Consider the following 576716-nt stretch of genomic DNA (forward strand, 5'->3'; position numbering starts at 1 on the left):
TTTACACTTTTTGAGGCCCGCGTCTTCCGCGACCGCCGCTGCCACTCCGGGAGCTTTTCTCTTCTTCTTCACTGGCATCTTCCGCCTTCCCCGGCAAGGTGGACAGGGCGGCCGGGGAGGGGTATCGCGCTCCGCCGCAGGCCCCGCAGCGCCCGCTCCCGCCTGCCAGGGACCGCAGCGGAGGCCCGAGGCGCGACCCCGCTCCGGCTCTCCTCTTTCGGCGCGGTTCGGAGCAGCGCAGCGCTAAGCCCGGCGGTATCGCGGCTCGGGCTTCTCCTGGAGCAGCGAACGCCGACAGCGCGGCACCTACAGTAGTCACGAAGAGCAGGCAGCGCAGCCTGACCCGGAAGCGGATGGCTCGGCACCGGAAGTGACGTAGCAAGGAAACTGGCGGCCGGCGTGGTCTCTCTCTCTCTCTCCTTTAGGATCTGTGTCTCTGCAGGTGGAGCCCGAGTCTCCCGGGCTTTTCGAGCGGGCATCCAGCAGGAAGTCCTTTCTAGAACTTCCATGAACGCTCCAAGCTGGCGAGCGAAGTAATTTGGTGAGGCGCCACGCGTGAACGTGCAGCGTCCTGACGTGCAGCGTCTCCAGTCCTTCTGGTGTTCTTGGTGGACCTGAGATCGCCTTCTCACGCTCCTTGTCCTTTCCTCCCCCGTGCTCAGTGTCAGCTTATGGCGTCCGCCTGTGCTGAGGCAACGCCTCCGTGTTTTACCTCTGAGGAACTCTCCTCTTGGATTAGAGACTGGAAAACTGACTTATTACAGGGGGTTTGGGGAACCGTTCTAATGGGCTGCTCTCCAGAAACAGTAACCACGTCACTTCTCATGGAAATATTGTTTATAAGAAAGGTTTGGTAGGTATAGTTATCTCCTAGAAGATTCGTAGTGAATGAAGTTCATGTCTGTAAGCAAACTGTGACAGACTAAGTTTCTTTAAATTCGATGCCTGTGGTTCTGTGACACCATTGCGGGACCCTAATCTAGGCAGAGTCGAGGAGAAAGACAGAAAAAACGGTTGTTGTAATGAGTCCTGGATACATAATATGGCCTGGAATTCACAAGTTTCGTGACTGAGGACATTTCAATGTTTGATGCATATAGTTAACTTTTTTTAACAGTGAAAATAAGGTTCAAACTTATAACCCATTCAACTATTATAAACAATGCACAAAGCATTGCTTTTATATGAAAATTGCAAAATATAAGCTCTAAAACAGAACTCCCTACAGAAAGACAACTGAAAGTTCATTTTCTCCATCTTGTGGCTCTTGAGGTGGAACTCAGGTTGTGAGGCTTGGGAAGGGCCATTGTGTCTCTATGTAGAAGCACCTAGTTTTGTGACTTAATTTTTTCTCCTGCTCGTGGTAGTTTTTGATTTTCACTGAACGGTATAATGAGGAGCTATGAGGGTGCTGAGTTCTTTTTAATGTGGTCTAATTTTCTTTTCCTAAGTAACAAGAAGGAAAGGAAGTGGTATTAAAAGAGATGGTATTCTAGTTTACATCCTAAGACACTCATCAACTTTATGAGAAAAAATTCAAAAATGTATTTTAACAATCTGTTAGTACAGTGGCATAACATATATACAGATGAAACACACAAGATGAAGCACACAAGGCTGAAATAGGTCTGCTGTTCATTTGACAGTTGATTTGCGTATTAGGTTTAGGGATTGTAGAATGAAACAATGGAAAAAAAAGAACTTTTAAAATAGTTGTATCTGAATTAATGTAGCCAAAAATTGTCCCAGAGATGTACTAACTGTGTGTGTGTGTGTGTGTGTGAGATATAGTTTATATATACTTTTTCTTACATCTTTATAAATAGGACTTTTCTACACTTGTCAAAAACAAGCAAGCACTACAGGCACAAAAATGTTTATGGGTTGCCCATGTGATTGTTGTACTGGATCCATATCTTTGTTCTCCTTTCCAAAAGGTACTGTTGTAACTTTTTTTTTTCAAATGCTGTAAGTCAAATTTTTATGAGATATTTATGAGATATTTCCATAACCATAGACCCAGAGAATGAGATGTCAAATCAGTACTTTGTTTTTGACATTTCAAGAAAGCACTCAAGAACTAATGTTGAAGAGTGATGCAGAGATGCACACTAGGTAATACATGCTCTACTCATCCTGTAGCATTGTGTGGGCCACCTCCACTGACGTGGGGCCCAGACAGACACTGAGTATCATCATCACAGTGACACCTGAATGTGATGACAATGAATCCTGTGTTGGTGATTAAAGCTTCTTTCCTGAAGCTCCTAAGACTACCTGAGGACCCTAGTGAAGAAAAGTATTATATAGAACCACGCAGAGAGGGGCACTGCTGCAATATGGTATTTTACCGAATTTTACTGAATGTGTTGAGAAAAATGTGTTCATAGAACAGGTCTAAAGGAACAATGAAGAACTCAGGAGTGGTGGTGTGTGACTTTCTTCACGCCAAATGGGACACCAATGACAGAGCAAAGACAATTTCACCCAAGTCTAGCTTAATGAGCTAAAGGGTTTATTGGAGTCACTTATAGAACCTAGGTGATGGAAAGGACTCTGCTCCACAGCTGCTTTCCTTGTAGGCAGCTCTGCAAGATCCACCTCAGCGGGGCAGCTGCGGACTCCCTATGCAGCCTGGGAGAGGCTTGTGAGTCTGGTAACTCTCCTGGGCTTCCTGGGGCTTGTAGGTCTCACTCTTCCTCAGAGGAGGAAGTGTTTCAATGCAGAGGAAATAGCTACATAGTAACTGTTTGTTTCTTAAATTGTCTCTATGCCAGATGGAAATTCCCAAGGTCAGTTGTGGTTTTCTCAAAAGTCCACAGTTTCACCTGGCAATGGTGGCACACACCTTTAATCCCAGCACTTGGGAGGCAGAGGCAGGCGGATTTTTGAGTTCGAGGCCAGCCTGGTCTACAGAGTGAGTTCCAGGACAGCCAGGGCTACACAGGAAAACCCTGTCTTGAAAAAAAAAAAAAAGTCCACAGTTTCTTACCCTTTCCTCTCAATGGCTTCTAAAACATCTGTAGTGGTCCACATCTGTCATCCTGGTTCTTGGGAAGTGAAGAAGGGAGACTGAAGCTTAAAGCCAGCCAAAGATACTTTGTGAGACTATGTTGTATAGCTGTTTTTTCAAGGAGGGAGGAGGAAAGCTAAGGAAAAACTTACAAGGTGTATTAGTTTGGGTTCTCTAGAGTCACAGAATGTATGGGCAGTCTCTATATAGTTAGGGAATTTGTCGATGACTTACAGTCTATAGTCCAACTCCCCAAAAATGGGCAGCAGCAGCTGTAGATGGAAGTCCAAGGATCTAGCAGTTGCTCAGTCCCATGAGGCAAGCAGGCAAGGAAGAGTGAATGAGTCTTCCTTCTTCCAAAGTCCTTAAATAGATCTCCAGCAGAGGGTGTAGCCCAGATTAAAGGTGTATGCCTCCCTGCCTTTAATCCCAGATGATCTTGAACTCGGAGATCTCCCTGTCTTAATCTTCTGGAATTCATAGCCACTGTGCTTCAAGATCTGTATGCCAAGATCCAAGTCAGAAACTTATATCTCTGAGCCTCCAGATTAGGATCATAGTTGAGCCTTCCAATTCTAGATTGTGGTTCATTTCAGATATAGTCAAGTTGACAACCAGGAATAGCCACTACACAAGGCAAGTGATCGGAGACTTCCAGGGGCTGTGCGCAAGTTGTTCAGGCGCTCCAGGGAGACAGCTTTTGGAAGCCATCACCAATGCTGTTGAGTAGTCACCTTTGTTCCTGCAAGTGACCCAGCATCCATTGCTGGTTCACCGAGATGGATGTGTTTCTTTAGTCTGTTAATCAGTGTTTTACTCGGGTTTATGGACTTTGTTCACATCTCCTCAGGAAAAGTTACCCATTAGACTGTCTTAAAAATTAAAACAAAACAAAACATGAGTCTATTGACTACTACCACTACCACTATTACCACCAAACCCATATTGGTTCACTAATTCCATGAATGAACTATACTAATGTAATAATCAGAGAATTTGGGAATGAGAATTTTAATCATTGTTTTCCGAAAAACATAAAATTTATTTCATTAAAAAGCTTATATGTTATTTATTTGTCTGCCATGGTGTGTGTGGAGATCACAAGGTAACATGGGGGAGTTGGTTCTTTCTAACTTTCCTATGATGTGGGTTCTAGGAATTGAACTCAGGTTGGTAGTCTTGGTGGCACCTTTGCCTGATAAACTATCTCACTGGCAAATGAAAAAAAATCTAGTGTCATTAAAGTTCCTGTGAACATTAGAAAAAATGAAATTTATAAAACAGTGAAATACAAGAAGAAAGAGTGGTAAGAATTGTATATTTTTTGAAAGATTATAGCTCCTAAGTTTCTGAATTTGAGATCTTGGTTAGAAAGGTAGGGCTTGCACATCAGTTAACCATTGGCTCAGCACATTCAGCATGAAACCAAGAGGAACAGAGCCAGACTGCATACAGGAGTGCTAAGTGCATTGCAGTAGCTTCAATGAACATATTTCCTAATGTCAAACCTCAAATTTCTGACTAGATTAAGTATTTCAATAATGAAAGATGCCAAGCTGATGACTGAGAAGTGAGCATTGAAACATAGCCTCTTCTCCTTTAAATTTATTCTTAGCTACTTGAATGAGTAAGTTGTCAGGGACAATATTTTGATGTTCTATTTTCATAGCAATAGGGTGTGATGTCAGAAAGTTATTTTATCACATAATTTTCCCAAAAAAGATGCTAGGCTATGAAGCAGAAAGCTCTAACTTGGTTGCCTGTTATTCAATGGTAATTATGCATAAATAAAAATAGATCTAGAAATAAAGACCCAAAATAACTACTTTGTGAACCTTTTTATTAATATTTGGTACAGTATAATGACAATTTGGCACTTTACATCAATGACTAGGCATTTTAAAGGGGGCATTAAAATTTAAACTTTTCAAGTAAAAAGTAAGCTAGATCATGTATGCAGTTAAAAGTAGCTACTGTAGAGGCCTCTCAAAGTATATTCAGCAACATTGTAGAAGGAAAATGACTTAGTATATTTTGAAATTTTCTGCTAAAAGCCTTAACACAATATATGTTGTTGTTGTTGTTGTGTGTATGTAAAGACATGGAAAAAAGAATGTGTAGGGGTTAATTCTCCCACTGTGAGTCCAGGGACTAAACTCTGCTCCTACATTTATGCAACAAGACATCTTACTAGCCCAATAGTATTTTTGCCACCATACTTCATTATCCTAAAAAGCACAATTAAAATCAAGTCTTTATCTGGAAGGGTGTTTTGCAGTAAGTTGGAGCATGTACAAGACTTCCTTAAGCCGGCACTATGGAACTTTCCACCTAAGTCACTAGAGCCTGGCCACTCACATGAGTCAGTGAATGGCTTTAGGAAAAGGCGCTGTGCTGGGTGGTCACTCTGGCAGTAGTTTATACGAGAGCAGCAAAGCAGCTAAAAGTGGAGTAGCTTACGAAAACACTTTTCTTGCTCCCAGTGACTGTCAGATGACGTCTGGGGGCTCTGCTCTTTCCTTTCAGAGTAGCTACATCTGGAATGTTCAAGGTTCCTGTGACAGAAGAAGAGAGGGCTTCATTTGCTCACCCTGTGAAGACCTTTTCTCTTTACTCTGAGAGACACCAGAAGGTGTACCAGTTACTAGAATGTCTTATATGTGTTATAGCTTCCCTCATCTCTGAAGTGTGATTGCCTGTCCATTTATACAGGTGGACATGATCACGTGACATGTGATTGCCTGTCCATTTACAGGTAGACATGGTCATGTGACATGTGATTGCCTGTCCATTTACAGGTGGACATGGTCACGTGACATGCCTGGGTAATAAAACATTGGAAAGAGGTATGTAGACCTCTTTCAGTGGCAAGGTCATTTTTTAAATTATTATTATTATCTTTTTTGTTATTTTGTTTCTCATTTTGAGATAAAGTTTCATGCTACAAGTTACTCTGGAACTTAATGTATAGCCTAGGCCAACCTCAAACTCAGTGATCCTCCTAATTAAACATCCTTAGTACTAAGATTACTGCAGTGAACCACCACACCCAGCTCAATAAAAACATGGAGTCCTGTTTGGATCATCCTTTACATAGGGGCCTGCCCGTTCAATGGCCAGAACTCCATTTCACATTTCCTGGATGCTTTGTGAGCATTTGCATTTATTTACTTTTATAATTAAGAACAGTTGAACTTCCTCTTTTCCTACTCTCAGTTCTTAAGGTTCTCAGAGACAGAAGGGCTGTTTTTCCAATTCTGAAAGACCTTAGTTTAGGAGACACTGTGGTTATTCAGTGAAAATTTAAAGTAAAAACATCATACACAAAACCAAACACAACAGAAAGCCCCAAACTATTTTTTTAAACTATATTTTAGAATGGCAGCTTAAATCAGTGCGCACAGATGAAAGGCTAAACCTGACACTTGATTGTGGTTTGCGTGCAGTGAAAACACTAGAGCTCAGAATCAGAAGGAAGATTCAGGGATAGAAGGAGCTCGCAGCACATTCAATTGATGAGCACAGGAGCCCTCGGCCTTGCTTGCCGGTCCCAGCTGACCTACTTCTGGGGCCTGCAAGCAAGGCTGAGGACTCCTGCATGAAGCGGTAAAAATTTTTGCAAGAGACTTACTGAGTTTACTCTTTGATGGATTTTGGGAGTAACAATAGGTTTAGTAGTTTCCAATGAGTCAAATGTTGTAGCCTGTTGTCATCATCTGTAGTTTTTCTCAGTGTCTCTAATTACAATTAAACGAATCCATCATATTGTATATTTTGGCTATTTAGAAATTTGCAGGAGCTGGAGAGATGGCTCAGCAGTTAAGACTCCTGGCTGCTTTTCCAGACAACCCAGATTCGATTCCCAGCACCCACATGGCATTTCACAGCTGTCTATAACTCCAGTTCTAGGAAACCTGACAAACTCACACAATCATACAAGCAAGTAAAACACCTATGTAATTGAAATATAAATAAGTCATTAGAAGATTACTGCAGTAGGATAATTGAGACAGACAACCACAAGAAAAACTTTAGCATCCCTGCATTTGGATTGTATTATAAATCATCATTCCCTCTTCCCCCCAATAATAAACTTGACAGCTCAGCTCCTTCACCTGCATGTACACAGCCAGTCTAATAATGCTTCCAGCAACTTGAGACTTGCACCTGCCTCTGGCTCCACATACACTGGAGAAAGGTTAGCTTCTGCTCTTCGAAAATATCAGACAGGCAGTTTCCATTCAAATAGACTCCCAGTATATCCAGGAACAAAGAACAGATAGCCTAACTAGCCTGAACTGGTTTTGGTATGCTCAGTTAATGTTTAGGAGGAATCTCCTATTTACATGCCTATGCCTATGCCATTGGCCAAGCATATGATTAGAATTTGATGCATTGTGGGAAGGGGCCTGCCTTGGAAAATAACAATGATTGAATATACTAATCAAAATAGAAATCCAGCCAAACCATGCACCTTAATGAACAAACTCCTTCTATTAAACCCCATACAAAGAAGCCCTATAGAAAAATCTATGAGTGTCCTCAGAATTGTGGCCCAGTGGCAGTCTTAATAGTGTCACCAGTCTCTTACTTTGCTGCTTTTGTGGACATTTCTTTGGGCATCCTTATTTTAACCTCTTTGGATAAAAGACCAAGAACCTAGAAACACCTGACAAATGGTAACACATGACTGTTAAAGTTTTACCAAAATTACTAAAACCAACAAAGACAAACCCAACGGTGGTAAATTAAGGAGCAGATAGGGTTTGAAATGGTAACAGTATACAGAACTTTCTAACAAAGTTAAGGCTAAAGGTGTTTGCCTGCTCGTTTTGATTTATTTACTTTATATGTGTTTATTTTATGTGTATGAGTTTTTCGTGTGCTTGTATATATGGGCAGAGTTCAGAAGAGGGCAGAGCGTCATCCCCTCTCCTAACTGGGCATAGGAAAGCTTTAGACACCATGTGTATGCTGGGAACTAAAAAGAGCAAGAAGTGCTCTCATTCACTGCTGTGTCTCTGCTGCCCCACAGACTGTGAGACAGGGTGTTCTTATGCACCCAAGGCTGCCCTCCAACTCCCAGGACTCTTCCATTTCAGCTTCCTGGATACTCTGACTACAGTCGGAGATCCTCATGCTTGGATAAATGATGATTTTTAAATAGTAATAATCTCTTTTTTCACATTTTTTTTTATTGAAAAGGGAAGTAAAAAACACTTTATGATAAAATTAAAGATTTACATGGAAAATATTTCAGATAAACACGTTAAATTTGACAATTTTCATGGAAAATTTAAGAGTAAAGTGGCAGACATGTAAAACATTGCTAAATTAATTGAAATATGGAATAGAAACATTTTATGATAGAAGATTTATGTGGAAAATATTTCTGATAAAATTGTAGGAAAATGTAGAAAAACATGTTAGAATTGAAGATTATCATGGAAAATTTTATATAGATATAATAATGGTAGGCATAAAAGTATTCCTAACTTGATTGAAAGTGGAATTATAAACATTTTCTGACAAATTTGAAGATTTACATGGAAAATATTTCTGATAAAATTGAAGAAATATGTAGAAAAATGTTGTACTGGCTAGTTTTGTGTGTCAACTTGATACAGGCTGGAGTTATCACAGAGAAAGGAGCTTCAGTTGGGGAAGTGCCTCCATGAGATCCAGCTGTGGGGCATTTTCTCAATTAGTGATCAAGGGGGGAGGGCCCCTTGTGGGTGGAGCCATCTCTGGGCTGGTGCTCTTGGGTTCTATAAGCTTCTTGGGAAGCAAGCCAGTAAGAAACATCCCTCCATGGCCTCTGCATCAGCTACTGCTTCCTGACCTGCTGGGAGTTCCAGTCCCGACTTCCTTTAGTGCTGAACAGCAATGTGGAAGTGTCAGCTCAATAAACCCTTTCCTCCCCAACTTGCTTCTTGGTCCTGATGCTTGTGCAGGAATAGAAACCCTGACTAAGACAAACGTGTTAAAATTAAAGATTATCATGGAAATTATACAGATAAAATGATAGGCATAAAGATAATTCTAACTTGATTAAAGGTGGAATTAGAAACATTTTCAGATAAAATTGAAGATTTACATATCAGAAATGTTTTCAATGTAAATCTTTGATTTTATCACAAATATTTCTAATTCCACCTTCAAATAATTTAGAAAGTTTTTATATCTACCATTTTATATGTAAAATTTTCCACGAAATAGTCAATTTTAACGTGTTTGTCTATGTATTTCTTGAGTTTTACCAGTAATAATCTCCTTTAAAGGCTCACTGCAATTTAATTGTGAACTCCTAACTCCCCATTTCACAGAGGTCGACCCTGACACTTGATTGTGGTTTGCACGTGCAGTGGAAACACCAGAGCTCGGCATCAGAAGGAAAAGATGCAGGGATAGAAGGAGCTCGCAGCACATCCAATCGATGAGTGCAGGAATCCTCAGCCTTGCTCGCGGGCCCCAGAAGTCCTACTTCCGGTGCGCGCTCGGTCGGCGTGAAGCGGTCGCCATAGCGACGGGCCGTGGCAACTACGGAGGGTAGCGGTGAGGCCCCTGAGCCTCTCCAGGTCCCTCTCGGTCTCCGCGGCCATGGCGGGAAGCCTCGGGGACGTCCGCAAAGTCTTTCTTTTTACGACCACCCAGAATTACTTCGGGCTGAGACCGGAGCTCTGGGACCAGCCCCCGCTGAGCAGCTGCCCGGAGGTGAACAACTTCTTGGACGACGGGAACCAGATGCTACTGCGGGTGCAGCGGTCCGACGCCGGGCTAGCCTTTTCCAACACGGTAAGGCTGCGGCGCCGCCTTTGTGGCCCCGCGTGGCCAGGTCCGGCGCGGCTCCCCTCCCGCACGTCCCAGGTCTCAGGCTAGGCCTGAAGACGTCTCAGCCCAGGCGCCCTGGGGCTCGAGCTGTTCCTGGCTTGGTGGTGAGGAGCCCACCAGATGGTGGGAGTTTCCCTGTCCACACATCTAAATAGGAACTGTGGGCACCTCAGCTTTCTTTTCCGAGAGTCTGGCTCTTCCAGACTGGCCTTCAACTCTGAGTCTCTACCGATTTGACTGCCTAACTGTTTAAGACATCTGTCTTCTCCGCTTCGTTTGAACTGAAGGTTGGACCACATATTGTGAACACAACTGATATGCTACATAACTGAGTACACCTGTGTTTTCAAACCTGATAAACACCAGTCCTTGAATTTCACATAATTTTCATCCTGGTAAAAGATGACAATTTGACAGTAAAGTGTCAGCCTTTTTCTGGTGATAAATTATTTTAAAACTTAGGATAAAAGTGGCATAAAATGTCTGTAAGGAGAGTAAGGTTCATAAGCCTTTAATTTATTGACTTTCTGGAAAAAGGAAAGAGGAAAAAAATCTTTTGAGCATTATACTTTTTGGCCAATAAATCGATTACTATAAATTGACATCTTTAGTATTGATTTTGCATATTCCTGTAAAGTCAGCTTATTTTACCTTTTGGTTATTTCTTTCTTTACATTTGAGACAGTCTAGCTTCCTAGTCCAGGTTGTGGTTGACCCTGTCATCCTTTGATCCTCTCACTGCCGAGATAACAGCCATGTACAACAAATCCAACCTGGGTACCGTTTCACATACTAAGTTGATATTCAGACTCTACAAACAGTTTTGGCTACAGTAAAGATAATCTTCGGAGATAGACTCATTCATTTTGGCAGTGCAAATTTAAAGGCACCTTTTAAAAATTTAAAATGCTTTTTCCACCTATAGGTGACAAGGTTTATATATGTGTGTATGTACACACACACACACACACACACACACACCTTGGGGCAGTAGAGAAGTACACAGCATTGTGTATGAAGGAAATTCAGCCTTGATTTGCAGTATTACTGAGTCTGACTCAGTAGAAAAGTTAGCTGAGAGTATTAACAATACATAGGGTTTTATGCCCACAAACATTTTCTAGTGTAGCTTTATGATAATCACATGTTAAGCAGGAATTAGTTTTTAACTAGGCAGTCATTGAGAAGCAGAAGTGGTTGTTTTGAATATGTTGTCTTTAACTATTTTTGTCCAAGCAGGTATAATTGTAGCGATACAGCATGTCAATGCAACACTTCTTTCTTTCAAATTCTAAGTTTTATGAGGAAGACATAACATCTTTTGTTTATCATTTTAGATTGATTTTGATGACACAAAAGACAAAGTGCTGGTGTTTTTCAAGCTCCGACCAGAAGTAATTACAGATGGCAATCTGCATAACAACATTCTTGTGTCTTCTATGCTGGAATCACCTATCAACTCCCTGTACCAGGCAGTGCGGCAGGTGTTTGCACCCATGTTGCTGAAGGTGATTGCGGTGCTTGTGGATTTATATGGCTATTTGGTCAATAAGGAAATAGACATATTATTATATTTATTGTTTAATATGTTTTAGTTTATTGAAAAAATTTATAGTATTGGTGTTAGTGTCAAGCTTATAGTGTTACTTTAAGCTTTGTTGAGTAATGGATATAGCTATGAAATGCAACTTATATCAACTCTTAAATACTAAATGACTTTTAGAAAAGTTTAACTGTTGAAAGTTGAAGCAGACTTTCAATGAAATAGAGACATATGGGCTTAGTTTCTAAACTGTGTTTTTGAAGCAAGCGTGACTGGCAGTGCACTGACCTATGGCCCCTCTTGTCTGTTTTTTATTTAGGACCAGGAATGGAGCAGAAACTTTGATCCTAAACTGCAGAATCTTTTGAGTGAACTAGAAGCTGGATTGGGTGTAGTCCTACGAAAATCAGATACTAACTTACCTAAGCTGAAACTTAAGGAAGACGATACTAGAGGTATATGGCAATAGATGATGGTTTACTTCCAGAGTTCAGTGTGTGTGTGTGTGTGTGTGTGTGTGTGTTTCCGCGCGCGCGGTCACTTACAGAGGCCAAAGGACAGTTTGTAAGAATCAGGTCTCTTCTTCTAGCTTTTGGAATCCTGGGATCAAACTTAGGTTGTCAACATGAGTGGCAAAGCACCTTTTACCATTGGAGCCATATTTGTGGTTCTCAAAATAATTTTATAATCAATCCGAGAGGAGGTACCCTCAATTGAGAAAACTCCTCCATTAAATCAGGCTTTAAGCAAGCCATTTTAATTAGTAGCTGATGGGGAGGGGTGCGGGAGGTCCCAGCCCATCATCAGTGGTACCATCCCTGAGGTGGTAGTCTTGGGTTCTTTAAGGATGCAGGCTGGACAGCCACTGGAGTAGGCCAGTAAAGCAGCCCTTCTCCCTGGCCTCTGCATCTGCCCCGCCCCTGCCTGTTCCAGCCCCTGACTTGTTAATGAGCCAGAGAAACCCTTTCATCCCAGGTGGCTCTGGTCCTGTTGTCCCATCACAGCAGGGGTCCCGGTAACTAGGACACCATCTTTAGTGAGCTCAAAGCATAAAGCAAGCATCTCATTAAGACATTAGAAGCAGCTGTATTTCTTTGCAGAATTTTTTCTGTGTTTTTGGATCTTCTATGAATATAAGCTTTTAAAGAATGAATAGATTTTATGTATTTGGAGAAGAAAATGTTCTTTTTAGCACTTTTTTGTTTGCATTTCATAGCTTTATTCATTATTCAACAAAGCTTAAAGTAACATTATTTTTTATAGAAATTGAAAATGCAGTGACTATCCTACAACAGGTGCCTTGACTGCAACTCTCTTGACCAGCACCTTTTCTGTGAAGAGCTGCAAGCTGTCTTGTGCTTGTATTCTTGGCACTGTGCTGTAAGATCAGTTTAAAGTGTGAGCGTGGAGAAACTGTGGCACTAAGCAGAGCACAGGGGGCTTTGTTTACAAACAAGAAAGTAAACCAGTGGGTAAAGCATGGCTTTGCCTCCACCTTGGAACCCGAGTACAGATGTGTCAGATCTTACCTCCTTCGGACAGATGTGGGGCTAATGAAGATGGCTGGCTGTGAAGATCATAGACTATGCAGCTTATAAGTCATATGAAGATAATAGGAAATATATATTTTATTGATACTATTTATAATTTTATTGTGGGAATAGATAAATTCCTACTTAAGACCAAAATGAAACATATAGCATACAAATAATATTGAAAAATATTGGAAGCACAAATTGCATTTTGCTCTATCAAGTGGATGCTTTTTAAAAATTAACCCTAACGAATAGTACTCAGCATATGATTAAGCGCTCAGAAATTATCTAGTTTATTGGGATATTTAAAAGAGAATTTAACAATAAATCTCTTTGCTTATACTTTCAAATTAAGTTGAAAACACTCACTGATTATAATTCTTTTCATTTGATGGAATTTACAAGAAGGATGGTATTAGGATCAGATTTAGGGATCATTGTGTCGGACCATATTCACAGACTGACAGTCTGTTAAGAATGATTTACAAAAGCAGGTAGGAATCACACAACATTAGACTCAGAAAATTGGGCCTGAACTGTAAATTAGGGGCAGTTAGTGTTTCTAACAGACCTAAGAGAGAATTTACTGCTGATAGTGGTTCTAAGGTCGTTTTCTGACCAAACCTAACCCAGCAGATGAACCAAGCAGTGTTACTCCTTTTCTCCTTTCCATTCTTAGCTGAATTTTTTTCTTAACTTTTTCAGGTATTCTTACACCAAGTGATGAGTTCCAGTTTTGGATAGAACAAGCTCATCGTGGAAGCAAACAGATTAGTAAAGAAAGAGCCAGTTATTTTAAGGAATTATTTGAAACAATTGCAAGGGTATGTGACTTACATAATTTTGTATATTTGGCTTTTTGTAACTAGGACTTAGGGTTCAGTGCATCTTTAAAAACCTACTTTATACATAGGTTGATAAGCAAGATACATAGTTTAATAAATTCTAGATTTTATTTAAGATTTATGTTTACGTTATTTAAATATGGAAATGAAAACAGTAAATTCCAGTCTTTATGATGTCATTTTCCTGAAAACCAAATACAGTTTTCTGAAAGTTCTTGGACAAAAACAAAATCCAAGAGCTGTCAGATGACCCCCTGGGTAAAGTGCTTCTTATGCGAGTGTGAGACTCTTGAGTTGGGATCTGCGTGTGTCTATGATCTCCTGCTAGTGCTGGTCACAGGAGGCTTGGAGGTACCAGCCGGCCACTTGTCTAAAGCAGAGCTGGGGGGTCTTTTAGAGACGCAGTCTCAAAAGAAAGAAGCAAGATGGAGTGTGATAGAGAAATTTACACAATTTTGACCTTTGTTCTCCACATTTACACTGCAAACAAGTGCTCACTTTCACACACACACAAACACACATGTACAATATGTGCATTTACCACATGTACAGAAACCCAGTACATTAACAGACTAATTTATATAGAGATAATATATTGTTTTGATATAATGATTTAAAGTAGTATTTCAAAATAATTTAAAATATGGTGTCTTCCTTTCTGTCTGTTCTTGCTGTATGTGCTTAGGGATTTAGTGAGTGATTACTTTAAGTGTGATTGTACTCTATTCACAATAAACCAACTTTCTATTTGTTTCCACTCTTACTTCATCAACAGTATTGTTTTTATTTTTTAATGTCATTTCAGTGTTTCTTATTGTGGTGTGTGTGTGCACGATGTGTGTATGTGTGTGGGCAAGTGTGCGGTGGCATGCCTGGAGTCAGGCGAGGACAAGCTCGAGCAGCCAGTTCTTTCCTTGTACCAGGAAGCGTGTGTGGCAGGTTCCTTTACCACTGAACCTTCTTGCCAGTCCCAGCGGCATCATGGTGACGGTGTGTTTGAAGTCTATTAAAGCTTGTTTTGATGGCATTGACGAAACAGAATAACGAGTTTGTGTTGCTCTCCTTAGTCAGCACATTACACAGTACGGCACCTGGCTGAGTAAAGGACTTGCGAATTGTATTGGGCAGTGTGTGTGGAGCTGAAGTGGCCTCTTGGGAAAACAGATAAGCCCAACTCAAAGAAAACTCAGCTAAGGATGTGACTAAATGAACAGTCTTTTAGTATTATTTTTCAGCCTTTTGCGATATTTATGTTTATGTAGGATATTTGCAAAAATAGGTCAGAAAAAGCAGTTGAGCAACTCTGGGAACATTTTGAGTCTCACTTAGCACACAGATATATCTGCTTCAACATGAATGCGTTTTCCTTTCAGGAATTTTATAACTTGGACAATCTGTCCTTGCTAGAAGTTGTTGACTTGGTGGAGACAACTCGGGATGTTGTAGATGATGTGTGGCGACAGACAGAGCACGATCATTACCCCGAGTCACGCATGCTGCATCTCCTGGATGTCATAGGTATGGGGAGGGGTGAGCTCTGGGAACTGTGCACTCACCCTCCCTCCCTCCTCCCTCCCTCTCCCCTCCCTCCCTCCCTCTTCCCTTCCTCCTCCCTTCCTCCCTCCCTCTTCCCTTCCTCCTCCCTTCCTCCCTTCCTCCTCCCTTCCTCCCTTCCTCCTCCCTTCCTCCTCCCTTCCTCCTCCCTTCCATCCCTCCTTTCCTTCCTCCTTCCCTCCCTCTCTTCCTCCCTCCCTCTCTCCCTCTCTTCCTCCTTCCCTCCGTCCCTCCCTCCCTCCCGCCCTCCTCCTTTCCTCCCTCCTTCCCTCCCTCCCGCCCTCCTCCTTTCCTCCCTCCTTCCCTCCTTCCCTTCCTCCCTTTCCTCCCTCCCTCCCTTCCTCCCTCCCTCCCTTTTTCCCTTCCTCCCTTCCTCCCTTTCTCTCTCCCTCTCTTCTTTCTTTGTTTTCCTGAAGTACTTTCTTAAAATTCTTAGTAATACAGTACTTGCTACTTAAAGTAACTCCTAATAAATCATATAGATTTATCTACGTGCATTTTTCTTTATAGTTGGTTTAGTTTATAGATGTGAAATACTTTGATCACTAATAAAACCAAATTTATATTTTAGTGTTTTTCATACTTTAATTAATTAAAACATTAAAAATTATTTATGTGCATATGTAGTACCTATGGAGAACAAAAGAGGGTTTCTGATCCCTTGGCCTGGAATTACAGGCATTTGCGAGTCACCTGACTTGGATGTTGGGATCTGAACTTAGGTCCTCTGATGGAGCAGTGAGCACTCTTAGCTGCCAAGGCGTTTCTCCAGCCCCCCTCACATGTTCATTTTACAATATTTCCAAATGAACTAAAACATACTGAAAAACACACTGTTAATATCCTAGTGTTTTATATTTGATGATTCCCCTTGGAACCTGAGGTGAGCTGTGACAGGTGTGTGTTATAGCCCTTCTGCTGTCAGTCAGCCAGACAGCAGTGTGGGAACGCTTGTGTTTCCTTCCCCCACGCCACGGGCTCTGTGGCCATCAGAGGTGTGTGCTTGGTGCAGTATGCTGACTGAAGAAGACTGCAAGCCAATGCCTGGATGCACATATGTATTTATAAAGACAGTTACTGATTGATGGTAATCTAAGGGTGGGGAGGTCGTATTTCACGTGGTTAATGTGCGTGTTAATTTTTCCTAAGTATATATTTTATAATTCTGTAAAATTCCAGTCAATCTTGCTTTATGTTTTATTAGGTGGTTCATTTGGAAGGTTTGTTCAGAAAAAGCTGGGAAGCTTGAAACTGTGGGAAGATCCTTATTATCTCGTGAAAGAAAACCTTAAAGCTGGCATTTCAGTTTGTGAGCAGTGGGTGATAGTCTGCGGTCACCTCACTGGTCAGGTGTGGCAGCGCTACGTCCCTCATCCATGGAAAAGTGAAAAGTATTTCCCAGAAACTCTTGACAAACTGGGCAAACGGCTGGAGGAGGTACCAGTATGATTGTCTGCCTCTTTGTCTTTAAGTGGAAGTGGGTTTTCACTGCTCTGTGAAGGCATTTTACAGTGATGAACATGTGTAAAAGAAAGGATTTATGGTTTGGGTGAGCATAATGTCATATGAGACACGTCCTGGCATGGTCTGGTATAGTGCGAGGTGCATAGTGGGTGCTAAGTCCTAGTTCCTATTTTTCTTAGGTGTACAAGTGCTCAGTATGCCAGTTGTGAAATCCTGTTTTGTTCCTGTTGTAAAAGATGTAGCACAGTTCTCCCTGTGTGGGATCTCTCAGGCTTTCTCAGACGACTTCAGAGCCGGGCTCTCTTAGAAGGTGTGCTCAGGGGAAATATTTCAAGCAGTTTCTCACTTACTTCAGCTATGAGCTTTCATAAAAAATTACGTAATTAGCTTCAAAAGAGAGGCAAAGTGAGTGATTGCAGAGATAATTTCACTCCTAGAAACACAATTAAAATTGTTTTTGGTATAGAATATTCCAAACATATATAAAAAGAGTGAGATACTTTCAATTTTGTTCATTTTTCAGCTACTGTAAAGAAGTGTGTATCAACTCTTTAGATTTTAGTCCAACTTAAAGAATTATTTTGGCTTAATACATTTTATGTTTTAATATATTACATTTTAGGTCTTGGCTATTCGAACGATTCATGAGAAGCTCTTGTATTTTTTACCTGCCAGTGAGGAGAGAATTGTATGCCTGTCTCGAGTATTTGAGCCGTTTACTGGTGTGAATCCCGTGCAGTACAATCCTTATACTGAGGTTGAGTCTATATGTGTTTATGTCTTTAATTTCCTTTTGTGTTCTGGACTTTTAAAGGTCACTTTATAACATTTTATGTTCTAACAGTATGATTAATTTGTTTAGCCTTTATGGAAAGCTGCAGTGTCTCAGTATGAAAAGATCATTGCACCCGCAGAACAGAAAATAGCAGGGAAATTAAAGAATTATATTTCAGAAATTCAAGATAGTCCACAGCAGGTAAAATATTGAAAGATTTTCCTGTTTTTTTTTTTGTAAGCTATTTCAGTGTCTGTGGTTGAATTGAGATAAACATGAACTCTGTCTTATGTTAGCTTCTCCAAGCATTTCTGAAATACAAAGAATTGGTGAAGCGTCCCACTATAAGCAAAGAACTGATGTTAGAGAGAGAGACTTTACTGGCAAGACTTGGGGATTCAGCTAAAGGTAAAGTTCATCAGAGGTAACAAGGTTTTCTTGAGAAATGTTTTTATAGGTGGATATTTCTTTCATGCTATGGTTTAGTATTAAAAACTGTTAAAACATCTTTATGACAGATTTATTTATAAGTGATAGGTTTATTTTTATTTTTATTTTATTTTTTAAAAATTATTCATGTTCATGTCTTCCCTGCAGTTAGGAACTGCCATGTAGGTGCTAAAAATCAAAAACAGCTGGCACCATCTTTCAAGCCCCTAGATTGTTTTTTTGTTTTTTTGGTTTTTTTGGTATCTTACATAGTGAGTTGTGTTAGTTTCTTTTTCTTTTGCTATGATAAAGTTCCCTGACTGAATCAAATTGAGGAAGGAAGACTTACTATCACTGACAGTTCACGTTAGCCCATCTCTGTGGGGAGGTGAGGAGCAGGCATCTGCAGCAGCCGCTCCAGTTCTCTCCATGGTCAGAAGGAAGCTGAAGCACAAGTGCTCGCGCTGAGCTTGCTCTTTCTACCTACGCAGCCCAGCACCTCCGTCCCCATAGCACGGCTCTTCCCATACCAGTTACCAGATGGTAATCACCTGACCTGCATGCCTGTCGATTGATTGATTCTGACTTGTATCGTGGTGACAGCAGTGGTCCTCAAATACACCCCAAGGTTCTTGTGGTACAGTGGGGACCAAGATCTACAGCTTTTCCAATATGGCTTGAAATATAGTGCTTCTGTGTTACTTATTTGATTTGAATGATACAGATTTTCGACTGGACTTTGAGAATCGGTGCCGAGGAATTCCTGGTGATGCATCTGGACCACTTTCTGGCAAAAATCTTTCGGAAGTTGTGAATAATATTGTTTGGGTTCGTCAGTTAGAATTGAAGGTACTTGTTTTAATACATACAGTTGAACAGTGAGCATTCAAAATGTACTAAATGTATATGACAGGAACCCTAAAGTTCTTGTGAAAATACTGTTTTCACTCTGTGTAGTACAGTTTTTCTCTCATTGTTGTGAGCAGATGCTGGAGAAGCAGCTGTGGGAAAGAGGGATTTACTTTCGCTCACAGGGCCTTTGAGGATGAGCGTCTGGCTGCTTGTAGCTCCATGTTTGGTGGCTGGAGCTTGGGACATGATACCTTGGCAGATCAGGAATCAGCCCAGTGCAAGACCTTGCTAAGTTGTGACCTTTATCCCTACTTCATGGTTTTGTTCTATTGGCTAGGCTCCATGCCAAAGGGACACTGTGGTTTCCAAAAACAGTGCCTTCAGCTGGGGACAATGTGTTTACATAATCCAGTAAGATGCACTTTACCTTCCTGCATAACATCTCATGTTCACTGAAATGTACGGAAGTCTAAGAATACGTGTGTGGAGAAGGTTCTGGTTCTATTCATTTTTACTGTAGAGGAGTTTGTCACTCAGAGCTTTTGAAAGCATCTGTGAGGACTGTATCTTTGATACTAGATTTAAACACATACTTGGGATGTCACAGTGGTTTGAAAGTCTAACTGCAAGCATTTTTATGTCACTAAAATCACATCAGAAATTAAAGGAAAGGTGAAAGGTAATTATATATAATGGTCTGTGATAATGTTATTAAAATTAACTTCAAACTCTTTGGACCTACTATTAATATGTATAGGTATACATATATAATGTATAATGAACTTTAAAGGTATAATGAACATTAAATGTCATAGGATTTTATAAAACCTGCTTCTCAAAGCTGTACCATTGAACTATATTCTGAAATACTTTGTATTTTCCATTGGTCATTTCTCGAGGGTACCAGAATTGGCAGCTATGAAGGAAGGCACATTTTTTTTTCTTACCTGACATTCAAATCTATTTCTTGTTTGAACTATTAAGAATGTCTTTAGCAAACAGCCAGTATTGTTCTATGTTGAGGAGTAACATCACGCTCTGAATGTGAGTAGAGTCCCGCTCTTGCTTGGTTTACCTTCCCTTTAGTTCTTTGTATTCTCCCTTGTTTGGGCTGTCCTCTTGGGATTTATTATTCTGAGGTTGTATGATTCAGAAGGCGATTAGAGGGTCATATGCTTATTCCTTATAGAAAAGCTTTGTTCACTTGTTTATAAATGAAAGAAAAATAATTTTTGATCTCAGAGAGAGGACCTCTTTGTTTTAAGAGCTGTGGCTAGCATGACGGCTTATCTTTGCCATGTGACGTTTTCTAGGTAGATGATACTATCAAGATAGCAGAAGCGCTTCTGTCAGACCTGTCGGGATTTCGGTCTTTTCATCGGAGTGCTGAAGATCTGCTGGACCAGTTCAAGCTCTATGAACAAGAACAGTTTGATGACTGGTCAAGAGAGGTCCAGTCAGGGTTGTCTGACTCCAGGTCAGGTTTGTGGTAAGTGTCAGTCCACTGATGTGTGAGCAACAAACCCACTTGTTAGTACTCTGTGTGGGAAGATGGAAGGAACCTTTCTTTACCGACATGCTGCTGCTTGCTTATGAGTTGTCGCATTTAAAACATTTTTATTCTTTTATTTTAAATATTGTTTTTATCATTTTTATGTGTATATGTGGGAATGTCACATGTGTGCTCATTGCCCTCAGAGGCAAGATGGCTGCCAGATCACTAGAGTTTGGGGAGGCTATGGGCTTTGACTTTGTTGTTGGGAGCTGAGCTTGGGTGGTGTCCAGGAGAGCAGGGACTGTAAGTCCCTGAAGTTGGAAGCGGTAACTCTACAACTGGAGTTGCCTGCCTGCCCTCTCCAGTCACATGTCTAGTCCTTGGCACTGCAGATTCTTTTTTGAGAATTAGATATTCCTTCTCTCATGATTTTTTTAATGAAAAATATCTCATACATTTCTCTACCTTTTTTATATTACAATTAAATGCATAAGCACTTTAAATTGCAACTACTTTTGAACCCTTTAAGAAAGGTATTTTCCTATGACACTCCCAAGTTGTAAGTAAGCCTTTGGTAAGTAGTTACTAAATTTTATTTAATATTTTATTTGTTATTGTTTTAGTAGCAATTCATTGGGTATGACTAGGCAAAAAAATCCACATTCCTTTGTACCTGCAATCAGTTTTCCACAGTGTATTATTGTCTCTACTTTAGATCCTTGCTGTGGCTCCTCTTACTGGGACTCAGACTCATACCTGTGCGTGTGTGCATACACTGTGCATCTGAGCTACGCCTTCAGCACTCTTCTCCCCGCAACTGATAGAGTGTCCTTATGTTGCCCTGGGGTGAGAGTGTTGTTTCAAATTCTTGTGTGTGCAATCACAGTGTCTTTTAAAAGAAACTATTCATAAAATGAAGTTCTTTACCTGTCCCCTACTCTAAGTAGAAGTATAATCAATCTATATGCACTCTTAGATTGGATAGATAATGCATTTCCCTGAGTATAGTTCTGGCTCACGAGGAAGATTAGAGAAACCCAGGGGTTCTATGGTATAGTGACTATAATTTTGTGCAATTTAACTCTTTTCTTCCTACATGGAGTGAAAATAAAAGAGATGTTCTAGCCCCTGTGTTCCAGAACTGAAGCTAGCTAGGTTTAAAACCTACTCTGCTTTGTCACATCCTGTTGTGCTTTGCTCTATAAGGTGATGAATGGGTCAGAGATATGAGGTCTATTAATCAGCCTGCTGAACCTTTTCCAACCCTGATTTTCTCATCTCAACAAAATCTTTCTTTTATCTTTTTTGGGGGACTGGGGGCTGGGGCTATAGAACCTTTTCTAGTCTTTGTAATCACCAGAGTCCCCCCCCCCCCCAAGACATCCTTTGAAGTCCTGGTATATGAAAACTTTGTTGAAGATGACAGAGTTCCCATTATAGTGGTTGTTATGCTTATGAGTACATACAGGAATACTGGATCTGCTTTTTAAGCCATTTAACATCTTCTTTTGCAGTAGTTCATTGGAGGTGAGAGTAAGTAAGCAGAATGCATTTGCTCCTTGCTTTCTTGATTACTTTTTAACACTTGTAAATTTTCTTAATTTTGAAAATAGTTTTAAAGAAAGAACATAATGTAACCATAATAAACCAAAACAATGTCCATTTTGTGCTGAGTGTTTATAGTTTACCCTGTACTCCAGAGCAGGGTTAGCACTAAAGCTTTAACCCAAGAAAGGCAGATCTAAAGAGTAAAGGGTGGGGTTGTGTTTGCTCTTGTGGTTCGATTTAGTTGTTGATCCTTTACTAGAACTATGGAGGATGCAATCAGCCCACAGACATCCTGGGTCCCATTAGGATCAAGTCAGGCCCTTCTTGTGTGCTAGTCTTGATTCTTAGCTAACAGGTCAAGGGTGGATTTTTCTGATTTATAAAGTGCTCATTTATGTAATGACATATTTTGAATACTGCAGTTTGTTATCAAAGTCTGGATGGTAAGAAAACATGGGAAGAACTTCCATTTTTAACACTGTACCAGCTTAATTTAAAGGACAGCTGCACAGTAGAATTTGTTAACTTTAGTTTCTATAAGTTCTTGAGGCAGTTAGCATATTGTATGCATATCATCACACAAAGAGCACCATAGCAGGACCTCAGATCTCTACAGCATGTAAAACCAGTCCTTACTGCACAAAGTTAAATAAGTCCTAAATGTTCTCTGTAGGCTCTGTATGTTTTTTTCAAACCAAGTAATTCTAATATGGTTGTACAAGAAATTATTGATACCAACACAAATATATAGTTTTCTTTTGAAGAATAATTAGGAGGAACAGAATTAGAAAGCCTGGATTAGAAAGTTTGTTTCACCTGTTAGGTTTGTGGAAAAGTTGAACAAAATGTTGTGGTTTTTTTTTTTTTTTTTATCAGTTTCATTACACTAAAGCATAGCAACAGCGATGTTTCAAAGATTCTCCTCTCTCTCTCTCTGTCTCTGTCCGTTTCTCTCTCTCTCTGTCTCTCTGTCTCTGTCTCTCTGTCTCTGTCTCTCTCTTTCTCTCTGTCTCTGTCTCTCTGTCTCTGTCTCTCTCTCTGTCTCTCTGTCTCTGTCTCTCTGTCTCTCTGTCTCTCTGTCTCTCTGTTTCTGTCTCTCTCTGTCTCTCTCTTTCTCTCTGTCTCTCTCTGTCTCTCTGTCTCTCTGTCTCTCTGTCTGTCTCTCTCTCTCTCAGTATTGAGGCTAACAGCCGAATAATGGAATTGGATCCTAATGATGGGGCATTAAAAGTGCATTATTCTGATCGCCTGGTGATTCTTCTGAGAGAAGTCCGTCAGCTTTCTGCCCTGGGCTTTGTCATTCCTGCCAAAATACAGCAGGTTGCAAATGTTGCTCAGAAGTTCTGCAAGCAAGCCATCATTCTTAAGCAAGTATGCGTGACACTTTTGAAGATGCTTTTGTTCTTCGTTATTATGCTAAATTAGACTATGTTAAGGGCTTTAGTTTTTGCTTTTAATTTTTTATGCTACTGTAATAGATTACTAACTTGTGAATTTATAGTTTGATAAATGACTAAATTAAAATCTGTTTTGAATTTATAGGATTTTTAAAACTTAATATTGTCATTAATTTTCATTCTGAAATCATTTGGAAAAATAACCTTATTCTTCCTCTCTTTCCCTTCCTAACTCCTCCACTCTTTTCTTTCTTTTTCTTATTACATTGTAAGAGTCTTAAAGAAACTTCTGATGAGAGTCCTCTGCCTACCTCTCAGATATTTATAGGGGATTCCCAGGGTCACTGGTATTGGTTTATGTATTTCTACCATTGCTTTTGTTTGCCTGTTTAAGAAAAACCCATTTTACCTAGTTGTCCACCTCCTGGATCAGGTTCCAGATGAGTCTGTGGCTTTGCCTCCTCCTCTGCCTACACTCTTGACATCCTTGGCCTCTGTTCTAAATGCTTCTGAGAATCAACTTAGAAGGAGGAAGTTTATTTAGCTCACAGATTAGGAAGTTTAAGCCTGTGATCAATTGGTCTCTTGCCTTTGGGTTGATTCCAAGGCCTACGCAAATTGTAGGAACATGGGTGGGTTACAGCCACACATTGTAGGAACATGGGTGGGTTACAGCCACGCATTATAGGGACATGGTGGGTTACAGCCACACATTGTAGGGACATGGTGGGTTACAGTCACACATTGTAAGGACATGGTGGGTTACAGCCACGCATTGTAGGAACATGGTGGGTTACAGCCACGCATTGTAGGGACATGGTGGGTTACAGCCACACATTGTAGGGACATGGGTGGGTTACAGCCACACATTGTAGGGACATGGTGGGTTACAGCCACGCATTGTAGGGACATGGGTGGGTTACAGCCACGCATTGTAGGGACATGGGTGGGTTACAGCCACGCATTGTTGGAAGCAGAGAGGGAGCAGGGTGGGAGAGAGCCTGGAGTATATACTGCCATTGCTCTAAAGACCTTCCACTAAGCCCCACCTCTGTTTAATTACTTGAGGCAGGGTCTCACTATGTTGCTCTGGCTGGTCTGGAACTAGCTATGTAGACCAGGCTTTGCTTCATATTAGCCTGCCTCTACTTCCTGAGTTCAGTGTGTGCCACGGTGTGTGCTGCCACTTCCAGGTCAACTTTGGTTTTTAAAAAATAAGTTTTATTTATCCATGTGTACAGTGTATCTTGATCATACCTGCTTGATCATTTCCTCTCCCTCTCCACCTGGATCCCCTCAAACACCCTCTCCCCCTTCATTCCCTCTTAACTTATTGAGTTCTATTAGTGCTGTGCACATGGGCATGGGACCTCCATTTAGTATGGCTGAATTCCCAGAGGTCACAGCCCTAAAAAGTGACTCTCACTACCAGAGTAGCCTTCAGCTGCCAGTAATTTCCTGGCTTGGGTGAGGTCCTGTGAGCTCCTCTCCCTTCTTTGTTGGAACAATACCTTGATCTTGTATAGTACTACAGCTGCTGAGAGCCCATTAGGGCCACACGCTGCCCTGTCAGAGGCAGCATTCCACAGCTCCCACCACCTCCCTCAGTGTCTTTACCTCTTCGCCCTCCAGGTTCATTCGCCTTGGGCAAAGGGTTGATAGAAACTCTTCACTGAGTGTTGGACACCCAACAGTCACTGTCTCAGCTTTTTGAATAATTATGACTCTTCCCCTTCACTGCTGCCCACTACAGAAAGGAGCTTCCTGGAGCTACACTATTTTGTGGTTATCAAGATAAATATTTAGAAAGCAGTTGAACATTAACAGTTCATCATTAACTGTAGACTTTCTTTCACTACTGGGGTCTATGGCCTTCCCAGCCATTTTAGCAGGTTTATCGTGTCAGACATGAATTCCTTTCTGTGGAACAGTCCCTAACTCCAATCAGAAAGTGGCTGGTTATCCCGGAGCATCATGCCACTGTTGTTCCAGTGGGGACATTCTGCCTGGCAGGTCACTGTTACAGTAAGAAGGGTCCAGTGGTCAGTAAGACCATGTCTTAGTTACAGTCCTATTGCTATGATGAGATACGATGACCAAAGAAACTCTTAAAAAAGAACACATTTTTTAAACTTTTTACTGACTCTTTGTGAATTTTATGTCATGCATCCCCATCCCAGTCATCTCCCTGTCCTTCCATGTCTGCCCTTTGTCCTTGCAGCAGGAGGATTTAACGGGGCATATAGTGTCAGAGGGTTAGTCCATGATCATCATGGCGGGAAGCAGACAAGCTCGGACTGCGGCAGTTGCTAAGAGCTTTACATCCTGATCCACAGGCAACAGGCGGAGCCAGAGACTGGGCCTGCTGGGGCTGTCTAAGGCTTCAAAGCCTACCACCAGTGACAGTCTTCCAGCAAAGCCACACCCGTTCTAACAAGGCCTCATCTCCTAATCACCAACTGTGGGATAAGCATGCAAAACACATGAGCCTATGGGGCCATTTCTGTTCAAACCATCATGTTATGTCTCCCCTCTAGCCTGTTGTCACCCATTGAAATGGCATTAGGGAGGAGGAGTCTTGATCATTTCCATTTTGATTTCTGTATGTCCTGTAACAAAAGTGTAGTATTCTATGTTCTAGTTAAGGTGGATAACCAGGAGTGTTCATAATAGCCTATGTTGTCTTGGAGGCCTTTGGGGCCTCCCTGTTCAATGTCCTGTAGGGAGATGTAGTGTACTTGGTACTGAGGTTTTCATGTAATAATCATTTCTTCTATATTGTCAAGCCATGCAGGGTACCATTGTTCCAATTCCTTTTTTTAAAAAATCATTTTTATTAGCTTACAAAGTAGTATGTTTCTATAAGGATTAAAAAAAATTGACTTTTTTTGTATATGGGAATTTTTTTCCTATATGTATATCTGTACCAGGTACCTGCAGAGGCCAGAGAGGGCATTGCATCCTCTGGAACTAGAATTACAGATGGGCTGGCCACGTAGGTGCTAGGGGTTGAACCCAGGTCCTCTGAAAGAACTGCCCATGCTCTGAGCAATCATCCCAGCTCCCCAGTAAGGATTTTTCATACATCTTTAGCCTTGATTTTTTTCATTTCCCACATCTTTCTCTCTTATTTGTCTACCATATATCTCTACTTAAGCCATTAGCCCCCTGTTCCCCCCCCCACTACCACACACACACACAGGTAGGAAAATATGGTTGGAATGAAGGTATATTTTGAAAGTATAGGTTTTGCTGATGTGGAACTTGAGAGAAAAGATCAAGAGACGTCGACTTTTGATGTGAACCGTGTACAGGGACTTGTGTTATGTACTACAGGGGTCTTGAGTGTTTTCTGAGAAGTGCAGAAGAAGGACATTCTGACTTTTGGCACTAAGCCTCTTCTTAGCACTGAGTTCCTTTCATCCTGGTGGGGTGAACTCGATCCCAGAGAATAAATTTTATTTTCTGATTGACTAGTCTTAGGACAAGACTTGACAAATTATAGGACCTCAAAATAGATGTGTTGTTTGGGCATATTGATTCATAAATTCTGATCTGGAGATGAAAAACTACTACTATTTGATTGTTAGGGTTGAGAAAAGGTATTACAATTTGAATAAAAATAAAGGAAATATGCAAAATGCACAATGTATTATTACTAGCTGCTAATTGGACTTGTATTTTGTAGGTGGCACATTTTTACAATTCCATTGATCAACAGATGATTCAGAGTCAGAGGCCAATGATGCTGCAGTCTGCCTTAGCATTTGAACAGATAATTAAAGTAAGTGAGAGCCTCATGCTTTATGACACACAGAGAGGGGTTGTGGACCAGTTTCCCAGCCTCTGTGAGTGCGTGGCTTCGTTGTCTCCAGTGATTTCCTTCACTTTTCCTAGGCCCCACTGTAGATTTAAGTCATCAGGATGCTTCCATTGCTTTGGTAGTGGGTTTTTGGCTTTGATGAGCTGCGCTCCTGTGTCATGGACAGCTCCCATGCTACTGCGGTCTGGCTTCTGAGCTGGAGATCTTGGTCCGCAGAGTGCTTGAGGGCTTGAGTGTTGTTTTTCTATAAACCATCTCCAGATTTTGTAATTCGCGACTTCACTTTTTTGTTTATTTAAATGTCTATAAGAAATTGGAAAAATTCACAGTAGGTTTTAGACTACATGCTACTTTGTGATTGCAAATTTTTGAAGTGTATTCTTTTATCTTCATAGAGATCAGTGTTAAGAATAATTGGGCTTTGAACATAAAATTAAACCTTTCTGGAAGAACACTGTATCTGAGTACTGTCCTTTAATATACTGCAGAATTCAAAGGCAGGGAGCGGAGGCAAGTCACAGATTACTTGGGACAACCCTAAAGAACTGGAAGGCTACATCCAGAAGCTCCAGAATGCTGCTGAGAGACTTGCCACGGAGAATAGAAGGCTGAGAAAGTGGCACACTACATTTTGTGAAAAGGTATATTTTGTTTATAGAATTTATCACACTGAATGGAACTGAACGAAAATAATTTGTATTAGTGTATAATTACAGTTTTTCTTGTGATATAATTGAGATTTAAAGTTGCAAAATTAAAACTTATGTTTTCCCTTTACCTAACTTCCTCGGGTGTTTACAACCAACCTAGCTGGTGTACAGTTGTAAATGGTGGGAAACTTGACAGTATTTGAGGCTTGCAACTTGGCCAGCAGAGTCTCTGTCCTTACCCAGGACACAGCCCCGCTTTTCTTGCCCTATTTTATATTTGAGTGTGTGTGTCTCCCCTCCCTCCCTCCCTCCTTCCCTCCTTCCCAGTCCTTCATTGGCTTGATACTTCAGTCCAGTGTTGGCTGACACTGCGCTGAACTGGGTCTCTGCCCTTGTCAGGCAGGGCATGACAGGCCCATGGGCTGAGTGGTACTTGTGCCTTGATTAGGTGGCTGCATCACTGGAAAGCTACCATGTTCCTAACAGGCTGTTGCACATTATTTGAACAGGTGGTCATTCTTATGAATATTGATCTGCTTCGGCAGCAGCAGCGTTGGAAGGATGGGCTGCAGGAACTGAGAACTGGCTTAGCAAGTGTGGCTGCGCAGGTGCGTGGGTTGTGCTTTCTGACTGTCTTTTTGAGAATCTGGATACATGACTCAGTGACAAGTGCATGCAAAGTCATAAACACCTCTTGGTACCCTAATGAATATGCAGTTCTCTGACTGACGCACACAAAGGCTGTCAAGCACAGTGAATCTGTGTGCCTTACAGAGGTCTATGCCCCTGTGGAGTTTGTAATTTTTCTGACTTGGTGCTTATGAATTTATTGTTTGCTCTTCTCTTACAAGAGACTGTGACTTCTGTAGAATAGAAAGTTAAGTTCCAACTGAAGTTTACTGATTGACATAACCGTCAGGATTCATTGTTATCTTAGAGGCACATTCTCATGTAGCTAGGCTCTGAGTTGATTTAAGTTAGCTGTTTTGTGTATGTTCCAATTCTCAGAATTCGGAGAAAACATGCCCAAAGTACTAGAATAGATGTCTTAATGCTTGTATGGAAACAAACAACAATGTCAAAATCTAACTATTTTTAGCAATCTAATTTAAATTTCTTATTTTTAAAATATTCAATGAATTATTTAGTATCTAGGAAATGAAGGGTAGTACTTTTTGAAAACATTGAAGAAAACCAAAAGAATTCACAAAGTGTAGACCATTGTAAAATCAGCTTCAAATAAAAACTTAATTTTGCCTTGTGTTTTTAATTTTCGTAAGCCTTTTGTGTAATATTTTAGCTGTGATGTTTTCATATGAAATGTTTCATAAGATCTTACTAAAAATGACAATTAGAGTTGCATATTTTAAGATTTTTAGAACGAGCCCTCAACTGGTAAATGTGCTTTATTTTATATAGCTTGAAAATAAAAAGTAAAAAAGTCATTTAGCACCAATTGAAAAGGTCAATGCCATTTCAGGGCTTCCAGCCCAGTGACATGCGTGCGTGGCGGCAGCACTGGAACCACCAGCTGTACAAAGCCTTGGAGCATCAGTACCAGATGGGCCTGGAGGCGCTCAACGAGAACCTGCCGGAAATCAGCGTCGACTTAACCTACAAGTAAGACGCTCGGGAGGCCACTTCATTTTCAAGTTAAACCTTTCTGATAATTTATGCTCTAAGTAGTACAACTTAAGATGATTTAGAGTGCCACTCTCTGTTTTTCAGACAGGGGAGGCTGCAGTTTAGGCCTCCCTTTGAAGAAATCCGGGCTAAGTATTACAGAGAAATGAAGAGGTTCATTGGAATTCCCAACCAGTTTAAGGGCGTGGGTGAGGCTGGCGATGAATCCATATTTTCTGTCATGATTGATAGAAATGCAAGTGGATTTCTGACTATTTACAGCAAAGCAGAAGATCTGTTTAGAAGACTGTCTGCTGTTTTGCATCAACATAAGGTACAGAGCCTGCAAATTTCTACCCTTGTCAGAAATTTCCTGATTTAGTAAGTATAAAGTGAGTTTATGATGAAATAAATTCAAAATGCGGCAAACCAGGGAGTCAGCTTGCCCGACTCTTTCTTACTCTAGGGTCAGGCTTGCTAGACTCTTAGTCTAGGGTCATGTTGCAAAGGAAGAGAGGTAATGGGCAATTTTGTCTTTAGTTTATGAAGTTTGAGAAACTAGTTCTTTTTTCTTTTAAATGCTTACATCAACTTGGAATGTAATGTTACATTTGCATCAACTTTAATTATGAAGACAATGTATTTTGAGGGAGAATGCTCAAATGCTAATTTGATTCAGGTGATTTAAAGATGTAGTGACACCTTGTGAACATTCTGAGAAGTCTGTCACTAGGTAGTATAGCTTTGGGGGAATGTAGATTATGCTTGCACAGCCTGGGTGGATTACATCTGGACTGTATACAGGTTAGCCAGCACAGTGCACGCCAGCCATCTGTGTTTAAAATGTCACGCTGATGCGCTGTCTTACTGTGACTGTTTTGAGTACGTATATAAACTGAGCAGCTTCAGGCACAGGCTCCATCTTAGTGTTCACTTGTGCTGGGCCAGGGTCATGGTCAGGGACTGGCTCTGCTCCTCAGGTGTCCGTGCACTGCACATGTCTGTAACTTAGAGTTCTAGACTGGCGAGTGGGCTGTCCCCTTGGAGGCTGGCCTTCGGAGAAATGCTTCTACACTTGCATTTATGGACATGGAATCTGAGAAGAGATTCTAAAATGGCTTATTTCCTCACTTTGTTGATCTTAATCAGTAGACCCTCTCTTTTCAGCGTCAGCCTCTGAGGTTGTTCCTGTTCCTTAATCCAGTTTTTCTTCTTTAGGAATGGGTTGTGATTGGACAGGTTGACATGGAAGCTCTGGTCGAAAAGAACCTTTCTACTGTGCATGATTGGGAGAAAAACTTTAAAGCATTGAAAATCAAAGGGAAAGAAGTTGAACGGCTTCCCAGGTATGAGGAGTTGGTGTGCTTGTATAGCTCAGTAACTTGATCTGGCTGGTAAAAGTGCCTCTTTAGGGCAGGGGCGTCTCTGTGAGTTTGAGGCAGCCTGGTTTAAACAGTGAGTTCCAGGACAGCCAGAGCTACATAATGAGGCTCTGTCTCAGAAACAAACAAACAAACAAACAAACAAGCAAATAAGCAAACCCCCAAACAAAACAAAACAAAACAAAACAGAACAGAGTACCTCTTTAATCCTGACAGCTTAGTTTCTCCCGTAGATCTCAACTGACACATTCCAACTACTGTCTGGGTCAGATAGTGCAAGGGATGAGGGAGGTCTGTGGTCTAGGGACTGTGTGCAGAGACATGGCTGTGTCGAACAGAGTGGAGGAGAGGCCTCATTCCGCTAATGATGGGGAGCTAATATTTAATACATTGAAGCTGTATTTAGAGCTGTTGCTAAGAGCCTTGCAGAGAACGGAAAGCTCATGGTATTTATCTCTGTTCTTTAGCTGTGCTGCTTCCTTTCAGAACGACCTGAGACAGACGTAGCATTTAGGCATTGCTGTGCATATGGATATAAGTCTTTGAGAGGAAGTTCATGACTTTGAGAATGGGTGCCCCTGCTACCTGAAGTTTCAACTGCTTGGAGCTGTTTTGACAATGAATTCTATGAGAATGAATGTGCACTTTATAGAAGACAGCATCCCCTTTTATTGACTTTGTCTTCCTTTTAGTAAGATGTGCTGAGCATTTATAACACAAAGAACCTTACATAAATGGAGGCAAGATGAAGCAATAGCTGATAGCAAGGTGCTTCCCCTGGTGGCGCTGCAGCTGTTTGATGAGGCAGTCAGTCTGGAGGGCTCAGTGAGCGAGGTCTGCAGTCTGTGGAGGGCTCAGTGAGTGAGGTCTGCAGTCTGTGGAGGGCTCAGTGAGTGAGGTCTGCAGTCTGTGGAGGGCTCAGTGAGTGAGGTCTGCAGTGTATGGCGGGCTCAGTGAGTGAGGTCTGCAGTCTGTGGAGGGCTCAGTGAGTAAGGTCTGCAGTCTGTGGAGAGCTCAGTGAGTGAGGTCTGCAGTCTGTGGAGGGCTCAGTGAGTGAAGTCGGCCCTGTGTGGAGGGCTCAGTGAGTGAGGTCTGCAGTGTGTGGAGGGCTCAGTGAATGAAGTCAGCCCTGTGTGGAGGGCTCATGAGTGAGGTCTGCAGTCTGTGGAGGGCTCAGTGAGTGAGGTCTGCAGTCTGTGGAGGGCTCAGTGAGTAAGGTCTGCAGTCTGTGGAGAGCTCAGTGAGTGAGGTCTGCAGTCTGTGGAGGGCTCAGTGAGTGAAGTCGGCCCTGTGTGGAGGGCTCAGTGAGTGAGGTCTGCAGTGTGTGGAGGGCTCAGTGAATGAAGTCAGCCCTGTGTGGAGGGCTCATGAGTGAGGTCTGCAGTCTGGAGGGCTCAGTGAGTGAGGTCTGCAGTCTGGAGGGCTCAGTGAGTGAGGTCTGCAGTCTGGAGGGCTCAGTGAGTGAGGTCTACAGTGTGTGGAGGGCTCAGTGAGTGAGGTCGGCCGTGTGTGGAGGGCTCACTGAGTGAGGTCTGCAGTGTGTGGAGGGCTCAGTGAGTGAGGTCTGCAGTCTGGAGGGCTCAGTGTGTGAGGTCTGCAGTCTGTGGAGGGCTCAGTGAGTGAAGTCGGCCCTGTGTGGAGGGCTCAGTGAGTGAGGTCTGCAGTGTGTGGAGGGCTCAGTGAATGAAGTCAGCCCTGTGTGGAGGGCTCATGAGTGAGGTCTGAAGTCTGGAGGGCTCAGTGAGTGAGGTTTGCAGTCTGGAGGGCTCAGTGAGTGAGCTCTGCAGTCTGTGGAGGGCTCAGTGAGGGAGGTCTGCAGTGTGTGGAGGGCTCAGTGAGTGAGGTCTGCAGTCTGTGGAGGGCTCAGTGAGTGAGGTCTGCAGTCTGTGGAGGGCTCAGTGAGGGAGGTCTGCAGTCTGTGGAGGGCTCAGTGAGTGAGGTCTGCAGTGTGTGGAGGGCTCAGTGAGTGAGGTCTGCAGTCTGGAGGGCTCAGTGAGTGAGGTCTGCAGTGTGTGGAGGGCTCAGTGAGTGAGGTCTGCAGTCTGTGGAGGGCTCAGTGAGTGAGGTCTGCAGTCTGGAGGGCTCAGGGAGTGAGGTTTGCAGTCTGGAGGGCTCAGTGAGTGAGGTCTGCAGTCTGTGGAGGGCTCAGTGAGTAAGGTCTGCAGTCTGTGGAGAGCTCAGTGAGTGAGGTCTGCAGTCTGTGGAGGGCTCAGTGAGTGAAGTCGGCCCTGTGTGGAGGGCTCAGTGAGTGAGGTCTGCAGTGTGTGGAGGGCTCAGTGAGTGAGGTCTGCAGTCTGGAGGGCTCAGTGAGTGAGGTCTACATTCTGTGGAGGGCTCAGTGAGTGAGGTCTGCAGTGTGTGGAGGGCTCAGTGAGTGAGGTCTGCAGTGTTTGGAGGGCTCAGTGAGTGAGGTCTGCAGTCTGGAGGGCTCAGGGAGTGAGGTTTGCAGTCTGGAGGGCTCAGTGAGTGAGGTCTGCAGTCTGTGGAGGGCTCAGTGAGTGAGGTTTGCAGTCTGTGGAGGGCTCAGTGAGGGAGGTCTGCAGGTGGAGGGCTCAGTGAGTGAGGTCTGCAGTATGTGGAGGGCTCAGTGAGTGAAGTCGGCCCTGTGTGGAAGGCTCAGTGAGTGAGGTCTGCAGTGTGTGGAGGGCTCAGTGATTGAGGTCTGCAGTGTGTGGAGGGCTCAGTGAGTGAGGTCTGCAGTGTGTGGAGGGCTCAGTGAGTGAGGTCTGCAGTGTGTGGAGGGCTCAGTGAGTGAGGTCTGCAGTGTGTGGAGGGCTCAGTGAGTGAGGTCTGCAGTGTGTGGAGGGCTCAGTGAGTGAGGTCTGCAGTGTGTGGAGGGCTCAGTGAGTGAGGTCTGCAGTGTGTGGAGGGCTCAGTGAGTGAGGTCTGCAGTGTGTGGAGGGCTCAGTGAGTGAGGTCGGCCGTGTGTGGAGGGCTCAGTGAGTGATGTCTGCAGTCTGTGGAGGGCTCAGTGAGTGAGGTCTGCAGTCTGTGGAGGGCTCAGTGAGTGAGGTCTGCAGTGTGTGGAAGGCTCAGTGAGTGAGGTTTGCAGTCTGGAGGGCTCAGTGAGTGAAGTCAGCCCTGTGTTGAGGGCTCAGTGAGTGAGGTCTACAGTCTGTGGAGGGCTCAGTGAGTGAGGTCTGCAGTCTGGAGGGCTCAGTGAGTGAGGTCTGCAGTGTGTGGAGGGCTCAGTGAGTGAGGTGTGTAGTCTGGAGGGCTCAGTGAGTGAGGTCTGCAGTGTGTGGAAGGCTCAGTGAGTGAGGTCTGTAGTATGTGGAGGGCTCAGTGAGTGAGGTCTGCAGTGTGTGGATGGCTCAGTGAGTGAGGTGTGCAGTCTGTGGAGGGCTCAGTGAGTGAGGTCTGCAGTCTGTGGAGGGCTCAGTGAGTGAGGTCTGCAGCCTGGAGGGCTCAGTGAGGGAGGTCTGCAGTGTGTGGAGGGCTCAGTGAGTGAGGTCTGCAGTCTGTGGAGGGTTCAGTGAGTGAGGTCTGCAGTCTGTGGAGGGCTCAGTGAGGGAGGTCTGCAGGTGGAGGGCTCAGTGAGTGAGGTCTGCAGTGTGTGGAGGGCTCAGTGAGTGAGGTTTGCAGTCTGGAGGGCTCAGTGAGTGAGGTCTGCAGTGTGTGGAGGGCTCAGTGAGTAAGGTCTGTAGTGTGTGGAGGGCTCAGTGAGTGAGGTCTGCAGTGTGTGGAAGGCTCAGTGAGTGAGGTCTACAGGTGAAGGGCTCAGTGAGTGAGGTCTGCAGTCTGTGGAGGGCTCAGTGAGTGAGGTCTGCAGTCTGTGGAGGGCTCAGTGAGTGTGGTCGGCAGTGTGTGGAGGGCTCAGTGAGTGAGGTCTGCAGTCTGTGGAGGGCTCAGTGTGTGAGGTCTGCAGTCTGTGGAGGGCTCAGTGAGTGAAGTTGGCCCTGTGTGGAGGGCTCAGTGAGTGAGGTCTGCAGTCTGTGGAGGGCTCAGTGAGTGAGGTCTGCAGTGTGTGGAGGGCTCAGTGAGTGAGGTCTGCAGTGTGTGGAGGGCTCAGTGAGTGAGGTCTGCAGTGTGTGGAGGGCTCAGTGAGTGAGGTCTGCAGTCTGTGGAGGGCTCAGTGAGTGAAGTCGGCCCTGTGTGGAGGGCTCAGTGAGTGAGGTCTGCAGTCTGGTGGGCTCAGTGAGTGAGGTCTGCAGTCTGGAGGGCTCAGTGAGTGAAGTCTGCAGTCTGGAGGGCTCAGTGAGTGAGGTCTGCAGTCTGTGGAGGGCTCAGTGAGTGAGGTCTGCAGTCTTTGGTGGGCTCAGTGAGTGAAGTCGGCCCTGTGTGGAGGACTCAATGAGTGAGGTCTGCAGTGTGTGGAGGGCTCAGTGAGTGAGGTCTGCAGTCTGTGGAGGGCTCAGTGAGTGAGGTCTGCAGTCTTTGGAGGGCTCAGTGAGTGAAGTCGGCCCTGTGTGGAGGACTCAATGAGTGAGGTCTGCAGTGTGTGGAGGGCTCAGTGAGTGAGGTCTGCAGTCTGTGGAGGGCTCAGTGAGTGAGGTTTGCAGTCTGGAGGGCTCAGTGAGTGAGGTCTGCCGTGTGTGGAGGGCTCAGTGAGTGAGGTCTACAGTCTGTAGAGGGCTCGATAAGTGAGGTCTGCAGTCTGTGGAGGGCTCAGGGAGTGAGGTCTGCAGTCTGGAGGGCTCAGTGAGTGAGGTCTGCAGTCTGGAGGGCTCAGTGAGTGAGGTCTGCAGTCTGGAGGGCTCAGTGAGTGAGGTCTGCAGCCTGGACGGCTCAGTGAGTGAGGTCTGCAGTGTGTGGAGGGCTCAGTGAGTGAGGTCTGCAGTGTGTGGCGGGCTCAGTGAGTGAGGTCTACAGTCTGGAGGGCTCAGTGAGTGAGGTCTGCAGCCTGGAGGGCTCAGTGAGTGAGGTCTGCAGTCTGGAGGGCTCAGTGAGTGAGGTCTGCAGTGTGTAGAGGGCTCACTGAGTGAGGTCTACAGTCTGTGGAGGGCTCAGTGAGTGAGGTCTACAGTCTGTGGAGGGCTCAGTGAGTGAGGTCTGCAGTCTGTGGAGGGCTCAGTGAGTGAAGTCAGCCCTGTGTGGAGGGCTCAGTGAGTGGGGTCTACAGTCTGTGGAGGGCTCAGTGAGTGAGGTCTGCAGTCTGTGGAGGGCTCAGTGAGTGAGGTCTGCAGTCTGGAGGGCTCAGTGAGTGTGGTCGGCAGTGTGTGGAGGGCTCAGTGAGTGAGGTCTGCAGTCTGTGGAGGGCTCAGTGAGTGAGGTCTGCAGTCTGTGGAGGGCTCAGTGAGTGAAGTCGCCCTGTGTGGAGGGCTCAGTGAGTGAGGTCTGCAGTGTGTGGAGGGCTCAGTGAGTGAGGTCTGCAGTGTGTGGAGGGCTCAGTGAGTGAGGTCTGCAGTGTGTGGAGGGCTCAGTGAGTGAGGTCTGCAGTCTGGAGGGCTCAGTGAGTGAGGTCTGCAGTGTGTGGAGGGCTCAGTGAGTGAGGTCTGCAGTGTGTGGAGGGCTCAGTGAATGAAGTCAGCCCTGTGTGGAGGGCTCAGTGAGTGAGGTCTGCAGTCTGTGGAGGGCTCAGTGAGGGAGGTCTGCAGGTGGAGGGCTCAGTGAGTGAGGTCTGCAGTGTGTGGAGGGCTCAGTGAGTGAAGTCGGCCCTGTGTGGAGGACTCAGTGAGTGAGGTCTACAGTCTGTGGAGGGCTCAGTGATTGAGGTCTGCAGTGTGTGGAGGGCTCAGTGAGTGAGGTCTGCAGTGTGTGGAGGGCTCAGTGAGTGAGGTCTGCAGTGTGTGGAGGGCTCAGTGAGTGAGGTCGGCCGTGTGTGGAGGGCTCAGTGAGTGATGTCTGCAGTCTGTGGAGGGCTCAGTGAGTGAGGTCTGCAGTCTGTGGAGGGCTCAGTGAGTGAGGTCTGCAGTGTGTGGAAGGCTCAGTGAGTGAGGTCTACAGGTGAAGGGCTCAGTGAGTGAGGTCTGCAGTCTGTGGAGGGCTCAGTGAGTGAGGTCTGCAGTCTGTGGAGGGCTCAGTGAGTGTGGTCGGCAGTGTGTGGAGGGCTCAGTGAGTGAGGTCTGCAGTCTGTGGAGGGCTCAGTGAGTGAGGTCTGCAGTCTGTGGAGGGCTCAGTGAGTGAAGTTGGCCCTGTGTGGAGGGCTCAGTGAGTGAGGTCTGCAGTCTGTGGAGGGCTCAGTGAGTGAGGTCTGCAGTGTATGGAGGGCTCAGTGAGTGAAGTCAGCCCTGTGTGGAGGGCTCAGTGAGTGAGGTCTGCAGTGTGTGGAGGGCTCAGTGAGTGAGGTCTGCAGTGTGTGGAGGGCTCAGTGAGTGAGGTCTGCAGTGTATGGAGGGCTCAGTGAGTGAAGTCAGCCCTGTGTGGAGGGCTCAGTGAGTGAGGTCTACAGTCTATGCAGGGCTCAGTGAGTGAGGTCTACAGTCTATGCAGGGCTCAGTGAGTGAGGTCTGCAGTCTGGAGGGCTCAGTGAGTGAGGTCTGCAGTCTGGAGGGCTCAGTGAGTGAGGTCTGCAGTGTGTGGAGGGCTCAGTGAGTGAGGTCTGCAGCCTGGAGGGCTCAGTGAGTGAGGTCTGCAGTCTGGAGGGCTCAGTGAGTGAGGTCTGCAGTGTGTAGAGGGCTCACTGAGTGAGGTCTACAGGTGGAGGGCTCAGTGATTGAGGTCTACAGTCTGTGGAGGGCTCAGTGAGTGAGGTCTGCAGTCTGTGGAGGGCTCAGTGAGTGAAGTCAGCCCTGTGTGGAGGGCTCAGTGAGTGGGGTCTACAGTCTGTGGAGGGCTCAGTGAGTGAGGTCTGCAGTCTGTGGAGGGCTCAGTGAGTGTGGTCGGCAGTGTGTTGAGGGCTCAGTGAGTGAGGTCTGCAGTCTGTGGAGGGCTCAGTGAGTGAGGTCTGCAGTCTGTGGAGGGCTCAGTGAGTGAAGTCGCCCTGTGTGGAGGGCTCAGTGAGTGAGGTCTGAAGTGTGTGGAGGGCTCAGTGAGTGAGGTCTGCAGTCTGGAGGGCTCAGTGAGTGAGGTCTGCAGTGTGTGGAGGGCTCAGTGAGTGAGGTCTGCAGTCTGGAGGGCTCAGTGAGTGAGGTCTGCAGTGTGTGGAGGGCTCAGTGAGTGAAGTCAGCCCTGTGTGGAGGGCTCAGTGAGTGAGGTCTGCAGTCTGTGGAGAGCTCAGTTAGTGAGATCTGCAGTGTGTGGAGGACTCAGTGAGTGAGGTCTGCAGTGTGTGGAGGGCTCAGTGAGTGAGGTCTGCAGTCTATGGAGGGCTCAGTGAGTGAAGTCGGCCCTGTGTGGAGGGCTCAGTGAGTGAGGTCTGCAGTCTGGTGGGCTCAGTGAGTGAGTTCTGCAGTCTGGAGGGCTCAGTGAGTGAAGTCTGCAGTCTGGAGGGCTCAGTGAGTGAGGTCTGCAGTGTGTGGAGGGCTCAGTGAGTGAGGTCTGCAGTCTGTGGAGGGCTCAGTGAGTGAGGTCTGCAGTCTGTGGAGGGCTCAGTGAGTGAAGTCGGCCCTGTGTGGAGGATTCAATGAGTGAGGTCTGCAGTGTGTGGAGGGCTCAGTGAGTGAGGTCTGCAGTCTGTGGAGGCCTCAGTGAGTGGAGTCGGCCCTGTGTGGAGGACTCAATGAGTGAGGTCTGCAGTGTGTGGAGGGCTCAGTGAGTGAGGTCTGCAGTCTGTGGAGGGCTCAGTGAGTGAGGTCTGCAGTCTGTGGAGGGCTCAGTGAGTGAGGTGTGCAGTCTCTGGAGGGCTCAGTCTGTGGAGGGCTCAGTGAGTGTGGTCTGCAGTGTGTGGAGGGCTCAGTGAGTGAGGTCTGCAGTCTGGAGGGCTCAGTGAGTGAGGTCTACAGTGTGTGGAGGGCTCAGTGAGTGAGGTCGGCCGTGTGTGGAGGGCTCAGTGAGTGAGGTCTGCAGTTTGTGGAGGGCTCAGTGAGTGAGGTCTGCAGTCTGGAGGGCTCAGTGTGTGAGGTCTGCAGTCTGTGGAGGGCTCAGTGAGTGAGGTCGGCCCTGTGTGGAGGGCTCAGTGAGTGAGGTCTGTAGTGTGTGGAGGGCTCAGTGAGTGAAGTCAGCCCTGTGTGGAGGGCTCATGAGTGAGGTCTGCAGTCTGGAGGGCTCAGTGAGTGAGGTTTGCAGTCTGGAGGGCTCAGTGAGTGAGCTCTGCAGTCTGTGGAGGGCTCAGTGAGGGAAGTCTGCAGTGTGTGGAGGGCTCAGTGAGTGAGGTCTGCAGTCTGTGGAGGGCTCAGTGAGTGAGGTCTGCAGTCTGTGGAGGGCTCAGTGAGGGAGGTCTGCAGTCTGTGGAGGGCTCAGTGAGTGAGGTCTGCAGTGTGTGGAGGGCTCAGTGAGTGAGGTCTGCAGTCTGGAGGGCTCAGTGAGTGAGGTCTGCAGTGTGTGGAGGGCTCAGTGAGTGAGGTCTGCAGTCTGTGGAGGGCTCAGTGAGTGAGGTCTGCAGTCTGGAGGGCTCAGGGAGTGAGGTTTGCAGTCTGGAGGGCTCAGTGAGTGAGGTCTGCAGTCTGTGGAGGGCTCAGTGAGTAAGGTCTGCAGTCTGTGGAGGGCTCAGTGAGTGAGGTCTGCAGTCTGGAGGGCTCAGTGAGTGAGGTCTGCAGTCTGTGGAGGGCTCAGTGAGTGAGGTCTGCAGTCTGGAGGGCTCAGTGAGTGAGGTCTGCAGTGTGTCGAGGGCTCAGTGAATGAGGTCTGCAGTCTGGAGGGCTCAGTGAGTGAGGTGTGCAGTATGGAGGGCTCAGTGAGTGAGGTCTGCAGTCTGTGGAGGGCTCAGTGAGGGAGGTCTGGAGTCTGTGGAGGGCTCAGTGAGTGAGGTCTGCAGTGTGTGGAGGGCTCAGTGAGTGAGGTCTGCAGTCTGGAGGGCTCAGTGAGTGAGGTCTGCAGTGTGTGGAGGGCTCAGTGAGTGAGGTCTGCAGTCTGTGGAGGGCTCAGTGAGTGAGGTCTGCAGTCTGGAGGGCTCAGTGTGTGAGGTCTGCAGTCTGTGGAGGGCTCAGTGAGGGAGGTCTGCAGTCTGTGGAGGGCTCAGTGAGTGAGGTCTGCAGTCTGTGGAGGGCTCAGTGAGGGAGGTCTGCAGGTGGAGGGCTCAGTGAGTGAGGTCTGCAGTCTGTGGAGGGCTCAGTGAGGGAGGTCTGCAGGTGGAGGGCTCAGTGAGTGAGGTCTGCAGTGTGTGGAGGGCTCAGTGAGTGAAGTCGGCCCTGTGTGGAGGACTCAGTGAGTGAGGTCTACAGTCTGTGGAGGGCTCAGTGAGTGAGGTCTGCAGTGTGTGGAGGGCTCAGTGAGTGAGGTCTGCAGTGTGTGGAGGGCTCAGTGAGTGAGGTCTGCAGTGTGTGGAGGGCTCAGTGAGTGAGGTCGGCCGTGTGTGGAGGGCTCAGTGAGTGATGTCTGCAGTCTGTGGAGGGCTCAGTGAGTGAGGTCTGCAGTGTGTGGAAGGCTCAGTGAGTGAGGTTTGCAGTCTGGAGGGCTCAGTGAGTGAGGTCTGCAGTGTGTGCAGGGCTCAGTGAGTGAAGTCAGCTCTGTGTGGAGGGCTCAGTGAGTGGGGTCTACAGTCTGTGGAGGGCTTGGTGAGTGAGGTCTGCAGTCTGTGGAGTGCTCAGTGAGTGAGGTCTGCAGTGTGTGGAGGGCTCAGTGAGTGAGGTCTGTAGTCTGGAGGGCTCAGTGAGTGAGCTCTGCAGTGTGTAGAGGGCTCAGTGAGTGAGGTCTGCTGGTGGAGGGCTCAGTTAGTGAGGTCTGCAGTCTTGAGGGCTCAGTGAGTGAGGTCTGCTGGTGGAGGGCTCAGTTAGTGAGGTCTGCAGTCTGTGGAGGGCTCAGTGAGTGAGGTCTGCAGTGTGTGTCGAGGGCTCAGTGAGTGAGGTCTGCAGTCTGGAGGGCTCAGTGAGTGAGGTCTGCAGTGTGTGGAGGGCTCCGTGAGTGAGGTCTGCAGTGTGTGGAGGGCTCAGTGAGTGAGGTCTGTAGTGTGTGGAGGGCTCAGTGAGTGAGGTCTGCAGTGTGTGGAAGGCTCAGTGAGTGAGGTCTACAGGTGAAGGGCTCAGTGAGTGAGGTCTGCAGTCTGTGGAGGGCTCAGTGAGTGAGGTCTGCAGTCTGTGGAGGGCTCAGTGAGTGTGGTCGGCAGTGTGTGGAGGGCTCAGTGAGTGAGGTCTGCAGTCTGTGGAGGGCTCAGTGTGTGAGGTCTGCAGTCTGTGGAGGGCTCAGTGAGTGAAGTTGGCCCTGTGTGGAGGGCTCAGTGAGTGAGGTCTGCAGTCTGTGGAGGGCTCAGTGAGTGAGGTCTGCAGTGTGTGGAGGGCTCAGTGAGTGAGGTCTGCAGTGTGTGGAGGGCTCAGTGAGTGAGGTCTGCAGTCTGTGGAGGGCTCAGTGAGTGAGGTCTGCAGTCTTTGGAGGGCTCAGTGAGTGAAGTCGGCCCTGTGTGGAGGACTCAATGAGTGAGGTCTGCAGTGTGTGGAGGGCTCAGTGAGTGAGGTCTGCAGTCTGTGGAGGGCTCAGTGAGTGAGGTTTGCAGTCTGGAGGGCTCAGTGAGTGAGGTCTGCCGTGTGTGGAGGGCTCAGTGAGTGAGGTCTACAGTCTGTAGAGGGCTCGATAAGTGAGGTCTGCAGTCTGTGGAGGGCTCAGGGAGTGAGGTCTGCAGTCTGGAGGGCTCAGTGAGTGAGGTCTGCAGTCTGGAGGGCTCAGTGAGTGAGGTCTGCAGTCTGGAGGGCTCAGTGAGTGAGGTCTGCAGCCTGGACGGCTCAGTGAGTGAGGTCTGCAGTGTGTGGAGGGCTCAGTGAGTGAGGTCTGCAGTGTGTGGCGGGCTCAGTGAGTGAGGTCTACAGTCTGGAGGGCTCAGTGAGTGAGGTCTGCAGCCTGGAGGGCTCAGTGAGTGAGGTCTGCAGTCTGGAGGGCTCAGTGAGTGAGGTCTGCAGTGTGTAGAGGGCTCACTGAGTGAGGTCTACAGTCTGTGGAGGGCTCAGTGAGTGAGGTCTACAGTCTGTGGAGGGCTCAGTGAGTGAGGTCTGCAGTCTGTGGAGGGCTCAGTGAGTGAAGTCAGCCCTGTGTGGAGGGCTCAGTGAGTGGGGTCTACAGTCTGTGGAGGGCTCAGTGAGTGAGGTCTGCAGTCTGTGGAGGGCTCAGTGAGTGAGGTCTGCAGTCTGGAGGGCTCAGTGAGTGTGGTCGGCAGTGTGTGGAGGGCTCAGTGAGTGAGGTCTGCAGTCTGTGGAGGGCTCAGTGAGTGAGGTCTGCAGTCTGTGGAGGGCTCAGTGAGTGAAGTCGCCCTGTGTGGAGGGCTCAGTGAGTGAGGTCTGCAGTGTGTGGAGGGCTCAGTGAGTGAGGTCTGCAGTGTGTGGAGGGCTCAGTGAGTGAGGTCTGCAGTGTGTGGAGGGCTCAGTGAGTGAGGTCTGCAGTCTGGAGGGCTCAGTGAGTGAGGTCTGCAGTGTGTGGAGGGCTCAGTGAGTGAGGTCTGCAGTGTGTGGAGGGCTCAGTGAATGAAGTCAGCCCTGTGTGGAGGGCTCAGTGAGTGAGGTCTGCAGTCTGTGGAGGGCTCAGTGAGGGAGGTCTGCAGGTGGAGGGCTCAGTGAGTGAGGTCTGCAGTGTGTGGAGGGCTCAGTGAGTGAAGTCGGCCCTGTGTGGAGGACTCAGTGAGTGAGGTCTACAGTCTGTGGAGGGCTCAGTGATTGAGGTCTGCAGTGTGTGGAGGGCTCAGTGAGTGAGGTCTGCAGTGTGTGGAGGGCTCAGTGAGTGAGGTCTGCAGTGTGTGGAGGGCTCAGTGAGTGAGGTCGGCCGTGTGTGGAGGGCTCAGTGAGTGATGTCTGCAGTCTGTGGAGGGCTCAGTGAGTGAGGTCTGCAGTCTGTGGAGGGCTCAGTGAGTGAGGTCTGCAGTGTGTGGAAGGCTCAGTGAGTGAGGTCTACAGGTGAAGGGCTCAGTGAGTGAGGTCTGCAGTCTGTGGAGGGCTCAGTGAGTGAGGTCTGCAGTCTGTGGAGGGCTCAGTGAGTGTGGTCGGCAGTGTGTGGAGGGCTCAGTGAGTGAGGTCTGCAGTCTGTGGAGGGCTCAGTGAGTGAGGTCTGCAGTCTGTGGAGGGCTCAGTGAGTGAAGTTGGCCCTGTGTGGAGGGCTCAGTGAGTGAGGTCTGCAGTCTGTGGAGGGCTCAGTGAGTGAGGTCTGCAGTGTATGGAGGGCTCAGTGAGTGAAGTCAGCCCTGTGTGGAGGGCTCAGTGAGTGAGGTCTGCAGTGTGTGGAGGGCTCAGTGAGTGAGGTCTGCAGTGTGTGGAGGGCTCAGTGAGTGAGGTCTGCAGTGTATGGAGGGCTCAGTGAGTGAAGTCAGCCCTGTGTGGAGGGCTCAGTGAGTGAGGTCTACAGTCTATGCAGGGCTCAGTGAGTGAGGTCTACAGTCTATGCAGGGCTCAGTGAGTGAGGTCTGCAGTCTGGAGGGCTCAGTGAGTGAGGTCTGCAGTCTGGAGGGCTCAGTGAGTGAGGTCTGCAGTGTGTGGAGGGCTCAGTGAGTGAGGTCTGCAGCCTGGAGGGCTCAGTGAGTGAGGTCTGCAGTGTGTAGAGGGCTCACTGAGTGAGGTCTACAGGTGGAGGGCTCAGTGATTGAGGTCTACAGTCTGTGGAGGGCTCAGTGAGTGAGGTGTGCAGTCTGTGGAGGGCTCAGTGAGTGAAGTCAGCCCTGTGTGGAGGGCTCAGTGAGTGGGGTCTACAGTCTGTGGAGGGCTCAGTGAGTGAGGTCTGCAGTCTGTGGAGGGCTCAGTGAGTGTGGTCGGCAGTGTGTTGAGGGCTCAGTGAGTGAGGTCTGCAGTCTGTGGAGGGCTCAGTGAGTGAGGTCTGCAGTCTGTGGAGGGCTCAGTGAGTGTGGTCGGCAGTGTGTGGAGGGCTCAGTGAGTGAGGTCTGCAGTCTGTGGAGGGCTCAGTGTGTGAGGTCTGCAGTCTGTGGAGGGCTCAGTGAGTGAAGTTGGCCCTGTGTGGAGGGCTCAGTGAGTGAGGTCTGCAGTCTGTGGAGGGCTCAGTGAGTGAGGTCTGCAGTGTGTGGAGGGCTCAGTGAGTGAGGTCTGCAGTGTGTGGAGGGCTCAGTGAGTGAGGTCTGCAGTCTGTGGAGGGCTCAGTGAGTGAGGTCTGCAGTCTTTGGAGGGCTCAGTGAGTGAAGTCGGCCCTGTGTGGAGGACTCAATGAGTGAGGTCTGCAGTGTGTGGAGGGCTCAGTGAGTGAGGTCTGCAGTCTGTGGAGGGCTCAGTGAGTGAGGTTTGCAGTCTGGAGGGCTCAGTGAGTGAGGTCTGCAGTGTGTAGAGGGCTCACTGAGTGAGGTCTACAGGTGGAGGGCTCAGTGATTGAGGTCTACAGTCTGTGGAGGGCTCAGTGAGTGAGGTCTGCAGTGTGTGGAGGGCTCAGTGAGTGAAGTCAGCCCTGTGTGGAGGGCTCAGTGAGTGGGGTCTACAGTCTGTGGAGGGCTCAGTGAGTGAGGTCTGCAGTCTGTGGAGGGCTCAGTGAGTGTGGTCGGCAGTGTGTTGAGGGCTCAGTGAGTGAGGTCTGCAGTCTGTGGAGGGCTCAGTGAGTGAGGTCTGCAGTCTGTGGAGGGCTCAGTGAGTGAAGTCGCCCTGTGTGGAGGGCTCAGTGAGTGAGGTCTGAAGTGTGTGGAGGGCTCAGTGAGTGAGGTCTGCAGTCTGGAGGGCTCAGTGAGTGAGGTCTGCAGTGTGTGGAGGGCTCAGTGAGTGAGGTCTGCAGTCTGGAGGGCTCAGTGAGTGAGGTCTGCAGTGTGTGGAGGGCTCAGTGAGTGAAGTCAGCCCTGTGTGGAGGGCTCAGTGAGTGAGGTCTGCAGTCTGTGGAGAGCTCAGTTAGTGAGATCTGCAGTGTGTGGAGGACTCAGTGAGTGAGGTCTGCAGTGTGTGGAGGGCTCAGTGAGTGAGGTCTGCAGTCTATGGAGGGCTCAGTGAGTGAAGTCGGCCCTGTGTGGAGGGCTCAGTGAGTGAGGTCTGCAGTCTGGTGGGCTCAGTGAGTGAGTTCTGCAGTCTGGAGGGCTCAGTGAGTGAAGTCTGCAGTCTGGAGGGCTCAGTGAGTGAGGTCTGCAGTGTGTGGAGGGCTCAGTGAGTGAGGTCTGCAGTCTGTGGAGGGCTCAGTGAGTGAGGTCTGCAGTCTGTGGAGGGCTCAGTGAGTGAAGTCGGCCCTGTGTGGAGGATTCAATGAGTGAGGTCTGCAGTGTGTGGAGGGCTCAGTGAGTGAGGTCTGCAGTCTGTGGAGGCCTCAGTGAGTGGAGTCGGCCCTGTGTGGAGGACTCAATGAGTGAGGTCTGCAGTGTGTGGAGGGCTCAGTGAGTGAGGTCTGCAGTCTGTGGAGGGCTCAGTGAGTGAGGTCTGCAGTCTGTGGAGGGCTCAGTGAGTGAGGTGTGCAGTCTCTGGAGGGCTCAGTCTGTGGAGGGCTCAGTGAGTGTGGTCTGCAGTGTGTGGAGGGCTCAGTGAGTGAGGTCTGCAGTCTGGAGGGCTCAGTGAGTGAGGTCTACAGTGTGTGGAGGGCTCAGTGAGTGAGGTCGGCCGTGTGTGGAGGGCTCAGTGAGTGAGGTCTGCAGTTTGTGGAGGGCTCAGTGAGTGAGGTCTGCAGTCTGGAGGGCTCAGTGTGTGAGGTCTGCAGTCTGTGGAGGGCTCAGTGAGTGAGGTCGGCCCTGTGTGGAGGGCTCAGTGAGTGAGGTCTGTAGTGTGTGGAGGGCTCAGTGAGTGAAGTCAGCCCTGTGTGGAGGGCTCATGAGTGAGGTCTGCAGTCTGGAGGGCTCAGTGAGTGAGGTTTGCAGTCTGGAGGGCTCAGTGAGTGAGCTCTGCAGTCTGTGGAGGGCTCAGTGAGGGAAGTCTGCAGTGTGTGGAGGGCTCAGTGAGTGAGGTCTGCAGTCTGTGGAGGGCTCAGTGAGTGAGGTCTGCAGTCTGTGGAGGGCTCAGTGAGGGAGGTCTGCAGTCTGTGGAGGGCTCAGTGAGTGAGGTCTGCAGTGTGTGGAGGGCTCAGTGAGTGAGGTCTGCAGTCTGGAGGGCTCAGTGAGTGAGGTCTGCAGTGTGTGGAGGGCTCAGTGAGTGAGGTCTGCAGTCTGTGGAGGGCTCAGTGAGTGAGGTCTGCAGTCTGGAGGGCTCAGGGAGTGAGGTTTGCAGTCTGGAGGGCTCAGTGAGTGAGGTCTGCAGTCTGTGGAGGGCTCAGTGAGTAAGGTCTGCAGTCTGTGGAGGGCTCAGTGAGTGAGGTCTGCAGTCTGGAGGGCTCAGTGAGTGAGGTCTGCAGTCTGTGGAGGGCTCAGTGAGTGAGGTCTGCAGTCTGGAGGGCTCAGTGAGTGAGGTCTGCAGTGTGTCGAGGGCTCAGTGAATGAGGTCTGCAGTCTGGAGGGCTCAGTGAGTGAGGTGTGCAGTATGGAGGGCTCAGTGAGTGAGGTCTGCAGTCTGTGGAGGGCTCAGTGAGGGAGGTCTGGAGTCTGTGGAGGGCTCAGTGAGTGAGGTCTGCAGTGTGTGGAGGGCTCAGTGAGTGAGGTCTGCAGTCTGGAGGGCTCAGTGAGTGAGGTCTGCAGTGTGTGGAGGGCTCAGTGAGTGAGGTCTGCAGTCTGTGGAGGGCTCAGTGAGTGAGGTCTGCAGTCTGGAGGGCTCAGTGTGTGAGGTCTGCAGTCTGTGGAGGGCTCAGTGAGGGAGGTCTGCAGTCTGTGGAGGGCTCAGTGAGTGAGGTCTGCAGTCTGTGGAGGGCTCAGTGAGGGAGGTCTGCAGGTGGAGGGCTCAGTGAGTGAGGTCTGCAGTCTGTGGAGGGCTCAGTGAGGGAGGTCTGCAGGTGGAGGGCTCAGTGAGTGAGGTCTGCAGTGTGTGGAGGGCTCAGTGAGTGAAGTCGGCCCTGTGTGGAGGACTCAGTGAGTGAGGTCTACAGTCTGTGGAGGGCTCAGTGAGTGAGGTCTGCAGTGTGTGGAGGGCTCAGTGAGTGAGGTCTGCAGTGTGTGGAGGGCTCAGTGAGTGAGGTCTGCAGTGTGTGGAGGGCTCAGTGAGTGAGGTCGGCCGTGTGTGGAGGGCTCAGTGAGTGATGTCTGCAGTCTGTGGAGGGCTCAGTGAGTGAGGTCTGCAGTGTGTGGAAGGCTCAGTGAGTGAGGTTTGCAGTCTGGAGGGCTCAGTGAGTGAGGTCTGCAGTGTGTGCAGGGCTCAGTGAGTGAAGTCAGCTCTGTGTGGAGGGCTCAGTGAGTGGGGTCTACAGTCTGTGGAGGGCTTAGTGAGTGAGGTCTGCAGTCTGTGGAGTGCTCAGTGAGTGAGGTCTGCAGTGTGTGGAGGGCTCAGTGAGTGAGGTCTGTAGTCTGGAGGGCTCAGTGAGTGAGCTCTGCAGTGTGTAGAGGGCTCAGTGAGTGAGGTCTGCTGGTGGAGGGCTCAGTTAGTGAGGTCTGCAGTCTTGAGGGCTCAGTGAGTGAGGTCTGCTGGTGGAGGGCTCAGTTAGTGAGGTCTGCAGTCTGTGGAGGGCTCAGTGAGTGAGGTCTGCAGTGTGTGTCGAGGGCTCAGTGAGTGAGGTCTGCAGTCTGGAGGGCTCAGTGAGTGAGGTCTGCAGTGTGTGGAGGGCTCCGTGAGTGAGGTCTGCAGTGTGTGGAGGGCTCAGTGAGTGAGGTCTGTAGTGTGTGGAGGGCTCAGTGAGTGAGGTCTGCAGTGTGTGGAAGGCTCAGTGAGTGAGGTCTACAGGTGAAGGGCTCAGTGAGTGAGGTCTGCAGTCTGTGGAGGGCTCAGTGAGTGTGGTCGGCAGTGTGTGGAGGGCTCAGTGAGTGAGGTCTGCAGTCTGTGGAGGGCTCAGTGTGTGAGGTCTGCAGTCTGTGGAGGGCTCAGTGAGTGAAGTTGGCCCTGTGTGGAGGGCTCAGTGAGTGAGGTCTGCAGTCTGTGGAGGGCTCAGTGAGTGAGGTCTGCAGTGTGTGGAGGGCTCAGTGAGTGAGGTCTGCAGTGTGTGGAGGGCTCAGTGAGTGAGGTCTGCAGTCTGTGGAGGGCTCAGTGAGTGAGGTCTGCAGTCTTTGGAGGGCTCAGTGAGTGAAGTCGGCCCTGTGTGGAGGACTCAATGAGTGAGGTCTGCAGTGTGTGGAGGGCTCAGTGAGTGAGGTCTGCAGTCTGTGGAGGGCTCAGTGAGTGAGGTTTGCAGTCTGGAGGGCTCAGTGAGTGAGGTCTGCCGTGTGTGGAGGGCTCAGTGAGTGAGGTCTACAGTCTGTAGAGGGCTCGATAAGTGAGGTCTGCAGTCTGTGGAGGGCTCAGGGAGTGAGGTCTGCAGTCTGGAGGGCTCAGTGAGTGAGGTCTGCAGTCTGGAGGGCTCAGTGAGTGAGGTCTGCAGTCTGGAGGGCTCAGTGAGTGAGGTCTGCAGCCTGGACGGCTCAGTGAGTGAGGTCTGCAGTGTGTGGAGGGCTCAGTGAGTGAGGTCTGCAGTGTGTGGCGGGCTCAGTGAGTGAGGTCTACAGTCTGGAGGGCTCAGTGAGTGAGGTCTGCAGCCTGGAGGGCTCAGTGAGTGAGGTCTGCAGTCTGGAGGGCTCAGTGAGTGAGGTCTGCAGTGTGTAGAGGGCTCACTGAGTGAGGTCTACAGTCTGTGGAGGGCTCAGTGAGTGAGGTCTACAGTCTGTGGAGGGCTCAGTGAGTGAGGTCTGCAGTCTGTGGAGGGCTCAGTGAGTGAAGTCAGCCCTGTGTGGAGGGCTCAGTGAGTGGGGTCTACAGTCTGTGGAGGGCTCAGTGAGTGAGGTCTGCAGTCTGTGGAGGGCTCAGTGAGTGAGGTCTGCAGTCTGGAGGGCTCAGTGAGTGTGGTCGGCAGTGTGTGGAGGGCTCAGTGAGTGAGGTCTGCAGTCTGTGGAGGGCTCAGTGAGTGAGGTCTGCAGTCTGTGGAGGGCTCAGTGAGTGAAGTCGCCCTGTGTGGAGGGCTCAGTGAGTGAGGTCTGCAGTGTGTGGAGGGCTCAGTGAGTGAGGTCTGCAGTGTGTGGAGGGCTCAGTGAGTGACGTCTGCAGTGTGTGGAGGGCTCAGTGAGTGAGGTCTGCAGTCTGGAGGGCTCAGTGAGTGAGGTCTGCAGTGTGTGGAGGGCTCAGTGAGTGAGGTCTGCAGTGTGTGGAGGGCTCAGTGAATGAAGTCAGCCCTGTGTGGAGGGCTCAGTGAGTGAGGTCTGCAGTCTGTGGAGGGCTCAGTGAGGGAGGTCTGCAGGTGGAGGGCTCAGTGAGTGAGGTCTGCAGTGTGTGGAGGGCTCAGTGAGTGAAGTCGGCCCTGTGTGGAGGACTCAGTGAGTGAGGTCTACAGTCTGTGGAGGGCTCAGTGATTGAGGTCTGCAGTGTGTGGAGGGCTCAGTGAGTGAGGTCTGCAGTGTGTGGAGGGCTCAGTGAGTGAGGTCTGCAGTGTGTGGAGGGCTCAGTGAGTGAGGTCGGCCGTGTGTGGAGGGCTCAGTGAGTGATGTCTGCAGTCTGTGGAGGGCTCAGTGAGTGAGGTCTGCAGTCTGTGGAGGGCTCAGTGAGTGAGGTCTGCAGTGTGTGGAAGGCTCAGTGAGTGAGGTCTACAGGTGAAGGGCTCAGTGAGTGAGGTCTGCAGTCTGTGGAGGGCTCAGTGAGTGAGGTCTGCAGTCTGTGGAGGGCTCAGTGAGTGTGGTCGGCAGTGTGTGGAGGGCTCAGTGAGTGAGGTCTGCAGTCTGTGGAGGGCTCAGTGAGTGAGGTCTGCAGTCTGTGGAGGGCTCAGTGAGTGAAGTTGGCCCTGTGTGGAGGGCTCAGTGAGTGAGGTCTGCAGTCTGTGGAGGGCTCAGTGAGTGAGGTCTGCAGTGTATGGAGGGCTCAGTGAGTGAAGTCAGCCCTGTGTGGAGGGCTCAGTGAGTGAGGTCTGCAGTGTGTGGAGGGCTCAGTGAGTGAGGTCTGCAGTGTGTGGAGGGCTCAGTGAGTGAGGTCTGCAGTGTATGGAGGGCTCAGTGAGTGAAGTCAGCCCTGTGTGGAGGGCTCAGTGAGTGAGGTCTACAGTCTATGCAGGGCTCAGTGAGTGAGGTCTACAGTCTATGCAGGGCTCAGTGAGTGAGGTCTGCAGTCTGGAGGGCTCAGTGAGTGAGGTCTGCAGTCTGGAGGGCTCAGTGAGTGAGGTCTGCAGTGTGTGGAGGGCTCAGTGAGTGAGGTCTGCAGCCTGGAGGGCTCAGTGAGTGAGGTCTGCAGTCTGGAGGGCTCAGTGAGTGAGGTCTGCAGTGTGTAGAGGGCTCACTGAGTGAGGTCTACAGGTGGAGGGCTCAGTGATTGAGGTCTACAGTCTGTGGAGGGCTCAGTGAGTGAGGTCTGCAGTGTGTGGAGGGCTCAGTGAGTGAAGTCAGCCCTGTGTGGAGGGCTCAGTGAGTGGGGTCTACAGTCTGTGGAGGGCTCAGTGAGTGAGGTCTGCAGTCTGTGGAGGGCTCAGTGAGTGTGGTCGGCAGTGTGTTGAGGGCTCAGTGAGTGAGGTCTGCAGTCTGTGGAGGGCTCAGTGAGTGAGGTCTGCAGTCTGTGGAGGGCTCAGTGAGTGAAGTCGCCCTGTGTGGAGGGCTCAGTGAGTGAGGTCTGAAGTGTGTGGAGGGCTCAGTGAGTGAGGTCTGCAGTCTGGAGGGCTCAGTGAGTGAGGTCTGCAGTGTGTGGAGGGCTCAGTGAGTGAGGTCTGCAGTCTGGAGGGCTCAGTGAGTGAGGTCTGCAGTGTGTGGAGGGCTCAGTGAGTGAAGTCAGCCCTGTGTGGAGGGCTCAGTGAGTGAGGTCTGCAGTCTGTGGAGAGCTCAGTTAGTGAGATCTGCAGTGTGTGGAGGACTCAGTGAGTGAGGTCTGCAGTGTGTGGAGGGCTCAGTGAGTGAGGTCTGCAGTCTATGGAGGGCTCAGTGAGTGAAGTCGGCCCTGTGTGGAGGGCTCAGTGAGTGAGGTCTGCAGTCTGGTGGGCTCAGTGAGTGAGTTCTGCAGTCTGGAGGGCTCAGTGAGTGAAGTCTGCAGTCTGGAGGGCTCAGTGAGTGAGGTCTGCAGTGTGTGGAGGGCTCAGTGAGTGAGGTCTGCAGTCTGTGGAGGGCTCAGTGAGTGAGGTCTGCAGTCTGTGGAGGGCTCAGTGAGTGAAGTCGGCCCTGTGTGGAGGATTCAATGAGTGAGGTCTGCAGTGTGTGGAGGGCTCAGTGAGTGAGGTCTGCAGTCTGTGGAGGCCTCAGTGAGTGGAGTCGGCCCTGTGTGGAGGACTCAATGAGTGAGGTCTGCAGTGTGTGGAGGGCTCAGTGAGTGAGGTCTGCAGTCTGTGGAGGGCTCAGTGAGTGAGGTCTGCAGTCTGTGGAGGGCTCAGTGAGTGAGGTGTGCAGTCTCTGGAGGGCTCAGTCTGTGGAGGGCTCAGTGAGTGTGGTCTGCAGTGTGTGGAGGGCTCAGTGAGTGAGGTCTGCAGTCTGGAGGGCTCAGTGAGTGAGGTCTACAGTGTGTGGAGGGCTCAGTGAGTGAGGTCGGCCGTGTGTGGAGGGCTCAGTGAGTGAGGTCTGCAGTTTGTGGAGGGCTCAGTGAGTGAGGTCTGCAGTCTGGAGGGCTCAGTGTGTGAGGTCTGCAGTCTGTGGAGGGCTCAGTGAGTGAGGTCGGCCCTGTGTGGAGGGCTCAGTGAGTGAGGTCTGTAGTGTGTGGAGGGCTCAGTGAGTGAAGTCAGCCCTGTGTGGAGGGCTCATGAGTGAGGTCTGCAGTCTGGAGGGCTCAGTGAGTGAGGTTTGCAGTCTGGAGGGCTCAGTGAGTGAGCTCTGCAGTCTGTGGAGGGCTCAGTGAGGGAAGTCTGCAGTGTGTGGAGGGCTCAGTGAGTGAGGTCTGCAGTCTGTGGAGGGCTCAGTGAGTGAGGTCTGCAGTCTGTGGAGGGCTCAGTGAGGGAGGTCTGCAGTCTGTGGAGGGCTCAGTGAGTGAGGTCTGCAGTGTGTGGAGGGCTCAGTGAGTGAGGTCTGCAGTCTGGAGGGCTCAGTGAGTGAGGTCTGCAGTGTGTGGAGGGCTCAGTGAGTGAGGTCTGCAGTCTGTGGAGGGCTCAGTGAGTGAGGTCTGCAGTCTGGAGGGCTCAGGGAGTGAGGTTTGCAGTCTGGAGGGCTCAGTGAGTGAGGTCTGCAGTCTGTGGAGGGCTCAGTGAGTAAGGTCTGCAGTCTGTGGAGGGCTCAGTGAGTGAGGTCTGCAGTCTGGAGGGCTCAGTGAGTGAGGTCTGCAGTCTGTGGAGGGCTCAGTGAGTGAGGTCTGCAGTCTGGAGGGCTCAGTGAGTGAGGTCTGCAGTGTGTCGAGGGCTCAGTGAATGAGGTCTGCAGTCTGGAGGGCTCAGTGAGTGAGGTGTGCAGTATGGAGGGCTCAGGGAGTGAGGTCTGCAGTCTGGAGGGCTCAGTGAGTGAGGTCTGCAGTCTGGAGGGCTCAGTGAGTGAGGTCTGCAGTCTGGAGTGCTCAGTGAGTGAGGTCTGCAGTCTGTGGAGGGATCAGTGAGTGAGGTCTGCAGTCTGGAGGGCTCAGTGAGTGAGGTCTCCTGTCTGGAGGGCTCAGTGAGTGAGGTCTGCAGTCTGGTGGACTCAGTGAGTGAGGTCTGCAGGCTGGACGGCTCAGTGAGTGAGGTCTGCAGTGTGTGGAGGGCTCAGTGAGTGGGGTCTACAGTCTGTGGAGGGCTCAGTGAGTGAGGTCTGCAGTGTGTGGAGGGCTCAGTGATTGAGGTCTGCACTTGGAGGGCTCAGTGAGTGAGGTTTGCAGTGTGTGGAGGGCTCAGTGAGTGAGGTCTGCGGTGTGTGGAGGGCTCATTGAGTGAAGTCGACCCTGTGTGGAGGGCTCAGTGAGTGAGGTCTGCAGTGTGTGGAGGCCTCAGTGAGTGAGGTCTGCAGTGTGTGGAGGGCTCAGTGAGTGAGGTCTGCAGTGTGTGGAGGGCTCAGTGAGTGAGTTCTGCAGTCTGTGGAGAGCTCAGTGAGTGAGGTCTGCAGTGTGTTGAGGGCTCAGTGAGTGAGGTCTGCAGTCTGTGGAGGGTTCAGTGAGTGAGGTCTGCAGTCTGTGGAGGGCTCAGTGAGTGAGGTCTGCTCTGTGTTTAGGGCTCAGTGAGTGAGGTCTGCAGTCTGTGGAGGACTCAATGAGTGAGGTCTGCAGTCTGGAGGGTTCAGTGAGTGAGGTCTGCAGTGTGTGGAGGGCTCAGTGAGTGAGGTCTGCAGTCTGTGGAGGGCTCAGTGAGTGAGGTCTGCAGTCTGTGGAGGGCTCAGTGAGTGAGGTCTGCTCTGTGTTTAGGGCTCAGTGAGTGAGGTCTGCAGTCTGTGGAGGGCTCAGTGAGTGAGGTCTGCAGGTGGAGGGCTCAGTGAGTGAGGTCTGCAGGTGGAGGGCTCAGTGAGTGAGGTCTGCAGTCTGTGGAGGACTCAATGAGTGAGGTCTGCAGTCTGTGGAGGGCTCAGTGAGTGAGGTCTGCAGGTGGAGGGCTCAGTGAGTGAGGTCTGCAGTCTGTGGAGGACTCAGTGAGTGAGGTCTGCAGTCTGTGGAGGACTCAGTGAGTGAGGTCTGCAGTCTGTGGAGGGCTCAGTGAGTGAGATCTGCAGTCTGTGTAGGGCTCAGTGAGTGATGTCTGCAGTCTCGTTGGCTCAGTGAGTGAGGTCTGCAGTCTGTGGAGGGCTCAGTGAGTGAGGTCTGCAGTCTGTGGAGGGCTCAGTGAGTGAGGTCTGCAATCTGTGGAGGGCTCTGTGAGTGAGGTCTGCAGTCTGTGGAGGGCTCAGTGAGTGAGGTCTGCAGTCTGTGGAGGGCTCAGTGAGTGAGGTCTGCAGTCTGTGGAGGGCTCAGTGAGTGAGGTCTGCAGTCTGTGGAGGGCTCAGTGAGTGAGGTCTGCAATCTGTGGAGGGCTCTGTGAGTGAGGTCTGCAGTCTGTCGAGGGCTCAGTGAGTGAGGTCTGCAGTGTGTGGAGGGCTCAGTGAGTGAGGTCTGCAGTCTCGTTGGCTCAGTGAGTGAGGTCTGCAGTCTCGTTGGCTCAGTGAGTGAGGTCTGCAGTCAGCTGGCTTAGCAGCTGCTCAACTGTGGCAAACATCTAAAGTATAAACCATGATTTCTTTCACTTGAAAGATACTTAAAAGATTAATACTTTTAATGATCATATGGAGTAATTTGCATATATGTTACTGGTACAGACTGTGTTTTCAAAAGTTGTCAATAGTTTTTAATTGTTGTTAATGGTGAATGGAATGTAATCTGCATTATACGCTGAACTAAGCGTGTGGCGATTCAGAAGGTATTGTTCCTTGTCCTGATTTCGGACAAGTCAGGGAAATTTTTGTTAGGACATAGCAAGCCGGAGATTTTGAGATGTAGAAATAGTTATTGATCATTGTTTGTCTGCCTACCTACCTGTTTATTTTAGTTGCTCAGAGGACTAAACCCAGTACCCTATACATGCTAGATAATTGCTCTACCCGTGAGTTATGCCTCAGTCATTTTTACCTTTTATTTTAAGACATGTTCTCATTAAACTCTACAGTCTGTCTTGGAATTAGCTGTCTCCCTGCCTCATGCTCTTTGGTGCCTGCGACCATAAGCATGCGCCACCAGCAGTGTGAGTTAATGTACTTGGCTTGTTTCTAAGTTTTTACAGGTAATACTTTTATAGTGTGTTGGCATCTGGCTTAAACCTTTCCTTGGACTGGGTGTGGTGGTGTTGGCCTGTAAGCCCAGCAGCTGGGAGGGAGGGAGAGGCAGAGGAGGAACAAGAACTCAGTGCTGCCCTGGGCTTATTTCTTAGTTTTGAGATTATAAGGACCCCAGGCCCCTCCCCCCCCACACACTTTTCTTTCTCCTAACCTTCCCATATGCCCCTCATTGCTCTCTTTGAAAGTCATGACCTCTGTTGTTGTTAGTTGTTGGTGTTGTGGCTGTTGGTGGTGGTCTTGGTGTGTGCGTGTGTATTCTTAAGTATGTAAGTATAAGCTTCTCAGTCTGTACAATGCTATGTGTGTGTGTATTTTCAGGGCTGAACACGTGGTATTTTAGAACAGTTGGAGTGCTCTTCCCTGGGCAGACTATTTCTCCCACTCCCAGTGTTCCTTAGTGGCCTGTGGTTTCTTGTGTATGGCTGAGGCGTCATGTGCTTTCCCTGTCTGCTTTGTCATGTGTACTGCTGCTCTCTTTGTTCAACTCACGTTAGGCAGCTGTATTAGTGAGGGTTCTCTAGAGTCACAGACCTTACGGGTGGCATCTATATATAGTAAGGGAATTTGTTGGTGACTTACAGTCTGTAGTCTAACTCCCAACAATGCTCAGCAGCAGCTGTGAATGGAAGCCTGAGGATCTAGCACTTGCTCAGTCCCACAAGGCAAGCAGGCGAAGAAGAGACAATCTTTTTTTCTCCCAATGTCCTTATGGAGGTATTCAGTGGAAGGTGTGACCCAGATTAAAGGTATATATCACCACGCCTGGATCTGGGACTTGCTATGTCCCAGATGACCTTGAACTCAGAGATCTCCTTGACTAGATCCAGGTCAGAAACTTGTATCTCTCAGCCTGATGATCAGGATCACAAGTGAGCTTTTCAGTTCTGGACTGTAGTTCATTCCAGATATAGTCAAGTTGACCACCAGGAAGAGCCACTGCAGCAGCAATGTTGGTGAGCCTCTGCACGTGTAGTGTCTACCTTTGCCAGGAGACCCAATCCCACAGCAAACTCCCCACTCCTCTGGCTCTTAAAATTTTCCACCCACTTCTGCAATGACCCATGAACTTTGGATGTGGCAGTTGTATTGTAGATGCATCCATTGGGTTCTACAACTCTGCATTTTGACTGGTTGTGTGTTGTTTTCTGTAGTTTCTCCTTCTACTACAAAGAGAAGGTTCACACCTAGATGAGGTGTGAGGGTAATGCTTACCTGTGGGTATAAGGATAAATTCAGAATATAGTTGGGGACTATGATGGTTTAGTAAAGTGGTAATTGTAGGTTCTTCTACAAGATCCATGTTAGGATAAACTCAAAAGGTAAGACGTGATAGCCCATGCCCCTAAATCCCAGCACAGGCAGTGGAGATGGGAGGGGCAAGGCCAGCCCCAGGTAAAGGTACGAGGCCAGCCACAGGTGAGGATATCTTCTCTCAAATCAAAACACAAAAGTGAACAACAATATCCAAACTTCAAAGATAAAATCTCTCTTTCTCTCTCTCTGTTTTTTTTTTTTTTTTTCAGTTCAGGATTTCTCTGTGTAGCTCTGGCTGACCTGGAGTTCATTCTGTAAACCTGGCTGGGGTCAGACTCAGTTATCTCTCTATCTCTGCCTTCTGAGTGCTGCAGTTAAATGTGTGTATCACCACTGCTCAGAAAAATATATTTCTTAAAATTATAAGTTGACTAAATTGCTTTTCATAAAATCACTAACTCTTGGTCCTCCCACCCACTTTGCAAGTGCTGGTGCATGAGTGCCCGGCATCTGGGGCAGTGTGAATGCTTACACGTTCGCCAACATTTCTGAAATTTCTCTTTGCCTCAGATGAAGATTAATTTAAAATTAATTTCTATTGTTGTCAAATACACTATGTATTCAGTCCACATTTGTTTCATTACCCTTATATGAAATAAATATACACTGAAACAATTAGAACTTATAAATACTTAAATATATTGTATTGCTGGTGCTTCAGTCATTCATAATTTTTAAAGATGAATATATTCCATGATTAAAAATTGTTACTTTAAGCCAGGTGTGGGGATACATGCCTTTAATTCCAGCATTCAGTAGGCTGAGGCAGGAGGATTATAAGTTCGAAGACAGACTGAGAGACCTTATCAAAAAAAGAAAAAAACAAAAAGAGAGAAAAGACAAAAAGGCAGACGAAGAAAATCAGTGCTAAGTGGACTTTCTGGAAATTTAACGTTTGTATAGCAGGCTTTTTTTTTTTTAATCTATTGTATATGCTCTAAAAGGTTATGGTCACACTTGTTGAAACATATCCTACACTCATAAATAATAACCAGAGCATCCATGTTCGTTGGTCTGCTTAGTACTGTCAAGGTGGACTGTCTCAACATCAACTGCAGCCCCGTGAAGACTGTGATCGATGACCTCATCCAGAAGTTATTCGATCTGCTCGTCCTTTCTCTGAAGAAGTCCATCCAGAGTAAAACCCTTTCCTGTTTCACTCTTACTGTGCTGTATTTGTAGAGTCATGGCTTATATAGTTACAAAATGTAAATCTCAATTATAGCTTAAAATATCTTGAAAAATCTACTCAAAATAATTATTTAAGAAAGTAGGAAAATTCTCATTTATTTGTAAAAAATGTAAAAATTTCAGATAGTTTTATTATTTTATTATAAGTTGAGCTAGTATTAGTTTATTGCATGTAACTGCGAATAATAATAATACTGATATCATGTATTTATCATTATTTCCCAAATTGGTAAGTTGAGGTATTGCACCATTATTTAGAAGACTGGAAATGTTTTTGATTTCCAAGAGCTAGGAATAAACACATTTTAGTTTGTTTTTATTTTTTCCTCAAAGTTTCATTAGTTTTTTTTTTTAGATGTGTAGAGTATTTTACCTGTGCCATATGTGTGCCTGTTGCCCCCAGTGATCAGAAAAGTGAGTTGTTCCTTCTGATTGGAATTATGGGTAGTTGTGAGCCTCCATGTGGCTGCTAGGAAGTAAACCCTGTAAGAGCAATCAGTGCTCTTAACTGCTGCGCTATTTCTCTTCTCCCTTTCAAATAATTTTAAGTACAATATAAAACAAGTATACTCTCATGGGAAAAATTTTGTTTTGTTCTGCATTTCAGATATTTGTTTCCTAAAGGCAAGTGAGAGACTGTAACATACTTTACAGCATACTTTTACTTCTGAGGCTTCTTAATTTAGTTATCATGTAACAGCTTTTTGTTTGTAATAATAGTAATAATAATGTATCATCTTTTTCAGCTCATATACATGAAATTGATACATTTGTTACTGAGGCTATGAAGGTCTTAACAGTTATACCTCAGTCTGTGGAAGAAATAGGTGATACAAATTTACAGTATAGTCACCTTCAGGATCGGAGGCCGGAGGTGAGAATGCAAAACAAAGCAATTATTTTCATCTTCACTTTATAGAGATGTGTAAATCAGGTATTTTATGTGATTATTTAGACCTATATAATCTCAACATTATGAAGAGGTCCATACAATGTAGTCCAGATGGGCAGTTATGATTAGACTCCTGGTGTAATGGAGTAGGCCCAGTAGTACTTTGTATTCCCTTTAGAGGTGTTGCAGCCTTTGAAAGATCTCCTGTTTTAGAGCCACGGTTCTTGTGTTCAGAATGTGACTTAGTGTGAATGCCAAGTTAGAACAGAGTTAGAGGAGACATGCCGTGGGAGAGTTCACTGTTGGAGGTGGGAGGTGAGCTTGGCAGAAGCAGGAGCAGGGCAGTGTTTGCAGGGCAGCTTTTGCAGGACAGCGGTTGTGGCACTAAAGCTTTGTTTAGAGCAAGAAGGAAGCAGACTCAGTTTGTAAACTTCTCAGAAAAGGTGAAAAGGCACCATAGTGAGTGTTTCCAGTCCCCTGTCAGCACAGTGTGCCTTCTTTCCCGTGTCTGTGGGGCCACTGCTATGAATACCTTCTCCTTTCTGTCCTGCCTTCAGGGCTCTGGTCATGTAGGATGCTGAGCTTTGCAAAGGCTTCTTCTGCATCTCTGGAACTGTCACTGCCCATGTGGCTTCTGCCCCTGAGTGTGTGTGTGTGTGCGTGCTCGCTTGGCTGGCCTGAGTGGTCAGCTGGACGCTCCTGGGAAGGTCGGGGAGGAGAGGAAGGGGGGGATGGGGACCTGAGTGTTTTCATGTCTGCATTCCTCAGAACAATTAGTCTGTGTCTTTTCTGTCTGTACTTGCCTCTGGTGTGAGACACGCCTTTATTTAAAGACATGGATGAGCTAGTGTCCATAGTGGTCTTGAGTTCACTATTAGTGGAGTAGGACCTTGTGTGTTAATAGTAAGCACCAAGAACCTTATAGCTGGAACTTTAACAAATTATTTCAAAACAAAATTTTTAAAATTTGATTTCATTTTAAAATAAAAATTTATATGTGATATATTTTATAATAATAAATTATATATTATATGTGGAAAGTAATATAACATTTTACATATTTATAGTATACATGTATATATATAATAAGAAAGTAATGAAATTATGAGAGACTGATAAAATGATTGATTGTCTCCTTTAACCCTCAGATTTTGCCCTTGTTTCAAGAAGCTGAAGACAAAAACAGGCTTCTGCGTACTGTGGCAGGCGGAGGGGTAGAGACAGTTAGCAATCTGAGAGCCAAGTGGGACAAATTCGAGCTGATGATGGAAAGTCACCAACTTATGATTAAAGATCAGGTGAGACCGTTTCAGCTCGTCTTGCCTGTGTAATTTCAATATAACCCAGTGTTAGGAGTTCACTGTTGCTATTGAAATTGATCTTCCCCAGTTCCTTTTGTAATGTTTTAATGCTTTATGAAAATGAGTTTCACGTGGAACATCCTCTTATAGCATTTCTCCACAAACTAGAATGATATCTCTAGTGCTATATTATGTCTGAGCCCACACTTGTTGAATTAAATTCCTGCAGTCTATGAGGTGTTGTCTAGGGTGTTTTACTCTCCACTTGCTCCTCTGTGGGAAAGAGACAGAAGGAGAGGGCATCATCTGTCTTCTAAGGTGTAGCCTGAGGTTACACATGTCTATCTGAGGTTGCACACATGTACCTGAGGTTTCACACATGTATCTGGGGTTGCACACACCTGCCTGGGGTTGCACACATCTGCCTGGGGTTGCACACATCTGCCTGGGGTTGCACACATTTGCCTGGGGTTGCACACATCTACCTGGGGTTACACACATCTGCCTGGGGTTGCACACATCTACCTGGGGTTGCACATATCTACCTGGGATTGTACACATCTACGTGGGGTTGCATACATCTGCCTGGGGTTGCACACATCTACCTGGGGTTGCACACATCTACCTGGGGTTGCACACATCTACCTGGGGTTGCACACATCTGCCTGGGGTTGCACATATCTACCTGGGATTGCACATATCTACCTGGGATTGTACACATCTACGTGGGGTTGCATACATCTGCCTGGGGTTGCACACATCTGCCTGGGGTTGCACACATCTGCCTGGGGTTGCACACATCTGCCTGGGGTTGCACACATCTGCCTGGGTTTACACACATCTACCTGGGGCAGCACACATTTGCACTCCATATCTTATTGACTAATTCGTCTTTGCTCACAGCTGCAAAAGATACTGAGAAATAGTGTCCTTAGTTAATAATGTGCTTAGACACAGCAACAGCAGTCTTTGAAAAATTTTCAGTTTCAATTTATTTTTTAATTCTATGTGTGTAGATGCTTTGCCTGTATGTGTGTCTGTGCCTGCTGCTCCTGGAGGCCCAGAGAGGATGTTGGATTTATTGGAATTGAAGTTATAGACCATTGTGAGCCACCATGTGGGGGCTGGGAATCCCAAGTTCTCAGGAAGAGCAGCCATCTATCCAGCACCTGGGCTGTTTTTAAAATGGCATCGCTTTTGTTGATAATTGTAGGTGTACTGTGAACTACAAGAATCGTTTAATGTTTACAGTTGACACTTATTTCTCATTATTGTTAATTTCTATTCTAATTTTTCATTGCTAGATTAGATAAAAAACAGCCTTTTGATGTTGACATTTTTCTCATTTTTCAACAAAAATGTTGAAGGTGCTGGTGTGAAACCCATGAGGTTCCTCTGTGCTAACTGCTTTGCACATGGCTTACAGATTGAAGTGATGAAGGGGAATGTGAAGTCCCGCCTTCAGATCTATTACCAAGAGCTGGACAAGTTCAAGGCTCGCTGGGACCAGCTGAAACCTGGGGATGATATTATTGAAACTGGCCAACAAAATACCATGGATCAAAGTGCAAAGTCCATAAAGGAGAAAAAAATTGAGTTTGATGATCTGGAAGCCATAAGAAAAAAGCTAGTGTAAGTTTGCAATTCACAATGTTTATTTTAAAAAACATTTAATACCTCTGTACTATGCTTCTTAGCTATAATAATAGCTGTTGTCTAACACCTGTCTTCATAAACTTTCAAAAAGTTAAGATTGCATGCAATCCACTATACCATTGCATTCTGCGGGCTGTGGTTGAGTGATGTAAGGACATGTAGATACACTCCAGAAAAGGACTCCAGAGAGATGGGGACATTAACTTAGTTTATCGGTTAAATTAAGAGGTTGTAATATTTATTGTTTTGAACTCATCTTATTTAGCAATGAAACATTTAATTTTAAGAAAAATATTGCTAATTCCTCTTTCAAAAATGAACCTGGGTTTTGGGAAGAGGAACACTTACTGTGCAAGCATGGGAATATGTTTGAATCTTCAACTTCCTCCAGAGGTGAGGTGTGGCTTCTGTAATTGTAGCCTCAGTGCTTAAAGCATGTAAATGGGGTAATGCTTAGACTGGCTGATGGGCTAGCCTGCCCAGAAACATCAGCTCCAGGGCCGCTGAGAAAGCCTCTCTCCGAATAGCGAGTGATAGAAGAGGGTGTTTAACCTCCCATTCAGGGGCATGCATTAGTGTATGTGTATGCATGTTATACACACATGCACATGTGTGTGCACAACACATACACACATAACACAATGTAAACACACATAATGTACACACACACACACAAGCATCTAGTAAAGCAAATAATAAGAAAGGAAAAATGTTTCCGATTTCTTTTACGGTCACAGCAAGTGTTAGATGTGTGCAGGGCTTTATGTGTGGTCTGTGGGCTAGTGGAGCCTAAGGTGGACTTTGTACAACACCTGTAGGGTAGTGAGGAGGGTAAGATAAGATGCTTCAGCAGATCAGTCCATAGATGTACAAAGCAAGCATTTACATAGACATTATAGACATAAAGATATCCTGACATGTACTGAATTCACATGATACCTTTAAAAGAAGTGCTCATAGCATAAGTGAAGGAAAATTCTCAGATAAAGTCAGTATTGCCTCTGCATATTTCAGCTGCAGAATTGGCAACTGACAGTTTTTCTTTATAAGTTCAGCATTTTGATTTTTACCTTCGTAGTGATGACTGCCATCATTTTGGACTAGAAGAGCCTAACTTCTCTATGGCATATAGCATCTCTAAGGACATTGAGAGCTGTGCACAGATTTGGGCTCTTTATGAGGAATTCCAGCAAGGACTCCAGGAAATGGCCAAAGAAGATTGGATTACCTACCGGTTTGATTCTAAAACAATATTTATGTTCTTATAAATTTTTTGGATGAAGTGTGAACTCTAATTAAAGCTTTCATGTTCTTTTACAGGACTAAGATCTATCTGTTTGAGGAATTTTTGATTAACTGGCATGACAGACTAAGGAAGGTTGAAGAGCACTCAGTTATGACAGTGAAGTTGCAGTCGGAAGTGGACAGATACAAAGTAAGGTGGTTTCTTTATTCTTTTGCAGTGTTTATGTATCCCAGAAATCAGGACTATGTTTTGTTGTGTTTTAAAATGTAATAAACTACAAATGGAATATATAGGTATTTACAGTAATATTTAACAAATAACTATATCATTGATTTTGATTGCAAGATTATTAAATAACAGTAATTAAAATTTTGTACATTAAGATGAGAATTAATAGCTTGTATTTTACACGGGAATGAACATATGTGTAAGCCTGCTCTTTACTTTCTTTTTCTTTTCTAAAAGATTATTATTCCTATCCTGAAATATGTGAGAGGGGAACATCTTTCTCCAGATCACTGGCTTGACCTTTTTCGTCTACTTGGCCTTCCTCGAGGGACTAGTCTAGAGAAATTGCTGTTCGGTGACCTGCTGAGAGTTGCTGATAGAATTGTGGAGAAAGCATCGGACCTTAAAGTGAGGATTGCACTCTGTTAATCAGTCCTTCAGCACTCGTTCTTCCTTCTGTAAAGCAGGAGTAACCATGTTGTGTTGTTCAACTATTTGTAGTTGGTGATGCATCAGACCTGTGGACTGGTTAGATGAGGCTATAGAGACAGTGGTAGAGGCTGCTCCCTAGAGAAGGACAAGTGTGAACTGTTAATACTTCTTTAGAGAAGCACCTCAGCTGCATGAGACGTCTTAGCAGAGAAGAGTCAGGTTTCATGCAGTGTGCTTATAATCACATGCAACGCTGTGAGCAGAAGCTAGAGGACAAGAGGCCCCTTAGGGGATCTGTGCCCAGCTGCTTACGACCAGGCTAGAAACTGCACAGCAGTCTCAGGACCTATGTGTTGTTCTGGCCGTTCATGATAAAATAGAAAGCTTTTGATGCTTCATTATTTTATTTTCTATAAAAATGTAAGGGTTTATGTTTGTTAATAATCTTAGAATGTTTGATAATCTGTGTAGTTATGACATGATTCCTACACAAACTAACTTTAGTTGTTAACTACACAGAAACAAAATAATCTATATTAAGGGTTCCATAATATTCTGGTTTAGTTCTCCCAAATCTTTTTAAAAAACCATATATATATTTATATGTATGTGTATAGTTTGTTGGGTTTTGTTACAGTATAGATTGAGATAGCCTCATACAATTCAAGCTGGTCTTACATTGTGCTGTTGAAGAGGACATGGTATTCTTTATCCTCCTGTCCCTACTTCCAAAGGGTTAGGGCTATAGGCATGTGTCGGCCACCACACCCCTAAAGTATATTTCTTTTCATTGATTTATGGGATAATTAATTTTGAAATAACAAGTATAAATCATTTATGTTAACAGGATTTAAATAGTCGGGCACAAGGGGAAGTTACCATCAGGGAAGCTTTGCGTGAACTTGATCTATGGGGAGTTGGAGCAGTGTTCTCACTGATTGATTATGAAGACAGCCAGAATCGAACTATCAAGCTGATTAAAGACTGGAAAGACATAGTGAACCAGGTTGGAGATAATAGATGTCTTCTTCAGTCCTTAAAAGATTCTCCATATTACAAAGGATTTGAAGATAAAGTATCAATTTGGGAAAGAAAGCTTGCCCAGTTAGATGAGTACCTGCAGAATTTGAACCACATCCAGAGAAAATGGGTGTATTTGGAGCCCATTTTTGGGCGTGGGGCTTTGCCTAAAGAACAGACACGCTTCAACAAAGTTGACGAAGACTTCAGGTCAGTCAGTACAGCTACTTAAACATAGTCCTATGGAGACATTTTCCTTATGTTGTAAAGTGCTTAGTAGAAGTGATCACAGCCCCATCCCTGGCGTCCTCAGTGTCTTTTGTACTCAGTGCTGTTTTTCTTTTCCAGAGGTTTATTCATGAAGTGCGTCATATATGTACTGACATGGCTCTTCGCCTGGTTTCTGTGTAGCAAGACAACCAATTCTGTAGCTCATACTCAGCCCTGCTCCCCAGCGTCCTGCTCTTCCTGCCTCATTAAGTTCTACCAGCTGGCTGTTGCTTGCAGGACATAACAGGCAACTTGGTGTCTTTCATTTCCTCCAGTTCCAAATTTGTTAAGGTTTCTATTGCTGTGATGAAACACTAGGACCAAAAGCAAGTTGGAGAGGAAAGAATTTATTTAGCTTACACCTCCACATTTAAAGGAAGTCAGAACAGGAACTGAAACATGGCAGGGGCCTGGAAGCAGGAGCTGATGTCTGCATCAGCTGTGGAGGATGCTTCTTACTGGCTCGCTCTTCACATGGCCTGTTCAGCCTGCTTTCCAATAGAACTCAGGGGCACCAGCCCAGGGATGGCACCACCCACCATGCACCGGGCCCTCACACATTCATCACTAATGCAGAAAATGCTTTATAGCTGGATCTCTTGGAGGCTTGTCCTCTACTGAGACTCTTCCCTCTGTGGTGACTCTACCTTGAGGCAACTTGACACAGAACCCTCCAGGAAGCTATTTAAATTTTGTCCAGTAATTAAACTTTTGTGTTGTATTCCATAGCTGCCTGCAGCTATTATGAACTGGGTTGCTGGAACAGAAGCTGAGGGATGGATGAGGAAGGGGCAAAAGAAGAAGGGCCAGGACAATGTTTCGCTGAACAAGGCCAAAATTTTAATGGCGGTCAGAACTTTTAACAATTTGGGCAAACCCTTCCCCTCCAGACTCTGGGTTGAGTTCTGGTGGAAGTTGTCTAGCTTCTCTTGGAGGTCCTCCTCTTGACTGCTCAGGCAGCTGGGTGGGTCACCTGCTTAATTCAGTAATTCCTAGACCAGGAGGAACAATGAACTCCACCCTAGGTGGAGCAGGATCCTGGCTATCTGGGAGAAGTTAACCTTGATCTTAGTCTAGTACACTCTTAGCACTCCACCCAAGGATAAAAATTCTGCTTTAACCTACTTCCCTATTACGTCCTAACTGCAGATTCCTGCCCAAAGCCAGGGATTGTCCTTGACCGAGGTCAAACTCAAACCTTGTGCGTGACTGCCCCAATAAGGCTCTGTACACTTTTGTATGTTTAGAGTCCCGTTCCATTAAGGAGAAGCTAGATATGTCCCTTGCCATGTCCCCAGCCTCTGCTAGGGGACACTCCTTCAGTTTCCTAGGTGCTCGTAGCTGTTTCCTGGGGTCTCAGCTAAAAACCCTTTCACTGTATTTTCTTTCTCAGTTTATTCCTCATGCTTTCCCCAGAGAAGGCTTAAGTTATTAACAGGTTGTCCTGTTAGATACTGTGCCAATACGTTTTAGTTTTCCTTTCTGGCGTTTATTTTACTTTAGTTATTTTAAGGCATTACTTAAGTTCCTCCTGTGTTGCTGGAACATTGTTCTAGGTCATATGATGTAATCTTTATGGAATGAATGAATGAAAAGGATTTGTAATATTTGATGAAAAATTGCAGTGACATTAAGATTGATATGGTATTATATTAATTATATAGAAGCATAATAAATTACTGACTATAAATGTTGCTCTTTATTTGAAGTAAGTGAAAAATATTTTCATCTAAGACAGAAACCTTAATGTAAATGTGAAAATAACTTTTATTTTGTAGATCAATAATGATGGACATCAGGAAAGACAGTAGAGTCACTACATTGACTACTCATGCAGGAATCAGAAACACTCTGCTGACGATACTTGATCAGCTTCAAAGATGCCAGAAATCCTTAAATGAATTTTTGGAGGCATGTTTGCTTGTTTTAAATTGTAACAGATGGTAAGATACTTACATCATAATTACTGAAAAAGAGAAAGCTTTTGTTTGTTTTGTTTTCTGTTTCCTTAGGAAAAACGGTCAGCATTCCCAAGATTTTATTTTATCGGTGATGATGACTTGTTAGAAATCTTGGGCCAGTCGACGAACCCATCAGTGATTCAGTCCCATCTGAAGAAGCTGTTTGCTGGTAGGAATCAAGATTTCTCAACAAGTAGTTTTAACTGTTTGCCAGCTATAATGATATGCCCTTCACTACCACAGTTCATACCCCAACTCTCAGCTATTGAAGATAGTGAGTTAACAAATTCAGTGTGTGTGTGTGTGTAGTACAGTAATGGTATCTCTGAGAGGATTCAGCTCAGTTTGGGGTGCACATCATGCACAAAATGATGACGTCTCAAAGTTAGAGGTGTTAGTTAAGAGAATGGTGACAGAGCAGAGGGAAGAGGCTGTGCAAGGCCTAAGTGGAGGAGAATATTGATGTAGGTGTATTAGCAATGAAAGACCAGCAGACTCATTGCCTGCAGAGAGACCAAGGAGATATTTCCAACAGGGAGTCATCTATGTAGTGCAGTTAAGCACTACATAGTGTGGAACAGGAAGGATTGATCAATGGAAAATGAGGCTGTCCTCTCTCTTGCTCTTGGATCACTTTGCTTGAATGTTTTGATAAATTAATGAGCTTCCGTAGAAATTAATGACTGACTTCTCTTAGATACAAAGTATTTGGAAAAGAGCTTTAGTTTTAAATTAACTTTAAAAATAATTGTTTAAATCATTTTTATTTATAGTAAGATCAGCAAACTATAGCCTATGAGCCTAGAATATCTTACTGTCTTTTTAAAAAAAGGTTTTATTTAAACATAGTCAAGCAGATGGCTTTGTGTAGTTTCCTTTGTGTTCTGAACTGTGATTTGTCATTTATAGAAACCGTCCCAGGAAACCTCAAATACTCTACCTGTTTCTTAACATACATATTCCTTACAGATGCATTTGCAGTGCACGCCGGCCTGAAGCTGTAGGATGTCTCTCTCCCCTCTCTCTATTCCCACTACACTTGTGGAGCCACCACTTTAAGATACAAACATTTCCAGTATCAGAGAATCCCCTCGGGTGGGCGTGTTGGCAGTCTTCTTCCCATGCCACTGCCCAGACAGAGTAGTTTCTGACCTTTGTAGAGTACGTAGAATCATCCCTATGTGGCTGTCTTTTCTCTTTAGGGTCACATTCACATGTGTAATGCCGGATAGTAGCCAGAAAAAGGATCAGGTCCTGCACAGCTGCTGGTGATGCGCATCCTAGTGCTTGTTTGTAGTGGCTTTTGTGGCGTGCAGTGATGGCTTTACCTTACCTAGAGCTGCTGCACGTGGTCTTGTTGGGCTGATGCTGCAGGCTACCTATGCACTGTCACAGTGACGTTTATCTACTTTGTAGGTGGCTCTGGAATCCTCTCTAGTTTGCCCCTCAGGACTTGTTCAGTTATTTCTACCACTGCCTCACATTACTGAAGCTCTTTCCTGCTAGTGAATGTCCTTATTCATTGTTTGGGCTTTTGTATGATTTCAGTTTTGGGTTAAGATAAACTGTTTATACGTTTTTCTAGTTATATTTTTTCAATGGATAAGTATTTAGTTAAGGTAAGTGTTTATTTAGGTTTTATGTGAAACTTCCAAGAGTTATTAAGGGATTGTGAGTTAAGAGTCCTGATAGATTGCTATGTGTTAGTTGACTAGACTGCCTAAAAAGTTCTTCCCGGAAAAGATGAAATTAGACAAATAAACATACATTCAAGCCAAGAATCTGCATAAATAGAATTATGGTTAGATGTTAACAAAATATTTTAAATTAATAAGAGTACCCAGTGACAGTATTTTTCCTTCATTAAGACATTTAAATACGAAGGTTGCTACTATAAATGCTATATCATGTACATTATAATCCTGTTGTATTTGAGTGTATAATGTGTGTGTGCATGTGTGTATATGAGTATGGTGTGTACCATATTCTTTATAGTCCTTTATTCTTTTGGGTTTATATTGCTGTTTTTAGTTAGGTTATTGTGTGGACAGTCCTTGGGTTGTGATCCAGAGCCTTGTGATTGATGGCAGAATGATGAGCACCAAACTGCATCCTCAGCACAAGTATTGATTTTGTTTTCTAGGCATTAACAGCGTGTGCTTTGATGAGGAGTCAAAACATATAACTGCAATGAAGTCACTAGAGGGAGAAGTTGTACCTTTTAAAAGTAAAGTTCTCCTATCAAATAATGTAGAGGTGAGCAGTTCTGTTCCCCAAAATGAAATTTATTCCAATTAATTAATCAATTTTTAGGGTAGAATTGGGTAATTTAGGTCTTTCTGGAAATTCATACTTTATCTTTAAAAATGTTTGGTCTTGTTAGTAAAAAGTATGGATTTTTGGTTTTTGAAATACAGCACTTAATTCTGTAAGGAACTCTAGTTGTGGACTGAAAAATATCAATCTTAACTACATGTTGTATCTGCTCTATGATTGAGAGACATTTTCTTAGAGGGAAATTAGACTTTTAACTCTTCCTGCAAAGGCATTCTTTTGAAAAGTAAATGGAATGCTTTGCCTTAAATGCACTAGGAAGTTTGTGAAGCTAATAAATCTTAGTTGATTTTTGTTTTGTTTTGTTTTTTTTGTCTTCTCCCCGCCCCGCCCCCCCCCCCAAGACAGGGTTTCTCTGTGTAGCTCTGACTGTCTTGGAACTCACTCTGTAGACCAGGTTGGCCTCGGACTCAGAAATCCGCCTGCCTCTCTCCCAAGTGCTGGGATTAATGTCTCTTTTAAAAAATACTAGTTTTGAGAGATCATAAATTGGCAGCAACAATAGTTTGTATCTCTTTGATTTGTAGTCTTCAGTCTGAGAACTGATTCCTGGTTAGACCTCACCATTCTATTGGACTTCAAGTAAATCAGGTGGTGGAAAGCACTGCAGTTTGCTAAGGAACTGCCAGCTTTGCTTATGAATTTTGTGTTTTTCTTTTCTCATAGTTTTGCTGGCACAGCGGGAAGAGGAGCTGAGGTTTTAGGACCTGGACTAGATTAATTATGGCAGCAAAGTGGAAGTTGAAGTTCAGGGAGTAAAAGCAGGGACTGGCTTTTCTATGCCAACTCTTGCTTCTGAATAATAACACGGAGGCCTTTCTAGTTATAATAAGAGCTTCCGGCAGTATGGCTGTGCAGATCCTGACCTATTCTACTTCAACAGTGTTGGCCTGGCCACCTTCCCTGCCCTGTGGCCCATTGCCCGCCATCTTAGTCTTGGCTTGACACCTCCTTCACTTGTGTCTGGATGGAGACTCTCTGGGTCCTATCTGAGATCCTCTTGCCCTCTTGAGTCCCACCATTTCCTCTCCTGCCTAGCCAGAGGTTGCTCAGCCCTTTATTTTAGCCAATCAGAAGGTGATAGAATATAATATTTTATAAAACACCGAGTCATACCAAAGTCTGACTGTGGCCTGATCTCTGGTACAAAAATCAGCATTTGAATATACAGAGCCCAAAAGCACTTCTACTACCACACTGAGATTCTCTCTTTGCAGACTTCATTACTTCTTAAGTTTACCTACGATTGCAGTGTTTGTACATATATTTTTTATAAATGACAAACTGTTAAGTAGTGATTGATAGTTGCTGTTATTTTTTTCTGCTCTCATTATGTAGTTATGTGGGGGAGTGGAGTCAGTGCCGAGAGCCCACCCCAGGGCCTGTACGTGCTGGCATTGTCCCTCACTCAGCTTCCGTCCTGGTACAGTTTAATTTACATTTTATTATGTCACCTATAAGCAAGTGGGTAGATAAATGTGTTAGTGAGAGATTGAAACAACATCAGCTTACGGACATCCTCATCGCTTTTGAAGTATTTTCATCCTGATGAGACAGCCTTTTCTGTGGTTATACTTTTCCAATGACTATTTCACCAGGAGACTCAGCTAACCCAACTTTACTAGTTTACCTGTTCAGTTGGATGATAATGAAATGGTCATATAGATTTTTATATTATACCAGTAAGGCATCATCAGACCTGGCTCCAAGATGTGGGTATTCACAGTCAACATTGTGTCAAGAAGTTAAAAAACAAAACAAAACTGTTTTTCTCAAATTTTACCTAATAAAGAATGATACACTTAGTACATTTAAGGAGTTCACACGCCTTTTCTGCATTGAAAGTCTGAGTTCGGGCATAGATTGTGGGTTTATTGTGTGACTCCTGCATATTATTTTCTCCATTCACTTTCAGGCATGGTTGAATGATCTGGCTTTGGAAATGAAGCAAACTCTGAAACAGCTGTTGAAAGAATGTGTTACTGCTGGGCGAAGTTCACAAGGTGCAATTGACCCATCTCTGTTCCCTTCTCAGGTGAAGGACTATGTCTGGGGTATGGTCAGTGTGGATGAACTCGGTCAGATAACTGGCATCTCTGTTCTTTGTCTAGTACTTAGCAACAATATTCCTTTAAAAACCTGGGATGTCTTCCTTCCATTCTAAAGGGAGGATGAACTGACAGTGGCCGGGTTATTTGTAGGCTTTATCACACCTCTAGGGGAGACACAAAATGTGATGGAGGGAATTGGACAGACCCTAACTTCCTGCCTCAGGTGATGAGTCCATTCTCACTGAAGAGGAGGGGTGTACCACTGCTGCCCCTACCCCTCTCCCCTCTTATGGCGGGGAGGACCTTAGCTGAAATAACAGTGAGCTGGAGTAGTGGCCAGGAGCCTGAAGGCTAGGCCACATGGTAGGTTATAGAGGCAGCTGCACAAAGTTAGTGTTAGCAGCAGGGCATCTCGGTAGCACTGTGCTAGGCTGAGAATGATGGAGCGCTAGTCATGATTGTGTACAGGACGCTGCTGTGTGGAGGATTTGGCCACACTCATGTTAACAGGGGCAGGTCACTCAAGGATAGCTCTTAGATAAGCCGTGCAATGGTGTAAGTTCTCACAGAACGATGTGCTCATCGCCTTCCACCGAGGCTGATGGGTTTGATTCCTGGAGCCCATGGTGCAAGGAGAGTGGAAGCAGAAGATAACTTGGGCAAATTATCTTCTGAACTTGACATGTGGGCTGCGGTGCACACACATGTATCCACACACATAATATTGTTTTGCATCAACTGAATGGACTCGTTGTAGAGGATCTATCTCCAGGCCCCAGATCCCAACAGTGTTCAGCTGTTTTTCCCTGAGAAGGTAAAAACAGCGTTACAGGGAAACCGTCACATGTGCATCTCAAGTCATTGTTCCCTAAGATCTTGTAGTTGTTGTCTTTTATTGTTCATAATTCTGGAACTGGTACTGAGATAGCGTTTGAAAACTAGCTTTAAATTGGAAGTCTTTTAGACTAGTTTAAACAAGTGGGCATATGTAAAGGCTAGCAATTATACTGGTGTACTAGAAATCATACTGAAGCATGGACACAAAATGACTTAATGTCTTTAAGTGTGAACTCCTTGAGCTCATCGAAAACATCAGTGAAACCAGACACCATTTCATGTGGAAAGTCTGTTCCTCAGGTGTACATGTGTGTGTGTATGTATATATGCTGTATATGTGTATATATATACATATATAGGTATGCTAAAATATATATGTTAAATCAAGCAGCCCATGCTCTTGATTTTTAATCATCTTGTTTTTTGTTTAGTATTATGGGTAATATGTTTGTAGGCCAAAGAAGCATTGGCAGGACTTTATCCTTATGAATTATAATTTGTCTTATTCCTTGACAGATACTGTGTTTGGCAGAGCAGATCAAGTTTACTGAAGATGTAGAAAATGCCATCAAAGATCACAGTCTCCATCAGATTGAATCACAACTGGTGGCTAAGTTAGAACGCTACACTAGTGTTGACACAAGCTCCGAGGACCCAGGGAATTCAGGTATGGAGTCTGTGGACGTTCTGTTGTGATTCTGCCTGTGGCGTGCACTTTTAACCACACACCCATACTGCACATAGCTCCGATGACTCAGTGAATAGTCTACTTGAGCCTGCCTGCCTTCTTTCTCCCCTCCCTCCCTTCCTCCCTCCCTCCCTCCTTCCATCCCTCCCCTCTCTCCCTCCCTCCCTCCCCTCTCTCCCTCCCTCCCTCCCTCCCTCTCTCCCTCCTTCCTTCCTCTCCCTCTCTCCTTCTCCCCCCTCCCCTCCCTCCCTCCCTCTCTCCCTCCTTCCTTCCTCTCCCTCTCTCCTTCTCCCCCCTCCCCTCCCTCCTTCCATCCCTCCCCTCTCTCCCTCCCTCCCTCCCTCTCTCCCTCCTTCCTTCCCCTCCCTCTCTCCCTCTCCCCCCTCCCCTCCCTCCCTCCCTCTCTCCCTTCCCTCCCTCCTTCCCTCTTTCCCTCCTTCCCTCTCTCCCTCTCTCCCCTTCCTCCCTCCATCCCTCCCTTTCTTCCTTCCTTCTTTACTTCCTTTCTTTGTTGTTATTCTTTTTTGTTTGGTTTTGTTTTGAGACAGGTTTCTCTCCTAGAACTTGCTCTATAGACCAGGGTAGCCTGTGCCTCCCAAGTGCTGAGATTAAAGGTGAACATCATGCCTGGCTTACAATTAACTTTTTTTTTTTTTTTACAATTAACTTTTTATCTTATTCTCAGAATTAGTATATATATTATGTGGAATGTCAAAACCTTATGCACATAAGTTTCTTTAACCTTTGCTCATGGTACATTTATATATTCTCATTCCATGAGAGTATAATTTTGGCTTTTAACTCTAAACTGTATTTTAAGGAGTAGAGAGGAAAAGGCTGACTGACTTCATGTACCTCAGTGCCTACCCTTTCTGTGACCCTTCCCTCAGTCCTGATATCGGCCTTCCATTTGGTACTGTTCACTTCCATTTTGATAACTTTTAAGTGTGTGTTACAGTCGGGTTGTTAGCTGTTAGTGAGCATATTTCTGAAGGTGTCTCCATTTCTTCCAACACTTGGAAATACCATTATTCCACTTCAGTTTTGCTTTGTGTTTTCTGACTAGTGATGTATAGTTGTTGTTTGTAATAAACAATGTTCTTACATATATAATATATATTATATGTTAAAACAATTGTCGGTTTTATAAGGGACATGAGTTGAGAGATAGTGTTTGAAAGGGGGTGAATCTGTAAGGAGTTGGGGGAAAAGTGAGGGGGTAAATATAACCAACATTATATTAAATTCTCAAATATTTAATGAAAGTATTATATATAGTATAAACATATATATATATAAATGAAAGCTAGCAAAATCTCTGGTTTGCAGTTGTCCGCTATAAACTTTGTATTTAGTTCCTGTCGTTTTCACCTCTCTGCTGGCATTGTTCCATTCATTTCAGCAGTGCCTGTCACCTTCTGGCATGTGGCTGCTGTCTGAGGCAAGGCCTCATGTAAGCAGGCTAGCCTGGTGAGCACCAGACCTTAGACCTTAGCTCTCGCTCCCAGCTTCAGTGGATACTGTTTGATGTGTGCTTAAAGAGTCTTTCGTAGTTCTCTTCTTTGATATTGGTGCCAGGCAACTGTCTCTTCTTACATAGGCTCAGATGGTTCATTGAGTGTTAAGTAATGATGAGCTGTGTCCTGGACATTTCTTATTTATTCATTCATTCATTCTTCTCTCATGTAGCACATTTCAACTATAGCTCCCTCTCACTCCACTCTTCCCTGCCCCCCCCCCCAACGGCTTCTTTTCCCCACATCTGCCCCCGTTTTCCTTCAGAAAATAGCAGATCTCCTAGGGATATCAACTGAATAAGATCAAGGCTCAAGGAGGCAATCCAGGAGGAGGGAAAGGGCCCCAGCAACAGTCAGAAGACTCAGAGACACCCCCATTGCCACTGTTAGGAGTCCCAAAAAACCACCAAGCTAAAGAGTTAGAACATATGTGGTGGTGAATCTCAGACACATACAGGTTCCCTGATTGTCAGTTCAGTCTCTTTGAGCTCCTGTGATCCCTGCTGAGTTGATTCTGTGGGCCATGTTTTTATGGTGTCCTCAACCCTTCTGGGTCCTGCAATCCCTGCCCCGACCTCTTCTTTGGGGTTCCCTGGGCTTTGCCTAATGGTAGGCTGTGGTTCTCTGCGTCTACTCCTGTCTGTTGCAGAATGAAGTCTCTTTGATGCTGTATTTTATTCCTTTTGCTGTTTAGTTTATTTTAATTTTTTTTATTTCTTGTTGACTTTCTGTTTTGCATGACTTGTTTTAATACAGTATTGCAGTGTATCTTGAAGTTGCCACTTAGGGTCTTTAACATAGCACATGTGTGTATGTGGTACAACTCACATGTTAATGTTGTATCTTGTTTTTTATGTGTAGAATCAGGAATTCTGGAGCTTAAGCTGAAAGCACTAATTCTTGATATTATTCATAATATTGATATTGTGAAGCAATTAAACCAAGTTCAAGTTCATACAACTGACGACTGGGCTTGGAAGAAACAAGTTAGATTCTACATGAAGAGTGACCATACGTGCTATGTTCAAATGGTGGACTCGGAGCTGCAGTATACATACGAGTACCAGGTAGGACTTTTGGTGGAAGTGTTTGATCTTTCTGGGTAGAAACTATTTAAAGGAAATTGCTATTGGAAAACAATAATTTCTGTTTTAGGTTTTTTTTTTTCCATCTTTTGTGTCAGAATTTGGAAGGTTTTATTTATTTATTTATTTTTTATTCGATATATTTTTTATTTACATTTCAAATGATTTCCCCTTTTCTGGCTCCCCACTCCCCGAAAGTCCCATAAGCCCTCTTCCCTCCCCCTGTTCCCCCATCCATCCCTTCCCACTTCCCCGTTCTGGTATTGCCCTACACTGCCTTTCCAGAACCAGGGGCCACTCCTCCTTTCTTCTTGTACCTCATTTGATGTGTGGATTATGTTTTGGGTATTCCAGTTTTCTAGGTTAATATCCACTTATTAGTGAGTGCATACCATGATTCACCTTTTGAGACTGGGTTACCTCACTTAGTATGATGTTCTCCAGCTCCATCCATTTGCCTAAGAATTTCATGAATTCATTGTTTCTAATGGCCGAATAGTACTCCATTGTGTAGATATACCACATTTTTTGCATCCACTCTTCTGTTGAGGGATACCTGGGTTCTTTCCAGCACCTGGCAATTATAAATAGGGCTGCTATGAACATAGTAGAACATGTATCCTTATTACATGCTGTGGAATCTTCTGGGTATATGCCCAGGAGTGGTATAGCAGGATCTTCTGGAAGGGAGGTGCCCAGTTTTCGGAGGAACCGCCAGACTGATTTCCAGAGTGGTTGTACCAATTTGCAACCCCACCAGCAGTGGAGGAGTGTTCCTCTTTCTCTACATCCTTGCCAACATCTGCTGTCTCCTGAATTTTTAATCTTGGCCATTCTGACTGGTGTAAGGTGAAATCTCAGGGTTGTTTTGATTTGCATTTCCCTAATGACTAATGAAGTTGAACATTTTTTAAGATGCTTCTCCGCCATCCGGAAGTTCTTCAGGTGAGAATTCTTTGTTTAACTCTGTACTCCATTTTTTAATAGGGTTATTTGGTTTTCTGGGGTCTAACTTCTTGAGTTCTTTATATATATTGGATATTAGCCCTCTATCTGATGTAGGGTTGGTGAAGATCTTTTCCCAGTTTGTTGGTTGCCGATTTGTTCTTTTGATGGTGTCCTTTGCCTTACAGAAACTTTGTAATTTTATGAGGCCCCATTTGTCAATTCTTGATCTTAGAGCATAAGCTATTGGTGATCTGTTCAGAAACTTTCCCCCAGTACCGATGTTCTGAAGGGTCTTCCCTAGTTTCTTTTCAATTAGCTTCAGAGTGTCTGGCTTTATGTGGAGGTCCTTGATCATGTGGAGTTGAGCTTAGTACAGGGAGACAAGGATGGATCAATTCCCATTCTTCTGCATGCTGACCTACAGTTGAACCAACACCATTTGTTGAAAAGGCTATCTTTTTTCCACTGGATGTTTTCCACTCCTTTGTCGGAGATCAAGTGACCATAGGTGTGTGGATTCATTTCTGGGTCTTCAATTCTATTCCATTGGTCCACTTGCCTGTCACTGTGCCAATACCATGCAGTTTTTAACACTATTGCTCTGTAGTATTGCTTGAGGTCTGAGATACTGATTCCCCCAGAAGTTCTTTTACAGTTGAGGATAGTTTTAGCTATCCTGGGTTTTTTGTTATTCCAGATGAATTTGAGAATTGCTCTAAGTCTATGAAGAATTGAGTTGGGATTTTAATGGGGATTGCATTGAATCTGTATATTGCTTTTGGCAAGATGACCATTTTTACTATATTAATCCTGCCGATCCATGAGCATGGGAGGTTTTTCCATTTTTTGAGGTCTTCTTCCATTTCCTTCTTCATAGTCTTGAAGTTCTTGTCATACAAATCTTTCACATGTTTGGTAAGAGTCACCCCAAGGTACTTTATACTGTTTGTGCCTATTGTGAAGGGGGTCATTTCCCTAATTTCTTTCTCAGCCTGTTTATCCTTTGAGTATAGGAAGGCTACTGATGTGCTTGAGTTGATTTTATAACCTGCCACTTTGCTGAAGTTGTTTATCAGCTGTAGGAGTTCTCTAGTGGAGTTTTTTGGGTCACTTATGTAGACTATCATATCATCTGTAAATAATGATAGTTTGACTTCATCCTTTCCAATTTGTATCCCTTTGATCTCCTTATGTTGTCTAATTGCCTGAGCTAGTACCTCAAGTACAATATTGAAAAGATAAGGAGAAAGGGGGCAGCCCTGTCTAGTCCCTGATTTTAGTGGGATTGCTTCAAGTTTCTCTCCATTTAGTTTGATGCTGGCTACCGGTTTGCTGTATATTGCTTTTACTATGTTTAGGTATGGGCCTTGAATTCCTGTTCTTTCTAAGACTTTAAGCATGAAAGGATGCTAAATTTTGTCACATGCTTTTTCAACATCCAATGAAATGACTATGTGGTTTTTTTCTTTGAGTTTGTTTATGTAGTAGATTGCATTGATGGATTTCCGTATATTGAACCAACCCTGCATCCCTGGGATAAAGCCTACTTGATCATGGTGGATGATCGTTTTGATGTGTTCTTGGATTTGGTTGGCAAGAATTTTATTGAGTATTTTTGTATCGATGTTCATAAGGGAAATTGGTCTGAAATTCTCTTTCTTTGTTGGATCTTTGTGTGGTTTTGGTATCAGCGTAATTGTGTTTCCTTTTTAAGGGCTTTTACCTGTTGACCCATGCTCTCTTGTATTTCTTTAAGGGATTTATTTATGTCCTTCTTGAAGTCCTGTAACAGTGTCATGAGATTTGATTTTTAAATCCAGATCTTGCTTTTCTGATGTGTTGGGGTATCCAGGACTTGCTTTTGTGGGAGAACTTGGTTCCATGTTGCCTTGGTTTCTGTTGGTAATGTTCTTGCATTTGCTTTTTGCCATCTGGTTATCCCTGGTGGTAGCTGGTGTTGTTGTCTCTGAGTGTGGCTTATCTGTCCTTTAAGCCTCTGTATCTCTGCTCCTGGCAGACCTGCTATCTCTGTTCACACAGTTATGTAGGTAGTCCTGGGAGACCAGCTGTCTTATGGTAGTATTTGTGTATGTAACTCTGTGGCCCAGGAGCAAGTTTGGGTGTGGATGGAAAATGGAAGACTCCTGTCCCAGGCTGCTCCTAGGCCCTTGTGTCCTCAGGGTTTTGGGCTGGTTCCTCTGATCAGCCCATATGGTCCTTCCTCTGTTCTCAGGCCTCTCTCTACTCCTGGGTGGTCAGCTACCTCCCTGTGCCACCTGCATATGGCACTCTGTGGCAGAGGGTGGTCCTTAGCCAGAGTCAGAAACTGGAAGGCTTCTGGATGGGTTTTTCTGAGCAGCAGGCGTGGTTCTTCCTGAGTTCTCAGGCCTCTCTGCACTCCTAGGTGCTCAGCTACCTCCCTATGCCTCCTGGATATCACCTTTTTTGTTATAATGAATCAGTTTCAGAATAATCATGCTAGGACTAGATCTAATTGACCTTACACGATACAACAACACATTTTACAAATGGCTGAAGGACCTGGAGTGTCTTATATACAGCATAAAAAAACTTGGCAGTGATTTTTAAATTTATCATTTTAATAAGAATTTTAAAGATTACTTTTAATTTGAGGCATTAGGAAGTAAATTATCTGAATAATTTTGAAGTGGCTGGCCTGGAGAGATAGCTCAGCGGGTAAGAGCATTGACTCCTCTCCCAAAGGTTCTTAGTTCAAATCCCAGCAACTTCATGGTGGCTCACAACCATCCATAATGAGATCTGAAGCCCTCTTTTGTGGTGTATAAAGACAGCCTCAGTGTATTTATATATAATAATAAATAAATCTTTTAAAAATGTAATTATTAAGGGTCATGTTTCCTATGTAATACCCATTTGGGTTTGTTCCTCTTAGCATTATCATTAAGAATGAAAGAGACTGGATACTTGACCCTGGTTAAGCTTTTCAGGATATAATGAAATACTGAAGCTTTATTTCAGGTTCTGCTTTTCAAAGTTATTTCACTAAGAACAAAGTTCACCCTGTGTGCTGTGTGCTGTGTGCTGTGTGCTGTGTGCTGTGTGCTGTGTGCTGTGTGCTGTGTGCTGTGTGCTGTGCATGAGGCTTTCCGCTTGGCGGGAGGAGAACATGGGTGAGCTAACAGCTTGCTTGCCCTCCACAGGGTAACGCGCCCAAGCTGGTCTATACACCACTGACAGACAAGTGCTACCTCACTCTCACTCAAGCCATGAAGATGGGACTCGGAGGGAATCCCTATGGACCTGCTGGGACTGGAAAAACTGAGTCAGTAAAGGCACTAGGTGGACTTCTTGGGAGACAAGTTTTAGTTTTTAACTGTGATGAGGTAAAAAACATAAGTATGCAAACATACTGTGTTAGATGTCTGGTTTATTTTTCTTGTACTTACATAGGAAAGATTTTGTTTTCAAATACTGACTGACTATTGGTGATACCTTGCTGTACTGTCTATGAAGACCACACACTTCTGGGCCTGTGTAGTCCTCCCTGTGTATCTCAGGTCACCCACGGCATAAGCATAACCACCACGTTCAGTTTCATATCATTCTAGTTACAAATCGATTAAAAGTCTTGTTTGACAAGGTGTAGAGAGAATTTTACACTGTATAATTTTCAAACTTAATAATAGGATTATTGTGAAGAAAGATTTTAAAATGTGTAATGAGTGTTTCTATTACACTGAAGAAAATCATTTTTTAGCAATGATAATATTGAATTAGAAAAAAAACCCTAAATATACTTTAGTGCTTTTAACATTTAGTGTACGGTTTTTATTCTGACTTAAAAATGCCTGAAATGAAGTATTCTCTCTATTTAGTTCGGTGTTCTTTTTAGGAAGTTCCCTGAAACTGCCCTGAATCCTGAAGGAGTAACTTCCTTACTTTGCCCACCCCAATCCCAGCCTTTGGTGACACGGGCTCTCTGTGTGGCCCAGGTGGGACTGGCATTCCCTGTTACTTCCTCCCAGGCTCCAAGGGCTTGGATTACACGCATTCACCACTGTTCTTGCCTACATTCTTATTTTAAAGACAAAACTAAAGCAAAACAATGGCAATGTTTGTAGGTAAATGATTATCTGTTTACCTGCACAAAATGTCAAATGATTTCTAGCACTTGAGAGTTTCATCATCTTTAATGAAATTTATTTTTATTTTTTCTTTTTTCAGGGCATTGATGTGAAATCAATGGGGAGGATATTTGTTGGTTTGGTGAAGTGTGGGGCCTGGGGCTGCTTTGATGAGTTCAATCGATTGGAAGAAGCTGTTCTGTCTGCCGTTTCCATGCAGATCCAGACCATTCAGGATGCTCTGAAGAACCACAGAACTGTGTGTGAGCTGCTTGGCAAAGAGGTATGGGCCCTCGGGTGACTGGCTGCCTCCAGTGCAGATACGTCTCTGGTCACTGTTGCCTCTGGTCTGTGACCTATGTGCCTAGCTGCTTTATCTGTGAAGTGGCTTTCAGGTTTGTGAACTGTCATGGCACATGTAGAGCTTTATTGTCTGGTTGAATACTCAGTCCTGTCTTGGGAAGCAAATGCTGCTGTTCTGCTTTGTGGATGAATAAACCAATACTTGACAGCAAAAAGTGTAGGAGTCCTTGATGTGAATTGTTTGTTTTTCAGAGGTTATAATTTTAATCACTATACGACACAAAGTGAGTTATCTATTCTTAAACTTGAAAACTTAAGAAAAATTCACCGTAATGCAGGGGGTTACTGAGCTGTACATTATTTATTACATAAGGATGTACTTAGTATATGGAGAGCACTTTTGCTAAGATGTTGGAATTATCTGTAAAAACTGTATTACAATAGAATTTCTCATTTTAAAGTCTTTGATGCCTATCTTCTAAATTAATATTTCAGGTAGAAATAAATGCCAATTCTGGAATTTTTATCACCATGAATCCTGCTGGAAAAGGTTATGGAGGAAGACAGAAACTTCCAGATAACCTTAAACAACTTTTCAGGCCAGTGGCGATGTCACGTCCAGACAATGATCTCATAGCAGAAGTGATTCTGTATTCAGAGGGCTTCAAAGATGCTAAAGAATTAGGCAGAAAGTTGGTTGCCATTTTCAACCTATCTAGGTAGGTCTTCCATTTTAATGTTCACATTTTATGTTTTCAGTGTATGCTCATTTTTTCATATTTTCTAGTTTATGCAATGAGCTTGTTGGCCTTTTTATTATAGTATGAATATGGTATATATTTCAAATAATAAAAACATCTGCCTTCAGCTATTCTTTTTCTTAGTTGTTATTAACTTGATAATATTTTTCTTCACAACATTTGTATTGGACTGTTGTGACTAAGTGGTTATTTTACCAGTTCCCCAGCTGACCACTCAGAAGCTACAGCTCTGTAGAGGGGTGGTCTCATGTTTTAGTTCTAGCAGTAGTAGTTAATTTTTAGCATCCTAGACAACCTGCAATTCTCATTCATATTATTTACTAGATATTAGAGAGCTGCGATAGTGTCACAGTGGGAGAGTAAGCTGTGCTAGCAAAGAGCTTATGAATAACTGCTTGTTATAATAGCTACTTGTCATTCAATGGATTCATTAAGATAATGATCTGTTTATGATGAGTTTATTTTGTTTATTGTGATGCTTACTTCAGTTGCTTTCTTGAGTGATTATTTGTATGATTGGTTTTCTTGTGTAAGTTAATGAAATTCTAGTATTAATTTCAATGTCCTCTATATTTCTTTGGATACGATGCCAAAAGTAATTTCTTACAAAATTAACCTTTTCTTTGTTTTTACTTCAGGGAACTTTTGACACCTCAGCAGCATTATGATTGGGGATTGAGAGCTTTGAAGACAGTTCTGAGAGGAAGTGGGAATCTTCTGAGACAGTTGAAGAAAAATAGCACAAAACAAGATGGTGTGGTTGATTATTCTAATTAAAATATCTAGTTTAAGAAATATGTTTTTATTTTGAAGAGTTTGTATTACTGAATGGGTATAGATAGAATGTAGACAATTTCTGTAAACCTTGCAGAGTTAGTCTATTTTTAACATTTGAGTGTGGTATGCTTGTATTGCATTTTGATTTTGCTGAGTTTTCTTTTTAATGAAAGTTTACATATTATTCTGATTTTTTTCTACTTTTAACCTGACAGAAAAATCAGGGTTATATTGCATGTGAAATAGTAGTGATGTTTAAAAGAATAGTCAACTCCACTTGCTTTTAAAATGAATGTTCATTAGAATCACATGCTGTGATGTATACATTTAATCCAGAATTGAGGAGACTGAAACAGGAAGAATAGGTTCTAGTCCAACCTGCTAAACGTGATGAGATTCTACACCCACACATTGTAGGAATCTACTCTCATCATTTCTGATTACAGGTGTTGAGTGGCACATGAGACTTTGTTAACAGAGATGTTGGAGTCACATCACTGTATTTTCCTTCCAATAGGTGGAGGCATTATACTGTGATTAGATTAAGATTTTAGTGGAGAGGAGGCAGAGGCAGATGCTCTGTTTACCATGTTCTACTGCTAGGTGTGTGACAGAACGTCACCTGGGATGTTGCTTTCTTTCCTTGGTGAAGCTGGTGCTGGCTAATCTTCCTTCTGTAACACTGATCTTCCCTGATTCCTAGGTTTTGGCTATAAACATGTCACTGACTCTGTCTCACCTTCAGAGTGAAGCAGCTAAGAGGAAGCCCTGCCTCTCAGCCTAGGCAATAACTGCTTATGTTCTTGCTCACTTTATAGAGATTTTCCCTTTCCTCATTTGTGCATAACTTTGACTAGCAACATCAGCATGTACTCAGACCATTCTTGGCTCATAGAAAGCTTTTGTCCCATCTTATAGAAAAAAATGACCATTGTGTCCTTTCAGTAATGCTGAATTTTCCTCTTCATCAAGTTGCTATTAAAAATTAAATAACAAAACTATCAATTACAATCTAAGGAGAAGAAAGACAAACTCACAATAAAAAAAAAATTGAAGCAATTTCTGTTCTGATCCAGTTCCACAGAAGGTGCTAGAAGGACAACTTGAGTCAGAAGTCTAAAGATCCAAGTGCAGGAAAGGGTGACAGGAGATTCCCTGCTGGGCTCTAAGTGCTGAATAGTCACATCTTCAACGAGAGCATTCAGCAAGCCTGCTGCTGGCTGGGCACGTGGACAAGCCTGAGGAACTTTGCTATTTTGGATGGTTTTGAATAAATATTCAAAATTGATGCTTAGTAAATAAAGATGGCTATGAATTTAGTACTCAAAATCAACTTGGGAATTATCATACTTATTTATATCTACTTATAATTCAGGAATTTTGGGGAAATGCCAGGAAATACAACAAATATAAGGTATTTGCTTTGTTTATTCTGATTGCTTAGTTTGGAATCCACTTAATAAGAATCTGGTAATGATATGAGCATTTGCCCTTAGTCTAAGAATGGGCTTTTGAGCTCTTTAGATGAAGATGAACCAGCGATTACCATTTAAAGCCGTGGTTCTCACTCTGCTTAACACTGCATCGCTGTAATACAGTTCCTCATGCTGTGGTGCCCCAGCTATAAAATTGTTTTGGTTGCTACTTCATAGCTGTGATTTTGCTACTGTATTGAAAAGTAGCGTGAATGTGTGTGTTTTCTGATGGTCTTTGGTGATCCCTAAGGGCTGCAAACGGTGAGAACTGCTTAGAGTGTTATTTATGGTAGGAAATTCTTTTTAATAACATTGGAATTTGGAAATACTTAAATCTAGAGTAGGCTTACTTGATTCCTAATTGTAACATTTACTGCTGTGTCATGTCTTAAAGACTTAATATGTATGTAAAACTGAAATAAGAAGAGGATTATATGACATAAAAGGTAAAAGTATTGTACAAATGGAAATGAAACCAATGGAAATGATGATTTTTAGTGTGAAAATGAGAAATCCCATGGAAAGAGTTTATTTCTCAGCAATGAAAACAGGCAAAAGGAAGTATAGCAGTTATGACTTACTGTTATAAGTGTATCTAGCATGCTGTTTAATAATTAGGAGTGAATAGCAAGGCTATAGCTTACATAAAATGTTTTGTTACTCAGTTGATAAAAATGATTTTAAAATGAAACTTTTTCTATAGTTAATGAAAATCACATTGTGGTGCAAGCATTGAGACTTAATACAATGTCAAAATTCACATTCGCTGATTGCACGCGGTTTGATGCACTGATTAAAGATGTCTTTCCTGGCATTGACTTTAAAGAAGTAGAATACAATGAACTAAGTTCTGCATTAAAGCAAGTCTTTGAGGAGGCCAATTATGAAGTCATACCCAATCAGGTAACTGTCAGGGATATTTTGGAGTAGATTAATGCCTTTCCCTAGTCAATCCTTATGAACGGTCATCGTCAGTCATCTTTTAAGTCATTGTTCATCTGTCAACTTCACTCTTGTTGTTTGTTTGGTTTTTTGTTTTGTTTTGTTTTGTTTTGTTTTTTTGAGACAGGGTTTCTCTGTGTAGCCCTGGCTGTCCTGGAGCTCACTCTGTAGACCAGGCTGGCCTCAACTCAGAAATCCGCCTGACTCTGCCTCCCAAGTGCTGGGATTAAAGGCGTGCGCCACCACCACCAGGCTCAACTTTACTCTTAATCTAGGACGCTTCTTGGGTGTTCAGGTTCTGACAAGGGTGCTTGCTGTGCTGTCCTCACTTCTGCCGTTCATGTATGTTTACTGTCACTCATGTCCTTGATTAGTATCAGCTCTACCAGACAGTCATCGTCACAAAAGTCAGCATGTATGCATGCTTTGGCTCAACATTTATTCCTGGTGCCTGTCCATAGCTTCTTTTGTGTGATAGATGGGTCATATAGACTTTCACTTACTGATTACATGCAATGTAGTTGCTCCTTGATAATTTGTTAGCAGGAATTCTTATAACAGTGTTTCTTTATATGGCACAGATGATTATTTAAAAGTAACATTTCCCTTTAACTTGTATTGAGCAGTAGAATATAAATTAGTAACTGAGTAAAATCATGTGTTTGAATGTATTAAGGACTAAGCAAAATAAAGGATCTATGTTTTCTACTTTATGTAAAGTAACCTCTTTAAAAGACAAATGCTGACCTTAAAGATCACATTGTAAATGTGTTCTCATTTATTTATCTACTTGTCTATTTGGGGTTTTATTTTGCAGTGAGGAAATTTATATTTGCAGAAGAAAGGTGTTTGCAGAATGGCAAGACTGGTGAATCACATATAAACATATTTCTTTTCTCCTAGATGAAGAAGGCTCTAGAATTATATGAACAGTTGCGCCAGAGAACGGGCGTTGTTATTGTTGGTCCAAGTGGTGCTGGAAAGTCCACCCTTTGGAGAATGTTAAGGGCTGCTCTTTGTAAAATTGGCAAAGTAGTAAAACAATACACTATGAATCCCAAAGCTATGCCCAGACATCAGCTATTAGGACATATTGACATGGATACAAGAGAGTGGTCAGATGGAGTTTTGACAAATAGTGCTCGCCAAGTTGTGCGTGAACCTCAAGGTTGGTCAATATCTAACTTATTCATCTTAGAGAATAATAGAGCCTGTTTATAATGTTTGCACTGAAGCATGTGTGTGACTCAAAACACTTTATAATGTGTTTTTTGGTATTTTAGTAGATGTTGCTATTTTTGTTGTTGTTTTGTTGAGACAGTTTTATGCTGTCATTTTATTCATCACTCAACAAATTTTATAAAATTAAAAAATCAGTGTAACTTGATTAAAATATAATTCATAACTAATTTACTGAAAGCATATAAAATCTTGGGTTAATTGGTTTACATATGCCTTTTTAATGTAACTGATATATTTGAACAAGTTATTTTGAAAATTGAAATGGTAAAACAATTTATTTCTTGGTCTCAGTTTTCTAAATTTACTAGTGTTGTTTTGTTTTTTTGTTTTTATTTTGTATTTTTGAGACAGGATCTCACTAGCTTTGGCATAGAAGTTGCTGTGTAGACAAGTCTGGCCTTGAACTAAATGAGATCTGCCTGCCTCTGCCTCTCGAGTGAGTGCTGCCATTAAAGGATCATGCCACCATCCTTGACTTGTTTTTACAGAGAATTTTTGACCACAGTCTCAGCAGATGACTTAGTAGTCTACTCTTAGTTTTGTGAGTAGCTTTTCAAGAAAGGCACTTTAGAAATTGATGTGATCTGAGGGTTTTTCAATGAGTCTCTTCATTGTTCTTTTAATACTACATTAAATAATGACCACATACTACCCTTTCCCAGACTGTTGGTGGCACTTCTCACTTTGAGTTTTGTGTTTTAGTACAATTTGAATGACTCTCATTTGAGGAAGGGCAGATGAAAAGTCTTTGCTCTCGGAAAGGCTGCCCATGCTGACTGTGCCCAGCCTGGTTACTGCTCTTCCATTGCAGGGCACCCTTACAACACTAAAGTCAGTGGCCGCCCTCAGGCTCTTCTTCCTGATGACAATTAGGTTCCCCAGAGTTTCTAAAAGAGATGTTATATAACATATACTCACATATTCTTATGACATGCCAAACACTTAGACCAGGAGATTATTTTAGGTATATCATTGAAACAAAAACATTCCTCTTATACAACACCTTTTAAGGACATTTTGAGTCCAATCTGCATGGTTAGAGATAATTATAATAATAATGTGTTGGTTGTAGCTTATCATTGGACAGGAGAAGCAGGATTGCGCACAGCTAGTCTGGCACGTGTGTAGCACTGTTTCCTGTAACACCCTTCACAACTCTGCTCTTTAGATTAAGATGGAAATTAGTTCTAAGGAAAGAAAGTTACTTTACTTTTTAACAGTATCTTTTCCTCCAACCTGTGTGTGTGTGTTGTGTGTAATTTTTAAAATCCTTTTTCTTGTGTCTTGGAACTAGATGTGAGCTCATGGATAATCTGTGATGGTGACATTGACCCTGAATGGATAGAGTCTCTGAACTCTGTTCTGGATGATAATCGTCTGCTCACCATGCCTAGCGGAGAAAGGATTCAGTTTGGTCCAAATGTTAACTTTGTATTTGAGACTCATGATTTAAGTTGCGCTTCCCCTGCTACAATATCTAGAATGGGAATGATATTTCTTAGGTAAGCCACAGATCATTTCTATACTATCAGAATATTCTCTATCATTTTAGTATCATAGCTAATTTAATTAAGAATAGAGTAAATGGCTTGATGGTAGTGGTCCACATCATTTATTCTAGCACTTTGAAGGCAGAGGCTGGTATCTACTTGAACTCTGTGAGTTCAAGACCAAGTTCCTGGTGCTTAGAGCAAGTTCCATAATACCCAGGACTACAAAGAGAAACCTTGTCTTTAAAAGGCCAAAAAAAAAAAAAATGAGTTTATATGAGTTATATATTCATTCTGATTCTATCTATGATTAGTTTTTTTTGGTTGAATTTTAATTGATTCAGAGTTTGTTTTTATTGTATATGAATTATTTTAGCAATTTGGCCATATCTCAAAATTCTTTTTATTTTATTTGATATATTTTTTATTTACATTTCAGATGATTTCCCCTTTTCTGGTCCCCCACTCCCCAAAAGTCACATAAGCCCCCTTCCCTCCCCCTGTTCTCCCAACCACCCCTTCCCACTTCCCTATTTTGGTTTTGCCTTATACTGCTACACTGAGTCTTTCCAGAACCAGGGGCCACTCCTCCATTCTTCTTGTACCTCATTTGATGTGTGGATTATGTTTTGGGTATTCCAGTTCTCTAGGCTAATATCCACTTATTAGTGAGTGCATATCATGATTGATCTTTTGAGTCTGGGTTACCTCACTTAGTATGATGTTCTCTAGCTCCATCCATTGCCTAAGAATTTCATGAATTCATTGTTTCTAATGGCTGAATAGTACTCCATTGTGTATATATACCACATTTTTTTGCATCCACTCTTCTGTTGAGGGATACCTGGGTTCTTTCCAGCATCTGGCAATTATAAATAGAGCTGCTATGAACATAGTGGAGCATGTATCCTTATTACATGCTGGGGAATCCTCTGGGTATATGCCCAGGAGTGGTATAGCAGGATCTTTTGGAAGTGACGTGCTCAGTTTTCTGAGGAACCACCAGACTGATTTCCAGAGTGGTTGTACCAATTTGTAACCCCACCAGCAGTGGAGGAGTGTTCCTCTTTCTCCACATCCTCGCCAACACCTGCTGTCTCCTGAGTTTTTACACTTGATCTTAGCCAAAAGGCCGAGAAGCGATAGTCTCCTGAGTTTTTAATCTTAGCCATTCTGACTGGTGTAAGGTGAAATCTCAGATTTGTTTTGATTTGCATTTCCCTGATGACTAATGAAGTTGAGCATTTTTTAAGATGTTTCTCCGCCATCTGAAGTTCTTCAGGTGAGAATTCTTTAACTCTGTACCCCATTTTTTTAATAGGGTTATTTGGTTTTCTGGGGTCTAACTTCTTGAGTTCTTTGTATATATTGGATATTAGCCCTCTATCTGATGTAGGGTTGGTGAAGATCTTTTCCCAATTTGTTAGTTGCCGATTTGCCCTTTTGATGGTGTCCTTTGCTTTACAGAAACTTTGTAATTTTATGAGGTCCCATTTGTCAATTCTTGATCTTAGAGCATAAGCTATTGGTGTTCTGTTCAGGAACTTTCCCTCTGTACCGATGTTCTGAAGGGTCTTCCCCAGTTTCTTTTCTATTAGCTTCAGAGTGTCTGGCTTTATATGGAGGTCCTTGATCCATTTGGATTTGAGCTTAGTACAAGGAGACAAGGATGGATCAATTCGCATTCTTCTGCATGCTGACCTCCAGTTGAACCAGCACCATTTGTTCAAAAGGCTATCTTTTTTCCATTGGATGTTTTCAGCCCCTTTAGTATTATTTTCTTTAAGAGAAATAGCGACTACTTAATTTCCTTTAAAAATTTGAAATACTTTGAGTTCAGAGATGTAACTATACTAAATAAACACTTGTGCAAAGTGTTTAAACCCCAGTAGCATGGCTTAGTTACAGAGGTTAAACCCCATAGCATGGATTAGTTACAGAGGTTAAACCCCATAGCATGGATTAGTTACAGAGGTTAAACCCCAGTAACATGGCTTAGTTAGAGTTCTAAATTAATAAAACATTACGACTAATTCAGGATCAGGGCCCATAGCCTAAACTTGGCATCTTATACCTTGGCAACCTCTTTCCTAAGTAATTTTTTACTTTTCCAGTGAATTGAGAAAAGACTTAAACAGCAAAAAATGAGTACTAACTAGTTTTAGTTTTCACATACTCAGTGTTGTGTCCTAGTTAGTTTTAAATGTCACATCCACAGTTACAAGTACTAACTAGTTTTAGGTGTCACATACTGATTCACATACCTGAGCATGGACATTTAGATCAGATTTATGTTCCCAAATGAGCAATAGTTTGGCACAAATTTTTAGAATTTATTGTTCATCAGCCCTGTATTGCAGGATAGTTTGAGGCTGTGTTATGTTGTGGCTGATGCTCTGCTGTTACCACTGGGGTTTAGAGTATGTCTTGAAATTATTTATTCACTTGTTTCACTGAAGGTATTACCAGGAGCATTTTATTAAACTAATCATGAACTTCAATTGGTATTAATTATTAAAATTTTATTTCAGGTATATAGTTTCATTGTATTATCATTTATTTAGTATTATAATCTTGTGAGAATATTATAGTAAAAGGTGACTTTACAGGTAAATATAAAATTTTCTGTTCAATGTTTATCATGTATTTTACAGTGATTTAGACATAGTAGAAAGAGTTCACAGAGGGAGTGGAACTGGTATTTATTAAGGATAAAAAGGTACATACTTCATAAGTAAATATTTTGCAGAAACAGTAACATGTTACTATAGAGGATGGTAAATTGTTGGTGGCACAGGTATTGGTTGTATGAGGCCTAATGAATATGTATGATTTCATGTAATTAAAGCTATTAACTTTTAGGATGCTGTTTATTCTAGCTTGGGCCGTTTGCATTTCCTTTATTTCTCCTGATGTTTGCTGAGCATGCCTCTGGAGAGGCCCTGTGAAAACTTTTAAGTAGGGTCTTGCTTGCTGCCTGTTTGTAAAACACACACATGGGTGTCACAGAAGCTACCTTTTGTGCTTACAGCTGACATACTTGATGGAATGAGGCTGCACGACTTAAGTTGGCATAGGCTCCTTCCTAAGTAGCTTGCATGTTTGTGTTAATCTCCTGTAGTGATGAAGAGACAGATCTTAACTCCCTCATAAAATCCTGGTTGAGGAATCAGCCTCTTGAATACAGAAGTAATCTTGAAACCTGGATTGGAGATTATTTTTCAAAAGCATTACAGTGGGTTTTAAAGCAGGTGAGTTGACCATATTTTATGATCAGTGAAGTAGGATGTATAATCAGGGTTGCTTCTGTTTATGCTGCCTTGTGGTAGAGCTCTGCTGGGACCTGGTCATAGAGTAGACTTTGTCATTGCTGTCCCTTTCCTGCCCACTTATATTACTTTTATTAGTCTTAGTTTTGTGTATAGAATCTCACCTAACTTACTTGGATACCAGAATGTCTTTTTTTCTCAGTGGAAAAATCGTTTTGTCTCAGCTTGCTATTAATAATTATTTACATGTATATCATGTTAAATACATTATTAAGCTATTACTAGAATTCAAAAGGGATAGTAAGTTACTTAAATTAATATTTGAAACATTTGCTTAAGCAATAAAAATAGACATCTAAATATGTGAAGTCTAAGCAGGAGCCCCAATGACCATCCGGGGGCCACATAGACACATCAGGACCATCACCAGCATTGGCAGGAATTCTGCTGTCTCGGAGTCATTTACCACGAGGCATGAGTAGATGCTTAGCAGGGATGGAAGATTATAGTCTGTTTCCATGCATACATGATTTTTAAAAAATGATGTGGATTTTCTTTCATGTTATTAATTTTATGAAAACTGCAAAGATAAGAATTAAATAGCAGCTATTCCTTTGATTTCAAATGGCTACTCGTGTGAACTATGAAACCTGGAGAAATTAAGAAAAGTTTTATAATATTGCAGACTAACTAGTTTTCCCAGTCCTTCAAGAAGGCGGATTTTCTCCAGTCTAACGAAGGTGTTTCTCCTGCTTGCTTCTACCCTAACCCTCGACAACCGGATTAGTATACTCATGTTCACCTGGGAATTCTTTGAGGGCAGGGAACAAGCCTGCCATGCCCCCTGGTGAATTCCAGAGCAAGTTTGTTAAGAGAATAAAGTGAGATGGTCCTGGTGGTGCGATGCCTGCTCTCTGTGTCTGGCATCTTTTCAGCAGGTCATTACCTCATTCTAGCAGTGCTAGTGCCTGAGGTCTGCTACCGTTCCTGATGCAGATGTGTGTGTGAGTATTGAAATAAGGGTGCGACACTAGCTAGAGTGTATTTAGTTATGAGACTTCACTATGAAAGGGCAAGCGGATTAAATCCTAGAGTAGATGGAGAAGGGCGAAGAGGAGAGAGGTCAGGCTTGTCCGCTGTAGTGTAGTAGTTACTTGTGTGTCACTCATAAGGTGGGGAAGAGATTGGGCTCATGGTTTCAGAACCTTTCTTCTGGTGGAGCTCATGGCAGTGGTGGTGTGTGGCTGGGACTCCTTGCATCACTGTGCCTCATGTTGGCAAGGACGTAGACAAACAGGCCTGATGCAGGGCTGCCTGTAAGCATGAATAGGGCTCACCGCTAGTGACCAGCTTCTACCACTGGATCTCGCCTGTTAAAGATTGTACCTTCATGACAGTGTCACATGATGAAGACAGGCCACAAACCATGAAACTGTGGTGGGCATTTCAAATGCAAACCACCTTAGCTCTGGACTGAAGCTTTTAAAATATGTTTGTATCTTCTTTAGGTTGAGGAAGTATATCATCTATCTATTTGAGAATTCTAGCATTTATAGTTCAAAAATGCATAATTACTTATAAAGATTATTTTTGTCTTTTCAAAGTATATATGTAAACTGAAGAACATCCATAATTCCTAAATAAATGAGGGATGGATGTAAAGGTTTATTGGCAATGTTCTGTGTCAATTTGTATGGTTTGGCCTCTGCTGGTTAATGCCTGTCTCTCCTACCTTGGTTCCATGAATTTTAACCTACAGAACGACTATGTGGTGGAGACAAGCTTGGTCGGGACTGTGATGAATGGGTTGTCCCACCTCCACGGATGCAAATATCACGACCAGTTTATTATTAATCTTATACGAGGACTGGGTGGAAATCTGAATATGAAATCACGTCTGGAGTTTACCAAGGAGGTAAGGGACTGTTGTTAGGCTCCCTTCTGCCACCACCCTGAGCTTTCCTTGACTCTTAACTCTCAACACACAGTCATGTAAGGTATACAACTGTAAGTTATGAACTTATGGTAGACTTAACAGGACGTCTGTATCAGTATAGGTCTGTAAGTATGTTTCTGTATATCAAACTTAGAACTTCTGATAGTAAATTTTTATGGTATTTTATAATAAGCTAAGGTTGGAACATAAAAGTGAGGTTTGAACCTATTTAGCCATATGAATGTATTCCATTATTTCTTTTAGCTTTAATTTCATAAAAATACAGTTTTTAAATTATTCTTTAGAATAATGTTATACTAGGGTATTTCTATTTATTTCTTTAATAATGTCAGATTGTATTTGAACCACTGGGTCAGAAAGCCAATTTCTGTATTGTACGAGGCTTTTCTTTTCTTTTTCTATGTGTGGATGTTTTCTTGCTTGTATGTCCATGTACCATACGTGTGCCTGGGTATTTGTAGGCCAGAGTGTAATGTTGTATTATCTACAACTAGAGTTTCAGATAATTGTGAGTCTTCATGTGGGTGCTGAGAATTGAACCTGGATTCTCTGGGAGAGCAGCCGTTGCTCTTAACCTCCTCTCAGGCCCCTGCAGCACTGCTTAGCTAAGACCAGAACACTGCGCCATTTGCTAGGGAGTAGGCCATCATTCCTGCTTTCTCGGACCTGTGTGCCTCCCACGACTGCACGTCCTCTTGTCTCTCACAGTCACGGCTCAGCACCGGACTGTACACCGCTCTGAAGCATGGCCACATACAAACAACAACCTCAGTGTGGAGGAGCACAATCGCTCATAGACTGCTGTGGGCGTAACTCAAATCAGTTCTGGAAATAACGGGCTTTGACTTTCTTGAAGTCTGCAATTTGAGAGAATACTATTAAAACTTGCATATATTTTATAATTTTGTAATTTGATCTATAAATATCTACTAAGTTGGTGTTTTCTTATATATTTTATTGTACTTATGATCGTATTGAGGTAAAATGCTATTTTAATTTTAAAGTTTGCGTAGAAATGAAGTGTATATAAACAATTTTTAAAAAAGTAATTTGCTGTGTAGATACTTACTTTGATGAATATGTAAAAACACCTTTACAACATTTTCCTCTCAAGGTCTTTAACTGGGCACGGGAGACCCCCCCAGACTCTCACAGGCCAATGGACACCTACTATGATTGTGACCGAGGGCAGTTAGCATCCTATGTGCTGAAGAAGCCAGAGAGCCTGACAGCGGATGACTTCAGCAATGGCCACACCCTTCCTGTCATTCAGACTCCTGATATGCAGCGAGGTTTAGATTATTTCAAACCATGGCTAAGTTCAGATACCAAACAACCATTTATTCTGGTGGGGCCAGAAGGATGTGGCAAAGGGTAAGGAAATGCCTTCAGAATTTATTTCTTTTCTTCCCAAGGATTAGGCTTCCCTTGGTTAAAAGTACTTATATTTTTATGAAGAACACTTTCCACTTTCACTCATGTTTAAGAAAAATGACTACAGAGAAGACTGTTATTTTCTCTGCCAGGTTGTGTGGTCTTAGAAAATGCATATAGTCACAACAAAAACTGAACCCCTTATATTTCCTTACAGGTTACTGTGTGAATTAACCATTGTCTAACAGTTGAACACAGCTCTCTTATTAAAAACAGTGTCTAGCTAAATGGAGGCCACCCATATTTAGTGCATATATCACTTATGTTTTAGGAGTAAACCAGAATTATTAGTTTTACATGTATGTTGGCAGAGTAATAATATGAAAAAATTCTAGACAATCATGTTAAAAAAACTAAACTCTTAGAGAATTTAAAATCTTTTCATAAACTATGGGGGAACAAAACTAACATATTTTATATGCTTTGTAAAACTGAACTTATGAGAGCTGCAAGAACTCCAAGAATGCTTTTTTTCCCAGTTCAAAACTTTGGAAGTTACTTTGACTATGGAAACTATACCTGTATTCATTATTTTCCTTCTCAACATAATCTGAAGTAAATTGTAAAAAAGGTATCAGTTCCATATTGAGTGTAGGGAGTGTCTTGTCGGACACACCTTCCCAGTGTGACTTCAGCCAGTGTTACCTGTCTCTTGCAGGATGCTGCTCAGGTATGCCTTCTCTCAGCTCCGCTCCACAGAGATCGCCACGATCCACTGCAGCGCTCAGACCACCTCTCGGCACCTTCTGCAGAAACTGAGCCAGACTTGCATGGTCATCAGTACCAACACTGGCCGAGTATACAGGCCAAAAGACTGTGAGAGACTCGTTTTGTATCTGAAAGACATCAACCTGCCCAAGCTTGATAAGTGGGGAACCAGCACTTTGGTGGCTTTCCTCCAGCAGGTACGTTTGAGCAGGTGACACCTTTACCTATAATTGGAACCAGCATCATTTCTTACAGGTACAAAATCTGTTTTCTTCCTGCTGGACCAGTTGTATCTAGCACATACCATCAGAATTTAAATTCTTGAAACAATTACGTCTTGTTCTAGGGCAGCCATTCTCCAGTTGGAAATCTTTACTTACCCTCCTTGCTAGTAGGGACAGTGCGGACGTTGGCATCTGGTGTAAGGGAGGGGTCTTCATGGTTGTCCGTGCTTGCTCCTGACTGCAGACACTCTCTCTCTGACAGCCTGGGGCCCAACCCCCTTTCCTCTTTCACTGTGTATCACATGTTCTTACTCAGTATAAAAGATTTATTCCTCTATGGATTATCATAGTAAAGGTACCAGATTTTTAGAGTTCACTATGTTTATTTGGTCTATGGAACTGTAGAATATGATAATATAGTTATGGAAGAGCCTGAAATGTTTTCCTTATTAATTCCTGACTCCTGTTTTTTTTCTTTTTAAGTAATTGCTAATAGATTTATAATACTATTTGGATTTTACTATGTAATGAAATGAAAACATTTTGAAAATGGAGGAATCAGATAACATTAACTAGATGCTGGGTAGAACAATATGACTTTTCAGGACATAAAAATTTTAAATGTATTTATTACTGATTTAGGTAAAAGGTGGTTAACACATATGAATAATATGTGTAATTATTATAATTGTAAATATTAAAATTTGGATAATACTGCATGTTATGACTAATCTTGGTGGTCAAATTGACAAGATTTGTCATCACCATACGTCTTGGTGTGTGTATGTGTGCATGCACGAAGATTTTCTAGAGTCAGGTAATTAAAGTGTGAAGATGCACCCCAACTGTGGACAGCACCCCTCATCTTGCTGGAGCCCTGACTAAGCTAAATGGAGCAGGAACCTGCTCACCCTATTCTGACTGGGGACAGTGCTCCAGCAGTTTCTTCTCTCTGCTGCCCTGTGGCATGCTGGGAGGATTGTCCCTTTGAACTGCCCCAGACCTTGCCTGGGTGGGTCTGTCAGGTGCTTTGTCACACCAAGGAGGCAAACAACCAGTGCATGGTTTTAGTATGATTAGAGAAATCTAAAGTAAAAACAATTGATGAACATTTGTTTTCATATAGGTATTAACATATCAAGGATTTTATGACGAAAATTTGGAGTGGGTTGGTCTGGAGAATATTCAGATTGTCGCTTCCATGTCAGCTGGAGGAAGGCTGGGGAGACATAAGCTGACCACCAGGTTTACGTCTATTGTCCGTCTTTGTGCTGTAGAGTATGTATCTTAGTAATACAGTTTTCTGTTTGTTTGTATTTTATTCAGGATACCTACCAAGAATATATCAAAGTTAGAAAGTAAAATGGTTAAGCTGTTATGTTTTTCCCAAACTTCGACACTGGTTTAGAGTGTGTTAGTCTTTTATACAAGGAGATAAATAAACCTCTGTATGTCTGTACCCCTAAATGTCAGCAGCAGGAGCCAACGTGGAGCCTTAAGTCTATATTTACTTTTTAGTTAATGCATAACATAAATACACTGTGCCTGGTGATATAATGTTCTGACGTTATCTAATGCATAACGTTTAAGTCAATTTAAACAGACTTATTTATCACTATGATGAAAACATTTAAAGTTCCTTCTTTTTATAGTATTGGAGGTTAATTCTGGGCCCCCTCATAGTTAAGCATTTTATTTCTGTCTGTGTTCACACCCTACACAATCTCCTCCTTTAACTTTGTGCAGTACATAGCATACAGTTGCTGCACTGCATAGCATACAGTTGCTGCAATGCATAGCATACAGTTGCTGCAATGCATAGCATACAGTTGCTGCAATGCATAGCATACAGTTGCTGCAATGCATAGCATACAGTTGCTGCAATGCATAGCATACAGTTGCTGCACTGCATAGCATACAGTTGCTGCAATGCATAGCATACAGTTGCTGCAATGCATAGCATACAGGCGCGGCCTCTGACTTTTTACCAGGCCTTCTTGCTTGCTCCTGTCCAGATGCAGCCTTGTCTCATCTCAGCCTTTCCATGACCTTCTTCCCTCCTTACTGAGTCCAGTTCCTCATAAGAACCACTCCATTCTCTACTTGTATGAACACAGTGGTTTGCTTAACATGATGATCACCATTCCTGTCTATAATTGTTTGATCTGGGTCTTAGAGAAGTGTAGTTTGAAAGTGTACACAGTTATATCTTAACGTAAAAATAGTAATTTAGGCTATTGACTTATTTCAGCTTTCTTATTTCTTGTCTTTCATATTTAGTTACCCAGAAAGAGAACAGTTACAGACAATCTATGGAGCATATTTGGAAGCAGTTCTGCACAAAAATCTGAAGAATCATTCTATTTGGGGTTCTTCGTCAAAAATTTATCTCTTAGCAGGCTCTATGGTGCAGTTGTATGAACAGGTACATAGATGTTTATATTGTAATTTTCAGGTCTATTGGCTTCATCCTGTCCTTGTGCTGATGTCGTGACTTTTCCTTCTTGTCATAATATAGTGTGATAGACAACACAGTAACGACATATTCAGGTTACATGCTGCTAGACAGACTGAATAACTTAGTGCGTGTGGTGGTTAATGAGGAAGTAAAGTAAAATTTGATCTGAATTAGGGAAAAAAATCAATAGAAAACCACAATGTATTTGATGATGAAATTTTGTTAGATAAAAGGAATAGTGTGTGTAGTGTTTGTGGAAGATGCTCTTACAAGGCAGGGTAGAAGTTGGAAGGATAAGTTAGAAAGGACAAGGTCAGTTTAAAATGCATACCCTTGCTAACAGTCAAGATGGCAGTGAGGGGAATGGCTGAGGCTGCGGACTGGGGCCAGCCTTTAAGCTCGGTGCCGTTGTTCTGGCTCTCACTACCAGAACACTTGTGCGTTTGGAGTGCTTTCATCGAGTTTTATGGGTTCTTTAGGATTTCAGCTGTTACTTTATAATGTTCATCAGTTTATTTAAAGTTTCTGTAGTTGTACCCCTGTGCCACCCCAACCTTTGGCCGTCTGTTGAAGCCTATGAGCTGATCTTGGAGTAATCCTTCCAACTGCTGGGCATGGTCACAGAAATTGGCCTTCCTGAGCGTCTAAGTTGACAGGAAATGTGGAGAATGACACAGCCCTGAGAGCAGGCTGCTTGTACTGTGTTCTTTTCAGGTGCGGGCCAAATTCACAGTGGATGATTACAGCCACTACTTCTTCACACCCTGCATTCTTACTCAGTGGGTTCTTGGCTTGTTCCGATATGATTTAGAAGGAGGTGAGTTTCAGATCTCTCTGTGTGTAATTATCCTATAACTCTTACTCATAATAGGAACGTAAATATTTTAGTAGTAATTATAATATTTCAAATGACAACTATCATTACATTAAGTTAAATAACTTCATTATGTTTATTACTATTAAAAGGATAGAAATTTACTGTATTCTTTTTGCAACCTGTTTATCACTGTACAAATTTGATCTTCAAAAAGATAAAATCATTTCCTTTTATAGCCAAACCATTTTTATTAATTAAGCAGCTTGGAAATGATAATTTTATTGAGCAACTATAAATACTGTTTTAAATATTCCAGCTTATTATAGAAATGAATTTTAACTTTTTTCCATTTTTTCTATTTACCTGCTGCCAAAATTATGGTATGTAGATTCTCACCATATATTTATTTCATAACATTATGATAAACAGTCTACTTGAAAATATTTTAAGTATCACTACACTTAAAGAAAACTTTGCCTTCCTTAGGATCCTCTAACCATCCATTAGATTATGTGCTAGAGATTGTAGCCTACGAAGCACGGCGCTTGTTTCGGGACAAAATTGTTGGTGTGAAAGAGCTGCATTTGTTTGATAACATTTTAACGTCCGTCCTCCAAGGAGACTGGGGCTCAGACGTCTTGGACAACATGGCAGGTGATGGAGAGCTTATGTCGGTGTGCACTTCTCATGTCGGTGTGCACTTGTCATGTCGGCGTGCACTTCTCATGTCGGTGTGCACTTCTCATGTCGGTGTGCACTTGTCATGTTGGTGTGCACTTCTCATGTCGGTGTGCACTTGTCATGGTGCTTTGAAATTTTGTTTCTGCCAGATGCATGATTTCATGTATGAACAAATAGAACCTTGGGTGATTTCAATTTTAATTTTTCCCGAAGGGAAGATGCCCAGCCATTTTTGCTAGAATTCTACAATTACAATCCAAACAAAATTTAATAAGTAGTTACTTTCTTCATAAAGGTATTCAAACTTGTTGTGGTGCATTCTTGAAGTTCCACATTGCAGTGCAATGTTGTTTTTCCTATAGAATTCTCACTAATAATGTAGCTAGCTGTTGTGGCACACAAAATACTGGTCCTTTTGTGGAATAGATAGAGAATAATTCATGTGGTAGGAAGTTGCATGAAAATATATATTAATTTTTTATAACTTTAGTAACTGTAGTGTTTTGAAAGCTAGTATACAGAATGAAGTAATAGGTTTTATTATTGACATCTTCACACATTTTAGATCATGTGCTTGGCTCCTGTCTGTCTTGTCTGCCTCACTTGTTCCTCCTTCCTACATTTCAGTCAGCTTCCCCCCACATAGTCTCCTTTCTATCTTCGTCTGTCTGTCTGTCTGTCTGTCTGTCTATTTATGATATGTGTGTGTGTGTGTGTGTGTGTGTGTGCTCAACTAGGCTGATTCTATGTCTTATCTGATGTGTACTGGTGTCTTTGTGATGTAAAGTCTGTGAGCCACATATAAGGAAGTGTGGTACAGCTGGGACATGCAGCAGTCGTATTCATAGTTTTTTAGGATGCTCCACACTGATTTAGATTAGATTAATTTAGATTAGTTTAGATTCCTTCAGCAGGGTACAAGGGTTCCTCTTTCCTAGCCTCTTTGCTGACATTTATTGTTTGTTTCTTAATTGTCGCTATCCTGACTGAGGTGAGATAGTCTCTCCATGCAGTTATAGGTTACCTTTCCCTGATGGCTAAGGTATTGAATTTTATGTTGCACATTTAGTGGCTAGTTGCATACAGTTTGAGAACTGTCCAATTTATCTGTGTATTTGTGCTATAGTTTTTTTTAGATGTTGCTTTAGGTAGTAATCCTTTGTCAGATGTGTAGCTGGCAAATGTTTTATCCATCCTGTAGGGCATCTCTTCTTTCCACTGTGCTGTGTAGATGCTTTTATGCTTCCAAAGGTGCTCTCGGTTCGGGGCTTGTTGAGCCCTGTCCGGGAAGGCTTTGCCTAGTCTTAGCTCTCCCAGAGTTTCTCTTGTGGTTGGCTCTACTGTTTTCATGGTTATAGGACTTTAGGACTTAAGGTCTCTAATAATCCATTTTGAATTCACCTTTGTGAAAAATGGATCTAATTTAATTTGTTTATATTTGGATGTATATTTTAATTTGCTTATATGTGGATAGTGAGCTTTCTCATCACTGCTTTTGAAAAGATGAAATTTTTTTCTCTAATATGTAGCTTTGGCACATTTGTCAAAATTTGACAAAGTCCCAGAAAACAAAAACTAATATTACTATTTGTCTACTTTGGTTTATCTTACCTGTTCCAAAATTGTGTATATGACCCATCTTTCTCTTAAGCACACTGTCTGGATTTATGTATTCAATGCATATTAAGTCCTGAAATTGGGCAGCCTTATTTCTCACGGGATAGCCATCACTATGTACAGTGTAATAATATTATGATAGACCTTACACTGAGTTTGTATATTGTCTTAGTCAGGGTTTCTATTCCTGCCCAACATCATGACCAAGGAGCAAGTTGGGGAGGAAAGGGTTTATTCAGCTTACACCACCACATTGCTGTTGGTCACCAGAAGAAGTCAGGACTGGAACTCAAGCAGGTCAGGAAGCAGGAGCTGATGCAGAGGCCATGGAGGGATGTTTCTTCCTGGCTTGCTTCCCCTGGCTTGCTCAGCCTGCTCTCTTATAGAACCCAAGACTACCAGCCCAGAGATGGTACCACCCACAGGGGGCCTCCCTACTTGATTACTAATTGAGAAAATGCCCCACAGCTGGATCTCATGGAGGCACTTCCCCAACTGAAGCTCCTTTCTCTGTGATAACTCCAGCCTGTGTCAAGTGGACACACAAAACCAGCTAGTACATATATTGATTGAAAGTGTGTTGTTGTCATTAATCTTCTGATTCAAACATAGTATGTCAAGAAAAATATCAGCCTTTGATATTTTTCACAAGTACCAAACATAGAAGTGGGGTTAATTATTTTAGATTTATGTCTAAATTAAACTTTTCATTGGCGAATATATGTTCAAGTTATTTTTTTTTATGAGATAGGATCAAATTTAGTTGCCCAGGTTGACCCTGGTTTTGCTGTATAGCTCAGGCTGAAATTCTCCTGCTTTGGCCTCCCAAGTACCTGGTAGTGTAGACTTGACCTGCCAGGCGTCACTTGCCAAAGGAGGCTTTAAAACATGAAGTTGTTGAGTGGAAACATGTGTTAGGATAGTCTGGATAAGAGCGATGAATATGTGAAGAGTCAGAAACTGAGAAACATGGTGTGTAATGCATGCTGGCTGTTTTAGGCCTGATGGAACTAGGGTGGAGAGAGTACTTAGTAGGACTTGTGCACTTTACGTTAGGCAGTATGAAACTATGGTAAAGGAATAATGTTGTGCACTCAGATTTTAGTTTTGTATATATTTCTTCAGTAATAGCAAGTCATTGTAATAATCATTATAGCACACTGTTTTAATAATTTCAATTATTTTAAAATGTTGATTATAATGTTAGACTATTTGAAGTTTTTGGGTGTCTTCTGAAAGCTGCATCGAACTTGCCATCTTTAGTGGTGGGAGTCATTTTGGCTCACACCATCACCACGTTTAAAGAGAAAAGTAGAAGACTTAGGCACAGATGCTCTGTAGATGCACATCCAGAGGTAAAAGAATGGCCCCGTAGACTCATACGTGTGAACTCTTTAACAGGATTAGAAGGATTGGGAGGTCCTTTTTGGAGGAAGTGTGTTGCTGAGGGTTGGGCTTTGAGGTTTCATAAGCCCGTGCCAAGACCGGATGCTGCCAGGCTCTCAGCCAGGATGGTAATGGGCTAAACCTCTGGACCTGCAAGCCAACCTCCATCATGTGTGTGTGTGTGTGTATTGTGTGTGTAGATATAGGTATATGCAATTGTATACATGTATATGTATCATACATATTATGTATTTTTTACATATTCATTGTTCTTATCTGGAATATTCTTCCACACTTCTCTCAATATATTCATTCTTTAGAACCTACTTTGTCAAGGGGAATCTGGCAGTACAGGCCCGTAGTCCCATATACTTCAGAGGCAGAAGCAGGAAAGTTTCAAATTCAAGGATAGTCTGAGCTACATAGCACATTCAAGGCCATCCTAGGCAACTGAATGTGACCCTATCTTATAAGATAACAACCAAAAATATTATATGTAAGTAGACTGTAGCTGTCTTCAGACACATCAGCAGAGGGCATTGGATCCCATTACAGATGGTTGTGAGCCACCATGTGGTTGCTTGGATTTAAACTCAGGACCTTTCGAAGAGCAGTCAGTGCTCTTAACCACTGAGCCATCTCTCCAGCCCCTAACAACCAAAAATAAATTGAACACGTAATTGCCAAGGAAAGATTATTTATTATATGTATTAATGCATGTTAATACGCGCATACACACACATATAAAATAGTTGGTTATAGTGTTTCTTCACAGCAATAGAACAGTGACTAAGACATCCAATGAATGAACTGCATGTCTGTTAAACAGTTGTCAGTATAGGACTAACCTCAAGCTTGGGAAATTTGCCTTATATATAAATTCCTGAGATACTTTGGGTGTATATAAATAGTAAATAATTTAAATCACAAAAAAGATAATAGTTGGGACTCTTGAGAAATAATGATAGTTGTGGTTTGTGGCTGTTTGAGGAGGAGCCTGTGGATAGAGGAAAACCCTCCTGAGGGATGCAGGAAGCCCAGCTGGATGACCTGTGCATAGATGTGGCTCTGCACATAGTGTCGCTGATTGTAGTGGGCTTCACGTACTGACAGTAATGAAGGCAAGAGGAACCTGGTGGCGTAGGCCCCAGCAGGGCAGGTAACTGATGTTAGGACCGGGAGAACTAAGCTCGTGAACAGGAAGAAAGGGAATAGTCCAGTTTCCTTTTGAGACAGTGTGGCAAAGTACTTTCCAGTAGCAATGTGCAAGGGCTTATTTGGCTCATCATCTCAGGAGTCAGACCATCATGGCAGGGAGGCTTGGTGGCCGCTGGTCACCTGGCAGCCATAGTCAGGATAGGAGAACTGTGGCGCGGCTGTCCTGCTTGCTCACTCCTCCTTTAATATCATCCAAGATCTTAGGTGAGACAATGGTGCTGCACACAGGGAGGGAGGGAAGGAGGCAGGGAGGGAGGAAGGGAGGGAGGGAGGGAGGAGGGCTTTCCCACCTCCTTTCATCTGATCCAGCAGCCCCACATCACACATTCCAGCGCTGTGTCTCCAGTGGTTCTAGAGAGTGCCAAGTTGACAGCAGTTATTCTCATGCTTATGGGAAAGCAAATGAGATAACTTAATTAATAATTAGAAGACTAGGGGAGTTCGTCTTATATAACGGGGAGTTAGAAGGAAGCCCTTCACTTGAAGAGGGGAAAGTGCTGGGCTGCGTCTGATAATTCCAGCACAAGTAGAGGACTCCTGTGGCCCCACTCTGGTGGAGTTGATGTTGTCCGCTGATAGGTTACCCATGCTCTAGTGCAGAGCTCCATATCCATGCTCATTGGGCAGCACTAATTGGTCTCTGAGTTACCGGTAATAAAAACAACAAAAGAGGACATGATGTTGGAAGAAAATGGGTTAGGGGAGTTGGAGGAAGGTTGTGGAGGAACAATATGAACAAACATGATAAATGGATGAAAATTTCAAATCATGACTATATTTAAAATGTTTAAAAATTTGGTACTGAATATAATGAAAGTATTTAGCCCAGCTAGTTCTCAGGCTGATTTTGGATTTATAACTTGTGATAGTTTTCATCTTTAATGATTGCCCCTCCAAGTAATTATTAATTTAATTAGTATAATATTTATAGTTATATATTAGTGTATTAGTATAATTTACCTAGTATAATATTACTAGTCTCTATATGTTAGTATATTAATATAATTTAATTAGTATAAGCCACCATTTTGTTTCTGGAGACAATTTTATTTGGACTGGGTAAAAAGAATTTAGTAACATGGTGACTGATTCTCTCATCACTAGTGATATGTATCAACATCTTTATTGCAGATAGTTTCTATGTTACATGGGGAGCCCAACATATCTCAGGAGCAAAGACAGTTCCAGGACAGCCGTTACCTCCACATGGGAAGCCACTTGGCAAACTGACCTCTGCAGACCTGAAGGATGTCATTAAGAAGGTATAATGGGAGTGATGGAGTACGGTGTAGCTAGAACAGTAACTTAAATTGTTTGTTAGAAACATTTAACTACATAGAATGAAAGATCACACAATGGACAGAACTTTTCTTGCTCTTTGGAATTTAGTTCATTCTGGCACACATGATGGGATGCTCAGATGCATGTAAAATTAGTGAGACACATGTTTAATGACAGTATTGCTACTGGAATAGCAATGAGAACAGTGATGGGAAAGCACTCCTGGATGGTGAGAGTTGTACCTCATTGTCAGACTCAGCTGGTGAAAGAGGAAATAGGCAGGCTCCAGGGTGGCATGGCCAGAGTCAGGTCCCTAAGGTGTGGTCTGGAGAGGCTGAATCTCCAACTCCTTTGCTGTTTCCTCTTCCTGGTTTCTCTTTTTGCTCTTCCTCCTCCTTCCTGTCTCTTCTTTATTCTCCCTTGCTGCCCCTCCCCACTTGCTTTTAATAGAGTTAAAAGGATGAAGAAGAAGCCATGTGGTATATGTATTCTATTTTATTGTGAATAATATATGCCTATGGGTATTCTTGGAGACCAGAAGAATGTGCCAAATTTACTAATGCTGGAGTTATGGGCACTTGTGAGCTACCCTATATGCATGCTGGGAAACAAACCCCAGTTAAGATGTACTGCTGTCTAGCACAATTGAACTTTGTATAGCTGTGAAGTTGTTTGATATGAACTTTTCATATACCCACAAGTCTATATTATTGAATAGTAAAATTTTAGGTGTCAGATAATATATAGTCACCTTACCTTTTTTTGAAACTGTCAAAAATATAAAACTATAATTTTTAAAAAGATGTATATGCTTATTATTTATGTCTGTGTGTACTGTGTGAGAGTATTTCACAGTGTGCATGTAGGAGCTGGGAGGACTGGGAGAATGAATGAGAGCCTCTGGAACTGGACTTACAGACATGCGGGTTCTAGAAACAAAACTTTGGTCCAGCAATTAAGCTATCTTTCCAGCCTCAGAAAAATAACATTTTTGTTATATAACGAGATTATATTAAGTATAAATTTTGTTTTTATTTTTCAAAGGGTCTTATTCATTATGGACGAGATAACCAGAATTTAGATATTTTACTCTTCCAAGAAGTTCTGGAATACATGTCGAGGATAGACAGAGTGCTGAGTTTTCCTGGAGGCTCCCTTCTGTTGGCAGGACGAAGCGGCGTGGGGCGGCGGACGGTCACGTCTTTAGTCAGTCACATGCATGGGGCTGTGCTCTTCTCCCCGAAGATCTCCAGGGGCTACGAGCCGAAGCAGTTCAGAAACGATCTCAAGCATGTGAGCTGTGGGCAGTGTCCCTTGGCTAGTGATTCAAGCATTTAAGTCTTCCGAATGTAACACAGTCTTCCTTCTAATTTTGCTAAGTTTTTATCTGTATCTGGAAGATTCCCGTTAGGATATCAAGGTTGTGGGCAACTGAGAGTATGGAATGTCCAATTGGATGATAAATAGGACTACATAATTGTGTGGGAAGAATATATTAATGAAAATGATTTAGTTTTTGCTTCAGAAACTTATTTTTAAAGTAAATTTTTTTTCAAGTGCTAGTTATTGATGACTTTACCTTCCAAATTGTACAGGTAAAAATATGATTTTCATTCTCTTCTAAACAAGTCAGTAAATAGGCCCTAAGTAAGCTGCATGTGGTCACATGGGAGGAAAATAGCAGGGTGCTGGCAGGTTCAAGGCTAGCCCAATCACATAGCAAGATGCTGTGTCTCAGAAACCATCAGTAACAGCAAAGCAACAGATGTGTATATAGATACATACATTCCAGTTGCTTCCTTATGTATAGAACCCCTCTGCTCGACAACTTGTTATATGCCACTGGCCAGCCTCACACTGTTTCACTCTTCAGACTGTGGTCAAGACTGGGTTGCCATGCCAGCCGAGGATAGTAACCTTTAATTGTTCCAAAAGCCACTGACAGGACTCATCTTCCCTTGGCTTTGCAGGTGTTGCATCTGGCAGGAATTGAAGCACAGCAGGTAGTCTTACTTCTTGAGGATTACCAGTTTGTACATCCCACATTCTTGGAGATGATCAATAGCCTTTTGTCTTCAGGCAAGTGAATGGTTTCTGTGAAGCAGATATAGCACTATGGTGAGAATTGCCCAATTAGGATTACCTAGTGTAAAGTTTACCTGCATTATCGATGACAACCTTGGACATAGTTGTTCTAAGGTCATTAAGAACTGACACATGGTTATGACTAAAGCATCAAAGTCTCAAGCTTTATAAAACCAAGAACATAGGAATTATGTAAGTTATTGTTAATACTCCTGGTAATGACAACAGAAAAATTTAACATAAAGCTTGAAAATCATTTTTTATGTATAAAATTTGTTTTGAATTGGTATATGCTAGTCAAAATAAGAAGGAAATGTAATATTCTTCTATAGGCGAGGTTCCTGGACTGTATACTCTTGAAGAATTGGAGCCTTTGCTGTTGCCTCTGAAAGATCAAGCTTCTCAGGATGGATTTTTTGGACCAGTCTTCAATTACTTCACATACAGTAAGGGGCACAGAGTTCATTACTAAATTTGCATTCTGATTGGTGTAAAATAAATACCATTTAAGATGGTGTCCTGTATAGCTTGGCACCTTGACCTCTTTACCTAATTATGAGTGGGGAGGAATGAAGAAAAGACAATAAACTTAAATATTTGACAAATAGCTTCACAGGAGAGTTGGAGCAGATGGGTCCATGCTTGCTCCAATGGAGTGACACCTATGGTACAACGACCCAGAACCTCAGTGCGATGATTATGTGCAGCACAGGAGGGGGAATTTGTTCATCTAGTTATGAGGTGGTGCAGTTACTAGTTTTGCACACATTGGTCAGCCATTCATAAACACTCATACTTGCACACTGTCTACCTTTGCATTTAGAGCAGAGAAAGATTGTGCTGTCACTCTGGACCTGACTCAGGTAGAGGGGAAAGCTTTGCCGACTTCTCATGGGTCTGAGGCCTTAGTCCTTGACGTGACCATGTACTTGTTAAACAGCACACATTCACTAAAGACTTCCTTGGCTTTTTAATATGTCTTAATTCATAACCTAAAGTTTTGAACAAATTGGAAATCATAATTTTATTATAGTCAAAAGTATTGCTTATTATGAAAAAAATTATTTTCTTTGTTATCACATAAAATGTGTCTGATCATTTTGTTTCCACAAATCTCAACTTTTCTATAATTGCTTGGCAAGATCAAAATGAGCAGGTGTTTCTGACGTATGTCTCCAATACTTGCAGTCAGTAGGCTCAGGAGACTGTCATAAATTCCAGGCCTAGATGATCTAAAGACATGGTTCTAGGATTCCCATGTCTTCAGAGAGATCCAATCTCTAAGTGGAATTTAAATGTAATATAAACAAGCATCGGGGTTCATTAGGAATCTTTTCAGACATATGAGTTAACTTTGAAATACTGTTCTTTAAGTGTGTACAATAATAAGACATTAAGACTAGGTAAAATTCAGAATTGTTCTCCATAACTCTGATATCACAGGCAACTTAGAAACATATCTATTTAAACCTTCTATTACTGGTTTTTAGTTTGGTGAAAGCATTGATATTAAAAGTAAGGATATGGAAGATTTTCAGAGATAAATAAAAGTGAATTATGATAATAAAAAAAATATGTCTTAATTCTTAATAGATTACAAATTTATCTGAAATTAAGGGTTTTTTTTTGGTAATTTCATTTTCTATTACTTTTTTCTGCAGGTTTTAGAAAGTAGCACAGAAGCTATAACATTTTATTGTAGAACATTTTATCAGATGGAAATGTTGGGATTGCAGGGATGTGTTTTGCAACACTGGCCCTTGCTGTCTGCATTTTTATCCAAGCATAGTATGCTTACTGTGCTAGACCTTAAATCTTTATAGATCCTTATAGTGCTTTGAAATGCTAAATAACTAATAATTTATACAGAAACACTTTATTGTGCACTATGGAAATAAAATAGAATGTTTTAAAAAGACAAAAATTATGGCACCCAGTCATTCCTATGACTTTTTCTTTGCTTGCAAACATGACTTACATGTGTACAAATATTTTTATTCATTCTTTGAAAATTTAAATATATTTATATCAGCCTTTCTCCCCTCTTTAAATCCTAGTATCCCCTACTACACTCCACTCCCAGCTAGATGCCTTTTTCTTGGAATCCAGAGTCTAGTCAGTGCTGTCCATGTGTTTCTGGGTGTGGGAGCAGATACTAGATTGCAGAGAAGCAAGTAGTTTTTTAACCATTACACAAAATTTTCCTTATTATTATTTTGTAACTTGCTGTTTTTCAGAAGCACATCCTACTGTTTCATTTGTAAAGAATGACCATCTCATTAAACTGTAAATTGTCTGATTTATCATTATTCTCATAATCAGAATTATTCTCATAATTTTCATACAGTTTCTTACCATTTTTTCAGGAATTCAACAAAACTTGCATATTGTTTTGATTATGGATTCTGCAAATTTGAACTTCATAATAAACTGTGAGAGTAATCCAGCTTTACATAAGAAATGCCAGGTGTTGTGGATGGAGGGCTGGTCAGACAGCAGCATGAAGAAGGTATGTTGTGATGCTGAACCGTGAAGATACAAACACAAAGCGCGTGCTGTGTGGTGTCACTTTCACAGTTTACTTAGCACCAGTGTGAGCATTAGCTTAACTGAGGGCTGAGCACTTATACTCTGCAATCATCTCTGGTTTCTTCTATCTTAGGATACTTTGGGAGAATATACAACATTGGAATGAAACTTTAAGTTGAGTGTTGAAATTTTAATGAGATAAAGAGATAATTATCTTTTTAAAACTTTTTTTGTCTTGGATTTATTAGATTAATAAGAGCTAGCCTAGAATTAAAAAAAAATAGAATATTTTTTTCTTAACCAAACCAAAACAGAGTTTCACTGTCTAGCTCTGGTTACTCTGGAACTCATTCTGTAGACCAGGTGGGCTTCGAACTTAGAGATCTACCTGTCTCTCTGGAGTGTTGAGATTAAAGGAATGCACCACTATGTGCCCAACTTTATAGTTAAGAATTTTACAAAATGAAAATTTAAGTTCTTTTAAAAACCATACTGATATTCCAAAATGTTTAAAAGTAGTTGAATTTAATGTGTGAACTCATAGCATCTTTGAAACTACAGTCCACTTAATTTAGTTTGTCTGAATCAATAATAACCTTACACATGGTACTTTAAATGACATTCATATTTCCAACTGCTTACTGATTTTTTATTACATAGTTTCTCTCCTTACATTTCAAATTTTATCCCATTTCCCTATTCTCCCCCTCCTGGAAACCCCCTATCCCATCCTCCCTACCCTCCTTCTATGAGGGTGTTTCTCCACCCACTCCACTAGCAGCTGGAGCCATGTGTACTCCTTGGTTGATGGCTTAGTCTCTGGGAGCTCTGCGGGGCGGTGGGGGGGTCTGGTTGGTTGATATTGTTGTTTTTCCTATAAGGTTGCAAACCCCTTCAGCTCCTTCAGTCCTTTCTCTAACTCCTCCATTGGGGAACATGTGCTCAGTCCAATGGTTGGCTGCAAGAATCTGCCTCTGTATTTGTAAGGCTCTAGCAGGGCCTCTCAGGAGACTGCCATATCAGGCTCCTTTCAGCAAGCATTTCCTAGCATCCACAATAGTGCTGGGGTTTGGTGACTGTATATGTGATGAATCCCCAGGTGGAGTAGTCTCTGGATGTTGTGTCCTTCAGTCTTTGGTCCATACTTTATCTTCATGTTTACTTCTGTGAGTATTTTGTTCCCTTTCTCAAAAGAACCAAAGCACCCACACTTTGGTCTTCCTTCTTCTTGAGCTTCATGTGGTCTATAAATTGTATCGTGGGTATTCTGTGCTTTTGGGCTAATATCTACTTATCAGTGAGTGCATACCATGTGTGTTCTTTTGTGACTGGGTTACCTCATTCAGGATGATATTTTCAAGTTCCATCCATTTGCCTAAGAATTTTATGAATTCATTGTTTTTTTTCTCTTTTATTTTATTTTATTTTTTAATATTTTTATTTTCTATAGTCTTTGTTTACATTCCAAATGATTTCCCCTTTCCCGGATCCCCCCTCCCCTTATATCCCATAAACCTTCTTCTCTCCATCCCTTCTCCAATCACCTCCCTCCTTTTTCTCTGTCTTTATAGTCCCTTCCCATGCTAGATCAATCCTTTCCAGGATCAGGACCCTCTCCATACTTCTTCATGGGAGTCATTTGTTATGCAATTTGTGCCTTGGGTATTCAGAGCTTCTGGGCTAATTAATATCCACTTATCAGAGATTGCATTCCATGTGTATTCTTTTGTGATTGGGTTACCTCACTTACGATGATATTTTCCAGATCAAACCATTTGCCTAAAAATTTTGTGAATTCATTGTTTTTAATAGCTGAGTAGTATTTCATTGTATAAATATACTACATTTTCTGTATCCATTCTTCTATTGAAGGACATCTGGGTTCTTTCCAGCTTCTGGCTATTATAAATAAGGCTGCTATGAACATAGTGGATCATGTGTCCTTCTTACAGGTTGGAGCATCTTTTGAGTGGTATAGCTGGGTCCTCAGGTAATACTATGTCCAATTTTCTGAGGAACGGCCAAACTGATTTCCAGAGTGGTTGTACCAGTTTACAATCCCACCAGCAATGGAGAAGTCTTCCTCTTTTTTCACATCCTCACTAGCATCTGTTCCCTGAGTTTTTGATTTTAGTCATTTTGACTGGTGTGAGGTGGAATTTCAGGGTTGTTTTGATATGTATTTCCCTCATGACTAAGGATGTGTATTTCCCTCATGAGTAAGGATGTTGAATATCTCTTTAGGAGCTTCTCGACCATTCCAGTTTCCTCATTTGAGAATTTTTTGTTTAGCTCTGTACCCTATTTTTAATAGGGTTATTTGATTGTCTAGAGTCTAATTTCTTGAGTTCTTTGTATATATTGGATATTAGCCCTCTATCGGATGTAGGATTGATCTTTTCCCAATCTGTTGGTTGCTGTTTTGTCCGATGACATTGTCTTTTGCCTTACAGAAACTTTGAATTTTGTGAGGTCCCATTTGTCAATTCTTGATTTTAGAGTATAATCTGTTGGTGTTCTGTTCAGGAACTTTTCCCCTGTGCCCAAGTATTCAAGGCTCTTCTGCACTTTCTATATTATTAGTTTCAGTGTATCTGGTTTTATGTGAAGGTCCTTGATCCATTTGGACTTGAGCTTTACACAGAGAGATAAGAATGGATCAATATGCATGCTTCTACTTGCTGTCTGCCACTTGAACCAGCACCATTTGTTGAAAATACTGTCTTTTTTCCACTGGATGGTTTTAGCTCATTTGTCCAAGATCAAGTGACCATAGTGTATGGGTTCATTTCTGGGTCTTCAATCCTATTCCATTGATCTTCCAGTCTGTCTCTGTCCTAATACCATGCACTTTTTATCACTATTGCTCTGTAGTACCGTAAGACCCCCAAAAACCGAAGGTGCCCCAGCACCCCACGCCCCGCAAGGCGACACCCAAATCTGTTTCGAGAGAAACAGTCTTGGTGCAATAACATGAGGGTTTCTTTATTCCAGAATTCTGGGTTCCACAGCCGTACACCGCACAGAGTTAGAGGACTGTGGACCATGAGTGCTGAATTGCGACAGCTTTTATAAGTTTATGACAAAGCCAGTGAATCACAAACCAATCATTTCTTAGCATGGAGAGCCCTCTAAATCCGAGCCAATCAGTTTAAATTATCCATGCAGTGGACCAATTAGTTTCCTATATTCTTGAATGTCTATAGCTGTGTGAACTCCTCCTGCATAGGGATAATGGCTAAGCAATTTACAGAAGCAAGATAAGCTTAGCCCATTTCCAGTTACCTTGTGGGGCCAGGATCACTTATTCAAGGCCTTTCTGCTAGCTCTAAACAAAGGGCGGGCTATGGAATATGACCTTTTACCTAGTTTCTAACAAAGCGAGATAGCATTTTAAACTTCTGACTTCTTGGGGTCATTAGAGTTAGGCTGTATTATTCTCTATCCTTTTAGTACACCTTGAGGTCAGGGATGGTAATTGCCCCAGAAATTCTTTTATTGTTGAAAATAGTTTTTGCTATCCTGGGTTTTTTGTTACTCCAAATTAATTTGAAAATTGCTCTTTCTAACTCTATGAAGAATTGATTTGGAATTTTGATGGAGAGTACATTGAATCTGTAGATTGCTTTTGACAAGATGGCTGTTTTTACTATATTAATCCTTCCAATCCATGAGCATCTGAGATCTTTCCATCTTCTGAGATCTTCAATGTCTTTCTTCAGAGACTTGAAGTTCTTGTCATACAGATCTTTCACTTTCTTTGTTAGAGTCACAGCAAGGTATTTTATATTGTGAAGGGTGTTGTTTCCCTAATTTCTTTCTCAGCCTGTTTATCCTTTGAGTAGAGGAAGGCTACTCATTTGTTTGAGTTGATTTTTTATTAGATATTTGCTTTATTTACATTTGAAATGGTATTCCCTTTCTGCATTACCCCTCTGAAAAACCCTATTCTATTCCCCCTCCCCCTACAGGCTCCTACCCCCAATTTCCTGACTTGCATTCCCTTATTCTGGGCAATCGAGCCTTCACAGCACCCATGGTCTCTCCTCTCATTGATGTCTGAAATGGTCATCTTCTGCAACATATGAAGCTGGAGCCATGGGTCTCTCTATGTGTACTCTTTGGTTGGTGATTTGCTCCCTGGGAGCTCTTGGGGTACTGGTAGGTGCATATTATTGTTCTTCCTGCATGGCTGCAAACCTCCTGCCACTTTGCTGAAGTTGTTTATCAGCTTTAGGAGTTCTCAGGTGGGATTTTTGGGGTTGTACTGGCTGGTTTTGTGTGTCAACTTGACACAGGCTGGAGTTATCACAAAGAAAGGAGCTTCAGTTGGGGAAATGCCTCCATGAGATATAGCTGTGGGGCATTTTCTCACTTAGTGATCAAGTGGGGAGGGCCCCTTGTGGGTGATACCATCCCTGGGCTGGTAATCTTGGGTTCTATAAGAGAGAGCAGGCTGAGCAAGCCAGGGGAAGCAAGCCAGTAAGAAACACCCCTCCATGGCCTCTGCATCAGCTCCTGCTTCCTGACCTGCTTGAGTTCCAGTCCTGACTTCCTTTTGAACTACAATGTGGAAGTGTAAGCTCAATAAACGCTTTCCTCCCCAATTTGCTTCTTGGTCATGATGTTTGTGCAGGAATAGAAACCCTGACTAAAACAGGGATCATTTAAGTATATGATCATATCATCTGAAAATAATGATATTTTGACTTCTTCCTTTCCAATTTGTATCCCTTTGACCTCCTTTTGTTCTCTGTTGTCTCTGGCTAGAACTTCAAGTACTATATTGAATAGGTAAGGGGAGAGTGGGCAGCCTTGTCTGGTCCCTGATTTTAGTAGGATTGCTTCAAGTTTCTCTACATTTAGTTTGATGTTGGCTACTGGTTTGCTGTATATTGCTTTTACTATGTTTAGGTATGGGCCTTGAATTCCTGAGCTTTCCATGACTTTTAACATGAAGGGTTGCTGAATTTTGTCAAATGCTTTTTCAGCATTTAATGAAATGACCCTGTGGTTTTTTTCTTTGAGTTTGTTTATATAGTGGATTACATTGATGAATTTCCGTGTATTAAACCATCCCTGCATCCCTGGGATGAAGCCTACTTGATTGTGGTAAATGATTGTTTTGATGTCATCTTGGATTCTATTGGTAAGAATTTTATTGATTATTTTTGCATCGAACTCATAAGGGAAATTGGTCTGAAGTTCTTTTTCTTTGTTTGGTCTTTGTGTTGTTTAGGTATAAGCGAATTGGGTAGTGTTCCTTCCATTTCTATCTTGTAAAATGGTTTGAAGAGTATTGGTATTAGGTCTTCTTTGAAGGTCTGATAGAATTCTCCTCTAAACCCATTTGGTTCTGGGATTTTTTTGGTTGGGAGACTATTAATGACTGTTTCTATTTCTTTAGGGGTTATCGGACTGTTTAGGTTGTTTATCTGATCCTCTTTTAACTTTGGCATCTGGTGCGTGTCTAGAAAATTGTCCATTTCATCCAGATTTCCCAATTTTGTTGAGTATAATCTTTTGTAGTAGTATCTGATGATATTTTGAATTTCCACAGTTTCTATCATGTCTCACTTTTATTTCTTATTTTATTAATTTGGGTAATGACTCTGTGCCCTGTGGTTAGTCTGGCTAAGGGTTTATCATTTTGATTTTTCTCAAAGAACCAGCTTGTGGTTTTGCTGAATCTTTGTATAGCTCTTTTGTTTCTATTTTGTTAATTTTCAGCCCTGAGTTTATTTCCTGCCTTCTACTCCTCTTGCGTATATTAGCTTCTTTCTGTTCTAGAGCTTTTAGGTGTGCTGTCAAGCTGCTAGTGTCAGCTCTCTACAGTTTCTTTTTGGAGGCAGTTAGAGCCATGAGTTTTCCTCTTAGCACTGCTTTCATTGTGTTCCATAAGTTTTGGTATGATGTGTCTTCATTTTCATTAAATTCTAAAAAGTCTTTAATTTCTTTCTTTATTTCTTCCTTGACCAAGTTATTGAGTAGAGTGTTGTTCACTTTGCATGTGTATATGTTTTTTTCATTGTTTTTGTTGGAAATTAAGTTCAGCCTTAGTCCATGGTGATCTGGTGATCTGATAGAATGCATAGGATTATTTCAATCTTTTTGTATCTGTTGAGGCCTGATTTGTGACCAAGTATATGGTCAGTTTTGTAGAAGGTACCATGAGGTGCTGAGAAGAAGGTACATTGGTTTGTTTTAGGATGAAATGTTCTCTATATGTTTGTTAGATCCAATTGGTTCATAATGTCTGTTAGCTTCACTGTATTTCTGTTTAGTTTCTGTTTCCATGATTGGCCCATTGTTGAGAGTGAGCTGTTTTAATCTCCCATAATATTATCTGAGGTGTAATTTGTGCTTTGAGCTTTATTATAGTTTCTTTAATGAATGTGGGTGCCTTTGCATTTGGAACATAGATGTTCAGAATTGAGAGTTGCCTTGATAGATTTTTCCTTTGACCAGTATGAAGTGTCCCTCCTTATCTTTTTTGATAACTTTACGTTGAAAGTCAAATTTTTATTCGATATTAGAATATCTACTCCAGTTTGTTTCTTGGGACCATTTGCTTGGAAAATTGTTTTCTAACCTTTTACTCTGATACAGTGTCTGTCTTTTTCAGTGAGGTGCGTTTCCTGTATGCAGCAAAATGGTGGGTCCTTTTTATGTATCCAGTCTGTTAGTCTATGTCTTTTTATTGGGGGAATTGAGTCCACTGAATTTAAGAGATATTAAGGAAAAGTTATTGTTACTTCCTGTTATTTTTATTGTTAGAGGTGGACTTATGTTTGTTTAGCTATCTTCTTTTGGGTTTGTTGAATGATTACCTCCTGCTTTTTCTAGCATGTAGTTTCTCTCCATGTGTTGGTCTTTCCCATCTAATATCCTTTGTAGAGCTGGATTTGTCAAAAGATATTGTGTAAATTTGGTTTTATCATGGAATATCTTGTTTTCTCCATCTATGTTAATAGGGAGTTTTGCTGGGTATAGTAGCCTGAGCTGGCATTTGTTTTCTCAAAGGTCTGTATAACATCTGCCCAGGATCTTCTAGCTTTCATAGTTTCTGGTGAGAAGTCTGGTGTGATTCTGATAGGTCTGCCTTTATATGTTGCTTGACCTTTTTCCCTTACTGCTTTTAATATTCTTTCTTTGTTTAGTGCATTTGGTGTTTTGACTATTATGTGACGGGAGGAATTTCTGTTCTGGTGCAGTCCATTTGGAGTTCAGCAGACTTGTTGTATGTTCATGGGTATCTCTTTCTTTAGGTTAGAGAAGTTTTCTCTATAATTTTGTTGAAGATATTTACTGGTCCTTTAAGTTGGAAATTTTGCTCTGTTCTATAGCTATCATCCTAAGGTTTGGTCTTCTCATTGTGTCCTGTATTTCCTGGCTGATTTGGGATTGGATCTTTTTGCCTTTTGCATATTCTTTGAATGTTGTGTCAATGTTTTCTATGGTATCTTCTGCACCTGAGATTCTCTCTTCTATCTCTTGTATTCTGTTGCTGATGCTTGCATCTATGGTTTCTGATCTCTTTCTTGGATTTTCTAACTCCAGGGTTGTATCCCTTTGTGATTTATTGTTTCTATTTCCGTTTTTAGATCTTGGATGGTTTTGTTCATTTCCTTTGCCTGTTTGATTGTGTTTTCCTATAATTCTTTAAGGGATTTTTGTGTTTCCTCTTTAAGGGCTTCTATTTGTTTATCTGTGTTCTCCTGTATTTCTTTAAGGGAGATATTTATGTCCTTCTCAAAGTGTTCTATTGTCTTCACCATGAGAAATCATTTTAGATCTATCTGAATCTTGCTTTTTCAGTGTGATGGTATATTCTGGACTTGCTATGATGGGAAAAATGTGTTCTGCTGATACCAAGTTACCTTGGTGTCTGCTGCCTATGTTTTCATGCTTGCCTCCTGCCATCTGTTTGTCTATAGTGCTACCTGCCTTTGCTATATGTGACTGTAGCATTTCTTTCCTGTGATACTGGTTATTTCAGAACTCCTCAGAGTCTAGCTATCTGTGGTTCTGTGATTCTGGGATCCTGTGATCCTGAGATCCTGGGTATGTCAAAGCTCTTGGTAGTCAAACTGACTCTGTGGCCCCGAGATCCTGGTGTGACCAAGCTCCTTGGGTCCTGTGACCCTGTGATCCTGTCATCCTGGGTGTGTTAGAGCACCTGCTGCTTCCTCTGGGTGTTATGAGAGTGGGTGCAGAGTTTACACCCAAGGTAAAGCAGCCCAGACAGCAAGGTACCCGTGCTATGGTGGGGCGGGTTCCCTGTGTCCCTGGATCCTGCTGGTTTGTTATGTCTTGCGGTGTTGGGACAGATGTTATATCCTCCTCACTGCTGGTCCTATGATTCTGGACATGTTAGAGCATGTAGAAGTCCTGCTTCCTCTGGGTGTTATGCTGCTTTCTTGTTTTTGTTTAATAGAAATATATGTTCTTGTCTGGTACATTTCAGCATTAGTGTGATGTCATACATATCATAGACAAAGCTAGATTTCAGACAAAGCTAGATAAGAGGGCAGGCAAGGTTTTTGTTCTATGAGAATAGTAAGCAGGTATAATGTGTTGGATACACTTCTGTTTTTTGCCCCTGAATTCAGAAGTGATATTATTACTTAATGAAGGATGAGAGATGATGTTTGGCAGGCTGAAGAGATGAGAGAAGGCAATTGGAATACTTAATAGTAATGAAAGAAGTGAGAGGTTGAGTCTGTTTCCTCAAGGTCAGCTAGCACAGGTCTATGTTTTTTCTTAAGCCACCTCTACACTTGTTTACACCTGGACAAATGGTGACTTGAATTTAGCTACTATTATGGTTTTGTTCCTTGAGTTTAATGAAACAAGTGTGGGCAGGGAAATTAAGGACTCTTACACAAATGGAATTACGCTTTACCAAGGAATTTAGCTAATAAAGTGGTAAATTAGGGCTTGAAGGAGAGCAAGGGTATTAGCTAATACAGAGGGTTTGAAGTGAAGGGTGACTGTGACTCTAGACTGTAGATTGGAGCAGTAGCTGAGAGGAGGCTGGCTTTGGGAAGGAGTTAGGCTGGACGGTGAGAGTGTCTTGGGATCAGAATGGGATACTCAAAGGTATAGCTTACCATCCAAGCATGAAGACAGTGGTGAGGACCAAGTTTGGCTCTTCCATAAGCCATGTAAAATGTTGGGCATGGTGGTGCATGCTGTAATCCCAGCTCTGGGAAAGCAGGAACAGGTGGGTCTTAGCCAGGAAGCAAGTCTGATTGGACAGAGAGCACAACAAGAGGCCCTGTTTCCACAAAGGGGCTTACCATTCCTGAGAATGGCACAGGCTTGCCCTCTGCTCTCTGTGGGTGTGAATACACACTTCCACATGCTTGCTTTCCTCACAAGTGCTCCACCTAATATACTGTACCCCACAAATGCTCATTTAAAACCTATTTGAGACTTTGCTGCTTTGTCATAAATCAGTGAATGGAAGCTCAGCGTTAGTTTTTTAATTAATTAATTTTTTATGCTTCTTGTTTTATTTCCCCCACTCCCATTCACCCTTTGACTGTTCCACATCTCATACCCCCTTCTCCATGTGGATGTCCTCACCCTCCACCCCACCTGACCTCTAAAGTCCCTGGGGCCTCCAGTCTCTTGAGGGTTATGTGCATCATCTCTGAATGAACACAGACCCAGCAGTCCTCTATGTGTGTTGAAGACCTCATGTCAGCTGGTGTGTGCTGCCTGTTTGGTGGTCTAGTGTCTGAGAGATCTCAGGGGTCCAGATTAATTGACACTGCTGGTCCGCCTACAGAATTGCCCTTCTCAGCTTCTTTCAGCCTTCCCTAATTTAACCACAAGGGTCAGCTGCTTCTGTTCATTGGTTGGGTACAAATATCTGCATCTGACTCCTTCAGCTGTTTGATGGGTCTTCTAGAGTGCAGTCATGCTAGGTCCCTTTTTTTGAGTGCTCCATAGCCTCAGTACTAGTGTCAGGACTTGGGGCCTCCCCTGGAGCTGGATCCCACTTTGAGCCTGTCGCTGGACCTTCTTTTCCTCAGGTTCCTCTCCATTTCCATCCCTGTAATTCTTTTGGCCAGGAACAATAGGTTTTGGGTTACATTCCATTCATTTCATTCTATATTTTAGATACCAGAAATGTTATTCAGTGAAACAGATGGTGAAGAGAAACATGAAAAAAAAAGAAAAGATGAAAAGAAAAAAAATTCAGGTAGTATTTTGGTGTAATTGATTTTCTTTTTTAAAAATGTATTTATGGGATGCTACTTTTTTCATGTTGTAGGTTCATGGAAGATGATTATAAGTTTAAATAATGAAAATTGGTTTTTTTTTGTTTTTGTTTTTAAACATTTGAAACTTTTTATTTTAAAATAGTGCACTTAGAGGCTGGAGAGTCAGGTTCAATTCCCAGCACCCACAAGCTGTTTAACTCCATCCCCAGGGGATCTAGTGCCCTTCTGGCCTCCAAGGGCTGACATACATGCATGCAGAAACATCCATGAGTGTGACCTCATCTTAATTCACAAAACCCATACTTGATGGCTTGGGTGGGGTGGGCCATGCAGCACCGGGTGTGCGGCTGGCAGAATGTAGTAAAGGCTCTCCGGGTTCTTCACACAAGACCTGGACTCCCTTATTCTCAAGCCTATCATCTCCAGCTCCTAACAGAAACAGTTTACTATCATGACATGAAACTCTTAGCTAAAATAATTTATACAAATAGTATAAGTGTTTTGTTATAAAAACCTGTTTAAATATATGCTTTAGGAGATAACAATGAAGATAACAATGCCTAAAACCTTTCTGTAGAATTGCTATGGTTACATACAATTGTCATGCTACAGACCCTCTAGTCCTAACTGCCACATGCATACCCATCACCCTCCACCCCATAAGACACATCTGGATCTCTAGTAGTACTAGCTGTGACATACAGTAGTATCTCTAGAGCCAGATGCCTTTTATCCTCTAAGACATCTTAAAATTAATTTTTCCATATTAAGCGACCCCCACTTATATTGCCTCTTAATATGCATATGTCTAGGAAAGCAGCTTCAGTACTGAACATACAATCTCCATTATTCCCTAAAAACTCAAGTGTTAACTTTGGTTTAATGTTCCAGATTTAAAGGTGTAAACAATCAGGTTCGTGGTTTTATTTACTCCAAGGTTATAGTTCAAAGGCCACAGCTCTGGTTCTGAAGTATTCCAGCCAGTTTGCTGTGGTGTCCTATTGCAGGTAGCAGTGCTGCCTAGCAACCCCTGGATGCCACTGAGAAAGAGAAGCTGGATGGAGCCTGCTACCTCCTCCCCCTAAGTATACCATGCTAATCTGTCCAGTAATAAGTAACCCAGTCCTGAGCTACATGTCCATTATAGTAAGCCAGGCAACTGTTAGCAATCTGGATGGCAAGGATTTTCTCAGAACTTTAGCTTTTCAGAAAAACCCATCTCACTTCTGGCCCTCAGGATTTTTTGAGATCAGGTTTCTTCACTTTGGCTGAAAGTAATGATATTCATCAATTCTCTGAACATCAAGACCCATACATAGAGCACACAGGATGTAGGAATTTACAACTGTGTGAAGTTGGGTTGCGTTTATTACCACAGACTGAGTGACTATCAAGGGCCCACACCTCACATCTTCCTAGAATGTTAGGCAGATTCCCAACATGCAGACAAGGAAGGATGCAAAGAACCTACTCAGACCACATGGAAAATGTTAGCATTTAATTAACCCCAGAGTGGCCTTTAAGCCACCAGGACACAAGCTCCTCCAACGCCCTTGATCTTCTCTTCAGCTCTTCTGCTGGCAGGCTGCTTAGGGAGCTTGCCCTTGCCCAGAACTCTGCAGCAGATCTAACACTATCAATGACGGAGCAGCTCCAGGCTTGGTTGTTGCTGCACTGACCCGTGTCTGCACGCTGACCACCGCCCACAGTTTGTCCATGTTGACAGCTGGGCAGAAGCTCTGCTTCCTCTTCAAGTGGTAGTGCCTCATACCAACTTTCCTAAAGTAACCTGGATGATGTTTGTCAAAGTTGATCCTGTGGTGACGCATGCCTCCAGCATTGCTGCAGCCTTCTGGGTGCTTACAGTGCTTACTGATGCGGCCGTGGCCATGGCTAACGTGGCTCCGGAGTTTCTGGGTCTTCTTAGTCTGGATGGCATGGCGGTGGCAGAAAGAAAAGAGCTAATGAAAATTGTTAAGAGTCAGGTTTCCTGTCCATGAAATTTTGAAGTGCTCTTTTAAATTTGTATCATATACAAGCCAAAAGAATATGTATAAGAATGCCAGAAATTCAAAAATAATTTTTGCCGGGCTAGAGAGATGTCTGAGTCAACTGCTTGTGTGCATGCGTAAGGCCCGAGCTTGAGTCTCAGTGTGGCAGTTGTTTCTAACCCTAGTGCTAGCATGGTAGAGGCAGGAGGACCCTGTGATTTTTTTTTAGTCAGCCAGTCTGGCCTTATGGTAGAGACAACTTGTGGGCAGTGACCCCTGAGGTTGGTCTCTGGTCTCTATGAGCATGTGTACTCTTATGTACATGTTCCCCCATATGAACTTGTGTACTCTCATGTACATGTTCCCCATATGAACTTGTGTACTCTCATGTACATGTTCCCCCATATGAACTTGTGTACTCTTATGTACATGTTCCCCCATATGAACTTGTGTACTCTCATGTACATGATCCCCATATGAACTTGTGTACTCTCATGTACATGATCCCCATATGAACATGTATACTCTCATGTACATGATCCCCATATGAACATGTATACTCTCATGTACATGTTCCCCATATGAACTTGTGTACTCTTATGTACATGTTCCCCCATATGAACTTGTGTACTCTCATGTACATGTTCCCCATATGAACTTGTGTACTCTCATGTACATGTTCCCCCATATGAACTTGTGTACTCTTATGTACATGTTCCCCCATATGAACTTGTGTACTCTTATGTACATGTTCCCCCATATGAACTTGTGTACTCTTATGTACATGTTCCCCCATATGAACTTGTGTACTCTCATGTACATGATCCCCATATGAACATGTATACTCTCATGTACATGATCCCCATATGAACATGTATACTCTCATGTACATGTTCCCCATATGAACTTGTGTACTCTTATGTACATGTTCCCCCATATGAACTTGTGTACTCTCATGTACATGTTCCCCATATGAACTTGTGTACTCTCATGTACATGTTCCCCCATATGAACTTGTGTACTCTTATGTACATGTTCCCCCATATGAACTTGTGTACTCTTATGTACATGTTCCCCCATATGAACTTGTGTACTCTCATGTACATGATCCCCATATGAACTTGTGTACTCTCATGTACATGATCCCCATATGAACATGTATACTCTCATGTACATGATCCCCATATGAACATGTATACTCTCATGTACATGTTCCCCATATGAACTTGTGTACTTTCATGTACATGTTCCCCCATATGAACTTGTGTACTCTCATGTACATGATTCCCCATATGAACTTGTGTACTCTTATGTACATGATTCCCCATATGAACTTGTGTACTCTCATGTACATGATTCCCCATATGAACTTGTGCACTCTCATGTACATGTTCCCCCATACGAACTTGTGTACTCTCATGTACATGATCCACATATGAACTTGTGTACTCCCATGTACATGTTCCCCCATACGAACTTGTGTACTCTCATGTACATGATCCACATATGAACTTGTGTGCTCCCATGTACATGATCCCCATATGAACTTGTGTACTCTCATGTACATGATCTCCATATGAACTTGTGTACTCTCATGTACATGATCCCCCATATGAACTTGTGTACTCTCATGTACATGATCCCCATATGAACTCGTGTACTCCCATGTACATGATCCCCCATATGAACTTGTGTACTTTCATGTACATGTTCCCCCATATGAACTTGAAATTGTTTTGCACCCCTCACTCTCTAAACATTCACAAACAAACAGACAAATCACCTAGTGAACTGAAGTCCTGATTATATTGTTTTGACTTTGATCAGTAGATGTGCCATATAACTTCACTGTAGTCCAGAAAAGTTTTGAGATATTTTTTGAATATAGATTATATTTCTCAGTTGTCATATTATTACACATTAATGTTGAATAAGCTATTTTTATACCATAGCCATATTCATTCTTTAACATTAGCATCTAATCATGAAATGTTTACTAAAGTTGCTTTATGCTAAATAAGAGCAGTTTACTGAGGAGCTAATAGCCTAGTGAAACCAAGATTTATGTTTCGCATAGACATTAAACTTGGATGTGTCAAAGAAATGGTGGTGGAAGTTTATCTAAACTGCACGGGGAGGTTCAGTGTTGATGTGCTGAGTATCATAGGAAGTAGAAGTGCTCTAAACAGCCATCTGGAAAGGTGTTGTGAAGACAGCTTGGAAAGGACCATGGGCACCTTTATGGAACTGAAGAAGTAGTAGAAAGGTCTGAAATGTGGGTTGGGTCAGCTTAAATGACGAGAAAGGATAGGCAGGGTCAGTGGACCACAGCTTAGCATAGTACTCTGAATTTGCAATCATTTGAGGACTCTGTGGCTTTTGAGTGGTTACATTAGGAATATAATTAGGATTTTCTTCTAAAGTAGAATCTCTTGGTCTGTCTCCCCACCACTGCTCCAGCCCCACATTTCTTTCCTCCAGTTATTATCAAGGTTAGTACAGGGAAGGTGACATGTAACTAGACTACTTTAGAATTTCTTTGACATGGGGCAGACAAGGCCTGAGCCAAGGAATAGGTAAACTGAGAGAGAGTAGACTTGGAGAGTGTTGGGAACCGGCTGCCATGAGGCTAGACTGTAATGGCTGTGGGAAAAGGAAAGGATGAGGCAAGAGTGTCAGAGGCTTCTGGATGGAGGCAGGAAGGAGTCGCCTTCGTTCACTGCAGTAGGGAATGCAGGTGATCGGTGAGAGCTGTGGGACTGATCACAGACACATTGAATTCCATGTGAATGCATTCTTAACTTTCTGGATTTTGAAGTATTTCCCCTCGCTTTATCAAATGAAATTTTAATTGGCTTACAATCTTTTCTATTTCAAGTAGCTTTTACAGTGTTGTCTTTTTGATTGCATGTATAATGTTAGAATAATTATTAGATTTTAAAATATTGTAATTTAACTGTATTATAATTATTCTGATCATTGATATTAGAATAATTAATTATTACTAGGATAATTAATTCTAATTAGAGATTGATTTTATACCAATAACCATGTTCAGGGGAAGTAAATAACAGTGCATAGACAGACCCCTGCAGCAGCCACAGTGGTCAGACCCTGAAGGAGCACAGGATAGACAGAGACCCCTGCAGCCACAGTGGTCAGACCCTGAAGGAGCACAGGATAGACAGAGACCCCTGCAGCAGCCACAGTGGTCAGACCCTGAAGGAGCACAGGGGCTATGGATTCTTTTGTTTTGAAGAAAGGCTTTGTGTTCATAGCTATCTGAGAGATAGGTAAGATTATTTGATATAATTCTTAATGCATCATGCTTATAAGTAACTTTCACTTCATGTCTTTTTCTAGTTGACCCCGACTTTATAAAGTCATTCTTATTAATCCACGAGTCTTGTAAAGCATATGGGGCCACCCCAAGCAGGTACATGACCTTTCTGCATGTGTATTCTGCCATCAGCAGCAGCAAGAAGAAGGAGTTACTGAAAAGACAGAGTCATTTGCAGGTATAGTACTGGTAATCGTCAAGAGATTATTTTTATTTTTTAATTATTATGTCTTAGTTACTGCTTATGGGGAATGTTATGTAGTTCACAGTGTTATGTTTCATGTGGCATATACTTAATATAAACCCCCCAGAAAGAATTGTATGTCCATACAGTATATCCCACTAGATTATAGTAAGGAGATTTTCTTCATTAATGTTATTTCACTTTTAGGGGATAATATTTAATTTTTTACACAGGTGTAGTACTTCCCCTCATATTCTTTTTATTTAGTTGAACATTATCCATGCCTGTAACAAAATATTTGGGAGACTGAGGCAGAAGGATTGGGAATTTGAGCTAGCCTGGGCTAATTGCTAAAACTTTGTCTCAGAGGACCAGAAAAAAAGAAAGAGAATAGAGGAAAAGTAAACAATGCTTTTGTAAATATCACTGCAAAGGTTAAAATTTGATACTATGAAACTGAAATTATGTTTTCAGAACAAACTGATGTTTTTGGTTAAAATTATATTTATAAAAGAATGTTCTTACCCATGTCACTTCGGATTCTGAACAGTTTTCTTTGTGCATTATTCTAAATATAGAGACTTAAATGTGGTTTTAAAATGACAGCCTCTTGGGCAGAGCCTACCATATAAAAGGTAGGGGGGGTCAATCCCCAGCACTACTCTCTGGTAGGATAAGTTAGTAGTATCCAACTTAATTTAAGACCTAATTTTCTAAATCTTCCTTTAAAACTTCTTTTCTTATCCAATCCATCGAGTCTATTTGGTGTTGTCTATGTGCATGTGTCTATGGGGTCATCCCCTGGGACATGGGTAAGACTACGCCCTCAAAGAGAGTGACTGCCAGAATCCATCAGTTACCAATAGCTCTTCAATGAGGAGTGGGGCGAGCCCCTTAGTGGCCTCTCTCACACCCAGGCTGAAATTTAGAACTGGATTCATCTTGTTTGAGTCTTGGTGAGGCAACCAGAGCTGCTCTTTTCATAGGTATAGTAGCCATGGCTTGTCTAGAGGACAGGAGTGATGGTGCTCCTCCCCAGCCTCTGCTTTGCCCACTTTCTTTACTCTCCCTCTTCCTTGATGTTTCCTGCATCTTAGAGGGCTTGGCATAGGTGTCCCTCTCTGGTTGAACATTGACAGGCTCTTACTCTCTGCACTGTAGACTTAAGCTCCCCGTATTGCAATAAGAAGCTTCTCTGATCAAGACTGGCACTGAGACAAACATATATTTAGAAGGGAATTTGACTACTCTGCCATTTGGTAGGAAAACAGCATCAGTAGGTCCTCTTCTTGGCCCAATGACATCCATCATCATAGATCTGATTGTAGTAAGAGTACCTGGCATGAATTTGACCTATGTAGTAGTCCTCAAATCCAGTCTTGCACTATTGCTCCAGTGAGCACAGTTTACTTGACATGTCAGAAGTGTGATATCTAGTGTTCAGTGCTGAACAAAACTACTGATATTTTTTTTTGACCTCATACACAGCACCTTCCTGCTATATAAAACCCAGTCAGCAGGTCAGAATCAGTTCAAGACTGATCTATCCTGTAACCAAACGTGTGAGGTATGCAGTGATTTCCACAAGTGTCTTATCATCTAGTTAGGTGGGGAATTAAGAGGGCGTGAAGCCAGTAACTAAATATGATTTGGGGAGGGTTGCTTTTCTGACTTAGTTCTTAATGGTGCTTTGGGTAAATTATTTTAACTTGCAGAATTGAGTCAGTTAAATGTAAGTATATTAGATGAAATTCTGCATGATATCTATATTCTATTTAGGTGCTCTGTAAATATTGTTTATAATGTCCCATTCTCCTTGACCCTCTCTCTAAATTTGATAGAGGACAGAAACTGCACTTACTTAATAGAAGAATAAGAATTCATTTCCATGGCCATTCCTTAGATTTATGGTGAGGACTATATGATGGGGACTATAATGGCCATGTCAGGTCAAATGCTGAGGTAATTTTGATGATGTCCATCAGCACTGTGTGTGAGGTGCACAAAGACAAAATAAGCCTACAGTAAGAAAGACTTAACTCTGGTTACAGACTGAAAAGTTCACTAGAACTTCCTTTTCTTTCTGTCACATACAATGCATAAAAAGAGACAGTCCACTAATTAGATTGAGTATTATATTGTTCTGTTCAGCACTCTCTGTTATGCTATAAGTCAGTGTCTCTCACCCTTGCTAATGCTGCAACCCTTTAATATAGTTCCTTATGCTGTGATGATCCCCAACCATAAAATTATTTTGCTGCTACTTCATAATTGTAATTTTCTACTGTAATGAATTATAGTGTAACTATTTGATATTCATTATATCTGATTGTTATATGATCCCAAAGGGATTGAGAACTACTGCGTTAAAGTATATTTTTCCTTAAATCTCTTACCAAGTATTTTACTACATCTTGATGGGTATGATAAAGCATTCTAGTTAGCAAATAAGAAAAAGAATGTCTGCATTTGCGTGATTGTTTCATGTACGGCTTTCCCAAATGTATATAGAATTTCTTCTTTTATATCTCCAATCAATGTTGTGTTGATTTAGGCTGGTGTGTCTAAACTAAATGAAGCCAAAGCTCTTGTGGATGAATTGAACAGAAAGGCTGGTGAGCAGAGCATCCTGCTTCGAATAAAGCAGGATGAAGCAGACTCTGCCCTTCAGGAGATCACAGTGTCCATGCAGGTGATGTTTGGGAGGGCCAGGGGCCACTAGATAAATAAATGAAGTAGAGGACTTCTGTAGCACTTGTCAATCAGTGTGAAACATAATATTTTTAACTTAGAGTAAAAGGCTGGTTCATCCATACTGTCTCACATGTTATTTTCCACATAGTTTTATACTGATGGTGTCAAGCCCTCAGATGCCTTGTATGCACTTGTATTAGCTGTTCCTGTAGGCTTATATTTTTCAAAACCCACTTTAATAAAGGTTCTTAAAAACTTCAACATCCCTTATAGCCCACCAAACAAAGGTAGGGAAGGAAGATGGTTAATAGAACAAAAGGGATATGGAACAGCCTAGAAATAGTTCTTTCAGGCTATTCTAATCTTTGTTGTCAGTAGTCCAGACCACTAGCAAACACCAAACATGAATCATTAGCAGTGCTTGGTTGAGAAGAAACCATGAAGATATGGCTGTTGGCACAAGTTCATGGAAACAGTAAGCCTCTGGAGTAGCATGAGTTCTTTGGTGTGTTTCTGTCTATGAAGTCATTACAAGAGAAGGTCAGTGAAGAACACAAGGGGAACAAATGCAAGAGCATCATCAGTGAAGACCAGACTTAGGAAGCCCAGCCAAGACCAGCAAGGCGAACCAATGCCAGAGCACTGTCCACTGTCTGCCGGGTTATTTTTATACCCTTTGCAAACATAGCATGCCCTCTCAAGTGTCCACTCATAAGACAGCTTCCAGAAAAACATCACATGACACAACTGAGTCTCTAAGAAAACCATAAATTCCCACTTCAGTTTCATATGTTAAATCTGTGTGGACCTGTGTGCAAGCAACATTTATGTTCTGTTTCTTTGCCTGGGTGTCATGTCTGCATGTGCCCTGTGCTTTGTTCATTGTATCATTTTACCACAGCACTGGAGGGCTGTTAATATGCCCATTCCTTTGTGTTCTGCAGCTGAGTCTCTCCTTTGAGCTGCAATGTCTGGTTATGCATAAAAAATATCTTTTCAGCCCAGTTTTTCATTTGCAGAATAAGACAGGTTTTTTTTAAAAATATTTTTAATATTTTTATTTTCTATATTCTTTTTTTACATTCCAAATGATTTCCCCTTTCCCTGATCCCCCCTTCCCATATGTCCCATAAACCTTCTTCTCTCCATCCAGAATAAGGCAGGCTTAAGAATGAACTTACCATTTTCCTATTATGTGTTTCTGTTCTGTTGATGGTAGTAAAGTTGAGCTGCTTTTGAATGGAACTTATAAATCCTATTAGATCTCTGTACCATAATTCTGCTTTATCTATTTCTCAAATATAATTTTTGACTGTCATGGTTGTTTAGTTCATTTTTTTGTCAACTTGATACAAGCAAGAGTTAAGTGTGGAAGAGAACCCTCAATTGAGAAATTTGCCTTTATCGTGCTTTTGACCCAAAATTAATATTAAAAAAAAACCAGGGAACACTGTTTTAGCAGAGGCTAATGTTTTTGTTGTCATCCTTTTAAACACTAAATGTAATATATGTGATTGTAATGTCATAATCCTATTCTTATAGGATGCTAGTGAGCAAAAGACAGAACTTGAAAGACTGAAACAGCGAATAGCAGAAGAAGTTGTTAAAATTGAAGAGAGAAAAAGTAAAATTGATGATGAATTAAAAGAAGTACAAGTAAGTTAAAGCTAGTCTAACAGAGTATGAATGCGATTCTTTCACACATTCACCTCCCATTGTATTTGAGTTTACGTGCTGTTGTAGCTAAGTTTATTGTATAGCACTGTTGCCAGTGTAGTCTATACAAACTATCAATCATGAAAATACAAAGAAGCCAGAAAGCTTGTCAGGCAGGAGTTGGGGCAGTTAAGTCTGTTTTCTGCACATTTGACTAAGTAGCCGGGCTTTTTCTACAATATAAAGATCCCTGGGAAAAAAGTGTCTCAAAATAAATTTGCTAAGTTAAGATGATGCAATCATGAGGCTTACTTGGTTTGTATGAGCATTCTTTTCTTTGTGTGTTTAAAAGAGGAAGGCCATTAGTAACTGTGATCATTTAACTAAAATAATATATATTACATGATTGTAAAATGTTACTGATTTTTGAAAGCATACAAATTGACAGTTCCTAATGTTTTTGTCTCTTAGCCTCTAGTCAATGAAGCTAAGCTAGCAGTTGGAAACATTAGGCCAGAATCTCTTTCAGAAATCCGCTCACTCCGAATGCCACCAGATGTAATCCGAGACATTCTTGAAGGAGTTTTGAGATTAATGGGTATCTTTGATACATCATGGGTAAGCATGAAAAGGTAAGTTTTTTAATTTATACAGAATGTTATTTTTTTCACCAATGCCTGCCTTGCATGCATATAGTTTTGGATCACAGTTTCAGAGGTGTTTACCATGGCAGGGATGGGTTGATTAGCTAATATCACCAGGACCAGGAAAACAAGCATCCTCTGTAGATGGTGTTTCCTTTTATTCTATCTGGAACTCTAGCCTATGGGGTTGTGCTATACACCAACCCTCTCTAGAAGTGTCATGGGTATGCTTTACTAATTCCCCAGTTACTTTTCCATCCTCTCAAGCTGATTATCAAGATTAACTGAAAAACTGATTAACTGATTTTTTTTTTTAGTTTGGCACCCAAACACATCTGTTTAAACCATAGCCTCCCCCACAAGGCATTCCATCATAAAATGTTTTCTGTCCATCTCATAACATCCCAATCTTAGTGGTTCTGGCATGGCTCAATGTTCCCAAGTTTCTTCTTTGTCAACCTAGACTCTAGGCAATCTTTTAGCCCTATAGAATTAAAAAGCAATCTGTAGGCTTTGAACAAGTAATGGCACAGAATAAACATTCCACAAGAAAGGAATTGGGACCATAGCAAGTTTTCGAGACAGTATGCTAAACATTTAATCTGCCAGCTCCGTGCCCAGTGGCTGGGATATATTATTTTGTGGTGTAAGTTACAGAGGGTTTGGGCAGTGTTGTGCATGGTCAGCCTGCATGGCCTTGCTCTGAGGATAGCTTCGTGTCTGCATGTTTCTATGTTTCTGCTGCCTCTGTTTCCTTAGTTCTCCACTTTATCTTCAGCTGTACTTGCTAGTCTCTCAGGGCCTGTGCACACTCTGTAGCTTCCAGTGTTTTTCTTTTGAGTTCCCCATTTCCTTATTTTACATCTTGGATGCTTGCAAACTCTGCAATCATGTGAACAATGCCAGGTTTCCAATAGTTTAAGAATTAGCAGGAGTTGGGGGCTTAGATGATGTCACTGCTGCCTTAGTGATTGATCTCCAGGACACAGTTGCCACTAGGAACTATATGAGAGAGGGAGGGAGAGAGAGAGAGAGAGAGAGAGAGAGAGGAGAGAGAGAGAGAGAGAGAGAGACAGACACACTACAGAATCATCTGCCTATAGCAGAGCACTTCAGATGAGTTCAAGCCTTGATCCTGCTGATGCTTGACATCATGCCAAACTTTATATGCACGGTTCCAGGGCTTGGTACTGTTTTGTTTGTTGCTTTCTAATACCCTCATTCCTTCAACTTTATTTTAATGGATTATGTATGTATGTATGTATGTATGTATGTATGTATGTATGTATGTAAGTTTTTATCCATCTGTCCGTCCATCCATCCATCCATCCATCCATCCATGTATCTATGCATCTATGTATCTATCTATGTATCTATGTATCTATCTTTCTGTCTATCCATCCATCCATCCATCCATCCACCCATCCATGCATCCATCTATCTTATCAGCTCGAGTCTTACTCTTTTTTGGAGAAAGTGCAGGATTTTAAAATCTTTCTGTTTTGCTTTTGCTCACAATTTTTTCCTTAAACCCAAACAAAGCAGTCAATGATAACCTGAATTCTGGGACACCTTGAAATTGTGTCCACTATTTGACTAAACTTTGAGCACTAGATTTACTCTCACACAAAGCCACGGGACACGGAGGAAGATGTCCACAGTTGTGGGTCATTCTTACTGTTTGAAGTCTGTGAGCCATCTTTCTTACTGGCATTCCTTGGGCCATTCTTACTGTTTGAAGTCTGTGAGCCATCTTTCTTGCTGGCATTCCTTTCTGTCTTCTAAGCTCCTGCCAGCATTCTGAGACTCTGCTAGCCCATATCAACAAGCTTACCTAACTTTCTCCTGCAAAGCTTTCCAGAGGCTTTCCCACCATGTTAGTGGGAATGTTCCCAGCACACTTCCATTCTCACTGTTGATATCTGTGATCATTTTCCAATTTTTACAAATACAGTGACCATGTGAACTGAAGGTTCTCATCCCACAACTTTAATAAATGCATTCCGAACATGTTAAGTAACTTGTCTGAAGTCACTGCTTGCAGTGACTAGTCTAGGTCTCTCTGGCTTCATATTTCATGGTCTTGGAGGTAAGGATCACTGTAAGAATTGTTTGGCCTTATCTAAAATCCAAGTTGACATGTTGTTCTGACAGTGTTATTTGGTCAAGTCATTTTTCAAGTCTTGCTCTGTTCATCTTGTATTCTCAGTATTTACTAATAAGTCCTTATTTTTGAAGAGTGTAGTTCACATGTCCATCCCATGCTCAGCACTACTTTCTTAGGTTGCTCTCTTAGTTACTCACCAGTTGCTGTGATAAAATACTCTGACACAAGCCACTTCAGGGAGAAAGGGCTTAGATACCACTCACAGTACAGTTCAAGGCTGCAGAAGCTTGATGAAGCTGGTCCCATTAGATCTAGTGTCAGGAGCCAAGGGACATAACTGCTAGAGGCCAGCTTGCTTTCTCCTTCTCTGTAGTCTGCCATCCCAGCCCCTAGGGCTTCTTCCCACTTGAATTGCCTAACTGGGTAATCCCCCATAGGCATGCTAGAGGGCATCTTAATCTAGAGAGTCCCTGACATAGCAAAGGCCTAGCTCCTAGGTCATTCCTGACCCAGATGAGATGATAATCAGTATTAACCTCACATTGGGTAAACCGCTGAGGCTTATTTCCCTTTGTATTTCCCTAAGAAATAGGTATTTCCACTATGGATTTCCACTATCCTATCCTGAGGTCTTCTCACCATGGGGATGTGCGACCATAAGGTTAGCACACTATGAGCATGGCCAACTGTGATAGCAGCCCAGTGTGAGGACATCCTACAGTAGAGCAGCCTACTCTGAGGACATTCCACAGGAGAGCAGTCCACTGTGGGGGCATTCCACCATGAGGGCATGTCTCACAGTGGAAACTGATCTCGGTCATGAAAGCAGACGAGTTCTTTTCCAAGTGCCAGCCATTTTCTTCATCCACAAAGCGAATGCAAGTACATTCTCCCCATTGCTGCCTATGGTCTCCTTTCTCTTTGAAGGGTGTCTCTAGGACCCCGCTTTTATCCAGCAGGTTCGCTGTCTCTGCCTTGCACCTTCCTGCAGGGCTTAGCTTCCTGAACAGCACATGTGCCCATCACCCCTTGCGAGGCAGAATGGCTGCTTGTGCTGCATTCACTTCGCCTGCTCATGTTCTGCAGTTGTACAGTCACAGCTGTACTCTGACACCAATTGTACAGTCACAGCTGCACTCTGACACCAATTGTACAGTCACAGCTGCACTCTGACACCAATTGTACAGTCACAGCTGCACTCTGACACCAATTGTACAGTCACAGCTGTACTCTGACACCAATTGTACAGTCACAGCTGCACTCTGACACCAATTGTACAGTCACAGCTGTACTCTGACACCAATTGTACAGTCACAGCTGTACTCTGACACCAATTGTACAGTCACAGCTGTACTCTGACACCAATTGTACAGTCACAGCTGTACTCTGACACCAATTGTACAGTCACAGCTGTACTCTGACACCAATTGTACAGTCACAGCTGCACTCTGACACCAATTGTACAGTCACAGCTGTACTCTGACACCAATTGTACAGTCACAGCTGCACTCTGACACCAATTGTACAGTCACAGCTGCACTCTGACACCAATTGTACAGTCACAGCTGCACTCTGACACCAATTGTACAGTCACAGCTGCACTCTGACACCAATTGTACAGTCACAGCTGCACTCTGACACCAATTGTACAGTCACAGCTGCACTCTGACACCAATTGTACAGTCACAGCTGCACTCTGACACCAATTGTACAGTCACAGCTGCACTCTGACACCAATTGTACAGTCACAGCTGCACTCTGACACCAATTGTACAGTCACAGCTGCACTCTGACACCAATTGTACAGTCACAGCTGCACTCTGACACCAATTGTACAGTCACAGCTGCACTCTGACACCAATTGTACAGTCACAGCTGCACTCTGACACCAATTGTACAGTCACAGCTGTACTCTGACACCAATTGTACAATCACAGCTGCACTCTGACACCAATTGTACAGTCACAGCTGTACTCTGACACCAATTGTACAGTCACAGCTGCACTCTGACACCAATTGTACAGTCACAGCTGCACTCTGACACCAATTGTACAGTCACAGCTGTACTCTGACACCAATTGTACAGTCACAGCTGCACTCTGACACCAATTGTACAGTCACAGCTGCACTCTGACACCAATTGTACAGTCACAGCTGCACTCTGACACCAATTGTACAGTCACAGCTGTACTCTGACACCAATTGTACAGTCACAGCTGCACTCTGACACCAATTGTACAGTCACAGCTGTACTCTGACACCAATTGTACAGTCACAGCTGCACTCTGACACCAATTGTACAGTCACAGCTGCACTCTGACACCAATTGTACAGTCACAGCTGTACTCTGACACCAATTGTACAGTCACAGCTGCACTCTGACACCAATTGTACAGTCACAGCTGCACTCTGACACCGATTGTACAGTCACAGCTGCACTCTGACACCGATTGTACAGTCACAGCTGCACTCTGACACCAATTGTACAGTCACAGCTGCACTCTGACACCAATTGTACAGTCACAGCTGTACTCTGACACCAATTGTACAGTCACAGCTGCACTCTGACACCGATTGTACAGTCACAGCTGCACTCTGACACCAATTGTACAGTCACAGCTGCACTCTGACACCAATTGTACAGTCACAGCTGCACTCTGACACCAATTGTACAGTCACAGCTGCACTCTGACACCAATTGTACAGTCACAGCTGCACTCTGACACCAATTATACAGTCACAGCTGTACTCTGACACCAATTGTACAGTCACAGCTGCACTCTGACACCAATTGTACAGTCACAGCTGTACTCTGACACCAATTGTACAGTCACAGCTGCACTCTGACACCAATTGTACAGTCACAGCTGCACTCTGACACCAATTGTACAGTCACAGCTGTACTCTGACACCAATTGTACAGTCACAGCTGCACTCTGACACCGATTGTACAGTCACAGCTGCACTCTGACACCGATTGTACAGTCACAGCTGTACTCTGACACCGATTGTACAGTCACAGCTGCACTCTGACACCAATTGTACAGTCACAGCTGCACTCTGACACCAATTGTACAGTCACAGCTGCACTCTGACACCAATTGTACAGTCACAGCTGCACTCTGACACCAATTGTACAGTCACAGCTGCACTCTGACACCAATTGTACAGTCACAGCTGCACTCTGACACCAATTGTACAGTCACAGCTGCACTCTGACACCAATTATACAGTCACAGCTGTACTCTGACACCAATTGTACAGTCACAGCTGCACTCTGACACCAATTGTACAGTCACAGCTGTACTCTGACACTAATTGTACAGTCACAGCTGCACTCTGACACCAATTGTACAGTCACAGCTGTACTCTGACACCAATTGTACAGTCACAGCTGCACTCTGACACCAATTGTACAGTCACAGCTGCACTCTGACACCGATTGTACAGTCACAGCTGCACTCTGACACCAATTGTACAGTCACAGCTGCACTCTGACACCGATTGTACAGTCACAGCTGTACTCTGACACCAATTGTACAGTCACAGCTGCACTCTGACACCAATTGTACAGTCACAGCTGCACTCTGACACCAATTGTACAGTCACAGCTGTACTCTGACACCAATTGTACAGGTACAGCTGTACTCTGACACGTTTTGTAGGTTGGGCCGTTTCCTGTGGTTGGCATCATGGCTGCCTATCAGTTTTTTCATGGATCAGTCTTAATATTTCCTTTATTATTTCTCAGACTAAGTTTTATCTAAATATATAGTACAGAGAAATTTCATATCGAAATATAAGTATCTTTTCTCTGCAAGTGATTATTCAAAGTACTAAGAAAGAGAGAAATGCCTGGGAATCTTTAAGAATGGCCACTATTTAATAATTTAATCCTTACACAGTAGAAAAGCATTGTGATTTTACTACAGGTTACTGATGAAGAAAACATTCTGTGAGTGAGAGGAAAAAGAGGATGGTAAAGGAGGAGAAGTAAGAGAATAAGGGAGGAGTGAGGGACTTAGAATAGTGCAAGTCATAAGCTGGAAAGGCTGAGGATTGACTAGACGTGAGGCCACTTAGCTTCTAGTCTTTGATCAGATGTTGGTGCTGGGGTTTGTGCTGCTGATATCCATGTTGGTGTTAAGGAGTCCTTATGTTAGAAGTTCCTTGAAGACTATGGGAGAATGTCTAGACTGGAAGTGTGCAGTACTTGACGTGTTGGGAGAGAGAACTGAACCTCAGTGTGATTCACTCACTGCACATCCTGTTCCAGGTAACGTATGGGATGGCAGGTGGACTGTGTCACGCTCTCAAACCCTGTGCTCCTTGTTCACTAAAACACGGTGGTCATGAGCTCTGTGTTAGAGCTGCGCAGCCTCGATTGCTAACTGATTGGCTTTAAGTGCTATTCATGTCATGTTTATTTAGAAAGAGCAATTTTGAGTCGGCCATATTTGAGTTACTATGCCTTCTTCTTAGCTTCCTTGCAAAACGGGGTGTGAGAGAAGACATTGCAACTTTTGACGCACGGAACATCCCTAAAGAGATACGAGAGAGCGTGGAGGAGCTTCTCTTCAAAAACAAAGCCTCTTTCGATCCAAAGGTAGTTTCCGTTTTAAGCTGTGTATTTGACTGTGGGACACTTTGTCATCACCAAGCATTTGTCTAGATCATGTAAAAGCTTAAGTTACAAGGCCCAGGCTTCAGCTTTCCTGCCCACGTGGCTTTGGGTCCAGAGTGCGCCGCCCTGTGGCTTATCCTTTTCTTTCCTCCCCCTCGGCCCCACGCCATTGCCAGCATTGCTTTCCTTCTGCTGGGCACTTCCGTAGCAGTGGGCATCTGTTTCCCCATACTTGTATCAACCCTCAATGAAGTTTAACTTCAATGATTCTGATACTTTTTAAATTATTTATTTAAATGTTAAACCTTTGACATCAGTAACAATGCTTTTAAAATTTCACTTAATATATCACATGTAGAAAGAAAATGGTATGCACACTCTATAAGTAAGACAGAACAGTCTTGTTGGTTCATGTGAATTCTGCGAGATCAGATGTGCTTAAAGGAGACTGACTTGAAACTGCAAGCAGAGTTCATACTTATTTTTTCAATAAAAAACAGTTTACTATAGTTTAAACGATCAATTAAAAGCCTAAGTAAAATAAATGAGTAGATAAAATGTTGACGTTAACTTTGTGTGTCTGATGTTAAGCAGGTACTGGGTACCTTGTAATGTTTTTTCAGAATGCTAAGCGTGCCAGCACTGCAGCTGCTCCTCTGGCTGCTTGGGTTAAGGCCAATGTGCAGTACTCCCATGTCTTGGAACGGATCCAGCCCCTGGAAACAGAGCAGTCAGGATTAGAATTGTAAGTCAAACACAAAGTATGGGGTGGTCTGACCTGCATTACAGTCAGTTTAATACCTGTGTTGTATTGTTTACATTGTATGGTTTTGACTTCTTTATCAAAAATCAAATGTCGTTAGGTATATAGGTTTATTTCTGGGTCTTTAAATGGATCCATTGATGCACCTGTTAGTTTCTATATCAATACTGTGCAGTTTTTGTTACTGCTGTTCTGTAGTGTAGCTTGAAATCAGGGATAGTGATTTCTCCAGAAATTTTTTGTTGTTGTTCAGGATTGATTTAGCTATCCTGGGTTTTGTTTTTCCATATGAAACTGAGAATTGATCTTTCAAGATCAGTAAAGAATTGTGGTGGAATTTTGATGGGGATTGCATTGAATCCATAGATTGCTTTTTTAAGATGGCCATTTTCACTGTTAATCCTGCCTATCCATGAGCATGGGAGATCTTTCCATCTTCTGAGAGCTTCCTCAAATTTCTTCTTTAGAGACTTGAAGTTCATACAGGTCTTTCACTTGCTTGGCTAGAGTTACCCCAAGATATTTTATTTTATTTGTGGTTATTGTGAAGGTTTCACGAACTCCTTTCTCAGCCTGTTTATCATTGGTGTAGAGGAGGGCTACCTACCAATTTTTTTGAGTTGATTTTGTATTCAAACACTTTGCTGAAGGTGTTTATCAGCTGTAAGAGTTCTGGTAGAAGTTTTGGGGTCACTTATGTATACTATCGTATTACCTGTGAATAGTGAAACTTTGACTTCTTCCTTTTCAATTTGTGTCCCTTTGACCTATTTTAGCTGTCTTGTTGCTCTAGCACTTCAGGAACTATATTGAATAGCTATGGAGAGAGTTGGCAGCCTTGTCTAGTCTCTGAATTTAATGGAATTGCTTTACATATCTCTGCATTTAATTTGGTGGTGCCTATTGACTTGCTGTATATTGCCTTAATTGTGGTTAGGTATGTTCCTTGTATCCCTGCTCTAAGACTTGAAAGGGGTATTGGGTTTTGTTAAACACTTTTTGGACATTTAGTGAGATGATCATGTTTTTTTTTTTTTTTTTTCGTTTCAGTTTGTTTATATGAAGGATTACATTGACGAATTTCTTTTTGTATATTGATTCACCCCTGCATCCCTGAGATGAAACCTACTTGATAGTGTTGGGTGATGTCTTTGATGTGTTCTTGGGTTCACTTTGGGAGTATTTTATTGAGTATTTTTGCATCAGTCTTCATAAGGGAAATTGGTCTGAAATTCTCTTTCTTTGTTGAGCCTTTGTGTGGTTCCTTTATCAGGGTGACTGTGGCCTCACAGAATGAGTTTGACAGTGTTCCTTCTGTTTCTATTTTGTGGAATAGTTTGAGAAGTATTGGCATTAGCTCTTCTTTGAAAGTCTGGTAAAATTCTACACTAAAACTATCTGGCTGAGAGCTTTTTTTTGGTTGTGAGACTTTAATGGTTGCTTCTGTTTCCTAAGGGTTATAGGACTATTGAAATAGTTTACTTGATCTTGATTTAACTTTAGTAATTGGTATCTGTCTAAAAGAAATCATCCATTTTGTTTAGATTTTCCAATTTTGTGGACTACAGTATTTTGAAGTAATATCTAATGATTCTTTGGATTTCCTCAGTGTTTGTTGTTATGTCTTCCTTTTCCTTTCTGATTTTGTTAATTTGGATACTGTTTCTCTGCCTTTTAGTTAGTTTGGCTAAGGGCTCGTCTATTTTGTTGATTTTTCTCAAAGAACCAGTTTTTGGTTTCATTGGTTCTTTTTATTGTTCCCTTGTTTCTAACTGATTGAATTCAATCCTGAATTTGATTATTTCCTGCTATTAACTTCTCTTGAGTGTGTGTGTGTGTGTGTGTGTTATCAAGAACTTTCAGGTGTGCTTTTAATTTGTCAGTATAAGAACTCTCCGACTTCTTTATGAGGGCGTTTAGTGCTGTGAACTTTCCTCTTAGCACTGTTTTCATAGTGTCCTATACATCTGGTTATGTTGTGCACTCATTTTCATTGAATTCTTGAAAGTGCTTAATTTTTCTTTTTTCCCCCCTAACTCAGTGATCATTGAGTAGAGAGTTGTTCAGTTTCCATGAATATGTAGGCTTTCTTTTATTTTTTTGCTGTTGTTGAAGCCTAGCTTTAATCCATGGTGATCTGATAAGATACATGAGGTTATTTCGGTCTTCTTGCATCTGTTGAGGCTTGCTTTGTGACATATGGTCAGTTTTGCAGGTTATGTGAAGAACTGAGAAGAAGGAAGGCATATTCTTTTGTGTTTGAGTGACATGTTCTATAGATGTCTGTTAGGTCCGTTTGCATCATAACCTCTGTTAGTTTCATTATTTCTCTAACTAGCTTCTGCCTCGATGTCCACTGGTGAGAATGGAGTGTTGAGGTCTCCTACTATTAATGTATGGGGTTCTATGTATGATTTAAAGTTCAGTAATGTTTGTTTTATGAATGGGGGTGCCCTTGCATTTGGGCATAGATGTTCAGAATTGAGATGTTCTCTTGGTGGATTTTTTCTTTGATGAGTATGAAGTGTCCTCCTGTGTCTGTTTTGGTAACTTTTGGTTGAAAGTCTATTTTATTAGATATTAGAATAGCTACTTCAGCTTTTGGGGGGAGCGGGTCTGTTTCCTTGGAAACAATTTTTCAGCCCTTTATATTGAGATAATGACTATCTTTGTTGTTAAGTTACAGAAGAATGATGGACTGTGTTTATGCATCTTATATCTTTTTACTGGGAATTAAGTCCATTGATGTTGTGAGATATTAATGACCAATGATTGTTAGTTACTTCCTGTTATTTTAATGTTGGTGATATTTGTGTGTGTGTTTCTCTTTTTATTTTAATAGTGTGGAATTATTTCTTGTGTTTTCATTAATATAGTTACCCTCCTTTTGTAGAGTCTTCCTTCTATTATCGTCTGTAAGGCTGGGTTAGTGGAAAGGTATTGTTTAAATTTGGTTTTGTCATAGACTATCTGGGTTTTTCCATCTATGGTGATTAAAATTTTGCTGAGTATAGTAATCTCTTAGGACCTCTACAGAGGCTCTTCAAGCTTTTAGAGTCTCTATTAACAAATCTGGTGTAATTCTGATAGGTCTGCCTTTATATGTTACTTGGCCTTTTCCCTCTCCTGCTGCTTTTAAAATCCTTTCTATGTTCTATATAGTGTTGAAGTGTTTTGATTATTATGTAATGGGAGGATTTTCTTTTCTGGCTCAATCCGTTTGGTGTTCTGGAAGCTTCTTCTCTTTTCTTTTCTTTCTTTTTTTTGTTTTTGTCTTTAGTGTTTAATGTATTTTCTTCTTTTTGTATTGGATACTTTATTTATTTAATTTAGATGTTCTCCCCTTTCCTGGTTCCCCTCCGCAAACCTCCTGTCCCCCTGCTTCTATTATGGCGCTCCTCACCCACCCCCCCACTCCCACCTCACCGCCCTGGCACTCCCCTGCACTGGGGCACTGAGCCTTCAGAGGACAAAGGGCGTCTCCTCCATTTGATGCCCAACAAGGCCATCCTTTGCTACATATGCAGCAGAGCCCTGGGTCCCTCCATGTGTACTCTTTGGTTGGTGGTTTAGTCCTTGGGAGCTTTGGGGGTCTGGTTGGCTCCTATTGTTCCTCCTCCTGTGGGTTACAAACCCCTTCAGCTCCTTCAGTCCTTTCCCTAACTCCTCCGTTGGCATCCCCATGCTCAGTCTAATGGCTGGCAGCCAGCATCCTCATCCGTATTTGTCAGGCTCAGGCAGAGCCTCTCAGGAGACAGCTATATCAGGCTCCTGTCAGCACACACTTGTTGCCATCAGCAATAGTGTCTGGGTTTGGTGTCTGTATATAGGATGGATCCCCAGGTGGGGCAGTCTCTGGATGGCCTTTCCTTCGGTCTCTGCTCCACACTTTGTCCCCATATTTCCTTTAGACAGGACCAATTCTGGGTTAAAATTTGGAGATGACTGGGAAGCCCCATCCCTCACCTGGAGCCCTGCTGAACCTCTGGAGATGGTCTCTGCAGGTTCTCCCTCCCTTTGGTGGGCATCTCAGCCAATCTCATTCCTATTGGGTCCTGGGGGCCTCTTGCTTTCCAGGTATCTGGGACTTTCTGGTGGCTCTTCCCAGTTTCTCATCCCCCTTTGCTACGCACCTATGTTCATTTTCCTGTCCCTCTGTCATCTCCATCACCTTCCATACCTGTTCCTGCCCCCTCTTCCCTTCCCCCTCCTCTCTTTCTCCAAAGTCCTTCCCACCCTCTACCTCTACCTCCTGTGAGTATTTTGTTCCCTCTTCTAAGAAGGACTGAAGCATCCACACTTTGTTCTTCTTCCTCGTGAAGGTGCTCTGTGAGTTGTATTGTGGCTATTGTAAACTTTTTACCTAATAGTCACTTATCAGTGTTTGATATTTTCTAGTTCCATCCATTTGCTTGCGGATTTCATGAAGCCATTGTTTTTAATAGCTGAGTTCAATGTGTAAATGTACCACATTTTCTGCATCCATTCCTCTGTTGAAGAACATCTGGGTTCTTTGCAGCTTTTGGCTATTATAAATAATGCTGCTATGAATACAGTAGAACATGTGTCCTTGTTATATGTTGAAGCATCTTTTGGGTCTATGCCCAGAAATGGTATAGTTGGGTCCTCAGGTACTATTATATCCAATTTTCTTAGGAACTGCCAGACTGATTTCCAGAATGATTGTACCAGCTTGCAGTCCCACCAGCGTTGTTCCTCTTTCTTCACCAGCATCCACATCCTTACCTGAGTTTTTGATCTTAGCCATTTTGTGTGTGAGGTAGAATCTCTGGGTTGTTTCAATTTGCATTTCCATGTTGACTGAGGACATCAAGCTGTATTACAGAGCAATAATGATAAAAACTGCATGGTATTCATACAGAGATAGGCAGATAGATCAATAGAATTGAAGACCCAAAATGAACCATACACCTATGGCCACTTGATCTTTGACAAAGAAGCTAAAACCATTCAGTGGAAAAACAGCATTTTCAACAGATGGTGCTGGCTCAACTGCCTATCAGCATGTAGAAAAATGCAAATCGATCCATTCTTATCTTCTTATACAAAGCTCAAGTCCAAGTGTATCAAGGACCTCCACATAAAACCAGACACACTGAAACTAATAGAAGAGAAAGTGGGGAAGAGCCTCAAACACATGGGCAAAGGGGAAATTTTCCTGAACAGAACACTAAAGGCCTATGCTCTAAGATCAACAATCAACAAATGGGACCTCATAAAATTGAAAAGCCTCTGTAAGGCAAAGGACACTGTCAATAGGACAAAACGGCAACAAACAAGTTGGGAAAAGATTTTTACCAACCCTACATGTGATAGAGGGCTCCAATATATATACAAAGAGCTCAAGAAGTTAGAACCAGAGAACCAAATAACCCTATTAAAAATGGTATACAAAGCTAAACAAAGAATTCTCAACTGAGGAATCTTGAATGGCCGAGAAGCACCTGAACAATGTTCCAGAAGCTTTATGTAGCTTTATAACCATTTCTTTCTTTAGGTTAGGGACATTTTCTTCTATGATTTTGTTGTATATGTGTTTTAGGCCTTTGAGTTGGGAATATTTTCCTTCTTTTGTTTATATTCTTGTTAGGTTTAGTCTTTTCACAATGTTCCAAATTTCCTGGGTGTTTTGTGTTATGAACATTTTAGATTTTATATTTTCTTTCACTGATACTTTTAATTTCTTCTATTGTATCTTCTATTCCTGAGATTGTCTCTTTTATCTATTGTATTCTTTTGGTAATGCTTATTTCTATAGTTCCTGTTCTCTTCCCAATGTTTTCCATATCCAGGATCTCCTCAGTTTATGCTTTCTTTATTGCTTCCATTTCCCTTTTCAGGTCTTGGAAAGTTTTATTCACATCCTTCACCTGTTTGATTATATTTTCCTGTATTTCTTTATATTTATTTGCGTCTTCTTTTAATTCCTCTACCTGTATGAATGTGTTTCCCACTATTTCCTTAAGAGATTTATTCACGTCTTCTTTAAGGGCTCTATCATTCTTATAAGATTTAAGATCCTCTTCTTGTGCTTCAGTTTTGTTAGGATACTCAGGGTTTGTGGAACTGGGGTACTGGCTTTGGTGATGCCATACTGCTGTGGGTCTTATTGATTATGTGCTTAGGCTCTCTGGGTTCCCTGGTGTTGGCTGGATAATCCTGATGATAGCAGGATTTCTTTGGCAAGAAAGGGAAGCCATGAGTCAGACAATGGAGGTCAAGGTCCTGGACTTTGATGGCTGTGCCTCAGGCAGACCCCACTGCAGGCTGCGTCTCAGTCGGACCCAACTCAGATGGTGGGCAAATCTGACTGCGCTGTGATTGGTGGAGCAGGAATCCAGTCTGGTTAGTCTTGGAGAACTGAAGGTTTTCAAGAGGAAGCAGTTTGATCTTTGGATTCCTCAAAGGTCCTCCCAACTAACAAGTGAGCCCAGAGCTAGGGCTTTTGGGACCAAGCACAACTCACTTCTGCAGACTGTTTCTGGTGAACTAAGGGGGTTGGTCGGCGGAATTGGTCTAGCAGGGATCCAAGCTGGTTAGTTTTGGGGCCCCAAAGTTTTCCACAGGGAAGCAAGACACTCTTCAGGTCCCACAAGTCTCCTCCAGGCTGAAGAGCAAGCCCAGAACTATACAGTGGAGCTCAGGGGACTGCTCATGCATCCCTCCGGCTGTCCCAGGGTGGCAGGTGGGTCTGACTTGCACGCCATTCTATTATCATAGATGTTCAGTATTGGAGTGGCTTGTAGCTAGTGATTTGATGGGCTTGTTCCAGCATGTGGCCTCTGGGCCTTGTTAAAGGTGCAGATATTCTCGCTCCTTCCAGATGCAGTGTGAGATATGCTTAGAGTAGGGTAAAGCCTTCCAGCCTGAACTGAACCTTTAGGTGACTTTGTCCACACACTGCCATTCAGAGCTTCATTTCTGCTGCTATAGAATCCTAATTTTAGAGTGGGAGCACATTTCTGTTGGCTTCCAGAGTGCAGCTTTGTTCTTGGAAAAGTAGTGCTATTTGTTTCCTTGTGCTTTGTATGTTACCTTGTGATTTTTCTCTTTGAAAATTTGTAGGACCCTATTTCTGGGGTTTTGGGTGGGGTATACTCAGAGCACATGTTGGTCCTGGAGATGTTTATTATTCTTCAGTAGTTTTCTTCTGTGCCTGTTCTTACACTGGATTGTTGCTGTGCATACCGGGCTGCAGATTTGTGCAGTTATCACTCAGGAAACTCCGTGGAATGCTTCACTACAGTCAGCAAGTCCCAGAGTGGTTGTACGAGCTTGTTAGGTTCTTCCGTGAACTTCTTCGTTCATTGTTTGATAATTTTAATTTATTTGTAAATGAACTGTCCATTTCACAAATATAGTAAGATTTCAATTTTATCTTCTCAACAGGATGATATACTTTTGAAATTATTATTTTTTTGTGGTTAACTTTATTTTTTTTTTTAAATTTTAAGAACTTATTTTAAGAACAGTGAAATCCTTTGGTAAAGATTCCAGGAAATGCTGCTTACCACTGTTTGCCTTCTACTCTCATGATTAGATGAATACATGAATTCATGATTTCCCCTTGCCACATAGCACACACCAGAACAAACCTGAGGCTCTGCTAGGCTCCTCCTGTAAGAAGCTGCTCTAGTCAGAAGGATTATGGGAGGACGACCTTCATTTTTGTGATCAGAAACTTCTACTTATGTGCTGTTAGAATGTTGGAAGTAATCTAGTGTTTTCTTAGATTTGGTCTTAATAATTTCTGGTTTCTGGTAATAGTTACGGCACTTTGTCTAAAATAGAGAAAGGTCTCTCGTCGGAGGAACCTTGGCTCAGGGATTCCTCCTTTAGTGCTTACAGTGCGCCCACTGCCTTCCATGTCTGCACTCCTGTGTTCTAGTGTCTCAGTGGTTTGCTCCCATCACTGCACTGTCCTGTTGATATTTCCAGGGCTCTATTGATATATTCCAATTTCTTTCTCTAACATTCTCTCTATTGATCTGAGTGTGTAATTTTTATGTCAGTTTTCTTCCTGACCTGTAACCATGCATTCATTTGCTTTGTTTTGGTTCTGGTTAAGAATCATTCTTGACATTGCAAGTCCTTGACTTTGAGTAATCAGCATACCATTGTAGAAACTAGAGTGTGTGTGGCTTGTTACTGTATACAGGTGTGAGGAGGCAGTATTCAGGTGTAGACTGCCCAGTGTTGACTACTTTTCAGGATCTGGGGACTCCTTTTAGGCATTCACTTTTCCCATAAAGAAACATCATGGTTCTGGTTTTATGTGGGGGTCCTTGGTCCACTTGGACTTGAGCTTTGTACAGGGAGATAAGAATGGATTGATTTGCATTCTTCTACATGCTGACCGGCAGTCGAACCAGCACCATTTGTTGAAAATACTGTCTTTTTTCCACTGGATGGTTTTAGCTCCTTTGTCAAAGATCAAGTGACTATACGTATATGGGTTCATTTCTTGGTCCTCAATTCTATTCCATTGTTCTGTCTGCCTGTCACTGTACCAATTCTATGCAGTTTGTATCACTATTGCTCTGTAGTACTGCTTGAAGTCTGGGATGGTGATTCCCCCAGGAGTTCTTTTATTGTTGAGAATAGTTCTTACTATCCTGGGTGTTTTGCACCCTGAAACTAATAGAAGAGAAAGTGGGGAAGAGCCTTTAATACATAGGCACAGGGGAAAAGTTCCTGAACAGAACACCAGTGCTTATGCTCTAAGATCAAGAATAAAATTGCAAAGTGTCTGTAAGGCAAATGACACTGTCAATAGGACAAAATGATAACCAACCGATTAGGAAATGATCTTTATCAATCTTACCTCTGATAGAGGGCTAATATCCAATATACAAAGAACTCAAGAAATTAAACTCTAGACAATCAAATAACCCTATTAAAAATGGGGTACAGAGCTAACCTAAGAATTCTTAGAGTTTCTGAGAGGAAACTCAAATGGTTGAGAAGCACCTAAAAAGTGTTCAACATCCTTAGTCATCAGGGAAATGCAAATCAAAACAACCCCAAGATTCCGCCTCACACCAGTCAAGATCAAAAACTCAGGTGACAGCAGATACTGACCAGGATGTGGAGAAAGAGGAACACTCCTCCATTGTTGGTGGGATTACAAGACGGTACAACCACTCTGGAAATCAGTCTGGCAGTTCCTCAGAAAATTGGATATATTATTACCTGAGGATCTAGCTATACCACTTTTTGTCATATACCCAAAAAATGTTTCAACATATAACAAGGCTACATGCTCCACTATATTCATAGAAGCCTTATTTATAATAACCAGAAGCTGGAAAGAACCCAGATGTCCTTCAATAGAGGAATGGATGCAGAAAATGTCCTACATTTACATAGTGGAATACTTCTCAGCTATTAAAAACAATGAATTCTTGAAATTTTTAGGCAAATGCATGGAACTAGAAAATTCTGAGTGAGGTAACCCAGTCACAAAAGAACATGCATGGTATGTACTCACTGAAAAGTGGATATTAGCCCTAAAACTCAGAATACCCAAGATTCAATTCACAGACCACAAGAAGTTCAAGAAGGACGACCAAAGTGTGGGTGCTTCAGTCCTTCTTAGAAGGGTAACACAATACTCACAGGAGCAAATACAGAGTGTGGAATGTAGCCTGAAGGAAAGGCCGTCCAGAGACTGCACCACCTTGGCATCTATCCCATATACAGACACCAAACCTAGAAACTATTGTGGATGCCAAGAAGTACTTGCTGACAGGAACCTGATATAGCTGTCTCCTGACAGGCTCTTCCAGAGCCTGACAAATGCAGATGAGGATGCTTGCAGCCAACCATTGGACTGAGCACAGGGTACCCAATGGAGGAGTTAGGGAAAGGACTGAAGGAGCTGAAGAGGTTTGCAGCCCCATAGGAAGAACAACATCAACTAACCAGACCACCCAGAGCTCCCGTGGACTAAACCACCAACCAGAGTCCACATGGAGGGACCCATGGCTCTGGCTGCATAGGTAGCAGAGGATGGCCTTGTTGGACATTAACGCGAGGAGACTCCTTTGGTCTTCTGAAGGCTCCATGCTCCAGTGTAGGGGAATGGGAGGGTGGGGAAGCAGGAATGGGTGGATTGGTGGGGCACACCCTCATAGAAGTAGAAGGGGGTACTCGATAAGGGGATTCTGGGGGGAAATTGGGAAAGGGCATTACATTTGCAATGTACATAAATAAAATATCCAATAAAAATGATTAAGCATTAAAAAAATAACCGAAGCATCATGTTTGTATATATGCTGTTAGTGAGGCTATCTAGAGTTGGGTGTATTGTCAGTCAGGTGTGATTATTTTTAAGCTGATGTAAAAGTTATTTCAAGGGAGGGGTAGAGTGTATCCTACTAACTTTTAGACACGTTTGTGTCTCCCTCTTTTTTGTTACTTTCAGAGACAGATGTTGTTCACCTTCTCTGAGTGTTCAGAATTGTGTGTAGTTTATTCTACTTCTCACAGGCATCTGGGAGTTTTTATTCTGGCCTAAGTACATAGTTTCCAAGTTTCCTTTGCTACACTTTTAAAATTCTCTTTATCATATATGCAGGGCATGTGTATTCATATCTGTGGCATCATGTTATATTGTTTTTAAAGAATATAGATGAACATGTTTTCCATTTTCATTTAGAAATTCTCCAGTCACTATTCTTTTAAATTATAAATTCTGAGAAGCACTATGCATAGTGCTTCACTTTTATTTTGGTAGTGCTTCATATAGCAATGAAGAAGTGTAAAAACACTGAACTACAGTAGCTCTATCACATTTACTGCAATATGACTTTTTAAAATGCTGCTTTAATGTTGATGTCTAGCATACAGTGACATCTAAAGCTGAATTATACTTTAGGAATTTGAAGAAAACTGAAGACAGAAAAAGAAAGCTAGAAGATCTTCTGAACTCTGTTGGTCAGAAAGTGTCAGAACTCAAGGAAAAGTAAGTTTGGTCTGGACTGAAGTGCGCCTGAGCACACTGCAAGGTTTCACATCCAGGTTGTAACTGTGGCTTTTCCCCTTTTCTCATCTCTCTCAGGTCGAGACTGGGAAAGAGCAGTTAAGATGCTCTATTTACTTAGCTATGTGACCTTTCATGCCTCTGGTCCCAGTACTTAGGACATGGAGAAAGAGGATCAGGGTATAAGATTATCCTCGGCTACATGGCTAGATACAGGGCATCCTGGGTTACTGAAATATAAATCAAAGAAAACAAAAAACAAAGCTAAAATAAATAATAATAATACCTTTATACAATTTTTTCTATTGTTGTTACTAGGGCTCAAAATCAGGGTCCTGTTCATGCTGAGAAAAACTGCTAATTATAGAAAAAAATGTAAAGCACTATTTTAAATTGTGTGTTAAATTTCCTTTCTGATGGGACTGTGGGGAAGTGATTATGGAAGAAATCCCAGCATTGAGCTCTGGCCTCTACATGTTCCTGCACAGATGAACATACCCACACGGCAAACAGTGCACACATGCATACATCGTACACTTAACATATGTAAAAGACTGCTAAAATCTGGCAGATACACACCAACTGAGAGACAGTATTTAGTAAACCAGATAGTTCTGTTTTGCAGGTAGATGTTTGAGAGGATTAGGCCAAGAAGTATGGTGAGAGGAAGAGAGTGGGTAAAAGATGCTCAAGAAAATTTCAAAGATAGGGTATGTTATCATCATGTCAAAAGTTCACATGCTAGTGGATAGGTTTGTGCAACTAGAGTAGAAAAAAGCTTACAAAGAGTGGTTGCTCAATTCTTAGGGTCAGGACTTTAAGAAGTGTTTTGAGAAATGTGTATAGAATGTGGCTGTAGACGCTCTGTTTGGTCTTTGAGCATACGGAGTGAGATACTGTATTGATTTTTGGTACACATGAGGGAGGGACCCTAGGAATTTGTGTTTCGCTTATATTGTACCATGGGCTCTACTAGAAAGGCCTTAATTATAATTGTATATGTTTGTATTCTTGCCTGTCTTAATAATAGTATTCCATACTCACATGTATGGATCAGCATATCTCAAGGATAAGTGAATACACTTGTTTTGTTTCTGATCATATATTACTTGTTTTCTTAGATTTCAGAGCAGGACTTCAGAAGCTGCCAAACTGGAAGCTGAGGTCAGCAAGGCACAGGAGACCATCAAGGCCGCAGAGGTTCTCATCAGTCAGCTGGACAGAGAGCATAGGAGGTGGAATGCCCAGGTTTGTTTAGGAGAAGAGTCTCAAAACACAGGAGTCCTGACATGTAATTAATGTATTTGTTTAAACAATAAAAAGACACAAGGCAAAATAGCCATTAGCTTATTGCTGGCCTTTGACAGACCTTCTAGAGGTAAGTGGTCACTACTTATTGAAGTAATCTTTAAGCAAAGTGTATACACTTTAGGAAAATCCAACCTGTTCCCCTTTGGCTCGCCCGTGTTGTTGAGGGCAAGGATCTGTGGAGGGCAAGGATAGGAGGGAAGTTACCTTTACCATGTAACATTAACATTCAGTATTGCTCACCATTTGTTTCTTTTTGATATATGTTTCATCATTTCAACATTGGTAACATTTTTTGTTTCTTTTAAATTTTTTAGATTTCGTTTTGCAGGGAGTATGCAAATAACGTGTTTATTTTTGGAGACATCTTGTATTGAAAACTTTAAAAATCTTTGAGTTCTTCTGGTTTGGTGGTTTGACTATGCTTGGCCCATAGGAAGTGGCACTATTAGGATGTGTGGCCTTGTTGGAGAAAGTGTGTCACTGTGTAGTTGGGCTTTGAGGTCTCCTAGTGCTCAGGCTATAACCAGTGTGGAAAAAGACCCTCCTTGTGACTGCTTTTTGGTCAAGGTATAGAATTCTCGGCTCCTCCAGCCCCATGTCTGACTGCACACTGCCATGCTTCCTGCCACAGTGATATTGGACTAAGCCTCTGAGACTAACCCAGGCCCAAGTCAGTGTTTGCCTTGGTAAGCGCTGCCTTGGTCATGCGTCTCTTTATTTTGAAATGTTGATGACTGAGTTATTATGGTGTTAACAACTCTAGCCAGGGCTGGTCATCTCCCACCTGTGATGCCGCTTTCCCTTCTGAAAGAGCACCCCACACTCACTGTCTGCTTCCAGGTTGCGGAGATAGCTGAAGAGCTAGCTACCCTCCCCAAAAGAGCTCAGCTGGCGGCCGCTTTCATCACCTATCTCTCTGCTGCTCCAGAAGGCCTCAGGAAGAACTGTCTGGAAGAGTGGACCAAGGCAGCAGGCCTTGAGAGTGCGTATTGATATATTTCTTTATGCCAAGAGTGGCCCTTCCACTTCTGTCTCCTTTACTGCTTTTACATTGAATTTTGTGTATGTTTAATCACCAAGGATACTATGAGTACTTCAGATTTGCCAAGTCTGTTTCATTATTATAAATTGTTTCATTATTATAAGTTTTCTACTCCTACATCCATGCTAGAAACAGACCTCCTTCTGAAATATTTTTAATTTTACATGAATGTAGCTAAATATATTATTTTTACATTAATTTAAGCTGCTAAAATGAAATAGGAGGCTCTAAATTTTCTTGTGAATTTTGTGAAACATTCTCTCAGAATTAATGAATTAATAGTTCTGTTCATTTTCACATTCTTGGGTGCGTCCTTCCCCCAGGTTTCTATTGTGGTGCGTAGGAGTGGGGGCCAGGCTAGGCCTGCCATGGGCCTGTTGTGCTAGTCGGTCTGTCAAATGCTGATTGCTGTAGTGACTGCTTGATACATTTCTCTTTTCAGAATTTGATCTCAGGCGGTTTCTTTGTACTGAAAGTGAGCAGTTGATCTGGAAAAGTGAAGGCCTTCCATCTGATGACCTTTCCATTGAGAACGCCCTTGTGATCTTACAGGTAACAGATGAGATTGTCTCAGTGCTGTGACACTTAAAGGGCTGCAGGGCATGCAAATATGCATGTTTCTATTCCTAAATCTCAAATATATTGGTAATTAAAGATGATTATCTACAGTACAACATACTTTATGTTTTAATTTAATAAAAAAGTGTAAGCTAAGATGGCCTTTTTTGATGATAGAACACTCAAAATTGAACTTTCTAATAGTAATAGTTATATTTTAGAGAACCCTAATTGATCTCATGGTCTATTTTTTATTTCTCTTTAACTTACCAAACAACGTTCTAAAATGAGAAACTAAGTTTTAGGTTACAAACAAGAAATGAGCACATGTATATTTTGGAAACTTGTTTCATGTAGCATGTGTTTTCTTACAGTTGAAAATACTTTCTTGGCAGCAAATGTAAAGGCACATTCAAAGCCATGGGTTCAAACACCGTAGTCTAAAACTTATGCTGCCGAGTGCTCATTTCATGTCCACACAGAGTGTGTTTTGTTCGCTCTGTTTGCTTAGCCTCCCTGCCTCTCCCTGCCTCCCCTACCTCAGCCTCCCTGTCTCCCTGCCTCCCCAATACCTCAGCCTCCCTGTCTCCCTGCCTCCCCTACCAGCCTCCCTGCCCCTCCCTGCCTCCCCTACCTCAGCCTCCTACCCCTCCCTGCCTCCCCTACCTCAGCCTCCCTGTCTCCCTGCCTTCCCCTACCTCAGCCTCCCTGTCTCCCTGCCTTCCCCTACCTCAGCCTCCCTGTCTCCCTGCCTTCCCCTACCTCAGCCTCCCTGTCTCCCTGCCTACCCGCTACCTCTGCCTCCCTGTCTCCCTGCCTCCCCTACCTCTGCCTCCCTGTCTCCCTGCCTCCCTTGTACCTCAGCCTCCCTGTCTCCCTGCCTCCCTGTCTCCCTGACTCCCTGTACCTCAGCCTCCCTGTCTCTCTGCCCTTCCTGGGACCTCTCCACTGGTCCCCTTCTCACAGTTATGCCTTTTGTTTTCTTTTGTGACTTAATGAACAAATTGTAAGCTTTGAATGAATTTTGTTCTTATCATTAACTTATAACTTTCACAATTTGTACATTTGCTTATTATATGTGTGTGCATGTGTATAACGGAGATCAGTAAGCATCATGCCCGCGTTTTCTCCCCTTCTCTCATGTGGTCAGGCTTGGGCACCAGTGTCTTCACCAGCTGAGCTGTTCTTGCAAGCCCAGGCCAATCACATACTAACTTTCCTGCTAAGTGATAGGAATTTATTTTTTATCTCAATAGCTTATACTTTATAACACTATTATTTTCTCTTCTTTCTGAAACCTTTATTCCTGAACATTTTTCTTTTGTTTTCTACTTATCCCCAAGACGTGTGTGCGTGCGTGTATTATATAAATTCTATATAATACATATAATTTATACATATTATATATAATATATATTTTACATATATATATATATATATATATATATATATATAAATAATATGATCTTGGTTTGGGTTCTGTTAATTTCTTTAATTTTGTCTTATTAGACCTTTTAACTGTCCATACTTTAGTTCAGTATACTGGTGAACTGCCTAAAAGAGATTGTTGACTACAAATTGAGTGGTTTTCTTCACTTAAGTTGATTTTAATGTTTTTCTGTTTATTTTTTAAACAACTGGAAGAAGCATCTGGAGTCCCAGTTACTCTTTAGATAGCATACTAGCATGTTGCCTACACTGTTTTCTGCTGCCCTCTGCCCTGTCTTTGTCACTTGTCATTCTTTCCTTCTTCCCATTGTAGTAATCAAAGGCAGCCCTGATTTCCAGACGTAAAGCCTGCCACAGTGGCTTACTCCTGCTAGCCTGGCACCGGGACTAAAGCAGATGATTGTAGAGTTCAAGGCTACATACAAGTAGTGGGTCTATCTCTCAAAAACCCAAAGCAAAACAAACCATAAACCACCCCTACAAAAGCCATGGTCGTTTAAGAATTATTTCCTAAAAGTGGGTGATAGTGAGGGGAAGCCTTTAGAAAACATGTCCCCCCCTGGGGGGGCAGAGGTTGCTAATAACTGAAAAGACAGCTGTATTCAGAATTGGGTTTGATAGTCAATATGGAAAGTTGCCTTTGAATTTAATTTTAATATGTCAAAATTTTTTGGATACTCATATACACTTCTAATGCACTCTCCTTCCAAAAAAAAATTCTGTTGGAAAATAGATGAGAATGAATTTGCATTATAGTAAATATTGTATCTCAAGCTAAGGTAGGATAGGGCTGAAATATGCTGTAGTCTAGTCACATGTGTGGTTGGGAAGTACATGCTAGTAACATCTTCTATGAACACACTAGGTGTGGTTTGTGAAATTATGTAAGGACTGACTACTTGCATATCATGTTATCCAGGATGGCTCTGTACTTGATATGTGGCCTTGAAGTTGACCTTGAACTTCGGATCTTTCTGACTCTATTTCACACGTACTGGTATTATCTATAGGCCTAAGTCAAGATGGTGGCTCCCTCTGTCATAAGGAGTACATGGATTTGATCACAGATAGCGTGTCTCTACCTTTCTTTATCTTTGGCTCTTACTGACTTCCCAAAAATATTTCAGAGTTTGTTTTCCAGTCAAAACGTATTCCTCCTTTCACTACTTACTTCCCAATCCATTAATCTTCTAAAAGGACCCAGATGATCCACCTGTTTAGAAGTTCAGTGCAGTGGTAGGTAACCCTACCCTGTCAGAGACTTTGAGTGTATCATACAGGGCAGGCCAGGCAGCTCTCCTTTATAAACCCTTTCTTGTCCTCTCTATCCTCATGCTGTTTTGCTTATTACTCTTGAGGGAGGTACCATAATCTTAGCCTAGTAATTCTGGGTACAAATCTGTGACTTCTTGTTACTGTTTCCTCAATTTTTAGTTAGTTTTTCTCTAGTCTTACTAAATGTATTTCTCAGGTATCCCTAGAAGCATCGTGCTTACTTAGATTCACTTCTAATGACTTCATTTTGTATCTAGAAGATTTCACGTGCCCGCCAGCCAGCACTTTCCCCTTTGTGTTGCATGTTTTCTTTTCTTGAGTGATGTTAATCTGCTCATTCTGTAGCTGCCATTAGTATATGCCAATGGCTTTCTATTGTCTGCAGTTTGCAACTTTCAATATTCTTAGACATGGCTAATGAAGTTCTTCATGATCAGGCAGTCTTTACTAATTCTTACTTCTGTCATGTTAAGTGCATGCCCACACTTTCATAATCCAGATCTGCCAGACTACTGAAGTTTCCAAATAGTCAACCTTTTTATCTTCTTTTTCATTGTTGAATTATCCCCTTTACCTTATCTTGGCTTATTTGACTTGGCTTTTCCTACTCCCAACTCTGTATGTGTCCTGTGTATCTTATGTGCTTCCTGATCATGTAGTTTTCATTCTTGCTTCTTAATTGGATATGAAGTCACTGAAGGTAAGGTAATAAACCCTCCTCATTTCTGGGCCCCTTGTCTGTTTTCCTGTGGTTGTTACTTAGCATGGTAGGTGAATAAATTTTTGAATGGTAGCTTATCATTTGTAATCAGCTATAATATGTTAAGTGTAAATTTTAGCTACATTTTATCATGGAACACAGATAAAATGTACCTTAGAAATTTTGCTAAAGTTCTATAAAGAAGTATAAGTACAGTGGAAACCAACCTTTAAATTTGTTACAGCACATATTTTGCTTAAATGAGAGGTTTAAAAATATTCTCACATCTTTTTTTCCCCCCTGACTGCATCAGATTATTGGTTTGAAGTCGTGGGTAAGAACTTTTTCAATTTTAAAAGTAATGATTTTGAAGGCATAAAAGAATTAATGGAACTGTGAGGTTTTTTATTACTGAATGTTAGCATAAAACCAGATCTAAACCCACAGTAACACTGAGAGGCTATTTACTAGCCACCTCATTTTGCCAGGAGTTGTGCATCTATAAAATGGCACAGTAAGAGAAACTTCTACATACAGATTCCTGATGAGAAAGTGCAGCGTTCCTTGTCTGTAGAGAGCCTGAGAACCCTAGAGCAGTTGTTCTGAGGTCCAGCATCTGTGTCGTGTCTCTACATGCTGAACTGTGTTGTGATGCCCTTCCCCTGTATGCTGCTGAAGTTACTGCTGTGTCCTTGCTGGATACAGTCCAGTCTCAGCATTGCTTCCAGTCTTCTGTGTGCTCCCTATGTCTGGAATTGTGTTGTTGTAGTGGTGGTGGTACATAAGAAACATTGGTTTATTCTTCAAAGAATTACTAGATAATGATGATTAAGAACTACCTTATGTCTGATACGTATTTTATGTTTATGTGTCGCCTCTTTTTATTTGCTCAGTTAGCACTATTGAAAGGCAGCATCACTGATTTAGAGTTAACAGTGTGAGACATACTATATAAGTGAGTTCCTACTTCTTTTGATCCTGATGGGCAACTTACGTAGTTTTCCTTTAAGGAAATTTGCACAGCATGTTCACTTTATTGCAGTTGGATTTAATTATTTACTACTTGTTCTAGTAATCTATCTACCTGCCATTTGATGCAGAGACAAGCTGCACCTTTTCTTCCATCTTGTGTTTTATGAGTTGCATCTATAAAGTCTCAGAAAATCTTATTTTGTAATTGATCTATAATTTTTAGAAGTTATTTTGTATTTAAATTAAAAACTACCATCCTCTTAAAAGAATTTTTTTCCCCACTAGAGTCGAGTGTGCCCATTTCTGATAGATCCATCTTCTCAGGCAACAGAGTGGTTAAAGACACATCTGAAGGACTCACATTTGGAAGTTATTAACCAACAGGTATGCACTCCCTATAATTTAGTTCCTTTTTTTAAAAAAAAAGATTTATTTATTTATTATATGTAAGTACACTGTAGCTGTCTTCAGACACTCCAGAAGAGGGAGTCAAATCTCCTTATAGATGGTTGTGAGCCACCATATGGTTGTTGGGATTTGAACTCAGGACCTTTGGAAGAGCAGTCAGTGCTCTTAACCGCTGAGCCATCTCTCCAGCTGTATAATTTAGCTCCTGACTTTGGATAATACAGTGAATACAGGTTGGGATCTATAATAAGAAGACACATGAAGAATGAGCTACCTGCAGAGTTGGTTGTGGGGATCCAGGAAAAAGAGTAATTCTCCTGAATTCAGGTCTGTCATTTCTAGCACAGGGGCAAACACATTTTTGGTGCTAGTGACTCATTGGAGTCCTGGGAGTTTTAATAATGAGTAGTTACAGCTTTTCATATAGAAGTTTAAGGAAGCAGAGGCCTACATTATGCCATATGGAATTGCAGACTTAAGCTTAGTTTGGACAATAAAAAAGTTGCCTGATCTGCCAAGATCCAGCCTCTGCTTGGAGAAGAAGGTTATTTGGAAGCAGTAAAAGACGGGATGGCAAGGGGGTGGGGGTTTCGGAGGGGAAACCAGGAAGGGTGATAACATGTGAAATGTAATTAAAGAAAATATCTTAAAAAAAAAATGCCGGGCGGTGGTGGCGCACGCCTGTAATCCCAGCACTCTGGGAGGCAGAGGCAGGCGGATTTCTGAGTTCGAGGCCAGCCTGGTCTACAGAGTGAGTTCCAGGACAGCCAGGGCTACACAGAGAAACCCTGTCTCGAAAAAAAAAAAAACCAAATCAAAAAAAAAAAAAAAAAAAAAAAAAAAAGAATGACTCAAAGTCAATGTTGGATACAAGCTAACAGCCATGTATTCTGCTTGAGATGACTCCGTAGACAGATCTAGACATTTCTTGCAGACCAAAGCCCAGTCTTTTATTTATACACTGATTCACTCATTACCCCAGGTAATGTAAGGTGTGTGTGTGTGTGTGTGTGTGTGTGTGTGTATGTATATATATATATATATATATATATATATATATATATATATATATATAAACATGTGTTGAAATTCGTGTTTTCAGAGTTCTTTCCCACAGCCTTAAGGGCTGTCATGAAGGTTTACCATTTTGCTGAGGAACATAGACACACCCTTACCTCTTGGACTGGTGGAATCATTAACCTTGGCAGGGAGAACATTCTCCAAGAATTTTGACAGGGAGAACCACCCTGAAGGACAAACATGAAGCAAATATATACACTGTTATACAAACAAGCCTTACATCTAGCAACTGTCAACACTTGTGGAGGTCTACACATTGATGGCCCTGCTCCAGGGACAGGAAGGTGTCACACTGTCCCTTCTATGGCAGACGTACAGAACTCTGCACGGATCTTATAGCTCCTTCTGTTTTCTTTTTCATTTCCTATTGCAGATAGAGGTTTGGATTTTTATCTTTGTAGCAATTCCTAAGTAGAGTAGAAACTTGGCTGGAAACATTTGTAGTATGGGGGACATGAAGACTTGCTGTTCAGTTGGTACAGGACTGTTTTCAGGTGTGTAGGATAAGAATATTGTAGAAAAATGCTTTCTACAAAGCTGATGAGGGACAGCAAGAACTCTCAGATTTATGAAGATACTGCACAAATTTAGAGGCTAATCATAGCTCATGAGCACACTGAAAAGTATAAAAATTAACAGAAATTACTATTGAACGATGCTTTACCTTCATGTAACTAAACTCAAAGCACTGTTGCCACTTCAGGGGGAAAAGGGCTTTACTGTCTGTCTTCCCAAGGAGATGAGATAAAAGAGGAGTGCCTCAGATATAAGCCATGGATTCCCACAGTGGAGGGCGCCTCTGCTGAGCTTCATGGGGACCGTTCTAGATAGGTTTGGTTTTTGGAACAATGAGTGGTCCTTAGCCCTGAAATGTGTTAATTTGCTCTTTGATCACTTAAGATGGAGAAATACCCTGGAGTTTTAATGCTCATTCAAGTGACAGGAAAGATGGCTTGTCAGGAAAGAACTCAGGGTCTAACATAAACACTGAGAAATGTGGTAGATTGGACCCACCAGACTGTGAAGTAACAGCATTTCTGTGCTGAACTATTAATTTTATAATTTTAATTATATTTGCTTTGTTTTTCATAAAAGAGTAAAAAATTTATATTCATATTCTCCAATTATAAAACTAAACATTTTCTGGAAAATTTTAATACCGAACCAGCATTTTATTTCTCTTGTTTAAAATAATTCAGAAAAGCTAATCTTAACTTAAAGAAAAACATAAAGAAAAATTTTCCACATTTTTTTTTAATAATTTACACTGGACTGAACACTTAAGGGTTTTGTAGGAATGGAAGAAGAGCTTGTGTTATTTAGATTTTTTTTGTCACAATATTTTTAAAGCAATATTTTTCTTATGTGTCTACTTAAAATTTATTTAAAAATTATTATTTGAAGGCTTTAAAATATTCAAGTAAAACAACTTATTACTAAATATTTGATAACCGAAAAATACCATGAATAATTTCAATTAATACTATAGGTAATAGACTTTTAAAACTTTAACTAATTTGTTAGTTTCTTTATTCATTTTGATAAGGACCTTCATAAGCATTGAGATAAAGAGCTGGTATGTGCTTTTCTTTATTACCACAGGACAGTAACTTTATTACAGCGCTTGAATTGGCAGTACGTTTTGGGAAAACCCTCATCATACAAGAGATGGATGGGGTAGAGCCTGTTCTTTATCCGCTGCTGAGACGAGATCTGGTTGCTCAAGGTAAATGTTTGAGTGTCTTGAGTTTACCCGCTTTTAAAACTTGCAAAGAGAGAAACCAGACACCAGTTTGTAAGAGTCTCTTCTGGTGGAGCTGGAAGTCATACTGAATTGCCTTGGGCATAAGGTAAAGGGCTTGGGGGACAGAGAAAGGTATCAGAGCACACACTGCGATCATCTGTTGTTCTTGATGTTGTGCCAGCATATGTAATTGTTGTCCTCAGAAAAGCTCATGAGAGACTCATTAGTTTTCACTCAGTTACTGGGTAAGCATGCACTTTCTGTTCATAGTTAAAAAGAAGCAGGTGCTTAGCACGCTGGTTACATGTGCAAACAGTTTGAACATTAGCTACTCTTACCCTTGAACCTGGGAACCCTGAGAATATTCTGAAGCTCACAGTCCCATATGCTGCTTTGATACTACTTTTGCAGGTAGGCCTTTGTGAAGATGTCTGTGCACAGGCACTAAGCCAGAGTTTCTTTTCTTTCCTTTCCTTTTTTTTTCTTTAGATCTTCTTTTTTGGTTGTTGTTGTTGGTGGTGGTGGTGAGAGAGAGAGAGAGAGAGAGAGAGAGAGAGAGAGAGAGAGAGAGAATGAACACATGCAATATGTTTTTATGTGTATATAAAGGTACATGTGGAGACCAGAAGTGAAGATCAGATTAATTATTAATCTTTATTTAATCTTTATTAATCTCTCCATTTTCTTTTTTGATCTCTCACTGAACCTGGAGTTCATGAACACTGCTAAAAAGGCTGGCCATGCAGATTTAGGGCCCTGCTTGTCTCTGCTTCCTGGTGTTAGGATTGTAGGAGCATGCTACCATGCCTGTCTTCTTATGTGGCTGTTGGGCATTCTAACATGGTGTCTCAGTCAGGGTTTCTAGTCCTGCACAAACATCATGACCAAGAAGCAAGTTGGGGAGGAAAGGGTTTATTCAGCTTACACTTCTGCATTGCTGTTCATCACAAAAGGAAGTCAGGACTGGAACTCAAGCAAGTTAGGAAGCAGGAGCTGATGCAGAGGCCATGGAGAGATGTTTCTTACAGGCTTGCTCCCCCCGGCTTGCTCAGCTTTCTTTCTTTTCTTTTCTTTTTTAATTTATTTTTTATTTTTTATTATGCTCAATACAATATATATTTTTATGCCAATCATAAAAATGATGGACATGCTATTAAATGAACATAAAAAGTCTTTTTGTTTGTTTGCTTGCTTTGCTCTTAGTAGAGCTTAAAATCTTGGCTATTACTGTGGTACAAACCCAAAATAAGAACAAATTTTAGACATTGGAGTTCATTGTAGTAAGGCTGTACTTCAGTGTCCCTCACATCACCAAAGGATTTTACCTCCTTAATAGCTAAGCTAGAGAGTTGACATTTCTGCTATGCCAAAGAGTGAATCGTAGGCACAGTTATTTGGACACAGATTTCCTGCTGTGGTCAAAGCTATTTGACTTGAGTGATATCATCATTCTCAGCCCACAGGGAACAGGTTACTTTCATTTAAGAAATGGTGTGTGCATTAAGATGGTCTATCCATGAAGTCATTCAACAATGGTTCTGCTTGGAGGGTGGCACAGACATTAGGTGAGGGTAAGATTCTGATTCATTGGCTGTGATGATGTTGAAAAGTATTCATCTCAGAAAGAGTTACTTATAAGGTCATCTTCTTCAAAATTGATACAGTAATTATAAATATCAAGCAAAACAATTAGTCTCACTCTTTGTTGTTTTCTTACAAGCCATCTCCCAAATTAAATGTCTACATTTCTTTTGGCTGTACAAATAATTTTGAAATATGTAAGCTCTTCTGAAAACCATAGTATAGTGTAAAAACATCAAATAAACAATCCTACTAATAGAGAGGCTGAGATAGGAGAAGCATGATTTCAAGACCATTATGTGGTGCACAGCAAGACACTTTCATATGCTGTCATGGACGGTCCCAGCCGGGGGGAATTCTGGATATCAGGAGAGGAAACAGGGCCAGAGAGTGACAGACACAACCACAGAGGCTGTTTGAATCTGAATGTATTTAGGAGCTCTAAAGCAAGGATTTTTATGCAGGAAGAGTTGGTATTAACATTTCAAAAGATGTATCTAGTAAAGCAGGCACAATTATAACCATTTGGTACAAAGAAATGCAAAATCAATCAGGTACATTGTTTCTCATGTAAAAGATACAGAGGATCAATTTACAGATGCTATCAAATTTCCTAATTAGAATACAAAGTCACTCATAGTTTACAGTAAACCTTCAGAGTTTCAAGTTTCTTATACCCCCTGGGTCTTAGCAAGTTCTTGTGAGAAATCCTTATCTAACATTTAGCCTTCTACCTTGTAAAGAAACACTTCCTGACTTAATCAATGCTTTCCATACCAGAGTGCCAGAGCCACCCTCATCCACATAAGTACAGCCATATAAACCTGCATGTGGTTGGAAGGTTGTAATTATGCAAATGACTATGAGGCAAAGTGTTGCAATTCTTAAAAAGGAGTTTGGTGGTCAGTGAGTCACCTTCAAAGGCCAGGCCTTAGGAATTCCCATGAAGAGAGAAGGAGGAAGTCCAGGGCGAGCTGCTACTTGAGAACTAAGGGCCACCTAAAACAGCTTGGTTCATCTTGGTCCCGGCTACTAAGAAGGAGGAGAGTTTCAGAAGTATAGTAAATTGCCAAGTGAGATCATCTGCTACTGTACAGGGTGTTCTGCGAATTCCCATGAGACATTTCTCCTCTCAGTCTGTAAAATTTTGTTCCACAGACTTCACTGGGCCACCGTGGTAATATGCAAACAAGCAGAAAGTGTATATGGATTGTGAAATATTGGACGTATTTCTCCAATTACCAAATTAGAGAGACCACTGGGTGAAAGCCAACAAATTTCCAATCCCTCGTATTTTTGAATTTCAATCAATTAGGATATGTTGATAATATTAATTTTCATATTAAGAGATATTAAGGAAAAGTGATTGTTCCTGTTATTTTTGTTGTTAGAGGTAGAATTAGGTTTGTGTGGACTTGTTGAAAGATTACTTTCTTGGTTTTTCTAGGGTGTAGTTTCCCTCCTTGTATGGGTGTTTTCCATCTGTTATCCTTTGTAGGGCTGGATTTGTGGAAAGATATTGTGTACATTTGGTTTTGTCATGGAATATCCTGGTTTCTACATCAATGGTAATTGAGAGTTTTGCTGTGTATCATAGCCTGGGTATTTGTGTTCTCTTAGGGTATGACATCTGCCCAGGATCTTCTGGCTTTTATAGTTTTTGGTGAGAAGTCTGGTGTAATTCTGATAGGTCTGCCTTCATATGTTACTTGACCTTTTTCCCTTACTGCTTTTAATATTCTTTCTTTGTTTAGTGCATTTGGTGTTTTGATTATTATGTGATGGGAGGAATTTCTGTTCTGGTCCAGTTGATTTGGAGTTCTATAGGTTTCTTGTATGTTCATGGGCATCTCTTTCTTTAGGTTAGGGAAGTTTTCTTCTATAATTTTGTTGAAGATATTTACTGGCCCTTTAAGTTGGGAATCTTTGCTCGCTTCTATACCTATTATCCTTAGGTTTGGTCTTCTCATTGTGTCCTTGATTTCCTGGATTTTTTAGTTTAGGAGCTATTTGATTTTTGTGTTTTCTTTGACTGTTATGTCAATGTATTCTATGGTATCTTTTGCACCTGAGATTCTCTCTTCTATCTCTTGTATTCTGTAGAGATGCTTGCATCTATGATTCTTGATCAGTTTCCTAGGTTTTCTAGCTCCAGGGTTGTCTCACCTTGTGATTTCTTTATTGTTTCTATATCCATTTTTAGATCCTGCATGGTTTTGTTCATTTCCTTTGTGTGTTTGATTATGTTTTCCTATAAATCTTTAAGGAGTTTTTATGTTTCCTCTTTAAGGGCATCTAGCTGTTTACTTGTGTTCTTTTGTATTTAAGGAAGTTATTATTTATGTCCTTCTTAAAGTCCTCTATCATCATCATGAGAGGTGATTTTTAAATCCGAATCTTACTTTTCTGGTCTGATGGTGTATCCAGTACTTGCTATGGTGGAAGAATTGGGTTCTGATGATGCCAAGTAACTACGCTTGCCTCCCTCCATCTGGTTATCTCTAGTGCTACCTGCCCTTGCCTGGAGCCTGTCCTTCCTGTGATCCTGGTTGTGTCAGAACTCCTCAGAGTCAAGCTGGCTCTGTGATCCTGAGATTCTGGGTATGTTTTAGGTCTTGGGAGTCAAGATGCCTCTTGGACCCTGAGATCCTGGTGTGACCAAACTCCTGGGACCCTGGGATCCTGGGATCCTGGGCATGTGAGAGCGCCTGGGAGTGGAGCTTCCTCTGGGTGTTGTGGGGCTGACTGTGAAGTTTGAGCCCAAGGTCTGCTCAGGGCACTGGCCCAGACAGACTGGAAAGAACCTGTGCCACTGGTCAGGCAGAGTTCCTGTTGTGCTTGAGTCCTGCTGGTCCCAATAACTCCTGGCTCACACTTTTAATTCCAGCACTCAGGAGGCAGAGGCAGGCAGATCTCTGAGTTCAAGGCTAGCCTGGTTCACAGAATTTGTCCCAGAATAGCCAAGTCGCCACACACTGTCTCTACTTCAGTCCTCGTTTGTCCAACATCAGACTTCCTCCATGTTTGGCTCAGCCTGCTCTCTTATAGAAACCAAGACCACCAGACCAGGGAGGGCCCCGCCCACAATGGATCCTCCCCCTTGATCACTAATTGAGAAAATGCCTTCCAGCTGGATCTCATAGAGGCATTTCCTCAAGGGAGGTTCCTTTCTCTGTGATAACTCCAGCATGTGTTCAGTTGACACAAAACCAGCCAGTACAGTCAGTTTTGAATTAGTTTCTTTTCCATTTGGTCTTTTCTTTTGGTTTGGTTTTTTTTTCCCCTGTATTTTGAATATTTCTTTCTCATTATGAAGTATTCTATAAATCTAGAAGTCTCTCAAGTTTGACATTCCAATGCTACGTGCTATGCTATAGCTTTATGGACTAGTTGCATTAGTCCGTGTTCCCATTACTATGACACATGCCTGCGAAAATCAGCTTAAGGAATGCAAGATTTCTTTTGATTCCTGATCTTAGAGGCTCAGTCTATTTGGTTGGCAGTGTTTTTCCTGGGCCTATGGAGAACTTCGTATCTGGGAAGAGAGGTTGTGGGGAATGCTGGAGCAGAGTTGTTCAGTACTGTTTGGTGGGCAGGAAGCAGAAAATAGTAGTTCGGATCAGATACATTCCATGGTGGCACAGTCATGTGACCCGCCTCCTTTACCATGGTCTCACTTTCTAGTGATAAGTAGACCACCCTGAGGTAGTCTACTTACAGTTTTAAGTCACCAGTAGACTAAACCACTGATTATATTTTTTGATAATTATCATCCAAGTAGATGTGAGGTGATATAGTAGTTTCCATTTGCATTTACCTAATAATGTTGAACATATTTCATTTTTTGTTGGCAATTTTAGTGTTTTCCATAGAGAAATGTTATTCTTGTCCTATTCAGTTTTTAATTGGATTATTTGCTTTTCTGCTATTCATTTTCAAAGGATTCTTTGTAAATGTTGGATGCTGTCTTTAAAATGGTTTGCAAATATTTTCCCACAGGTCTTCATGTCATCATTTTATTTTGTGGATAATGGATATCTTTATAACTATTCAGATTTGTGTATTTCTTGATTTTTATTTTATTATATCTAAGTAATTACTCAAATTTGTATATTCCTTGATTTTCAATAACTATTTAGATTTATATATTTCTTGATTTTTATTTTATTATATGTAAGTAATCACTCAAATTTGTATATTCCTTGATTTTCACTTTATTATATCTAAAGTACTAACATAATAAATACCTTTTAAAAAAGTTATATGTTATTCATTTTATTATCTTTTCTTTTAAAAATATTTTTAGTTATTTTTCAACAGTTTCATAGATGCATTCAGTATATTTCAAACACATTCATTCCCCAATTTGCTGCTCACATTAACTAAATAAGTTTGAAATTGGGAATAACACCTCATCAAGAGTGTCTCCTTTTGACATCTATAAACAACTATTTCAGAAAAAATTGGAATATGAACAGTTAATGCCCATTATAAGTAGGTATCTCATTCTTACTTATATATTCCAGGATCAAGTTCTAATTGAGCATTTAGGAATTTTCTGAATAGTCCAGTTTTGAAGTCTTCCTCACTGTGTTAAAAGCCTGTGTTATTTGCATCAGAACCTGCAGAGGCTAATCGTTTGATGCTCTCTGGGACTCTAGGGGATAGTGCAAGTCCCAAAGGAGAAATGACTTGTTTTGTATCTGTACGGTTAAAGTATTTAAACACAAAATTTGCTTTCAGTAAAATGTGGCTTTTGAATGTTAGTGTATCTGTCTTGATTGTCTTTGAAAGCTGCCATGCAGTTTTTTGTATGTAGGAATGCTTAAAAACAGCTTTTCAATACTGTTTGAATACTGTTGAAAGATATAGAAGATTCAGGCTGACCAACTGTGTGTGTCATTGACAGGACCTCGGTATGTGGTACAAATAGGTGACAAGATCATTGACTACAATGAAGATTTCCGCCTTTTCTTGTCAACAAGAAATCCAAATCCCTTTATCCCACCGGATGCCGCATCCATCGTGACTGAGGTGAACTTTACCACGACAAGAAGTGGACTGCGAGGACAGGTGTGTGGGCAGGACAGACCAGCTGAAACTTGCAGAGCCAGGTTTGCTTTGAGTGGATTTGTTCAGCTCATTAGGACTTTGAAAACAGGACTTGAAAATTAGGATTTGAAAAATATCTTGAAGTGAAGCAGTCAGGTTTATGTTTTCCTTTATTATATTTTTACTTTTTGTACATATTGCTGGTTCCTCCGATAACTTATTTTATAGTCTATTACACTTTATAAAAGTTGCATGATAGGTAGTTCATAGAGATAAGATGAGATTTAAAATTCTAATTAAGAATGCTGAAAAATGCAGTTATTTGCTGTAAGCAAGAGGTTTTGACTCTTGAGCCAGTATTTATTTATTTATTTATTTATTTATTTATTTATTTTTAAAAAGGGCTTTTTTAGTTAGTTTTTGAGATTATAATTAAAATTTCCCTCTTCCTTTTCTCCCTTTGAATCCTCCCAAATGCTTTTTTTTTGCTCACTTTCGAATTCATGTCAACCAGAATCAACCACTGAAAGCTATGTGTCTTTGAATCCATTTTTCTCTACCTGATTCATTACAGTTTAGAATTAATGTTTGAGTTTACAAATGATTTTTTAAAGTCTACAAATGTTTATTAATATATTCTTAGCTTTTTCTCGAGAAAGAAATATGTATTGATTTTTGATTTCCATTGTTTTTATTTAACTTATTTAGTGGTATTCATCTTCCTCTTTTGATCTCCATTATAGCATGTACATCTATTAATTTTTCTTTATTGCTGTTTAAAAGTTGCTACTTCAAAATATTGTTTTCTCATACCATAAGCCTTCCTGAGTATTGTTTATGGATTACATACTTTGCATTACAATTCTTAAATATCAGTATTTGAAGTTACTTAGAATTAATGGATAAGATTTTTTTTTTTTTTTAATTATTTGAAAGCTCACCTTGTTTGGTGGAGGAGCAGTGCAGGACTTCCTAGGACAAGTCCTGACAGAGACGATTCTGGCCTGGTTGTCCTGTTTGACTTAGTATTAGATATTAGTGTGGCTTTTTGCAACAAACCATTTTAGTGAATGGGAAATGTTATTTCAGTGTTATGTAGATGATATAATATTTAATTTTTGAAGTATGTTTGTGTATGTGTATATATGTGTGTGTGTGTGTTTGCACATGTGTGCGCATGTGTGTGCACATACACACACATACACACACACACACACACACACACACACACACACACACACACACACAGTACAGAATGCCAGGTCAGAAGACTAGGCCTCAGTTTCTGTTTCCCAGAGCTGAACAGAGCAGTCCAGGAAAAACAGCAGTCCACAGGCAGCCAATCATAACAAGCTGCTCTGCTTTATGGCCCAAGCCAAGAAGAGTGAGTCAGTAATGGTTCTGGAAAGTCCCCAGAGCCCTAGCCAGTTCTTAGGACACCTGTACTCCTACAGATAGAGCCAACCAATTAGGATGAAGGTCACCTACTCTTCCCTGGAATTCCCCTGGTTGGCTTTGAATTGAGCCTGCAAGCTTACCTGCAGGACTCTATTTTGGTGAATGCTAGACTCCTGCATGCTGAATTTCTGCAGAATAAATACTCTGCTTTCGCATAGAATTTGAGTCCATGGTGTTATTCTTTCGCAACTCATGGATCCTTACAATTTCTCCTCTCACTATATAAATTCTGAGGGTCAAACCTGCTCATTAGATGTGGTTTAGGTTCCTTTACTTGCTGAACTAGCTCATGGACTCTGATAATATAATATTGTAATATTCCCTATGTCTTAAGTAAATATTTATATCAGTAGCTAATACATTTTCATAGCTTTTGTATTTTAATCTAACTATTAAATGTTATAAAGTGTGAAATTTTTCATACTTAGTAAATGCTGTGATTTTTACATATTTAACATTGTTAATGATTGTTTTAAACATCAATTTTCTGTTTCTTATTAGAACAGACATGGAAGTGTCTTGTACTTAATTAGAAAGGATCAAATGATGTCACATTTATTTTTTGGTACTTACTCATTTCCAAGGCCTGGTCAGGAGAAGAATTATGCTGTTTTAAAAGATCATTGCTGGAATTATGTTTCTTGATTTTCTTTTTTAAGCTTTTAGCTTTAACCATTCAGCATGAAAAACCGGATCTAGAAGAACAGAAAACAAAGCTATTACAGCAGGAAGAAGATAAGAAAATACAGCTGGCGAGGCTTGAGGAGTCTCTCTTAGAGGTGACGAGCTTTCATAATGCTTTTCACTTTACTGTCTTCTTTATCAAATACATGCTACAAGAATTGTAGCACATATGGTCTGTCTGCAAAATTCTTGTGATTTTTCCAAAGTTTTACTAATATGTTAATGTCAAAATTCCAAGAGAAAACACAGATTTCTTTATCAGAATAAAGGTCTAAAATTTATAATTATAATTACAATTAAGACATTGTTTTAAACTAATTAGTTTTTTATTACATTGTTTCATTATTTTTATACTTGGAATTTCTAAAGGCACTAAAAATTAGTATGAAATTATGACTGTATATATATATCTATTTACTTTTGGTTATGTTGATAAACATAAAACATGCAGTTATTTGATATAGGAAGGCTAAGTAATATTGTAATTGTTTTTAAAATATTATCACCACATTAATAGTTAATATGGGTTTCCTGTAATTGGTTATCTTAATTTTCTAATAACATGTATTATTAATTTCTTCTTGCAGACACTTGCTACATCTCAAGGCAATATTTTGGAAAATAAGGACTTGATTGAATCTTTGAATCAGACAAAAGCCAGCAGTGCTCTTATTCAAGACTCACTTAAGGAATCGTACAAACTCCAGATTTCCCTCGATCAGGTAATTATGTCCTGAGTTATGATTCTATGTCAGCTTTTCTTAATTATTTGGGTGAATTTGATGAGATCTTCAAGGGAATGATTTTGCTGAGAGTGAAAGCCATTTAAAAAAACCAGAGCCTGCGGTGTGATTCCTGCTACAGGGAGGCGGTTAAGATGCCCCTGACACTGAGTGAAGTCAGCCTCTGTCTACACTGGTGGGATGATACACCACATTGTACTTAATGTAGAGATGTGCTTTCGGATAAAATCAAAAATGAGTAGTTTGAAATGAGTGTCAGCAAAGATCTTTGCTATTTTTATTAGTCAGCAGTCATCTTCTTGAATAAATACATGATAGAGATCAACTTAAAATAAAAGCTTTATTTGGGCTCACAGTTTGAGGCACTGCAGCATAAGGTCAGCTCATGGCTTTGGGGCCATGACAAGGAAGCATATCATAGTAGGAGCATATGTTGAAACTACACATCTGTATGAGAGAGAGACACAGAGAGAGACACACACACAATTGGGGGGGGAGGGGGAGAAGCTGGGAGAAGGGGAGTGGGGTGGGGAGAGGACAGGGTCAGAAGGTCAGTCTTGTTTTCAGGCACTCTATTCAATAAACAGGATCCTAGACTATAGTCTGTATTAGTCAGGGTTCTGTAGAGTCACAGATTTTATGAAATATATATACATATATATTACACACACACACACACACACACACACACACACACATACACACACACACACACACACACACACACACATGAGTATTTATTAGAATGACTTTTCCTGACTATAGTCCAGGTGATCCAGCAATGGCTAGCTGTGAACAAAAAGTTCAAGAATCTAGTAGTTGCTAAAACTCACAAGGCTGGGTGTCTCAGCTGGAATCCACAAGAAGTAGCTTCCAGTGCTACCAAGGGGAGGGCAAGCAGGCGAGCTCTGTCCTTATGTAGACTCCCAGCAGAAGGTGTTGCCCATAGTAAAGGCATGCCTTCCCTCCTCAAGATTTGTATCAGAGCCTTATATCTTCCTGACTCAAAATCTGGATCAAAGGTGTGTGTCTTCCTACTTCAAAAGCTCCAGCCCACATCAGTGTAATATGTGCCATTTTTTCTCCTGCACAGCATTACCGAGCTTTGCTGGAAACTCACACAGCCAGAGTTAATACCATTGTGGGCTTCCAGGCAGCAGCCTGAACGTTGACTCCCTGGTGTTCCTGAGTTATATGTGTTCACCTCAGCAACTGTTCCACTTGTTCTTTCCAGCATTTTCCTACTCTTGGTCACACTTTACACTTATCTGTTTCTACTCTGTATGATTAGAAGACAACTCTGTTGAAACCAGAATAAAACCGAAAGTCAAAACCAGATCTAATCCAGAAATTCCACCTGGCACTGCAAGACTAAGCCTGACAGATGTCTTGCCTGTACTTGTTTTTCTCTCCGCATAGTGAGTGCTGTGCCTTCTCTTATGCATACAACTCTGATGGGCTATAGATGGAATCCACTGGAGTTGTTTGCAGTTACTGTACCATGATGCTAAGAATGCAGGAACCCCTTGTGCACAGCCCTGTAGCCATGTGATTCTCCCGTGCCTTCTGTCTGAAAGTGGCCCCTGTACTGATGGGTACGGGCAATCTCTGCACTAGGCACTACTAGGTGCTTTATTATTCTGAAATGGACAATCCTTAGAGTCATTTTCCTTTCCTCTGTCCCAACACCCTTTTCTCCTTGCAGTACTTCCAAGTGTACTTGCAGACTGCAGTGTGTAACATCTGTATCACGTAAATCACCTGATCCCACTTGCTAACTATTTCTTTCTTCTTGATTCAAATACTCTTGATTTTGACCAAGATCGTTCTACCAACTAGTTGTGATTCTACCATGTGAGGGTTAGAAAAATAAGCCTCACTCCTAAATTCATATGTAGACACCTAGCCTCCTATGAGGTAGGGTTAAGAAGTGGCTCCTTCATGGACCATTGGTCCTGAGGGTGAGGGTCTCCTAAGTCAGGAGGAAGATTCCAGTGTCTTGGGAAAGAGAGCAAAAGGATCTTGCTTATTTTCCATTATGTAAATAACAAAAACGTCCTATCTATATCTCAGGGGAAGGGGGATGGGAGAGCAGGTTCCAGAGGTGAAACTGGGAAAGGGGATAACATTTGAAATGTAAATAGATAAAATATTCAAAAAAAATTCTTATCTCCAGGAACAAAGAAATGAGTCTTCAGTAGACCCCAAATCTGCTGGTGTTTTCTAGCTTCCAGAACATGTACTTTGTATGTAATTTTTTCATAGGGCCCCAAGTGAGCAAAGATGTATTTATGCAAAACTGAGGAATGACTTTGTATAAATAAATATGCTGTTACTTAAGTTACAGAAATTCTTCATCTTGGTTGTTGCATAACTACAGTCTGTGGCTAGGCATGTGTACAGTTGTCTGTAGATGGCAGTAAAGCACTGGTACCAAGTGAACTCTTTCCTCTGCACTGATCCACAGGAGCGTGATGCCTACCTGCCTCTGGCTGAGAGTGCCAGCAAGATGTACTTCATTATCTCAGACTTGTCCAAGATTAATAACATGTACCGGTTCAGTTTGGCTTCATTTCTGCGACTTTTCCAACGAGCTCTGCAGAACAAGCAGGTGAGTCGTTGGCTGTGCTAGAGATGTATTCAAGAGGCCACTTAAATATTGAACTTACACTAACACATTTTTGAGGTAGCTTTTATGACTTGTATTTCAGAAAATGACAGGTAACACTTTTAAGCTACAGTTCTTTAACTCCATTTTATATTCTTGACAAACTATTTTCAGTATTGTTTGGAAACAAAGGAATATGTTCCAAGAAAAGTTAATAAATAATAAGTGATCCCCTGAACACCAGTAATTCACAAGTGTTGTAAAGGCAAGAAATCAACTACATAGTCATATCATCACCTGAGTCATGTCCTTGTAGGCGAAGCATTGTCCCAGGTAATAGAGGTGTGGCAGCCCACTGCTTTAGCAAGCTTGCTTTCCTGGAGAAAGCTTGTCAAATGGTGGGTGTCTCACTACCTAGGAATTCACACAAAGGGATGTGTTCCATGGGTCTCTAAGCTCAGCCAGAACTTGAGGGTATAGCTTGGGCACAGATGGGTGCCTAATTTACCTATTGGGATCTAAGGAAGAAGACTTGACAGATGACAGTTTCTTTTCCACAGAGCCACTATGGCAGGGTTGACTTACTCAAAGCAGAGAGTAGATGAATGTCTTACATGACACTTTTGAGTCACTAAATAATATACTCCAGCAAGCAAGACAGAGTTGAAACTGGCCTTAGTTGAAAACTCCATCGTTTCTGCAGACATGTATTCACTAACATAACTAAAGGTCTATCTAGATTCAAAATGAGCAAGTGGACACCACGTTACGGCAGGATTGTTGCAGAACTGTGGTGTTATACCTAAGAACAGCCCTTAACATGTATAGGTACCCACTCTAATTTGCATGTCTAATTTTTCCCTCAATTCATAGAGCTGGATAGCTGAGTAAAAATGCACATTAATAAATTTTTTTCTATGTACTGACTACAAATCCTTCAGAAATGCATTTGGTTGTTGGGCTACTCTTTCCATGAAGCTTTTTCAGTCTGTGTTGAAGCCAACAATGTCTCATTGTGCTGTTATAATGTGATGGAAACCCAGCTGCTCTCAGAGCTTGGGTCACTTGTGAAATCTGTGTTTCTCTCAAAGCTCTCCATTCTGTTTCTCATTTCTGCTGTTCATAGTTTGAAGACAGTGTCAAGACTTCCTCATATGTTAAGATTCCTAATGTTTATAATGTGTTATATCTATTTTGAGTGTATTTTCTACCTTTTTGCTTGATTTAAAAGATAATTTTGCCAAACCAATATCATCAAAATTGTGACTCCTGGTTTTTGCATCTGGTATAATGCTGACACTTTTCAAAATTTGTTTTGGAAAACAATCTTTACTGGTATTGACTGCTCAGTATTTTCACCAAGAAATGGTTTATAATCCTTTATCTGACTATAAATATTGATTTTATTTTTCCTGATAACCTTTTACTGACATATTATTCGATATCATTTATATACTCAAATTTGAATATTTCATCCAATAAAGAAAAAAGAGAAAGGTTTTGTCAGCAAACTTTAGCCTACTTAGTCATGCTAACAAGAAAGATTTTTACAACTGAAGGATATAGAAGCCCATAAGGTGCATTTAAAGTTCACACCCCAGGACTCTGATGAGGATATCCAAAGTGGCCTAGGAAGGTGGTAGACATCAGTTATCCAGAAGACAGGGAGTCAGCAGTGTTGTGATCCTTACACACACTTCTATGTTCTGGTTTTTGTGAAATTTGTATATATACATCCATGAGGTCACAGGTGAGTTTCTTCATGTAGTATTTGCCTTAGTCTGTGTGCACTTGCTGGTGTGTGTTGCCTGGGTGGTGATCTCCATGGTGATCTGTGTGCTCATCAGTAAAGCCTATCATTGGCCCATGAGCCCTCATATATGTGCTTCAGCCTCTGGGACTCTGAAAATCTTCCTTTCCTTCTTTTGTGGCTCTACCTCACAACAGTATAAAATTCTCTTTGTTGAAAATGTTGTAGCTGGGTGGTGGCGGCACACGTCTGTAATCCCAGCACTCTGGGAGGCAGAGGCAGGCAGATTTCTGGAGGCCAGCCTGGTCTACAGAGTGAGTTCCAGGACAGCCGGAGCTACACAGAGAAACCCTGTCTCGAAAAAACCAAATACAAAAAAATACCAAAAAAAAAAAATGTTGTAACCATGGTTCTTAGTTTTGACAGGTATTCAAAAATCAAAAACTATCCCATGTGTAATATATGTGTGTTCATATATAATATGTAATTTATATGCATTCATAATAATGTGGAAACATTTTATAAAAAAATAAATGTGTATACTTATCAATAACAATAATTCTGTATTAGACAATATTCCATTAAATAGCATTGACCCATGTATGTGTACATGTGTGTGGTTGTGTGCACATTTGAATTTATTTTTAATACAATAGCACACAAGGTTTAAAACCCAGTGCATTGTGGTGACTCTTACTCTTCATTTCCCACGTGAATTTTCTTAATAAGACACCTGTTGACATGTTGTGCCAGTGTCATACAGTGGCCTGCTCATCCATGGCATGTATTTATTCTTTCAGTGATCCTCAGTGTAACATGTAGAACCGTTAGCTCACTTCTGCTTTCTATCCAATCAGCACTCTTTTCTTTCTTTAATTTACATTTGTTTGTTTAGTGTGTTTATGTGTATAAATTTGTGTAAATATGTGCATATAGGTGTGTGCATGTGTGTGTGTAGGTGTACACACGAGCACACATGCCTTTATATTTATAGATTACACTCAGGCATTCTCTCCTTCCACTACAAAAGGCTCAGCAGCCAGCTCGTTACCCACTGGGCCATCTTTATGGTCCTAGTTTTTCTTTTTATTTATTTTTTTATTTGATATATTCTTTATTTACATTTCAAATGATTTCCCATTTCCTGGATCCCCCCTCCCTGAAAGTCCCATAAGCCCTCTTCCCTCCCCCTGTTCCCCCATCCACCCCTTCCCACTTCCCTGTCCTGGTATTCCCCTGCACTGCTGCACTGAACCTTTCCAGAACCAGGGGCCATTCCTTCCTTCTTCTTGGACATCATTTGATATGTGGATTGTGTCTTAGGTATTCCAAGCTTCTAGGCTAATATCTGCTTATCAGTGAGTGCATACCATGAGTGTTCTTTTGAGAATAGGTTACCTCACTTAGGATGATGTTCTCCAGCTCCATCCATTTGTCCAAGAATTTCATGAATTCATTGTTTCTAATGGCTGAATAGTACTCCATTGTATATATATACCACGTTTTTTGTATCCATTCCTCCATTGAGGGACATCTGGGTTCTTTCCAGCTTCTGGCTATTATAAATAGGGCTGCTATGAACATAGTGGAACATGTGTCCTTATTGCATGCTGGGGAATCCTCTGGGTATATGCCCAGGAGTGGTAGGTATATCAGGGTCCTCTGGAAGTGTCATGCCCATTTTTCTGAGGAACCACCAGACTGATTTCCAGAGTGGTTGTACCAGCTTGCAAGCCCACTAGCAGTGGAGGAGTGTTCCTCTTTCTCCACATCCTCGCCAACACCTGCTGTCTCCTGAGTTTTTAATCTGAGCCATTCTGACTGGGGTGAGGTGAAATTTCAGGGTTGTTTTGATTTGTATTTCCTTAATGACTAATGATGTTGAACATTTCTTAAGGTGCTTTTCAACCATCTGAAGTGCTTCATGTGAAAATTCTTTGTTTTGCTCTGTACCCCATTTTTAATAGGGTTATTTGATTTTCTGGGGTCTAACTTCTTGAGTTCTTTATATATATTGGATATTAGCCCTCTGTCAGATGTAGGGTTGGTGAAGATCTTTTCCCAGTTTGTTGGTTGTCAATTTGTCCTTTTGACAGTGTCCTTTGCCTTACAGAAACTTTGTAATTTTATGAGGTCCCATTTGTCAATTCTTGATCTTAGAGCATAAGCTATTGGTGTTCTGTTCAGGAAGTTATCCCCTGTGCCCATGTCCTCAAGGGTCTTCCCCAGTTTCTTTTCTATTAGCTTCAGAGTGTCTGGTTTTATATGGAGGTCCTTGATCCACTTGGAGTTGAGCTTAATACAAGGACATAAGAATGGATCAATTCGCATTCTTCTGCATGCTGACCTCCAGTTGAACCAGCACCATTTGTTGAAAAGGCTATCTTTTATCCACTTGATTTTAGCTCCTTTGTCGAAGATCAAGTGACCATAGGTGTGTGGGTTCATTTCTGGGTCTTCTATCCTATTCCATTGATCTGCCTGCCGGTCACTGCACCAATACCATGCAGTTTTTAGCACTATTGCTCTGTAGTATTGCTTGAGGTCTGGGATACTGATTCCCCCAGAAGTTCTTTTACTGTTGAGAATAGTTTTAGCTATCCTGGGTTTTTTGTTATTCCAGATGAATTTGAGAATTGCTCTTTCTATCTCTATGAAGAACTGAGTTGGGATTTTGATGGGGATTGCACTGAATTTGTATATTGCTTTTGGCAAGATGGCCATTTTAACTATATTGATCTTGCCAATCCACAAGCATGGAAGATTTTTCCATTTTCTGAGGTCTTCTTCGATTTCCTTCTTCAGAGACCTGAAATTCTTGTCATATGGATCTTTCACTTGTTTGGTTAGAGTCACACCAAGATACTTTATATTGTTTGTGGCTATTGTGAAGGGTGTCATTTCCCTAATTTCTTTCTCAGTCTGATTATCTTTTGAGTATAGGAAGGCAACTGATTTGCTTGAGTTGATTTTATATCCAGCCACTTTGCTGAAGTTGTTTATCAGCTGTAGGAGTTCTCTGGTGGAGTTTTTTGGGTCACTTAAGTAGACTATAATATCATCTGCAAATAGTGATAGTTTGACTTCTTCCTTTCCAATTTGTATCCCTTTGACCTCCTTATGTTGTCTAATTGCTCTAGCTAGTACCTCAAGTACTACATTGAAAAGATATAGAGAGGGGGCAGCTTTGTCTAGTCCCTGATTTTAGTGGGATTGCTTCAAGTTTCTCTCCATTTAGTTTGATGCTGGCTACCGGTTTGCTGTATATTGCTTTTACTATGTTTAGGCATGGGCCTTGAATTCCTGTTCTTTCCAAGACTTTTTGCATGAAAGGATGCTGAATTTTGTCAAATGCTTTTTCAGCATCTAATGAAATGACCATGTGGTTTTTTTCTTTGAGTTTGTTTATGTAGTGGATTGCATTGATGGATTTCTGTATATTGAACCATCCCTGCATCCCTGGGATGAAGCCTACTTGATCATGGTGAATGATAGTTTGGATGTGTTCTTGGATTCGGTTGGCAAGAATTTTATTGAGTATTTTTGCATTGATGTTCATAAGGGAAATTGGTTGAAGTTCTCTTTCTTTGTTGGATCTTTGTGTGGTTTTGCTATCAGTGTAATTAGAAGGAACACTACCCAACTCGTTCTACGAAGCCCTAATGCTGATACCTAGTTTTTCTAAATCAATGTAAGTAACAATTGATAATATAATAACATTATGATAGTTTTATATACCAGAATTTCCAAGTTAGTCTGAATACTAGAGGTGTGGGATTTTTTTGTTCTACCACTTTCAGACTGAGTGTTCATCCTTATCCCACCTGGCAGTCTTGGTTGTATTGTCAAATTGAGGTGGGAAACTGTGATTCTAATTGCATTGGTAATTAAAATTCAGGTTCTTTAAATAGTCTTACCTCATATTGAAATGAGTTGTGTTTTTAATGCTGTAGGTATCAGTGTAATGAACTAGTACTGTAGGGAATTTTGTTATTTTCATTCTTATTTTTTTCCAATTGGAAATTTACAGTAATTTTCAATTATCAAAAGTTTCAATTTTATACATTAAGGAAATACATAATATAAAATACTTTATTGGGGTACAAGTTTAAAACACTTAGTTAATTCCTTGGGATTTCTGGATAAGATATTTGTTTTAGAACCAGTTTTAATATGAAGATTTTTTTGTTTTTTTTTTATTTTTGTTTATGTTGTTGTTTTTCAAGATAGGATTTTTCTCCGTCGCTCTGGCTGTACTGGAACTCAGAGATCCAGTTGCCTCTGCTTCCTAGGTGCTGGGATTAAAGGCATGTACCCTCAACATCCAGCCTGGAGAATAATTTTTAAAAGTGGGCCGACTATAAAATATCTGTAAATATTTCTAAAATTTTAATGGATTTTCAAATTCTAATCTACAGGACTCTGAGAATACAGAACAAAGAATTCAATGTCTCGTGAACTCATTGAAACATATGGTTTATGAATATATATGCCGATGCCTGTTTAAGGTAAGGAGGATTTATCAGCTATAAACTACCACTTTTCAGTCCTCTGTCTTATTGAACAAAGGTCATACCTGTTTGCTTACTCAAAAGGTATTGAAATTGACAGTTATGATTTTTTTTTGATCTGGAATACAATTAATTGCTGACTATAACTTCTTCCCACATACAAAATGTAGTGGGGAAGAAAAATACAAGGAGAGGAAAGTATAGTTGTCATTGCCTTAGCTTCGAGCAATCTGATAGTTACTAAAAAGGAGTAACCATGCAGAATACTGGGTTCCTTTTGTAGCCCGGGTTCCTCATCCTCAGGTCCAGTGTTATAGGGAGACACGTCTTTGTTTGCTGATAGTGACTGTTCAATGCCTGTGGGTCTTCACCATCCCCTGCCTCTATCAGATGCTCATAACATCTTTAAAAATAACATCATGTAAAGATGACAAGGTTATGTATTTATTGCCTTGTTAATACCATGTTAATTTATGCTCTTAAGAGTCAATTTGAGGATATGGTTTGCTCAATGTGGACAGTACCTGAAGTTACTTGTTGTTACTGGTAGAAAATAAGACAATATAGAACCATATCATCCGCACTTTAAGGACAAGTTAAGAAACAGCAAAATGTAACCCTGTTCCTCTTTGCAGGCTGACCAGTTGATGTTTGCTTTGCATTTTGTTCGAGGCATGCATCCTGAACTTTTTCAAGAAAATGTGAGTAGTATTGGAGGAAGGAAATCCTGGAACTGTGGAGAGATTCAACAACAGACAGGGTTTTTCTTAGGGTAGAGTTGACTTTAGGCTGTAAATTGTATAAAAATTTTCTAATACTTTTTAAAATTTGTTTATATTTTATTAATTAATTATTTTTTACACTCCATATTTTATCCCCCATCCACCCTCCAACTCTTCCTTATCCCATACCTCCGCCCCACCCACCTGTCTCCATGTGGATGTCTCCATCCCCCCCCACACTTGACCTCTAAACTCCCTGGAGCCTCCAATCTCTTGAGGGTTAGGTCCATCATCTCTGAATGAACACAGACGAAGCAGAACTCTATGTGTTGGGCCTCATATCAGCTGGTGTATGTTGCCTGTTTGGTGGTCCAGTGTTTAAGAGATCTCAGGGGTCCAGGTTAACTGAGTGCTGGTTCTCCTACAGGGTTGCCCTTCTCCTCAACTTCTTCCAGCCTTTCCCTAATTCAACAAGGGTCAGCTGCTTCTGTGCATTGATTGGGTGCAAATATCTGCATCTGACTCAGCAGCTTGTTGGGTCTTCTGGGTGCTGTCATGCTAGGTCCCTTTTTGTGAGCGCTCCATAGCCTCAATAACAGTGTCAGGCCTTGGGGCCTCCACTTGAGCTGGATCCCACTTTAGGCCTGTTGCTAGACTTTCTTTTCCTCAGGCTCCTTTCCATTTCTATCCCTATAATTCTTTCAGACAGGAATACTTTCGGTCAGAGTTATCATTGTGGGATGCCTCTCCCCTCCAACTCCCATTTGATGCTCTGTCTTCCTGCTGGATGTGGGCTCTATAATTTCCCTCTCCCTGCTGTCAGGAATTTCATCTAAGGTCCCTCCCTTTTAGTCCTGTGAGTCTCTCACCTCCCAGGTCTCTGGTACATTCTGGAGGATCCTCCAACCTCCTATCTACTGAGGTTGTCTGGTTCCATTCTTTCTGCTGGCCCTCGGGGCTTCACTCCTTTTCCCTCATCCAATACCAGTTCAGGTTCCCCTCTCCTCCACCCCCATTCCCCCCTACCGCTTTCCCTCCCAGTTCCCTCCATCCCTCCTCACTTGTGATTGCTTTGTTCTCCCTCCCAAGTGGGAGTGAGGAGTCAACCTGAGCTCGTTGACCTTTGTGAGGTCTGTGGACTGTATCTTGGGTGCTCTCTACTTTTTTTTTTTTTTTTTTTTTTTTTTTGGCTAACGTTTACTTTTTTTTTTTTTTTTACTATAAATTGTATAGTTTTTTTTTTAAATATTCTGTATTATTTGTTTACATTTCAAATGATTTTCCTTTTCCCGGTTCCCCCCTCCCCTTAAGTCCCATAAACCCTCTTCTCTCCGCCCATTCCCCAATCAATCCCCTCCCACTTCTCTGTCCTGGTACTCCCCTACATTGCTGCATCAAGCCTTTCCAGGACCAGGGCCCTCCTCTTCCATCTTCTTGGGAATGATTTGATATGTGAGTTGTGTCTTCTTTACTTATCAATGAGTACGTACCATGCATGTCCTTTTGGGTCTGAGTTGACTCACTCAGGATGATCTTTTCTAGTTCCATCCATTTTCCTGCAAAACTCAGGATGTCCTCATTAGGACTTAGTAGCTGAGTAGTATTCTGTGTAAATGAACCACATTTTCTAAATGACTTGAGTGACATGTTTTCCAGTTCTTTTTCCTGATGTATGCCCAGGATTGTGGGCTACAAAGAAAAGGAATCTAAGTACTTTACCAGGGAATTTTGGATACTATGAACCAGATCCACTTACTGAAGAGGGCGGAAGAGTCAGCCTTCTGACTACTCTTCTGAGCAGCACAACTGAGACAGGGGAAAGTGGTAATATGGGTACACAGCTATGTTATCTCTCATGACTGCTCTCCTGCCAAGAGGCAGCATAGAAAGTCAGAGGGACTGGGGAGTCACACTGTTATCCCAAACATTTTGGAGCCCTTCGGATCATACTGGGTTCTTTGTCCAGCATCTTTGCTTCTGGTCTGTCATATAACCACCATCTCTAAGACTTACAACATTCATGGAGCTAGAATGAAATTATTCCATCTCTGTCGTGTTTACTCTGGAAGAAAGAATCGTGTTTGCTTTGCTTGCTCATCATTGCTTGGCTCTCATAGAAGGATGCTTGAGCAGCAAAGGTGCTGAGAGAACGCAGCTTACCTCCTCCATCTCATTCTGCTTGCTCAGATCGTAACTGTATTGTGGCTGTTCATTTTAGAGAGTTCAAGAACACAGGCCAGTCACAGCTCTTCCTGTGTGCGTTCTTATTTTCTAATTCCACTTGCTGTATTTACTTATGTTCTCCTGAATTTATTTACATGGTTCTAATAATTTTTATTAACTACCTTTCATACAACTTTTAAAACTGAGTTCAATATATTTTCAGGGTTAATATGTCCTATTGTGCCTTCCTTGAATACCTTTCTTAATTTGACCCAATGCAAACGAGTTTTAAGCTCCATGGACTTTACTCCAGGCATGTTAGTGCATAGTAGTTGATTAAAGAACAACATTTAAATGTAGATGAAGAGTGTGCCATACATAGTATACATAAATTTTTGTCTCAGTATGATTACCCAGGTAGGTTTCATGTGCAGTTTATAGTGGCACATGCTGCCTTAATGCTGCCCTATGTGAACCAGGGCATGTGCGCTCCCCAGGTTCTGAGGAAGCTGCACTGTAAGCTGTCCTATAGGGAATTTAAGAGAATGCTTAAACTGGCTGGCTGTGTTCTCATATTGTTTCTGTCCCTCATGTTTTATTCACTAGGAATGGGATACATTCACAGGTGTGGTTGTTGGAGACATGCTACGCAAAGCTGTGAGTTAAAATCTGAGTTTTCTCCTGGGGGAAAAAGTTCTGCCCATATGCTCGCTTATGCTTCTTTACTATGAAATAAGCTTAATTTTTTTTGTTTGTTTTTTGTTTTTTGTTTTTTGTTTTTTTGGAGACAGGGTTTCTCTGTGTAGCCCTGGCTGTCCTGGAACTCACTCTGTAGATGAGACTGGCCTCGAACTCAGAAATCCGCCTGCTTCTGCCTCCCAAGTGCTGTGATTACAGGCGTGCGCCACCACGCCTGGCTAAGCTTAATATTTTTTTAGACCTTGAACTGACATTGTTAGAGAAAAATATTAAATACTAAGAAATTAACATTGCTTTCTTTCACAGAATTTTTAATTTTTTAAATGTTATAGTTTTTAGGAAAGCTAATTCTTGCTTATATAACTGAAACTTAAAAATTACTTTTTAAAACTTTAAAACTATTGAAACTATAGCTTTTTAAATTAATTTTGTTTTGCCTGGCTAATACATAATCTTCTTGAACCTGATGTACTGAACATACATCACCACCTTTGTCATTGTAGGGTCTCTGCACTGTCCACAGCTAGCACCCAAGCACCGTCCACTGGAGGCAGGAAGGCAGCTCCATTCAACAAGACTCAGCTGGTGTTGGCTCAAATTTTGGGAGTCTGACCCTGAGTTTATTTTAGGCATATTTAAGCACAGCACTATTTGGCAAAAAGCTTTTCCAGTAATAATTAAATGTGTACAATAAAGCATCCATAAATCTCCTTTAGGAACAGAGTAACCCTATAAAGATCAGACTTGACTACATTGAAACTCAGTGAAGTGAGTGTGACAATGTCTATAAAGATGGCTTCCATACCCTTATGATATCCTTCCATATCTTTTTTTTTTTTTTTTTTTTTTTTGGATTTTGGTTTTTTCGAGACAGGGTGTCTCTGTGTAGCCCTGGCTGTCCTGAAACTCACTCCGTACACCAGGCTGGCCTCGAACTCAGAAATCTGCCTGCCTCTGCCTCCCAAGTACTGGGATTACAGGCGTGCGCCACTACCGCCCGGCTCCTTCCATATCTTTATGATAGAGGTTTGGGGGAGAATCTGGCAACACAGGTAGCACAAAGGTCACCAGGCTACAGTGCAGCCTTCTGGGCACACAAGCAGCTGTGCATTCCTACCCCTAAAGGAACAACCCTGTGAGCTAACAATCCAGGTTTTCCTGTGAGCACAATAGGATCTGTGAGCACAGTGACCTCTGTGCTTCCTACAGGTCGTGTTCTAAATGCAAGATGTAGTTAAATACAGTGTAGCTTTAGGATGGTTTCCAGTGACATTTTAAGTTGTCCTTTTTCATGGATAGTTAAGCACAATAAAGATGAATGATTTTTATCTCATTGGGCTTCTCTCTACATTACAAAGATTTCGACCACAGTGTCTCACTAAGTATAAAGAAGGAATATATAGAATGTATTATTTTCAAAATTGTGTTGATAAAAATAGCTGTTCAGTCACTTTTTTTTTAAATTTTGAATTTTACCAAATGAATTTTACCAATTAAGGGAAACTTCTTTTACTGAAGGACTCTCAGCAAAGAATTCGTGACCAGCTTCCAGCTTGGATTGATCAGGAAAGGAGCTGGGCAGTGGCAACATTGAAGGTATTTTACTTTTTTTAAAAGAATAATTTTTAAAAGTAGTTTGTGTTTATTTGTATATTGTATGTCTGTGCACATGTGTGCTAATACATGTGGAGGTCAGAGGTCAGGGTTGAGTATCTTAACTTATTGCTTTCTATCTTCTTTTTGTTTGTTTGGTTTTATTTTATTTATTTACACTCCAGCAATTGCCCCCACTCCGGGACACCCCCTCCACAGTTCCTTATCCCATTCCTTTTCCTTGCCTTGGAGAGGGTGCTGCCCCTGACACACACACACACACACACACACACACCCTAGACCTCCCTATTCTTTGGGGCCTCAGGTCTCTCAAGGAGGCACATCTTCTCCCACTGAGGACAGAGCAGGCAGTCATCTGCTATATATGTACTGAGACCTCAGACCAGCCATGTGTGCGGCCTGGCTGTGGCTGAGTCTCTGGGGTCCAGGTTAGTTGAGACTGCTGGTCTTCCTATGGGGTCGCCCTCCCCTTCAGCTTCTTCAATCCTTCACCCAATTGGACCATCGGGCTCTCCAACTTCACTTCAATGGTTGGGTGTAAGTATCTGCGTCCGTCTCAGTCAGCTGCTGAGCTGTAGGGCTCTCAGAGGACAGCCATGCTTCGCTCTCATCTGTAAGCGCACTATAAAATCAATAATAGTGTCAGGCCTTGGTTCCTCCCCATCCCCCATGAGATGAATCCCGGAGTTGAGATGGTCACGGCACTGCCTTTCCTCCAGTCTCTTCTCCACTTTTCCTCCTGCACTTCTTTTACACAGGCACAATTCTGGGTCAGAACTTTTGACTGTGGGTTGGTAACCCTTTCTACTGGAGGTGGACTCTTTGAGTTCTCTTCTCCAATGTTGGACAATTTGGCTAAGGTCACCCCCATTGAGACCTGAAAATCTGTTACCTCCTGGGTCTCTGGTACTTTTTAGAGGGTCCTCCCACATCCCACCCCCAGAGGCTGCATGCTTCCCTTTATTCTTCTGTCCATCTGGGCCTCTCTCTCCCCCAACCCCGACCTGATCTTGTTCCACTTTTCCCCTTCCACTTCCCTCTCCCACCCAGGTTCCTCCCTCCCTCTGCCTCCTGTGATTATTTTGTTCCCCCTTTTAAGTGGGATTAAAGCATCTTTACTTGGGCCTTCCTGCTTATTAAACTTCTTATGGTCTATGGGTTGTATCCTAGATATTCTGGTTTTTTTTTTTTTGGTTTTTTTTTTGTTGTTGTTGTTGTTTTTTTTGGCTAATATTTACTTATCAGCGAGTATATACCATTCATGTCTTTTAGGTTTAGGTTACCTCACTCAGGATGATATTTTCTAGTTCCATCTATTTGCCTGAAAAAAAATCTATGATGTCTTTGTTTTTAATAGCTGAATAGTATTCCATTGTGTAAATGAATCACATTTTCTGTTTCCACGGACGAACATCTAGGTTGTTTCCAGCTTCTGGCTATTACAAATAAGGCCGCTATGAACATAGTGGAGCACGTGTCCTTGTGGTATGGTTGGTTATCATTGGGTTTATACCCAAGAGATATAAAACTGGGTCTTCAGGTAGAACTATTTTCAATTTTCTGAGGAACCACCATATTGATTTTCAGAGTGGATGTACCAGATTGCAATCCCACCAGCAATGGAAAAGTGTTCCTCTTTCTCCATGTCCTTGCCAGCATATGCTGTCACTTGAGTTTTTGATTTTAAGCATTCTGATAGGTGTAAAGTAGAATCTCAGGGTCATTTTGATTTGCATTTTCTTGATGACTAAGGACATTGAACATTTCTTTAGGTGCTTCTCAGTTTTCTGAGATTCTTCTGTTGTGAATTCTCTGTTTAGCTCTGTACTCCTTTTTTTAATTGGGTTATTTGGTTTTTTGGCTGTTAACTTCTTGAGTTCTTTATATATTTTAGATATTAGCCCTCTGTCAGATGTAGGGTTAGTAAAGTTTTTTTCCCAGTTTGTAGGTTGGCAATGAGACCAGTATCTTCTACTGAGTCTAGACCCCACCAATTGACTAGACTGAGCTATCAGCAAGGACCAAGGATCCTCCTGTTTCTGATACCCAGAGCTAGGAGTACAGACACACGTCACCATGCCTGGCTTTTTTGTTGTTCAGAACTCATGTTGTTCAGAACTCATGCCTGCAGAGCAGGCATTTTAGCCAGTGAGCCATATTCAGTTCCCATTAAAAATACTTCTTGGGTCCAGAGAGGTGTTAATGGCTAAGGGTACTGACTTCTCTTCCAGAGAACCCGTGCTCTAATCCCAGCACTCAATGGCAGTTTACAGCTGCTTGTAACTCTCACACAGACATATCGAGAGGCAAAAAACCAATTTACATAAAACAAAGGTAAATAAATAATTAAAGTATTTCTTTTCTGTTTTGAGAGATATTTTATATTTGTGTGTTTTAGTGTTGTTGACATTTTGTATGTGCAACTTACTTATATTAGTGTTGACATTTCTGCAGTGAGAACATAAAATCTCTCCATTTAAAATGCTAAAGAATTACTGTGGTAGCTCTCTCCTTCAGCTTATTTTTTAATTGTTCAGCTCAAAGTATTATTTTTAGAGATCAATGACAAATGTACTCCCAAAGTTTGTTCCCCCTTTCCCTTTTTTCTTTTTTTTCTTTTTTTCTTTTTTTTTTTTTTTTTTTTGGCTTATTTTCCTTATAAATATATCGAACTACAGTAGCCACAGAGATAAGGGTAAAGATGACCAGCAATTATTGGTGGTTCCCTCTGAGATATTCTGCTGAAGTTAAACATGGCATTCTTATTACCTAGTTGGACACTCGGAGGCAGCTGCTGTGGTCACATTGATGTAACAGTGAAGTGCTGAGGATGTGCAAGCAAGAGTCAGAATTCATGCCCACATTCTGGGGCCTTTACCACTGCAATATGTGCCTTTTTGTGTGTATTTTTTTGTTGATAAAGTGAGTGGGTTTCTTTTCATATTTGTCATTGTCTTCCTTGACTCTTCACTTCTCGCTTGCTGTAGGCCATTAGAGTGGCCAGTGCCCAGAGTTCTTTGTTGACTTGGCGTGAATGAACCTGCTGGCCCTTCCCTCATGCTTATTTGTGAACCTTATTGTGAACTCAGTTGTTTTCTCAGAGTTCTCCTATCTTCTTCATCAAATGCTCCACATAGCCTTTGCCATCTCACTTTGACCTAGTTGAGCAAGTCCTATTGAGTTCTTTAGTCAGAGTCTCCTGTTACCCCTGAAGTAGTCTCAGTAATTGTTTTTTTCCTTTGTTTTCTTTTTATTTGATATATTTTTTATTTACATTTCAAATGATTGCCCCTTTTTCTGGCCCCTCACTCCTCGAAAGTCCCATAAGCCCTCTTCCTTCCCCCTGTTCTCCCATCCACCCCTTCACACTTCCCTGTTCTGGTTTTGCCCTATACTGCTACACTGAGTCTTTACAGAACTCAGTAATTGTTTATTCACTAACTTCGATTCTACTTCTTGAGTATATATACATTTGTGTTTTCTAAGTTGTATTAAGAGTTGAACCTGTTATATATTGATATCTTCCCATTGCAATAGCACTGAATTGGATCTGCTTTTACATCTTTAACTATAATGCAGCTATGGTTTTCTTTAACATCAAATGTGTATCTTATATTTTTAAGAAACTCTTCCATGAACAAGTTTACATTGCAGGAACATACCAGAAACTTGCTATTTGATATGGTTGGTACCTCGCAAGATCCATAATCCTGGTTATTTGATTTGATGTCTAATACATAGCCAGAGGACACATAACTGTGCTACATAGGCCACCACAGACTGCTGACTTATAAAGGGACAGTTAAGTGCTGTATCGTGCAGTGCTGGTGGTAGTGATGGTGCTTATATGCCAGCTGTTACTTAAGTTAATAAACACTGTCAGATAATATCCCAAGTCTTACATTTATTAAAACTGCTTAAGTTAAATGTGAATTGTTACATTTTGTTTCTTCTGTTAGTTAGGGTACATAATGAAATATGACCATTGCAAAGGATTATTTAGATATGTGTATAAATGGTAAATATAGTATCCTAACATTCTTGATACATAATTCTATGCATAAAGTTTCTACAGTTATAGAAATAGGTCTACCACTGTTTTAAAAGAAAGCACCCTTCTATACAGATTTATACTTCATATGTATATCATAATGTTAACACTGGTCATATTGTTCATCATGGAAAAAGTTGGGGAATAGGTAACATTGAGATAGATGGAATGGATATATTTGGATAAATTTCTGAGAGGAGATATTGTTTAAGGCCAAAACTAAGTGGGTTTTCTGGATATAAGTCCTCAAGAGCTAATTGCAGCTAAAGAAGTAAAGAACTCTGGTTCAACTTTGCATGAAGTTGATCATAGGTGAGAGGACGGTACTGAATGAGAGACAAAGGGTAGGCATGTTTGCTAAGTTGCTGTAGAAGTGTCTTCATAAAACTTCTAGAGAAAGTCTTGGGCCCTAAGGTTGAAAATGAAACCAACTATAACACCCTCAGTAGCACCATAGCAAAGTTTGGTTAAAAAGAGCATACTTATTACATGTTGGAGCTTATTCTGGGTATATGCCCAGGAGTTGTATAGCTGGGTCTTCAGGTAGTGCTATGTCCAATTTTCTGAGGAACCACCAGACTGATTTCCAGAGTGGTTGTTCCAGCTTGCAATCCCACCAGCAATGGAGGAGTGTTCCTCTTTTTCCACATCCTGGCCAGCATTTGCTGTCCTCTGAGTTTTTGATCTTGGCCATTCTGACTGGTATGTGATGGAATCTCAGGGTTGTTTTGATTTGCATTTCCCTGATGACTACAGATGTTGAAGATTTTTTTTAGGTCTTTCTCAGCCATCTGGTATTCCTTAGTTGAGAATTCTTTGTTTAGCTCTGTACCCCATTTCTAATGGGTTATTTTGTTCTCTGGAGTCTACCTTCTTGAGTTCTTTGTATATATTGGATATTAGTTCTCTATTGGATGTAATAAGGACACATGCTCCACTATGTTCATAGCAGCTTTCTTTATAAAAGCCAGAAGTTGGAAAGAACCCAGATGTCCCTCAAGAGAGGAATGGAACATATTGGTACATATTGTTGTTCCTCCTGCAGGGCTGCAAACCTGTTCAGTTCCTTGGGTCCTTTCTCTAGCTAGTACAATGGAGTACTATTCAGCTATTAAAAACGATGAATTCATGAAATTCTTAGGCAAATGGATGGAGCTAGAAAATATCCTGAATGGGGTAACCCAGTCACAAAAGAACACACATGGTATGCACTCGCTGATAATTGGATATTAACCCAGAAGCTCGGAACAACCGAGATACAACTCACAGACTACATGAAGCTCAAGAAGAAGGAAGATCAAAGTGTGGATACCTTGATCCTTATTGGAAAGTGGAGCTAAAGAGGTTTGCAGCCCTGCAGGAGGAACAATAATATGTACCAAGCAGTACCCCCAGAGCTCTCAGGGACTAAACCACCAACCAGAGAGTACACATGGAGGGACTCATGGCTCCAGCTTCATATGTTGCAGAAGATGACCATTTCAGACATCAATGAGAGGAGAGACCATGGGTGCTGTGAAGGCTTGATTGCCCAGAATAAGGGAATGCAAGTCAGGAAATTGGGGGGATGGGAAAGGGGATTTTCTGAGGGGTAACGTGGAAAGGGGATACCATTTGAAATGTAAATGAAGCAAATATCTAATAAAGAAAAGCATCCTTGTTGCTGGAGATAATTTTGGAATTGATCATGTGCTCAGTTGTGCTGTCCCTATGACTTGTCCCTGGTTTTGATGATGGTGGACATAGCTAGGTATATGGAAAATATTTATGACTATTGATTGATATACTACTACCTTAGGCGTGCTTTACTGGCTCCAATCTGGACGAGTTCACCTTACCGACTTATAGCAGATGAGGCATACCATCACAGAATAGGAGACAAGTAAAGAGCATCTATAGTATCAGTGTGCTTTTCTCTTGGAGTTCTTGTCACATGCTGGCAGCTCCTAACTAGGTCATTTCTGTTTTAGATCTCTCTCCCTGGTCTCTACCAGACACTCTGCTTTGAAGATGGGGCACTTTGGCGTACTTACTATCATCATTCAATGTGTGAACAAGAGTTTCCATCAATTCTTGCAAAGAAGATTTCTTTATTTCAGCAGGTAAAATTTAATGTTATCCAAGTGCAAAACAAAATCACACTGTGAATTTCTCTTGTCCTTGAGATGCTGTTTAAGTAACAACTTTGCTTTCAGCACACTGTCTAACTTTCATCCATATGCATGAGGAAGGGCTTTCTGCCATGGCCACCTTATCCGGAAAGCCCTGGCAGCATCTCTGTGGGCATTTCCCTATAGCTCTTGTCCTCTGCCTCTGATCCTCGCAGGATCCTTAAATAGGAAAAGAGGTCTTTTTAAAAGGAACCAAACTGTAAATGGAAAAGATCTTTATTCACTCATCTTATTCAAGTTGTATCTAAGGAGAGAATTTAATGTGAAGGAAAGGGAACTTTAAAAATTCCACTTCAAAAGAGGTGGTGAGATCTCTTTGTGGGCACCTTTAACTTGAGCTGGGCAAATGGTTTTGGTAACTGGTGCCCGGAAATAGCCCTCTTCTCCAAGCTGTCCATTATGGGAGCTAATTAATTGTGTCTGTGTGTATGTGCACATGCACGTACGCACGTGCACACAGTGAGTGTGGTCTCAGAAAATATGTTTAAACCCAACAAAAAACCATCTGAAAAAGAACATTTATGCATCAAAGCAATATTATAGATACACAGGGCTGAGCAGATGTCAAGCAGGCAGCTGCCAGATGCTAAACGTTTCCTCTGCCGTCTTCACAGCCCATCGGGCCCTTCATGGGATTTTGAAGGCATATCTCATTCACCCTGTTTACTTTACATAAAAGCTTTAAGGAATTTTTGACACAAAAGAGAAGTCTTGGTTCATACCTATTGTGACAGTTTCAAGCATGGTAAATACTATGCAACAGAGGTTATTCATATATATTTCTGTAAACGTCACTAGTAATCATTGACTATTGTTTAATTAACACTGCTGAGAAACATCTGTTTATAAAATTTTCCATTTTGTTTTAGGTTCTTGTAGTTCAGGCTCTGCGGCCAGACAGACTGCAGAGTGCCATGGCTCTGTTTGCCTGCAAGGCTCTGGGTAAATACAGTCCTTTCCAAAGTCTAACCTTTGACCTGATGACTTCGTTTGAACTTACATTTCATTTCATGTTAAACTTAGTAGAAATGCTTTAGGGTTTTTCATTATTTGTTTTTATTATTCATGTGACTTATAATTTCCACTTAGTTAGAATATACCTCTCCCTGTTGGACATAATATATTAATATAATAATTATACTCAGTATAATTATATATTATATAATTATATAATAGTAATATAATAGTTATACTCAGTGTTTAATTAAATTTAATACATAATTGACATACTGTGGTAAAAATACTGAGCTTTTAAACATTCTTTTCTTGTGGAAGTATTTTTTTCTTTTTTAGTTGTTATAAGGATTACAAAGAATGCATTAAGTATTAATGGCAAATTTATAATATATATATACATATATGTATATATGTATATATATATATACTACCTTAGGCTCGGAAAAATTTCACAACTACAAGAAAATATTTACAGCTATTATAGCCTTCAGCACTATAGCCTTCAAAATTAGTAATTTTTAAAAGCATATCTAAAACAAAATATTGTCAATTTGCTTGCTTTTCAGATTGTAGTATTTTTTCAGCTTTTCAGAGAGTATGATCCAAAAAAAATTTAAAAATGACTTATGTGGAAATAATTGCCTTTCTGTAGGAAAAAATTAGTAAAAACTGTTAAGTCTGAAAACAGCTAGGTGTCATGGTCACATGCCTGAATCTTGCCCTAGGAGCTGGGCTTCTGGGTTCCTGTTACTAAGCACTTGTCTGTTGTTTTCTATGAATGACTAATAGACAACATAAGTTTAGTTCAGTGGAAACATCTTATATTTCTATCGAAGCATCGAATTGACTACTCAGATTAAAAATTCCCAAATTTACTTCTCTCACCATATCTCCTTTAAAGTTTATTTGCAGATATTTTAAATTATAACTCCAAAACTTATTCTGAGTTTATTTACTTTATGATGTCAACTTAAGTAAATTGTCACCCCAGTCTGTCACCTTAGCTAATTACATAGTATTTCAGAGTCCACTTGTCTCATCACTCAGCACCTGTCCTTTTCTGAAGTCACTGTGGTAGGAGTGAGGTGGCAGGTTTTTCTCTCCTCTTCCTCTTCACAGCTTCAGTTGTCCCCAGGGCAGCTAGAGTAGCCTGGAGATACTAAACCATAGGGCTTTCCTTATAACACCCTCTGCTGACATCTCTCGTCCCAAGCACCCTTAAGATAAAGGTGGAGCTTTCTGCCCTCCCTACAGATATTATTGACCCCTCACTCACATTCTTGTCTAACAGTTGACGTGCATCTTTGTGCACACGTGTGGCTCTGTCTGTCCTTGTGCACAGGTGTGCTTCTCACTGTCCTTGTACACAGGTGTGCTTCTGTCTGTCCTTGTGCACAGGTGTGCTTCTGTCTGTCCTTGTGCACAGGTGTGGCTCTGTCCATCCTTGTGCACAGGTGTGGCTCTGTCTATCCTGTGCACAGGGGTGGCTCTGTCTATCCTTGTGCATAGGTGTGATGTGGTTTTGTCTATCCTTGTGCACAGGTGTGTATTTTTGGTTCATTCTGTGCACAGGTTTGCCTCTGTCCATCCTTGTGTATAGGTGTGGCTCTGGTATCCCCAGATCGTTGCAGCCACTGTTCTATCCAATCACCACTCAACCCCCTTATTGCCTTATTTGATTGTTCCATGAAGATTTCTCTCATTTTGGAAATAGCATCTCACCATCTTGAATTTCTTTGTCAGACTATTTCTTCTGGAACTGTGTTAACATCTGGCATTTTGTTATTTGCTTGTTAATTACTTATTTTTCCAGCTACAACATATGCCTCCAGAAAGCACAAACTTTAACTAATTTTAAATTGTTATTAACTATACAATTTTAAGGGCTAATAATAAAATGTGTACTTAAGAAATACATTTGTTTAGTATGAGGTTGTAGCTGAGTTGAGACAACTTTCCATGCACACATAAAGTTCTAGGTCCCATCACCAGTACACATCCTGGGTACTCAATATCTGTAATCCCAGCCCTAGGAAGGTGGAGACAGGAGGATCAAAAATTGAGGTCAATTAAATTGAATAGCAAGTTCAAGGCTAGCCTGGGCTATGTGAGACTGTCTGAAAAGAAAGGAGAAAGGAGAAACACTTATTTTAACCTAATTTCATTTATGTATTCATAAACTCAAACAAATTTTCTAGGACAACTTCACTAAATTTACTCTTATTTAATAAAAACAATCTTTAAAATGTGCACAATCAATCCTCTGCCACAGCACAGCACACCAGATGGTGCAGGGAGATAGCTGACCACCCAGGAGTGTGGAGAGGCCAGACAGCACAGCTCTGGGCCATCCTCTGCTGCTCAGAGGAAACAGCCCGAAACCCTGAGGACACAAGAGCCTAGGAGCAGCCTGGGTCAGGAGTCTTCCGATTTCCATCTGCACCCAGAATTGATGCTGCACCACAGAGCTATATACACAAATACCACCACAAGGAGTACCTACATCCCTGTGTATACAGAGAGAACGGGTCTCCCAGGAGCACAGATACACAGACTTACAGGACATATAAGCCACAGTCAGAGACAGAAACACCAGCTAACACCAGAGATAACCAGATGGCAAAAAGCAATCGCAAGAATATTACCAATATAAACCAAGGTAACATGGCACAATCCGAACCAAGTTCTTCCACAACAGCAAGTCCTGGATAGCCCAACACAGTGGAAAAGCAAGATCGGTATTTACAATAGCATCTCATGATGCTTATAGAGGACTTCAAGAAGGACATAAATAACTTCCTTAAAGATATACAGGAGAACATGTGTCAACAGGTAGAATCCTCTTAAAGAGGAAACACAAAAATCCCTTAAAAAATTACAGGAAAACACAAACAAACAAGTGAAGGAACTGAACAAAACCATCCAGGATCTAAAAATGGAAGTAGAAACAACAAAGAAATCCCAAAGGAGACAACTCTTGAGATAGAAAGCCTTGGAAAGAAATCAGGAGTCATAGATGCAAGCATCATCAACAGAATACAAGAGATAGAAAAAAAAGAGTCTCAGGTGCTGAAGATACCATAGAAAGAATTGACTCAACAGTCAAAGAAAATACAAAATGCAAAAAGCTGGTAACCCAAAACATCCAGGAAATCCAGGACACAATGAAAAGACCAAACCTAAGGATTATAGGTATAGACGAGTGTGAGGATTTACATCGTAAAGGCCCAGTAAATATCTTCAACAAAATTATAGAAGAAAACTTCCCTCACCTAAAGAAAGAGATGCCCATGAACATACAAGAAGCACAGAACTCCAAACAGACTGGACTAGAAGAGAAATTCCTCCTGGCACATAATAATAAAAACACTAAATGCACTGAACAAAGGATATTAAAAGCAGGAAGGGAAAAAAGGTCAAGTAACTTATAAAGGCAGACCTATCAGAATTACACCAGACTGCTCACCAGAGATGATGAAAGCTAGAAGATCCTGGGCAGTTCTCATACAGACCCTAAGAGAATACAAATGCCAGCCCAGACTTCTATAGTCAGCAAAACTCTCAATCAGCATACATGGAGAAACCAAGATATTCCATGACAAAAACAAATTAACCAATCTTTTCACAAATCCAGCCCTACAAAGGATTATAGTTGGAAAATGCCAACACAAGGAGGGGAACTACACCCTAGAAAAAGCAAGAAAGTAGTCTTTCAACAAACCCAAAAGAAGATAACACAATCATAAAAATAACAGGAAGCAACAAATCACTATTCCTTAATATCTCTTAACATCAATGGACTCAGTTCCCCCAATAAAAAGACATAGAATAACAGACTGGATATGTAAATAGGACCCAGCATTTTGCTACATAAAGGAAACACACCTCAGTGTCAAAGACAAACACTACCTCAGAGTCAAAGGTTGGAAGCAATTTTCCAAGCAAATAGCCCCAGGAAACAAGTAGCCATTCTACTATCATATAAAATTGACTTTCAACCAAAAGTCATCAAGAAAGACATGGAAGGACACTTCATACTCATCAAAGGAAAAATCTACCAAGAAGAACTCTCAATTCTGAAGACCTATGCTCCAAATGCAAGGCCACCCACATTCGTAAAAGAAACATTACTAAAGTTCAAAGCACACATTGCACTTAACACAATAATTGTGGGTGACTTCAACACTCTACTTTCCTCAGTGGACCAATCAGGAAAACAGAAACTAAACAGGGACACAATGAAACTAATTGAAGCTTTGGGCCAATTGGATTTAACAGATATATATAGAACATTTCATCCTAAAGCAAAAGTATATACCTTTTTCTCAACTCCTCATGGTACCTTTTCCAAAACTGACCATATAATTGGTCACCAAACAGACCTCAACAGATATTAGAAGATTAAAATAACCCCATGCCTCCTAACAGATCACTATGGAATAAGGATGGTCTTCAGTAGCAACAAAAACAACAGAAAACACACATTCACATAGAAGCTGAACAATGCTCTTGTCAAGGAAGAAATAAAGAAATTAAAGACTTTTTAGAATTTAATAAAAATGAAGACAGAACATACACAAACTAATGGGCCACAATAAAAGCAGTGCTAACAGGAAAACTCATAGCTCTTGAGTGCCTCCAAAAAGAAAATGGAGAGAGCATACACTAGCAGCTTAACAGCACACCTGAAAGCTCTAGAGTAGAAAGAAGCCAATATACCCAAGAGGAGTAGAAAGCAGAAAATCATCAAACACAGGGCCGAAAACAATCAAGTAGAAACAAAGAGAACCATACAAAGAATCAACAAAACCAGGAGCTGGTTCTTTGAGAAAATCAGCAAGATAGATAAACCCTTAGCCAGACTAACCAAAGGGCACAGAGACAGTATCCAAATTAACAAAATCAGAAATGAAAAGGGAGATATAACAACAGAAACTGAGGAAATTAAAAAAAAAAAATCATCAGATCCTACTACAAAAGCCTGTACTCAACACAACTTGAAATCTGGATGAAATCAACAATTTTCTAGACAGATGCCAAATACCAAAGTTAAATCAAGATCAGAAAGACCATTTAAACAGTCCCATAAGCTCTAAAGAAATAGAAGCAGTCATTGAAAGTCCCCCAACCAAAAAAAAAGCAGAGAACCAGATGGTTTTAGTGCAGAATTCTCTCAGACCTTCAAAGAAGGTCTAACACCAATACTCTTCAAACTATTCCACAAAATAGAAACAGAAGGAACACTACCAAACTCATTCTACGAAGCCACAATTACACTGATACCAAAACCAGACAAAGATCCAACAAAGAAAGAGAACTTTAGACCAATTTCCTTTATGAATATTGATGCAAAAATACTCAATAAAATTCTTGGCAACTGAATCTAAGAACACATCAAAATGCTCAATCACCACGATCAAGGAAGCTTTATCTCAGAGATGCAGGGATGGTTCAATATACAGAAATCCATCAATGTAATCTACATAAACAAATTCAAAGAAAAAAATCATGTGGTCATTTCATTAGATGCTGAAAAAGCATTTGACACAATTCAGCATCCTTTCATGTTAAAAGTCTTGGAAAGCTCAGGAATTCAAGGCCCATACCTAAACATAGTAAAAGCAATATACAGCAAAGTAGGAGCCAACATCAAACTAAATGGAGAGAAACTTGAAGCAATCCCACTAAAATCAGGGATTAGACAAGGCTGCCCCCTCTTTATATCTATTCAATATAGTACTTGTAGTTCTAGCTAGAGCAATTAGACAACATAAGGAGGTCAAAAGGATACAAATTGGAATGGAAGAAGTCAAACTATCACTATTTGCAGATAGAATACTTAAGTGACCCAAAAACCTCCACCAGAGAACTCCTACAGCTGATAAACAACTTCAGCAGAGTGGCTGGATATAAAATTAACTCAAACAAATCAATAGCCTTCCTATATTCAAGGATAAAAAGTTTGAGAAAGAAATTAGGGTATTGACACCCTTCACAATAGCCACAAACAATATAAAGTATCTTGGTGTGACTCTAACCAAACAATTAAAAGATCTATATGACAAGAACTTCAAGTCTCTGAAGAAAGGCATTAAAGAAGACCTCAGAAGATGGAAAGATCTCCCATACTTTTGGATTGGCAGGATAAATATAGTAAAAATGGCCATCTTGCCAAAAGCAATCTAGAGATTCAATGCAATCCCCACCAAAATTCTAACCTAATTGTTCATTGAATTAAAAACCAATTCTCAAATTCATCTGGAATAACAAAAACCCCAGGAGAGCTAAAACTCTTTTCAACAGTAAAAGAACCTCTGTATCAGTATCTTAGACCTCAAGCAGTACTACAAAGCAATAGTGTTAAAAATTGCATGGTATTTGTACAGTGACAGGCAAATATATCAATGGAATAGAATTGAAGACCTGGAAATGAACCCATATACCTATGGTCGCTTGAACTTTGACAAAGGATCTAAAACCATCCAGTGGAAATAAGAGAACCTTTTCAATGGTGCTTGTTCAACTGGTGGTTAGCATGCAGATGAATGCAAATTGATCCATTCTTACCTCCTTGTACAAAGCTCAAGTCCAAATGGATCAAGGACCTCCACATAAAACCAGACACTCTGAAACTAATAGAAAGAAAGCGGCGGAAGAGCCTTCAGCACTTGGACACAGGGGGAAATTTCCTGAACAGAACACCAATAGCTTATGCTCTAAGATCACAAACTGACAAATGGGACCTCATAAAATTACAAAGTTTCTGTAAGGCAACTGACACTATCAATAGGACAAAATGGCAACCAACAAACTGGCAAAAGATCTTTACCAACCCTACATACTACAGAGTGCTAATATCCAATATATACAAAGAACTCAAGAAGTTAGACTCCAGAGAACCTATTATAAATGGGGTACAGAGCTAAATAAAGAATTTTCTCCCGAGGAATATCAAATGGCTGAGAAGCACGTAACATCCTTATTCATCAGAGGAATGCAAATCAAAACAACTCTGAGATTTTCCCTCATACAGTCAGAATGGCTAAGATCAAAAACTCAGGTGACAGCAGGTGTTGGTGAGGATGTGGAGAAAGATGAACACTCCTCTACTGCTGGTGGGATTGCAATCTGGTACCACTCTGGAAATAAATCTAGGAGTTCATCAGAAAATTTGGCCTAATACTACTGGAGAACCCTGCTATACCACTCTTGGGCATATACCCAGAATATTCTCCAACATGCAATAAGTACACATGTTCCTCTATGTTCATAGCAGCCTTGTTTATAATAGCCAGAACCTGAAAAGAACCCAGATGTCCCTCAACAGAGTAATGGATACAGAAAATATGGTACATTTATGCAACTCAGCCATTAAAAACAACGAATTCATGAAATTCTTAGGCAGATGGATGGAAACAGAAAATATCATCCTTAGTGAGGTAACCCAATCACAAAAGAATATACATGGTATGCACTTACTGATAAGTGGATATTAGCCCAGAAGCTTGGAATACCCAAGACACAATTCACAGATTAAATGAAGCTCAATACGAAGGAAGAACAAAGTATGGATACTCTGGTCTTTTTTAGAAGGGGTAAAAAAAATACCCACAGGAGGAGATACAGAGACAAAGTGTGGAGCAGAGACTGAGGGAAAGATCATCCAGAGACTGCCCCAACTTGGGATCCAGCCATATACAGTTACAAAACCCAGACACTATTCTGGATGCCAACAAGTGCTTGCTGATTGGAGCCTGATACAGCTGTCACCTGGGATGCTCTCCCAGTGCATGACAAATACAGAGGGGGACACTCTCAGCCATTGTACTAAGCATGGTCTCCCTAATAGAGGAGCTAGAGAAAGGACCCAAGGAGCTCAAGGGGTTTGCAGCACCACAGGAGGAACAACAATATGAGTCACCCAGTACCCCCAGGGCTCCCAGTGACTAAACCATCAACCAAAGAGTACACATGGAGGGATTCATGGTTCCAGATGCATATGCAGTAGAGCGTGGCCTTGTTGGACATCAAAGTGAGGGGAGGTCCTTGGTCCTGAGAAGGCTTGATGCTACAGTGTAGGGGAATACCAGGAGAGGGAAATGGGAGTGGATCAATTGATGAACAGGAGGAGGCAGGTGGGATTTTGGGGAGGAAACCAGGACAGGGGACAACATTTAAAATGTAAATAAAGAATGTATCTCATAAAATGAAAAAAAATATGCACAATCTTGACTACCAACTAAAATCTCTGTATTTAATTTAAGAAATAATTCAGTTTATGGACCAGAAGAAGCATGCACAAAGATACCAACTTTGGCTCTTGATATTGTGTCAAAACTGGGGTAAAGTACATCTTTAAAATAGTTATCTGGATGAGAATGTCTTATAGCTTTAAAAAGAAATTTAAGTTATAATTTTTTTTAATAAAAGACAAATTACTGGGAGGAAAAAAGCCCTCATTCTTGGATAAGAATAGGCAAGAAAATTCTACATTGTAAAGTGTACACATCTATGTGCATCAGCATTAGAAAGATATTTGTGGACAGTTATCCATGGCAGAATGGCAGGTGCTTTATCGTTGTTGTTATTGTCATCATCACCATCATCATCACCATTCCTTTTCTTCCCTCCAACACTTCCCCTTTCTCAAGCCACATCTTTGTTCCCTCCAAACTCAAGCTCATAGCATTTTGTGTTTAATTATTATTACATGTGTATATTTTCAGTGACATATATATGCATATATTCCTATATATAAATATATATGTACATACATGCACACACACAAACTTGCTAAGTCTATTTTTGTTGTTTGTGTACATTTAATTTCAAGGCTGACTACTCTGCATTGGACAACCAGTGAGAGACTCATTCCTAGGAGAAGCTGATTCTCTTCTTCTAGCATTCATTAGTTGCCTGTAATTCTGTGTTTCCACATTAACATATCCATTAATAGTACCATTTTCTAATCTTGTTTATATCTAGAAGAAACTCTTTCTTTGCAAACTACCGGCTCTTATGATCTACCTGCTAAACCATTGATACAGGAGCTGTTGTGCAGATGTATCAGTTGGGGCTGGACTTCCCAATGATCCATTGTTGTCTGCATTGTATCCAGTTGTGATATTCTGGGATGGTATCCTTTTGCTGTTCAGAATGGCTTCTTTGACAATAGCTAGTAGCTGCACTTATCTGGGAAAGGTGGCTTATGCACCTTACATAATTATTTTTAGTAAATGTTATAATGAATGTTACTTTCCTTCTTTAATTTCGGTTATACATGTTTCAGGGTTGAAGGAGTTATCCCCTCTTCCTCTGAACCTCAAGCGCTTATACAAGGAGACACTTGAGATTGAGCCCATTTTGATCATAATCTCTCCGGGAGCTGACCCTTCTCAGGAACTTCAGGAACTTGCTAGTGCTGAAAGAAGCAGCGAGTGCTATCACCAGGTGGGTAGAAACTGCCCACTGTTTTTTTTTTTTTTTTTTTTTTTTTCCTGTCTTTCATGTTCTTCCCAAACTAGATCCTAGATCTGATCAGGGAAATGGACATTAAAAATGTGTGGCAAGCCAAAAGGTACCCATATCCAGAACTCAAGCCTAGCATAAAGAATCTTACGGATGTAATGAAGAACCTTGAGGTGGGAAAGCTATTGAGTTATCTATCCAGATAAGCCAAATGAAATCAGAAGAGTGTTTTAAAAGGAAGTAGGTTATTGGGTATGAAGGTTCAGGAGGCAGAAGGCCAGGGTTAGATCAGCATAGCTGCTCACTTGCAGGAGTTCCAAGGTAACTTGAGGTAAGGCTCTAAATACTGTGTTTACTTTTAAGAACACAATAGGAAATATAATTTAATTAAAATTTGAGAATGACTTTAAAATAATTTTCAATTAGATGCTTTTATAACAAATGCAGTAATATTTTCCTGAAAGTCCCATGACTTAAAACCAAAGAAATGCATAAATATTATGAACAAAATCCACCCAATAGCATACTGTCTTTCTTAAGGAATGACTTTTGTTAATTCTCTTCATCTTTCAAGTCAACTTGCATGCAGGTTTGAAAATGAAATTATAATTTATAGTCAGGTTTTGGAAAGTTATTAAATCTTTTTCATTATGAACAAAATAATTTAAAAATTCAAATACTTCACACACCCATTAAAGTTTAAAAAGTAAAATTTCTACCAGAGCATGTAGGGTTTCCTAACAAGCCCTTGGCTTTCCATGCAGTCATTTGTGAAACAGTGTGTGTTTATATGTGAGAGTCTGGAGCCCTTTCCACAGGCTCTACCTGTGGTCAGGGACACAGACCAGAAGATAAGGCTACGTATTTGAACTATAAATTGATGTTTTTGCAAAATATGATTAACTCTTGGTATTTGTTTTTGACTTTTCTTAAAAACTTTATTTTAAAGCCAGTTTTAAAGGTTTGGAAATTATTATCCTTAATCTCTGACAGTGGTATATTAGAATGTTTTGACAGATATTTTTAACCAGGGGTTTTTGTTTATGTAGGTTGCCATGGGTCAAGGTCAAGCTGATTTAGCAATTCAGATGCTAAAAGAATGTGCCCGAAATGGAGACTGGCTGTGTTTGAAGAATTTACATCTCGTGGTGTCTTGGCTTCCAGTTCTGGAGAAGGTAGTGTCTTAGGGTCTCTATTGCTGTAAAGAGACTCCATGACCACATGACTTCCAGCAACAAGGAAACATTTAATTGGGGCTGTCTTACTATTCAGAGTTTAGTCCATTGTCATCATGGCAGGAAGTGTGGTGGCATGCAGGCAAACCTGGTACTAGAGAAGGAATTGTGAGTTCTACATCTGGATCAGCAGGCAGCAGGAAGAGTGAAACACTGAGCCTGGCATGGAGAACTCAAAACCCAACCCTAGTAACATACTTCTCTAACAAAGATGCACCTCCTAATAGTGCCACTCACTGTGAACCTAGGAGGGCCATTTTATTCAAACTACCACAGGTAGATTGAGATGGGTATGACACAAGTATATGAAATATCTCAATATATAATTTCCAAGCTGCATCAGTGTTCAATTGACATGTGTTGTTATATTTAGAAAGTTAGTATTTGGTAAGAAATATTAAAAGCCAATTCATTTTTGAGAAGTACATGTGTGTCAAACAAAATTGATTTTTTTTTTTAAGCAAGAAGTCTAAAGAATTCTGTACTTTTAAGGAGTAGATAAAGGAAGCCAAAAAATTGTTGATTAAATTGGCAGAAAGCTTAGTGAATTTCTGCAGAAGAAAAATAGAGCATGAGGCCCTGCAGAGCAGAGGATCCATGCCTGAGGCCTCTGGTGGGAGCCTTCAGGCCTCTGCTTCAGGATGGGGAGGAGCCTGGGTCACGACACCCTGTCTCGAGGAAGTGCAAGAGGCCAGGCTGGCTGGGAGCAAGCAGCATGCTCTGGTGAGTCAGGCCCCGCAGAGCAGAAGATCCAGCCCTGAGGCCTCTGGTGGAAGCTTTCAGGCCTCCACTTCGGGATCAGGATCAGCCTGGGCCACTGCACCCAGTCTCCAGGCAGTGCAGGAGGTCAGCTCTGCACCCGGAGACCAGCTGCGAAGAGGCAGCTTGCACTGGTGAGTCCAGCACTGACAACAAGACCAACTAACACCAGTGAGAACTAGATGGCAAAAGGCAAACCCAGGAACATTACTAACAGAAAGCAAGGCAATAAGGCAGCATCTGAATCCAATTCTCCATTAGCAGCATGTCCTGGATACACCAACACTCCAGAAAAACAAGATATGGATTTAAAATCACCGGTCATGATGCTGTTACAGGCTCACATGAAGGACATAAATAAATCTCTTAAAGACATTCAGTAGAAAATGGATCAAAAGTTAGAAACCCTTACAAAGGAAACACAAAAATTATTGAAAGAAATTCAGGAGAATTTAGAAGTCAATAAGAAGGAAACGCAAAAATCACTTAAAAAAAATACAGGAGAACTTTGGTCAACAGGCTGAGGTCATGAAAGAGGAAACACAAAAATCTCTTAAAGAATTACAGAAAAACACAAGCAAGTGAAGGAGCTAAGCAAAACCATCCAGGATCTAAAATCAGAAGTAGAATCAACTAAGAAATCTCAAAGGGAGACAACTTTGGAGATAGAAAACCTTGGGAAGAAATCAGGGGCCATAGATGCAAATATCAACAACAGAATACAAAAGATAGAAGAAAGAATCTCAGATGCTGAAGATACCATAGAAACCATGGACTCAACAGTTAAAGAAAATGCAAAAAGCTTGTATCCCAGAACATCCAGGAAATCCAGGACACAATGAGAAGACCAAACCTAAGAATTATAGGCATAGATGAGAGTGAATATTTATAGCTTAAAGGGCCAGCAAGTATCTTCAATAAAATTATGGGAGAAAACTTCCCTAACCTAAAGAGAGAGATGCCCATGAATATACAAGAAGCCTACAGAACTCCAAACAGACTGGACCAGAACAGAAATACCTCCCGTCACATCATAATCAAAACCCCAAATGTACTACAAAGAAAGAATATTAAAGGCAGTAAGAGGAAAAGGCCAAGTAACATATAAAGGAAGACCTATCAGAATCCTACCAGACTTCTCACCAGAGACTATGAAAGCTAGAAGGTCCTGGGCAGATCTCATGCAGACTCTAAGAGAACACAAATGCCAGCCAAGACTACTATACCCAGCAAAACTCTCAATCACCATAGATGTAGAAACCAAGATATTCCATGACAAAACCAAGTTCACCCAATATCTTACCACAAACCCAGCCCTACAAAGGATAATAGGAGGAAAACACCAATACAAGGAGGGAAACTTCACCCTGGAAAATGCAAGATAGTAACCTTCTTTCATCAAACCCAAAAGAAGATAACCAATCAAATATAAAAAAATAATCTCAAAAATGAGAGGAGGTAATAATCACTATTCCTTAATATCTCTTAACATCAATGGACTCAATTCCCCAATGAAAAGACATAGACTAACCAACTGGATACTTAACAGGATCCTACATTTTGCAGCATACAGGAAACACACCTCAGTGTCAGAGACAAACACTGCCTTAGAGTAAAAGGCTGGAAGACAATTTTACAAGCAAATGGTCTTAGGAAACAAGCCAGAGAAGCCATTCTAATATCAGATACAATTGACTTTCAACCTAAAGTCATCAAAAGAGACACTGAGGGACACTTCTTGCTGTTCAAAGGAAAAACACACCAAGAAGAACTTTCAATTCTGAACATCTATGCTCCAAATGCAAAGGCACCTTCATTCATAAAAATACTAATGCTCAAAGCACACATTGCACCTAACATAATAATTGTGGGTGACTTCAACACTGTACTTTCCTCAATGGACCGATCAGGAAAACAGAAAATAAACAGAGACAGAGTGAAACTAATTGAACCAATTAGATTTACCAGATATATATAGAACATTTCACCCTAAAGCAAAGAATATACCTTTTTCTCAGCACCTCATGGTACCTTCTCCAAAATCGAACATATAATTGGTCACAAGACAGACCTCAACAAATATAAGAAGATCGAAATAATCCCATGCCTCCTATCAGATCACTATGGAGTAAAAATGGTCTTCAATAGCAACAAAAACAACAAAAAGCCACATACACATGGAAACTGAACAATACTCAATGATACCTTAGTCAAGGAAGAAATAAAGAAATCGAAGACTTTTTAAAATGAAAATGAAGACACAACATACCCAAATCTATGGGACACAATAAAAGCAGTGCTAAGAGGAAAACTCATAGCCCTGAGTGCCTCCAAAAAGAAAATGGAGAGAGCGTACACTAGCAGTTAATGACACACCTGAAAGCCCTGGAGCAAAAAGAAGCAAATTCACCCAGGAGGAGTAGAAGACAGGAAATCATCAAACTCAGGGCTGAAATCAATCAAGTAGAAACTAAGAGAACCATACAAAGAATCAACAAAACCAGGAGCTGGTTCTTTGAGAAAATCAACAAGATAGATAAACCCTTAGCCAGACTAACCAAAGGGCACAGAGACCCAGATTAACAAAATTAGAAATGAAAAGGGAGATATAACAACAGAAACTGAGGAAATTCAAAAAATCATCAGATCTTACTACCAAAGTCTATACTCAACACAACTGGAGAATCTGGAGGATATGGACAATTTCCTAGACAGATAGCAAATACCTAAATTAAATCAGGATCAAATAGGTCATCTAAACAGGCCCATAACCCCTAAAGAAATAAAAGGGGTCATAGAAAGTCTCCTAACCAAAAAAAGCACGGGACCAGATGGCTTCAGTGCAGAATTCTATCATACCTTCAAAGAAGTCCTAACACCAATACTCTTCAAACTGTTCCACAAAATAGAAACAGAAGGGACACTACCCAACTCGTTCTACGAAGCCACAATTACACTGATACCAAAACCACACAAAGATCCAACAAAGAAAGAGAACTTCAGGCCAATTTCCCTTATGAATATTGATGCAAAAATACTCAATAAAATTCTTGCCAACCGATTCGAAGAACACATCAAAACGATCATCCACCATGATCAAATGATGGATGCAGGGGTGGTTCAATATAAGGAAATCCATCAATGCAATCCACTACATAAAAAATTAAAAAAAAAAACCATATGATCATTTCATTAGATGCTGAAAAGGCATTTGACAAAATTCAGCATCCTTTCATGCTAAAAGTCTTGGAAAGAGCAGGAATTCAAGGCCCATACCTAAACATAGTTAAAGCAATATACAGAAAACTGGTAGCCAGCATCAAACTAAATGGAGAGAAACTTGAAGTAATCCCAATAAAATCAGGGACTAGACAAGGCTGCACTCTTTCTCCATATCTTTTCAATATAGTACTTGAAGTCCTAGCTAGAGCAATTAGACAACATAAGGTGGTCAAAGGGATACAAATTGGAAAGGAAGACGTCAAACTATCACTATTTGCAGATGACATGATAGTATACTTAAGTGACCCAAAAAACTCCACCAGAGAACTCCTACACCTGATAAACAACTTCAGCAAAGTGGCCGGTTATAAAATCAATTCAAGCAAATCAGTTGCCTTCCTATACTCAAAGGATAAGGAAGCTGAGAAAGAAGTTAGGGAAATGACACCCTTCACAATAGCCACAAACAATATGAAGTATCTTGGTGTGACTCTAACCAAACAAGGGAAAGATCTATACGACAAGAACTTCAGGTCACTGAAGAAGGAAATTGAAGACCTCAGAAAATGGAAAAATCTGCCATGCTCGTGGATTGGCAGGTTTAATATAGTTAAAATGGGCATCTTGCCAAAAGCAATCTACAGATTCAATTCAATCCCCATAAAAATCCCAACTCAGTTCTTCACAGAGTTAGAAAAAGCAATTCTCAAATTCATCAGGAATAACAAAAAACCCAGGATAGCTAAAACTATTCTCCATAGTAAAAGAACTTCTGGGAGAATTAGTATCCCAGACCTCAAGCAATACTACAGAGCAATTCTTAGGCAAATGGATGGAGCTGGAGAACATCATACTAAGTGAGGTAACCCAGTCTCAAAAGATCAATCATGGTATGCACTCACTAATAAGTGGATATTAGCCTGGAAAACTGGAATACTCAAAACATAATCCACACATCAAATGAGGTACAAGAAGAACAGAGGAATGGCCCCTCCTTCTGGAAAGACTCAGTGTAGCAGTGTAGGAGAATACCAGAACAGGGAAGTGGGAAGGGGTTGGTGGGAGAACAGGGGGGAGGGAAGGAGGCTTATGTGACTTTCGGGGAGTGGGAGCGGGGCCAGAAAAGGGGAAATCATTTGAAATGTAAATAAAAAATATATCAGAAAAAAACTGCATGGTATTTGCACAGGACAGGCAAGTAGACCAATGGAATAGAACTGAAGACCCAGAAATGAATCCACACACCTATGGTCACTTGATCTTCAACAAAGGAGTTGAAAACATCCAGTGGAAAAAAGATAGCCTTTTCAACAAATGGTGCTGGTTCAACTGGAGGTCAGCATGCAGAAGAATGCGAATTAATCCATTCTTATCTCCTTGTACTAAGCTCAACTCCAAGGGGATCAAGGACTTCCACATAAAACCAGTCACACTGAAACTAATAGAAAAGAAACTGGGGAAAACCCTTGAGGACATAGGCTCAGGGGAAATGTTCCTGAACAGAACACCTATAGCTTATGCTCTAAGATCAAGAATTGACAAATGGGATCTCATAAAAATACAAAGTTTCTGTAAGTTAAAGGACACCATCAAAAGGACAAATCGGCAACCAACAAATTGGGAAAAGATCTTCACCAACCCTACATCAGATAGAGGGCTAATATCTAATATATACAAAGAACTCAAGAAGTTAGACCCCAGGGAACCAAATAACCCTATTAAAAATGGGGTACAGACCTAAACAAATTATTTTCACCTGAATAAATTCAGATGGCCGAGAGGCACCTTAAGAAATGCTCAACATCATTAGCCATTAGGGAAATGCAAATCAAAACAACCCTGAGATTTCACCTCATACCAGTCAGAATGGCTAAGGTTAAAAACTCAGGAGACAGCAGGTGTTGGCAAGGATATTGGAGAAAGAGGAACACTCCTTCACTGCTAGTGGGATTATAAGATGGTTCAACCACTATGGAAATCAGTCTGGCCGTTCCTAAGAAAACTGGACATAACACTTCAGGAGGACCCTGCTATACCTCTCATGGGCATATACCCAGAGGATTCCCCAGCATGCAGTAAGGACACATGTTCCACTATGTTCATAGCAGCCTTATTTATAATAGCCAGAAGCTGGAAAGAACTCAGATATCCCTTAATGGAGGAATGGATACAGAAAATGTGGTATATTTACACAATGGAGTACTATTTAGCAATTTAAAAAATGAATTCATGAATTTTTTAGGCAAATTGATGGAACTGGAAAATATCATCCTAAGCGAGGTAACACAATCACCAAGGAATACACATGGAATGCAATCATTGATAAGTGGATATTAATTAGCTCTGAAGCTCTGAATACTGAAGATACAATTAGCATATCAAATGATTCCCATGAAGAAGGAAGAAGAGGGCCTAATCCTGGAAAGGCTTGATCCAGCATTGTAGGGGAGTACCAGGACAGAGAAAAGGGAAGGGGAAAGACAGGAGAATGGATGGAGAGAAGAGGACTTATGGGACATATGAGGGGGAGGGGGGGAGACCGGGAAAGGGGAAGGCTTTTGGATTGTAAACAAAGAATATAGAAAAAAAAATATATATATATATATATGAAAGAAAGAAAAATAGAGCATGCTGTGATTGATTGCAGAAAATTGGTTTATACCATTACTTTATGCTCATGGTTTATTACCTGCCAGTGAACTACAGAGATTCTTAGATTCATAAGGAAGCTGAAATGCACACTGAAGGAATATAAACTTAAGGGAGTTAAAATGTTAACTTACGTGGTCCCAAGAGGAAATAATCTTAAGACAGAACAAATTAGTTGTGATATGGTTTAAATGAAAACTCATAGTTAACTGTTACTCAGTTAAGAAAGATGGTCAGGTCTTGGGAGAGATGACTGCAAAGGGATATGCTCCTGTGGGCTACGTAGACTGAAGCTAACTGTAGACAGAGAAAATGTACATGTGTATGTGTAGCAGTACAAATAGAGGCTAATATTGGAGGTGTGCATGCCAGCAGCGGGGTGCAGGGATGTCCCTGACAGAACAATGACAACCAAATGGGCAGTGCTGGGGAGGTGATTGAGATGTCTTAGGGTTAGGATATGAGGAGCCAAAAAAAAGTCCTTACCAGAGATTTCTAATTACTGTTGAATTACACTGGAGGAGTCGTGTACTGAGTGGAACCACACAGAACAGCAGACAAGCCCTGCTCGTGTGCCACTGAGAGGCTTCGATGTGTAGTCCTAATAAACTGGCAATGCCAGCACTGGTGCAACATAGATAACTGATACAACTGTGATTTAGGCAGTGACTAAGGTGAGAAACTTCTGTTCTGTTACTTATAATCAATAGAAGACATTGATTAGGAACCAAAAGCTGTCTAAATAATATAATAATGTCTATAAAACCACTAGTATATAAAAAACATGATTCATATCTAACAACTCACATGTCTTTTCAGGTATAAAGGCCAGTAAAGTCCTGCTTTTATACCTTTTTAAAGGTATAAAAAGTTGACTGAGAGATGCTAAGTCAGCCTAATTATAGTTAATAATACCTTGGAAACAAATCTTAGCTTGAACTCCTTGAAACATTCCGAGCAGATATTGCAAAAGTTGAGAACAATTTTTGATTTCACTTCCTTCCACTTAAGATGTCTGTCTCTAAATTTATAAGAATACTATAAATCTAGCCAAACCACAAATTAGCATTTCTCTTTAATTTTGTAGTGTAATAGTCTGAAAACCTTTACATTTTGAAAGTGTGAGATGTGAATTCATCATAGCAATTTTAATTTTTAGCAAGTACAATGTTCCTAAGGCCATGTTTTGTCCTCTTGACTTTACACTTTACGTGACCCTGATCATGAGTGTTAGAGTTGGCCAAAGATGGTGTTACATTTTGATTTTTCATTTTCACTGTCTTCTAGAACAATCAGGGCTTGTTGTTTGCTTCGCTTTTGAGAGGGACTCACTGGCTCAGACTGTCCTGCAAGTTGTTCACTCTGTAGTAGATACTTATTACATATTCGAGGGGAAACAAGACCGGGGGGTGGGGGGTGCTGGTTACATGCAGAATTTCTACCTGGAGACAAACCACATAACTGCTGCTTGAAGAATGTGTACATTCATTAGCATTGGTAAAATTATGGAACTGAGGTAGAAAGGACTGGAGAGGATGTTCTGCTTAAACATGGTTCTTAGATTATATGGTAACAAACAGAAGTTTCCAACTTACCAAAAGGTGTGTACCAGGAAGGAAGAGTGAACCAAATAAATGACTTAAGAATATAATATAAAGGGCCACGAAAGGTGAGCGTGTGTGACGCCCTTTAAGATTGACTGTGGAGGGCACTGATAACATTGCCTAACTGTGAGGATAGAATAGAAACAATGAGACCATGAGTGTAGCTGGCAGCTTAGGCTTAGTAGTATCTGTAGCTGAGGCTGACTTTGTATTTATTGTACTCCAGGCCCTGTTTGACATGGTTGCCACAATCCGTGTGGTAGATACTTGCTTAGAAATATTGTGAGGTCGAGATCCCAAGAGCACACAGCAAGTGGCAAAGTTTGGATGCCAGCTCAGGGTAACTGCCTTCAGCTGCATGTTCCTATTAATTACATCATCTGTTTGTTCTTTAATAGAGAAGATAAAACATTAAAGGAAATATAATTCAAATATTTAAGAAACATTAAAATAAGACACAGAGTCATAAAGTGTGTGTATGTGTATATTGAAATACCTTTTTGTTTGTAAAAAGGAATTGAATGCTCTTCAGCCTAAAGAAAGCTTTCGCCTGTGGCTCACTGCAGAAGTTCATCCCAACTTTACCCCCATATTACTCCAGTCAAGTCTGAAGATAACATATGAGGTAAGAGGTTTCAAAGTCTCATTCTTACGTATAGAAGGACATTTTTATATATACATATATATATGTATATATATATATATATATATGTACATATAAAGGTATATATATATATACACATACACACACATATATATTGCCTTTATTATTCAAAACTATAAAAACATACTTTTAAAAGTTATGAGATACAAATTATATAATAGCATGAGATATAGAAAAAGATTTTAATATTATTTCCAAAAAATAGAAAAGAAGCCAAACTCCACAGTAGAAAATTTACCATCTTAACTATTTTCTGGATCATGTGTTGACTCTGTTTGTAATGTTCTGAAGAACCATTATGTTGTTTCCCACAGTACTTTCATAGACATTAGATTCTCACTCACAGTGCTACAGTTCTATGCATCTCTGCCAGCATCTATTTTTAATAAACTCATGGTGGTCATCCTGATCAATGTTAGCTAATAAATCTTTGAGTGTTTGATCTGGATTTCCATGATGATGAGTAGTATTTGTTATTGTCTCATGCTTCTTGAATCTTTGTGGCTATTCTATGGAGAAATGTCTAAGGCATTTTCTTTTCTCCTAGTGACTGTCTAATTTTGTTGTAGAGATCTATAACCACATTTACTTATTCATATTCACCAAACTTCAGTCACAAGCAGATCCATCATATACTTCATATGTGAAATTATGTTTATTTTTAAAAGATAATCCGTAACTTCTTAGTCATCATGCTAGGTTGAATTAAAGTTAAAAATAACATTAAAGGAAATTTTCCATTCATTTTGTACCTCTCTCGTGTTAGCATTTAGTATCACATTGTTTAGTTTAATAAACAAGAACATTTTAATGATTCTGTGAAATGTACTTGGCTATTTTTAATACATTTGGTGAAATAGCTATTTAATTTTAAAAATATTATGGATTTGCAAAAAATATGAATTATTTGGTGTAAGTTGTAAGGCTAGCTTTATTTCTGTACACTTTGAAGTAACAGAAAACTACACTGGGATTTTGGAGAAAAAGTTTCTTCATTAAGAAGAAAGTATGTTGATGAAGTTTGACCTCATCAATATGTATTTATAATGTATTAAACAATAAGAAATCTGTTCATATTCTCTTCTTGTAGTCACCTCCAGGTTTGAAGAAGAATTTGATGCGCACTTATGAGTCTTGGACTCCTGAGCAAATTAGCAAAAGAGATAACATACACCGAGCTCATGCTCTATTCAGCTTAGCATGGTTCCATGCTGCCTGTCAGGAACGAAGAAATTATATTCCACAGGTAATTGTAAGCAAATTATAATATAACAAAGCTTTACATTTATTAATTTATGTATATTATTTGGTACTTAAAGGTATGGTCATGTCATAATTTGGTTTATGACTCTAAATTTGTTTCTAATTCAGTGATTTTCTGCTAATTTTCCACACTGTGTTATGTATAGGTTATGTGCTTCATATGCCATTGAGTTACTGATGACCGCCAGCATGACCCAGTCAGTGAGCATCAGATGCCACTCTAGCACTGTATCTTAAGAGATACCTGAACTTCAAAACTCAAACCTCCATGGCTGTTTCCCTCAGGACAGCCTTAGTAAAAGGCCTTGACACCACTCAGCTCTCTCAAGCTAGCCTTCTAGGAAGTGTTCTTGGTGGACCCTCAGCTCACTTTTCTCCTCAATCCATTATCAACTTCTGTTTTGCTTCAAAACATAATTGCAACTTATGTAGCCTGAGTTGGTAGGCAGCTTAATTAAAGTATTATGGCTTTCGTCTCTTGATTACATGATAATCCTTTCCCAGTCTGCTATTCTTTCAGGGTTGTATTCTGCAGACATCAAACCATTCTATAGTGTTCTTCTTGGGTATTTCGATTTGTATTACAATCTAGTTCCAACAGGTTATTATCTTGCAGAATTTTTCAAATATATTTACTTTCTATCCATTATCTGCTTTACCCATGGACTGACTGTCCTTATCTCCTATATTGGATCAGATCTTTCTAATATATGTAACAAGTCTATTTCTTACTGTCAAACTTATATAGATGAGTTTTACATGTTACCTGTACATTTTTGTGGGAGCTACATGGAATTAGATTAGTGTTTGGGTTTATTCTTACATGCTTAGAATCTTATTTACATTTCAAATCTTGTACCCCTTCCTCTCTCCCCTCAGCCAACCTCCTCCCCATTCCCCTTTGCCTCTAAGAGGGTACTCCCACTCCCAGTACCCCCCCTTCCTTAGGGCAGTATGCCTCCCCTCCCACTGATAAGGCCATCCTTATCTATACATATACACTCTTTGGTTGGTAGTTTAGTCCCTGGGAGCTCTGTGGGGACCAGTTAGTTGATGTTGTTGTTCTTCATATGGGGTTGCAATCTCCTTCAGCTCCTTCATTCCTTCTCCTAACTCTTCTATTCAGGGTCCCCAGGCTCAGTCCAATGGTTAGCTCTGAGTATCTGTACCTGACTTAGGTGCTGGTAGAATCTCTCAGTGGATAGCAATACCTGGTTCCTGTCTGCAAGCACTTCTTGTCATCAGCAATAGTGTGTGTGTATGTGTGGGGGGGGCTTGGTATCTACAGATGGCATGGATTGTAAGGTGGGATGGTCTCTGGATGGCCCTTTCCTTCATCTCTGCTTATTTTTTGTCCCTGTATTTCCTTTAGACAGGAACAATTCTTGGTTAAAATTTTTGAGATGGGTGGGTGGCCCCATTCCTCTACTGGGGGTAATGTCTATCTACTGGAGGTGGTCTCTTCAGGTTCTGTCTTCCCACTATTGGGTATTTCACCTAATGTCATCCCCATTGGGTCCTGGGAACCTCTCACATCCCTGGCATCTGGGACTTTCTACTGGTCCCCCTCATCCCCCATTCCTCACTTGCCTTATTTCTACTTGCCTCACAGCTACTTATTTCTATGCATTCTCCTGGCCCTCTACACTTCTCTCCTGTCTCTTACCATACCTGGTCCTGCCTTCCCTTATTTTTCCCTCCCCTTCCCTCTCCTATCCAGGTCTCTCACTCTCTCTGCCTCCTGTGTTTATTTTGTTTCCTTTTCTAAGTGGGATTGAAGCATCCACACTTTGGCCTTCCTTCTTGTTAAGCTTCTTGAGGTCTATATCGTGGTTGTATCTTGAGTTGTATTGTGGATATTCTGAGCTTTGGGACTAATACCCAATTATCAGTGAGTATGTAACATTTATGAAAATGAAGACAAACTTGAAGCAAACTCACTAAAATCAGGGACAATACAATGCTGCCCACTCTCTGCCTGTTTTTTGAATATAGTACTTGAAGTTCTAGCTAGAGCAAATAGACAACAAAAGAAGGTCAAAAGGACACAAATTAGAATGGAAGAAGTCAAGGTATCACTGTTTGTAGATGATATGATAGTATACATAATAAACCAAAAAAATTCTACTAGAGAACTCCTACATCTGATAAATACCTTCAGCAAAGTGGTTGAATATAAAATTAACTCTAATGTATCAGTAGCCTTTCTCTACACAAAGGATAAATGTGTTGAGAAAGAAATTAGGGAAACAACACCCTTCACAGTAGTTACAAATAATATAAAATTTCTTCCTGTAATTCTAATCAAGTGGAAGATATTTATGACAAGAACTTCAAGATTGATAAGAAAGAAATCAAAGAAGACCTCAGTTGGGAATATCTGCCATGCTCATGGATTGGCAGGTTTAACATAGTAAAAATAGCCAACTTTCCTAAAGCAATCTACAGATTCAATGCAATCCCCATCAAAATTCCAACTCACTTCTTCACTGAGATAGAAAGAGTAATTCTGAAATTAATCTGGAATAGCAAAAAACCCAGGATAGCAAAAGCTTTTCTCAACAATAAGAAAACTTCTGAGAGAATCACCATTCTTGTCCTCAAGCTATACTACAGGGCAATAGTGATGAAAACTGCATGCTATTGATTCAGAGACAGTTAGATCAGTGGAATAGAATTGAAGACCCAGAAATAAACCCACACCCCTATGGTCACTTGATCTTTGACAAAGAGGGCAAAACCATACAGTAAAAAAAAAAAAAAAAAAAAAAAAGAAAGAAAAGAAAAAGAAAAAAAAAAGAAAGAAAGCATTTTTAGCAGATGGTGCTCATTCACGTGGCAGTCAGCATGCAGAAGGATGCAAATTGGTCCATATTTATCTCCTTGTCTCCTTGTACAAACCTCAAGTCCAAGTGGATCAGGGACTTCCTCATAAAACCAGATTCACTGACTCTAATAGAAGAGAAATTGGGAAAGAGCCTTGAACCCATTGGTACAGGGGGAAATTTTCCTGAACAGAACACCAAAGGCAAAGGCTCTAAGATTAAATATAGATAAATGGGATCTCATGAAAGTAGAAAGCTTCTATAAGGCAAAGGACACTGTCAATAGGACAAAACAGCAACCCACAGAATTGGAAAAGATCTTTATCCACCCCACACCTGAAAGAACTACAAAAGGGGGTGCAGAGCTAAACAAAGAATTCTTGACTGAGGAATCTGGAATGGCCTAGAAGCACCTAAAAGATTTAACATCCTTTGTCATCAGGGAAATGCAAATCAAAATGACCCTGAGATTCTACCTTATACCCATCAGAATGGCTAAGATCAAGAACTCAGGTGACAGCAGATGGTGGTAAGGATGTGGAGAAAGAGGAACACTCTTCCACTGCTGGTGGGACTGCAAGCTGGAACAACCACTTTGGAAATCAATCTGGCAGTTCCTCAGAAGACTAGACATAATTCTACCTGAAGACCCAGCTATACCACTGCTAGGCATATACACAAAAGATGTTCCAACATATAACAAGGACACATACTCCACTGTGTTCATAGCAGCTTTATTTATAATAGCCAGAAGCTGGAAAGAACCCAGATGTTCCTAAACAGAAGAATTGATACAGAAAATAATAATGTTCATTTACACAATGCAATACTACTCAGCTATTAAAAACAAAGACATCCTGAATTTTGTAGGCAAATGGATAGAACTAGAAAATATCAACCTGAGTGAGGTAACCTAGATCCAAAATAAATACTTTTGTGTGATTAATCAATTCTGATACATTTCTAAATACTAACTCTATCCAAATTTTTAAAATTTTAGTTTAAAGTTATTTTATTATGTAATTAATGTAGGTAATGAAAATGCCATAGAAATTAATATTTTTACATTGTTTTTGTTTTAGGAATGTCTTTTTATAAACATTGCTGTTTGGTAACTCTTTTGGGTATATAATATAAATGAATGTTCAGTAACAACATAATGCTTTTGGGACTTTTTTGGCATTAGTTGTGTTTTCATGTTTGTGGGGAAAATATGCATAAAGGTATAAGAGATATATTAATGTACATATGTTATTCAGATAAAAAATGTACTACATCAGTTTGTACTCAGACTCTACTGATGTACATTAGTGATAAAAACAAAAGTAGAATTACAAAGCCATGTTTCTGTGGTCAATGCATTGATTTCTAAAGGCTTTATTTTTTAGTATAGTGAATGCTTTTCTTAAATTTAGGAGGTGGTGATATATAGACATCTGCCTTTGATTGCACTGTATCTTACATTTGTTCTAACAGGGTTGGACCAAGTTTTACGAATTTTCCTTGTCAGATCTTCGGGCTGGGTACCATGTCATTGACAGGCTCTTCGATGGTGAGACTGGACCTGCACTACTTACTGCTCATGGCACGCTGTTACACAAGTGCTTAATTCCTACCACAGATTCTGGGTTACTTTCTCTTTTCTCTACTGTGTGGGTAGCCTAGTTCTGTAAAAGGAGACATAAGTCCTTGTGTCTTGAGGTTTAGAGTAACATTGCTATCAGTTATGGGACTGTCTCTGGATTTTATAGTGGTGAAATAGAAAAATAAAAGTATATTAAATGAACAGCAGTGGCAAATCAGTAATGTGAATGAGACTAACTGGTTATTTGAATATAGTTAAATGTTTATTATATTTACTGAGGAACCAAGTCTTTGTTCCTCAGGCTGTCCTTGCTGCCACGATTACACTGTGTTTCTGCTGCACAATTCAGTAGTGATGTGGGAAAGAGTTTGCTTTCCTGTTTGCTGGTATTTATTTTTGTGCTGTGAGGGATGGACTTGATGCCAGTCATCTGCAGCCCACTCCCGTGCTCCGGGTGTCTCTTCCTTGAATGCAGGTGATTGGCTGTAGACTACAAGAGATAGAAAGCTACTGTGCGAAGTCCTGCTACAGGCTCTCTGTTTAATCAGATTATCTCATGAGCTGCTTGTTTCACCAAACACAGGTCCAGTGTGCTCTGGGCCTACCTATTTGTTTAATAATATACTTTGGACCGCTGTTCTGGAAGAAGTTATATTTGGATCAGGTTTTTCCAAGGGGTTCCAAATTAATTAGGCATTGCTACATAGTTAAAAAACAGGATGGCTTTGTATTCAGAATGCTGTTTGTACTCCAAATTTGTAGGATTCTATGATTTTCTCCTTATGGTGACCCAGATGCCTATATCTCAGCTGTCATATTTATAACTTGATTGTTTTGATAAGTTTAAAATCATTGGAAAGAAAATGTTCACTAAACATGTAGAGATCGTTTACAGACATCACTGAGATACGATAGAATCTCTTGCTGTATCCTAATGGTTAAAGTGACGGTGAGGGCCTGTGCAGTGCTGCGGTCTAGCCTGGGAACCCACAGCAGCTCGTGCTACTGCGTAATGACAAGCCAGATAGAACTCCAGCATGGGCAGAGGAAGTGGTATACAGGCTGTGCGCCTTATTGTGGGGCTATTGGCAGGTGCTTGGGAAGGAAAATCATTCTTTCTTGGAGGATATGGCCACTTATAGGATTCCTGTGCTCTGTACCCAGGCATACATATGCAGCACTGACTGGACTTAGTGGCTTACCAGAAGGGGAAAAGTTAGGGAGGGGCATGCAGGTATGGGAAAGATATAATCATATTTCATTGTATACCTATATGGAATTCTGAATAATGCAAATCTTTTTAAAAGTAAAATTAGTAAAAGTATCTGTTTTTCTCATAGGTACCAAAGATGTACAGTGGGAATTTGTACATGGCTTACTTGAAAATTCTATTTATGGAGGACGTATAGATAACTATTTTGATCTTAGAGTTCTTCAGTCTTACTTGAAGCAATTTTTTAATTCTTCAATAATTGATGTACTAAACCAACGGAACAAGAAAAGCATTTTTCCATATTCTATTTCTCTCCCAAACTCATGCAGCATTTTGGTAGGTAGAAGGAGTGATTTCCCATGCATTTCTTATACCTGCATAGGGTCGAAACTGATTTTTGAATGATAAAATTCATGCAAAAATGGGCAGATGATGGGTGTATACAGCAGTGTCTATTGTTTGTTAAACACATGCTCATTATCTCCAAACACACATCCTCAGTCAGCCACGCCCTGGTTCTGCCTCCTCTTAACTTGTCCTTGGTTCTCAGAAGAGCTTGCACTGGTCTCCAGCAGCCATTGTCTGCGTAAATGAGAAGAGGGAGCCTTGTGTCTCCTCGAGGATTCATTCTTGGGACATGTGACTGTTGCTTGCTACTTAGTGAGCCAGTCTGGGAAGACAAATGCCTCCAACCAGTCTAGATAAAAAGAGATTACATATATGTTGGAATGAATCAAGTGTTTAAATTTCCTGGTTAGATTAGATGCCATGGATGATAACATGCCAGTGTAATCTCAAATACATACATGTTCTTGTGTCTTATAACTGACACTAGAAAGGAACTGGCAGTCACTGAGCTAAAGGACAGAGAATGTCAGAAGACATCACAATCCTGGGCTTCTTATACTCCAGCTGTATACTTCAGGGGCAGATGCAAGAGTGAGACAGAAAGAAAAGAAATGTGTCCTTGCTCAGCAGATACTATGTGAATGCATATATATGTATGCATTCGTATAATATCTAAACGTGACTTACCTCTATGAGAAAAGTTCCCAAGGTTGGACCAAGGAGAATAAACTATTTCTCTATCTGTCCTTGATTTTTATGTAAACTCAGGGATAGATAAGTGTTAGGCTGATGTGGAGGAAGCTTATGAAGTCCCCAGAGGAAATGCTGATTATCAGTGTGTGTCAACACACTATAACAGAAGACAGGAGTGTGGGCAGACTGCGTGGTGACAGACTCACTTGGCCAGCATGGAGCAGTACAGCATGTCTACAGACTACAGGCTTTCTCTAAGTGGTTACTTTGTAAAATAAAACAGCCAGCATTTGTTCAGATATGTAAGTTCTAAAGTCTACTTGTGGGTCTTTTGTATGCTGTAACAAATTATGACTCCCTAAACACGTCACACACAATAGGCAAATCCACTGATATATGTTAGATTGAATCCACTCAAAGTCTCTCTATCTGTAAGGAGTTACAAGAAAATACAATATCAAATAGTTAATACACAGAAGAATATTAGTGACAATACTTCCTATAGATGATCAGGAAAACACTTATAGGAAAAAATGTGAATCCCTATTTAGTAAATCCTGTCTGCAGTTTGTGATTTCCGTGGTTGTACATCTGCCTCTGGTGATGGAACTTTCTTCTTCACTGCAGGACTACCGGGCTGTCATTGAAAAGCTCCCTGAAGACGACAAACCCAGCTTCTTTGGTCTGCCTGCCAACATTGCCCGCTCCGCTCAGCGCATGACCAGTTCTCAGGTGTGACACAGCACGTGCCTCTCAAAAAAACCAAAAATTGCTATTGAGTCTGGAGGAAACAGCATGGTTTCACTATCCAGAATGTTACACGCTTTTATTTACAACTTTTATTTCATTTAATACAAACACTTCACTTATACCTTGTTTTAAAGGTGTCAAATGATTTCATCATGGTATTTTCCTAAAATGAGTAAAATAACACTCTATACTATCAATTTCATTAGAATATTTGATTCATTCGACAGAAAAGTTTTATTATGAACTGAATGTAACTTGTATGAGTGAATGAGTGAGCACCAAATTTAATATTCTATAACATGCAGGATACATATACGTATTCTTCCTTCATGATTGGATATTCTATAACTTGGGTTTTTGAAATCTCAGAGCCAAAGCATGTTGCTAAATGTTAGCTGTCCATCGCCAAGACAAAATGTCCACAGACAGCATAGAGAGCAAGCCCCAGGCTTCACTGACCTCTCAATAAGCCCTTAGCTCTGAGATTAAGCCCTCACACTGAGCCACACTACATAGAAACAACATATCTCTAGGTTCTGTGTAGTTGCCACTTGGTGATTGAAGAGCTCCTGGTTAGTGACCTCACCTGTGTGGAGCTGGTCTCAACACTGTGGATTCAGGAGCTTGTTTACCGGTTATAGACTTTCAGATAAGAGCTGTTACTTTTCCCTTTTAACACATGAGGAAACAGACGCTGAAACTTGTTTGGTATAAGATGTCTAAGATCAAAGAGGTAGAGCTAGAATTTTTATTCAGTTTTTCTGGTTCATTCCTACTTAGAATTTCTCTGGAGTTTTATTTTTGTTTTTAAGGTTATGCAGTGAACTCAGGCATGAGCACTGGTAACCAAACTCAGGTCCTCTGCAACAGGAGGACACTCAGAGCCGCTGAGCTATTTCACTAACCGTGTAATTTCCATATCTTTAATTCTGAGTTATTCCTCGCCATACCCTATAGTGGCTGGCCTTCAGGCATCCGCGTGCTGCTTAGAAACGTGCACGTGGCTTATGCAGAGTGTACACAGAAGGCTCCAACAGCCCTCGAATACTTACATTCATCATCGTTTGTAAGCATTCTAATTAGGAGGCCTTTTGTTATCTAAGTCTCCATGCCTTGCATGGCTCTCAGTGCTCATTCTCCCATCATTAGGAAGCAGTGTGAGCATGCGTACACGAATAGCGTCCTCACAAGTGAGTTCTTCGTCTCTGCTGGTGAAAAAGAGTCGGCAGGTCCTTTTGGTTTTCTTATTCAAAGTGTCCCTGCAGTCAGAGAATGTGCCATCCTCTGTTATACGTGTGCACCCTCCTTATTCCAGCCCATGATTTTTTTTAGGTGTGTGTGCGTGTGTGCATGTGTATCTGGTTGCTTCTCTCTTTCCACTTCCACATGGTTTTCATATATCAAACTCAGGTCACTAACCTGCATGGTAAGCTATGTTACCTGCTGAGCCTGAGCAGTCTTGCTTTCCCCATGTCGTCTTTGTCTGAAGGGTAGCTCCACTGGCTGTTACAGTTTTTCTTAGCATTTGCCATTTTGTGGCATAGGGCTTCTTCTGGGTAATCTGCTAATGTTATGAGAATATATTTAAATAGCACTCAGCACTTTCTTGAAGGTTTAATTATATATAATTAAACATGAAAAACATCACTACATAATGAAACCCAGTGAACCAATGACCAGGAAAAAGACATTGCAATATCTTACATGAATTCATATGAGTCTCTTCCTCTCCCTCTGCATCTCGGATGAAGGACTCATCGAGCCGTCTCTATTTAAAACATGGTTTATAATTTTATGCTCTTCTATGCATGCAATGTTTTCTGATTTTTCTCTCATATACATATGTATATACACACACATACACACATACATATATACACACATATGCAAGCACATACACACATGCGCATGCACACAGACATATGCTAGGAGTTTTTCCCCTAAGGTCCATCAGCATTGTTGTTGGACAAAGTTTCATTGCTACTTTTACTGTGCAATATTTATTGCATTATGTAAATGTTAAGCCGTTTATCTTTTTATTTATTAACAAGTATGTGGGCTGTTCCAGAGTTACTGTTGTTAGAGCAGTGCAACTAAGAACGTTCGTGAATACTTCTGATGTAGACATACACATACCAGAGTTATTCTAGATATAGTAGGGAGTTGAAATAATATGCTTGTTTTTAGGTCATACTTTACTCTCATAAGGCAGTACAGTGGCCACCCCCTCTTGACTGTATCACCTAGACATTTTACATGTCTGGGTTTTTGCTCTCTGGCATGTTAATGAGGCCCTTCCTCTATGAGCACTCTTGCATACTGATGATAGTGGAGCTCTTTTCCCAAGTGAAGGGTAGTTTGGCTTTGCAGTGAGGGCAGAACACAGCAGGGAATCTCAGGGGCTATGAGTGGCTCACTGTGGAGCTATACAGCTTTAGAGAAGAAGAGTCAAGTTAGAAAGCACTTGCAACAGAATGAGGCTTGGAGTGGCAGCAGGTTTTGAGACATGATTCTCACCTGTCAAATCCATGAATAGTCGTAGTCATATAGGTTTTACATGGGTTTCTATGAGACTTGTGCTTCTTGCAGTAAATCAATTGCATTCTTCAGGTATGGCCAGCACAACTCATTCAGCTTGCCAACAGTTCTTAGAGTTGTTTAATAAACATGTTTAAGAGGTCTGAGTATGTACGTGGTATGGATACATCTTGGGGGCACACCTGCTTGAGTAGATGAACCCACAGTTCAGGAACACTCTGAGTCATCACTACCTTGCACTACCTTGCATTGCTCAGATCTTGGAGTTCGCTCCTCACACTGCTTGTAGCAGATCAGACTTTGAGTACTTTGCATGTTGTGAGGTCTAAGACTAAGAGAAATAAGTAGACAGAAGGACATTTTCAGTGTGTTTACTTTGATAATATGGACAGTGATCTATTTATTGCTTTTAAATACAAAGAGAAAATAATCCACTTATAAATCTGATTTTTAAATTTTTTTAGATTATCACCTATTAAGGAATTAAAATGTCTTATCTTCAAATAGGCATTAAGAAAAGGTATAACTTAACCTCTTGCATGGATTTGACTTAATGGTAATGAAAGTAAAGCCTTCTTCATTAAAGAGAACATAATAAAAGCAGAGGGGCTGGTGTACAGACCAGTAATGAAGAGAACTGCTAGTGAAGGGCTCCTCCTGGGTGGGGCATGGGGAGACTGGCAGAAGTGCATGCAGCCAGTTCTCTTAGCTGTGAGTCTTTGCACCAAAGGAGGCACTCGGGCACCATGGCCTCTCGAGTCAGCATTAAGTATACTTTGCAAAAGTATTTGTTTAGAAATACAAATGAATCTGAATTCTCACACACATTACAACTAACTAGCCATAATTAGAAACACAGGAGCAAATGAACACTCTAAGTGATATGACAGGACATCTCACTGGATAGCTGAGGTGTTCTATCATGGGAGGATAGTGTGGAGGAAAGAGGACCAGTAGGACTAGAAAGATGCTGAGGAAACCACAAGTTGACAAGATTAACTATCGCAGGAGATATATATATACCCAAGATAGTAAAATGTAGAACCTGCCTGACTAGTGCATTAGTTTATTAAAAAGGTGTGGTCTCTCTTGAGCAGGATGCCTGGAAAGCCCACCACTTATCCACAGTGAAACAGAAGAACATAATGACATCTCCTCATGGCCCAGGAAGCTTTCTGTATCATTAAGTGATTGATGTCAGGTCTTAATTCCTTAGCATTAACCAGAATGAAGCTCAGAATGTTCGATTCTGTGATGTATAATGAGCAGTCAGCCTGTTACTTAGGTAATGAGACCTAGGCTTGGAAACTGGCTTATTCACTAGCCTTAGTATGAATTTAAACATCTTTTGAAGAGAGATTTAGTTTTTACATTTACTGTGTTAAAATCATGAAAGCTGTACATCTTTTGATCTTGGATGAAATATCTCCAAAATAACCAATATCCTCATGTAGCCTTGCATGTGACTCCCATTTTAAGAGACATTGGCATAGTAAAAACTTAGCCCCTTCATTTTATATATTCTAACATTCAAACAACAAATCTCTAGGTATTTTTGTGTATATACTTTAACTTTTGCATATATAGAAAGATTAATACATCTTTCTATGTGATATCACCTTGAGGAAACTCATGAAGAAAAGACTTTAACTGGATTGAAGCATGTTTACTAAATATTTTATTTGAACTTTATAAAGAAAATAAAAGCATATTACATTATTGAGCTAGTAGATGAGCTACTATCACAGCCATTCCTGCGCTCTTTAACAGAAATGTCTTTGCGTATTTGAATGCCCTTGTTTATTGTTCTCTACTTATAAGAAAATCACCACAGTATTTTTATGTGTGTATGTCATGGTATCTTTCTAGAACAGAAAACATGACCCTATATGGGGGTGGGGGAACGCTAGCCAACATTTCTTTTAAATAGTTTAAAAATGTATTTGTCCTTTTTTCTTTTTTCTTTACATTCTTGTTTTCTGTTGTTTTTAATAAATCTAAAACACAAATAAGTGACGGCAAGTGTTACCAGAGATAGAATGAATGCCAGGTCTCCTGGCTGCCAGTTAGGGACAGTTTGTAGGGAGGCGGTGCTGAGAAATGAAGGGCTCTGTAGAGTTCAGCTTCCGCAAATGCAAATGGCTCTTCTGAGAAACAAAGGCAGCCAAGTACTGGCTCTCCACAGTGCTTCCTGACAGGAAATCAATCAAAAGCTCTAGGAGGTGAATCCAGCAGTGTGATATTGTAGCAATTAAGTTGTGCTTTCATTCAGAAAGATTTATAGTCATTATCTTATTACAGATTTACTAAGTAAGGGTATAACTTAGTAAAGTAAATGTGCTACCAAAAAACAAAAAACAGGTTATATCTCTTAAAAACCGTGAAGGTAGTTAGCCTGCTGCAGGCGGTGAAAGTTTAAGACGCTGCTCTGTGAGACATGCACCTGGGTTTCTTGGACTTTGTTTATCTTAGATAAGCCAGATGATAACAGTTTTACTGGTTGACTGGAATATTACAAGGCAAAATTATTGACTAGCCCAGTCATTTTACAGTCACCACCATGCCCATGGTATAGTATTGGTCATGTTCTGGGTCATCTTTAGCAATCATTAAGGAGACAAATGTTTCTAAAATTGGACCCAATAAACATGATTTCATTTAGGAAAGAAAATGCAATTGACTGATTATGATGAAGGCAGCAAAGAAGCTAATCACACTGAAGCTACAGCAGGCACAGCCCAGCAGGGAGGGGTGTTCATCTAGCTTCACTCTCATTAACTGATCAGTACGGATTTCTTTGGGTGTTTGTGTGGATGGAATATTAAAATGAAAACTGAAAATTAAGCATTAGAAATCTACGTAAACTTCTTTACCAGCTAGGAGACACTTGATTTTCTTTATTCTGTGCTGTGTTTTTAAATACACTGTCAGCATTTTGAAATGATAAAATTTAAATCAATCACACTGAAAAGCATTGCAGATTTTAAAATGAACAATAAAGACCAGGAAGATACTAATAATGGTGCAGTTCGCACTTCGTGCATAAAGAAGTAGCCTTCACACAACCGTCACAGTGTTTAATCTTGGACTGCTTTCCGTCAGCTTCTCAGATTTAGGCTTTTTACCTATTTGAATGGATCTAGTTTTTCAAACACAATGTTAGAGATACAGGGATTGCACCCGTTTAGACTTGCTTAGGTTGTTACAGACGGTGGCTCTGCACTGTGCAGTGTCCTTCCTGGAACTTAGTTACTGTGCATGACTGACTGTGACATGTTCTTTTCACTCAGGTTATCTCCCAGCTCAGGATCTTGGGAAGATCGGTCACAGCCGGTTGCAAATTTGACAGAGAAATCTGGTCTAATGAACTTTCTCCTGTTCTCAATCTGTGGAAGAAGCTGAACCAGGTTTGTCATGGAAGGATTGGAATGTATACCTTTTCCTGCTGCTTTCCCTAGGCCCCGGGGCTGTTCTCTTCTGCCCGACTTACAAAGACATCTGTGGCCTGCTTATCCTGAGTCACACACGTGTATAGGTCACATTGCAACCCAGATCTAGGCCCTGCTTGTCCAGAGCAGAAAGACAGGCACAGCAAACAGTGCTCCCAAGTCCCACAGTCAGTCACAGTGTTTGTTCTCCCTGCTTTCTTTTAGTTCACACTGGGTTAGTCTTCTTTATTCTTTGTTGGAACCCAATTTACACAAATTTAACCGAATAACTAGCAAATCATTTTGTGATTTTATAATGTATGTGGTATTAACCATGGGTGTAAGTGGTTTACCTCATTACATTTTTCAAATCAAAATTCATTTATTAAATGTCATAATAAATTTTGAGTAAATGGACTAGATAAAGCAAAAAGATTCTATTAACAAAATAACTGAGATAGGAGACACAGTGAGAAACGCAGTTTTATTTAAGCACTTATTTTGCATAGACTGTGTTCTTGTGGTTTGCATGCATGTGTGTGCCTGGCAACATATGTGTTGACATTTTAAGTGCATGTGAGAGCCTGACATGGACTTTTGGTGGTGTCTTCTTTTTCTCTCCACCTTGAGGCAGTGTCTGTCACTGAACGTGAAGATGTCCTCTTTGGTTAGTCCAGGGAGCTCCGTACCTGGGACTCCTTGTCTGCTTGCCATGTGCTGCTGTCGTTTACTGGACTGCCATGCCAGCGCCGCTTTTACATGGCATTAGGAGGTCAGCCCTGGGCCTCGCTCTCAGTGCCCTGAGCCACACTCCCAATCTTGGAGGTGTCCCGCCTTCTCTTCTCTAACAATGTTTGCCATCGTGGATATAACAAAGCCATACTAGCCACGTAACACAAAGTATTGCTAGGAGGACAGAAGGCAGGTGTCCTTCCACTGATGTTCCATGTATGTAGTATTACAGTGGAGCATGGGGTGCATGATGGCAGTAAATTCATCTGCACTCCAGACTGGCTCTGCCCATCTTAAGTCATCTCCTTTTGCCTATTTTCTGTCTGGTGAAATAGAGGAAATCTTAAACTGCCAGAACAGCTAGTTATTTCTTGTGAAGCCTACACCATGCTGAGTACTTGATAAATGCTAGCTATTTCTAGTACAGATCTTAAAAACATTAGGATGACATTGTTCTAGGGTGTCTGTGTTCTGGACCCATTGGTCATTCCTTGATAAGTAGAAAATGTAGAAAAGTAGCATTTTTAGTATTTATTTTAAAGATGTAATTAACAAAGGATCTTATCCTAAAAAGAGAAAGAAGATAGGTCTACAGAATGCATCCAGATTAGCAGGCTCATATACATCCAATGCCAGCTATGCTGCACATTGAGTTTACAATCCATAGGAATCAAATTAATTTAGCAGAGGTACATCTGGGAATAATGCTGACCATAGCTTTCAATGAATGGCTAATAGGAGAGTTCTGGCTATACTCGGAAATAAGTTTAGCAGAGTTAATAGTAATGCTTTGGCCCCTAGCATGGCTAGGACTGCTTAGCCATGTCAGGTTGAGCATTTGAGAAGCTTGATACACTGTATTTTGAGCATATTGGCCACCCCATTGTTTTCTCCACCCCTCTTCTATATCCACGCAGCTTCTGTCTTTTTTTTTTTGTAATCCCTGTGGTCCAGTTTGCATGCACATATACTTTTAGGAGTGTGGAGAGTGCTTTACCTACCAGAGGCTGCACTTCACAGAAATCTAACTCTGCTTCTTTGGTGGCCCTTAGCTAACAATAGCTCCTCAGCTAGGGCAGGAATGTGCAGCCTCCCACACCCCTTGCTGGGGTGTTGTGTAGCTGTGAGTTCATGCATGCAGCTTTTAAGCAGAGGGATAAAAGCCAAATAAATACAATCTGGACATTGCTACACTGCAGAAATGAACAGCATGTGGTTCTCCTAATGTTTTCTCTGCACTGTAAAATCTCAATCATTGAAAAGCAAAGAACAGGAGGTGTCTGACTGAGAGGAAGCAACCTCTCCTACTAAAAGCTTTTTTCATTCTAATTGTTCTTTGTACAACACCATCTTTTTGCTTCTGAGAACATTTTGTTGCATCATCATGTGTAACTAATTGACAAAAAGCATAGCTACACATCCATTTTTAGCATTCAGTTATTTTTCTTCAACTCTTGGGAAAAAGTGTTGATATTTGTATTGGTGCTTACTAATTTGATTGTTACTCTTTTGAGGATGATTGGGTTCTTTTTCCTCTTATATATTATGCCTCTACTATCCAACTTCACTGTGATGTATAAGTAGTGTGTGTGTGTGTGTGTGTGTATTTAATCTATCTGCTTGATACTCAAAAGTTTCCATGCACATGTGAACTTTATCCACTTAAGCACACACACTGTGAGACACCAAGTACCTCACTCGCTATGGGTGCCTAATAATTGCTTCTTTAAAGAACCATTTCCATCTAAGGGCATATAGAAATAAATTCTACAGGTAAAACCTCTCCCTGGGGCGCTGGAGGGGTGGCTCAACTGTTTGTTTTTGTTTTTGTTTTTGTTTTTTTTGTTTTTTTGAGACAGGGTTTCTCTGTGTAGCCCTGGCTGTCCTGGAACTCACTCTGTAGACCAGGCTGGTCTCGAACTCAGAAATCCGCCCGCCTCTGCCTCCCAAGTGCTGGGATTACAGGTGTGTGCCATCACGCCTGGCTGGGTCAACTGTTAAAGCCTGAACTGCTCTTGCAGAAAGCTGGGCTTGGTTCCCAGCTTACAACTGTCCTTGACTTCAGTTCTGGGAGGTCTGTTGCTCCTTTTGACATCTATGGACACTGCACACACATGGTGTACAGACACACATGGATAAAACGCTCATACACATAAAAATAGAATCAAATGAATAAATCTCTTTTTAAAATGAGAAACCTATCTTTATACTATATCTCGGTCCAGCTGTGCAGTGCACTGTCCTCTGCCTACATACAGATGCTCAAACACTACCTGTCTCCTTCACACTTTTCATTCTCATGCCATCTCTTGGGTTGAGGTTGTCTTGTTTTGTCAAATTCAGGATTCAGACGTATAGCAGATAATTTGACATTTTTTCTACAAACCAGTGTACCTTTTTAAGCTTCATTTTAGTTGCTATCTGTAAAACAAATATTCATTATTTATTATTTAAATATTAGATAGGATATCCAATTTAAATCTTGGATAGGAGATCATGTAGCCTAGGCTGGCCTCAAAATCACTATGTTTTCAAGAGTGGCCGTGAACTCCTTGATCTTCCTGCTCCACTGCCTGAGCTCTAGGGCTGCAGGCATAAGCCACCATGCCCAGTGTATTCATGTTAAGTTGCTAGTAGCCAAGTCTCAAATCTATCATGTCTTGTTCTTTATCCTGCCATTCTTTCCCATCGCCTTCCAGAAACCATTACTGTGATTTACATTTTGTTCTTCCTGTTTGAGTCATTGCATGAAGGTCCAGATTGGTTTCTACTATGCACCTGTTTTTCAAGCCCCTTAATAAATTAATTTTCTGGAAGACACCCCATAAGTGTCTGTATAGCCTCTTCCAGAGTAGAGCAAACCTCAGTATCAGATGAGTAGAGCATGGTAGAGTCTGTTCCTGGAACTTCCAAATGCTCATTCTCCTCAGTCCCCTAGCTTAGCCAACCCTGTGGAAACTCAGGAAAGCCCTGTTTCTCCCCAGGGCCATCTGGTTTGCTGCTAATTTCCTTTTTCATGTGTCAGTCCTTTGGGTTATAACTTAGCCATTTTCTTAAAACTATATTTTTAGTTAATATTTTTATTGAAAATATATTTTTTCTCATATACTGAATCCTGATTTCAGTTTCCCTTCCTTTACAGCTGTCACTTCTTTCCCACCTCTCCTCCCTATCTGTCTCATTAGGAAACAACCTGGCCTCTAAGGGATAGTGATATGTGATATGATATGATATGATATGATATATGATGAAATATGATAAAGCAAATACTAACACATTGGAATTGGACAAAACAAACATAAGGCACAAGAAACAGAGGCCTAGTCTTTGGCACACTCAAGCAGTTCATACAAATACTAAACTGGAAGCCATAACATATGTACAAAGGACCTGCTGCAGCCCTGAGTAGGTCTTGTTGATGCTGCCTTAGGCTCTGTGTTTTATTTAAGCTTGGGTCATTTTATTCAGGGGGCTTTGTTTCCTTGGGGTCCTCCATCCCCTCTGGCTCTTATGCATCTTTGCCTCCTCTGTACAGGGTTCCCCAGGGCCGGATGGAGGGATACAGTGGAGATACCCTATGTAGGGCTGAGCGTTCCCAGGTTTCTCTGTATAATGTCTGACTGTGGGTCTGTTTGTGTTCCCATCTTCTGCAGGGGGAAGCCTCTCTAATGATGGCTGAGCAAGGCATTAATCTATAAGTGTAGTGGAAGGTTGCTAGCTAGCGAGTTAGTTAGTTAGTTAGTTAGTTAGTTAGTTTGTTTGTTTGTTTGTTTTAATAAAAGTTTTGATTTACCTCTAGGTAACTGTGCTATCTACTCTCAGGTTCTTGGTTACCCAAGTAATATCAGGCCTGGGTTCCACTCTGTGGAATGGACCTTAAATCAGATATTGGTTGGTCATTCCCATGAGCTTCGAATGATAACCAAGCTATAGTCTGTAGAACCACAGACATTGGGTATAAATTGAATAGCAGAGATAGACAGATCTCTCTAGGAAAAGTTTAGTAGAATAGATAGTTCTGGATAGAGTTGGGGCTGGATTGGGAGTATCAAGTAAGGGAGAAAGGGAGAACAAGGCAGGGATATGGAGACAGACAGCTAAACTCAAGGACCATTTGAAGGATAGTATGGAAACAGCATGGTAGAAACATGTGTGTGTGTGTGTGTGTGTGTGTGTATGCATACACGCACGCGTGCACAATACATATATACATACGTATATACATATATACATGTATACATACATACGTAATGGGAGAAACAGAGCCCAAACCGGACATCTCTTGCCACCAAATGAAGCTTCCAGTAGGTGTTGGGTTACATCTGATTGTGTTGTTGGCTAAAGGGCTCCCATGGGAACACCAGAGAGCTTAGACTATTGCCAAGGCTATAGGTTGCTCTCTACAAACTGATGATAAGTGCCTCATTGTTTAAGACCTACATATCTCATTGAACATGGAGAAGTCATGCTTGTGCCTCCATAGAGCCTTCATCCTTATGTTCTAGTGTCTTTGGCACTGGAGGGTCCTCTGCATGCTGACAATGGAGATATGTGAACACCAACCCAACCACAAACTTTTATTTGTAAAGGTATCTTCCATATAAAATATGAAACTATTTAAACGAGGCAAGTTAAATATGTGTCTTGAATCTATAGGAATTTTCTTGTAAAAACAATGAATCATTGTTTACATTACATTAGTATGCACATCAATACATTTGTACACTAAGGAGTTATCCCAGTTCATATCTTATCTTATTAAGTAATTTCAGAATCACTTCAGAACTTTTTTTATGAAAAAATTGAAGATTTACATGGAAAATATTTATGATAAAATAGAAGAGATATATAGAAAAACACGTTAAAATTGACAATTTTCATGGAAAATTAAAGAGTAAAGTGGTAGACATAAAAATTGCTATATTAATTGAAAAATAAAATAGAAACATTTTATGATAGAATTGAAGATTTACATATAAAATATTTCTGATAAAATTATAGAAAAAATTAGAAAAACATGTTAAATTGAAGATTATCATGGAAAATTTTATATAGATATAATAATGGTAGGCATAAAGGTATTCCTAAGTTGATTGAAGGTGGAATTATAAACATTTTCAGGTAAAATTGAAGATTTACATGGTAAATATTTCTGATAAAATTCAAGAAAAATATAGACAAACATGTTAAAATTGAATATTTCATGGACAATTTTACAGATAAAATGGTAGACAAAAAACCTTTCTAGGTTAATTAAAGGTGGAATTAAAGACATTTTGTGATACTATCAGAGATTTACATTGAAAACATTTCTGATAACATAGAAGAAATATATGGAAAACATTAAAATTGAGGATTATCAGAAAAAATAATGCAGATAGAATGGTAGACATAAAAAAATTACTAAATTAATTGAAAGTGGAATTACAAACATTTTCTGATAAAATTGAAGATTTGCCTGAAAAATATTTCTGTTATTCTATGTCTTTTTATTGGATCAGTTGAGTCCATAAATGTTAAGAGATATTAAGGAATAGTGATTGCTGCTTCCTGTTACTTTTGATGTTAGTTTTATGTTTGTGTGGTTATCTTCTTTTGGGTTTGTTAATAGAAGATTACGTTCTTGCTTTTTCTATGATGTAGTTTCCCTCCTTGTGTTGGCATTTTCCATCTATTATCCTTTGTAGGACTGGATTTGTGGACAGATATTGTGTAAATTTGATTTTGTCATGGAATATCTTGGTTTCTCCATTTATGATGATTGAGAGTTTTGCTGGGTATAGTAGTCTGTGCTGGCATTTGTATTCTCTTAGGGTCTGTAAGAGATCTGCCCAGGATCTTATAGCTTTCATCATCTTTGGTGAAAAGTCCGGTGTAATTCTGATAGGTCTGCCTTTATAAGTTACTTGCCCTTTTTCCCTTATTGCTTTTAATATTCTTTCTTTGTTTAGTGAATTTGGTATTTTGATTATTATATGCCGGGAGTCCTTTCTGTTCTGGTTAAATCTATTTGGAGTTTTGTAGGCTTCTTGTAAGTTCACGGGTATCCCTTTCTTTAGGTTAGGGAAGTTTTCTTCTATAATTTTGTTGAAGATATTTGCTGGCCCTTTAAGTTGTAAATCTCTGCTCTCTTCTATACCTATAATCCTTAGGTTTGGTCTTCTAATTATGTCCTGGATTTCCTGGATGTTTTAGGTTACAAGCTTTATGCATTTTGCATTTTCTTTGACTGTTGAGTCAATGTTTTCTATGGTATCTTCAGCACCTGAGGTTCTTTCTTCTATCTCTTGTATTCTGTTGTTGATGCTTTCATCTATGACTACTGAATTCTTTCCAAGGTTTTCTATCTCCAGAGATGTCTCACTTTGTGTTTCTTAATTGTTTCTACTTCCACTTTTACATCCTGGATGGTTTTGTTTAGTTCCTTTGTTTGATAGTGTTTTCCTGTAATTCTTTAAGGAATTTTTGTGTTTCCTCTTTAAGGGTCCTTACCTGTTTACTGATGTTCTCCTGTATTTCTTTAAGGGAGTGACTTAAGTCTTTCTTGAAGGCCTCTATCAGCATCATGAGATGCGATTTTAAATCCAACTCTTGCTTTTCCAGTTTGTTGGGAGTATCCGGGACTTGTTGTGGTGGGAGAACTGGGTTCTGATGTTGCCAAGTGGCCTTGGTTTCTGTTGGTAAGGTGCTTATGCTTGCCTTTCGCTATCTGGTTATCTCTGGTGCTGGTTGGCCTTGCTGTCTCTGGCTGGAGCTTGTTCTTCCTGTGGGCCTGTAAGCCTGTGTCTGTACTCCTGGGAGACTAATTCTCTTCTGTCAGGGTCTGTGCACAGAAGGCTCTGGAGCTGCCTGGCTTCCCTGTGTAAATGGTGGAGGGAAGACTTCTGTCCCAGCTGCTCCACTGATCTTATGCCCTGTGATTTCAGAACTTTTACTAGCTTTTGCCTTCATTCTTGGTATGGATGGAAGGTCTGCTATAGGGTAGAGGCCACATTAAGAGCTAGTGACCAAGACAATTGTTGGACACACAGTCAAGTTATTTTCATGTTCTTTATTCAAAGTCAAATGACTGAACTACTCTGTTTAGAGGAAAGCCAAGATTGCTTTTTTTTTTCTATGTTGATGTGTTAAGAATTCTTGGTGGTGTCAGGAGGATGATATTCTAGAAAGAAAGGCCAATTTGCCATCTTTGTTCAGAAGACCAGCTTGAAAGAGACTTAATACCATATACTACAGTGTTTGCATGTTATTCTTAGATAAGATGAATTCAGTGAACTTATGGGACAGAGAGGTAATAAAGAGTGATTTGTGTTTTACAGAAGCCAAATTGATATATTGTAAAGAATAGATTCAATTAAGAAGCTAGTCAGAGCTTAAACTGAATTAAGTTATGTTGTAGAAGCACTTTGCTGGGGGCTTTATCAAGAGTTCTGGTTATGTGAATGCAGAATACACATCAACAAATACTCAGAGATAGAACTCATCTTCACAGTAATATTGGGGGGTAGCTAATGAAGATCAGGTTATAGGCTCAAACATATTTTGAACATTATTTATCTTTCTTTACAGCTTGTGAATTTGTCGATTGGCATGCATGTTAGTGACTATAGCTTTTTGCAGGAAATTATATTATATATAGCTCTACATTTAACACTGCATTCCATCAAGTGTTACTCATACGTTACTCTGTCAGTTTTTGCAAGGTGACATGCACAACTTACCTTATTTTTATCATCTTCTCTAGTATGTCCATAAAGAAAATTGCTAATACTAAGCCTGTAAAAGAATGACTTTTTAAAAACAGAACTACTGACAAGCATGACCTCAAAGGCTCTGCTCTCATGTGACACAGGCACACTGAGAGGTCAGGTTGTGTTTTACATTTTTATTTCATAAGAGCTTCACCCTTGGAACTTTTAGTACCTGGCTGATGACAACAATTACTGACTTCCTGGCCAGTTCACACCTTCTACAGCTCCAGCACTTCTATTAATTCTCATTTAAATTATTCAAGTGGCTGGAGAGATGGCTCAAAGGATAAGAACAATGACTGCTCTTCCAGAGGTCCTGAGTTCACGTCTCAGCAACCACATGGTGGCTCACAACCATCTGTAATGGGATCTGATGCCCTCTTCTGGGGTGTCTGAAGAGAGCAACAGTGTATTTACATTTAATAAATAAATAAATAAGACCTTAAATTATTCAGGTGGCACAGGTATTCATGAAGCATGCTCCTTTGACTCTTAAAGTGTATTATGAGAAACACACATGGCAAACTTTTTTTTCTGAACATGGTTAAACCAGAAATGATCTTTTATCTATACTGACAAATAGGTTTGTGTATCTAATCAAAATTATAGGTTAAGTAGATTACCTTCAAAAGAATGAATTGATGTTAAATAGCATAACAATGTACAGTGATAAAATAAAAGAAATGTTTTTTTTCTAATATTTATATACTTAAAAAATTCTTTTAAATTGACCATTTCTGTCTCTCTGAGCATTGTCCAGCTTCTTTTAGGTGAAATATGATGGCTGAGCCTGTGTGTGGAGTCTTCCAGGCCAAGGATATGACGAGGGCTTGGCCCTGGGTGGACAGAGCCTTCTCTGTTGTCCTCACAGTGCTCGTTGTGCTTTACACAACTTCTGCAGCTCAGCTAGCATCGCCCCTGGCCCAGCAAGTCCCTAGTGAGCCAGTCCCAGCAAAGCTCTGCACCCTCCCCACCCACCGCAGGGGCCTGAAGTTAATCAAGTGACTTGCTTTCTGTTTGTAAGATTCCTTTCAGCAAATCACAAAACATAGCAGACAGTTTAACCAGGTGGTTATAATGTTTGAATATGTGGTTACCATTTTTGGTAGAACTGGGACGGATTTGGAGTTGTGTCCTTGCTGGCTCCTCCAGCACTTGGGACAGGATTGGAGATTTCCAAAAGATGTGGGTCATTCCCAGTTAGTTTTCTCTCTCACTTTCTGCCTCATTGGGTCTCAAGACATAAGCTCTCAGATACTGCTTCCACACCATGCCTGCCTGCCACCATGTTCCCCACCATGATGGTCATAGTCTTTAACCCTCTGAAATTGTAATCCCCAAATAACATCTGTCCTCTGTAAATTGCCTTGCTAGTGGTATCTTATCACAGCAGTGGAAGCATAGTTAAGACACCGAGTGTAAGTAATCATTCATGTGAGTGGTGAGGAGATGGACCAGCTGAAAAGTGACAGGACACGTTCAGACACTGCAGGAATACCACCCTGAGCTAGCTGGGACATTGAGGGAATGGGGACATAGAAATGTGGAGAGAGGCTATGAGGTTAATCAGACCCTTCCCCTTCAGGAAGCTGTAGTCTGAGGACTGAGGTGTGTCCCAGCCTGTGCCCACAGTGCCGAGTCAGCTTGAACCAGCCTGATGCTGTGCATCTGCCTGCGGCTGGTCCTGGGAACCAGCAAACACCAGGAGGTTAGCTTCCCCTGCGGAGACACCATGCTGGATGACACCACTGGAAGGGGGTCTTCACCTTTGTGTGAGCCTCCAGGCTCACTGCTGTGTGCCAGCTCTCAGGAAACTCCCACCTGGACCGCGTTTGCCTGCTGTTTCCATTCTTCAGCACTTCCAACTTAAATTATTACTTACCACATACTTGTCTTGGTACTCATTACTCAAGTTATGTAGTTTAATTTTAGGTGAACTAGAGATAAAACATAAATTATGACTGCTATTGTTTTTGTTTAATTATATCTTTAGTAATTTGGTAAAACCAGTAAATTGATGCAAAAGGAATACTTGTTGCCAAGTGTAAAAGGATCACCTTTGCAATCCATATTTGTCCCCATGTCTGGGTATAGTAAATTGGAACACCAGGGTAGCCAACTGTTCTGTAAGGTAGGTTCCCTTTCTCTTTGCCTTCCTCATACACTGATTATTGGTGCTTGGTAAATCCTGTTTTGCTATTCTGTTCCCACCTCACATACCACTAAAAAAGTCCAGAAACCTGTATTTATAGACTGAGTTCTTCCATTCGTAAAATACAGTATTCAGAAATGTGAACTTATGGGTGGTTTTTGACCTCTTATATATTTTGGTGTCCCATTGACGTTACTCCTTATTAACTGTGATACGACCTTGTTCTTCTAGAATTCAAACCTCATTCATCAGAAAGTCTCCCCTCCTAGTGATCGGCAGGGATCTCCGATACTATCCTTCATCATTCTCGAGCAGTTCAATGCCATCCGCTTGGTGCAGAGTGTTCATCAGTCGCTCGCCGCGCTCAGCAAAGTCATCCGGGGAACCACTTTACTGAGCTCCGAGGTGCAGAAGCTGGCCAGTGCTCTACTAAACCAGAAGGTAAGCCAATCATAGGGCTTCTGGTGTGATGTCCTTTTGTGAAATGTGTTTTCCATGGGATCTTGTAGTTAATAGCAACAGAAAACTGAAGTTGAGCTGTGAAAGCTATGCAGATAGAATGCATTGGTTGAAAGACTAACAGTGAGTCCAGTGAAAGCATTCAGTCAGCTTGGTGGAAGTTTATAATTCTCTAGGACATCAGCCTACATTCTCCTCTGTGGCCATCTCTTTGGAACATGTGCAATGAAATCCATTTTTATTTCACCCTGAGACAAGTTTTCTATAACATGTTGGTAACCTACTAGACCAAATCTTTGACCCTCTAAGCTCAAAGTTGTTTCCAAGCAATTTAAAAATCTTGGCTTCCACTTTGTTTCAAGCCAGTTGGGTTATGAGTGTGCCTGTGCCCAAACCCCTCTGCAGGCAGGCGGGTGGTGCCCTCATGTCGACTAGGGCTTCAGCCAAATGCTTATGAGGAGGTCAGTGTGAATAGTGAGATCAAGAGACAGATGACTCTAGTGAAACACCGGGACATAGCAATGCAAAAAAGAGCAAACAGCGCGTCTCTCATTAAATAACTAGAGCACTTTAGAAAATAATAAAATCCATGTAGCTCACATCACATGTACACAAACAAAGGGGAGGAGATGATCTGTCCCCTTAGTAGGCTGTCATGTCCATTTAGGGTCCTAATTGCTTTTCCATACAGGGATGTCTGGGCCTTCCTGGAGACATGGCGGTTTTCCTCCTTCCTTGTCATTGGATAGGTCATCTCTTGGTTTTTATCTTTTATATACCTTGCATTCTTGCGTAGTCTCTTTGTTGAGACAACTGATCTTTATTATTTTGTCTTCAGTTCCTGACATTCTTTCCTGGAAGCTGGCTAGATTTAGACTCTTGTGAGTCTTGTCAGGTTTTTGTTTGTTTGGTTTGGTTTGGTTTTGTTTTCTTTTTTTTATTTGTTTGTTTTGGTTTGGCTTTTGTTTTTTTTTTTCTTTTTTTGCTTTATTTTTATTGAGCTTTTCACTTTCAAGATTGCTATTCTTTTTTGTTTTCTTCAGAACCTCAATCTCTTTTTCTGAGCATCTCATCTAAATACCTTGCTTTTCAACTAGATCTCAAATGGTCCTTCACATCCTGGTGTGAATCCTCTTTGAGGTCACTAAGTATTTTTAAAATTAAACCTTTATATTCTTAGTCTAGTGTCATTTGAATTCTTTTAGGTTTCATTTGGTACAGTTATTGAGGAGTTATATGAGGTTTTTGGAGGCACCATCTTGGCTTACATGTATGTTTGTGTATGTGTTTGTGTGTATGTAGTGTGTATATGTATGTATATACATCTATATATATATACATGTATATGTATATATATATGTGTGTGTGTGTGTGTGTGTGTGTGTGTATTTATATTGTTTCTGTGGTACAATTTGCTTCTATTGTGTGATTTCTTTTTCTGTCTTATGTGAGGATCTTATAGTCAGCCTACTCTGTGTCTTGAAAGAGAAAAGCACACTGCAGAAATAGAAGGAATTCAAAAACAGACCATATGTGTAAGCATGCTGAAAAAACAATCTATAGGTATCAATTCTAACATTAATTAGGATAAAAGAGCAAGACACTTCCAGGATGAGCTAGGAGTTAGTGTTACAGTCAAATGGATTTATTAGTAATTGAAGGAAAGGGAATTGTCGAAGGAAGAAAACCAAGCATGAAAATACACAAACCATGTGGATGAAGGTTTACAAGATAATAGTGAAAGATCATCCAATAAAATGAGTGCAGGTGACCCAGCACAGTCAGAAGGAGATGTAAAGGGCCAGAAAAGACCTGGTGTCACTTAAGCCAATTTGTGCCATGTCTGTGTGAGGGAGGAGGGTGTGCTTCATTTCTCTTTGAAACCCAGTCTTGTTAGAGCAGAAGGGTATTTGCAGGCAGCCCTGCCCTGCCTTTGCCACTGAAGTGCCTGTTTAGCCCTGCAGTGTTTGCCGTATCCAGGCTTGGCAGTAAGGAAAGGGCCTCACTGGAAATGCTCCTGCCAACTGAGCCTGAAGATGTCTGGGACTGGTGCTTCTCTTGCGAGTACTCTGACACAACACAGCTTAAGAAATACCAGAGTGAGTGACCTTTCTACCAAGTTTCTCTGGGGCTCTGAGAGTGCAGAAAGCCCAAACTCTTGAGTAGTCATTGGTGCCTTGGCCAGTTCGCTCTGGCTAGCTCACCCTCTGATGCATAGCTTATCTCACTCTTCTCAGAGGTGGGGCTGCAGACCCACCTGGAGATATACTTTGCTTCCCTCAGATTGGGTTATTCCCTTCCCACCAATGGGACAAATCCATAAATGTAGGTCACACCCAGTTTCTGGAACCTCCACTGTTTCTCAGAGTGGTCACTTGTTTAACCAGTTGATACAGGGAGGCCTTTGGTACTTAGAACAATTCTTTCTGTTTCTATCTTCTTTCTCTTCTCCCCAGCTAAGTGGACTAACTGTCGCCACAGCAGCAGCAGCAGCAGTAGGAGTGGGAGCCAGCAGGTGCTGGGCTCCTATGGTGTGGACATGCTGTGCTGGGGATGGGCTGTGCAGCATCTAGAATTTCTTCTGGAATTGCTTTTTTAAAGTGAGGCAGATAGTATGAGTATGCAGGTTACTAGGACTTTTGCTTTCCTTTTATTCAAAGTTTTGAGGGACATATGCACCCCTTTCCATATGATTTTGCCGTACCAGGTTAGACTGCACTGGTTCTTTCCCAATCCCAAGTTCAGACTGTGTAGGGGTCGCGTGGTCTCTGTGTTCCTCAGTTTTCTACTACAGGGTGTTTGCTCATCTTCTGTCTCCCTGCAGCCACATCTCTGATGCCCTCTTTCAGATGCCTGGAGCTTCAGCAAAGTTCTGAAAGCTCATAACATGCACATGCACGCATGTGTATGCACACACATGCATATCCACACAGACATATGACACAGTCACACAGGCACAACTGGACTGCTTCTTTTGCTTCTATTAATCATTTTGGAGACATGGAATCATCAACTAAAAAATAATGAGTAGCTATAAATCGTTTGCTATGATGACAATCCCATACTCTTCTTTTAGATAACTTTTGAAAATAAAGTTTCTAAAGGCTTAATTATATAAAACCCTTTCCTTGATTAAGACTATTTTATAAATGACTCACAAATTTTTAATTCTTTGTAATATCATTACATTTTTCCTAATGTCTGTTCAGTGTTTCTTCATTTGACATAGAAATAGTCATAGAAAATGAAACAGATGGCTAAATTCTTAATTAAAATATGTGATGCAGATATCATATATAAGTGAATATTCTGCATTAGACTTTGATAGCTCTTTTGGTAAAGGAGGTAACATAGAAACATGAGAACCCAAGTTTTACCCATGTGAAATCCAGAGGCAGCAGCACACATCTGTAACTCCAGCACTAAGGCCAGGTAACCACTGGAGCTCAGCAGTAGGCATTTCAGCCAGGTGATGAGCTCTGCGTTCACTGCAGAGCAACAGACCCCTGCCAGACTCTCACACACACACACACACACACACATATACACGCATAGAGACACACACTCACATAGACCCACACACATATACACACACAAACACACATATATATACACACATACACAGATACACACATACACATATATACACACACAGAAACACAGACACACACATACACACACACACACACACACACACATGATCAACTATAGCCTCAGGGTGGGTATATATCACTGTACTTATTTTCATTATTTACATGAGAATGGACTTGATAAAAACCTTCCAAAACTATGTTTTACAAAGCACACTCAAATTATGTGATTGGAGATAGCTCTGAGGTGTTTGAAATTCAAGTGAGAGGCCAATTTTGACCAAGACAAAAGCATTAAGTTTTAATAAAATTAAAAAATATACTACCCCATGTATTTCAAAGTAAGTTAATTTTTATTATATTTAAATGTTGCAGTTTCTGTGGTATGTGACATTACTTTATATAATTTAGAATAGTACTTGATATTTTCACCATTGCACCTGGGGTAATTTCAGCAGGAATTGTCCTGCCAGGGCTTAGGACTCTTAAGTTTATTTGACAATTGCTGGTGATACCTAAAGCGTTGCTGCTGTTATTTTATAAGAAGACACAATAATGAGCACGTCATTAGTACCATTCTCTCTTACATGTAAGAGCACATTTACATCACTTCTAAGATATAATTATGTCAAAATGAAGCCAACGTATTTCCTTATCATTCATACTAAATATTCATGAGTGTGTCATTGTATTAGAAATTAATAGATTGCATTGTGTTTTGAAATCATTTTAATTGAGCTCTGTACAGAACCAGTTTTCCAGATTATCCTAATATACTGGCTGGTGACACTAAATGCCTTTTCAGTCAGTTAAAACTGGAAATGGCAAACATGCAGACTCTGGGTCGTCCTATAGTGGGAGGGAAGGGGTCAGAGCAGATGCAGGATTGTGCAGCACAGTGGTGCAGCATGGCAGCACGAAGAAGGAAGCTCCGTCCTTCCTCCCTCCCTCCCTAACCTTCCCTTCCCTGTGCATAGTCTGGAAGTACAGTGTAATGACTGAACAGGTTTATCGTGTGTGATATCCAGATCCATGGAGTTAGTGTATGTCGCCTTATACACTGTGTCTAGGATCAAGCTCTCTTCAGTCTCTCTCTCTCTCTTCTCTCTCTCTCTCTCTCTCTCTCTCTCTGTATGTGTGTGTGTGTATTAACCTATATATATGTTATATATAACCTATATACAGGAATAGAGCACAGTAGTGCTAGGTAGAGGTAAGGAGAGAAGAGGGGACAGTGGAGGTTACATTGTGAGGACTGAGGACAGTGGAGGTTTCATTGTGAGGACTGAGGACAGTGGAGGTTTCATTGTGAGGACTGAGGGGACCATGGAGGGGTTTCCTCATAGCTCAGTAGTGCTGCTGGCCTTTTGTTTTCTGGAAAGTATTTGATAATAATTATCACTATCATCATCATCATCACTACCATCATCATCACCATCATCATCATAGCCATCATCACCATCATCATCTTCACCGTCAACATCATCATTACTTCTACTGCTACCCACTCAGTTTTATTAATTATTTTGGTTTAATAATGCTTTCTGCCATTGAATTTTGAAAGGTCTCATTACATTTATGTGTGTGTGATCACATGTATGCATGTAGGTCAAAGGTCACCTTCAGAAGGAGACATTTTTGCTTCCAGTATGTGGGACCCAGGTCCTCAGGTTTAACAGTGCCTTCACCCACTGAAACATCTCACAAGCTCCAGGTTCAAGAGGACTAAGAGTGGAACGTTTTCTAGGATAGTTTGTTTGTACATTCTTGTGTATATTAACGCTCATTTTTATGATATCTCCTTTATCACCTGTGACTTTAAGTCTTTTGTTTGTTAGTTAAGCTATTGAAACCTTTGTCAGTTTGCTTTTCAAAATTTCGGCTGTTTGATGTTGACCATTAATATGTTTTGTTCTGTTTCATGTGTTTCAACTGTGTTATGTTTTATTTTTTCTTTCCTTGTTTTGGACTTGGTTTTTTTTTCATGTCTTCACATATGTCTTCAGGTAGATATTTATGTTTAAAAACCAGATGTGTTTTCATCATTATCCCAGCTCTTACTTCTAATAATGCCTTGATTACTCGAAAGTATTTGCTATCTTCTAAGTCCCCTTTCTGCATGTCTCTGGTTTTCTGTACATGATGACTGATACAAATTACCCTGCCGTGTGTTCTCACTTACATGCTTGAGGCATCACATGTTGTTACCATACTTAAATAACACAGAGTTTGTTAATATGTACTAGCTGTATTGACAGTCCTACACCCTTCCAGAGTGTTGTAGTGCATGCACATATACGTCCTGAGTACTTGCAAATGCACACTCTCATGTGTGCATTAGTGCACACCAACAGTGGGCCATCTAGTAAGAACCATTTGTGTACACAGTTCAGTTAACCTGTTCTCTTCACCCAGCCGACATGGAGCACCTTTATGGGTAAAACCCGTGTGCTACACAGTTTGAAAACATTCATTAGCGACCACGACCCTTTTTATCTTTTACAATTTTCAAATGAACTTAAACTTTTACGTTGATTTCATGCTGTGCCAAATCTCACATCAAGAAAGCACAGCTGCCTGCTTCACAGAGAAAGAGCAGGCAGCAGATACACTTGTGCCGTGAGACGTTTTCATGTCATGACCCCATTGTAGCTCTGTTAGTCTTCCCCACACACTGATGCTGAAAGTCTGTGTGTGAGCTGACTGTTCTCTTTTACACTGCAGTGTCCTCTCACGTGGCAGAGCAGGTGGGAAGGCCCCGAGGACCCCCTCCAGTACCTGCGTGGTCTCGTAGCCCGCACCCTTGCGATCCAGGTGAGAATAGGCTACTTAGCAGCTGAGCATGTGGGTCTGACTATGGGATGGAGATTTACCTGTAGAAATATCCTTAGTAGCAAGAACAGTGGGACTTTCATCTTTGTGTCCTTTCAGATGTTTATATCACACTCTTTAAAATGTCTGTCCATGGTTTGTTTGTTTGTTGTTGTTTTAAAAAAAACATTGATAATGTGGAGAAAAATGTACAGTTGTCCAGCCAGAGTGTGCAAATAGTGAGTTGGACTGCAATGGAAGCCCTGTAAGGACTGGGATCTGACTGCTTTAAAGGGTGCAGAAACACTCCTTATTTTCCTACTGATAGCTTTTTCCCACAGCTAACCAGGTAGGTGCCCTAGGGGAATAAACCAAATTACCAGGTAACAGTGAACAGGAGTGCCCTGTTTAGTAGCATGATTCTTCATCCATAGTGTGTTGAATACTAGCCATCAAACTGTATTGCCTCTATATGACCATCTTTAAAACTATATAAGAATCCCTGACTCAAGATAAAAACTTTTGGACTTAATCATACTTTCTTTCCAACCAACAAACACTTCTCACTACTACTACTTAGGTTTTGTTTTGGTTTTTACATCTTTTTTTTAAACATCTTTTTTTAATAGCTTGATATTTTTTCACTTGGAAGTATACAAAGTTGCACATATCCCTGAAGTGATCTTTACTGTCTAGGATTTCAGTTATTTTTGTGGTTGTCTTCTGTGTTTCATTTCCAGAGCAGCTCGTGATGGCAAGAAGACAACACAGCCCCTGGTTGAATAAAGGAACGTAGACCTGGGCAGGCAGGCAGGACCAGAGTTTATCTGTACGAATCCACAACAGTGAAAGCTCATATAAAAATAAAAATATCTTATTATTATTCTTATAAAAATGCGTCGTCTTACAAATGTGTCTCTAACTGAATACAAACAGTTTGAGCAAAGACCTAGCCATAGTCTCAGATCCCAGTGGCTGCTGAGGGTGTCACAGAGTGCTAGTTCATTGTGATAAGACTCACGTGTGCAACTCACGTCAGAGTGATGAGAGACGGGATAGTTTTGATTTGTTCAAAAATATCATAAACAGCTGCTGAATGCCAGGGACCATGTGAAGGAATGGTGACATAATGATTAGTAAATAGAGTTAGCTTCTGCCTCACAAAAATTTATATACATATAAATTTCTGCCTATTTCTACCTCCCAAGTACTGGGATAAAGGTCATGTGCCACCACCACCCAGCTAAAATGTATATTTCTTATATATATTCATGTTAGCAATTACAATTCATCAATGTGATTACTGCTTTCCTGGTGCCACACGTCGTGAGATTGCTTAATGCAGAGAGCACATCTGACGTTTGAGTCAGAGAGGCTTGAGTTAGAGAACAGAGCCAGAGTGTTGAGAACAGAGCTGTGGGAGGAGGCAGTAAGACACACAAGCCATCAGGGGCTCAGAGCTTGGGCTGGCAAGGAGACACATTTCCTCCACAGAAACAGGTGTAAACATTGCAGCTTCATACATACTGTATGTTGACATGTGTGACTGCAGTGGAACTGATGGGTAAAGTAGCAGGGGTGAAGAGACGACTTTACAGCCTTTTGGAGAGACTCATTTCTTCTTGGCCATTGTCCAGTGTGTTGCTGAGAAGAGAGGGTCCTCAGGATTCAGGATTTGCCATTGTGTATCCAGTTTGCATGAGCAAACATCACTATTTTCTGGTGAAGAACCAACCCCGACTGCCACACACAACCTGAACTATCCCAGTTTAAGCTTTATTTTGAACAGATTTGTACAATGAAAAGATACAAGGAGGTTTACTTATGGTGGGTAGATTACTACATCAAGCTTTTGTAAGGCAGAATGAAAGTCTCATTTTTTTTCTAGGCACTATTTCAAAGCAGTTGGAAAATGACTATATAGCAGTCTAGTTGAGAATGGCTTGTGTATAACTGTACATCTGTGTCTTTCCTTTCCCTTCTTCCTCTAGAATTGGGTAGAGAAAGCTGAAAAGCAAGCTCTTCTCGCTGATACACTTGACCTATCTGAACTCTTCCATCCAGATACATTCCTTAATGCTCTTCGCCAGGAAACGGCAAGGTAGTCAGAACGAATACTTTTTCCCCTCTGGGTAATTTTGTTCTGTTTATTCACCTCTAGTCTCTCTAGTCACATTGTCTTGATTGTCAAGAGTAAATTTATTCTTGAAGCCTATATAGGTTTGTTATTCCTCTTAACAGCTGGCCTTTTAACAACAGTCAACTTTTACTTTTGATATCATTGCTTTATTAAAATATGAAAAAAAATTCCTAAATTTGCTCATTTTTAAATCCAGATTTGCACTATCCAAAATAATAGTCAGTGGTCTATTTACACATAAGCTATACAGACTAAAAGATTTACTTTCTTAGGCACAGGTGGCTGAAGATTACCAACTAAAAGTACCTGAAAACATTTTACACAATCTTTTAGGAAGCTGCTATGGACAAATCTGTGGTGAAGAGAGCTGATATTTATGGTCAAGTTTGTCTTTGTGCTAGTGTCAGATACTGCATGTATTTAAGCACTATTTATAAACAAGGCAGAATATAAGGAGGATTTCTAAAACAGTCTGAGGAAGAAAAAGAAGTTTAGTTCTGGGGCCTGATATTGATCTTTACTCAGAACATTTTTTGTTCATTCAATAAAATTCAATAAAAATTTTCTGAATTATCTTTTATGTGCTAAAATTTGAGGGCAGTGATCAAAATGTAGGGTGTAAGCTATCAAAGGCCCTCCACCTATGAAACTTGTAATCTCAAAGGAAGACTGACATTTAGGCAACTAATGTTAAAAAACTTAGGTATTATACTTAAATTGGTAGCTTATATTTGCACATTGTAAATATTTGTATTTAAAATCAGCTATTGGAAATACATATATTACTAGTTCATTTCCTAAGGACATTCTTTAATGGTGTCGGGGTCTGGCTCTAGAGATTGCCACTAGAACTTTATGCCTGTGGAGCACATATTCTATTGCTAGACCTGCATGTGTGCAACAGAGAGTTATTTATCATGACATTGACTGCTTGGTTTTATAGGGCAACGGGCTGCTCTGTGGATAGCCTTAAGTTTGTAGCATCCTGGAAAGGCCGACTTCAAGAAGCAAAGCTGCAGATTAAGGTAATGACTGGGATATTTGAATTTAGAATGCATCACTGAGGTGAAATGTACATTTCTAACTCATAAGCACCTATCCTTATAATGTAATGTAAGATCAACAGTGCTCAACCATAGAGCTAGTTATGAAAGATTGACATGAATGACCTTACAATAAGATGTATGTGATCTAATATAAAACTTTAAGTATATTTTGAAAAGGCAAAATCCAGTATGTGTTAATTTTAAATGTCTTTTTAAATCATGACCACATATAATAGAAGTGCTCAAGAGTCACTGTTGGCCTTACTCTCTTATCTTAGTTAGGGTTTCTTTGATGGGAAGAGACACCATGACCAAAGCAAGGCAACTCTTACAAAGGACAGCATTTAATTGGGACTGGCTTACAGTTTCAGAGGTTTAGTCCATTGTCATCATAGCAGGAAGCATGACAGTGTCTAGGTAGACAGGTACTGGAAAATGAACTGAGAGTTCTATATCTTGATCCTAAGGTGACCAAGAGAAGACTACATTCCTCAGACAGCCAGGAGAGGGGTCTGGTTCCAAAGTGAGGAGATCTTGAGCACTAGGAGACCTCAGAGACCACCCCCACAGTAACCTCCTATTAGTGCCACTTCTCAAGAGCCAAGCATTCAAACACATGAGTCTATAGAGCCAAACTTATTCAAATCACTACAGTCACTATTCCCAGCGACTGCTGGCTGTGCCCTAAATCTCTTCATCTCATGCTCCTGAAGACTTTCTTTACCACATGGTAGCAGTATAGCGTTGTTAAAAGTCTTATTATCAATAACAGGCCAAAGCAAGTAACAAGCAGAGCCTAAGTTCAGGCACTGGAGAAGAAATCAACTCCTTATTGGAGCAACTTTAGCACAATCCTTACTAGGCAGTGCAACTGAGATGTGATAGGCTACCACTATATGGAAAGACTGCTGGAGGGTGGTAAATAACATCCCATATCCAATACAGTCCCAGTCCTGCAGGGAAATAAGTACACAGCATTGTCACCTACCAACTGCATCCAAGAAGTGCTCAGTCAAGGAGTGGGATAGTAAACTGTGTGTGTGTGTGTGTGTGTGTGTGTGTGTCCTCTCATTTCTTTCAACGCTTTTAGGCTGTGGCTGGTATCATTTTCTCCCTCCCTCTCCTCCTTTCCCATCCCCTTTCCTTCCTTTGTTTTGGCTTTGGTGCTGTGGAATGAACTCAGGGCCTTCTTAACCTTCCATGTCAAGAAGTGCTCCACCACTGAGCTACATCTCCAGCCCAAGTCTATTAGTCAGAGTTCTCTAGAATCACAGAACTTACGGCATGACTCTATATAGGAAGGGAATTTATTGTAATGACTTAGAGTCTACAGTCCAACTAACCCCCAAATGGGCAGTTATGAATGGGAAGTCCAAAAATCTAATAGTTGCTTAGTCTCACAAGGCTAGTTGTTTCAGCTGTTTTCTGTAAAAGCTGGAATCCTGAAGATGTAGGTTCCAACAGATGTGCTGGCCAGTAAGTGCAAGCAGGCAAAAAAGAGTGAGTCTTCCTTCTTCTAGCATCCTAATGTAGGCCTCCAGCAGAAGGTGTGGCCCAGATTGAAGGTATGTACCACCACTCCTGGATCTGGCACTTGCTTTGTCTCAAGCTGGCCTTGAACTCAGAGATCTGCTTGCCTCAGTCTCCTGATATTAAAGGCATGTACTACCTTGCCTGGGCCTAGACTTTTCATGGCTACTATACCTCAAGATCTCCATGTCAAGATACAGGTCAGAAACCTGTCTCTTCTAGCCTCAAGATCTGTATCACAGGTGTGCCCTCCATTTCTGGATTGTGGTTCATTCCAGATGTAGTCAAGTTGACATCCAGGACTAGCTACAACACCATACATGGTATTCCAATATAGCATTTGGGTTTTGTTATGTAGATTTAATTTCTAAGGTTATTGAACTGACAAAAACCAATTATATTCATAGCCATATGAACTTTCTTTTAAAGAGGAGAAAAATGTGTATTCTTTTGTAATTTCACATGTACCGTTATTCATGCTTTCTCCATTGTGCATTCTGTGTGAAAATTATTATCACTGAATGTTGATATGAAGAACTCTCTTTTAAGACAAATTTGCTAAAAACAAATTTTGGTTTGCTTATCTAGGAGAAAAAATGAAATAATGTGAAACTCATTAGCAGAAATAGACAAAAGAACAGAATAGAAATACCTTAAAATCAATGCTGAAATAGTTTGTATAGTAAGATATACATCAGTAACCTTTTGTATTCAGGTTGGAGACAAAATAAATAAAATATAATTGGTAATTGCATTTATAAACAATACAACTATCCCCTAAGTGTATACAGACATGTAAATCACATTTGGCTGTTCCCTAATAGACTCAATAAAGTTATTCAATATTTCATTTCCTGTATATATAAATGACATAATAGAATAGATTCAGTTATCCAGAAAGTATTAAGTCCTCTAGTAAGGATTATCCAAGTAATTTATGCTTAAACTTTTGATTTGTCCCACTTCAGTGGGTTGTTTATATAATTTGTATATGCCCAGGTATCACCACTGGCTGAAGCTTACTGAACGTTTTCTATATATCCGACAGTGTCACACATAATTTATTCCATATCAGATTGGTCGTACTCTCAGATAGCCTGTGGCCCTGTGCCATGGAGATTCTGTAGTTTTAGATCTGTAGGGCCAGGCTTTTCAGGGGCTCCAGGAGTTCATTGATGTTGCATCATCATGGGGTAGATGTTGGAGTGGGCCAGTTCGAAGCCCTGGATCTGGTAAGCCCCACTGGCTCTCCCGAGCTCATGTCCACAGGGCTGGCTTACCAGCAAACCCCTGCAACCAGGGCCAGCTATATTCTACTGCCAAGGGGAGTTCAGGGCCTGCTCTCTAGAGTGCTGTAACAGATAAGGGGCAGGGCCAGAAGTCCTCCTCTCATGACCCCAGGGCCAGCCCTCTCACCTCCTGTAGCTGGCAAGGGGTGAGGTGGGGGAGGGCATCTTTCCCTTGCTATGCCACAGCACAGCAGACAAGAGGGAGAACTGACTCACTCACAAACCCCATATTGAGAGCCTGCTCTACTATGCTGACCAGGAGAGGTGCAGGTCTGCTCTTTGAGGTGCTGCAGTAAATAAGGGGCAGAGCCAGCTCTCCAGCCCGAGGTAGCTATCTGGGGTGGATGGGGCAGCATATCTTGAAGCATCTCTCCTTATTCTTCCCTTGTCATCAAACAACAGATAAGGGATGGGACCAGCTCTCCAAGCTCACAGGGCCTGCTTGCCCATGCCTCCTACATAGGGGTCAGCTCTACTGTGCTGCCCAGGCAAGATGTAAGGCCTGTTCTTACAAGGGGAGATTTTATTGTTAACACTCTCCTCCTTGGTTTATAATAATCTTCACAGCAGTCATTTCAGATAGGTATTCTTCCCATGTTTTAAAGAGGAGGAAACTGAGCTATAACTCATTAATAAAATGAAAAGTTAGAAGATATGTAGGAACCACATGGTCATTCTCTGATTAGGCCTCTCTCTCTCTCTCTCTCTCTCTCTCTCTCTCTCTCTCTCTCTCTCTCTCTTCCTAGAAAAGAGTTCATTGTGTTTTGTTTTTATATTTCCAATTAACCTGACATTTGTGAAATTTTCATAAAATGTTAGCTTAAAAAAAGTAAGAACTGTCTAAAGAAAGTACACAATGAACAAGTTCAGAATTTGTGTCTTCTCCAAATAAAAGGCCCTAATCTGTTCTCACAGCATTTGGGGCACTGAGGCTTTGATCCTAAACTGCAACATTGTATGCCTGGTGCTTCATAATTTAGTTTATATTGTAATGTTCTCTTCCTTTGTGTGTAGATCAGTGGCCTGTTGCTGGAAGGGTGCAGTTTTGATGGCAATCGCCTTTCAGAGAACCAGCACGATTCTCCTAGCGTGTCATCAGTTCTTCCTTGCTACATGGGCTGGACACCTCAGGTAAGCCTTTGGATACACAGCTTCTAATCTTATTGGTTCACCCTTGGAGTTTATTTTTCTGCAGGATATCATGGCTCGTATGGTTTTAGTTTGCTTTCCCATTTTACCTGCACTTTAACAAATTTGTAGTCAAAGTATTTTACTTTTGAAGAGGTAAAGATTTATTAAGCCATTTTCTTTGGGAAACAGTTTTTAAAAAAAAAAAAAACAAAAATAAAACAAACAAAAACAATGTATGTGATTAGAGCCACCCCTTGAGCTTAAGAACTGGGTGACAGTGTTCTATGAGCCTTAGACCGTGCATGCCTCGTAGACATGAACTTCCTATGGTTTCAAGTAAGTCTCATGAGCCACACAGGTCCAGGCCTTTGCCTAGTCAGGGGCACTGAAAGTAGCCAGGCGTGGCACTGAACTGAGGATGTGGGCTGCCATTTGCCGGTGACGCTTGAAGAGGCTCGAGGACTGTGGGCTACTGGAGGACTCAGTCCCTGGGGGGTGGGCTCTGAGGCTCAGAAGCCAGCTGCCACCCTCAGTTTGTAATGCTGCTTCCTGCTATCGTTCTAAACGCAGGTCCTCAACCCCCAGCTCTTACTGTTCTACAACCATCGGCGCAAATAAGGCCTTCTTTCTATAAATTGCCTGGGTCACAGTATTTATCTTGGTAGTAAGAAGGTAACTCATACATTAGGCCAGAGTAATACATGTCAGAGGCCTGGCCTCACGCATAACAGCAACTTTAGTGACTTAGAGTTTTTTCTTCAATAGTGGAACCTAGAGGCATACCTGTGCCTTTAAAATAGGATGCAGTTTTAGATGAGGCATGTACCTTCTTAATTCTGAAGCTTAAGACTAAAAATAGATGCATAAATAGACTCTAATCCTCCCTCCAATGAGCAGCAGAACTGTTGTTCACTATAGGAAAAATACATTTTGTCATTAGGAAATGCTACATTGAAGTCTCCACTTACTTGATTTTTTTCCTTTTTTTCTTTTTTTATTCGATATATTTTTATTTACATTTCAAATGATTTCCCCTTTTCTAGCCCCCCATTCCCCGCAAGTCCCATAATCCCCATTCCCTCCCCCTGTTCTCACACCCACCCCTTTCCACTTCCCTGTTCTGGTTTTGCCCTATACTACTACACTAAGTCTTTCCAGAACCAGGGTCCACTCCTCCTTTCTTCTTGTACCTCATTTGATGTGTAGATTGTGTTTTGGGTATTCCAGTTTTCCAAGCTAATATCCACTTATTAGTGAGTGCATACCATGATTGATCTTTTGAGTCTGGGTTACCTCACTTAGTATGATGTTCTCCAGCTCCATCCATTTGCCTAAGAATTTCATGAATTCATTGTTTCTAATGGCTGAATAGTACTCCATTGTGTACCATATTTTTTGCATCCATTCTTCTGTTGAGGGATACCTGGGTTCTTTCCAGCTTTTGGCTATTATAAATAGGACTGCTATGAACATAGTAGAGCATGTATCCTTATTACATGCTGGGGAATCCTCTGGTTGTATGCCCAGTAGTGGTATAGCAGGATCTTCCAGAAGTGAGGTGCCCAGTTTTCTGAGGAACCACTAGACTGATTTCCAGAGTGGTTGTACCAATTTGAAATCCCACCAGCAGTGGAGGAGTGTTCCTCTTTCTCCACATCCTCGCCAACACTTGCTGTCTCCTGAATTTTTAATCTTAGCCATTCTGACTGGTGTAAAGTGAAATCTCAGGGTTGTTTTGATTTGCATTTCCCTAATGACTAATGAAGTTGAGCATTTTTTAAGATGCTTCTCTGCCATCCGAAGTTCTTCAGGTGAAAATTCTTTGTTTAACTCTGTACCCCATTTTTTAATAGGGTTGTTTGGTTTTCTGGAGTCTAACTTCTTAAGTTCTTTATATATATTGGATATTAGCTGATGTAGGGTTGGTGAAGATCTTTTCCCAATTTTTTGGTTGCTGATTTGTCCTCTTGATGGTGTCCTTTGCCTTTCAGAAACTTTGTAATTTTATGAGGTCCCATTTGTAAATTCTTGATCATAGAGCATATGCTATTGGTGATCTGTTCAGAAACTTTCCCCCTGTACCAATGTCCTCAAGGGTCTTCCCCAGTTTCTTTTCTATTAGCTTCAGAGTGTCTAGCGTTATGTGGAGGTCCTTGATCCATTTGGAGTTGAACTAAGTACAAGGAGACAAGGATGGATCAATTCACATTCTTCTGCATGGTGACCTCCAGTTGAACCAGCACCATTTGTTGAAAAGACTATCTTTTTTCCATTGGATGTTTTCAGCCCCTTTGTTGAAGATCAAGTGGCCATAGGTGTGTGGGTTCATTTCTGGATTTTCAATCCTGTTCCATTGATCCACCTGCCTGTCACTGTACCAGTACCATGCAGTTTTTAACACTATTGCTCTGTAGTATTATTTGAGGTCAGGGATACTGATTCCCCCAGAATTTCTTTTGTTGTTGAGAATAGTTTTAGCTCTCCTGGTTTTTTTCTTTTTTTGTTTTTGTTTTTGTTTTTTGTTATTCCAGATGAATTTTAGAATTGCTCTTTCTAACTCTGTGAAGAATTGAGTTGAGATTTTGATGAGTATTGCATTAAATCTGTATATTGCTTTTGGCAAAATGGCCATTTTAACTATATTAATCCTGCCGATCCATGAGCATGGGAGGTTTTTCCATTTTTTGAGGTCTTCTTCCATTTCCTTCTTCAGAGTCTTGAAGTTCTTGTCATACAGATCTTTCACATGTTTGGTAAGAGTCACCCCAAGGTACTTTATACTGTTTGTGCCTATTGTGAAGGGGGTCATTTCCCTAATTTCTTTCTCAGCCTGCTTATCCTTTGAGTATAGGAAGGCTACTGATTTGCTTGAGTTGATTTTATAACCTGCCACTTTGCTGAAGTTGTTTATCAGCTGTAGGAGTTCTCTAGTGGAGTTTTTTGGGTCACTTAGGTAGTCTATCATATCATCTGTAAATAATGATAGTTTGACTTCTTCCTTTCCAATTTGTATCCCTTTGACCTCCTTATGTTGTCTAATTGCCCGAGCTAGTACCTCAAGTACAATATTGAAAAGATGAGGAGAAAGGGTGCAGCCCTGTCTAGTCCCTGATTTTAGTGGGATTGCTTCAAGTTTCTCTCCATTTAGTTTGATGCTGGCTACTGGTTTGCTGTATATTGCTTTTACTATGTTTAGGTATGGGCCTTGAATTCCTGTTCTTTCCAAGACTTTAAGCATGAAAGGATGCTGAATTTTGTCAAATGGTTTTCAGCATCCAATGAAATGACCATGTGGTTTTTTTCTTTGAGTTTGTTTATGTAGTGGATTGCATTGATGGATTTCCGTATATTAAACCAACCCTGTATCCCTGGGATAAAGCCTACTTGATCATGGTGGATGATTGTTTTGATGTGTTCTTGGATTCAGTTGGCAAGAATTTTATTGAGTATTTTTGCATCAATGTTCATAAGGGAAATTGGTCTGAAGTTCTCTTTGTGTGTGGTTTTGGTATCAGTGTAATTGTGGCTTTGTAGCAGGAATTTGGTAGTGCTCCTTCTGTTTCTATTTTGTGGAATAGTTTGAAGAATATTGGTGTTAAGTCTTCTTTGAAGGTCTGAAAGAATTCTGCACTGAAGCCATCTGGTCCTGTGCTTTTTTTGGTTGGAAGACTTTCTGTGACCCCTTCTATTTCTTTAGGGGTTATGGGACTGTTTAGATGATCTATTTGGTCCTGATTTAATTTTGGTATTTGGTATCTGTTTAGGAAATTGTCCATTTCCTCCAGATTCTCCAGTTGTGTTGAGTATAGGCTTTTGTAGTAGGATCTGATGGTTTTTTTTTTTTTTTTTTTTTTTTTTTTGGATTTCCTCAGTTTCTGTTGTTATATCTCCCTTTTCATTTCTAATTTTGATAATTTGGATACTTTCTCTGTGCCCTTTGGTCAGTGTGGCTAAGGGTTTATCTATCTTATTGATTTTCTCAAAGAACCAGCTCCTGGATTCGTTGATTCTTTGTATGGTTCTCTTTGTTTCTACTTGATTGATTTCAGCCCTGAGTTTGATGATTTCCTGTCTTCTGCTCCCCCTGGGTGAATTCGCTTCTTTTTGTTCCAGGGCTTTTAGGTGTGTCGTTAAGGTGCTAGTGTATGTTCTCTCCATTTTCTTTTTGGAGGCACTCAGGGCTATGAGTTTGAAAGTCCACATACACATGGAGGCTTAAAAATACTCAATGACACCTTGACCAAAGAAGAAATAAAGAAAGAAATCAGAGACTTTATAGAATTTAGTGAAAATGAAGGCATTTACTTGATTTTTAACAAAGATGAAGAGCACGGGGGTGTTAGAGCTGCAGCAGTAACTGGCTGCCACTGCTCAGGGACAAAGGAGCACCATCCTGGGAGGCTCCTCCCAGCCATGCAGATTCATTCCCTCCAGTGTTGGGATGACTTTCAGATAAAGAAATGAGTTTTAAAGAATAGTTGCCTTTTTTTCAGAAATGTATGGGTTATATGGTTATTTATCTTAGGCTGTAAATGATGCCCAAAGTTGAGCCCTCTCTGCAGATGGGTTAAGCCAAAGCTTTCCACATGGGAGCGGCATCCTGGGTACCCAGGTAGGGCCAGCACCCTCATGGGGGTCTGGTAAAAACGGAGACCCTGAAGAAGGCTGCAGAGGCTGAGAGGTTAGAGAGGAAAATTTGAAAAAACATAATGAAAGAGGCCTCTAGAAGCCAGGGGTGCAGGACAGACACCCTCTCTGGGAGTCTCCAGAAGAACAAGGCCTGCTAGCCCCAGGGTCAGGACTTTGACAGTTGGTCAGTTCTCTCTCTTTTTCTTTTAACCAGATATATTGTTTATTTACATTTCACATGATTTCCCCTTTCCTGGTTCTCCCCTCCCCGAAAGTCCCATAAGCCCTCTTCCCTCCCCGTTCCCCAATCAACTCCCTCCCACTTCTCTGTCCTGGTAATCCCCTACACTGCTGCATCGAGCCTTTCCATGACCAGGGCCCTCTCCTTCCTTCTTCGTGGACATCGTTTGATATGTGAATTGTGTCTTGGGTATTCCGAGCTTCTGGGCCAATATCCACTTATCAGTGAGTGCAGGTGGTCAGTTCTCTTAAGACATTAAATTCCTGCTTCCTTCCACTCTGAACTGGTGCCCTAACCAGACCTTGGGCACTTGCTCTGCATCCTGTCCCACAACATCCAGAAGAAGCTCGACTCCCAGGTTTTCTAACACACCCAGGACCATAGGCCACAGTATCTGCCCCAACACCTCAACACCCAGGGTGACTAGGACCAGCAGGACACAGGTACACAGGAACCCCGCCTGGCCAGTGGCACTGGTTCCTTCTGGTCTGAGCCTGTGCCCTGAGCAGACTTTGGGCTCTAGCTCTTCACCCAGTCCCAGAACATCCAGAAGAAGCTCGACTCCCAGGTGCTTCAACACACCCAGGATCAGAGGATCTCAGGAGCTTAATCATAGCAGGATTTCAGGATCCCAGAGGCAGCTTGACTCCCAGGAGCTCTGACACACCCAGGATCTCAGGATCCCAGAATCCTAGAATCCCATACTCACAGAGAAAGCTAGATTCTGAGGAGTTCTGACATAACCAGGATCACAGGAGAGACAGGATAAAGTCAGAGACAGCGAGGACAGGTAGCACTAGAGATAACCAGATGGTGAGAGGCAATCATAAGAAACACAAACAAAGGTTACTTGGCATCATCAGAACACAGTTCTCCCACCACAGCAATTCCTGGATACATCACCACACCAGAAAAAGCAAGAATCAGATCTAAAATCACTTCTCATGATGATGATTGAGGATTTTAAGAAGGACATAAATAACTTCCTTAAAAAATACAGGAGAACACAGGTAAACAAATAGAAGCCCTTAAAGAGGAAACAGGAAATTCCCTTAAAGAATTATAGGAAAACACAAACAAGCACAGGAAATGAACAAAACCATCTAAGATCTAAAAATGGAACTAGAAACAATAAAGAAAACACAAAGGCAGACAATCCTAGAGCTAGAAAACCTAGGAAAGAGATCAGGAGTCATACAATAGACAGAAGAGAGAATCTCGGGTCCAAAAGGTATCATAGAAAACATTGGCACAACAGTCAAAGAAAAGGCAAATAGCAAAAGCTCCTAACACAAAACATCCAGGAAATCCAGGACACAAAGAGAAGATGAAACATAAGGTATAGCAGAGAGTGAAGATTCCCAACTTAAAGAGCCAGTAAATATCTACAACAAAATTATAGGAGAAAATTAACCTAAAGAAACGTAACTCCAAATAGATTGGATCAGAACAGAAATTCCTCCTGTCACATAATCAAAATACCAAATGCAGGAAATAAAGAATATTAAAACATTAAGGGAAAAAGGTCAAGTAACATACAAAGGCAGACCTATCCGAATTACGCCAGGCTTCTCACCAGAAACTATGCAAGCCAGAAGATCATGAGCAGATGTCATACAGAACCTAAGATGGAGAAACCAAGATATTCCATGAAAAGACGAAATTTACACAATATCTTTCCATAATTCAGCCCTTCAAAGGATAATAAACGGAAATCTCTGACATAAGAAGGGGAAACTACACCCTAGAAAAAGCAAGAAAGTAATCTTTCAGTAAACCCAAAAGATAGCCACAAACACGTAATTCCACCTCTAACAACAAAAATACTAGGAAGCAGCAATCACTTTTCCTTAATATTTCTTAATATCAATGGACTTGAATCCCAAATAAAAAGACATAGACTAATAGACTAGTTATGTAAACAGGACCTAGCATATAGGAAATGCACCTCAGTGACAAAGACAGAAAAACTACCTCAGAGTAAAAGGCTGGAAAACAATTTTTCAAGCAAATGGTCTAGAGAAACAAGCTGGAATAGCCATTCTAATATAGAATAAAATCGCCATTCAACCAAAAGTTACCAAAAAAGATAAGAATGCTTCATACTTCTCAAAGGAAAAATCTGCCAAGATGAACTGTCAGTTCTGAACATCTATGCTCCAAATGCAAGGGCACCCACATTCATAAGAGAAACTTTACTAAAGCTCAAAGCACACATTTCAACTCACACAATAATAGTGGAAGATTTTAACACCCCACTCCTATCAATGGACAGATCATGGAAACTGAAACTAAACAGAGACACAGTGAAACTAACAGAAGTTATGAGCCAAGATGATTTAATAGATATCTATAAAACATTTTATCCTAAAGCAAAAGAATACACCTTCTTCTCAGCACCTCATGATACCTTCTCCAAAACTGACCAAAGGATCGGCCACAAAATAGGCCTCAACAGATACAAGAATATTGAAGTAATCCCATGCATCCTATCAGATCACCACAAACTAAGGCTGGTCTTCAACAATAATGATGGAAAGCCCACATACACATGGAAGCTGAGCAATGCTCTACTCAATGATAACGTGGTCAAGGAAGAAATAAAGAAATTAAAGACTTGTTAGAATTTAATGAAAATGAAGGCACAACCTGCCCAAACAAAGAATCAACAAAACCAGTAACTGGTTCTTTGAGAAAATCAACAATATAGATGAACCTTTAGCCAGATTAATTAGAGGGCACAGAGACAGTATCCAAATTAACAAAATTAGAAATGAAAAGGGAGATATATCCACGGAAACCGAGGAAATTCAAAAAGTCATCAGATTCTACTACAAAAGCCTATACTCAACCAAATTGGAAAATCTGGATGAAATGGACAATTTTCTAGACAGATACCAGTTGCCAAAGTTAAATCAGGATCAGACATACCATCTAAACAGCTCCACAAGCCCTAAATAAATAGCAAAAGTCATTGAAAGTCTCCCAACCAAAAAAAGCCCAGGACCAGAAGGGTTTAGTGCAGAGTTCTATCAGACCTTCAAAGAAGACCTAATACCAATACTCTTCAAACTATTCCACTAAATAGAAACAGAAAGAACATTGCCCAATTCATTCTATGAAGCCACAATTACACTTATACCTAAACCACACAAAGACCCTACAAAGAAAGAGAACTTCAGACCAGGGATACAATGTGGAAATGAAGAAGTCAAAATATCACAATTTGCAGATGATATGATTGTATACTTAAGTGACCCCAAAAATTTCACCAGAGAACTCCTAAACCTGATAAACAACTTCAGCAAAGTGACTGGATATAAAATTAACTCAAACAAATCAGTAAGCCTTCCTATACTCAAAGGATAAACAGGCTGAGAAAGAAATTAGGGAAATAACACCCTTCACAATAGTCACAAATAAAATACCCTAGTGTGATTCTAACCAAGCAAGTGAAAGATCTGTATGACAAGAACTTCAAGTCTTTGAAGAAAGAAATCAAAGATGATCTAAGAAGATGGAATGATCTCGCATGCTCAGGGATTGGCAGGATTATTATAGTAAAAATGGCCATCTTGCCTAAAGTGGTCTACAGATTCATTGCAATCTCCATCAAAATTCCAACCCAATTCCTCATTGAGTTAGAAAGAGCAATTCTCAAATTCATTTGGAGTAACAAAAACCCAGCATAGCCAAAAACTATTCTCAGCAATAAAAGAACTTCTTTGGGAATCACTATCCCTGACCTCAAGCTGTATTACAGAGAAATAGTGATTTTAAAAAAATGCATGGTATTAATAGAGACAGGCAGGTAGATCAGTGGAATAGAATTGAAGACCCAGAACTGAACTCACACTATGGTTACTTGATCTTTGACAAAGGAGTTAAAACTGTCCATTGGAAAAAAAGACCGTATTTTCAACAAATGGTGTTGGTTTAACTGGCAGTCAGCATGTAGAGAAATGCAAATCAACCCATTCTTATCACTTTATACAAAGCTCAAGTCCAAGTGGATCAAGGACTTTCACGTAAAACCAGATACACTGAAACCAATAGAGGAGAAGAGCATAGAACACATGAACACAGGGGAAATTTTTCTGAACAGAACACCAATAGCTTATGCTCTAAGATCAAGAATTGACAAATGGCACTTCATAAAATTGCAAAGCTTCTGTAAGGCAAAGGACACTGTCAATAGGACAAAACAGCAACCAACAGATTGGGAAAAGATCTTTACCAACCCTACATCTGATAGAAGGCTAATATCTAATATATACAAAGAACTCAAGTTCTTTGTAAAAAAAAAAAATGGAATACAGGACTAAACAAAGAATTCTCAACTGAGGAATACCTAATGGCTGAGAAGCACCTAAAGAAATGCTCAACATGCTTAGCCATCAGGGAAATGCAAATCAAACCAACCCTGAGATTCCACCTCACACCTGTCAGAATGGCTAAGATTACAAACTCAGGGGACAGCAGATGCTGTGGAGGATGTGGAGAAAGAGGAGCACTCCTCCATTGTTGGTGGATTGCAAGCTGGTACAACCACTCTAGAAATCAGTTTGGTGGTTTTTCAGAAAATTGGACATAGTATCACCTGAGGACCCAGCTATACTACTCCTGTGCATATACCCAAAAGATTACCCAGCATATAACAAGGACACATGCTCCACTGTGCTCTTAGCAGCCTTATATATAATAGCCAGAAGCTGGAAAGAACCCAGATGTTCCTCAGCAAGGGATGGATACAGAAAATGGAGTACATTTACACAATGGAGTACTACTAAGCTATTAAAAACAATGAATTCATGATATTCCCAGGCAAATGAATGAAACTAGAAAATACCATCCATCCTGAGTGAGGTAATCCACTCACAAAAGAACACTCATGATGTGTACTTGCTGATGAGTGGATATTAGCCCAGAAGCTCAGAATACACAGGCCACATGAAGTTCAAGAGGAAGGAAGACCAAAGTGTGGATATTTCAGTCCTTCTTAGAAGGGGGAACGAAATACCCATGGGAGGAGATACAGAGACAAAGTATGGAGCAGAGATGGAGGGAAAAACCATCCCAAGACTACCCCACCTATTGATCCATCCCATATACAGTTACAAAACCCAGACACTATTCTGGATGTCAACAAGTGCTTGCTGACCCGAGCCAGATATAGCTGTCACCTGGGAGACTCTGCTGGTGCATGACAAATTCATAGGGGGACACACTCAGCCCCTATGAACTGAGCACAGGGTCCCCAATGGGGGAGCTAGATAAAGGACCCAAGGAGCTGAAGGGGTTTGCAGCCCCATTGGAGGAACAACTATATGAACCACCCAGTACTCCCCAGAGTTCCCAGGGACTAAACCACCAACCAGAGTACTCATGGAGGGACCCATGGCTCCAGCTACATATGTAGCAGAGGATGGCCTTGTCAGACATCAATGGGAGGAGAGGCCCTTGGTCCAGTGAAGGCTCAATGCCCCAGTGTAGGGGAATGCCAGGACAGGGAAACAGGAGTAGGTGGGTTGGTGAGCACGGGGAGGGAGGATGGGATAGGAGGTTTTCAGAGGGGAAACAAGGAAAGGAGATAACATTTGAAATGTAAATAAAGAAAATATCTAATAAACATAAGAGAACAAAAATAAAAACAAAAATTTAAATTTAAAAAGACACTAGATTCTTGTCATTTTTCAAGTAACAGGAAGAAATGTGTGCAAACTGTTATACAGCTGCTTAAGCATTGTAAAATGTGTACAGAATAATTTTAAAATATGCAGAGGACAAAGTTCATGCTTACTATTGTTTCTGTGAAACTGAAGTAGTATTAAAATACAGATTAACATATGCTAACGGATTTTGAAAAGCACTCTTAATCAGTGTCCCTGCCTCTGTTCTGCCACCCTTGCCCTCAGCAGTGGCTAGGACATCCCTTTCAAATGGGAAGTTACCTTATTTTTTGGCTCAGAAGCCTCCAATGAGCACCTGAAAAATCCCAGGTCCCAACATCATCCTCTGTAGCAAATGAAGAAGGACGGGAAGTAGTACTAGGCACTGCAGTGTCCTTTGAGGTGTCCTGTCACTGGCATATTGCTCAGTATTGCTAAGGCTTGTGTGCTTTTAACCCACTTTGCCTAAAGCACCAGAGTTACATCAACAGACAGACTAGAGAAGCAGGAAAGCCGCAGTGTGCTTGCTCACACAAGACAGAATGCGTGAACGGTAACTGGCCCAAACTAGTGTCTCACTTTAGACTTGAGCTTCAGTACTGAGCTTAGCCAACAGACTAGTTCTGTTTATTATAACTGCAATGCAGTCACAATGTATAGGTTCTAATTATTGAATTTTATTTGCATAATATTTTTATGTAGTATCATGAACTATTTGCAGTCTTCATGTATCTCATTTTTGTTAAATGGGCAGTATATTTGTTAATAGTTTTCATAAAATTTTAATTTTATACAAATACCTTAGCCTAGCTAGTCTGATTCTTTGGCCTAATAAACATATTAAAGAGGGAACTAGATCATTAGTATTTAATGCAGTCCCACAGCACACCCCAGGAACCTTCTTCTTCATGTTGGCCACATCATTGGTCTGCCTAACCTTGCATCATTTAATCTCAGGGACTGAGAGCAAGTCCATTCAGCTTTCCCAAAAGTCAGGAGCCTGAGAAATGCTGAGCAGGATGTCAGGAAGCCACCATTATCCTTTGTTAGAGTGCTGTATGGCTGGGGAGAAAGATGTGTGCGCTGTCAGTGAATACCCAGCATCAGTGTTTCTGTCCTGGTATCTGTTGGCAGCCTTGCACTGTGCTGCCTGGGCTTAGGCTCCCACAGACGTCAGATGCTCGAGAGAACTGACCTCCTCCAGCAGGAAGCTTTACACCACCACAGTCCACTGAGTGGGTCGTGTCTGCCTGTTCTTTGTAAAGACTGTCGTAGCAGTGTCAGTGGGAGAAGGCTCACCCTTGATGCTCTGAGTTCTGAGTCCCAAGCAGAATTAGAGAAGAGAGCCAAGTCATGGGGGGCGGGGGGGAGGGTGTGTGTTCTCTCTGCTCTGCTCCCTACACGGTGCAAGCAATCTACCCAAGAATTCAGTTTCTCAGAGACCTTGTTAGGATGACAGCCCAGGAGCCTTTATTGTAGTACTCTTTACTAAAAGTGATATTGTAGATATTTGATGTGTGTTTCCTAACGGAGTTGTAAGCTACACTGAAGGACATTCTTCCCATCTGTGTATGCCGCCTCTGACATAGGTGCACCGTGAGCACACGCAGCACTGTCATACGGTAGGCTGGGTACCCACCACAGTCACACAAACTAGACACAGCCGGGAAGACTCGGGAAGGTGGCTGCATTCTGTAGGGAAATGACTGTATAAAGTGCAAGTTTTACTGTACTACAGTAGGTTAAAATTCAGGGATGTCAAATAGACTGAAGTGACTTACATCAAAGACATGAGGATCTCAGCAGAATCCTCATGTTGGAAAAGGAAAAAGTTCATATAATGCCTACTTAAGAGTTATTTTCCTGAAAGAGAACTATTTTATTTATCTTTGCTAGAGCATCATCCACTACCAGCAGAGGGTGTGAAAGGGATGAATTTTCTAGTTGATTTAAGAATTGGTAGAAATAGCAGTCCAAAAGTAAAGTGTGTACATGAATACGGCTCCGGTTTCCTGAAGGAGAGAGGAAGGTCCCATGACCTTTCACCAGGGAGAACAAAATGCTTGGCTTCTAAGTATTCAATATCCTAAAGCCATGCATTTCTATAAGTGATCGCTTCTATTTTAAAGACAACAAGTGAGCTTATCTCACTTAATTAAGGATGGGCCATCCTTATTATGGTAAACACTATATGCTTCTAATCCATTTCAGCAATCTTCTAGAATAGTCCTCTCTAAATTCCATTCCAGCTCTAAAATATAATAATTCAGTGGTTGAATGAGATCATAAGTTCAGACCAAACACCAGTGTTAGATTTTAGTTGGAAGCACTATTACAAATTTCTTTGAAGATTCTTCTTAAAAAAAAATTGTTTATTTCTGAGATCCAAAAGGATCTAGATGAAGATAAAAGTTCTATATGAAACATGGCTAGCCATTCCTGGCACCCAAATGATGATCTTTGATTGAATCTTCTATTGAAAGAAACCAAGGATTATCACAGTAGTTCATTTTACGTCTATGGGAGAAATTGAATGTGAGCTTGCAACATACAGACACACTAGAGATACAGTGACATATGACTGACAGCAAGGGCAGCAAAGGCAGTGACACAGTGAACGGATGACAGACATCAAGGCAGCAAAGGCAGCAAGAGACTTGAATGGCTCCTGGGTGAAAAGGAACAGGTGAAGCACCGGCAGGACACCTGCGTTCCGCTGCAGCAGAAACGCCTGCGTCCACAAACGCCCGAGTCTACCAGCTCGCTCAGAAAAGCTGCAGCTCTGGGAGTGCACCAGAGACATGCCCATGTGAAACACAAGGGAGAGTGCAGCACTTTATTCAATCCACCCCTTCTACATTGAACTTTACGGTAGTAATAAGTGAGAAATGTAAGTTCTTTGTAGGCACATTCCTGCTTAGAAATGTATTTTTTGTATTTATAGAAATTTATAGGTAAAATTATATGTTTAATTGTCAAAATATTCCAGTATTTGGGGCTAAAGGAAAGTTTTAGAGTGTGTGAGTGTGTGTGTGTGTGAGAGAGAGAGACAGACAGACAGACAGACAGACAGACGGGAGGGAGGGAAAGTAAAAAGAGGCAAACAGCTGGGCATTTGTGGAAGTTAGAAGACAGCTGCCAGTGTCCTCCTTCACCTTTGAGGTGGACCTTTGTTGTTAAGCCCCACTCACACACCAGCTGGGTGGCCAGCAAGCTCTCCTGTCTCAGCCTCAAATCTCCCTAGGAACAGTGGGACTCGAGTTGCCTGTACTATGTGTCTGGCTTCTATGTAATTATTAAGGACTTGAACTCAGGTCCTTATGTTTGCCAGTGAGCTCTTTTCCCAGTTCTTAGGCAAATGATTGGGTATTTGTGAACTGATGTAGGAGATAGGGGCTCATTATAGTAATCTTTAGTTGAAATGTCTAATATATACGACAGCATAAGAATTGGAAGGTGTGAATTTGTTGCTGTATTTTTAGACTGTCCTTTTCTTTTGAACAGGGTTCATATGGTCCATATTCCCCTGATGAATGCATCTCTTTACCTGTTTATACAAGTGCTGAGAGGGATCGTGTGGTAACCAACATTGATGTTCCCTGTGGTGGCAACCAGGACCAGTGGATTCAGTGTGGGGCAGCGCTGTTTCTTAAAAATCAGTAAATCTGTGGCAAAACAGGAAGACTTAGCAAAGTGACAGTTACTTCAACACTCCACACAGACCATGTACTCAGTCTACATTAGAAACATTAATTCAGCATATCTGCTGTTAGTTGTTCTTGTTGATGGTCTCCTTGTGTTTCTATTTTAATAAATGAGTAATACCAGTACTGTGTACCTAAAGAAGTTCATATGACAGTGGGGTGTTTGGTGGTAGTTATTAAATATTTTTATGAGGAAGTTTACTTTTCAGTAATTTAAATATTTACAATTTAAAATTCTATATTTAAGAAATTGATATTTGGTTTCAAATAATTGCATATAAAGTTATTGTATTCTACAGTTTTAAATATGTATATGCACTGCTTTTAAGCATTGAACAATGTACAAGGGTATAATGAATGAATTATCTTAACAATTAAACATGATGTCATTTCTTTGTGTACATTAAATGATATAATACATACTAATATCCTAAAAGAAGAATTTACCTGAGAATGTAGATAATATAGATAACGAAACATAAATTCTGGTCATAGGATTTAGATTCACCCTCTCATTATGAGCTTTGGAACCTGTATTTGAGTTTTGCAAGACTCCCTGAAATCCAAGAATAGCCTTAGGAGCCTGGATTATGTCCAGCTGTCTGTCCACAGGAACAGACAGCTGTTGAGGGTTGAGATGTGTGCTGCTGTCAGGCATGTGCAATAGCCTCTCTCAGCCACCGTGTGTGTCTACACTTGTGCCAGTGCTATTGGGGGTTTGTTGTTTTGTTTTGCACTTCCCCCAGTGTCAGGAATGAAGGTAGGTAAGCACTGTGTGACTGAGATACACCCCCACACTTGGCATTTATCATCAAAGAAAAGTCGCATACTCAGAGGAGAAATCAGCTGAAATCAAAGGAAAAAGAGACTATGAATTACGAATCTCACAGTAATACTCAGAAAATAGAGATACCAACCCAGAAACCAGAGCAAGGAGTAGCGACATAAAGCAGTGTCAAACAGTAAACAATAGGACCCTGTACATCTGAGGCTTTGCCATCTGTTTCTTTTTTTTTTTTTCTCCAAAGAAACCAGAAATTTTTATTTCAGTCATGAACTCAGGTAAGAAACTCTGTATGAAATCCTCAGCCCAAGTTTGGTCTTGTCATGGTTATGTGGAACAGTTTTATCCTGGCATTTTAAAAACATCCATAGTTTCCAGATGCTCCTAGTTTTTCTGGATAGATTTTTTTTTCCTTTTTTTTTTTTAATTCGATATATTTTTTATTTACATTTCAAATGATTTCCCCTTTTCTAGCCCCCCCACTTCCCGAAAGTCCCATAAGCCCCCTTCTCTCCCCCTGTCCTCCCACCTACCCTTTCCCACTTCCCCGTTCTGGTTTTGCCCTATACTGCTTCACTGAGTCTTTCCAGAACAAGGGGCCACTCCTCCGTTCTTCTTGTACCTCATTTGATGTGTGGATTATGTTTTGGGTATTCCAGGTTTCTAGGTTAATATCCACTTATTAGTGAGTGCATACCATGATTCACCTTTTGAGTCTGGGTTACCTCACTTAGTAGGATGTTCTCCAGCTCCATCCATTTGCCTAAGAATTTCATGAATTCATTGTTTCTAATGGCTGAATAGTACTCCATTGTGTATATATACCACATTTTTTGCATCCACTCTTCTGTTGAGGGATACCTGGGTTCTTTCCAGCTTCTGGCAATTATAAATAGGGCTGTTATGAACATAGTGGAGCATGTATCCTTATTACATGCTGGGGAATCTTCTGGATATATGCCCAGGAGTGGTATAGCAGGATCTTCTGGAAGCGAGGTGCCCAGTTTTCTGAGGAACCGCCAGACTGATTTCCAGGGTGGTTGTACCAATTTGCAACCCCACCAGCAGTGGAGGAGTGTTCCTCTTTCTCCACATCCTTGCCAACACCTGCTGTCTCCTGAATTTTTAATCTTAGCCATTCTGACTGGTGTAAAGTGAAATCTCAGGGTTGTTTTGATTTGCATTTCCCTAATGACTAATGAAGTTGAGCATTTTTTAAGATGCTTCTCCGCCATCCAAAGTTCTTCAGGTGAGAATGCTTTGTTTAACTCTGTACCCCATTTTTTTTAATAGGGTTGTTTGGTTTTCCGGAGTCTAACTTCTTGAGTTCTTTATATATATTGGATATTAGCCCTCTAGCTGATGTAGGGTTGGTGAAGATCTTTTCCCAATTTGTTGGTTGCCGATTTGTCCTTTTGATGGTGTCCTTTGCCTTACAGAAACTTTGTAATTTTATGAGGTCCCATTTGTAAATTCTTGATCTTAGAGCATAAGCTATGGGTGTCCTGTTCAGAAACTTTTTCCCTGTACCGATGTTCTCAAGGGTCTTCCCCAGTTTCTTTTCAATTAGCTTCAGAGTGTCTGGCTTTATGTGGAGGTCCTTGATCCATTTGGATTTGAGCTTAGTACAAGGAGACAAGGATGGATCAATTCCCATTCTTCTGCATGCTGACCCCCAGTTGAATCAGCACCATTTGTTGAAAAGGCTATCTTTTTTCCATTGGATGTTTTCAGCCCCTTTGTCGAGGATCAAGTGGCCATAGGTATGTGGGTTCATTTCTGGATCTTCATTCCTGTTCCATTGATCTGCCTGCCTGTCAATGTACCAATACCATGCAGTTTTTAATACTATTGCTCTATAGTATTGTTTGAGGTCAGGGATACTGATTCCCACAGAATTTCTTTTGTTGCTGAGAATAGTTTCTAAACAGTCCCATAACCCCTAAAGAAATAGAAGGAGTCATAGAAAGTCTTCCAACTAAAAAAAGCACAGGTCCAGATGGTTTCAGTGCAGAATTCTATCAGACCTTCAAAGAAGACCTAACACCAATACTCTTCAAACTATTCCACAAAATAGAAACAGAAGGAACACTACTCAATTCCTTCTATGAAGCTACAATTACGCTGATACCAAAACCACACAAAGATCCAACAAAGAAAGAGAACTTCAGACCAATTGCCCTTATGAACATCGATGCAAAAATACTCAATAAAATTCTTGCCAACCTAATCCAAGAACACATCAAAACGATCATCCACCATGATCAAGTAGGCTTTATCCCAGGCATGCAGGGTTGGTTCAATATACGGAAATCCACCAATGCAATCCACTACATAAACAAATTCAAAGAAAAAACCACATGGTCATTTCATTGGATGCTGAAAAAGCATTTGACAAAATTCAGCATCCTTTCATGCTTAAAGTCTTGGAAAGAACAGGAATTCAAGGCCCATACCTAAACATAGTAAAAGCAATATACAGCAAACCAGTAGCCAGCATCAAACTAAATGGAGAGAAACTTGAAGCAATCCCACTAAAATCAGGGACTAGACAGGGCTGTCCCCTTTCTCCTTATCTTTTCAATATTGTACTTGAGGTACTAGCTTGGGCAATCAGACAACATAAGGAGGTCAAAGGGACACAAATTGGAAAGGAAGAAGTCAAACTATCATTATTTACAGATGACATGATAGTCTACCTAAGTGACCCAAAAAACTCCACTAGAGAACTCCTACAGCTGATAAATAACTTCAGCAATGTCGCAGGTTATAAAATCAACTCAAGCAAAACAGTGGCCTTCCTATACTCAAAGGATAAGCAGGCTGAGAAAGAAATTAGGGAAATGACACCCTTCACAATAGCCACAAACAGTATAAAGTACCTTGGGGTGACTCTTACCAAACATGTGAAAGATCTGTATGACAAGAACTTCAAGACACTGAAGAAGGAAATGGAAGAAGACCTCAAAAAATGGGAAAACCTCCCATGCTCATGGATCGGCAGGATCAATATAGTTAAAATGGCTATTTTGCCAAAAGCAATATACAGATTCAATGCAGTACCCATCAAAATCCCAACTCAATTCTTCATAGAGTTAGAAAGAGCAATTCTCAGATTCATCTGGAATAACAAAAAACCCAGGATAGCTAAAACTATTCTTTGCCATCTGTTTCTAAGAAACAGTCAAATAATGGCTAAAAGCTTAAATGAATGTGTAATTTTGAAATTTCTGGGAAATAGGAAAAGCTCAAAAAATAACTTATTTTCTTTGTGTTATTTATATCTACTTAGTTCTCACAGAGACAATAGTCATAGCCCACACTGTGATTTGAACAGGGCAGGCTTGGTAACTGTTACAGTTCTAAAGGGAAAGGTGTCAGGAGCCTAGGAAACCACAAAGCTACAGCTCACCACAGACCTCAAGCAAGAGATTTGTTGGGAGAAAAATCCCAGGAGAGTGGCTGCCTGCCTTTGATCATCTGAGCAGCAGCAGGGAACTGAGCAGAAGACAGGGTTTGTAGAGGGTCTCTTGGGGTGTAGGGCTTTCCAGGGTAGAGATTGGTGGGATTTGCATTCTTGAGCTGGGACTTTCTACTCTGTAGGGTGGGGCCTGGGTCCAGCTGTTAGATTAGTTAGTGTTCTGTGGGTACATTCCCTCCTGTCTTGTTTATTATTGATGAGCAATCAGGTTATTAGATGCAGGGGTGAGGGACAGCATTGCCATTAGACTGCTTCCTGCTGAATGGGGATGTGGATGTCCTTCATGTACCCTTGCTCTTCAAGTCAGGGTGCAGCTGAGTGGTGCGCTCAGGTTCTCTCGGTAGGGGCCAGGAATCTGGTAATAGCAACTGATTAAAAGTTCAGTGGAATCTGCTAGGTAAGAGAGAGGCCCAGCAGGGCGTAGAGGAGCCGTGAGACTTCCAGGATAGAGTCAGGAGGGACAAGACTACAGAGGCCCAGAAGGGCTTAGGAAGTTCGGTACTTAGCAGACAGCTCCTAGAGAGAGGAGGCAAAGAAACAGGGAAGTTTTCAACAGGTTCCAATTGTGGGAGAGGAACAAGTGTCTTGATATCTAGAGAGACTCCCATGTAGGGGGTCTCTAGAGTGTATTACGGGCTCCAGAAGCCAGAGTAAGGAGGGATGATTAGAGCAGGTGGAGGGAAGGGGTGGGATGACCGAAGAGGCAGACTTGAGAATGTGGAACCAGTTCTAGTGGCAGAAGCCAGCAGAAGCAAATAATCGCTACACTCCTTAAGAGAGTCAAACCAGCAACTACCAGTTTAAAAATGTTGAGATGTAGGCTTGGCTGAAAGGTAAGTGTGCAGACTCTGCCAAGGGAGTGGTGTTTGGTGATCCTTGTATGCTAGCAGGTAGGACAGGTGCTAAGGAGAAAATACATTAATCGGTGACCCAAAGGTTAACTAACTTCTTTGATTTGCCTATAAGAAATTCGTGGCCAAAGGTAATTCTTGTATATGAGTTGATGGAGATGTAGCTTTAATACCTTATTAAACAAGCATTGTCTTAAGATCCTATCTTTCATAACTAAGTCCAGCAATGAGAAATCCCAGAGATAAATTCTGAGCTCTAGCCATCAAAACAGCCATAGCAAGCGTGTCAACAGTGGTGGCTGGCAGCTAGCGGTGTCAGAGAAAGCAAAGTCAAACCAATAAACACAGAACACAGAGAGCTCACACACTGAAAGACCAGTCAGAAACAAATCATGGTGGCCACCATCATTCATACATTCAACTGAGGCTGACTGATTTCCATCTTGTCTCCCATGTTTTCATGAAAATTATGGGAAAACAGTCCAACCTGCAAACAGAAAACAGACAAAACGTTCCAAACAACCAGAATCAGGTGGGCAGGCTACTACATCTCACCTTTTCCCCTGGACAGGAAAGGGTTTTGTAGTTGGATTAGAGGGGTATAGTGCTTGGCTATAGAGGGCTTTGGAGTATCTCATACCTGGGGATCCAGCAAGGGAAAAAGTAAAGGAAAGGGTTTGTCAGACTGTGGTATGGAGAAGGAGGGGGTAGGGATGGCTGGCAAACCTTGAGTCAGATGAAGGGAGCAAAAGAAATAGAGGCTCCCACTTTAGGAGGCCCCTTGCCATCAAGGGAATGGGAAAGGTTGGTACCACTAAGAATGAGTGATTAAGGGGAATACCCCTTAAAATACTATGTGGTGGTGGAGTTTGCTGAGACTGGTAAGGCTGTCCTCCTACTTTGAAAACTAGAGGAAGAGGAGAGGAGATTCTCCATCCGGATCAAAAGAGTTCTCCCGGTGTCCAGAAGGAAGGAGGTAAGTCAACCTGATATTGTAATGACAATCCAAGGCCCCTTGCCAGAGATGACAGTGGTTGGACCAAGAGAGCCCAGGCCCCTCAGACATTCATGGCCATACCTAACAGGTTGACTGGATGGTGATTTGGATTTGATGTTCTTATGCCATGAAAGACATTAGGACAGTCAAGACCCTATGTATGTCCAGATGACACTGGGCTTGGAGGTAATGGCCTTTGAGAGTTTGGATAGACCAGAGCCCAGTGACCCTCCTTATCAGATCTGAAACAGAAACCCAGAGATTCTCAAGAGTCTGGGCAGCTGCTACGGCCCACTTTGAGGCATTAGCCTGCATCAGATATTTGGGGGGGGGGGGCTGTTTTCCAGTGTTACCTATACCAGTATTTTTTTGCATGTAGGCACAATTACCAGACTATACTTTTTATAAATAATATGAGCTTTTTAAATAACTTATTATATGATTAAATTATATATAATTTTAACAGTTCATTTACAACTACTTGCTGGAGGCCCAATGTGTGCTCAGTATAGAAATTCTAGAATTGTTAAAATTACACAAACTAATGTTTAACTTTATTTCAAATGAATACTATAACTTATTTTTCCAGTGGAAAAAAAAGTCTTTTCAACAAATGGTGCTGTTTTGACTGGTAGCTAGCATGCAGAAGAATGCAAATCGATTCATTCTTATCTCCTTGTACTAAGTTCAAGTCCAAGTGGATCAAGGATGTCCACATAAAACCAGACACACTGCAACTAATAGAAAAAAGAAACTGGGGAAGAGCCTTGAGCACATGGGCACAGGGGAGATTTTCCTGAACAGAACACCAATAGCTTATGCTCTAGGACTGATGAATCTTAAATTAAATTAAATCTTAAATTAAATTGACAAATGGTACTTCATAAAATTACAAAGTTTCTTTAAGGCAAAAGAAACTGTCAATAGGACAAAATGACAACCAACAAATTGGGAAAAGATCTTTACCAACGCTACATCCTACAGAGGACTAATGTCCAATATATACAAACAACTCAAGAAGTTAGACTCCAGAGAGCCAAATAACCCTATTAAAAAATGGGGTACAGAGCTAAACAAAAAATTTCACCTGAGTAATATCAAATGGCTGAGAAGCACCTAAAGAAATGTTCAACATCTTTAGTCATCAGGGAAATGCAAATCAAAACAACCCTGAGATTTCACCTTACACCAGTCAGAATGGCTAAGATCAAAAACTCGGGAGACAGCAGGTGCTGGTGAGGATGTGGAGAAAGACCACTGCTAGTGGTATTACAAGCTGGTACAACCACTTTGGAAATCAGCTTGGCAGTTCCTCAGAAAACTAGGCACAATACTCCAGGACTACCCTGTTATACCACTCCTGGGCATATACTCAGAGGGTTCCCCAGCATGTAATAAGGACACATGCTCCACTATGTTCATAGCAGACCTATTTATAATAGCCAGAAGCTGGAAAGAACCCAGATGTCTTTCAGTGGAGGAATGGATACAGAAAATGTGGTATATTTACACAATGGAATACTACTCAGCTATTAAAAAAATGAGTTCATGAAATTCTTAGGCAAATGTGTGGAACTGGAAAATATCATCCTGAGTGAGGTAACCCAATCACAAAAGAGCACACATGGAATGCAGTCACTGATAAGTGGATATTAGCCCAAAAGCTTGGGATACCCAAAACACAATTTGCAAATCAACTGATGCTCAAGAAGAAGGAAGAACAAAGTATGGACACTCTGGTCCTTCTTAGAAGGGGTAACAACTTACCCACAGAAGGAGATACAGAGACAAAGTGTAGAGCAGAGACTGAGGGAAAGACCATCCAGGGACTACCCCACTTAGTGACCCATTCCATATACAGTTACAAAGCCCAGACACTATTATTGATGCCCACAAGTGCTTGCTGACTGGAGCTGGATGTAGCTGTCACCTGGGAGGCTCTGCTAGTGCATAACAAATACAGAGGGGGACACTCTCAGTCAGCCATTGAACTGAGTACAGGGTCCCCAATGGGGGAGCTAGAGAAAGGACCCAAGGAGCTGAAGGGGTTTGCAGTGCCATAGGAGGAACAACAATATGAGCCACCCAGTACTCCCAGAGCTCCCAGGGACAAAAACATCAACCAGAGAGTACACATGGTGTTACCCATGGCTCCAGATGCATAGGCAGCAGAGGATGGCCTTGTTGGACATCAAAGGGAGGAGAGGCCCCTGTTCCTGGAAAGGCTCGATGCAGCAGTACAGGGCAATACCAGGATAAGAAAGCAGGAGAAGGTTGATTGGGGAATGGGTGTCGGGGTGAGATGGCTTATGAGACTTTAGGGGGTGGGGGACGAGGAAAAGGGAAATCATTTGAAATGTTAAGTAAAGAATATATCTAATAAAAAAAGATTTTTGCTTTATAAATGCATGTTCCTCGTTGTGGTTTGGGGCCCATGTATTTAGAAATATAAAGACAATCTTGCTAAGTATACTATTGTAAGCAGAATTGTCTGTGGTTAAATAATAAGCTAACTTCTAAAATACATAAGCATCACTGACTTTAATAATTCAAATTTGCATTAGGCTATAGATTCCATTATTATTTCCAAATGGTTTTTATTGGTATCTTCAGTGTCCTCTGATCTTTTCAGTGAATATTTCACCTCACTATTAAGGTTGTAGTCTGGATAGCTTCTGTGAGCCCAGTTTAAATGGAGGACTCCGTTTTGATCATTAGGTTTCCTCTTCTCTGCCTGATCTAAGGGACCCAACCCCCAGTCTTCTACCTGAGCAATGTCACATAGTTATTGAAGAAAAATCTGCAAGTTTCAACTTTCTGTGCTCCCCCTCCCCCATAAGAACCTGTCCTGCATGGACCTTGGATTCCTGGAATGCCTCTCCATAGAAATGAGGCATTCACAGTATAGAAAACTTCAGCCAATGGTATATTCACCCTGAAAACTCCTCCCTACTCTCTGAGGCTCATATATAGCCCTTGTCTACCCCAAATAAAGTGTATACACAACAGGTATCTCACTTGTCTAAAAGAGCTGTAGCACTAAAATCCTCAGGGAAGGTCTTATTCAGAAGCTACATAGCCTGTTGCACATTTTCACCGAAGATTCATCTGATAAAATCCAGGAGGAGAATTTTGGGAAGTGCTTTAATGCTGAACTTAGCTCTCAAAAATGCCAGACAAGTCCCAGTGCTGCTGCCCACTAGACACATTCTGTCATGCATCAAAGGAATGATGAAGTCAAAACCACTTTCCATCTTTCTCATAAAGAACACAAAAATATTTCAGACAAGTGTGAACATGCATTTGCAGCATAAGGATGTTGGGGAGAGAGCTTTCCCTGCCAATGCTATTGCTGTGTAAGCTCCACACAGCTGTTAGGTACAACCCCCGCCCACAACTGAGGCAGTGGTTACTGTGACTTTATGTAAGTCCCACATTGTTGATACTTTTATGTATTAAATGACAGAGATAAAAGATGCCCAGACCACTGCTGCATACTTCTGGATGTGTTTCTAAGAGTGTGACAAGAAAGATTTATTTGAATCAGAAAACTGGATAAGAAGATCACCCTTCACCAAGAGAGTTATGTATCTGTGCATGATATTAACTCTGCTTCCCAGGAGACCCCTAACACACGTGAGATCGATCCTCGTGGGCTTTATGAATGTGAGTGGAATTCCTTTATTATTTACTTTTCTTATTTATTGAGAAAAGTGGGCAAAAACAGCCCAAGACATGCATGTGCAATTCCACATTACATTCTTATATTCTCTGTTTTTGTATAAAATATAATTTGGAGCTTCAGAGATTGCATAGTGACCATGGCTGTTCTTGCAAGGAATGTAGGCTCGATTCCCAGCACCTGCACAGCACCAGTTCCAGGAGATCTGACACCCTCTGCTGGCTTCCAGGGGCGCAAATATGCAACACACACACACACACACACACACACACACGAATGCAAAATACTTATATACATGAAAAAACTTAAAAATCCATAATTTGATGACTTGTGCAACTACTTGCTTGATTTCATTTCTTTCAAATGAATCATGATGGAAATTCTCACAACAGGGTTAATTGATCTTATAATTCTACTCCATGAAAAATATTATAAAATATTCATAGTAACCAGGAGGTATTGAAAGATTTCCTACCATTAGATGAGTAGATAGCTTTTTAGATGTAGTATATACATACGCTGGAATATTATTTTGCAGTACAAAAAGGAATCAAATACTGATACAAGGCTGAAGAGACCAGAGCGACTGCTGCTCTTGCAAAGGACCCAGGCCCACTTCCAGCACCCACGTGGTAGCTCACAGTCTCCTGTAACTCCAGGGGGTCTCATGCTCCCTTCTTGCCTCCATGATCACATACATGCTAGTTTGGGGAGAGGGGTTGTTTTTTTTGTCAACTTGACACAGCCTAGAGTCATTTAGAAGAACCTGGATTGAGAAAATGCCTCCCTCAGCTTGCCTACAGGAAAGTATGTAGGGCATTGTCTTGATTAATGGCGGATGATGGATGTGGGTAGGCCGAGCCCACTGGGGTGGTGCCACCTGCAGTCAGGTGCTCTAGGGATGTAGAATAAAGCAGGCAAGCAAACCATGAGGAACGAGCCAGTAAGCATCATTCCATGATGGCTTCAGCTTCAGTTCTTGCCTTCAGGTTCTGGCCGGCCCTCAGTCATGGAGTGTAAAGCTGTAACATGAAATTAACCCTTTCCTCCCCAAGTTGCTATTGGCACGGTGTTTTATCACGGCTATAGAAACCCAAGGCAATATACCCACAGACAAAACAGTCACATATTAATCTTTTAAAATACTGACATAAGTGCTAACATACACGAAGTAAAAGAAAACAGCCTCTGTCGCCGGAAATTTTAAAAAAGAGTGCCAGCACGTTCCCGTGCTAGTGCCAGCAAGACAATCAGTGAGCCTCAGAGCTCACACTGGGCCACAGGGCTCCTGCCCTGGGCATCTCACCCGATGGTCCCTCTGCCATCTCTCCCAGTTCATCCTGCTACCACGCAACACCTCACACACCCCATGATCTGCCTCCTCAGCACCTCATTCCCCATCAAGACTCTTAATGTTTAATTAACCAATCAGATTTATGAATAAATAATATTACAATTTATAAGATGTCAATACAATAATTTTAAAGCCAATTGATAAAAGCTTTATCCCAATATTTCTAACCTTATAAAAACAGCTATTTGTGGCTAGTAAATGCCACTCGGTCCATGTCTGAAGCCATCTCGGTTCTACCCCTTCTCCTGCGACCTCTCTGTCTTCCCAACTCCTAGCTCCTCCTCCCCTTCCACTGCCCTAGTATGACTGGACAGGGAAAATCCTACAACAAGCCTCAAAAGCCCTCAAGGGCTCTATCTAGACCAACTGTCCGGAATCAGCAAAGCCCCTGCTACATTGGAGGTTGATAGAGTGACCCATAATCCTCTATGTGAGGTGGGATTTGGGAAGTTATTAGATACTAAAGGCAAACCATCACAATTAGGGTTAATATCCATATAAGGAAGCTCCAGTAAGCCAAACTTTAACACAGCTAAAAGATGTCATCTATGAACCAGGGAAGTATCTTTACCAGAGTCCAAGTACACTAGTGCCTTCATCTTGAACTCTCAGACTCTGATACTGTGGCAGATAACCCTATATTATTTGTAAGCCACCCAGTATATGATATTTTTGTTATATAGGATGGACAGACACAACACTAGAGGCAGAAAATAAATCAACAGTTGCCAGGTGTGTGTGTATTGATGAAATAATATAGAGTGCTAAGGAGCTAATTAAAAATATGATTACTAGGATGTGTTCATGGAAATGTATTAATTCTTCTATAATAGCTGATGAGCTTAGCTGGGAAGGACAATGTTAGGTATATAGGGGTTAGTCTATAAATTAACTTTGACAAAGTTATGTAATAATTTTACTATTTCTCATTGAGAAAGACAGAGGTGAAGTCATTGGCTAGAAACCAGTTTAGGCAGGTTTAAAGTCTTCCTTTCTTATTTTACTTTAACATGGATAATGTGATAGTTTGTGCATGCTTGTCACAGGTAGTGATACTATTAGGAGGTGTAGTCTTATTAGAATAGGTATGGAGGAAGTTTGTCACTGTGGGTGTGGGCTTTGAGACCCTCAGCCTAGCTGCCTGGAAGTTAATCTTTTTCTAGCTCCCTTCTGAACAAGGGGTAGAGGCCTCAGCTTCTCCAGGACCACCTTCCTGGATGCTGCCATGCTCCTCCCTCGATGATAATGGACTGAATATTTGAACCTGTAAGTTGGCCCCAATTAAATGTTGTCCTTTATACAAGTTGCCTTGGTCATGTGTCTGTTCATAGCAGTAAAACCCTAACAAGATAAATTCTCTACATGAGTGATAGCATAAAGTGCCACGGACCACCCCAGCCGGGTAGGGGGTCCCTGGGATAGGGTTCTTGAAATCCAGGTAGATAAGAATTCAGCAGTGACAAACAGAAACAAACAAAGAGGCAGTTTGAATCTGAGTGTATTTTGCAGTTCTCAAGCAGGGGATTGTATACATTAAACCAAACATGACACAACTCTTAGAAACCATGTCCAGTGAAACAATCGTGAATACCAACAAGAATCATTTGGCACCGTAAAATACAAAAATCATCTAAGCATTACGACTCTGAACTACATGTTCAGTGAATCACAAACAGAACAGGTAACATCATCATCAAAAATATAATAACAGTTCTAAAAGAGTATGTTTAATAGGGAAATCATTCGAGGCTAGTGGCATATTCCCAAGAACATGTTACTAAACCTTTATGGCCAGTTCTCTTAACCGCTGAACTAACTTTCCAGCCCCTATGGTTAATTATTGCTTAACATCTAATACCTGATTTTTTATAAATCTTCAAAACATAAATTTAAACTATTTTAATTCTTTCTAATTAAGGCTTTCTTTACCATGTTCGAAAACCCACCTGCAATGACACATGTGTAGCCATATGAAATTTTATTGTTGGGAAAGTTTTTAATCTATCATAATAATTTTGTAAATGATTTGAAAATTTAAAAAAAAGCATTGGTTTCCCTGGAGATAAGGCCATGTTAGTGACCTGTCTCAAGGGGTGGTTTTGTACCCATTATTCTTGCTTAAGATCATGGTCTAGGCTACCAGGAACCTGTAGGTAAGAAAAGGAATGAAAGAGAACAAAACAGAAAAATTGCCATGAGAACTACAGCTCAATATGTTTTCTCCAGCTGAGAGTTTCACAACCTGGAACTAGGAGACCTGCTTCTTTTGAAGTCTAATGCCTCAGTCTGTAGAACTTGTCACACAGACTCTACTGGGGCTGGTGTGGCAATAAAGGACAACTGTGAAGCCATTCTAGTATGATTGATTAGAATTCTACTTCTCTTTTAGAGGCAAAGCTTCTTAAATTATAGAGTTTATGCTAAGAGCAGCTGTTAATGAAACAAATGAGCTTATGAAGATACTGTGTTACATGTGGTGTAAGCATTTTGGAAATGAAAGTAATGTCACGGCATTTTTTGAAAGTCTTAGAAATTCTTGGGGATGAATATTATGTGTATCCCAAGAAATATAATAGTGAAGTGAGCTTTTGTGTGTTAGAGGGTGGGGATATGGAGAGTAACCACTAATGAATACAGGACCTCTATGGGGAAGCTGTAGAGACAGCTGCACAAGGCCGTGACTGTACTAAATCACTCAACTGAACACCTCTGATGCTATGTGAATTACATTACCAAAAAAGATGTTAAGGATACATGTGGATGTTTCACAGGCCATTAAATATACAGCATTCATTTCAGTAACTGCAAACTGGCATCCTGCAACTTTTATATAATGTAATGAAATATATTTTTATAATAACTGCATTTAGAGTTTTTATTATAAGTAGTCCTCCAATAAGATACTACCATAGGTAACTGGAATTTAAAAATATTTAGGTTAAATAATCACAGCTAAAGGTTGACCCAAATCATGTGTTTCATGTGCTTTGTTCTGAAAGGTGCTTCCATTGGAAGAGCCTGCATTTCTCTCCAGCACCAGCTGTGGATGAAGCCTGCTCGCTCCCATGCCCTCAATCTCCACAGCACTGGCTACAATCTGACTGTTTCAAATCACGATCCATTGCTCTTTTAATTCGCATCTTTAAACTCTTTAGTCAGGTTTAAGACATTTTCCTGTTTGTTTTTTTTTTAACCAGGTATTTGCTTTGTTTTGTACCTTTTCTAATACTTTAGATTTTCACACTGAGCTTTTACAGTATATTTTTCTTTTATCTCCTTTTGGCTAGTGTGAAACATTGCCTATCATTAAGGAGTAGCACTATTTGAAAAGATTAGGAGGTAGGTCTTGTTGGGTTAGAAGTAGTGTGTCACTGGGTATGGGCTTCGGGATTTCAAAGTGTGCCTATCTTCTTGCTGCCTGTGCATCTTGATGTAGAACTCTCAGCAACTTTGCTATCTATTACCATGTCTGCTTGTCTGCTGCCATGTTTCCTGACATTCTAACGATGGACTAAACCTTTGAAAGTCTAAGTAAACCTCATTTAAGTTCTTTTCTTTATAACAGTTGTGGTGGTCATGATGTCTCTTGACAGCAATAGAACACTGACTAAGACACCATCTTAACCCCTAGGGATATGTTAACAGGAAAATTATACTATTTCCATTTTACATAATTAGATCTTTAATCTTAATTACTTGCACATAACAAAGGACAGCTAGGTTTTTCCTGATGAATAAACAACTTCCCAGAAGTCTTTGTGGTCTCTTCTTGGACCTCTTCCTCTTTTTCTCATAACTAATTAATTTTTTTCTGTTCTTACTTCACCCAGAATCTCCTCATCTCACTTGGCTCAGCATCTTGGATGTTGATGAAGCAGTTGTCTGAGCTAACCTACTACTCAGTGGTTTGTGAATAAAAATGTCTTCTTCAACATTCTGGAGCTCAGGACTTCAGGGTGAAAAGTTCTACAGATTTGTTTCCTTGGGATAGAAGGCCTCCTTGCTGATTGACAGAGAACCCTCTCACTGTGTCTTCACATGGTTGAAGGGACAATAGTCTTCTCATCTAATACCAAATTATCTCCTGATAGCCCTACTTCCAAATATCAGCACCATGTTACTAGAACTTCAACACTTGATAGATAAGTAAGACTCAGAAATATGGTCTATACCATGTCCAAACCCACTCTTGTTTTTGGAAGATGGACCCAAAGCTCTAGAAACGTAGTCTCTCCTTTTTACTGGCTTTTCATTCAGTTCTTGCAGTGATCAAACACCAGAGGAGAGATCACATGCCTAAGGATGGGGCACAGCTGCCTTTGCTCTTGCTAGCGTCATCCCTGGAACCACTATTTTGTGGCAGGGAAGGTAATTTCCAATGCTGTTGGCTTTGAAAGGATCTTCCTGTACACACTTGCCCCCAGCACCAACTTTTAGTCCTATTGTGTTCCTTCATAAGCTTAATCTATATGAAATATGATGTTTGACTATGACTTAAAAATAAATTTTTTGGCATTTTCTTTTCTGTTTTTTAATTAGATATATTCTTTATTAACATTTCAAATGTTGGCTTCTTTCCTGGTCCCCTGGCAAATGGGTAGAACTGGAAAAATATCATCCCGAGTAAGGTAACCCAATCACAAAAGAACACACATGGCATGCACTCACTGATAAGTGAATATTAGCCCAGAAGCTTGGAATACCCAAAACACAATTCACATATCAAATGATGCCCAAGAAGAAGGAAGAACAAAGTATGGATACTCTGGTCCTACTTAGAAGGGGAAACAAAATACCCACAGAAGGAGATTACAGAGACAGAGTGTGGAGCAGAGACTGAGAGAAAGACCACCAAGAGACTATCCCACCTAGTGATCCATCCCATATACAATTACAAAACCCAGACATTATTGTGGATGCCCACAGTGCAGGCTGACTGGAGCCGGATATAGCTGTCACCTGGGAGGTTCTGCTGGTGCATGACAAATTCAGAGGGGGACACTCTCAGCCAGCCATTGAACTGAGCACAGGGTCCGCAATGGGGGAGCTAGAGAAAGGACCCAAGGAGCTGAAGGGGTTTGCAGTGCCATAGGAGGAAAAATGATATGAGCCACCCAGTACCCCCAGAGCTCCCAGGAACAAAAACAGAAATTTTATAGGATGCTGAGTTACCACTACTGAGTAAAACATCATGATCAAAGTATCTTTGGGAGGAAAGTGTTTAGTTGGTCTATGTTTTCATATCACAGTTCATCATCAAAGGAACTCAACAGGAAAACGATCAAATAGGGCAGGAACCTGGAGGCCACAGCTAATGTGGAGGGCATGAAGTGTTGCTTATTGACTTGATCCTAATGGTTTGCTCAACCTGCTTTGTGTAAAATGATTTTATTTATTTATTTTCCAGCTGTTGCCCCCCATACACCCTCCCACTGTCCCTCACCCCATTCCTCCTCCCCCTTGGCTGTGAGAGGGTGATCTCCTCCTCCTACCAGGCTTTCCCCTGCCTGGGGCCTCAGTTAGGCTCATCTTCTCCTGTTGAGGCCAAACCAGGTAGTTCTCCACTTCATGTGTGGGGTGGGGTGAGGTGGGTGGGGTGGGGTGGGGGTGGGGTGGGCTCAGACCAGCCCATGTGCGCTGCCAGGTTACCTCACTTGGGATATTTTCTAGTTCCATCTGTTTGCCTACAAATTCATGATGTCCTCATTTCTAATAGCTCAATAGTATTCCATTGTGTAAATGAACTACATTTTCTGTTTCCATTGACAGACATCTGGGTTGTTTCCAGCTTCTGGCTATTACAAATAAGGCTACTATGAACATAGTGCAGCACGTGTCCCTGTGTTATGTTGAAGCATCTTTTGGGTATATGCCCAGGAGTAGTATAGCTAGGTCTTCAGGTAGAACTATTTCCAACTTTCTGAGGAACCACCAGATTGATTTTCAGAGTGGATGTACCAGTTTGCAATCCCACCAGCAATGGAGGAGTCTTCCTCTTTCTCCACATCCTCACCAGCATGTGTGGTCCCGAGTCTTTGCTCTTAATCATTCTGATTGGTGTAAGGTAGAATCTCAAGGTCGTTTTGGCTTACATTTCCCTGATGATGAAGGATTTTGAACATTTAAGTACTTCTTAGTCATTTGAGATTCTTCTGTTGTGAATTTGCTGTTTATTTCTGTACCCTATTTTTAAATTGGGTTATTTGGGATTTTTGGAGGTTAATTTCTCTCTCTTTCTCTTTCTCTCTGTCTCTGTCTCTGTCTCTCTCTCTTTCTCTCATATATATAGTTTCATCTTTTTCAACACTCATTTTTTTCTTACTTTTCTTTTTTTGGTTATTTTCTTTATTTACATTTCAAATGTTATCCCCTTTCTCAGTCCCACCCCCAGACCCCCTATACCATCCCCCTGCTTCTATGAGGGTGTTCACCCACCCATGCCCACCTCCACACCCTTGAACTTCTTGAGTTCTTTCTTTATTTTGGATATTAGCCCTCTATCAGATGTAGGGTTAGTGAAGATTTTTTTCCCAATTTGTAGTCAACCTGATTTCTTAGAGAACACAGCACCCTCAGCCAAAGAGTGGCACCACCATAGTGGGCTAGGCCAACCCCATCAATCATTAATTAAGAAAACTCTCTCCACTGTCTACAGGCTTGCGTCTAGCTTGATATTATGGAGACATTTTCTCCATTAAAGTTCCTTCCTCTCAGGTGACTTCATCTTGTGTCAGGTTGACATAAAACTATCCAGCACAGATGCTCATGAGGAACATCTGTGCAATTTGTGGAGAGCTATGCAAAATTAAAATGGAGTCTCAGGCTGGGGGAGTGGCTCAGTGGGTAGCACACTTGCTACAAAGTGTTGGGACCTGAGTTCAGATCCTAGAACCTGTATGAAAAGCCAGCCAGGACGACACACTCCTGCAGTCCCAGAAACAGGAAGGGAAGACAGGAGGGTTTGGGCATTCTCTGGCTGTCCAAAAGGAGAGGTCCAGACTCAGGGAGAGTCTCTGTCTCTGAAAATAAGGAGAAGAACAGCAAGGAAAAACATCCAGTATTGACTTCTGGCTTCAACAAGCACCTGTGTGGGCAGAAACACCTACATACATGCCATGAAAATTCAGCCCGTGCAATTCTGAGTGTGGGGAGCCATGTGACTTCTAAGCTGTGCTTCTTTGAAGTTGGTTTTGCTTCAAACAAGCAAGGTTTAACAAACCTAACCACCCCCCTCCCCTGGACAGTCCAGGGTGGTGGCCTCGTGTACTGGTGCTGGCTGTCAGCTTTCCCAGTTTACTGTTTTCGTTTTTAAATACCTATCTAAGTCAGTCTTTTATTAAAATAACTGTTACCTTTTCCCTGACAGGCATGGTGGCACCCTCTTACTTTGAAGTAGTCATATGGCTTCTTAGGCCAGCAGTTGTACAACTAGGGGCCTGTCTGTTAAACTGATACAGTTCTAGCCTTTAGGAACACCTGGAAAAGCTTGTTTCTCAAAAAAACAAAGCAAAACAAAAACAAAAACAGGCAGAAACATGAATACTGAAGGCTCAGACTCTAGTAACTGCTTAGACTGTCTTTTCCATACAGGATGCTCCGTTTGCACCAGCAAAGCTAGTAACAGCATAGATCACTTTAGATCAATTGACACACTTTCCCAATCTTTGTATATTGGAACAGCACAGTTTTTCTACAATACCTGTGGACTGTTAGACGTCTGCAGTTTGCAGGGCCAGAATGTATTATTTAATTTGGCTTCTGGGGAGAAAGCTTATTTCCAGAGCACTCCATGGGTTCTGTTTGTTGCTAAACAATCAAACACATGTTGGCTTGCATTTCTGTGCAAGCCTACATTAATCACAGCCAGTTGTACTCTAGTTGCTGATTGTTGGCAAGGACAGAGAGAATGCATTTGCATTCTAGCCAACTCCATGCATTCAAATTGCCTGAAACAATAGAATTAATGTCATGGAGGTTAAAATGAAGCCACTCAAAACCCGAGAACACAAATATGCATGGGCATGACTTCCGCATGTATGTGGTGGGGAAGAGATACTTTTATCTCATTAGGACATACACTAATGCAAACTAGAAAAATAGAAGTTATAATTCTTAAAGGCAATCCTGCTTCTGAGTAACTTGCTGGGACAGAACATAATTACACAAGCTTTCTAAAACTGCAAATTATATCTAGTTTAAACTTTATTTGAAACTGAAGAATGTGAGAAGATCCTGAGTTTTCCATTAAACAGGAATCTTAAATGAGAATAGCACTCAGGAGACAGCTGACCAATAACGCTCCACCTCACACAGGCCTGAGCAGGTACACACCCGAGCACTTAAAACTCCACTCAGCTGCCAGCTCCTTATGCATTCATCGAGCCCATAGAGAGCCTTCAAGACAGAAGATTCTCAGGTCAAGAACTCAGTTATGCTTTCCCTGATGTCCCAGATTGGCAGATGTCCTATTTCCATACCCAGCTAACTGGGCCAGTTTGAAGCCATGCACGAGATGATACAAATTGGTAGTCTCTCCTGTCACAGTGGCTCTTGTCCCAGCAGAACTGGCAAAGCTGTCACTGAGGTTATTGGAGTCAAATGGTTCAGGGAGAGATATTTCGCTACATGCTGTATGACTGGAGATAAGAATGAGTCTACTCCTGGTGCTTAGGGCCTAGGATCTGTCTACCAGTCCTACCATCCCATTCCTGATGCTCATGTCCTCACAATAGGAGGCCATGTTGGTGTTTGTTTGCTTGTTTTGTTTTTGAGAAAAACCAAAGGCCTTTAGTTCTTGATCCGACTAAATGTTTACACTGAGTAAATTTTACCCAGAAAGCATTAGTGTATATATGTATTCCTAATATTTTCTTATCCCATAAAGGCTTCTCAAATGACATTATAGATGTATGGTGTTCTTACCAGTGATTTTTCAATTCTTAGAATCACAAGCCAATCAAAGTAAAACTTTGACTTGAATTTGAAGAGTCCCCTGAAGTGTGTGCTCACCACCAGTTTTCTTCAGCTCTTGTCTGGCTTTCCAAGGCTCTGTGACCTTATCTTGTGCATCCCAGCTGACAGTAACCCGGCCACAGATTTGCCTGTGTCCTTCAGAGTATGAATCCTTGGCTCTACTGAATTACATGCTCTCAGCCTTTCCTCCAGTTCACTTTCTGTGCACCTATTATAGACAAGGAGCTCAAGAGCTACTGAAGAACATGCCAAAACAAGTCCTTGGGCCCCATCTATATAGATGATGGCTTTTAAATTGCAGTTTGAACGCACTATTTCCATAGCAGGGAGGCCACTTGAGAAACGAGCCCCTGTGACAAGCAGGTATCTGCAATTGTTCTGCTAAAGATACTTCTGCACATAGAAAATGCTCTCAAAATGTTCCTACTTCTTTTATCCAGTAGAAAAAAACAGAGGACAGAACTGATTGTGGATATGTGCACAGCATCTCCCCAGGAGCTGAGTGCTCCTGTGAATGCCTGTGAGCCTGTCTGGTCGGTCGCCTCTTTGTTCCCCATCCACACCCTTCAGCACAGCTGCAGATGTAATGACATACTGTTGGAAGAACCAGGGATTTTTAGTGATCAGACCTGCTTTTACAGCCAACACTTTGGATTAAAGCCCAGCTCAGCTGGCTGCTTTTTACTGAGGATATTCTTCTGCTCCTCTGTTTCCATGGGCATCTTTGCTTATCTCTTTCTCTGCGTACCTCTGTTCATCTATGAAATTGCGATCACATAGGTTTTAGTATCCCTTACCCGAATGCTTAAGGTCAGGTTATCTTTTGACTTTGGACTATTTATTTGGGCATGTGTTCATACCTTAGGTATAAAGCCCAAATCATATCATGTCTTTTTTCATATATATATATATATACACATATACATATACATACACATACACATATACATATACACATATATATCCTAAAGGTAAAGTCATATAGTATTTATGATGCCTGCATTTTGACTGTGCCTCTTGTGAGGTTAGGTGTGGAATTTCCCACTTCTAGTACCACATGGCTGCTCAGAACATTTAGAATGATTTTGGAGTATTTCAGACCCTAAGTCTTTAAATTAGCTCGTCCAACCTGTAATACCCATGGCTTTAGGAATCAAAGGCCTAGTAACCAAGCACATTAACCACAGCCATGTCTGCACAAAGACCCTTCTTCTATACTTGCTGTCATCTTCTAGTACTTGACTCTCTTGACAAAAACTATTAGGCAAATTTAAGTAACTTCCCCTTTAAAATGAGAAAACTGAGGTTTGTAGTGTTAAATGAGTGTTTAAAGCCAGTTTCTAGACAAGCCAGAGAAGATCCAGAATCTCTGAGTCCTAACTAAGAACTTTCTCTGGTTTACACTTTAAAGGAAGGGACATGAATCTATTCTAGGGTAAGAGGCTCATGTCACATAGTGCGGGGTTAAAATTTCTGGACTAAGAGGCTCAGCTTGGCAAGGACAGGTCCCTGGGGTGCTTGATAGGTTGTCAGGGTGTAAGTCACAAATCTTTCTCTCCTCTATCTTGGTTACTGGTGTCCTTTCTGGGAAGTATGAACTCTGCACCAGATACCCTGGCTCTTGAATTAAAGGTACAAATCTGGGACCTTTAGAGAGAAGTTGCAAGGTCAACTCTGTAGAATTTAATTCTACACAAACATCCTCATATCACACTGAAGATTATTCTGCTAGTCCCATACCTCTAGAATTATTACCACCATTTTACAAAGAAAAAACAATAACATATTTATTCAGGTTCCAAAGTCACCTGCAGCTGAAGGTAGCTCTGTTTACTGCTCAGGTTAGAGTCTTACCACTGGCTTCTGGTGCAATGGGAGTGAGCTAGGGTGGAAGCCACTGCCATAGTAAGACATTCCTTCCTCTGCTTTTGCTCTTGGTGGGATTCACACAGGACAGTAAACTCTCTTGTGTTTCTGCTCATCATGGTGCCTTGCTTAAGGATACCTCTAATTCCAGCACGTGCTAGGCAGAAGCAAGTGAGTTTAAGGCTAACCTAGTCTACAGAGTGAGGTCCTGTACAGCCAAGGTTGAGCAGGAAGCCCCTGTCTTAAAAAAATCAAAACAAAACAAAATCAAAGAAAGGACTATGTTAAAAATTCTTAAAGCCAACTGTAGAAGTTATGTCTGGTTCTCCCTCCCACACCCATTCTCCCAGACATAAGATACGAACTTAAAATATATTTAAAAATATGTTAGCTGTATAGCTAGGCTCTGCTCTGAATAGATCATAACTTAAAATAACCAATTTATTCTAATCTGCATTCTGCCACCTGGCTGGTTCCCTGTGCTCAGGTACCGTGTGTCCTTCTTGTCACATCTTCCCAGGTGCATCTCCTGAGCCTGTCTCTATCCCAGAATTCTTTCTGCCTCCCAAATGTCCCACTTTCTACTCTACCCTTTCCTATAGGCCGTAGTTGTTTTGTATTTTTTAATTTACAGGTGGTACACCCATACAATACATAGATTTTCATTTCCTCTATAGCCAACAGCACAGTTCTTTGAAAAGATAAAAACTGTTAGCAAAGCAGGTTCCTGTAACTGTGGCCAAATATCACTACTCAAATTGCCCCTGCTGACAGGATACATTCCCTGTTACCCACCCCAATGTTCTAGCAACTAGATGAAATAAACACACACACACACACACACAATACACACACACACACACAACACACATCCACACACAGAGACACACACACACAGTCTTTATATTTTAATATAATATACCTTTAACAACTCAATGACTGGGCCACTTCCTAACCTCCCCGTGGCTAACACACTCCCCTCCAATATTCCTGAGTTATAACTTAACAAAATCTGTATTCCATCTTTGTTACCCTAGACCCAGTTGGGGGGGTCCCTGGGGCAACTCTTCCCTGGGTTTTAAATTGTCAGCCGTCTCTCTCTCCTGCACCTCAGGTTGGTGTCTCCTCTCCTACCCCCAGCATGGTGGCTGTCTCTCTTCCTGCTCCTTCATCAGTCCCTTGCCCAGAATCCTAAAGTCCTGCCTCTGTCTCCCTGCCCAACTATTAGTCACCGACAACTTTATTTACCAATTAAAACCAACTATGACAGGGTCCCTCAGAGTCATACGTGCGAATGTGCAGATTCTTGTGCAATTTGGGGAACCAAATTAACATAATGCAAGTAGCATTAGACCAAATCTACAAGTTATGAAAATTCCAGTCAACATTGTGCCCTGACACCATTTACAGAAACATCAGAAAACACCTTTATTGACTACAGTCACCTGTGAAAGTTTAGGGAAGAGCTGGCTTAGGCTGATCAGGTATCAGGTTACATGACCTTCTGCAGCTAGGCCAGGTTTAACTGCTATGATTAAATTCAACAGTGTGTGTGGTTGTCGGCATTGGGGTAGGTGCCCAGTCCAAACCATGACCTCCTACAAAATCTTCCTCAGTAATAGAGATGATAGTGGAGATAACACAAGATTTATTAAGATTATACATATATGCCTCTGTATGTCTTCATTGTGGTGTCCCTAACATAATCATATATTCATTTGTACCTTCACTAACTAGTGCTCTTCTCAGTCTGGCTAAAAATCTTTATCATCCTCTTGTGAACTATGATGGGAAGTGTGGTATGATAAACAGCAAGCCTCTACATGCTGGAGAAAGGCAGGCAAGACGTTTTAATCCTGACATTCTCATTACTCTTTCTTGATTTCCTTCCCTTTCATTAAGTACTTACTACATATTGAAATGTCAAACACTGTACAGTGAGAAGAAAGAGAAGCCATCGGCACCCACTGAGGTTCTCAGGTACTAAGGAAAACAATTATACAAATAATGTACATACAAAATTGTGCCAGAGGCAGTAAGGTAAACAGTATGCAAAGGCTAGTATGAGGGTTGTGTCAGATTGATAGGAAAAGCCCATTGTGTGAACTGTTGTATACACTTAAGTACAAATGCATTTGATTATTTCCATCCACTGATTGTGGGCAGTAGTGTATGTGTTGCCTCTATATATGAAACTTTTGACTGTTTTGATAAAATAAGGAAAATGATGGTGCTGGTCAGTTGCTCTTAGCATTTCTGGATAGGGATGAGCTCTGTGATCAACTTCTCACATTTCAGAATACTGCGAAGGGCAACAATGACCTCAGTGATAAATGGACCTGTTCCAGATGTGCATAAACAGTCTAAAGTTTTCCAAGTGTGCCCTGGGAGAAAAGCCCTCTACAGCAGCCACAGAGCTCAAGGTGTGGAAAAGCAAACTGAGGTTGAATGGTAAGGTTGTCTGAATTACAGTGAAAATTCAAGTCCCAGCCAGGGAGGGAGTTGGTGATTAAAGTACAGGCATTAACTGGTAAAGAATGGGATCCTGTAACTTGGATGGGGATATGGGGGAGGAGCCTATGGAAGCTGAGAACTTTGAACCCTCACATTCTCATGGAATTATCTCACTGGAGGAAGTAGGCTCTCGGCCATCAGCACATGTACTTACCCCCTCAACCCCTGAAATTTTGCCTTTTTGCCTTTAATTGAGGACAATAAATCTTCATTTTCTGCTAAACTAGCAGTGACTTTCTTTGAAGGAAATTTCAGGCAAGACAATATTGATGTCTCTTAGGACCCATCAATCGTTGCCTCTAGACCTATAACCTGCTTAAGGTAAGGCATGCCCCTAGAGCAGAGGCTGTTCTTGAAGAGGTGAGCTACACTACTAAGCTACCTAACAAGTTTGCTGATTCATGCAAACAGAAGTCTGGGGAATATGTGTTGGAATGGATTCAATTTTAAAGGTGTGGGATAATGGTGAAAGAAAAAATTAAACTAGGTCAGGCTGAGATTGTTGATATGGCCCTCTTGAATAGAAATTATAGATTTAAATGGAAGCTCACACAATTTTCAAAAGCTGTCTAAAATTTGAATGGTTGACTGAAGCATTTGTCAAAAGATGGTCTTCTAAAAAGGAGTTGGAGATTGCTGATATCTCTTGGCTTAGTGTTGATGAAGGAAAATTGCAATGCTAGAGTGAGTACAGTGTAAAACCTAATCCTTCACAAAGGAAAGGCCCAGAAGACATGCCCTTCACTAATCCCATAAGATACAAAATGATGAGAGGGACACTAGCACATTGGAAGAGCTTTTTTCCTCATGCCAGACCTTAGAGTGGGAAACACTACTGCTTTGTTGGATGAATTAAATCCAGTAGGTTTACCCGAGGTAGCAGGCACCAGGGAGCAGCACTGAATCACTAAAGGCAAGATGATCAGAGTTATTGTACTGGGCAGCATAAACAAAGCAACATCGATAATGGCCCGAGCCATAAGGGTCACAACAGGCAAAGTGAGTTTTATGGTGGCAGCACTCATATAGATCTTTGATCCCAGCTAATCAATCAAGGTGTTTCCAGGCGAGAAATAGAAAAGAGCCCTACATAATTTTTGTATGGTGGGTATAAGTGGAAAAATTCTAATTTATAAGTGGAAAAATACAGATGAAAGAAAGGCTACATTGGATTGTGGCAAAAAGGAATCTAGGCATGTGACTCAATTTCTAGACTTGAGTCAATTTGCAGACCCAGAATTCCTTCTTAAATAAAGAGAAGACCATGTTCCCCTGAGGAAGGAATTTGTGACTCCTTCCCTAGAGGGACCTATGTATGGCCTTTTGCAAGAGTAAACTGGGGAGGGAGAGAGGTGTGAACAGACTTTCCAGGGTCCATTGGATACTGATTCTCAATTCCTGCTGATTCCAGGAGATCTCAAAAACACTGTAGCCTACCAGTTAAAGTAGGGGCTTATGGAAGTCAGGTGCTTAATGGAATTTTGGCCGAAATCTGACTCACAGTGGATCCAGTGGGTCCCCAAATTCATCCTGTGGGTATTTCCCATCTCAGAATGTATAAATTGCATATATGTTCACACACACACACACACACACACACACACACACACACACACACACACACCTATGTATGTATGTGTGTATGCATCTGTCTGTCTGTCTGTCTGTCTTTCTATCTATCTATCTTGACAGAACATATTGGTCTCATATTGGTCCCCTGACTGTGAAGGGAGGGCTATTATGATTGAGCAAGCCTTTAGAGTTGCCTCAGTTGAGGAAAGTCAAGGAAATTGTAGGGTTGTTGGCCTGCAACCGCTCTGCCACTGAGCACTTGAGGAGGCAGAACAGGAAGGAGGGATGGGATGTAGGGGGTTTGACTGTGCTTATCCCGTGCAGCCACCGGCGCAGGTGCTAGACTGTAGAGAGGTGCCAAGACACCACTCGGGGGTGGGAAAGTGCAGTCCTAGGTGCGGGAAAGCCCAGAGCTAGTCTTCGGGGTCTGAGATGAGGCCGAGGCCATGGGGTCCTCTGACTCTTGGATATCCAGGCACCGCTGAGAAGAGCAGAGAAGAGGTTTTCTTTGGGGGGGGGGGTTGCTGAGAGCTGGGTTCCGTGTCTAGCCTGGGGCAGGGATGGGGTGGGAAATGGGGTGGGGGTAGAGGGGAGTTCTGGCTTGTCCCAGCAGGAGAACTGATGATCGTCCTTAACTTGGCAGAGGCAGACTTGATAGAGGTTGTGACTGGGATCACAGAGGGGCTGTCTAGACCGGAGACTAGGCTGTGGCTTTGTAGGCAAATGCCTCCTTCCTGGCTCCCCACAGCAGATTGTGATGGAAAGAAACAATCCATGGTTCTAAACAGTTTATTGTCTTGGCAGAAAATGGATGTGTTCATAGCAGCCCTATTTATAATAGTCAGAAACTGCAAAGAACCCAGATGTCCCTCAATAGAGGAATGGATACAAAAAATGTGGGATACTTACACTATGGAATACTACTCAGCTATTAAAAACAATAAATTCATGAAATTCTTAGGCAAGTGACTGGAACTGGAGAATGTCATTGAGTGAGGCGACCCAATCACAAAAGAACACACAACGTATGCACTCACTGATAAGCGGATATTAGTCCAGAAGCTCAGAATACCCAAGACACATTTCACATATCAAATGATGCCCACAAAGAAGGAATGAGAGGCTCCTGGTCCTGGAAATGCAGCATTGTAGGGGAATACAAGGACAGGGAAGCAGGAAGGGGTTGATTGGGGAACAGGGGAAGGGAAGAGGGTTTATGGGACTTTCGGGGAGGGGGGAATCCAGAAAAGGAGAAATCATTTGAAATGTAAAAAAAGAACATATTTAATAATAAAAAAGAGAAAAAAGAAATTGGATTCTCAGGGTGGGGCTGAGATTAAATACCTTTTGCAAGAAGGAATGTCTAGGAAGGGAAGTTTGTTGGCTAAGTCCTCTGGTCCTCTAGGTACCTCATTAGCATGGAGACCCATTGTTTTGGGCCTATGTGACCTGTGGTCACATCTTTTTTATGTGAGAAGAAAGGCACATGTTCCAAGTGAGGAATCTGATAGGGTGCTGGGAGTCACCTAAGCCTGAATCTCTGGGTCTTGACCTGCTCTACCTTGCCAAACTTCCTGGTATAGTTGCACATCAAATCCCTGGAAGAACTTCAGAAATTAGTGCGTCCATCAGGGAGTTGAAGGATGCAGGAGTGGTGGCTCTTTCCACATCTCTCTTCAACTCTTCTATCTAACCACTTCAGAAGACAGATGGATCTTGGAAAATGACAGCTGACTATTGAAAACTCCATCAGGTTTGACTCTAATTACAGTTGCTGTACCGGATGTGGAGTCCTTACTCTAGTCAAGTTAACACATCTCTTGGTACATGGTATACAGCTATTGATCTAGGCCTTTTCTTAATAACTGTCCTGATCATCTGTTCCTAATCATCTGTCTTTTCCACAAAATATCACAGTGGTGAATTATATTGATGACATTATGCTGAATGGATTGAGTAGAGAGTAGTAACCACTTTGTATTCATTGATAACCAATATACACGTCAGAGGATGGGAAATAAATTCAACCAAAATTCTTAGGAGTTTAGTGCTGTGGAACATGCAGAGATATTCCTTCTAAGGTGAAGGATACGTTATTGCACCTGGCCCCTCCCACCATCAAGAGAGAAGCATGAAGTTTACTGGGCTTATTTTGATTGTGGAGACAGCACATTCCTCACTTGGGTATGCTACTCCCAGGCGTACTCCAAGTGCCTCAGATAGCTTATAGCTTTATGTGGAACCTGGAGCAGGAGAAGGCTCATTAGCAGGTTCTGACTGTTGTGCAGTCTACTCTACTACTTACACCATATGATCCAATAGAGCCAGTTGTACTTGAGGTGTCAGTGGTAGATACTGTTTGCAGCCTTTAGCAGGCACCTGTAGGTGAATCACAGATAAGACCTTTGGGATTTAGTGAAGTGCTATACCATCATCTGCAAACAGCTATTCTCCCTTTGAAAGACAGCTCTTAGCTTGCTATTGGACCTTCATGGAACTGAACATTTGACAATGGGCTACCAAGTTAACATGTGACCTGAGCTACCCATTACAATCTGGGTGTTATCTGATCCACCAAGTCATAAAATAGGACATGCACAGTAGTGATTCATTATCAAGTGGAATGGCCTGAGCAGATCTGGAGAGACAAGTTACATGAAGAAGTTGCCCAAATTCCTATGGATTTTACTCCTCTTATAACACTATCTGCCACTAAGTATAGTCTCATAAGCTGTGTCCTTGATTGGTATACTGAGGAAGAGAAGACCAGGGTCTCATTTACTGATTTACCTGAACATTATGCAGGCACCATCCAGAAGTGGACAGCTACCACATGACAATACCTTTCTGGGACAACCCTGAAAGACATTGGCAAAAAGAAATTTTCACAGCATGTAAGACTTTGAGTAGTGTGTATGCTAATACATTTTGTTTGGAAGGAGAAGTGGCTAGATATTCAAATATTCACTGATTCATGGGTTCTGGCCAGTGGATAGGCTAGACGGTTAGAAATTTGGAAAAGGACATGATTGGAAATTGTCGAGAAAGACAATCTGCGAAAGAAATATGTGGATAGATCTCTCCAAATGGATGAAGGATGTGAAGATACTTGTGCCCCATATAAATGCTCATCACAAGGTGGCTTCAGCTGAGAAGGAAATACACACAGGGTTGTTTCAGGTCTAGGAACTCACTTTATAGCCAAAGAGCTATGGGTCACAGCAGTAGGCCCACGATGATGGAATCTATGGTCTTACCACGTTCAGCTGTCTTGATAGAAAGGTCACATGGCCCTTTGAAGACAGAATTACAATGCCAATTAGGTGGCATCAGCCTGGAGAACGGGGACAGAATTCTCTAGGTGATATATGCTTTGAATCAGCATCCAATATATGTTAAGGTTTCTTCCATAGCTAGGATCATAGGTCCCAGAATCAAGGAGTAGCAAAGAAAAATTCCACTCACTATCAGCCCTAATGACCTGCTAGGAAAAGTTTTGCTTCTTGTTCCCAAGACTGTAAGTTCTGATAGCCTAGAGGTTTTGGTTCTAGGTGTGTGGGGGCGGGGTGGGAGGGGGAGTGTGCCTTCCAGGAGTTACAGCAGACATTGCATTGAACTTGAGCTTCTGATGTTCTTAAGCCATCAGACTAAGAAAAAAAAAAAGAGTTAGGAGGCATGCTTGATCCAGATTACCGTGGGGAAATTGGATTTCTCCTTCACCATGGAGATAAGACAGATTAGTCTTATGCAGGTCATAATTACATATAACATGATATATTTAGCCCCTATAGAACACCAAACACATTGTAAATTTAAAATAGGTAGCATTGGGGGCTAGAGGATTGCCCCAGCAACAAGACAGACGAATTTGCAAACAGGAATGAGGGCAAGTAAGCAAAAGTCAAATGCTCCTTCTTCCATGTCCTTTGATGTATGACACAGATTAAGGTGGGTCTTCCCACCTGAAATGATTCAGTAAAGAAAACCCCTCACAGGTATGCGTAACTGCATTGGTTTTAATTTGACCCAGCTATAGTCAAGGTGATGCCCACTAGACTTCAGAATGGTTTTCTTCTAAATGCTCTTGGGATTCTATCAAGAGCTGACCTAAACCAACACAGCCAGGAGCAGACAGAAAGTTATTTATCCCTTCTCAGATGATCCAGGACAGAGAGGCACTATCACAGTCCACAAAATAGAATAAACAAACTACTTATATATGTCTGAGAGGACAGGGCACTGACAGGATGCTGCCACGGTGTCTGGAGGCAGCAGGAAGATATTTCAGTAGGTAAAGGAGAATGTCTCTGTGACCATGACTTTACTAAGATGGATAGGTACTTTGGTGGTTTGAATATGCTTGGCACTGTTTGAGGTTGTGGCCTCGTTAGAGGAAGTGTGTCACTGTGGGCATGGGCTATAAGACCTTGTCCCAGCTACCTGGAAGCCAGTCTTTTCCTAGTGGCCTTCAGCTGAAGATGTAGAACTCTCACCTCCCTTTGCACCTTGCTTGTCTGAACACTGCCATGCTCCCTTCTTGATGATAATGGACTGAAGCCCTGAACCTGTAAGACAACCTAATTAAATGTCTTTATAAGAATTGTCTTGGTCATGGTGTCTGTTCACAGCAGTAAAACACTAAGACAGAAGTGGTCCTGCATTCTGCCGTTCTGCCAGGAGTGTCAGGATGTGTCTGGCATCACAGTCTGGAGAAGACAGAATAAAGGTCAGAATGGAGAGTCCAAAGCCCATGTTTCCCTTCAGACCATCAGAGGAGAAAAAAAAACCTGCTTTCTTTGGGTGTCTTAGGTGAAGCCCTTCCTGTGTCCATCTTTAATGAAGCAGTTCTCTGAGATGTGCCTTGCTTGTTCATATTGCTTTATTGAGGGTAGATGTAAGCATATACACTATTTGAGGTGAACTAGGGACTATATATCTCTTGGGGAAAGGGTGTGAGAATATCTAAATAGGGAAGGTCATTGGCTGAAGGCTAAGGCTATCTAGATACCTCATTAGCACGGAGAAGAATTCCAGATGCTACGCTGCATGACTGAGTGCCTGCCTGTGGTTCTCTCGGGTTATGTGGTTACAGAGCAGGTAGAGACATGTAGGAAGCAGCTCTTCTCCTGTCATCCTCATCCTGACACCATCATGTCACACACTCCTGGGTGTGCCATTAACAAATCTCTGAGATCCCGAGGGATCGAGCTCACTCAACAACACCAGTTATTATGACCATCTGGTAGCACAGCTCACTTGCCCTACACATAGATGTGATCTCCCAAAGGATATCAGTTCCCTGAGGGGACTGGTGATTGGCTGGTTTACAGAAAGCACATGCAGGTGGGTGGGGCCTGTGACTGGGATAACCTATCAGGCTCATCAAGTCAGCAAATGTAGACTTGTGCCTTGGTGTTTGGGATAAAGAGCCAGTGGGCTCTTATTATAAACAATACCACAGGGAAGGGGAAAGGAGTTTGTTTAGTTTTGAATCTTATATGTCTGGGGCTGGCCTTACTCTCAATTTATCTGAGTAAGACCTTGAACTCCTGCTCTTTCTGCCTCCAGCTCTCAAGTCCTGGGATTACTGATGTGTGGCTATGTGCTGTTAGGGACCAAACCCAGAACTTTGTGCATGCCAGGCAAGCACGCTTGCAGAGCTTATCTCCAGCCTAGGAGGGGAAATTTTAGCTACCAAAGGTGATTGGGAGCAACTTTATAATACTGCCTTCTGCTCTTTCATCCTCTCCCAGACTCCAACACACACACAGGAGAGCGGAGTCTCTGCACAGCAGAGAGTAAAGCTCTCCTACCTGCCCTTTCAGCCTGGGTGTGCCAGCCCATTTCTCACCAGGGCAGTGATCTGAGCGCATGTTGCAGCTCTTGCCCCATGCGGAAGGCAGTGCACAGAAGGTTTTGAATCTATCACATATACCTGGAGGGAGAGAGAAGCAGATGCCACTTGAAAGGGGCCTGATTAGAGAACGTGCTCACTGACAGGGTGCTGATTGGCATCCACGGCTTTGAGGCCTCACCATCTGTTTCTATGGATGCAGCCTCAAGGGTGGTACATAATGAGGTTGGGGTCCGGTGGATTTAGGGAGTCTGTGTGGCATCTGCGTGCTGCCTCCAGGTAGGTGGGCGGTTGGGGGTGGGACATGGCCATGACTACAATGTAGAAAAAACTTTTAGATGTCAGAAATAAGGGGGAAGGTAAAGAGTTCTGTTTGTGTTCCTCCGGGAACATAATAAGCTTGGATGAAGGCAGAGCTGGAGGGGCATACAGGCACAGATAAAGGGCAAGTTCTTAAAGATGCATAGAAGAACATTGAAATTAAGGGAAAAATCAGAGGGACCTGCAGGATGTGCCTGTTTTGGCTCCAGGATGAGTCTCCCTGCTTCCCTCCCCCCCACACACTGCTGTGTAGCCTGGAGTTTGGCAACCTATAAACACTACTATGGTCTCACAAGCACTGGCCTCCCAATGCTTGTTTTATCTTTCCTATGACCCTGGAGTCCTTTCCTTATGCTGAAGTCCAGACAAGACTTCTAGTGTAATTAAACAATCTCTCTACCAAAGAATTGAGAAACGTTAGCTTTCAGCAGATATGTTCACAGATTACAAGCCACTGTCTTGCCCTTACTCAACCCAGGGCTCTTGCCTCTATGCACGTGGCCCAACACAATCTGTAAACTTACTTAAAACATTAAGATGTCCTTGTGACTACTTTCTTTCCTGGTAAATTGATTGCACATTTCTCAAGGGAGAACTTTGTACATAATGACATTGTGCCACAATGTCAAAAAGTTTGGCTGCAGCTGAGTGTTCATACTGTATCTTATGTAGCCTTAGCCAAGACTAAATTTTGTGGAACTCTGAGGCCAATGGCTGCTGTCTGTATTAGGTTATATGGTGTGCTGCAGTATTTCTCGGCAGTCCATCACATCTAATACCTTCTGACCAATGCAAAGTTACCCTCCAAAGGGTTATTTGAAAATTTAAGCTGGCTCAATAATGTCCCTGACAGCATGGCCCAAAGAAGAAAGCTTTTGTGTGTACATTTGCAACTCATGTCCTATGTTTGAGTCTGAGGATCTGATTGGCTGAGTCTTGAATGAGACCCAGTGGGTCTGTGAGAGAGACTATGATCATGGGTGTACTTTTACAGTGTGGTTTTTAGAATATGCTATACCAGGTTATGCCTTTATAGTTAGATAGTGATATTCTCTTTCTATACACCTGTGATTCTATTTTGAGATTAAAGTTTGTTTGTATTCCTCACAGTAGGCAAGGCTGAAGGAGGTTTACTCTATTGAAGCACTCACTCCATTAAACAGCAGATTTGGAGAGCTATGGGCTGATTTGGTTGTAAAGTGGCTCCTATCTCCTCCCTAAAACAGACCTGAAACATCTGCTGCAGGGAACCTCAGAGTCGCCTCATGACACTCCAAGACTGTGTTTTCAGCTCGAAGGAGATTGATTTGCACCAGAGGAAATAAGGGCATGGAACAAAACAAAGGCAGTAATGGAGGATGGATGGGAAAGGGAAGGGAACAATGGGGAGAGAAGACACAGAGGTTTGTAGGCAATGATGCTCTATAAAGGTAACAGAAAGCCCTTAGTTGGGCTGAGGTGTTTACATTTAAGTAGGTATATTAATTAGGTGCACCAAAGGGGGATTTTGATTGCTAGACTGTCACGCTTTGATTGCTGGACCTTGGTAGTCAGCCTCAGGAGGAGGAAGTGGACAAATAAGGGAATAGACCTTTGGTGGCTGGCTTTAGGAATGCAATCTAACAGTTTTTAGCAAGGCAGAGGGAACCAGGGAGAAGGGCAAAGTCTGCCAGAGCCATGTTTGCCATGCTCAGGCTGACTAGAGCCCTTCATCTGCTCTTGCACACATTGCACACTGATGCCCATTGACTGCTTCCAAAATTAGAACTTTAGTTGAGGACCTTAGGGTATCACATGTATGTAGCTGGGCAACTATATTTATCAGTGCTTGTGTGGGAATCTGTACACCACATTGTCCTTTGCCTTTATTGTTTTATAAAAATAAATGCTAGCATCATAAAACAGCAGGTTTCTAAACTCAACTAAATTGAGGCAATCCCTAGATGGGCAGAGGCAAAGACTCTTTACCTACAACTAGATACTGATGGATTAAACTAGCTAATTATTGATTATGGAGAAAAATACAAAATTAAAAATTACAATTCTCTATTGTAGAACACTTAGATTTGAGTTTAGTATAATATTTGAGTTTCTTGTAAATGGCTACCAACACTCGTATGTGTGTGTGTGTGTGTGTGTGTGTGTCTTGACAATTTTCTTTGAAAGTTTGAAAGTTTATTTTCAAAGATTCAGACCTAAAGGTTGTTGTTATTTTAGTTTGGTTTTGGTTTTTCAAGATTGGGTTTCTCTGTGTAGTCCAGGTTATCCTGGAACTCACTTTGTAGACCAGGCTGGCCATGAACTCGGAAATTCATCTACCTCTGCCTGCTGAGTGCTAGAATTAAAGGTGTATGTCACCAATGCTGAAGCCAGGTTTTATATTCTAAGAGCACATTACAGAAAATAAGAATGGTTCATGTAGTTTTCTTTATAATGATGTCATAAGAATTACAATGGAATGATGGGTAGGAGACTTGGGACCATATATGCATATATACAAACATGCATATACATACATGCATGCATACATACATACATACATACATACAGGCATGGTATGTCTATTACACAACTCACAGCAGCTGTAATTGATTATATAGAATATGCACAAGTTATACCCTTTAAGCATTCAGTCATAGATTGGGGAAGAGAGTCATGAAGGAGTTCTGCCCAGGGGAGCTATTGACAATTGAGGGTCATGGGGAGAGGAAGTCATTGTTCTTAGGTATATAGCCACTGCTATATACCTAAGATATAGCAGTGAGTTATTTCCTAAGATATGGCTGACTTATTCATGTTCCAGTGGATAGCTCCACACCCATGCCAAAGCAGGTGGTCCTGGATGAATGAAGTGGGTCATAAAATCAACCCAAAAACATGAATGGGAGACTTAGAGGGAGGAGATAAGAGAGGGTGGTGGGTGAATATGACCAGAATATATTATATACATATATGAAATAGTCAGAAATTAAGAAAAAGGATCAAAATTAAAACTAAAACCAAACAGACAAAAAATGGGGCTGGAAAGATGAACCAATGGTCAAGAAATCAGTCTGTTGTAACAGGACTAGGGTCCCAGTCTTAGCACAGATATGGTATCTCACAACTCTATGAAATGCAAGTTCCAGAAGATCCAATTACCTCTCTGGCTTCCTCTGGACTAGGCATGCATATGCTATACAGACACACACGCAGACTACATGCTGACATAATTTTTTTAAAAAGAAAGTCACAATTAGTTTCATATGGTTGGAGTTAGACAACGACTTCATGATGTACTTGAAATTAATGATGTTCCCACAGCATTTTCTCCAGTTATCAAGAATTATGTTTTATGCATTTGAACAAGCTATATAGACATGTCAGAGGGGTCCTGTTGTTCTGGACAAAGAAACCTCGTCTGATATAAAAGTATTTTTTAAGAAATGATCTTATAAATCTCCATAAAGTCACCATATGACTTCTATTTCCAGTAACAGCTTTATAAAGCCTATAAAATATATTATACTTGGGCTTTGGCTCTTCACCAGATAAACAGGTTTGAAGTAAAACCTTTATGACAGGAATATGTGACTTTCCCCCCTTGTCCCTGTCAGTGTAGATGTGGCTATACACTGTGACAAGATTACCCTCTGTGTAACTTGGCTCGTGTGGGACATTAAGTGTCTGCCATCACTGCTTGCTTTTGTTAAGCCCTGGACCCTCCCCCTACCCACTACCATACTTACCATCAAGTAAGCTCTGGGCTCTTAGAGCTTCTCACTTAGCCACTGTGATGGAAGGTGACCTGAAACTGAGCAGAGGTACCCTTGCCCTAATGTCGTTTCTGCAGAGCATGTTGTCATAGTAGCAGAAAGGAAACTAGGGTATACTGCTATTTCACTTCTCCTGGGGACATTTGAGCAAATGTCTAACTAGGGTACTAAGGACAAACCAAAGAAAAGTTTGTATTCAAGTCTGACTTGAGGAGCCAGTGAGTTCACTGGTCTCACTTAAAGGAGCATCAGTCAAGGTTACGTACAGGAGTAACCTGCATATGACATGTATGGATGGATGATTCAAGTGTAACTGTGCCACTAAAATGCCCACCACAGCATGAGTGGATGGCCTCCAAAAGTGTCCATTAAGTGCCCTGTACAACTTGGAAGCAGCTTGGCTGATGGGAGAGTCTCCTCTCCCTAGCCATTCTAACTGCGTATACTACTTTGTGGATCTTCTAAATATCAGGAGTGTCCTTGTAAGTTTTATCTATTTCCTGAGACTTAGAAATCTGCTCTTTCCCTCTTGTAGAGAATTCTTCAGTTAGAAGGAAATGGTGGTATAGTGCTTTCCTGACACAGAGATGAGCAATAATACAGAGTACTATTAAAAACTACTTTTCGTCTTCATTGAAATGCTAAAAATAAAACCACATGCCTGAGCTGAGGCTTGCCTGGTTCCCAAGTAGTTGGTAATCTAAAAGTCTACACAAAAGATCATGGTAATGCACACCACTGATTTGTGTAGATTAGCTTCAATGAGCCAAGTGTTTTTCTACCTATAGGTTAAGATGATCAAGAATGGCTACTTGAGGGTTGGCAAGATGGTGCTGTGGTTAAGAGCATGTGATACTAGTGCAAAGGACCTAGAGCGCTGGATCCCAGCACTCACACTGGGTGGTTCATGGCCACGAGTCATTCCAGCTCCGAGGGAGGCAATGTCCTGTGGTTCTCCATAGATATTGTATATATGTGAACATACCCCCCACAGAAACACACACAAGCACATCATGATTAAAAATACATCCTAAAAATCTTAGAATCATGAAGTACTTCTTAAACCACTGCACTTTGATGTAATGATATTTAAAAGAATTTCACATTTATGAGTTAATAATCATAATTCTTATAAAATTAGGAAGCTATAGTTTGCTTGCTTGTTATCTCTCTAATAAAATAAAGAGTATTTCTGAATACCTCATTCTCAAACATTAGTTAATTAATTAATTGCTCATTTGAATTGTATGGGCCTTTTATCGTTAGACAGAAAGACACAGCTATGTTGTGTCTATAGTATACCACTAAGAGCTGGTTTTGAATCTCAGGACTTGGTGACTTGAAGCTGCCGGGAAAGTTTAACTAGAAGCATGAGGTTCCAGTAGAGGCAGCAGGTGACATGTGTGCTTTCACAGTCTGACAGATGAGGTGAAAGGATTGTCCACCAAAGGAGAGACCTTACCTCCCAGGCTGGGATCTTACTGTGAGGACAGAGGGCCTGGAGATGAAGCATCTTTTGCAGTCGAGTTGGAGGCCCAATGTGAGAGATGTTAATTCCTGGTACAGTGTTCATCATTTCACACACATTAGCCTGTCCAGCACTGGCAAAGAGCAAGCTGTGTGGAAAGTTAGAGACAACTGGGTAAAGATGGCTTGTGTGTTTAGCTCAGCTTCTCAATGCAGAAAATGTGAAGTTGGATCCAGGAGCCCATCCCTCTGGAGCACTATGGAAAAGTATGAGGTGAGCATGTGGATGTGAGGCTGTGTGCATGCACATATAGGAACACGGTAAGAATGTGTGTGAACAGGGGAGGGCTATGAGAGGTTGTGTGAGCACGTGTGTGTTAACAGGAAGAACATGTGACATGTGTATGTGAGAGAACATAAGTACTTGAGAATGGAAAGAGTGCAGTGTTTATCCCTTCTAGTTAATTTTTTTTCTTTTTTTTATTATTCGATATAATTTATTTACATTTCAAATGATTTCCCCTTTTCTAGCCCCCCCACTCCCCGAAAGTCCCGCAAGCCCCCTTCTCTTCCCCTGTCCTCCCACCCACCCCTTCCCACTTCCCCGTTCTGGTTTTGCTGAATACTGTTTCTCTGAGTCTTTCCAGAACCAGGGGCCACTCCTCCTTTCTTCTTGTACCTCATTTGATGTGTGGATTATGTTTTGGGTATTCCAGTTTTCTAGGTTAATAACCACTTAATAGTGAGTGAATACCATGATTCACCTTTTGAGTCTGGGTTACCTCACTTAGTATGATATTCTCTAGCTCCATCCATTTTCCTAAGAATTTCGTGAATTCATTGTTTCTAATGGCTGAATAGTACTCCATTGTGTAGATATACCACATTTTTTGCATCCACTCTTCTGTTGAGGGATACCTGGGTTCTTTCCAGCATCTGGCAATTATAAATAGGGCTGCTATGAACATAGTAGAACATGTATCCTTATTACATGGTGGGGAGTCTTCTGGGTATATGCCCAGGAGTGGTATAGCAGGATCTTCTGGAAGTAAGGTGCCCAGTTTTCGGAGGAACCGCCAGACTGATTTCCAGAGTGGTTGTACCAATTTGCAACCCCACCAGCAGTGGAGGAGTGTTCCTCTTTCTCCACACCCTGAACCCACACACCTATGGCCACCTGATCCTCGACAAAGAGGCTGAAAACATCCAATGGAAAAAAGATAGCCTTTTCAACAAATGGTGCTGGTTCAACTGGAGGTCAGCATGCAGAAGAATGCGAATTGATCCATCCTTGTCTCCTTGTACTAAGCTCAAATCCAAATGGATCAAGGACCTCCACATAAAGCCAGACACTCTGAAGCTAATAGAAAAGAAACTGGGGAAGACCCTTGAGGACATCGGTACAGGGAGAAAGTTTCTGAACAGAACACCAATAGCGTATGCTCTAAGAGCAAGAATTGACAAATGGGACCTCATAAAATTACAAAGTTTCTGTAAGGCAAAGGACACCATCAAGAGGACAAATCGGCAACCAACAAATTGGGAAAAGATCTTCACCAATCCTACATCAGATAGAGGGCTAATATCCAATATATATAAAGAACTCAAGAAGTTAGACTCCAGAAAACCAAACAACCCTATTAAAAAATGGGGTACAGAGTTAAACAAAGAATTCTCACCTGAAGAACTTCGGATGGCGGAGAAGCATCTTAAAAAATGCTCAACTTCATTAGTCATTAGGGAAATGCAAATCAAAACAACCCTAAGATTTCATCTTACACCCTTCTAGTTAATTTAAGAATGAAATTTAGAGAGACTCCTTAATGCTGGCCAACAGTGAAGGCTGTCGTGGTCCGGTGGGCTGGAGTAATGAGCAAGAACTGTGGACCGGGCTTCCTCATCTTCTCAGATCAGAGGGCTGAGGCTCAGGGCCTCAGTGGGCCATGTGTGAAATGACAGTGTCTGGCCTCACAGGCAGCAAACTGTTCTAGAACATGCTCGTAAGAGACTAACAACCACATTAACTCTGTGCTTTGCCAAGGTGTTTCTGTCTGGAGGGTTGGCCACACCTGTGACTTACTGTCAACTCTCGTCTCTTCCATTTTATACCCTCACTCTGCTCCAGTTTTTTTTTTAAATATTTTTATTTATTGTATGTATGTGAGTACACTGTCACTGTCTTCAGACACACCAGAAGAGGGCATCGGATCCCATTACAGATGGTTGTGAGTCACCATGTGGTTACTAGGATTTGAACTCAGGACCTCTGGAAGAGCAGTCAGTGCTCTTTACCGCTGAGCCATCTCTCCAGTCCCTCTGCTCCAGTTTTAAAGCATTTGGAATGTAAACAAAGAATATAGAAAAAAAGAAATTGTTGAATTCTCAAGTAAATGTCAGTGGACAAATTCACTGAACCATGACACTGAAAAACAATAAATGAATAAGTTATTTTTTTCTGAGAGAAAAATACAGATACACTGTATTCATAATATATTCAGAAAGTGAGTAGACTTGAACAATATGAGAAAATGAGAAATGTGAAAATGATGGTGAGGGGAAATCAGACAATTTGAAAAATATACTAGATTACTTATGAAAGAAAGAGAAAGTTCATTTTGAAGCTTTTACTCTTTATCTTTTTGTTCCATTTGTTTATTAAACATTGTTCTTATGTAAGAACATCAAAAAAAGGTTTGAAGCTTATGATTTTATAGAAATAATTTTCAGCATTGATTTTTAAAATTTTTTTATTTATTGAAAAAGGGAAGTAAAGGGAAATAAAAACACTTTATGATAAAATTAAAAATTTACATGGAAAATATTTTAGATAAACATATTAAAATCGACATTTTTCATAGAAAATTAAAAAATAAAGTGGTAGACATGTAAAACATTGCTAAATTAATTGAAATATGGGATAGAAACACTTTATGAATGTTTAGAATTGAAGATTTATGTGGAAAATATTTCTGATAAAATTGTAGAAAAATGTAGAAAAACATGTTAGAATTGAAGATTATCATGGTAAATTTTATATAGATATAATATTGGTAGGTATAAAAGTAGTCCTAAGTTGATTGAAAGTGGAATTATAAACATTTTCTGATAAACTTGAAGATTTACATGGAAAATATTTCTGATAAAATTCAAGAAACATGTAGAAAAACATGTTAAAATGAAAGATTATCATGGAAATTTTATAGGTAAAATGATAGGCATAGAGATATTTGTAAGTTGATTAAAGGCAGAATTATAAACATTTTCAGATAACATTGAAGATTTACATGAAAAATATTTCTGGTAAAATTCAAGAAATATATAGTCAAACATGTTAAATTTGACTATTTCATGGAAAATTTTACTTATAAAATGGTTGATATAAAAACTCTTTCTAAATTAATTGAAGGTGAAATTAGAAATATTTGTGATAAAATCAAAGGATAATTGATGGAAAATTCCAACACAAGGAGGGAAACTATACCCTAGAAAAAGCAAGAAAGTAATCTTCTTCCAACAAATCCAAAAGAAGATACCCACACAAACATAAAAATAACATCAAAAATATCAGAAAGCAACAATCACTATTCCCTAATATTCTTAACAACAATTGACTCAACTTCCCAATACAAAGGCATAGACTGATGAAATATTTCTCATGTAAATCTTCAATTTTATCAGAAAATGTTTGTAATTCCCCCCTTTAATTAATTTAGCAATGTTTTTTATGTCTACTATTTTATCTGCATTACTTTTCATGATAATCTTCAATTTTAATATGTCCTTCTATATACTTCCTCTATTTTATCAAAAATGTTTTCAATGTAAATCTTTGATTTTATCAGGATTGATTTTTTTTTAATTGAACTAAACTAAAATCTCAAATATTGAATTGGTAGAAAAAGACTGTTCAAAGCAGCATATTGTGTAAATTGTAAAGGGATTTGTAAATCAGAGAAAGCCACATACGTTTTTATGATTGTAATCAAATCTAAAGCTCTTCTGAGTGCTCTCAATGAAATCATTTATATCTAAAACTGACAACATGCCAAGGGCACTGATTAATTGATTCCATTTTACAAGCCAGTCATGGATGGTGAAGATTTTCATTCATAATTTCCAAAAAGATTATAGAAAGAAACCCACTCGATACCATAGCAGAGATTCTTACTAAAGCTGTGTTTTGATTGTTTGTTTTTTGTTTTTGGATATGCCTGAGCCTTTATGGCTAAAAGGGAATAAGTCACTGTTTTTGCTTTTTCAATCGCAAGTGCAATTGAAATCCACCAAATTGGAATGGTGTAAAGTGGAGCCAAACTGTCTTCCCATGGTGCACGCTTCATAGAGCACTTAAATAGTTATTAAAAGGGGAAAAAAACCCATGTCCACAAACCATGACATTGACAATAAAGGCAGACGAGTCTGAATGTGTGCAGGCACTGTAATCCTCAGAACTCCCCAGAGAAAAGTGGAACTATGCAGCTTCTTTGGACAACAGTGTGTACTTCTCAACTCTAAAACCACGGAGTGCCCTCCTCTTTCTCCATTTCTTCTGCTAACTTTGTATTATATGAATCCTTTTGTATATAAAATATTGTTATTTGTCATTTTTATTGCTGTGGTCCAATACCTGACAAACATCACAATAAGAGAAGAAGGTTTATTTTTCACTCAAAATTCTAGTGTCCAGCAAGCACACAGTGGTGGAGAAGGGATGGCGGCAAGGGTGTGAGGGGATTGTTAAACTGAATTTGTACTAAGGAAAGAAATGAGTTTTGGTGCTTTGCTTGCTTTCTTTTGTTATTCAGTCTGAGATCCCAATTCATAGAACAGTGTCACCCTGGTTAAGGTGGGTCTTTCCTTGTGGGACCATGAGAGGCAGTCTGTGTTCTGGTTGAGCTAGGCTTAACCTCTGGAGACCCAGTAGATATTCTACAAGGGACAGACCCATTGGCCATGCTCCCAGACACTAGACTTCTGACATGAGGCCCTCAACTCCATAATCCTGTGGCTGTCATTCACATAGGACAATGCTCTAAACCCCTAGCTAGTATTCTATCTGGACTCCACCCCAAAAGTCACCTGGCTATAGCCCGGTATGTTCCTCCCCTTGGTTACCTGGCTACAGCCAGTTAGGCCCAGTCCACAATTAAAGGGAATGCCTGGCCCCTTCTCCCTCCCCTGCTCCCCCTCTCTTCTCTGTTTTACTCTCTTGTTCTCTCTCTTGCCCCCTTGCTCCCCCTCTCTCCCCATTCCCTTTCCCCTTCTCTCCACATGGCCATGGCCGGCCTCTACGTTTCTATCTTTACTTCTCTACAATAAAAGCTAAAACATGGACTGCCTCTTGTCATCTGGACTGGCCATACTGGAACAATGGGGCAGGGCTTCTTGTAAAGAGCCCTACATCTAGTCTCCTGCTGGAAGGCCTCGTAGTGTTCCCAGCCACAATTGCCACCAACCCAAGCCATCCTTGGGACCAAGCCAAAGGCAATCTCATCCCTGTGGGACCCAGGTGGTGCTCTCCCCTGCCCCTTTCCCTTTGGCCCCAGGCCAGAGCCCATCCCTTCAGGCCCACCCTCTGTTATGAGCTCTTCCTTGACATCCAGTGGTGTCTGTGGTGACTAAGACTTCAAACCTGTCGCCCTCAAGCTCCACCCTGCCAGCTGTCTGGGTGACTTGAAGGTCTACCCTTTCCCACCCCCAGAGAGAGGTTCTTTGGCTTCTCAAAGCCTGATGCCCATCTGGAAGTTATGTGGGAATGTGCAGTCTAACTACCCACATCTGTCTTGTCCAGTGGCTGAGCTCTGGGCAGGATGCCAGACCTCACTCCTTAAGCCCACATTCCCTTGCTCAGTTAGGCTTTTCTAGAAGGTCCCTCAGACATGCTCAGAGTTTGTTCCTTCAGGGTTTCTAAAATCAGTCACATGGACAGTGTAAAGTAACCTTGACCAATATCAAGGATGGTTTTAGTTACCTACATTGCCACATGGTTGATATAGTCTACACTAACAACAAGATCACATTTCTTCTTCAGTGGGAATAACTCACTTAGTTGTGGGTGTTATATATCAATGAACTCTGTTATATATCAGAACTCTGAAGACACACAAATGACAGTTGTCACCATGCTAATGAGAAAATTGAAGCCAACATGGTTGAGCACAAATGAAAAGCAAGTGACGAAATGTATGAGGAACCCAAGTCCTGCTTTCAAGAATTTCAATCTCCTTGTGCAGAAGAACTCTTCTATTTGAAGGAATAGGACCCAAGCAAGAAACAGATTACAATGGGAGTGTTGCCTTGTTGGTTACTGAGATGCCATCAGAGAAAGCAGAATTACAGCAGAAGAGCAGGACCCATGGTGGGAGACTCATGGAGAGACTGAGGGCTGGAAATGTGTGAATGCCGAGTCAGAAGTTCTCAAAGTGGAATAGACTGTGAAGTCTAGCTGCCACTTCAAAGCAGATGGATTTAGTGTTAACATTTAGACATCGGTAGATCCACCTAAAAATCTGAACCTTCTGTCCTCTTGGAGAGAATAGATCAGGGTGTATGGTACCAATGGGACTGCATTCTCCTCAGGTGGCATTTGGGGATGATTGACAGGACTACGGCTCAGTTCTTCCCTTAGGCGAGGCAAACAACCTGCTATTTGCCACAGCAACAACCCTCCAGATATTTTGGGCTTTAGCACACATCTGTTATCCATGGCACCTGCCAGGAATCTTCATTTTGCTGCTTTTAGATCTCAAATCCAAGACTGCCTTGTTCCTTCATGCTAGCTTAATGTCCTGTTGACGTGCTCTGTGAGGGCCCTTCTAGGTAGATGCTTTTACTTACTTCCGTAAGCAAGCTTTGGGTGTGAGGTATTGACCATAGCTTTTTGGTAACTTACTAGTGAGACTGTAGGATACTTAAATTCACAGGTCTCACAGAGAGGAGGACCCTTTAGATATTTGTTAGATATTTGACTGTTAATGGTACATCTGACAAAGTGATCATTTCTACTGTAGCTGAGAAACAGCTTTTTCAACACATAAGAAAAGCTTGTTTGCTTTCATTTTAAACTGCAAAGTTTATTTTTGGAATTTAATTGCATTTTCCTCAAGAATTCTGGAATCTTGAAACAAGCATGAAAAAATAATTGGAGTTTTAGACAATGAAAATCCATCCTATTATTTTAGCAGTTCTCATCAGAACGAATCTTCATCATGCACTGAACTGTATTTGTCCCACTCACTGAGAGTTTAACATATAAAACTGCTTCTTCATTCCCAATGTCTACAGTTTACATTTTGAGTTTAGAATTGCAAATAATTTTTAAAAAGATTTTCCTGGGCATTATGATTGTTTTTCCTTTTAATGAGACAGAGTTTCACTCAGTAGCCCACTCTGGCCTCAAATTCACAATGATTTTCAACCTTGTGAGCCCTGGCATCATAGGTATGCATGACAATACCTACCTTAGACATTAGATTTTGGATTATAAACATTTTGGAAGAGTACAGAGGCATCTATAATTGTTTGATATCTTTTATCTAGCCCAAATAGTGATAATAGCAATATTTACTACTTAGTAAGACATCAACATATTGACCATGTTTTGTTGTAAAATATATTCCTAAAATACTAGTTTCCTGAAATGTCTCCTAAAACATCTCATCTAAAAAATGTTACATAGAAGTATACTCAGAATAGACAGGAAAATAATACATTTGAAAATGTATAAAGTTTTTTTTTTTAAGTTGCAAGATTCTGTTTTCAAAGACAGACAGTTCTCAGCTGTGCTTCTGTTTCCTTGCACAGGGAAACATTTCACTTCAAACTGCAGCTATAGTTAAGAGAAAACAGAAATGCTTTGAGGTCTAGAAAGTTGTTGATACCCTGTATTTACCACACAAAGAATATTTTATGCGGTGTGCTCTCCACATGTGGGTAGTGAAGTTTGAGCTCAGCCCTAGCACTGTAGGCTTTCAGAGGCTCTCCTGTGGCAGTGTTGGAGGGCGTGAGCCAAAACTTACAAAGGGGAGGCCTGAATAATCTGGAGCAAACTTCTCTAAAAGCACAGTTCAGCTTTGTCATGGGGAGAGAAAGTTGCACACTTGCAGGGGCAGCAAAGAGCATAATGATACCAAGCAAAGGTAGCAAAGGAAACAGAAGTAGGAAATTTGACTTGAGCACTTTCAAGATGATAGTGGAATAGCAAATCAGAATAGGATTTAGCTAGTCACATATATGCTCGGGAGTCCCTTGGCAATGACTCTATAGCACTTTCATATACCTCCCACAGCTTGATTCCTTGTGTATGCCATTGATTAAAGATGCAGAAACTGCAATTGTATATGTGCTGTATGTGCTTACATTTGTGTGTGTGGTACAATGGGCATATGTGTAAAGTGTATGTGTGTGTGTGTGAGAGGGGGGGAGAGAGAGGGAGGCTCATATCAGGTATCTTCTTGGGCCACTCTCCACCTTGTTATTTTGTGACAGATTAGGCTAGGTTGGCAGGCCATTGATCTCCAGGAATCTACTTTTCTCTACTGCCAGTGCAGGTGTTATAGATGTGCAGTGCTGCGTAACTTTGACCTGGCTGCTGGGGATTCAGACTCAGCTTCCTTATGCTTATGTGAAAGGCACGTTCCTGAACAAGCCATCCATCTGTATCCATGACCTCAGTTCCCAAACAAGCACAGATCTATCACTGAAGAGTGAAATATTTTCCGGTTGAAAGTAATTCAATATAAAGGCTGGTCAGGAATCATTTACCACTACATAAAATCCAAAAATATTTACAAATTTAACCATTTTATTCCAAACAACTGCAACCAAAGAAGAAACTACAGGGAATTATAAAATGTATATTAAATTAAAGTGAAAAGGTAACACCTTATGGTCTATAACTGAAGCAGTACTTAGATAGGAAGCTATTAATCCACAGACTCACACTACAAGTGAAGGTCTCAAATTAACAACACAAGATTAGGAAACTTAAAACAAATGAAATCCAAAATATACAAAAGGATAAACACACACACACACATGCTGAGTCCTGCATAGTCATGGAAGGGATGCGACAGGGTTTCCTGCCCCTGGTACAGAGCCAGCAGGACATGACAGAGGGCCAGCAGGCCTCCAGGAGTGCTGAGTGGCTGTGGGCACGGGGCTTGTTTGTATAATAATGCTCATGTTTTCATGTTCCCCATTTGGGGAATGCTCCTCCTGTATGAGTCCAGGAGGTGAGGGTGTATTCCTGAGCAAGGTGGTGGATGCTGTGACCTTCAGAACAGCCCTTAAGGTTGTGGGCAAGAGTTCAAGTTGTATAATTTTTCAACTATACAAAATAAAAGGATGCGATTTGAACTGCATGGGGCAGGGGCTTCTCAGACCTGAAAGAAGAAAGGCAGCTGCACTAATTAGGCAGCTTGTCAGAAAGACACATAGGCAGGCAGATTCCCGAGTTCATTTGCTATGTTAAACGCGTACTTGCTGTCCCCTTGTACCCACGACTGACTTTGTGAGTCACTGCCCTCAAATACCCCTTTCTCCAAACCCTTCTCCAAGCTGAGGTTGGTTCTTGGCACATGCATGTGTGTTTGTTTGTGTGATCGTGTGATCGTGCATGCACACACAATCTGATTAGAAATCAATGAAACAATCTAAAGGTAGAAAACTAGTGAATTCAATTATTGGTTCTCAGAAAATGTTAGCAAAGCTTATCATCCTCTAGATAGTTAGGCTAAGAATCAGAAAGGCACAAATTCTTTAATAGGAAGTCAGGTCGTCTGGCCTTGCAGAATTGAAAATCCTTATAAAAGAATGTCAAAAAGTGCTTTCTGCCAATAAATTTGACAACTTAGATGAAACAGAAAAATTCCCAGAAATAACAAGTTATTGAAATGGTCTTAAATAAAAATGGATTAAATTCATGGAAGCAGAAAGGGTCTATAAATAATAACCAGCTGGAGGCAGGCAAAGGGGTGCATGCACAGCACCCCAGTGCTGAAAAAGAAGGCCAGTTTGAGTGAAGACTATGCTTCAAAAATAAAGAAACATAAAGGAAAAGACTTACTTAGTGCAAACATTCCTGCAAAGCTGAGGTCAGGTCCAGGTGGCGTTTCCATGGTGAATTATATCACAAACTTAAAGAATATATCATACCAATCAGTTACAAGTTCTACAAAAATAGAAAAATTTACCAACTAAATTCTTTGAGGCCAGCATTATACACTGATAACTATTTCAAACAAGACACCACAGGAAAACTGCAAACAGTATCACCAGAAGACAGATATGAAAACATTGGACAAAATAAAGGTATGCCTTTAAACCTAGCACTCAGGAGACAGAAGCAGGCAGATCTTGGATTTCGAGTCCAGCCTGGTCTACAGGCTGAGTTCCAGGATTTTAAGGGCTGACTCATGGAGTGGACAAATGAGTAGAAGAATGACAAATTAGTTATCTAATGCTATGTGATAAGATTGCTACAGAACTACTATCTTGAAACCACTTTAGCTTATTTTTAACTCACAGACTGTGCAGCCTAGAGGTAAAGGCCCAGATCAAAAGGTCTTCAGCTTAGCATGGAGCAAAGCTATAGAAAATATCCCCTAGGGCTGCAGTTTTCTTTGGGATGATCTTCCTGTAAGCTCATTCAGGGCTTTGGCAGCTCCTTATGGTTGTGGGACTGAGAGCGATGGACATTTAATGATTGGTAGCTGCAAGACACCTTCAGTTGCTAGAGGCTGGATGCATCTCTGCCTCATGCCCCAAGCCAATAAGAGATAGAGAGACTCCAGAAAGACGTGGATTGCAAGCTTGTGGCTGCAGCATGTGATCATAAAAATCTATGTGTGATATATCTATTAAAAGCAATTCATATACTTTCACCATAGTCAAGGGATGTGACCTGATGAGAACATACTAGGATTCTATCCCTGAGGGCAAACAAATTGGCTCAGCCCTTGTATGCTTCCTAAGGTCATTTCAGATTTAACTAGAATTTGATCTCCTTGATGGAGAATCCTGTGAGAATCACCCAACTTTAAGCATCTAAGATACTCCAGCTAACTTATCTTCTTTTGTTAAACTGATTGTTTGCATCACACATCCATCAAGATATGGTTTTTGTTTCATTTTGTTTTTCATTTTTTTGTTTTGTTTTTATGTCTATTTTTCTTTGGCCTTTCAAACCCCTTACCCTAAACAATAGGGCTACCCTTGGGTCCTGAACACTTGACTGTAGTGCCAGCTGGTTGGAATGAAGTGCTTTTAATTGGTCATAATGCTGTGTTAAAGGCTTTTAATTGGTCATAATGCTGTGTATGTAATATTTGTCCTTGGCATTTCCCATTATTCCTTCATGGATTGAAGGTGATGGCAGCTACAGTTGACTAGACTTTGCATTTGAAAGTATAATAAGGGCTGTCTACTGAAGAGCAAGACTGATAGAATCTGCATGCCACTTTAAGGAGAATTATCTTAGTGTATTTTCTAATGTGGAGATGGAGAGCTTTCATTCCCATCAGCAATGTTTTATAACCTGCTTGACTTGCTTCGTTTTTGGACGTAGGACTTTTACCATGTTGCCCAGGTTGGTCTCAAACTACGGGTAAAATGCCAATCCTAGCCATCCCAGAAATACTGTCTAATACTCTTTTCCAATTGGATAAAACTATGTCTGGCTATTTTTTAGCAACAAAGACAGCTGGGAAACATAGTTCCTAGGTGAGTGCATTGGCTAGTAGGAGATAATTAGAGAATAACTATTAAATGGGCTTATGTAGCATGGATTCCATGATTGGCCATGTCACTGAGGCACGAAGAACAGCTATGAGTCACACTATACATTCTAAAGGCTAAAATCATTATTTAGGACAAAGTGAACCCACTATGTATTGCATTAACGGAAACATTCGTTCACTTTATTTTCTGTTTGTTTAAATGGAATATCTGGACCAGTTCCTGCTATAGCAGTTTGGGCTTGGAATGCTTCAAATTGTCAGATTTTAAATTAATCCTGCTTTTGAAGCATTGCATACAAGGAATATAAATCAGAATGAAAACCTGTGGGGTATAACAAGCCTCACAATTTCTTTACAAAACAGCAATGCTCCACTAGCCACAGAGCAATAATGAAAAATTAGAGGAGTATATAAAAAGAGGAGAAATAATGGAAGCCATTAGAGACTCAGAGAGCGTAAAGGCACCGAGAGAAACCAGTGGCCTCACTGATTTTATCAGTTCCCCCAAAAGATACACTATTCTACCAGGTAGTAAAACCACTTAGTGAAATTACTCAAACCAATTAAACCTCACAAGAAATGGAGTGTTTGTTTCTTGACTACTGAATCCAAATCCAGCAGTAGGAGAATCTTGAAAGGTACCTGCAACACATTTTTCAGAATTAAGTAATGCCCCTACAGGTTGCATACCCCACATCAAAACCCGATTGACTCTGCAGCCTTAAGAAATCCCTACAGTCATTGTAATAGAAAGTCTGTGACATTTTAGAAAAACAAGAATGAAGAATCCATCCCTCTCCATCTCATAAGTACACTTGTGGATGGAAGCATCCAGCACTTTCATGGCACTGGACAAACTCATAGGCTGTTAGCACAAGTTCTAGCAACCAAGGAGCTATAGATGTGGCCTCATCTTTCTGTTCAAAACATCAATCAGTGGCTCTACCTTGGGCATGAGAAACATTGTTACTGGTTATAGCAGAGTTCCCAGGGAGGAGAAGCTGCCAGACTCTCTAGCTCTAGGTCAGAAGACAAACTTCTTCCTGCTCATCTGATAGGAAGCCACACTTCAGTCCAACTCTTGTTCCGCATATCTGGGAAAATATGGTATCCTAACTTGAAGCAGCAGAAGTGCTGTGTGTTGAAGTGCTGCTTTTGGGAAAGAGTTTTAATTGCCCGTGGGAGACTTGGGATGCTCTTCTCTTTTGGGAGGAAACAGTGCGCTGTGAAGATAGTTTGTCTTTTAGTCTGTCATAGGATGGCTACAGGAAAAGAGAGCTCTTGATGATCTACAGTGTCCAGAGTGGGTGGGGATTAACTCTCTTTTGTGGAGGGCCTGAGAGGGGGATGTTTGTTATAGTTATGTCTATCCTGACTGATACACGCCACACAAAGTCAACTTAATTACTTACAATACTATTGATATCCATAAACTCTTCTGTGTTCATGGATTCTTTGTTGTCAGTTCTTCAAATTTAAACTATATCTGGGTAGTAATCCTACTGTCTTATTCATTGGCCTATTACTTAGAGCTTGACACATAATCTGAATGATAACCAAATTTTAGTGTATTTGCAAAATAAATGAACATGACCTTTTAATGAGAAAAAAATTCCTTTAACTAAGAAAGTAGCCAGCCCTTAAATGTGCTTTTTTCCCCAGTATACACCATCTGATATGCTAACATTCATCAGCTCTGTGACATCAGAGGCTGTCACTTTATCTTTTTATATTTGGTGTCTGAGTATCCTTTGATACTCCGGAGAACTTTGGTTCTGTTTGCTCCAAGTACCATGAACTGCCCAAACACAGCTGCAGTTCTGGAAAAACTTGTTTCCTTTCTTTTTCCAGGGCAGAATAAGAAGTGTCAACCCCTTGTCAAAGCAAAGATGCTGTAGGATGGACAGAAAGAACACACAATCATGTATGCACATACATACACACACACTCTGAAGATGATTGGTTTCTTTAGGAACATCAGGTGTTGTTCTCAGATCCTCTCTACCTTAATTTTTGTATCTCTCGCAGTCTGCCCTGGGGTTTACAAATTAGGCCAAACTTGCCAGCCTGGGAGTCTCAGAAGGCCACCAATCACAACCTCCAGGATTTAGCATCGCAAATGTGGGCAACCAAACTACTATTTTATTTTTTTAAACAGTATTTTTTTTAAATTTTCTATATTCTTTGTTTGCATTCTAAAAGCTTTCCCCTTTCCCAGCCCCCCCCCATATGTCCCATAAGTCCTCTTCTCTCCATCCATTCTCCTATCTTTCCCCCTCCCTTTTCTCTGTCCTGGTACTCCCCTACAATGATGGATCAAGCCTTTTCAGGATTAGGGCCCTCAAACTACTATTTTAAAATGTGGATTCTGGGGACCACAGTCCTATTGCTTGTGTGACAAGGACTTTATGAAGCTATACTTCTCTCTTGTATATTGTTAGTCTATTTAATTTGTTTTTCCTGGTTGACAGTCCCTCTGTGTGTGTGCAGACTGTAGATACACACATCTTCATGTGAGACTACACCTTTTTCTCACTAATGTGTTTAATTCCATGCTGAATGAAATGGTGATTTAACTCATTGTAATAATGCAAACCTGACCACAATTCTTATTGTATTCTTGCTCTATCCATCCATCCATTCTTAGAAATTATACTGGAGTATTGCTAAATGCTAGGCCCTGTCTAAGTGCAGAAAATAAAAAAGATAAAAATCATTGTCCCTAACATTAAGGATATTAGAATCTAGAGAAATACAGCACGACCACTTAACTGTTAAGCAGTGCAAACAGGCATGCCCAAATGTGAACTTTGTGATATGACTTTCTTATCTACAAAATTCACATGAGAAACATGCCACAGAGTTATATACACACAAACACACATGGATACACACAGAGAGAGACATAGAGAAGGAGAGAGAGAATTAGAGAAAGAGAGAGAGAGAGAGAGAGAAAGAGAGAGAGAGAGAGAGAGAATATAATGTTTAAAGTAAGTTCATGATTTTGTGTTTTGTGTCAGGTCACATTCATAGCTCCCTTGTGACACAGAGCTACATGTGACTTATGGGCCACAGGTTGATACATCTGACAGGAAGACTCATTAATTAATACACAGAAAAGGTTTTGCCTAAGAAGTCAGACCAGACATAGAATGCATTACAATTAAGTTTTATTTTATTATTATCATGCACATGCCTGTGTATGGTGTGTATATTTGAGTCTAAGTGCATACAGGCCACCACAGATGTTGAGTCAGAGGACAATGTTCATGACTCAATTCACTCCTTTCCTCTATGGGTTCTGGGGATTGAACTCGGGTTAAATGTGGCAAATTCTTTTACTCTCTGGCCCATCTCCTCTGTCCAGATGAAATATAGTCTAAAGAAGCAATTCCTATCAATATTCCAACATGATTCTTCATAGAGATAAAAAGAGCAATTCTCAAATTCATTTGGAAGAACAAAACTCAGGATAGTAAAAACTATTCTAAACAGTATAAGAACTTCTGGGGGAATCACCATCCCTGACCTCAAGCTTAATTACAGAGCTATAGTGATTAAATACTGTATGGTATTATTACAGAGACAGGTAGGTAGATCACTGGAATAGAATTGCAGAATCAGAAATGAACCCACACACCTATGGTCACTTGATCTTTGACAAAAAGCCAAAGCCATCCAGTGGGAAAAAAGACAGCATTTTCAGCAAATCGTGCTGGCTCAAGTGGTGGTCAGCATGTAGACGAATACAAACCTATTCATTCTTATCTCCTTGTACAATGCTCAAGTCCAAGTGGATCAAGGACCTCCACATAAAACCAGCTACACTGAATCTAATAAAAGAGAAAGTGGGAAACAGCCTCAAACACATCAGCACAGGGGAAAATATCTTGAACAAAACACCAATGGCCCAGGCTCTAAGATCAACTATAGACAAATGGGACCTCATAAAATTGCAAAGCTTCTGTAAGGAAAAGGACACTGTCAACAGAACAAAACAGCAATCAACAAATTGGGAAAAGATCTTTACCAACTCTACATCTGACAGAGGGCTAATATCCAATATATACAAAGAACTCAGAAGTTAGACTCCAGAGAACCAAATAACCTTATTACAAATGGGGTACAGAACTAAACAAAGAATTTTCACCTAAGTAATATCGAATGGCTGAGAAGCACCTAAAGAAATGTTCAATATCCTTAGTCACCAGGGAAATACAAATCAAAACAACTCTGAGATTTCACCTCACAGCAGTCAGAATGGATAAGATAAAAAAAATAAGGAGACAGCAGATGCTGGTAAGGATGTGGAGAAAGAGGAACACTCCTCCACTGCTGGTGGGATTGCAAGCTGGTACAACCACTCAGGAAATCAGTTGGGCAGTTCCTCAGAAAACTGGGCATGATACTCCTGGAGGACCCTGTTATACCACTCCTGGGCATATACCCAGAGGATTCCCCAGCATGTAATAAGGACACATGCTCCACTATGTTTATAGCAGCCCTATTTATAATAGCCAGAAGCTGGAAAGAACCCAGATGTCCCTCAATGGAGGAATGGATATAGAAAATGTGGTATATTTACACAATTGAATACTACTTAGCTATTAAAAACAATGAATTCATGACATTCTTAAACAAATGGAAGGAACTGGAAAATATCATCCTGAGTGAGGTAACCCAACCACAAAAGAATACACATGGTATGCACTCACTGTTAAGTGGATATTAGCCCAGAAGCTTGGAATACCCAAGACACTTTTCACATATTAAATGATGCCCAAGAAGGAGGAAGAACAAAATATGGATACTCTGGTCCTTCTTAGAAAGGGGAACAAAATTCCCACAGAAGGAGATACAGAGACAAAAGGTGGAGCAGAGTTTGAGGGAAAGACCATCCAGAGACTACCCCACCTAGTGATCTGTCCCATATACAGTTACAAAACCTACACACTATTCTGGATGCCAACAAGTGCTTGCTGACCAGAGTCGGATATAGCTGTCACCTGGGAGGCTCTGATACTGCATGACAAATACAGAGGGGGACACTCTCAGCCAGCCATTGAACTGAGCACAGCGTCCCCAATGAAGGCACCAGAGAAAGGAACCATGGAGCTGAAGGGGTTTGCAGTGCCATAGGAGGAACAACAATATGAGTCACCCTTTACTCCCAGAGCTCTCAGGGACAAAACCATCAACCAAAGAGTACACATAGAGTTAACCATGGCTTCAGACACATAGGAAGCAGAGGGTGGCCTTGTTCAACACCAAACAGAGGAGAGGCCCTTAGTTCTGGAAAGGTTCGATGCTACAGTGTAAACGAATACCAGGACAAGGAAGCAGGAGAAGGTTGATTGGGAAACAGGGGGAGAGGAGATGGCTTATGGGATTTTTTGGAGGGTAGAAGACCAGGAAAGGGGACAACATTTGAAATGTAAATAAAAATATATCTAATAAAAAAAGAGGAACAATTATCCATTGCTGGTGATATTTCAAGCTGGTAAAACCACTCTGGAAATCAGTCTCGCAGTTCCTCTGAAAAGTGGACATAGTACTACCTGACAATCCCGCTTTATCACTCCTGGGCATATACTCAAAAGATGCTCCAACATATAACAAGGGCATATGCGCCACTATGTTCATAGCAGTCTTATTTATAATAGCTAGAAGCTGGAAAGAGCCCAGATGTCCTTCAACAGAGGAATGGATACAGAAAATGTGGCACATTTACACAATGGTGTTCTTCTCAGCTATTAAAAACAATGAATTTATGAAATTTGCAGGTAAATGGAATGGAACAAGATAATATCATCCTGAGTGCGGTAACCCAGAAACAAAAGGACAAACATAAGGCAAAAAGCTCAGAATACAGCTCATAGACCATATGAACCTCAAAAAATTAAAAAAAATAAAAAGAAAGAAGTGTGAATGCTTCAGTACTATCCACTACATAAACAAACTCAAAGAAAAAAACCACATGGTCATTTCATTGGATGCTGAAAAAGCATTTGACAAAATTCAGCATCCTTTCATGCTTAAAGTCTTGGAAAGAATAGGAATTCAAGGCCCATACCTAAACATAGTAAAAGCAATATACAGCAAACCAGTAGCCAACATCAAACTAAATGGAGAGAAACTTGAAGCAATCCCACTAAAATGAGAGACTAGACAGGGCTGCCCACTTTCTCCTTATCTTTTCAATATTGTACTTGAGGTACTAGCTCGGGCAATTAGACAACATAAGGAGGTCAAAGGGATACAAACTGGAAAGGAAGAAGTCAAACTATCATTATTTGCAGATGATATGATAGTCTACCTAAGTGACCCAAAAAACTCCACTAGAGAACTCCTACAGCTGATAAACAACTTCAGCAAAGTGGCAGGTTATAAAATCAACTCAAGCAAATCAGTAGCCTTCCTATACTCAAAGGATAAGCAGGCTGAGAAAGAAAATAGGGAAATGACACCATTCACAATAGCCACAAATAGTATAAAGTACCTTGGGGTGACTCTTACCAAACATGTGAAAGATCTATATGACAAGAACTTCAAGACTCTGAAGAAGGAAATAGAGGAAGACCTCAAAAAATGGAAAAACCTCCCATGCTCATGGATCGGCAGGATTAATATAGTTAAAATGGCCATTTAGCCAAAAGCAATATACAGATTCAATGCAATACCCATCAAAATCCCAGCTCAATTCTTCATAGAGTTAGAAAGAGCAATTCTAAAATTCATCTGGAATAACAACAACAACAACAACAAAAAAAAACAGGATAGCTAAAACTATTCTCAACAACAAAAGAAATTCTGGGGGAATCACTATCCCTGACCTCAAGCAGTATTACTGAGCAATAGTGTTAAAAACTGCATGTATTGGTACAGTGACAGGCAGGTGGATCAATGGAACAGGATTGAAGATCCAGAAATGAACCCAAACACCTATGGCCACTTGATCCTCGACAATGGGGCTGAAAACATCCAATGGAAAAAAGATAGCCTTTTCAACAAATGGTGCTGGTTCAACTGGAGGTCAGCATGCAGAAGAATGCGAATTGATCCATCCTTGTCTCCTCATACTAAGCTCAACTCCAAATGGATCAAGGACCTCCATATAAAGCCAGACACTCTGAAGCTAATAGAAAAGAAACTGGGGAAGACCCTTGAGGACATCGGTACAGGGAGAAAGTCCCTGAACAGAACACCAATAGCTTATGCTCTAAGTCAAGAATTGACAAATGGGACCTCATAAAATTACAAAGTTTCTGTAAAGCAAAGCACACCATCAAAAGGACAAATCGGCAACCAAGAAATTGGGAAAAGATCTTCACCAATCCTACATCAGATAGAGGGCTAATATCCAATATATACAAAGAACTCAAGAAGTTAGACTCCAGAAAATTGAACAACCCTTTTAAAATTGGGGTACAGAGTTAAACAAAGAATTCTCACCTGAAGAACTTCGGATGGCGAAGAAGCATCTTAAAAAATGCTCAACTTCGTTAGTCATTAGGGAAATGCAAATCAAAACAACCCTGAGATTTCATCTTACACCAGTCAGAATGGCTAAGATTAAAATTTCAGGAGACAGCAGGTGTTGGAGAGGGTGTGGAGAAAGAGGAACACTCTTCCACTGCTGGTGGGGTTGCAAATTGGTACAACCACTCTGGAAATCAGTCTGGCGGTTCCTCCGAAAACTGGGTACCTCACTTCCAGAAGATCCTGCTATACCACTCCTGGGCATATACGCAGAGGATTCCCTGCCATGTAATAAGGATACATGCTCTACTATGTTCATAGCAGCCCTATTTATAATTGCCAGATGCTGGAAAGAACCCAGGTATCCCTCAACAGAAGAGTGGATGCAAAAAATGTGGTATATCTACACAATGGAGTACTATTCAGCCATTAGAAACAATGAATTCATGAAATTCTTAGGCAAATGGATGGAGCTAGAGAACATCATACTAAGTGAGGTAACCCAGACTCAAAAGGTGAATCATGGTATGCACTCACTAATAAGTGTATATTAACCTAGAAAACTGGAATACCCAAAACATAATCCACACATCAAATGAGGTACACAAAGAAAGGAGGAGTGGCCCCTGGTTCTGGAAAGACTCAGTGAAGCAGTATTTGGCAAAACCAGAACGTGGAAGTGGGAAGGGGTGGGTGGGAGGACAGGGGAAGAGAAGGGGGCTTACGGGACTTTCGGGGAGTGGGGGGCTAGAAAAGGGGAAATCATTTGAAATGTAAATAAAATATTAAAAAAAATGCTCAACTTCACTAGTCATCAGGGAAATGCAAATCAAAACAACCCTAAGATTTCACCTTACACCAGTCAGAATGGCTAAGATTAAAAACTCAGGAGACAGCAGATGTTGGCGAGGATATGGAGAAAGAGGAACACTCCTCCACTACTGGTGGGGTTGCAAATTAGTACAACCACTCTGGAAATCAGTCTGGCAGTCCCTCAGAAAACTGGGCATGTCACTTACGAAAGATCCTGCTATACCACTCCTGGGCATATACCCAGAGGATTCCCCAGCATGTAATAAGGATACATGTTCCACTATGTTCATAGCAGCCCTATTTATAATAGCCAGAAGCGGGAAAGAACCCAGGTATCCCTCAACAGAAGAATGGATGCAAAAAATGTGGTATATCTACACAATGGAGTACTATTCAGCCATTAGAAATAATGAATTCATGAAATTCTTAGGCAAATGGATGGAGCTGGAGAACATCATACTAAGTGAGGTAACTCAGTCTCAAAAGATCAATCATGGTGTGCACTCACTGATAAGTGGATATTAACCTAGAAAACCGGAATATGCAAAACATAATCCACACTTCAAATGAGGTACAAGAAGAACAGAGGAGTGGCCCCTAGTTCTGGAAAGATCCAGTGTAGCAGTATAAGACAAAACCAGAACAGGGAAGTGGGAAGGGATGGGTGGGAAAACAGAGGGAGGGAAGGGGGCTTATGTGATTTTCGGGGAGTGGGGAACCAGAAAAGGGGAAATCATTTGAAATGTAAATAAAAAATATATCGAATAAAAAAAAAGAAAAGGGAACAAAATAATTACTCTTTAGTGACTGAGAGAGGGAGGAACTTGGGAGGGAGAAAGGAGTGGGAGGGGAAAAGGGTGGTAGGATCAGGTGTGGGAGGAGATGGGGGAGATGTACAGAGGTTCAGGAAATTGAACAGAGGTGTGTAGCAGTGGAGGATGGGGAACTGGAGGTAGCCACCAGAAAATCCCAGATGCCAGGAAAGCAAGTGGCTCCTAGGACCCAATGGTGATAATATTAGCTAAAATACCCAACAAAGGAGAGAGAGAATGTGAAGAGACCATATCCAGAGCTTAGACCTGGCCCCCAGTTGAGGGATGGGGCCACCTACCCACCTAAAAAATTTTAACTCAGAGTTGCTCCTGTCTAAAGGAAATACAGGGACAAAGAGTGGAGCAGAGGCTGAAGGAAAGACCATCCAGAGAGTCCCTAACATGGGGATCCATCTCATATTCAGCCACCAGACACTATTGCTGATGCCAAGAAGTACTTGCTCACAGGAGCCTGATATAGCTGTCTCCTGAGAGGCTCTGCCAGAGCCTGACCAATATAGACACGAATGCTTGCATCAGACTGAGCAAAGGGAACTCAATGGAGGAGTTGGGGGAAAGACTGAAAGAGCTGAAGGGGTTTGCAACCTATAGGAAGAACCATAATATCAACCACTCAGATCCCTCAGCTCTCCAGGACCAGCCAGAGAGTACACATGGAGGTACCCATGGCTCCAGCCACATATGTAGCAGAGGATGACCTTATCTGGCATCAATGGGAGGGGAGACCCTTAGTCTTTGTGAGGGCTAGATGCCCCAGTGTAGGAGAATGCTAGGGTGGTGAGGCAGGAGTGGGTGCATGTGTGGATGAACACCCTCATAGAAGCTGGTGGAGGGGGACTGGGATGGGGGTATGTAGAGGGGAAACTGGGAAGGGGGATAGCATTTGAAATATAAATAAAATAACCAGTAAAAACTGAACATTAAAAAAAGAAAAAAATTTAAAAATAAAAGCAAACATTTAAGTGAGTCTTCAATGTTGAGCCAACAGAAAACATTTCAAGGAGGGGGTCAGAATTTCAGTGAGTTCAGTGTGCTAGAACAGGAGATGAGACCACACTGGTGGGCGAACATCTGTGGGGATGATTGAAGCACAAAGATAACAGACTTTGTTCTAGTCAGTATTGAGTCAGGATCTGAGTGTATCCTGGGAAGAGGAGTCCTTTAGATGAACTGATCAAAGGGATAGGCGTGTGTGCGTGCGTGTGCGTGTGTGTGCGTGCGCGTGTGCATGTGTGCGCGCGTGTGTGTGTGTGTGTGTGAGTGTGTGTGTGTGCGTGTGCGCGTGCGCGTGTGAGTGTGCGCGTGTGCGTGTGCGTGTGTGTGTGTGTGTGTGTGTGTGTGTGTGTTTCTCCTAATAAGAACACAAAGGAAAGATCAGAAGACAGCTTAGAAGAAAATGTGGGGAGTTTGCAAACAACCAGAAAAACTAGAGTTTGAGCAAAGTAAGGTGGGGTTGGGACACTGGTGGGAGGTTCAGGAGACTCACAGAGGAAGAAACAAGTGATGAGGTCCTATGGGATATAGCCTTTCAGAAGCTAAGGAATGATTTGGCATGCAATGGAGAAAGCTGTGTCAACAGATCTCTTTCTTGGGATACATGGTGCAATTTACTAAGAGGGAAAACAGGAGTGAGTGATGGAACTCAAATGCTTGTCTTGGGGGAAAAAGGCACAACAGAGACAACCTTTCACATCTTCCCTCTCCTTCCCTTCCTTGTTTATCATTCTTTATGTCTTTCTTTAGTCATTTCTAATGGAAAAGCTCAAGAGAGGTCCAAGGCTAGGTTAACATCCTTTGTGGGGGGACAACAGGAAACAGCCTACTTGGGAGTGCTGTTATAAGTTAGATAAGCATGAGGATTTCTGGTTAACAGGAGTAATTAAGAGTTTATTTTGGGACATGATTTGGCAGCTTCTCAGTTAAATTGTGTTCACATTCTGCAGATCTTTGTGTTTTCACCAGAGAGAAGCTTTGGCCTTCATTTTCTCCTAGAAACTCCCAGGAAGGCTTAGCAAATTCAGCAACTGAAACACAATATAAGCAGTGGATTAGTGAGCAGACTTCTTATCTGACATTTAAGCTTGGTTTATTACCCAGAATTCAGTTTTCTGTAATGCTCTGGGGTCCATGATTTTGTGGACTTTACAATGGTTTCTCAATAAAGAGATTTTTCATTCTAAAATGTCTAGCTGCCTCATGTTTTGGGTGCCTTTTTTTGGTGTCAAGGGCTGGAATATGTTTATGTAAATATGAGAAAATGGGCTCTCTTCTTCCCAGTAGATTTCTTTAATTCTCAGATAGGATATAGTTGAAAGTTCTTTGTTGGTTTAAGGTGACACTGAGATTGATTGTTGGATAATAAGAAGCAAGGACTTTTCTCAACTTGGATACCACCCTTCCCACGTATCAAGCACTTGCGTCACCCTTCAGTGACCCTTCCTCTTCATGTTTTGTCCCTTTTACATGACAGTCTTCTGAAGAATTGAAGCTACCTGCCCTGTGTATGTCTCTCTCTGTGTATCATCTATTTTTCCCACACTTGTGTGTTGACTGATTAACGAACTCTTTGTCTCTGTTAGAGTGTTACTTGCTTTATCCCTAGTGCTGAGAAGAGCAGTAGGGTGAATTATAAATTTGGTGTGATACAAGGTCTCTAATTATATTACTTACAACATAATAGAAGAAAAGTTCAAGCACTGTGCATCTGTATATATGGATGTTATCTGTTAAGTCAATGATAAGCAAGCTACACTCCACAGATCCACAGGTTAGGTATACAGCAAGGGACAAAAGGTTATAAATAGATCTCCTGAGGAAATGGAAATAGAATAGCTACTTAGAGATAGATGGGGGGACGTGGAATGGGAGGGACAAGTTGGGAGAAGGGAAGAGGAGAAAGATGAGACATGTAATATGGAGAGTGACAGATAAAATTAAGGATCATCTGAAGGGTAATGTGGAAATATACAGTAGAAACTTCCTAAAATAGACACACAAATGAAGGTAATTTAAATAAAACCACCAAACAATAGGGGAGACTGAGTCCCAACTGGGCATCTCTAGTTATCAAACAAAAGTTGCCATCCTAGGATTGGGTCATATCAAATTGAGATGTTCGCCAAAGGAGTCTCATGAAAATCCACAAACAATCCAGGCTGTTGTCAATATTGTAAATTGCTCTTGACAAACTGATAGCAAGGCCCCATTGCTGAAGACAACACCTACACAACTCATTGAACATGGAGAAATGCCTACATAGGACCTTTGCCCTGCATTCTAGAGTCTCTGGTAAAGAAAGGTACTCTGCATGCTACCAAAAAGGAAACATGAATGCCAGTGCTGCTGAAAACCCTATCATCAACAGTGCTGTTCCATCTGCAAGATATGCTAGTGCAGTAATGACAGAAAGCTTTGGGAGTAAGCAAGCAATATCTAATTAGATTTGAGGCATACACTGTAAGATAGAGCCAATATCCAGCACTGTTAGTGTAAACAAGAGCCAGAGACTAGATAGGCCAGGAACCCAGGGTAAAACCAAACTACTGGTCTTTAAAAAAATAAAGCAATAAATAACTCATAATCTATGACCGATTTATGAGTATAGTCTGTTCTTGCTTGATCAGTGCCTTGCTCAGACATCTTTGGAGAGGCTTCCTCCTGCAGCCAATAGGAACAAATACAGAGAACCACAGCAAGACATTATGTAGACAATGAGAGACCTTGGAACAGTTAGCCCTAAAAGGGATATTTCCATCAAATCCCTCCTCTCAGGTTACAGAGAGCCCTGTGGAAGTGGAAGTGAAGAGTATTTAAGAGCTAGAGGGACAGAGGACACCATGAAAATAAGGCCCTGTAAACCAGCATGATCAAGGCTCAGATGAGCTCACAGAAACTGTGGCAACATGAACAAGACCTGCATAGGTCTACAGCATGTCCTTTGTGTTTATGTTATGGTATGCTATGTTATGTTATGATTTCCAGTTTAGTGCTTTTATGGGATTCCTGAGCGTTCACATGAGTGGGTCTCTGATTTTTGGGCCTTCTCTTGGGTTCTTTCCCTCCTGTTTGTTTGTTTTGTTCAATTCCAATATGTTTATTTTTGCTTTATCTTACTATACTTTATTTTATTATTGTCCCTTAGAAGCCTGTTTGTTTTCTAATGAAGTATAAAAAAAATGGGTAGATCTGGTTGGGAGGGAAGTTAGAGAGGAACTATGAGGAAAACTAGGAGAGGAAACCATAATCAGGATATATTATATGACAAAACTTTATTTTTAGTAAAATGAGACAAAAAGATTTTCATAGAAACAGAACAGGATCCCCCCCAGACCCCTAACTGTTTGTGATTCCACGTATTATAAGGCTTATTTCTCCAGGACTGTGCTGTCTATGGATCATTTTGCTTCACTAATTACCAGACTGTGTGAAAATCTTTCATCTGGAAGAGCAAGGTAGCCTTTGGGAGTGTAGAGTGATGGAGTGGGCAGCCCAGTGCACCACCAAGCGAAACCTGTGACCTGCCTACCGCCCTAAGCTTCAGCAGATACTGAAGGAAAGGAGCCTAAGGTGATTTACCTGTGTGAGTGATGAGCTCTGAGAACAGAGATCCCCACTGAGGTGGGAGTCTAGGCTTCATGGCTTCTCTAACAACTCAGAAGGACCTGATGCCACTAGATCGAGAGGGGAAGCTACACTCTCACTCTGGGCTTGGCCATTGTGGAGTTTCTTATTATCCTAGTACATTTCTTAAAGGTCTTTGGTAGCACTAGTCCATCAGGGGTGACATTGGTCATGCCTTCCCATAACTTAGGCCTGCCACCTCATGCTGCATTGCTCGGAGTCCCAGAGGATCCCCGGTCCCTTCATTTATTTTCTTGGATACTGTTCACTTACTCAAGTGATGTGTTAAATGCTAACGCATTGGTTCCTGCCAAAGCACAGGCCAGGAAAAAAAAAGGCATCACAGGACTCTGCAATCGCTTTGAAAACAATAATGTGGTTCATTAGAATTCAGAAGTGGGAAATGGAATTCTCTGTTTGTGTTCAGTTATCAGAGCTGACAAGAGGTCTGCCTGTAAGAGTTCTTCTGATGTGGCTCCTGAATCATTTCCAAGTGTAAAAATGCTGTACAGAGCACTGTCTCCTAATTAATACCAACTGTACATCCTGCAGCACATTTCCTCGGTACATCTAGCCCTTGGATGGATGTATTACCACGTTGTTGGGAAGGAAGGCAGTGATTGACAGTGGCTGTCTTTACCAATCCCAAGTGGTATATAATTTGGTTTTCTAATTGTGCCTGTCTGCACAATGTGCTTCCTCCTCCATCTGGATTGCAGAGTGAAGTACTCCTCAGTAATGGCTTAGATCTGCTGTATGCCTCCAGGAGGGAGAAGTTTGCACATTCTCAGCCTTAACAGAGGTTTTAGGATCCAAACATCATGGAGGAACCTCAAAGAAGCAAAGCTTCAGAGTTTCCCTCATGAAGCCATGCAGATAGGCAGTAAAACTTCCTTTGTGTGTGTGTGTGTGTGTGTGTGTGTGTGTGTGTGTGTGTTCTGGAGCTAGAGTTGTAGGGCAGCAAGAGGCACCTAACATGGTTCTGGGAATTACAGCAATCCTCTAGAGGAACAGTCAGTGCTCTTAACTGTTGAAACATCTCTCCAGCCTGAAGAGTCCTTCCTTCAGAGATGACTTACCCATCTCTGCTTGCTGAAATTTTCATGTCTCATGAGAATAATCCAGAGTCACAGGTTCTGTGGCAATGGGAGGACAGTTGCAAGCTGATGGAAATATCTTAAAAGTCAACACAGGAGTTAAGTATTGAAGGACAAAGGAGTTTGACAAGTCAGGGAATGGGGAGAAAGGCAGCTCAAACAGCACAAAACAGTAAGGCCCATTTGGGAAACTGGTGCTGTCATGTATGTTGTTGTTGTTGTTGTTATTAAATTATTATGTCATTTTGTTCCTTCTTCAGAGCCTTTTGTTCCTTGAGTCATTCACAATTGAATGCTTTTATTTCAGTCCTGATTGTTTCCTGAGACTCATTTCCGAGAAAATGTGAGAAGCATTTCCAAGGAAATGTCAAAAGGTAGATGAAGAGTAGGAAGTGCCTTCTGCGGAGAGTGAGTTTGAGGAAGTCTTCTCTCCTTGTTTTGAGGACCAGTTTTCCCTATGCATACAAAAGCATCTTGTGTTCTCCATTTGAAGAGAACTGAGTGTCTGTGAGCTGGTTCCATGGTCAGTGGGTGAATCCTCTTCCCTGGGGTTATCAGCCATTTTTCTGAAGGTTCTGACCAAACCTCTAGAAGAAGCAGTTGAAGGGAGGATGAGTTTATTTTGGTTTTGAGTTTTAGGGCACTTGGCTGACCATGGTTGTGAAGGTTTGGTGGCAGGTGCATCATGTCAGGGCAATGCACTTGAGCCCCTTGACTGATGCTGAATTGGAAACCTGAGAGAAGACGCGGAGTTGGACTAAGCTAGAAGACTTCAATGGCTGCCTCCCATAATCCACTTCTTCAGTGAAACTCCTAAAAGTTCAAAAACCTTCCAAAATATTGGCACTGATAGGGACCAAGTGTTCAAGAACTTGAGCCTGTGGAGAACATTCTACATTAAGACTTTGAATCTTGGGCTCATGGATGTTTCCAGGGCAGAGAGAGGAGTCAGGAAATGACTCCCAAAACCTCTCAATGTACAGGTCCCACAGCATTTGCATGTACTTTTAAGGAGACACTGACATGAATATCTCAAGGCTTTGGAGAAATAAAATATACCTCTCACTGAGATTTTGGCCATCCCACTTGTTAAGATACCTAGATCTCCTCAGAGGTCTAGGACATGCAGTACTGTACTCAGAAGACTGGCGCTCTAACTCTAGCGAGGAAAACCTTGCCCCCAAATACTGGCTTATTCCAGTATCTTCTATACTAATAATCTATTAGCAGGACAAGATAGTTCCTTTGTTGCATAGCAATTTCCTCTCAGTCAATACATTCCCCCACCAGGGTCACTCCTTAAGGCACAGGATGTTCTAAAGAAAGGTGAAACATTCCCTCCCATAGGGATACTCCTTAAAACTCAGTAATTGAATAGCTCAGGAGATTCAGGAATTCCCTGAAACTGACCAGATACATTAGGCCCATCCCTTTCAAAGTTTATATAAACAATAAGGGCTGCTGAGAAACACTCTCAGACCACTCTGGAAAACCAGCGGCATTGCTTAGAAGAGGCAGAGACCACAGCTACACTCCCTGAAAAATGAACAAACTGAACTGCCTAGAAAACAGAGCTCAGTGAAGACCAGACAACCTGGGATTCCTGGAAGAGACACTTTCTTCAAGCTTCTGTAAGCCGTCAAGTCCTGGGCTGAGATTTTTGGTGATGCATCTGTCTTTCAATTATTTTTGTTCTGGCAAGCAAATCTTTATCTTCTGTAAATAACCTCAATAAAATACGCAAGGACAAAGAAAAACGAAATATTTGTTCCTGTGCCTTCTCCTGCTTATTTTCTCTCAATTGTCACTTTGTCACGTTAAATTTACTGTCTCAACTGAATCAGAACATCCTATTAGGCTGTTAATGACCTTCATAAATCTGGTAAATTAGTTATATTTTTTCTTACCATTTTTCTTCTTCAATGATTTTATGATCAATTTATACTGTCTCTCATACAAGAGAAAAAGTAGGGTCTGTGTTTATTCTGAATGAAAGGTTAATGGAGGCCTAAGGGCTCCCTCACTCAGCGGTTGTTCAGCCCTTCCTGATCCTCATGACTCCCTCAGTCTAGGATAACAACCATCCACAGTGCCTTAAGAACCAGGAAACAAATGAAAACTTCCTCTGAGTGTTGAGTCTTGGGCTGTCTTCTTACAACACGCAAGCCTCACCAGTTGGAGTAGGCAGGCAGGAAAAAGAAGGACAACCCTCTCTGCCCAGATCAAGAGCCAGCAACAAAACAAAGTGCTGTGTCTCCACTACCAGGCTCACTTACAGTCATCACTATGACCAGCACACACTGAGTATCCAACATTGTTATAAGTGCTGTTGACTTATTTACAAACTATTTTTACTTATAAAGTCCTTATTATGCCCAGTTTAAAGATCAGCAAAACCTTGGACCAGTGCTCAGACAGTGCCACTAAGTGTAATGACTTGAGTATGATTCCTGAGATCCATAAGGTGGGAGGACAAATGGACTCTTACAAATTGTCTTCTTACTCTACATGTGCACTGTAGCACAGACCCAACAGATAAATAAGTAGATAATAGAAAAAATAAAAAAAAAAGACAGAGTCACATAGCAGTTAGCAAACTTACCCAATATTGGAGAATGTCTGTTTCAATGTCAGCTCTTGGTTTTGTATTTATAACAAACCCAACAATCATGACCTTAAACTTAAAAAAAAAACCCTTTAAATCATTACTAGTTTGTATGCTTACAAAAGCACTGAAAAAAAATCAACATTGCCTTTACTTTCTTTTGGTGATTAAACTCACATTACAAACAGCTTTGTATTCCAATCTTCAGATGTATATAAAAATGTTATCACATAAAATATGACAAAGATCCTTAAAGATGACCTTATGGATAAAAATCATTGGGATAATTGAAATGCATTTTATGCAAAGTAGCTTTCAAATACAGAAAGCAGAAAGGATGAATTGAAGATACGGAGGGATGCATGACTCAGCGTATGCCTAGGACATGGAGACAAGAATGACTTACAGTGGCAGTAGTGACACCGAGGACTATAAAAGCACTGAAGTTGTGTGTCATGAGCCTAGAATTATGTTGAAGACATGCAGATGATCTACATTCCTACAATAACCAAAATATTTCTCATCATTGCAGTCTGACAAGTGAAAAACTAGAGATGATACTAATGTACATATTCCTATGACCATCTAGTATTACAGACTTATGGGCTTGCTCCCAGACCCAAGTACCACATTCCTTCACTTCCTATGTCTGGGAGCTCACAGAACATCCTGGCACATTCATTTGTCCTTTTCTTGGCTTGAGTCATGAGTTAAAACCACACTGGAAACATTTACTGTTTACCTGGATGCCATTTTCCAAATTATTTAGCAGAAGGACTTTGAGAATCTCTAGCAAGAACCATTTTTAGAAACTTCCTGTATTGTCTCTTCTCAAAAGTGTGTTCTGAAAGTGACCTGATTAAGGACAGTTTCTTCAGAAAAGCTTTATAATACTAAAGAAAATGTGGTTCATTTATGCAATGGAATACTACTCAGCTATTAAGAACGAGGACACCCTGAGTTTTGTACACAAATGGATGGAACTAGAAAATAGCATCCTGGGTGATATAACTTAGACTCAAAAGGACATGCAAGGTATGTATGCTCTAATAAGTGGATATTAGCCAACAATAGAAAAAAAAGTACAGAATACCCAAGATACAGTCCACAGAACTCAAAGTTCAACAAGCTGGAGAGAGAGGAACCTGTGGTGAGATTGCATACCCCCAAACACTACTGGCAATGATGTACTTGCTCTAGCAAGGGTCTATTTCCTGAAGATTCCATACCTTCTCCAGATGGTACCATAGAAGAGGGGCCTAAGTGTTTAAATACATAAGCCCATGTGGGAATTTTCACTTGGAATTCCTTGTCTTTACTACATTGTCCTAGGAATGGTTTTGATGCTTCTTTCCTACTGTATATCTATATCTATTCTCTATCTTGATCTATTCTCCATATTTATATCTAATCTATATCTATCTCTCTCTATCTCTATCTCTATCTTTCTTGTACCTTCAGCAGTTTTACTGTGATATATTAGTTCACACATGCTGCTCATTGTTACACTGGTTGAAATTAGATATATTCCCTGAAGTTATGGCCTGACAACCTTTGTCAGTTTGGAAATCAGTATCCATTGTTCAAATATCATTAGATTCATTTCATCTTCTACATCTGGAACTGTGTATGAGACCTCCTTTGGGTCTCCTGTCTTGTGATCATGTCTATCTTTTACTTACTGATTTGTCTGCTATTCAGTATATTTATATCTGATACACATGATCAAATATCTACTTAACTATGTATAATATGCTTTTACCTCTATATGCTGTGTTCTTTAAACACTTATTTTTATTTAATGTATATGAACACTTTGCCTGCATGTACACACATGAACCACATGTGTGCAGTACACTAGGAAGTCAGAAGAGGTCAGGATGAATGGCAACTTGGGTGTTATGAGTGTGTCATCTCTCTGTGACTTTGATATTTGCTAGAATGTCATTTGTTACACAAATGATCTAGAGACTTAATATTCGATCCTGATTTTTCATTGTCTTCTGCCTAGGAGTTTCATTCACTTTGTCCTGGTAACTAGAGGTACGTGTAAACTTGTGTCATCTGAATATATAGTTTTAGGGTTTTGAGATGAGAGCACAGTTATGGTTTTCCCTTATTCCAAAAAAGAACACTTCTATTCACAACACAAAGTCTGGGGATTTTACTAGAGATAGTAAACTTGGTAGACTTGAACTGTGAATTCACCTCATATCTGGGTTAAGCATCACACAAACAACCTAATCTCTCAGTCTCTCAATTACTTCATTTACAATTGGTATGCACAGCCCCTGGAGAATTAGCTCTCACTACAGCCTCCCCCAACAAGTATTTTTGTACTCCACACCCCATTGCCATTGCTTCATCATTCCCAGCATGCCAACGGCTTTCTGCACATATTCTGTGGATGCTGGTGCAGGAGTTGGCCTGAAGCCTCCAGCCTGTTATTGTGGGAGTTGGGTGCTCTCAGAGGATTCAGGAATGAGCAATTCCAACCATGAGATTCTGACTATAGAATTGGCACCTATTTATTTTTTGATTGTCTATATCTGTGCAAGATTGCCAATGTCTTAAAGAGGTCTCACAGAACATCTCCACCTCAGTATCTCTAAGTGGGCATGTTAAAACCTGTGGAGAAACTAGTTAGAAGCCATTCTCAGGAAATAAAAATGTACTATCAGTGTAACAGAAAATCTTGTCATTGGCTTAGTGAAGATTTCTGTCTTCAATTTAGACAAACTTGTCACATGAAATTGTACTTGATATATTCCTTTGTAAAACTCTAAAAATTATACATGCTTATTACATTCTGGGGAACTCTCTGGGTATATACCCAGGAGTGGTATAACAGGGTCCTCCAGGAGTATCATGCCCAGTTTTCTCAGGAACCACCAGACTGACTTCCAGAGTGGTTGTACCAACTTGCAATCTCACCAGCAATGTAGAGTGTTTCTCTTTCTCCACATCCTCTCCAGCACCTGCTGTCTCCTGAGTTTTTGATCTTAGCCATTCTGACTGGTGTGAGGTGAAATCTCAGGGTTGTTTTGATTTGCATTTCCCTGATTACTAAGGATGTTGAACATTTCTTCAGGTGCTTCTCAGCCATTCAATATTCCTCAGGTGAAAATTCTTTGTTTAGCACTGTACCCCATTTTTAATAAGGTTATTTGGCTCTCTGGAGTAAAACTTCTTGAGTTATTTGTACATATTGGATATTAGTCCTCTGTTGGATGTAGGGTTGGTAAAATATTTTTCCAATTTGTTTGTTGCCATTTTGTCCTATTGACAGTATCCTTTGCCTTACAGAAACTTAGTAATTTTATGAAGTCCCATTTGTCAATTCTTGATCCTAGAGCATAAGCTATCTGTGTTCTGTTCAGGAAAATTTCTCCTGTGTCCATGTGCTCTTCCCCAGTTTCTTTTCTGTTAGTTTCAGTGTGTCTGGTTTTATGTGGAGGTCCTTGATCCACTTGGACTTGAGCTTTATACAGAGAGATAAGAATGGATAGGTATGCATGCTTCTACTTGCTATCTGCCAGTTGAACCAGCACCATTTGTTGAAAAGGCTATCCTTTTTCCACTTCATGGTTTTAACTCCTTTGTCAAAGATGAAGTGATCATAGGTGTATGGGTTCGTTTCTGGATCTTCAGTTCTATTACATTGATCTACCCACCTGTCACTGTACTAATACTATGCAGTTTTTAACACTATTGCTCTGTAGTAATGTTTAAGGTCTGGGATATTGACTCTCCCAGAAGTTCTTTTATTGTTGAGAATAGTTTTCGCTATACTGTTTTTTTTTTTTTTTTGTTGTTGTTGTTATTCTAGATGAATTTGAGAATCACTCTTTTTAACTCTATGAAGAATTGAGTTGGGATTTTGATGGGGATTGCACTGAATCTGTAGATTGCTTTTGGCGAGATGGCCATTTTTACTATATTAACCCTGCTAATCCACGAGCATGGGAGATCTTTCCATTTTCTGAGGTCTTCTTTGATTTCTTTCTTCAGAGACTTTAAGTTCTTGTCATAAAGATCTTTCACTTGTTTGGTTAGAGTAACATCAAGATACTTTATATTGTTTGGGTCTATTATGAAGGGTGTTTCCCTAATTTCTTTCTCAGTCTGTTTATCCTTTGCGTATAGGAGGCATGTAATAAGGATACATGCTCCACTATGTTCATAGTAGCCCTATAAGCTGGAAAGAGCCCAGATTTCCCTCAATGGAGGAATGGATACAAAAATGTGGTATATTTGAATCAAATACTACTCATATATTAAAAACAATGAATTCATGGGCAAATGGGTGGAAATGGAAAATATCGTCCTAAGTGAGGTAACCCAGTCACAAAAGAACACTCATGGTATGCACTCCCTGATAAGTGGATATTAACCCAGAGGCTTGGAATACTCAAGACACATTTCACATATCAAACAATGCCCAAGAAGAAGGAAGAACAAAGTATTGATACTGTGGTCCTTCTTAGAAGTGGGAACAAAATACCCACAGAAGGAGATACAGGGATAAAATGTGGAGCAGAGACTGAGGGAAAGACCATCCAGAGACTACCCCATCTAGTGATCCATCCCATATACATTTACAAAACCCAGACAGTATTATTGATGCCCACAAGTACTTGCTGACTGGAGCTGGATATAGCTATCACCTGGGAGGCTCTGCTAGTCCATGACAAATACAGAAGGATGACAATACTCTCATCCAGCCACTGAACTGAGCACAGGGTTCTCAATGGAGGAGCTAGAGAAAGGACCCAAGGAATTGAAGGGGTGTGCAGAGCCATAGGAGGAACAATGATATGAGCCACCCAGTACCCCCAGAGCTCCCAGGGACAAAAACATCAACCAGATAGTACACATGGAGTTACCCATGGCTCCAGATGCATAGGCAGCAGAGGATGGCCTTGTTGGACACCAACGGGAGGAGAGGCCCCGGTCTTGGAAAGGCTTAGTACAGCAGTGTAGGGGAATACCAGAACAGGGAAGTGGGAGGGGGTTGATTTGAGAACGGAGGGAGAGAAGATGGCTTAATGGACTTTGGGGGGGGGAGACCAGGTTAGGGGAAATTATTTGAAATGTAAATAAAGAATATATCTAAAAAAATCATACATGCTAAATGTCTCCCCAAAGGATCTGTCCATTATACTATCTATACATCTGGAAAAGGAAACTGTGGACTTTCTTACTTAATCATATATTTCTATACTTAGGATGACAGTAAATATTTGTCTCAACTTTTGTCTATGTACTTGAAAAATAGTACTTAGAGACATGATTTATTTAATTCAAGGGGATAATATTGTCCTGAATAAGTGGAAGAGCAGTGACCTAGTATCTCAAGGAAAGACTGCATTAAGACTAGTGTGAGTTGCTGCCCCAAGCACTTTCACTGTGTCTTTTCTGTGTTCTTATAATTGTGCTAACAGAAGACAAGATGTTCTATAGTGAGATGCTTGACCATCTGGCTATTGAAACAATGGACTGAAAGAAATTAAAATTACTCAAGCAATCTTCTGCTGGAGGGGAAGGAGAGACTGAAGCTCTAGTTCCAGGCTGAAGAGGAACTTGGTACCCAGGAAGAAATTGCATACAGTTCTGAGGACTTACTGAACTGCTTTGCAAAAGAGACTAGAGCAGAGACCACTAACTGGTCACTACTCGACAGGAACACAGTATGACCAGGACTTCTGAATTATATCTACTTCTCGCCCTTTATTGAAACTATTCTTGGAGGTCATTGGATTTCTCTTCTCTATATGGCCACAACGAATAGATCTTTCATTTCTGCATTTTACTATGATCTGTGTCTATAATTGGCATATTGGGACAGGTGGCTGAGCCTTGCTTGCTGGGATAGTGTGAACTCAAGTTTTGATCCTGAAAATGTAGCAACATTCTGTTTCTTCGCCCCCCCCTTAGATCCATTAATGCCTATAAAAATACATTAGAAATTTGAATAAGAATGGAATGAATTCTCTGATTCATGCCCATTCAGATGAAGGTATTAGTGATATTAACTTAATCTATTGTAAAGATTGGGTATGGGAGCTCAGAACAGAGTTCTTAGCAAAAGTTCATTTGGTACAAAGAGGCTGTACTGACTGGTTTTGTGTCAACGTGAAACGAGCTGGAATTATCACAGAGAAAAGGAGCCTCCCTCCTTGAGAAAATGCCTCCATGAAATAAAGCTGTAAGGCATTTTCTCAATTAGTGATCAAGGGTGGGAGGACCCACTGTGGGTGGTGCCATCCCTGGGCTGGTAGTCCTGGCTTCAATAAGAAAGCAAGCTGAGCAGGCCAGGGGAAGCAATCTAGTAAGCAACATCCCTCTATGGTTTCTGCATCAGCTCCTGCCCCCAGGTTCCTACCCTGTGTGAGTTCCAGTCCTGACTTCCTTTGGTGATGAATAGCAGTGTGGAAGTGTAAGCTGAATAAATCCTTTCCTCCCCAAGTTGCTTCTTGGTCATGATGCTTTGTGAAGGAATAGAAATCCTGACTAAGACAGAGGCTGTGGTGATATTCATGCTATTCCTGTTGGATCAAAGAAAAAGGCACTGTGATAATTGTGTTAGAAGAGAGAAAATGGTCAGTGGGGTACTTGTTTACTTCATCATCATGGTCATAGGAGAGTCAGGAAGGAGATATTTTGTTAACAATGCCAAGAGACTTGGCCTTGGTACAAGCAGATGCTAACAACTAGAGACAAAATAATATTTCAACTCTAGAAATAACAGACTTGGAAGAATCCTGGCTGGAACCACATCTTCAAATTCTCTCTGTATAATGCAGAAGTCAGCCAAAGGTCATTTTTTATATTTAGCTTGTTCTGCAATTATTGAGCTGTTTACTACATGGAGACATCAACCATCTATATAGGGAAGAAAAGATGCCTTTCTTTTTCTATTTTTAGGTTCATGACTGAGGGCCCTAAAACAAAAACAAAACAAAACAAAACAAAACAAAACAAAAAGTAGATTAACAAAGGAGTATTCAGAAAGCACTTAACTAACAGAAGTTTTACATGACATGAGATACTTTAGAAATGGACCCCCCTCCCCAATACATTTCTGCCAAAAAAGAACACAGGCATGGGCTATCTTGTAGTTATATGACATTTTGTAAGACAAAATTGTATGATGTAATGATAAAGGGTGGGGGGGGTGCTTAGTAAGCTTTGTTTTCAGACACTTCTTGTCACCTCTGTATCTTTTCTTTCTTTTGGCTATAGTGATCCCTCTGGAATTAGAATCTGCTAACCCACTTTTGAAGATCAAAGTATATTATTGAGTTCATATTACCCCTGCTGTTTTCTCAAATGTTAGGGTGATACAATGTAGGATACTGTCTTACTTAGGGTTTTATTGCTGTGAAGAAACACCATGACTAAGGCAACTCTTATAAAAGAAAACATTTCGCTGGGGCTGACTTACAGTTTCCGAGTTCTGCTCCATTGTCATCATGGCAGGAAGCACGGTGCTGGAGGGGCTAACTGGGAGTTCTGCATCTGGATCCAAAGGCAGCCAGGTGGAGGCCATCTTCCATACTGGATGGAGCCTGGGCATAGGAATACTCAAAGTCCACCCGCACAGTGACGCACTTCCTTCAACAAGGCCACACCTTCCAATAGTGCCACTCCCTGTAGCTAAGCATCCCAACACATCAATCTATGATAGTCAAATCTATTCAAACCACTACGTGTACAATATCCTGAACTCTATCATCAGTCAATATTATCATATGAACCATTCTAAGTGAATTGTGAGAACAGTATTTACAGATTTTAAAATACTGGAATCTATATTTTGTGTATGGAAAAGATATAAACTTGGTTATGGATTTTTCTTTTAAAAATATTTTTATTAATCCTTTCAGAACTCCATCATGCATATGATATATTTTGATCATACTCACCCCTACTCCTGCAGGTAACTCCTCCCTAACCCACTCTGCATCTCCACACCCCTTCAGGTAGTTTAAAAGAAAAAAAAAAGAAATATTCAATCCAAGTTTGTGCTGTCTGTACATGCATGGGTGTGGGTTCATCCACTGGAGCATAGCTTGCCTATATAAAAGAGGCCATGCCTTAAAGAAAACTGCTCTCCCTACCCTAAAAGCTATCAACTGCAATAACTCCTCAGCTAGGGGTGGGGCTTCTGAGCCTGTGTCGACTGTGTGTTGGAATGTTGGCTGGCCTTTATCTTGTACTCTTGCTTAGGCAACCACAGCTGCTGCGAGTTCATGGGTGCAGCTGCACTGTCATGTCCAGAAGACACTGTTTTGTCCTAGTCCTCTCCAACCTCTGGCTCTTAACATCCGTTTCCTTAGCTTGGGGGGAAGATACAGCTATCTTGTTTGTAATAGAGCACTCCATAAACTCTTGTATTTTCTCAAAGTAATGATGCTGATAGCAAGTTAGAATTGAGAATTTCTCTATTCCTATCTGAATATGGTAAATGAACTGTGGGAGCAGACTAAGAGTCTTCTCATTTTTAAATGTGTGAGGGATCAATCAGCAAACGATTGCCCTCTATGGATTCTCTAGTCAGAAGTCTGGCTGAGTGGAGGAAAGCTGGCCAATCACCGATCTTTTTCAACCGATCTTCCAGCAACTTAGAAGTCAAGCTGCTCTTTATAAAATTTTACCAGGAGGTCTGCCACCAAGCCGGGAGGAAGGTTCAACACCACATTGCTGGGAGCAGTGATTACACAAAGATAAAATATTTCCTTGTTTATTTGTTTTTGTTGTGTTCTCTTTTTGGTGTATATGTACCAGGAGGTATTATACCAAGCTAATAGCACAGTGGTAAAAATATTTACCAGATGAGAGAAGAGACACAGAAAAAATAAACCAAGGAAACTATACTGTATAGAGAGATTGGGATGCAGCCACTGAGGTCTTAGAGGATTTCTTCCCAGTAGGAAGGGGACTCTGTCACAGTAGTCAAGAGAAGACACCTGGTCTTATCTTGGATACCATTTGTGTGTAGTCCATTTCTACAGCTCTCATTCTTGAGGTTGCTAATTTTGGGTAAGGCATTAGTAGCATGGCTATAAATGTTTGTATAAAACATCACAAGTCACATGACATTTAGGATCTGACTCCCAGTAGTCAGCATCTGCTTGTTAAAACATGGACATTTCTGCTGTTATTTTGTGCCTCTTCTGACTTTACACATACAACTGATAAAAGCCAAAGGCAATAACAATAAACCCTAGTGAAAAGAAAAATTCAGTCAAGAAATTCAGATGAATTTTAATGGTATAATCTGGGTGACTTTATACACACCACCCACCTGAGCATGATCCTTCTAGCTGTGGTCATAAGATGTGAGCCAATGGGTTAAAAACATCCAGGCACCTTGTTATGTTTTGTGTTGGACATGATGTATGTGTAAGATTTAAGAACAGGTCCATCACCTCCCCTGAGCAGCCCTTATGTTCTTATGAGCCCAATGCTCCCTCTATATTTGGAAAACTTCCTGACTTCTTTTATGCAATCATAATCTCAGATCCCTGCTCACCAATCATTTTCCTTAACTTTGTTGATTTCCAATAAGATAGCTATAATGAGGAAGTTTCTTTCTCAGAAGATAACATTTAGGGACTTATCTGCTGAAAACCTGGTACCCTTTGTCTGAAGGACACTCATGCTTTGGATTTATATCTATTCTGACTTGTATCCTTTATTCTTCTGAGGTATTTTGGGGCCTCAGTCTGCTCAGAGTAGCTAGTCTTATACCCTTATGTATGGTAGTCTTTGCAGTCTCTGGGGAACTGAGATTTTCTTTGATAAACCTTGGTTTTTGTAAGCAAATTCTCAACTTCTATATCACCACCACATTCTCTAATAGGGCAATGATTCATTTTAATACATTTTAATTGCCACATTAATCCAGTTTATCATCTTAGTGGCTTGCCACTTGCTGCTCCGTTAAATGTCTGTTGGGCTTATACCCAGCCTATAAACAAAGACAGCTGCTGAATTTGTGCTCTTATCATTTTACCATTTGGGGTGCTTTCCAGCTTGTATTCCCCATGTTAATGAGGGTAGGTTAAAGTGATTACTTAACAATTGACAGAGCCAGCATCCGGGGCACAATGTACCTCATAGAAAGTCAATCTGATTGGTCTATTCCACTGACTCCATATCTAACTCAGCCATCTTAAGTATTTTCCAGATCTGGTAGTGATCCATCAATTATTGCTTGTACACGGTAATAGATCAACTCCTGGTGATATTACTCACATTATACATGCTTTTGTCTTCCACAGAGTAACTCTAATCAGAATTAGAGTTACTGGGCTTGGGAAATGTTAGACAACAAAATCTGAATTAGAAGCAGCTACGATGCAAGAAAGTTATTAAAAAAAGAAAAGTAAAAAGTCTCACCTTCATTTTTTTCTCCTTTTCTACAGAAAGAATCTAAATTATTGAAAATCAGCCTTCTATTGTAATGACTATTGGGAGAACATGATATGGGTGGCTAATGTTCACATTCCTTTCACTAGAACCTAGAACCCTCTTTGAGAATGAGCAATCATCAGAAGGTACTGGGTAGCCCACAATTCTATGTCCTTAACCTCAGGAATTTCACATTCTATCAAGTAAGGACCATCAATTATAGATACAATATATAAGGAATTAGGTGTAGTAAGATATATGAAAAATATAGTATGTTAAGAAGGCAAAGATTGAATGGTGTGATATGTGTGTACCGCCATCACCTTTAGACAGGGAAATGGAGAAGAAAGCTCTCCCACTCCCAGTAAGATACTATATGAAAAGACATATAGAAGAACTGAGAGCTAGATCCATAGAGGCATCTGGTTATATTAGACATTTGACTAATGGAGAGGAACAGAACCGAAATGTGTGTGTGTGTGTGTGTGTGTGTGTGTGTGTGTGTCTGTGTGTTTGTTTGTGTGTGTGTGTGTGTATCTGTGTGTGTGTCTGTGTGTGTACAAAAAAAAAAAAAAGAAGAAGAAGAAGCAGCTACGATACATGCCCCAAAAGGCAAAGTTGTCTATTGAAGGTTATGGAGGTCAACCACCTCTCTTAAAAAGGACTGAAAATTGTATTTCAGACAGAAATCCTTAGGAGAATTTTCTGCCTAATGAAATGTATTAAAATTCAAAGGAAATAGAAATACAAATTACACGCTATCATTTTCTTCCTTCAGCCATATTTAAGTGATACTCGTAAGTCAAAACCAATTGGGTTTAGTCCTCAGAAAGCTATTTCCTTCTTAAAGACCAACAAACTCTAACCATCATGGCATTTGCTATCACCTAGAACTTTGAGGCCATGGGGAATAATTCTAACTTGGGTTCCCAAGTCGTTATACCTAGTTATTACAATGTGTTAACAGTCATACTATTGAATGACAGCTTGGTTGTAGAGATTAAAGTACAACTTTTGTCCTTCTTTCTGCATGTTTATGTCATGGATTTGCTCCTGCAGTAGAGTCTTTGCCTATAATAATGGTTGGAGAACTCTGCGCCTGTGGGAGGCAAGACACAGTAATGAAGGCAGGATGTGCCCTTATTGAAAAAGTCAGCTTTTAAATATTTCTATGGAGTTAAGCTGTGTCATTGTAAAATTGAAATGACTTTTTAAAAAAACTGCTAAGAGCTTTTGAAAAACTCGGGCTCAGGCATGTTGAACAGGTATGCTAAAACTGACCTCCATCACAGCCCTTGAATTATTTTCATATTATTATAATTTATTAATTTAAAGTGGGTCTGCATATCCCTGGCTGGCCTGGAACAACCTCTATAGACCAGGCTGGCCTTGAACTCACAGATACTCACCCATCCCTACCTCTTGAGCAGATGAAAGCATTGAAGGTATGTGCCACCATGCCTGACTTTGAAGTGGTTGTTACAGGAAAAGTTCTAACACTGTACACTCTCTCACTCTGCACCCAAGCAGGCAACATAATGGCCATACAATTTGCTGAATGCATGGTTGCCTTTTGCTTTGTCTTTACATTCCCCTACTTGAGCTGTATCTGAGAAAGTTTATTTTTTGTTGTTGTTGTTCTAGTTGCAGTATCCTCAATTAACATGAATAGAAATCTGAGAAAGTCCAAGAGTTACATGGCTGGCCTTTTGGTTGGCATTACCTTGTCAGAGCTCAGCACATGTATACATGGCTGAAGTAACACACATTTTATGTTCAAAGTCCTTAGTGATCAGAGAAATGCAAATCAAAACCACCCTGAGATTCCACCCTACACTGACTAGAATGGCTAAGCTCAAAATCAGAGGTGACTTCATGCGTTGGAGAGGACGTGGAAAAAGAGGAACACTACTCCATTGTTTGAGGGATTGCAAACTGGTACAACCATTCTGGAAATCAATCTGGAGGTCTCTCAGAAAATTGGAAATAAGTCTACCTGAAGACCCAGGAATACCACTCTTGAGGGAATATACCCAAAAGATGCCCCAGCATGCCACAGGGGTACATGTTCCACTATGTTCATAGTGGCCTTATTTGTGATAGCAAGAAGCAGGAAACAACCCAGATGTCCCACGACAGAAGAATGGATACAGAAAATGTGGTTCATTTATGCAATGGAATACTACTCAGCTATTAAGAATGAGGACATCCTGAGTTTTGTACACAAATGGATGGAACTAGAAAATAGCATCCTGGGTGATGTAACTCAGACCCAAAGGGACATGCAAGGTATGTACGCTCTAATAAGTGGATATTAGTCAACAATTTAAAAAAAGTACAGAATACCCAAGATACAGTCCACAGAACTCAAAAAGTTCAGCAAGCTGAAGGGCCCAAGTGAGGACGCCTCAGTCCCACTTGAGAGGGAGAAGAAAGCAATCACAAGTTGGGAGGGAGGGAAAGGGGATGTGGGGAGAGAGGAACCTGATCTGGTATTGGGTGAGGGAAGCAGACTGAAGTCCAGAGGGCCAGCAGAAAGAATGGAAACAGGCAACCTCGGGAGATAGGAGGTTGTAGAGATCCTCCAGAATGCACCAGAGACCTGGGAGGTGAGAGACTCTCAGGAGTCAAAGGGACGGAGGGACCTTAGATAAAATGCCCAACAGTAGGGGGAGGGAACATATAAGCCCACCTCCGGCAGGGAGACAGGGCATCAAATGAGAGAGGGGGTTGCCATCCCACAGTCACAACTCTGACCCATAATTGTTCCTGTCTGGAAGAACTACAGGGATGGAAATGGAGAAGAGCCTGAGGGAAAGAAGGTGCCAGGCCAAAGTGGGATCCATCTCAAGGGGAGGTCTGAAGGCTGGAGACTATTACTGAGGCCATGGAAAGCTCATACAAAGGGATCTAGCATGACCACATTGCGGAAGACCCAACGAGCAGCTGAAAGAGTCAGATGCACATATTTGCACCCAACCAATGGGCAGAAGCAGCTGACCCATTGTTGAATTAGGGAAAGGCTGAAAGAAACTAAGGAGAAGGGAGAGCCTGTAGGAGGATCAGCAGTCTCAATTAGTCTGAACCCCTGGGATCTCTCAAACAGTGGACCACCAAATAGGCAACATACACCAATTGATATGAGGCCCCCAACACATATGGAGCAGAGGACTTCTGCATCTGTGTTCATAAAGAGATGATGCACCCAACCCTCAAGAGACTGGAGGCTCCAGGGAGTTTAGAGGTCAGGTGGGGTGAAGGTGGGGACATCCACGTGGAGTCAAGGGGGTAGGGTGGAGGTATGGAATGTGGAACAGTAGGAGGGTGGACTGGGGTGGGGGGGTTGAATAAAATTTGGAGTGTAGAAAGAAAGAAAGAAAGAAAGAAAGAAAGAAAGAAAGAAAGAAAGAAAGAAAGAAAGAAAGAAACAAAGAAACAAAGAAAGAAACAAAGAAATGTGACAGAGAAATGAATGTGTTTGAATTTGCATGCTAATAATCTGGGACGGCATTGCCACTTGAGAACTGGGTAACAGCAATAAATAAATAAATAAATAAATAAATAAATAAAAAACATTGAACCAAATAAAAACAAACACTTTTCCCAATGATCTTAACCCACTAAGAGATGGCCAGTGACTTGACAGCCACTATATATTTAGTGTGACAACTATGTCTCTTAGATTTGGCCTAAGGGCTATTCAGGGCACACTCATCTGCAGCCTCCTTTTTCTCTCCCTACCTGACTCTATAATTTCCAGTAGTACAGAGCAATGGCAGACTCCCTGCATAAGAACTTGCCTGTGAGGAAGCCTACCAGCCCCTAAGCCACCAAGGCCTACATGCAGGCCTTGTGACGGACAAATTAACTAAATGGTCAAACATTTGTTCCTCCCCCCTCCGCCCCCCCCCCCCGCACGCGCCTGAGAATCAGAAACCAACTGCCTATTTGTACATAGTGTGGACTATATTCATCAACCATGTGGAATGACCCACCCTTTCCTTGGAAACCTGTAAGAAGGGACCCCATTGTGCCTCTAGGACCTTAATTCCCTCAGAGCCCCATCGTACTGCTGACTACCTCTTACTCAGAAGGTCAGCCTGCCTCAGTGTTTTTCCCATGAGCTTACAACTTCTCGTTCTTTCAAGGTCAGAACTGTCCAGATGCTGTTGTAGGCAGGATATTTGGTGAAATCAAGGTATAATCCATTAATATATAATTAGTTTGTGATGTATTTCATTAGTGTCAGAAGTGAAATGAGAACAAAAAAAATTTAACACCAATTCTTTAGCTTGTGTGTGTGTATGTGTGTGTGTGTGAGTGTGATTTCTCCTTTAGCCATCATCATAAACCACAGACCACTAAAGAGAAAAACAAGTCTTTTATGAGTCTTAGGTTTTTCTCAAGTTTTAGAATTCACGGGCCCTTTTAGTACTGTAAAGTGAATATTCTGGAACATTAATGAGAGGACATAGAAGACTAAATTAGACCGGAAATCTTGGATATGTTTACAGATGTCCAGGGAAACAGCACACATGCAGGGCCTGGGAGAGGTGCTTAGATGAAGAGGGTGTGAGAAATGTAACAAGCTGTACAGAGCTGGGCTGTGGGTATTAAGAGTGATGTTGATACACATAGAAAATAGGAGGAAAAATCCAGGAAACTCTCTGTCTTGAAGCTGTTCTATCAGAAGTTAAATGGTAAATGGTGGGTATGCATAAAAGAGAATCAGTTTGTTGAAAATTCACAGTGCAGTATAGGAAAAGGAGATTATGTCAGGTTAGAAATTAACCATGTGCAGGCCACAGGGGACAAAGATGGGCATAATAATTAAAGCAAAAATATATCCAGGTCCTCATGGCTTATTAGTGTGGCAATGAAACCTCTGTGGTATTTTCTAGCAAAACAGCATGAGCTCCAAAGAGTAGTGACCTTTAAAACATTCACAATAATAGTAATAATAACAATAACAATGATGTTGATATTTATAAAATACTTGTTCTGCGGCAGATATTTTGCTGAGAACTTGGGCGAACGATATGATTCCTTTTCAGCAATCACCTGTTAGGACTCCGCTCACTCTCATTCCCTCATTCTGCGTCAGAGGTTATGGAACTGACATTTGAATATACTCACTCACACCCTAATAATACCTGGTATTTAAGCTCCACCCATTTGTTGAGCATCCTAGACCACACAACAGAGATAACATTCTTACCTGAGGGAGTTTAAATGGGACCTTGTACATGGAAATCTGGAATGGGACATGGGGCACCAGCAATGCTGAATTTACTTTTTCTTTGGGGATAAAGACTTCAGTGGTGGCTGAGGGCAGCTGAGGTTTTGCTGTCTCATTCAACAAATAGCACTGCCTTGTAGAGCTGCGCTGAGCTTCATCTGGGATGGGCCTTGGGTCCCCTTTTCTACCCCATTTTGAAGCTGGAGAAACATCAGGATTAGGTGACTGTCAGAGCCAAAGAGCTCTTAAATTACGGCAGACCTGAGGGCTGGGGATTTAGCCCATTGGTAGATAGCTTGCTTGGCATTCACAAGATCCTGAGTTGAATTTCCAGCGCGTGCACGCACACACACACACACACACACACACACACACACACATACACACACACACACATTGTCTCTCACAGGAGAGCAGAGATGAACCTAACTTCAAAATAGTGCTGTGCTGTTTTATAATACTATGATCCAGTGTCTTAAATGGCATGTTTTATTGAACAGTAAATTGCTAATGCATATTTCTATATATTCCACATGCCTTAAACTGATATTTCATGCCGTATTCAATAATTCTTATTTGGCTAGATAGTAGCTCACCCTGCTAGGGTTAATTATGACACTGAATAACACTCAGACTGGAAATTCCTGCTTTAACTAATTACTCTCATCAATCTCTTTAGAGAAGTGTAAAATTTCCATTACTTAAATGATAAAACAACTAATCTTTCTTCCTTGTCCCTCTGAGATAAGCAGATTGCCAAGCCTTCACTGGCTGAGCAGTGGTAGAAGGTAATTAATAATGATGAGAGAACCAAGGCATTGAAGTTCTCCCAAGGATGCCTGGAAACTGAGGGAGGGCTGTGGAAGGGCGGCCTGAGAAGGACTGTGTAGCAGCCGCCATAATGCCCGAAGGGATTATTTTCCACCGAGATCCACTTTCAGCTCTGCATTCTGGAAGGTGATCTCTGGATGTATCATCAAGTCTGCTATCACCCAAAGCTGTGCCAATTGTTCAATTGCTCTCATTCATTCATTCATTCATTCATTCATTCAACAAATGTGTAGTAGTACTGGGATAAGAGTACCATCAGAAAACATGCTATTGTTGTCTTACAGAGCTGCAGTCTGGGAGCATATGATGGATATGAGTATTGAATGACTTACGAAGTCCTAAAGGGACATGCTTACATGTCTTCATGACTTGCTTCAGCCTCTACCATTGAATCAAAGCTTCCTCATGGCTTAGAATCACCATCTTATCTTAGTACATCCCATGCCTGGGATGTGACCAATACTAGGATGTATCTATCAGCATTCAAGATTCAGGAAAAACAGTACATACGTGAATAGAAATTGTAGCATTGTGAATTGAAAACTCAGAAAACAAAACTCTTATCCCCATTAGAAGCACTCTGTGAGGCTGATTAGCATTTCTGTTGTTCTGGAGAGTTACAGATCAAGAAACAAATTATCATGGGTTGTTCCAGACCCTAAATATCCATCCTAAGTTTGCCCTACTATTCCTGTTACAGACAAATAATTCTTATGGGGACATAAACAAACAGATCGCTAACTTCTACCAACCAAGAAGCTAGTAAGATCAGAGTAAAACTCTAATGTAAAGTCTGATGACAACAGAAAATAAAACGCGTCACCATGAAGATGTGCTAATCAGTTGGATTTTAAGGTTTTTTTGCTACTAAAGGAAAGAGAGAAAGGAAGCAGGGGGATGCAGGGCTCTGGGCATGCTCATTAGTTTGTTATGTCAGTTGCTGTTCTGTCACTGTGATAAAACACCATCATCAAGGCAACTTCTAGAAGAAAGCATTTGACTTACAGTTGTAGAGGTTGAGAGTCTAGTGGGGGAGAGGCAATGCACACAGGGCACTGGATGACAGTGGATCTTTAGTGTCATCTTGCTAAGGGTCTTTGTCAGTATGGATCCTGATTTTGAGATGGTGACAGGTTCAAATAAATGTCTCAAACACTAGCATATTTTTTCTCATTACTTAACCTGGACAAAAAAAAAACCCTTAATGAAATCTAGGTGATCTGTGTGTAGAATAACCTTGTAATTTTATATGGAAATATTTCCTACGTCAAGATACCTTGAAATAGGGACACAGGGCTGATCTGCTTAATAATTTCTCAGTCCCCTGAGAGTTTCTATAGCTTCTTTGGAATGAGTTTTTTTTTGTTCCAGGGTTATTCAAACAATACTCCTGGTGAAAACACATTGAACCTGGCTGTGATCAGCATCAGGGTCCAGCTGAACAATTAACTGGACCTGGACCTGGAGTCTAACAACAGCTCTCTCATTTACCCACTTACCATGTTGGGATTTAAGTAGTCCCATAACTGAAGTCCCAGAGCCCCCTTTGTAACTTCTCAGTATCATTAATAAAACAAAGTTTTAAAGACTCAGAAGGGGATTTGAAGACAATATGTTGAAGAGAATGACAATGTCCTTATAGGGAAAAGTGATGGGAAATGGGGAGGCCACATTCTTACTTAGGAATAAGTAGAAGGACATCCTGGTGCAGAAGGGTGAAGTCACCAGGAGAAGGTGTGAGTGCTGGTGCTGCTGTTCCTGGCTGGTGTCGCTGAAGGGCATAACATTGCCCTCCTAGCAGGGTCACAGGGGTCTTGGGTATTAGAGCTGTATTCCACTCTTTCAGTACAACCAGATGGTATTTAAGCTTAAAGTTATTAAACCTTGTTGCCAGTTATGAGTTAAACTGTGAAGTTCTGTGGAGCCCAGAATGTAGTCAACGTCTAAGACAGGAAGAGACAATGACTAGATGTGCTTCCTGCCTTCAGCTTGCCTTTAAGCTTTCTGGCTTGAGAGATTCGGTCAACATCAGCAACGATCAGTTCACCTTCAGCTCTGTTAGTTTGGGGCCAAAAAGGCAGAGCAGCTGGGTCTTCTGTTACCCTTTACACTTTGCTTTGTGGCCAGGGAGAAGCCATGACTTTGGCTCACTGTTGGCTTTGCTGTTAGTCATGATTAGCTTGCAGTCTTTATCCCCAAGAGGCCAGTGCTGATTTATTTTGTATCTGGGCATAGAAAAGGAAAGTTTTCATTACAAGGCTCAAAACCTTATCTCATATTTTTGAAACTTCCCATGTATCAGAGTATTGCAGACTCCAGTCCTACTAACTGCTTCAGAGGAAACTGATATCTACGTGTCTTAATGATGTCTGGGATGCAGACAGTACCAGAGAACTCTCTGTTCCCTCTTGTTCTTTAGTATTGCTTGACAAGCTTCAGAGTATCAAGTTGAAAGGTGTTTGTTCAAAAGGTGTCTATGCTTCAGCATTGTGCTTTGAGTGGGAAATGCCCCTCAATGCTCATAGGTTTCAGCAAGTGCCTTAAGGTGATGGCTCTGTAACCTTTAAGAGGTGGAGCCTCACTGGGCTGCAGACCTGTGGGAGCTGCCCCAAAAGGTGGTGCCCAGGCTTGGCTTGCTTTACCCTCCTCCCTTCCTGGGAGAGGAAGTCAGGAGATGTTCCTGGGAGTTGTGACCAAAGGCCATTAGGGTCTTTATTTCTTAGAACCATATGGTAAAATAAATCCATCTTTTATTAAATTGCGTCCTGTTAGCCATTTATCACAAAAAGTAACCAACACAATGCTTTGACGTCAATAACAGACAGTGGAAAGGCTTGGAAGCTGAGGCCCTTCTGAGCATCTTCAGCCATTCTTTCTCATGCTAACCTTTCTCCTTCATGTTGAGCCACTGACACCGAACTCTTTATTGCTCACTTTTCTTGCTGCTGCACCCAAATGCCGAATGAGAACCAGTGTCATGGTCTGGAGCGCACATGCTTTGTCTAAGCGCCGTTCTAGATGATGAACTGTTCTTTAGTGAAGCTAAGTGGCTTTTTATTGTGGGTGTGGGTGTTAATTTTTAAATTTTCATTTAAAATATTTTTGTTTCATTAAATAAATCTGTTATACTTCTTTGGCATAAATGCTTTTGTTATAGGTGTGTTAGCCATGAAACCATGCTGAGTCTGAACAAATGTTCCCCTGAGGCACTAGGGCCAGAGCTGGAGCAGTGGCAGCACATCGAGATCTGTATTTGTGCCTGTCTCATCTGCCTTGACAAGGGACAACTCACCCTGTGAGCAGAACCTCTAACAGACATCCAGATGGAAACGCATGGAGGAAGGAAAGCACTTGGTTTTGCTTACGTGCCCTTTACCTTTACTGCTGAGTTTATTACTCTTTTTGCAGCAGCTGATAGTCCCATCGCTGACTTAGAAACAGCTTCTTTGGGATTCCAATGTGGACAAGCAACTAGCAACTCTCTAGGAATCCTTCAATGCCAACTGGATGTCTGAGCATTGAAGTCTTCCCTTGTTCTCAGCATTTAAAGTGTGAGACAGACATTGTTGAACCATTCCAACCATACCATGTAATCCAGTATAATAAATCCTCTTATAAATCCACAAACACACACACACACACACACACACACACACACGAGTGCACACACATGAGTGCACACATAAGTACACATTCTGTCTATTCTGTTCTTCCTGGGGGTCTTAGATAATACAATTTGCCTTTATAAAGACCTGTAGGGACATTTTTCCCTCCTTCTCAAGCAGAGAGGGTAGAGGGGAGGTAGGTGGGCATGTGTGTTCTGTAGCCTTTGTTGTTTGCTCTCCTTTTAAGGGATAATGTGCAGTCATATTACTATCCATATTTGGCATATTTAGGATAGTATCATAGTATCCTTTTTGGCTTCTGATCTTCTCTCTTCATGGGGAGATGGTGTGTATAGGGAGGTAGTCCCAGACTCACTGGATTACTCTGGTTTGTCATTAGCACAGAAGAGATGTGATAGCCACACATTATTCTCAGGATTTTAGCTAAAAGCAACTCTCAGGAAGCTATTCTATTTTTAAAAAAAATTAAAAAAAAAACAAAGAAAAGGAAAAAACACAAAATCCCAAAAACAAAACCAAAGAAAGAAAGGAAAAAACAAAACATTGCCAGGAGATAGTGGTGCACGCCTTTTATCCCAGTACTTTGGAGGCAGACGTAGGCAGATCTCCAAGTTCAGTGCCAACCTGGTTTATAGAGAGAGTAGAAGGACAGCCAGCGGCACACAGAGTGTAACCTTGCCTCAACAAAATAAGTCGCTGAGAAATAGGTGATCCTTGGCTACTGACTGGAGGAGAGGTGTCAAAACAACCTTAAATCTTGTACTTCTAGAAATTATCCAGAAGAGCTGAAGATATTTTGCGAAAGCAATAGTGAAAAGAATAAGTTTGGCTAGTGATGAGGATGAGGAGTCTATGGAATGAAACAGAAGAGAGCTTTGCAGAGAAGAGCGACTACAGAGTGCTGGTTTACATATTTGTGTTGTAATAAGAGAACTAAAACATTGCGTGGGATATAAAAAAAAAGTGTCACACACTACCACCAGAATGGCACTGGTGGACAGGCCAGCCTGCTCTCAGCCCAACAGACTCTCTGACTTAGAACTCCAAAAGCAAAAGCAAAAACAAACAAAAACAAACAAAAAAACCCCTGCTCTCTCCTCCCTGAAGCTGGCTGCTGCCAAATCAGATCAACACTTCCAAATTTCCATGGCCAGCTGGGGTGCACTTCTCGCAAACCCATGCTCTTCTGCCATACTTTTCTCTGGAACCCAGTTGAGTCAGTCACCATGTGAAGGAAAACACCACACAATCTTAGTTTAGAATCAACAGGCAACACAATTGCTAGGCACAGAAACTAGAATCCTAATTTTGTAAGCTATTCTATGTTAAATCCTGCACCTAAACTGACTGCCTCCAGCACCTATTTTGTGGCTCTATGCCCTCTCCTGTCCAAAAGGAAGTTTCTTCCTTCTGCCTCCCTCTCTCTCTCTAATCCAGAAGTCCTGTATCCTTCTCACCCAATGATTGGTTTCTTTATTAACTAATCAGTTAGGGAAAATTTCCACTACACTTGCATACTAGAACTTCTTTGGGTATCTTCAACTGGCAGTGGTGTACAGGCCTTTAATTCCAACATTTGGGAGGCAAAGACAGATGTATCTCTGAGTTGGAGGCCAACCTGGTTTACAGAGTGAGTTCCGGGACAGCCAGGGCTACACAAATCTACACAAAGAAACCTTGTCTCGGAAAAGAAAAAAGAAAAAAAAGGAACAGAAAAGGAAATGAAAAGAAAAGGAACAGAAAAGGAAATGAAAAGAAAAGAAAAGAACAAAATTCAACATAGGGCAAAGCTTTGAAATGCCTGCGTCATTCAGCTCTGCCCCATCACTCTGAACAATTAATTCCTGGCACTCAGTGAGTACGCGATAAATAAACAAGATGCTATGGTGTGCGTGTGTTCATACCCTAAACCCCAATCATTCAACACAGCCATGAAGGGCACAGGGATCTGCAGCATATGAGGTTCATGATGTGATTATCTTTCTCTCAGGATGGGCTGGCTCTCACTAGAGTTCACACTTCTTTCCTCACTGGCATGTAAAAATGCTTAGCCCAGGCTGGCCTCCAACACGTGATTCCCCTGCCTTTGTCTCCTTCAGCAAATCCTACCAGTGTGTGACCCCACAGCCAGCCAGTGTTTCCTGGTACGTACACTGAGATAGTATATTGAAGTTTAGGAAATGGCACTGGTAGTTTTGTTGTGTCAGAGAAGCAAGGAGTCCAGTTCAGTTCCTTGGTCCAGGGATTTATACTTTACATCTTTCCCTTGGTGACAGCTCTCAAAAAAGAACAACAATAAGGAATCTAATTCTTCCAAGTGTAGCTATTAGGTTGATTGTATAATGATTTGATTCTATTTTGAGTATCCCTGTATAGAAGTAAGGCATGTACTCTGATGTTAGTTGTTTGAAATCATGGAGTGACAGACCAACTTGACAGATGAATGCAGAAGTGATGGCGATGCCTTTCCAGTAACCAGTCTTTGCTTCAGGTTGTCAGTCATTGCGGAAATCCATTCCATAGTCTTGAGTTGCCCTTCCTGACACAACAAAGAGCACTCACATGTGGCAGTCTAAATTTAAGTTTAAATATGATAAAGTCAGTACTTTAACTGAGCTAGTCACATTTCCTGTTGTCAATAGCCATACAGATATTTGCAATTCTTTGTTAGCAGAGACAGGAGAACACTGCACTAGCATACAGAGTGCTAGTGTCAGCCTTGGTGATTAAGTGTATTTAATTCTAGAATTCTAACAAATGTGCACACTAAAGCTGCTAGTTTGAAGAGATAGTCAATATTTATTTTCTTTCCTCTGTGTCACATATTTGCATGTATGGTGTGCATGTAAGTATGCTTGGGTGTCTGGGCGGACACCAAGGAGAACATTAGCAGTCCTCTTCTGTCTCTCTGTCTCTTATTTCCTTATGGCAAGATCTCCCACTGAAGCTGCAGCTCACCCCTTTGTTTGTTTCTGCCCAGTCTAACATCAAGCAAACCTAGGTGGACCAGCACTAAAATTACAGGAGCATGATCATGCCCAACCTGCAGAGTGAACACTCTTACCTCTTAGCTACCTCCTAAGTCCTAGTGCACATATTAAAGAGATAAATGCTCATTCATTGTGACATTATTTTCCATGTCCAAATCACACTAATGTATTAGTGCAGCAGGAGGCCTGTGATTGGACAGGGGAACGGGAGGCAGAGTTAAGAGTTGCAGAGGCAGTGAGCATCTCAGGAGAAAGAAAAACTAAGGTGGAGGCAGATGGACAGGAAGAATCTGAACCAGCGTGGCTTTAATTAGTCACAGATAGTTATGATCTCATAAAGGTCAGAATAATTGGGATAATTTGTCTAATCTAGGTGGGCAGTTTTTATCATTATCAGTTGGTTCTGAAATTATTGTATTGACATCTTGTCAATTGAGACAAGATTGAGAATTTATTGATATATAAATCTGACATAATATATATTGATATATAAATCTGATATATAAAATAGATAAAATATATAAATATATTTGTGTGTGTGTGTGTGTGTGTGTGTGTGTGTGTATAATTGCTAATTGTAAGCTTCTAGAGTTTTGTTTCTACCAGGTTGCTGGATGTTGTGGTGGCTGAATGTGGGGTGGACAGCAGCTTGGTGGGACCGCTACTGAGAAAGAAGAGTGGCCCACAGTAGTTTTCAATATTTCCCATAACAGTTCATCATTATCTTTATCAACTGATGAGATAAAAGATGAACAGACATATTCCCAAGTAATTTAGAGAATTTATGACAGAAAGAACGGTGGATCACTAGAGATTCATGCAAGATCGTTTTATCTGGAGATTATAAAAATTTGAAGAGAGATCCAGAGATCCAATTATAAGGATTTCCCAGGATTCAGGACACATTTCTGCATCTGGAATACCTATGTGAGTTACCCTCATCTTTCAGGAATTATTTTTGCTTCTGTCCATTTACCTGCAAGAAAAGTGGGGAACAGTTAACCTTTCCTGCCTGAGAAAGGAATGTGTCTCCATAGTGAACTTGCCAGGCAAGTATCTAATTTTTACTTTGCAGACAGGAAACTTGGGCTTGGGAAATACTGTTAAGTTGCCGTAGGGTATCACTGGTGGTGTCTCAGTTTCTTTTCCTGTTACTATAATTTTGTACCCTAACAAAGGTAGAAGTGAAAGGCTTAGTTCTAGCTCACAGCTCAAGGCAGAGTCCGCCCTGACAGGACAGTAAGGTCGACAGGAGCTTGAAGCAGCCGCGTACATTGCATTTGTTTTCGGAAGGTAGCCTGGGAATGCATGCGTGCCAGTGCCCAGCTTGCTTTCCCTCCTCTTATCCATGGTGGAGTCACCTGCTTGGGGAATGGTGCCACCAATAGTAGGAATGTCTTCCCTTCTCACTGAATGTAATCGTGCACTGATAGGCCTAGAATGACTTTTGACAAAGTGACAATTGATGCTAACCATCAGAGGTGGGAAGCAAATCTAAAATTGGGAAAATCCAAATGAGAAAAGTGAGTTTCTTCCAAATGGAGGACAGGGGTAGAGTGCACGCAATATTTTTAGGGTGTAGAACCCCTTCATTTTTCTAGCATGTACATTATTTGACTCAACTTGTATCCATGAGTTGAGCCTGTGCAGCTTTAAGATCCAAGGACATCATATACAGTCAGGTTTCCTGCACCACCCAAGCTTCTCATTATTCAGCTCTGAGCTGTAGCAGCTGCTCAGAATTGTAGCCATGGCACTGCATACTCCAGCTGCCTTTAGTAACTTGCCCTTTTCTGAATTTCAAGTGAGTTGTCCAACAGAAGCCCTCCCTGGAGGCCGGAACTCACAGGTACAGCTGAGTTAGAGCAACAGCTGCACTCTAGAACAGCATCACAGGATCGTGACGTCAGCACAGTGACCTCCTGCTCCATACTCTCAAGTCCAGCATGTGCCACACAGAAGAGAGCACCACGGACATCCCAGGACAAAGGCTGCCTCTTCTTTGAAGCTAGTGTTCCAAAAAGTCTGTGGCTCAGGTAACCTGACAAGCCTAGATGCAAGCACCAGCTCTTTTGTGGCTTTTATAGCTCACAGTCTAGTTTCAGACACCAAAGTCATTTAGAGCCACAAGAATAGTATTCTCAGAGGCACAGGACTGTCAAAAATGTCAAAATTAGTTAGATATTATTGGAAAATTCCTTTATAAGGCAGAAGTCTACTTTTCCTCTTAGATTTTGAGTGCAGAACCTTATATGTATATTTTATGAAATGATTTTTCTTTCTGACTTGCCTGTGAAAAATTGCCTTTGATGCACTGCCCTGCAATCACACAGCTTAGCATTACCCCTGTGGACTGCGCTTGAAAAATTTCTTCAGAGCTGTAATGTGGGAAGATGCTGTTTTATTCAACAGCCACTTGTTATAACTGAGGAAGATTTGTTTAGGAAAAAACAAGGGAGAGAAATAATGAAATGTACAAGTAAGACAATTTATAATCTGTGTGAATCTCACTTGGCTAACTGAAATACATTGAATTTAATGGATCTTGATGTTACTGAAGCAGTTTACGTGTTATCTTATGAATCTCATTAGCAAAAGAATAATTTAAATTGCTTTAAAAGTGAGCTGACTGAAAAACTATGAACATGAGATATAATGAACAGCAAGTCCTTAATCTATGAACTGTCTTCAGTCAGCAGAAATGCAGACTCTTGGTCTTGGCTGTAAGAGGAGGTAGTGGATTAAAGGACCCTAGAGGGTGGCAGGAAAGAAGGGTGCATGAGTCAAACAAAAGTTAAGAAAAATCAATGGAGAGATTGATTTTTAGCCCTTTACTTTCTGTCTATGGTAAACCACCACCTCCACCACCACCACCACCTCTACCTCCACCACCACCTCCACTTCCACCACCACCACCTCCACCACTACCACCACCACCACCTCCACCACTACCACCACCACCTCCACTACCACCACTACCTCCACCACTACCACCACCACCTCCACTACCACCACCACCTCCACCACCACCACCTCCACCACTACTACCACCACCACCACCTCCACCACTACCACCACCACCACCACCTCCACCACCACCACCTCCACCACCACCACCTCCACCACTACCACCACCACCATCTCCACCACTACCACCACCACCACCACCTCCACCACTACCACCACCACCACCACCTCCACTACCACCACCACCTCCACCACCACCACCATCTCCACCACTACCACCACCACCACCACCACCTCCACTACCACCACCTCCACCACCACCCCACCCTAGAGAATGTAATGGCCATTTCACCTACTTTTTTACATCCAACTGAAGACTTGCATACATTTTATAAACAGTGGTTCCTCATCTCACTTAGGGTCTGTGGTAGGACCTCTACTTCTTAGGTACCAATCCCCAGTTGAGGATTTTCTTAGAGTTGGTGTTAACTGGACACTGGTTTTCTCTTTGTTTTGATAAACAAGGTATCCACAATGTGTAGAAGTTAGCTTTATAATCTGTGGATCCAGCTGCTTCTTCCTGCCAAATTGCTCCTGTACTTCACTATAGTAGGAACAGAAGGTATGGTCAGCCCCCTACTTGGCAGGTTTCATGTTCACAGACTCAATAAACTCTAAATAAAAGTAATATCTAAAAAATTATCTCTATAATAATAATGTACATTTGATCATTATTGACATAGCAAGTATTTACAGTTTCAGTTCCATGGTTTACAAGCTCAGTGGTTAAGATAAGTTTTTTTTTTTTTTACATTTTCTATATTCTTTGTTTACATTCCAAATGATTTTCCCTTTCCTGGTTCCCCCCTCCCCAATAAGTCCCATAAGCTCTCTTCCCTCCGCCCATTCCCCAATCAACCCCCTCCCATTTCTCTGTCCTGGTACTCCCCTACAATACTGGATCAAGCATTTCCAGGACCAGATAAATTCTTTAGTGATAATTTTGAAAGTAAAATGAAGAGGTTTCTGTATATCATATGATGCAGACTCATGTGGTATTTTGCTGAGGCCCAACCCATGAGAGGATACATGATGTTTGGAGAGAATATAAATAGGACTCAACAGACAGTTGTATAACTGGGGCACTTGTATAACTAGCTTTGCAATGTTTCTTTGGTCTTTGTCTTTGGTGATCTTTGCTTCATTGAGAGAGACACAGCAGAGAACTTCTCCTTCTGACATTGTCCTTGCCATGTAGGCCAGGTGGCAGGACAGCTTCTGATGGCAGGAAGCTTCTGATTGGATGTCTGAGGCCTGGGAATTTTCCAGCAACTGACTTTCCTGTACTGTTTGTAGAAAAAAGAGATCTATATCTAGTCTCCTGAACTGGCGATTTGAAGCCTGTCACGGAGTCAGCCTGTCCCAGTCCTTTCAGTACACCAGTGCTATTCTTTTCAAATAGTTGTTACTTGGAGTCATCTTTCCTATCTGCAGAATTAAGCTTTGCTCAAGAAGACAGCTGGCAGACCAGGACTTGTGACCTCGTGCTGCCCCCTGAGCATGTTAGAGACTTGTTGTTCAGGATGGATCTATTGGCTGGTCAATCCTGGTGAACAACATTTACATCCTAGGATGTAAACTTCACTTATTGTTAACAAGCCTGGTTAGCATTCTGCTTTATTTTTGAGGTTTTGGGGTCAGTGCTCCTTAGGTAAATTCTACTTTGTGTGACTTAATATCTCTTAAGTGAATTTGTTAGCAAATGTTTTGTAACATCAACTCTATTACTTTGAGTTTATATACATTATTGGTGCTTCAAGCTTTATTTGCTATCCTTCTCTCCACCTGCTGTATGGGTCTGAAAATTGCTGAAGGAAGACCCCAGACTCAGATAGTATACAAACACAAAGAACATTTATTTTGCAGAAACATCCAGCATTGGGAGAGGAGGGTGTTCTCCAAAATGGCAATCCCAGACAAAGGCACGCAGGCTATCTTATAGGGAACTCTCTAGAAGTATTAAGTGATCTAAAATTTCATTGGTGGGTACTAGGGGATTACAGGTGATCAGTGGTCTCCATTCCTATATCATGAATGATCAATCATGTGTGGTCAATGCTCTGAATTCCTGTTATGAATGTCCAACCATGTGATGAGATAGGGCTGCCCAGCACAGATGGTCCATGCTGAGATATTCCCCTTTTGTGGCTATCCCCAGGCTGTTCTTTGGGAGAAGGTTTTTATGGTCGTGTTCTAGATTTTATGGCCTATTCCTAGACCTGGTGCCTTATGACAGTTTCTGGGACTTACAGTTTATTCCTGAAGCTGGTGCCTTACAGCCTTTTTTTTTTATCTGTATAAACTTAATAGTTTATTAGATCCACAGCATTTCATACATCTTTGTGATGAAAGGATTCCTAGGCTTAGGCTTGGGTAGCTATCTGCATCTGGTGTCTAGAAACTTGACCTTTCACTAAGTATCCACTCAACATGCATGGAATTTAACAAAGTATTAGAGATGAGTTGTTTTAGCAACAGACATTGATTTCAGATTGCTGGAACATCCAAGGTCAAGGTAATGACAGACATGGATCCTGGTTAGAACATACTGTACAAAGCAACCTCACCTATCCTTACATGGCAACAGAGCAGAGAGAGGAAATAAGCAGTGGAGCAGTGGGAGCAGAGAGAGAGAGAGAGAGAGAGAGAGAGAGAGAGAGAGAGAGAGAGAGAGAGAGTTCTGGCCTCTTTGGCCTCTTTGGGTTGGATCCTATGAAAGACACTGATCACAAGATGATTTGAACTATGCCTAATTAGCTCCAAAGCCCTCATCTCTAACTATCATCACCTTGGGACTTAAGGCTTTAACATTTAACTGTGGGAAAGGGCAGCACAGAAAATTCCACTCCCTATAAGACATATGTAAGTGGGAGCGCAACAAATCTGAACTGCCTTGCTTCCCATCCATTTGGGATCTAGCAGAGGACAACCTATGAATAGACTAGAAGTAATTCTGATTTTCAGCTGAGACCATTGCTTGGCAAATAGAATCCTATAGAAAACAGTGTTGTCATGACACCCTGGGTTTCCGGAAGCTGCTCTTGGTGTTTCTAACTGTCCTTATGCCTCCACTAGACCAGAATTACAGTTCAGAGGATTATCAGATGAGTTCTTTTTTTTTCTTTATTCTTTGTTTACATTCCAAACGATTTTCCCCTTCCCATTTCCCCCTCCCTCTAAGTCCCATAAGTCCTCTTCCCTTTGCCAGTTCCCCAGTCAACCACCTCCCACTCCTCTGTCCTGGCAATCCCCTACAATGCTTCATCAAGCCAATCCAGGCCCCAGGCCCTCTCCTTCCTTCTTCTTGGGAATGATTTGATATGTGGGTTGTGTTTTGGGTATTCTGAGCTTCTGGGCTCATATCTATTTATCAGTGATTGCATTCCATGTGTGTTCTTTTGTGAATGAGTTGTCGCACTTAGTATGATATTTTCCAGTTCTAACCTTTTGGCTATGAATTTCATGAATTCATTGTTTTTAATTGCCGAGTAGTATTTCATTGTATAAATGTACCAAATTTTCTGTATCCATTCCTCCATTGTGGGACATCTGGGTTCTTTCCAGCTTCTGGCTCTTACAAATGAGGCTGCTATCAGCATAGTGGAGCATGTGTCCTTATTGCATACCAGGGAATCCTCTGGGTATATGCCCAGGAGTGGTATAGCAGGGCCCTCCAGAAGTGTTGTGCCCAGTTTTCTGAGGAAAAAAAAAAGAAAATCTGAAGTGCCTAAGTAAATCAAATGGAGTTTTTATTACCACCAGTGGGGCTGTCCCAATTAGAGTATAGGGAAGCAGCCTTGATCTCTAGTTTGGTGGAGTTTTTATAGACAAGGACTGTGATTTTGACATACACAGAAAGTCAGCTCAGAACAAATTAAGCGTGTGAGCATTGTTTACAGCTGTTTACAAAAGTAGAAAGATAACATTTAGGGGATCAGGCTAATACTTTCAGGTCAAGGTTACATGATAGAAGTTTATGGCCGGACTCACTGATAAGTGGATATTAGCTGAGAAACTTGGAATTCACAGACCACATGAAGCTCAAGAATAAAGGAGACCAAAGTATGAGTACTGTGGTCCTTCCTAGAAGGGGGAACAAAATATCCATGGGAGGAGATACAGAGACAAAATGTGGAGCAGAGACTGAAGGAAACACCATCCAGACACTGCTCCACCTGGGAATCCATCCCATATACAGTTTCCAAACCCAGACACTATTGTGGATGCCAACAAATACTTGCTGACAGGAACCTGATATAGCTGTTTCTTAAGAGGTTCTGCCAGTGACTGACAAATATAGAGGCAGATGCTCTCATCCAACCATTGAACTGAGTACAGGGTCCCCAATGGGAGAGCTAGAGAAAGGACCAAAGGAGCTAAAGGGGTTTGTCACACCAGAAAAGGCTTGTTCCAGCATTGTAGGGGAGCATCAGGACAGAGAAGTAGGAGGGGGTTGATAAGAGAATGGGAAGAGGGAAGAGGGCTTAGAGAACTTATGGGGAGGGGGGAACTGGGAAAGGGAAAATGATTTGGAATGTAAACATAGAATATAGAAAATAAAAAAAAATAAAATAAAGGAGGAACAACAGTATGAACCAACCAGTAACAACCAGAGCTCCCAGGGACTTAACCACCAATCAAAAGTGCACATGAACAGACCCGTGGCTTTAGCTGCATGGGTAGCAGAGGATGGCCTGGTCAGATATCAGTGAGAGGAGAGGCCCTTGGATCTCTGAAGGCCACTGTTGCCCCAGTGAAGGGGAATGCCAGGACAGGGAAGCTGGAGTGGATGAATTAGTGAGCAGGGGGATGGGGGACTGGATAGGGGCTTTTTGGAGGGGAAATGTGGAAAGGGGATAACATTTGAAATGTACATAAAGCAAATAGCTAAAAAAAGGAAGAAAGAAAGAAAGAAAGAAAGAAAGAAAGAAAGAAAGAAAGAAAGAAAGAAAGAAAGAAAGAATGAAAGAAAGGAGTGTATGGCTGGTAGGAATGCTTTCATGAGATGACATAATATAGTTCAGTAGCCCACTCCAATGAGATTGAAAGGGTTAACTCAGAAACTTTGAAAAGGTCATGAATCACTGGCTCAACCAATTAGTTTAGAAGTAACACTGTTCTGCCAATCACATTGTGCCTAATGGTGGCTGCCTGAGAACTGTATAAAAGGCCAGTGCAGTCTGGAGTATGCGTTGTTCTGTCTCCATATGCAGGGTGGCCCCAGCATGCTGGATAATAATAAAAATCCTCTTGCTTTTTGCATTGATTCCTGTCTCCACATGGTCCACTCAAGGGTTCCCTCTGATAAGATAAGACTCCCTGGAGTCTTACATTTGGTACATTGGCCAGGAAACTGACCTCCTATGGAGACATGCTGGGGTAGTGAATCTGAAGACTCGAGCACTATAACACCATGGTTTCTTTTCTGTCTGTCTTGCTGTTTGTCATGATGATTGTCAAAGTCCGAGTCTATAAGCTTGTCTGAACTTTCGGGTTGCTTGCAAGCCTCTGATAGGCTGGAGGCTTGGAGCGCTTACTGTGTCTGGTGTAGTTTGCTTCACTGGCAGATGTGCCAAAGGTTGAGACTGCAGCAGTCTGGGGCATGCCCCAGGCCTGGGAAAGAGCTGGGAGAGCTCTGCTCCTTCTGAAAATGTCAGGACTGTAACGGCAGGAGCCGAGGTGTGCTATGATCTGGTTTATCTGGTTCCTGCCACGGGCAGGGCACCTGGTATCTGTAACTGGGCCCCTCACTGTTTTCTCTGTGTGTATTAGTGTCTTGTTCTGTGTCCCTGGATCTAGATGCCCACCTGTGGCAGGGTCAAGCTGTTTTTCTCTGTGTTGGGTTTTGTCTTGTTTTGACCCTCCTGTAGGACCTTTGACTTGTTCAAGCCAGGGCAGTGCACCTCCAGCCATGCAGGTGGTGCTGGCGGATGTTTCCTGTTCTCTGCTCCTCACAGCTCCTCCACCTGAGCATCATTCCATTCCTCTCATCCTGCTGCTTGGGTGCGGGCTACACCATGGTGGTGCTCCAGCTCTGGGATGGTTGAGAAGGCCTGGTGGGGAAGGTGGATAGTGAGGCACAGTATCACCCGTGGCACCGAACCACCCAGCCCTGAGTATTATAGCCCCCAGATACCTGTTAGCCCTCTCCGACTTCCCAGGGAGCCTGGCGGCCCCTCCCATGGTGCAACCAATCTCCCACCCTGTTGCTTCTTGCTCTCTTGGGGGAGGGAGTTAGGGGGAGGAGGTTAGGTGGTTATTAGTCAATACATTCTGTGGTTTTTTTTTTGTTGTTTTTTTGTTTTGTTTTTTTCCTGAGCATTCTTATTCAGAAATGCCTTGTGGGTGGAGAACGGAATTTGGCTTGACATTGATTCCAGGCAGGAGGGTTTCTTAACTGGGGCAATTGTGAGAGCTCTGAATTCTTTCTCATGTTGGAAAGGTAGTTCTCTCAATACAGAAGGGGAGGGGTCTATGGATCCACAGTCATTATTCCTCATTGGCGTGATAAAAATGCCTAAAATGGCTAAATAGAAGCTAACAGTATCTTAGCTTATTTCATTTGTTTTAAATTGTTTTGATTTTCATAATGGGTGTGATGTTTTGGTTTGTGGTAATATTATTCCACTGGGAGAGAGGTCAAAATGAAGGTTTTTCTGGTTACTGGCTCAAGGATAGGCTGACTTGGAAAAAAGGGATTTTGTCTTTGTGTTTTTCAAATGGGTAATTAGACTCCAGACATCTTCCAGAGCTATTTAGATCAGAAATGATAGAGGAAAACCACCAGAGGACTAGTTTTCAGAATATCAAACAATCTATCTTTGTGATACTAAAATTTTGTTTTGAGATTTATATATTATAGAAAATACAGCCAGGCTGAGCCTTCTTGTCAGACATGCTGAACTGACCTGCATGAACTCCTGAGGTCCTGGACTTCAGCTAGATCCAATCAAGACACAGAAATCAGAGACCAACCAACTCACCAATTTTCCCTATCCTCCCCCCATCCTCTTATTAATATCTCAATGCCCATACTCAGCTTCTAGAATTTATGAAGAGTTGTCCACCCAGTTCCCTGTGATTTGGGACTGGAGAGGGTTATTATTAAGTTGTTTTTCTAGAGAATATAGAAATGATCAGATTTGAAACAGAGAGGAAATAGGATTGATTATATATCCATAATTTCATTTGGTAAAAATCGTTTTAATTGTTACTAAGTTAAAGTCATAAGTTATTATTGGGTACAGAATTCATTTTGATTAATTATCAAAGTTTTTAGTGGTATAAATTTCTTCTATTGATACTAAATATTTAAAAGTACAGGGTTTAGACCCAGTCCTTCTTTGTGGTTTTTATCATAGATCTGAGATGTTTAAGCCTGTGAGTTTAGGGCCAAATAACAAAGGCTCCGGATTTATTGTTAGAGTGTTTTCAAGATTTTAATCAAAACAGCTGAAAGTTGTCAAGGCTTAACAGTTCAGATATGCTTTAAATAGTTAGTCTTCAAAGGTGTCAGAAGTTCACAGAATGTGACGTTCTATGTTATTCATTTCACTTGTTGAGACTAGTCTGCTCCTGACAGCTTCACTGTCTTATATCCAAAGAAGAGATTGAGCATCCGTGAGTTACACCAGCTGAGTCAAGACAGCCACTAGGCAGAAATTGCCTCTCTTCATCTACAAATACTGTCCAAAGAAAGGACACACAGCTTAAATCTGCTGAGACAGAGTAGGTGAGTCCTTAATATTCCTGTTTCTCTAATGTCTGTCAGATGTTCCTGGGCCAGAAGGCTAAAGACCAATAGTCCACAGTTTGAAGTATAAACTGTCCAGGTGTTCAGCAGTTTCTATCATTTGACTATATTTTCAGTTAATATCGGCCACTCTTGGACTTCTGACGGGGTTGAAGACTGTTAGACTCATAGCCAGCCCAAGCTGTTGAACTTTGAGAAAGCTGATATAGATTTAAATAGATGGTCTCCAGATGACATAAAATTTATAGCCAAGACTTGAGTCAGGTATTAATTCTTACCGTCTTCTAAGATAGTACAGATAACAAAGGTTCTGTTTGATTGACAGAGATGATAGACTGGGTCTATCTTATACTTTATAATTTACAATGGTAATAGTTATGTTCAATTTATACTTAGAGAGAAAGTTTTTATTAAACAGAAAAGGTAAAATGTTACAAGATTTCCTATTCATTCACCTTAAGACAGTGAGAGGCCAGTGATTAGAGAAGAGAGAGAAAGAGGAGCACAGGAAAGGGAAGAAGAGAGGACCACATGAGCAGAGCAGGAAGAGACCTGAGACCACCTCCCCTGATACCGAGGTGGTGCTCTCACTAGGGGCACATTTCCCAAGAGTCTGATTAATCTCTTTGAGACTGTTTTATTTATAACACAGGAAGCCAAAATGAATACCCCCTCAGACTCATGGTACTATCGATTGACCAAGTTGTCATGAACAGTGGGCTTTCCATGACTAGACCTTACTGGGACTTTAAAATAACAAAAGGTAAGGGGCACCTGAAGGACTACCAGACTCCATGGGCAGGTCTCAAGGGGGCTACATGGCAACCCACAAATTTGACCATGGTATGTGAGGTTAAACAGGGACCACAGCCTTTCTGGAGTGATCATAGAGGCAATATACACACTATGACCCTAGGGGCAAGGAATATAAAGCTTCTGGGACAATGGCTTTTATAGACTAGGGTAGTAGAGATATCAGAAAAAAGCTTCAGAGACTAAAGAAAAAGAATAAGCTGTTGAAAGATTCAGTACAGTTTGCTGAGACATGGAGACAGAGGAGGAGAAGGAGCAGAGAAAGAGAAAAAATAAGTCTGTAGAGAGATTTAGTGCAGGTTTCTGAGAAAGTCTCTAGAAGGATTTAGTGCAGGTTGCTGAGAAAGTCTACAGGGAAACAGAGGAGGAGAGGGAACAGAGAAAAAAAAAAATGACAGAGAAGGAAGCAACAGAGAGTCCTGGCTACAGTAGTTAGGAAAAGCAGAGAAGAGAGACAGAAAGGACCAGTGCACACACTACAAGGAGAGAGGCCACTGGGTCCAAGAGTGCCCTAATGGAAGCCGGGAGCAGGAATTCCCATGGAATTCCCAGGAAGCCTTGGGAAAAAAGGCATCCAAGTGGCAAAGGTGTTAGCTCTGGGTGAAGACAGTGACTAGGGGAGAAGGGGTTCTCAACACCTCCCCCAAACCAGGGTAACTCTGCGAGTGGAGGGGAAACCCACTCAGTTCTTGGTGGACACAGGAGCTCAACACTTGGTCCTCCAAGCCAATGGCTTTGTTTCCAAGAAAAGATCTTGGGTCCAAAAAGCCACTGGCACCAAAATGTATTCATGGACTACCCGAAGAACTGTGTGCCTAGGAATGGGATGGGTAGCCCATTCATTTAGGGTCACCCCAGATTGTCCCTAACCTCTCTTGGAGTGAGACATACACTCCAAAATGGGGGCCAGGTACACCTCCTGCCTGCCTGACAGGCCATAGCTAACTGGCCCAAGAGGAGAGACTGACCCCTGCCGAAGTCGAAGCTACAGACGGAAGCAGTTCTCTCCATGAAGGTCAGAGACGAGCAGGTGCTGCTGTGGTGGACGGCACAAATGTCATCTCGGTAGAACCTCCACCCCTGGCACTCAATGCAGAAAGTGGAGCTAATCGCCCTCACCAAGACCTTGGAACTTGGAGCCAGGAAGAAAATTAATATCTATGTGGATAGCAGGTATGCCTCTGCCACAGCCCAAGTCCACAGGGCTATGTGCCAAGAGCGAGGACTGCTTACTTCAGACGAGATGAACAGGAAATCTTGGACCTCTTGGATGTCCTAACGAAGCTGGCAACTGTGAGTACTATTCACTGCCCAGGACGTCAGAAGGGAAAAGACTCAGTGGACAGTAACCAGGCAGATCAAGTGGCTCCAGAAGTGGCTATGCAGGAGCCTATACTTGTTATGTGCCCGCAAGTGACAACCACTGGGAAATGGGACTGAATTAAAAGATGGCCTCACTTAGAATATGCTGAAGAAAAAAAGGACCCAGATTGCTAGCCACCCTACCAACTGTTACCAAGAGAAGGTGCACACAAGAAGAGAGAGCTATACTCCCCAGAAAGTAAACAAAAGACTTACTAGGCCAAGTACACTGATGGACTCATTTAGGGGATAAAAAGCTTGTTCGGGAAGTTAAGGGATCTAAAGGATATATTTATGACTCAGGTTTTGGGTCAGAGAGGTAATATATGTGTAAGATATGCCAGCAAGTGAATGCTTATGCAGCAAAGAGTAAACAGGGCAAAAGACCTAGAAGAGAACAGCCTAGTGTATATTGAGAGATTTTTATAAAAGTTAAGGCAGGAAAATATGGTTACAAATATCTTGTAGTGCTTGTGGATACTTTTTCTGGATGGGTTGAGACTTTCCCTACCAAACCGGAAACAGCTGCCATGATTAGAAGAAATTTTCCACAGTTTCAGAGTGCCCAAGGTAATTGGATCAGACAATGGTCCTGTTGTGGTTTCTAAGGCAAGTCAGGGATTGACAGAGATATTGGGGACCAATTGGAAGCGTTATTCGGTGTACTGTCCCCAGAGCTCAGGGCAGGTAGAGAAAATAAACAAAACCTTATGAGAGACCTTAATTAAATTGACCTTGGAGACTGGCTCAGGCTGGGTGGTGCCCCTCCCCTTGTTCATGTTCTGAGCCCAGAACAGTCCTTGCCATTTTAAACTGACCCCTCTTGAGATCCTCTTTGGTACCCCAACTACTTTGTTGTCTACTGGGCCCTCCCAGGAGATATCCCACAACATGAGATTTGGCATAAACTATCTGCCTTAAATGCTCTAGGGATGCCAGAGGCACCTCACTGCTTCCAGTCTGGTGACTGGATATAAGAAGGCTTCAGGGAACAGTCGCTGGAACCCTGATGAAAGAGACCCTTCCTAGTGCTGCTAGCCACTCCCACAGGCCTCGAGGTGGATGGTGTTGTGGACTGGGTGCATGCTTTCTATGTGGAACCTGAAGACGACCCGTTCTCCAGAGACCCCGTTGGATGGTTCAGAAGTTAGAGGATCTACTCAAGCTCAAGGTCACTCGACCTTGCTCATGACTGCCTGGTGGCACCCTTAGATTCTGGTTCTTTCTCCCATCCTATGTGCCCATTCACCAAATCTGTTATGGCACTCACTGTCTCCCTTCTGCTGGGGTTAGAGATGGCCAGGGCAGCCACCAGGACGTCCACTCAGGTCTTATTAGGGGAAAATTATGACAGTCTGAGGACAGCCATTGATTTAGATATAGAGAAAATAGAGACTTCCATCAGTCACCCTCAAGAATTATTGACTTCATTCTCAGAAGTAGTTCTGCAGGAAAGGAGGGCTCTGTGCTGCTGCCTTAGCTGAGGAGTGTTGCTCTCATATAGATCATTCAGGGTTATTAACCCTGTTAGGTCTCCTAATTGTTCTCCAGCTATAGTTGACTTTTGGCCCTAACATTTTGAACTGCTTAGTTGTTATTGTTAAGACACAATTAGGGAGGAGAGATACAAAGAACTAGATACAGAAGATCAGGAGTATGAGCTATCAGAATACCAGCAATTGCTTCAGGATTGAAGCATGCACACACAAAAAAGGGGGGGGGAGGGGCAGAATGAAAGGGTTAACTCAGAAACTTCGAAAAGGTCATAGAACACTGGCCCCTCTCAAAAGGGCAAGTGTTCTCCCTCCCAGAAGGGAGACGCTAAATTACATTCCTCAGACCACAAGGAGGTCCCTGCGTCTAGGAAAGGCCAAGAATCTGTTGACCACCTACCTCATCCCCTATTAACCAATTAGTTTAAAAGTAACACTGTTCTGACAATCACATTGTGCCTAATGGCAGATGCCAGGGAACTGTACAAAAGGTCCACACAGCCTGGAGTGTGCATTGTTCTGTCTCCATGTGCAGGGTGACCCCAGCATGCTGGATAATAATAAAAATCCTCTTGCTTTTTGCATTGATCCCTGTCTCCACATGGTCCACTCAGGGGTTCCTTCTGGTAAGTTAAGACTCCCTGTAGTCTTATGAGACAAAGGACTTGGAAACCATGGCCCCAACATGGGTTTCATGCCTATTGATTATTTGGGACCCCATATTCCCCAACTAGCCTCTGCTATTCTCAAGCACACCCAAGTATCAAAATGAGCTCAAGAGACTTGTAGAAATGCATGTCTCCAGCTCAGGACAGAGGCAGAACCTGGAGGCCAAAGTGGAATAATGAGCAAATCTGCAGCCCAGGGGATTGTGGCATCTGTCAATGTCCTGACTTTCTGAAGAACTATATATTCTTCTAGTGGCTATTCCTGGTTGTCAACTTGACTATATCTGGAATGAACTACAGTCTAGAATTGGAAGGCTCACCTATGATCCTAATTTGGAGGCTCAGAGATAAAAGTCTCTGGCCTGGATCTTGGCATGGAGACCTTGAAGCATAGTGGCTAAGACAAGGAAATCTCTGAGTTCAAGATCATTTGGGATTAAAGGCCTGGATGCACACACCTTTAATCTGGGCCACACCCTCTGCTAGAGACGCACACGCCAATAATCTGGGCTACACCCTCTGCTGGAAATATATAAGGACATTGGAAGAAGAAAGACTTGCTCTCACTCTTCCTTGGCTGCTTGCCTCGTGGGACTGAGAAACTGCTAGATCCTTGGACTTCCATCCACAGCTGCTGCTGATCATTGTTGGGGAGTTGGACTATAGACTGTAAGTCATTGACAAATTCCCTAACTATATAAAGACTATCCATACGTTCTGTGACTCTAGAGAACCCAAACTAATACAATTCTGAAGTATGAATACTAAAGCTGCCAGAGCATAGAGACTGGTTTCTTTTATTAATACAGTGAAACTAATCAGGCAGCACCAGCTATCCTGCACTCCTTCTGCACCCCAGCAGGGAATTTACTGACACAATGACCATAAATTTGCACTTGAATTGTAAAGGGATGTGGAAATTCTAGAAATTCTAAACCAGTCCTCCAAGGGAACAACCTCAGGAGGACTAATTGTCTGCAGGTGTTTTTGTTGTTGTTGTTTTTGTTTTTTCCCCTGCTGATTAAGGACTGAGAACTCATTTCAACTACTGATTAGAATGGTCATTTTCTTCCTTGTATTTGGGGGTTAATGGAAACATTCTTAGAATTCCACAAAGTCCATGGAATGTTAAAGGGAGGAGCCTTCAATCCCTCACTGAGAGCACAAAACAAATAATGGGAAAAAGGATCATAGAGCATGTTGAGAACTGACATGCTCTGTTGGGTAGGTCAGGCCCTTTTTACCCTAAAGGAGTTATTAGTACTTAACTCACATCATCTAATCTCTGACCAATGAAGCTTATGGAAGGAAAGAGTTACTGTAGCCTATGGCTTGAGGAGGTATAGTTATCATGGCAGGGAATGCATGGCAGCAGTGGTGAGACCAGGAGATAGATTCAGGCCAGCAGCTCAGCACAGGGCCCAGAGAGCAGGAACACCAGGAGTGCCCTTGCTTCTCAGGTGAGGAATGCCAGAGGGGCTACGTCTCCTTTCTCCTAAATAAGTACCTATGTCTGAGGCTATAAGCTGTGTGCTAAGGACACTTAATCCTCTGGTGGACGGCTTTGGAAATAATTTCTGGATTTTCCTGGTGGAACCCTTTATATCTATTTCCTAATTTGAGCCTACCTCCTAATTAAAGTTATCTTTTATGGTGTAAAATAATGTTACAGTGGCCTTGCTGAGGCTCAATAAAGGGAAGATATTTCCTCCTGGATAAAAGAAAAGACTCTACCTTTGGCTTTGGATGGAGACTTAAATTTATAAGCTACATAAAATGTAAGAATTGATCCATGATGGAGCAAGACAGTGCAGAGTTTCCTCCATTGAACATTCTTACTGAGGCTGAAGAGGTCAGCTCAGGGCCTTTCAAAAATTCCTCCAGACCCCAGAACATGAAGACACCCCTCCCCTCTGGAAGAGAAAGGCTGATTACATTCCTCATTAAAACCACAGGGCAGATAAGCCATTGGCCACCTACAGATATGGGAAGTCCCTACTACCTCATTCCCTAAAGGCAAATCAGTTTAAATTGCAAATAACCCTAACCCTAACCCTCACCCTAACCCTAACCCTTAACCCTCACCCTAACCCTTACCCTAACCCTTAACCCTAAGTCTAACCCTATCCCTAACCCCTAACCCTAACCCTAACCTTAACCCCTAACCCTAACCCTAACCCTAACCTTAACCCTAACCCTAACCTAACCCTAACACTTAATCCTAACTCTAACCCTATCCCTAACCCCTGACCCTAACCCCTAAACCTAAGCCTAACCTCTAACCCTAACCCTAACCCCTAAACCTAAGCCTAACCCCTAACCCTAACCCTAACCCCAAAGTTTGTCTGCCAGTTCTTATGTTCAAGTGTATGACAGTATAATTAATTGAAGAGACATTATTTTAAATTTTATTTCTTATAAGTCTAATTTCTAGGTTATGATTCACATGAAACACCATGCCAGTTTAGAAGCATCTTAGAGACCTATATTTCTTGGGATGCATCATGCCACATGTTGTTGTTTAAGATGGCTGCAACCCTGAGCTAGCAGTTCTAAACTAGTCTTTTGTTACCAACATTATACCTATACATTTTAACTCATGTCCGATGACTTATCACCCTTTTTTCATATCCAAGTAAAGTTTCAACACCCCCTGATAAATATATTGGTGTGTTAATAAAATGTTATAAAATTATAAAAATATGTTAAAAGGAATGTTTTAAGAGCCTGATAAAATGTTTGTTCTTTGTTTAAAACAGCAATCAAATTGATTATTATTGATGGTTGATCTATTACATGGCAAGTCTTTTTAGGCAAAATTAATGATTGTTATCCAAAAGATAATTTGCTACAATTTGATCACATGTTTATTCTTTTGAGTTTCCCCTTGCTTCAGCACAGATAACTGACTTGGGTGCTGTAGTGGCTATTTTTAAGATGTTAAAAATCAAGCTTTTAATAATGGCAAATATATACATAGCTCATGGTTTATAATTGCTTAAAATTGTTCCTTTATTTTAATACTACTAATTCTTTAAGTTTTATGCAAATATAATTCAAGTTAAATAAGATATGTTCTTTAAATGACTGTCCTGGATATTTGAGAGCTGATCCAGGGACTGGAGAGATCGTGCAGAGGTTAAGAGCACTAATTGCTCTTCCAGAGGTTCTGAGTTCAATTCCCGGGAACCACATGGTGGCTCACAACCATCTATAATGAGACCTGACACCCTCTTCTGGCTTGTCTGAAGATAGCTACAATATACTTATATATAATTAATCTTTAAAAAGCTGCCTAGACAAAGACTCCTTAAGGCAAGGCACATAAAATTTATATCCTAGACAGACTATATAGAAAGAATTGGCTGTATAAGCATATTATTTATATCATCAAAAGGGTAATGGCTTAAAAAATGATTTTGTATTTTTGTACACATCAAGTTATAAAGATTTGTTCTTGATGTCCTCAATTTCTACCTCTACCACATAATGGTGTTAATTCTTTTTTTTATTGATATATTTTTATTTACCTTTCCAATGATTTCCCCTTTTCTGGGTCCCCACTCCCCGCAAGTCCCATAAGCCCCCTTCCCTCCCACTGTTCTTCCATCTACCCCCCTCCCACTTCCCTGTTCTGGAATTCCCGTATACTCTTGCACTGAGCCTTTCCAGAACCAGGGGCCACTCCTCCATTCTTTTTGGACATCATTTAATTTGTGGATTATGTCTTGGTTATTCAAAGTTTCTAGGCTAATATCCACTTATCAGTGAGTGCATACCATGATTGAGCTTTTGAGACTGGGTTACTGCACTTAGTATGATGTTCTCCAGCTCCATCCAATTGTCTAAGAATTTCATGAATTCATTGTTTCTAATGGCTGGATAGTACTCCATTGTGTAAATATACCACATTTTTTGTATCCATTCCTCCGTTGAACGACACCTAGGTTCTTTCCAGCTTCTGGCTATTACAAACAGGGCTGCTATGAACATAGTGGAGCAAGTATTCTTATTGCATGCTGAAGAATCCTCTGGATATATGCCCAGGAGAGGTATAACAGGGTCCTCAGAAAGTGTCATGCCCAGTTTTCGGAGGAACCGCCAGACTGATTTCCAAAGTGGTTGCACCATCTTGCAATCCCACCAGCAGTGGAGGAGTGTTCCTCTTTCTCCACATCCTCTCCAACACCTGCTGTCTCCTGAGTTTTTGACCTTAGCCATTTTGACTGGTGTGAGGTGAAATCTCAGGGTTGTTTTGATTTGCATTTCCCTAATGATTAATGATGTTGAACATTTCTTAAGGTGTTTCTCAGCTCTCCAAAGTTCTTCATGTGAAAATTCTTTGTTTAGCTCCATACCCCACTTTTTAATGGGGTTATTTGGTTCTCTGGGTTCTACTTTCTTGAGTTCTTTGTATATATTAGATATTAGCCCTCTGTCAGATTTAGGGTTGATGAAGATCCTTTACCAATCTGTTGGTTGATGTTTTGTCCTTTTGACAGTGTCCTTTGCCTTACAGAAACTTTGTAGTTTTATGAGGTCCCATTTGTCAATTCTTGATCTTAGAGCATTAGCTATTGGTGTTCTATTCAGGAACTTTTCCCCTGTGCCCATGTCCTCCAGGGTCTTCCCCAGTTTCTTTTCTATTAGTTTCAGTGTGTCAGGTTTTATGTGAAGGTCCTTGATCCATTTGGAGTTGAGCTTAGTACAAGGAGATAAGAATGGGTCGATTCGCATTCTTCTGCATGCTGACCTCCAATTGAACCAGCACCATTTGTTGAAAAGACTATCTTTTTTCCACTGGATGCTTTCAGCTCCTTTGTCAAAGATCAAGTGACCATAGGTGTGTTGGTTCATTTCTGGGTCGTCAATCCTATTCCATTGATCCGCTTGCCTGATATTGTACCAATACCATGCAGTTTTTATCACTATTGCTCTGTGGTAGAGTTTAAAGTCTGGGATACTGAATCCCCCTGAAGTTCTTTTACTGTTGAGAATAGTTTTAGCTATCCTGGGTTTTTTGTTATTCCAGATGAATTTGAACATTGCTCTTTCTAGCTCTATGAAGAACTGGGTTGGGATTTTTATGGGGATAGCATTGAATCTGTAGATTGCCTTTGGCAAGATGGCCATTTTAACTATATTAATCCTGCCAATCCACGAGCATGGAAGATTTTTCCATTTTCTGAGATCTTCTTCAATTTCCTTCTTCAGCGATCTGAAGTTCTTGTCATATAGGTCTTTCACTTGTTTGGTTAGAGTCACCCCAAGATACTTTATGCTGTTTGTAACTATTGTGAAGGGAGTCATTTCCCTAATTTCTTTCTCAATCTGCTTATCCTTTGAATATATAAAGGCTACTGATTTGATTGCATTGATTTTGTAGCCAGCCACTTTCCTGAAGTTGTTTATCAGCTGTAGGAGTTCTCTAGTAGAGTTTTTAGGGTCACTTAAGTATACGATCATATCATCTGCAAATAGTGATAGTTTGACTTCTTCCTTTCCAATTTGTATCCCTTTGACTTTCTTATGTTGTCTAATTGCTCTAGCTAGGAGTTCAAGAACTATATTGAAAAGATATGGAGAGAGGGGGCAGCCTTGTCTAGTCCCTGATTTTAGTGGGATTACTTCAAGTTTCTCTCCATTTAGTTTGATGTTGGCTACTGGTTTGCTGTATATTGCTTTTACTATGTTTAGATATGGGCCTTGAATTCCTGTCCTTTCCAAGACTTTTAGCATGAAAGGATGCTGAATTTTGTTAAATGCTTTTTCAGAATCTAATGAAATGATCATGTGGTTTTTTTTCTTTGAGTTTGTTTATGTAGTGGATAGAATTTATGGATTTCCTTATATTGAACCATCCCTGCATCTCTGGGATGAAGCCTACTTGATCATGGTGGATGATCGTTTTTTATGTGTTCTTGAATTCGGTTGGCAAGAATTTTATTTAGTATTTTTGCATCGATATTCATAAGGGAAATTGGCCTGAAATTCTCTTTCTTAGTTGGATCTTTGTGTGGTTTTGGTATCAGCGTAATAGTGGCTTCAAAGAAGGAATTAGGTAGTGTTCCTTCTGTTTCTATTTGGTGGAAAAGTTTGAAGAGTATTGGTGTTAAGTCTTCTTTGAAGGTCTGATAGAATTCTGCACTGAAACCATCTGGTCCTCTGCTTTTTTTGGTCGGAAGCCTATCTATGACCCCTTTTATTTCTTTAGGGGTTATGGGTCTGTTTAGATGGTCTATTTGATCCTGGTTTAATTTTGGTAATTGGTATCTGTCTAAGAAAATGTCCTTTTCCTCCAGATTCTCCAGTTGTGTTGAGTACAGGTTTTTGTAGTAGGATCTGATGATTTTTTGAATTTCCTTGGTTTCTGTTGTAATATCTCCACTTTCATTTCTAATTTTGTTAATTTGTACACTTTCTCTGTGCCCTTTGGTTAGTCTGGCTAAGGGTTTATCTATCTTGTTGAATTTTTCAAAGAACCAGCTTTTGGTTTGGTTGATTCTTTGTATGGTTCTCTTGGTTTCTACTTGATTGATTTCAGCTCTGAGTTTGAAGATTTCCTGTCTTCTTCTCCTCCTGGGTGAATTAGCTTCTTCTTGTTCCAGGGCTTTTCATTGTTCTGTTAATCTTCTGGTTTATGCTCTCTGGAATTTCTTTTTGGAGGCACTCAAAGCTATGAGTTTTCCTCTTAGCACTGCTTTCATTGTGTCCCATAGATTTGTGTATGTTGTGCCTTCATTTTCATTAAATTCTAAGAAGTCTTTGATTTCTTTCTTTATTTCTTCCTTGACCAAGGTGTCATTGAGTAGAGTATTGTTCAGTTTCCATTTGCATGTGGGCTTTCTCTTGTTTTTACTTTTATTAAAGACCACTTTTACTCCATAGTAACCTGATAGGATGCATGGGATTATTTCAATCTTCTTATATTTGTTGAGGTCTGTCTTGTGACCAACTATATGATCGATTTTGGAGAAGGTACCATGAGGTGCTGAGAAAAAGGTATATTCTTTTGCTTTGGGGTGAAAAGTTCTACATATATCTGTTAACTCCAATTGGTTCAAAGCTTCAATTAGTTTCACTGTCTCCCTATTTAGTTTCTGTTTTCCTGATCGGTCCATTGGTGAGAATGGAGTGTTGAAATCACTAAAGAAAGAAAGAATACTTAGGGCAGTAAGAGAAAAAGGGCACATAACATATAAAGGAAGACCTATCAGAATTACACCAGATTTCTCACCAGAGACCATGAAAGCAGAGCTCATGCAGACTCTAAGAGAACACAAATGCCAGCCGAGACTACTATACCCAGCAAAACTCTCAATTACTATAGATGGAGAAACCAAGATATTCCATGACAAAACCAAATTTACACAATATCTTTCTACAAACCTAGCCCTACAAAGGATAATAGGGGGAAAACACCATTACAACGAGGGAAACTATACCCTGGAAAAAGCAGGATATTAAGCTTCTTTCATCAAACCCAAAGAAGATAACCACACAAGCATAAAATTAAAATCAAAAATGATAGGAAGCAATTACCACTACTCCTTGATATCTCTTAACATCAATGGACTCAATTCCCCAATAAAAAGACATAGCCTAACAGACTGGTTACGTAAACAAGACCCTACATTTTGCTGCATAGAGGAAACACACGTTAGTGTCAAAGACAAAAACTACCTTAGAGTAAAAGGCTGGAAGACAATTCTACAAGCAAATGGTCTCAGGAAACAAGCAGGAGTTGCCATTCTAATATCAGATAAAATTGACTTTCAACCTAATGTCATCAAAAGAGACATGGAAGGTCACTACTTGCTGGTCAAAGGAAAAATCCAACCAGAAGAACTCTCAATCCTGAACATCTATGCCCCAAATACAAGGGCACTCTCATTCATAAAAGAAACTTTACTAAAGCTCAAAGTACACATTGCACCTAATGGTGTTAATTCTAAAGAACTTAATTAATTATTCACAGATAAGTGATACTCATATTTCTAATTTAGAAAATTAAAATATGTCCATATGACTAATGATTCATTTTTAGGCTTTTTAGTTGCAACTGCTCTAACAGAAAAAGCAACTAAAAATGCTATGTTTATTTTCTATAATTGTATAGTTATTGCCTACTTTATGGTATATGCTTGGTGTTCCAACTTGAATTAATAAAACAATATCTTCTTGGAAGAGAGAAGAGGGGAAATTGTGTCCCCATACATATTATTTAAATTATGCTTGTATATTTTTAAGAAAAAATTAAAATTTGGATGGCAAGAAACTCCTTGCTGAATGTATATGGCATCTTATAACTAGGTATACTGATGCCTGGGTGAAATGAAGGAATTCACTTATTGACATATGCCACGATCCTTATTTAATATTGGGGAAGAAGGCATGTCTCTGTTTTTTCCACCAAATGCTGCAGAAGCATGCTAGCTGCCAGAGTGATTGGTGTGGCATCCTGAAGATATGCTGACTGTGGGCTTGCTGAGTGACCAGACAATGGTAACATAAGAGCAAACAAGGTCAAGGGTTAAAGGTGGAACAGGTTTAACTTGTCTTCAGATGACCTTGTTTGTTAAGCAGACTGGCTGTCTCCACCCAGGCTCACTTGGATAGAAAGATTGTGAGCCTGTTAAAGACATTTGCAGACCCCCTGCCTTCAAAACATATCCAAGTGGATCTCCTTTAGGAGCCACATAGAACTCAGACCTATGTGTGTCTGCTTGTGAGCAGACATGGACACCAGTGAGAGGTGAGAGGCAAGGCACTGCATGGGGAGGACCATGATTTCTGCCTCTGAGTCCCCAGGAAGTATATGTAATTGCATAGGGGTTGACTTCGAGAGGCTGTCCTTGAAATAATAAGGGGGCCTATTACCCCTCCTCTGTAAAAGATGTTATATAATATTTAAGAGGAATTATGGTTAATGCTTTCCCTCCCTGGTTAAGGCCCACCATCTTTTGATGGACTTTTATCCACTTGTTTTCTACCTCCTCATTTTCAAATTAATAAGAAGGGAGGAAATGTACAGAGATGTAATGGGGTGTCATGCCACATGGTAGGAACTTGACATTGATCAAGGTGAACTTCTTCTCCCAGCCTTTTTTGAGCAGGGATTCCCGTGGTATTCAGGATCCTGTTCCACCTAGGGTGGAGTGCTCAGAGTGAGGGTGAAGTTCATTGTTCCTCCAGGTCTATGAATTCCTGAATTAAGCAGATGACCCACCCAGCTGCCTGAGCAGTGCAGCCAAGAACCACTAGATGACTTCACTGGAACTCAGCCAGGAGTCTTGGGGGAGGGCTTCTCCAAAGCTATATATTGACTAACATTTATTAAAGTTTCGGCCTCAGTCGGCAACTGTTGCCCTGGCCCTTGTTCTTCGTCGCTTCCCCATGCATCCCTCAGCTTCTCTTCCAGGAACCAGTTCGCATTAGCTGCAGGCAGCAACACTTGAGGAGACTAAGTTTGGCCTGCTTGTAAAAATAAATGTTTTGAAAATGACATTGACACCTCACACCAGTCAGAATGACTAAGATAAAAAACTCAGATGACAGCAGTTGCTGGTGAGGATGTGGAGAAAGAGGAATACTACTCCATTGCTGGTGGGATCACAAGCTGGTAAAATCACTTTGGAAATCAGTCTGGAGGTTTTTCAGAAAATTGAACATAGTACTACCTAAAGATCCAGCTATATCACTCCTGGGCATATTTCCAGAAGATACTCCAACCTATAATTAGTACACATGCTCCATTATGTTTGTAGAAGCCTTATTTATACTAGCCAGAAGCTGGAAAGACCCAGATGTCCCTCAACAGAGTAATGGATACAGAAAGTGTCCTATATTTACACAAAGGAATACTACTCAGCTATTAAAAACAACATCATCATGAAATTTGCAGGCAAATGGATAGAATTAGAAAATATCATCTCGAGTGAGGTAACCCAGTCACAAAAGAACACACAGAGTATGCACTCATTGATAAGTGGATATTAGCCCCAAACTTCAGAATACCCAAGATATAATTTGCAAACCATATGAAGCTCGAGAAGGAAGACCAAAGTCTTCAGTGCTTTTTAGAAGGGGGAACAAAATACTCATAGGAAGAAATATTGAGACAACGTGTGGAGTAGAAACTGAAGGAAAGGAATTATTGATGGGAGCCTGATATGGTTGTCTCCTGAGAGGCTCTGCTAGAGCCTGAAAAATACAGAGGTGGATGCTCACAGCTAACCATTGGCCTGAGCACTGGGTCCCTGATGGCAGAGTTAGAGAAAAGACTGAAGGAACTGAGGGGTTTGCATCCCCATAGGGGGAACAGCAACATTAACAGGGCAAATCCCCAACCCCCTGGAGCTCCTGGGGATTGGACCACCAACCAAAGAGAACACATGGAGAGAACCATGGCTCTGGCCACATATGTGGAAAAGGGTGGCCTTGTTGGACATCAGTGGGAGGAGCGGCCCTTGGGCCTGAAGTGATTTGATGCCCCTGTGTAGGGGAATGCCTGGGCAGAAAGGTGGGAGTGAGTGGGGGGGGGCACACTCATAAAGTCAGGGAGAGGGAGTTGGGATAGGGGGTTTCTGAAAAGGAGACCTGGAAAGGGTATAACATTTGAAATGTAAATAAAGAAATTATCCAATAAAAAATAAATAAATGTTTTTACCTTGCAACACCTTGGTTTTAACTTCTGTTTTTTGACACTATAAGACATGGCTGCAAGGTGGTCTTAACAAGGTTGTCACAACAACATGGTCATAACAATAGGTGGTCAAAACAAGGTAGTCATTGTTAGTATTTCTTTTAGGCTCTGCCAAACCGTTACATAGCAACAGCGAGCTACCAGCTTGCTGAAAAATGACTGTTTGGCCTCCCCCCTTCTTTCTGATACTACCTCCAAGTTTTTCTCTCTCTCTGGCCTCTTTCTCCCTCTCTATCCTTCTCCTCATCTTTGTCTCTCCGTATGTTCTCAAATGGCCTGTTCTCTTTGTTCGTTCTACTCTGTCTCTTTGTTTCTCTGTCTCTTTGTCTCTCTGTTTCTGTCTTTCTGTTTCTCATCCTTCTCTGTGCCCTCTCTTTCTCTGCCTCTATTCCCTTTTCAATACCCGTTCTCATGCCCCCAGATAAACTTCATTTTATACTAGACCCGTCATATGGCTTGTACCTCAGGGAGGGATGCCTCAGTGTGGGTCCACTAAGGCACCTCCTGCTTAATGCTGAGTTTTATAAAACATATCAGTCACTCTCTCAACTCTTCTGCAACTCAGTACCAGCAGTTTATGTCATCACCTCCTACCACCATATTTCCACTGTAGTAAGTGCTGCATATTCCCATGTGACTCACATTTTAAAAAGTCCCTCTCAACATCATGGCCCTACTCTTGTATTTTCTCTGTCTTCCTGACTGTCTGTTTCCCTGATTCTCCATCTGTCAGTCTGTCTCTACCTCTCTTAGGTCCCCACTCTGAGATGGCCTGTTACTCCCCCTCCCCAAATAGAAGTCTTGAGTGAGACTTGTTTCATTGTGTGATTTTCTTTGTGGCATTCTTTGGCCAGGATCCATCAGGGTACCTTGTTCCCCTAGATCCCCACAGCCAGAGCAAGGATGTCATAATGCCTGGATGGTTAAAATAACCTTTGGGAACAAAGACATTGTTGCTGTTTCCTGGCAGAATCTGTACAGAACCATTTGTAGTTAAGGTGACAGGTGGAGCACAGCTTAATACTTGAGAAATAGAGGTTTAATCATAAACAGTAATAAATCTTGTTCATCTTTACTATAAGGTAGCTTTCTGCCTAAGATGGCACAGACAGAATTTTCAGTTTAGTTCTTGTTAAGCTGCTTGCTTGTATAAAAACTGTTGCTCTTGCCAAGAGAAATAATAAGATCTTTTTCCAATAAAAACGCTTGCTTAGGGCTTCACTTGGGTCCCAAATACTTGAGTGTAGTCCTGGTCAGCTTGTATAAAGGCGTTATATTGGCTACTGGCTGTGTCTAAGTGATTGCCTTAGTCAGGGTTTTTATTCCTGCACAAACATCATGACCAAGAGCAAGTTGGGGAGGAAAGGGTTTATTGAGCTTACACTTCCATGTTGCAGTTCATCACTAAAGGAAGTCAGGACTGGAACTCAAGCAGGTCAGGAAGCAGGAGCTGATGCAGAGGCCATGGAGGGATGTTTCTTACTGGCTTGCTTCAGCTGGCTTGCTCAGCCTGCTATCTTATAGAACCCAAGAATACCAGCCCAGGGATGGTACCACCTACAAGGGGCCCTCCACCCTTGATCACTAATTGAGAAAATGCCCCACAACTGGATCTCATGGATGCACTTCCCCAACTGAAACTCCTTTCTCTGTGATAACTCCAGCCTGTGTCAAGTTGACACGCAAAACCAGCCAGTACAGTGATCTTCTCTGGTTTTTCTTTCTGAAACAAATCAAGCAAGGCATATCAATTACCTGGGCCAGACAACCAGATTACAGAAAAGGCTGATTACCTTAAGCTACCCTAAATCAATAGAAGCAATAATTATCTCTTTAGTTTTCTTTCTCAGAAACTCTATCCATCCTCTGTATTCACAAGTCATGGTTATGTGGCTTGGTTAAGGTTGGCCCACTTTCTAGAGTTAATCGCCGTAGGATAACTTTCCTTCTCACTATCATTCTTTCAGATGGTAGTCAATGTTGGCAGTTTGTCTAGGCTCCACCTCACAGTTATCTAAAAACAGCCAGATGTGCCTGACTCACGATAAAAAGGGATGCTTGTCCCTTCTGCTGTCTCTCACCTTCATGCTCTTGCTCTTTATTCTTGCTGCTACTCTCCCTCTCTCCCCATTCCCCTCCCCCTCTCTCCAGGTGCTCATGGTTGGCCTCTCCTCCTCCTCCTCCTCCTCCTCCTCCTCCTCCTCCTCCTTTCTTTTTCTTTTTCTTCTTCTTCTTCTTCTTCTTCTTCTCTATCTTCTTCTTCTTCTTCTTCTTCTTCTTCTTCTTTTCTTCTTCTTCTTCTCTTCTTCTTCTTCTTCTTCTTCTTCTATCTCTCCTCTCTCTCTCTCTCTCTCTCTCTCTCTCTCTCTCTCTCTCTCTCTCTCTCTCTCTCTCTCTCTCTCTCTCCCTCCCTCTGCCTTTCTCTGTCTCTATGCCCTCAATTTCCCCTCCCCCAATCCCCCAAATAAAACTCTATTCTATACTATACCATCTGTGGCTGATCTCTCAGGAGGAAGGGATGCCTCAGCATGGGCCTGCAGAGGCTTGCTCTTCCCCCTCACCTGACTGCACATCCACCAAACATATTCCTTCTCCACTTACATTTTTATAGAACAGTCAAAGCCCAGACACTTTGCCCTCCTCATTCTTTCTCTGACATTTCCCCCACACTTTGCCATTTTGCTTTCTGTCTTCTACATGACTGGCTACAAAGGGCATGGCTTGTTTCCCTCCTCTTCTCTGTATTCCCCCTTTGAACACCTTCCAAGATTATGGCTTATTGATCTCCAGCTTTCTTCCAAGTTTATTCTGAAATTCCTAATTAAAGAGTCATAAGATCCCTGAGAGAGGATTCACATTTCTCTGATAGCAAAAGGAGTATGTAGTGACAGGGTAAAATAATACAAAGCTTCCTTCATCTTAATCTTCTTACTGAGGCCATTTCAGCAACTAGAATTTGATGCCTTACATGGAGAATCCCATGGTAGACTACCCTACTCTCTTTTAGGAACCCAAGGTCAGTATGCCCTAGATAATTTTAATTAGATTCTGTTAAGCTGCCTGCTTGTGTAAACCTTCCTTTCCAGATAACCACTTATCTTAACTTCTTTCAAATTGGTTGCTTACACTAAGTTTCCTCCCCTGAAGCTGATGAGATGCCAGAAGTGATTTCTGCCTTCAAAACCCTCATGCTCTGGACATTGAGGGCCACAGCTATGTTCCTAAACATTTGGATGTATTCTCAGGTGGCTGAAATAAAGACTTTCAACTGTCTATAAACTATACTGAGTAGTCACACTGCCTTAATAATTAGATTTCAGAGACAGATAAATGGTAATCTTTGGCTTTCTTTCTTTCTTTTTCTTCCCATTTTGAGTCAGTCTGAAACTCTAGGCTGTTGGAGGAAATATTAATAGAGTGTCATTTTATTTGCACTAAACCCAGCTACTCTCTGCCCCAATGGGCTGGCTGGCCATGCACTGGTGGCCAGTGGCTGGCCTATTCTTATCTTGTAGAGACTTTCTGACTCAGAGCTCCAAAATCTCTCCATCCAGCTCACTAAGTTCCCACTGGCAGGTTGCTACCATGCCAGACCCATGCTTCAAAACTCCCACTGCCTTTTGTGGTGCACATCAGGCAAACCTAAGCTTTGACATCATACCTTTCTCTCTGGAACCCAGTTGAGCCACTGTGTGAAGAAAAACACCACACAAACTTAGTTCAGAAACAGTGGTAACTCAATCACTGGGTGCAACAACTAGAATCCTAATCTTGTAAGTCATATTAAATTTAAATCCTCAGGTGGTGAATCCTGGTGGATACGCCATTGAAACCGGGAGACTATATCTTGTTGGTAGCTACATCTTGTTCTCTCGATATCCCTGTCCAAAAGCTTCTATCACTCTCCTGACTATTCTCTTTCCTGTTCAACCCAGGAGTCCTGCCTACTCACTTAGTGATTGGTACCTTTATTCATTAGGAGATGGTTCACAAGAAGTCACCTGAGATCCAGACAGCCCCTCTTGGGAAAGTGAAATTAACAACAAAATACATGCAGCACCAGGGCCACCCACAACACTAACCAATGGGGTGGGATGCTATTGCCCACATTCAGGGAGTCATACATTTTCAGTTAATACTCTGGAGAAATGTCCTCAAACTCATGATCAGAGGTATGTATGTCTTCGAGGTTATTCTAAGGTTATTTAGGTTGACATTCAAAATTAACCATAATAGGCAGTAATATAACCAGCACTCTAGCATAAGGAGGAGTTTTTCCTCAAATGTCTTTAATAACACTGTATATTAAAAGCCAAGAAGCTTTAAAATTTTTCATGAGTTTTTAGAATACAATTTCTAAAAGCTCTAAACATTCTAGAAGATTTCTGAGAACCTGTGGCTGAATACTGGTCATTTAGTTAAAAGTTTTGAGTAAAGCACTAGCCAAAACTTCTAAAATTCTCTCTCTCTCTCTCTCTCTCTCTCTCTCTCTCTCTCTCTCTCTCTCTCTCTCTCACTATTGATATATGGCCAAGGTCAAACCAAAGGTTCTCATTTCTTTTGAGGTAGGTAAATATGGGGAATAGTTTAGTAAACTGGGGTTCTTCCTTTCTTCTTTCTTTTTATGACCATCTGATTTTAACAGTTTTTAAATGTTTTACCAGAACATCTGGGCAGGAGTATAAGGAGCTGATCCTGTCTACATTGGTTTAAAACCAATGTGTAGTAAGACCAACATGGGGTCCAAATGTGAACATTTGTGGAGAATTTCTTATTAACTGATGTATGCCTATATATATTTAGGTATGTATATAACTAAAATGAGATGCTTTATGATAAGAAAGATGCACAGCAGAAAAGTGATTATATAATCTGTCAAAACAGAGAGCCACCTTTAATGACCAAATGTTTCCTTCTCTTGAATATCATGAGAATAAGTCCAAAACAATCACTGGGACCTTGAATGTTTTTACTCTTATGGCTCACTGATTTCTTGCAAAGGATTCTTGTTTTTAAAAATATGCATTTTATTTTAAATTATATGTATGTGTAAATCTATGTGTGGAAATATGTACATCAGTACAGGTACCCACAGAGGCTACACAGGGGATACAGGATCTCTTGTTGTAGCTGGATGAGAATTCATGCCCATTGTAAAGAACATACCTGCTCTTAGCCACTGAGCCTTTACTCCAATTCTTCTTGCAGTGTTTTCTGATCTATTCTATCATTTTATTGTTAATATTTTCATTGCTAACTTTCAATATGTATGTAACTTTCAATATTTTATTCCTTCTTGAATAAAAGAAACGGGAAAACACTTGGTTCAGATTCAATTGTGTATTCAGAGATCTGAGGAGGAGAAGTGAGGTTGGCAATGATGTAAAGCACTCACTTGGTAGATGAAGCAACCTCCAACAACTTTATGTTTCCTTAGACAATTTCTATGTACCAGCAAGGTCTTCCAAGCAATAAGAGAATCACAATGTGTTTACATTCTATTTTTCATTAAGTGAGTGACCACAATGACTTTACCTACAAAAACATGTTTGCCAGAGCCCATACATGCTCACATACTTTATGTATTATGGGTGAAAGCAAATGTGAAAAACAGATTATTCCCAAGAACCCACATATATTTGTACTAAGCAACTTATTACAGATTAATCAAGTGAATAAGCAAGTAATTTACTAAGCCAGTCTTGCTTACTGACAGACTTCATTTTGTGGTTACAAAGAAAGGGTCAATTATTTTATTATTTATCTTAAAAATAGTATACAAAATCTTAAGAAAATTAAAAATCTAGACATTTATGTAAAAATCAATCAGTCATTTTTCCTTCAAATTCCTCAGAGTGCACATCTGCTCATTAACAATTTTATTTTCAATCATATCAGGAAGCATAGGGCAAAATTGAAAACAAGAAATTGCCACCTCGATGTCAGCCCAGCTTCTGCAAGTCTCTAGTACTACTTGGGTTGCCATTGCTCTTGTTCCATTACCTCAAAACATCCATAGCTCAAATATTAATACTGTGCCTCTCTGATTTTCGAATTGTTCCCTAAGATTTTCTACCTCAAAACCACTAGCAAAGGCATTTTAACCTACATTCACTCGCAGTCTACATCTCCATGATCTCTTGGAGTGTGATGGATGTTAGTAACAATCTACATCTCTTAAGTTCTTTTTCAGGATGGTGGTTGAATCATTAATCGTCTCCAGGAACAATGCTTGAAAAAAAAATCAATGAATTATTATTATAAGTGCCAATAATACTGCCCAGTGAGGGGCTGGAAAGGCCCTTAGAATTTTCATACAATTCATAGATTAGGGGGGACATAAAGATTGAAAGGGCAACAAACACAGCTCTATAACATAGCAGTTCTTGTGGTTCTGCTGTTCCAAGACATGTCCATCATGGTTTTTCTAACTGGTGGGCCACATTCCATGCATTCTAAAGCCTTCTGTTGTTCCTCTCACATAGCTCTTGACAGAATACTTTTATTGCTACTTTTCAATATGTGGGACCTTATCTTTCATTCTTGAATAAAAGGCTAAGAACCTATAAACACCTGGTCCAATGCTTGACCCATTAGTAACATTTTCTATGTGACAGCCTAGATGTCTTTAGAAACATCATTGTTCATCAAATTTGTATTTATTTTTAAGACTTACTTTTAAATAAGAGGACAGAATATTGGATTCAAAGTCAAATAATTAGAATTCTAATTTTAGTATTGAATACATTTATTTGTATCCAATAAACTTGTGTTACTAGAAATATGTCCTAATTTTTAATGCATCTCATTATTTCTTGCATAAAATGAATGAATTAGATTAGCTGATATTTTTTTTTCTGGTTAGAATACCTTGTAAAATTCAAGATGTGTTCTGTCAGAAAGATTAGTACCAATAAATTGCATTTACTTTTAAAGAATCAAATACTGCCACACATTTAAAGGACTGGTGGCATGAAGAAATATTTATAAAAATTTCAAGGCAGGAAGCACTCACTGAGCTGTGTCCACAGGTGTAATAGTTGACCAGTGACAGGTGTGTGCTCGTGGGCATGTGTGTGTGTTTGTGTGTGTGTGTGCCTGTGTGTCTGAAGGGTGTTGTTGAGATCTGGAATATTTTCAAAAGGCACTTGATCTATAGCATGGTACTATTGGGAGCTGGTAGAACCATAAAATATGAGGCCTAATGGAGGAATATAGGCCACTGAGTGTGATTTGAAGGAGAGAGTGGAATGGTAGTTTCTTCCTTTTGCTCCTTTATTATTGTCAATGAACTGAACAACTTGCTCTTTCATGGCTTCTTACAATCACATGTGGCCACAGGCCAAGACAAGATGGAGCTCTTCATACTTTTATTCCATGAATGACAACTCCCTCCTCCTCCTCCTCCTCCTCCTCCTCCTCCTCCTCCTCCTCCTCCTCCTCCTCCTCCTCCTCCTCCTCCTCCTCTTCTCTCCTCCTCCTCCTCCTCCTTTTCCTCCTCCTCCTCTTCCTCCTCCTCCTCCTCTTCCTGTTCTTGTTCTTCTTGTTCTTCTTGTTCTTCTTCTTCTTGTTCTTCTTGTTCCTTGTTCTTCTTGTTCTTGTTCTTCTTCTTGTTCTTCTTCTTGTTCTTCTTGTTCTTCTTGTTCTTCTTGTTCTTCTTGTTCTTCTTCTTCTTCTTCTTCTTCTTCTTCTTCTTCTTCTTCTTCTTCTTCTTCTTCTTCTTCTTCTTCTTCTTCTTCTTCTTCTTCTTCTTCTTCTTCATTTCCAGCATCTGTCTATTATAAATACGTTTTCTATGAACATAGTGGAGCATGTGTCCTTATTATATGTAGGAGGATTTACTGGGTATATGCCCAGGGGTGGTATAGCTGGGTCCTCAGGTAGTACAATGGTTAATTTTTTGAGCAACCATCAAACTGATTTCCACAGGTTACAATCCCACAAGCAATGGAGAAATGTTTCTCTTTTTCCACACCTTTACCAGCATCTGCTGTCCACTGAGGTTTTTCATCTTAGCCATTTTGACTGGTATGAGGTAGAATCTCAAGGTTGTTTGTTATTTCCCTGATAACTAAGGATGCTGAACATTTCTTTAGGTGTATCATAGCCATTAGAATTTCCTCAGTTGAGAATTCTCTGTTTAGCTCTGTACCCTACTCTCTGGAGTCTAACTTCTTGAGCTCTTTGTATACATTGTAGATTAGCCCTCTATCTTTTCCCAATCTGTTGGTTGCTGTTTTGTCCTATTGACAATGTCTTTTGCCTTAAAGAAGCTTTGCCTTTTTATGAGGTCCCATTTATCAATTCTTGTTCTTACAGCATAAGCCAATGGTGTTCTGTTCAGGAAAATTTCCCCTGTGCCCATGTGTTCAAGGCTCTTTCCCACTTTCTTGTCTATTAGCTTCAGTGTATCTGGTTTTATGTGGAGGTCTTTGTTCCACTTGGACTTGAGGTTTGTACAAGGAGATAAGTATGGGTCAATTTGCATTTTTTTTTTACACGCTGACCTCCAGTTGATCCAGCACTATTTGTTAAAAATGCTGTCATTTTTCCACTGGATATTTTTTAGCTCCTTTGTCAAAGATCAAATGTGTGTAAGTGTGTGGTTCATTTCTGGGTCTTAAATTCTATTCCATTGGTCATCCTGCCTGTCTCTGTACCAATACCATACAGTTTTTATCACTATTGCTCTGTGGTACAGCTTGAGGTCAGAGATGGTGATTCCCCCAGAAGTTCTTTTGTTGTGGAGAACAGTTTTAGGTATCCTGGGTTTTTTTGTTATTCCAAATGAATTTGCAGATTGCTCTATCTAACTCTATGAAGAATTGATTTGGAATTTTGATGGGGATTGCATTGAATCTGTAGATTGCATTCGTCAAGATGGCCATTTTTACTATACTAATCTTGTCAATCCATGAGCATTGGAGATCTTTCCATCTTCTGAGATTTTCAATTTCTTTCTTCAGAGGCCTGAAGTTCTTGTCATACAGATCTTTCACTTGGTTGCTTAGAGTCACCCCAAGGTATGTAATATTATTTTTGACTATTTTTGACATATATATGAAATATCTGCAAATAGTGATAAATTGACTTCTTCCTTTCCAATTTGTATCCCTTTGTTGTCTAATTCCTCTAGCTAAAACTTCAAGTACTATATTGAATAAATATGGAGAGATATGGCAGCCTTGTCTAGTCCCTGATTTTAGTGGGATTGCTTCAAGTTTCTCTCCATTTAGTTTGATGCTGACTACTGGTTTGCTTCATATTGCTTTTATTATGTTTAGGTATGGGCCTTGAATTCCTGTTCTTTCCAAAACCTTTAACATGAAAGGATGTTGAATTTTGTCAAATGCTTTTTCAGCATCTAATGAAATGACCATGTGTTTTTTTTTCCTTTGAGTTTGTTAATGTAGTGAATTACATTGATGGATTTCTGTATATTGAACCATCCCTGCATCCCTGGGATAAAGCCTACTTGATAGTGGTGAGTGGTTGTTTAGATATGTTCTTGGATTCTTTTGTCAAGAATTTTATTGAGTATCTTTGCATTGATATTCATAAGGGAAATTGGTCTAATGTTCTTTTTCTCTGTTGGATCTTTGTGTGGTTTTGGTATCAGTGAAATTGTGGCTTCATAGAACAAGTTGGGTAGTATTCCTTCTGTTTCTATTTTGTGGCATTTTTGAAGAGTATTGGTGTTAGGTCTTCTTTGAAAGTCTGGTAGAATATTGCACTAATATACCGTCTGGTCCTGTGCCTTTTCCAGCTGGGAGACTGTCAATGACCATTTCTATTTCTTTAGGGTTTATGGGACTGTTGCTGCCAGCAGCAACAGGTGAACTGTATACCTATAAAAGAACCCTGGGGATGTATGGGAAGGCAGCAAAAAGAGAATTGTGTTAAGGCGACATTTGCTGATCAAGACTGAAACTTTAATAAATGTTAGTTAATATATAGCTTGGGAAGACCCCTCCTCCTAGACTTCAAAGTGAAGTCTGAGAACTTGCTGGCTCCAATCTCAGCAGACTGCCTGCTGAGATAAGAGCACTTCAAGTCTGCCAGATCCAGAATGCTTCCAGGTAGGGCTGCCAAGGCTTCCAGGTGAGAGCAGGGTACTGTATTGTTCTATAAAGAACAAAGGCCAGGAATTTCACAGGCTGAGAACAGATGATCAGAGCAGGCTGAAAGCCAGCTCAAATGCTGGAGGGGGAAGGGACATGGGACCATTTAGATAATCTATCTGATTCTGATTAAACTTTGGTAGTTGGTATTGTAAGACCCCCCAAAAGCTGAGGGTGCCCAGCACCCCATGCCCTGGAAGGCGACATCCAATTCACTCGTGAGAAATGGTCTTGATGCAATAACATGAGGATTTCTTTATTCCAGAATTCTGGGTTCCACAGCCATACACCATGTAGGGTTAGAGGACTGTGGACCACGAGTGCCGAATTGCGACAGCTTTTATAAGTTTACGACAAAGCCAGCGAATCACAAACCAATAATTTCTTAGCATGGAGAGCCCGTGAAATGTGAGTCAATCGATTTGTACCACGCCATAGTTTTTAGGCCAATCAGTTTAAATTATCAGAGCCCTCGCTCAGTGGACCAATTAGTTTCCTATTTTCTTGAATGTCTATAGCTGCGTGAACTCCTGCATAGGGGTAATGGCATAAGCAGTTTACAGAAGCAAGATAAGCTTAGCCCATTTCCAGTTACTTTATGGGGCCAGGATCACCTATTCAAGGCCTTTCTGCTAGCTCTAAACAAAGGGCTGGCTCTGGAATGTGACCTTTTACCTAGTTTCTAACAAAGCGAGATAGCATTTTAAACTTCTGACTTCTTGGGGTCATTAGAGTTAGGCTGTATTATTTTCTATCCTTTCAGTATCTGACTAGGAAATTGTCCTTTTCATCCAGATTTTCCAGTTGTGTTGAGTATAGGCTTTTGTAGTAGGATATGTTAATTTTTTCTGCTGTTATTTCTGCCTTTTCATTTCTGAGTTTTTTAATTTGGATACTGTCTCTGTGCCCTCTGGTTAGTCTGGCTAAAAGTTTATCTATCTTGTTTATTTTCTCAAAGAACCAGCTCCTGGGTTTGTTGATTCTTTGTATAGTTCTTTTTGTTTCAACTTGGATGATTTCAGCCCCGAGTTTGATGATTTCCTGCCTTCTATTCCTCTTGGGTGTATTAGCTTCTTTCTGTTCTAGAGCTTTCAGGTGTGCTGTTAAGCTGCTAGTGTGTGCTCTCTCCAGCTTCTTTTTGGAGGCACTCAGAGTTATGAGTTTTCCTCTTAGTACTGCTTTCATTGTGTCCCATCAATTTGGGTATGTTGTGCCTTCATTTTCATTAAATTATAAAAAGTCTTTGATTTCTTTCCTTATTTCTTCCTTGACCAAGGTATTATTGAGTTTTCTCTTAGCACCATTTTCATTGTGTCCCATCAGTTTGGGTATGTTGTGCCTTCATTTTCATTAAATTATAAAAAATTTTTGATTTCCTTCCTTATTTCTTCCTTGATCAAGGTTTCCATGAGCTTTGTTCAACTACCATGTGTATGTGGGCTTTCTGTTGTTTTTGTTGCTATTGAAGACCACCCTTACTCCATAATGATCTTTTAGGAGGTATGGGATTAGTTCAATCTTCTTATATCTGTTGAGGTCTGTTTTGTGACCAATTATATATGGTCAGTTTTGCAGAAGTTATGAAGTGCTAAGAAGAAGGTATGTTTTTTTGATGTAAGATGAAATATTCTATAGATATCTGTTAAATTCATTTGACTCAAAACTTCTGTTAGTTTCACTGTGTCTCTGTTTAGCTTGTGTTTCCCTGATCTGTCCATTGAGGAGAGTGGGGTGTTGAAGTCACCCATCATTATTGTGTGGGGTGTGATGTATGTTTTAAGCTTTAGCAAAGTTTCTATTACTAATGAGGACGCCCTTTTATTTGGAGCATAGATGTTCAGAATTGAGAGTTCTTCTTGGTAGATTTTTCCTTTGATGAGTACAAAGTGTCTTTCTGTATCTTTTTGATGACTTTTTGTTGAAAGTCTATTTTATTGGATATTAGAATGTCTACTCCAGCTTGTTTCCTGGGACCATTTGCTTGGAAAACTGTTTTTCAGCCTTTTACTCTGAGGTAGTGTTTGTCTTTGACACTAAGATATGTTTTGTCTTGGAATACCTTGGTTTCTCTGTGTATGGTAATTGAGAGATTTGCTGGATATAGCAGTCTGGGGTGGCATTTGTGTTCTCTTAGGGTCTGTATGACATCTGCCCAGGCTCTTCTGGCTTTCATAGTCTTTGGTGAGAAGTCTGGTGTAATTCTGATAGGTATACCTTTATATGCTACTTGACATTTTTCCCTTACTGCTTTTAATATTCTTTCTTTGTTTATTACATTTGGTGTTTTAATTATTATGTGACGGGAGGAATTTCTTTTCTGGCCAAATCTATTTGGAGATCTATAGGCTTCTTGTATGTTCATGGACATCTCTTTCTTTAGGTTAGGGAAGTTTTCTTCTATAATTTTGTTGAAGACATTTACTGGCTCTTTAAATTGGAAATCTTCACTCTCCTCTATACCTATAATCCTTAGGTTTAGTCTTCTCATTTTGTCCTGGATTTCCTGTATGTTTTGGGTCAGGAGCTTTTTGCATTTTGCATTTTCCTTGACTGTTGTATCAATGCTTTTTATGGTAACCTCTGCATCTGAGATTCTCTCTTCTATCTTTTGTATTCTGTTGTTGAGGCTTGGACCCATGACTCCTGACTTCTTTCCTAGGTTTTCTATGTCCAGAGTTGTTTCCCTTTGTGATTTCTTTATTGTTTCTACCTACATTTTTAGATCCTGGATGGTTTTGTTCAATTCCTTCACCTCTTTTGTTGTGTTTTCCATTAGTTCTTCAAGGGCTTCTCCCTTTTTACTTGAGCTCTCCTGTATTTCTTTTTTTTTTTTTTATTCGATATATTTTTTATTTACATTTCAAATGATTTCCCCTTTTCTAGACCCCCACTCCCCGAAAGTCCCATCAGCCCCCTTCCCTCCCCCTGTTTTCCCACCCAACCCTTCCTACTTCCCTGTTCTGGTTTTGCCCTATACTGCTTCACTGAGTCTTTCCAGAATAAGGGGCCACTCCTCTGTTCTTCTTGTACCTCATTTGATGTGTAGATTATGTTTTTGGTATTCCAGTTTTCTAGGTTAATATCCACTTATTAGTGAGTACATACCATGATTCATCTTTTGAGTCTGGGTTACCTCACTTAGTATGATGTTCTGTAGCTCCATCCATTTGCCTAAGAATTTCATGAATTCATTGTTTCTAATGGCTGAATAGTACTCCATTGTGTATATATACCACATTTTTTGCATCCACTCTTCTATTGAGGGATACCTGGGTTCTTTCCAGCTTCTGGCAATTATAAATAGGGCTGCTATGAACATAGTAGAACATGTATCCTTATTACATGCTGATCAAAACAACCCTGAGTTTTCACCTTACACCAGTCAGAATGGCTAAGATTAAAAATTCAGGAGACAGCAGATGTTGGCAAGGATGTGGAGAAAGAGGAACACTCCTCCACTGCTGGTGGGGTTGGAAATTGGTACAACCACTCTGAAAATCAGTCTGGTGGTTCCTTTGAAAACTGGGTACCTCACTTCCAGAAGATCCTGCTATACCACTCCTGGGCATATACCCAGAAGATTCTCCAGCATGTAATAAGGATACATGTTCCACTATGTTCATAGCAGCTCTCCTGTATTTCTTTAAGGGAGTTATTTATGTCCTTCTTGAAGCCTTCCATCAGCATCATGAGCTGTGATTTTAAATTAAAATCTTGGTTTTCTGGTGTGTTGGGGATATCCAGGGTTTGCTGTTGTGGGAGACTTGGATTCAGATGTTGCCATATTGCCTTGATTCCTGTTAGTAACATTCCTATGTTTGCCCTTTGCCATCTGGTTGTCTTTGGTGTTAGTTGGTCCTGCTGTCACTGTCTGGTGCTTGTCCCTCCTTTGTGCCTGCAAGCCTTTCTTGGCACCCCTGGCACAGATTGCTGTGGGGCTGCCCAGCTCCTGGGTGGAGGTGGGGCCCTGGCAGACTGAGTCCCAAGTGAGCTTACACTTGGGTGTTCTCTGAGTTCCTGGCTGTAACATCCTGCTCAGTAGTAGGAGTGAAGATGGCCTCACCTCTAACTGTGGGACTCCCTACAGAGCAGATATCCCCTAGCAGAGTAGTTGCACAGATGGCTGTGGTGGTGCTGCTTAGCTCCTGGGTGAAGGAGGGGCCCTGGCGAGCTGTGTCCCAAGAGATCTTATACTTGGGTGATCTCTGTGTACCTGTTTGCTTCTGTCTGCTCAGTCACAGGAGCAAAGATGGCAGCAACCTCACCTCTAAATGTGGGATTTCCTCTAACCACGGGATTCCCTGCAGGGCAGATGTCCCCTGGCAGGGTAGGTGCACAGAAGACTGTGGTGCTGCCTAGCTCCTGGGTGCAGGTGGAGTCCTGGCAGGCTGTGTCTCAATCGATCTTCTACTTGGGTGATCTCTGCATACCTGGCTGTACTTGTCTGCTCAGTCACAGGTGCAAAGATGGTGGTTTTCTGACTATCTTGACTTAATGCCAAGAAACTCCTCTGTAATTCCTGTGCAAACTCCAAATTATTTGTGACTTCCTGGTATGTAGAAATGGCAGCTAGCAGGTCCTCACTGAGCCTTCCGCTGTATTCCTTCCTTCCTGGTTATCACCAAGTGTGCCCCTTTTCTTCTCCAGGTTCTGAAGTTTCTTGTAGATTACACTGAGAATCTGCTTGATGGCCTTGGTCTGGGCTGGGCTGGTGCTGGTTACCAGATGCTGGGAAGCTGGCACAGCTGCCCCGGCTGAGGAAGGCATCTTTAGACTGAGAAGAGAGGAGAAAAAGCAGGAGGGAAGGACAAGAACAGCAAGTCAGGAGACAGACAGGGAAAGACCCCTAAGGAATTCTTAAAATCCACTGTGTAATATACCTGTGGACATTTTATTTTTGAGCTAAGCTATGTCCACTGAAATTGTTATTCTTGAAATACCTCATTTAAAAAATTTGTATGTATGCATTTTAGAATGATTTTTGAGTTAATGTATGGCATTAATTAGCATTAATATATTAAAAACTAATGCTTTTATCAAATAATCATTCTATCATCTCTCACCTATCTGAATCCTATCTTGCTACAATCTATCCTTATCCAACTATTATCTGTGTATCTACCTGCCTATCAACCTAATCTGTCATCTATCATCTGTCACTAGAGCTATTTTCTACCATTTATCATGATTCTTCACCATCTTTACCATGATTCTTTTTTCTCTACTAAAGAAATAGTTAGACATTATCTATATTTTAGCTACTTCTAGTGAAATGAATTCACTCCCAAGACTCTAAAAGAGTTTACTCTTAGTTTCAGTAATATAGTTAAAAGGTTTGACATTTCATTGTATATTATTATTTTATTGTTTTCATTATTATTGGTTATTATTATTATTGTTATTACATTATCATTATCATCATCATCATTATTACTGTTGACAGGGTTTCTCTGTGGTAACCCCGGTTTCAGGAGATTCTCTGTGGTACAACTTGGATGCCCTGAACCTCACTCTCTGTAGACCAGGCTGACCTAAAACCTTTGCCTCCTGAGTGCCGGGATGAAAAGCATGTACCTCTATTCCTGGATCAAGGTGGGCATTTTAAAACAAGGGCATTGCTGTGTACAATTATTTGACTAAAGGTTTGCCAAAAAGAATATTAAGTGGCAGTCATGTATGAATATGGCCCTTATTTGATTGGTTATATCTTCAGAATAATTTGAATTAGACTCTTTTCTATTACATATATCATAAAATTGAAAATTAGCATTTCTGAAAACGAATCTATATTTATCTCTCTTGGCAAATGTATGACTATAAAGAAAGTAGTTTATAAAGAGAAAGAGTAGTTTAGTAATGATTTCCTTCTGAATCTTCATTAATAAGAATGAAAGGGATGGAGAGCTGACTCAGAAATTAAGAGACTTGCTTTGAGGAGTTCTATTCCCAGCACCCACACTGAGGCTCACAGTTACCTCTAACCCTGGTTTCAGGAGATTCTACACCCTCTTCAGCTTTCTCAGACCCCAGGCACCTATATTATTCATAGACATCTATTCAGGGGGCACACTCAAACACACAAAATAAAATTTAAATACTTAAAAAGAGAATGAGTTAGAATTCTCCCTAATCTGTACAATTCTATAGGCAAAAGATAAAAAATAACTTAAAAATTGTGTTTTTATGAGAAAAATATATAAAAAGTATAAACATTTTATTTTATAATAATTTTGTTAAATTAAAACCTTTTAAAGAACATTTTAAAAATGTGACTATATCTACAAGATTTTCCAAGATCAAAGCTTGCCACACTGACATGAAATGAAAAACATCATTCTATTTTAGTCATGTTTATGAAAGACTGGCTTAAAGGATAAATATTTCATATTTTTTTAGATAATTACTTGTGTTTTCTGCTGATTTGTTAGGATTTTGAGTACTTGAGAAAAATTTTTCACTAGAAAGCATTGAGCTGTTGAGCTCTCAAAACTAACTAAAAGGGTTCTGTGCCCTTTCTTTTGGGCTAGCTGCCTGCTGACTTGTACCCTCAGCCACTGCAATCATTAGAAACTGCTCTCTTCCACCCTATCTCACCTCTCTTCAAGGAAGAATGACTGAGGATTATTTACTTTCAGAAGGTTCCTGAATGTCCTCAGGCACTGTCCTAAACCTGCAGCCAACTCGGACCCTAGGAGCAGGAAGCCTCCTGGATATTTCACTCCATGAGGAGATCACTGCCCACAGCAGGACTGGTAATCTCATGGGAAGCAACCGGACTGAACTTGGAAGCAAGAAGGGTTTCTTCAGACTACCTCATAGGACCTGAGCTGAGGTCTATCAGATCACACTATAGCCGGTATAATTTAAGACAGACGTAGGTCTGTCTCACTAAACCTTCTTCCAGTGTGGACAACTGATTGCATCTTCTTTCTCTGTCCTTTAGCTCTGTCTCTGTAACTGGTGTCTGGGAATGGGTAGCCAAGCTTGTCTGTTGGGTTTCATTGAGATGCAGCTTTTGCCCTGAAGCTATGTAACACTATTTAGCTCTTAACAATGACGCAAAAGAATTAAAATGAACATTAGGGATACTGTTGAGCTTTATTTTTCCTAGCCACATTTCTTTCTTAAAATTATAATTTTTTTTGAGAATTTCTTACCTGAATGCTATATTTACATTATTTCCACCCATCCCGTTCCCTGCTGTAATTCTCCTGTAGCCCTCACTCCCTCGCAGATTCATATCTTTTATTTATTATTGTTACACATACACACACATAGACATATATGTGTGTGTATATATATATATATATATATATATATATATAATTTCTCCTTATTTAATTATATTTATATCTAGCCAGCTAAGTCTATTTAGTATTGTGCACATATTTACGTTTAATGCTGGCTGTGACAGGGCAAGACAATGCAGAGGTTCTCTGTCTTGTATTCTAGCTGAGATCATTTCAGATTTAACTAGAATTTAATCTCCTTGATGGAGAATCCTGTGGGAAAACATGCAGATCTATTCTAGGACCTGGGATCAAGTTGCACCAGCTAACTTAACTTTTTAAAAACTGCCTACTTGTGAAGAACACTCACCCTTAGAGTTAACAGCTTTTCTTCACTTCTATTAAGATGTTTGCTTGTGCAACATCTTAATAAGGAAATTAAGGACAAAGACACCAAAATAAGACTGTCAGACCCTAGAATACACCCTCTAAGTTATTTTCCTCTAGCATATTGACTATTTACATGTTGATATTTAAAGGGACAATGTTAGGCTTTAGCCTGAAGACGGGATCAGAGTTCTCAACTGGAAGCAGAAATATCTGGAAAGTAAATATACAGAGACTACTTTATTGGTATAAGCTGACAGGCAATTTTTCAAGGCTTAAAGTTTCTCTTCTCTCTCATACTGTGCTCTCTTTCTCTCTCGCTCATTCACTCACAGCTTGAGGTGCACACACTCTGCATTCTCCAGCACACTCTGCTTTTCTCCTGTGTGCATTTCTTGCACTCTCACACTCCTGCACTCCTCTGTGTCCCCCTTTCACTCACACACACACACACACACACACACACACACACACACACACTCTCCATACACACCTCACACACACACACTCTCCACACACACCTCACACACACACTCTCCATACACACCTCACATTCTCTCTCCGCTCACTCTTCATGTGCTCTTCTCATGCTCATCTGCCTTCTTCTTGCCCCAGTCTTTTATTGATACTCCAAAAGCAAATAAAAGACATTGTATAATTGCTGCCAAATCAAATTCAAAAAAATAACCACTTCACACAAAGAATCAAGAATTACAATTGTTCCCCAAAGATTCAAGCTTCCCTTTTCCTAGGCATATAGCCAAAATAATAATAACTGCAAACTTATCATTATTTATACTTTAACTTTTACTTATTATACTTCAGAGCTCAGAGCTCTGAGGCCAGCTACTTACATTTTCTTTTTTTGGTTTTTCGAGACAGGGTTTCTCTGTGTAGCTCTGGCTGTCCTGGAACTCACTCTGTAGACCAGGCTAGCTTCAAACTCAGAAATCTGACTGCCTCTGCATCCCAAATGATGGGATTATAGGCATGTGCCACCACTGCCTAGCTTTTTTTTTTCTACTTGCATTTTCTTGTGACGCTCTAATGATAGCTGACATGGGCAAAGGTGCCAGGCAGTGGCCAGAGAGAATCAAGTTAATCCTTTACTCAGTAGTTCCCCTAGCTTTCTGCTTCTCCACATTGCACACAATGACTCTCCTAAGAGTCCAAGTATTGTGACTTAGTTTTACTAATATAAGATTTTACATATTCGATACTTGCTTATCCAGGAACCACTCTCAAATGTTGTGCAAAACTTATTTCATAACTTTAATCATTTTTCTTTCTTCGGGTCCCAGTGTTGGCTCTAATTCATTTTCTAATAATTTTGTCAGACTTCCTTTACAAGTCAAGCATTAATCTGGAACTACCATTGTGCAGTTATTACATTGTTTTTAAGATGAGAACACACAGCACGAACCTGGGCCATTAGGATTGTGCTGTGCTGTGCTGTGGTGTGCCCCAAGCCTCAATTTTTAATTGTTTAAGAATCATTACATCAGGGAACATCTAGTTTCACAGAATTCACCAGAGCAGAAGGAGAAAGAAGAAAGTCAGATATAATAGAATAATTATGCACAACAAGGCCAATTGAAAAGCAGTCAAGCACAAATGAAATCAATATGCCCATAGTCGAGGGCTAAGGTTAGGAGAGATGGAAACAACTGTTGTCACAGAGCGAGCACTGCCAGAAGCTACTGAAATCTCTCCATTCTGGCCCACTGCAGGCAGTCTCTTATTTCAGATGGCGGGTCCCCTGGAGGGCTGTGTCTCCTGCTTCTCAGAGTCCCAGACACCATCCTTTTCTACAAGGAGCTGCCACAGGCTTCTGAGCAGGCAGTCCCTGTCATTGTTTGCTGTCCCTAGCAGGACAGGAGTGAGGAAAGTTTATCATTTTGTGAATAAAATTTGCCTGTATCAAGGGGCTTATTCCTAATGAAGGTGCCTTTACCAGGTAGGGAGCTGTTCTCACATAATTCCTAGGACTTGGGTGATTTGGGTATGCATGATATGGCAACCTTCCTTCATTTTCATTTCTTTCTTTCATGTTTCCTTAATTTGTCTCTGCCAAATCAAAACAACCCTGAGATTTCACCTTACACCAGTCAGAATGGCTAAGATTAAAAACTCAGGAGACAGCAGATGTTGGCGAGGATGTGGAGAAAGAGGAACACTCCTCCACTGCTGGTGGGGTTGCAAATTGGTACAACCACTCTGGAAATCAGTCTGGCAGTCCCTCAGAAAACTGGGCATGTCACTTCCGAAAGAGCCTGCTATACCACTCCTGGGCATATACCCAGAGGATTCTCCAGCATGTAATAAGGATACATGCTCCACTATGTTCATAGCAGCCCTGTTTATAATAGCCAGAAGCTGGAAAGAACACAGGTATCCCTCAACAGAAGAATGGATGCAAAAAATGTGGCATATCTACACAATGGAGTACTATTCAGCCATTAGAAACAATGAATTCATGAAATTCTTAGGCAAATGGATGGAGCTGAAGAACATCATACTAAGTGAGGTAACCCAGTCTCAAAAGATCAATCATGGTATGCACTCACTAATAAGTGGATATTAGCTTGGAAAACTGGAATATGCAAAACATAATCCACACTTCAAATGAGGTACAAGAAGAACGGAGGAGTGGCCGCTAGTTCTGGAAAGACCCAGTGTAGCAGGATAAGACAAAACCAGAACAGGGAAGTGGGAAGGGATGGGTGGGAGAACAGAGGGAGGGAAGGGGGCTTATGTGACTTTCGGGGAGTGGGTAACCAGAAAAGGGGAAATCATTTGAAATGTAAATAAAAAATATATCGAATAAAATTTAAAAAAAAAATTTGTCTCTGCCACTTCTAAGGCCCCAACCCCTATTCCTTTCTGTAATTCAAGATAATTATAATATACTCCATAAAGCTACATAATTAAATAATTTGTAGAAACCCCAATCATCTGGCTTTTTGTTTGAGTCTCACGGGTTTGAGTTACTTGTTTGTTTCTTTTTTATTATATATTTGCTTTATTTGCATTTCAAATGGTATCTGCTTTCCTCATTACTCCTCTGAAAATCCTCTATCCCATCCCCCTCCCTTTATTTACCAAACCCCTTCCCACTTCTCAGCTCTCTATTTTCTGTCACCTCTCTCAATATTTTGATTTTCTTCATGATAGTAATAATGGCAGAGGTCTCAAACATCAGTCCTTACTTCCTCTAAACTATGTGTAAAAAAAAAAAAAACAACAAAACAAGCTGAAGATACCTCTGACTTATCTATAAATCATAAAGCAAATAAAAACACAATTAAAATTCTAAGTGCTGCCATTAGAAGATACTCAAACCAAGGAATTTTGTTCAGTATCAGGATGAAAAAAAAAATGCATTTGTTGACATCCAAGCAGACCTTGTCCTGTCTTTACTCTCATAGCTTCCCTAATACCATACAAATAGTAATTCTTACACAAACACTCCAAAGAATACCACATTTTAAGGAAATACAATGTTGCAGAGTAAAGACAAATACGAACGTATTAGAAATACTTAAACTGGACGAGAAGAAATCCCGCATTGTGCAAAATTATCTTGTTTTTCCTAAACAGCACATTGTAACTCTAAGTGCTTTGGCATTGCGTGTATGTCTAAGCATTTACCTTGCGTATCCAATAAACCTTCTACACTTCTGCAAAATTAATTCCTTTCATGTTTATTGGACAAATATTTACTGAGTGCTATTCATTATCCAGAATAGTTTCCAAAGCCTGAACTTCTTCACTGGCCAAAGGAAGATCTCTAAATCTCCAGGGAACTTGTGTCAGAGATGACACTCTGAAGCTGACTCAACAAACTGGTATATGGAAGCATTGCTTGGAGTTGGCGGCGGGAGAGTAGAAAGTCAAATGGTCTTGTTCAGGAGGCACAAGACCTTCTTGTGTAGTCCGGGCTGCTCCGTGTTCCGCTGCCCTTTAGATGACACTCAGATCCACCATCATTAATTAAGACTTTTTTTATTGAGGATGATAGAAATTTATCTGGTTTGAGTTTCTTATTTTTAGAAATAATCTTTTTTGTATCTTGATAACATTCACTCCACACTGATGTCCAAGCATGCGCATTTCGCTGTACTCTGCGCATGCGCATTTCGCTGTACTCTGCGCATGCGCATTTCGCTGTACTCTGCGCATGCGCATTTCGCTGTACTCTGCGCATGCGCATTTCGCTGTACTCTGCGCATGCGCATTTCGCTGTACTCTGCGCATGCGCATTTCGCTGTACTCTGCGCATGCGCATTTCGCTGTACTCTGCGCATGCGCATTTCGCTGTACTCTGCGCATGCGCATTTCGCTGTACTCTGCGCATGCGCATTTCGCTGTACTCTGCGCATGCGCATTTCGCTGTACTCTGCGCATGCGCATTTCGCCGTACTCTGCGCATGCGCATTTCGCCGTACTCCGCGCATGCGCATTTCGCCGTACTCCGCGCATGCGCATTTCGCCGTACTCCGCGCATGCGCATTTCGCCGTACTCCGCGCATGCGCATTTCGCCGTACTCCGCGCATGCGCATTTCGCCGTACTCCGCGCATGCGCATTTCGCCGTACTCCGCGCATGCGCATTTCGCCGTACTCCGCGCATGCGCATTTCGCCGTACTCCGCGCATGCGCATTTCGCCGTACTCCGCGCATGCGCATTTCGCCGTACTCCGCGCATGCGCATTTCGCCGTACTCCGCGCATGCGCATTTCGCCGTACTCCGCGCATGCGCATTTCGCCGTACTCCGCGCATGCGCATTTCGCCGTACTCCGCGCATGCGCATTTCGCCGTACTCCGCGCATGCGCATTTCGCCGTACTCCGCGCATGCGCATTTCGCCGTACTCCGCGCATGCGCATTTCGCCGTACTCCGCGCATGCGCATTTCGCCGTACTCCGCGCATGCGCAGTACTCCGCGTGGATATTTGCTAACGGAGGATTCTTAGAGGAGAAAGGGAGAGCGCCCGAGCACGGTAACTTCAAGCGGACCAGCCTTGCTCGGCCAGGCCATCAGCACCAAGCTGAGCGACGACGGGGATGCGGGGTTTCGAGACGTCCATCCTCGCTCTCAGGTTTCAGTGGGGTGGGACTTCCTGTCGGAGCAATCCCCGTTACCTCCGGAAGAGCCTAGGAACTGAGTCCTCGGACTCCGGCGGTTGAGCATCGATCGCGGTGCGCTCGCGCGAGATAATGGGAGACCCTTGGCAGGAGTGCATGGATTATGCAGTAGTCCTCGCAAGACAAGCTGGAGAGATGATTCGTGAAGCTCTGAAAACTGAGATGAACGTCATGATTAAAAGTTCTCCCGCCGACTTGGTGACAGTTACTGACCAAAAAGTTGAGAAAATGCTCATGTCGTCTATAAAGGAAAAGTACCCATATCACGGACATTACCAAATCACTCTTGGTGACCGAGTTGGGCTCATCCAGAAAGCCAGAGACTTTACGGATTATTCTCTCCAACATGGAAAAGCTTTGCTCCGTCCCCATCCATGGGGGTCATCTTGACTTGAACCGAAGGAACAATATGGTTGTAGCAGACCTTATTGGTGAATTGAAGACAGATCTGTCTGAGACTGGAATCATCAACTATTTGTAAGGGGTTTGTGATGGTTGAATAAGAAGATCATGAAGTAAATAATAATCTATGCAAGAAGGCTCTTTGGGGTTTGAGCAAGTCCTAAAGGATCATCTACTGATGTTTTTACCAAGAAGGTATCACATCTGAAACTGTCTTTCCATAAAGTTGCCCTACCACTAAACCACCAACCAAAGAGTACACATGGAGGGATCCATGGCTCCAACTGCTTATGTAGCAGAGGATGGCCTTGTTGGACATTAAAGGGAGGAGAGGTCCTTGGTCCTGAGAAGGCTCGATGCACCAGTATAAGGGAATGCCAAGACAGAGAAGCAGGAGTGGATGGGTTGGTGAGCAGGAGTAGCGGGGGATGGGATAGGGTGTTTTTGGAGGGGAAAACAGGAAAAGGAATAACATTTGAAATGTAAATAAAGAAAATATCTAATTAAAAAAGAATCAAATAAGATAGTTAATATCAGAAATTGTGAAAGTGATAAACATTAAAAAGTATGCAAATAGATAATTAGCAATGAACTATATGCATGTGTTCCATAATGATTATATATATTTTGGGGGTCTGTTTCTTTTTTATGCATGGTTTCATTGTATATGTCAAGATTTGTGTATAGGAAAGTGTTTACCACCCAGCCTAATACTTATTTCTCTTAAGAGAAATTAAATCTTTCTTAAAAATGGATTGAAATTTTTCCACAAAATAACAAATATAAGGAGATATCTTTCAAAATGAGCAAAGATGCTTTGAACTTTGAATAATAATATAATGCATACTACATGCATATGTAACAGTAAACCATCTCTTCACTCTCTTATGAGTGGGAAAGAGGATATACTATGTACAAAATACACACATACACACACACAGACACATACACACACACACACACATGTGCGCGCGCACGCGGGCGTGTGTGTGTGTGTGTGTGTGTGTGTATGTGTGTGTGTGTATGTATATATATGCAGAATCATATCTGCAAATACCAATCCCAGACATTATTGCTGATTCCAAGAAGCACTTGCTGACAGGATGTTGGTATTGCTGTCTCCTAAGAGGTTCTGCAAGAGCCTGACCAATATAGATGTGGATGCATGCAGCCAACCATAGGACGTGGTGCAGAGATCCCAATGAAGAAGTTAGGGCTGAAGGGGTTTGCAACCCCATGGGGAGATCAACAATATCAACCAACCAGACCCCCCCCCCCCCAAGGCTCCCAGGGACTAAATCACCAACCAGAGTACACATGCGGAAACCCATGGCTCCAGAAGTATGTGTAGCAGAAAATGGTTTTATCTTGTATCAATGGGAGGAAAGGCCCTTGGTCTTGTGAAAGTTCGATACACAGGGGAATGTGTATGTTTACCAGACATAGTGTCTGGGATTGGTATCTGTAGATGGTATTCTGCGTGCGTGCATGCGTGCGTGCACGTGTGTCTCTGTGTGTTTGTGTGTGTATTCTGTACATAGTATATCCTCTTTCCCAATCATAAGAGAGTGAAGAGATGGATTACTGTTCCGTTTGCATGTAGCATGCTTTCTCATATTATTATTCAATGTGCAAAGCATCTTTGCTCATTTTGAAAGATATCTCCTTGTATTTGCTATTTTGTGGAGAAATTTCAACCCATTTCTAGGAAAGATTTAATTTCTCTTAAGAGAAATAAGAAATGTTAGACTGGGTAGTAAAGCATAGCATAGGGGAATGCTAGCACTCTGAGGCAGGAGTGGATGGGCAGGTTGAGGAACACCCTCATAGAGGCGGGGGGGGGGAGGGATAGGGGATTTGTAGAGGGGAAACAGGGAAGGGGGATACCTTTTGAAATGTAAATAAATTAACTAATAAAGAAGGCAATTACATCGTTTGCCTAAAAACAAATAAATAAAGTTGCCCTACCTACAAAAAAAAAAAAAAGAATACCACATTTTAAGGAAATACAGTGTTGCAGAGTAAAACGAATGTATTAGAAATACTTAAAATGGAAGAGAAGAAATCCCGCATTGTGCAAAATTATCTTGTTTTTCCTAAACAACATGTTGTAACTCTAAGTGCTTTGGTGTTATGTGTATGTCTAAGCATGTATCTTCCACAGAGAATGCACAGTAGAATTTTCCCTCAGAAGAATATGTAAGAATTCCACATTTTAAGGAAATAGAGTATTGCAGAGTAAAGACAAATACGAACGTATTAGGAATACTTAAACTGGACGAGAAGAAATCCCTCATCGTGCGAAATTATCTTGTTTTTCCTAAACAACACGTTGTAACTCTAAGTACTTAGGTGTTGCATGTATGTCTAAGCGTGTATCTTTCACAGAGAATGCACAGTAGAATTTTCTCTCAGAAGAATATGTAAGAATAACACATTTTAAGGAAAATGAGTGTAGCAGAGTAAAGACAAATAGAAACGTATTAGGACTACTTAAACTGGATGAGAAGAAATCCCGCATTGTGCAAAATTATCTTGTTTTTCCTAAACAACACGTTGTAACTCTAAGTGCTTCGGTGTTGCGTGTATGTCTAAGGGATATCTTCCACAGAGAATGCATAGTAGAGTTTTCTCTCAGAAGAATGTGTAAGAATACCACATTTTAGGAAATACAGTGTTGCAGAGTAAAGACAAATACGAACCTATTAGGACTACTTAAACTGGACGAGAAGAAATCCCGCATTGTGCAAAATTATCTTGTTTTTCCTAAACAACACATTGTAACTCTAAGTGCTTTGGTGTTGCGTGTATGTCTAAGCATGTATCTTCCACAGATAATGCACAGTAGAGTTTTCTCTTGGAAGAATATGTAAGAATACCACATTTTAAGGAAATTGAGTGTTGCAGAGTAAAGACAAATACAAACATATTAGAAATACGTAAACTGGAGAAGAGAAATCCCGCATTGTGCGAAATTATCTTGTTTTTCCTAAACAACACGTTGTAACTCTAAGTACTTTGGTATTGCGTGTAGGTCTAAGCGTGTATCTTCCACAGAGAATGCACAGTAGAGTTTTCTCTCAGAAGAATATGTAAGAATTCCACATTTTAAGGAAATAGAGTGTTGCAGAGTAAAGACAAATACGAACCTATTAGGAATACTTAAACTGGACGAGAAGAAATCCCACATTGTGCGAAATTATCTTGTTTTTTCTAAACAACACGTTGTAACTCTAAGTACTTTGGTGTTGCGTGTATGTCTAAGCATGTATCTTTCACAGAGAATGCACAGTAGAATTTTCTCTCAGAAGAATATGTAAGAATAACACATTTTAAGGAAAATGAGTGTAGCAGACCAAAGACAAATACAAACGTATTAGGACTACTTAAACTGGACGAGAGGAAATCCTGCATTGTGCAAAATTATCTTGTTTTTCCTAAACAACATGTTGTAACTCTAAGTGCTTTGGTGTTGCGTGTATGTCTAAGCGTGTATCTTCCACAGAGAATGCACAGTAGAATTTTCTCTTGGAAGAATATGTAAGAATACCACATTTTAAGGAAATACAGTGTTGCAGAGTAAAGACAAATACGAACGTATTTGAAATACTTAAACTGGAAGAGAAGAAATCCCGCATTGTGCGAAATTATCTTGTTTCTCCTAAACAACACGTTGTAACTCTAAGTGCTTTGGTATTGTGTGTATGCCTAAGCATGTATCTTCCACGGAGAAGGCACAGTAGAATTTTCTCTCGGAAGAATATGTGAGAATACCACATTTTAAGGAAATAGAGTGTTTTAGAGTAAAGACAAATACGAACGTATTAGGTATACTTAAACTGGATGAGAAGAAACCCCACATTGTTGAAAATTATCTTGTTTTTCCTAAATAACACGTTGTAACTTTAAGTGCTTTGGCGTTGCGTGTATGTCTAAGCGTGTGTCTTCCACAGAGAATGCACAGTAGAGTTTTCTCTCGGAAGAATATGTAAGAATACCACATTTTAAGGAAATAGAGTGTTGCAGAGTAAAGACAAATACGAACGTATTAGAAATACTTAAACTGGACGAGAAGAAATCCCGCATTGTGCAAAATTATCTTGTTTTTCCTAAACAACACGTTGTAACTCTAAATGCTTTGGCATTGCGTGTATGTCTAAGTGTGTATCTTCCACAGAGAATGCACAGTAGAGTTTTCTCTCAGAAGAATATGTAAGAATACCACATTTTAAGGAAATAGAGTGTTGCAGAGTAAAGACCAACACGAACATATTAGAAATATTTAAACTGGACGGGAAGAAATCCCGCATTGTGCGAAATTATCTTGTTTTTCCTAAACAACACGTTGTAACTCTAAGTGCTTTGGTGTTGCGTGTATGTCTAAGCGTGTATCTTCCACAGTGAATGCACAGTAGAGTTTTCTCTCGGAAGAATATGTAAGAATTCCACATTTTAAGGAAATAGAGTGTTGAAGAGTAAAGACAAATACGAATCTATTAGGAATACTTAAACTGGACAAGAAGAAATCCCGCAGTGTGCCAAATTATCTTGTTTTTCCTAAACAACACGTTGTAATTCTAAGTGCTTTGGTGTTTCCTGTATGTCTAAGCGTGTTTCTTCCACAGGGTATGCACAGTTTAGTTTTCTCTTGGAAGAATATGTAATAATATCACATTTTAAGGAAATACAGTGTTGCAGAGTAAAGACAAGTACGAACGTATTAGGAATACTTAAACAGGACCAGAAGAAAACCTGCATTGTGCGAAATTATCTTGTTTTTCCTAAACAACACGTTGTACCTCCAAGTGCTCTGGTGATGCGTGTATGTCTAAGCGTGTATCTTCCACAGAGAATGCACAATAGAGTTTTCTCTTGGAGGAATATGTAAGAATACCATATTTTAAGGAAATACAGTGTTGCAGAGTAAAGACAAATATGAACTTATTAGGAATACTTAAACTGGACGTGAAGAAATCCCGCATTGTGCGAAATTATCTTGTTTTTCCTAAACAACATGTTGTAACTCTGAGTGCGTTGGTGTTGTGTGTATGTCTAAGCGTGTATCTTCCACAGAGAATGCACAGTAGAGTTTTCTCTTGGAAGAATATGTAAGAATACCACATTTTAACGAAATACAGTATTGCAGAGTAAAGACAAATACAAACTTATTAGGAATACTTAAACTGGACGAGAAGAAATTCCGCATTGTGCTAAATTATCTTGTTTTTCCTAAACAACACCTTGTAACTCTATGTGCTTTGGTGTTGTGTGTATGTCTAAGCGTTTTGTGAATTCATTGTTTCTAATTGCTGAGGAGTAGTCCATTGTGTAAATATACCACATTTTCTGTATCCATTCCTCCTTTGAGGGGCATCTAGGTTCTTTCCAGCTTCTGGGTATTATAAATAAGGTTGCTATGAACATAATGGAGCATGTGTCTTTATTGCATACCGGGGAATCCTTTGGGTATATTCCCAGGACAGCTATAGCAGGGTCCTCTGGAAGTCTCATGTCCAGTTTTCTAAGAAACTTCCAGACTGATTTCCTCAGTGGTTGTACCATCTTACAGCCCCACCAGCAGTGGAGGAGTGTTTCTCTTTCTCCACATCCTCGCCAACACCTGCTGTCTCCTGAGTTTTTGACCTTAGCCATTCTGACTGGTGTAAGGTGAAATCTCAGGGTTGTTTTGATCTGCATTTCCCTAATGACTAATGATGTTGAGCACTTCTTAAGGTGCCTCTCAGCCATCCAAATTTCTTCAGGTGAAAATTCTTTGTTTAGATCTGTACTCCATTTTTAATAGGGTTATTTGGTTCCCTGGGGTCTAACTTCTTGAGTTCTTTGTATATATTGGATATTAGCCCTCTATGAGATGTGGCGTTGGTGAATATCCTTTCCCAATTTGATGGTTGCCGTTTTGTCCTTTTAACAGTGTCCTTTGCCTTATAAAAACTTTGTAATTTTATGAGGTCCCATTTGTCAATTCTTGATCTTAAAGCATAAGCTTTTGGTGATCTGTTCAGGAAGTTTTCCCCTGTGCCCATGTCCTCAAGTGTCTTCCCCAGTTTCTTTTCTATTAGTTTCAGTGTGTCTGGTTTTACATGGAGGTCCTTTATCCACTTGGAGTGAAGTTTAGTACATGGAGATAAGAATGGATCAATTCGCATTCTTCTGCATGCTGACCTCCAATTGAACCAGCACCATTTGTTGAAAAGGCTATCTTTTTTCCATTGGATGTTTTTGGCTCCTTTGTCGAAGATCAAGTGACCATAGGTGTGTGGATTCATTTCTAGATCTTCAATTCTATTCCATTGGTCCACTTGTCTGTCACTGTGCCAATACCATGCAGTTTTTAACACTATTGCTCTGTAGTATTGCTTGAAGTCAGGGATACTGATTCCCCCAGAATTTCTTTGTTGTTGAGAATAGTTTTAGCTATCCTGGGTTTTTTGTTATTCCAGATGAATTTGAGAATTGCTTTTTCTAACTCTGTGAAGAACTGAGTTGGGATTTTGATGGGGATTGCATTGAATCAGTAGATCGCTTTTGGCAAGATGGCCATTTTAACTATATTAATCCTGCCAATCCACGAGCATGGCAGATTTTTCCATTTTCTGAGGTCTTCTTTGATTTCCTTCTTCAGAGACCTGAAGTTCTTGTCATATAGATCTTTGACTTGTTTGGTTAGAGTCACACCAAGGTACTTTATATTGTTTGTGGCTATTTTGAAGGGTGTCATTTCCCTATCTTCTTTCTCGGCCTGCTTATCCTTTGAGTATAGGAAGGCAACTGATTTGCTTAAGTTGATTTTATAACCAGCCACTCTGCTGAAGTTGTTTATCAGCTGTAGGAGTTCTCTGGTGGAGGTTTTCAGATCACTTAAGTAGACTATCATGTCATCTGCAAATAGTGATAATTTGACTTCTTCCTTTCCAATTTGTATCCCCTTGACCTCCTTATGTTGTCTAATTGCTCTAGCTAGAACTTCAAGTACTATATTGAAAAGATATGGAGAGAGAGGACAGCCTTGCCTAGTCCCTGATTTTAGTGGGATTGCTTCAAGTTTCTCTCCATTTAGTTTGATGTTGGCTACCGATTTGCTGTATATTGCTTTAACGATGTTTAGGTATGGGCCTTGAATTCCAGTTCTCTCCAATACATTTAGCATGAAAGGATGCTGGATTTTTTCAAATGTGTTTTCTGCATCTAATGAGATGATCATATGGTTTTTTTCTTTGGGTTTGTTTATGTAGTGGATAGCATTGATGGATTTCCATATATTGAACCATCCCTGCATCCCTGGGATGAAGCCTACTTGATCATGGTGGATGATCATTTTAATGTGTTCTTGGATTAAGTTGGCAAGAATTTTATTAAGTATTTTTGCATCAATAGTCATAAGAGAAATTGGCCTGAAGTTCTCTTTCTTTGTTGCATCTTTGTGTGGTTTTGGTATCAGCGTAATTGTGGCTTCATAGAACGAGTTGGGTAGAGTTCCTTCTGTTACTATTTTGTGGAATAGTTTGGAGAGTATTGGTGTTAGGTCTTCTATGAAGGTCTGATAGAACTCTGCACTGAAGCCACCCGGTCCCATGCTTTTTTTGGTTGGGAGACTTTCGATGACCCTTTTTATTTCTCCAGGTGTTATGGGACTGTTTAGTTGATCTATTTGATCCTGATTTAGTTTTGGTGTTGGATATCTGTCTAGGAAACTGTCCATTTCCTCCAGATTCTCCAGTTGTGTTGAGTATAGGCTTTTTTAGTAGGATCTAATGATATTTTTAATTTCCTCAGTTTCTGTTGCTATATCTCCCTTTTCATTTCTAAGTTTGTTAATCTGGATACTGTCTCTGTGTCTTTTGGTTAGTCTGGCTAAGGGTTTATCTATCTTGTTGATTTTTTCAAAGAACCAGCTCCTGGTTTTGTTGATTCTTTGTATGGTTCTCTTTGTTTCTACTTGATTGATTTCGGCCCTGAGTTTGATGATTTCCTGCCTTCTACTCCTCCTGGGTGAAATAGCTTCTTTTTGTTCCAGGGCTTTCAGGTGTGTCATTAAGCTGGTAACGTATGCTCTCTCCATTTTCTTTTTGGAGGCACTCAGGGCTATGAGTTTTCCTCTTAGCACTGCTTTCATTGTGTCCCATAGATTTGGGTATGTTGTGTCTTCATTTTCATTATGTTCAAAAAAGTCTTTAATTTCTTTCTTTATTTCTTCCTTGACCAAGGTATCATTGAGTAGAATATTGTTCAGTTTCCACGTGTATGTGGGTTTTCTGTTGTTTTTGTTGCTATTGAAGACCACTTTTACTCCATAGTGATCTGATAGGAGGCATGGGATTAGTTTGATCTTCTTATATTTGTTGAGGTCTGTCTTGTGACCAATTATATGGTCGATTTTGGAGAAGGTACCATGAGGTGCTGAGAAAAAGGTATATTCTTTTGCTTTAGGATAGAATGTTCTATATATATCTGTTAAATCTAATTGGTCCAAAGCTTCAATTAGTTTCATTGTGTCCCCGTTTAGTTTCTGTTTTCCTGATAGGTCCATTGAGGAAAGTGCAGTGTTGAAGTCACCCACAATTATTGTGTTAGGTGCAACCTGTGCTTTGAGCTTTAATAAAGTGTCTTTTATGAATGCGGGTGCCCTTGCATTTGGAGCATATATGTTCAGGATTTAGAGTTCTTCTTTTTGTATTTTTCCTTTGACCAGCAAGAAGTGTCCCTCAGGGTCTCTTTTGATGACTTTGGGTTGAAAGTCAATTTTATCTGATATTAAAATGGCTACTCCAGCTTGTTTCCTGAGACCATTTGCTTGTAAAATTGTCTTCCAGCCTTTTACTCTAAGGTAGTGTTTGTCTTTGACCCTGAGGTGTGTTTCCTGTAAGCAGCAAAATGTAGGGTCTTGTTTACGTATCCAGTCGGTTAGTCTATGTCTTTTTATTGGGGCATTGAGTCCATTGATGTTAAGAGATATTAAGGAATAGTGATTGTTACTTCCTGTCATTTTTGACGTTATTTTTTAAATTTTATTGGTTAACTTCTTTTGGGTTTGATGAAAAGTTCCTATCTTGCTTTTTACTGGGTGAAGTTTCCCACCTTGTATTGGTGTTTTCCTCCTATTATCCTTTGTAGGGCTGGGTTTGTGGATAGATATTGGGTAAACTTGGTTTTGTCATGGAATATCTTAGTTTCTCCATCTACGGTGATTGAGAGTTTTGCTGGATATAGTAGTTTTGGCTGGCATTTTTGTTTTCTTAGAGTCTGCATGAGATCTGCCCAGGACCTTCTAGCCTTCATAGTCTCAGGTGAAAAGTCTGCTGTGATTCTGATAGGTCTTCTTTTATATGTTACTTGGCCTTTTTCTCTTACTGCCTTTAATATTCTTTCTTTGTTTAGTACATTTGGTGTTTTGATTATTATGTGACGGGAAGTATTTCTGTTCTGGTCCAGTCTGTTTGGAGTTCTGTAGGCTTCTTGTATATTCATGGGCATCTCTCTCTTTAGGTTAGGGAAGTTTTCTTCCATAATTTTATTGAAGATATTTGCTGGCCCTTTAAGTTGTAAATCTTCACTCTCATCTATGCCTATAATCCTTAGGTTTGGTCTTCTCATTGTGCCCTGGATTTCCTGGATATTTTGGCTTACAAACTTTTTACATTTTGCATTTTCTTTAACTGTTGAGTCCGTGGTTTCTATGGTATCTTCAGCATCTGAGATTCTTTCTTCTATCTCTTGTATTCTGTTGTTGATATTTGCATCTATGTCCACTGATTTCTTCCCAAGGCTTTCTATCACCAAAGTTGTCTCCCTTTGAGTTTTCTTAGTTGTTTCTACTTCTGATTTTAGATCCTGGATGGTTTTGCTTAGCTCCTTCACTTACTTGTTTGTGCTTTCCTGTAATTCTTTAAGAGATTTTTGTGTTTCCTCTTTCATGACCTCAGCCTGTTGACCAAAGTTCTCCTGTATTTCTTTAAGTGTTTTTTGCGTTTCCTCCTTATTGGCTTTTGTATTCTCCTGAATTTCTTTCAATGATTTTTGTGTTTCCCTTGCAAGGGCTTCTAACTTTTGATCCATTTTCTCCTGAATTTCTTTAAGTATGTCCTTCATGTGTTCCTGTACCAGCATCATGACCAGTGATTTTAAATCCAAATCTTGTTTTACTAGTGTGATGGGGTATCCAGGACATGCTGTTAAAGGAGAATTGGGTTCAGATGTTGCCATATTGCCTTGATTTCTGTTAGTGATGTTCCTGCGTTTGCCTTTTGCCATCTAGTTCTCACTGGTGTTAGTTGGTCTTGTCAATGCTGGACTCACCAGTGCAAGCTGCCTCTTCCCAGCTGGCCTCTGGTGCACAGCTGACCTCCTGCACTGCCTGGAGACAGGGTGCTGTTGCCCAGGCTGTTCAGATCCCGAAGCAGACACCTGAAGGCTCCTGCCGGGGCTGGCTGGATTCACCAGAGTACACTGACTTCTCCCAGTTGGACTCCCGGAAGCCCCTCTTGCCTCTTGCAGGACCTGGAGATGTGGCGTTGCCGCCCAGGCTGATCTGGATCCAGAAGCGGAGACATCTGAGGGCTCCTGCAAGAGGCCTCAGGACTGAAACCTAAGCTCAGTGCCACGGGAGCAAGCTGTGTGCTCCCAGACTGCCTCTGGGTGCACACCAGGCCTCCTGTACTTCCTGGAGACCAAGTGCTGTGGCCCAGGCTGTTCAGATCCTGAAGCAGACACCTGAGGGCTTCTGCAGGGGCCTGCTGGATTCACCATAGCACACTGACTTCTCCCAGCCTGCCTCCTGGAACTTGGTAAGTGCTCTTAACCATTGGGCTATATCTCCAATTCCCAATAATGTGATCCTTTGTGAGATTATCATTAGCAATGGTAGAACACACATTAGTATTTTCAAATTTTAAAATATTTGGGTTTGTCCTAATTACCTGTTTTGTATTTGTAATTTAATTGTCTAATGGTTAAAAAATTAGTTAATCCTTCAAAATTCATTAAGCATCTTTATGGCTTAGTCCAAAGTCAATTTTGCTATTGTCGTGTGTAAGCTTACAAAGAACATATAGAATATTTATACCCAACTTTGAAGAAAATTCCTAGTTAGAAAGTTTCAACTAGAAACCACAGATGAATATTAATATACTAACATTCATTTTGTGGAACTAGGGACTGGATATTTGAATAAAAAATGCAGGCTTTTAAGTATTTTTCTTAATGGCACTGACTAGAAGAACTGCACAACTCTTTGATAAAATGTCGTAAGAGAAAAAGTATCAGGAAAATATTGTATGAGGGTAAGAAGACCCTGTCTAGAAAACTGCTTCTAATGGATTAGATAGGACTGTTTGTTATTGAGATAGCTATGGGAATATCATGAGTTAGGAAGTGTAGTGGAGATTTAGAAGGAGCCATCAAGGGGGCCTTTAGCCTACAACTCAGAATAACTCAATTCTCAGGCTGAGAGATTTGTTCCCAGTTTATGGCTTTTGTGCCCTTGGAGACAGAGTTAAGAGAGGTGGGGCATGCCTCATTATTTAATACAGAGTAGGGCTAGACAGCACTAATAGTCCTTCTTTAGTGACAAGAGGCCACTTTGCCTTCTACTAGTGTGAATTCATGAATCGAAACTGTCTCATTTATCCCATGCTAAGAAGAAGAAGAAAAAAATGGGTTGGTCACTCAGGATTCTGTTTTCTAATAGCTGATTATAATTGCCTGGATGCATATGCCTGATTGAAATTGTTCATGATTGAAGATTTTATAGCTGAAGCCTGATGGTCTCATGGAAATGTAGTCAAATGGTTGATACATTGGAAAGTAGACTGCCCTAGAAAGCAGAGGGAGCATTCCTCTCTAGTTAGTCTATAATGAGCCATGAGACTTTTACCATTCTGTATCATCCCTTTGCATCTAACTGGCTTATCTCAAGATGAAGCCTGCAGTATTATAATATACCAGACCTCTTTCTCCTCATCAACATTTCCATTTATCTTCTCTAGAGGATGGACAAGACCATATTGTACCTTATGGACAACCATATAGCAACTCTGATGATGATGGTAATGTCAGTCAAAAGTGCTAGTCAAAATCTGCTGTTTGATATGAGGTCTACACATTCCCTGTGGTATGTTTCATGCAGCATTCAAAACTGTCCTGTGGCCGGGCACTGTAGTACATGCTTTTAATCCCAGCACTTGGGAGGTAGAGGCTGTGGATTTCTAAATTCGAGACTAGCCTGGTCTACAGAGTGAGTTCCAGGACAGCCAGGGATACACAGAGAAACCCTGTCTCAAAAGACACAAAATGAAACAAAACAAAACAAGCAAGCAAGCAAGCAAGCAAACAAACAAACAAAAAACCCCTGAAACATCCCTGTGAAATGGTCAATATTTTTGTTCTCATGTTAAGGACCTGACCTTGGTGTGATGATGTTGCCACCTTGAAAGAGTCTATAGTCAGTTGGGGCTATATTAATATTATCTTTATAGTATTAGTTGAAGTGCACTCTTTGTCCACTATGGGTGGCACCATTCCATGCTTAGGATCCTGGTTTATACAAATGAAGAAAGAGAACTAAGCAGTGCTATGCATGCTTCATGCTCTGCTTCCCAAGTGGGGATGTACTGTGACCAGCCAGCCTTTGTTTCCCAGAACCATATCTTCCAGGCCTGTTGCCATGTCTTCCATGATGGACTGCATCTATCTAGGACTGTAAGCTATTGGAAATATTTTCTCTGTTAAGTTGCTTTTTCAGACAATTTTATCAGACATAAAGAAATGAACTAAAATACTTGGTCAAGGTCTCACAGTTCACAATGAAGTCAGAAGTAGACCAACCATATCAGCTCACTGCATATATCAGTCACAAAGAGACTACCTTGTTATTTTAGGAGGATCTGGGATAATGACTAAGAGGGACCACATATAAAAACAAGAGGAAGATGGGGGGCTGTGGCAAATGATCCCTTATTATTTTAATATGTGCCATAGCAAGGCATCCATGAAGCATCTCGAAGGCCATCATTCATAGCCACACCAGGAACAATGCAGATGGTGATTAGAGTAATTGTTTATATGCATCCCCCAGGCCATGCGATGTAAGACAGATAACATTCTTTCTAGCCTCCTGGATTCCCTTTCTTTGCTGCAGAGATGAATCCCAACTCAGTATAAATTATTTAAAACAGACAGAAGGTAAGAGATAGGAATTACCACTTATAAGGAAAAATATTCGATATGTTTAAGAAAGAGGAGAAAATATTCATGCCTATAGTTCAAGCATAGACCTTTGAGCTACATCTACCAGTGGCATCAGAGAGAATATTCAAATTTTAAACTTCATTACCCAAGAAAGGACTTTTACTAAGTGCACAAACTATACAAAACCTGAGTTATTTTAGGCCTATTGGTAGAAGAAAATTTCCAATCATTTCTGTTACATAAAATGTTGGAAAGAATACATACTAAATTTTGGCTCAGTCTGGTTTTTTTCCTCAAGAAAATGTGAATCTCACTCTCAAGGTGAGTCCTTGGGGTTTCTTGAAGGGCACAAATAATAGAAACCTGCACAAAAAATCTTAACAAAGGTAATTTGAATGGAAGGAGGAGAGGTGACTGGTAGACAAAGCTGGAATGTTGAGGTCATCATACTTTTGTCAGGAAATTTCCTTACTTTTGTCTACATAACCATAAGTGACCCTTACTTAGCATCTATGTGGCCCCCCAAAAAAACCCAGTTCCTCAGTATAGCTAATTGTATTGATGAGAATCAATTCTATTATGGTTGTGTTGGGTTTTCTCAGAATCCTCTTGGAACTGTTTTAGGCAGATAAGTATGTAACATGAAAATAAATATGATTTAAATATCAGACTTTCAGAAAGATCATATCAAGGAAAAACAGAATCAATGTGTCAAAGTTATTCATTACCATCTCATTGATTCATTCACTCATTTAAGTGTATTTATCCACTGGTAGTTCGGAGAGTAGTATACAGAGATCAAAGATGTTAGGCTTAGCATGTGAATATCCTGGTCTTAAGTCCCAGTCTTGCCTAATTTATTTAGTCTCTTGAGTCCAGATTTTCTCACTATAAATTGAGTCACCAACAGTATGTGTCTTTAGCTTCATTATGAACATCAACAGATTTTAGGACCTCACTAATTAGAAACAACTAATAATACTAATAAAACAATACTTATATATGCCAGAGTAACAATTTTAGTGAACAATACAGAAATTCAAATCTAAACCTGAACATATATTTACATCCATCAAGGCTCATTCCTTCCTAGTTTGGAGTTATGTGTAATTTAGAAAATTGAAATTTAATTAAGTTATAAAATTTTATAATACAGATTTTATATTTGTATCACTAAATTTTACTTTTGCACAGAGGAATATGTGTCAATCTGTTATCTTCTCTAGAATAAAGCATGTGTACCTTCACTCTGAGCAGGTGTCCACTATTCTCATAGTGTTTGAATCTTCTTTTATTACTGACCTGGAAATAATAAGCCAAGAGGTCAGAAGGCAGGCTGTGTCTAGCTTCTTTGGTGTTCTTGTACTGAAAAGATGTCCAAAAACAGCATTGTTCAACGTTGTAGAAAAAGGATGAGCCATCAGAGGGAAATCTCATTGTTTCACTCATGGGCTCCCAAGTTGGTTTCTAATAAACAGGACTGTTTCTTTGATATTTAGATTTCAAAGCTCTTCTCATACTCTAGACATGAATCCTTCATTAGATGTCCAAGCAGTAGTGATTTCCTCTAAGTGGGATGCTTCTTCACTCCTTTGCTATACAAGAAAAGAATATCCCAAATGTATTATGTTCCAACGTCATTGGTATCTAATTTGAATGCTGTTTTTATTAGGCAGTTGACATTGAAACCTGCTTTGACTAGAAGGGCTTCTTGCACCAACCAAACTAGCTGAGATGATTGAGCTTGTCAGGAATGTTTTGATTTAATTTTCATGTAAAGGTCATGGGCAGTATGACTAGTAGAACCCTTATATAATGGCCAAGAGAACAGGCTTAGTGAAGCTAAAGGCTTCTTCACACCATACTGCTCAGTAGATCTAGTCATCACATTTATTGAGTGCTTGTATAAGGCTTCATGAATGACAGAAACTTCTAACAGCAAGAATTAAGAGGAACACTTCACAAATTCTGCCTGAATGATGGACTCTGTGGTGTGGGGGACATGTGGGGAGATTATTTCTTGCTGTTCCTAGTGTCTTACAATTATATACCTTATTGACATTGTTTATTAAATGCAGATACCTCTTCTTAGACTGCGTCCCTCTCTAGTTCTCTTCTTCCACTCTGCTTTTCTCTCCAGGGACTCAGCTTGGAGGTTACAACTTCTAGGGACTCATCCACCAGCTTGATTACTTAATTAAAGTCTATATGTTCAACAATGCTTTATAAAGTATTCTATAAAATTAAACTGAAAGAGTTTCATCCAGTCACAAGGAACAAAGTCTTTTGAGGGCTGGACTTGGTATATAGGTTTGTGAATTTGAGGAACAGTCCCTATTCTAGTTAAACAAATTCTAGTCCCTAATCTATTGTTAAACTAGCTTTGTCGTCTTGAAGTGACCATTAACTTTGGACTACATAGTATTGGTAAAAAACAGAGCATCTGTGAAATTTCAAATTATACAACCTATAAATTACTTAGTTTAAATTTTTATATAAGAAAAGGGCTCTGAAAAGCTATCTATATTTAAAACCTTGACTAAGGAGAGTAGATCAATTACATAGGAAGTACACTCAAGTTAAAAAAAAGAACAAATCATTCACACATTTTTCTTCACTTATATAGTCTTCCTTTCTTAAAATCTCATTCACAAAATGTCTTGAGAATCTTGACTCAATATCTTAGTGCCAATCTCTCTAATGCATGCCTGTGAAGTCATCATAGATGGACATTGCTTACACAGGGGAAGAGACCATCATTACTTTTCCATATATATTCATCATCCTATATTTTTAAATGACTAAATCTAATTCAGTTGACAAAATAGTCTCTTCTCACTTTGACATGCTTATGGGTGCATAGGAGATGCATATGTTTGGTACCACATGTATATGGTTTCAGAAGTAATCATCAACATCACAGCCCAGAACACCTTGCTGGATTCAGAACCTGTGTGAGAATTTGGGAAACACTTCCACCCAATTAACTGGCATCTAACATCTTGGTTGTTCCATCTGCTGTGCTTTCTGAAATAATTACTGAAGAGAACAAACTGGAAAGTAATGAGGAACAATTCATGTGATGATTGCATTGGTTTTTGCTTACAACTTTAATATTGTGACTGAAGAGACAGGTAGAATTATTTTGTTATCTGTTTTATTTTAAATCATTTATTTATTTATTTATTTATTTATTTATTTATTTATTTAAAACTCCAGATTTTATTCCCCTCCCTCGACCCTCCAACTGTTCCACATCCCATATGTTTTCCCTGTCCCCCTGTCTCCATGAGGATGTCCTGACCCCTCCCCCACCTCCACCCCACCAGACCTCTAAACTCCAGGTTAGGGGCCTCCAGTCTCTTGAGGGTTAGGTGCATCTTCTCTGACTAAACACAGACTGGCAGTCCTCTGCTGTATATGTGTCTGGGGCCTCATATCAGCTGGTATATGCTGCCTGGCTGGTGGTTCAGAGATCGCAGAAGTCCAGGTTGGAGACTGCTGGTCCTCCTACAGAGTCACCCTCCTTCTCAGCTTCTTCCACTTTTCCCCTAATTCAACAACAGGGGTCAGCAGCTTCTGTCCATTGGTTTGGTACAAATACCTGCATCTGACTCCTTCAGCTGCTTGTTGGGTCTTTCAGAAGGCCGTCATGCTAGGTCCTCTTTATGAAAACTCCAAAGCCTCAGTAACAGTGTCAGGTCTTGGGGCCTCCCCTTGCGCTGGATCCCACTTTGGGTCTGTCACTGGACCTTCTTTTCCTCAGGCTCCTCTCCATTTCCATCCCTGCAGCTCTTTCCGATAGGAACAATTATGAGTCAGAATTTTGAATGTGGGATGGTAATCCCCTCAGTCACTTGAGCATTCTAAGGTCCCAGCCTTTGAGTCCTGAGAGACTCTCACCTCCCAGTGTAAGACCCCAAAACCAAGGGTGCCCCAGAACCCCACACCTCAGAAGGTGACACCCAAATCACTCGCAAGAAACGGTCTTGATGCAATAGCATAAGGATTTCTTTATTCCAGAATTCTGGGTTCCACAGCCATACACCATGCAGGGGTAGAGGACTGAGGACCCCAAGTGCTGAATTGCGACAGCTTTTATAAGTTTACAACAAAGCCCGTGAATCACAAACCAATCATTTCTTAGCATGGAGAGCCCGCAAAATGCGAGCCAATTGATTTGTACCACTCCATAGCTTTTAGGCCAATCAGTTTAAATTATCAGAGCCCATGCTCAGTGGACCAATTAGTTTCCTATTTTCTTGAATGTCTATAGCTGTGTGAACTCCTGCATAGGGATAATGGTATAAGCAGTTTACAGAAGCAAGATAAACTTAGCCCATTTCCAGTTACCTTATGGGGCCAGGATCACCTATTTCTGCTAGCTCTAAACAAAGGGCTGGCTCTGGAATGTGACCTTTTACCTAGTTTCTAACAAAGCAAGATAGCATTTTAAACTTCTGACTTCTTGGGGTCATTAGAGTTAGGCTGAATTATTTTCTTTCCTTTCACCAGGTCTCTGGTACATTCTAGAGGGTCCCCCCAAAGTCCTACCTCCAGAGGTTCCATGTTTTCATTCTTTCTTTCTTTTTTTTTTTTTTTTTTTTTGGTTTTACAGATTTGTTTTTTTTTTTGTTTGTTTTTGTTTTTGTTTTTTTTTTTGTTTTGTTTTTTTGAGAAAGGGTTTCTCTGTATAGCCCTGGCTGTCTACTCTGTAGACCAGGCTGGCCTCGAACTCAGAAATCCTCCTACCTCTGCCTCCCAGAATGCTGGGATTACAGGCATGCACTACCACATCCCGGCACATGTTTTCATTCTTTCTGCTGCCCCTCAGGGCTTTCAGTCCTTTCCCCCCACCCAATACTAGAACATGTTCCCCTCTCTGCCCATATCCTTTCCCTCCTTCCATCCCCCCTTGTGGTTGTTTTATTCTCGCTCAAGTGCAATTGAGGCATCCTCACTTGGGGACCCTTTAGCTTGTTGACCTTGTTGACATTTTGTGGAATGTATCCTGGGTATTTTGTACCATTGTGTGTGTGTGTGTGTGTGTGTGTGTGTGTGTGGCTAATATCTACTTATTAGTGAGTTCATACCATGTCCTTTTGGGTCTGAGATACCTCACTCAGGATGATATTTTCTAGTTCCATCCATTTGCCTGTGAAAGAGCCCCGAAGAGGGGGGACACTCATTCAAATCTCAGGATAAAGCGACACCCAAGGAATTCACAGGAGACCATTCCTGATGCAAACACATGAGGTTTATTTGGGAGAAACCAGTGTGCTGGGGTTGTCTTGTAACCACGCAGGGCGAGACCGACCCTGAGTAACTGGAGTCAGAAGTATTAAAAGGGGGAAAATCACAAGGCAAGGGGTGGAGGGCAAACCATGCACAGAACGAGGAAGTACAGAATGAGGAAGTCAGACAATAGTTTATGCCTTAAGGAAGGTTAGAGATTATCTGGAGCAAACATCCTTAGGGCATGGTATAGTTAAACATTGTAAAGATAGTCACAGGGCAAGTCATTCAGATATTCTTTTTGGTCAGCTAGTTCCTGAAACAGGGCATCTCAGGATCAGTTAAGCAAATGTTGGCTATTTCCAAGGTCAGGCTGTACTTGACTTCAGGGGTTCTTTCTCAAAGTCAGGCAGCTATTGAGTGAACATGTTGAGGCTTATTTGCTGGGGGACTAAAACCCTTGACATTTTTGAGTTGGGGTCTCTCATCTGCAAAACTCAGGATGTCTTCATTCTTAATAGCTGAGTAAATGAACCACATTTTCTGTGTCCATTTTTCTACTGTGGGACATCTGGGTTATTTTGAGCTTCTGGCTATCACAAAATGTAGGAACCCCCAAAAACCGAGGGTGCTCCAGCACATCATGCCCCAGAAGGCAACACCCAAATCACTTGCAAGAATCAGTCTCAATGCAGAAACATGAGGATTTCTTTATTCCAGAATTCTGGGTTCCACAGCCATACACCATGCAGGGCTAGAGGACTGTGGACCCTGAGTGCAGAATTGGGACAGCTTTTATAAGTTCACAACGAAGCCCATGAATCACCAACTAATTATTCCTTAGCATCGAGAGCCCGCAAATCACCAACCAATCATTCTTTAGCATCTAGAGCCCATGAAATGTGAGCCAATCTATTTGTACCAATAGTTTTTAGGCCAATCAGTTTAAATTATCGGAGCCTGCGCTCAGTGGACCAATTAGTTTCTTATTTTCTTGGAAGTCTATAGCTGCGTGAAATCCTGGATAGGTAATGGAGTAAGCAGTTTGCAGAAGCAAGATAAGCTTAGCTCATTTCCAGTAAACTTGTGGGGCCAGGATCACCTATTCAAGGCCCTTTTGTCTAGTTCTTAAAAGGTGGGCTCTGGACTGTGACTTTTTACCTAGTTTCTAACAAAAAGCACAAAAAGCGAGCTCTGGAGCACAAATTCTTGCAGTGTTTGGGGCTCCTTAGAAGGCTGGAGTTAGGCTGTATTATTTTTTGTTCTTTCAAAACAAGGCTGCTATGAACATAGTGGAACATCCCTTGTGGCATGGTGGGGCATCTTTTGGGTATATTCCCAAGAGTGGTATTGCTGGGTCTTCAGGTAGATCTGTTTCCAGTTTTCTGAGAAACCTCCAGATTGATTTCCCTAGTAGTTGTAGCAGTTTGCGATGCCACCAGCAATGAAAGAGTGTTCCTCTTTCTCCATATCCTAGCCAACATGTGCTGTCACCTGAGGTTTTGATCTTAGTCATTCTGGTTGGTGTAAAGTGGATTCTCGGGGTCATTTTGGTTTGCATTTCTCTGATCACTAAGGACTTTGAACATTTCTTTAGGTGTTTCTCAGCCATTCAAGATTCTTCTTTTGAGAATTCTTGCCTTAGTTCTATACCCCATTTTTTGATTGGGTTGTTTGGTTTTATGGTGGTTAGCTTCTTGTGTCCTTTATGTATTTTAACTATTAGCCCTCTATTGTATGTGGAGTTAGTGAAGATTTTTTTCCACAATCTGTAGTTTGCTGATTTGTCTTATTGGCTATGTCTTTTGCCTTACAGGAGCTTTCTAGTTTCATGAGGTCCCATTTATCAATTCTGGATCTTAGAGCATGAGCCATTAGAGTTCTGCTTAGAAAATTTCCCCATGTGCCAATGAATTCAAGGCTCTTTCCCACTTTCTCCTCTATTAGATTCAGTATATCTGGTTTTATGTTGAGGTCCTTGATCCACTAGGATTTGAGCACTGTGTAAGGTGACAAATATGGGTCTATTTTAATTTTTTCTACACATCAACAGCCAGTTAGACCAGCACCATTTGTTGAAGATGCTTTCCTTTTTCCATTGTATATGTTTGACTACTTTGTCAAAGATCAAGTGTCCATATGTGTGGTTGTATTTCTGGGTCTTCAGTTCTATTGCATTGATCAATGTGTCTGTCTCTGTACTAATACCATGAAGTTTTTTTTTTTTTTTTTTTGTTGTTGTTGTTGTTGTTGCTGTTTTTTTTAAATCACTATTGCCCTGTAGTGAAGCTTGAGGTCAGGGATGTTGATTCAACCAACTTTTTTTTATTGTTAAGAATTGCTTTTGCTATTCTGGGTTTTTTGCCTTTCCAGATGAATTTGAGAATTACTCTTTCCATGTCTTTGAAGAATTGTGCTGGGATTTTGATGGGGATTGCATTGAATCTCTAGATTGCTTTCAGTACAGTGGCCATTTTTACAATATTAATCCTGGCAATCCATGAGCATGGGAGATTTTTCCATCTTCTGATATCTTCTATTTTTTTCTTGAGAGATTTGAAATTATTGTCATACTAATCATTCACTTCTTTGGTTAGAGTAACCCCAAGATATTTTATATTATTTGTGGCTACTGTGAAGGGAGTTGTTTCCATAATTTCTTTTTCAGCCTATTTATCATTTGTGTAAAGGAAGGCTACTGATTTATTTGAGTTAATTTTGTTTCCAGCTACTTTACTGAAGTTGTTTATCAGCTAGAGACATTCTCTGATAGAGTTTTTGGGGTTGTTTATATATACTATTGTCTGCAAATAGTGCTATCTTTACTATTTCTTCTTTGCCAATTTGTATCCCCTTGATACCTTTTTGTTGTCTTATTGTTCTAGCTAGCACTTTGAGTACTATATTGACTAGATATGGGTAGAGAGGACATCCTTGTCTTGTCCCCAGTTTTAGTGGGATTGCTTCAAGTATATCTCCATTTAATTCAATATTGACTGTTGGTTTGCTGTGTAGAGAGCTGTATTGGGGTGCCATGCCACCTGGCAGGGACTTGACATTGACAAGGTGAATTTCCTCTCCCAGCCTTTGAGCGAGAATTCCTGTGCTAGCCATAATTCTGCTCCATCTAGGGTGGAGCTCTCAGACCAAGGTGAAGCCCATTGTTCTCCAAGGACCTACAGTTTTCCTGAGAGGCACTAACCACCTGTGGAGCAAACAAACTGGTTCTTTGAGAGTTTCCAGCCTTTGGGGGAAGAGTCTTCCCTTGCCTATCTATATTTGGAGACCCCCATGAGACTGTGAGCCTTGATCAGGAAATTTGTCTTGGCTTCATGTTTCTCCTGACACTTCCATTCTACCCCCCAACTTTCCTTTCAGGTAACCTGGTAACCAGTTCAATGTACCTGTAGGCAGCTACATTGCTGTACATTGCTTTTGTTATGTTTAGGTATGAGCCTTGAATTCTTGACCTCTCTAATACTTTTAACATGAAGGTATGTTGTATTTTGTCAAATGCTTTATATGCATCTAAGGAGATGATCATGTGAGTTTGTTTATATATTGGATTACATAAATGGGTTTTTTGTATATTGAACCAACCTTGCATCCCAGGGATGAAGCCTACTTGATCATGATATGTTGATTTGATATGTTCTTGGATTCGGTTTGCAAGAATTTTATCAAAATCTCTGGGGTTTTTTTTGGTTGGGAGGTTTTTAATGACTTCTATTTCCTTTGGGATATAGGCCTGTTTAGATAGTTAACCTGTTCTTGATTTAACTTTGGTATGTGGTATCTGTCTAGAAAACCATCCATTTTATCTAGATTTCTCAGTTTTGCTGAGTGTAGGCTTTTGTAGTAGGATCTGATGATTTTTTTTTAAATTTCCTCTCTTTCTGTTGTTATGTCTCCCTCTTTATTTCTGATTTTGTTAATTTGGATACTGCCTCTGGGCCATTTAGTTAGTTTGGCTAGGGGATTATCTATTTTGTTGATTCTCGCAAACAACCAGCTTTTGGTCTTGTTGATTCTTTGTATTGTTCTCTTTGTTTCTATTTGGTTGATTTCCCCAGAGTTTGACTGTTTCCTGCCTTCTACTCCTCTTGGGTGTGTTTGCTTCTTTTTGTTCTAGAGCTCTCAGGTGTGCTCTTAAGTTGCTAGTGTATGATCTCTCCAGTTTCTTTACCAGGGTGCTTAGTGCTATGAATTTTCCTCTTAGTACTGCTTTCATTGTGTCCCATAAGTTTGGGTATGATGCGTCAACATTTTCTTTAAATTCCAAGAAGCCTTTAATTTCTTTCTTTATTTCTTCCCTGACCAAGTTGTCATTGAGTACAGAGTTCTTCAGTATCCACGCTTTCTGTTGTTTTTGCTGTTATTGAAAACCAGCCTTAGGCCATTGTGATCTGATAGGAATGCATGGAATTATTTTAATTTTCTTATATTGTTTGAGGGTTGTTGCATGATCAATTGAGATGAAGGAGTATTCATTTGTTTTAGGGTTAAATGCTCTGTAGCATTTGTCAAATCCATCTGGTTCATAACCTTTCTCATTTTCTCTGTGTCTCTGTTTAGTTTCTGATTAGAGTATAGTGTTGAAGTCTCCCGCTATTATTGCATGAGGTTCAATGTATGTTTTGAGCTTCAGTAAAGTTTAGTTTATGAATGTCTGTGCCCTTGCATTTGGGACATAGATGTTCAGAATTGGGACTTTCTCTTAGTAAATTTTCCCCTTGATGAATATGAAGTGTCTTTCCTCACCACTCTTGATAACTTTTGGTTGAAAGTCCATTTTATTGGACATCAGTATGGCAATTCCAGCTTGTTTCCTAGGACCATTTACTTAGAAGACCTTTTCCATCCTTTTACTCTGAGATAGTGACTGTCTTTGTTATTTTAGTGTATTTCTTGTATGCAGAAAAATTCTGGCTCTTGTTTGCATATCCAGTGTTTTAGCTTATGTCCTTTTATAGATGAGTTGAGTCCATTTATATTAAGAAATATTAAAGGCAGATGACTTGATTCCTGATATGTTTGTTTTTGTAGCTGGCTTTATGTGCATGTGTTTCTCTCCTTTTGGCTTGTTGTGAGATGCTTAATATCTTGTTTTTTCTTTGGTGTAGTTACCTTCCTTGTGTTGGAGTTTTCCTTCTAGGATTCTCTGTAGGGCTAGATTGGTAGACAGAAAGTGTTTGAATTTCTTTGTCCTGGAATATTTTGTTTCTTACATGTATGTTGATAGAGAGTTTTGATGGATATAGGAGCATGGGTTGGCATTTGTGTTCTCTTAGAGTCTGTATGACTTCTGACGAGGTTCTTCTGGCTTTTATAGTCTCTGTTGAGAAGTCTGGTATAATTCTGATAGGTCTGCCTTTGTATGTTACTTGGCCCCTTTCCTTTGCAGCTTTTTAATATTCTTTCCTTGTTGTGTGGGTTTAGTCTTTTAATTATTATGTGATGAGAGGATTTTCTTTTATGGTCCCATTTATTTGGTGTTCTATAGGCTTCTTGTACCTTTATGGACTCCTCTTTAGGTTGGATTAGTTTTCTTCTATGGTTTTGTTGAAGATATTTTCAGGCCCTTTAAGCTGGGAATCTTCATTCTCTTCTCTTCTGATTATTCTTATATTAGGTCTTTTCATTGTGTCCTGAATTTCCTGGATGCTTTGGGTTAGAATATTTTTATGTTTTGAATTTTCTTTGACAGTAATGTCAATCTCTTATATGGTCATCTTCTACACCTGAGATTCTCTCTTCTATCTTTTGTATTCTGTTGGTGATACTTACATCTGCAATTTCTGACCTCTTTCCTAGGTTTTTCACTTCCAGGTTTGTCTTCATTTATGTTTTCTTTATTGTTTCTACTTCCATTTTTAGGTCTTGGACTTCTTTATTTCATTCCTTAACCTGTTTGATTGTGTTTCCTGTTTTTCTTTAAGTGATTTATTTGTTTCCTCTTTAAGGGCTTCTACCTGTTTAACCTGTGCTTTCCTGTATTTCTTTCATAGAGTTATTTATATCCTCTTTAAAGGACTCTATTATTTTCATGAGGTAGGATTTTAGGTCAGCTTCTTGCTTTTCAGAACTGTTGGTGTATTCAGGGCTTGCTGTGTTGGGAGAACTGTGTTCTGATGATGCCTACATATATTGGCTTCTGTTGTTTATGGTCTTGTGCTTGCCTCTCACCATCTGGTTGTCACTGGTGTTTGCTGGTCTAGGTGACTCTGTCTGGAATCTGTCTCTTTTTTCCCTAGGTTGCTTCAGGTCTCTTGGTAGGCTTGTGGCCCTGGCTGTACCAGACTACCTGTGGGGCCTTCCAACTGGGGCCTCTCTTCAGAGGTTTAGAGAAGCTGCTGATCTGTTGTCCTGCCTCAGTAGACCTCCTGGGAGTTCTTCAGACTGTTGGGTTTTCAGAGGAGCAGTCAGGCTGTTGTGGAAGAACATCTTGTGGGAAGATGTTCTTTGGGGTTGGGGTGTCTACAGAATGTGGTTTCTGTTTCACTGTCAGTTGACATGCATGCTACAGAACCCCCAGGATGTCTTCAGACTTTTGTGTCTGTTGCCCAGTTATCTTGTCTATAGAGGAGCTCCTGGGAAGCCTTTACACTGTGGTATCTTCAGGGGAGCAGACTAGCTGGTGATCAGCTGCTCAGCTGCCTTGTGTGCAGTAGATCTCCTGGGATGTCAGTTGCCCTGTGTGTAGCAGATCTCCTTGGATGCCTCGGCTGTGGTATAAGTTGGCCAAATGCTCTGAGTACAGTGGATCTTCTGGGCTGGTTCAGAGTACGATTTCTCCCGTGAAGCAGACTAGTTGGCAATATGCTCCAGCCTTAATCTGTTATTTGTATACCAACATTTGCATATTAATGTTCATGTTGTATAAATAATATAGAAAATAATTGCTATAACAGTTTATAGTAGCTAAAATTTATGGAAGAAACCTAGTTTTCCAATTAGATAGATAGATAGATGTGTGTGTTACATATATGTCCTTTTTATATTATTTTCAGCCACAAAAGACAATGGAATTGTGTCACTCTCCTGGACATAATCCTGTAAAGCATTTGAAGGTAACCTCAGATATCATATGTTTAATCTCACTTGTAGTTTCTAGATTTTATATACATACACAAAATCAGGTTGTCATGTGACATGGAAGTAGAAATCAAACTGTCTAAGGGAACAAAGAGAGCTAACAGAAGAGTGGGCAGAATGAGGAGAGGGGCTGAAGGCATGAGAGTATATTCCCAACACACAATGTGTACATACAGGAAAATTAAAACATAATTTGAAAGTGTCATTTGTATTAGCTACCAAAGACAGCACAGTTTTTGGACTAGAGATGTTCATTGTGTTTATTTGGAGTGGCCATTGTAATGTGCTGCATTTGGGGATCTTTAGAGAAGTCAGTTGATATTCTCTGTTTCACCATTGCTACATGACTAATAATAATACATGACATGGAAGCCAATCTTTGTTTTGAAAATGGTCTTTATGGTTTGTTCAAAAGGTCTTGATGATATATAATACCTTTTACACTAATTACAAAATAAAATAAAAGTATAAAACTACTTCATGGGGTTCAGAAGATAAAATGTGTTTGGCCACAATGTTGTGCAATTATCAGTAGAACACAAGGTACTGCCAAACATTGCTTCTGTTGCCAATTTTATATCTTCTTTGGAAGATAATGAAAAAAGAAAATCATTCTCAGCATAGGATAAGAATGACAAAGCAAAGAATAAAGAATGTGGCAGTAGGTGACTTCCCTTTTAGAAGCTGCATAGTTCTTGTGTATCAATAAGTCACCTCTTACTGATACACAATAAGGGAGAGATACGTAGGATGATACAGATAGCAAAATAGGGAAGGAACTACCAGAGGGCCTAAAAGAAATATCCATATAACTTACTGTGAAATTGAATTTGGCATAAGGTAGGCATATCTCAGGTCTTATGCATAGACAATTTTTTTCTGCCAACCTATTAAAATATCTTTTGTAAGTTAGTCTGGAAACACTGAGTCTAAGAAAAGCATTGTGCTTAAACTCCAACCTATAACGAGAGGCTGTGCAAAGATATTACAGAGGCCTTAAAGGAAAACAACAAAAATGATGTTGCATCTAGTCTTTTACCAGATAAGGTTATAATTCTCAGTTTTGTCTTTCCATACACCACTATACTGCTTGCATGGAGTGCTCCTGGGGCCTCAAAAGACACCAGCAATCTTATCATGGTGCTGGAGATCTTGAATTCTCTCCATATCATATTGAACCTCAGTAAATTGTTCATTCCATCCTCTGTCTTTTCTCACTGGATCCCACATGGGACTGACTGGGGGCTGTACACAAGTAGAGAATGCTTGCTGATTTTTTCAGTCTCCTATCTGTTGTGGAAATTTAAATGTATTTTGGAAAGTCAGTTGTGTTGGATGGTGTTTTACTGGGGCAAACATGAAGGAATGTTTCACTGAAGCAGACACAGGTGAAAGAACAGTCTGCTAAAGCAAGCATGTGAAGGACATGTGATAAAGGATTCTTTGCTAACAAGACACATGTATTGGTCTGTTTTACATTGTCCAGTTGGACTGCATTTGTTGGGACTCCATAGAAAGAAACCCACCAAAACCTTCTGGCAGCTTCTTGTTTCTGAGGACTTGGGCTGATTGGCAGAGTGATGTCTGCTGAGTCAGACTCAAGTGCTGAGGCAAAACATTTGGTGAGGCAAGACCCCGTAGAGGGCACATGATATTTGGAGGGAATTTATATGGAACTCAACAGACAGTGAAGGAAGTTGAGATTGGCTTACTTGCATAGCTAGACACTTCTTGGTCTCCTGTCTTTGCTGATACTTGCTCCGCTGAGAGAGCCAGAGCAGAGAACTTTTCCTGGTGATCCCATTAGCCCTGATCCCTCCTGTTGGTTCACACTGGAGGCTGAGGTCTGGCTGCCTCTGTCAGGTAGTGCCACCACTGCTGATTCATGCTTGCTACCCTGACTCTAAGTGTTTGCAAGTGGATCTCTCTGCTGCTGCTGACCTGTGAACTGAACTGCTGATTTCCTGACGGTGTAGATGGGAGTTGCAGGATCACCCTTTCTTTTTCACTACTTCTAGTAGGTGGTAGACTAAAAGGAAGGTTAAAGCATTTAAGAACCATTATTAAAAATAGGATTTGAAAAACTTTAAATTGCACTTATCAATTTCTGATTTATGAGCTGGTCTTTTGTACTGTTCAGAAGCTATGAAAAAAATATCTAAAATGCCAAGGATTAAGAGTCACTTAAAATATCTTGGGAATCTTAGTGGCTGTATATGTATATGAATGTGTATGTATAAGAGTATGTGTATAAAATTTATTTGTGTGTGTATATACGCACTCACATGCATGTATCTGCATTTGCCACAGTACACACATGGAGGTCAGAGGACAATTTTCAGGGGTTGATTCTCTCCCTCTACCATGTTGGTTGCAGGAATTAAACTCAGGTCATCAGGTTTGGTGGCAAGTGCCTCTATCTGCTGAGCTCATTATAAAGCTAATCTAATTCTTGTCTATGAAAATAATTTAACAAATATTCACTGTGTATCTTGCTGCATGAGGGACTGAAGCTACTAACATTGAGGTGAAATATAACCCATTTTCATGGTGAAGGAAAGAAACAGTTCGTCGAACACACTGTGTCTTTTGACCATAGGATGCCTTCTGAAATAGCTAGCTTTTTGTGTCATCTGGGCTATGACCCTGGTATACAGCTATTTTTCCAACCATCTGTCTAAGCTCTTGTGGAGGAATATTCAGATGAGATGAGTATTTCAGTAGACAATGAATGGTTTATGTCCACTATGTGTTTGAGCCCCATTCAATCAGCTGGAATATTTATTGTTTAATTTAGTGTGGCAGGGTTCCAATATGTAGGATACTCTCATTAGTCAGCTTTCTCAAAGTAAAAGAGGACTGACTTTTCCCAGGAGAGGAATTCTCTCAGATGACTACCTTAATTTTTCCATAGGTTCCCAGGCTACTTACAATAAAGATTTTTAGCTTTCTTTCTTTTTTTTTTTAACATTTTTATTGGTTCTTCTGAATTCCACATCATGCACCCCAATCACACTCATCCCTACACCCCCTTGAACTCTTGCAACTCCCCCCCCAAATGAAAAACAAATCTTGCTATGGAAGTTGTAATGTGTCACAGTGTGTCCCACAGTAAACACCTTGTCAAGACTGCTTGCAAATGTTCATTGCAGTGCCATGGTGCTGGCTCAAGACCCCTGGCTTCTGTTATACTATCAATACTGGCACCTCACTGTTGTTATCCTGTGTCATGGAGATCCTGTAGTTTTGTATCTGGAGGACTGGCCCCTTCCCTTGCTTTAGCACCTTATCCATGGGGTAGGTGTTGGGGTGGGACAACTCAAAACTCTGGATCTGACTTGGGTGGTAACTGAGTTGGTCAGCCCATAGCTATCCTGTACCCATAGCACCAGCTCTCCAGCCCTGCCCTGGCTAGGTCATCTAAGACCACAGCCAGGAGGAGGCAGAGCCGACTCTCCAGCTCATATGCCCTCAGGGTTTGCTCACCCACACCCATCCCTTTAGAGCCAACTCTACTTTGCTGTTCAGATGAGGCATAGAGCCTGCTCTCTCCATTGTTGCAGCCAGTGGTGAGGGATGAGGGGGAAATCTGGAGGGCAGCTCTCCCTCATCCATTGCACTGCACAGTAGACAAATTGTCCAATCAGCTCCCCCATCCTCAGGCCCTTGGGCCTAGCTGACCCATACCCCTGACTTCAGAGTCAGCTCTGCTGTGCTGCCTAGGGAAGGTGCTTGGCCCACTCTCCTGAGTACTGCGCCTGATAAGAAGCTCTCCTGCGCTCATGGCCCCAGGGCCAGCTCTCCCATATGACACAGGAGGGCATGGAGGTGTGGGCTGGGGCTGGGGAAGGGAATCTCTTCTTTGTTCATCCTACTACATGGGAGACAGGGACAGTTCTCCCTTACTTGTACACAGGAGACCAGCTTACCTGCAACTCCAGGGCAAGGTGTGGAAACTGTTCTCCTGAGAACTGCAGCTAGCAAGGGTTGGGTTGGAGTCAGTCCTCTTGATCTTGTGCTCTTGGGCTAGTTTTCCCACTATGCCCACCCAAGTGATGTACAGTTCTGCTCAGCCTGAAGACATCAACATGGTCCAGGGTGACAGCCCAGACCAGAGAAGCCTGCCTGGCCTTTGGTGGTAACAGACCCTCACTGATGCACTCCATGGATCCAGACATCACCCTTGTTGGCAGCACAGGCCAGAACCTCAGCATGGTTTTAGGTGGAATTGCCAACTTTTACATCAGGCTGTTCCTCACTACCCTCAGAGTCTGCAGTTGTGCCTCTCTTCATTATGCACATAGTCTTCTGCTTCTCTTTCTCTTCCATCTATCCACCATGTACTTGCTCTACTTAGTGGCACTTGGGGTCTCCCAGTGCCCTGTCCTGCGGGGGTTTTTGATAGGGGACCCTAGAAGAAAAGGGTAGAGAAATAGAGACAGGAAATGTGAAGGATGCCAAGACCAACTTTGTTCAAGGCCTCCAAAACTATTTTCTCAAGGAACTTATACAGACAGGGAAGAAGTAAGGCAAGTGGGATTTTTCACGTAGCCCAGGCATTCTGCCAAGGTGAATCTCTTGGCACTTGTAAGATGTTTTCTTCTTCTGGGAGGGCACAGTGACCATTGACCACCCGATCTCTCCAAGGTCTGTAACTGAGGAGAAGACAAAACCCAAGCCTATCTTTAAAATGGATGCTAAGCATAAAGTAAGGTCAGTTTGGCTCCTGGCATCTTAGTATCTGAGTTGTCTCAGGAGTGCTATGCCCCACCCAGGCGATGTGGCACCAGGCAGGGGTCATCCTGGGCATGGTCTGCCCATCTGAGCTTGCACTGTGCTCAAGCTTTTTCCCTGCCACCAGACTGGTGGTGATCATCTCCAGATTGCTCCCCATCTAGGCCCCGTGGCCCCAAGTAGAGGTTTGCTCCTTGCATGGGGGAGGCTTTGTCTTGTCCTAGGCTCACTCCATCCTGGGCCATGCAGACCGAGAAGGGAGTCAGGCTTACTCCTTCCCATGCTGTGTGGCTCTGGCATTGTGGGGGTTGGGGTGGCTGTCATGTCCTACCTAAGCTTGCTTCATTCTTGGACATGCAGTTCCATGCAGGGCTCCTCTCATCTCGGGGCCACTCCAGCGCAGGCTGGGGGGATTCTAGCTTTCAATCATCAGATGAGCTATTTCTTATAATAACTTTTTACTTAATCGCAAATTTAATAGCTACTATAGCCATACTCACATGTATGCTTATGTGAGTATGCATACATACTTATGCATACTCATACAATATCTACTACTGATACAAAAAAATTATGTATACAAATATCTGTTACTCATTCTGTTTCTCTAGAGAACCCTGATTAATCATTGGTATTTAACATTCTAGTTCCTTAGAATTTTTCACTGAGGTAAACTCTGCTAATAAAGACTCGCTGAAGTAGTTTTATGACCCACTAACGTGGTATGACCTGAGATTGGAAACCCTCAGTGGTGTTGTTTTCCTATTTAAACACTGTTCCTGCTCCTCTTTTCTCAAATTTGTTGATTTTCTCCTTGTAGTGTCACAAAATACACTCATGGCTTGCAACTTCTCCATAAGTTTTTCTAGTAAAATATTGTTTTGTGTAACACTATGCAACCAATCATCACAAGTTCTGCATGTTTTTAAATCAACAAAGTTAAAAACTAGATAAAAAAAAATTGATCCAGAGATCAAATACGAACATTCAATAAAAACAGTGCACAGAGGACTGACAGCCCTGGTTTAATATGCATAGATAAATGCATATATGACTGCATGAACCATATTTACCATATTAACCAAATTATAACCACACTGAGCCCCAGCTCTTCCCACTCAGAATGGAGCAATGAAAAGTAGCTGAAGAAGATTCACAGAGCAAAGAAACACTTATATACTTTTGGTGAGACTTTAAAATCATCAAGTAACTATAGAAAGCAGTGTGAAAGTTTGTTAAGGAATTGAAAAATACAGCTAGCATGTGATCCAGTTATAACTCTGCTGGGTATTTTCTGCAAAAAATTCTAAGTCAACATGTCATAGAGATATTGACATAACAGTGTTGATTAAAGTGTTACTCATAATACAAAAACCAGGGAACCAACCTAGGTGTGATTCAACAGAGAAAGAGATAGGAAGGTATTTGTTATATATATACAATATAATTTTCTTTTTGTTTTTCGAGACAGGGTTTCTCTGTGTAGCCCTGGCTGTCCTGGAACTTACTCTGTAGACCAGGCTGGCCTCGAATTCAGAAATCTGCCTGTCTCTGCCTCCCAAGTGCTGGGATTAAAGGCATGAGCCACCATTGCTTGGCTATACAATATAATTTTATTTAATTATAAAGAACAAATAACACCTTTGTGAAAAAAATAAATGCAACTGAAAATTATCAATATTAAATAAACTAAGTCGGGCTTCTAACGACAAACACCTCATCTTTTTCATTTGTAGATTCTAGAATTTATGTAGATATATAACTCCATTTATAATGATTTATAAATGTTGTCATTTATAAATGACATGAAAGTAGACGTATAAATATCTCAGAGCATGTGGTGAGCTAACATGACCAGGAGAGTTTACAAGAATGGGGTTCAAGGGACTGGAATTTTTATCTATATTTATATCTATATCTACATCTACATCTATTCTACATCTATATCTATATCTATATTTATGTCTATCCGTAGCTGTATCTCTCTCTCTCTCTCTCTCTCTCTCTCTCTCTCTCTCTCTATATATATATATATATATATATATATATATATATATATATATATATATATCACTGTCCTTATGAAGCCTGATGTCACATACAATGACCATTTCCTGATTAAATCTTGAAAAATATTTTTAAAAGAGTCTTTTTTCTAATTTCATTACTTTATCAGAGGAAAACTGTTGAATTCATTTGTCTCCTTTTTGTTTTGAATTGGATATTTTATTTGTTTACATTTCAAATATTATGCCCTTTCCTGGTTTCGCCTCTGCAAACCCCCTATTCCATCCCCCCTTTACTCTGCTTCTATGAGGGTGCTCCCCAACCACCCACCCACTCCTGCCTCACTGCCCTAGCATTCCTCTACACTGGGGCACCTAGCCTTCAGAGGGCCAAGGGCCTCCCCTCTCATTGATGCCAGATAAGGCTCCTTCAGCTCCTTCAGTCCTTCCCCTAACTTCTCCATTGGGGTCCCTCTGTTCAATGATGGTTGACTGCCAGCATCCACAATTGAATTAGTCAGGCTCTGGCAGAGGCTATAAGGAGACAGCTGCATCAGGCTCCTGTAAGCAAGCACTTCTTGGAATCAGCAGTGGTGTCTGGGTTTGGTTTCTGCAGGTGGGGTGGACCCCCAGGTGGGGCAGTCTCTGGATGACCTTTTATACAGTCTCTGTTCTACTCTTTGTCCTTGTATTTACTTTAGATAAGAGCAATTCTGGATTAAAATTTTGGGGATGGGTGGGTGGCACCATCCCTCAATCATGTCTAACCTCTGGATATGGTCTCGACGGGTTCTCCCTCCCCTTCGTGGGGTATTTCAGCTAATGTCATCCCCGTGGGTCCTGGGACGCTCTTACTTTCCTGGCATCTGGGACTTTCTGGTTTCTATCCTCAGCTCTTCATATCCCATCGCTACATACCTCTGTTCAATTTCCTGACCTCTGTACAACTCCTTCATTTCCTCCCATATCTGATTCTGCCCTTCTCCCCCCACCCCCTGCTCTTCCTCCCAAGCCCTTCCCACCCTCTACTTGCCTTGATTATATTGTTCCCCCTTCTAAGAAGCACTGAAGCATTCACTCTTTGGTCTTCTTTCTTTCCTCTTGAGCTTCATATAGTCAGTGAGTTGTATGTGAGTATTCCATTCTCTTTGCCTAATATCCACTTATCAGTGAGTACAAACCATGTGTGTTCTTTTGTGATTGAGTTACTTCACTCAGAATAATATTCCATCTATTTGCCTGCAAATTTTGTGAAGTAATTATTTTTAATAGCTGAGTAGTACTCCATTGTGTAAAAAATACCACATTTTTCTGTATCCATTCCTTTGTTGAGGGACATCTGGGTTGTTTCCAGCTTCTGGCTATTATAAATATGGTTGCTATGAACATAGTGGAGCATGTGTCCTTCTTACATGTTGGAGCATCTTCTGGATATATGCCCAAGAGTAGTGTATCTGGGTCCTCAGGTAGTACTGTGTCCAATTTTCTGTGGAACCATAAGACTAATTTCCAGAGTGGTTGTACCAGCTGGTAATTCCACCAACCATCCTCATTCTTTACATCCTCTCTGGCATCTGCTGTCACCTGACATTTGATCTTAGCCATTCTGACTGGTGTGAGTTGGAATCTCAGAGTCATTTTGATTTGCATTTCCCTGATGACTAAGGATGTTGAACATTTCTTTAGGTGCTTCTTGGCCATTCAGTTTCCTCACTTGAGAATTCTCTGTTTAGCTGTTCCCCACTTTTTGATGGCTTTATTCGGTTCTCTGGAGTCTAACTTCTTGAGTTCTTTGTTTATATTTGATATTAGCCTTCCATAAAATCAGTAAAAATCTTTTCCCAATCTGTTGGTTGCCATTTTGTCCTATTCACAGTGTGCTTTGTCCTAAAAGAAGCTTTGCAATTTTATGAGTTCCCATTTGTCGATTCTTGATCTAAGAATTGTTGTTCTCTTCAAGAAATTTTCTCCTGTGCCCATGTGTTCATTGCTTTCCTTCACTTTCTCTACTATTAGATTCTGTGTATCTGGTTTCCTGTGGAGGTCCTTGATCCACTTGGACTTTTGAGCTTTTTAGAGGGGAAATAAAAATGGAACAATTTGCCTTCTTCTACATGCTGACTGTCAGTTGAGCCAGCACCACTTGTTGAAAATGTCTTTTTTCCCACTGGATGGTTTTACTTCATTTGTCAACCATCAAGTGACCATAGGTATGTGGGTTCATTTCTGTGTATTCAATTCTATTCCATTTATCTACCTGCCTGTGTCTGCACCAATACTATGCAGTTTCTATCACTAATATTCTGTAGTACAACTTGAGGTCAGGAATGGTGATGCCCTCAGAGGTTGTTTTATTGTTGAGAATAGTTTTAGCTATCCTGGGTTTTTTGTTATTCCAGATGAATTTGAGAATTGCTCTTTCTAACTTTATGAAGAGTTGAATTGGAATGTTGATGGGGATTGCATTGAATCTGTAGATTGCTTTAGGCAAGATGGCCAGTTTTACTATATTAATCCTGCCAATCCATGAGCATGGGAAATCTTTCCAACTTCTGAGTTCTTCATCAATTTCTTTCATCAGAGACTTGAAGTTTTTGTCATACAAGTCTTTCACTTGTTTGGTTAGAGTACCCCCAGATATTTTTGATTATTTGTGACTATTGTGAAGGGTGTCATTTCACTAATTTCTTTCTCAGCCTGTTTATCCTTTGAGTAGAGGAAGGCTACTGATTTGTTTGAGTTAATTTTATATCCAGCCACTTTGCTGAAGCTGTTTATCAAGTTTTGGAGTTCTCTGGTGGAATTTTTGGGGTGACTCAAATATTGTATAATATCATCTTCCAATAGTGATATTTTGACTTCTTTCAGATTTGTATTGCTTTGACCTTTGTTTGTTGTCTAATTGCTTTAATTAGGACTTCAAGTACTATATTGAATATATAGGAAGAGAGTGGGAAGCCTTGTCTAGTCCCTGATTTTAGTGGACTGCTTCAGCTTTCTCTCCATGTAGTTTTATGTCAGCTATTGGTTTGCTCTATATTGCTTTTACAATGTTCAGGTTTGGGCCTTGAATTCCTAATCATTCCAAGACTTTTAACATGAAAGGATGCTGAATTTTGACAAATGTTCTTTAGAATCTAATGAAACTATCATGTATTATTTTCTTTGAGTTTGTTCATGTAGTGGATTATGTTGGTGAATTTCCAAATATTGAAGAACCATGTATCCCTGGGATGAAGCCTACTTGATCATGATGGATGATCATTTTGATGTGTCTTAGATTCAGTATGTTAGAATTTTATTAAGTATTTTTGCATTGATATTCATAAATGAAATTGGTCTGAAGTTCTCTTTCATTGTTGGGTATTTGTGTGGCTTAGATATCAGTGTAACTGTGGCTTCATAGGATGAGTTGGGTACTATTCCTTCTTTTTCTATTTTGTGGAATTGTTTGGTATTATGTATGTCTTCTTTTAAGGTCCGATAGAACTCTGCATTAAACCCATCTTGTCCTGGGTTTTTCTGGTTGGGAGACTATTAATGACTGCTTCTATTTCTTTAGGGGCTATTGAAGTGTTTAGATGGTTTATCTGATCCTGATTTAACTTTGGTACCTGGTGTCTGTCTAAAACATTGTCCATTTCATCCAGATTATCTAGTTTTGTTGAGAATAGGCTTTTGTAGTAGTATCTGATGATTTGTTTAGATTTCCTCAGTTTTCTGTTGTCATCTTTCCATTTTCATTTCTGATTTTGTCAATTTGAATAATGTCTCTGTTCCCTCTGGTTAGTCTGGCTAGGGATTTATCTGCCTTATTGATTTTCTCAATGAACTAGCTCTTGGTTTGTTTGATTCTTTGTATAGTTGTTTTTGTTTCTACTTGGTTGATTTCAGCCCTGAGTTTTATTATTTCCTGCCATCTACTCCTTTTGGGTGTATTTGTTTCTTTTTGTTGTAGAGCTTTCAGGTGTGCTTTCAAATTTCATTTTGGAGGCACTCAGAGCTATAAGCAAGTTTGGGTATGTTGTGTCTTCATTTTCATTGAATTCTAAAAGGTCTTTAATTTATTTCTTCCTCACCAAGTTATCATCGAGTAGAGCATAGTTCAGCTTACATGTATATGTGGGCTTTCTGTCATTTTTGTTGTTATTAAAGACCAGCCTTAGTTTGTGGTGATTTGATAGGATGCATGGTATTACTTCATTCTTCTTATACATGTTGAAGCCTTTTTTTGTGACAGATTATATGGTTGGTTTTGTAGAAGGTACCATGAAGTACTGAGAAGGTATATTCTTTTGTTTTAGGATAAAATATTCTATAAATATCTGTTAAACCCATTTGGTTCACAACTTTTGTTTTTCACTGTGTCTATGTTTAGTTTCTGTTTCTATGATATGTCTATTGATGAGAGTTGGGTGTTGAAGTCTCCCACTAGTATTGTGTGAGGTACAATGTGTGCTTTAAGATTTAGTAAAGTTTCTTTTATGAATGTGGGTGCCCTTGCATTTGGAGCATAGATGCTCAGAGTTGAAGTTCATCTTGGTATATTTTCCCTTTAATGAGTTATCAAGTGACCTTCCTTATCATTTTTGATAACTTTTGGTTGAAAGTCAATTTTATTTGATATTAGAATGGCTGCTCCAGCTTGTTTCTTGGAACCATTTGCTTGGAAAATTTTTTTCCAGCTTTTTACTCTACGGTAGTATCTGTCTTTGTCCCTGAGGTGCATTTCCTGTATGCAGCAAAATGCTGGGTCTTGTTTATGTATCCAGTCTAGTAGTCTATGTCTTTTTATTTGGGGAATTGAGTCTATTTATGTTAAGAGATATTACATAATAGTGATTGTTGCTTCCTGTTATTTTTTTTGTTAGAGATGGAAATTATGTTTGTGTGTCTATCTTCTTTTGTGTTAATTGAATGATTACTTTCTTGATTTTTCTATGGTGTAGTTTCCCTCCTTATGTTGGAGTTTACCATCTATTAGGGTTGGATGTATGGAAAGATAATGTATAAATTTGGTTTTGCATTGGAATATCTTTGTTTCTCCATCTATGGTAATTGAGAGCGTTGCAAGGTATAGTTGCCTGGGCTGGCATTTGTGTTCTTTTAGGTTCTGTATGATACCTGCCCTGGATCTTCTAGCTTTCATAGTCTCTGTTGAGAAGTCTGGTATAATTCTGGTAGGTCTACCTTTATAGGTTACTTGACCATTTTCCCTTAATACTTTTAATATTCGTTTTAGTTGATGGTTTTGTCCCTGGGAGCTCTGGAAATACTGGGTGACTCATACTGTTGTTCCTCCTGTGGTGTTGCAAACCCTTTCAGTTCCTTGGATCCTTTCTCTAGATCCCCCATTGGGGACTCTGTGCTCAGGGAGGAAAGGCCCTTGGTCCTGGAAAGACTTGAAGCTTTCCAGTAGTGTAGAGGAATACCAGGAGAGGGAAGTGGGGGAAGGTTCATTGGGGAAGGGGAGATGCTTATGAGATTTTCAGGGGGAGGGGGGACACCAGAAAAGGGGACAACATTTGAAATATAAATAAAGAATATACCTAATTAAAAAATAAAAAATAAAAATAATATTCTTATTATGTTTTGTGTTTTGACTATTATACGATGGGAACTATTTCTTTTCTGGTTCAGTCTATTTAGAATTCTCTAGGCTTTTTGTATGTTCATGGGCATCTCTTTCTTTAGGTTAGGGAAGGTTTCTTCTATAATTTTCTTGAAGATATTTACTGGCCCTTTAATTTGGAGTTGGGAATATTCACTCTCTTCTTTACCTATTATCGTTAGGTTTGGTCTTCTCATTGTGCCCTTCATTTCCTGGATGTTTAGTGTTAGGAGCTTTTTCTCTTTTGCATTTTCTTTGACTGTTGTGTCAATGTTTTCTATGGTATCTTCTGCACCTGCGATTCTTTCTTCTATCTCTTGTATTCTGTTGGTGTTGCTTATGTCTCTAACTCATGATCTCTTTCCTAGGTTTTATATCTCCAGGGTTGTCTCCCTTTGTGATTTCTTTATTGTTTCTACTTCCATTTTTAGATCCTGTATGTTTTTGTTCACTTCCTTCACCTGTTTGTTTGTGTTTTCTTGTAATTCTTTAAGGGATTTTTGTGTTTCCTCTTTAAGGGCTTCTGTCTGTTTACTTGTGTTCTCCTGTATTTCTTTAAGGGAGTTATTTATGTCCTTCTTAAAGTCCTCTATCATCATCATGAACTGTGATTTTAATTTATAGTCTTGTTTTTCCAGTGTGTTTGGGTATCCAGAGCTTACTGTAGTGGGAGAACTGGGTTCTTCCCCCCACCCCCCACCCCTGAGACAGAGTTTCTCTGTATAGCCCTGGCTGTCCTGGAACTCACTCTGTAGACCAGGCCGGCCTGGAACTCAGAAATCCTCCTGCCTCTGCTTCCCAAGTGCTGGGTTAAAGGCATGCACCACCACCGCCCAGTGAGAACTGGGTTCTGATGATGCCAGGTAGCCTTGGTTTCTGTTATTCATGTTCTGGTTCTTGCCTCTCATCTTCTGGTTGTCTGTGGTGTTAGCTGGACTTGCTGTCTCTGACTGTAGCTTATCCCTCCTGCAAGCCTGTCTGTCAGCGCTCCTGAGAGACCAACTCTCTCCAGGTGAAATTTTGGTATAAAGAGCTGTGGCACATTGTCAGCTCTAGGGTAGAGACAGAATGATCTTGACTTTGGCTGTTCCTTGGTACTATGCCCTGATGGCTTTGAGCAGATCCCTTTTGGGCCAGGAATTTGAGCAGAAGTAGTAGTCTCACCTGTGCTCTTAGGTTTGTCAGCACTCATGGTTGACCAGCTCTCTTCTGGCAAGATTTGGGTATGGAATGTTGTGGCACAGGGTCAGCTCCGAGGTGCATGTGGATGGAAAGGTTGTCTCCTCTTATTAACTGTGAATAAACATTAGAAAATAGCTCTGTTTTTATTGGCTTATCATGATGTTCTATCAAAATAATTAATTTCATTTTTTCTTATTTATAAGCAACTTTAAAAAAGATAAAATATATTGTGCTATGAGCTAAATACTTGACTCCCTAAGTAAGTGATAGAATTTATACACATGGTTGCATGAGGTTAACCTTCCTTACAGAATTTTCAGGACATATATCTAGGTTGACCATATCAGAAGATGAAATTCTGCCCCTCTTTCCTTTTTCTTATTCTGTAAGTCTCTGGAATGCTCTTAACAACTGAGAGAAGGGATGGAAGTTAGTGAGTGAGCACATGTATCCAGACTTTCTGCAAATACTCTCCTCATGGTGACCCAAGTGTTACTGAACGATCAGTCAGGCCAGGCTACTGGCATGCACACTGAGCACATGATGAAAATGAAATTCTATTACAAGAAGCTTCTGTCCTAACAGCCGAGATTGCAGTGTAGTCATGAAATGGTGTTTTATTGACCTCAATTCAGTGCCATTCTGCAATGCCACTGATCAGTGACCCTCAGACCTCGTAAGCTATCAGCAACAGTATTTCTGGGAAACTCAGCCTAGAGGAAATGAGGAAGAGATGATGACTCAATGCATGACCTTCATGAAACCCTGGAGTAGGGAAAGACATGGAGAAAATGGTGATAATGGGATAACTCGTTGAACCAATGCTAACTTCTAGTTGTGGCTAGTGGCAGTGTAGGGAAATTGGGTAGAGTTAGTGGAAATGCTCTGTACCAACTTTGCAATATTTCTGTAAATATAAAATGATCCTAAAAATATCAAAGTAAAATTGATAAAAATGCATGAATCTCAGAGAAAATGTACTGTATTCAAATAAAATTTGTAACGTTAACGCACATCAACAGGCATTTGTTTTCCTTCTGGGCCTAGCAGAGCAGTCCCCTGAGGCCTAACCAATCTTAAAATTCCAGGATCACCTACTTAAGGACGCTTGCAAATCCAGTTTTACACAACAGACACATTATTGAGAAAAGTTCTTTATTCCATCAATGTTGCTGCGATTTTTTAAGGGAAATAGAATAAAACCATCATTTTAGTTATAATAGTGTTCAGAACTTTCTATGACAGAAATGGAACATTCAACAAGCTGTGGTGATGTTTCAAATAGTTCCTTTCAGTTTTTCAATTCTTCTTTCACATTTTGTTTGAATATCATCTATCCATTGTGAATTTACTGATTTTCTGATGATTTCTTCTAGGAAGGTGTACTGGCTAATTTTGTGTCAACTTGATACAAACTATAGTCACAGAGAGGAAGCAGCCTCAGTTGAGGAAATGGCCCCATGAGATCCAGCTGGCATTTTCTCAATTACTGATTAATCAGGGAGTATCCAGTCCATGGTGGGTGGCCATCTCTGGGCTGGTGGCCCTGAATTCTATAACAAAGCAAGTTGAGCAAGCCAGGGAGAGCAGACCAGCAAAGCAGAACCCCTTCAAGAGCTCCGCGTCAGCGTCTACAGCGTCTACATCCAGGTTCCATCCCTGCTTGTGTTCCTGTCCTGAATTTCTTCAATACTGAATATCAATATGGAAGTGTAAGTCAAGTAAACCCTTTCTTCCCAACTTGCTCTTTTGGCACTGTGTTTTGTTGCAGCAGTAGAAACTCTAAGAGAGAGGGTAAAAGGAACTGTCAACTGAAGGGCAGGAGAGCAGCGCTCTCTACTTTACACAGGCATCTTGAGGGTCATCAAGGAAGCTTTCTAAGAACCCTCAGGCTCTTTGTCTTTGCTTTAGACATCACTAAGATTAAAATATTTTTCTTGTCTAAGGCATTGAATCTATACACATAATAGAAAAAACTTTTTTTATGCATCTGAAATGCATTAGAACTTTTCTTTCAGAGTTCCCTGTTTGCTGTTGGTAATGGAACATGTTAGTGTGAATATTGTGTTAAAGCTCTGAGGTAAAAAGATTCATCTCACCCAAGGTACACCATAAAATCATACCACACAACAAACTTCACACAGTGATTCATTGGGAAAAAACACAGGAGTGTGGGTGAGAGACAGCAACAAAATAAACAAGAGGCTGGTTTTATATAAGGTTTCTTGGGGGCAGAGATTTCCAGGGAGGGGCCTGATGGGATTTCACATCCTGAGGTTGGGTGAGCTAAGGGATCGGTCAGATTTTAAACCCAGGATTGCTGGTATTTTAATCCCAGAGCTGAGCTCGGACTTTTTGCCTACAAGTGTGCTAACTGATGGAATGAAAATCCCCGAGTATCTATGGCTAAATGTAACAATGGCTTACATCCAATTCAGGGTATAGTCAGTTGTAAGCCACCAAGGGAAGATGTTGTGGGACAAAATGTTTCTTGGGAGACACTACAAACACATCTACGTACACCTAGGGAGCCCAGGATGGACTGTAAAACCCTGATAATTAATGTCAAAGCCCACCATGACCAGATAGCTCTGGGCTCGCTCTGGGCTCATTGCAATATAGAAGACTACCTTAGCAGGGTTTCTTCTCTGACCTTGTCAGGGGAATTCTAAGCCCCCAGACCTCCCCTGTACCAGAGGAATGTCACATAGTCTCAACTATTTTATAGGACCAATTTCCTTCCTTCTGACAAAATCAGAGATTTCTGAAATGTTTCCCCATGCTAATGAGGAAGGTGAGGATCAGGAGCGTGACTCTGTAGGAGGACCAGCAGTCTCCAACTTGGACCTCCGAGATCTCTCAGACACTGAACCACCAACCAGGCAGCATACACCAGCAGATATGAGGCTCCCAATACAAATATAGCAGAGGACTGCTGGGTCTGTGTTTATTCAGAGAAGATGCACCTAACCCTCAAGAGAATGGAGGTCCCCTTGTTCTGGAAAGACTCAGTGAAGCAGTATTTGGCAAAACCAGAACAGGGAAGTGGGAAGGTGTGGGTGGGAGGACAGAGGGAGAGAAGGGGGCTTATGGGACTTTCAGGGAGTGGGGGTCTAGAAAAGGGGAAATCATTTGAAATGTAAATAAAAAATTTTAAAAAAGAAATAAAAACAAACAAACAAACAAACAAACAAACAAAACAAAACAAAAAAAAAGAGACTGTAGGTCCCAGGGAGTTTAGAGGTCTGGTGGGGTGTAGGAGGGGTGTGGAGACATCCTTGTGGAGACAGGGGGCCAGGGAGAAGATATGGGATGTGGAACAGTTGGAGGGTGGATGGGAAGTGGAATAAAATCTTGGGGTTAAAATATATTTTTTAAAAAGTTACTCTAATATCACAGTGTTTGTGTAAGCAAGTCAGTTAATATTATATTTCTAAGATATTCTAATTATCTATATCAAAAAGGATTGAATACAAGCAAATGAAGCAACATTCATTTGTGTTACTTTTGTTTTTGTTTTTGTTTTTGTTTTTTCTGTTTAGACATTCACTAGTCTTGGCTCAGTATCAACGATCTGCTCATTTGTTTTATAGGTCTTTTGACTGAAGTACCAAAGATTATTAGGTGTTTGGATGAGAGTAACATTAGAAGCCTCAGGCAAGTGCAGATGCTTGATTCCTCATTGCCATTCGATTTGGTTCTATTAGTTGAAAGCTTAGAAAGAATAAGAAAGCCAATCTTGTTATGGGTAAGAGGGATTTTCTTGCTGCCTGGCCTTTGAATTATTACATGGTTCCTCTGCCTTTGGACTCTGAATTAAACAATTTCTTTTATTGAGTCTCAAGTTCCCTAGGTCTTAGGTCTAGATTGGCACCATTAGCCCTCCTGGGTTTCTGGGTGCTGCTGGGGACTTGAAGCCTCTAATTGTGTGAGATTCTCTCTCTCTCTCTCTCTCTCTCTCTCTCTCTCTCTCTCTCTCTCTGTGTGTGTGTGTGTGTGTGTGTGTGTGTTTATACACATGTGGCTGCCCACAGAGACAGGTGAGAAGGTTCCCCTAAAGCTGGAATCACAGGCTATTGTCAGATTTGGGAGTTGTGAACACACACACACACACACACACACACACAGACACAGACACACACACATTGTGTGTGCACTTGTTCTCTGGCAAACTATAACCGGACAATCAATTGGGATTAAACTGTGGTTCCTAAAGATTTAGTAGATTATCTCAACACCACGAATATATTATTTTAGTGTGGACCAAATTCTTGTACCTTTTGACTTTATTTTTGGATTCATACTGGATTCCTTTAATATATATCTTCTTATACATTCTTATAACACTAATTTTTATTATGATTACTTGGCAGATGTTTCATGTCTATGTCCAGTAGTACTAGTCCAAATTAGTCTGGAAACTTTTATGCTACTGCAAAGATAATGTCTAGGCTGAGATTTTAAAGCGTTTTTAAAGTTTTTTTTTTAATGTGAAATAGACACATTCACAGTTCTTTATTTGTATTTCTCCTCCACCTGCCTGGCTTGGAAGCTTTTTTTTTTTAAATCATTGGTTTTATTTATTTACGTGTGTGTGTGTGTGTGTGTGTGTGTGTTTATACACATGTGGCTGCCCACAGAGACAGGTGAGAAGGTTCCCCTAAAGCTGGAATCACGGGCTATTGTCAGATTTGGGAGTTGTGAACCAAATATAAGTTCTCTGCAAGGGTAGCAAGTGTCTGTAACCACTGAGCGGTGTCTTTAGCATTTCAGGATTTTTCTTCTTCAAATGAAAGTTTTGATGGAACTCAAACATGGATTAAGTCTGGAGCTGCTAGGATGAGAAGGGGCGGTCCCAGAAGCCCTGCTTCTTTCTTCTCCCCCACCTTTGTCCTCCTTAGATATTTATTTATGCCCTGGGAATCCCTGTAGGAAAACCATCATAGATTTTTATAGCATGTTCTCATTTGCATGGTTTTTGAGAGTCACGGCAACAATTTAAATGATGTTGTTAATATCACAATTTACCTAATGCATTTTCAATGTCCTCTTTAATTCCTCCCAACCAGTGGAAAGGCAAGATAAAAGAGATTTATAAAATGGCTGTGTATTATGCTACCTCTTAACTGCATGGTTTATTTGCTTCCTAAATGATCCAACATTTATAGTCAATTGTCATCAACAGATAACACATCAAAAGTAAACTCCAATTTCACATCACAGTGGAGGTGATTCTGATTTGAATGTTGTTTATCATAGAGAATATGCTACTAAATCCAGTTTATGGGAAGATTGTACCATTTAATTTACTTTTAGAGAGAGGGATAGGCTTTCATGTGAAATTTCATTATCTATTAGAAAAGTAATAGTGCACTGTCATAGCCTGTGCAGTTTCCAGGAAACATGCCCACACTACACTGACAAAAACAAGCTAGAGATGTCTCTCCTAATACAGAGAGCACTGGGCCTGTGGTTAGTTCAAGACCACATTCTGGTAGGAAGGAGCTATGTGTCTGGAGTGATAGTAACCTGACCTGTCAGGCAGAATTGAATGCCCTTCAAAGTAGGTGGTGCCTGAGACACAGTTCTGCTCTGGGCAGTTTGATGTAGCACTTGTCAACTGCCTTTCAGTAAGAGAATTATAATCTGGGCACTGTGTGCTTTGGGCAGGACTGCACTCTGACCCTGAGGACAGTGGGATGAAGCTATGACTTGGTTAGCTGCAGTTCATAGATCACCCGAAGAAATTGTCCTAAATCTTTACCCATCTCAGGAAACTGAGCAAGCCCAGTGTGTGTGGTTAGAAGTGATGTTTTCAGAGGTTTTCGACTTCACATCAAAATCATGTTTATGGTTCACATTTCCTCAGCTTGAGTATGTGAATGTCAGTGATTACTTGGGGAAATCATTATTCCCTTTAGTTTCCCTCATTATTTCTTTATATTAAAATAATAATTTTAAAATTATTTTTAATATCACTGGATTTCCATTCTGCTGCAAAACCACAAACCAATGTTGCTTGTTTGTAATTTTTTATAGCACTGGAAATTGAATTTAGACTCTCTCTATGCTAGGAAAGCATTGTACCACTGTCCAGTAATCTTATACCCAACACAGTCTTGATATTTAATGTTGAAAGCAATTGCCATGCTAAGGTTTCTTCTAACAATACAATATATCTGTCTTAGCCACTGTCTATTGCTGTGAAGAGACACTATAACCAAGACAACTCTTATAAATAAAAGCATTTATTTAGAGTTTGCTTACAGTTTCGGAAGATTAGTTCAATATCATCTTGGCAAGAAGATGATGGTACCCAGTCAGACACTGTGCTATAGAAGCAGCTGAGAGTTCTACATTCTGATTCTCAAGCAGAGAGAGAAACTCTGGACTTAACTTTTGAGACCTCCAAAACCATTCCCCCAGTGACACACTTTCTTCACCAAGTTCATACCTCCGAATCCTTCTAATCCTTTCAAATAGTGCCACTCCCTGGGACAAAGCATTCAAATATATTAGCCTATGGAGACCATTTTTATTCAGACCACCACATTGTGCATCATTAGTAGTGCTAGCCTGTTTTTTCTTTTTTCCTTTGACTTATTGACAAGTAGTCGAGAAAGACAACTTAAGGGGAAAAATTACTTCTTCTGGTGTATGGTTTTAGTCCATCATAGTGAAGAGGACCGGTGGGAGGAGAACAGTTTGTATCATGATAGTCAGGAAGCAGAGAATAGAGTGAAAGCCTGACACAGCTGATTTTCACCTTTTTACATCCTATTTCATCTAGACTTTGAGGCCCTGGGACGGTCACACCCACATTATCAGTGAGTATACCTGTAAGGAGTGGTGCTGATACTAAGGTCTAATTCCCTAATTGGTTCTTGATTTTTTTAATAAAGAAAGTTTGGAGACAATTGATGGGTTAAAGGTACAAGTGGGACTTCCGGGTTCCAGGAGAAAAAGGAGACACAGGGAAACAGAGAGAAGGCTTCCCCCACCCCCACCCCCACCCCCACCCCCATGCTTTGGAAGGAGAAGCACGCAGCAATCGTGTAAGATCTCAGGGCAGCTAAGTTTGGTAGGGGCTTATTGGAACAGGTCACTGAGTTTGAGGCAGGAGAGACAGAGATGGTGATTTGGTAAGGACACACTTTTCCAGGCTGGAGGTATCTGTGTCCAACAATTGTGCCACGAAAAGCAAATTGTAAAGTGACAAACTGAGTGTGTGTCCTTTATCCGCAGATTCAAGGGTCTCAGGTGAGGCTGGTAGAGCAGTTGACTCACAGAGCAAAGTTGGGTAGAGAGAAGCTGGGTTGGGGCTGATGACAGCCGATCCTTGAGCCACGCTGAAGCAAAGGCGGGCAGGAAATAGAAGCCAGGTTAAAGCTGGCGGCTCTGATCCGGGCAGCCACTCTCATGCAACGAGGGAAGCATGCTTTTAAAACCACAGGCACCATTTACCTGCCATCATTAATTTCTGTGAGAAACACTTTTACTGATACATTCAGAGATGTGTATACTGATCCCCTGGGTGCACACAATTTCAATCAAGTCAACACTTAAGTATAACCATCACACAAAACATGTGCAGGCTTATATGCACACACACATATCACACACACATATCACACACACACACACATGCACACATACACACACACACCACACACACAATCAGTGTATTGAATTGAAAGGTACCACCGGGCATTCACTGCTGTGTACTTTTAATTGATTTTGGGAGTCTGCGGTGACTAGTTTTATGTCACAAACTGGAATCACTGTAGAGGGGAGCCTCATTTGAGAAAAATGCCTAAGACTGGCCTGTGGACAAACCTATAATTTCATTTTCTTAATTAGTAATTGATGGAGAGGTAGCTTACTGGGGGTAATGCTACCTCTGGCCTGGTACTTTTGGTTTCTATAGAAAAGCAGGTTGAACAATTCATGGGAAACAAGCCAATAAGCAACACTTCTCCACGGTCTCTGCATCAGTTCCTGCCTTCAGGTCCCTGTCCTATTTGAGTTCCTGTCCTGACTTCTTTTGAAGGTGAACAGTGAAGTGGAAGTGGAAGTCAAATAAACCATGTCATCTCCAAGCTGCTTTTGGTTAGTGTTTCACCACAGCAACAGTAACCCTGACTAGGACAGAGTCCTGTATAAGGCAATCCCAATAACAAATCCTTTATCTTGGCTCAGAGGAAAGGCTTTGTTTTCATCCAAGCATTATTAAAGACTATTATCATGTAATTGTGCAACAATTACAGTAGGCACAAAGAATACAGAAAATCAGGTAAATAGAATATAAAAATACCAAGCAATTATAAATAAAATATATTTCTTCTCTTCTGGGTCTGGTGCCTTCCTCTATTCCTCATTTGAGAAGAGGTGAACTTTGTTCTTCTCAGCTGAACATTTCAAGCGTAGCTTGTTTGGGAATGGGTTTCTAGGACCTCTGAGAACCCTTCTATTCACCTGTGTCAGGGAAGTCTGGACTGTCTTCTCTTTTTGGAGCGACTTCACCTTTGAAGTGTCACTCACTGCTCTCACCCTGTGTCATTCAGAACCACGGTCTTCTATTTAATATAATGTTAGCATGAATGATTTGGTTTGAGGCAAATTTCAAAGATTTGCCTTGAAATTGCTTTTATGTCTCCCTCTTGGTTGTCCTATGCCATCCTAGTGATTCCCTCTTAGAAGTGTCACACTGACAGACATGTAGGAGCTGCAAAATGGCTGGATTGGAGAGATTCAAGGCACTGAAGACATTGCCCAGCAGTTTAGAGCATCTATCATTCTTCCAGAGGACCAAACTTTGGTTTCAAAGACCCATGTCAGCTGGAGAACATCATACTAAGTGAGGTAACCCAGTCTCAAAAGATCAATCATGGTATGCACTCACTAATAAGTGGATATTAGCCTGGAAACCTGGAATACCCAAAACATAATCCACACATCAAATGAGGTACAAGAAGAATGGAGAAGTGGCCCCTGGTTCTGGAAAGACTCAGTGTAGCAGTATAAGGCAAAACCAGAATAGAGAATTGGGAAGGGGTGGGTAGGAGAACAGGGAGAGGGAAGGGGTCTTATGTGACTTTCGGGGAGTGGAGGGCCAGAAAAGGGGAAATCATTTAAAATGTAAATAAAAAATATATCGAATAAAAAAACAATAAATAACAACAACAACAACAACAAAACAAAAACAAAATACCCATGTCTCTTTTCTCCCATTGTGTAACTCCAGCTCCATGCATCTAATTCTTTCTTCTGGCATCTGTGGATATCTGCAAACATGTGGCACACACATAAATAAAAAAATATTTTAAAATATTAAAAATAAAATTCAGGATTCAGAGTTCAGGAGTTTGCACAGGCAGAGCTACATAGTTGAGGCCTATGTTTGGGTGTGTGGTGCTTCATGGAAGCATCTGTTCATTGCACAGCCTGGGATCCATCCCATGGGTGGGCACCCATCCCTGACACTGTTACTGGTGCTATGTTGTGCTTACAGACAGGAGCCTAGAATGGCTGCCCTCTGAGAGGCTGTACTAGAAGCAGACTGAGCCAAGACCAGCAGCCAAGTGTTGGACTGAGATTGGGCATGCTCTGTGGAAGAGTGAGGGGAAGGACTGAAGTGTGTGGCAACCCCATAGAAAAATTAACAGTGTCAAGTAACCTGGACCCCTGGAAACTTCTCAAGACTGAGCCACCAACCAAAAAGCATACTTGGGCTGGTTCGAGACCACGTGTAGCCGAGAAATGGCTGCCTTGTCTGGCCTCAGTGGAAAAGGATGGGTCTAATCCTGTAGAGAGTTGATCCCCTAGGGTAGGGGGGGAGGGCATCCTCTCTGAGGTGAAGGGGGGGAGTGATGGAAGGCAGAACTCTGTGAGGGGGGATGGGGAGGAGACAATATTTGGTGTCAGGAGCCATAATAGGACAAGTTAATATACTAGCAGGTGTTCATGCTGAAATGACCTGCTTCGGATTATTATATAATCTGTGACAGGTGAGCCCTCATTTAGCAAGGTTGTGAGGGACTTATTTTAGGAAAGATTCCAACTATTAATATGCTTTTCCTGTTATTATTAAGCATATATAATAATCAGTAAATAATAGCACACCCCTTTGGAGCAGATCTATGCAGATCCATGAAGATGTACTAGCTTATAGTGATGCTATGTAGACAAATAGATAACTTAAGTTTTAATGATGATCCTATAAGAATTCCTAAAATTATATCTGTGATTATTAAGCTCTTTTATATTGGGACTGCAATTAGGTCCTTTTCTGATAGTCAAGGCTGCAATGAGAACTCTACCAGTCTCTCAAATGTCACCAGTCAATAGCTCTTAGATGGTAATCAGACACTCTCCTACTCAGAGTACATTCCAAGAGGTTGTAAAACAACTTACCAAAGGTCATAAAAAGGGAACTAAAGATTTATTATAGGTGCTAGGACAGAATATAAACTACTAACTGGGTTTATCCATACAAAACTTCACTAATAACTTAGTTATGGTTTTAAACCTTAAATGAACCTGTAGAGCGGAGACAGGTGATAGATGTCTAGCTAGATAATCACTCCTAATGGATATGCATGTAAACATTCTCTGTTGTGACTTCTATTTCAATTTATGACTTGATATTTTGTGTGAACTTGTGATGAACTTTGTAACATGTGATCATGTATTCTGAAAGATGTTTAAGGGCTGAGGACAAAGAAAAGCGTCAGAACAGAGGAGCGTGGGAGGAACAGAGGTGAGAAAACCTGAGCTGAGAGAGGAACTGAACTGAGGAGAAGTTTTCAGTAGAAGAGAACAAGATTAGAAAGAGAATCCAGAGTGGAATAACTTAGAAACTATAGGTAACATAAAAAAAAAAAACACTAAGAGAGCGATGTGCAGGATGCAGAGGGAAAGATAAGAAAAGAAGACGCTGCAGAGAGCAGAAGGAGCAGGCAGGCTTCTCCTCACCATGGGGCAGGACAGGTCCCATGGTAAGGACATGGCAGGCTTAGTCTTATTAAAAGGAACAACGCTTTTTTTCATATGAATATGGTTTTAATTCATTTAGCATTAAAAGAGTAGAAGCTTTTTCTTTCTCTATGCAATAAAGATTAGAACTCAGTTTTCAACCAGAATGAGTGAGTTCTTTCTGCTTGGTCTTTTGCTCTATATGCATATGTAAGTATGGATGTGTGTGTATAAGTATGTAATTGTGAGAATGCATGAGTGTGTGTGTGTCTGTGTGTGTGTGTGTGTGTGTGTGTGTGAGTATGCAATTGTGAGAATGCATGCAAGCTGGGCCCAACTGAATTTTGTGGAAATGTATAAATGAGAACTCTGCATGCATGAAGCTGTGTATGAACTTATGTGAGATTATGCATATTCACTTATGTAAAAGTTTTTCTTTTTTAGTGTGACTCTCTTCTTCGGGTTCAATAGATGTTTATTGCTCCAAACTTCCCCCTAGCCTGACAAGCAAGAGGCATCTAGACAATAGGGAAATCCTTAATCTGTAATCCTTTACTTAATCTCCTACTGTTTCCGGATGAGGTGCCTGACACTGCAGTCTCTGGCCTTAGAGGAACACAGAAGGCAGGCCAGCTACAATAGCATAGTAACTTAGGTTTAGATAAGTAAACTTTTTGTTATACAGCAACCCTAAATATCTTGTAAGACAAAATCTTATCTCCTTGACGATCTTCCTAACTCCACTACCTCAAGAAGAACCAACAAGAAAGAATAACCTCCTAGCCAGGGCTGGCCTACAGCAATTTAGGACGTAAATAAAGAAAATATTTAATAATAATAATAATAATAATAATAATAATAATAATAGTGAGCAATAAGACTCCTGGTCCGTTCCCGGCTCCTTGATTTCTCACTGACAGTTCCTAGCTCCACTCGTCTTTCTTTGGGAATATGACCCGGCGGCGAGAACCACAGCAATGGCAGAGCAGGCCCTAAAGCAAGTGTGGTGGGCGGTGTCCTCCCTGCCATGCAAGGAGAGGTGGGCAGAGATGAAGGACTGTTGGGCAGACCAGCCACAAGTGTGACAGGTAGGATGCAGCATGTGGGCTGTGCTCACTTGCTTGTTCTTTTCTGCTAGCAGAGGTGGAGAGCTCACTGCATGTAAATGCTTCATGTATCCTCTCTGTCTTGTATTGTTCAGTCTCCTTTAATCGGGTCATCCCCGTAGCTGGCCTATACGTTCATTTATTATTTTCAAAGTAGCTGTCTATTTAATCCACTCCCACCTTTTATGACTACATTTACTTTGCCTGCAAACTTCTCAAAATATTGTCTTTTAGCCCAGTTTATTATTTCTTCTTCTTTGAATTAAAAAAAATGGAATTATGGATTCTGTCAGTGCTTTTAGTCATCAGGAGATTTATTTATACATGTCACTGAATGGGGCATGTGTGTGCCTCTGTGTGTGTGTCCCAGATGGTTGTAAGCTGCCTGATGTACACCCTGGACACTGAACTTGGGTACTCTGGAAGTACCCAAGCACTTCTAAGTTCTCGGTCATCTCTGCAGCCCTGAAATGCTTTCTCGCTTAGATTCTAGCTGAGGATGGTCTGCTTCATCTTTCTCCCACTTCCCACTGCTCCATCCAGGCTGAGCCTATCTCATGGCACTGCTGGGTACAGTCAAGTCAATACCACCCCCGAGGATCTACAATAGATAAACGTATTAGAAGAATTAGGTTCCTTATGTGCTGTGTTTATTATCCCAAATTAAATACAAGCTTCCATTTAATATCAGTGCCTCTGGCACTGTTTAGTATGCTGTGGGTTCTTAAGGCACGTGGCTGGGGAGATGCCTGCTTAGCCTTTTCAGGTGCTATATCTAGTCCTTCAGTCAAAGGATACAAATACTCTCTCCACCTAGAGCTCCCAGCGGAGTCTTTTATCATTCTCCTTTCCTACTTCATTCATTTGCTGGCTTTGACATTACAATATTGCCTTGTTTGCATTCAGCTGGTTCCTCCTGGATTACAAAATAAAGTCCTGCTCTTTTAAGCAACCCCAGTGATACATATTTGATGCTAACTTATTCTGATTCATGGTTGTTGTAGGGGGATCTTTTCTGCCGTGAACTGCTTGCTGAATGTGAATGAGGTGTTGGACTTTTATTAACTTATAGCAGGTTTGTGTTTAATCACGAGAGGAAAGCAACATGCCAATTATTCCCTTGTTCAATTCTAAGCAAAGATGACGAGGGCACAGCTCAGTGGCATGAGTCACTTGAATCCCTGAATTAGACTCTTCACATGACATCTGAAAGAAAGTCATAACCATTTCCTCATTAGAGGAGAATGTGAGAGCAGGCTGCTACATTCACAGCCCACCAGCTTTGTGTTAGTGGCACAGCGTTTATTGTCTACCGGGTCCTAGCTGCTCTTATTAATTTGGAAGCATTTCATAGAAAATGAAATGGATTCCATTTCTGCAACTGGCAATTATGGATTCTGTCAGTGCTTTTAGTCACCCAGAGATTTATTTGTACATGCCACTCAATGGGGCAATTTGCAGTTCTGGACAGATTGCGTGGCTTAATGCAGACTGCTTGTGCCCAAAGCCCGAGCTTTCCTCACTCTTGAAATGGAACAATCACAAGCTTATGTGCTCTATGTTAAAGGAGTCCCAGATGAGAAGAGGACAGATGTGTGCTTTTCAGAAGACCAACGTGATTCCATTAAATATAATTTTATGAACTCCTAGAGGGTAGAGGCCATTTGAAGTGGAGCTTTGGGAGAAGTGGGTGAGCTAAAGAATTCCTGTCACCAGCAAGCTTGATGGAGCCTCCTTGACCCAGACAGCAGGCTCCTTGGGGAGCTGTGGAATATACACACTTTCAGGAGACAGCCTTAATGAAGCGATGATACAGGTGTGGAGGGTCCTGCAGCTGCAAGTTTCTTTCTGGGGCTTTCATTAGCTTACTGCTTTCTTTCTCTGAAACCCCACTATCCCGCTACAGCTCTAGAGCCTTAAACTAACCCAAAGACCCCCAAGAGAGCGTGTTTCTATTCTTTCTGTTCTACTGATTGACAACTAGCAGACTGTAGACATTGCAGCAAGGGCAGTTGTTGGTAAGAGGTGCATAGGTTCTAGATGTCTCTATAAGCTTATTTTAATATCCTTCAAAAGGTCATGGAGTATATTACATGTTTTTGTTTAATTTCCAAAAAAGATCAGAGCGTGGTAGTTTGCTGGAGGACAACTTTTAGGTTCTGGGTAATGTTGAAGAATATTGCCTGTTATTGGTTCCCAGTTTATATGTCAAATGATAAATTCTCCAAACTAGTAGAAAACAGCCACAGTCACTTTTCTAGGCAATTGTTAGCTTTTTCCACTCGCTATGAAAAATAAATATTGAGAAATAGACCTTGAGGACGTTTTGTTGTTTATTTCAAGGTACAAGATTTGCATTTGAAAGTTATACTGGAATAGTGTAACTAAGCACAGGTTTACTGTGACAAGGCTTATGGCTCAGAGGGGCTTTAAAACATTATTATTGGGAAGAAAAGACATCAGAGCATTGAACTTGGTTGTTTGTAAATAATGAAGAGAAAATTGTATTTAAAGAGTTAATTGATGCTTCTTCTTCTTCTTGAGGCTGTGGATTCATCTGTGGAGCTGCTCTTCACTCACATTTCAGACTTCCACATCATATCTCCTGGTTATGTGCCTCTGAACGACTAGAACGGGAAAAGAAAAAACAAGGTGAAAGGAAAGCCTCCATTTTAAGTATGAAAACAGCTAGAGACTCTGCCTTCTGAGTGCTAGTGTTAGAAAATTGCCACAGTATGGCAGTTCCTAGGAACGTGGGGAACTTCTCCATCTCAAGACCAAGCTATATCATTCTTGGGCATATACCTAAATGATGCTTTCTTTATCCTAACACAAAGGCATTTGCTCAATCATATTCATTGTAGCTTTATTCATAATAGCCAGAAACTAGAAACAACCTAGATATCCTTCAACAGAAGAATGGATAAAGAAACTGTGGTACACTACTATGAATGACAAGAAATATGTACCAAAAGGAGCATGTCATCCTAGAGAGGGCCTGCCAGAGCCTTATAGATACAGAAGCAGATGCTAGCAGCAAACTATTGGACTGAGCTCAGAGTCCCCAGTGGAGGAGTTGGAGGGTAGACTGGAGGAGCTGAAGGGGTTTTTGCAACCCCATATGAAGAACAACGATGTCAGCCAACCAGATGCCCCAGGGCTCCCAGGGACTAAGACATCAACCAAGGGATACAAGGGATACTCTTCCAGCCAAAAGAGTAGCAGAGAAATGCTTTGTTGGGCATCAGTGGGAGGAGAGGTCCTTGGTCCTATGAAGACTCAATAGATGTCCAAGCATGGTGAAATTGAGGGGGGTAGGTGGGAGTGGGTTGGATGGAGGGGCATATTCTTGGAGGCAGGAGGTGGGAGGATGGGTTGGGGGTTTTCAGGGAGGGGGGAAACTGGGAAAAGGTATAACATTTGAAATGTAAATGAAGAATATATTCAATAAAAAAGAAAATATGCTATATTTGCACAATGAACTATCACTCAGCTGTTAAATAAATGACATCATGAAATTCACAGGAAAATGTATGGAAATGGAATACAATCTTCTTGAGTGAGATAATCCAGATGTAGGAAGATAAATATGTGGGAGTGTGGGAGTGTGTATGTGTGTGTGCATGTATGTGTGAGTGTGAATGTGAGTATGTGAGTGTGTGAGTGTATGTGTGTGAGTGTGTATGTATGTGAGTGTCAATGTGTGTGACTGTGTGTGTGACCCTGGAAGGGAGGGGAGGTGGAAGAAAACGTGGAGGAGTAAAGGGAAGGGAAACTATAATCAAGAAATAGTGTATGAGAAAATAATCTATCTTTAATAAAAGAATAATATCGTCCTATTAGCATGAGTAACAGATAAAACATGAGGACAAAGCCATTATAACAAAGATGTTTGGGAACAGATCAGCATAAGAACAGCACCAAGACATTCCTGGCTTAGGTCGCCACCTGCTCAAGTTAGCGGACCAATATTGGTAGCTGGAGTATTTACCTAAATGTTTAACTTGACCTGCAGATATAGTTCCAGTATCCATCGGTGCGCAGACTAAAGTTTATTGTACAGATAGAATTCATATCTCCCCACTAATACTTAACGTGGTATTAGCATAAAGAAGTCTGTGTGACCCCTAGGGCTGTCAACACCCTGCACAGTGTTTGCACAGAGAGTTCTGGAAGTATCTGTTCTACACACTCAGATGTGTTGCTTAAAATTGACACCTGGGCACCTAATCCTGTTGGGTTTGTGTCTGAAATGCTGCTCCAAACTCGATACTGCAGGGATCCGAGGTCAGTGTTACAGTAATTCAAGGCTGACTACGCATTTTAAAGCTTTAGACCACACAATTGCAAGGAAGCGATATTGCTGTGGAAGATCCTAAGGTCCTCGTTGTTCATTGTCTCTCCCCTGATCTACTACTGATGTAATCATTTAGATATTGTAGGACCAGCTTCCCAGGCCAATCCATCCATCTTTTACTTTCATTTATTTGCTTAAAAGCTGAGCTCGGGGGTCCCCGATGGAGGACTTGGAGAAGGGACTGAAGGAGCTGAGGGGGTTTGCAGCCCCGTGGAGGGAGCAACAGAGTCAACCGGCCAGATCCCCCGGAGCTCCCGGGACTGAACCACCAACCACAGAATACACGTGGAGCGACCCATGGCCCTGGCCACACATGTGGCAGAGGATGGCCTTGTTGGGCCTCAGTGGGAGGAGAGGCCAGTGGGCCTGAGGGTGTTTGATGCCCCAGTGGAGGGGAATGCCAGGGCGGGAGGACGTGAGTGAGTAGGGGAGCACCCTCATAAAGGCAGAGGGAGTGAGATAGGATAGGGGATTTCTGAAGGGGAAAATATTTGAAATGTAAATAAAGAAAATATCCAAACAAACAAACAAACAAAAACCACCAAAAAATCTTACCAGTCAGATGTTAGCTGCTGTTACACAGAATGAACACCAGGAAGCGATCAAAGTACACTACACTAAAGATAGCAAGTCAGTTGGACCTCAGCCACGACCCAGAGCAGCCTGCAGTGGACCAAGCTGGCAGAAACCCTGGTCAGAGTAACTCACAACACACAAATAGGACTTTAAAGGGTGCTGCACAGCACATGTGTTCAGTAGGATTATTATAATCGTAAAGAGTTGTTGCTCAGTGCCCACGGCTGAACAATGGCATCCCATAACCGGAAGAGGTTGCACAGAACAGAATGCAGAGAATCAATCACCCTGCCTGGTGCCCCTCAGTGCCGGTAATTTGTAGGTGCCATGAGATTAGTTTCACTTCCTGGACACTTGCAGTCTCAGGCACGCACTGCACAGACTGCATTCCTCTAATGCAAGAAAGTCCCGCGACTCTCCAAATGCCAAGAATTCCTTACACCTACAGACAACAAAGAAACAGTGTTTGTGACTATTGTGATTGGATTCTTGGAAATTGTTCCTGTAACAAAGCACTTCTTGAAAGGAATGTGTGAGAAAAAAAATATCCGGTCAATTCTTTAGAAACTGCTGGGGACGGGGGCGGGGGTGAGGATCGTGCCAAACGTTGTTTGTGTTTGATTTTTAATGTTCAAGACGCAAGCGACTGGTCCTCCGGGGCTCTGCATATCACTAAACACCAGCTTCCAACTTTAATCCCCCTGAGTCTGAAGCAATTGTTCAGTTGATTTTCTGTTTCTCTTTGTCGATAGACTTCCTGCAACACATCTTCTAGTATCATATAGTAGAGACAAGGACGTATGGCTAAATACTATTAGGGTAAGTACTGAAGATGGATCCTGAGACTTTCGTACATGACTGTGTGTTTTGATGGATGACCTCCCAGTCCCGCCTCTGCTCTTTACACATGCCCATCCATCCGTTACTATTCTCCCTCTTCGTGTACAGCAACAAGGAATCCACTTTTACTTTTAACTCCCTAAGGGAATCCTCAAACAAAATGTTTTTGTCCCTAGGTCACTTGAAAAAAAACCCCATCATTTTCTTGATGTATAGACATCTCTGTTATGACATCCTTGTGTCATACACTGAAATGTGTGCAAAGGATAAATGAACCAGTGAAATTTCATCAGCTAAACACAGCCATGCACCCACTTCTCATATTAAAACCAGCCCATCACTTCAAATTCCTCCTTTTATTATATAGCACAAACAAGCCCATGTTTAGCATTCTTTTTATTTTTTATTAGATATTTTCTTTATTTACATTTCAAATGTTGTCCCCTTTCCTAATTTCCCCTCAGAAAATCCTCAATCCCATCCCCCCTTTCCCTTCCCACTAACCCTCCAACTCCCACTTCCCTGTCCTGGCATTCCCCTACACTGGGGCATCGAGCCTTCACAGGAACAAAGGCCTCTCCTCCCTTTGATGTCCAACAAGTCCATCCTCTGCTACATATGTGGCTGGAGACATGGGTCCCTCCATGTGTACTCTTTGGTTGGTGGTTTTTGTCCCTGGAAACTCTGGGAGCTCTGGAGGTACTGGGTGGTTCATATTGCTGTTCCTCCTGTGGGGCTGCAAACCCCTTCAGCTCCTTGGGTCCTTTCTCTAGCTCCTCGATTGAGGACCCTGTGCTCAGTTCATTGGTTGGCTGCCAGTATCATTGACTTGCCAATGTTATAGCCTGCCTATCTACTTCATTTACTGGTTGGAATGGTCATCAATTTTACTGTGGTCTTTCTGGCAGTGAGCTCTGATTTGGGGCTGCAAATAACATTGGATAAATCCATTGAAAATGAGGATTTATGTACCCCACCAAGGGTGGGGCAGTGACTCCACTGTTTCCACAATCCTGGATAATTCAGGTATGCCCAAAGCCTTGAAATCCTTCCCTGCCTTCTAAAGCCCTGCCTCCTTGCACGACTCTGTGTGTCTCTTTTAACCTTTAATACTTTAAACAGTATTAAAACAGCATGTATACCAGTGGTGGACTCTTTGAATCTCAGGAGGCAGAAACAGTACCTTCTCTGTGAGTTTGATGCCAGCTTAGTATACAGAGTGATTTCCAAGACAGGCAGAGCTACATAGCCAGATCCTGTCTAGTATACAGCAAACCCAGCCAACCAACCAACCAACCAACCAACCAACCCAACGCCAGTGTTCTTTGTGTGCTGAGCTGTGATCTGTTAATCTGTAGCAGTGATGAGATTGCATTTTCTACTCTCCCAAGCTTTAACATTTATTTAGTAGCTCTGCTGAGGTATGATTTACATAAAACCATTCAATGTGTCCTGATATTTATTTCCAGTGCATAGTCTGAAAATTGTTACTCCTTTCTAACAGAATTTTTCAGGGCAAAGCTATTCCATTTCTCATCACATTCCCATCCTTTGACACAAATAAGAGGCTTTGCAAATATTTGCTGAGGAAATGAGCAAGACAAGCTATGTAAATGAAAACAAACTCATCGTGAAAGATTGAGAGTTTCTGCTTGCTGGGAATGTGTGTCTGGAAACCATGCATATCTATGGTTCACAGTGGAAGCAGCCTTATGGTCTAAGAACACTTGGGTGGTGGCACTCTCTGTGACCCTCTTTTTTGCCCTGTCCGTGTGTTGCAACCTCTCTGGTCAGCTCCTACTCAGGAAAAATATTTACGCCATCTTTCTCCATTAGAACATTTTCTGGACCAAACGTTAACCAAGGAGGACAGAAATGAAAAAATGTCTGGCTTCTTTCTGACCTGTCAGGGAGGTAGCTGTGAGGAGTAATCGTCTCATCTCATCATTGCCAGGCAAGCGCGCTCCCATTCCAGATGGGTCCCTCTTGGGTCTCCTTCCTTTTTTGTCCCTCCTCCCAAGCCTCTTCACTGTGCTTGTGGGATCCTCTTGTGTTCAGATCTTAGATTCAGTGTCTATTTTCCAGAAAATCCAAAATAAATTTGTTAAGGTTGACCTAGAAAAACCGCAGCGAAATTGACATCTTTCCTCTTTCTTGTGCAGAGACCCTGAACAATTTCTTTCATTTCTGAAAGTATGTTCATTAGAGAATGGGATAACATCACATTTTAGGATTGCACTAAAATGCTACTAAATGCTTTTTCTGGGTATTATGCACATGTTTTTGCTTTGATACAAAATTTCCAAAAATGGATGACTCATACAGTGACTAAGAATCAGTAGCATTATTAAGACATCAGGGTAGTGTCAAGTAGATAAGAGACACACAGAAGACAGCTTCCTCGGTTGTCTCCTTTGATGGTACTCTGGGTTTCTGTTTGCTCTGAATCTTTATTTCCTTTCTGGTGTGTGTGTGTGTGTGTGTGTGTGTGTGTGTGTGTGAGAGAGAGAGAGAAAGAGAGAGAGAGAGAGAGAGAGAGAGAGAGAGAGAGAGAGAGAGAGAGAGAGAGAGAGAGCCTTGTTGTTTTAGGTCTATTAAAAGTTCCTGCCTGGCGGATCAATGGAACAGGATTGAAGATCCAGAAATGAACCCACACACCTATGGTCACTTGATCCTTGACAAAGGAGCTGAAAACATCCAATGGAAAAAAGAAAGCCTTTTCAACAAATGGTGCTGGTTCAACTGGAGGTCAGCATGCAGAAGAATGTGAATTGATCCATCCTTGTCTCCTTGTACTAAGCTCAACTCCAAATGGATCAAGGACCTCCACATAAAGCCAGACATTCTGAAGCCAATAGAAAAGAAACTGGGGAAGACCCTTAAGGACATCGGTACAGGGGGGGGAGTTTCTGAACCGATCACCAATAGCGTATGCTTTAAGATCAAGAACTGACAAATGGGACCTCATAAAATTACAAAGTTTCTGTAAGGCAAAGGACACCATCAAAAGGACAAATCGGCAACCGACAAATTGGGAAAAGTTCTTCACCAATCCTACATCAGATAGAGGGCTAATATCAAATATATACAAAGAACTCAAGAAGTTAGACCCTAGAAAACCAAATAACCCTATTAAAAATGGGGTACAGAGTTAAACAAAGAATTTTCACCTGAAGAACTTCAGATGGCAGAGAAACATCTTAAAAAAATGTTCAACTTCATTAGTCATTAGAAAAATGCAAATTAAAACAACCCTAAGATTTCATCTTACACCAGTCAGATTGGCTAAGATTAAGAACTCAGGAGATAGCAGGTGTTGGCGAGGATGTGGAGAAAGAGGAATACTCCTCCACTACTGGTGGGGTTGCAAATTGGCACAACCACTCTGGAAATCAGTCTGGCAGTTCCTCAGAAAACTGGGCACCTCACTTCTGGAAGATCCTGCTATACCACTCCTGGGCATATACCCAGAGGATTCCCCAGCATGTAATAAGGATACATGCTCCACTATGTTCATAGCAGCCCTATTTATAATTGCCAGAAGCTGGAAAGAACCCAGGTATCCCTCAACAGAAGAGTGGATGCAAAAAATGAGGTATGTATGTACAATGGAGTACTATTCAACCATTAGAAACAATGAATTCATAAAATTCTTAGGCAAATGGATGGAGGTAGAGAACATCATACTAAGTGAGGTAACCCAGACTCAAAAGATGAATCATGGTATGCACTCACTAATAAGTGGATATTAACCTAGAAAACTGGAATACCCAAAACATAATCCACACATCAAATGAGGTACAAGAAGAACAGAGGAGTGGCCCCTGGTTCTGGAAAGACTCAGTGAAACAGTATAGGGCAAAACTAGAACAGGGAAGTGGGAAGGGGTGGGTGGGAGAACAGGGGGAGGAAAGGGGGCTTATGGGACTTTCGGGGAGTGGGGGGCCAGAAAAGGGGAAATCATGTGAAATGTAAATAAAAAATATATCGAATAAAAAAGAAGAAAAAGAAAGTTCCTGCCTTAAAGAAGTTTGCCTCACAGGTGTGAGACCCTACATTCTACCACAGTACTGGAAAAATGAGTGCAGAAACATGTGCACCACTAAATTTGCTTTGTTAATCATGTTTAATTGTACAGTTCTATGACAGCGGTTCTAGTTACAAAGTCTGGCAGCTGTTACCTCTGGTTCTAAAATTATTTCATCAGCACAAATAGAAACTTTGTGTGCACTAACTGAGTCACCATCATCCCTGCCTCTTTGTGACCCTCTATCTGTCAGGGTCTCCAAGGGAACAGAAGGAATGGAACAAGTACATATAATACTTATATGACGTGGTCTGGCCAGGCCAGCCACAGCTGTCTCACACTAGAAAGATTTAGAACCCAACAGCTTCTCGGTCCATGAGTACAGATGCCATAGCAGTTTGATAGGTAGGTCTGAACAGTCTCTGTAGAGCAAGTAGCTAGTCTTCAGTTAATGTTGGAAACCTGATATCAGCAAAGGAGCACATCATCATCATCATGATTACCACCACCACCACCATCACTATGACCACCACCGCCACCTTTTTGTAGTGCTGGTATCAAGTTGATGACACCATGCATGCGAGGCAAACATATTTATTTCAGTGAGAGGCTAGCCTCCAGTTCCATCTCAGTTACCCTCTAGTATATGGTCTTTATACATTTGCCAGTTCTAGGTACTTATTGTTAGTGAAAAATGCAACATTCAACTCTTAGCAAATGTTTTCAAGGTGCATTTCTAGTACAGTATGCAATTAGCAATTTTCCACTGGGTCTAGGCCTGCCAGTGTCCACCATCAATGCCAATAGCAGCCTAGATCTTTCTAGTTCTATTGGAGCTATACCTTGGAGGAGACTTACTGAGTCAGATGGACATCCCGAGTTTAAGTTTCCAAGGAACTGCCAAACTGTTTTCCAAAGCAAACATGCCACCTGGCATTTCTTAGTACTTTCAACATGTTTTTATCTTCAATCTAATTTCTCTGATGCACTAGTGACTGGGGAGTGGCTCATCACTATGGTTTTGACTTAAATGTTAAATGATTCATGATGCTGAGTGTTTTCTATGTCTGTTCAAAAATTAATTCCCACTGTATTCTATATTAGGCTGTTTTTCTTTTTTGTGTTAAATTGTAGGAGTTCTTTCTGTATGCTTGTTAGTAATAGAATGAAACTTTTTTGTGTGTATGTGTGTTATAAATGTTTAGGTTCACTTCAATTTGGTAGAGTTTTGGCTTAATATACCCTGGTGCTCCTTTGGCTACGGTGTTCGTGGAAAATCTGCGTCCACTTCTCCATTTTCTTATTGTTTCTATCTTTTGGATATAACACATCAGGAGAAATGCTCAGTGGTCAGGAGTATGTCCTGATCTCCAAGAGGGTGCACATTCCATTCCCATCTTCATGGAGTTGTTGGAGGAAGTGTGTTGTTGTTGGAGGAAGTGTGATACTGGAGCAGTTGTTGAGGTAGCCCATGCTCATAGCAGGTCAGTCTCTTGTTTCTTCCTTCAGATCTGGAGGCAGAATTCTCCAGCACCATGCTTACTGCCATGATGACATGGGCTAAAAGCCTTGGAACTATAAGCCATTCCTATTTGAATATCTTCCTTGATAAATATTGCTGTGGTCACAGTGTCTTCACAGAAATAGAAACCCTAATTAAGACAAACCTGAACAATCAGAAATTAATGGACTCAGCTGTTAAAATTTGAATAAGGAATCAAAATGACAACAGTGCCAGGGTATGTTAATATTAAATATATTTTGGAAAGGAAAGCCCAAAACTGGAACCTAATGGTGGGATGAACTCAGGTATGGTAGTTTGAATAAGAATGACTCCATAGAGCAATGAGAATACAGTTTCCCAGTTGGTGGAGCTGTTTGGGAAGGATTACTATGTATTGCTTTGTTGGAGGAGGTTTGTCACTAAGGACCAGCTCTGAAATTTCAAAAGCCCCAGCCATTTCTAATTAGCTCTTTCTGCCTCCAACTTGTGAATCAAGATGTAAGCTCTCAGCTCCACCATCATGGAGTCATCCTCTGAAACTCTAAGCTTAAATTAAATCCTTTATTTGCCTTGGTGATGGTGTTTTATCACAGCAATAGAAAAATAACTAAGGCATTGGGTACTATAAGGATGATACTGAACCAAATATAAGCATAGCATTTTCCTAGGGACTTGGGTCCTGGTTTGTGGCTGTTTCTCAGGGGATTCATGGAACTTCTTAGACACAGGAATGAGATTCACAAGATCTCTCCCCAACTTTATAAAGAAAATACAAGAGTGCTAGGGGGAGGAGACTCTTTGGTGGAATTACCTGCTGATTGGACAACTCCAGGAACACAGCTTTCATGGGTTTTCTCTCTCATTGTAGTAGGCTTTGGTGATGGGGCTGCTTCTGACACATTATTTTTATTTATTTATTTTTATTCTTGTATCTGTTTTTACAGTCCAGACTTTATCCCCCTCCTCGTCTACCTTCTGACTTCCACATCCCACACCCCACTCCCATCTTCAAGTGGATGTTCCAACCCCTTCTCCCCACCCCATCAGACCTACCTATTCCCTGGGGCCCCAAGCCTCTGGAGGGTTAGGTGCATCTTCTCTGAGTCCAGACTTGGCAGTCCTCTGCTGTATATGTGTAGGGGGGCCTCATATCAGCTAGTATATGCTTCCTGGTTGGTGACTCAGTCTCAGACAAGTTCTTAAGGTTCCTTATATTTTGCTTTCTTGTACAAAGCAGTTCTTATAAAGAAATCCCTTGTTTCCTTTAAATACAGAGTGAGTAAGTAGAGAATAGAGTCCTGGCCAGGGGAGGAATATTTTTCTTCCTTGTCAGTGAAATCAAATGGCTGATTAATATTTACTTACACTTCCAACTATGTACAGGAAAACAGTGTGGTCATCCTTCAGAGTTTGCCATGCACTGTAGTGCTAATAAAGGTGGAGCTGCTCAAAGAGTTCCAGCATCAACTCCACTTACACACAGAAGTTACCTGCATAAATTGCCACAGTCCTATGGGTCTCTCATCTCTAGCTTGTAGATGTCACACTGTAAAAAAAACAAAACAAAGCAAAACAAAACAACAACAAAAAAATAAGGAGAACTTGCAAACTTTCTATTTCCTTTTAAAAGATTTGGTTTTAGTTTTAAGATGTGTGTATCTATGTGTGGGTATATATGCCTATGAATGTAGGCAAACAGTGTACAAAAGAAAATGTCAGATCATCTGACTCCCTCTTGCTTCTGTGAGAAGACTTCGTCTGTTCAGTCCTCAGTGTACCATTTTGCCTCCTGTTGAGCTTGAAATGTGCACGTCTTCTGGCTGAATCATCCTTAGTTCCAAGCCCCTTTAATAATTAATATCATATCTCACTCTAGCCAAGCTGACAGACAAGTGCTCTGTCTCTCCTCTTGCTTTTTAATTGGCACCTTGTGGGCTGCAAATTGCACAGTGCAAATGAGATAAATACCAGGTCTAGCTGACATTTCCTTGTTGACAAAAATTACCAAGCTCACTCTAAGGAGTATTTCAGGTACAACTGCAGAAACAGTTCTGACTGAAGGAACACAAATGTTCCCATGGTGTCCCTGCCCACTAAGCCTCTGTAATTGTATAGTTATGGGATTAAAATGTAGGCAAGGCTAGGAGACAGTGGTGGTACCTTCTTGAAAAGCTGAGGTTTATTATCTTGTGCTATAACAGGTTAAATGTGATCAGTCCCCTGAGACCAAGAGCCCACAGCTGGAGAAGTCACACCTGCCAGGAGAGCTTGGCTCCATCGCGGTACCATCTAGAAGCAGAGCTGGGAAATGACTGCAAACCTAGGGGATTGTGATAATCATGTGTCAGTAATGCACTGCCAGTAAAGGATGTAGAGTATTAAATGATTATGTGTGTGTGTGAGGATACACACATCTCCACTGCACTAAAGTTCTCAGTTTTATGCCTCAAGGGTCAGGTAGGTGCTTAGAAAATAGAAATGTAAAAGTTAAAAATTTGAGTGCATATTTGAATGAATCTTGCAAATCAGTTTAAATGTCATTCTCATTCAAGTTTCTTTTCAAAAACTGCATTTTAGGTTATTGTTTTGAATAAACACAGATTTTCAAAAAAAATTAAATATAAAATTTCATATGGTCTGAGTTAAAAAGTAAACCTCAACCGACCACTCAGGGTGATGATTCCTGCCAACCTAAGACCCACCATAAATGAAAAATTTGAAAAATAAATGTTTTAATAAAGCAATGTACTATACAGTATAGGCGGGTTGTCTGTCATCTGAAAGAAGGAAACTTTCTTACACAGATGTCGTCTTAACAATGACAGTGACTGAATGCTATTTATACCCAAAAATTATAAACGGGAAACCAGGAGTGAAAGATACCTCCGCATTGATAGTGTGTTTCTTTAGAATACTCACCATCCTGGCTTCAATGCTCAGTCCCGAATTAGCCCATGCCATGGGAGAAAGCTATAATCTCAGCACCTTGGAGGTAGATGCAAGATGATAAGATGTCATCCTTGGCTATTTAGGAAGTTGGAGGCCAGCCTGTCATGTGAGACCTTGCATTCAAAACAAGACCAACCTCTCTTCCCTCTACAAAACAACAGCTAGAGCTGTCATGTAGATGAGATATTTCAGGTAGAAACCTCTCACAGACCTTATCAGTTAGGAGAATCTACTTTCCTGTCTCTGATCACAGTGTGTGTTTTCCAAGACCTCATTGCATCCCTGCTCTAAGTTTGGCTGTGATCATAAAAGCTCCTGACTTTTTCTCTCCAGAGCATTCTTTTCACAGGTGGCTTCAGGGACACCTGTCACTGTGGGCTGAGTCAGGGACACCTGTTATCTTGAGCTGAGTCAGGGATACCTGTAGTCTTGTGCTGAGAATCAAGGCTGGAGCAACAGTCACTATTGGTAATGTGTATCCTGATATTTTTAAGCCTTTTTCTCAGAAATGGCAGGAGGCATCTGCCCATTCCTAGGTGGGTCAAAGCACAATAGTCGCAGCACCAAAGGCAGGAGTTAAGGTCATGATAGTGAATACTAAACCTCCAGTTAATGTAATCTCATTACCTAGCATATGATTTTCCAGTGTAAGTCCCCAATACTGTACTGATTATATTATAATAAAATGCAAGCTTATGACTTTTTTGTTGTCTAAAGTTGGTGTTTCATGATCCTAGTAGTAACAGATATTCTTTCCTAGAGAGAAGAGACAGTGAACTGTTGGGCATAATACAATTTATTACTGCATGTATGTGTTACTAAAGCTTTAATATTAATATAGGTAGATGGTCTGATCCTTTACTGCTTCCTGCAACATTAACTTTCCTGTGTTGAATATGGTCTAGTCTAGTCTAGTCTAGTCTAGTCTAGTCCAGTCCAGTCCAGTCCAGTCCAGTCCAGTCCAGTCCAATCCAAACCAATCCAATCCAATCCAATCCAATCCAATCCAATCCAATCTAATCTAACCTAATCTAATTTCAGTTGTATTCATGTTTATGCTGAAATAATGATTACCCACAAGCCAGACCCAAGAACTCAGCTCCTTACCATTATTCATATTGATTTTCACCTAGGGGTCCATTAATAAATTAGTTGTGTGTGGACTTTTGGAAACACACCATATTCTTTCTTCTACAGGTATTGATTGCTAACCTGCCCTTTTCCAGCTCTACCTAAAAACCATTCTGCTCTGTTAGACAACTGTTGCCTGTTTTGAGTGCTCAGCATGCCAAAGGAATCTGGGTTCCAGTGTCCCTATACTAAGATATCACCAAGCATGGGCTTTATAAGCAGAGGGGAGGCCTATCCTTGCTTGCCTTTCTGTTATTATAGCAGGGCAGGGAAAGGTTTTCTGACTTTTATCCTGATTATACTGGTTCACACCCGTTCCATGTCTTTAAGCTAGTGGGAATAACAGTCTTCAGGACACTTTGTATGATACTTCTATGCATATACAATGGTGTTCTTGCTCTGCCAATGTCCCATACCCTAGAAAGATAAAATGCTACCTGCTTCATTGTAAGTGTAATGTTGGACTGTGTTTTTCTTTCCCACACTCTCCTAACCTCCTGGAGTTGAATTGCATTGATTCACTTCCCTGGAATGTCTCATTCACCCTCCTACCTGGTGGTTGAGTCTACAATAGTGACTTCCTTTGTTCCACAATGAAGAGCAGCAGGGAGGAGAAATAACCTAGGGGTGATTCTACCTGTGCTCCTCTGGATGCCTTCTATGATCCATCTCCGAGAAACAAGACCCCAGGGAGATTTGCTGAAAGCAGTACAGAAGTGGCTTTATTTATTTTTTATTTTTATTATTTATTTATTTATGTGTTTGTTTGTTTGTTTAATGCTTTTAAGAGGTGAATGCTTGGGAATTGTATTTTCTATGTAACAGGGACAGATGCTATGGATTCCACCCTAAACTTAACAAAAGGAGTCAGAAACAGAACATTATGGTCATAGAGCAGAGAGGACAATGGGAATCTGTGTCTTTGATAATAGCAACCTAAAGCCAACTTTACCTCTCCATTGACTTGCTGCCTAACAAACTTACTTGTTGAAGTTGAGAGACTAGATCTTGGGGTCAGACCCCATCTTAGAAAACCTGACCTAAGGTTGAACTTGAGTTAACATACAGCTCAGTACCTAGCATGGGTCTCCAGGTTACCTCCCAAGAAGAGTTGCCTCTAGCACCAGTTTCCAGGTTATTCTCCAACAAATCTGCACCTCCATGTTACAAGCCTGCTCCTGACACTTCACTTCCTAACAACCAACCATCAGGAGGAAAATAGAAATTAAGTTTATAGTTTTACTCCCAGCACCAACCAATTATGTTAAAGGCCATAATGCCCCCTGTACCCTCGGCCCCGCCCCAATGCGATGTTTAATAGGCTAGATACCCTTTTCTTTCTTCTATAAATGCTTGCCTGAAACTGGACTGGGGGAGGGGTTCCTGCTCCCCTGTGTCAGAAACTGTGATATGGCCTAAGCTTGAATTTGAATAAAGAGACCCTAATGCAATTGTATCAGAATCAGTTTTTTGGTTACCATTTTAGAGGAATACAAATGTTTCCTGGCACAACAAAGCCAGTTTTGGTTTTCTGTTCCTTGTGGCTAAAAGTCATTGACCATCATCCTTCTGTCCCTGTTTCTTCTCCTGATAAATCTGATATTTAGGATTGAGGAGGGAGGTGACATTTTTGGGTTTGTCTGCTCAAGTCTAGGTTAGGTACCCTAACTTCTGCTCTCATTATTCTTAAAATATTTTGCCAATGCCTATATAGTGTTCTGATCAATGGCTAAAATATAATATTAAAAGGGAAACATAGTTTTGTCCTTACCATATAGGATATAAAGGGCCAGCTGTAAAGAGTTTTTCTGGAAGGAGCATATCTTGCTCTGGAGTTTGCCAGTTCATGTAATCACTGAGGTCAGCTCAGTACAGGCAGTTCCTGCTCTAGTTTATTTTTTATTGATATATTTTTTATTTACATTTCAAATGATTTCCCCTTTTCTGGGTGCCCACTCCCTGCAAGTCCCATAAGCCCTCTTCCCTCCCCCTGTTCCTCCATCTACCCTTTCTCGCTTCCCTGTTCTGGAATTTCCCTATACTCTTGCACTGAGTCATTCCAGAACCAGGGGCCACTCCTCCATTCTTTTTGGACATCATTTAAGATGTAGATTATGTCTTGGGTATTCCAAGTTTCTATGTTAACATCCACTTATCAGTGAGTGCATACCATGATTGATCTTTTGAGATTGGGTTACCTCACTTAGTATAATGTTCTCCAGCTCCATCCATTTGTCTAAGAATGTCATGAATTCATTGTTTCTAATGGCTGAATAGTACTCCATTGTGTAAATATACCACATTTTTTGTATCCATTTGTCCGTTGAAGGACACCTGGGTTCTTTCCAGCTTCTGTCTACTACAAATAGGGCTGCTATGAACATAGTGGAGCGTGTGTCCTTATTGCATGCTGAAGAATCCTCTGGGTATATGCCCAGGAGTGGTATAACAGGGTCCTCAGGAAGTGTCATGCCCAGTTTTCTGAGGAACCGCCAGCCTGATTTTCAAAGTGGTTGCACCATCTTGCAATCCCACCAGCAGTGGAGGAGTGTTCCTCTTTCTCTACATCCTTACCAACACCTGAGTTTTTGACCTTAGCCATTCTGACTGGTGTGAGGTGAAATCTCAGGGTTGTTTTGATGTGCATTTCCCTAATGATTAATGATGTTGAACATTTCTTAAGGTGTTTCTCAGCCCTCCAAAGTTCTTCATGTGAAAATTCTTTGTTTAGCTCCATACCCCACTTTTTAATGGGGTTATTTGGTTCTACCTTCTTGAGTTCTTTGTATATATTAGATATTAGCCCTCTGTCGGATTTAGGGTTGGTGAAGATCCTTTCTCAATCTGTTGGTTGACGTTTTGTCCTTTTGATAGTGTCCTTTGCCTTACAGAAACTTTGTAATTTTATGAGGTCCCATTTATCAATTCTTGATCTTAGAGTGTAAGCTATGGGTGTTCTATTCAGGAACTTTTCCCCTGTGCCCATGTCCTCAAGGGTCTTCCCCAGTTTCTTTTCTATTAGTGTCAGTGTGTCAGGTTTTATGTGGAGGTCCTTGATCCATTGGAGTTGAGCTTGGTACATGGAGATAAGGATGGATCGATTCACATTCTTCTGCATGCTGACCTCCAATTGAACCAGCACCATTTGTTGAAAAGACTATCTTTTTTCCACTGGATGCTTTCAGCTCCTTTGTCGAAGATCAAGTGACCATAGGTGTGTTGATTCATTTCTGGGTTTTCAATCCTATTCCATTGATCCACTTGCCTGACATTGTACCAACACCATGCAGTTTTTATCATTATTGCTCTGTAGTAAAGTTTAAAGTCTGGGATACTGAATCCCCCTGAAGTTCTTTTACTGTTGAGAATAGTTTTAGCTATCCTGGGTTTTTTGTTATTCCAGATGAATTTGAGAATTGCTCTTTCTAGCTCTATGAAGAACTGGGTTGGGATTTTTATGGGGATAGCATTGAATCTGTAGATTACCTTTGGCAAGATGACCATTTTAACTATATTAATCCTGCCAATCCACGATCATGGAAGATTTTTCCATTTTCTGAGATCTTCTTCGATTTCCTTCTTCAAAGATCTGAAGTTCTTGTCATATAGGTCTTTCACTTGTTTGGTTAGAGTCAAACCAAGATAGTTTATGCTGTTTGTAGCTATTGTGAAGGGAGTCATTTCCCTAATTTCTTTCTCAATCTGCTTGTCCTTTGAGTATATAAAGGCTACTGATTTCCTTGCCTTGATTTTGTAGCCAGCCACTTTGCTGAAGTTGTTTATCAGCTGTTGGAGTTCTCTGGTAGAGTTTTTAGGGTCACTTAATTATACTATCATATCATCTGCAAATAGTGATAGTTTGACTTCTTCCTTTCCAATTTGTATCCCTTTGACTTCCTTATGTTGTGTAATGGCTCTAACTAGGACTTCAAGAACTATACTGAAAAGATATGGAGAGAGGGGGCAGCCTTGTCTAGTCCCTGATTTTAGTGGGATTGCTTCAAGTTTCTCTCCATTTAGTTTGATGTTGGCTACAGGTTTGTTGTATATTGCTTTTACTATGTTTAGATATGGGCCTTGAATTCCTGTCCTTTCCAAGACTTTTAGCATGAAAGGATGCTAAATTTTGTCAAATGCTTTTTCAGCATCTAATGAAATGATCATGTTGTTTTTTTCTTTGAGTTTGTTTATGTAGTGGATAGCATTTATGGATTTCCGTATATTGAACCATCCCTGCATCTTTGGGAAGAAGCCTACTTGATCTTGGTAGATGATCATTTTGATGTGTTCTTGGATTCGGTGGGCAGGAATTTTATTTAGTATTTTTGCATTGATATTCATAAGGGAAATTGGCCTGAAATTCTTTCTTTGTTGGATCTTTGTGTGGTTTTGGTATCAGCATAATAGTGGCTTTGAAGAAGGAGTTGGGTAGTGTTCCTTTTGTTTCTATTTGGTAGAAAAGTTTGAAGAGTATTGGTGTTAAGACTTCTTTGAAGGTTTGATAGAATTCTGCACTGAAACCATCTGGTCCTGTGCTTTTTTTGGTCGGAAGCCTATCTATGACCCCTTCTATTTCTTTAGGGGTTATGGGTCTGTTTAGATGGTCTATTTGATCCTGGTTTAATTTTGGTAATTGGTATCTGTCTAAGAAAATGTCCATTTCCTCCAGATTCTCCAGTTGTGTTGAGTACAGGTTTTTGTAATAGGATCTGATGATTTTTTGAATTTCCTCGGTTTCTGTTGTAATATCTCCATTTTCATTTTGTTAATTTGGATACTTTCTCTGTGCCCTTTGGTTAGTCTGGCTAAGGGTTTATTTATCTTGTTGATTTTTTCAGAAAGAACCAGCTTTTGGTTTGGTTGATTCTTTGTATGGTTCTCTTGGTTTCTACTTGATTGATTTCAGCCCTGAGTTTGATGATTTCCTGTCTTCTTCTTCTCCTGGGTGAATTAGCTTCTTTTTGTTCAGGGCTTTCAGTTGTTCTGTTAATCTTCTAGTGTATGCTCTCTCGAATTTCTTTTTGGAGGCACTCAAAGCTATGAGTTTTCCTCTTAGCACTGCTTTCATTGTGTCCCATAGATTTATGTATGTTGTGCCTTCATTTTCATTAAATTCTAAGAAATCTTTGATTTCTTTCTTTATTTCTTCCTTGACCAAGGTATCATTTAGTAGAGTATTGCTCAGTTTCCATGTGTATGTGGACTTTCTGTTGTTTTTATTGTTATTAAAGACCACTTTTACTCCATAGTGATCTGATAGGAGGCATGGGATTATTTCAGTCTTCTTATATTTGTTGAGGTCTGTCTTGTGGCCAACTATATTATCGATTTTGGAGAAGGTACCATGAGGTACTGAGAAAAAGGTATATTCTTTTGCTTTGGGATGAAAAGTTCTATATATATCTGTTAGCTCCAATTGGTCCAAAGCTTCAATTAGTTTCACTGTCACCCTGTTTAGTTTCTGTTTTCCTGATTGGTCCATTGGTGAGAGTGGAGTATTGAAGTCACCCGCAATTATTGTGTTAGGTGCAATGTGTGCTTTGAGCTTTAGTAAAGTTTCTTTTATGAATGATGGCGCCCTTGTATTTGGGGCATAGATGTTCAGGATTGAGAGTTCTTCTTGTTGGATTTTTCCTTTGACCAACACGAAGTGACCTTCCATGTCTCTTTTGATGACATTAGGTTGAAAGCCAATTTTATCTGATATTAGAATGGCAACTCTGGCTTGTTTCCTGGGACCATTTGCTTGTAGAATTGTCTTTCAGCCTTTTACTCTAAGGTAGTTTTTGTCTTTGACACTGAGGTGTGTTTCCTGTATGCAGCAAAATGTAGGGTCCTGTTTATGTAACCAGTCTGTTAGTCTATGTCTTTTTATTGGGGAATTGAGTCCAGTGATGTTAAGAGATATTAAGGAGTAGTGGTTATTGCTTCCTATCATTTTTTTTATTTTAATTTTATACGTGTGTGGTTATCTTCTTTGGGTTTGATGAAAGAAGCTCAATATCCTGCTTTTTCCAGGGTATAGTTTCCTCGTTGTAATGGTGTTTTCCCCCTATTATCCTTTGTAGGGCTGGGTTTATGGAAAGATATTGTATAAATTTAGTTTTGTCATGGAATATCTTGGTTTCTCCATCTATAGTAATTGAGAGTTTCGCTGGGTATAGTAGTCTTGGCTGGCATTTGTGTTTTCTTAGAGTCTGCATGAGCTCCGTCCAGGATCTTCTAGCTTTCATGGTCTCTGGTGAGAAATCTGGTGTAATTCTGATAGGTCTTCCTTTATATGTTACTTGCCCTTTTTGTCTTACTGCCCTAAGTATTCTTTCTTTGTTTAGTACATTTGGGGTTTTGATTATTATGTGACAGGAAGTATTTCTGTTCTGGTCCAGTCTGTTTGGAGTTCTGTAGGCTTCTTGTATATTCATGGGCATCTCTCTCTTTAGGTTAGGGAAGTTTTCTTCCATAATTTTGTTGAAGATATTTGCTGGCCCTTTAAGTTGTAAATCTTCACTCTCATCAATGCCTATAATCCTTAGATTTGACTTTCTCATTGTGTCCTGGATTTCCTGGATGTTTTGGGTTACAAGCTTTTTGCATTTTGCATTTTCTTTAACTGTTGAGTCCATGGTTTCTATGGTATCTTCGGCATCTGAGATTCTTTCTTCTATCTCTTGTATTCTGTTGTTGATATTTGCGTCTATGGTCCCTGATTTCTTCCCAAGGTTTTCTATCTCCAAAGTTGTCTCCCTTTGTGCTTTCTTAGTTGTTTCTACTTCTGATTTTAGATCCTGGATGGTTTTGCTCAGTTCTGTCATTTGCTTGTTTGTGTTTTCCTATAATTCTTTAAGAGATTTTTGTGTTTCCTCTTTCATGACTTCTGCCTGTTGATCAAAGTTCTCCTGTATTTCTTTAAGTGACTTTTGCGCTTCCTTCTTATTGGCTTTTGTATTCTCCTGAATTTCTTTCAATGATTTTTGTGTTTCCCTTGTAAGGGCTTCTAATTTTTGATCCATTTTCTCCTGAACTTCATTTGTTCCTGTACCAGCATCATGACCAGTGATTTTAAATCCAAATCTTGTTTTTCTGGTGTGTTGGGGTATCCAGGACTTGCTATTTTTGGAGAATTGGGTTCAGATGCTGCCATAATGCCTTGGTTTCTCTTAGTAATGTTCCTACATTTGCCTTTAGCCATCTAGTTCTCCCAGGTGTTAGATGGTCTTATTGTCACTGCCTGGTGCTTCAACCTACTGTGGATCTTTAAGGTTATTTCTGCAACACTGGATGACTGGGTTTCCTCTGGCACAGATTACTGATATGCTGCCTTCTTCTTTTGTGCCTTTGGAGCCCTTCTCAGTCTTGCCTCAAGCAATGTTATACTTAGGTTGTCAAGGTCAACCAGGTGTTCTTTGTCTGCTCTATTATGGAGCGAAGATAGTGTGGTGGGGTCACTCCCTCTGTTGATTCTTACATAGGACACAGGTCCCTTGATGGACTGGCTTGCAGATGAACTGCCTATGTGCTCAGTTCCTGAGTGCAGGCAGACTCCTGGAGATTTGCACCCCCAGAGATCTAAAGCTCAGGGTGATCCAGTACCTAGTGAAGCTTTTCTGTCCTGTCTGGGAACGAATATGGCCACAGGGAATCTCTTTCTCTGCTGTTCTCTGGGCAGGACACAGGCCCCATGCCTGGCGGACTGGCAGACAAACTGCCTATGTGCTCAGTTCCTTGGTGTAGGCAGACCCCTGGCGGTTTGCACCACCAGAGATCTAAAGCTCAGGGTGATACAGTACCTAGTGACCCTTTCTGTCCTGGCAGGCAGTGAATATGGCCGCGGGGCTTCTCTCCTTCTGCAGCTCTCTGGGCAGGACACAGGCCCCACTTGAGGCGGGCTGGCAGACAGAGCGCCTATGTGCTCAGTTCCTGAGTGCAGGCAGACCCCTGGCGGTTTGCACCACCAGAGATCTAAAGCTCAGGGTGATACAGTACCTAGTGATCCTGCTTTAGTTTATTATGGCAGAATTACTTGACATTTTAGTCTTCATTCTCTTGTGTGGCTCCTGTCCCTCCTGCATGACTCTTACTGTGGCCAGGCTGATGCTTCTGAATGGTTTGCTTATTTTAGCTTCTAAAAACCTTGTAATCATCAGTGAGATTAACATTCTTTTCCTGCCTCCTGGTTGCACCCCTTCCCCAGTTTTGCACAAAGAGATCAAGGCAACACCCCAGTCTCTTCTGAGATACTTGGTAAAATGTAACAAAATTCACATGGATAGTTTATTAACGTGTATCAAATGAATGGTAATGAAAGCATCATTCAAACAAATTCACATTCTAGGTTCTGAGGGATCTTTGAAGATCATCACAAGGAGTGCTTTCTGATCATGTGACCCAGATGGCAAGTGAAAGATATATTTAGAAACCCAAAGAAAAAGGTCAGGAGTCGTCCTGAGCTCTTTCTCTTACACATGGGAATTAAAAGGCTTCGTACTGTGAGAGGCTATCGATGACCTGAACTGACATACATACCGTGGAGAAACAAATGCCCTTCATTTATCATGAATTTATTCTATGAGAACAGTTCTCAGTGCCATGTTCCGGGAGAAGATGTCCACTGGCCTCCATGATGACATTTGCTGGAGGGAACTCAAGAAGAAACTCGTTTAAACCCAAGATATTTCAGCATAGTGTCCATGGTTTTACTTTCAGTAGGAAAACCAGAATGATTTGTAATGACACTGAGCTCCCAGGTGCCTATGTTGACATCAAACTTATAATTCACCTGCCTTACTTTCCTAAGTGTTGGGATTATAGCTCTGCCCCACAGTACCTAGCTGAAAGTTTTTAAAATGCATTCATTTAGACCACTAATATTATGACTTCTGTCTAATACTTCCTGTGTAGTAAAGCTTTACTTCAAGAAAAATATTTATCTTTTTACACACACACACACACACACACACACACACACACACACACACACGCGCGCGCGCGCGCGCGCGCACAGCTGACCTGCATTGGTAGACTATGCAGCACTATGACAAACGCTTAAGATAGGCAACTTATAAAGAGAAAAGCCTCATTTCTACTCATGTTGTAGCTCTTCTCATCAGTGGTGAAAAGTGGGCCCATTACCCTTAGATCTTTGACAATGGTGACTATCATGTGTTGGAGACAGATTGCTCACTTGAGCAGTGAAAGAGAATGAGAAGAGATCTGGGTCGTACAACACATGATGACAGCATAATGCCAATAACTGAGAGAGCCCTTACAGCACCCAACATGTGGTTCCAAAGAGCAATATGTTGAGGGCCAAGTCTAACAGAGACTTCTGACGGAATGGGACATTCATTAAACCATAGTAGCATTTTTAGTTTAGTCTTAATTGATAATTCAGACATATATGTGAATAGAAAAAAATCCTACCATGTATCTTTACACGTCAATCATCCAGCTTCAACAACTGACAAAGTAGATGTCTTATTTCATGGACATGCTCCCCACCACCTGTTTTCTAATTATTTCAGTCACTGACTACACTGCTGCTCAGTGTAGTAATATATGTGCATGTCAATCATGTGCTGTTTTTCCCTTGTTTGGAGTGAATCAGTAAATCAATGAACTCACATTTATTGAGCACTAGTTTTATACTGGCACTGTGCTAACTACAATAAAGTATCAAAAACAACCTACCATTTTCTGAGAAACTAAGTCCCACGATGGCAGTAATTTTTAAACAGCTATGTGGAGATGTAGTCTAAATGTCATAAAGTTTATAATTCTGAAGGTATGACTTGATGAAACTTAATGTGGTCCCAGAGGTATGTACACATTAGTGGTAGCCATTCTTCACCTTTAAATTTGCTTTGTCCTTAATGGCTACAAATAGTGCCTTGGATATTGTATATTCAATAAATATTTGTTTAGTAAGCACATGAAAAATAAAATATTATACTCTCAGAGAGCTTTTCTATAACAAATTAGACGAAATGTTCATATGTAAAGAGAAAAGTAGATACTTTTCAATATGCAGCAAATTGATGCAATAGTTACCCACTGAATTAGAAGCTCTATATCAAAAACTCTACATGTACCAGGTAGAATTGCTATTTTAAGTTTCAAGCTAACTGAAATTCCCTGATAGATTTAAATGTAATAGCCTTGAGATTTGTTGTTATTATTGGGTACATTTTGATCATTAATAGCTGTGTAGCAAATGAAAGTATTACTTAACTTTACAAGAATTTTCTGGTTTGGACAAAACATGAGGGATGCAGAATATACATGTGGAAACTTAGTCTGTGTTTCCATTGTGATTTCAGAAACCAATAGAGACTATTCACCTCAAGAAGGGCTTTCTAGAATGTCTTAGTAATTCTCCTCCTTGCTGTGACAAAATGCTGGATAAAAGAAGCTTAAGGAATGCACGAAGGCTTTGTTCTGGCTCCTGTTTTGAGGACATGGTAGATCATGGAGGGTTGGGCCCAGCAGCTCCAATGTGAGACAGCTGGTTGTGTCCCACCATAACCAGGAACCGTAGAGGTGAGCACTGCCCCTCAGCTAGCTTTTTTTCTCCCTTTTACTCAACTTGGTACCTTAGCCAATGGGAGAGTACCACACACATCAGGGTGGGTTTTCCTACTAAAGTTAATCTTTCTGAAAATGCCCGCAGAAATACAGGCCAGAGCTATGTTTCCATGGAGATTGCTAATCCTGTTAGGTTGAGAATAAAAATGAACTATCACATAGATTTTGGGTCAATATAGGACCATGCTACTAGGGAAAGAAGCAATTTGAAATTTATGCTTGTGACATCAGAATTCTCGGTCAGATGTGGAGTCAGAATTCTCAAAATGTAACTTCAGCTTTTCAAACAAATAAAATCTGAATTCTTGCTTTAATAACAAAATCAGGAATTTTTGTTGAGCTTCATCAACAATTAGTAATTTTTCAAGAGATGAAATTTTAAGAAATCACAGTTTATGTTAAAGTAACTCATTTAAAAACACAGGGTGGTGACTGAAATAAGACTGTTTCTTATGTTTTATTGAAATTTAATGTTAAAAAAATAAGAACAAATGAATAAAGCCAAATAAAAATCCCTAGTCATAAGAAATTGGGGTGTGTTAACTTCAGATTTCTTCCCTTCTGTGTAGATTGAATTGCTATCTGGAGAACAATTTAAAAAAAAAAAAGAAATCAGAGACAGAAAAAAAAAATAAAAGAAGGGAAGAGAAATCACACCTATTTTCACCATCAAGTGTTGAAATTAAGTAAGATTAGACTTTGAGTGGTGGTCAGACTCTGGATCTGAAACTCCTCAGGATACTCTCCTCACTAGAATGTGCTTTCCTACGGGCATGTAACCAGGTCTGTGGACTATAGAAACTACTATAAATAGGACTTCAGACTTTCCCCTTGGTTTACATACATGCCCAAGTGTCCCTTCTCCCACAGCATTGAGCTGGACTTCTCAGCCCATCCCATCGGCTGCAACATTCTTGGCTGCCAGCCCCCAGCCTTCTCTGGCCTTTGTTCCACTGAGAACAATACAGCTGTTTTCACCTTGACAACCAAAGCTGCCTCAGGGCAGTCTCACATGGAGACCAGCAGAGACCTATGAGACGTGAAGTCCTTTAATCCCAGCAGGCGACCCGCTGAGAAGAGGAGCCAACGAGTTCCTGGCCTTCTCCTTGATGGGGGCGGGTGGCAGGGTTGTTCTCTAAAGGCTATATATATTGACTAAATATTAGTAAAAATCAGTCTTGATCGGCAAAAGTCGTCCTGACTCATTTCTCTTTAGTTGCCCTCCGTTTATCCCCAGAATTCTCTTCCAGGTCTCCAGAATTCTCTTCCAGTGTCTCTTTCCACCTGTGTCTGTTAGTTGTCAATGTGTAGGATCATGTCCAAACCTGAGTTTAGTTTCAGCAAAAAACTGAACCGTGGCTGAGGCATAGCTAAGAGATAACCTCTTCCAGAGTGTGAAGAGCTCACTGTGTCTATTTATGTCTCCAACTGTGGCACCAGATGCTCTCAAGAGTCTTTGTAATGGTGACACAAGGAGGCTGTTATAGATGACTGGGTATTTAGAATTCTGAATTATTGGCCATGAGGGCAGTGTATTCAGACAGGGAAGGCCAAGGCGCCTAGCGGGAGTTTGAATGACACATTTTGAAATTGCTAGGCTATAAACACCACTTTTACCCCCTACTAATTTTCTAGTAATTACGTATACTTAAGGAGTTGCTATAACTGTGAGACTAGTCATTGTTTTTACAACCTTAGCTTCTAAAGTCATGGCTGCAGATAATAATGAGACAAAATACTGACCTGGGGTGACATAAAATGGGTTTAAAAACCTGTTTACATGGCACTGGAGAGAAAAGTACTTGCTGCTCTTTCAGAGGACCAGACTTTGGTTTCCATATCAGGGAGTTCATACTACCTGTAAATACAGCTTGGTGGGCATCTGAAACCCTCTTCTGGCCTCTGAGAGCATCTATATATATGCACACACACACACACACACACACACACTCACAGAGAGAGAGAGAGAGAGACAGAGACAGAGACAGAGACAGAGAGACAGAGACAAAGATATAGACAGAGAGACAGAGACAGACAGAAATACAGAGACAGACAGAGAGACAAAGACAGAGACACCCAGACAGGCACAGATGCATAAAAAATGATGCAATAAAATCTTAAAGAAAATCTGTCTCCACAACCTATTAGTTTACTACCTTCTTCTAATGGTTACTGTGAGGTAGTAATGATGGTGGCATGGTACCATCTCTTACAACAGATGATACTGTTACTCAAGTCATATTGGATCATTGTCTTTATCACAAACAGGACAAATATGATGGATCTTTAATATAACTGATGACAGTGTGACACTGATTATTTCAAATTATTTTATAAATATCAAAGAACAAGAGCTTTCAAAGTAAATATGACAGTTTCTGTACTAAAAAAAAATCTAAAAAATTTTAAGACCAGTTTGTTTGCATTTAGCCATATCATGAGTCAGAATACAATTAAGGGGTCTGAAGTCTTGCCTGTTAATATGTGGTTATGGACAAGTGCAGCACAATTGCCTGGGGACTTGTGAACAATAAAAACTGCAAGCCCTGTCCAAACCTTTTGAGTGAGATGAAATTTTAATGACACACACACTTGTTCTATCAGTAGACTGGAGTCAGAGAGTCAGTGATCTGAAATGTTAAAGCTAGAAACAGAACTAATTTCTCACTGAGCAGATTCAGTTTTAGTTTGTTAGATCTCATAGGAGAACTAAGATTTCAATGAGTGATTAGGATATTCTGAGGGAATAATAGGGACAAAGGAATTGTCTTAGTCAGGGTTTCTATTCCTGCACAACCATTATGACCAAGAAGCAAGTTGGGGAGAAAAGGGTTTATTCAGCTTACACTTCCACACAGCTGTTCATCACCAAAGGAAGTCGGGACTGGAACTCAAGCAGGTCAGGAAGCAGAAGCTGATGCAGAGGCCATGGGGGATGTTTCTTACTGGCTTGCTTCCCCTGGCTTGCTCAACCTGCTCTCTTATATAACTCAAGAATACCAGCCCAGGGTACCACCCACAAGGGGCCCTCCCGCCTTGAACACTAATTGAGAAAATGCCCCGCAACTAGATCTCAAGCTCCTTTCTGTATGATAACTGCAGCCTGTGTCAAGTTGACACACAAAACCAGCTAGTACAGGAATGGAGGTGCCAATTCAATAATGTTTAGAGAGGAGCCATTTGGAACACTAAAATTGGATTATACATTATGGAGTGACTGGGGTTGAGGCAATGCTAATCTGAATGGTAGCAAACATTGACATGCCCTCAGAGTCATGCTCCAGCATTTGATATTCTATATAAAAAGGAGAACTCAAATATTTAGGGACAAAGAGACACTATCAAGATTTATTGAAGTACTTAATAAGAAGATATGCGGGGTAATGGTTGGAACCTAAAATGCAGCTTGGGAGATGTTGTCTAGTCAGGTCTTTTAAGGGAATCGAATGTCAAAAGGGAAGAAAATTAGCATCAGAGGACATTTCTTCAGTAGAAAATCAAGGCTTGTGCAAATAGTTACCAGCGAGTTAAGTCAGGGGTGATGCATGTTCATGAGAAAGGTGATTAGGGAGAAGAAAAGGAGATCCATCAAGACCAAATCACAAAGAAGCGGCAGAATTACCAGCACAACTATCAGCTCAGTTTTAAACAGATTTGATTAGGATTCATCAGGGACAGCCATGTTTTGAAGGGAGAAATAAGTTGTTTGGATCGAAGAGAAAAGTCAAGATCAAGGCATGGATTTAGGCACATGTGTGCAGATATGAGTTGAGGCTGTAACAGACCAGTCCATCCTCTAGAAGGCACTGTGCTGTGAGGTGGAGAATAAACCAGGAATAAGGCTTGAGCATCACCCACAGCCCGAGAATAGAACATTTTTGATGGTTAATCTTGTAACTGTCTAGATTCAGAGCTGCCTAGGAGATACAGCTCCTGGCATGTCTGTGGGGAAGTTTCCAGACAGGGTTAGCTGAAATGCTGAGTGTGTGTCAAAATCTCGTGGATTTAAATCCTCCACTGACCAGCGGCAGCACACTCCTGCTACCATGTCTTCCATTGCTGTGGTGAACTGTACCCTCAGACTCTGAGCCACAATGAAACCCTCATTCCTTAAGTTGTCCTTGTCAGGTATTTTTGACACAGCACCCAATACAACCTCCTCACAGGTATATAGAATATACCTTTAGCATCAACATTACTTTTCTTCTTAATAATTACCTTTGATGATAATAATCATTGTTCCAAAATCTCCAGGGATTTCTCCAGACCCAAACTTTGCTGGGAATAGCTCAAAACTCACTTGCTTCTTCAGTAAAGGCAAAACATTGCACCATGTTCAAAGTAGCCACACACACAAAAAAATCAGCAAATCTCCAATAACTAGGAAATGCTTGTGCTGAGCCTCCAGAGGGGACGCCCTGGAAACTCGAGTGTCCACTGCTGGGATCATCCATGTGCGTGAGCGCGGCAGAAGGGAACACCTTGGTCTCAGTGGATTATGAACATTGCGGAAAGGTTCAAGGGGTGATTTTCCACAAGTACACTGAGGCTGAGGGTAAAACGCTAGGTTCGGTGGGCTGGGTTCAGAACGCCCACTGGGGCACAGAGCAAGGACACCTGCAAGGCCCATGTCTAAGGTGCACTTTATGCAGGAGTGGCTGGAGACAAGAGGAAGTCCCAAGTCACACACTCACAGAGCAAACTTCAACAATGAGAAAGTCATCTCAAACTGGGATTATTCAAATTTCCAAATTGTAAAATAATGACTCGAATTTTAACTTTTTTCAAAATAATCTTACTCCTTCTTGATCGATAGATAAAAAATTGTGTTCTCAGTATTAGAATTTGTTAGTAAGTTACTTTGGTTGCATATTTGAAAAGTTACCATGTATTACATATATGATGAAATACAAATGTGTACAATTCTAACCAATAAAAACATATTAGAACCTAAAAAACAAACAAACAAACAAACAAAATAAACAGAAAAAGAAATGCCCTAGAAACTTGGAATACCCAAGAAATAAACCACATATTAGATGATGTCCAAAAAGAACAGAGGAGTGGCCCCTGGTTCTGGAAAGACTCAATGCAACAGTATAGGGGAATACCAGGGAAGTGGGAAGGAGTAGATGGAGGAACAGGAGGAGGGAAGAGGGCTTATGGGACGTGCGGGGAGTAGGGACCCAGAAAAGGGGAAATCATTTGATATGTAAATAAAGAATACATCAAATAAAAAAATTTAAAAAAAGAAAAAGAAATGCTTTTGCTAAAAGTAAACTATGACCTCACGATTTGATACTAATAATTTTTATTAACTGTGCAGATCTCATATCTACCTTCTAAAAGCAGAGAAGTATTCAATAATTAATTTTTATAGTTACTTTTTTGCTTACATTATTTTTCATAATTCTCTCTTTTATTCCTGATAGTAATATGATGAGTAGAGCTTTGTTTGTACCCTCATCTACATTTGTATCTGGGGGCTGCTTCCAACAGGACTTTCCCCAAGACCACATATGCTTTCCCTACTCTGGGTTTTTGTTCATAAAGTCTTAAAAGACCATCTATTCATGTGCACTCAGTCATGGCATTCATTTATTTCAGATCAAATTAAAATGGCCTACACTGTGTTGAATGAAATAAGCTAAGCCTAGAAAGAATACATAATCTCACTTCTACTAGAAATCTTAACAAACAAAACTCATGGAGGCCTAGAATGGTACAGGGTTTGAGGAGCCAGATCTAGGAATATGAGAGAGATACTGGTCAAGGGATGCTAATTTGTTTAGGAGGATTGAAGTTTGAAAGTCCTCTGTAGAATGTGGAGGCTACAATTAATACTTTATGTTTCAGAAATGATAATAAAACATAAGCACTCAGACCATCTGAAAGATTGGTATGTGAAATTCTAGATATGTTAACCAGCTTAGTTTTATTTAAGTAGTGTGTATATGTGTGTGTGCGCATGTAGCTGCATGTATGTGTAGGTGTGTATATGTAGGTATATACATGTAACTGTGTATATATAAATATGTGTATATGGCTGTGTATGTAGAGGTTAATTTATAGGTATATGTATATTCATAGGTGTATGTGGGTGACTGTGTAGATGTGTGTATATTGGTGTGCATTGTGTAGGTGCATGTGTGTAGGTATGCATATATGTGTGTGTGTGTGTAGAGGTATGTTGTGTTATGTGTATAGGTGTGTATAGGTATGTGTATCTGTGCGTGTGTGTGTGTGTGTGTGTGTGTGCATGTGTGTATGTGTGTGTGTATATATATGTATGCATGTGTAGGTGCATATGAGTATGTGTAGGTATACATGTAGGTGTGTGTTAAAACATCACATTGTGTATGTCAAGTATACTTGAATATTTTTATCATTAAAAAAAAAACAATTATGGCCCATTTGTCTCTTCTACTAAAAACCACATAGCTAAGGCGAAACTTTAGGTTCATTGGGAAGGATAATGCTGCATCCTCCCTGAGCTGCCACCCCATTGCTGTGAACTCTGCTGTTAGTACTTTCAGCATATCGGAACCACATACAGTGAACTGCCTATTGTAAGTGCAGTGCATACAAAATTATTTTTATGGTACTACTAGACACAAAGTATAACAATGCTTTTTGCTTGCTTAGGTTGTCAAGGCCTGGCGTGTTCCTCAGAAGTCATGCAAGTTTTGATCATAGTAACACTGGCAGGTCCTGGGGTCTGCAGAAAAATAGCTGAATGGTGTTGGAATAACTTTGAGTCTATGATAATCTCCTTGTGAATGTTGGGCTGTCCCCAAAATCTGTCAAGAATATTTAAGAGGTAGGTAAATTTGAAGCACATTATGCAATGCAATATAACCTAATATAATGTGAACACATCAGCATCACCTTTTATAATCTGAACAATTTTCCCAGCTCTCATTTCTAAATGATTATATGAAAAGAAATTACTGTGTGTTGCATGTAATAATCAAAAAACAATCCACACTATTGTCAGCATGGCACCGGCCAGTGGTCTCATGTCTTTTTCCCAGCCCTGTTCATAGTCTGAGATCGAGACCACATGTTTCCCCTTGCCAAAGTCCCCAAGATTAGCTGCTGCCAAACAGCTCCACACTCCCAAGTTTCTGTGCCTAGCTGGGGGTGCACTCTTGCTAAGCCCTGCTCCACTGCAGTTACCTTTCCCCTAGAGCTCAGTTGAGTCACCACAAAATAGAAAACACCAGACAGTCTTAGTTTATAATCAGCACCGCTGGCTGAGGAATTTATCATCCTAAACTCATCAACTATTGTATGTTAGAAATTTTCCAGTGGTGGATTCTGGTGGATTCCACTGCCAGATCTAACAGGTTTTGGCCTACATTTTTCCTGATTTTGCTCTGCCTTTCCAGCCAAAAATGGGGTGTTCCTTTTCCTGCATTCCCTCTTTGCCTCTCCATTCCTTCATTGGGGAAAATTCCTCTACAACGGTGAATATCAGTATACCTATTTACTTAAAAAATGTAACACATGTTTATATACATATAATTGGAATGTCATATGGACCTAGATCTTCCCTATTTTTATTTTATATTTTCTTTTGTGTGTGTACGAAGTGGTGGTATGTTTGTGGTAGTGGTGTGTGTGTGCACATGCATGTGCCTCTGCTGTATCTGGAGGTCATAGAATCACTTGTAGGCATTGTTTATTGCCTTAAACCTCTGGAATCTAGGACTGGAACTCAAGCTACCATGCTTAGACAAGCACCTTTGCACTAGGCTGGCCTGCTGGCCTAGACGCTGTAAAGCTCTGTATAAAATCACAACAGACTTTTGATGCCAAGTGCTTCATAACAGGCAGTGTTGTGATTGAGGAAAGAACTGACCACACAGAGTTAAAATATCCATCATGGTGCAAATGCTACTTTAAACATTGTTTGTTTGAGAGAATTATTTATTTTATTTTAAGTGTATGGGTGTTTTGCCTTCATGTCTGTCTGTATACCATATTAGTGCAGTACTCAAAGAACTCAAGAGAGGGCACTGGATCCCTTAGGACTGAACTTAGAGACAGTCATGCATTGCCATGTGGGTAATGGGAACAGTACCCCAGTCCGCTGGGAGGGGCAGCCATTGCTCCTATTGACTCACTCATCTCTCCAGCCAGACCTACTTAGAGCATTTTCAAACATAAAAACACTGTTTCTTGGGAATTTTTATCACTAAAATATCTTGTTACATCTGATGAACCGTTAATGCTGTGAAGCAGACATGATTATCTCTTCTCTGAGGGTAGGGTCGGAGACACTGAGCTACTCTTCTAAGATCACCCAGCTAGGAAATGGAAAAACCAAGGCTCGATTCTAACAAGCCCAACCAACCATGGCTCCTGCTTCTTTCTTTCAGCTTCCATTGGTCCAGTCAAAACCAGAAGGAGACACTCTTCTGACTCTTTCCCTAGTGTCCTTTTATCTCTTTATAGGTAAATTCAAGTTTGGCTCAAGTTTAGACTTGAGATATCTAAACTTCCTTTCACAAGCCCTGTACTGGAATGTCTAAGAGTTTTATTTGTGCTCCTGCTAGTAGTAAGTCTGCCTCACAATTTCCTTTGGCACTAGACACAGTTTCATGACGAGGCCAAAGTTGAACCCGAGACCCCAGAAGGCCCTTGGGAATTTAGATTCTAGATCCAGTCCAGTGTGTGTGAGGTGTGAGGTGTGAGGTGTGAAGCTCCTACGTTCTGAAGGGAGCTGACAAGAGCACTAATGAGGTTGTTGAATTCCTCCAAATAAGCTTGCATCAGCGTGCTGTGACAGCTGAGCAAAGACACTGAGAAAGTACGGCTTTCTTCATGGAGCTGCTAATGATTGCACACCTTTGCAGATTAGCCAGTACAAGCAGCTAGGAGCTACTGTAGGCACAGAAGCCCGTGGCGGAGGATGACAGGAAACAGTGAAGTGGCTTGGCTTCCAGCTGCTCAATCAGGACCTTCACTCTTTAGTTAGTCACAGAATAAAGCATAAATATAACATGCTTGTGTGATAAACTTTACATAAGTAGCATAGGTAAGACACATGCATTTTAATACAAATATGTATGCTATGCATAGTCATCTTCAGTATATATTATCACTACAGATTTTTCCAATTTATTCTTGTCTGTAGAAATATGCACTGCAAATAGATATGTACGCACATAAAGATATGGGAAATTTGAATTTGGGAAATTTCAATTGGGAAAAAATTGGAGAAAGTCCATTTCTTTCAGTTTACTCATGAAGGTAAGTGGGGGGGGGCGCAGAGGCAGGGATGGGAGCAGATGTTGCTAGAGGTATCTGGAGGCTCTAGGAGCTAACAATAATTAGCTGACTGATTTTCAGAACCAGCTAGATAGAGATGGGGAGAATCACAGGGGTCAACAGCTGTAAGGAGAACGGAGGCTAAGCCTGGACTCTAATGTATTGTGGTCCCACATTCCATGAGGCCTGAGGTTTCTGCACGGGCTTGCAGCATTGATGAGTAAGCACAGATTTTCCCAATTCAGCTGCACAGAGAGCTGGGTTGAGAAATGAAATAACTCACCATTTGCTTCTTTAAAACTTTGTTCCCTGGATTTTACTTCACTTACTTCATACCACTCATTCTGACCTGGCAACTTATCTCCTCATTTCAAAGACTTTGAATCATAAACATAAAATATCCATCTATTACCCAGCTTTATAAAATTGCCACTAAGAGAAGAGATGAATTTTCTGAAAACTTTGTTTTTCTGGTACTTGTCTAGGGAATTTTAGGTCAAGTAAGTTATCGTAGAGCTATGTGGATGGTGTTCTTTGCTGTTCAGGGTTTTGTTTTTGTTTTGTTTTTTGACACCTGCAGCTGTCTGGGAGTTATGTAAACTAGGCTAGCCTCCCACTCACAGAGGTCCACCTGCCTCTGCCTTCTGAATGTTTGGACTAAACGCATGCACTTTCATGCACATCTTCAGAGTGAACTGTTAAAGGTAGTGATGGGAGGGCAAGTGTATGTGCTTATTGATTAGCTCTTGGCACAAATACTTGCTCTCCCTAAGGTGATGTTAAAAGTCATGTACATGAGGACTGATGACTGGTGAGATAGCTCACTGGGTAAAGGAAGTTGCTACCAAGTCTGACAATCTTACTTCAATCCTTGGGACCCACGTGGTGGAAGGAGTGAACTGAGCCCTCTGAACTCTGCATCTGTATTGAGGGATGCATGCTGCATACATACACCCACACCCACCCCTCCACACTCCCACACTCCCACAAATAGGCAAAAAAAAAAAATAAAGCAGGAGAGAAGTAGATGATAGAAAATCTGGGAAGACAGGACTTGCTAGTGTCTCTGGTTCCAAGTCTGGCCCCTCTTCTCTGTGTGGATGGTGTACACTCGTGTCTTACATGTCCGTTTCACCCTTTTGTGCCAGACTGCTACTGTGACTTATAAGTCTGCATCCTACAATGGACAGATCAAAGCTAGTTATCCAAGGGCTACTATTCTGAAGGGACCTTCAGGACGTCTGGAGGCTTTGCCCCCCTAGCAGGGTTAGTGTCCTTCTCAGAACAATACAAGGATGCCATTCACCTTTCCACCTCGTGGGTGCAAAGAGCAGCCCTCACCCAACACCAATCATGCTGGCCCCTTGAACTTAATGCTGTTTCTCAGACTATGAGGATATGTATTCCTGTTGTTGATAAATTATGGAGCCTCAGACATTTTGTTATAGCAGCAGCAACAGATCAAAACAACACAATTTATTTTTTAAACTTTAACTTTTTTTAAATTTAATTTGGAAATCTTACATTGTGCACTCCTATACATTGTGCTCACCTCCCAGACTTCCCATGTCTACCTTCCCTATGACTTCCCTTCAAAAAGAAAAAGCAAGTCTAATTGGTGTTGTCCATACACTTACTGAACCATGGTCAAATTCCTTGTGACTAGCACCCCCCCAAGGAGTATATTTTTCTCCACCTGTATCAAGGACGGAAGCCATCAACTGGAGAGAGATGTTCCCTGTAGGATTTCTCCTGTACCCACAAACATTAAAATGGCTTCAGGTGGCATCCCAGACCACAGATATCCATGTGGGCTTTGGTGGTAACACAGGTAGCAGATATCAACATGGCTCCTGGCCATATTAGAGTCACTGACCCACTCCTGGCCCTCATCAGCTGCACAGGCCACTGGCCTGAACATGGCCTTGGTGACTACATATACTACTCACATCAGGATGCCCCCCCCCTCGAGGCAGCAAAGCCAGAGGATATCACCAAGGCATCAGTCAGCAGCACAGACAGCACAGACCCACGTGGTTCTCAGGCTTCATTATGCCCTGGGCCAGCAGCATGGACTGTAGACACCAACATGATCTCCAGTGGCATGGAGGACCATGGTAGTCCTTTGAGAAGTCTAATCCAGAGAATGAACTTTTCTTCATCTTGGGCTTCCATTGTTGCCCAATGTGGGGTGGTGGGGGACACATTGCTGGGAGGCAGTTTCCTGGGCTGAGTCTGCATGCGCATAAGCTATAGGTTGATGCACACTACGGTACCATCTGTACTGAAAAATGATAACATGTCTACTAGCCCTGCTCTCATCCATCACCACCATCACAGCTCTAGTTCCTTAGCACACCATAGCTCCCACCTTTCCATCACATATTTGGTTATCACAGTGGTGCCTCCCTGCCCCCCAGCCACAAGGCTGCAGAGGTGCTTTGATGTCTTCCCAACACAATTTATTTTTAAAATATACCTCTATTCTATATATATAAGGCCATTTATTGAAGATATATATGTAGATGTCTTAGGTTTCAAACTACCTGCAGGCCAGGGTGAGAGGGACAAACCATCATCATAAGCCAAAGTGGAAACCATATGCTGTCCCACAGAGCTGACTGCTGATGTGTATTTCTACTAGAATTTAGAAGGAATTTCCTGTGGTAAGAGTCTGCACTGAACATTGAGCAAGAATGGGCTAGCTTCCTCCATAATTACATTGCTCATAGAGATGAGCAAGTTACCATCATAGTTTCTAAGTAAGGTTTTAGAGTTTGGCAACTTATTTCCTAAGATCTAGTAGCCATAGTGACATGAAGAAACTCCATTGCTGACCTGCCTTGCTTTCACAATGCTCTGAAGACTCATGGGGCAACTATGCCTATCAACTATGGGGCAGATACCATGTCTTAATAGCTGGTAAGGTGTAAGCTGTCTAGAATTCTGTAAAGTTAGCTTGTAACATTATGTCAAGGATAGAGCAGCACTGGAGCTAAGAGAAAGCCAATAAACATTTTCTGGATCCTTCCTTCAGAGCTGGGCACAGCTGATGACTGTCTTAAACCATAATTCAGAAAACAGAGGTCAGAGAATTGGATCTATATAGGCATTTCCCATTTTATTTTGTCTTATATGTAACATAGTCTATATGTTATGTATATTTGGAATATGTGGAACAAAGAATTATTTGCCAATTGCTATGAAATATTCCATTTTATCTAGCATGGCATTTCTGTACTATATTTAAGAAAATTTTCAGAGAGAAATACAAATATATGTTCAGAAAACCAGCGGGGAAATATGGGTGATGAATGCTATTGGATGGTAAAATATAATAAACAAAATTGAAAGGAGGCCCTAGTAATAGGAGACAGCTTCTGGCATTATATTAAACATTGAAGGTGGGCCACAAATCTATAAAGTGAAGAAATCCACTACATCTGTAAAATGGACAGAAAATCTACTAGAGGCAACAGGAGCTCAGTTCTGGATGAAGAAAGACAAGAATTAAATTTTGCTTTGCATTTCAATCATTTGCATATTTAAGCAGGCTTTATTTTAAAATGAAATCCTTTTGAAAACTTGTCTGAGGTGAGACTCTCTACATGATGACTGCAGCTTTTCTTTAAGGACTTTTGCCTGTCCTGTCCATCTAGACAGTTTAATTATTCATCTTTACAGGTAAGGAGATGATGGCTCAGAGAGATTAGAAAGTAATTTGACTGAGTTCATATGTGAGCTCTGAGACACGGACTCTGGTGTTTTCTTTTGCTTTCCGTTCCTTCTAGACCATTGTACACCATCTCATTATTAAGACCCTAAATGATTAGAGGATTGATTCAGGGTCTCTTAAAATCCTTCTTGTGTAATACGTATCCTTTTGCCTATATCCCCACTTTCTCTTTGAAGTAGAAATGTTCAAGGAATCTAAAGAAGTAGCCCTTGGACCTGAGGTTATCCTTCTGTGTTCTCTCCCAGGGTTCCATCTTCCTATTCCAATATGGACACCCCTTATAGACAAATAGTAAATGCTACCCTTCTCATTTATGGCACTTATATCACTTGCAATTTTCAGAGAAGTCCCACAAGGACAGAACTTTTCTAATATGAAGCCTCAGGGGAAAGCTTGAGTTGCTTCTCTTTATAATGCACATGCCCTTCCTTATTATTCTAAAGGTAATTTACAGTAGCAGAAACATATAATGTGACCAAATAGGCATGGCCTGATGTGTCTGGATAGCTGTAGTCAAAACAGTTAAGTAATATTCAAGCACCTTGGTGACACATGATCTGATTGACAACCAGTAGTACCCAAGACTTGGGACTCATTTTCTTCTGTCCAAGAGATAAGGATACACTCAGCAAGCTCACACGATTAATGTTCACTGCTAGTTAAATCAAGCCTTGGTCTCAGCACATCATCTAAGCTGACTTTGTAAGAATTAGCTAAAAACCTCACAAAAAGATGAGTTTAAACCTGTGTGAAATCAAACCAAGACAACCTGCTAACCAGGGAAAATCACAGCACTGAGAAGGGAAAGTGGGACATCCCAATCCTAACCAAGAATGTTTGCTCTTGATGCCTGCCTGCAGAGAGAGAGAGAGAGAGAGAGAGAGAGAGAGAGGAGTTCTTGGAGGTCCCATGTACAGGAGTAGTTAGTTGTCCAGCACAAACCAGACCTTGCTGGTCTCTCTCTTGTTCTCTCTCTCTCTCTCTCTCTCTCTCTCTCTCTCTCTCTCTCTCTCTCTCTCTCTCTCTTCAAAAGTATTTTCTTTTAAGTGAACAAAACATGAGTTTAGGGGAAAGTACCATTCAATATTTCTAATTTTTCCCCTCCCTAATTTCTTTGGAGATAAAAACTTATACGATAAAAATGGATTGCTTCGATCAATGTTTTCAGGCCCATTATTCTTATAGAAGTCATGATTTTAGAATACGGAATAAGAAAAAAATCACGATAATAACAACCTTCAGATTAAAGGATGTGATTTCAGAAAGGAATTTGAGTCTCAGTTCAGTTGCCAGAGCAACATACCATACTCTGGGTGGGATAAACCTCTGAAAGGAATTTCTCATAGGTCCAGGGCTTGAGGAGGCTAAGATCAAGCTTCCGGTGTGGTTTAGGGCCTGCTGAAGACTCTAGGCTTGTCAGTGGCTACCCACTCCCTGTGTTCTCACATGGCTTGTCCTCTGTCATGCATGCAGAGAGAGAAAGCATTTTCTCTTCCTTTTTTCTCCCTATCCCTTTACCTTTCTTCATTTCTCTTGTTACTAGACCAGGCATTATTTCCTGGCAGCCTGGCCTACTAAAATCTTATTTCATTCCCAAGGTCCTTTCCTCCAAACACCATGACATCAGTAGGGCTTCAAGATTTGACTTTTTAGTGGAGTCAAGAATTCAGTCTATAAAAATTGGTGAGTTTGAAAGAGTTAAGAAACCTTCCAGGAAGAATGATTTATGCTTGGCTAGGGGTGAAGACATCCTCTATTCCTACCCGTATGCCTGCTAGAAGAATTGATAAGACTCACTGCATTGAAGGGCTTTCTGCAGCTCTACTTTGTACCTCAAAGGTTTGCTTCTTGGAACCGGTTGAGTCTTGTGGCCTCTGGGTGTCAAAAGATCGCAGTGCCTAGTTCCTTTCAAAGATACTGGAATGCAAGTAAAGGACAAACATAGAATGAGCTGTTAGAATAAATTAAGTTCTGTTCTCCGTTTCAGAAGCAATTCCTAGGTGTTATTTCTCAGTGAGTCTTAACTGGTGCTCATTTGCATTCCGTATGGTAACAGCCACAGTCCAGGGATTTGCATCAGCTCTTTGAAGTTGATAGTTCTATGTTTTAAAATGCCTTATCTGTCTCTTTCCCAAAAGCAAATGGAATCTGTAGTTAATGAAAGAATTTTGCACATTTGGTAGTGAAGAGAAGCAAATCAATGACAAACTAGAAAAAGACCATTTTTCAGTCTTTTCCCATACATTTCCTTTAGAAAGGAAAGGATATCAGTCACTTAATTAGCTCAATGGCTCATGCTCTGAACACATTGAGGAAGGATGGCCTTTGCCATCAAATAAATCTGGTCTGCTTCACTGTGCCCTATAGGAATCTTGGGCGTATGATACTTCCAGCACATTGTCAATTCAACTGGATGGTAAGGCTGGAGATATGTAATCTATTCTCTTCCCAGGACACTTCGCCTTTGGTTATAAGCTGAAGTAAGTTCAAGTTTATATAAAGAGTTCTAGGATAGAAATAGTCACTGAATTATGAGTCTTCTCTAACATGGAAGACATTATATTTAAACAGTAATATAAGAATATGGTAGACAGAAAGACCACAAAGATGAAATTCTTTTTCACTGGAAAATAGCTTATAGCTTTGCTAGTAAATGGTTGCTACAGTAACATTTTATGTAGACGGCATTAGAAACATAAAAACAAAGCAACCCTTTTGCAGGGCTGTGTGACAGTCTTTGGAGAGTACTCTTCATCTTCACATTATTTCTTGTCTCTTCTAGCCTTTACACGCTGCTTCATGCTGTATCCTGTGTGCACAATGCACTGATAGTTAAGTGTCTAATTCCCCAAGGTCCCCCCTCATCAGTCTTCAGTGCTGCACCATTCTTACAATTTCTTTCTTACATTTACAGCTGCCTCATAGTTATTGCATATTTATTTTATCCCTTGGATTTTATGCATTTCACCCAACATCACAGAAGTACCATGAAGAGAAACATTTTGAATAGTTTATTCACAGCTTCATCTTCAGTGCCAACCAAAGCCTCTGACACCATACAGAGTAAATCCGTCTTTGTTGAACATGGTGGCCTTAGGCCCACACATGCCATTAGCCTTCATTCTCTGGAGCTTGCTGCCATGGGAAGATGATGTCACTCAGGTCTCCTTTCTAAGTGCCAGATGGATGCTTCCAGTTTCCTTTGCAGAGCATCTGTGAAGGTGATTAAGTTTGTTCAAATTCACTGACTGACAACTCAGTTCTTCACAGTGTGCTGTCATAGTCTCAGTTTATACGTTGTTCTGAGGTTACTTAGATTTTTTTAAGCCTCAAATCAGAAACTAGTTCATTCAGATGTCACAGCATGAACTGTGTCAGTTTAATTATCCCTGTAACAGACAAAGCAAATTAACCTCCACTGCTTATTGTCCCATCCAATCCTTTATTGGTAAAAGTCTCCACAACAAAGAGTATCCCACATTCACCCAAGGCCATGGGGGTGATTTTTCTTGTCTCTCAGTTCCTTAACTCTTAATCTCTGAATACCAGCTAGGGAAAGAATTAGGTGTGATGCCAGCAGGCACCACAGCACTTGTCAGAAGACCATTTGCAGCATCTGTGGGATTCTGAACCCTCTAGGCCATTGATTTCTGCAAACACAGTAGGCTGGCTGCATTGAAAGCAATTAATCCAGGCATTTAATGAACACCCCAGCCAGCAGGACTTACATTTTTTATATAGAAAACACTGGATGCTTCCTATCAGCTTTATGATGAGCAGGAGAAGGAGCAGAGGGGAACTGGGAGGCAGAGACAGTTAATTTGTAAAGTACCTTTTATAGCTTCGAGGTCCCTTTCTCACAGCCTCTTTCTGGTTCTACTTCATCTCTCTTTTTCACTTCTATTCTCCATTTCACTTCTATTCTCCATCGATTCATTCACACACTCTTTAACACACCGTGAATTATAGGGACGTTTTCCATTTGCCAGGCACCAACAAGGATAAAAATAAGGAAGGATCAGCAAAAGGATATAGTTTGTGCCCTTCAGAGTTGAATGTGTGAATAGGTACTCAATACCCCAAGGTCCAGGGAATTAATTTGCTTTCCATTGATATGATAAACACCCTGATGAAAAGCAAGCTGGAGAGGAAGGTTTTACTTCAATTTATAACTCCCAGGCCATAATTCAACACTGAGGGAAGTCAGGACAGGAACTCAAGGAAGGAACTAAAGCAAAGGCCACTGCAGACTGATGTTTGCTGCCTCGTTTCCCTGGCTTGCTCAGTTTGCTTTCTTATACACCTGGAGACCCCTGCCCACAGTGGCACATTGGGCTGGGCTTTTCCACATCAACTGTTAATCAAATACCCTGCCCACTTGCTCTCAGGTGGCGGTGATGGTGATTCCTTAACAGAGACTTGCTCTTCTCAAATGATTCCAGTTGTGTCAAGTTGACAACAAACAAACAAACAAGCAAACAGGCAGACAAACAGTCAAACTGTAAGTACAATCACCACATCACACTTTCTGGCAGAACTGTGTGTTTCTGTTTGATTCATATAGTCTGTGCATCAGCTCTGCCTAGAATTTAGACACTGAATATCCAAAAGTAGGATAAATAAACAAAAACTATCTCTTCTTCTTTAAGAAGCTCACAGTCTAGGGAAGAAGAAAAGAACTCTGAAGAAGTCATGTAAGAGAATGGTGTGCTCAGTTAAGTGCAGATCAGAACACTCCTACTCAGGTCCACTGACTTTTAGAGGCATTTATATTCAGGGTTATATTTAGAGTTTATATACAAGTAGGGAGTGCAAAGTGATGATTGGTGGAGAAGGGGCCAGTTCATTTTGAAGTTGAAGTATGGTTGGAACTAATTTCAAACTGGTGTCTTAAATCTCTGATAAGGTGTAACAGAGATAAAGTATAGTATCAGTTCTTAAATGCCCTAGTGAGGGACTAACACTATGGTTTCTCTTTACTTTAGTTGTTTTCTTTTACTAAAGATTTCCACGGAGTAAAACAAGTACAATTCTTAACCATGTGAGTGATTACTGCTCCCTTGACTCACAAAGTCCTCCCTAGTCTCCAGAGTGACTGACCAGTGACAGATAACCTGAGTAACTCTTAAAGGACAGTGTAAGGCTACAAGGAATGACAGTGCTGATTGAAAGGGCGGATCCATGTCCTGGGTCTAAGGGATATGGTTAAGGTAAACGGGAGTTATGAGGGCTGATCATGGTGGCACACTTTAATCCTAGCACTCTGGAAACACAGGCTGATCTCTTGAGTTCCGAGGTGAGTCTGGTCCACAGACAGAGTTCCAGGGAAGCTAGAGCTATACAGAGAAACACCATCTTTAAAAAACAAAGCAAAACAACAACAAAAACTGGTCTAAGGTCTGGAGAGATGGTTTGGCAGGCAAGAGCTCTTACTGCTCTTACAAAGGACTGGAGTTTAGTTACCAGGGTGCAACACCTGGCAGCTCTGAATTGTTTATAAATCCAGATCCGGGATACAGCACCCACGCCTCAGCTCCACAGGCACCAGGCATGCATAGCAACATTTAGGTAAAATATTCATATATATATTCTTCATGTATATATATATTAAAGTTTCTTTGTCCTTTTTATAGAACTCCCCTCCCTTTTATTAAAAACAAAACAAACAAACAAAGAAATATTAACAAAAAAACCATAGCTCTATAATTAGGTGATAAAAAGAACATATCTCTAGAGGGTAGCCTCAACCTTTTCATTGCCACTGGGGTGATAAAGAAAATGCCAGTGTCTAAGTTTACACAGGAAATCTAAAGGGAGAACATGGCCACCTTGGAAAACAGCCTGAGCAGTTTGTTTTGCTTGTGGCTGATGGTGAAATTAATTAGCAGGAGGGAAAGATGCAGTTCTGTGGAGTCACTCTGACCTAGATAGTAAGTGCCCCTGTAAAAAGCTTCCAATGCAAGCACAGCTCTTCATGACCATTGATAGCCCCTGGTAAAATCCTAGTGGCTGGGTCAGTACAAAGAATGGGTTGTTGACTTGTGTCATGAATGCAGAGGCAGGGTTCCAACAGCACAGTGCTTTGCAATGGGGTCATGAAATGACTTGGGGGCATCAAGGTCAGAGCAGTAAATTGAGAGAAAATTCCACTAACATCAACAGGGTGCAATACAGTCCACATGGGCTTTTACCTCATGGGCACATTTTCTTCCCACCTAAGCTAAGCCCCAGATTCCGTCCATGGAATCAACTCCTTGCACAAGGTCAGGGAAAGCTGACCTCAGTTAATTCATTATTTATAACATCTTTATTTTCCAAAATAATGAAAGAAATGGGTCTGATGCTATTTGTTTAGGCTAGCTGCTTTCTAAAACTGACTTTTGGAGTTCAATCTGAAAAAAAATCATATCACTCAAATAATTAAAGTCAGTGGAAATGCTTATCATGCTTCCCCGAGTCCAATCAGATGGTAAATATTATCATTATTGCTTGGAATTGGATGCACTTAGAGCTCATAATTGACTTTTAATTAAGTGCCAAACTGTTTGCCTCTGTGACACATCCCCTAAAGGTTTCTGTACCACTTCCCATTTACTTCACGTGCCTTCCCAGAGAAGAGAGTGCTGCAGAACATCTTGACTACAGATCCAAGGGAGGAGGCACTGTGCTACAACACGCCACCTTAAGAGAACTGCTACGGACTTTCTCCTGCTTTATTACACAGATACTCAGTGAGTCCTTTGACATCAAAAGCAAAGGTTTAGTTTGAAAATCAGCTCTTAAAAACAACAAACAAACAAACAACAAAAACAGGGGCTGGAAATATATCGCCCACACGTTTGTAGCAAATGTGCAGCTTGTGTTGTTCTTCATGTATATCCCTTAACAACTGGAGCACGGGCTGTCTCAGACTCTGTTGCTGACAATGGATCCCCTTCCCCTAGCTGCACTGCCTGGTTGGGCCTCAGTGAGAGAGGGTGCACTTAGTCCTACCAAGACCAGATGTCCCAGGGTGGCATGCACCCAAATGGGGCTTCCCCTTCTCTGAGAAGCAGAAAGTCATAGAGGGAGGGATTTGTAAAGGCATGAGGGGGAGGATGGGCACGTGACTGGGATATGATGCGAACAAAACAAATCATGAAAAAAAATAATTATGTGCAGACAAAATGGTTCTTGGGCCTCCTTGGCATTATTCAGAACAGGAAGAAATACTGACAAGAGTATAATGCATGTTTTACTACACAAGATAAATTATGGGGAAAAAAGTGACTCTGTAGGATATGTATGGGTAAAAGAAAATTAAATTGTTAATAGGGGAACAGACCAAGCTTTGAGTGCTAAGACAATGGAGAAGCCCACATCAGCATCTCCAGTATTGTTCTATAAAGACTGACTAGAAATCTCTTCACGCCTTTATGTGCCTTCACATTTATTTGTTCAGATGTTAAACAGTCATCATCAAATCAGAGAAGCCTTCCCTGAATGCCTATATTTGTGACTTTTCTCTATGCTTTGGATGCTTTGATGAAATATCCAGGCAAAATCAATGTATGGGAGAAGGATTTATTTGGTTCTCCATTGTAAAGAGAGACTACCGTGGCAGGAATCTCCTGGGGTGATGTTCATGTTGCATCCAGTCAAAAAGCAGAGGATGAGGAACACTCAAAGCCAGCTAGCTCTCTCCTTTTTATACAGTCCAGGACCTAAGCCCAAAGAATGCTAGATCACTAGCCCCCATAATTAGGGCAAGTTCCCCCACCCCAGTTATCCTGCTCTAGATAATCCTTCAAGGAGTGCCCAGTGGCCTATCTAAACAGTCCTTCATAGATGTACCTGGAAACTTGTCTCCTAGGTAAGGTCAGATCCTATCAAGCTGGCAATCAAGACTCCATTCACACTACCCTATATAAATAAGTTGTTTTATTTTCTTTCCGTTACTTGAGACAATTTATAACCAGGGAGTACATGTTTGTCAAGTGAATAAATTGTCTTTCTTAAGAATATAATTCAAATGAGCATTCATCAGTTATAATAGCACTAGCGCTAGCTGTGTGCCCCATGTTAAGCCTTCTCTGACACACATTTTTGCATCTCCATCATGACTCTTTGTATTTGTACTTTGCCTTTCTTCTCCAAGGCATCGTCTCCCACCTCACCAAGCAGTTCTATATTATAGGCTTTCCTACTACCAGCTCCCAACTAATATGTCATATACTGGCATATATAGATACATGTGTATTTCATTTTTTTAAAGATACAGAACAGTCTGTTACAAGACTCTACCACTCATCAACCTATCAGACTTCAGTCTTGAGACACTGACTATTGAGATGCTTTCCATCCGCATCTCCTTTCATTCTTACAGTGTAGCTAAAGCATGCATCTGTACACCTTGACTTAACAGGGTCACCATACCGATCACTGCCTTTCTTCACAGGGTGGTCCCACGATAAGCATAGCATCTGAGCACATGTCAGCTGTGTGTGGTGTATGTGTAATTTCTTTGGATACTGGGTGTAATTTCTTCTCAGGTGTTATTCACCATCTTTTCTTGAGACAGGGCATCTCATTGTTCTGGTTCTTGCAACTAGGCTATGAGCTGGCCAGCAAGCCCTGCTGCAGGGTGTGTTCCCCTCCCCAACTATGACACTGTAAGCAAACACCCACATTCCTGCCTTCCAAATTCAAATCTGATAAACTCAAACTGAGGTACCTGTGAAGCAAGCATTTTACAGATTGAACTGTTCCCCTGGCTTCCTTTCCCTGAGATTTTTGATGTTTTAAAATTCTACCTACAAAGAACTGAGTGTCAGCGGCCAGGGATGTACTCATCCACAGTACTAGAGCGTGTAGATCAGCGTGGAGCTAAATATTTTTTCATGTAGTTTTCAAATGTCAATTCAGAAATTCGGTTGTAAGGAATCTCATTATAACTGAAGTAATTAAAAAAAGGAACCAACTTAGATCCACAGTGCCCATATAAAAGTCAGGTGTTGCAAGCTGTGTCTGCAAACACCAGTGGTGGAAGGCAGATAAAGGGTTAACGAGAGCTCACTGGCCAGCCTGTCTCTCTGAAACAGCAAGTTCCAGATTCAGCCTGTCTCAAGAAGAAAGAAGGGGGAAATCTGAGCAGGAGAGGAACATACATGCCAGCGTCTGGCCATCACAAACTCACATGCACTGTATTTATATGTTAGTACTGCATTTCACTAAGACATATTTTCCTTTGTGTAAATGATTTCTTTTTGGACTTTCTGCACAGTTTTATTTTTCTATATATGATTTGCACATTCAACCCGAATATCTTTGCCAAGTGTCTAAATCTTCTCTCACAATGTTCACAAACGTCCAGTTTTCTATAAAAATTTCCATCCCCAAAGCCACCCTCTGACCCATTTCAACCTGACCTAGTTTTTCTCTGGGTTTCAGGTCTAGCTTCTGTGCAGGGAAGTCCTTTTAATAATCGTGTTTCTCCCTTCTGCCTGTGTGAGAGTTCCTGTTTTCAGTATTATTTGCCCCATTAGGTGGTCGTTCTTGCCTTCTCGGGCAGACCACATTCTTTATCAGTTCTGTGAGGAGGACTCAGGGGCAATCTTTGGAGGCAGCCTACTACTCAATAAGTTTGAATCCTAATGTCTGACTCCATTAATGTTTGAGTGGCTACAGAATTTTTAACTGAGAGGTGATTACAACTGCTTTTTGGCATTTGGTGGGTATTTGGATTGCTGTTCCAAAATCCGAGGTTATTCTGGCTTTTGGACTTTTGCATAGAGTCCATTTGTGCTCTGAAAGCTTAGGAGTCTTTTCATGAAGAAGAGACTTGGTGTTGAGGTAAATTTAACCATAAACCAGAGCAAACAAAGGATTTCTTCAATCTAGGAGAAATCCTTCACCCTTATCCTTCACTGTGAGAAAAATCTGCTCTTAACTTTCAATTTCACTTACAATGGAATCATTTTATAATTTATTCTGATCTGATATCACATTTCCACTTGCAGTTCACTGGAGTGAGGACTTTAGAGACATTAAACTCTATTAGAAGTTGAATCCAGTCTGTTTTTTTTTTTTTTATCATGAAATTGTAATTCAGTAACATTTTTCTTTAGTGATGTTTTTGAGGATAAAAATTCAAGTGTAATTTGATAAACATCATATATACTTATAGTTTATGCTAGAATTTCCTCTAAGGAATAAAATTTGAGGTGAAATTTTGAATGATTTATTAATGATGTCATTTTTTATTTCTGAAAACACACACTGTTTAAATAAGGATTTAAATACAAAACATAACATTAAAACTGGAAGGGAAAAGAAAACCAAAAGACCAGGTTGTTCCTTCACACGGCACTGGGTAGTGGCTGCTATGGAGTTGAAGCCTCTACAGCTGACACATGATCAATGGAACCAGCTTGGCATTTGTTCCCTTGCCGTAAGTTTAACTGATACCAGGTTGCCTATCCTTTGGCATGGATAGATCTGCTTAAAAAAGACCACCCTGGTGGTGAGCTAGATGTCCATGACTCCTCTGGAAAGGTCACCCTTTCTGAATTCTGCCTACCTGGTCAGACTCCAGGGTTTCGTTTTACTGCCAGAGATTCTCTCTAGTGACACAGCTGGGGCAGCCTTACCTACACTCTCTCTGGTGGTCATGTGGGCGGTTCAATTGGTGACACTCTCCTAGGCAGGGGAGTGTGTAGAGGGAGTTCCATGGAATCTCTGGTCAGACGTAGCCTCCTGTAATGTTGGGTTCTTGGCTGAAACCTTGTTACTGCTTTGTTTCAGAGCGGACACTGCCAGCGCTTCCTGCTTATCTTGTTTAAATGAAGGAATTGAAGACTACACAGCATGGCTCTTTTCAGTTTATCACATGAAGGACTTACACTAGTCCAAGTTAAAAGCGGACCCCAAATGATTACATTATACAAGCTGTGAGGTTTTTAAACTTGTGACAAGGGACAGAAGGGAAATTCTACTCCTTGCAAGGAAATCCTTCCCTTAAGCTTCAGAAAGCCATAAGCTCTGAACACCCATGAACCTTCAGTGGATCGTCCTTGGCCAGTCCGATCTCTGTCAGGAACTGGTGTGTGTCCTTGTGCTGGTCATCCTGGAGGTGAATTTCTTTTCTATATTCTAGATGCTCAATTACAGTGCCATTGCAGGCAGATTTCTTCTCAAACACCTTCACTAGATTCTTTTTATCATAATCATCGGACAGCTGTAAGGGTCTTCCTGCCTTTTCTCTGTTGAGTTCTTACATGGATATAATCCTCAGCACCAGCAGGAAGCAGGTCATCACCCTTACTTGCACCAGCGAGGGGTTCGAAAGAGTGGAGGTTCTGGGTAGCAGACATATGAGGCAATTCCTTTTCCTTGGTGGAAACAGACTGCGGACGGCAGCTTCAGGAGAAGGCGGGAGGGGTGGGTGGGGTTGGGGGCATCGCAAGCGAGGGGGCTCGAGGGTGAGGCAGCTGAGTCCTCAGTGCTCAGTGAACAGTGGACGGCACTGATAGCATTTTAGAAGAACTAATGAGGCAGTGGCTAGAAGGCTAGAGTAAGCAAGGTCCAGAGCTTGACTTGGAGACTGGTGGTAAGCACCTGGAGGAGGTACGCACACGGAAAAGGCAAACAGAAGGGACAGCTTGTTTATCATTAACTGCAGATTCTATTTCTGATCCTGAGATTGAGTTTAATGAGAGTCTGGAAAATAGAGATTTGGCCTTCTTTAGTTACCTGGGCTAAGCCACTTTTAACAGCCCACTCTAAAATCTGAGATTTTACCACTTTCTGACAAATCGTGAATACCGCCACAGAAGCAGAGGCAAGCAGTGAGACAGACCCTGGGAGACCCTCGACACAGCCCACTCTAGGAACAGTCCTGAGAGACATCTTTGGGGGAGCACAGCACAGAATGAGTACGGAAACAGCAGTGCCACCGTGTGCACCACTCCTGTTTGCAAGAAAGAGGAGGGCGGAGAGAGAAAGGTTTTCACACTTTCTTAAATAAGAGTGAACCCCTCCCTCTGAGAGGCAGTTACCCCCAAGGATGACCCACACCCACCCATGATGGAATGGTGGCAGGGGATGCGGGCCTTTGATTGTGTCCCTAAGGCCAATATTCTAAGTACATTATCAGTAAAATGACTGTGAGTCTGCCTGACTGCCCTGTGGATCAAGTTAGCTTATTTTTTTCCCATTACTCCCATGAAAAACACTGCGGCTCCACTGATCCCTAGTCAGGGTCAAAACCCATTATGTCTAAGTAAACAGGCATGTTCTGTTATGTATGGTTATGGTAAGAATTATATAAAGAGTCATCTCATGAGGAAGGGGAAAGGAGAAGGGAGAAAGGGGGGATGGGGAAGAAAGGAGGCACGCCAGCCACTGCTCACTTTACAGAACATCTGCTGTGAGACAAGACACTGTGGATCTTGATTTTTAACAAACTTCTCAAGTAAATTCTGGTACCAGTACAAAGTAGCCATTTTTCTGAGTGAGACATATTTTCCTCTGACAAATCAGAGCCTTGTGGAAAGTTGTGTTATAACTATGAAAGAAGCTTCCTTCTAACTAAGAACGGAGCTTCAGCTCCTATGAAGGAACCTGATGGCTCCTTCCATTTTCAGGACAGGGCAGTGCTCAAGAGGATTTCCCCCTACATCCTGCTGCTGGGACTTGCTGGTCACAGAAACTGTGTGTGTGTGTGTGTAAACAGGTATGCATTTGGTGTGCGAGTGAACACACATGTGTGCATGTGTGGTGTGCATGTATGCAAAAGTGCACATGTAGCATGTGATTGTGTGTGTGTTTGTGTTTGTATTTGTGTACATGTCATCTTGAACATTTGGTTCATTGTTTGTATTATCTTAATTGGGTTCCCCAAATTACACGGGGTTTTGCACCCTGTATGTAAGGTGCTGAAGGTCGCTGTCCCTCAGCTTTGATTGGTAAATAAAGTTGCTGGGCAGGGAGACAGAGGCAGAACTTTTAATATTCCCTAGCAAGAAATGCAGTAGGGAAAGAGTATGGAGTTTGCCACACCAGGAGAGAGATAACATCCGGGCCTGAAAGCTGCAGAAGAGAAAGCGTACCAATCATGTAAGGCCAGGAAGAGCGGCCCACGTGAGGGCCACTGGGTCTAGGGTAGCAAAGATGGTCGAGCAGTGGAGTAGGCAGTGAGGATCTCAAGCCGCCACCGCTGCTGTGGAGATTAGAGCAGTTTAATCAAGTACAGGCACAATGTGGTGTCTAAAACACCAAAAAAACAACCAAAAGGACATCATTAGAACAATAGCAAGAGGAATGCCTACAGGTATCGCTGGAGAACCAAAAGTGATTGCCTCAATAATAAAGTTCCTTTTTCTCAGTCATTACATATAAATACCTACACTAAGTTATCTTTAATATTAAACCAGTTTATGTTTCTGCCGTTTACTGTAGCCGTGGAGACAGATGTGCTTCCTCTTCCTTTCTTCCTTTCTCCCTTTAAGTTACTAAGCCAGTAAGGAAATATTAATGGCTAGAATGATTCTCTCCCTACTACACCCATATGCCTACCCACTGAAGCCTCCCTTGGTTAGTGAACTTGTGAAGAAAGCTAAGAAAAGTGTTCTGACAAAAGTGGAAACCACATCGAATTTTCATTCAGTTCAGGTTTTTCTGCTTTGTGTGCAGGGGGGATGCGGAAGAGTTTGAGATGAGCACCTTGATTTTTCACAGCTCTATTGATTTGCCTTTGGGCAGCAATTATGCTGCAGTCACCTCCCTCCATCCCTTAAAAATGATCCAGTCTCCTTGACAGAATTCCCCTTGCAAACAAACTAGCCCAGGAGCCCCCCGGATATAGAGAATCCATGTGATGGATGTAGTGCCTGGGCTGGGCAGGCTGGCACAAAGTGTGCTCTCAGTTACCAGGTCCTCAAATAGACGTCTTTACTCTTTTCAAGTTCTCTATACTATTGGTGGGCCGAGCTGCCTGTTTGCATCATGTCTCCACCTAGATCCAGTGTCAGATGACCACAGATAGCTTCCCTTATTGTGTAGAAGGTGTGCAGTGTGCTCAAGCATAGAGAGCTTTGTTTGTAATCCTACTGTGTCTGTTTGAAATTGAAGAGCCCAAGTAGGTGGAGAGTCTCTGCTCTGAGATCATTCTGGGACTCAGCGTTCTCTCACTGAATTGTTAAGTCAACCCCAAAGCTTTTTTACTGTTCTTCCATCGTGAAAGTGCAGGTTAAGCTGGTGGGGCTGTGAACTGGGTGCAATAAGGCAGAGAACTGCAGGGCAACCTGTCATTCATAAGCCTTAGGTGAGCTTTTACTCAACTAACTACTCAGGTAACTGCACAGGAGGCTAAAATAGTGTCAACCAGTTAGGCAGCTGACATCATTGGGTCTGTACACAGCCAGAATCTTGGGTCTTGCATGTTTATAAGACATTTCCATTTCTACCCAATGGGCCTTTCTTGGGTGTTAGGCGACATTTCTGCAAATGACATGGTTCATCATAAGCTACCTGCTTAATGAAAGCACTCGTCTACAGCGTAAATGTTTTAGTTCAGATAGCTGAATCTAATTTCATGTACAGTCTCAACAAGAACACTAGTGTGTATGAGTCTCTGGGGAAATCACATGTAAAATATTTCATTCCAGAGCAAGAGAGTTTTTTTCTGGACAGGGTGGATGAGAAGAAATAGGTGCTGAGGACAGGAGCATATCCACAATGAGATAAGAACCCAGCGTGGGGGCAGGAGAAAGACCAGTAGGGGCTGAAAGTGAAAACTGAATTCAGAAAGAATGCTTCTTTGGGAAACTAGAGGCAAAAATTTGGTCAGGTTTGCTTGACTCATTTAGTTAAACTAAGGACTTAATCACGAGAGGGAGACCACTAAGAAAGAAAGGAGTCGTTACTAAAGGTTCTCTTGTAAAAAGAAATGACCAAATGGAAGGTTGGCCACTTGGATGAACTGAAGTTGACCACTTTTTCCACAACTTAACTCCTGCAGTGGCAATCAAATCTAATGCACTAGGGAAGAAAATGGACTCCATTAAGATAGCAGGATGTGCTAGTGGGCAGTTACTGGAGGATATTTGACAGAGAGTTGTTCAGTGTGGCTTGTCCTTCTGTGTTTAGAAGTTTTCTCTTGAAGTTGGGTTCCTACATATCTGCAAGCAAGATAGGACCCTGTCTTGATAATTATTATTCTGACTTTCAAGTCTTTAGGAAAGATATTTCTGAGTTATAACAAAGGCAAGGTACTGAGAGGCAATGAACAGTTCAAAGGGCAGAAAAGCAAAACACAATTAGATGTTTTCTAATGTAAATGGTCTAAGGGAGGGTCGATGGACCCACCGTCAGGAAGAAAGCTGCCTGTGCTTTAATGGGGCAGACAGGATATTAAGAGTGCTTGGTGTCTCACAGGTTGATCTGCTGCTACCTCCCATCAGTGCCTGTTCTCATGCTTAAGGGACCACAGCTACTAGATGAGGGACCTCAGTTGCTGGAAGCTGTGGAGATGCCACTAATACATCGTACCGAGCATTATCCAGTCTACAGCAATCACAGAGACCTTCACTGCCTTAGTTAAGATTTCTAATGATGTGAACAAAACCAACTTGGAACAGGCTGATTTCAGGTTACATCTCTCAGGTCACAGAACATCAGTGAAGGAAGTCAGGTCAGAAACTCAAGGCAGGAGGAGCTTGGAGGCAAGAACTGAAGAAGAAGCCACAGAGGAGAGCTACTTACTGGCATGCTCCTCACAGCTTGCTTAGCCTGCTTTCTTAGGTACCCAGGACCACCCGCTCAGGTCAATGAAGAAAATGTCCCACAGAATTTCCCACAGGGCAATGTAATGGGGATTCTCAATAGGAAACTATCAATGCATCTGTTTAGCTGAGTCCAAGCCTTCAGCTTTGAATATTTAACAGACAAGCATTGCTACTACTTCAGCCCTGCCTCCTTTGTACGGATAAAGGTAGTTAGATGCCAGGAGAGGAACACACACTGTTTATGGATACATTCTACCACATGTCTATCTTATCTTTCTTATCTTTCCCTGGGAGTCCACAAAGTGGACTCAATTTTATTTTTAATTAAGAATATACAATCTATTAATATTTTTTACTTTATTAAGTTAACCAACATACATAAAAACACTACTCCCCTCTCCAGCCCACTTTATTTTTGTACAGCTCCCACATCGTCAAATCCACCTTCTCCAAATTGGGAAGGATGAGGTAGTCCTCTGGTTAGAAACAGACATCTTGAAGTTTGCTTATATACTCAATTTTTTTTTTACCAGCTAAGAAAAAAAAGTTTTTCTTAATTAAAAAGAGAATTATTTTTGTCTTGTGAAATAGAAGTCTCTTGCTTTCATGAAACAGTTGTATAGATCAGTGACACAAAATGAAAAAAAACAACAGAAGGATCGGCCAGGGTTCAGAAAAAAGATCCTTTTGTTTCTAAATGAAGACACTGAGGCAGGTGTTCTTAGACGTGAATGAAGCCAAAAAAGGTCAGCAAAGTCAGCTTTCCGGTCGTTTCCATATAAGTGAACCCTTGATGAGACATTCCAGCACACCATGCCCAGGTCTAGCTGTGCAGAACTTGAGTCCAGTACTCTTACTTCTACCAGTAAGAGCTGTTCCTACTTACTGGTAGAACGAGACTCTGCAGGGGTTAGATTCAGACTGGACTGGTCTGAAACAGGTACAATGTAAAAGCTACAGAAATGACTGCTGAACAAAGCGGAAAGCTTAGGAAGTAGGACTTTGTGATTGTAGAATTAGAGATAGAGTGTTTACTGGAGTAAAGATGTTTATTATAGCCCTGGCGTTATGTTTCAAAATTGAAGGAGAAACAGAAATCAATTGAGACGGAAACCTTAAACCAGGTTTCTTAGAGAAGCACGATCCTTTTGCCAGTCGGCTGGGTTAGCATCTGATGGATCCCTCTCTGCAGAGCTGTGCTTTGCTCACGATAAACAAACTGATGCTGAGTGAGGTAATTTCCAAACCTCAGAGGAGGTCCGCCTAGTGAGGTCATTCCCAAACCGAGGAGCAGAAGGGCCTAAAAACACATCCTTGAAGCTTTCGTCTCAGGACATTCTGTCAGCATTTTGTGTATAGATTAGAGACATCCTCATTTTCCATTTTCTAGAGAAACTCTTAAGCATTTTGTATATTTTTTGTTTATAGCAGGACTGTAGACAATTAACGCAGACATAATCTTTTATGGTGAGACAGAGAAAGACTGAGCCTCAGGTTGAATTCCTGAACTCATATGGAGAATTAGCCAGACATTAGTGAAAGAAAATGAGCAAAGCGGTCATGGCTGGTTTGGAACCACTGGTGGAAAGAAGGTGGCGGTTTAGAAATTCTACTGAAATCCCAAGAGAACAGGTCTTCAAAAATGAGAATCCAGCCTTTATAAAGGCTTCAAGGAAAGCTAGTTTGCTGGGAATACATGGAAGTTTGTGGGCAGCAACATTGAAATAAAAGGCTAAGGAGGGTACAGAAAAGAAAGTATGAGAAAGATTAGTCTACACACAAGCAAGAAACTACCTGTCATTAGTTGAGGCACCCTGCATGCAAGCAGAGTCCTTGGCAAATTCCTAGCCTGCAGTGAGCGCAGAAGAAGCTGAACCAGCAGCTGAGGAGTTAATTGAATAGCATTTTCCCCCTCTCTTAGCTGCTATGGGGCTGTTGATGCAAAGGGTCCCTAGAGAATTGGCCTTTCTCTCCATAACAGCGGGAATGACATCTTTCTTCAGGGGGCTCTTGCTGCTTGCCTGTCCAACCGTGACTCATTATTCTTTCCTTAAGGTGACTAGCAGGCTAGTGGAGTCCCCTCCCTTCCTAGGACTTGCAGTGAGGCCTTCTACCCTATATCTGCATCATGAGCTATGGCATTTTCATGTCACAGCATGGAAGCTAAAGATACAAGTTTGGGTTCAGAGTTTGTATCTGAGGCTTGGCATTGAAAGTTATTAAATAGCAAACACTAAATTAGGCAACCTGGCTGAGTCTCCTACTTGTCTAGGATAATATGGAAATTCAGTTGGTCTGGTTGCCACAGTGGCCCAGTGAAGGTCTGTAAACATGATATTTTACAGACAGAGGCAAAAGAAAAAATGTCTCCTGGGAATAATGGACCTCCCCATATATTTAGAAGCAGATAAATCTCACTTGGCAATTTCTTAAACTCTCTTATTTTCTTATAGCTGAGACATGGCCTAACTAAGCAAATATAGATATGTTAAAATCTATCTTATAACAAAAAATTCTGCTTTGCTTCAACCATTTATGTTATTATGGTAAGGAAGGCATTCCAGAAATTCCAGTCACAGGTTCTAGTCTACTACCTTTCAGGGCAGATAGTTTCCAAACAATAGCCCAGACTAAAGATATTTACATCTGAAAAATCTTACTAGGTCCCTGCCAGAAAGATGAGTATTTGGGCAAGGTAGAATTTACATTTGAGTTGGTCCCTAGCTACCTCCTCCCCACAAGTTAATCTAGTTCCGCCTGTTGACTCTTGATTTTGCTTGCAGACAGGCTATCTCAGGCCCACCTGAATAGCAAGGGAAGCTTTATGAGGAATTGGCCTTTTGTGTTACAGGCCTCACGCAGGGAGCCCTTAAGGAAAACAACTTTCCTTAGCGTAACCAGGTGTGATTCAGGGATTCAGGTTACAGTTTATATTTACTAATTCAGAGAGACTAAATTGAGTCACACACACACACACACACACACACACACACACACACACAGAGAGAGAGAGAGAGAGAGAGAGAGAGAGAGAGAGAGAGAGAGAGAGAGAGAGAATGTCAGAGAGGCAGACAGAGAGACAGTAGATACTTTTGATTTACAGAGAGGCAATAGAGAATCTGTAATCCTCAAAGCCTCAGTCTCATGACATAGCCATGCCTCACAGCTTCCCCAAATGGTGCCAGAAATTGGGGATCAAGTAAGTACTAAGGTTTATGAGCCATAAAAACATGAGAGTTAGACCACCTGTGGTTGCCCCGAAGTCAGTGGAGTGCAGGGCTCCTTCAGGGCCAAATCCTTTGACTGAAATGTGTTGAAGAGTGAACCAAAAGCAAACACAAAATTGAAGATAAGTCTGCATCAGAGAGAGAGAGAGAGAGAGAGAGAGAGAGAGAGAGAGAAAGAGAGAGAGAGTCTTTTAACCTGAGGAGCCCTGTTTCTAGAGAAGCCAAAAGATGGCCAGATCTTGCAAGACATCATGATCTCAAGCTGGAATGAACAGCTAACAGTGGACACAGTAAATTGTACATATCACCATTGTTATTAAACAAATAAATAAGCATGAAGGTCAAGGAAATATTGTATTCATAAATATCAACTATTGTTCCATGCGTGGGTGGGCTCAGTGTGTTCCAAGGTGGCAGGTTGGTGAACAAATACGGAACCTCTAGTTGTACCAGTAAGACGGCCAGAAAACATTTACCTGGGCTTAGGCTTTATCTGAGAAGGCTCTGGACATTTTGCAGAGAAGATAAGAAGCTGTAGGGTGGGAGTTAGTGGACAGGACCAGGTGGAACACACGGCGGAAAGCCAGGCATGGAAGGTGAAGAGGCAAAATCAGGCCTTTCGTCCTTTCCTCTGTTACCGTGAGATCTGTAGGCACCTTCTTGATGGACCATTTGCCTTATTAACTTCCAGCATTTCTTTGGTGGAAGCAGCAGAGAGCAATAGCGTTATATTTATAGAGTGTTATATTTACAGACACTATCAATTCTCTGCTGCCTTTAATCTTTTGTGGGTAATGCAACTTTTTCTGTTATTTCTCATTGAAGGCTGAAAGAAAAAAAAAATCACCGTGAGCTAAATTATGTCATCCTCCATGGAGGAAAGGCAGCGTTATCTTACAGGTGGCAATCATTTTGACCCATTACTACTTGGAAGCAATCCTTTTTGGGAAAAGATATTTATATTTGTTTAATCAGGGAGATAGAATTGTTGTGTACTGACTGATGGGCTAAAATTACCTCTAACTTCCGCCTCTTCCGTGCAGATGCCTGAGGCCAGGATGAGGCCAGCCTTAGTGACAGTTTTGTTAAATGAGTTATATTCTGCAGTGTAGAAAAACAGACAAGAACACAGGCTCGTGCATTAGAAAGGCTCACCTTCAATTCTGCTCATAACACTTACCAGTGTTGTGACCTTGGGAGAGCTGAGTCCCAGCTCCTCAACTCTAAAGTGCTGGGGGTGTCTGGAGTCTCTCACAAATCTGTTGTGAAGATTAAACCCAACTATCTCTAAAGTTCACAGCACAGAACTAGGAAGGCAACACATGCTGGACCAATATTAATAACACCTCTCTCCTCCTTCCAGGCTGCCTCCTCTCCCTTGCCTCCACCTCTGTTCTCAAGGTCCTTGGGCCTCCAGGTACACTGACAGGTAACAGATTTCTTTCTTTTCTTTTCTTTCTTTCTTTCTTTCTTTCTTTCTTTCTTTCTTTCTTTCTTTCTTTCTTTCTTTCTTTCTTTCTTTCTTCCTTCCTTCCTTCCTCCCTTCCTTCCTTCCTTCCCTTCTTCTTCTTCTTCTCCTTCTTCTTCTTCTTCTTCTTCTTCTTCTTCTTCTTCTTCTTCTTCTTCTTCTTCTTCTTCTTCTTCTTCTTCTTCTTCTTCTTCTTCTTTTCTATAACATTTCAAGGCAGCAGACACTGCTTCTTGGTACATGGCCAGGGCCCATTTTTTATACTTCTCTTCATTTTTTCTTTTGCAAACCATGGTGATAGTGCCCACAGTCTCAGGAAGGCCAGTGAATCACAAAAGAAAGTGGAAAGGGGAGTCAGATGCCAAGGTTCATATTTTGTGCCTTCTGGAGGAATCTTCCTGGGACTGGGAAAATAACCTGTCTTTCTAACTGCTGTCACTCTAGGATCATGAAGGTGGCACGCAGAAGTAAGATTGCCAGGGTACCCCATTTCTGTTTTTATTGGAAATATGCTCATTTTCCCATGTCCTTCTCAACCCATTCATATAAAAGGGTAGTCATTCTGGCTGACGTGAGGGGACCACCGACTGATGCCCTGAGGCTGAGCACACTCAATGTTCCTGTCTGTCATTTACACTGTTTCTTGTGGGAATATCCAGCTAAGTCCTTTGCTCACTTTCAAATTGGTATTCAGTTATTTCTTTTTCTAGTTGAAGGAATTTCTAACATAATTAGCAAATTAACCACTCATCAGAAAACATGACTTGTGAATGTTGCCCACCCCATTCTGCAGGTAATCCCCTTTCACTCTGTTGCTGGTTGCCTTTATGAAACCCCCTGGCCCTGGTTTGGGGAAGGCCATATAATCCTATTTGCTGATTTTTGCTTTGGTTGCCTTTTGGTGATATTTCTGACATCAGCACCGTGGAACACTTTACCCTCTGTTTATTTTAGCAGTTTTGCAGCTTCAGGTTAAATACTTATGTCTGTCACCATTTTTTAGTTGATTTGTGTAGAGTAAAATGGTACAATTGCTATAAAATCAATATGGAGGATCCTCAAGCAACAACAGCAGCAACAACAGCTGCAGCAACAAAAACAGCAACAGCAGCAACAACAACAACAGCAGCAGTTAAATGAAACACCATTAAACGAAGTTGTCACATTTTTGGGCATTAATTCAAAGGACCTTAAGTTATGATTTAGGAGATCGTAACTCTGTATTCACTGAAACAATCGTTTATAATAGCCAAGATATAGAAACAGCCTGTTCTTACTGTAGCGCACACACACACACACACACACACACCACACACACACGCACACACACACACACACACACACACATACACTCACACAGGAATTTAACCAGACATTTTAGAAGGATATATTGCCACATGTAGCACCCTGTTGTCCTTTAGGTGTGTTATACTAAATGAAATAAGCCATGGTAGACAAGCAAATACCGTGTGGGTGTTGTTTACATGAGGAATGTAACATAGAGGACCTCTCAGAAGCAGGAAGAAGGACGGAGGCTGCTGGCGTAAAGTAAGGGGCTGCTGCACAGAAGACAAGGGCACAGTTGTGTATTTGTTAAGAGGAAGATCTTATATTGAGTTCTTACTATAAGCTGAAAAAACTATATACGGACAAGCAAAAACTTACCTGTTGCTATTAACCAAAAATTAAATTAGGTATTTTGTAATAAAAATGAAAGAAATCCATTTGACTCATTGTTTAGAAGGTAGGAATTCAAAGTGTGGTACTTATATCTGACCACACTGTTCATGAAGGAGTAGGTTTTGTTCTTCCTTGTGGGTCCCAGGTGTTAAAGTCATGCTTATTGGCAGCAGAAGCCTCTACCTGCTCTGCTGTGTCAGGGTCCTGACTTAAGGCTTTGAAAGAAAAGTAAATTGTTCTATTTGTTTACTGGCAAGCCTTTTGAAAGAGACTTACAAACAAACAAACAAACTCTGTATTTGGGCCTAAATATCTTTCATTCTGTCTTGCTTTAAGTATCATGGTAGGTTGTGTATGGAGACCTCTCATCAGTGTGGACACTTGCTGTCTCTTGAGATCCTAACGTACTCCTCAAAGGCATGTGATTCTCTGTGGAGACAGCAGGAGCTTTAGGAGACAGGAAATACCTGGAGAGGGTTTGATTAACTGTGGCACGCTGTTGAAGGGCCCACTGTGACATGGTCTATTCCTGCCTCCCTTTTTTTCTCTATAGCTACCACAGTCAGTGGTCCAGCTGCTTGCTTCTGTCATGCACAGGCTTAAGGCATGACCTGAAATATCAGAAACTGAGAAGTAATAAGTATTCCTGTCAATAAATTGATTATTTCAGATATCCGGTCACGGTGACAGAATAGATCCAGTTCTGTTATCAGACTCTTGGTTTAGGCCAACCACAAAAGAAATGGCTTCCAGTTTCCACCTTCCCCCTCCCCAATCTCTTAATAAAAACCAATGCTTAGAGGAATTTGCAAGTCAGAAGTTCTGAGGAACAGACAACAGTTAACAAGTGAATGCAGTACCAAGCATTAAAGGGGAACTGAGAGGAGGCTGAGCTCTGCAGTGTGTACTCTGGACAATGGCACACACACCAGTAAGACGTTTCTCCTTCTTTTGGTTGGGGTTATAAAAACTATTTTTTTCAGAATAGTTATCTTAAAAATATACAACACATCAAGACATGTATCAAGTAAATAAGTCCATGTTTTTGTTGTGTACTAATCGGTTCAGGCCAAAGCTAGTTAATGTAATTGTCTCTGGTTTGGTTCCTAGTGAAGAATCCACAGCTGCTGGCTTAAATGGTGAGCTTTCTGTATTACTTTTGGCTCTCAACAACCCTAAGTTTTCCAGACGTACTACCATGCCATAGGGCTGCTTTCTGTAGTCATTGTAGACATTAGCACGTGAGAAGAGTAACCTAGGCTTTCCTGCTGCTCTTGCCTTCTTGGGTATACACTCTTCTTCTGTGCTTCAGGTACTCAAGTAGCTGAATAGAAACATTATTTAAAAATAAATAGAATAAAAGTAAGTACAATTTTATCAAGGTACGGTGAACACTTGTTTCCTAGCATGATCTTATGAAGTTTATGAGACCCTGTGAACATCTTGCAACCCTTTGCCTTAGTTAAAGTCTGGCATATGGTTCATGGGAGAGTGAATCTGGTTCATGGGAGGGCAAGGTTCAAATCCAGGCTACGTAACTTGGGGTCTCAGGTCACCTTCAAATCTGTGCTTACTCATTTTCACAGAGTCACTTTGGAGTCTGTTGTTATTACAAGGATGTAGGGCCATACATAGGCTATCAAAAAGATTCATAATGTTCAGTATTTGAACCATAGCTTCTGCTTCTTTCATGGATTTATGAATTCATAGTTGTTGAACTGTGCATTACTAACTTTTTTCCTGTGGACCCTAATTCTGACCCCTACTGGTTTTCTTCTAATCTACAATTAGTAATCTCTAGAGTACACTTTGTGAGGGAGTCCAGTGAGTTATCTGGGTCATCCGCTATCTGCATCTACTACAGGTTGAGAAAAATATTCCAGGACAGAGAGGATGGGGAGGGATAAAAGCAAGAGGAGGAGGGAAAGATCACGACAGGGCTGGGGGAAGCTTGCAACATGGGAGGAACACAAAAAGCACTTGGCCAAGGTCATCATGTCTGCTGCCTTTTCAGGAGAGTATTCTAATCAAACTAAACATTTGATGCAGAAATTTTTTGAAGAAATTTAGAAATAGCTAGGTCTCCTTATTAGGTATGCCCAAAGAAACAGCATCTGTCAGGTTGAGTGGGGTTCCTGGTAGGTGGTGCAGAGACTGAGAAGGTGTAGTTTACAGCCTTCCCCCAAGGAAGTCTCCATGACCCTGCACATAGAACAGAGTATATGGCAAACCAAGAGTCCTGGAATGCAAGAAGCAAGGCTTAGCAAAGCAGGGTAAACTCTTCGGCAACTCTGACTTCCAAGGATGCAGCAGGCTTCTAGCTCTTGCAGTCTGCTGCTGAGCTTAGACATTCACCTTTACTATTTGCAATCTAACTCATTGATCTGTGCCTCAGTTTCCTTATCTGTAAGATGCTGACATGAAGTAACCCATCCCCTGGGGCTCTTATGATGTTTAAAGCACACACCCAACTCAGCATGATTTTGGAATGTTTATTTAATTTTAATTGTGTGTCCATGTGGGGCCAGTACATGTGTGAGTACAAGCACCAACCGGATCAAGAGCTGCTGGGTCCACAGAAGTGGAAGTTCCTAACTTTTGTGAGCCACTTGTTTTGATGCTGGGAACCAAACCAGGTTCTCTGGAATAGCACTGGGTCCTTTTAGTCACTGAGTCATCTTTCTAGCCCTTGGGCATTTTATGTTTTAAAGTACTGTTTTGGAATAAAATAGATAAAAATGATAGAGATCTAAAATTCCAACTGTGTGTGTGTGTGTGTGTGTGTGTGTGTGTGTGTGTAATTTTATAATTTATGTTACTATAGAAAATACAAGAAAAACATGTGCAAGGAACCTGACGTGGTTTCTAAGACCAGAAGGGGAGAAAGGGAAAGGCAAGTAAGTATGGAGTGGAGTTTGCACAATGTACTGTGTTTGCTTGTATAAAAATATTCTTTCAGACACAATACCATGTACAATGACTATATGAAGGAAAATGTTTAAATGAGAGATAAAGTGGTGGTGGGGGGGAGGTGAGAGAGCAAGAGATCTGAGAAAGAGAAAAGCCCATGGTTGCCAATGACAAAGCAGTGGCGTGTATGACTAAGAGAAGGAGGGGTTTGATCTGAACTGCATGCAGAAAAGCAGATGCAGGGGAGGATTCTGGACCTGAACAGCTGGAGGGGGCATGCAAGCTGGGACTTGGAAGTGTGTAACTAGTAAACAGTATGACCCAGTACTTTAAGGATTATGGTCAATGCTGCAAACAGGTTGACTGAAAGTGAAAAAGGCCAGGGAGAAACACCAGTCTACCATCAGCACGGTTACTGAAGTTGCTGGGTCTGGTCTGTCAGAACAATAGCTGTGTGCTTGTTCCATCAAACTGCACCTGTGAGGGGAGATGCTGAGGATGAGTGGGGGAGGGGAAATGGAGAAGGGGAAGAGGAGGATGAGGAGGATAAGGAGGTGGAGGAAAAGGAGGGAACTGTCAGATCCTAGTGACCAGAAAGGACTGAGCCTCTCTCAGGTAGAGGATTGGCCCTGGTTTCATCTGAAAAGATATGAAATATGTGTAATTGAATTAAAATTCAGTTTGTATCCTCTCTAGGCAGGGGAAGCTTACTGCTTGTACCATAGATGTGTTTTCAAATTGTCAACCAATTAAAACCCACCAACTTAGCAAATTGGTTACTTGTTCCTCCCCAAATGTACATCGAATGTGCTGTAATGAGCGTGCTTTAGAAAGTTCAGTGAGGCAGACAGATTCCAGGTACTGGTAACGACTTAAAATACGGCAATAAAAATGCCACAGCAAGTGTAGCTTTTTCCCCTTCACTTTGAGCCCTCAGTGTGGCTCCCTGGAAACTGTAACTGAAATAACTGTATGAGCTGTGACTACAGAATTCTGTTAACAAGGAAGGAAGAGAAGATAGGAAGTGTGTGTGTGTGGGGGGAGGGGAGGAAGCAAGTGTGCGGGGGAGGGGACAGGCCTTGGAGGGAGGAGATTACTTGCTTTGGGACTCCTCACATCACAGGTGGCTGACTCCCCAAGCTAGCTTTACAATCTGTCTGCCTAATGAAAACTAAGATCAACGCCTCTGCAGCCTCAGTTGGCTCACACCGGAAAGTAACCGTATTTCAGTTTAAAGTATCTTTACTTGAGCCGTGGTTACCAAACCTTGCAACATAAAATTTAAAATAATTGTTAAGAATGACTCGTCTGTTCTAGATCCACATGGGCCCATATAGTCAAACATAAATTAAAAGGAGAATTGTCTGGAGGACTTTACACATTAAACCCAGAAATGGAAACAATACTCAGAGTAAGACAATAGAAAATTTATATAAAAAGGTGAGTTGCCCCATCCCTCAACTGGGAGTCTTGCCTAACCTCTGGAGATGGTCTCTACAGGCTCTCCCTCCCCTTTGTTGGATATTTCAGCTAATGTCATCCCATTTGAGTCCTGGGAGCCTTTTTCTTTCCGGGCATCTGGGACTTTCTAATGGAAACCTCCAGTTCCCCATCCCCCATTGCTACACAACTCTGTTCAATTTCCTGACCTTCTCTGTACAGCTCCCCTGTCTCTTCCCACACCTGATCCTGCCCCCTATTTCCTCCCCTCCTCCTCTCTTACTCCCAAGCCCCTCCCACCCTCTAAATCCCATGAATATTTTGTTATTTCTTGTAAGGAGGACTTTGGTTTTCCTTCATCTTGAGTTCCATATGGTCTGTAAATTGTATCATGGGTTTTCTGAGTTTTTTCCCAATATCCACCTATCAGAGAGCACATACCATGTGTGTGCTTTTGTGACAGTGTTACCTTACTCAGGGTGATATTTTCTAGCTCCATCCATTTGCCTGGGAATTTCATGAAGTCATTGTTTTTAATAGCTGAGTAGTACTCCATTGTGTAAATGTACCACATTTTCTGTATCCATTCCTCTGTTGAGGGACATCTGGGTTATTTCCACTTCTGGATATTATAAATAAGGCTGCTATGAACATAGTAGAGTACATACCCTTATGGCACGGTAGGGCATCCTTTGGGTATATGCCCAGCAGTGGTATAGCTGAGTCCTCAGGTAGATCTATTTCCAATTTTCTGAGGAACCTCCAGACTGATTTCCAAAGTGGTTTTGCAATTTGCAATCCCAGCAGCTACAGAGGAGTGAGTGTTCCTCTTTCTCCTCATCCTCTCCAGCACCTGCTGTCACCTGAGTTTTTGATCTTAGCCATTCTGACTGGTGTGAGGTGGGATCTCAGGGTCATTTTGATTTGCATTTCCCTGATGACTAAGGATGTTAAACATTTCTTTAGGTGCTTCTCAGCCATTCGAGATTCCTCAGTTGACAATTCTTTGTTTACCCCATTTTTTAACAGGGTTATTTGTCTCTCCGGGGTCTAACTTCTTGAGTTCTTTGTATATATTGGATATTAGTCTACTATCAGATGTAGGGCTAGTAAAGATCTTTTCCCAAACTGTAGGCTGCTGTTTTTTCCTCATGACAATGTCCTTTACCTTACAGAAGCTTTTCAATTTTATAAGATCCCATTTGTCTATAGTTGATCTTAGAGCCTGGGCCACTGGTGTTCTGTTCAGGAAAATTTCCCCCATGCTGATGTGATTGAGGCTCTTTATCAATTTCTTTTCTAATAGATTCACTAATAACTATTGCTGCTGTCAAGAAGTGCTTGCTGACAGGAGCCTGATAGAGCTGTCTCTTGAGAGACTCAGCCAGAACCTTACTGTTACAGATGTATATGCTTGCAGTTAACCATTAAACTGAGCAAGGGGACCCCAATGGAGGAGTTAGGGGAAGGGCTGAAAGAGCTGAAGGGATTTGCAACCCCATAGAAAGAACAGCAATATCAACTAACAAGACCCTCCAGAACTCCCAGAGACTGACCACCAACCAAAAAATACACATGGAGGGACCCATAGCTTCAGCTGCATATGTAACAGAGGATGGCCTTATCTGGCATTAATGGGAGGTGAGGTACATATGGCTTTATAAATTAGTATATTATTGTTTAGCACAAAACAATATAAATGATCTAAGGAAGAAACAGAATATTAATATTTGTGGCGTGTGTGTGTGTCTTTGTATGTGGACTTTCCTATATTCTCTGAACTTTTTTTTGAGACCACTTTTGTCTACATAGTAAGACTGTTATAAAAAAGGATGAGGGTTGGAGGGAATTGGAGGATGAGGGAGGGACGGGGGAGAGACTGCCATCATAGAAGCCTGCTTTCTACTATCTCAAGGTTGTCTTTGTTTATTCCAGGATGCTTTGTAAGATTGGAATTCTGCTAGAGGGACCTTTCCCCATCTTTGCCCATCCTACTTTCCTTAGTGTCTCCCTGAGTTCCATGCTGGGGTAACGGTGTAGTCACCTTACAAGCTGTGTACTTTGTGCTTGAGGTCTGATTGTTTGTGCTACAGTGGACAGACATTTGAACTGTTTATATGGCTTGGAGCAGTTAAAGTAGCATCACTATGTATGTTCAACCACATGTGCTACATTTCCGGAAGGCATAGAAAGAGAACCTGTACTCAGGGTTATATAGGACACGAGGATGGTTGACATTAGCAGATAGTGTCAAACTCTCTTTGCTGTGGTTACATAAGCCTGGGATTCCCCATGGAGTTAAACACCAGTGGTCTCAGGTCTTTGTTCCATACATGCCACTTTCAGTCCTTCCCATCCTGCCATCCTGAAGCAGGTGGTATCCATAGATCATACCCTGTACTGTGTTTGTCTGATGAGAAGGAGTGAATGTATTTCCTTTGCCGACTTGTCGTTTGCAGATGCTCCTTGTAAAGCACCTCTTTGGATCACTTGCTCATTTTTACTTTTGGGATTTGCAGTTCCTTACATATTTTTATTATGATTGTCTTGCTTCTTATTAAACTATCATTTCCTCACCTGAATTGACCTTTTACAATCATACTCACACTTTATTGAATAAAAGCTATTAATCATAATGTGACCAATTATATGTATACATGCAATTTTGTATCTCATATAAGATAATTTGGTTTTGTGTCTATTATGAATAGGGTATTTATCTTACTGAGATACTCTTATTGATGTAAATGTCCTTTCTTAGGACTTCCAGGAGGTAAAAGAAATGTCTTCTAGCCAGCTATTATAATTTTCTTCCAAATTTTTCAGATATCTTTTGCTAAAAATACATCCAATAATTAGACCAGTTTTACTTACTACTGTTTTAAATGACATATTTCTGACAGATATAATAGTTTATTGCAGAAATCTTCAGATTAATTTTTTACATTGAATTGTTCTTGTTAATGTTAAAATTCATTTATGAATTCTAATAACTTCCCTGTGGGTGATATACAATGTTTTGCTGCCTTGCTATATAATTTTATGCTGTAAGAGATTTCCTTCTTTGAAGTTATTATTATTTTTTAAACATAATTTTCTTATCTTACTAGCAGACGCCTCCAGTGAAATGCTGAAGAGTTGTTATCGTACTAGGCATTATTGCTTTCTTCCTGATGCAAAAGGAACCTTTCAGTGAGCCCAACATTGAAGATTTGGGTTTCTAGAAACAGCAAGTCAAGGACATTGTCCCCAACTCTTAGATTACTAAGATTTCTGCAGTTAATAATAAATGTTGGATTTCATTAATTGATTTTTGAATCCATTAATATTGCCATTTTATTTATTTTGTGTATGTACCAAATTACACAGCTAGATTTATAAAAAAAAATATAGGTAATTGGCTTTATATTTCCAGATAACTCCTGTAATCTAACCCATAATATTATGTACTTTTTCCATGTTTTTAGACACAGATTGATAATATTTTGATTAGCATTTTTATGTTTGTATTTTTGGATAAGTTTAGATTGTGCTTTTTAAAAAAATCTATGATGCCAAATCTAGAGTAATTTTGAGGATCAAGTAGGTCTGTCACTATCTAAGATGGTAGGAAACTGGAGTAAGAATACAAATCATGGTGGCTTAATGGTTAACAGCAGAATATTGCATTCATTCAAGAACAAATACACATATTTGTTCATGCATGCTAACATAAGAACATACATACAAACACACACATACATTCATACAAGCATACACACACACACACACACACACACACACACACGTTCACATGCATGCACACCTGCAGACACACAGAGAGGGCGGGAAGCATGTTTGCTGATAGCCATCATGAACTTTCTACCTTTCAAGTGTTATGACAAAAGCTCTGTAAAGCCTTCAACAACCTCTAACCTTCAGTTGGGGTTCGAATGTGAAGAGGTTCCCATAAGCTCTCAGATTTGAAACTTGCTCCCTTGCTGCTGGCATTATGTGGGGAGGTGGTGCAGCTTTTAGAGGATGGAACATTTGTTGCCTGTTTTGAGTAACTGAGGATGCAGTGTGACCCATTGTGACCCATTGGCCTCTTGCTCTGGCCTGTATCTTCTCTGCCAGAGACTCTATATATCACCTCCCATCTTAAGCCAGAATGAACTTTTCCATAAAATACTCTGTGTCACACACACACACATACACACACACACACACAAACACACACAAAACAGCCTTAGTTATCATGGGAATAGAAATCAATACTACAGTGATGTTCCCGCTCATCTCAGTCACAATGGCCATCATTAAGAAAACAAGCCGCAGTAAATGCTTTTGACAGGATATGGAAAAGAACCATATTACTGCTGGTAGAAATGTAATTTACTGCAGCTACAATGCAACTTATTATTCTAGTTTATTAGAAAAAATGGTATGATCAAATATAGCACTCCTAGATATATACATTTGAAAAAATTGAAGTTTAGTTTCATCTAGTGATATGTGTATACCCATATTTACCAACAGATCCTTCACAGAAGTTCGGTTATAATACACTACATGGACAATGCATTTTTAATTTTTAGGGCATCTTATTTAGTCATGAAAGAAAACATCAACAATCAGTTATTGTTAACAATCAACAATTCAGTTAAAAATGAGGCATGGAATTCAATAGATTTCTCAAATATAAAACACAAACAGTTAAAAACCATTTTTAAAATAGTTTACCAAATGTTGAACCAAAATGTTCAACATCCTTGACAATGGGGAAAATGCGAACTACTTACGTCAAGAAATCAAATGATGTCAAATGCTGCTGAGGATATAGGGAAAGTGAAGCACTTATTCACTGCTGATGGGAATGAAAACAGGTGAGACTGCAGTGGAAGGCACTGTGGGGGTTCCTGGAAAAGTTAGAGATAGATCTATCACAGAATGCAACTTCTTGTGTGCACCCCAATTCTTACTCTAGAGAGACCTGCTTACCTGATACTCTATACACAATACCTAGGAAATAAAACCACTTATTCAGTCAGTGAATGGAATAATAAAAATGGGACAATGAAAAAACATTTACACATGGAATATTATTCAGAGGTCAAGAAAAACAAGTTTAAGAAATCTTAAACAGATAAAGCTAGAAACAACCATTCTAGGTGAGGTAGCCCACACACACAGAAAAATATTGCATGTTTTTTCTCATTTACAGACATTAACTTGGACTCTTCAGATATGCACATTTCATTTGGAATACCAAAGGAGATTAGAAAATTAGTAAAGGGTTATGTGGGATGTTTTCAAGGGAGCGGAGATAGAGTGCAGTGTCAATAAAGGGTTAAAGTAGAGTCATGGAATCGAAATGGGTAAACTGGGGTAGGACGTTGGAGGACAAGATAGCGGACACAATGCAGGAAGAACAGCTAACAGTAAAGACAGTCTTATGGAACCTACTACTGTAAAAACTTCCTTAATTATACAAAGACACAAAAATAAAAATAATTGCTGGAGTGAAGGCTAAATGGTTGTGAGTAATGGACCCTCTTTCAGAGGACTTGAGTTCAATTCCCAGTACCTACATGGTGGCTCACACCATCTGTAACTTTAGCTCCAGGGGAACCTGATAGCCTTTTCTGACCTCTGTGGGCATGGCACACACACATAGTACACACACATAGTACACCCCCCCTACACACACACACACACTCACACACACACACACACACACTACTTTCATGCACAAAATAAAAATAAGAAACAAGCACTCATATTCATAATTTCTAAAAAATGAATTTAAATGTAGTTATCCTATAATAGGACTACAAGGCCCTTACTAGACAGCACAAGCTAGCAAGTGGAAGTGGGTTACCTCTTTTCTACTTGTTGGCTGAATAAGGTCCCATGGACTACTATAAGTCCAGGTTCTGCTCCACTATAAGGCATATGTGCTTGGGAGGTGAAACTCAGGGAACTCAACTTATGCCACACTGCCCCAGGGCAGGTGCTGGGTTTCAGAGGCATTGCTCTGGGGTGGGAAGGCACAGTCTGAGATGTGAGAAAGTCAAAGCTGGTGTTCCCTGGCTTCTGAAGAACCACACAGAGAAGTTGGGAACGAAGAGCTGGGGGTCCACGGGCCCTTGACAAGGCTAGGACTGGGCGCTCCTGGACATTCAGACACTGCTGAGTCACAAGGAGTTGAGAGCAGAGTTGGAGTGGCTGGGGGATTGAGGACCTTGACTAGCCTCGGGCCAGGGGAACTGAGAGCTCTGGCTTTGCTCATAGATGAAGGTCCTTAGCTTGGCGGTGGTTATGGTGGTGATGGATGGTGATAGTGCAGATGGGCCTTCTAGGGGTGAATTAAGCTGAAGATCTCAGGAGAAGACCCTGTCCATGTTCCCCATGGTGGTGGTAGATGAAAGAGACAGTCTTTGGTTCCAAACTGTTTATTGGATGTTCATTCTAGAAAATGGATGTGTACTGTATCAACTTCTCAGGGTGTACCTGAGATTAAATACCTTTGGCAAGGTCTATAGGTAACTCATTAACACGGAGAACTCTCTTCTGGGCCTGAGGGACCACAGGTCACATTCCTTTATGTGGGAAGTGTGGCATCTGTTCCAGGTCAGGAATTCCTCAGAGAGCAGGGAGGCACCTATTCCCTCAGGTGTGTAATCACCGAGTTTCTGGAGTCATTACCCACTCTATCCACCAAGCTTCTTAGCATGATTTACCATCCCACTGACTACCAAGCATTACAGGCTATTATATTATTAATATTCATATATATAAAATGTTTATATATAACATATAACATATAGTATATAACATGTACATGTAACATGAAACATGCAACACACAACACATAACATGCAACATATAACACACAACACACCATGTAACTCATAATATATAGCATGTATCATGTAACATATAACATGATATATAATATATACTGTTCTATTATATTATATAATAGTTATTATTATGTTATTAATTATCAATGTTCTTGGTATTCTTTGGAACTTGATGGTAAGACCCCATTTCTATAGGCACAATATATTTGAAATATAAAACACTGAGAAATCAAGCTTGTTCTCACATAAGGTAGCTTCATTTCTACTGGCTAGCATTTACAGTACTGAAGGATCTATGTAAACTACTAGAGAGGAAAATAATCATTAATCATTTGATACTATGAAGTCTGTGGGCTACAATAATAATTGACCTGGTAAGGCATGGCCAATGGTGCAATTCTGGCAAGAATGGATTAAGAGTAACCAATTACTTCCTGATTTTTTTAAGGCCCTCTTCACAAGACAACACCCATTTCTGGCCCAGTTGTCAGGGCCAGGAACATGTGGAGAGACAGGCCCTAGGTCCTAAGGGAACACCTACTACTAATATTTTGCTAAATTGATACAACATTAATCAACTCCCAATGAGTTATAGTTATATACGCATGCCAATGCATCTCTCACCTTTTATCAGAAAATTATGCAGAAGATTAGAAAAAGAGACTATAGCTGAACAAGCTGCAGATTATAAGAGACCTTGGAATACTTCTAGCCTTAAATAGGACATGGCTGTTACACTTCTTCCAAGGTTCAGGGATCATTGAGAAAAAGGGGACCAGCAGATTTTAAGACAAAGGGAGTTAATGACTACAAGAAAGCAATGTTGTCTGGCCACAGCAGAGCAGTTACAAATATGAACACACAAAAACATATGAACTCAGAAAAGTTGTTATAGTAATATATTAAAAAAATCTCGGCATGGGGTTACAACCTGCCTTTGACTATTTATGTTCTTGGATGAAAGATACTTAGTCTGTATTTTTTGTAATGCCTCCTGCAGCTGCCAGCCCTCCATGTTGTTAGGCTTTACCTGCTCACTGATAACCCCAAGCCATCATTCCCTATTTCCTGTGCTCCATCTGCGTTGCTCTTAACTCCAATTGGGCATCCTGCTTGGCCATGTTCTCTTGGCCCCTAGCCCCTAGCAGCTCTCTATCCCATACATTCCCATGGTGGCTGCTCTTCCTCTCTTCTCTCTTCATCTCCTCTCTCTAAGCCTGTGAAAGCCTCACCACCACCTCTGCCTCGTCTCCCTAGCTATTGGCTGGTGATATCTTTATTTACCAATTATAATTAATTAGGGATAGGGTCCCTCAATAGCTTATTGTGGACTCTCTTATCTTTGGGGAAAACAGTTTTGGGAGTCCCAAATTCTATAGTATAGAATACAAATAACATTAGGCTAACCCATTGCATTTCTCCTTTTGTCCAGTTAAAAGATGCAATTAAAAAAGTATATATGAACCACAAGTTGGTCTTGAAAGGTTTAAAACATAAGCATCAAAGTTGGGTGGGCAGGAAAGCAGGTTGATATAGGAGGAATTGAGAAGCAGAGTATGATTGTCATAAAAGTACATTGTAGAAAATTCTCAAAGAACTAATATGAAATTTCCAAAAAGAGACAAGGATACCAGATTTATTTGATATGTGTTGTTTTATTTACTGTTCTATTGCTGTGATAAAACATCATATCTAAAAGCAACTTTGGGCTTTATTAAAGGAAGTTAGGGCAGTAACTCATCTAGGTCAGGTTGGTTAATTAGTAGCTAATAAACACAGGGGACTATGGCCCAGACAGAGAATAAAATGTTAAGCTAGAGAAATTGTCTCTTCCTCTAAACATTCCATTATCAGTGACCTTTTATTCCAAATTGCTCTTACTGAGTGTACGGTCTCAAAATCTTCTCTGTCTTCTCCGTGCTACTCATTCTATCGAAAGGCCTCTCTGGGACAGTTCACATCAATCACAAGTTAACAATGGTTGTGGCTAGGACTCTAGAACCTCAAGCATATGACTCAATGACTCAACCACAGGCATTTGTCCTCAAGCAAGGACACTGCAATAGTCCTTCCTCAAGGACTTTCTAGTTAAGTGACATACTTCACTCTCATTCTGTAGGGATGGTTCTGATGCTGTTCTGTTCCTCAATTGGTTCTTTATCTGTCAGTAAAGCAGCCCTGGGCCTATTGTTGGGAGGAAGGAATAGGTAGGACTTCAGGTCCCTGGAGGAAAAGAGACCGACACAAGGGAGAGAGACAGTTTCCGTGCTTCTGAGGGAGGAGATGGAGTGGCCACACAGGTCGCTCCTACAGGTAGTCAGGAGAGTTTAGCAGGGACTAGATGTAACTAAAGTTTAGGGTAGGTGGGAGCTTCAGAGATGACTCAGGTGGGAGATAGTAGCACCTCGCAATCGTGCCAGGAAGCCAAGTTGAAAATAAGCAACTTTGTGTGTGTGTGTGTGTGTGTCTGTGTGTGTGTGTGTTTGTGCGTATATGTTTATCCATGTATGTGAGGGAAGCAGGGTGAGGGCTGGTAGTGCAGTAAGTTCCAGAGTTTAGAAGGAGAAGCAAAAGCTATGCACAACACATTGTATATCTATGCAAATGTAACTTTTATTCTCCTGGCGTTGTCTGGGAGGCTTACTGCCTCTGTCTGCTAGCCTAGTCCTAGTCCTGGAACATACTAGACTCCATACAATCAAATCTAGGCCTAGAATGCTTCCAGGCTCGCTCGGGGACTTGCTGTTGAACAAGCTCACCCTTCCTTGTTCCTTCTGCACCCTAGCATCAGGTTCAACTCAGCTGTTGTGGCTGTGACTTCTCTCCTAGCTGACGTATTCAATCTGGATTTTCTCTTGGCTTCTGAATTGCTCTGCTTGGCCTCATACTAACTCTAGGAATTTTTTCTAATCTGTCTCCTCCCCATTCTCTTGCTTGTTCTGTCCTTACCTGTGCCTAGCTTACTTTCTCTTGAATCTGACTCTGTACAACTCTTCCAGGAAAACTGCCTCCTCCCTCTCTGTGCTGCTTTATTTGCCCTCTCAATTCTCCTGTACTGCTCTCCACGAACCTTACTGTATTTCTACACTGTAGTCTCTTCCTCCTGTACTGTCTGTCTCTCTCTTAAGAAACTTCCCTTTCCTCTCTGTTCTTGTGAGAGTTGGGCATATCCTATTCTGTCAAGTCTTTCTCTGATTTGTCACCTTTTCTGCCACTCAATTAGAGATCACTTTCAAACATGGGTGTTTTCTTTTATGCACTAGTCTTACCTTCATTGCTTGGGATTAAAGGCGTATGATAAGGATGAGCCACACCATAACACAATCTCAGTGTTTACAGTGTGATCAATATACTGCAACATATCTAAGTGGCACCAACTCTCTGCACTGGAAACTACACCTGACACGACATCCAAGGTAAGGCTGTGAAGTGAGGAACAAGGAGAGAGATGTACTTGGGTTTTAATGTAATTGTTCTATTTTCTGTATTCAGTAGCATAAAAAATGAAATTTTCTTCTTCCCACTCCTTAGGAATACACTTCCACACTTGTCCCGGGAAGAATCATTTGTCACTTCCTCATTGGCAGAAAAGTCATGAAATACGGATGAAAATAACCTCTCTCGTTTTAATAAGCACTTGCCCTGTAACTGTGGAATCCTTTCCTTCACTCATTTATGAAACATTCATGAAATAAAGTCATATTTTCCTAATGGTTGTTTGAATCTTTCTACACAGTCATGCCAGTGATCAGAAGAAGTAGGCAGGAGGTACAGCTTAGCTGTGTGCCGGTGTGTGATCACCTATGTGCTGGGGTAACCAGCCCCAATCACAGCACATCTTCAACAAGGCCTTTAAAGACCTGATAATGAATTTGAATCTTTGTGACTCACCAGGTTCTTCAGGAGGCATCACGAGACTGTATCTACTGCTCCAGTTAAGATTGCTTTCTAAGAAGAGTGCATTTTACATAATCATGAAGACAGGGCATTTTTAACGGAACTATAAAAGGAAATGATCCATATGCCTCATCAGCAACAGTCTCTTTTTAATGGAGATTTTATGTTTGAGCAATTTCTCTCAGTATGTCTCCTTGGTAAATACATTTTTTGATTGGTAATAAATGATGCCAGCTATTTACTCTCTGGCCTACAGAGGAATCTGAAACAATCTTCTGTCTTTTATGTGTGGCCTGGATTGGATTTCTAAAAACTCACGTAGGGAGACTGCAGAAGTTGTCTGATATGCCACCTGAGGAGATAATGTGACAAAGCTGCAGTCAGTGGATGCAGGTGTCACTCTGGCAGTTACGGCTGTGAGAAAAATAGCTTTGTGTTCTGTGTGTGAGAGCACTGACTGAAATTTCTTTTCTATTTTCTATATTGTCTCTCCAAAACTGGTTTAAGAACTCTTTAAAAAATACTATTTACCAGTTTTAAGATAATGCTATTATTATTAGTAGTATCAGTAGTATCAGTAGTATCAGTAGTATCAGTAGTATCAGTAGTATTAGTAGTATTAGTAGTAGTAGTAGTATTGAGATAGGATCTCACTTTGTCACCCAGGATGTTATGGAGCTCCCTAAGTATCTCAGACTGGCTTTGAACTAACATAAATTCTCCTGTCTGAGATACCATGCCTATACCAAGTTTAAAAATCTTTATGGTTGTAGAGATTGATCAGCAATTAAGAGTATAGGTTACTCTTCTAGAGGACCTAGGTTCTGTTCCCAGTAACCAAATGGTGGCTCATAATCATCTGAACTTTGTTCCAGAGAATTCAATGCCCTCTTCTGACTCCATGAGCATCAGATACACACACCGCACAGACACACATGCATGCAAACCATCCATGCACATAAAACTAAAATAAGTAAATACATCTTTATAAGATTGGGAAAAAGAAATCTTTATGAAGTCGGGAATCTATGACAGTAGTAGAGCACCTGCCTAGCTTACTTATATAAGGCTCTGGGTTTGAATCACTGTATCACACAGATCCCTTCCCCTACAAACATCTTTATTAATGTTCCTCCAAATATATACCCATTTAAAGACAAATATTAATAAGTTATCCAAATAAACTAAGAGAAATATAGGAACTGTTAACTTAATATTTAACATAGAGCACAGATTATTAATGATTAATGATTACCTCAGCGTTCCATAATCCTCACACATGGCTACTGACGCATGGCTTCCACCTTCCTAACAGTTTCCAGGTGACATTATTATGGAAACACCAAACACCAATACTTTGCCAATACATACCTTGGAATCTTCACAATGCAAATAAAAGGCATTTTATGGCCCCTTTATATGTAAAATATCTTGGATTAGGACTAAATTAAGAAACTTGATTAGGTAACCACTGCAAAGTGCCAGCCGTAGGGTGTTAATCCAGGCATTCTGATTTTAAATCAATGTATTTAACTACATGTTCTGCATCTGACCAGCTCCAGCTGAAACAAGGCAGTTAAGTTTATTCCCACTGTCTCTAAAGGGGAGGATGTTAGTGCACCATTAGGGTTGAGAGGCTCTTTCCAGAGCAACACTCCTTAGCTTTAGTGCCATGGAGGCAAATTATTGGCATGCATTAAGTTACATACAGAATTTATTAATATGTATAGGTAACTAATATTCAGACACACACATAGAAGGAAAAGCCCAAAGTGCCAATGTGGCCAGCACAGAATCTGGAGCTAGACTGTTTAGGTTCAAACTCCAAGTCTGTTTCTTTTTATCTGGGTAGTCTTGGTTAATATGGAGTTTCTGTGTCTTCTTTCATGGTCTAATCCCTTTGAGTGATTAGGCTCAGTTAGAAAAGTGCTTGTTTAGCATTCACAAGTGGCCCTGTTTTTGGTCTGGCATGGTAGCACACTGCTGCTATCCTAGCACTCCGGAGGTGGGGGAGAAAGTTCAGAGGTTTGAAGTCATCTCAGCTGTATAGTGTAGGCAGTTCATACTGTGTCTCTTTCAGCAAATACCTATGTCATAAATCACTGGCGATGACAGCATGAACTAGAACTTGCATAACAGTTAAACTTTCTGGTTCTAACAGGAATTATGCACATTGTTTCCTTGGATACCAAAAGCCAACTGTGTAAGAGACTATCCACAGGAGATCTTTCATATGCCTTTAACCTTGCACCTGGGAAGCAGAGGAGCAGATCTCTGTGAGTTCAAGATCAAGCAAAGAGAGCTCCAGGACAGCCAAGACACAGAAAATTTGTCTTGAGAAACAAAATCAACCAACCAAAAAGAATCATGGCTGTAGAGTATACCTGAAGACCCATCTTGCTTAGCTCTCTGACGTCGGGTCTGAATCCTTCTTTTTATATTTCTCAATGTTACCCAGCACATAGCTCCCAGAAAAGGGAGTAGTTCCCTGTCAGAGTAATGGGAATTCATACGAAGCATTTATACTCAAAGACTGAACTTACATCAATAAAAACATGACTCCATCTCTGTAGAGTAACATTTCCTGTAAAGGAGAAATGATAGAAAGAACAAACATTAGACAAAGAAAATATTTAAGAGAGGACAAGAGAGTGAGTCCAGCATAGCTCTTCTTCGTTTTTGTAATTTACCCATTTCAAACACTGTATTTTCACTTTACTTCTGCATATCAATAAATAATGTTCCTGTGTAATGAATATTGAGCTCAGAATCTACATTAATTGCCATCTCTCTTCTGAAATGAAAACTGTTCTCCGCTGTGTGTGCTGCTTGTCAGGCACCAGGACTCATTTGTATTCACAATTCTGCTGCAGCATACTGAAAGCCATTTCTTGCCAGCCCAGGGTAATTGCAGATAAAAAGGCTTCCAAAGGGCTTTCCTGCCTACAGGAAAATGAGGAGGGATGCTGCTGACAGTTGTAGAGGATTATATCTTAGTCCAATGAGGAAATAATAAAAGGTAAGAAAGTCTAGTTGGCTCTTTCCTGTGTCATGAGGGTTAGAGGATCTTAGGATTTTCTACCACTCCTCTGATGCACACACACACACACACACACACACACACACACACACACACAGAGAGAGAGAGAGAGAGACAGAGAGAGACAGAGACGGAGACAGAGACCGAGAGTTCTACCCTATCCCCACACAAGCCCAAATTTGGAACAGAGACAAATCAAAGCAGCAGGTCACTTAGGCACTGGCACCTTCCATTCCCAGGTGCTGTGGGAGCCGTGGGTTACCGTGTTTACATGACCAAATCCAAGAACCACACCACATATAGCCTGTCCCTTAAATGGCACAGAAATGGTCACAAAGATAGTAATCTCTTAAGGGGGTTTGTGGGAAGCCATCCTGAGCTATTCGGACTATTGCTTACTCATGGCCCTAAGGTGGTGGCTGCTAAAATACAAGAACAATTAACTAGAGCCTCTCCTGTGGGCATTGGTTTAGTCATTGTCTCGAAGATAACTACAGAATGATCCTGCCTGCACCATCACCCACCGACTCCGGTAATTGCGATGGAAGGAAGTCCTGAGATAACTGCGGCAGGCTCCGGCCTGTGCAAACACCTGTTGTCTCCACCGGAGGACCCTTATCTCCTCCTGCTGAAACTGCTAATTGCCCTTCCTTCCTTTGTCCCTACCTTGGGGTACGCCCCTCCTGAAAGCCTTATAACGTGGGTACCCCAGAACATTAAACGAGGCTTTGACACAACTCAGAGTGGCTTTTCATTCTTGGTGCTTGGCCTCCGTCTCTCTCCCCCCCCTTTTGACCCGCAGGTAGCACCCCTTCGGAACCCTGGAATAACTGACCCGCGGGACGGGTTACAGTGGCGCCCGAACCAGGGACCCGAAGTACGGTCAACTACCGGACGACGGAGGAGAAATCCCGGGAAAAGGAATGAAGGACCCCACAGACCGCATCGCTCGTGCGTCGCTGGAGGGGCAGGTGAGTGGCCAAACATTGTTGTCCGATTGTCATTGGGGAAATAAAAAAAGAGGCTAAAGAGGCTTGATTCATAGGAGAAATCAAGCAATCATTCAGGGAGAGAGGAGTAAGAGTTAAGAAAAAAGATTTAATTAAGTTCTTTTGTTTTGTCATGAGAAATGTCCTTGGTTAATTTTAAGTGGACCTGACATTCACCCGTTAACTTGAGATAAGGTTGGTAAAGAAATTAATAAGATTTTAAAAACAGGTACAGGTGAACCAATGTCTGATACATTCTTTAGTTACTGGAGGCTCATTCAGAGTGCGAACGAGGACCCTGCTGAATATTGCCTCCGCCCTTTGTCGCGGGCAGCTTCTGTGACCTCACTTTCCCCTAAAAAGAACTCTCCAAAACCTTCCTTGGTCGTTATAGACAGGTCTGAGTCCCCGCCATCCGCTCCTGTAACTTCTCTTTATCCTCCGCTCCTGAGGGACCCATTCCTTGCTGATATGTCATTAAGTTAAGAGACCCCCGGGGAGAAAGCCAACTTAGAGGAGAAAAGTTGCAGAGAGCAAGCAGTCCTCTTAAAGGAGCTACGAAGGACAAATGGTCATTCTAACTTCAAGATTTATTTCAAAGTCAAATGCCTAGAAAAAGCCAGAGCCAAAACAAGCCCCTCCACGTGGCCCACCACCCTATACCCGGCGATAGGCATGCAGCGTGGCTCCTCTCAGCCAGGTTCCTCAGACCTTAACTGGGTCCAGGCAATCACCAGAGATCGTCCTATACTCAGTCTTAAAATAAATGGTAAAAGCTTTGAGGGCATCTTAGACTCAGGTGCCGATTCTACTGTGATCTCGCAATGTGCTTGGCCCCTGCTTGGCTTTTGCAAGCCTCTCTGACCCTTCTGCAGGGGATTGGACAATCAAAAAAATACTCTCCAAGAGCTCACAGTTGCTGACTTGGGAGGACAGAGGGAAATACTGGCTCTACTCAGCCCTTCGTGGTTCCTGGTCTGCCTGTTAACCTCTGGGGAAGAGACATTCACTCTCAAATGAAAGTCCTTATGTGTGGTCCCAATGAGGTTATTGCTCAACAAATGCTCTCCCAGGGCTATCTCCCTGGACAGGGACTAGGCAAAAATGGACAGGGGAGACCCATGCAGGTAGAAGTCAGAGACTGCTGCTGAGGCAGCCAGAGAAAAACTGCTCATGGGCAGCATGTAAGACCTGGACTGCAGAGAAATTCCTGGGCTCTCCTCCCACCCCTCTCCACAGGTGTGTGTGTTCGACTAGGCATCCTCCTTCCCCCTTGTTAAATCTTAAACAAGAGAAAAAGCAGGTTACAGAAAAGCAGTTTTTCCATGTGTAGGATACGGTATCAAAAATAAATAAATAAATAAATAAATAAATAAATAAATAAATAAATAAATAAATAAATAAATAATGGTTAGAAGCTATTTCAAAACTCTCCTGGAAAGGAGAAGAAAACGGGAGACGTCCTGTTTTCTCTCTGAAACCTACTGGAGATCTCCTTAGTTCAGGTTAAGATATTTGGATCTTTTGGGACATGAAGTTCCCTCGTTGTCTATTGTACGTCTTTGGTGCACCAAAACTTGTCTATATGTGTGTCAATTCATGTTGTCTGTTGTTTTGTTTGGCTGAATGATTGGTTGTTTTTATGTTTTATGTAAAAAAAAAAAAAAAAAAAAAAAAGGTAAAAAGGCTTTATCTTGCTGGCAGTCCTGCCAATTGTGGTTTACACAGAAGAGGCTAATTTGAGGTGCCTCACATTCTAAGGTAAGAGTCTAAGACAGCTGGCAAAAAAAGCTGCTTCTTAAAGGGCCAGGTGCCGGACAAGTGGAAATGGTTAATTCTCCTAGAAAAATTTCTACCATGATGATGATTGGGTTCAAAGTGCTTTATTCCTCTGAAGTTACAGCTAGAAAAAAATATATATTTGGTTTAAATTTATGAGATTTGTATGATAGCTTCATTTTTATTTCTAATTAGTCTTAAAGTTATAAATGTTTTACATATCTTGGCTATAGAGTTATAAATTAATTGGTTATAATTTAAAAGGTATAGTGTTTTTAAGAAAAGGTTAGTTTAAAACTGGTGATTTAGTGTCAGAGCCATCTTAACTAGCTACACGTGACATGATGCAACCCAGGAAATACAGGCCTCTAAGATGCTTTTAAATTGACATGGTATTTTGTGTGAATATTGGCCTGGAGATTGGATTTATAAGAAATACGATTTAAAATAATGTCTCTTCAATAAGTTACAAAGTCATACATTCAAACACAAGATGATGGACAAACTTTACAATATAAAAATATATTTGCCATTAATTTTAAAGAGAAAAGATTATTTGAAACTGGGCTTTTGCTTTCAATAAACTTTGATATTACAGGTTCCTTTTGTTATTTGACCTCTATACAATAGGGTCTGATTACAGGTTACTCTTTACAGGACCGGTGGGTGTAGGTCTGACCTTAGAGATAACAAACTCAGATCAGGAGATTTACATTTGAGTTATTACAAAGCTCAGAGCTGCCTCAAAGCTGCTCAAAGCTGCAGAGGCTTGAGAGATGCAGTTTTGTCTTGCAGGCCTCACTTAGAGAGTTTCTGGCCAAAAGAACATTTTTAACAGATTCATACAGATGTGGTTCAAAATGAAGTTCAAACTTAGATCTAAAATTTGGCCTGCCTACTACATACAAAACTATTATAGCTTTAAGATTTTCATTAGAAGGTTATTCCTTAAGAAAAGCTCTTAACATTGGGCTTTTAAATTTTTCAAGAAAATGATTTTCAAAAGATGTTAAGATAAATATTTTGCCTAAGACACTGCTTTAAGTTTGTCATTTAAGTCTCTGATGTTCTCAAGATAGATGCAAAACAAATACTGAGAGACATAACTTGGAGAAAGCTACCATAAGTATTTGTCAACAGTTTATGATATATGCTCACTTCCATTCCTTAACAAAGAGAACATTAATGTAAAATCTCTCCAAATACGATTTTGACATCCTCCAATAAAGATTTGATATAATAATAAAATGTTACAAAATAAAATAAAAAAAATATTTTAAAAAGAATGTTTTAAGAGCATGATAAAATGTTTGTTCCTTATTTTAAACAACAATCAAATTGATTATTATTAATTGTTAATCTATTACATGACAAGCCTTTTTGACAAAATTAATAATTGTTATCTAAAAGATACAATTTTGTTTTAAAATGTTAAAAATCAAACTTGATTTTTATATTAATAATATACATATATAGCTCATGGCTTGCAATTGCTTAAAGTTGTTTCCTTTTAATGATACTAATTCTTAACTTTTACAATTGTTTGTACAAATACAATTCAAAAAATTAATCAAAAATATACATACGACTATTGACAGCTTTTCAGGCTTTCTAGTTATAACTGTTTTAACATAAGAAACAAAAATAAAATTAGTCATTACATATGTTATTTTTTATACTAAATGTTCCAAATCAGATTAAGACAAATATTATAACTGATTATTATAACCAGTCATTTAAGATGTCTTATTAACAATTTGATATTAGTCATATTACTGAGATTCCTCATAATTCGCAAAGACAAGATATTATAGAACAAGCCCATAGAACTTTGCAATATTTTTATAATAAAAATAACTTTGCAATATTTTTATAATAAAAGAGGGGAGAATAACATCTCTATATACCATAAAAAATTTTAAATTTTAATGCCAGGGAACTCTAAGTGTAGAGAAGAGGTATGTTTGTGTTTTTTCTACAGGATGCTGAAGGAACATGCTAGCTGCCAGAGTATGCTGATGCTGAGATTTCGCCCTGGCTTTCCACCTTGCTCTCCAGCCTTTTGGGGCCCCTCCTGGGTCTTTTGTTTCTTTTGTCATTTGGCCCCTGGGCCTTTAACAGATTAACCAGTTTTGTTAAATCACAGATTGATTCTGCCTTGACAGGCGTGGAGGTAGCAACCATCGGCCTTCAGTTTTCTACCCTTGCGGCAGGCACAGAGCTTTCTTGGTTCCTAAGCAGTAGAAACGTCAATGCCAGAGAGGGTGACCTCCAGCTCCTAATAGTGGCTGAGGGCCATAAGCTGTGGAGTAGCCAATGACGGGAAATATTGTGGTGCCACGAGCCAGATGCACACCGCCTATTGGCTGCAGGGTGACTCCATGACGGGATTATTGTGAGTCCACTACCTGGATGCCCGTCACACACACCAAGGGCCTGATTAAGCCATTGGAGTGGGATGTGATGCCAGGAGTGGATGCAACTTACATAGCCTAAGACAGAGGCCCTGCCCTACTAGGATCTAAAAAGGCCTAGTTACTGCGGTGCTGGACGTGGGGGCAAAACCACATAGCCTAAAACAGGCTCTCCACCGACCCTCTTTCCATAGCCACCCCTCAACTTAAGAAAGGAAAAAGGAGGAGATGTGGGAAGCCATCCTGAGCTATTCGGACTATTGCTTACTCATGGCCCTAAGGTGGTGGCTGCTAAAATGCAAGAACAATTAACTAGAGCCTCTCCTGTGGGCATTGGTTTAGTCATTGTCTCGAAGATAACTACAGAATGATCCTGCCTGCACCATCACCCACCGACTCCGGTAATTGCGATGGAAGGAAGTCCTGAGATAACTGCGGCAGGCTCCGGCCTGTGCAAACACCTGTTGTCTCCACCGGAGGACCCTTATCTCCTCCTGCTGAAACTGCTAATTGCCCTTCCTTCCTTTGTCCCTACCTTGGGGTACGCCCCTCCTGAAAGCCTTATAACGTGGGTACCCCAGAACATTAAACGAGGCTTTGACACAACTCAGAGTGGCTTTTCATTCTTGGTGCTTGGCCTCCGTCTCTCTCCCCCCCTTTTGACCCGCAGGTAGCACCCCTTCGGAACCCTGGAATAACTGACCCGCGGGACGGGTTACAGGGGTTGACCCCAACTTCCTGAGGAACATGTGCTTTGCCAAGAAGCACAACAAGAAAGGCCTGAAGAAGAGGCAGCCAACAATGCAAAGGCAGTGAGTGCGTATGCAGAGGCCATCAAGGCCCTTGTGAAGCCTCAGGCCATCAAGCCCAAGATGCGAAAGGGCCCCAGCCACAAACTCAGCCGCCTGGCTTTCACCACTCACCCCAAGCTTGGGAAGCAAATTCGAAGCTACACAGCCATAGCGTAGCCATTGGGCTTAGCCAACCAAAGCCCAAAGTTCAAATCAAGGCAGAGGCCAAAGCTCTAGCTAAGGCCCAGGCTTCAGTTCCAGCTCAGGCTCCCAAACGTGAAGGCCCCGTAGAAAAGGCTCCTGCCAATGTGAAGACAGATGGACTGCTGTGACACACCTTCTTACACACTATTTGCAGATGACCAGTGTCCTATGCTGTTTTTTTACAAATAAACTTGAGGCTAGAAAAAAAAATAACAGAGATGGGTTTCTGGATAAATCTGTCATGGGCAAACTGAAAGGTTCCTATAGGATTTGTTCAAAGAGCTTCAACAATATGTGAGAACTGTATGAGGTGATACAAAAAACAAAAAATGTCAAACATTTCCTACTTATATTCTCCTTGTCTTTTGAAAGGACAATGCACACAGGAATGAAAACAAAGGAAAACCATGCTTGACATATCTCCTATAACAATGTCTTGCCTTCTGGTAAGTGTAGCATCCCAGAGGAGAGTGTCAATACTGCCTTCTCTTTGCAGAATGCTTTGTAGGCACTATGGTGGCTTCCTCTGCACCCAGAGCACATTTTTCCCACATTACATATGCTGCAGAGATATAAAGGAGGGCTGCTGCTGTTCAACAGGTTTTTAATGATAGCACTCCAAACTCCCAGCCCCTCTTTAAGAGTTCAGTGTATATGCACAATCAGGAGGTCTCCTGCATGGCGTCACTGTGTCATTGGGTCTGGGAAAGGCCTGGTGCTGCAGTGCTACTGGTCGGAAAGACACTTGGAGAAATGGGACTGAGCTTTAAAAGCTGGTATCTATGAATCTTGGAATGCACTGGGGTCTTTAAAATGTTGTCTGGCATTGTGTTCAGAAATGCCACTTTCTGGATACAAACTAAGACTATAAACCCTCCCACACGGCTCAAGACTTGTTCTCTTTGGACTCTACTTCTCATTCCTGTGACCAAATAATGCCAATACTCTCCTCCCTCCCTCCTTCCCTCTTTTATTCCTTCCCTCCTTCCCTCTCTCCCTTCTTTCCTCCCTCTCTTTTCTTCCCTCCCTCCTTCCTTCCCTTCCTCTTTCCCTCCCTCTTTTCTTCCCTCTCTCCCTTTTTTCATCCTTCCATCCTTCCTTCCCTCCCTCCCTTCCTCCTTCCCTCCCTCCCTCTTTTCTTCCCTCCCTCCTTCCCTCCCTCCCTCTTTTCATCTTTCCCTCCCTCCCTCCTTCCCTCCTTCCCTTCCTTCCTCCTTCCCTCCTTCCCTCTCTCCCTCCCTCCCTCCCTCTCTCCCTCCCTCTCTCTCTTTCTATATGGCAAGCAGGTTCACCTTGGGTCAGACCAGTGTGTATCATTCCCCTTCTTCATTTACGTTGCTCGGCTTTTCTGGAAAAAATAATGTAATCACATCTAAGTATGTGTCAGCATGGTCAGGTTACAAATGCACCGTCTCAGATTTCTGATGGGCCCAGAGCCTTTCCAATTGTCATTATACAGACATAGTTTTATTTGTGAGCTGTCACCTGCAGTTTCTCCCTCCCTCATGCTTTCCTAACTTCTTCCTCATAATATTTTTTCAAGATCTCATAATATCTTGAAATTCATAAAAATGGTGTGTCCAACCTGGGGTTACTTTGCTACATGGGAACATTTGGCAAGGTGTGGAAGAGTCAGATAGCATCTGTGACACCTATATAGAATAGAGGCCTAGGTGTGTATTGCTAAGCTTCCCACAGTGCCAGGGATGCCCCTGCCACCAAGAGCAGAATCTCAGGCTTCAGGAGGATCAAGGTTGAGAAATCTGTTAGCATTCTGCTAGATCTGCATCTCAGAAAGAAATCAGAGACCATTTCATAAAACCCACCCATGCAATTCCTTACTGTTGATTTAGTTTCTGTGGACAAGCAAGTCACCTACAGGAGACTTTATGCACATATTCCACCCCCAGTTCTCCTAATATGCCTGGAAGCTATAACATCCAAGTGCAAGTCTTCATTCACTCATGGGATTATTAATGTGAAAACCATTCTTGATTATTTGTTGTATACTATGCAAAGTGGATAGACAGTAAGGCAGAGTAAACAAGATGTATCCTCTGGATAATCAGTCTTGGTGTCCAGTAGAGAGGAACTATCTTAGTCCCAAATAATTGCAAAATGAGGCTAGTGCAGAGCAAGGCTCTCACTGGTGAATTTGACCAATTTCCAGGGTCAGAATCATGCTCTTGTTGGACACTGGTTGAATTTTGCTATCCAGGTAGCTGAGAATGATTGAAGAGAAGACTCCAAACAGAGGGACCAACACCCACACGTCCCTGAGGCTCAGAGGATAACAAGGCAGAAGGCAGGTGCTGCCCTGGAGCACTTGGGAAAGAAAGACTAGCCTGTGGCCATTCCTTTCCTTCATTTAGCAAGTTGAGTAATGCTTGGAAGCCAGCTCCTGTCCTACACACTGGGGTTTATATCCAGAAATGTCATTCTTGTAGATGGTACAAATAACAAACAAAAAATTTAAAAAATGTGTGGATAACCACAGAGGTGCTGAGAATCCGGGGGAGTGAGAAACTCTGTGTTTACAGTGGGTGTGAGCACTTGAGCAAATGCAAGGAGTCACAAAAAATGCCATGCCAGGCAAAGAGCACAGAGGCAGCGTCTACAGAGGACAATCTCAGCACCCTGTAGCAAGGCCTTCCTGTAGGCACCATATCACAGTTGACACACACCAAAGTCACTTCTCAGTGACAGTGTCACGAACTCCCCAAGCTGTCAGAACCTTGGAGGTGATGTTCTAACACTGAGTACTGAAAACAAATTATTTTTTAATTAGATATATTATTTATTTACAATTGAAATGATTTCCCCTTTCCTGGTTCTCCCCTTCCCCGAAAATCCCATGAGCCATCTCCCTTTCCCCAATCAACCCTCCCCTGCTTCCCTGTTCTGGTATTCCTCTACACTACAACATCAAGTCTTCCCAGGACCAAGGGCCTCTCCTCCCTTTGGTGTCTAATAAGGCCATCCTCTGCTGCCTAAGTGTCTGGAGCCATGGGTAACTCCATGTGTACTCTTTGGTTGATTGTTTTTTCCCTGGGAGCTCTGGGAGTACTGGGTGACTCATACTGTTGTTCCTCCTGTGGAGCTGCAAAACCCTTCAGCTTCTTGGGTCCTTTCTCTAGCTTCTCCATTGGGGACCCTGTGCTCAGTTCAATGGCTGGCAGAGAGTGTCCCCCTCTGTATTTGTCATGCACTAGCAGAGCCTCCCAGGTGACAGTTATATCTGGCTCCATTTAGCAAGCACTTGTGGGCATCAATAATAGTGTCTGGATTTTGTAACTGTATATGGAATGGATCCCAGGGTGGGGTAGTCTCTGGAAAGACTTTCCCTCAGACTCTGATCCACCCTTTGTCTCCATATCTCCTTTTGTGGGTATTTTGTTCCCCTTTCCACAAAGGACCCAAGTGTCCATACTTTGTTCTTCCTCCCTCTTGAGCATCATTTGATATGTGAAATGTGTCTTGGGTATTCCAAGCTTCTGGGCTAATATCTACTTATCAGTGAGTGCATACCATGTGTGTTCTTTGTGATTGGGTTACCTCACTCAGGATGATATTTTTCAGTTCCATCCATTTGTCTAAGAATTTCATGAATTCATTGTTTTTAATGGTTGAATAGTACTCCGTTGTGTGTATATTCCACATTTTCTGTATCCATTCCTCTATTGAGGGTCATTTGTGTTCTTTCCAGCTTCTGGCTATTATAAATAGGGCTGCTATGAACATAGCAGTGCACGTGTCCTTATCACATGCTGGAGAATCCTCAGGGTATATGCCCAGGAGTGGTATAGCAAGGTCCTCTGGTAGTATTATGCCCAGTTTTCTGAGGAACTGCCAAACTGATTTCCAGAGTGGTTGTACCAGCTTGCAATCCCACTAGCAGTGGAGAATTGTTCATCTTTCTCCACAACCTCTCCAGCACCTGTTGTCTCCTGAGTTTTTCATCTTAGCCATTATGACTGGTGTGAAGTGAAATCTCAGGGTTGTTTTGATTTGCATTTCCCTGATGACTAAGGATGTTGAACATTTCTTTAGATACTTCTCAGCCATTCGAAATTCTTCAGGTGAAAATTCTTTGTTTAGCTCCATAGCCCAGTTCTTAATAGGGTTATTTGGTTCTCTGGTGTCCACCTTCTTGAGTTCTTTGTATATATTGGATATTATCCCTCTGGCAGATGTAGGGTTGGTAAAGCTCTTTTCCTAATTTGTTGGTTGCCGTTTTGTCACATTGGCAGTGTCTTCTACCTTAGAATACTGTCAATGGGAAAACAAATTCTTATTCCTTCATTCCTCTCCTTGAACTTCTCTGATTTTCCTCTCCCTTCCCTTTCCATCTTGGTTCTTATCTCTTTCCTGATATATGCACATGTATGCATGTATTCACATGAAAACCTTGAATGTGAATGAATGAACATAGGCGCGCGCACATGCACACACACACACTTTTGTGGGAAATTCTCTTTTAAGACCTCATTGTGTCATGTATGACATGCTTATTTTTTTTTCCAAGATGAGGCGAGAGCCTTTGTAAACGAACAAAGGTTTACTTTATTTAAAAATACTTTACCTCCATGGTGCCTCGTCTCCAGGCAGTGCAGAAGGCCAGCTGTACACCCGGAGGCCAGATGCAACGAGGCAGCTTACACAGGTTAGCCCATCTGGCCCAGCAGAGCAGAAGATCCAGTCCGGAGGCCTCTTGGCAGGAGTCTTCAAGTCTCTGCCTCTGGATTAGGAAGAGCCTGGGCCAAGGCACCCCTATCTCCAGGCAGTGCAGAAGACCAACTGTGTACCTGGAGGCCAGGTAGGAAGAGGCAGTTTGCACTGGTGAGTCTGGCATTGACAACAAGACCAACTAACACCAGTGAGAACTAGATGGCAAAAGGCAAACGTAGGAACCTTACTAACAGAAATCAAGGCCATATGGCAGAATCTGAACCCAATTCTCTGTTAACAGCAAGTCCTGGATACCCCAACAAACCAGAAAAACAAGATTTGGATTTAAAATAACTGGTCATGATGCTGTTACAGGAACACATGAAGGACATAAATAAATCTCTTAAAGAAATTCAGGAGAAAATGGATCAAAAGTTAGAAGCCCTTACAAGGGAAACACAAAAATCATTAAAAGAAAATCAGGAGAATATGGGTCATAAGATAGAAGCCAATAAGAAGGAAATGCAAAATTCACTTAAAGAAATGCAGGAGAACTTTGGTCAACAGGCTGAGGTCATGAAGGAGGAAACACAAAAATCTCTTAAAGAATTACAGGAAAACACAAACAAGCAAGTGAAGGACCTGAGGAAAACCATCCAGGATCTAAAAAAAGAAGTAGAAACAACTAAGAAATCACAAAGAGAGACAACTTTGGAGATAGAAAACCTTGGGAAGAAATCAGGGGCCATAGATGCAAATATCAACAACAGAATACAAGAGATAGAAGAAAGAATCTCAGATGCTGAAGATACCATAGAAACCATGGACTCAGTAGTCAAAGAAAATGCAAAATGCAAAAATCTTGTAAGCCAAAAACATCCAGGAAATTGGGGACACGATGAGAAGGCCAAACCTAAAGATTGTAGGCATAGATGAGAGTGAAGATTTACAACTTAAAGGGCCAGCAAATATCTTCAATAAAATTATGGAAGAAAACTTCCCTAAAGAGAGAGATGCCCATGAATATACAAGAAGCCTACAGAACTCCAAACAGACTGGACCAGAACAGAAATACCTCCCATCACATAATAATCAAAACCCCAAATGTACTAAACAAAGAAAGAATATTAAAGGCAGTAAGAGAAAAAGGGCAAGTAACATATAAAGGAAGACCTTTCAGAATCACACCAGACTTCTCACTGGAGACTATGAAAGCTAGAAGATCCTGGGCAGATCTCATGCAGACTCTAAGAGAACACAATTGCCAGTCAAAACTACTATACCCAGCAAAACTCTCAATCACCATAGATGCAGAAACCAAGATATTCCATGACAAAACCACGTTTACCCAGTATCTTACCACAAACCCAGCCCTACAAAGGATAATAGGAGGAAAACACCAATACAAGGGGGGAATCTTCACCCTGGAAAAAGCAAGGTAGTTACCTTCTTTCATCAAACCCAAAAGAAGATAACCAATCAAATATAAAAAATAACATCAAAAATGACAGGAAGTAATAATCACTATTCCTTAATATCTCTTAACATCAATGGACTCAATTCCCCAATAAAAAGACAGACTAACAGACTGGATATGTAAACAGGACCCTACATTTTGCTGCATACAGGAAATACACCTCAGTGTCAAAGACAAACACTACCTTAGAATAAAAGGCTGGAAGACAATTTTACAAGCAAATGGTCTCAGGAAACAAGCCTGATTAGCCATTCTAATATCAGATAAAATTGACTTTCAACCTAAAGTAATCATAAGAGACACTGAGGGACACTTCTTGCTGGTCAAAGGAAAAACACACCAAGAAGAACTCTCAATCCTGAACATCTATGCTCCAAATGCAAAGGCACCCTCATTCATAAAAGAAATTTTACTAAAGCTCAAAGCACACATTGCACCTAACACAATAATTGTGGGTGACTTCAACACTGCACTTTCCTCAATGGACCGATTAGGAAAACAGAAACTAAACAGGGACACAGTGAAACTAATTGAAGCTTTGGACCAATTAGATTTAACATATATATATATATATATATATATATATATATATATATATATATATATATATATATGTTAAATATATATATAAAACATTTCACCCTAAAGCAAAGGAACATACCTTTTTCTCAGCACCTCATGGTACCTTCTCCAAAATTGACCATATAATATGTCACAAGACAGACCTCAACAAATATAAGAAGATTGAAATAATTCCATGCCTCCTATCAGATCATTATGGAGTAAAAGTGGTCTTCACTAGCAACAAAAACAACAGAAAGCCCACATACACATGGAAACTGAACAATACTCTACTCAATGATACCTTGGTCAAGGAAGAAATAAAGAAAGAAATCAAAGATTTCAAAGAAAATGAAGACACAACATATGCAAATCTATGGGACACAATGAAAGCAGTGGAAAGAGGAAAACTCAGCCCTGAGTGCCTCTAAAAAGAAAATGGAGAGAGCATACAGTAGCAGCTTAACAACACATCTGAAAGCGCTGGAACAAAAAGAAGCTAATTCACTCAGGAGGAGTAGAAGGCAAGAAATCATCAAACTCAGGGCTGAAATCAATCAAGTAGAAACAAAGAGAACCATACAAAGAATCAACAAAACCAGGAGCTGATTCTTTGAGAAAATCAACAAGATAGAGAAACCCTTAGCCAGACTAACCAAAGGGCACAGAGAAAATATCCAAATTAACAAAATTAGAAATGAAAAGGGAGATATGACAGCAGAAACTGAGGAAATTAAAAAAATCAACAGATTCTACTACAAAGGCCTATACTCAACACAACTGGAGAATCTGGAGGAAATGGACAGTTTCCTAGACATATATCAAACACCAAAATTAAATCAGGATCAAATAGGTCATCTAAACTGTCCGATAACCCCAAAAGAAATAAAAGGGTTCATAGAAAGTCTCCCAACCAAAAAAAGCACAGGACCAGATGCCTTCAGTGCAGAATTCTATCAAACCTTCAAAGAAGACCTAACACCAATACTCTTCAAACTATTCCACAAAAAAGAAACAGAAGGAACACTACCCAACTCATTCTAAGAATCCACAATTACACTGATACCAAAACCACTCAGAGATCCAACAAAGAAATAGAACTTCAGGTCAATTTCCCTTATGAATATCGATGCAAAAATACTTATTAAAATTCTTACCAACCGAATCCAAGAACACATCAAAACAATCATCCACCATGATCAAGTTGACTTTATCCCAGGGATGCAGGGATGGTTCAATATAAGGAAATCCATCAATGCAATTCAATACATAAACAATCTCAAGGGAAAAAACCATATGATCATCTCATTAGATGCCGAAAAAGCATTTGACAAAATTCAGCATCCTTTCATGCTAAAAGTCTTGGAAAGAACAGGAATTCAAGGATCATACCTAAACATAGTAAAAGCAGTATACAGGAAACCGGTATCCAACATCAAACTAAATGGAGAGAAACTTGAAGCAATCCCACTAAAATCAGGGACTAGGCCAGGCTACCCTCTCTCTCTCCATATCTTTTCAATATTGTACTTGAAGTTCGAGCTAGAGCAATTAGACAATATAAGGAGGTCAAAGTGATACAAATTGGAAAGGAAGAAGTCAAATTATCACTATTTGCAGATGAGATGATAGTATACTTAAGTGACCCAAAAAACTCCACCAGAGAACTCCTACAGCTGATAAACAACTTCAGCAAAATGGCAGGTTATGAAATCAACTCAAGGAAATCAGTTGCCTTCCTATACTGAAAGGATATATATATATATATATATATATATATATATATATATATATATATATATATGAAGGCTGAGAACGAAGTTAGGGAAATGACACCCTTCACAATAGCCACAAACAATATAAAGTATCTTGGTGTGACTCTAACCAAACAAGTGAAAGATCTATATGACAAGAACTTCAGATCTCTGAAGAAGGAAATCGAAGAAGACCTCAGAAAATGAAAAAATCTTCCATGCTCATGGATTGGCAGGATTAATATAGTTAAAATGGCCATCTTGCCAAAAGCAATATACAAGTTCAATGCAATCCCCATCAAAATCCCAACTCAGTTTTTCACAGAGTTAGAAAAAGCAATTCTCAAATTCATCTGGAATAGCAAAAAACCCAGGATAGCTAAAACTATTCTCAACAGTAAACGAACTTCAGAGGAAATCAATATCTCAGACCTCAAGCAATAACTACAGAGCAATAGTTTTAAAAACTGCATGGTATTTGCACAGTGACGGACAAGTGGACCAGTGGAATAGAATTGAAGACCCAGAAATGAATCCACACACCTATGGTCACTTGATCTTCGACAAAGGAACATAAAACATCCAGTGGAAAAAAGATAGCCTTTTCAACAAATGGTGCTGGTTCAACTGGAGGTCAACATGCCGAAGAATGTGAATTGATCCATTCTTATCTCCTTGTACTAAACTCAACTCCAAGTGGATCAAGGACCTCTACATAAAACCAGACACACTGAAACTAATAGAAAAGAAACTGGGGACAATCCTTGAGGACATAGGCATGGGGAAAATTTCCTGAACAGAACACCAATAGCTTATGCTCTAAGATCAAGAATTGACAAATGGAATATCATAAAATTACAAAGTTTCTGTAAGACAAAGAACACTGTCAAAAAGACAAAACAGCAACCAACAAATTGGGAAAAGATCTTCACCAACCCTACATCTGATAGAAGGCTAATATCTAATATATATAAAGTACTCAAGAAGTTAGACCCCAGGGAACCAAATAACCCTATTAAAAATGGGATACAGATCTAAACAAAGAATTTTCACATGAAGAAATTCAGATGACTGAGAAGCACCTTAAGAAATGCTCAACATCATTAGTCATTAGGGAAATACAAATCAAAACAACCCTGAGATTTCACCTCACACCAGTCAGAATGGCTAAGGTTAAAAACTCAGGAGACGGCAGGTGTTGGCAAGAATGTGGAGAAAGAGGAACACTCCTCCACTGCTGGTGGGTTTGTAAGATGGTACAACCACTAAGGAAATCAGTCTGGCGGTTCCTTAGGAAACTGGACATAACACTTCTGGAGGATCCTGCTATACCTCTTCTGGGCATATACCCAGAGGATTCCCCGGCATGCAATAAGGACACATGCTCCACTATGGTCACAGCAGCCTTTATTTATAACAGCTAGATGTTGGAAAGAATGCAGATGTTCCTCAGTGCAGGAATGGATACAGAAAATGTGGTATATTTACACAATGGAATACTACTCAGCAATGAAAAACAATGAATTCATGAATTTTTCAGGCAAATGGTTGAACAGGAAATTATCATCCTAATCAAGGTAACCCCATCACAAAAGAATACACATGGAATGCAATCATTGATAAGTGGATATTAATTAGCCCAGAAGCTCTGAATACTGAAGACACAATTAGCATATCAAATGATTCCCAGGAAAAAGGAAGAAGAGGGCCCTAATCCTGGAAAGGCTTGATCCATCATTGTAGGGGAGTACCAGGACAGAGAAAAGGGAGGGGAAAAGATAGGAGAATGGATGGAGAGAAGATGACTTATGGGACATATGGCAAGCGGGGAACTGAGAAGGGGGAAAGCATTTGGAATGTAAACAAAGAATATAAAAAAAAATATATATATAAAAAATATTTCACCTCTGTAAACCAGCTATTAGCACATTGAATGTTTCACACATGAGTTTTCACGGTCATTGCACAGATTGTGTTGCAGGGCCTGCTGAGCCAGTGCATACATGTTAGCTGAATCACTGGATTGCTTGCCACACTTATGCAGGGTCCCTCAAATGATCTCATAAATGTGGAAAAAGCACATTCATCTAGGGTCCCACCTTACAGCTCTATTTGACTCCAGAGGGTCTGCCTTTAGAAATCTGTGGCCCCTCACTCAATCTGAGTGTTTAATCTCTATTCAGTTATATCTTCTCTTCTGCTTATTTGTAGCACCTTTCTCCCAGATTGGAGCCTCACAGCCACCTTGGTCTCCCGAGCTCTGGTCTGTTTCATATTTACACCATCCAGTTGAGTCCTCATGGAGATGATAACTTTTCTAATGTCCATCCTGATAAGCTTTTTTCATATTCTCAATGGAATTTCTTGCTATCCAGGCCCTTGTTTCCTCTCATACGGATTTCTGTGACCAGTCCCTGCTTCCTACTTCAGAATAGCTCCACACTATTGAGTCACTCTTCCCATCACTACCTTCAACTTCTTTCTATCTGGGAATAAGCACAAGCCTCTCTCGCTTTCTTGGTCTCCAGAATAAATGGTAGACTCCTAACCTGGCAGACGTTACCCCAGCTTTTCTAAAGCCATCTTCTTGGGTGGTTTTCTTGCTCCTTCCTCTCACTCTATCTGTGAACTGTCCTGCAAACTTCACTGTCTATCTGCTACTGACATCCACCCCAGCCCCAAGACCCGCCTGGGAAGGCAGAGCGGCGCTGAAGCTGGGCAACTCTCTGCGGCTTTGCTGTACTCAGCCACAGTCTCTAGCTACAGCTCCTCTTGGGTTATAGTCATTTTGGAAGACTTTCCCTTCTTTGTAGCTTGTGAACTTCTTCGGAATAGCAACTTGTTTTTTCAACTGCATTTCCTCCAATATCCAAGATTAGATTCAATAAAATAGAGGCTATGTATTTAATTAAAGGAACTTGAATGACATTCTACACAAAGTAAAAGGCTTTTATGTTTTGCTTGCCCAGAAACCACTTTTCATTTAAACAGCTTTCAACAACTGCTTTAAATGTGTGGCTCAGTCAAGGACAGAGCTGGGTGCCTGCAATCCCAGTGCCCACAAAGGGAGGCAGTACCATAAGTGTGCACCACACTATTATGCTGGTTTCTGGAAATAAGAGCAGTGATAGAACTCAGTGCTAGAGCATTTGTCCATCATGAACCAGAACCTGAATTCAATCATTAGTGTTACAAGAAAGAGATAAAAAACCATGTTGCTTTCATGGGCATATGTTTCCAGCAAGTTTATATTGTGTGTGTGCTTTTGTTTACATGTTTGCATATGTTTATGTTTGCATGTGTTTCATGATTTTGCTGTGATAGAAATAATGTTAAGAAAGGGCAAAGCAACAGTTAAAAATGCACATACCTCATTGTGATAATCAACAAGTTCTCATTAGGTATTATTATTAATCCAAACAGAATGTCTACTGTAGGTAATTAAGGTGTAACTAAGCTATGAGTAGCAGTCGAACTCCTGCCACCATCCCAGCTTTCTCACACTGCTGCCAGTTATCGTAATTACAACAACACATACCTGAAATCAAGCAATTTACAAATAATATAGCAAACAACTTACAAATAATGCTTATTTTCATGCACAGGTTTTGTGGTTTCAACCTCTGACTGATTAATTCAGTCACTTCTGGGTCTATGACAAGGTGGGAATGTGTAGATACACTGTTTACCACATTGCCACAACACAAAAGAAGAGCAAGGCATGGCATTTGTACTGCCTTTTCCAAGGTATGCCGAAATAATTAAATACTTTTCACTATGTTCTACCTTTCTAAGATTCTGCCATCCCTTTGTAATGTCATGGACCGGAAACCAAACTACTAGAGCATAGGCCTTTGAGTGCCAGGTATTTAAACATAGCATCTTTTTCCTTTGATGTTGGGATCAAGTCCATGACTTGGCTTATAACAGCCTAGTGCTCTCCTCTCTGAGCTCCATCTCCAGCCTCAAACCACAGCATTCAACTACTGGCTCCCAAAGCCTTGTATTCTTTCAGGAAATGCAAAATCCATTTGGTCTCTCCTTTGGGGCCCTCAAAGTTTTAATCACTCCATCTTTGCTCAAAAGTTCAACTTCAATATCTCACCTAAGACTTAAATCCAACTCAGCTACAAGCTCTTATACAATCAAAAGTTACATTAAACTCAAAGTCTCCATGAACAGGGTGAAGCATTCTGAACACACAAGCTGTGTTCTTCCAAGGCCTGGCCAGCTTTGCCTCTGTAGCAGTTCTGGCTTCAGCCTTATGCCTGCTGTTGGGCAGTATACATGCTATCTGCAGCTTACCTCAGGAAGAATTTTGAACTGCTGGCATCTCTAGCTTCATGGGGAATTCATTGAAGTCTTAGCTTTATTTTTTACTTCTTGTCTTGCTGCCTTGCAGAACTAGAATGATCTGGATGGTATCAAAACCTTCCAGAGCCTTACAAATACAGAGGCAGGTGCTCACAGCCTCTGAGAACTGAGTGCAGGGTCCCCAGTGGAGGAGTTAGAGAAAGGACTATAGGAGCTGAAGGGGTTTGCAACCTCAAAGGAAGAACAACAATATCAACCAACCAGACCTCCCCAGAGCTCCCAGGGACTAAGTCATTAACGGAGGGGAACACATGACTCTAGCTTCTTATGTAGCAGAGGATTGCCTTGTCAGGCATCAATGGGAGGAGAGATCTTTGATCCTATGAAGGCTTAATAGATGCCTCAATATAGGGGAATCTGGGTGGGGAGGTGGGAGTGGGGTGGGTGGAGGAACACCCTCATAGAAGTATGGTGGAGGGAGGATTGGATAGGGGCTATGCAGGAGGGGGGAATTGAGAAAGGAAATAACATTTGAAATGTAAATATGGAATATATCCAATAAAAAATATGGTATCTAGTGGAGTAACAGCAAATGTAAATACAATGTAGTTCTATATGGTCATTTAAAAAGAACAAAACATAAATATACTGAACCATAAATGTTCTCAGAACATACTCTTAATTTACATGTGTATTCTGATTTTATTCTATGATGCATGTAAGTATGCTTAGATGATCTATGTATGATGTTAAATTTTATATAAAATGTTACTACTTATATTTATAAAATAAAAAATTATAAATATGGTAAGAAGAATATGCATCAAAAAACCCGCTGCTACCAGTATAGCTTGCACTTGGATGCATGGAAACTGCCTGAGGCAGCCTCTGAGCGTCTCACTGGCTGAATAGGGGCAAGGAGTCTCTGGCTAGTCCTGGGTAAGTAGATCACCTCTGGCTCTACTCTGAAAAGAACAAGAAGACATGGAAGATTTCTGTGAAATAGTATCTTATGGACATGCTGGGCCTGTTGTGCACATGAACACATAAAAACTGTGGTTTCCTGCATAAGGCCAGCACAAGATGAAGCTAGTCAAATTCCACCATGGATGTAGAGGGACTCAGGAGGATACCCCCGACTAGATGAAGAACTACTGGCGGTTGATGGCTGCTGAGAGAGGGGTAATTACTTTCTTGTTAAAGGTGTGTCCCCTGGTAAATTAGCCATGTGCTACTGGATAGCCCTACTCCTACTAAGGCAGCAGTACTTGGAGTTGATGTGATGCAAAAATAAAAGAAGAGTACATGAAGTGGAGCAGGGTATGAGAGGAATTTACAAAGTAGGGGTGTCAGGAAGGAGAACACGAGAGTAGGGTGGGAGGAGTGCTGTTTTTGTTTCTGTACATGTTCTACAATTTTTCTTGTTCACCTATGATATGATTTGTAGTGTTCATGCTGAGAACAACTTCACAACTCTTTGTATATCATTTACTTTATCTATTCTTTCTCTTAATATCTATTTATGTGGGCAATTAGACAAAGAGGTAAAACATTATCTCCAGGGTTGCTCTAAGTCTAAGCTCTTTCAGCTTGCTAGAAAGACAGGTTTGTATTTATCAAAGTGATTGCTAGATTCTCTGTGGGTGAAGAGATGCTCAAATGGAATTCAGTTTCTGAGAGGCCTGACAGAGCCTTCGAGAAATGTTGGCAGATGTGTAGGAAATGAAAGGATGTCCAGATTACCACAATTAGAGCAGTAACAATATTCACAGAGATGTAGACAACAGCAAGCTGCAGCCATGCTATGTGTGGATGGTGAATGAATGCTCATGATGTACACAAGCAAAGGTAGGTAGGAGATCAGGGTTGCCAGGCACCGAGAGCTAAACTGGGGAAGCTTGGCGCGGCTATCTTACATCTTTGGATTTTCTCTGGGATTAGAAGGTGTTGGAAGATTTAAGCCAGGGGCTGCCTTCTATCCATTTGGAGATACCACATTGCATGCAATTTAAGCAACAAGGTGACAGAGAAGATATCAGGGAATGGGCCCAGATCTCTGCAGTATGGTAGTCTGTCAGCAGCATTCCAGTGACCTCCCTCCTCATGATGTAAAAGGTTATTTCCAGCCAGACCAAAGTTTTAAGGCAGAAGACAGTAACTTACTTAAAATGACATTGCTGACATTTAATTATACTTTAAAGTCTGAGAAGATTCAGAAACTTGGCCCAGCTGAGCTATGAAGTACTCATCCTTGATGTGTAAATGGTTGTCTAGGTCCAGGATGTGGTCAGTGGAGGAAATAGCACAAGCACGTGGGGTTTCTGACATTCCAGACCTCACTCTGACCATCCCGTCGGTTTAGTCTCATTTTATTTCGCGGCAGTTTCAGCTCATTTCCTCATTTCCACCCTTGGGGAGCATAAGGAGCAGATGGCTATAAACCACCAGATAAGGATCCGTTATAAATGGAAGACACACGAACTCACCTCTCAGCCTGTACCTTCCCAGGGAGAGCAGCTGCAGGCCCTCAATTCCTGAGGTAGAACAATAGGAACACTTAAGGTTCTATTCACAGACCTACATTTCTCCACCACCCTCCCCCACTTTGTTTGCTTCTAGTGACTGGTCTGTCCCTTTGTACATGGCTAAGATGGTTACCCACAAACAGGATGGGTAAACATCTTTACCTAATGTATTGTCATTCCCAAACCCTACAGGAACAATTGTGTTTAGATTGCCAAATCCGTGAATAGCATTTATATTGTTTTGAAAAGCAACATGTTACTATTTGAGACCAAGACAATTTCAATATACACTTTGTGTGGATCTGATAAGCCATATCTTACACATGATTCCAATACTTCCAATCTCTCAGGATTTTTGTAGGCATAGACACCAGAGAATCCATTGGCATTGGTCAGCTGGAACACACAGTATATATATTTTCTATATTCTTTGTTTACAATCTAAAAGCTTTCCCCTTTCCCAGTTCCCCCCCTCCCCCATTTGTGCCATAAGTTCTCTTCTCTTCATCCATTCTCCTATCTTTTCCCCTTCCTTTTCTCTGTCCTGGTACTCCCCTACAATGCTGGAACAAGCCTTTCCAGAATTAGGGCCCTCTTCTTCCTTCTTCCTGGGAATCATTTGATATGCTAATTGTGTCTTCAGTATTCAGAGCTTCAGGGATAAATAATATCTACTTATCAATGATTGCATTCCATGTGTATTCTTTTGTGATTGCATTACCTCGCTTAGGATGATATTTTCCAGTTCCATCCATTTGCCTAAAAGATTCATGAATTCATTGTTTTTAATTGCTGAATAGTACTCCATTGTGTAAATATACCACATTTTCTGTATCCATTCCTCTATTGAGGTATATCTGGGTTCTTTCCAGCTTCTGGCCATTATAAATAAGGCTGCTATGAACATAGTGGAGCATGTGTCCTTATTGCATGCTGGGGAATCCTCTGAGTATACGCCCAGGAGAGGTATAGCAGGGTCCTCCAGAAGTGTCATGTCCAGTTTTCTTAGGAACCGCCAGACTGATTTCCATAGTGGTTGTACCATCTTACAATCCCACCAGCAGTGAAGGAGGGAACACAATATTTTACCGGGCCTTTTATTTGCATGAGCATCACATTCAGTCAGACAATGAGATCTACAGCCTCCTATACCTGAAATTGGCAGACCCTGTGGTATAGACTTTGTATCTGTAGATCAGACTTGAGTATACTGGCCAGCTGCTTCCACAAGGAACTGAGGATTTCTTAGTCGAGAATTTGTCCTATACAGTTAGACATTATATTCTCAATCTGGAAACAAGATAACACCAGGCTGAAGGAGAGTAGGAGTTTAAACTACAGAGTAGTTATCCGTAGCTATTTCCAGTCTACAGTGATGGAGACAAACCTGGAATATAGGAAAGTAAAGAATAATAAAGTCTAGAATACATGTCCAACATTTTGACTTTGCCCACACTGACCCAATTCATGCTTGAGAAATATAAGTAATTAATCTTATTCCCCTATACTTCCAAATCTTACAATATGTTAAGTACATTTCCAATTTTCTTTTGGGCTGCACACTTAGCTATCCTTACTTAACTACGTGCTACCTGTGGGCTACAGGCTGGACTAATGTAAATCAACAACTCCCTCCCCCCCCCAAAAAACCCGGCAACAACAAACTCAAAAGAATTTTGTTATGGACAGTTTGGAGTATTCTAATATAGTAAAGTATAATGCAAAAGAGAAAGCCATCAGTGTACCCCCATTTAGACTTGGGGAGCCCTGGATAAGTAGGGAGTGATGTCACTATGCCACAGTATTACAAATACAGAGTGAATGTCACCTAGCTTTTGGGGTGAGGTTTCCTTTTTTCTTTTTAATTTTTATTCCATATATTCTTTATTTACATTTCAAATGATTTCCCCTGGGGAGAGGTTTGATAAGTAACATTTTGTGCTTCTCAAGGTGGGCTTTCCTGTACAGTCTGTGAGAATAGCACCCCTAAAGTACAACTTGAAGTTTTAGACTTGAGTCTTGATCTACATTAGATTGGGGATTCTAGTCTGTGTGGATTTGACCACATCTTGTATCAAGGCTAATAGACCCACACACCCAATTTGAGACCTCAGAGTCAATGGGTCTATATAGGCCATTTGTCAAATTAATGCTATTATAGAGGTTCTCCATTTCTTTCTTTCTTGGTAAGGAGACTTTTGAATCCTCTCAGGAGAGGCTTTAGTTCTGGGCTTTTGCTCTCTGAGCCTGTATAGCCTTGAACATTGTTTGCTGGTTCCTTCCTCTCTTGTATTTTTGTTGAGTTCCCAGGCAGATTTGCCTTAGCTGGTTACTTATTATAGAGCCAGTGCCCATGCCCTTTCTGTTATCCCTTGCATTTAGTATTTGTTTTCTATGGTAGGGGCACCTGCAGGCTGTGATGTACTAGTGTGCGGTGACAGGACTCGGACATCTGACAACTGGGGCCTCAGTTCAGGAAGAAGAACTAAGCTCAAATCTTGAACCAAATTAAACCTTTGTCTCTGATCCAGCAGCGTGATTGTTCTCAAGTCAGTGAAAGGAAATGCATTCTCACCCCCATTGTCCTCATCCTCAAATACTTAAGTGCTTCCTCCAGGTTGGCCTTCATCCACACCATTGTGTAATAAAGCTTACACTGTATCATAATATGAGTAATTTGAGGTTACTGAATTCAGTACTCCATCTATTCTTTCAATCCTGTTAGATTTTGCTTTCATTATGAAAGCAATCATTTTATTATCATAAAATTTAAAGTATGCTTATAGTAAATATGTTGGGGCAGGGCTTTTTTCCAGAAAAAACTTACCTTAAATCCTACATTCACACTTAACCATAATTGACCTTTATATGTTGCAGGGTTTTATGTGTACTAGATTGGCCTCCAACATTAACTTCTTTTTCTAGGCAATGCTCCTGCGTCTATCTCCAGAATGCAAGGATTAGAAGCATAGAGCACCAAGACCAGTTCATGTGCTGGTGAGGTTGGACTCAGGCTTCCTGCTCACTACGCCAGCACTTCGCCAGCTGAATTACATCCTTGCTCAGCTCACTTATTTAATCAATAAATATTGTAGTATTTTTAAAAAATTTCATTGATATTCATTTTACATACTTGAAACAAAGTATAGTTACTAATGGAATCATATTTTCTTATAACAAAATTATCCATTTATGCTCCTGTGTATGTACCATCACCTTCAAAGTAACTACTGGGTCCCCAGAGCTGCCTGACACCCATCTTTAGGCCCTGCCTGTGGTTCTCAGTTATTTGCTTCCTGTCACCATCCAAATCGTATCAGGTGTTCCTATGTATTTCTTCCACTAAACATAATTCTTTTATATTAGACTTTATGAACCTATACTTACTACAAAATTGCCAACGTTTCACAAACACATCATAAACGCTCTCTGTTATAATGGTTCATAAACACTCCCTACTGTAGTGGCTTTAATTATTATCTTAAAATTTAACTTGCAATGACAGCATCATGATTTGTTTTATAGATATATCATAATTTTTTCATGAGTAAGATCTTATTATGAACAGTTTACGTTATCCCGATGCCTTAAATACATTTTAATGTATTTTTTTCAATTTCTCAAGGATAAAAAAACCAAATGTGTTCAAGGGTAGAATAGATACACACACACACACACACACACACACACACACACATATATGTATGTATATATGTATGTATATATCCCTTTAAGACAAAGTCTCACTATGCAGTTTAGCTGTCCTGGCCTCAAACTCACAGAGATCCACTTGCCTCTGCATTCTGAGTGCTGGCATGCACTACTACATCCAGCTACTGTGCAAATTGAATCTCCCCCAAGTGACATTAAAATGCCTTCTGGTTCCCAACAGTCCTGCTGCTCTACTGGGAAATTCCATCTCTACATTGACTGTCCCCAAGAAGCAATGGTGGTAAATACCTGCACAAATTTCCCTCTCTCCAGCACCCGTACCCAGCCAATCATCTGGGCCACATTTTGGTACACCTGAGTTAAAATCATGCTTGAAGCTGAAGTAGCTAATGAAAATGCTCAGATCACTTAGACAATCTTCAATGTGATAAGTACCCTAATCCACCTGAAAAGATAAGTAATTAAACAATCTAATGAAAATAGTGCCAAAATCTGAAACAGATCCACATTTACTAAGACAAATTCACCTCAAATAAAAAACATAGACAGGAGGCTTGGGGAGATGACTTCGACACTGAAGCATTATTATCGCTATTGTTCAAGCTCGAGGACCTGGATTCGGTTCCCGGAAGCCACATCAAAAGCCTTGTGTGTGGAGTATTCTTATAATCCCAGTGCTGAGGAGGCAGGGGCAGGTGGTTGCCTGTGGCTTACTAATAGACAGCATAAACAAATTAGCGAGTTCTTGGCCAGTGAGATCTTACCTCTGCTTCTGTCTCTGTCTGTCTCTGTCTCTGCCTCTTTCTCTTGTGCACAAAATGGATGACACCAGAAGAATGAAACCTTAGCTCTACCTCTGATTCGCTGCACACACATGTACCTGTGCTTGTGTATACACCCATCCCACAAGTGTCTCTGCACAAACAGTACACAGCATATTAATAGTATAGCACACACTGCTGTATACACTATGTACACAATCTCACAACACACCATCTCATAGACCCAGTCCCTTAGACACCCCTCATTCTGTGTTTTGTACACACACACACACACACACACACACACACACACACACAGGAATATACTGCTTCGACTTTGTTCTAGGTTACTCTGCAGAAACTCCAGTCCTTCACCTTTCCTCAACTCCATCTCTCTCTCTTCCTCTGAGAACAAGAAGCAAAGACACCCTCAGTTTATGAAGGCAAGGTGTCTGTCTGTCTTGAAGCTCCTGTAGTGATGCAGACTCAACTGTTTCCTGCTGTCCCCCACTGAGATCACAAGACAGCTGCTGAAGTAGCATCTTACATGGTTTCCTCTCAAGGCCCAGGAACCACTGGAGAGAACTAGCCTGTGCTCTGCTGAACTTAGTTTCTCTTCGGGTTCACACCTACTATGGGAAGGCCTTTGATTTGGTGAACAGGACTTGAGCCATGGGAAAAATGTACCAGTGGGATCTCAATATCTGGTCTTAGCTGTTGATTCTTTGATATATCCTTTTCAGCCCCAACACTGTAATTCAGAAATGTCCCTGTAGGGCACCTATGGGAGACAACTATGTTACCTTTTGTTAGAGACAGTTCTTTCTGAGCTCCTATTGACTATCATTCCTTAAGAAAGTTGGTCCACTCTCCTCAAGGATTCTCCAAGTGAACATGGCTCACTTCATCAACTAAGCCAGGATCATGTAAGCTCACAGAGACTGAAGCAGGCTGCACAGGGCCTGCACGGGTCTACCCCATGTTCTCTGTGTGTATGGTATGCCTGTTAGCTTGGTGTTTTGTGGGACACTTAGCAGTGGGAGCGTGTGTACCCCTGACTCCTGCCTGCTCTCAGGACTCTTCCCTCCTATTCATCTGTTTTGCTCAGCCTCATTATGAGTGTGTGTTCTTAGTATTTTTGCATGTGCCCAGTTGATATCCCTGGGGAGCCTGCTCTTTTCTGAAGAGAAATAGAGGTGGAGAATCTGTGGGTAAGGGAATGTGGGAGGAGCTGGGAGGAGCTGAGAGGAGTAGAGGGAGGGGAAACTGTGGTCAGGATGTATTGTGTGAGAGAAGAATTATTTTCAATTGAAGAAGAAGGAGAAAGAGAAGGAAGAGGAGGAGGAGGAGGAGGAGGAAGGAGGAGGAGGAGAATTCTCCAAGCCTAGCTGGCAGCTATAGAGAATTCAATAAGGATGTCAAGGTGAGAGTCCCATTTAACCCTTCATTAAATTTTCTAGACATCTCACCAAACACATAGTTTATTCCTCCAAATCACAGCATTTTGAAAAGAATTATGATTCTTGATACAAATTATTATAAAAATTAGAGAAAAAAATCATACCTAGGGAGAACCTGTACAGCTACAAAAGGTTAAGTCAGACACTGCCAGACCTTCAAACGTTTTTCAATAGTCATCTTACACGCAGAGTAAGCCTTTGACATGTGCATCTCCAGAGATTGGTGGTAAAAAAGAAAGAGGTCCGTAAATCATGGAGAACTGCTCCAGCTCCCAGCTCCTGGGGAAGAACTCACTCCAGAAAGTGCATTAGCCTCTGCTTCCTGCAGGGCTCACATGCTGTTGACTCTAGACCTTCAATGTTAATAGACCTTCACAGACTAATAACAGTGAGGCCCTGATCATTGATCTCTGTCCTTCCTGAGGATCTATATTTTAGCTCAATCTTTTGTTGTCTAGTAAACACACACTGGATTTGAAGAATGAAACAGAGTTCAGATATCTTTACGGCATTTGAGGGTATCAGAAAAGAAATAGAAGTTTAGGCCATGGATACATGGAAACCCTTGAAGCTACAGATACCTACATGACAGACCTTTGAAAGCAAGTTTAGCAAATGCACTGATATTATTTCTGGTGACAAAACTCTTATATGTTATTTCTTAGAACAACTTCATTTCTACCTTAAGCCCAGTGTTTCTAGTCTTCTTTAGGATTACTTAAAACAGATCAGAGATTCGTTTCATTCATTTCTTAAAATTTCAACTCTGCTACATTAAAAAAAATTGCCCTTTTTGCCCTCAGGACATCTATAATGAGAAACTGGAGCAGTGCTGAGAGGAAACCACAAGTTGATCAAATAAAATATTTTGACATCTTTGTATCTCTCACTTAGAACAAAACTTTTTAGTTTAAAATGATGACAGCTAAATTTTAGGGATTGGTTTCTTCTGCATTCATCATGGCACACAGTTGAGTTCAATTCTCCTAACTAAGTGGGGTACTGGCACTGCACTGAGCCAAAAATAGGTTCCCATTCTTGTCATCTTAGTTGTGTAAGCCTGCCTGGGGATTAGGAAGGCAGCTCAAGGATAAGGGAAACTACAGGAGCTAGACATGGCCTTGTCCACACTCCCCTCCTCTGTCTCCTGCTCTCAGGGAAGAGACTTAGCACACAGGAAGCTTTCCTAGAGCCTCAGAGGAAGACTTGATGTTCTTCATTTCCTCTATGAGCTGGAGACACATGCCTAGCTCGAGCTGAAGGCAAGTCCCCAGACTTGCTCCTTGATTTGTCTTCTAACCCCCCGCACCCACTCACAAGTCAGGCGCAATCCTTTCCTTACCTCTGCGCCTAAGGCAGCTCCTTGCTTCACCTTATTCTACATTGAAATACTATATACAAAGGATTTTCTTTTGTGTTTTCTAAGTAACATTTCAAAATTTTAGTTTTGTGATCTCTCTTACACGTCGTCCCTTAGATTTGTTTGATTACAGCACCTCTGACAAAGAATGATAATGGAGTTCATTGATGTTTTAAATAGATGGCAATTATCTTGAAGGCAAAGGTCATGTCTGAATAATCTTTATACCCTACACAAGTTCTTAACAAATAGCAGGGGCCCAGGGCATAGTCAATGAGTACATGATAAACTTATCTCTCTGCTAATGAAGAATGTCATAATCCTTATCTCTTTGTAGCTCATACATCTCAAATGAAAGCTGATATCAATGAATCTGTACTGATGGACTGGATGTAAAATATTGCATCTTGAACCCACTTTCACTATGCGTCTGTGTAAGTCTTACATCTTGAACGTACTGCTTGTATCTACTACAAAGTGGCAGGGGACTCAAGACTCAGAAACAGCAGCTTCACAGTGTCAGCCTTCTAACTAGAATTTGGATTGTGATTTGGAAGAATGCCAAGTTCATTTTGAGTGTATTAATTTCTTTCAAATTCTTTGAGTTGTCTAGTAACCTCAACTTAAGGTTGGATTATATAAGACTTGTTTACAAGCATTTCTTCAATGCTGTATGTGGTAGTTGATTGAATAACAAACAAACAAACAAATGAAGCAAGGAGAACACTTTTCTGAGGATTATGTTGCTTGCTGGAAGGTTCTTCTATTAAAATCCTACAGTAGTTCTCAGGTAGCCAATTCCAAGAGTGCTGTAGACAAGACTGCAAACAGTCCCTCTTAGAACTAGAGAAAGGATTAGACTCAGCACCTTCAGTCCTGCAGACCTGTGCTTGCTGGGGGTGGTTGGGGGGGGGGGTCTGCCGGGATGAAGCACTTCTGCTTTCACGATTTGCCTTTCACATGTAGAAACTGGACTACCAATTCATGCCTCACTTCCCCAAATATCCAAAGCTTTGATCCTCTCAGTGGCAGCCAAAAAGAAACATACTCGTTAACTGATAAACTTGGTTAAACAGAGAAAAATGCTATCCATATTTCAAAGGATGATAAATAGCAGTGGATCTTTTCTAGGGAGAAGGTGGTAAAAACAATGTCACATATTGTTAGGGTCTGCGAATTTAGAAATAATCCCCTATGAAAACCAAGTTCAAGCCAATAATTTTCTTTCTTTAGAAAGCTTATATATCAGGGAGATAGCCGGGTTCAGGATCCATACCTTGTCAGGGGCAGGAGGAAGGAGGACATGACAGAGCAACCATTTAGAGTAGAGCAGAGCAGAATAGAGCAGAGCAGAGCAGAGCAGAGCAGAGCAGAGCAGAGCAGAGCAGAGCAGAGCAGAGCAGAGCAGAGCAGAGCAGAGCAGACGTTAGGTGAGATATGAGCATCCAATTGGGTGGATGCACGTGCTATATGTTTCCAACCATTTCCACACCTGGCACCTTAAGTGGGTTATTATCCATCAAGTACCTTAGACAGCTTTCCTGATATTTTGGCTGGGATCGAGATCAAGCACAGCCTCTTTAGCAGCTGCTGAGTTTCAGTTCTGACTGGGTGCTAACCACCAAAGCTTATGGCAAGATATTCATTTGGGGCACCTGGGGCCACAAGCATTTCTGGAAATTCAGTTAATTCATAGAATTCAGCCCAGTAAAAGATGGAAACTAAATACAAGGTGTGATCTCCGAGACTAAAGTGGCCTCTAAGAATATTAATGATTGTATCCCACTACTGAATAGAAGCTACCTTTCGCTGACATCATGTTACTAGGTATTGGGACTCTGCCAATTTAAAAATTTTAAAACTATGCCAAGAATTCGAGTGAGGAAAATTGTTCTTTGTGTGTATGTCTATCAAGTTTTCCCAATAGTCAGCCTTAAAAATGCACTTCCATTATTTATGTAGTCTGACTTTATTTAAATTTATCTAATCTCACCGTACCACGTTCTGAGGATTTTTAAACACTTCCAGGCTATTACAAGCCACACACTGTTGATTCCAGCAGGGTGGAGCCTAGGCTCAGTCCATGATTATTTCTTTCCAGTTATAAAGAATATCCTTGTACTGGATTCTTCTAATAGGTGACATATAGTTAAAATATGGCTTATATAAAGTTAAGTAGTGAGTGTGGCAGACCCTGCTCATTTAGTCACACATTTGCACGGATGCTAAATTCTCAGAAGGTGACACTCATTCTGAATGCCTAGAGTCTACACAAAGGAGCTCTCCGTGAGAAACAGAGAGCTCAGGAAGCAGTCAAGGCATGAGTCAGAGTAGTCATGGTTGAGTGATCCAGGTTAGTATCAGAAGACAGGTCACACTATGACAATTATAATTTTCAAAATATTTAATAAGATTATTGTAAAGATGTTTATGATGCCATAATATTAATTTATAGAATAGAAAAGCAAATATTTATTAAAGATTTTTTTGTGTGAAAGATCCTAGAAGAGGCGCACTGAAATCTCCTTAGTGAATACTATACTTATTTATAGGTGACACAATGCTCTGTGCATGGCTGTAGGAGCAGTGATTAACAGCTGAATTCTTTTCCCGTAGGACTTATAGTCTAATATGACAAATGCAAATTCATTATTCTTTTTTTCAAGGCATTTTCTACTTCTCTAAGACTTATGGACCTTTTTATTGAAAAACACTTAAAACATCAATTGTAAATATTTTCAGCAATGTAAGAAATGTCATCAGGAGGCAGCATGTAGTGTGGAAGGAGTTCTTCAAATCCTGTTTCTGGTAACTCCTTCAGCCATGAAGTCATTGCACCTTTTTATTATTATTATAATTTTATTCTCTTCATGCAATAAGCATAACAATGACTTTATAAGGATGATCTGTTGACTAAGACAGAATATACGTGTGCATCTCTTTATAGAGTGGCTAGGGAGGCATGAATCCATGAATGCTCTAACAAAGTAGGATGTTTGATCGGTGCCTCCATGGATAGCAAGCTACACCTGACAGAACAAAGAGTGTCTTGTATGTCAAGGACTGATACTGATGGGAGACATGACTTTGGAAGAGCACAGATGCTGGAGGACAGTGAGCTGCACAATTTGGTTCTAGCAATGAATCCGTGCAGAGAAGCAAGACAAACATCAGCTGGAATCATAGGCTGTCCTTGGATTACTCAGAAAAGAACTCATGGAGGTCAAAAAGCTCCCCCACATATAGACACCGGCATACAGCATAATTAGGTGAATTAGCCAAGGTTATATCACTAACAGAAAAACAAGAATTCTGACATCATCTGGCACTCGCTCTCCTTGATGGCCTGGCCAGGTGTTAACACAGTATCTTACCATCGTCCCCACCAATTCATATCTGGACAATCATAGTCTGCTAGACATTCCTCACAATATATAGCATCTTCTGCACCTTGTATGAGTGTTGCATTCCTGGCAAGTAAAAACAATTCTAAAACAAGCAGGGGAATGACAAACAAGGGGCCATTTCTCAAAGGCAATGTGAAAATCTCAGACTTCACAACCTCAAATGGTTTGAGCCCAGCTACTGTCTGTCTCACTCCTGCTGCTTTTTATCTGTTTGTTTTCCAATACAGAATTTGACAGTGTAGCCCTGGCTTCCCTGGAACTTCTTTTGTAGACTAGGCTGGCCTTGAACTCAGAGATCCACCTGGCTCTGTCACCCGAGCGCTGGGATTAAAGGTTTGCCACCATTCCCAGTGACTCTTGCTACTTTAAGAGACAGATGTTGAGCAGTTTCTTCCACACTAACAACAATCTTTGGAATAAAATTATTGTAAGTGGATTTTGGAATTACAGACAAAGACCTCTTTCTCAAATTTTGGAAAGGACCCTAACGCTAACACAAGTAGAAAGATTTAATGTCTCATAAATGAAAGACACTTTCATTAATTTGGCTAACTTTTCTTTATAAAAAAAATGCTGAGGAAACTTATAAAGAGGAACATTTAATTTGCAGCAAAGGGCAAATTGCTCTCAAACAATTAAAAGTATCAGTTTATGGAAAAACAACTGATATGTTAAATACAAACCATTCTTCTCTTTATTCTCAATGACTTTTCATGACAGCATTTTATTAACTTAACTAAAATTGCTTAATCTAAGTGAAACAAGTGGAATTTTGTTTCTTTTGAAAATTATTAATTGCAATATCCTCCCTCATTTAGTCTAGAAACAGTGGTCATTTATAAAAATCTGCTATTCTGTTCTTTGACATCACTTCTAATGGTGACAACATGTAAAGTATGGAGAGTGATTTGGTGGCTTGGTAGTTACATGAATGATTTCTCCTTGTTCTAATGGCATTTAAGATAGTTAATTTATGTTGTGTCTGAGTGTATATGTGTACTTGCTTGAATTTATGTACACCATATGTGTGCAGGAACACACGGAAACCAGAAGAGGCCCTGGAGTTGGAATTAGAGGTAGTTGTGACCTACTTGATGTGACTGCTAAGAACTGAACTTGGGTCTACTGGATGGATCAACAATTAAGTTTTTTAACTGCTGACGAACCTCTTCAGCTTTTTATCTGCATTTTTATTTGACATGGGAACCATTCTTAGCCGGTCCACTGACAAAACATTAAAGAGCAAGTTTAGCTAATACGCTGCATTCTAAATAAAAAAAAAATAGTCATGGGGGAGAACAAAGCTTGAAATACACATCTGAAATTAATCATTTAAAGGTGAAATGGAAACAGATAGCAGTCTAGCAGACTAGACTCCCTGCATGCTTAGTGTGCACCAGATGTTGTTCTGGGAGGTACACACACACATACACACACACACACACTCCATTATTACAACTGTTACACTTGTGATATAGACATTTTTATAACTCCAATCCACAAATGAGGAATAGAATCACAGACGGGCTGATTGTCACTGCAGGGCCAGGTGCTGTTGCCAGACTCGACTTTCTAAGTGCATATGGAATTACATGAATAGAGTGGTTCAAGTTCAGGAGACAGATGTGAAACCTCAGGATAAGGATGTGCACAGGTCTCTTCTATACTTCTCAGACTTCTCCACCTCCTGTAGGCTTCAGGAGGGTGGAGGGTCTCAGATATCTCTGCTAGTCCCCTTTTCTCATCTGCAGTTTCCCATGTGACCTCCACCATCTCTACCCTTTTAATCAGCATCTCTGGGCTTCTAATTCCCAAACTCCAATGACCCCCTCCAGTACCTCCTTCATATACCTGTTGTTTACTTGTGGTTTAATTCCACCACTGTCAGACAACTTAAAATTACATCTCCCCAAATGGCATAGCGTACTTGATTTGTCGCTTTCAAGCCCCATGAAATAATGGAGCCCCAGTCCTTCATGAGAAAACCCAAGATTCATGCTATTTTAAACAAAATCCTTCTGAGCTTCAGGTTTGTGTTAGTTGGTTCTGTGTTTCTTTAACAAAATTCCTGAGAAAATCAGAGCGGAAAGACCGAGTGTGTGTGGCTCTTGGTTTCAGATGGAGGTCACTGTGGCTAACTGGCTCAGTGGATTCTGGCCAGACGTGAAGTAGGAAAGGTCAGGGTGCTGGAAAGCTACCCACCTCATGGCATCCAGGAAGCAGAGAGAGTCAGGAAGGGTCCTGGGATAAGTTACATCCTTCAAAGGGACACATCCAGTAACCTACTTCTGTCATCTAGGACCTACAACCCTAATAGTTTATTTAGTATAAAGCCATCAATTGATTATGTTCTAATTAATGCTTAGAACATAATCAATCCCTTAAACACAGAAAACTTTGCCAGACGCTCTTAATATTCAAAGCATGAGAGGGTTGGACTTTTCCCATCCATATTCACCTAGACTATGCCAAATCACTCTCTTTTTTGTTTAATGACATCAGGAATCTCTCACCAATTATTTCCTTCTTTGGTCTGCCCAGAAGCAGGGTCTTAATTTTAGAATATGACTCAGATCAATTTACTTTACTTAAAACCTCAGGTATCTTCCCACTGTGTCTAAATTAGACTTAAGTGCTCATTCACAAAATGAAGGTCCTAAGATCCTCATTCACAAAGCCATGCATTACCTGGGTTCTGCCCTCATTACTAACCTCATCACAACCATGTGTTTTCTTCCGTACACTTTCCCATCCACCTTGAGTGTCTGCTTAGGTCCGATATTTTCAAGCTTCTTTCTGGTTTTGGAGTTTTGCCTACCTTTTCCTGCTTGTTGACTTATTATTCAGTGGAGCTCTTGTCTTAATTTCTACTGTAAATGTCACCATCTCAAACACAAACATAAAACAAATAAAACCAACAAAAATTAAAAAAAAAAACCTTTCCAATGTGACAGAATTCCATCATGGCACCCCTTTTATTCTTTACAGTGAGTTACTTATAACCATCTTTAAGATTTTATTCTTCCTCCATGCTAAGGGTTGTGTAGCTGTTCTTCCTCAAAGCTAGTTTGTTATTGTTGGCTATTCACTGCCAACTAGAATGGAATGGTAGGAAAGGCTTTCTCTGCCACAGATAGATATACCTTTTGTAAGTTCTGTCTTTGGACACCTCCAGCTGGAAGTCTCCACCCCTAGACTACTTCAGAAGCCAGGCCTGGCCTCACAAGGGCCAAGCCAGAGGTCAGGTCCCACCCTGAGGAGCTCCAATGACAGGCCCCAACTCTGAGGAGCTCCAATAGCTAAGGCCTGCCCCTGAGGAGCTCCAGTGGCTAGGCCTTGACCCTGAGGAACTCCAGTAGCCAGACTCTGAGACTTCTCTAACAGCTGTAATTGTTGTTCCCAGTCCCAGCCCTTGAGACTGGAGAGTGCCAGGCTCCACCCTATGAAAAATCCCACCAATCCCTGATCTTTACCCAAGATCAGACCACATAATCTTCACAATCCTAAATTGCCCTGGAAAGTGCCTTACCCAGCCCCTGCAAAGACATTATATATAAAACCTGTCTTCTGCTCAGTTCTCTGTTGCTTATAGCTCTAGTAGAGACAGACATGCTCCTGTGGTTTTTTCCCCAATGCAAATGCTACTGTCTCTGAATCGAAAGGTATTCTGGCAATTGGGAGCCAAGGAAACCACAAAGTCACTCTCTACAACATGCCCTTAGAGTAATTGGGAGGGACCTTAAGAAGTAGGTATGGTGAGAGGTTTTAAGCTATCCTGTGTGTTAGATGAAACAGTGCACTCCAGGACAAATCACATTGCACCGGCACAGGTCCCATGTGAGAGGTTTTATTAACAGAGGCAACTCTGAGGGGGTGGGGTAAATGGGAAGAATTGAACAATAGAGAGCAATGGATCAGAGTATGCATCCTTTATCCAGGATGTGTACAGGTAATGCGTGTGCAGGGGTGTGTGCGACTGGTGCCAGGGCAATGGACGCAGAAGCAGCACTGTCTCCTAGAGATGATATCTTTGCAGGGTTCAGGAGCTGCTGTAAACAGTTTCTGGCTGCCCACATCCATAGATGGTACTGATGCTGATATTCTTCCATTGTTCTTATCATAAAGAAAAGAAAAAGGGGTGGGGAGGCCGATGGTGGGGGGGGAATAGAGGTGTCAGATCTCTGAAACTGCTACCTGCTGTCTAGAGGTGTCATCAATTTTGTCGTGAAGCTAACTTTCACCACCAGGGCCTACTTGATAGCCATTCGAGTCAAGCCGTAAGTGGCAATTGTGAGTTAGTTCCAGGGGGAACACAAAGCCAGCAATCTTTAAAATGACCATGTCCAGTGATGGCTGGTAATCCTATAAAAGGAGCTGATTGTTTGGTTAAAAAAATTGATTTTTGTCATTGGAGGTATGTGGAGATGAGGTTAATGAGGCAGGGAGCAAATAGTAAAGCCAGAAAAATGAGAAGAGGCTTTAAGAAGGGCAGTATCATTTTGGTATAGGGTTTTGGAAAACCCAGGTATTAGAGGCCTTATATTGTTCTCTGAATTTCTGGATGTCTGATTGTAGCTCCTGGATTTTGTTTCATACTATACCAGCATTCTTCTTGGAGAAACAGGCAAAGACCTCTGTAGCTGTAAGGACATTTATTCTCCATTAGTTCTGATGCACCACTGCTGCCAAAGAATTGATATGTTTTTGGATGGTGAGCATGGTTTGGGTCCCTTCTTGAAGACTGTTGTTAAGATGAGAACTTCTTGTATAGGGTTAGGGAAGTAGTGATCCCCGCCATTACAGCACCAGCACATATAGTTATTCCTACAGAGGTCAAGAATGGCAAGACTGAACTTCCATCTTGTTATGTTAGGCAGGTATTGTGTCTACAATTGTGATTGGTAGAGATTCTTTTTCTGTGAATTATTCCTAGTTCAGGGAAAAGGAGCACCAACATGCAAACTCCTGACTAGCTGGTAGGTGGATGATGATATGCTTGAGTGCCACAGAAAATTGACATGTTCTGGACCACTGGGCAGTGATGAGGTATCTAGGGTCATGGTTCTATTGCAGACTAGGAAACTTGGCATTCCTACCGAATGTATCCTGGATGGTTTAAACAGTTTGCCATGCCAAAAAGAGATATAGAGAAAAGGTCTGGGGTCATGGCAACATCAGAGTTGGGAAAGCTGATAAAAGGTGAGGTGAGGTTGCTCAGCAGGACCACTGGAGAAGCTGTGAGTGGCGATTGTGAGTTAGTTCCAGGAGGAAAACATTGCCAGCAACCTTTAAAATGACCAGGTCCAGTGATGTTAAGGAGTTGGTAGGCTGAGGTCAGGGTCTAAAGTAGAAGGCGAAAAGACAGGTTAGTACTGTTTATGAGGGGGGATGTCAAGGAAGTCAGGACCTCAGAGGAGTGTTTGAGTACTTCTACTTTTCCTATATCTAGAGGTTGGACAATTGAGACATGTTTTCTTCAGATGTGAATAGTACTTACTGGGAACCAGCTTGGTATTTACAACAGAGCTTACCAATAATGGCTGAGTAATGAGGCACCTGGAATTCCATGGGTCTTGGATATAGAAGAAGAGGGTCTTGCGTTGTTGATTGAAGAAGTGATTTGTTTGTGATCCTAACATATATATCTGGCAAGACCAATGTGGGCAGCCCCTGGTATTCATTTGATCAAAGAGGAAGCAAACAAAGAAGTCATATATTTAGATAGAATGGTGGATATGGGGATGACAGCAATGTGGATCACCTCCTGGCATCCAGCTATGGAGCAGTTTCCTGACCCTATTTGGAAAGACTGTTATTAGTGGGGGTTTCTTGAACCCTGAATCTCCAGTTGTAAGGGCTGCCCTGGATGGGAACAAACAGCAGGGGGAGGATGAAAAGCCCATGTCTAATCCAGTGGAGTTGAACACTGATGCTGAAGTAGAGTCTCATTTTCTGTGATTGGGGACAAGGTGGGTGGTCTCAATGTCTTCTTGAGATTAAGAGCTCAGGGATCTGTGGGGCAGATGTGTAGGAAGAAGAGTCATTTTGAGTGGAGGGGGTGAAGGTTTGAGGTGGGAGAGGTGGACTCAATGAGAGAGTCCCTTGAGTTTAGCAGCTGTAGGAGTCAAGAGAATTACCTTGAAGGGGTTCTGCCATTTAGGAGAGAGAAATGAGGACCAATGATCTGGAGGGGAAAGAAGAACCTTGTCTCCAATGTTGACAAGCAGTAGGTAAGGGACAGCATGTGGTCTTGGTAGACAGTGGTCAGCAAAATTCCATAGGAGAGAACAGAGGTGGCAAAGTTATGGGGGAAGTAGGTAATTGTGGAGGGTAGAGCATTTAGGTGAAAGACCAGGAGTTAGGACTGCATGCCCATACATGAGTTTGAAAGGTGAGATGAAAAGAGGTTACTTGGGGAGAGTTCATAGCCTCAAAAGAGCCAGTGGTAGGAGTTTTACCCACTTGAGGTTAAGTTCCTGTGACAGTTTGAAAAGAGTGGTTTCTAGGGAGCAGTTAGCTCATCTACTTTTCCTGAAGACTAGGGGAGATAGGAAATATGGAAATGCCAGAGAATATGAAAATCTAGGGCTTTCAATAAAGTTTGAGAAACGTGGGAAGTGAATTCAGGGCTATTGTTTGACTGGAGTGAGGTTGGGACACCAAATTATGGAAGTCTCTCAGAGGAGATCAGAGGCATTCTGAGCCCTTTTGATGGTGATAGGGATTCCTTTCACCCACCCAGAGAAGGTGTCCATCAAGACCAGCATGGTACTTGGCATGTTTGAAAGTGGACCTGTGGGTAAGGTCAAGTTGCCAGTTTGTTCCAGGAAGGGAATCTCTAGTCTGATGGGTAGAAAAAGGGGTGCTATGATACCTGACAAATTTTGTGAGAGGCAGTAATAGATTTTACAAAACCTAAGTCCTTAGGAGTAGGTTATAGGTGGGTTTCAACAAAATAAGATGAGTGGATGTTAGGATAAAAGAGCTGATGAAGATAGAGCAGAGTTTAACGAGTATCTGGGTGTGAGAGAAGGGTTGTGGGTTATAAGGTAAGGATGTCCGGGGAGGGTGAGATGAGTCTATAACTCTAAGAGTTACAGCTCTAGCTACCTTGCCTGCTCAGTCGTTTCCTTGGGAGACAATAGAGTATCTCTCTGGTGGGATGTTCAGTGGACAATCCCAATAGCTGTGGGAAGAAGGGAGGCCTTTAGTGTGGCCAATAATTGGTTTGCATTAGTTACTGATCCTCCTTTCATCATAAGTAACCCACACTCCTTCCAGATAGTAGCATGAGACAGGAAAATATGGAAAGCATATTTAGAGTCTGTGTAGATGTTTAGGGATTGTCTCTGTGCCAGTGGAAAGGCAGGGGTAAGGGCTATTAGTTCAGCCTGTTGATTAGTGGTATGAGCAGAGGGCCTGTGTCTCAATCATCTCTGTGTCTGACAATATAGTATAGCCGTCTCTTCTGGCTCCTACATGTAAAATTGAACTGCTATCTGTATACCAGGTATAGATGGCTTGGGGCAATGTTCCCTCTTGTATGTGTGAAGGATGAAGTAATAGTTCCTTTAAGGTTTCAGTGCAGGAGTGAGATAGGGAGTGGTTAGTATTTGGTCAAGGAAGAAGATTGGAAATATTACGAGGTGGGCATGATTGGAAAGTAAGTGTGGAGTGCTACCCAAAGGGAAAGAACCCTGGAGGGAGGTAGAGTTTGTAAGCCTTTGTAAATTAGGAACTGTAAAAGGTTATGAGAAAAGAAGATGGTTATAGGCAAGCCAAAAGTTAGTTTTTTGGAGTCTTGAATAGGAAGTCCAGCGGCTGCTAAGGTAAGAACACAAGTTGTCCATCCCTGGATGATTAGATCTAGTGTTTTTTTAACAGGTATGCTACAGGTGCAAGACAGCATTCCAGTTGGTGAGCTAGGACTCCAAGGGCAAATCCCTCTTTTTCAGTTACATAGAGGGAGAAATGACAAGTCAGGTCAGGGAGATGTAAGGCTGGGGCTTTAAGGAGAGCCTATTGGAGCCCTTGAACAGGCTTGGTAACAGGTTTGAGGAGTTTCATGGGCAGGGCTTAAAGCTACTTCATAAAAGGGGTGGGAAAAGAGGGAAAAGGAAGGAACCAAGGAACATAAAATACTTGGTATTCCTAGGAATGATAAAAATCTCTTCCTTTGTAGATGTAACTGTTAGAGACTGAATCAGATTCTTTTGGGGGGGGGTTGGCAGACTTTTTTAAAAATTTTCTATATTCTTTGTTTACATTCCAAATGATTTACCCTTTCCTGGTTCGCCCCTTCCCATAAGTCCCTTAAGCCCTTTCCCCTCTGCCCATTCCCCAATCACCCCCTCCCACTCCTCTGTCCTGGTACTTCCCTACAATGCTGCATCAAGCCTTTCCAGGACCAGAGCCCTCTCCTTCCTTCTTCTTGGGAATGATTTGATATGTGAATTGTGTCTTGGGTATTCTTTCTATCTAAGGTAATAGCCTTGTGGTTTGGGGTAATTGTCAGTCCTAAATAGGTGACTTGAGGAGTACACAGTTGGACTTTAGAAGGCGAGACTCTGTACTGTTGACTGGACAGGAAATTTAGAAGAACAGTGGTGTCAGCTAATTTTTAGAGAGGGATTGAAGAGAAGAATGTCATCTATGTAATAGACAATCTTAGATTTAGGGAGAGACAGAGGAAGTAAGGCAGAAGCCAGGGCCTGGCTAGATAGGTAGAACAGTCCAGGTGAGCTGGGTAAAATGTGGGTGTCAGAATTAGTCCAGGTAATGGCAAAGATGTTCTCTGCCTGGGCATCTAGAGGACAGAGAAGAATGCATCCTTGAGATCTAGGACCAAGAAATGAGAAGTTCCTGAGGAGATAATGGAAAGAAGTATATAAAGATTAGTCACAGCATGATAGAGAGGAACCACTGCAGAATTAATGAGCCTGAGATCTTGAAACAGGCAATGGCTCCATTAAGTTTCTTAACTACTAGTAAAGAGGTCTTAAAGGGGGAAGAGTCAGGATGGAGGAGTTTTGTGCTTAAGAGGTCAGAGATGAGAAGCTTAAGTCCCCTGAGGATCTGGAACCATGTTTAGTAACAGAGGGGCTCTGGCCTTCCCAAACTCAAGGATCTACCTGAGAGGCTGGTAAAAGAAACAACATGTTAGAATTAGTAGGCTGGGTGGCTAGGAGGAGGAGGACAGGGGCTGCTGGCAAGCTTGGGTTGAGAAAATGAGGGGAACAAAAAAACCAGAGGCTCCCAAATTAGCTAAAAATTTCTTCCCAATAATGGGACAGGACACATTGGCACTACCAAAAAGGAATGGGTGAGAGGAAGACCCCTAAAACTGTAAGTAGTGGGGTTTGTTGATGAAAGTAAGGTCATCCTCCTACCCTGACAATAGGGGTAGAAGGAGAGGTAGGACTAAGTTAGTAAGTTGTGAGAGGGCCTTTGTAAGGTGTTCTAAAAATTAAGACAGGTTTTCTTGTTTATCCTGGATGACCTCTTGGAGGATTTTAAAATTTACTGGGTTTAGGGCTACCCAACAGAGGCAGGTTATGAATCTGTCTCTGGCTAGAATATCACTTGGGAAATTATAATTCCACTGAGTGTACTGGTCAGATCCGATTGGATATGCTGAATCTGTTTGATGAGTCTCATCTGTATTCTGCTGCCACATGGAATTACAGCCATTGGATCACACGCTAGCCCTGTCTTCCCAAGTACTGGCAGGTTGGTAAGTTCCAGTTAGGTTTGGGGACCCTCTACTCTCCATGGTCCCTATGACCAGCCTTCCAGTAGATGCCCCAGTTTAGGTTTCCGTCTCTTAGGTAACCCTCTTCCTCTCAAAAGTGGTTGTCTCTCACGGCTGAAGGAAAATCCTAAGCTTTGGTAAACTGTTCTTCCATGGCCCAGGGCCCACTCAACCACTAGCATCCAAGTGAGGACCAGGAAAGTCTAGACTTGGCTGCCTGCTCTGTATTTAAAAAAAATAAATGAATTATTTTATTCTTGTGACACCAGTAGGAATATTTTTTTTTAGATTTTTTAAAATATTTTTTTATTCGATATATTTTTATTTACATTTCAAATGATTTCCCCTTTTCTGGCCCCCCACTCCCCAAAAGTCCCATAAGCCCTCTTCCTTCCCGCTGTTCTCCCATCCACCCATTCCCACTTCCATGTTCTGGTTTTGCCTTATACTGCTACACTGAGTCTTTCCAGAACCAGGCCACCCCTCCGTTCTTCTTGTACATCATTTGATATTTGGATTATGTTTTGGGTATTCCAATTTTCTAGGCTAATATCCACTTATTAGTGAGTGCATACCATGATTAATCTTTTGAGACTGGGTTACCTCACTTAGTATGATGTTCTCCATCTCCATCCATTTGTCTAAGAATTTCATGAATTCATTGTTTCTAATGGCTGAATAGTACTCCATTGTGTATATATACCACGTTTTTTGCATCCATTCTTCATTTGAGGGATACCTGCGTTCTTTCCAGGTTCTGGCAATTATAAATAGGGCTGCTATGAACATAGTGGAGCATGTATCCTTATTACATGCCGGGAAATCCTCTGGGTATATGCCCAGGAGTGGTATAGCAGGATCCTCCAGAAGTGATGTGCTCAGTTTTCTGAGGAACCGCCAGACTGATTTCCAGAGTGGATGTACCAATTTGCATCCCCACCAGCAGTGGAGGAGTGGTCCTCTTTCTCCACATCCTTGCCAATACCTGCTGTCTCCTGAGTTTTTAATCTTAGCCATTCTGACTGGTATAAGGTGAAATCTCTAGGTTGTTTTGATTTGCATTTCCCTAATGACTAATGAAGTTGAGCATTTTTTAAGATGCTTCTTAGCCATCCAAAGCTCTTCGGGTGAAAATTGTTTATTTAGTTCTGTACCCCATTTTTTAATAGGGTTATTTGGCTTTCTGGGGTCCAACTTCTTGAATTCTTTTATATATTGGATATTAGCCCTCTATCTGATGTAGGGTTGGTGAAGATCTTTTCCCAATTTGTTGGTTGCCTATTTGTCCTTTTGATAGTGTCCTTTGCCTTACAGAAACTTTTTAATTTTATGAGGTTCCATTTGTCTATTCTTGATCTTAGAGCATATGCTATTGGTGTTTTGTTCAGGAACTTTACCCCTATACTGATGTCCTCAAGGGTCTTCCCCAGTTTCTTTTCTATTCAGTTCAGAGTGTCTGGCATTATGTGGAGGTCCTTGATCCATTTGGAGTAGAACTTAGTACAAGGAGATAAGGATGGATCAATTCACATTCTTCTGCATGCTGACCTCCAGTTGAACGAGCACCATTTATTGAAAAGGCTATCTTTTTTCCATTGGATGTTTTCAGCCCCTTTGTCGAGGATCAAGTGGCCATAGGTGTGTGGGCTCATTTCTGGATCTTCAATCCTATTCCATTGATCCGCCTGCCTATCACTGTACCAATCATGCAGTTTTTAACACTATTGCTCGGTAGTATTGCTTGAGGTCAGGGATACTGACATCCCCAGAATTTGTTTTGTTGTTGAGAATAGTTTTAGCTATCCGGGGGTTTTTTGTTAGTCCAGATGAATTTGAAAATTGCTCTTTCTGAGTGGCCCCTTGTTCTGGAAAGACTCAATGAAGCAGTATTCAGCAAAACCAGAAAGGGGAAGTGGGAAGGGGTGGGTGGGAAGACAGGGAGAGAGAAGGGGGCTTACGGGACTTTCTGGGAGTGGGGGGGCTAGGAAAGGGGAAATCATTTGAAATGTAAATAAAAAATATATCGAATAAAAAAAGGGAAAAAAAAGAACTAGGCAAAAAAAAAAAAGAAAGAAAGAAAATTGCTCTTTCTAACTCTATGAAGAACTGAGTTGGGATTTTGACAGGTATTGCATTGAATCTGTATATTGCTTTTGGCAAAATGGCTATTTTAACTATATTAATCCTGCCAATCCATGAGCATGGGAGATTTTTCCATTTTCTGAGATCTTCTTCCATTTCCTTCTTCAGAGACTTGAAGTTCCTGTCATACAGATCTTTCACTTGTTTGTTCAGAGTCACCCCAAGATACTTTATACTGTTTGTGGCTATTGTGAAGGGGGTCATTTCCCTAATTTCTTTCTCAGCCTGCTTATCCTTTGAGTATAGGAAGGCTACTGATTGGCTTGAGTTGATTTTATAACCTGCCACTTTGCTGAAGTTGTTTATCAGCTGTAGGAGTCCTCTAGTGGAGTTTTTTGGGTCACTTAGGTAGACTATCATATCATCTGCAAATAGTGATAGTTTGACTTCTTCCTTTCCAATTTGTATCCCTTTGACCTCCTTATGTTGTCTAATTGCCCAAGCTAGTATCTCAAATACAATATTGAAAAGATAAGGAGAGAGGTTCAGCCAACCGGTAGCCAACATCAAACTAAATAGAGAGAAACTTGAAGCAATCCCAGTAGGAATATTTTAATAATGTGCCTCACCCAAAGGGGAGTTCTTCTCCTCCATGTCCTTTCTGGGACACCTCACAGTCTAATTTGCATTCTAAACTTGACCCCTATACCCACCAAGCAGTAAGTCTACATGGCTGCTTAAAGGAGCTTTTATAACTCACCAGTGATGCAGTGAACTATATCCCTGTCCCCTTTTCTCTTGCTGCTTGCTCTCTGCTCCAGTTCCCCAAACCCATGATTCTGCCCCTGCAACACAAGTCCATCCTGCCCTCCTTGCTTGCTCCCAGCTCCCACTGAGCTACTTCCACCCTGCACCCCTGCACTCTCATGCTCTGCCAAGTACTTTGCTCTGCTGCTTGTCAAAGTCACTTAGCAATTAAGATAAGGTTTTCATTTTACCCTGCCTTGGTAAATAATTATTTCTAAACAGTAAAATATTAAAGAGCACTGTCTTAAATATACATTTAGATTTGTTTTTGCAACTGCTATTAAACTACAGTGTGCTCTCTTTATTTGCTAGATATATTCTCAAACAAGTAATTAAACAAATACAGGTTGTCTAACTCAGACATGCTTACTAGAATAGCTCTAAATCCTGTCAAAAAACTTCTAAACGTAATGCTAAACATTTAACCTTGTGACAGAGACAACCAAAGCCTAACAGTGACCCCCAAGGTCTCTGAGAATATAAGGGCACAGTGACAAGATTCTACCTGGATTGTGGTATGATGACCAGTAAGAAACACTGCTGAATTGCCAGGGCTTGTGCTACACTGTGGACAAACAGAAGATACTCAGAGAGTTAAATGTCTTGTATTGCCCAAATCAAGGTGGGTCATTATTTCTCAGTTTGCACGTATCAATCACAGGAAAAGGCTTTTAGTCTTCTGGTCCTGACATCCAGACTGACCCTGCCCAAGTTGCCATAGAGACAACAGGGACCTTGAAACTGTTTAGATAGTGGAATATGGACCAACCTCTGTCATTTTAATAAATACATGACTTCTAGCTTATAATTTATCCTTCCCAGATTTTTGACCACATTGATAGCTAAGGTAACCATAGCTTGACAGCCAGAAAACAGACTTCTAGCTTCTTACCCCAAGGTAATTCACCAACTTATTAGCTCATTAGTTAATTTGTTAACTTGTTAAGACTACCAGATCTCTTATCAAAAAGCAAGGTTTACCTTGCTCACAGACTTTACAATAAGGATATATAAGTTCAGATGTAAGCTTTAACAGGCATAACCTTCTGTTACTTCCTTATCTAAACTCAGCTTCCAATGACTAAATGCTTCATAT

The 576716-nt window shown here is 41.1% G+C and overlaps 2 protein-coding genes, 1 long non-coding RNA gene and 3 pseudogenes across 5 annotated transcripts in view; 3 read left to right on the plus strand and 3 right to left on the minus strand.

Annotated features, from left to right (window-relative positions):
* The window catches only part of Dcun1d5 (defective in cullin neddylation 1 domain containing 5), a 21822-nt gene extending 21459 nt beyond the window's left edge, over nucleotides 1-363 (minus strand). The window contains exon 1 of one of the 3 annotated variants that reach the window (XM_052189165.1): nucleotides 1-362. This exon is cut by the window's left edge and continues 8 nt beyond it. In XM_052189165.1, the coding sequence (XP_052045125.1) occupies nucleotides 1-78 (78 nt within the window). In that variant the 5' untranslated portion in view covers nucleotides 79-362. The other 2 variants (XM_052189164.1, XM_052189163.1) reach the window with 2 other exon arrangements.
* A 9163-nt stretch (nucleotides 364-9526) lies between these two features.
* On the plus strand, nucleotides 9527-261897 carry Dync2h1 (dynein cytoplasmic 2 heavy chain 1). Its single transcript, XM_052189168.1, has 89 exons — nucleotides 9527-9808; nucleotides 11182-11352; nucleotides 11707-11842; nucleotides 13628-13746; nucleotides 15141-15285; nucleotides 16526-16758; nucleotides 17408-17542; nucleotides 17648-17761; nucleotides 17857-17968; nucleotides 18714-18838; nucleotides 20155-20330; nucleotides 23060-23255; nucleotides 26970-27065; nucleotides 27593-27745; nucleotides 28264-28362; nucleotides 29235-29374; nucleotides 29483-29711; nucleotides 30596-30723; nucleotides 56524-56639; nucleotides 57439-57566; nucleotides 58733-58882; nucleotides 60312-60517; nucleotides 61620-61775; nucleotides 61862-61976; nucleotides 62253-62423; nucleotides 63295-63677; nucleotides 65516-65648; nucleotides 65750-65867; nucleotides 67842-67954; nucleotides 69948-70067; nucleotides 71437-71587; nucleotides 73987-74192; nucleotides 78341-78523; nucleotides 79365-79547; nucleotides 80063-80286; nucleotides 80967-81082; nucleotides 83284-83483; nucleotides 84426-84690; nucleotides 86059-86266; nucleotides 89376-89505; nucleotides 91283-91438; nucleotides 92595-92854; nucleotides 93573-93819; nucleotides 94973-95124; nucleotides 96127-96271; nucleotides 97019-97121; nucleotides 97608-97775; nucleotides 103155-103285; nucleotides 104349-104597; nucleotides 105275-105383; nucleotides 105722-105835; nucleotides 107756-107898; nucleotides 118050-118131; nucleotides 123508-123662; nucleotides 126223-126360; nucleotides 127905-128018; nucleotides 128490-128650; nucleotides 135252-135375; nucleotides 136017-136138; nucleotides 147057-147143; nucleotides 148283-148409; nucleotides 149313-149454; nucleotides 149957-150066; nucleotides 154754-154852; nucleotides 157559-157682; nucleotides 164191-164354; nucleotides 166451-166570; nucleotides 167063-167197; nucleotides 169686-169829; nucleotides 175995-176084; nucleotides 176723-176788; nucleotides 179579-179629; nucleotides 181190-181267; nucleotides 187307-187438; nucleotides 188377-188449; nucleotides 197754-197914; nucleotides 198982-199107; nucleotides 207916-208026; nucleotides 209156-209311; nucleotides 213630-213705; nucleotides 215079-215287; nucleotides 216620-216724; nucleotides 222571-222687; nucleotides 233575-233784; nucleotides 240117-240206; nucleotides 242195-242304; nucleotides 243287-243368; nucleotides 247223-247339; nucleotides 261383-261897. The coding sequence occupies exons 1-89, from the start codon at nucleotides 9614-9616 to the stop codon at nucleotides 261539-261541; spliced, it is 12921 nt and encodes a 4306-aa protein (XP_052045128.1). The 5' UTR covers nucleotides 9527-9613; the 3' UTR covers nucleotides 261542-261897.
* LOC127689460 (uncharacterized) lies at nucleotides 32590-48030 on the plus strand. Its single transcript, XR_007978941.1, has 4 exons — nucleotides 32590-32792; nucleotides 32917-33074; nucleotides 35718-36317; nucleotides 47601-48030. It is a non-coding gene; the product is annotated as an uncharacterized LOC127689460 (long non-coding RNA).
* Nucleotides 119673-120092, minus strand: LOC127689458 (60S ribosomal protein L27a-like; annotated as a pseudogene).
* Nucleotides 261898-482013: 220116 nt separating the features above from the next.
* On the plus strand, nucleotides 482014-482324 carry LOC127689858 (acylphosphatase-1-like; annotated as a pseudogene).
* A 19251-nt stretch (nucleotides 482325-501575) lies between these two features.
* On the minus strand, nucleotides 501576-501924 carry LOC127689859 (eukaryotic translation initiation factor 1-like; annotated as a pseudogene).
* Nucleotides 501925-576716: the final 74792 nt, after the last annotated feature.

Source organism: Apodemus sylvaticus, chromosome 7, assembly GCF_947179515.1.
Source record: "Apodemus sylvaticus chromosome 7, mApoSyl1.1, whole genome shotgun sequence".
NCBI classification, from domain to species: domain Eukaryota; kingdom Metazoa; phylum Chordata; class Mammalia; order Rodentia; family Muridae; genus Apodemus; species Apodemus sylvaticus.

What these genes read in the sequence shown, in the direction of transcription:
- Dync2h1 (XM_052189168.1), top strand. Translation starts at nt 9,614, where the DNA reads ATGGCGGGAAGCCTCGGGGACGTCCGCAAAGTCTTTCTTTTTACGACC. An exon ending in AAGCCATCATTCTTAAGCAA is followed by an intron (nt 23,256 to 26,969) that starts GTATGCGTGACA and finishes TGTATTTTGTAG; the next exon opens with GTGGCACATTTTTACAATTC. An exon ending in TGAAGGATGTCATTAAGAAG is followed by an intron (nt 103,286 to 104,348) that starts GTATAATGGGAG and finishes TATTTTTCAAAG; the next exon opens with GGTCTTATTCATTATGGACG.